The sequence below is a fragment of the Ochotona princeps genome, chromosome 14 (genome assembly GCF_030435755.1).
Source record: "Ochotona princeps isolate mOchPri1 chromosome 14, mOchPri1.hap1, whole genome shotgun sequence".
Lineage (NCBI taxonomy): Eukaryota > Metazoa > Chordata > Mammalia > Lagomorpha > Ochotonidae > Ochotona > Ochotona princeps.
In genome coordinates, this window is record NC_080845.1 from 45,054,969 (window position 1) to 45,545,318 (window position 490,350).

At 38.3% G+C, this 490,350-nt stretch overlaps 1 protein-coding gene and 5 pseudogenes across 1 annotated transcript; 2 read left to right on the forward strand and 4 right to left on the reverse strand.

Annotated features, from left to right (window-relative positions):
* Positions 1-65,972: 65,972 nt before the first annotated feature.
* CNTLN (centlein) lies at positions 65,973-335,468 on the reverse strand. The gene is made up of 26 exons (XM_058672438.1): positions 334,985-335,468; positions 329,927-330,015; positions 279,918-280,002; positions 271,172-271,306; positions 270,368-270,547; positions 263,227-263,360; positions 248,722-248,884; positions 240,299-240,493; positions 209,736-209,912; positions 207,849-207,974; positions 198,145-198,266; positions 196,711-196,830; positions 176,273-176,373; positions 168,860-168,951; positions 160,523-161,058; positions 152,402-152,579; positions 145,779-145,854; positions 145,469-145,692; positions 113,782-113,973; positions 108,832-108,929; positions 107,009-107,135; positions 105,885-106,022; positions 105,373-105,558; positions 85,360-85,545; positions 82,650-82,727; positions 65,973-66,688 (listed from the first exon to the last, which is right to left on the reverse strand). The coding sequence occupies exons 1-26, from the start codon at positions 335,342-335,344 to the stop codon at positions 66,587-66,589; spliced, it is 4,200 nt and encodes a 1,399-aa protein (XP_058528421.1). The 5' UTR covers positions 335,345-335,468; the 3' UTR covers positions 65,973-66,586.
* Positions 74,251-74,660, reverse strand: LOC105941595 (small membrane A-kinase anchor protein-like; annotated as a pseudogene).
* Positions 150,457-151,729, reverse strand: LOC118759910 (RNA-binding motif protein, X-linked 2-like; annotated as a pseudogene).
* Positions 199,035-204,335, forward strand: LOC105941583 (cytochrome c oxidase subunit 7B, mitochondrial-like; annotated as a pseudogene).
* A 9,905-nt stretch (positions 335,469-345,373) lies between the features above and the next one.
* On the forward strand, positions 345,374-349,623 carry LOC101534778 (ATP synthase F(0) complex subunit C1, mitochondrial-like; annotated as a pseudogene).
* Positions 349,624-400,586: 50,963 nt separating this feature from the next.
* On the reverse strand, positions 400,587-456,284 carry LOC101535019 (non-histone chromosomal protein HMG-17-like; annotated as a pseudogene).
* Positions 456,285-490,350: the final 34,066 nt, after the last annotated feature.

A 490,350-nucleotide genomic window follows, 5' to 3' on the forward strand; every position in this document is an offset into this window, starting at 1 on the left:
CTGCCAGTACACCTGGGAGGCACTGGAGGATGGCCCCAATAGTCTTGTGCCTGCCACCCCTTTGGGAAACCCAGGTGTGTTCTAGCTCCTGACTTCCTTTGTGGAGTAAAGTAGTAGATGTATCCCTCTTTTTCTATTACGCTGCCTTTCAAATAAATAATCTTTAAGAATTGCAGGTACATGGATTTGGAACAGCTCTCCAGCGTGGTGGCTCTTGTTAATGTTCACGGTCTTCCCAGAATCTGGTGGAGTTACTATAACTCCTCCCCCTCTGGGTCCGTGGAGGCCCTGTGACACTTTTGGGCACATGTGTGTGGCAGGTGAGTGACTTGGAAAGCAGGTGTAAAAAGAAGGTCTTTGCTTGGATTTCTCATCTCTGGGAAGGGGCTTACTAGTTCTTCCCAATGCCCAATTTTGAACAGCATCCAAAGGCACAGCCCCTCATGTCACACACCACACATTCCAGAACAAGTGTTTGGGTCTCATTCAGTTGAAGTTTATTACAGAGCTCCTGGTGACACGTGCGCATGAGACCCAATGTGGTAGGGACACAAACTCAGTAAAGTGTTTGTTAATCCATTCAGTCATGAGGATCTCTATTTCTACTGACTGGAGACTCTGAATTGAGTCTAGAGGCTGTGGTAGATAAAGTGAGGATGAGTATGTGACTTCCTTTCATTGCCTCTGTTTTGTTGTTTGTAAAGTACAGGTTTGGGATTCAAAGCCTTTGCCTTGTGATGTTTCGTGGAGTTGGGATGGTGGCCAGCAGAGTGGCCACCAGAGCTGCAAGGAAGAAAGGTGAAGGCTGTGATTTCTTTTCTGCCTCATTAGGAAAAGTGTCCCACTGCAGAACACCAGAGATGCAGGTGCTTCGGGCTGGTCTTTGCTAGACACATTAGCATAAGGCAAGAAGTAGTGCGTGAACAGTGTGATGGAATGACTGCCGCCGGCCATGAAGTTAGTGCCCAGTTAGTGAGGCGGTGCTCCAGGGTGGCTTCATTGAGTGGGGGTATAAGGCTATTTATATTGTATCTCAGCAGAGACTACCCCGTATGCTGAATTACAACAACCCTTGACAAACAACATGCTTCCTCATTGACCTTTGACCCCCCCCTTTCCCTGCATTGTGATTCTGTATTTTGCCACACAGTCTCTGCTGCAAATATCTGCAACTGAACAGGGCGCCTATGTTTGGAATATTTTACAGTCTAGTGCCTTTGACCCATTATATATTACTGGCCTGGAAATTCTTTGGGTTCAAAGTCCAGTCAATAAACTTCTAGGTATAGACCCTAGCCCACACCCCCAACACCTTCTATTATTATGGTTCTTACTAATAGGAGGAGCTCAACAGATCTCTGCAAAGGTAACTCTCAGAGGTCTTTATAGGAACACATTTTGGCTTCAGTAGAAATACTGGATTTCAATGAGATGAAGGGGATAAATGGGAGATTTAACAAAGGGTTCAAAGCTCTTAAGTAGTGCTTTCAAAGTAGTTCCTTTGAAGTTTAGCAGCATTACACCTTCTAAATTGGTGTGTGAAGAACCAAGGAAAGAGACCGCCTTTTGTTCAATCTAGAATTCAGTTAAATGTTCAAAGTTTTGAGAGCTTGAAGTCCCATTTTATACTCCTCATAATTAAAGGCCAGAGCTCACAAATCCATTGATCCCAACTTTGCTAGAGAAACACCTGCCATTCCAGTGTGCATCTCCAACAAGTTCCCTTGGATGCCTTTCTCTATTCTGTCAGCCTTGTGCCCGCCCTTCATTTTTGAAGCCCAAGAGTCCTGATGATACACCTCTGCTATGAACTTCAATGCAGATTGTAGACATTTATCCATAGTTTTAGATTCTTTCCTATTAAAGAGCAAGCTTACTTTCACTTTTATAACTGTTAGCGGACAACATAAGCACTCACTTGTAATGGACTAACTGAAATTTCAAAATCCTGATGCAATCTTAACAGGTCCAGTAGAAGGTCAGAAAGACTGAAACAGGCTGGAATTTTCACCAGAGCAGATTGTTCAAAGGTTATGCTTTTCCTTCACTGTGTCCAAATCTGGACTTCCAGGGTCCTGTTCTTTCTGAGAGTTTCCAAATCCTTCTCACAGATCCTACCTCTCTCCCCATCCTTGTCTGGGAAAAGAAAACATCCTTGCCATTGTTTGCCACCAACAAATGCTAAGTGATACAAGCCCTCCCCCTCCCACAAGACATTCTAATCTCTTGTTAGGCTGGCAACTGAAATACAGACATTTTGTCAACTAATAGCTTCTGTTAAGCATTGCATGATATGTCCTGCTTAGACAAGGACAGCCAGATTGATTGACAAAGAATGCAATCTTAGCATGTGTCAATTCTCCTTTGTGAGCTATTGACCTGCTGATTTACAAATTAGATCTGTTGGTCTTTTGATCAGTGTGTGTCAGGCTGCTAAAGCCTGACCCTCCCTAGCTTCTGGGAATTGACAACCTAATGCTTGTGAACCTATTCCAACTAGCTGGACCCTGGGAGAATGGTGCCTGAATGACAGTAACCTTAATGAGGACAAACTATTGGGGCCTCTGTACCTGTGAGTCCTCCATTCTGTTTCTAGGTGGACATTATCACTGGAGAAGCGAAGCCAGGTGACTAACCCTGAATCTCTAACTAGTTATCCTGTTGGAATTATGGTACAGAGGCCACGTTCTATCATTGTTTTAGTGCCTTGCTAGCCATGCAGGGAAGAACTATTCCTTAGTCATAGCACACATTTTACTATGTCATCTCAAGAATCTTCTCTTGATTCCAGAAAAGTCTAAGCAAGAGAGATACTAACGTATAGAACTGTTAATAATATTAAGAATTCAGAGTACAAACATCCCATATTTTGTCAGCATCAGATCCACAAGTGTATATGAAAATAATAATATATTCACTATTTTACAACCTTTTCAGAAAAGAAATTGTAATTTAAAGCATGGTGAAGGATAAAAAATGCACATATAGGTAAATAGACCATCTATGTTTGATTGGTTTCAGGCTTTAGTTTAGCATTTTAAAACAATGCAAAGATTTTTTTGTAATGTGCTCAGCTGTGTTTTTTCTGAACCACAACATATGAGGTTGATTTCAGTAACAACACATCAAATATAAAGCACCATTTTGGTTTTAATTTTTTTTATTTTTATTTTTTTATGATGTAGTTCCCTAGGTTCAGGGATTTCCCTTCCCACCCTCCTCATTCCTCCTCTTCCCTACTGTTTTCCCCCTATATTATAACAGTAGTATAGTCCTTCAACAACAGACCTAAGTCCATCATTCTTCTATTTAAGTGTATCATGACATTGTATGTAGAGACAATGATCAAAAACCCAGCATCCAATTGTCAAGATATACTCAGCAGTTTCAATGGGAGTCCATCTATTATTCAGAAGTAGAGATGCATGCTGCAATGTGTCGTCCTTCCACAGAATACTAAAGTACCATTTCAAACCACATTTCAGTCATTTACATTAACACTAAAACTCCACCCTCTCAGGAACATCCATTTCCTGCCAAGTTCCTGTCACAGGAAATTTCTCAAATAGGGAATTCCTCAAAACAAAGATCTTGGAAATATTTTTAGTTACTTAGGGATGCAATTGAGTTGAGTTGGGAAACTTTGGATGACAATCAGTAGGATGCCCTTGACTTTAAGGGTGTATTATCAAGGGGGAAGAAATCCCAATACCATCTACAAATATAAAACAATGAACACATTTAACACACGTCCACAGAGGCAGAGCAGTTAAGGAGTCAGAGAAGAGATAAAGCAGAAGCAACAGATGGATAAACCCATCTTTCTTTCCCCACCAGCACCACTCGGTGAAGTTTAGCAGGGTAGCAAGGGATCTATCTGACAGCCTGAAAAAAACGAGCTCAAGAAATCTAGGCATTTTAGGAACCAAAGCACAGGAACCATTTTAGTGGTAGAAATGAGTCACAGTGGACATTTGGAGGCTATTTGAGCCCATTTACTGGAGCTTGTGGAAGGAAGGAGCAGTCAAATGGAGGGCAGAAAAGGAGAGAGGACACCTGTTCCCCTGAGGCATAGTGGTAACAAAGCTTAGAGAGATTGAGCCTCAAAGAAATAGCATGATTAGGCTCGGAGTGATAGCCTAGTGGCAAAATTCTGGCTTTGCATGTACCAAAATCCCATGTGGGTGCTGCTTCGTATCCTGGCTGCTCCACTTCCCATCCAGCTCTCTCCCTGTGGTGCAGAAAAGCAGTCAAGGATGGTCCAAAGCCTTAGGATCCTACACATGTGTGGGAGACCTGGAGGAAGCTCCTGGCTCCTGGTTTTGGATCAGCTCAGTTCCAGCTGTTGCAGTCACTTGGGGAATGAACCAGCATATTGAAGACCTTTTTTCTGTCCCCTTCTTTCTGTGAATTTGCCTTCCAATAAAATTAAATACATATTTTTTTAAAAGTAGGCCCGACATAGTAGCCTAGCACCTAAATTCCTCACTTTGCATGTGCCAGGATCCCATATGGGTGCTGGTTCGTGTCCTGGTGGCCCTGCTTCCTCTCCAGCTCCCTGCTTGTGGCCTGGGAAGGCAATCAATGATGGCCCAAAGTCTAGGGACCCTGCACCCACATGGGAGAACTGGAAGAGGCTCCTGGCTCCTGGCTTCAGACCAGCTTAGCTCTGAGCGTTGTGGCTACTTGGGGAGTGAATCATCAGACAGAGGATCTTCCTTTCTGTCTCTCCTCCTCTCTGTATATCTGCCTTTCCAATAACAAATAAAATAATTTTTTAAAAGAAAAGTGGCAGAGTCAATGTGGACAGGTGGAAGAGCTGATAGAGGGAAAAGGGGAAATGGACGAATAGCCCAGCCCTACTTAAACTGAGCGCACAGCTCAGACAACCTGGTGTCCTCTGGCCGCTTCCCCATCATCCTGCATGTGTCCTGCTTCAAGGCACCGAGGTACTTTCTGTACCCTGCTGCTCACACTCAAAGATCAGTCCCTGGGACGCTCCTACAGCTGGAAGGACATCACACACACTATTCTCTCTGCCTAATTGTTTTCTGCCTTACGTCTGCCTAACTCCTCGTTCATCTTCAGTTCTCTGCTCAAAAGGCTTGCCGGACCCAACGGCCATTAACATCCTCTAGAGTTAAGCTCCACTCTCCCGTAATGCGCTTCTCACGGCTGAGATTTTGCATGCATTGATGGTTTGTAAAATGTGCCAACTCTATTCTCCCCAGCTACTCTGGAGACTCCCTGAGGGCATGCCCTTTGGATGTTGCTCTCCACTGAATGTCCAGTATCTACGAGGACCTGTGGGAGTGCTGTGTGAATGAACAGGTGAATTGATAAATGAATGAACAAATGATTGGAGAAGCTCTGGGGAATCTAGTAAAATTTCAAAGAAATGTGAAAAGTTTCTGAGGAGCACTGATGGCCTAGCTTACGAGGACTAGCTAAACATGATCTGAGAGTCCCAGGGCCACAACAAAGTCACGGGAAAATTGACCTCCCTGTGATGGAGCACCTCAGCAGTCTTGTGGAAAACCTGTGGTATGGGGAAGGTGAGAGAACCATGATTAATTTCAGAGAAGATCACAACTCTCATGTCTTAGGGAAAATCAAGACAAAACAACGGGTAGGCATCCGAGCCCAAGCTTGGCTCACACAACAAGATCTTTACAAATTTGAGATGAGCAAAGAACCTGCAGCCATAAGTTAACATAAGAATTTTGGTTATTACAGGTGGAAAGAGCAGGGTAGTTGAGGTCCATTATAATATGATTTACGTTATCTACATAGGATACCTACTCTCTCTATAGCTGACTTGGCTAATGCCTCCCCTCCCTGCTCACTCCTTCCCATGTGTCTAATCCACACAGTTAAAAATGTGAGCCCCAGAGTACTTGCTGAGAACATCCACACCTCTAGAATGTGCATTAGAGTAATGAAGTATCAAAGCTGCACCCCAACCCCACTACCTGAGCCCCTTGGGAGGGGAGGTGATGTGGTCTGTGTTTAACGCACTCTCCTGACGCTTCAAGGTGAGAGCCGTTGGTGTCCAAGCTGTACGGGAACTGTGGAGAGGGATGGGGAAGGAGCTTCGGATCAGTCACTAAAACTTTCCCCAGAGAAACCTACTGGAGCCTCACCAAGGGCTGACACTATTATGTGGATTCCACTGGTAAGGAAATCGAGACACTATTATAAAGCAGTTTTGCTGGAAGTTTGCAACCTGTATTGGTTTGCAAGGCTGCTGTCACAAGCTATCACCAACTGGAGCCAACAGAAACTTACCCTTCCACTTCCATAAGCATGAATTCGGACCTCAAGATGCTCACAGGGTTGGTGCCCTCTGAAGGTCCAAGGGGAAATCTTTTCCATGTTTCTCCCTTGCTGCAGGTGACAGCCAGTTATCTATGGCAGTCCTTGGCATAGAGGGGGCATGCTTCAATCTCTGCCTGTCATACCATGGCCTTCTATTTCCTGTGAGTCTCTCACTTTTATAAAAGTCCGCCCTTTTGTAGTAAGACCTCATGCCAATTTAGTTGATTGCACCTGCAGTGGCTCCATTTCCTAGTAAAGTCACATTCTGAGGTACTGGGGGATTATCTTTCTGGGGTACACATTTCAACCTGTAATCAGAACCCACCTCAGGACTCCTGTTGAGAATATAGACGGTCCCCGACTTGCAAAGGTAAACTTTGCAATGGTGCAAAAACACATTCAATGAAAACCCATCTTCACATGTGGACTTCAGCTTTTCCCTAGGCTAGTACTATGAGCACGGTCTTCCTTCTGGATGCTGGGCAGCAACAGAAGCCACGAGCCCTGGTCAGTCACATTGTCAGTCGGGGAAGCAACTGACACTTAGGGTGCTGTGTGCTCCAGCTGAGGTGTATTAGCTGCATTTCAAAGGCAATATGCCCAGTTTGTAAATCATTTGTCAGACCATCATCCACTAAAAATCAAGTCACTTCACTACTTCTCATTCTTCAGCATTCTTAAGTCACCTTCCCAATGACAAAATCACAGGGACACTTAGCATATTTCCTCATATAATGCCACCTTTGAGGAAAAACAAAAAGGAGGGATAAATTACTGCTTTCACACAATGTGACCCGCTTAACCATAGTGTGTACATACATTAAATTGGGCCATTTTGCTGGGACCTTTCTTCTACAGACCATTTTTTGCGGTGAAAAACACGTAACACTGAATTGTGTGTCTTTGAATTGTACACATTAAATGGGTGATTTGTGTGGTAAATGAATTGGAGCTCAATATAATTCTTACAAAATTAAAAATTGCTACATCAAGATAGTGATCATAGAATTATAAAATACAGGAAAATAATAAAACCTAGAAATGTTTTAATAATTTATGGCATATTCTTGGAATACAATGTAGCCATTATAAATTAAGCTTCTGAGGGACACTTTGTGGTATCTGAAATATTTCTGAATATATTATTTGACAACTGATACATAAAAGTGAAACGTTTCTATAATTCTAGTTCAATACTGCAGGGAAATAGATAGAAGTATCTGGAAATATTTTAGAATGTAAAGAATGGCTATTTTAAAGCCAGTTATTTATTCAAGAAACAGAGGGAAAAAGAAAGTGACAAGGTTCCCAACTGCTGAGGGTAGCAACTGAGGACCATCCAGGATATCACTGTAAGTGGTAGAGGCAATCACATTGCCACCAAGTGGCAAATTCACCTTATACTTGGCACCTGTTCTGTTGGACTTGGCGTTCATGCCCCCTAAGCCCTCCTGTTTCTGCAAGACAGTGCCAGGAGCTATCTGAAGAGGAATCCAGGCCATGGCCTTACAGGTCCACATGGAGGAGTTTTTAGAGAACAGTTTTCATTCATAACCCTAGCTGAAATGCCAAGGAAAAAGGGAAGAAGCCAGAATTACTTTTTTTTAATAAGCATCACCACTGGCCAGCCCTTCCTGGGGGACTGTGAAGTATGCTGACTGTTGCCTCATGCAGCACTTAGGATGTGCTGATTTGGTCTTGGACCCAAGACTTTCTGATTCATTCTTAAATGTTACATTTTTGAATATCTGAATAATGGAATTATCTGAGTGCAAATCTTTATCTGAGAATCTTTCCTTTATAAATTTTCACAGTAAACCAAAGGTTTGTTATATGTAAATCAGCTAGAGATCTGGAATTAGCGTGATACAATAATGCAATCACACGAAAGTCAGAGCTATGCAAATAATTAGGCTGAGACATTGCTTTGCGCATAAGAGAAGCACTCATATGCATATATTGTTTTTTCCATAATTGATTTGATTGTACAATGCTCATTGGAGAGAATGTACATAATACCATGCATACCAACAGGATAAAAAAATGCCTAAACTTGCCACATCAGGATAACCGCTGTCTGGGGCAGGTGTTTACCTTACTGTTTAGGACATCTGCATCCCCTGGTTCAATTCCCAGTTCCAGATCCTTTAATGTGTCCCCATGGTAGTCGACATCGATGGCTTAAGTAATTGTGTTCCTTCTGCACATGTGCATGTGCGCGTACACACACACGCACATACACACACACAAACACACACACACACAGAGGACTTGGATTGAATTCCTGACTCTTAGATGTGGCCCTGGATCTTCTAGGTATTTGGGAAGTGAATCAGCAGTTGGGAACTCTGTCACTCCATCCATTTTTTTCCCAAATATCTACAACATCCAGGGCTATGCCAGGTAAAAGCCAAAATGTAGGAATTCCATCCAGACCTCCTACTTATGTAGTATCAGGGGCCCAAGTTGTTGGGCCATTATCTGTGAATTCCCAGGCACATCAGCAGGAATTTGGATGGGAAGTAGATTGGTACCCAAACTGGCACTAATGTGGGATGTCTGCCTTGCAGTTGGCACCACAACAATATGTAATTTGTGGGTAATACCTACTCCTTCCCCATTCCTTTGCTGGCTACATTGAAGCTCTTTTCTTTCTTTTTTTTAAGATTTTATTATTATTATTGGAAAGCCGGATATACAGAGAGCAGGAGAGACAGAGAGGAAGATCTTCCATTCGATATTTCACTCCGCAAGTGAGCCACAACGGGCCAGTACGCGCCGACCCGATGCCGGGAACCAGGAACCTCTTCCGGGTCTCCCACGTGGGTGCAGGGTCCCAAAGCTTTGGGCCGTCCTCGACTGCTCTCCCAGGCCACAAGCAGGGAGCTGGATCGGAAGTGGAGCTGCCGGGATTAGAACCGGTGCCCATATGGGATCCCGGGGCTTTCAAGGCAAGGACTTTAGCCATTAGGCCACGCCGCCGGGCCCGAAGCTCTTTTCTTTGTCATTGGTTCTCAGCAGTTGAGCCATGATGAGCATAGGTAAGAATTTCTTTTCCTTTTTAGTAATATGTAAGACTTCTTTGTCTCTACCTTGATGTTTTGTCATTAGGGTTACAAATGTCTTATCCATTATCCTTTCCATTTTTACTTCTGCCCCCATCTCCAGGACTTTACTACATAACATATTATAATTTTACAACTAACCATATAGATATGTATTAATTGTAGAATTACATTGTTGATTATATAATTGTGATTATTGTATCTTAGGCATTTCCATTTGGGTGTTCATGTTTTTTTATGTTCTCCTTTGAATTTTTTCCCCCTTTTTCACTCATCCTTCATTCTACCTAATCTTTCGTTAGCTGTTTTGCATATGCCAGGATACCATATGGATGCCAGTTCCTGTCTCAGCTGCTCCACTTCCAATCCAGCTCCCTGCTTGCGGCCTGGAGAAGCAGTAGAGGAGGGCTCAAAGCCTTTGGACCATGTGGGAGACCTAGAAGAAAATCCTGGTTCCTGATTTCAGACTGGCTCAGCTCTGGCCATTGCAGCCACGTGGGGAATGAATCAGCCAACAGAAAATCTTCCTGTTTCTCCTCTCTTTGTAAATATGCCTTTCAAATAAAAATAAAATAAGTCCTGTTTAAAAAATAATATTGCATTTTGTAATACCAAGTTTCATTGTAACAATCTTGATAAAGTCATTTTCCAGTTACTGTAGTGAATTAAAAATTAAACATGATGGATAAACATATGGTGTTTGAATGTCCCATTACTTCTCCTTTCAAATTTCTTCTTTCTTAAAAAAAAAATCTTCTTTCTTTTCCTTGCTAATTTTCACTGGCTAAGAGTTGTACGGCAGTGTTGAGAAGCAAGTGGTAATAACTTCCTCTCTGTTTCCTAATGTCTAGAAAAACTGTCAGTCTTTTTTTCACTAAGTACTTAATTTGCTTACACTCTTGTAGATAATTTTCATTGTGTTTAAGAAATTCCTACCCATTATTAGTTCAGTAGGAATTTATTTAAAGGTTTGATTTTCATTAAATATTTTTACTCAATCTAGTCAAATAATCACTTTTTTATTATATACCCTTTGCTTTTGGATGTATTTATTTTCAAATAACTGAATAATATTACATTCCTGGGAAAACAAGAATTTGGCCATATTGTACATATATATTTTTGTTGTATGTTGATTTGCTAATATTTGTAGCATTTTCATATGTATGTTTACAAGAATAACTGGCCTATCATAATGTCCTCTTCAGGATTTTTGACTGATTGTTTCAGATGTCTGCTCATTTACTCCAGGATAATTTTAATAAAATTTTAGGAATAGAGATAAATCCAAACAGGACTAAAGTCAACGAGGGGGCCAACTTAAACAGGGGAAAATATATTGACATTTAAGCAGGCAAAACATATCTATGATGGGAAACCACATACATACAAGGCTTAGATGATTAATAATTATATTAAAACCATTGACCCCTGATTTAACTCACGCTCATGCTTCAAAAATGTCCACACTGGTTTGGTTGGCCTTGGCTCTGAATCCATTACATTACCGAAAAACAGCTAGTGGGTCAGGTTCAAAATGACATGTCCCATTGTCCAACTCACTCCCAACCAAGAAAAGAAATTTAAAAATGCCTTTTTGTTTATATTTAGTCTTATTTGCATAACCCCAAAAGTTTTTTTTTCCTTTTAAGATGACATTAACTAAAAAGAGGAAGAAAACCAAATGTCTGCTCAAATGGAGCGTATTAAATGTTTCAGAATCCTTGTCTGCCAAACGATGCTATAATAACTATGTGCCACTTCCCTGTTCTTGGGAGAAGTAAACACAGCTCTGTTGAAGGATTGGTAAATATATCACATCACAGAAAACATCATCAAGTCCCTACAACCTCAAGAGAGAAAAACGAGGCTGTGAAACAGCACGAGGAACAACATAAGAAATATCCTAGCGTAGCAGAGTGTTTCGGAAGAGGGAAATGCAGTGACCAAATTCTCCACATGACAGCATGTTGCGATCACAGAAGTATCTGTATTTCCACAGAGCTTGAGCTCTCCTATTGAGGGGTAAATGGATCTATTCCAGGGAAGGGTCAATGCAGGGTGGAAAGATCTCCTAGACAAGTAACTGCAGAACATGTGCTTGAAGTCATGCCCTGTCATCACTGTCAATGAATACGTACTGAGTTCTCAGGGAGCACGTAGCCAGGCCCTGTGAAATACTTGTAGCAAACACAAAGATCCCGTCATGGCCCACTCTCATTGTATTCCACCAGAGCAAGAGGTGTCACTTGTTTTTCTATGGGTAAGTACCACATGCTTTTTCAATGATGTGATTCTTAGCAGCCTCACCCAAGCAAAGGAGGGTCAAACTGATGAGATTTAACATATCTTTGAAGAAATGAAAAAGAAAGCAAACTGAATGGACTATAGAGGATTTACAGCACCATGGATTGTATAAGCAGAACTAGAAGCAGCCAAGCATCATGAAATCAAACACCAGGGATGCGGGCCAGAAGCATAGGCCAGGCCGCATCCATAAGGAGATGGGCTATCTTTCCTCCTCAAAGAGGAGGCTGTCTTCATTTGCTTCTTGTTTTAATAGATCATGAACTCAGAGAAGAATTTCTCTACAGAAAGAATAGTCTTCTGGCAAGTCTGATGATAAATGGTAGTCAAGTCTTGGCCTATGAGGGGGTCTACGCAGCGCAGACCAGCAGGGACAGCCCTGGGCTCCCTGGAGTCCATAGGGGAGGGTAGCTGGTACAAAGCTGAAGATGACGATTGCGGTGCCTGTGGCCCCCGACGGTGGCTCTCTCAGCTCTGCTCTCCAGCTTCCTGCACCCTGGGGCAGTAGTGATGGCTCAGTAATTTGCATCACTGTCTTTCAAGTGGGAGACCTGGGTTGTATTGCTGTCTTCTGGCTTCAGCTGAGCTTACTCCTAGCTGTGGCGGGCCTTTGTGGAATCAAGCAGTGGTCAGGAGATGTCTCTTTCTCCAGTGGCCAGAAGACCTCCACCTCTCTCTCTCTTTCTTGCTCTCTCCTTCTCTCTTTCTCCTTTTCAAATAAATAATCATTACAATTAAATGAATTCATTTTGAAAAATACAATCCACCAAATTGTAGAGACCTCTTTAAGAAAAATTTAACCAAATTGCCAATACAAAATTAGGTCAAGGGGTTTGGATGCACAGGGTATGTACCTCTGCTTGGAGTGGTTGGGAGATATCCACTCTCTTCAAATTCCAACCCTGGTTCTTAGGGAAACTTGGCTAGACTATCCACATTTTCTGACCTTTGAAGAATATCTAGACATTAGACCAGTTGAGGGAAATTCCTCCCTTCCCTATTTTTTATACATTGAACATAAGTGTAAATTTCTTTTATTTTTTCCTTCCATCCTTGTAGGATCCTCTGATGAGCTGAGTTACAGAGACACTGAGAACAAGGAAAAGTAGGGGTGGGGATTTCTGAGCCTCTCCTCCCCACTGTGCACCCTGGGGATGGGGAGCTGAACAAAGCCCTGGTGAACACAGAAGTCCACCTGAGAAATGTTTCAGGCCTCAATGATGCTTTTGGGGAAGGAGTTCAAGGAAAGACTCATGAAGAAATGTTACAGCAGAATGGCAGAAGGAAGCAACAGCTTGGATGTGGGATGTGAGAAAAAAACTCCTTCCAGACCCCTTCATTTGGAAATAGACTGAACCATGGCCCCTCACGCAGTGAACAGATAATTGGTGGCACATGGAAGATTCAAGGCAACATTTCTAGAAGCATGGTCCACAGAGCAGCATGATCTGAAATGCCTGGTGTGCCTATAGAAACGCAGCTATATGGCCCCACCCCACAAAACGGTGTGTAATCCTCTGGGGGGGGGGCAGAAATTAGCACTGTTGTGAGCATCAAGTGAATTTGCAGCAAAAATGACATTTAAGAAACACTAGCAACATCTTTGGCTTCTGTTTTTAAATCTGCTCAAGTGCCACTAATGGGATGGTACACATGGAAGTTTCTAGATTTCATGTATTTGAGTTGGTGCTTCTTCCAGGCTTTGGCTAGTCCTCAGTCCTTCACTTCCCTCTTCTTGGCCTGCATATTTCTGGTTCTGAACTTGTATGGCTCTCCAAGTGCTAAGCAGAATGAACCACTGATACCTAAGAACACCATGGAAGCTGAACAGACCAAGTCCAGTGGATTTAACCTGCAACCTCCTTTTGACACATTTGCTGATAAATTGCAACCTCTGCTGTGTTTTGTTGATAGTTAGCAGAAGTGTCCTGAAAACGCAATGATATCAATTACAGAATGTTTACCAAGGGTTATATTGATGCTGGGGCCTCCTTACTAGCACATGCCTGACTAGACTGACTTTGCATGTAAGCCATATGTGAAAGAAAGATCTTCGAGTATTTCTGGGCCACAGTGAGAGTGTGTGTCCTTGTGTCAATATCCTAAGAACCACACCCTACTGTAAAATGCCACAACTTCCCTACTGTATGTGCCTGAACTTAGAGCTCATGGTCTTTATTTCTCTAAAACAGCAGAAGTAATTAGGACACTTGAATATATATATATAGTTTGTTTTCAATTAAGAATTTCAACTCCTTGAGAACAAAGAACGTTTAATTTAAGAAAGCAGTATCAAGCAACTGAGTGAAAACTAAGATATGATTAAAGCTCAGAGGAAAGGGCACATCATGTGTACTATTTGGGAAACTGAAAGCGCAGACAGAACCTAACAAGATCAGATCCTGTGGTGGGGGTGGTCGGGATCAACAGGACTCTTTCAGTCACCTGAGCCTAAGGCCTCACAGCTCTCACAGACAATCTGCATTATTTTAAGAGGTGTTCTAGATAGCACCTGCTAATCCAGCTTCTTTGCAATGGCCATTTCTACCAGACACTTGTCAAGTCACGGGCAAGGTCAGATGAGGAGATCCACAGAGCACTGAATGGAAACCCCAGGAACGGAGGAGGGGGTGAAAAAAGTGCAAGATCCATCCTGACTATATCAATTTCTCAATCAAAGACTAATAAAAATAGCATGTTTTAGTATCAGTTCATATCAGGTGAAAAATGGCTCATTTTGATATTCTGCCTCGTGATGAACATCTTTAGTAAGTGATACACTGAGGTCATCATTTTCAGGCAAGCCAAGAATTACTGAAATCTTGCCAGTACTCTTATTTCCCTTGGAGAAGGAAAGACAAGTAACAAATTTAAACTTTTAAATCCCTGACTCATTACTCTCCTTTCTAAGTCTTTTCCAAATATTTATTTCTACCCATGCCATGTTTTACTTCTTGTCACCGCTTGGCACTGTTATCAACACATTGATGTTGTTAGTTACCTGACTGGTCTGATATTATTTATCTTCAAGACCTGCTCTGCAGTAATGCCACAGTGAATTGGTCAAACTCTGACCTGACCATGACATTCTACATTCCCCTATTGCCTAGTTAGTTACAAAGAATGCTATGTCTTTTAAAGAAACAGAATTCTTAGTTAAAACTTTCCCGCTGAGAAAACTTCAGATTCCTGTGGACTCACTGGGGAATTATTTCAGATGGTTTTATACAAATTCTTCCCAAAACTGAAAAAGAGGGTGTGGAGGCAAGACTTTGTCCAACAAGTGTTATGAGACTGGGATGGATTAGATGCCAAAACATGACAGGATCATTCCAGAAAGGGCAAATAAGAAAGGCTTTCTCTCTCATAAATGTAAGAATACTTCAAAAATTTCATGGAAAGATAGAATTGCAAGAGAACACATATTTCCCGTAGATTTCTTGGATATCCCTCATGGATATAAAGAAGATCCTAAATAATATATTGGCAAATGCCTGTGAGATGGATGCTGAAGTTCTTCCAAAAAAGCTACATGTTTAAAGCATTCAGTCAGGGTAATGCTGTTGGGAGATCATAGAACCTTTGGGACCAAGTGAAAGCTTCTAAGGTCACTCGGGAGAGTGTTAGATATTTCTTGTGTGACCTCTTTGTAGTTCTCCTGCAACTTCCTGAGTTCCCACAGGAGAGTTGTTGCAAAACCTTGAGTTTGACTCCACACACTCTCTCAAGATGTGATCTCTTGTTCATGCACAAACACCTGCTGGGTCATTCCACCAACCACTGCCCCTCCAAAATGCCAAACCAGTTGAGCAGCTAGATCTTGGAGTTGAACCTCCCAAACCATGAGCTCCATAAACTCATTCCATTTACAAATGCTGAATAGCGCCTCAGGTATTTCACTAAAGCAATGCAAAACTGACTAAGACAGCAAATCAAATCTAACACCAAAGATAATACAAGACAACCAAGTTTCAAGAATGAAAAGTTGGTTTAGTATTTTTTAAAGATCTATTCTATTTTTATTGCAAAGTCAGATATAGAGAGAGGAGGCAAGACGGATGAGAAGATCTTCTGTCTGGTAATTTCACTCCCCAAGTGGCCACAATGGCTGGAGCTAAGCCAATCCAAAGCCAGGAGCCCAGAGCCTCCTCTGGGTCTCCCACATGGATACAGGGTCCCAAGGCCTTGGGCCATCCCCAACTGCCTTCCCAGGCCAGAAGCAGGGAGTTGGATGGGAAGTGGGGCTGCAAGGATTAAAACCCGCACCCATATGAGATCCCGGCATGTGCACAGCAAGGAATTTAGCCACAAGGTTACTGACCTGGGCCCAAAGCTGGTTTAGCATTACAAACATCAGCTGAGTAGGGGCTTGGTGGCTCAGGTACCACAGTCTCTATAGGGTCCCTAAATTCCATTTCCACCTCTGTTTCCTGACTCCAGATTCCTGCTAGCTTAGACTCTGAGAGGCAGCAGCTATGTGCCAGTGACTGGGTCTCTATTGACCATGTCAAAGACATTCCTTGAGCTTCCAGCTCAGTTTCTGTGTGGACGTTTAAGGAGAGAACCACTAGGTGCTAACTTGCTATCTCTCCCTTTCTCTGCTTGTCAAATATTTTTAAAGGTTTTGTTATAAGACAAAATAATGCAGAAAGAGTAGAACATTCTTTCCTGATCAGAAAATGTTATAAGAAATTATTAGCAAGTTATGAAATTAAATCATTGAATAAGTTTATAAAATTATAGAACAGATGTGACACTTATTAAAAATGTTTCCCTTTAGATCAATAATTAAACAAGGATTTTTGCTATCACTGCATTTGTTAGACATTTTATTGGAGGTACAACTGGCCATTTCAGAAGACAAGATCGCAAAAATGAGAGTAAAGATAGAAGTGCTTTAGGGAGCTGGTGCTGTGGCATAGCAAATTAACCTGCTACCTGCAGTATATACATTCAATATGAGTGCCAGTTCAAGCCCGGGCTATTCCACTTCTGATCTAGCTCCATGCTAACATGCGTTAGAAAGCCATGGGGGATGGACAAAGTGTTTGGACTCCTGGCTGTTGGCTTCAGACTCCCCAGCTCTGGTCATTGTGGTCATTTGGTAACTGAACCAGCAGATGGAAGAGCCCCCTCCTTCCCCTCTCTCTGTGTCTCTGTAGCTCTGCCTTTCCAATACATTGAATATTTTTTTAAAAAAAGAAATGAAACTTCATTTGCCTAAGAAATAACTGTGTATTTTGAAAAGCTAAATAATCAACTAGATGAATGTTTATTATCATTAATAAGTGAATTTAGAAATATGGATATCAGGGCCCGGCGGCGTGGCTTAGCAGCTAAAGTCCTCGCCTTGAAAGCCCCGGGATCCCATATGGGCACCGGTTCTAATCCCGGCAGCTCCACTTCCCATCCAGCTCCCTGCTTGTGGCCTGGGAGAGCAGTCGAGGACGGCCCAATGCTTTGGGACCCTGCACCCGCATGGGAGACCTGGAAGAGGTTCCTGGTTCCTGGCTTCGGATCGGCGCGTACCGGCCCGTTGCGGCTCACTTGGGGAGTGAATCATCGGATGGAAGATCTTTCTCTCTGTCTCTCCTGCTCTCTGTATATCCGGCTTTCCAATAATAAAATCTTAAAAAAAAAAAAAAAGAAATATGGATATCAATGCTTATTCTGAAACATTAATTTTACATTAAACATCAGCAATAAATTGATACATTATAAAAAAAGTAAAAGGGCTTGTGTTGGGCCCAGTGGTTAAGCTACTGCTTAGGGTAGCCCCTTCTATTTTGCAGCACCTGCGTTTGGGTCTTGGCTCTGCTGTCCCTTCTGGCTTCCAGCAATGAGCACCACTGGAGATGGCAAACCAGGTCTCATGCACTGACGTCCCTGGCAGATTACATTATTGGTTTATGGCTTAAATTTGGTGCAGGTCTGACTTCACAGGAATTTGAGATTCAGGGAGGAAATGAACAAATGGAAGATTTCTTCCTTCCTTGATCTCTTTTCATCTGTCTCCCACAAATCTTCCTTTCAAATAAATCAAACAAATAAGCAATAAAACAAATCTTTAAAGGAAAAAAAATACTGTATTTACTATAATCAAAAATTACTAAATCCATTACATTTTTTTAAAAGATTTATTCATTTTATTACAGCCAGATATACACAGAGGAGGAGAGACAGAGAGGAAGATCTTCCATCCGATGATTCACTCCCCAAGTGAGCCTCAACGGGCCGATGCGCGCTGATCCGAAGCTGGGAACCTGGAACCTCTTCCGGGTCTCCCACGCGGGTGCAGGGTCCCAATGCATTGGGCCGTCCTCAACTGCTTTCCCAGGCCACAAGCAGGGAGCTGGATGGGAAGTGGAGCTGCCGGGATTAGAACCGGTGCCCATATGGGATCCCGGGGCTTTCAAGGCAAGGACTTTAGCTGCTAGGCCACGCCGCCGGGCCCCTAAATCCATTACATTTTAAAAAGATAACATATCCTTGTTATCTTTTTTGTTATATTTTTTGGGTAAAAAGTGGATGGAAATTAAGAATGGGTAACTCTGACTCCTTTTTCTTTTCAGTTCGACTACTCTAAGGATGAACCACCAGACTGAGTAAAATGAAGAAGGAGCCATACCCCATGTTGGCTCACTAGCATTCCTCCACTGGAAAATAATAGGCGTTCATTAAGTATCTGTTGAGGGAATAGTTAAAAAGCCCAACAGGTGCTTAGTTGACTTATCCAGTCATCTGAAAGCTGTTATAATGGATAAACTGGTAGGATTTTTTGGTCTATTTATTAGAGACTCTACTGTGGGGAAAAAAACATTTTCCGGGCCTGGCAAGATAGGCTAGTGGCTAAAGTCCTCGCCTTGCACATGCTGTAATCCCATATGGGCGTCGGTTCGTATCCCAGCAGTCTTGCTTCGATCCATTCCCCTGCCTGTGGTCTTGGAAAGCAGTCAAGGACAGCCCAAAGCCTTGGGACCCTGCATTCATGAGGGAGAAATGAAAAGAGTTTCCTGGCTCCTGGTTTTGGATCAGCTCAGCTCTGGTCATTGCGGCCTCTTGGGGAGTGGATCAGCAGATGGAAGATCTTTTCTCTCTGCCTCTCCTTCTCTCTGTATGTCTGACTTTCCAATAAAAATAAATAAATATAAAGAAAATCTTCCCCATGCCACTGTGGAGGTCTTCTTTTCTATCTTTACATACTGTAGGTCTCTTGCTTGAAAACAATTCTTTGCCTTTCCTACAGATCACTGGGGAAAGTGATTCTCTATCCCACTTCCCAACTCAGGTCCTAATATTTTAGCTCCGGTCTTCTCTGTATCTGAGGTCTATCAGACAGATGAACAGTTGCTCTGGTTTATAGGTGCTATGTTCAACAATATCAACCCATTCTCATCAGTAATTCTCATTGCCTGGGCTAGATAGCAGTTATCACAAAGTAGGTATAAATGCTAAAAAATAACAGCAAATACTCATTGACTTTTCCTAAGTGCATATACTGAACTGAACACTCATCTCGCATTTTAGCTCTCTAAAGTAGTGCTATTTTCCACAATTTGAGGAGTCAGGCCATTCTTCAAATTGCATTTATATAATCTTGGTCTCTTTTTATTTAGGAAGTAGAGAAAACCAGAGACACTTTCCATCTGCTAGCTCACTGTACAAATGCTTACGATGGTCAGGGCTCTGTAAGACCCTGGAACTCAGCCTGGGTCCCGCATGGGGATGGCAGGGACCCAGGTACTCGAGTTACCACCTGCTGTTTCCCAGAGTGCACATCACCAGGAAGCTGTAACTGAAATGGACTAGTCAGGATTCAAACCAGGCTCTTCAACATGAACACAGGCATACTAAGCTGAACCGCGGAATCAAATGCTGGCTCCTACAAGACACTTCTAGACTCTCCACACTTAACATATGAGAAAACTGAGACAGAGAGATTAAAGCACTTGCCTAAGGTACCATCCTCCCAATCCAGAGAGACAGTAGCAGGGTCAAGTTTTGCTTCAGGATTATGGGCTTTAAAGGGGTGGGACCTTCCTCAAGTTTAGATTTGGGCACTAAATCGCTCTTCACCACTGACCCTCTCCTTCCTCTTCTATCTTCACCATTAGGAGCCTAACCTGCCTATGGGTCTCAGGCTGCAAGTGTGAGAACGTGGTAATGACCTTGCTGCAGGGTCACCAAGATAGTACTAATAGTTTATTCTTTTTAAACAAGTTCTCAGTCTTCACCCAGGAATGGTGATTGAAGGTATTACGCTTTCACCTCTAAAGTGTGTCATGATCAAGGACACGCTATGTATTCATACTAAGGTTGATCCTGCCTTGGAACCTATTTTCTCACAGAAAATACGCATTGCTGTTCATTTTTATAACTTGCCACAAAATACATTGATTCCCAAATGTTCAAACCTCCGTGGAATATAAGAAAAAAAGTCAAATGACAAAAATAAATTCCAACTGCTAGAACATTTAAGAGAAGATACGCAATAGTTTTAAAGTAAAGGAATACTTATTCCAAAATAAACAGCAGACATTTCAAAAATATGACTTCAAGGTCTCTGAGCATTTTGTATTTCTTGGTCTCAGTTGTGGATACTAGTCTCGAACTAGCTCCCTGAGGGTGGTAAGGGCAAGGGGGTGACAAAAAGGTGACCTCTTGTTCCTACACCACCATTCAGTTTCTTTACAGCCACGGTTATGGGTTGAATACCCTTCCCTAAAATACCCTCAGGACAGAACAGGACTATATGTGCAAACAGACCCTTCAAGAATGTGACTAAGCCAGAATGAGCTGTGAGAGTGGGCTCATTCCTTTGTATTTTTATCTTTTATATATATTATATTTTAATTATTATTTTCCAAGATATGATGGAGTGGGTATACAGATTCCCCTCTCCAAATCCCCTTCTTGCCTTCCCATTCTCTCCCACCATTATCCTCTATATGATTACAATAGTATAGTTCTTCAGCAACAACCACAAGTCCAGTACTCTGTGATATAAGTATATCATGGCATTATAGGTATAACAGCCTCCAGTTAGGACCATTTTGTTAGCAATAGCAGAATTTCATTCTTTTTGATGACTGAGTAGTATTCCATGGAGTAGATATACCATAGTTTCTTTATTCATTCCTCTTTCAATGGGTATCTGGGCTGTTTCCATGTCGTTGCTATTGTGTATTGAGAGTGGGTTAATCCTTTACAGAAGGAAATGTGGATATAGATGGAGGCAAAAGAGATATTGAAGAGGAGAGAGAAGAACACGAGAAGGAGAAAGAGTAGCCAACTGCAAGCCAAGGAGAGGAACTTCCGAAGAGTCTGAGCCTGTCAGCACCTTGATCTTGAGTTTGCAGTGCTCAGAAAAGTGGAGAACAAATTCTTGAGGCATAATCTGCTGTCCCTAGAAAACTGGTACAATCACTTTAATGATCTGGGTAGCTAGGATCCACAATGGCTCCTGGCCCATTATGTATTGTTTAAGTGTGCCACAGGTAGCAGGTGGCAGAGCAAGCAGGCAACATCAGGAGAAACTGAGGCTGGCTGTTGGTGCCAAGACTGCCTGGTTTGATCAGATCTGAGCGGAGGTCAGGAACCAGGGTGGCCGATGGCCTGTGGGAGCACCTTTTCTGTGTGGAAGGATCTCTGAGGAGCTTTAACAGCACAGGTAATCCCCCCACCCCATCCTCCTCCTCCCAATAAACTAAATGAGAGTCACTGGCCTTTCAGAGCCTGTGCCACCTCACTTCTACTTCTAAATCTGCATTTCAAAACATTACAGTTAGTCTCCTGAAACCATGTTCTTTGGATCCCAACTCTATAAGAAGCAACATAAAGAGATGCTATTTTCAGGAGACATGCAAATCTGGTAGAAAAAATACTTTCTCTCTTCCTTGCTAAAATAAAAATTCATGTAATTTCAGTTTCCTTAAAGGTGAAATAGCATCTATATATAGGGTAAGCTCAATTTGACAATGATATCATTTTCTCTCTTCCTTTTCTTTCCATTTAAAAAAATATGAAGGCAAGCCAACATAAGTAAATCCCAAGAATAGCATTTATGGTTTATAGACTTAGAAATGTGAAATACAGCAGCCAAATCCTTACAGCTATGAAGATGGAGGTTTCTTCTCCCATCTCCCAACAACCCTGAGGTCAATGTCCTTTTCCCAGCATAGTTTCTCTCTCTGATTCATTCACTTACGCTCACTTTTTATCACACATCATGTCCGTGATGCAGCTCTCCACCAGAGCCACCAGCTGTGGGAAAATTCATGAGCATGGAATTGTGCTGCAGCTTGAGTCCAGGGATGGATGACACTGAAGAACCGCACAGCATGCTGGGCTGATGCTATTCATCCTTGCTTCTCCCCTCAGGGATCAGAGGAGTGACAAGAGGACAGATTGGTTAGAGAGCATTCCTGAGCAGGTAACCTCAAAGGAAAAATGTATAACCTGCTAGCCAGCTCCCCTCGACCACGGACGATCTAGGGGCACCCTGCAGTCCTGGCTCCTGGTTGGTTGGTTTGTGATGACTTCAATACAAGTTGTAAATGCATGGAACTTGACAACAAAATTGTGCTTTGTTTGGATACATGTAAATCCTGAACCAATTATCACTCTTCCTGTAAATGTTCATTTCTTATGGGATGTTAAGAATGACCTCAAGGTAAAGAAAAATACACAGTGAAACATCAACTTGGAGAAAAGTTCTAACAATTCATCAGAAGGATTAAATATAGAAGTAACACATGACCCAGCATTGCTACACGTAGGTGTCTACCCAAGAGAAATGAAAATGTATGTTCACACGAAAGTTGTGTTCACAGCAGCACTGTAAGAGGCAAAACTAGAAACAACCAAATATTCATTAACTGGATAATGGATAAACAAAATGTAATGTGTCCATGCAACAGAAAATCATTCAGCAATAAAATGAAATTACTAACAAAGTTGCTAATAAATGGATTACTGACATATGCTGCAACAAGGATGAGCCATCAGAAAGACCATATATTACATCATTCCATTTATACTAAAGGTCCAGAATAAACAAATTCATAGTGACAGGAAGTAGATTAGCTGTTTTCTGAATTGAGAGGGTAGTAAGAGTAGGAACAAAGCAGAGTGACTAGTAATGGTTAGGATTTTCTTGAGTCAGGTAAGATAATTTTAAAAATGATTGTGGTAATAGTTACATAACAGTTTGAACATACTAAAGACCCAACTGTATATTTTAAATACTTTTTTTTCTGTTTTAAGAGGCAGATTGGGCCTGGTACAGTAGCCTAGCAGCTGAAGTCCTCACCTTAAATGCGCCAGGATCCCATATGGGCGCCGGTTCTAATCCCAGTGGCCCTGCTTCCCATCCAGCTCCCTGCTTGTGGCCTGGGAAAGCAGTTGAGGACGGCCCTAAGCCTTTCGACCCTGCACCCACGTGGGAGACCTGGAGGAAGTTCCTGGCTTCTGGCTTCAGATTGTTGCAGCACTGGCCATTGCAGCCACTTGGGGTGTGAATCATTGGATGGAAGATCTTCCTCTGTCTCTCCTCCTCTGTATATCTGACTTTGCAGTAAAAATGAATAGATATTTTTTTTAAATGAGGCAGATTACACACACAGACACACACACACACACACAGAGTCAGAAAGACTTTCCATCCACTGGTTCACGCCCCATATGCTCACAATGGCCACGGTTGGATAAGGTTGAAGGCAGAAGCTGGGAACTCCAACCAGATCTCTCAAATGGGTCGCAGGATTCAATCACTTGAATCCTCACGGCTGCCTGCTAAGGTTTGCACTGGGTTGAAGAATTCGACACTGGAGTCAGAAATCAAACCCAGGTCCTCCAATATAGGAAACAGGCATCTTAAGCCTTAGACTAAACACGTGACAAACTTTTTATGTTTCTGTTTATGTGAGTGAAACAGTGACAGAACTCCAACCTACCAGTTGACCCTCCAAATGTGGCTTCTGAGCAAGATCCTGAACGAGCCAGCCCAGAAACAGGAGCGAAGGTTGATAGGATGACCCCCAACACTCTATAGAAGGCGCTGCACTCTCATGTCGGCAGCCCTTGACAGCATTGTATGGAACCTTCCTGAAAAACACAGATGTAGAACAACTTTTCAAATGATCTGATGATGAGAATAAATGAAAAAGAAATAAAGCAAATCCAGTTTCCTGTTCAGGGGCTGGAGAAGAAACGCTGGCCTCAGGAACAGGAAACCCCACACGTCTGAGCCGAAGAGGAGAGCGACAGTCCCTCAGGTAAGATGAACCCTGGGTGGTGCTGGGCTCCAGGTGGCAAGCCATGGCTCCCTGTGGGCAGGTGCCAGAGAAGAGGCATGGTCCTTGGGCCTGCACGGGGTTGTTCGAGGATCATCCTTACATTGTTTTCTTCCTCATGCATTCATCGACTCACCCTCCGTCTCAGTGAACAAGCATGTTCCCTTCCTGCTAGGCCAGGGCATTAATGGTGATTCTCGGGGGACAGAGGTAAGAAGATAGCTTAGCCTCTAGATCTCACAGCAACCTGCTTTAAGATGGTGACTGCAGTCTTTGTGGCCAGAAAGCCCTTCTGCATCTAGTATTAGTAATCCCAGAAGACCTGCGAGATTTTAGAATGCTTATCAGTGCGTTCTGTGATCTCAACAAGTAGGCAAAAAAATTATTACCCATTGGTACATATAGAAATAGTCCAGGGTGTGTGCTTAGAGAATTTATCCCAGGTCTTTCATGGAGTAATAAAGCTAGATTGTCATTCACATCTTCTGACTCTCTCTAGGCAAGCTGAAAGCTAATACTCAAAACAAAGAAAAACTGTGGGTCTATTAGCTTTGCAGTTTTTGAACCATGGCCTTGAGAACTGCTCGGAAGAACATGCAAAGTAAGACAATGTCCTTTAGGGCAAGACGGTGTTGGCGGTGACAAGGGTAACCACACAGTCTAAATGCTCTTGACCTCCAGACGGGTTCAGGGCATTTGCTTGGTTGTGTGTCCCACAGGGATGGCCTCTTAGGAATCTACTCTCAAGCAACAACACAACCTGACTGCGCATCTCTGTGCACTAGTTTGTCTTCGCCCTTACCTTTCTCTTGGTCTTATTCTGGCCAACGGGATGCATGTACAACCTCCCCCGGATGCGTTCTAGGAAAGCTTTTGGATGTGTGGTATGACTGTTACTCTCTATTCCTTCCTTAAATCTTGCAACCAGAAGGAAGGAGGCCCAGAAACTCTCAGCACCAACAGCCAACACCAGGAGCCAGGTGCTTCAACTCTGCTTTGCAGAACCGTGACGGGTCCATTCTGCTCTGATGGAATGCATTGCTGAAGGGCACAGTGTATGACAAGCAGGGAATAGGTTCTTCGAACCTGACATATTCAATGCCTGCATAGTTAGAAACTTAGTCACCCTACTTCCTCCTACCAGTTTCTTTGTCTATAAAATAAGAGTAATAAAAAGTCTCTTAGTTTCTGGAAGACTAAGACAAGGAACTATAAAGGTGTCCAGCCAATTGTCTCATTCATAATATTATCTGTCTTCTCTTAAGAATCCTGAATTTACTATTTTAATAATTCACTACTTCTTCCATTTCTTTTAAGTGCATTAGCCTATTATGGATCTATCATTCTTTAAAAGGCACTAATAATCAAGATATATTTGAGCTTATATAATTTTTCATATTTTGCCAAATTCATAAAATTTATTTTCCTATTACAATATATAACCCCAAAAGGATTTCTCATAGGTGTAGCTTTTATCCATAATGGGGATTTATTGGTGCTGCTCAGTTTTTCACAGATACCATGCAAAACTAACTCAAAGGCCAAAAGATGATGAAAACAATGGGACTCTTCAGTGGAGATGTTTGATCTCTAACAGAAGAATGTAAAAACGCTTTTTAAAAAAAGAACTGCATCCAGGCAATGAGGTTGAAATAACTAAAGGCTGAAATATCATTGTAAATTTTCTCTTAGAGTGAACGAATTCACTGTAAAGCATCAGTTTCCATTCAAGTAATTTATCATATACTCATTCAAGTAACATAACTCCAACCCAGTTGCTAAAATGAAAGAATGACAGCCGCCTTCCAGCCAGAAGGAAGCACTGCAGGTTTCATTATGGGAGCATCGTTATATAATGGTTCAGGGCAGCCTGTGCTAGCACACTGCCTGGGTTCAAATCCTTGCTCTGGCAGTTGGTGAGTCATAAGCCCTTAGCTGAGTCAATTAACATAGGTGTACCCCAAGTTCTCCATCTGTAAAGTGGAATAATTACAGTGTGTAGCCCACTGGGAATGAGAGAAGTTTTCAGCTCTAGCTGATGCCCCCGCCCCAATAAGCACTATATTCGGTGAGTTATTCTTGTTTGATTCATTTCAGAGATGAAATTACAGTTTACTCTCTTTTAAAATAATAAATTATTTTTATTTTTATTTTTATTATTTTTATTTTATTTTTTGTGATGCTTACACAGAGGAGAGGGATGCATGTAGAGAGTCAAAGAGTGGGAGACAGTAGGTGAGACAATGGCCTCCAATCTCCCTTTTCCTTTTGGTATCTGGGGAAAGTGGAGAGGGAAGGGGAGAAGGCCACTCCCAGCGACCCAACCACATCAATACCCAGGGAATGGGGAAGGCCGCCCGATGTCATCCCAGGGTCCCCGATGTGGACTATGTCCGAGGACACTGCTTCAGTGGTTTTGATGTCCTGAGATGCTGTTGGTTTCATTGTTCCAAGGTTGAGGAAATCCTTCCAGGGTCCATTGGCTGACAGAGTCCACCTTAGGGTCTCAATTCACTCTGAGACTTGTCCGGGAGAGCTGTCCAAGTTCTGCCATCTGTGGTACTACATGTTGTCTGCAGGCCTCAATGAAGTAGATGCCATCCACCTCACAGGGCTCAGCAACCATGGAGGGCCAGTGCTGACATGTGCACTCAACAGTCAGACCACAGGTCCTGCATTTTCACCATGGTCGGAGTTCTGGGTCTAGTGGTCCAGTTGCAGGGAGTCCCCCAAAGAACCCTTGACAGAGGTGACCCAAATCTGACTCCTGTGTGTGCCAGCCAGTTTACACTCATTTTAAACAGTCTGTAATATTTGAGAATCTTTCTCTTCCATGCCCTGTGATAGGATGACTAGTTGCTTTGCAGAAGTTTAAAATCCTAGTAGTCCTTTGTTTATGGCCAGTCCTTAGTGAGCTGCCCTGTCTGGGGCTCTGAGATTCAGCACAGCTGAGCCACTTGACCAAGCAAGGAAGGCAACAGTGAGGGAAGAACTGAGAGCCCAGAGCTTAGCGGTGACAGGGCAGTCAAGACGTGGATGCTGTTGTTTGTCCTGTCTGGGCCACGGAACCCATCTGCTTTTGCACTTAGTCCAAGCCTGGAGAAAGGCAAGCTCTAACATTTTCCTTCAGCTACTCTCTTCAGCTCTGCGTTCCATTGTGCCTTTGCCACACATGCCCATGGTGCCCATAGCTCTGGAAACAGCCTGGAAGTAGAAGCTCCAGTCCCCAGCCCCTCAGCCCCCACACTGCAGTTCACCAGCACCTTCAGAGAAGCAGTGTGGCCACAACCCCTACTCCCCCACCTGACGCCTTCTCAAGCCAGGCTTGTCTGAGGTGTGGACAAGGATATCAGCAATGAACACAGCTTTTGAATATCCTACCATGAAATGACATACAATGGCAAAAATCAATTTTAAAAAATATTCTGCCTAATTTTGAGTCTAACAAATGAAAAGGCAAACAATGTAATTTGCAAAGTCCCATTCATTGTCAAGACAGCCACTGAATTCACATTGAATCATCTTTTGATTGACATAAGGCCTAGTGGAACATTTAAGAACACCTTACAACGTTTCTTCAGTGACAGAAACTGTGGAGGAAATGTTTTTTTCAAAATAGGGACTTAAGAGCCATTGTTTGGAGAAATCAAATGGCGGAATAGGGTAAGGACACATTTAAACAGATAAAGAAATATTAGCCAGTGTGAAGCAAAGAGGGCCTATTCCAAGAGACAGGAGAGGTCAGAGCAATAGCACAGGGGTGCCTGGAGACTGACAGACACAGGAAAGCAGCAAAAAAATCGGTGTGGTGTTGCAGTGACTGATACCCCAGTGGCATTCAGTGAGTGGCAATCTGAATTGCAGTGGCAGCCAGAACTCCACCAGCAACCAGATGGAAAGGGACTTTCACCAGGAGCTCAGCAGACGAACCCAGACAAAGAACTGCCCATTCTACTGGTCTGTTTGATTTGACCAGGATCAGAGACAGCAGCAGATCCCATACAGACAGTGCAGGAACAGGGTGGATTTCACAGCCCAGTCTGCTCCCTAGAGCCAAATCAGGTTCCCCTTTGTTTAAGGAGGCAAGGGTTATGGACAGTACTGAGCATGCACTGAGCTGGGAGTGAACTCATTTCTGGCTCTGCGAGCTGCAGCAACATGGCAACCTACAGATTCCACCAAGACAGGTCTGGGTAGCCCTCAGATTTGACGGCCATCAGATCAAGAACTCTAGTAGTGGCACATGAGGCACCATTTTGTACAGTGTGGCAAAGAATTTAAGACTGCAGGGACAACAGCGAACTGTGCATGCGTTGAGCTCAGCAAGAACTCACTGAGCTCAGTGCACTGCATTGGTCCCACAGGAAAATAGTGACTATGGTATTATATGTATCAAAATATGTCCGTGTGGCCCTCAGACGTAAAGGCCAACAGGTTCCAGCAAGATCACCACCACCAACAATCTAGCTATGTAGGATGCTTGGTGTCTCCCTAATCCTGGGACCTGCTCGAACCGAAAGTGGGAGAACAGTTGCAGAGACAACAGTGCAACCTCAGCATGATATCACCAGAGGAAGAGACTGGTGAGCCAGGAGCTGGGGCTATGGAGACCATGCTGGAAACCTAACATAAGAACCCAGACATGGAACTCACTGGAGGGAGTAGCACAAGCGACTACAAACAAAGACCTGTTTACCAACTGCAATAAGTAAAATCGAACTGTAGACCTATGCGTGACACAGCTTAGAAACCTGCCCCAAGGAGAAGACTCTGCTAACCAGAAGTACAATGACCAAGAGCAAAAGAGACAAAGGCACACTGCATAGTACTGAAAACTCCCCTGCAAAGGACCAAAATCCTTTGCCAAACTCAGAGTTCACTAAGGAAGACACTGAGAAAATGGGGGATACAGAATTCAAAACACTGGTTACAAAGCTTCTGATCAACAACAAGAAGCATGTAATACAGGAGTTCAAGGGACTTAAGGAATATGTCACACTGGAAATGAATCAAATGAAAGCTGATCTATCAGAAATGAAGAACACAGTGGAGCAAATTAAAAGTACACTGGAGAGTCTCCAAAACAGAATGAAGGAGGCAGAAGAAATAATCTCAGAATTGGAAGATATTTCCTGTCACCAGGAGAAAACAAACAAAAAGCTGGAAGCAGAGCTGGATCAGGTCAAAAAAAGTATTCAAGAATTGGAAGACACTATTAAAAGGTGAAATATAGGAGTTATGGGAGTTGCAGAAAGTGCAGAAAGAGAAGCTGGGATTAAAAATGTATGTAGTGAAGTAAAAAGGGAAAATTTTCCTAATCTAAAGAAAGAATTGGGAAACAACATCCAGGAGAGTCACAGAACTCCCAACAGGGTTGACCAAAAGCGATCTTCACCACAACACACAATAATCAAGCTCTCTTCAACCAAACATAAGGAAAAAAATCCTTAAATGTGCATGTGAAAAAAAAAACTGACATGTAGAGGAATGGCAATTAAAATCACAGCTGACCTCTCACAGCAAACTTTACAGGCCAGAAGAGAATGGAATGACATATTTCAGATTTTAAAAGCAAAATATTGTTGGTCTAGAATAATGTAGCCAGCAAAACTTTCCTTTGTCTTGGAAAATGAAGTAAAATCTTTCCACAGCAAGGAAAAGATAAAAGACTATGCCTCTTCCAGATCTGCCCAACAAATGATACTTCAAGATGTTCTCTTGACAGAGAAGAGGAATAGCACCCACCAAAACTAAAGGCAAATGTGAAGAATATCCCAGTACAATAAAAATATAAGACTAAACCAATGAACAAAACCTATTGCTAAAGACAGGACCAAATTACCATCTATTCATATTAACCCTGAATGTAAATGGTTTAAACATATCAATCAAATGTCATGGATTATTAGACTGGATTAAAAAACAAAACCCATCTATTTGTTGCCTACAGGAGACATATTTCACCAACAAAGATCAGCAGAAACTGTATCTCACGGATTTTGATTTTGTTTGTTTCATTTCTTCAAAACAGGGTTTTTTATCATTAAATTTTTCACTGACTCATAGGTCATACACCAGCATCATTTTCTTCAAGAAGGTTCTTGATTTTCTTTTTCATTTCTTCAGTGACACATCAGTCATTCAGTAGCATGTTGTATAACTTCATGGTGCTGTAAATTTCTATTTTTCTCTCTGCTGTTGATTTTGTTTTGTGACTTTTCATTTAAGGGGATGTATAGTAATTGTTTAATGGTGACTAGCATAACCAGAGGTGAAGATACAACGCAGTATGCTGTTTCTAGATTAAAGATGGACTCCAATGAAAGTGTCTACTATATCTTGACAATAGGATGCTGGACTCTGCCACTGTCCATGCCTGCAATGATGGACATATGACTGTGTGTGAACTATACTCTGTAATGATAAAGAGGAACTCAGTGGGAGGTGAGGGAATTGTGGAGGGGATGAGGTTAATCCCAGGGTCTATGGTACTGTATTATAAAATGATAATAATAAAAAGAAGTAAAATTAGGAAAAAGAGAGCCATTTACTTGACGTAATGTAATTAATATTTAAAGAATGACTAAATCTACTATGCGCTACCTCCCTCTAGTGGTCACTATGGCTATTGCATTTTCAGGAATCATCGAACTGAGTGTGCCTCAACATTTTAAAAAATGAAAATGACTTGTTTTAGTCAATGTTCAACAAATTCTCACACTGTGTTGATAGGTTGCAAAACTGGTATTAATGAGCCTGCCAATAAATCAACAACAATAAGAAACAATAAAAACAGAACAAGCATAGAATAAGGGTATCGCAATTCAAGTGGGTTGCTTTGAATATCAAGAGTATTTCAAAGTTGGTAATATTAGGGCTGGGGAAATTGTATTCCAAACTCTCACTGAAAACTATTCAAATCAATTTCCATGGCAAAAGCCTAATTGTCCTCTAGTTTAGTTGGCTTTTTTTTTTTTTTTTTTTTTTTTGCATTTTCCACCCTGGTGGTTGACACAGAGAATTTATGGCTAGTTCATCATTTAGTCACAGTTAGGCTCCCTAGTGAAAGATGTGGTGGGAAAAGAACGTGCTGTATTCATTACCAGAACCTATTTTGAGTAAAAATAACTGTTTCATCTGCTTTTGGGTATTTCTTAGATTTTTGTGAATCCTAAATCCAATTTGACACTAGTTGCTGCCCAAAGTTCAGCTTTAAGCCCGGAAGTCATTTGCTTCTCCGTGCTTGAGCGTGAGCTCTTTGGAGTCACTTAACCAACCAATAAGATGTCTTCCTTTACCCTTCATAAGCCCACAACTTGAAATCTTGGTGTATACGTATGAGTTTGAGCTTGCCATCCTTGAACATATAAATGTCACATTTATTCTAGAATGCCTCAAATCTTTTCTGAGCCCCTGTCCCAGTAGCCTGGAAGGGATTTCAGCCAGGCTTATTAGCAGGATTTCCTACAACCCCATTTGCACTACAGCCCCAGAATCCCTGAACTGCTGATGCTCCAAGGATTTAAATGCAGAACAGGACTTGGAGGAAACGCCTTGTAGCCTTTGGTCACATCTGTGGTCATGGACACGCTGTGAGAACGGCTGAGGAGGCCGAAGGAGGAAATTGCTGAACAGTTGGCTTCTGTTTTCAAAGAAAGGAGGATCTTCTATCACTCACAGAGACTCACTGTATTCCCGTTCATCTTTCTGGAGTTCTAACTCACAGTTCATCATATGCGTTTTGGGCTCTTTCTTTGGACTTCTGTCTGTTTATGGAGTTGGACCAACGAGGTTCTGCCTGTAATCTGGTTTCCATGTGAACCCCATGAGAAACACAACTGCTCCCATCTCACAGAGCATGTTCAGAAGTGAAACAACATGCCCACCAGAGACAACTAATATGAAGCTAATAAAAGTGGCAGAAAGAATGAAATGCTTTGTAATCTACATTTGTCAAGTACAATCAAAACACGGTGTAACCTACCCTGAAAGTGTTTCAATCATATTACAAAATCTCCTATTAAAATTCTTCCTTAAAATGATTTATTTATTTTAATTGGAAAGACAGATTTACAGAGAGAAGGAGAGACAGAGAGAAAGATCTTCCATCCATTGGTTCACTCCCAAAGTGGCCACAATGGGTGGAACTGAGCTGATCCAAAGCCAGGAGACTAGTGCTTCCTCTAGTTCTCCCACATGGTTTCAGGGTTCCAAGGCTTTGTGCCATCCTTGACTGCTTTCTCAGGCCACACACAGGGAGCTAGAAAGGAAGTGGAGCAGCCGGGACATGAACTGGTGCCCATATGGGATCCTGGCACATGCAAGGCAAGGACTTTAGCCACTAGGCTACTGTGCTGGGCCCACCTATTAAAATTCTTAAATGAGTCCATGTCTTAGTAGACATGCTGGTACAGCTTATAAATTAATCTAAAATATTCAAATATAAAACCTAAAGATGCATAACAGTACCTTAGAACTAGCATTGTAAGGCTTTGTTGTTGTTTTAAGGCATTAGCAACCATACCTTGGCACTCTTAGAGATAATATAGAAATATATGTAGGTAGGCCCAGTGCAGTAGACTAATGGCCCAAAGTCCTCAGTCCTCAGTCCTTTACACGTACTGAGATCCCATATGGGCACTGGTTCATGTCCCAGTGGTCCTGCTTTCTATCCAGCTCCATGGTTGTTGTTTGGAAAAGCAGTCAAGGACAGCCCAAAGCCTTGGGACTCTGCCTGTGTGGGAGACCTAGAAGAAGCTCCTGGCTCCCAGCTTCAGATGGACTCAATTCTGGCCATTTGGGCTGCTTGGGGAGTGAATCAGTGGATGGAAGATCTTTCTCTCTGTATCGCGTTCTCTTTGTATATCTGCCTTTCCAATAAGAATAAATTAATCTCCCATGCTTGCCAGTATGTATCACATATTTGTTCAGTCTGTCCCACATCCCATTTAACTCTCATACATATCAATGGGCATTGAAGCCTAGTGCAACCCAACCTGCCCTACTATCCAGCCCACCCACATACTGGCCGGTGCTGTTCTGCCAACTACCCCACCCCAGTTGGTTTTCATGTTCACCAGTGGGAGTGGTAACCCAAGAGGGAGGCACCCACAATTTCCCTCCTAGTCCACTGCCACTCCCGGATTATGCACTCTCCAGATGGTTCTGCAGTTTAATTTGACAGAATTAGCTCCCAGTACCAGCCTGTGCCAGCTGATGCTGCAGCAAAGTCCAACCAACTCTCACCCACTCTAACTTTTGCTTGCACCAGTAGGAACAATCAGCCCAGCCTGGCTTTTCCCTGATCTAGCTCAAATGAGGCCCACAGGTGTCATAGCCCTGCCTGATCTTGTCTGCCCCCATCCCAACTCACCCTCTCCAGTGGGAGTGGCTGTCCAGCAGGGGAGCCCTCCACATTGTCCCTACTGGCTTTGCCCCCTCCCTCCCTGGTTCTCACATGTAGTGGTTGGGCACTGTGGCCCAGTCAGGGAACAGGCCTGGTGGGGATTATGGGGAGTTACCCCAACTAGGCTGCAGCTCCCACTGATTTGCATGAGGGCCGAGTATGAAGTGGGCAGGATCGGGCTGGATTGCAACACCCATCAGTTTGTGTGGAAGACAGGGCTAGAAACTGAACTGACCCAGCAATTGCAATGACCAGCCTATGCATAAGCTGACTGGGGCGACAGACTGTGCCTGACCCTGTAGTGGCAAAGACACAAAAAATCAGGTCTGGGATCACCTCAGATGAAGTTTCTCTGGGGATCCCTCCAACTAACTGCTGATCTCAGAACCCCAACCATGAAGAGACTATGTCAACTAGTGGATTCTGAATAGATTTCAATTGCGCTTGGAGCAGTGAGATTGGCAGCAATTCAGAACTGTTGAACTATCAAAATTGCATGAGCAGGACCCTTGGAACATGCTCCACGTTGGGGACCTGGGATGGGTAGGAGGCTGGGTGGGGCTTTTCCCTTCATTTCTTCCCTTACCCCAGATACAGGAAAAAATAATAATATTAATGTGGAAACAATGGTCTTACCCACTTTTCTGTAGCCCTTGACCCTTTGTGCCCTAATCAACTGTGTAAAGATAACAAAATAAAATAATTTTTTAAAATATAAAAATTAAAAATAAATTAATCTTTTAAAAAAATACATATAAGCAGTTGGCCTAAATGGACTTTTTCAACTTTAAGTCGTCTCAAAAATTCATTGATATCCTGGGTAAAACTTAAACCTCAGAGTTCTTTAGAAAAAAATGAAAAGGGAAATGTTTTATCTTTTTTTTTTTAGAGCTTGTTTTATGAAAAATAGAGCATTTATAATTCCAAATTTACTTCTGAGTAGCTTGGAAAGTTTACAAATGGAAATATTCCTTATTCAAGTCTGCCATCTTGAGGTTGATTAAAGAAATACGAGAACAAATTCCACCGTGAAAGCATGGGTTGAGAGGATGAACTTTTAAAAACAAACTTTCAATACAAAATAGAAAATAGGAATTATTCTCAGAAAATGAACCTAAAGCTTGCCACCGTGAGAGTGCTAGTGAGCAATCCTTGTTGGAGTCAGGGTTTTGCACTGGTTAAAACATCGATGAATTCAGCAGAACTGAACAAACTGGGTTCTTACCTAGAAAGTGAATCCGAGGCAGCGTGGGGGACATGAGAATCTATGCATCAGAGCATGCCAGAAAGGACTCATCACAGCACTCCAAGTTTAAGGAAGGAGGACTTTGCTGTGGATTGGAAACACGGAATATATATAAATTTTGCATAATATATATTATATAATATATAATTAAATTATATGTAATATATTATATATGATTTTACAAATAATGAGAAATATTGATACATTTTTAAACAAATGTCCATAGTTTAAAATCCTTAGTTTTAACCTAATATCCATTTTTGGCCTAGAATCCTATATAGATACCACATTAAATGTAGTTGTCAAATTTAGTTTCCCCGAGACTATGCTTGGCTGTGGCAGTGCTCAGTGTTTGATAACCTTGACAGCTCTGAGGAGGGCTGGGTCAAGTATGTGGTCAGATGCTGCTTCCGACAGAATTTGCCTAGCGCAAAAACTTCCCATACTGCACTTTTACAAAGAAGTCGCTGCATGCAGAAGCCACGACATACAGTGGAGAGTCGGGATGTGTGTTCCTCCTTCTTGGGGGTTGTATGCTTACATGCGTTACTGGAAACCAGGCAAGTCTATCTGTTCTTTCCATTTGTTAATTTATTTAATCATGTCTATGTGTCAGTATGGAATATGGATATTCGGTTTATACTTTGAGTTGCAATACAAACGCAATGTTTTATATGTAAAATTCTTGCAGCATTGGCCATTGGGAATGCTTTTATTGGCTGTGGTGCACCGTTGACATACCCCATTGAGGTGGGTGGTTTTGGTATCTCCCAGGTGGGAGATCTGGAATGAAGCTCCTGGCTTTGGCCTGTCCTAACCCCAGCTGTTGCACCTATCTTAGGAGTAAACCAGTGAATGGTAGATCTCCGTTTCTACCTCTCTCTGTGTGACTCAAATAAGTAGGGTAACAAGGTAAGCCTATTTTGGTGCAAAAATACAGTCTTCAAAAAGCTAATGAGAAATGTATGTTCTGAAAAGAAACAATGAATGGATGTAAAAAAAAATGTTTTACAGCAAATTAAACATCATTTAATTCTATTTTTCTACCAAAGTTTTGAAGTCCCACTATATGGAAAGTGTATTTACGCATAACCATTTCTGAGGGGTAGGCACAATGGTTCAACTGGCTAATCCTCCACCTCCAAGTGCTGGAATCCTATGTGGCTCCGGTTTGTGTCCCAGTTGCTCCGCTTCACATCCAGCTCTAGCTTATGGCCTGGGTCAGCAATGGAGGACAGTCCAAAGCCTTAGGACCCTGCACTCATGTGGGAGTACCACTAAAGTTCCTTGCTCCTGGCTTTGCATGGGCTCAGCTCCTGCAACTGCAGCATTTGGGGAGTGAATCAGTGGGTCTTTCTCTCTCTATGTTTCTGCTTCTCTCAGGAAATCTTCTTTTCCAACAAAGATAAATAAACCTTCCAAAAGAAAACCAAATAACTACTTCTGAAATATTTTCCCTTTTCAGAAGCATTTCAGATACTTGGGTAAGGAATATTTTCATGCCATTTACCCTTAGTCCTTATCGACTCCCTGAGAGATGAAGATATTTTTCTATATCCTAGAAGACAGGAGACTGAAATTAACACTACATCAACACATAGCAGTGTGGGGATGGCATCTCACCATCAACAGAGAGCTGCTAATTCTTTCAGGTATCAAGTGAATATTCTGTAATCCAATATGTTAAAGATAATGAAAAGATACAGTCAGGCTTCAAAATGATGACAGAAATTTTAAAGGGACAAATAAAGTCTTTGAAATGCTATAACTATGCAAAAGTCAACCTTTGGCATTTCTAAAGCAACAGTGTTTGGTAAAGTACTGTTGATTTTTCAGAGCTTGGTAGAGCAGGCCAAACATTGGGATGCATTTTATCTTGACTTGTCATGTCAAAAGCGCTCATGAATGCAAAGCCGTATGGTGTTTCAGATGAATTGTTTCCTTCCACCCCTTGTCTCACCCGCAGAAGTGGGCATTGTCACCTGGTGATGGTAGTTTCATATCACCTAGGGAAAAGAGGACCACAAACAAGATTACTGGTTTTGTTCAAGGAACAAGGTTGTTAGAAACATGGCTAAAAGCTAAGCCATAAGCAAATGTTATCTATAGAGACATAGTCATGAGTGAATTAAAGATACAAAAGGAATCATGCGATTGAGCATCTCTTACTAGTCTTCACTGCGAGAACCAGCTAAACTGCATCTTTTTACTGCTTTAGCTGCTTCTGAGAGGCAGAGAAACACCTGCCATGAATTTCCCAATGTCTGAAACAGCCAGGGCAGGTCAGGCTGAAGCCAGGAGTCAGGAACTCCATGCAGATTGTCCTATGGGTTACAGGGACCCAGCTGCTTGAGGCATCACCTGCCGTGTTTCAGGATGTGCACTGACAGGAAGCTGGATGGAAAGCAGAGCAGGAGCTTGAAAGCAAACACTCTGATATGGAATGTGGATATTTCAGTTGGTTTAACCTATGCACCACGCATCTGCCCCTCTGGTCATCTTTTCGCTGACCCTGGTCACTGGCTTGTTCCCTTAGCTCATTTAGATTGCTCTGTTAGCACCTTTGGAACCTTCTCTCTGACCAGACCATGGCAGGTTTCCCTACCACTCTTTATGCTCAGTCTCATCCCCATCTGTCTCATTCTCATTCCTCTATCATAGCTACCTAGCTGCACAGCTACCTCATCGCCATATTCCCTCCAACCATAGCATTTTTGCCTTCTAAGAGGCCTAAAAATTTGAGATCAAGCTTATAAAACTACAGACTCTTTTATCAAACTTAGTATTTCTTCTTTACCTTGCTTTGTAACTTCACTTTGATTATCTTGTTCCTTTACTAGTTAGGTTATGTGCAGATTTAAAAGCCCAATTTCTTCATTCCATAAACTTATATTAGAAGTCAATTTTCAGTTCTAGAGCAAATAATATTCTGTGAAATTTTTCACTCTTTAGAACTGAATTTACATTTTAGAAACAGATGAGGGAGCAGCTTTCATTTCCGTAGGAAGAAGCAGTAGATCACTCAAAACACTTCCATTGTCTGGCCTCCAAGACCAATGCATGAGGGGGGCTTTGGTTTATTGCAAAAACACATTTACGATAGGACATAAACAACTTCAGATAAAATTAAAACTGTATAGGCTGACATTTCAACAGAGTAATGTACTAAGATGAATGTAGGTTGTCAGCCTACATGCCAGCTATCAATTAAAATAAACAGGCCTATTTTCAATAAGCGCCATTTTCTTTTTGTTGTGCACCTGGCTCTGTTGGATTGTCTCTGGTCACGTCAGTGGTACTACCTCTCACATTTTTCTGTATACCCTTGGATCAGCATTTGAATCTTGCCAATGACACAGCTTGAGTGGGATTTGGAAAGGCAAGTCATTAATCTCAGGAGGACAGAGTGGCCAGAGCCACTGCCCAGCCTACTCCAGCTCTGAGGGAACTCCAGCTGTTAGGAAACTTCCTGTGGTCCCCTGCCCAACGCTGTCCAGCTGCGAGCAGTCTATCCATTTATGTGTCAAGTCTAGAGGATCAAAGAAGACATTTCACAAAATCCTGAAAAATCCGCTCAGTGAGAGGAAGCAAACATCGGTGGTTAATGGAGTGAACGGGAAAGAGAGTTTTCTGCCTTAACAATTGGTTAAAGTCACACAAGCAAAGAAAATATTTGAATGCAGGTAAAGATCCTGTGGGAGGCATCTTTACTGATAAAAATCCTAGTTTTCCGTTTTAAAACATTTCTTTTACTGCCTTCTCTGAGGAGGCTGGCTGCACTACCTGATTCCCCAGGGTTTCTTATTAGATTCCCTGATACGCTTCTTGCTTCACCCAAGCTAAGCTACAGCTGGTGTCCTCCTTACTAATAGCTGAAATAGAAACAACGCGGGCACCTAATGCATGCCACTGACACTGGCTAGCAGAATTCTCGTAATTGCTTGACCTCTCACCCTCTCTGCATGTTAAAATTACTTACAGAGTGGTTGTGCTAAAAAGTCAGTGCCCTGAGCTCGTTGGAGAACAAGATCACACAAGTCCTAGTAAACCAAAATTTTGTATATATTTTTGGTGATGAAGTCCATAGTCCAGCACCACATACCTTGCGAAGTTGTGTAGAAAAGCACTGGCTTCCTTTCCTCTGTATATTTGCTACATATCAGACTATCTCTGAACAGAAGTTCTAAGTTAGAGTGTAGAGCCATGAACATTCCTTTTTGTACGATTTTAGAATTTATAATCTAAGACCAGGAAAAGTTATATTTAATTATAAAGCCTTGTCCGGGGTGTTTTTCCTTGTGAGAACCATTAAACCCAAATTAAAGAGTGAGTATCTGCTGCAGTTGAGTGAGCCCCTGCTTGGTATGGCTGTGCTAGCTATCGAAGAGCTGGAGTTCCAGGGCTGACTCCACTTTCAGCTGCAGCTTCCTGCTAATGTACATCTTGGGAGGCACATTTTATGGCTCAGTGGGTCTCATGCCACCCAAAGGGGAGACTCGGATGGAGTTGAGCTCCTGGTTCAAGCCTGGCCAAGCCCTGGTTATTGTGGGCACTGGCAGATCTCTGTTGGCCTCAGTCTCTAGTGTATTTGCCTTTCACACAAATCTAAATGATTAAGATTTAAATACAGGAATGAGGTTCCATGATGAGTTTGACCTTTCCTTCCAAATAATATCGAAACAGCAAGATCTGATAGGTTCATTGGGAAGAAACACCCCCACATTTCAGTGGAATTGTTAGAGCAGAAATTTATTTCTCACTCACTTGATACAGGGCTCTAGAAGAGAACAGGGAAGAAGCTATTGTCATCACTGTCTTCCGAGGATCCTGGCATCACCTTCATTTACGTAATTACAGGACCAGGAGGAAGGAAAGGGGTTGAACCATGTTCTTCTGAAAGTTTCTGTTTGAAACAACACTTGGTACTTCCATTCATGTTTTACTGCTTAGAGCAGGTCACACAGGAACCATGAACCTACAGCAGAAATAGAGGAAGAATCTTATCACAAGCCAGAGGGAGAGCTGGAGCATGTAAGCATAAGACATAACTCAAGTCCTGTTAAAAAATATATTTGCTTGTTTATTACCAGATTGAAAGGATTCAGAGAGAGAGAGAGAGAGAGAGAGAGAGAGAGAGAGAGAGAGAGAGAGAGAAAGCTCCATACATGGATGCACTTTCCGAAGCTCACAACAAAACAAAGCTCCTTCTAAAGCCAGGACCCAGAAGTCTAACTGGGTCTCTCATGTGGGCGGCAGGGCTCAAGCATTCGGGCCACATCAGCTGCCTCCCAAGGTGCACACTAGGCAGGAAGCAGGATCAGAAGCAGAGTAGCTAAGATTCAAACCAGATGCTACAATATAGGGTGCAGGTATCCCAAGGGGCAGCTTAAGCCACTGTTCCAAGTCCTGTGTCATGCCTACTCCTTATGTTTGTGTTGGCTTAATAGGGCTGCCTTAGCCAACTAACACAAATAGGATGATTTAAAATAACAGAATGTATTCTCTCATGGTTCTACAGGCAGGAGGTCCAAAATCAGGTGCCACTTCACACAACCCAGACGAGAAGGCAGTCCAAGTAAGCTCATTCCTCCCTTGAATAAAACAGGAGTCCCTTGACAACATGAAACAAATCCAACCTCCCTAGCAAGAGGGATTGGTCAGGAGTCAGGCACAAAGCAAGTGGTCAGCAAAACAGCTTTCCTTCTGTCTCCCACCCTAAATACACAAGGACAGTAGGAAGAAAATAAGATGGATCAGTTGCAATAGAGTGGTTGGGTTCTGGGGAACCTCTGCGAACCTGGGGCTGCTATGGGTATGAGACCCCTTTCCCTCAGGGTAAGGGGAAATAATCATTTCTATAGCAATCAGCAAAAACCTACACAATAAATAATCTCAAACCTGAAAATAAATCAAGACAGACTTCTCAAAAGCATTCAAGTTATATACATGGAAGGAAGTGGCAGAAAGTTGAGAAATAGAGGAAGTAAACAGAAAGCAAATAAAAAATGGTACGTTCAACAAATTTCAGCAATTACTTTAAACATAAATAGCCTAAATATGCCAATAAAAATACATAGGTTTGCAGAATGAATAAAGAAAATACAAGACACACATACATACGCACACATACCCCAAATGTATGCTGGTTACACAAAATACAGCTCAAATTCAATTACACATATAGATTGAAAATGAAAAGATGAGAGAAAACATAATGAAAACATTAGCTTTAAAAAGCAGCAGGAGGTGCCAGTGCAGTAACCTAGTGGCTAGAGTCCTCGCCTTGCACATGCTGGCATGCTGGGATCCCACATGGGCCCATTTCTAATCCTGGTGGCCCCACTTCCCGTTCAGGTCCCTGCTTATGGCTTGGGAAGGCAGTGGAGGATGACTCAAGATGTTGGGACCCTGCACCTACGTGGCAGGCTGGGAAGAGGCTCCTGGCTCTTCGCTTTGGTATCGGCACACCTCCAGCCATTGTGGCCATTTGGGGAGTGAATCATTAGATGGGAGATCTTCTTCTCAGTCTCTCCTCTCTGTATAGCTAACTTTCCAATAAAAATAAAATAAATCTAAAAAAAAAAAGCAGCAGGACGGCTCAGTGTAGTAGCCTAGAGATAAAGTCCTTGCCTTTGCTATTTCGGGATCCCATGTGAATATCAGTTTGTGTCCTGGCTGCTCCACTTCTCTTCCAGCTCCCTGCTTATGGACTGTAGAGCAGTAGAGGATGGCCCAAAACCTTGGGATCCTGCACCCACATTGGAGACCTGAAAGCAGTTCCTGGCCCCTGGCTTTGGATTGGCTCCACTCTGGCCATTGCAGTCACCTGGGGAGTGAACCAGTGGACGGAAGATCTTTCTCTCTGTGTTTCCTTCTCTCTAAATTTGTCTTTCCAAAGAAAATAGATATATCTGAAAAGCAGAAAGGAGCAGAGTGACTACATTAGTCTTTGGTGAGCATATTTGACAGCAAAGAGGGAGATAAAGACTGAGAGGGAGATAAAGACTGAGAGGGACAGTATAATGACACAAAAACCACTCCACAAGGAGACAAGGTAACTTAAAAATGTATGAACCAAATCAAGAATTTGCAAATCACATGAATCAAGCAGTGATAGAGCAGAAAGGGCAGACAACACACAATTGTAGTTAAACACTTCAAGCTCCACTTCTCAGCAACAAATATAACAGAGAGAAAAATCAGGAAGGATATGAGAGCTCAACAGTACAGTCAATGAATAAACGTAAAAGAATGTAAGGTTAAAATATAATGGATATTATTAAACATTAGTTGCATAATATACATTATCTGCTTCATTGTGCATAGAACATTCACCAAAATAAATCACACCTTTGGTCATAAAATGACTTTCAACAAATTCAAAAGAATTTAAGTAATACAGAATGTGTTCTGTAATCATAATGGAATCAAACTAGCAATCAATTCCAGAGACAACAGGAAAATGATTTTAAATAGTAACAGGTCAAACAGCTTCAAAAGAAATTTAGGAATGCTAGGAAATGAATGAAAAAGAGAATGTATCATACTGCTGTGGAACACAGCCATAGCAGCATTAGGAGGAAAATGTATACCACTGTCCATGTCTAGACACTAGAAGCAAAGAGCCAAAACAAATTCAAACAGAAGAAAAGGAATAATAAAAAGCAAAAACAAATGAAACTGAAAATTATAAAAACTAATGAAATAAACAGAGCTGTTCTTCAGAAAAAAACAAAATTTAAATATTTAGTGTAACCCCAATAATCACATGAGAAAATAAATGATCAAAATGAAGTACAGAATATCACTGAAGATCATGTAACCATTCAAAAGAGAATTTAAAGGTAATACAAAAAGTTCACATTCATAAAAGAGAGGCAGGCCAGAAGAAATGAACCAATTTTTAAGAAAATCAAACTTCCAAGTTCAACTAAGATGAAATAGCTAATGGAAAAGGCAGTATACCTACTGACAAAAGTAAATGTATATTCAAAAAATTTCCCAGGAAGTAAATCTTTAGGCCCAGATGGTTTTCACCGAAGAGTACTGGCAAATATTTAAGAAAAAACTAACATAAACCTTAATTTTTTTCTAAAAAAAACAAGAGAAAAAAAACCACTTTCCAACTCATTTTAGGCAGTCAGTTTTATCTTCAAAAGAAATCACATACAAGAAAATTACACCAACATCTTTCATAAAATTAAAAGCAAAAATTGTCAGAGAATCAAGATGGCAGAATAGGGTGAGGACATACTTGAATAGATGGAGAACTAAGGTGAAATAGAGAAATTAGGTGAAACAGAGAGGGCACATTTCAGGAAATAGGAGAGGACAGACTGACAGCAGAGGAGCATCTGGAGACTGATGGACACTGGAAAGTAGTGCAGACAACGGTGTGGTGCTGTAGTGATCCGATAAACCAGCAGCATTCAGCCAGCAGTAATCTGAATTGCACCAGCAGTCAGACAAACACCAGCAGGTGGGCAGAGGAGTTCATCAGAACTCAGATGATGAACCCAGACAAAGAACTGCCTATCCTGCTGGTTTGATTTGACCAGGAGCAGAGACAGAGCAGCAGATCCCAGATGGGCAGTGTAGGAACAGGGTGGATTTCACAGCCTAGACCCAAAGTAGAGCCGAATCAGGCGTTGTCTGGTGAGGGAGGCAAAGGCTATGGGACAGGACTGCACATGCACTAAGATGGGAGTGAACTTATTTCTGGCCCAGTGAATTGCAACAACATGGCATCCTATAGGTTCTACCCAAAATAGCTCTGGGAAGCTCCCAGACCTAATGGTTAGAAGATCAAGAACTTCCAGATTCCAAAAGAAAAGTTGTCGGCCTAGGATAACATATTCAGCAAAGCTTTCTTTTGTCTTTGAAAAGGAAATAAAATTCTTCCACAATAAAGAAAAGTTAAAAGAATTTGCCTCTTCCAAACCTGCCCTACAAATGATACTCCAAGATGTTCTCTTGACAGAGAAGAGGAATAGCACCCACCAAAACCAAAAGCAAATGTGAAGAACATCCCAGTAAAATGACAACAGAAGACTAAACCAATGAACAACCCATTCCTAAAATGACAGGACCAAAGTATCACCCATACATATTAACCCTGAAAGTAACTGGCTTAAGCTTAAACGTCATAGATTAGTAGACTGGATTAAAAAACAAACCCATCTGCTTGTTGTCTAGAAGAGACACATTTCACCAACAAGACTCAGCGAAAGCTATATCTCATGGATTTTGATGTTTTTTTGGTTAGTTTCATCTCCTCAGAACAGTTTCTTGTGATTCTTCACTGACTCATAGGTCATACAGTAGCATCATTTTCTTCAAGAAGGTTCTTGATTTTCAATTCTTTAATGACACATTAATCATTCAGTAACATGTTATTTAACTTCATGGTGTTGTTAATTTCTTTTTTCTTCCTGTTTTTGATTTTGTTTTGTGGCTTTTCATTTAAGGGGATGTATAGTAGCTGTGTAATGGAGACTGTCATATCTAGTAACATGTTATTTAACTTCATGGCATTGTACATTTCTATTTTTCTTCCTGTTGTTGATTTTGTATTGTGACTTTTCATTTAAGGGGATGTACAGTAGCCGTGAAATGGAGACTAACATATCCAGATGTGAGGATATAATGCAGTATACATGTCTACTTCCAGACAAAGGTGGACTTACAATGAAACTGTTTACTATATCTTGACAATAGGATGCTGGACTCTCTGTCATTGTCCATGCCTGCAATGATGGACATATGACTGTGTATGAAGAACTATACTATAGTAATGATATAGGGGAACTTAGTGATGGTGGATGGAGTTGAGAAGGGGATAAGGGAAATCCCAGAGCCTATGGAACTGTATCATAAAATGATAATAATAACAATAATAATAGAATAAAAAAAAGTAAAAAAAAAGATCAAGAACTCTAGTAGTAGCAAATCAGGCACCATTTCATACAGCGTGGCAAAGAATTTAAGACTGCAGAGACAACAGTGAACTGTGCATGCTCTGAGCTTGGCAAGAACTCACTTAGCTCAGTGCATTGCACTGGTCCCACATCAAACATGATACCAGCTTTGGCATCTTATGACTCAAAAATGGTCCATGTGGCCCTCAGAGCTAATGGCCAGCAGATTCTGACCAGTACCACCAGAACCTAGCTATTTAGGAAACGTGGTGTCTCCCTAATCCTGGGACCTGCTCGAACCGAAAGTGGGAGAAACTGTACAGACAACGGTGCAGCAACAGCATGGGATCACAGGAGGTAGAGAATGGTGAGCCAGGAGCTGGGACTAGGGATACCATGGTGGAAACCTAACATAAGAACCCAGACATGGAACTCGCTGGAGGGAGTGGCCTAAGTGACTGCAAACAAAGACCTGTTTACCAGCTACAATAAGTAAAGTCGAATTGTAGACCTGTGCATGACACAGCTTAGAAACCTGACCTAAAGGAAAAAAATCTGCTAACCAGAAGTACAATGACCAAGAGCAAAAGAGACAAAGGCACAATGAATATTACTGAAGACTTTCCTGCAAAGGACCAAAATCCTTTACCAAACTCAGAGTTCACTGAGAAAGACACTGAGAAAATGGGGGATACAGAATTCAAAACACTTGTTTGTTATAAAGCTTCTGATCAACAATGAGAAGTACATGCAGGGATTTAAGTAATATTTGACACAGGAAGCAGAAACACTGGAACAAAATCAAGCCAAATTATTGGACATGCAGGATGCAATACAGCAAATTATAAAGTCAGTGGAAAGTCTCAATAACAGAATAAAGGAGGCAGAAGAAAAAAATAATCTCAGAATTAGAAGATATTTCCTGTCGCAATGGTGAAACAATTAAAAAGCTCGAAGTGGAGTTGGGTCAAGCTAAAAAAGTATTCAAGAAATAAGAGACACTATTAAAAGGCCAAAAATAAGAGTTATGGGAGATATATAAAGTGCAGAAAGAAAATCTGGATTTAAAAATGTATTTAATGAAATAAGGGAAAACTTCCTTAATCTGGAAAGAATTGGGACACAACATCCAGGAGAGTCACAGAACTCCCAACAGGGTTGACCAAAAGTGATCTTCACCATGATACATGATAATCAAGCTCTCTTCAACCAAACACAAGGAAAAGATCCTTAAATGTGCACATTAAAAAAAACTGACATGTAGAGGAATGGCCATTAAACTCACAGCTGACCTCTCACAGTAAACTTTACAGGCCAGAAGAGAATGGAATGACATATTTCAGATTTTAAAAGCAAAACATTGTTGGTCTAGAATAATGTAGCCAGCAAAATTTTCCTTTGTCTTTGAAAGTGAAATAAAAATCTTCCACAATAAAGTTAAAAGACTATGCCTCTGCCAAGCCTGCCCTACAAATGATACTTAAAGATATTCTGTTGACAGAGAAGAGAAATAGCACCCACCAAAACCAAAAGCAAATATGATGAACATCCCAGTACAATAACAACAAAAGACTAAATCAATAACAACACATTGCTAAATGACAGGACCAAATTACCACCTTTTTATATTAACCCTGAATGTAAATAGCTAAAACTCATCAATCTAACGTCATAGATTATTAGACCATATTAAAAAATCTATTTTTTTATCTACAGGAGATACATCTAGCCTACGAAGATCAGCGGAAACTATATCTCGTGCATTTCGATGTTTTTGTTTTTATTTCCATTTCTTCAAAATGTTTTTTCTCATTTTAAGTTGTAGACTGATCTACAGGTCATACAGAAGCACCATTTTTTTCAAGAAGGTTCTTGATTTTCAATTCTTCAGCAAAACATTAGTCATCAGTAACATATTATTTAACTTCATGGCATTGTAAATTTCTGTTTTTTTTTTTCATTGTTGATTTTGTTTCGTGGCTTTTCACTTGGTGTGGGGGGATGTATAGTGACTGTGTAGTCAAGTGTGACATGTCAAGATGCAAGGATATGGTGCAGTGTGTATCTCTACTTCTTTATCAAGGATGGATTCCCAGTGAAACTACTGAATGTGTCATGACAACGGGATGCTGGACTCTGCCATTATTCATACCCACAATGATGGACATATGACTGTTTATGAGGAACTATGCTGTTCTAATAATATGGGAGAACTCCGTGGTGGTGGGTAGGAAGAACTTGGGGAGGGAAAGGGGAAATCGCAGGGCCTATGGAACTAAATGATGTAATAATAATGATAATAATAATAATAATATAATAAAGTTTCTACAAAATTAAAACATGCCAAAAATATATTGGTGAACTGAATTTAATAATGTATTAAAGAATTATATACCACAACAAAGCGGGATTTATTCCAGACATGCAGGGATGGTGTGACACTTGAAAATAAACCACTCTATGTGACAGACAGGGTAGCCTAGAGGTTAAAGTCCTTGACTTGCACGTGCCAGGATCTCATATGGGGTGCTGGTTCATGTCCCAAGGGCTCTGCTTCCCATCCAGCTCCCTGCTTGGGGCCTGGGAAAGCAGTCAAGGATGGCCCAAAGCCTTGGGACCCTGCACCTGCGTGGGAGATCCAGAGGAAAGTCCTGGCTCATGGCTTTGAATTGACTCAGCTCTGGCCATTGTGGCCACTTGGGGAGTAAATCAGCGGACAAAAGATGTTCCTGTTGCTCTTTCTCTCTGTATATCTGCCTTTCCAATATAAATAAATAAATGTTTTTTTTTTTAAAGAAAAGAAGCCACTTTAATAAACCCTCTAATCCTATCAGAGGATATTCTTTCTTATCCACCAAAAGAATTTAACAAAATCCATCATTCATTCAGTATGAAAATTCTTACCAAGTTATGAATGGAGAGGAACTGCCCCAACTTAATAAAGAGTATATATTAAAAACAAAATACTTGTAAGATCAGTTTCCATCACACTTAATGTTGAAATATCTAAATTCCCTATATCACTCCACAAGGTGAAGTGCAAGCCAAGAGTGTTTGTCTGCTATAGCAACTGTTAGCCTACACAATACAGGAAATTCCTGTAACTGCACAAGGCAGGAGAAGGAAATTGAAGATATACAAATGAGGATGGAAAAGTTAAAACTGCCTCCACTTGTAGATGGCATGATTATATATACAGAAAATTCCACTAATCCTCTTAGAAGTAAGAAGTGAATTCAGCAAGATTTCAGTGTGCAGGATGCGACATTAAAAAGAAACTTGTATTCCTATATATTATCCATAAACATATGGAAAATAATACTCCAGCTAGATAAAAGTTCAAAATAAAACATACGATTTTTAAAAATTCATTTATTTATTGGAAAGCCATTGGTTCACCCCTACTTGCCAGAAACAGTCTGGGCTAGCCCAAGGATGAGCCAGGAACCAGGAATGCTATTCAGGTTTCCCACCCTGGTGGAATGAACTCAAGTGCTTGGGTCATAACCAAGCTCCTACCTACAGCATCAGTGGAAATAGGAACAGGAAGCAGATATGGGATGCAAGCAACCTAAGCAGTGGCTTATCCTGTTGTGCCACACACTGGCCCATTACAATATCATTTCAGTTGCTTCAAAAAAAAAAAAATAAATAGCCTGCCATACATTAAACAAAACAAATATAAGGATCTGGTTATTAGGAAATTTAGTTGAAAGAGATGTCTTAATATGTGGAGATATAAACTCTGTGGTGGACTGAAAAACTCAACAGGTTCGGGCCTTGGGATTCGGGGGCAAGTGCCGCTCCTCACAGTGTGGCGGCTGTGGGGGATGCCCCTGCCGGGTCGGACCCAATGCTGGGGGCTCACACCAAAGACACTGCTGCAAGGCAGTGAACGAGTCCTCGGCCTCCCCCAGGACCCAAGAGAGCTCTTCCCTCAGGGTAAGTACGCCATTAGGGAACTTGGGAACTGGGTTAAAATTCCTAACTCCGCCCAGCTGCTAATATCTTGTGGCAGGGTGAGTTTGGGAAGGGTTCGGGCCTTGGGATTCGGGGGCAAGTGCCGCTCCGCACAGTGTGGCGGCTGTGGGGGTTGCCCCTGCCTGGTCAGACCCAATGCTGGGGGCTCACGCCAAAGACACTGCTTGAAGGCAGTGAACGAGTCCTCAGCCTCCCCCAGGGCAGCCAGTGCACCATGTGGTGCCAGGCTTTGCCTGCTGGCCGCCCGGCCAGGGAGCTCTGGGGTATTGGTTGTCTAAATCACTGCTTAGGTAGCTAGTTGAGTCAAGGACGCTAAGTCACACTGTCTAAGGCTGAGGCCAGGACAAGTAAGGGACTGAGATAAGCTGAGTCAGAGCAACCACTGGCAGGCGCATGATCTACGGCTAGCAACAGGCCCAATTGGGGAGGCATGGGGACACCTTAACTGCGTTGAGGTTCCCACCAAGGGGTGCGTGTGCTGGAATGGGGGCTGCATTCTATCTAGGAAACAGTTGTAGTCACCCGAGGCACTAGTGTGGGCTGGGATTGGATGCACCAGGCCAGTTCAGATCCTAACACCATCTGGTGTCATGAAGAACCAGAGGGTAGATGTGGGACTGATTAGGCTGGGTCTCAATCCCCTCTTGAGCCATGCGTGAGCTGTATGTGGTTATGGACGAGCCATGGCTGGGCTGAAACATCCAACAACAAGAACCAGAATGGAATGAAAGCCAGCCAGGAAAAGCCACTGTTCCTGCTAGGACAGGAGGTGAACTGGGTAGGGTTGGCTCAAGGACCCCCTGGCATGCGCAAAATCTACCATTGGGAGGGGTTCTGATGGAGGAGCCTGGGCAACTCCTCTGGCAGGACACAGTCCCTGCAGGTTAGCGCAAGAAGCATGATAGGAAACAGCCTTGAATAGGCCATGGAAAGTTTCCCACTGGCACACATTCAGCATGGGTCAGGAGCAGACCAGGCTGAATCAGTTCATGTCACCCACTGGCAAATCCGATCACCAGAACAGAGTATGGGATGAACCGGGTTTGGTCGCGACAAAACAAGTACACATTATGGAATGCCAGGGCGTGGTTGCCTGTACTGGATATGAATGCAGCACCCAACCAGCACACGTGAGATCCAGGATGGGAGGGGCAGAACTGGCAGGGGGATTAAGGGGCTGGTCCCCTCGCCGGACAGCTATTCCCACTGGAAAGCGTGGGCTGGGATAGAGACAGACCAGACTAAGCAAGGCTGCATCACCTGTGCGCTGCATGTGGATTAGACCATGGAAAAGCCAGGCTGGGTTGATTATTCCTGCTGGTGCAAGCATAAATTAGAGTGGGTGAGGGATGTATGGGCATAGCCGCAGAAGCTGGCACTGGGGACTAATTCTGTCAAGTCAAATCACAGAACCACCTAAAGAGTGCATAAACCGGGACTGAGAGACCTGAGAGGGAAAAAGTGGGTTCCCCCTTCTTGGGTCACTATTCCCGAGAGGGCATGAAAACTAGGACGGGAGCTGGAATGGCTAGATAGAGAGGCACTCAACAACACCTGTGAGGGCTGGATGGTTGAGTTGGTTAGATAAAACTAAGCTTTAATACCCATTGACAAGTACAAGAGCCAAATGGGATGGGGGACAGACTGGTCTTCTGCTACACATACTGGCAAACCAGGGTAGGGGCGGGCCTGGTGGGGGTTATTGTGGGTCGCCCCAACTAGGCTGCAGCTCCCACTGGTTGACGTAAGGGCCGAACCAGACTGGACTGCAACACCCATTGGTTCCAGTGCAACTTGGGACTGAAAACAGAACCAACCCATCAATTGAAACCACCAGCTGATCGGGGTGATGGACTGTGCCGGGCCCTGTGCTTGCTAGAACATACAAGAATCTGGTCTGGGAATACCTCAAAGTTTCTTTGCAGATCTCCCCAATTGAACTGCTGGACTCAGAACTCTAATCAAGAAAAGACAGAAGACAGAGCAGATCAATCATTCATCTCAGCTATATGTTGGCAGCGAAATATGGGGCAAACAGAGACTTTATAATGGACCATATCAATCAGTGGACGACCTCATCGAGCGAAACTGGCAGCGATTCATAACCGGAGAACTATTAACACCACTCGAGCACATATCTCAGAGCATGCCCCACATCCGGGACTTGGGGTGGGCGGGAAACCGGGTGGGGCTTCTCCCTCAATATCCCTCTTTACCTCAGATACATGATGGAAACAATATGGACATAATAGTATTACCCGCTTCCCTATCCCCCTGAACCTTTTTTTTTCTTTTTCTTTCTTTAACTGTAATTAACTATGTAAAGATTGTCAACAACAATGCAATAAAATAGATTAAAAAAAAACTCAACGTTTTAAAGATGTCATATCTCCCCAAATTGACCTATACATTGAAAGCAATTACCATGAAAATCTCAGCAAAGTTTCATATAGACATAGAGAAATTTCGCTGCAATTACATGGAAAGGCATACTTATACATTACATACAGCAATATTAGAAAACAATGTGAGGTGGAACATTCGTCTGATCTTAAAACTTAACGATGTATCTGTAGCAACCACTTTGGTGTGGCATTGGCAAAAGGGTGAAAACATAAATGAATGGATGAGATAAAGGACACAGAAATAGATTCATAAATGTATGTTCAACTGATTTTTGACAAAAATGTAGAAAAAGGAGAAAAGGAAAAACATTGCCCTAATGTCATACCTTATATAAAAACTAGTTCAAAAGAACCACAAAGTGAAAAATAGGATATAAGATGTTAAAACTTTTTTTTTTTAACAGGAGAAGAAACTTCGGGACCTAGAGATATGTAAAAATTTCTTAGAATTTCTATCAAAAATAGGATCCATAAATAGATTGATAAGTTGCAAAACCTCTTCAAAGTTAGATACGTGTCCTGAAAAGGACAGGTAACTAAGACAAGCAGATAGGACAGCAAGAAAATCTGTGCACTCACATTCCCATTTAAGAACCAAGATTGTAAAATAGAAGGATCCTAAAAGCAGGCTGAAGAGCAAAGTAAGACAAGCAAACAAGAAAGCAGCAACAAATCCCAAAGTTAACAAATTGCCTAATTTGGGCTCGGCAGCGTGGCCTAGTGGCTAAGGTCCTCGCCTTGATCCCATATGGCCGCTGGTTCTAACCCCGGCAGCTCCACTTCCTCTCTATCTCTCCTCCTCTCAGTATATCTGACTTTGTAATGAAAATAAAATAAATCTTTAAAAAAAAAAAAAAAAAACAAATTGCCTAATTAAACATGAGCAAACTACATGAATAGACAGCATATTAGAGAGGATATGCAGATGAAAAATAAGAACATTAGAAACTGTTCTACACAATTAGCCATTAGGAAAACATGCATTGTAACCACAAGGAACTATCATTGCACCCCTACCTGAATTGCTAAAATAAAGTGATGACTCCATCAGATGCCATGGAGAATACGAAAAGATCTAGATGACTCATATTTCTGGTTGACTGTATTAGAGTATAGTCACTTGGGTATAGTTTGGTACTTTCTTTCCTTTTTCTTTTTCTTTTGGTGGTGGTTTTTTTAAAAACCAAATGTTTAATGACTATCCAATTTAGCAGTTTTACTTTTGGGCATTTATTCCAATAAGATTAAAATTTATTAACTTCTACATGGTGTTTTTGGCAGACTTATTTGGAGATACCAGGAGCTAAAAAAAAAAAAAAAAAAGCCAATCTGTTAAGGAATGAATAGTTTAACTAGTTTAACAAACTGGTACATTCAGAACATGGACTATTACTCTGCAATAAAAAGGACCCAACACTTTGGGTGAATATACAGGGACTTTGAATGAAAAAAAGTCAATTCCAAAGCTTACATAACATATAACATATAATATTTTTCAAGTTGAAAATGTTTATAAACAGAAAACAATTCAGTACTTGTTGTGGTTAGTGAGTGGGGCTGAATGGAAGAGAGTATGATTATAATGGAGGTAAAGATCATTGTGATGATGAAATGTTATCTTGGGGCCAGGGCAATGGCCTAGTGGCTAAAGTCCTCACCTTGAAAGCGCCAGGATCACATATGGATGCCGGTTATAATCCCAGCAGCTCCACATCCCATCCAGCTCCCTGCTTGTGGCCTGGGAGAGCAGTCAAGCAAGGTCCAAAGCCTGGGGTTCCTGCACCCGTGTGGGAGTCCTGGAGGAAGTTCCTGGCTCCTGGCTTCGGATCAGCACAGCACCAGCTGTTGTAGTCACTGTGGAGTGAATTATCAGACGTAAGGTCTTCCTCTCTGTCTCTCCTCCTCTGTATATCTGACTTTGTAATAAAAATAAATAGATCTTTAAAAAAGAAGAAATGGTATCTTGAATGTGGAGGATGTATCCACCTAGACATGTGGGAAAAAATTAGATAAAGCTACACATACACACATAAAAATGAATAGAATTAAATCTGAGTAACATTGGCCAATTGCAATAATATTTGGGTTTTGATATTCTATTCTTCTAAATGTTGCTCTTTGGAGGACTGACTAAAATGCACTGTTTTAAGGTCATAGGACTTTAGAATGACTGCCACAATTTCAATTATAATTTTTATTTATCTTATTTTACATTATTTTATTTGTTCTTATTGGAAAGGCAGATTTACAGAGAGAACAGACAGAAAGATCTTTCATCCACTGGTTCACTCCCCAAATGGCTGCAGTGGCTGGAGCTGACCCATTCTGAAGCCAGGAACCAGGAGTTTCTTCCACATCTCCCACACAGGTGCAGGGTCTCAAGGTTTTGGACCATTCTCTACTGTTCTCCCTGTCCACAAGCAGGGTTCTAATCAGAAGCAGAGGGGCTGAGATACAAACCGGCACCAATATGGGATGCCAATGTTGACAACTGGAGATTAGCAAGATGAGCCATTATGCCAGCCCCCTCGAAGAATATTTTATCTGTATAATATTAAGCCTCCAAAAATGGAGCACATACAAACAGAACACCACCCAAGGAGATGCATGTTACCAGGTATCAAAATAGTAATATAAAATCACAGTAACTAAACAGAATAATATTAGCATGGAAATCCAGTTGTATGTAATAGGAAATCCATACATGGGTAAACGTACATTTTGAGAAATTTTTATATTATGAAGACATTATTTAGAGTCTTTAAAGAAATGGAAATACAAAATCTGGAAAAATAACATCCACTTGTAAAACAAATTTCAGATGGGTTAAAGTCAACAGGTAAAGGACAAATCTAAGTGAAGAGGCTTCAGAAGTTAGAGGAGGAGCAGGCATCAGCCTGACAGTCTTAGGGTGGGACAACTATTAAGTTAGGACCTGGGCTGGACGCCCTGCTCCACTCCTCCCACCAAATCTCTACTAAAACAGAACACTGGGAAAGAGTGGTGATGGACCAAATGTTGAGTTTCTGTCACCCAAACGGAAGACCTGGAATGAGTTTCTGGGTTTCAATTTTGATTCCCAAACTATTGTGGGTATTTAGGGAATGAGACACAGGATTAGGGCATTTCTATTTCATTTCTGTCTCCAAAGAAGTAATGCAAAATTCTGAAGCCTTCTTAAAGGAGGACTGTATTTTAAAATACAATTTATGGTGGAAAAGAAAGTTCAGAAAAAGATACAAACAGTAAAAAGAAGATAGACAAATGGTTTTCTTTCAAAAATCTTTTAAAAAATTACTCATTGACAGGAAAAGATAGACAAAGAAACAAAGATAGATCTTCCATCTGCTGATTTAGTCCCTAAATGCCAATGCATTCAGAGTCATACCAGGCCAAAGTCAGGATCCTGGGACTTAGTTTAGGTCTCCCACATGGGAAGCAGGGACCCACAGACTTCAGCCATTATCTTGTGTTCCCCAGGATGTGAGTTAACAGACGGCTGGAAGTGAAGGACCTGGAACTCAAATTAAGCACCTAGATATGGAATGCAGGTATCTCAAGCAATGATTCAAACGCCATGCCAAACAACTACTCCTGGAAACATTCCCACCATAAAATTAAATTTTCAAAAATAATTTCTATTCATTAAGGTAACTATGAAAGTGCTTTGGTTTGTAAGACTGTTGCAGGTAATTTTCTGCTTTGTGATGATTTGCAAACAATAAAACTGTATAGGAAAATAGACAAATTGACCTTTGTAGACAACTTGCCTTACATATTGTAAGATAGTATTACAGCCTAACTTTTGACATGGTCAAGCTGACAGTACTCAGCTCATGAAAGATGGTTTCTGTTCTGTTCAGTGTCTTGTTTGTTCCATGACTGGGCATCCAGTAGCTTACCTATAGCTGTCTTTTTGTTTGTTGAGTTTTTGCAGACATTCCAGCTTTTCTCTGGAAAATCTGTAGTCTTTACTGTGACTCCTCTTAGCACTCTAGTTGACTGCTGACACTTCTAACATGGTGGGGTGTATGGGATTGTTGGTCCAAGTTGAACAGCTGCCTGGATCAGCCTTTGTGTTTACAGAGTCCTCTCTTATTTCTTATTCCAGGTTTTCTTAGTCATGCAATAAATGAGCCAGAAAAGTATTTGCTAATAACATTATGCTTTCAACACAGTCTGACATAGTGTCAACAGTGCTGTTTTTTTTCTTTGCAGGAAATTGTGCAAGAAATTATTCTACATTTTGGGGGATGTTCTAGAATGTCGGAGAACATTACATTTGTACAGTTTTCACTGGCAGGCAATCCCTCAAGGTCTTCGTTGGGCTGATTTTCATCTTCTGGAGTATACTGTCTGATGTTTAAGATACTTGTCAGTTTCTTTTCATCTAGTCCAGTTAACATGGCATTAATATGGTGGGTCAGGAGATATTCTTTTTTTTTTTTAAAGATTTATTTATTTTTTACTACAAAGTCAGATATACAGAGAGAAGGAGAGACAGAGAGGAAGATCTTCCATCTGATGATTCACTCCCCAAGTGAACGCAACAGTCGGTGCTGCACTGATCTGAAGCCGGGAACCAGGAACCTTTTCCAGGTCTCCCACGCTGGTGCAGAGTCCCAAAGCTTTGGGCCGTCCTCGACTGCTTTCCCAGGTCACAAGCAGAGAGCTAAATGGGAAATGGAGCAGCCGAGATTAGAACCGGCACCCATATGGGATCCTGATGCGTTCAAGGCTAGGACTTTATCCACTAGGCCATGCCACCGGGGCCTCAGGTAATATTCTATAAGCTCCAATCAAGACCTATCACCACTACATTCCTATCATCATTGGTAAAATTTAAAATCCTAGCTGTATGGTCACTCCAGAAGGCATTTTTGCAGATTTTAAAAAATATTAGACATACACTAACTCCATGATCCATCAACTGTATTGGCACAAATTTATTTGGAGAGAAATGAATACACATGTTCCCATAAAAACATATATAGGAATGTTCATAGTAACTCTATATGCAATAGCCAAGGGGTAGTATATTAGGATTCCCCAAAGGAAGATAAACAGCAGGATGTTTGCATGTGTGTGTGTCAGTGTGTATGTGTATGTGCACACATATATGGTAAGAAATGGAGAGACTTATTTTAAGGAATTAGTTCACAGAAAAATGGAAGCTAACAAGTCAAAACACGAAGTGTGGACTGGCAGACTGGAGATCCAGGAAGCATAATTCAATGCTGAAGATCATCCTGCTTCAGGGAGGAGGGGGGGCAATCAGGTTGTTTGATTCAACTTATTGGATGAAATCCACCTGTATTCATGAGGGGCAACATATTTGCCTGAACTCCTATGATGTAAGTGTTAATGTCATCCAAAAACATTCCCATAAAAGCCTCCACAAAATAGGTACAAAGAGAATAGAACTCAAAAGTATAAAGGCCTATATCATGTTGAACAGGGAAAAGCTGAAAGCATTTCCCCCAGATCTGGAGCAAGGCAAAGGTGCCCCCTTTCTTACTTTTCATTACTTTTTCATTACAGTATCATTACTTTTCTTACTTTTTCATTACAGTATCAGAAATATTAGCAAGAGCTATTATTAGGGAAGAGAATGGATGAGGGAGTATCAAAATCAGAAAGGAGAAAATAAAAATACTCATATATGTAATGACAGGCTGTTGTACAAGGAAATAAATTAAATGCTCCACCAAAAAGCTGTTAGAATTGGCAAACCAATTCAGTAACGCTGCAGTTTACAAAATAAACAAGCAAAAAACTAGCATTTTACATGCTAATGATAAATTCTCCAAGAGAAATCCATTCACAATAGCCAACAAAACTAACCAAAGAGAAATATTTCTTTTTTTTTTTTTTTAAAGATTTATTTTATTTTTATTACCAAGTCAGATATACTGAGAGGAGGAGAGATAGAGAGGAAGTGGAGCTGCCGGGATCAGAACCAGCAGCCATATGGGATCAAGGCGAGGACCTTAGCCACTAGGCCATGCTGCCAAGCCCGAGAAATATTTCTATAATGAAAATGATAATATTCTTAAAATGTCTATTCTGCCTAAACCACCTACGGATTCAATGCAACCCTCATTAGAATACGAATGACATTCTTTAGAAAACGAGAAAAAGTGATCACAAAATTTACATGGAACCACAAAAATGCAAAAGAGCTGATAGGATCCTGAGAGAAAAAGAATCAAGCTGAATGTATAAAAATAACTGACTTCAAAGCACACAATAAGGCTATAGTAATAGAACAGCATGATACTGCTATAAAAACCAAGAAATGGATTAATGGTACTAAATAGAGAGCTTAGAAATTAATCCACATACACAAGGCTATTAATTCTTTGGACAAAAATGTCCAAACCATCCATTGGAGTCAAAGGAATCTACACCAAAGACATTGCTATAGGTGATAAATTCTTGGATAATGTCCCTAAAACATGGGTAACAAAAACAAAACTAGACTAATGTGATTATATCAAACCCAGACTCTTCTGTAAATGAAGTATTCACTAGAATGAAGAAACATAAAACCAAATGGAGAAAATACTTAGACATAATTTATTCAATAAAATATTAATATCCAGAATATATCAGCAACTCAAAAAATGCAACAACATAAAATTAACCAATCCAGTTAAGACATGAGCAAAGGACCTCATTAGGCACTTCTCAAAAGAGGAAATGCAAAAGACAAAAGAAAATTTGGAAAAAGAATGCTCAGTATCACTAGTCATCAGGGAAATGCAAATCAAAACCACAATGAGATATGGAACCCCTGCTCTCTATCTAAGACAGAGAGTAGCAAATGCAAGCAAAGATGTAAAGAAAGCGAAATTCTTAAACAATGTTGATGGGAATGTTAATCAATGCAGTCATTGAGGGAAGCAGCACGAAGAATTCTTATAAAACTGGAATAAATTTGCTATACAATCTGGCATGAATACATCAAAGAGATACCAACACCATCATGTTTATAATAGCAGTGTTCATAATAGCTAAAATATGGAATCAAATAGGGGAGGAAGGAGGAAGAAAATATATAGAATCAACCAAGTTGTTATCAGATTAGTGGGTATATAATGGATAGTATTCAACTATAACACTGTAGAAAAAATGGCTACAACTGGAGAGTGATGTTGAGAGACATCAGACAGACTCAGGAAAACAAATACTGTTTCACTTATATGTGAGAGCCAAAGTTAAAAAAAATATCAAAAAAGGAGCAATGCCTGTATCAGTACTGCTGCAAATAGAATTTTGTCCAATCCTGGTTTCTTTCTTGCTCAAACCAACGATTAAGAATAATGTGTCACTATAGCTTAAATGATTTATGATGGTTCTTACATTTACTATTGGGCCCAACACGATGGCTCAGCAGCTAAATCCTTGCCTTCCATGTGCCAGGATCCCATATGGGTGCCAGTTAGTATCCTGGCTGATGCACTTCCTATCCAGCTCTGATTGTGGCCTAGAAAAGCAGTGGAGGACAGCCCAAAGCCTTGAGACCTTTCTCCCACGTTGGAGACCCAGAAGAAGCTCCTGGATCTTGGCTTTAGATCAGCTCAGCTTTGATGGTTGCAGTCACCTGGGGAGGGAAACAGCCAATGAAAGATATTTCCCTCTGTCTCTCCTCCTCTCTGAATATCTGTCTTTCAAAAAAAAAAAATAACTCTTAAAAAATTTACTATATAGGATGAAAATGACTATATAGGGTCTTTTCATTTGTTGAACTCTTTATTTAGAGGAAAATTGTCATTGCTTTTTAAAATAATGTAAATTTAAAATGTTATCTTAAGAAAGGAAGGAAGGAAGGAAGAGGAAGAAGGACAGAGGAAGGGGTGAAAGGAATATCATTGCATTCTTACAATTGTATCTATGAAGTACATTAGATCTGTTTCCTTCATATGGCTATCACATTAGCAAGATAAAATTTAAAAATCACATTCTTATAGAGACATCCAGAATGTTTAATACATACTTGGGGCCCTGTGGCCAAAACAGTGGGCACATAAAATTACCCATTGTAAGTCCACTTCGTGTCGACTTCATACTCAAAAACATATTTCTAATGAGAGGACAAGGAAATATAACTGAACTCCATGTTGTGTAACTGGTTGCTCAGTTGCAATTGGTATCCACCACTGACTTATTCAGCAACCCATTCCATTTTCTCTGCCCTCCTCAAGAACCTGGGCTGGTCACAGTTCTTTACCTGCTGGAGTGATGTAAACCCTCCAGTCCTGAAGGGGTGAATCGGGCTATTCACTGATTTTACTCATAGGCATGGTTACAGGAAGTGCTGCCCTAATAGATCTCCCCCTTTCCAGACATAATCATCCTTACCTCCACTGCAGTCATAGTCCAATTTCCCTTTGTTCATCAGGACTGATTACTACAGCCAGCACCATTAACTTTCTTCTTGGCTGTTGAATCAGAGGAGCAAGGAGTTAAAGTGGAAAAGCAGCACTCTTAATTTTTACTTCCATGGACTGTGTATGATGGAAGCTTTTCTTCTTTAGAGCTAAGATATCTAGGCCAGCAAATAATCGCAGGGATAGAAAGCAAAAGTTCTGCTCATTTACTGCTAGCAGTAATAATGTGAAGCAACCTCCTCAATTCTTGGATCTGTACAACACTAGCCAAGGAAAGACACTGACTCAGAGCATAGACAACCCTCCAGAGAACTCAGCCCCAGTTCTAGCAAGCTTTACTACCATGCAAGTGGTTGCAACCGAGTCGTTTGAAGGCCAAGCCACTTTTGTTTGAAATTTGCTGACCTAGGATAGTGGGGAACATGAATTTACTGGGCATGGACCCATTGCCACACTTGATTTGTTGTGAATTCCTTTATGAAAAGTAATGCTGGTTGAAATTCCGCAGTATCAGACAATCCTCAGATGGCAATGTTGGCAGAAGTACTTATGTGCAGAGAAGTCAAAACCACAGAGTAAGCATGTATGCTAGTGAAAATAATACACTCACCTTTCCATGATGGAAGAGGTCCCGTGTAATCAATCTTTCAAAAGGCATCTCACTGATCACTCTGGATAAAGGTGTAATATCAAAAGCTCCATGATGGCCTTTGTTGTTGGAAGACTAGGCACTCAATTGTGACCATTCCAAGTAGAATTCCATGTTGCTGAGCCTGCACATAGCTTCCACCTCTGCAGCCAGGGCTTTTTTCATTCATGAGCTCACTGGGCAGTGACAATGATAGGTGGAGAAAGAAGCTGGTTGACAGGTATTCTTTGTGTATTTGGTAGACACAAATAACTACCTGTTTCTTCCCAGAGAAGTCCATCAACATACCTTCTCTCCAGATTTGTCACCAATTGTCCAATCAGTTTTTCCCCAGCTCCTGACCATCAAGAGCACATCTGTAACAGTACTCATCCTTTGAGGTGCTAAGTAAATAAACCAACTGTGGTAAATCCATGGAAGCAGATGTTACTCAGCAATAAAATGGGGTATTGATGCACACAACTTAGTTGAACCTCAAGGGCATTACATCATGTGAAAACATCCAATCTCAAAAGGCATAATTTCATTTATACAACATTTGAAAAGCGACAAAATTATAATAATGGGAAACCTATCAGTGCCTGATAAGGGAGGGAGTGGATTCTCAGTTAATAAGGAGGATATTCTTTGTGTTAATGGGCCAGTTTGGCAGATGGCTATGTATCAGTTTGAAGATGGCTAAGTAATCTATACATGTGACACAGTATTAAAAATTTATTCTGTAAAAAGTGAAAAATTTGTGAAATCTATACATGAACTATACTTGAATTTAAAACATTACAGCAATATAAGCTTCTTGGTTTTGATAACAGATTATGGTTATAAAGGATGTGACGAGTCAGGGCATCTGAGTGTGGAGAACTCAAGAACTCACTATGCTGCTGTTGATCTTCCTGTCAATATTAAAGTATTTTAAACTTAAATGATATAAAAATAAAAATAACCTGGAAAATAGAAATGTGACTAAAAAATGCCATGGCTATGTTTTTTTTTTTTAATTTTCTGGTTTGTTGCCACATAATGAGTGCACTCAGAAAAAGTAGAGACCAGAGGCTGTCCACAAGTGTTCTAAGATAAAATCAATGAAGGTCCCTACAAAACATTAACTTTTTGAAGACCCCATAGAACAAGATCCCAGAGAAACATCAAAGTGACAAGAATTCCCTCTGGTTGAATGCTAATATCTTGAGAAAAGATAAACTACTAAAACGCAAACAGTATATTTTATTTGTACTCTTCATCTACCAATTGCCTCCCGCCCTGCTACATATACTACAAGTGTGTTAGGTAAGCTCAGACAGGGCAATGAGTGTTCTCAGAGTGGGGTAGTGTCAAAGAAGTCTCCCTACTATCCCTGTACTAGTAATTGTGAGTTTGTAGCACCAGAGAGAATGACTGTTCCTTTCACAAACCATGAGAATGGGAGGCAGGAGGATGTCATCTTTCTTTCAATTATTCTCAAGGGTCCTACCCTAGGGTAAAGGAAAAATGAATTTTTTGGAAGGTGTTAGAGATGATATCAAAATTATGGCTTTCTTACTATGTGCTTTACTACAGAAAGAATAAAGAAGCATATTGAGAATTGAATTGTGAAAAGGAAATATTTGTGATGCCTATTATTCATAAGTGAATAGAAAAACCTTTTCTAAACAAAATGTTTGCACATTTAAAAATTACAGGGTAACTCAATGGGCTTTTAAAAAAATAAACAAACAACATGTGTTTAATAGAAACCTTTCATGTCACAGAAACAAATGTTCTTTTTTAAAAAAATATTTTATTGGAATGCAGATTTATAGTCAGGAGAGACACACAGAAATATCTTCCATCAGTTTGTTCATTTCCCAAATGGCCACAAATACCAGAGAAGAACTGATCCAAAGCCAGGATCCAGGACCCAGGATCTTCTTCCAGGTCTCTCATGTGGGTGCAGGATCCCAAGGCTGTCATCCACAGGGAAGTGGAGTAGTTGAGACACAAACCAGCACCTATATGGGATTCTGGTACTTGCAGGTAGAGTATTAGCTAGTTGAACCATCTCACTAGTCCCAAGAAATTCCTTTTTATTCTCTTTTATTATACCACTCATTTAAGGTTTTCAAAAAATTTATTTCATATACGTGATATATACATATACATACACAAAGAGTGAGAGAGGGAAAAAGACACAGAGTCTATCTTCCAGTAGTTGTTTATTACCAGTATTATTTCCCATATACGTGATACAGCTAAGAGGGGGCCAGGTTGAAACCAGGACCTGGGATTCTAATACAGGCACCCTTAATGGATGGCAGGGACCCAACCATGTGAGTTATTAAGCTTTTATTTCACAGGGTAGATATTATCAGGAAGCTGGAATCTGAGCAGAACATGGCACTCAAACACGGTACAGTAATACAGGATGCAGGAGTCCCAACAAGCACTCACACAAATTTTGTGTTAATACTAAAGCCAATGATGTAAACAAGAAAGAACTGAACAAAGCAGCTCTTCTGCCAATGGGTCAGGAAACCTTCTCGACACAAACACTGAGGCTATTGGAGTATTTTCTGAAAATGCTTCCTGGTACTCACCCTTTCTGTTTGGTTTTACAATTATTTGAGAATGCGGAGAAAGACTGGGTGTAGCTATAAATTCTTTACAGTAATTTTCTTTTTGAACCCTCAAAGTCATTTGTGTCACTAGGCAAAAGCTTGCATAATTTTGAGGAATAATTAGTTTGGGAGAATTTGTCAACAGGAATGAGGGCAAATGGTGAAGCTTAAAATGTACTCCTTCCTCTGCCCCACACTCTGAAACACAACATCATGACAGCTTTCATTTATATATGCATTTGATAATGTCTCAGGATAGGTATTTACTCATGAAGGTTATTTTTGTTGTTGGATTCCTTTTATAGTTTGAGAATTCTTTATTTTAGGTATGAGTTCTTTGTCAGATATGTAGTCTTCAAATATTTGCTCTATAGCTCACTTGCTCCAATTGTTTCATATCTTGATGAGGCGCTAACTTACCAACATTTCTTTTGTGATTATGTGTTTGGTGTCTTCTCTAACACTTCTTCATGAAGCCTTAGGTCTCAGGAATTTTCTCTCGTGATATCTTCTACAACTGACATTCAAGTACATGGTCAAATTTCAGATAATTTGGGTCAATGTGTGTGGTTTTAGGTTAAGGGATTCTTCAGTGCCATTTGTTGAGGCTATTCTGCTTTGACTGAATTGCTGTTGAACTCCTGTCAAAAATCAGCTGAGCATACTAACATGAGTAGCTTTTTGGTTTCTATTCTGTTGCATTGTCTGCTATTTTGCCAAATCACACACTGTGTTTTACACACACTAATACATATGTATTGATGTGTTCTTGAGAATGAAGAGTGATTTAGTTTACTTCATTCTTATTTAAGATTGTTAAACTCTAATCTTCTTCCTTTGTCTTTGATCTATCTTTTAGAAAACTCTCCTCATCTTGAGCATAACTTGCTGCCAGATTGATAGTCTATGATAAATCTGTGTATCAACTTGGAGAAAACTGGCATCTTTATCATGTTGAGTATCCATATGTCTCCTCATTTATATTAAGATATCTACTCATTTTCTCAGCAGTGTTTTGCAACTTGTAGTGTACAGGTGCAAAATTCAAGCCTATTTCCTTTTCTCTGGGAAATTTTAAGTTATTTTATGTTTAAATTTTTGATTTGTATACATTTACTATTACTAGTTTACTACTGTATAAAAGTCTGATTTTTGAATGTTGATCTTGTATCTTGATATTTTGCTGAAATCATTCATTCTATTATTTCTTTTAAGGTAGATTTACTTTATTTCCTTTTTCTTGACTTGCTGTTCTGGCTAGAATATTCTTGTTAGGTTTCATACAGGTAGTCACAACTGACACCTTTGTAAATGGTTAGTCTTTTTCAACAAGTGCAACTAGTTTTTGAGCCAGTATTGTCAAATTAATAACATTGATAATATTTCAGGTGTTCTGAAAAACAGCTTTTAAATCAATGGAGACTTAATCTCATCAAATGGTTTGTCTACATCAAGTTTTATGATAGTGTGATATTGTGACAATGATGGTTTACCCTAAGTTTTGAAAACTGGATCAGTCCTGAAGGTATATCTTCAGATCACTATCACTCATGAGCACAGATCTAAACACTTCTAAACAGAATTTTAGCAAGTTAGTTTTCTATTGCTTTAGTGAAATACTACCATAAACCACATGGCTTCAATGGCAACAAAGTATTCTGTTGTAGCTAGTTCAAATCATTTCCACTGGATTCAAATCAAGGGCTAGTTTTTTCCAGAACTTCCGGGAAGAATCTCTTTTCTTGCCTTTTACAGCATCTACCACAGTCCTGGCCCTTCATATTTAAAGCCAGTAGACGGTCATCTTCAAATTCCTCTGTCCCTCTGCATCTGTGGACAGGTTTCTCTCACACACCTGCCATCTCCCTTTTATAAAAATCCTCGTGCCTCCATCAGACTCATGTGGGCAATGCAAGATGGTCTCCCACTGAAGATCAAACTTTTGTCATATAAAGTAACAAGTTTGCAGGTTTTAAGATTGAGATGAACATTCTGATGAACTAAATTTTTTTTACTATACTATTTTTTTTGGTTATGGTTGCAGGATATTAACATATAGTCTCTTTTTTTAATTAAAAGAGAGACACAGAGAGAAAGTGAGAAAGAAAAATAGAGAGTGTGAATTTGGTATTTGCTGGTTTATACTCCAAATGCCTGCATTGGGAGTGCTGGGCCAGGTCAAAGCCAGGTGTCAAGAACTCTATCAAGGTCTCCCACATGAGTGGTAGGGATTCAAGCACTGCTGTCATCATCTGCTACCTTCCTGGTTACATTAGCAAGAAGCTACATTGGAAGCAGTGGGGTCAGGAACTGAACCATGCAGTCTAACGCTGGATGCAGGCATCCCCAGAATTAGCTTAATCCCCAGAGTGCAATGTCTGCCCCTCATTTCTAACTTCACAGCAAATTTCTACTGTCTCAACATTTTGAATTTTACAATATTTTTCTTATGGTTGTTTTCTTGTGAATTAGGAAGACTGTGATGATGCCTTAGCCTGGAAACATTGATGCAGATTGCATTCTTTTTGCATAGGGATACAGCTTTTACACAAAAACCAGAATGCTCTGCTATCCAACCCATCAAACAAATAATATACACCTCACTAGGCCTTCAGAATGTGAGTTTGATGGATGGTCCATTTTCTTCCTTTTTCTCTTGCTTTGATTGATTGATTATGTACTGGTAATTCATAATTCGCAGGAAGATAGTATCTGGGGCACTTGATACGCTGTCAGGTCACAACCACGTCACTGTTGATTTGTAGTGGAAAACAGGCGTGCCACTGATGAGAGCACCACAAATGGCCTCTGCCACCACTACTCACCTACACTGTTGGGAACTGAAGTGGCCATAAGCAGTACATAAGCTCATCAGTGTCACTGTGTTCAATACAACTTTATTGATGGACACTAAATTTTGAACTTTATATAATTTTCACAATCTACAAAATATTGTTCACATTTTCATCTTTAAAAATCTCCTAATGATATAAAAGTCATTCTTAGCTAATGAGACATACAAACACTGGTGGAAGACCAGATTTGGCCTTGGTTTGTAATGTTCCAGTCCCTGCTTTAGTCTTATGGGGCCAACAATCTGGGTGGGGAGGGAAGGGGGGAGACAATAAACAAGAAAAGAAATAAGTGAAACTATAAATCAGCTAGATAATTTTGCACTGTAAGCAAAATGAAATATAAAAGAAGATGTGTCCAGTAGGGAACACATGAAGTGAAGCTGAATGATGGATGACAAGCCATGAGGGAAACCATATGAAGAATATTCTAGAAAGAGAATACCAAGGACAAATGAGAGATGTAAGTGAAAATCTGGAGAATTACAGAAACTAGATCTAGCTCTATTTGTGTACTAAATGAGATTACATATTAGTATAGTGGATTTTACACGAGAAAGAGGGAGAAGGTAGTAGGAGGAAGAGAAGATAATGTTTTTATTGTTACCAAAATAGTTAATGAAATACAAATATAGTATCTCCTATTTAATCCAGTATATCAATGAAGGTAGAAAGAAATTGGATCATATACGTTTTTCATTAAATATTCACCCTTTAAGTTGTGGTGCTTTATTTTATATTCACTGGCCACACAAATGTGTTAACTGGTTCACAGCAGTTTTTCTGTAGAAAATCAATTTGCTATAAAACTTAAAATGTGAACAACTTGTTAAGAACTCCTTTTTATAGTCAATTTGTATGTACCAAGCTTGTGCTAGTTTAGAGCACTGTAAGGGAAATCATTTTAAAGTTCACACTGATTTGTGGCAATATTTGTATTCAATAATCAAAAGCTATCCTATTTCCTTTTAAATGGATATGCACTTAATTACTTCCACTTGTTCAGCAATTAATTAGTTTCAAAGACTTCTTATTTTGGTATTGAACTTGACTATTGATAGTTGGACCAGATAGATACTGTGTAAGGATTGCAATGCATGTTTTCCAGCCATACCACATTAAATGTTTTCATATTTGCAAAGATGTTCTCTATTGCAATATCATCTGATATCTTTCACAGTTGTGAAGTATCCTTCAACTAGTTTCTTGTTTTCATTTATTTTCTCCAGTACTGCTTCTAGTAAACACGAGGCAAAAGGAAGCTGTAAGAGAACACACATGCAAAAACAGTGATCAAAACTCCTTCTTTTCTTCCATTTCAAAAACATAGTAAACACCAACAGACTATCAGAACTCAGCTCTCTGCAAGTCTGCCCCCCACAACAGTACCCAATTGAATCTGTTCTCAACTGCTTCTGCTGGTTAGTATGGATAATTTTTGTCTTTTCTAATAAAAATGATAAAAGAGCAGAAGTAAAATGAAAAAAGATAAACGCTGTATTGAACAATTCATGGTTTACTGACCATGTTAACGATGTAATCTGCAATACAAGCAGCTCAGCCATTTATCTGCAATCAGCTGATCAATATCAGGTTACAGTCATCTCTAGGGCACACAGGCTCACAGAAGTGATACTGTAAGTTCATCACTCATAAAAGAATGAGAGAGAACTATCAATACACTTGTCCATGTCAGAGATGAACATCTCCAGAGTTGTTAGCTAAAACTTCAGAGGAAAAAAAATGACAAAAGTATATTCATTGATTAAGTTGTTATAGGAAAGTTTGTTTGGTATTATCAAAGAGTAATAACATGTTGCAAACTGCTGAGTTTATGAAACAGAGTACACTTTAAAATTTCATAATTTATATAACTTTTCTGCAAAAGGTTTCATTAGTTCCTCTGCTTCACTGGGTTGCCCATAAAACTCTGTGACTGTTGGAATTACAGATTATGAGTAAAACAAAAACTGAAATACCACTCCAACTGCCACCTAGAGTCCTACCAACTTCCTTTTATTCTGGTTTTCAGATCTTTGTTCCACCTAAGAGTTCTGCCATAATTCAAAGTTCATTAAGCTGTTCCTTGAACTTGTCCTTTTAATCAATCAGCGAAGCCCACTTGGGTTTCAAGGAGAGCGCTACTCCTGCCCATCCCTGCTCCCCACAGGGAAGACATGTTAGGTCACGTTGTGTGCCAAGATGACTATTGATGGTGCCTACAGGTCAGCAACTGACCAAAGACAGCTCTGTGTCCCTGCCCTGGGCTGCTTAGGGCAGGTGGCAATTATTGGTGACACAAACCAGAAAGCTGAACTGGCAAAGCGAGAAAATATGAAGCACAGCACAGCAAATACAGGGCAGACATGCGTAAACAGATCATGCAGACCACGGAGGAAATGGAGTCTAAATCCTGGAACTGCCTCAGTCCTAAACAGCTTGCTTGCTTGCTTTCCTTTTCTTTTCTTCTAAAATATTTATTTGCTTTATTGGAAAGTCAGATTTATAGAGAAGGAGAGACAGAGAGAAAGCTCTTCAATCCACTAGTTCACTCCCCAGGTGGCTGCAATGGCCAGAGCTGAGGTGATCCAGAGCCAGGAGCTTTGTCCAGGTCTCCCAAGTGGGTGCAGGAACCTCAGGCTTTGGGTCGTCCTTGACTGCTTCCCCAGGACACAAGCAGGCAGCTGGATGAGAAGTGGAGCAGCTGGGATAAGAACCAGCACCCATATGGGATCCTGGTATATACCTGGGACTTTAGCCACTAGGCTACTGCACCAGGTCCAAGTTCCTCATCTTAATAACAATGTGTCTTCTCCTTAAGGGAGCCTGAGTCTGTGTTTGTTCCCCTGAAACGGTGGGCTCCACACATTGCTCTTACTTGAAACTTACCAGGGAAGCAACAGCACACTCTTCAGTTCTAAGAAAGAGCTGACTCTAAGGTACAGTTCAAAACACTTCTGCTGGGGAGAAAAACTTACCACATGAACCATATACCCTCTGCATCTGTTTTCTAATTTCAGAAATGTGGAGAGGTGGGCACAGCACATATCAGAATAGGAAAAATGTAAGTTTCCTTCTCTCTGAAAGATAACGAAACCACCAGCAAATTTGCACTTTGACAAATAGCCCTTCTGGGAGGCAGAAAAGAATTACCTTGGGCGAAATTGCTGGTTTTACAAATAAGGTAATTTAAATCTTCAGGGCATTAATATTAGGTGTTAAGGAAATACACAATAAAAATGACAAAACTATTGAGCAATTTCCTTTTATTTAAACTATGTCATTCAGTACCATACGCATTCCTATCTAAAAGGAAGATAAACAAGCCACAAATAACTTCTTCCATCATACTTGGAGAAGTCAAAACAGAAATGAGTGTTTAAAATTTAATTTTCTAAAGCTGTTCTGAAAAATGGTTGTCTTATGAAATAACTTTAGGAAAAAACCCAGACTTTTAAAAAGCCCTCTTTATATTAGGATCTCTTAGAATCTTTCTGATGCTAGAGGCATTGTATTTCTTCAGGAGGCATAATGTAGTGTATGGCTTCTAAATTCATTTGTTCATCTTTTGCTCATGGTCTATCATTTATCATGTTGTATTCTTGCTCATGGAACATGTTTTGGGAATTATGCCAGTTACAGTTTTCCACATATTAGTATTAGAGCACTTTCACCAGACCACAATATACTGACATTAAACTATCTGTAAACTTCATTTGCTAAAGAACTTTACACACATCATGCACTAGGACACTTTGCTTCCATTTAAAACATCTACTGCAATGAAGTTCCTCTCCAGGTAACCTCCGACGTAGAACAAGAGGTCTCTTGCCTAATCATTGACTATTGTGACTTTATTCTTTTGTACCACCTATCAATAAAACCAAGGCTCCAGAGCAAAACATTATGTAACTGTTTCATTGGATTGCACACTTTTCCAAAGTCTTGCAAAGAGGCTAACACATTCCACATTTTAAACAACTGACCCCTTAATCGAGGTATATAATTTGGCGTGGGTGCTCAGACTAGCAGGTGTTAGTTGGAAGACCAATGTCCCATTGGGTCCCAGTTCCCACATCTGATTCCAGCTTCCTGTTAATGTGGAACTTGGGATGCAGCAGATGATCGTTCAAATCACTGTCTCCCTGCCAATCACCTTGGAGACCTGAACTGAGTTCCTGTTTTCTAGTCCCAGTTGCTGCCGCTACTTGGGGAGTGATGGGGGAGTGAATCAGAAGATGATAACTCTCAAAAACGTAATGGACAGGTGAGGGGAAGATACACTTTATGAAGACATCCACTTGCCTTTCAGGTCCTTCTATGTTTGTCTATAAATATTTCAGAAAAATCACATCTTTTGGCTTTTTATAATTTTAGGCAAAACTAATGTATTTTATCAGTTCAAGATGTCTACTTATTTCAAGTCAACTGTCCTAGTTTCCTTTTTTAAAAAGTCTACTTATTTGCCAAAAAGAGTTCTATCCACTGATTGACTCACACAAAGTCTACAGTTGTCTTGGCTGGAGCCAAAGGCAGAAGCAGGGAACCCAAGGGAGGAATCCCACACAGGTGGCAGGGGTGCAATTCTCAGTCTTCATCAATCCCTCCCAGAGTCGGCATGAGCAGGGCTGGGCGCTGAGCCCAGGACTCTCTCACCGGATATGAGTTTCCTAACTGGTAGACAAACTGCTATGACACATGCCTGGCCCTCTAGCTTCCATGTTTATGAACTAATTCTCATTTTTTCCCCTTTAAAACCAGTGTTCATTCTACTGACTGGCTATTAATTTGTAGTTTACTGGAAATGACAAGTCCAACTTTCAAAGATTATTATTACTATTGCAAATATTATCTTTCTAAAAAGTATAGAAGGCTCAATCAAAACAGAAAATTACTGTAATTTTAAAAAATAGTTAATAACAGAAAAACTCTAAGTAAAAGCTAAGGAAAAGACAGTTAAAATCCAAACATTTTCTTCAAATGAATATAATGACTTAATCATTAACTGATACATTTTAAGTAAACTTCTTCCTACTTTACCAACAGCTAATGCTTTATTGAATAAACTTAACTTGTACTCAAATAATTAATGCAGTTCTGCTTTAAAATTTCATATCTTTTACTATTTAATCAGCATTTTTTCCAGAAATTGAACAAATACAATTTTCTGCATAGTATAGGATGAATTAAGAGTTCATGCTCAGATGACAGTTTAGCTGCCTGGCTATTTTGCTTGGGTGTTATAATTTTTGTCAACTATATTTTACCCCTAATCCTTTATGATAAATTATATTTAATCTGAAGGCTGGTAGAACATAGTTTAATCTTCAGTGATTCAATAAAGTTGCACACAATCTTACAGTACCACATGAATGTGAATTCTCAGCATTCAGCTTTAATTGATTAAAGGTAAGGCAGAAATTGTATTTGAAATATGACATACCCTCACAAAGTACTTTAAAAATTCACACGGCCTGTTTGGTTGCCATATTTTTTTTTTTTTACTGTAAAAATCTTTTTTCATGCTAAGACCAAAAGAATGGAAAGCGTTGCTACACTGAGGTCCAGATTAAATGCAAGTTTATTTCATACAGGCAGTTTAAACTCAATTTAATTATTTCTAGAGGCATTTGCAGGGAACTGCTGTCCCCAGAAACCCTGCAGACAGGGAGAAAACACAATGGCTCTTTTACTAGCAGGATTTTAGAACTGTACTTCAGTGGCTACTTGACTGGCTAACAGCAAAAATCCTCTTACTATATTACATGTTTAGAAACGAGCCCAACAAGTAATGCTGCCTTGAGCCTCATCTTCTACAGCATGTACCAGGAATTGCAAAATGTAGAGCATCTTTTCTTCGGTGTAAAAGGAGAAGTGATACAACATCCTGGTTATGTCAGCGTAGACTTGCATAAGCATGACCTCTTGGCATATATATTTGATATTCAGTGAGAATTCATGGTAAGGAAATGCAACCTGGACATTGCAACAATGACTAAGAATTTGACTTGGTCTACTTGTAGTCTTAAGAGCAGGTCTTCCACAGTTTCCAGTTGTCCTGATTGCAAAAGGTTAATTTCCATCACTGGAGGAAATTCTGCTATCACACAGATTTTCAACTTCTCTTACATGTAAACACTAACAGACGTTTGCCTTATAGAACTGACACATCACCGTCAGAATCTGAAATTTATCACTCACCAATTGTGTCTTCCTTTAGATGTATTTCATTATAAATTATTATTGTAGGGGATTGAAAGCTACTATAGTAAAATAACTGAGCCTAACATCTATGACTGCAAAACACAGAAAACTTACAAAAGCCAGCACTAACTGAAATGTGCCCTTAATGATATAAAATGCAGTCTGGGACATTGTGCAGTAATGCTGGAGGCCCCTATGAGAGTGTACGGATGTATTCTGGATGACTACCTGGTTAACAGGGCTAATCCTTGGATCCACTGGATCCTCATGCGTTGGCACCAGTCTTCTCCTTCCTCATTTTCCACCCTTAGCAACTCACTTTTGCTGAACTGGTCATAGTGTTCTACAGTATTAGAGGCTACTGCTGTACCTTCACCTTCAAAACCAAACCTTGGATCCTCACCCCTTCCCAGAAAGGACTGTCACTTGTGTGGACATTATTGGGCTGAAACCAAAGCCTGACATTCCTGCTTTATCCCACCTTCCCTGGATCCCTACAAGATACTTCTGAGGTCCTGGTTGTTTTCCAGGCAAAGCCAGCATAACTTAAGAGTGGTACACAGCCTGTCCTAGAATGGCTGAATTTCTTATCAAAGAGCAGTATACAGTATATGTATGAAGTATGTATAATACATATAGTATATACTACATATGAAGTGTACAGTATGTGATACATTTATGAAGAGTACTTCTAAAGTTCCATGAGAAGCATATATTATGAAAAATAAACTGTGTATGGATTTCAAAATGTTTTTGCACAAAAAATGCATTGATTTTTTATTCAATTTTTCTTGAACTTGTAAAAAGACTATTATATACTTTAAGGGTATATAACCAATTCCCCATTGGCTCCATTAAGTTTAGGTGAGAAGTACACAACAAAGAATTCTGTAAAAGCCTTGTAACCTAGGATCACAAGCAGGTGTTCCTCCAAGGCAGACATTAAAGTAATCACTTGAAATGACCTGGCATGAATACCAATGTTTAAAATAATGAAATGACATTGGAATTTCAGAAAAGAAACAGCTTCACTGATACTGAAAGGATGTAACAGGTATCGTTTTGTTATGGACTCAATGAGTCTGTTCCCCCAGGGGCCACAGATGAAAGCCCAACTCCAATGTGATTGTATTAGGAGGTGGCAATTGGAGGATTAGGGATTAACACCTTAAGAGATATGAGAGCTTTATCATTTTCTCTGCTCTCTGCTCTGTGAGAATATCAAGAGAAGACGGAAAGATTTCATAACACAAACTATGGCATGTTCCCCAGGCTCTGCATATGTCAGTGCCTTGATCTTTAACTCCAAAAATATCAAGAGAAGACGACAAGATTTCATGGTACAGACTAAATGGCTGCTTTCCCCAGGCTCTGGATCTGCCAGTTCCTTCATCTTTAACTCCAGGCCTCCAGAGTTATAAAAACAAAACGAAACAAAAACAACAACAAAAACACGCGTTGGTTAAGCTACCAAGTCTGTGCTATTCTGTCAGTGCAACCCAAATTGACACAGGCAATCATAATTGCAAAGACAGGTGAAATAAAGAAATTAGGAAAATCCAAGAGAGGGGTAAGTTAGTCTGTTATTTATCACTGTCACCAAATGTTGACTTAAACGTATTTCATTTCAGAAAATCATAAATGCAAATGATGGATCGTATACATTCATTGAGGGCATGAAACAAACATTTATTATGTACCTATTACATGCCAGGCAACGGGCTTGATTTCTTCCAGGGTGATTAATACAAAGACTGGCAAGCAGAAGTACTTTTAAAATAAACAAAAAGTTATCATTAGACATTAGGAAACTACTAGAATACTCAGGATTGTTTTTCCATATATTGTCCTTTGGCTTCAACTATCAGTATCCATTTTAAGGGAGAAAAATCGCTTTTGGTGAATACATGCCTGTGATGCGGGTAATTTTTTTCTTTTTTTATTTGCAATGGAAATCATTGAGGTAATGGGAAATTAATTCTTTGCCTTGAGCTAACTGATTCATCTGCTAGTGTGAGAAAGGACACAAATCCAAGCCTTTTGACTCTAAGCTATTCCAAGTGTACTGCAGGGAGACAGTTTTGGTCAATACAGGGAGCAGCTGAGCAAGCGTCTCAGGTACACATGGCCAGAAATGAACGGACTTCTTCACCACTCCTTGGCTCTCCTATTATTCCACAGGGCACAGATCATGCTCTGGAAGACTGGCTGGCTTAGATATTTTACAGTGCAAAGATTTAAACTGTGGCATTTTGATTTTACTATTCATACTGCTTCCTTTGACAAATCCCATTCTGTTATCTGCTGGGCAAAGCAAAACCCTCTTCTAAATCTACATGAAAAATATTCTTGCTGATCTCCTTTGAATGTTACCAGAAATTGGGGTTACAGGCTGAGTTTCAAGGGCTAAGAATGAGAATAATTCATTCTACACTGATCCTCTGGGTAATCCACACTTTTTAGGGCAAAATTTACGGACTTCTTACTTTCTTTACTACATTACAGGAGATAAAAGCTCCCTGACTGTTCCCTTAAGGAACATATCTATCAGAAGGCAGAATATGGCTATACTAAGTTTGGCTACAGAAATTTGGCTCTTTTTTTTTTTTTTTACTTATGTTTCATGTATTTAAGCTAGCACCGACTATATCCACAGCTCAGCAGTGTCGACATCCTGCAGGGTCAAGGGCACTCGCTCTCCATGTAAGGGATGTCATAGTACTTGATGTTATTTTTTGCCCACTGCTGCAAGGCATCATGCAAGATCTCCTGAGAGATGTGCATATTCCAAGACCACAATGTTGGCCCCTGGGGGTTCCTTCACTTCCTCTTTGACTGTCATGGGAGAAGGCATCCCGGGTGGTAATCCCTCTTCCGGCATACAGTTTTCTTCACTCTCATGCTGCTTTTCAAGCTCCAGTGTGGCAGGAAATGGGAAAGTCTGTTTGGATTTCATGCAGCCCATGGTAGGTGAGGAAATTTGAAAGAAAGCAAGAGAAAAAGACTACTTCCACAGCATCTTTGGGAAAAACAAGGGAGGATCCGTCCCTGTGATGTTGTCCCTCTCCAGGCCCCCTGCAGTCAGCAGTGCCCGTCCTTGCCACCAGTCACGTGGAGTGTTCATCGTTCTGGAGGTCTTGGCTGACTTGGTAGTCTGCTGAAAGCCACATCCTCTTGCCCAATCAGCTTATGTATGTGCTGGTCATTGCAATTGTTGGGTAGTTCAGTTTCTAGCCCTATCTGCCACTCAAACCGATGGGTGTTGTAGTTCAGCCCGATCCTGCCCACTTCATATTCGGCCCTCATGCAAATCAGTGGGAGCTGCAGCCTAGTTGGGGAGACTCCCCGTAGCCCCCACCAAACCTCCCCCACCCTGGTTCCCATGCATGCCACTATGTACCGCAGACTTGTTCAGTCTGTCCCACATCCCATTTAGCACTCATACACGTCAATGGGCACTGAAGCCTAGTGCAACCCATTCAGCCCTACTATTCAGCCCTCACACATACTGGCGGGTGCTGTTCTGTCTAGCCACCCCTGCCCCTGTTAACTGTTTTTTTTTTGCAGCAAAATTTTGGACAGAGAATTTTAGCTCTTGCTACTTCAGCTATCACTGAAGTGTAAATCTATGTGGGTGACTGAATGTATGAGTTTTTATGTGTGTGAGGGTGAGTCTGAGAGTATGTAAGTATGTGAGCAAATATGCTATAGATGCAACATGGGAAATAATCATGGAGTAAACATCTTAACAGTTAGAAGGAGAAACTTTCAGATAACCTTCAGCTTGGTAGTAGAGTCTATTTTCAAAAGCCAGGGAGATTTAGAAATCCTTCACATTGCCATAGTGTAGGCATTTTCTACTTGCTGAAGATAAGCATATTTTGCAGCAAGCACACTGTAGAAGTAAGTCATTTTAAATTCAGGAGTGCAAGATCCAAAGTTACTCACAGGAATAGGAACATTTAAAGCTAAGAACATTTAAAGCTAACTAAAAAAATCACAGTGTAATCTGTACTTAAAAATCTCCACAAATGAAGGCAAAAAGAACACGGATTTTTCAAATAGTTTCAATACCTGGAAATGGTCAACACAAAAAGGGCTGAAATGGACTGAATGAAATACAGAAATAGCTCAGCAAACAACAAAGAAGAAAGGCAACAACAAACACAAGTTTAAGTTTATTCTACAGATCCTAGTAAAAAAAGCTACTTTATGCCTAAGACTGCACATTACTTGTATTATATATGTTTATACACACATATGCAAATAACATTTGTACATATAGATATGATTCTACTCAGGTCAATTATTTCATAAATGTCATTAGTTTTTGCACAGTAACTATTTCTCCCATCCAAGTACTAACCAGGCCCCACTCTGTTTAGCTTCCAAGAACAGACGAGATTGGGCACGTTCAGGGGGTGTGGCCGTAGACTGTACAGTAACTATTTCTTATGCTCTAACCCAGAAGAGTAAAACTTCCATGAGGGTGAATTACTTTTCTCTCTTTTGTTGACTGCCCTCTTTCAAACATGAAGTGATACCTGACAATAGGAAGTAGTCAGTTAAGGGTTTTTCAATGAACTCCACAGTATGGGCTCAATTTTATCTCACACTAAATATTACCTTTGCTTTTATCAAGTTCAAAATACAAAGGAATGTATTAGATGTTATCAAAGCTGAAAAATATAAATGCTTATTATCCTAATTGTAATTTCAAAGATCAGGATGGGCATAACATTGTCTTTCAAAGGGATTGGTATAAATGCTTGCGTCCCTCTTGTGTGAGTAAGTGAATAGTTAAGTTCAATTTAAGTATAAAAGGTGTCTTAACTGGACATGAAACAAAATAATTTACTCATGTTTAGGGTTATTGAAAAAATTCAAATGCATTTTAAAGCTATCACTGATAATGGTGGGCTCATAGCAAGAGTAATACTAAGAAGTTTAATTATATTTAAATGCATTCTTTTCTCTTCAATATTTACATGTCCAAGATCAAGGAACTGTTTTAAATGGAGATATAACAAATAATATAAAATCTACCATTTGAAAGTGTATCATTTATTGGTTTTTAGTATACTCATGCTAAGATTAGGCTGCCATCACCATCATCTAATTCCAGAACATTTTTATGTCCCCTGTACTCATTAGCAGCTACTGTTCATCTTCCTGCAGCCTCCTTAGAAAGCGTTAATATGCTTTATTATTTTAAAAGTATGCTCTTCTAGAAATTTCATATGAATGGACTATTACTATAAAGTATGCAGCATTTTTGATTGGCTTTTTCATTTATTATAACATTTACATAATTCATACATTTTGTACCACATACCAGCATTTCATTCCATTTTGTGGTTGCAAGAGATTGCATTACATGCAATACTACAATATGCTTGTTGAGCTATTGCTAGCTGCACCTTTAAGTTGTTTCCACTTTGCGTTATTATCAGTAATACTTTTGTGAGAATTCATGTGCAGGTTTTTGTGCAGATGTTTTTATTTCTCTAAAAGCTGTACAGTTAGATCATGTAGTAGCTCTAACTTGAGGAACTGCCAAATTGTAAAGACTGCTACAACATTTTACATTCCCACCAGCAAGGAATGAGGCTTCTACTTTCTATATATGCTTTCATATATTTATTATTGAGTTTTATATTGTATCTATCCAAGGGGGCATGAGGTAGTTTTTCATTTTGGTTTTTGATTTGTTCTTCCCTAATGGTTCATGATTTTGTGTATATTTTATGTGCTTATTGGCTATCTGTCTATCTTCTTAGAGAAATATCTACTCAAGTTCTTTGTCTCTTATTATTTAACTGGAGAGGAAGAGAAAAAGAAATGGAGAAAGAGGGACAGTGGAAAGGAGGTCAAGAAGAGACACACAGACTGACATAAAAAGGCTTATAGAAAGAGCCACCTGCCAAGGACTGGCTTATTTCTGTAATGCTTATGGCTGCAACTGAGTTACAGTGAAGCCAGGAGCTAGGAACTCAAACCAAGCCTCCTGCTTGGAAGGGAGAGAACCAATATCTTAAGCCATCTCTTCTTGCTCCGGAGCATTCACAGGCAGGAAGCTAGAATCAAAGTGGAGCTGAGACTCAAATTCAGGCCCTCTGACATGGGTTGCAGGTACCTCAATCAGTTCACTTCTATAACAAAGGTCTTTCCCCCTTTATCCATTTTACATTGGGCTTTTACTTTTTTTTGTTGTTGAAATCTAAACAATGTACTCTTTTTTTTTTTTAAGATTGATTTTATTTTTATTACAAAGTCAGATATACTGAGAGGAGGAGAGATAGAGAGGAAGTGGAGCAGCTGGGATTAGAACCAGTGGCCATATGGGATCAAGGCGAGGACCTTAGCCACTAGGCCACACTGCCGAGCCCTAAACAATGTACTCTTAAATAGTTTGATATGGTTTAGATTTCACTGGGAACAACTAAACGATGCTGGGATGAGTTAATGAAATGCGGGATTGCTCAATAACATTACATAGCAAATTTTCTATATGAATATAATTATTATTTAGTACCTGCTCCCTATAACCTGCCTTCTCTCCACTGATGCCTGAAACTCTTAAATGCATCCTCCTCTTTTTCACTGTGTATGGCATTCCATTGATCTGTCTTTGGTTTCTGTCCTCTGACAGCTCCCTCTGATGTCACTATTGCTCTCTGTTCACTCACTAAAGTAAATCACATCAGTCTCCAATGTTCGTTTCTTTTCATAAGATTTACCTATTTATTTGAAAGGCAGAGTTACATTGAGGGAGGAAGGAGTGGAGGGAAGACAGGAGAGAGAGAGAGAGAGAGAGAGAGAGAGAGAGAGAGAGAGAGAGAGAGATCTTCCATATACTAGTTCACTCCCTAGAAGACTGCAACGACCAGGGCTGGGCCAGGCCAAAACCAGGAGTCTGGAACTCCACCTGGGTCTTCCACATGGGTGTCAGAAGCCCAAGTACCTGTACTATGACAGCCAAAATTCAAAATGGTGTCATTTTGTCAAGCCCTCTAAGTCTACATGAGTCTCAGGGCAATCAGAGATACAAATGTTCAGTTTTGGACACATATGCAGAATCAGAATATCAGAAAAACATCTACTGCCTACTTTAAAATGTGGCTAGCTGCAAATTAGCTTCTATAAGCCATGCTTGCTTGCTTGTTTGCTTCAGCTCCTTGCTACCAAGCAGGATGTAGCTCTTAGTCATATACAAATGCTCTCCCACTGGATAAAGTACATGATACTCAGACTAACTGACCTCCAAGAAATGATACAGGATGATCAGAGAGATCACACCAGATGCAGAGATGCTCAAGTTTAGACATACACAGTGATATAATTAACAGCATTAGTATTTCCCCTAATGATGCCTATCAGTTGGTTTCCAGGTGGTCAACTTATCCCTTTTTCTCAGACTAGCACTCAGCCAATAAACTTTCCCCTGACAGCCTAGGCCAAAACAGATCTTTTATAATCCGGAGAGGAAAGAGTGCCCAACCTTGAGAAGACAAGAGGAATTCCTGACAGTTGCTCCTTTGTCACATTGTGCCAATGCTAGCTTAGTTGATCGGATAGTTTTTCATCTAGTGTGAGCTTAAAAGTCCCTAACAGCTGCTCCCACCTCTTCCACCTGTGGTGGTTCAGGACAGTCTGTTGGTTACTAAATAAAGACTTCCAAACTTCTAAGGGTTTGCCTCTGACTCATTTTTGGGATAGAATTGGCCAGCTTTTTTCTGTGCCATCTTCTGCTGCTTCCCCGGGTACTTGTAGCAGGAAGCCTGCTGAAAAGTTGATTAGCCAAGGCTCAAATTGGTGCTGCAACATAAGATGGTTGCCGCAGGTTGCAGACTAATTCACTGCATCACAACACCAGCCCCTGTCTTTTCTAAGGACAGAAGACATCTAGAGCTTCCTTGTCCCTCATGCAGACACATTATTTCTCCTATTCTCTTTTGTCTCCAATTAATCTAGATGTTGATGTTATATATTGTTCTAATGCACCTTTGAACCCTTCGCAGCTCAAAATCGTACAGTTTGATTCCAGACTTGTCTTCTTCTTTCTTTTTTCCTACTCTAAACAACAGACAAACTAATTTCAGGAGTTTCTCTTAACTCAATGTAACCACTAAGTTGCTTGTTTCCCTCTGTCATAAATTATAAGTTTCAGAAAAAAAATTATGAGAAGAGCATAATTAATAACAACACTCAAACACATTAAAGGTATCCATGTCACAGAAAAAAAGGAAACAGATGTAAGAAATATTTCCTTTAGTAGGGGTCTTATCAGTAGAAATCTGTCAGAGCAAAGGTGAATTACAGATAAATAACAAGTATGTAAAATCATCAATTGCAATAGCTCTACTTAAAATGATGAATGCGATACATTTGCATTCTGTATCAAATGTATGAGATAAAACATGAGACCTGGTAGTTCTCATATACTTCTAGCTGACAGTAACAGTTACAATTATATGATTATACAGGCTCATTGTTCTGCTACATGGCAGAACAATATTTTATTTTGTTGCAAATATTGTAGCAATATAAAATTTCATCAAAGGAATGCAGACAATTTTTTTAATATAGCAACAATTCTGCTGCCCAATTCTTTAACACAAATAAATATTTCAAGGCTAGATTCATTCCAGAGAATGTCCAGGTTATATTACACACAACGCCCAACAAAGAAGGAAGACAAAAGAGAAGTTTCCTTACAATTTTATCTTCAAAGTACCAATATTGAATTAAGCAGTATTTTCAGGTAAGCAGTAGGACTTGACTATCGTGCAAACTCACATACAAGACCAATAAGCAATAAACTCACTAAAATGTGTGAATGAATGTTTTGGACTTCTGCCCACACAATCTTACAAGTATAAACCATACTTTAAAAACAAAACAAAGCAAAAACAAAAACTGATGGGTAAAGAGAACCTTTCCTGAAAGTGAGGACAAATATAATCACTGAGTGTGAAAGAGAAGTAGGCTTTGAAAAAAAAAAGATGTTTTCTATTTTATAGATTTTTCTCTTGGGTATAATTACGAAGTGACAGTCAAGTGCAGCCAATGAAATCTCTATATTTTCCCCTCACAAAATTCAAAGACATCAGCAAAACCATCTATGGCAGTAATAAAAATAAAAGGTCTTTGACTTTTTAAATGTTATCATACTGTCACAGTGGAATAAAATTAGCTTGAAAAATGATGTAAAGGCACATGACACAGTTCATTATGTATAACAGCAACAGCAGCGCTTTCCTAGCGTTCATAACGGCTACTCCATTAAATTCACCTCCAGTCAATAATTAGGAGTCCACAAATAAACCTAGGCAATTAAATCAATACTGCCAGGCAATTATATTCCAGAGTCCAGGCTCAGTGGCACAAAAAGGCACTATATCAAACTGTGGTATTAAGCAGTCAGATGCCATTTTCACATGGATTTTTTTTTTAACTAACTGGACAGAATAAGCATATATCCAGATAATACAGAATACATGTATATACCTTGACATATGTTGGTCAAAGAGAATTGACAAGATTTCTAATTAAAAATATAAAGTCATATTTATAAAGTTTTATTGGTAGAGTTTATCCTCATAAATAAAAATAAAGACTTTAAAATAAAAAAATTAATTATAAAATTTATTCTCATAATTTTCAAGCTTTAAAGAAAATCCTCCTAACAACCATAGCTGATTTCCTTGATGTGTCACGCACTGAATGGGGACTCTGTGCCACAACAGTTAAGAAATGGCTTCTCTTTTCAAAGGCAGGTTTCAACTGTAAAAGGCTTTGTCTAGTACCTGTGTATCTTTACTTAAGCAATTTCAGGCAAAAGACTGCCAGTCACCTAGTATTACTGAACCTAATAATGGGTAATGTTTCAAAAATACCTAAGACTGATATTACAGATATGCAAAGGTGAATGGTGTTTATTTTTTCTTGACTTCATAAAACCCACAGAATGTGATGTTTGTGTGTGTGTGTGTGTGCATATGTGTGTGTATAGCTACTGGTTTCTACTTGTATTCTTCACACAGAACCATTTAGTAATTGAAAAATCTCAGAACAGTTTTCTCTTGCTTTTTTGACAAGTATGTTTCAGCTTTTATTCATTTCAGGTCATTTTTGCAATAAACAATTAGGTTGAGCCAAAGGAACTATAATGAAAAAAGTTTTAGAATACATTACGTGCTGTCAGTGATGTCAAAACAAAAGCTGGCTATGACTAGAAAAGCAGGGCTCTCACCTGCCAATAAACTGCCCTTGATCACTTACAAGAGGGGCGCATCCCAGCAGAGTGTATGTGTATTAAAAAAATACTTGAAAGGGAAGAAAAAGTATCACACAGGTCACAGCAGCCGTCTCAATAGACCCCTCAGGGATTTCTGCTCGTCTTGGCCTTGTCATCCTCTATGCAGCTTTCCACTCGGCCCAGAAAATGTCGATAGGAAAATGTTTGAGGGGCCTCTGGTGGAAATTTTTTCATTCTTTCTGCATTGACAGGATGCCAAATCAATATTTACTTCCCACTAACAAGCTGCTCGAGGTCTCAGTAGAAAATATTGTAGAGAATGCGGGAAGACACAGTAATAAACAGCTGTCTGGCTGAGAGGAAAACATGAATTGACTGGAAACAGGTCCATAGCAAAAGGTCACTGAAACCCATGAACTCCTCAGGTGTCCACACCAACTACTAACTTTAAAGACACGTAATAAAGACTCTCTTTTCCTAAGAGGTCTGAGAGAATGGATCCTTTTCAGTCTAGCTAGGAGAGAGGCAGACTCAATAATTTAATAAATGCATTTGCTAAGAACCATGTTGGCTGTTTCCCAAAGCATGCGTTTTATTTGTTAAGTCCAAAAGTACAAATAGAGGGTTAACTTTGTTGCTTACCTATCAGAAGAAAATAACGGGTAAGGGCTTACAAAAAGTTAGACTTCTAGTGAAATCATAGGGCTTGAACTTTTTACTAACAAGTTTTAATATATGAGGCAGAACAACAAAAATACCTTTCCCTCAAGCAGTTTCTGAATGTACAGCAGCCACTCCTTGTCATTTTCAGCATCTATCTTCGTCTTTTCAATTTCCTAAAGGAAGAAAACAAAAACATTGGTGTGAAGTGCCAAATACAGGCAAGGATCACTCCAAAATAAAGAGCTGCAAGTGAACAAGTCACTGAGTATTTTTATCTATCAACTAACAAGATGAAATGCTTCTGAAATCATAATATACTCACATATGCAGCTGAGATACTTAAAATCATAACTTGGCTTACCAAAAAATCAGATTTTCAGAAAAGGAATCACTTGAAAACTAACATTTGTTGAAATTTACTCTTTGTGGGCTCGGCAGTGTGGCCTAGTGGTTAAGGTCCTTGCCTTGATCCCATATGACAGCTGGTTCTAATCCCAGCGGCTCCACTTCCTCTCTATCTCTCCTCCTCTCAGTATATCTGACTTTGTAATAAAAATAAAATCAGTCTTTAAAAAAAAATTTTTACTCTTTGTTAGACATCATGCTATGTATGCATAAATTGTCTATTAAAGTTTTTAAAAATTATTAGAGAGGAAGACAGAAACACACATAGGGCAAGGAAAAGGAGAGATTGAGAGAGAGAAAGAGAGAGAGAAGCACTGTGAACTTCTAGTTTTGTCCCGTGATACCCAGAGTAGCCCATGATGGGCAAGGTCAAATGCTGGAACTGGAAACCCAACCCAGGTCTCCCATGTGGATGGCAGAGAGCCCCCCAGTATCTACACTGACAGGAAGTGGAGGCAAGAGTGAGATTGGGAATTCAATTCAGGTAATCTGATGTGGAATATCAGTGTGTTAACCACTAAACACCTGATCAGGCTAATGCAGTTTTGAATGAAATTACCATGTATTCTGATGAGGTGCTCTGAGCTCTGTTTGACTAATGCATTCAATTCCTTGGACTTCTGAAAGTGCATGGATCAGTCTAAATAAATTTTGATCTAGAATTAAAGATATTAAGGTGTACTGATCCTATGCAAAACACTTTACGGATACCATGGTCCTTTTGTTTCCACGAGGGCCATCTTCTAAGAGTATGTGAAATACAGACTGCTGTGCTATTCACTGGTTTGAGACTGCACTGCTCTTCGGGATTACTGAAAATTTTTTCAAATTCATGTACTAAAATGGGACTTTTCCAAGTTTACCAATTCAAATGGGACACCTTTTTCCCCCTAATTTATACTATGCTAGCAAACACACTTTCCAGATGTCCTATCATCTTCCACATAGCTTTTATTAAATTTGTTTTGAAAGCCAGAGATACAGAGGGAACAGCAGAGTCAGCTATCTTCCATCTGCTGGTTCATTTCCCAGATGTCTGCAATGTCCAGACGTGGACCAGGACCAAACCAGGAGCTTCTTCTGGATCTCTCACATAGGTGGCAGGGGACTGCTTTTCCTAGGCCATTAGCCAGGAGCTAGAGTGGAAGTGGATTAGCCAGTACTTGAACTGGCACCCATATGGGATGTTGACTTTGCTGTTGTTGGCTTAAACCACCATGCCACAATGCTAGCCCCTCCAATATGTCCCTCCCATATGTCTTATATTTGATGTTGTATTTGATAATGCTCTTACATTTCAAAGTTTAGAATTTGGTAACAAGTCACAGACACTGAAAAAAAATGAAATAAGAATCTGGTAATTCTCTATCCTGTGCATCCACAGGATACAAATAATCTCTGTAGGATTCCTTTGATGCCTTTGTAAAGAATTCTTAGCAGTGCAAAACAGTAACAACAACAACAAAACAAAATAAAACAAGAAAACCAAAACCAAAAGGAGCAAAAAAAAAAAAAAAAAAAAAAAAAAAAACCCTTTACAAATTACGTATCTTCTCAGTTACAAAGGATGTTTTAGAAGCTGATGAGGAGGGAATAAAAAAAAAGAAGCTGATGGGGAGGGGAGCAAGAGCAGATGGCCTTATTCAAATGTTTAAGTCTATTGCTTTATTTATTAATTGAGAAGATATTTATTGGAACACTGCTAGTGCCATCACCTCTTTAATTATGATATTTGTGACTGAAGTCCAGAAGCAATACCCTCCGGAAGTTTCTGTGACCCCTGAGTGTGCTGAGATTCTAATGGTTATGTGATAGTGACCATTACAAACATGCAGTTCCTCAGGACATGTGATGTTATGCAAGACCATATACACGTGCATATAAATTCACTCATACAAGGATGTTTCATCTAATTTAAAGCTCTCAATATGTTCTCAATACTATGTTGATCAATACTACCTTTAAATTTAGCTAGAGAAGTCAACAGCTTTACCTTTAAAAAAATCTCTCATCATAGGAGGAAACATCTTTAATCAACTGTGACTACGGTTAACCAACTCCATTCAAACCACCTTAACTAAAATACTGCTTCTCAGATACATAATATCATTAACCAAATTAAAGAAAACAGAGAAGACAGGGTAGGATAACTGACTGACTAACAAACAAGCAATTCAGAAGTTGTGCAGTATCAGCCTACTTTTATATTACACAATTCTCTCTAAAGGTTTTGTGAACTGGTTAATACTAAATATACTCCTCTCATGGGCAACTTATCTTCATTAGTGAATCTTCACTAATATTATCTTAAAGATGAGATTCTAAGGTCTGTAATCAAGATATGGATTGAAACTCAATGAGCAAGGAGATCTTTACTAACACATACTTAAATGATCTTACCTCTTCATCTTCTGTGTCTAATATTTCCTCCAGATCTGACCGTGAGATGTTCAGGATAGAAGCTGCCAAGGTCTGGGCTTTATGGGTTGAGGTTTTGCAAGTAACTCTGTTTCTCTGCATTTTTTTAAGCTCTCTGATTTGTCGCCTTGTCATATGGACATCTTTTTGTAACTCTTTCACTAAAGCCTGCAACATATTGGAAAGAACTTAGGCTCATGTGGAAGTCATAAGGACAAAGCAGTGAGGACATAACAATGTGAAGACACAAGAAATCAATTTTTGTTAAGATTACTCTGATTTTACAATGTAATGGAATACTTTTTACTTATTGTCAGTATGAAACAAAAAGTAAGAGAAAAAGAAAACAAGAAAGAAAAAGTCCTATTGAAGTGATGAATTAAGCAAACTTAACCAAAGCTTGCCCTATAATACACTAAGCTGACAGGCGGGTCAAATGAGGCTTGCAGCCACTGGGCTACTTTAATCATGCCAGAGCACTATTATTCCCATTAGTTGATCTGATGTCAAGAGTTAGATCTATTTGTTATTAAACCTGGATGTACTCATTGAGAATTAACTGCTATATACAGCATGTTACACTCTTGAATAATAATAGGACTTCCATTTCTGCTTTGGTTTATATTTACTCTTTTTTCATTTTCTTCTACTTGCCATGTCATGATCATTTTCTTCTATCACAAAGTTAAGCTTGTTACTTTAAGGAGAGGAATATTCTATTGTAAAAATTTGGGAAAAATAATCAGGAAGTTGCTAGGAAGGCAGGAGGGGTGCTTCTAAATTCTGCTAGCCCAGAATCCAATCCAGCTCTCCAACACGTGTGGTAGGACCCAATCCTTCTAGCCATCATTGCAGCCTCCCAGGAAACTGGCATCTTGAGCAAAGCCAGGACTCCACCCAGACATTATGATGTGAGATGTGGGTATGCCAACCATGGATGTTAACTGTTGGAAGAATGTTGTCTCCAAGTCCAACGTATTTAAAGTACAAAATTCAAAGAAATTTAATATACACATATGAAAGTATCTAAACATAAATATTATTCCAAGGTAATTACTTTGATTTGATTGCTTCATCTGCCAGCAAGCTTTTATCTGATCCTATTGTCTCACCGTTTCCACTAAAAAGTCGCAATTATTTTACACTTAGATAAGTCTTGATTATAGTGTTTCATGACGTTTTACAAATAAAAATCTTGGGCAAGCTTGGCTAACCTACACCCAGATCAAAATAAAGATTTCCATTACTCCAAAGAGTTTGCCTGTGTCCTTTTCTAGTCACTCTCCGGATTGAGAAACTAGAGTTTTGGTTTTCCTTTCATTGCGTTTCCCTGGTGATCTGTGACTTTGTATGTCACTGCTGGGCATTTGAAAAAAACACGAGTGATGTCCTTCTCTAAGGTTTTATTCAGATTATTGCCATTGTATGAGTTTCTTACATGTCCTGGAATTTTAAAAAAGAAAAGATTTATTTATTTATAAGGTGGAATTGCAGAGAAAGAAGAAGACAAAGAGAGATTTTTCCATTCCCTCTATCACTCCCCAAATGGCTGTAACAGTCAGGGGTGGGTCAGGCTGAAACCAGGAGCCTGGAATTCCATCTACACCTCCCACGTGAGTGCAGGTACCCAAACATTTGGGTCACCTTCTGCTGTTTCCCTAGGCACATTAGTAGGGAGTTGGATTGTAAATGTAGCATCTAGGACTTGAACCAGAGCCCATACTGGTTGCTGGCAATAGAGGTGGCAGCTTTATCCACTCTGTCACAGTATCAGCCCCTATATGCTGGATTTTAAGAACTATCACTTATATGGAGTGCAAATATTGTTTCCTATTTCATATTTCCTTGTACTTTCGTCACTTGCTTGATGAGCTTAGGCTTTATGGTTTGATGTTTTTAGTATATATTCCTTGTGATTTTGGTTCATATGCAAAACCCAAACCAAACCAATATTGTCAACACTTGTGTTGAGAAAATAGTTCTCCTACATTTTATTCTAGACATTTTTTTTTAAGTTTTCAGGTCTGTTTGTCCAAATCCACTTTTAGTTAGATTTTGTAAATAGTGACAATAGAGGATTGAACTCCCTGTTTAACAAGTGGGTATTCAGTTTCCCAGCGCTATGTATTGAAGATGCTGTCTAGTCCCTTTAGATACTTACTCCTGATGGCTTGTCCTAAATCAGCAGAGCACCATGCATGTATAGGTTTATTTATGAGCTCTCTATTCTATCAGTTCACATGTCCTGTTTTGTTCTGCTATCACACTGTCCTACCCACTTCAGTTTCATAATACAGTTTCAAATCAGAAATTATGATTTGTCCAAGTCTGCTCCTCTTGATCAAAACTGCTTTGTTAACTCAGTTAACAAAGATTTCATATTCTAGTTTTGTTCTAGATCTGTGAAAAAATGTCACTGGAAGTTGGGTAAGAATCCCATCGTGCTAGAGATTACTGTGGGAAACACGAAACTCGAACAAATATTTATGTTCCTGATCCATAACATACCTTTCCTCCTATATGAATGCTTCCATCAATGCCTCGCACTTTTCAATGGACAGGTTTTTCAACTACTTGCTCTATCTATTCCTGATTTCTAAATCGTTTTTTGGGGAAGGAGGGCACTATTTCATATTGTAAAAAATGTGGATTTATTTTTTTTGTTTAAAAAGGTAGGGTAAGGTGAGAGATTGAGAGAGCTTTCATTTGCTGGTTATTCAAATGTCTGCAACAGGTAGCACTGAGGTTTTTACAATTGGCAGCTATTGTGTTGAGGTACATTCCTTCAACACTTAATCTCTTGATGTTTTAACATGAAAGAATGCTGAATTTTGTTTAAAAATTCTGTATCTATTTAAGAGACCTTATGATTTTTATTCTCCATTTTGTTACAGAGGAATATCACATTTACCAGGTTTATACACGCTGAAATCATCCTTGCATCCCAGGGATAAAACCCACCTGATCACTGTGGGAAATTTGAGGGAGTAGTGAATTCAGTCTGTTAATACTTTTTGGACACTTTTTAAAATGAAAAGTTATTGATTTTTTCCCTTTGTTAATCACGGGCATAGTGTGTTCTAGTTCTTTGAGGCATAAATTTATGTTGTTTGGACAGTTTTTCTCATATGGATATTCATAGCTGTAATCTTCCCTCTAAAAAATGTTTTCACTGCATCCTGCATGTTTTGATACGTCATCCTCCCATGTTCATTGGCCTCCAGATCTTTCAGACTCCCTTTTGATTTCTTCTTTGACCTGCTTTGCTGCACAGGAATATGTTGCTTAATTTTATATATTTGTAATGTTTCCTATTTCTTTCATTTAATGATTACTATTTTTATATTACTATAGTCATAAAAGATATGTCATGACTTTAATCCTATTGGAATTTGCTATGATTTGCTTTATAGCCTAACATCTGATCTAACACGAAGAATGTTTGTGTTCACCTGAGAAAAATATGTGTTCTGCTGCTACTAGTTCTGTATATTTCTGTTAGATTCATTTGGTACCTCATTTGCACAGAATATCTTCTTCAACCCTTAATTTTCAGTCTTTGTGGATATTTAAATCAAAATGAATCTCTGGTGGACTGGATCTTGTTTCCTTGTGTGTTTGTTTTAACTATTTTGGCCATTCTATGTCCTTTTTTTTTTTTTTTTACCAATAAATTGAATATATTTAAAGTAATTATCAGTAGGTGAAAATTTGCTGTTTCCATTTTGTTTTATTTTGGTTGTTTTGTATTTTCCTTGATCTCGCTTCCTCTCTTGCTAATTTCCTTTGTGACCGGATGACTTTTTGTGTTGTTATGTTTTGATTTCTTTCATCTGTCTTGCCAAAGATCTTTCCTTTGAGCTCACCAATAGATTTTCTCACAAAATTGTATCGTTATAACTTTACACTTCAGGTTGGTAACAACTTAACTTTGCATGCAGTATCTTTTTAATTCCTTTTCCCATACTTTTTTTTTAGTTTATTGGTAATTACAATTTATATATTTTTATTGCATTTCCAATATGAAATTACCATCATTAGCTTATATACTTTTAAAAAAATCCCTTTTCTATCAATTAAAAGCGATTTATGCGATATCATTACAATATTAGGGAATTCTGGTCTTGAAAGCAAATTCAGGTTTTACTAATAAGAATCATTCATCTCAAGTTGCAGAATTCTCATTGACATTAATATGTCAGGTCTAGTGGCCATGAATCCCCTCCACTTTACTTGGGAAGAGTCTTCATCCCCTCTTCATTTGTCATAGCATTTTTGTTAAGATCTTTGTCCTTTCTACATTTCCAATATACTGTCACACATGATCCACTGACAGTCTTATGGGAGCTCCTTTTCTTGTGGAGGCTTGGAGCGTGATGAATCATTTTTCTCTTGGTCCTTTCAAACTTCTTTGAGCTTGGGCAATCAAAAACAATGTGAATTATAGACTTTGGGATCTTTGGTCTGCATTTCCACTTTTCAACCCAAATTTGTGAATTTTTCAGTCATTATTTCTTTAAAAGACTTTCTGTACCTCTCTCTCTTTTTTTTTTCCTGAATTTCCCATAACACATTGTTGTTTGATGATCTCTCAAAAGTGTTGTAAGCTTCTTTCAGTCTTTTCCTGGTTGGATACTTCCAAATTACTTGTCAATGAGTTTAATAAATTTCTCTTTATTAAGATTAATTTATTGGAAAGGCAGAGACATTGAAAGAGGTATTACAGTGACTGGTTCATTCCCTAAATGGCTGTGTCAGCCAGAGTGGGCCAGGCTGAAGCTAGGAGCCAGAAACTCCATCCTGGTATTCCATATGGAGGGCAGAGCAAAAGTTTTTAGGCCTCCTTCCACAGCCTTTCCACGTACGTAGGAAGCTAAATGGGAAGCAGAGCAGCCAGAAGTTGGAACCCTACTGGAATGCAGGAGGCATTTTAATCCAGAATGTGACAAAGCCAGACCACATTGGAAAAAATTTTTTGCTTGATTGAGCATGCTGTTGAAGTTCTTGATTGATTTTTTGTTTTGTTATAATGGTCTTCATCTCTAGGATTTCTTCTCTTTTAAAAAATGATTTCTACTTCTTTGTTGAACCTTTCATTTTGCTCATGTATTGCTTTGCTAATTTCATCCAGTTTTCTTAAGTATTTCAATGCATTTCACTAAATTTCTTTAAGAGGAGTAATCTCAATACTTTTTTATTCAGTTCAATTCCTTAGAGTCATTATTGGAGTTTTATTTGTTTTCTTTGATGGTGTTAGTTTCGTTGACTCTTCATGATTTTTCTATCCATGAATGGATGTCTATAAATTTTAAGAAGAGACCATTTCTTCTAGTGTTCCTGGGTTCAGTTTATCAGGGATAGGTTTTTACCAGTAAGTCTGTACACAGGTATTAGACATACCAGCAGGTAACATTGTAGATAAAGCAGTGTTTGCTGTTCGGTTCTCTAATTAGGCAGAACAAGGTTCTCTGTTTGGGCAGAGCTGCTTCTCATATTCTGTAGTCAAGCAAGACCACCAGCTGGACATTGTAGTCACACAGGGTCACTGTCTGGACTCCTTGATTGTCTCTAGTTGGGCAGCATTATATCCTATACCATTTATGGCCACTTTGGCCCAGCGCTATAGGCTGGGCTTCACAATCATTCCCAACAAGTGGGACTCAGGCTGTGTGCCTTTGTCAAGAGTTATTGCTGACTAGACTCTGCATTAAGGTTTGCCACACTAGGCTTCAAGACCAGGTAGGGATACCAGTTGTACCTTGTGGCAGTGTACGGTCACTGCCTGGTTCTCTTCTGCCTGGTGGGGCTCTGCATTTGCTCTTTCGTTGCATGGGGTTTTCAGTAAGTCCTCTGTTAAGGCTGACTGTAGACTGTGCCCTGTAGTTGAGTGTGGCTGTGCATGATCAGCTTGGATTACTGTTTTATGATCTGACAGTGTCAGTGACTGGGCTCCCCATCCAGCCCTAAGCACAGGTTGTGCTCAGCAAATGAGCAGGGCTACAAGCTGGACTCCAGAACCAGGAAGGTTTATAGGTAGGGATCCTACCCAGTGAACCCTAGCCAGATGGTACCAGGGATGCCCCCATGGTTACAGTCAACAGTTTTGGTCCCTGCCTCGGTGAGTCTGTACGCTGGGCTTCAAGGCTGGACATGGCTGCTTTTCAAGCTCACTAAGTAAACAGGGCCAGAGGCCATGCTTTCCAGTTAGTCAGGGTTGCCAGCTTGGCTCTCTGCTCATGCAAATCCTTATCAAATTTACTTCCAAAGGAAAAAAAAATGCATTACAGACATAGTTTAAGATTCCTATGCACCCCTCCCTAATTCCATTTCCTTTGTTTTCTTTCTCTAGCACACTGAATTGAAAATTGAGTTTTGACTGAATTCCAGAGATTTTTATATTCTCACTTTTCATTTTGAAATAGTTTATGAATTCACTTTTTATTTCCATCTTAACCCAAATCACAGAGGAGTTTGGAATTTCTAAGTGCATAAAAAACTTCTGGTTGCTTACTTGGTTAAATCATATTTATATTACAGCATGTTCAAAGTAGACAACCAAAACTATTTTTTTCTTTTTTAAGCTTGTTGAAATTTGTGGCTTTTAACAAAGGCAGTTTCTGTGACTGCTACACAGGGTTTTAAAAGAAAGTATCCTTATTTACATTTTTCTACTTAAATTATTGATTTCTGAGTACACCATAAATTAGATGTACTACAGAGTAATAAATATATCTATGGATTCATGAATTTGTTTCCCCATCCAATTTTGCCTTAAATGTTGCAATTTCATGAAGATTCATGATTCTTACATTTTATTTCAAACTATTATGTCCTATTTAAATAATTCTTTTTATCCTTCCTGACGATTTCAAGTTTTAATTTTTTTGCATAAGATTTATTTGAACTGGCCAGTAAGAATATAGAGTTGGGAAGAGTTAGGTTCTTAGGAATCAATACAATTCAACTCCACGATATCACATTGTTAATATTTTTAAAAATCTTTTGGATAACTATCTTTAGTTGCACTTTTTTTTTCTACACAAGCTCATAGTCTCTCTTTAAAAACATGTATTTCAGTTTCATCACACACATAGTTACTATATAATTATTAAATTATATAATTACTACATAATTACTAAATAGTATATTTGACTTCAAAAAAATCATTTAGTTCTTTTTTATTAGAAAGGCAAAGTGACAGAGAAGAAGAGACATACAGAGATCTAACTGGTTCACTCCCAAAAATTTTCAACAATTGGGGCGATGACAGGCTGAAGCCAGGAGCCCGAAATCCCAGCCATGTCTTCTACGTGGGTGGTGGGAATCCCCAAGTACCAAGGCCATCTTCTTGCCTTCTCAGGCCCATTAGCCAAGAGGTGGATTGCAAGCAGAGCATCTGGGTACACTAACAAGCACTCTGATACAGGATGCTAGCATGGCAGGTCAACAGCTTAACTTAGTGTACCACAAAGCAGGCCAGGTCATCTAAACATTCGCATTGCTCTTTCTATAGTAAACTATTACCTTCATGGTCTTTTTCTTTTACTTTAATTTTATTACGTAAAGAGACAAATTTTAAGTGTCTATAATTTTTGGTTATAGTGTAATAATATGTAGCAAATCTCTATAGCTTGCTCAACTTGCTTGACTGAACCCATATGCTTACTGATGAATTGTTTTCTCTGCTTTATTCATCTCCTGTCCAATCTATTGTGTCTAGGAATATGACTAGTTTAAGTTAAAATCACACAGTATTTTTATTTCTGCCATCCAAAGTACTACAGTTCCTTCTTTTTAAAGGTTGAGTAGCATTCTATAGCATAAAAATATCTATGTTTACACACATCTATCTACCTATCTATCTATCTATCTATAATTTCTTTACAAGTTATCCATTGAGCAGTTCATGAGCCTTTGTGCTCCCTGTATTTTGCCTGTTGAGAATTATACTGACATAGACATCAATCATAATATATATTTAAGACCCTAATTTTAATTCTTCTCAATGAGATACCCAGAATGCAGAATGTTGAATCGTGATAGTTCTGTTTTTCAAATACTAGTTTCCATAGTTTCTTTACAATTATGTATTTCTTAAACATTTTTTATTGGAAATATCAGATTTATAGAGAAAAGGAAACACAGAGAGAAAGATCTTCCATCCACTGGTTCACTCCTCAGTGGCTGCAGCAGCCAGAGCTGAGCTGATCTGAAGCCAACAGCCAGGAGCTTCTTCTAGGTCTCCCATGTGGATGTGTGGCAGCCAGGACCTTCTTCCAGGTATCCATCATGGGTGCAGGGTCCCAAGGCTTTCAGCCATTCTCCACTGCTTTCCCAGGCCACAAGCAGGGAGCTGGAAGGGAAGTGGAGCAGCTGGGATACAAACCAGTGCCCATATGAGATCCCCGCACATGAAGGGCAATGACTTCACTAGGTCTCTGCACTGGGTCCACAATTATGTATTTCTAAGAAGAGTGTATAAAGGATACAATTTCTCCACATCCTGATCTACAATTGCTGCCTTTTTAAAAGTTTGATACTAGTCATCCTGATAAGTGTGGAATGTAATCTCTGTGGTTTTGACTTGTATCTCCTTGATGATGAATGACACTGATATTATTCTTCCTTTAGGGAATTGTGTATTCAAGCCCTTAGCTTGTGTTTGTACATGCTACAAAGCTCCAATAGCAATTATTGTATGATTGGCACAGATATAAAAACAGACACATACAGATATACCAAGCAATACAAGCGAACATAGAGCCTATAAACATGCCCATGTACATGCATTCAACTGATCTTCAAAAAAAAAAAAAAAGGATCCAAGAATACAGAGTGGGGAAAGCACAATCTCAATCTCTTCAAACTGGTACTTGCAAAAATAAATAAACCAATGGGGCTAAGAAAATCTGATATACACATGCAAAAGAATGAAACTGAATTAATAATTTCATACCCTATATATAAGCAAAAAAGAAATGGGTTAAAATGTAAATCTAAGAACAGAACCCATGAAACACTGAGGAGGAAAGACAGGGGAAAGCTCTGTGAGACTGGTCTGGGCAAAATTTTTGAATGTGATACCATGACCACAAGCAACCTAAACAAAACAAAAATGGATTATATCAAACTAAACCCTTTTGCACACTGAAGGAAAAAAATCAAGAAAGTGAAAGATCAACCTACGAAATGGGAAAAGAAACCACACAAAATACTTTAAAAAGCTTGTGAAGTCGGCACTGTGGTGCAGCACGCTAAGATACAGCCTGCACCAATACCCCATATCGGAGCACCAGTTTTTGTTTTAGCTGCTGTGTTTTGGATCTTTCTCTCTTTTCCCAGGCTGATGTACCTGGAAAAAGCAGCAAAGGACAACTCAGGTACTTGAATCCCTGCCACCCAAGTAGGAGACGTAGGTTAAATTCAGGCTTCCTGCTCGCTGATGGAGCAAAAAATGTCCTGGAGCAACAGCTGAAGAGGAAGACATGAGACCAATACAAAGGTAGAAGCAAGAGATGATGATAGCCTAGTTGCATCAAGACTGTAGAGATGGTGGCAGAGAGAATTTTGGACTCATTTCCAAATCATGGAAGACAGGAGAGGATTTGGCAATGGATTAGAACTGCTCAGGCAGTTATCAAGAAAATACAAATAAAACACACTTTGAGGTTCTACTTAACTCCAATAAGATTGGCCTACATTCAGAATTATCCCACAATTGGGAATCCCACTTCGGGGAATATATCCAAAGAAAATGGTATCTGCACATGAGAAAGTGACCGGTAATACTATATGCACAGCAGCACAATCTGTAATAGAAAAAACATAGAAACAACCCACATGCCTGTAGAAAGAGGAATAAATAAGGAAACGTTAGTATTTCTACTCTATAGAATGCTACTCAACCATTAAAAAAAAATGAAATCCTACCCTTTGCAAAAAAATGATCCCAACTGGAGACTATTATGCTCAGTAAAATAAGCCAATCTAAAACAAAAACAAATATCATACGTTCTCTGATGTAAGGCAAACTTCATGCAAAATATAAGATCAATAGATATACAAGTAAACATGTATATACATACATTCATCAAGAGGAAACTAACATACCGAGAAGAGAAAACAGAGTATAGTATGCATCTAACACCTGAATAAAAGATGGACTCCAAGTGAAATTATTAAATATATCTTGACAGTAGGATACTGAACTTTCTACCATTATCTATATGTACAATGTCATGATACACTTAAATTTTGGAATGATGGACTTGTGACTTTGTTGAAAGACTATATGTAGCACATTAATATAGGGGGAAACAGTGTGGTGGGTAGAGGATGGGAAGGATGGAAGGGGAAATCCTTGAGCCTAAGGAACTATATCATGAAAGATAAAATTAAAAAAATTTCACTAGAACCATTTAAGTATAAGCCAGATTAACAACAACAAATAGAATGTGAGCGAAAAGGATGAACAAAGATGATTGCAAATTTGGGACCTGACCGTCTTGAAAACTGGAGAATTGTTTAAGGAAACTTTCAGCTTGAATAAAAGGGAAAATACAGTAAGATTATCAGATAGTGCCAAGAGTCAGTTAAGGTGCTCTTGGGTGTTAACTTGATTAATACTATTAAAACTATGAAAGGAAATTGAAAGAGTTGAGGATATCCTCAAAAAGTCACCATGAAATAACAGCAGTCACACTGCACAATGAATGAAGTGAGGATCCAGTGAGAAGAAAGGCAGTAAGCATAAAAAAGTAGTATAGTAAATGAATTTGAGGTTGCCAACAGGTAAAACAATTTTTGTGCTGTGAGTTCAAGAACTGGTAGCCAGGGGCCCGGTACGGTAGCCTAGTGGCTGAAGTCCTTGTCTTGCATGCACCAGGATCCCACATTGCTGCTGGTTCATATTCCAGCTACTCCACTTCCCTTCCAGTTCCCTGCTTGTGGCCTGGGAAAGCAGTGGAGGACAGCCCAAATCCTTGGGACCTTGAAGGCATGTGGGAGACTAGAAGAAGCTCCTGGCTCCTGGCTTTAGATCAGCTTAGCTCCGGCCATTTCAATCACTTGGGGAGTGAACCAGTAGATGAAAGATATCTCTCTTTGTCTCTCCTTCTCTCTGGGAATCTCACTTTCCAATAAAAATAAATAAATCTTAAAAAAAACCCAAATAGTTAAAGAAATGGAGACTTGAAGTTTTATAGTTATTAGTATAGTAATGAGGTCAAGAGTAATATCTCTTTATTTTTGTACAGGTTATTTGCTTACTTGCTTATTGGGAAATGCAGAGTTATGAAGAGAAGGAGAGACAGAGAGAAAGATCTTCCATTCACTGGTTCACTCCTAAAATGGCTGCAGTGGCTGCAACTGAGCCGATCCAAACCCAGGGACCAAGAGCTTCTTCTGGGTCTACAACATGGGTGCAGGGTCCCAAGGCTTTGGGCCATCAACTGCTGCTTTTCCAGGCCACAAGCAGGGAGCTGGATGGGAAGTGAAGCAGCCAGAACATAAAGCAGCACCCATAAGGGATGTCTGTGCTTGGAGGTGGGGGATTAACCAGTTGAGCCATCACAACATCTCCAAGACAGTACATTTCTGTTATTTGGGAGTATACACTACCAAACACATTTTAATTTTCCCTTTGATACTCTGAAAATTTATGTGTTGATGACTACAGAGTCTGTTCAAACAGATCAATAATGCTTGCTGGCAATTCCAGAAACTGACCTTGTGAAAGTCAGGTGAAATTTCAAGGTAATCTGGCCCCACCTCATCAGCCTAACCCAAGGTTTTATAACATAATGCAATGCAATACAGGCACAAATCACTAAGGATAAGGCAAGCATAGACTCAAGTCTGAGTGGGCTGCATCCTGATTAAAAAGACACTGGAATCTCTTAACATAATATTTTCCTCTTTCAGATCTCAGCAAAGTAACATTCTGTAGCTACTGAGTTATACAGAACATCTGGCTATCCCCTCTCCATGTTAGAGTTCAGCCATCAAATATGTTTTTCAAGGAACGGTATTAGCATCGGAGACACTGTGTTATCAGATCTGAAAGCAGCTTGAACACCTATCTAGTCCTGACTTGCAATTAACCATGTCCTTGTATAGCCCAATCTCCCTTGTGCACTCCTTAAGAGTCTCAAACTGCCTCACCAAGCAGGAATATCATTCCTGAGACCCGCTGTTCTGTGATCTTTCTCATATAGCAGTAGATGAAACTGTCTCTTTCCTTCAGTCTCAAAAAGTGTCAAAATCATAATTGTGATTTGGCATTTTTGAAATGGATTAAACTTGCAGTAAAGCAGATGACAATTTTTCACTATGTAGAATTGTTTCTTTCATTGCAGGATATTTAATGTATCTGAATCTTGGGCACTGAATACTAATAGCATATCCCAAATATTAAGACGATCAATAACACCTACATTTATTACAAATGCTTGCTAAGATGTTTAGAACTACTTAGTTAAGAATCATAGATCAGATGTATGATGGTGGAACTAGTCATTGGAAATAGAATATGGGATAATTAAGTCTAAAGTATTGTGTGATACACATTCATGTGAAAAATCATAGCAGAATTGTTTCCTAGAGAAAGACTTTAATACCAAGCTAAACTGTATGACTGGCATTATGCAATGAGACAGAAAAAGATTTGGAGGGGTTATTGTTCCAATCAGCATCTGAAACTGAAGGTGTCCCTACAAATTTTTTAAACATGGATGACGAATATTAGAATTATAGGAACCACACACAGGTACAATTCAAGTGTCACAGAGAAAAAGGTACTTCAATTACATGGAACAAACCAATCTGGCAGGCTAATAGTGAGCAGCACTGTTATTAAATCATATACACTCTATATGATTTGGGGAGGTGGGGCTGGAGTTGTAGGACAGTGGGTTAAGCTGTACCCTGCAATGCCATCATCATTCCCATTCAGGCATCAGTTTGTGTTCTGACTGCTCCACTTCCAATCCAGCTCTTGCTAATAGCCTGAGAGATTTGGAAGAAGCTCCTAGCATGTGGCTTCCTGCTTTAGCCTGGTCCAGCACTGGCTGATGTGGCTATTGAACAAAGGATGAAAGATCTCTACTTCTCTCTGTATGTCACTGTGACGCTGACTTTCAAATGAACGAGTGAATCATTGTTTAAACACTGCATTAAGTTGCTTCTTGAGATTCCCACATATTACGTAGGAGCAACTGGTTCTCAATCTAAGCTTCTTGCTTGTGTGTACCCTTTCAGTGAGAAGGTAATCATCTAAGCAGCTGGGTTCTGGGCATCCACATGCAACACCAGACTGAGTTCCAGGATTCTGGATTTCGTGTGATTCAACCATGGCTGTTGTTGGCTTTTAGAGAAAGAATATTTGGCTCAATCTACCTCTGTTCCAAATAAAATAAACATAAATAAGTAAGAACCTTTTAAATAATGAAGGAAAATAAAAAACAAAATGCACTTACACATTAGCAAATGCTGTTATTTTGAAGAAATATATATCTCCTAACCTCCAAATACTCATTTTCTCTTCTAAAATGACAGACTTACAGTAGAACTTTCACTGATTTAAGCTCATTGAAATGTTTTACCCTCCTATGTAACATAGTAAATTTTCCACTCTCAAACACGGGTACTTTAAAAAGTTCATGAGAAAATGAAATTAAGGAACTGGTGCAATAGCTCAGTGTCTAAATCCTCACCTTATAAGCACTGGGATCCCATATGGGGGCCAGTTTGTGTCCTGGCTGATCTGTTTTCCTTCCAGCTCTCTGTTTTTGGTCTGGGAAATAGTGGAAGACAGCCCAAAGCCTTGGGACCCTGCACCCGTGTGGGAGACCCAGAAGAGCACCTGCCTTCTGGCTTCAGATTGGCTCAGCTCTGGCCACTGTGGTCACTTAGGAGTAGACCAGCAGAGGGAAATTTTTTCTATCTTTCTGTAAATCTGCTTTTCTAATAAAAATAAATAGATCTTTTAAAAAATGAAATTAAAAGATAAGTTTATTGGCCATGGCATTGTGGTGTAGTAGGTTGAGCTTCCACTAGCGATGCAGACATCTCAAAAGAGAGTGCTGGTTTGAGGTCTGGTTTTTCCCCCAGCCCACCTGTTTGCTGAGGCCCTTGGGAAGAGAGCAGAAGAATACAGGGCTGATGCGACTCATGCAGAAGACGAGGATGGAGTTCCTGGCTCTTGACTTCACTGTAGACCCAACTGGGTGTTTTAGGCACCTGAGGAGTGAACTCAAGATCTCTCTCCCCCAATTTGTGCCCCTTCTCTCCACAATTAACCTTTCAAATAGATAAATTCATATTCTTACAAAACAAATACATTAAAACATCTAAGGATGTTTTTCAAAATAAGAATACTTTCTTGGATGTACACCTCAACCACAGCTACTTTGTTTAAATAACAGAATTGATTATAACCAGCCAACAACATCGGTTGAGAAATAAAAAAAACTATTCCATTTCAATTTTACTAAATTTGGTTGTCCTGTTTTTCAATTGACTGTTTTCTGCATTTGTTAATACTTTTCCAGTCTTTACCAATAAAACCTGTGTTAGCTAGCTATTTACAGTTCTGACTTTCATTGAATCATTATGGATTGATTAGACTTTTCTCAATAAGATTAGATTGTGAAGAAGGAGATCATGGTCTAATCAAATTATCTGAGTCACCAGTACTATCATAGATTTCTTGCCTTAATACATCTTCTTGACAGCTAGTTAAACAGCTTTATTGAGATAGAATTTGCATGCTTGAAGTTCACTCAGTTAACGTAAAGCAATTTTATTAGGAAAGTTTTCTGAAACCACTATAATTTTCCTTTTCTGTATAAGAGGGTGAAAAGAGATAATTTAAGTTGAATTGCATCACAAAACTATTTAAACATATTTATGAAAGCGTACCAATGCCAAAGTGTTCACTATTACATATGTAAAAATGAAACTGTAATGGTCCACAAATATTTTCACTAAAAAAGCAAGTAACTTATATGATGAAAACGTTTTACTAAGTCTTATCAAGCAAGTACATATTGATAATGAAACTACTTAAGCTTTGAACTAAATATTGTTCTTTGGCTGGTATTTATTTCATAGTTAACCAAAAAATAGAGGCATTGATAAGATAGAACTTGGCATGTGACTCATATACAAACGTATTAATAAGTCTGTATATCACGGCTGAGTCAAACTGAACAAATACTTCCAGAAATTTCCCTAGTGTGTTTTATTCACTTATTAGGGGAATTCATAGCCTCAGCTCTGCCACATATATCCAGCCCAGATGCTCCAAACACTTGATTTCACCCTAGGGCAAAATTCCATATTCAAGACTAGATCTAGAACAGATGGCCACTCCACCTCTCCTTTAATCTGGTTGTATCCTATGAATAAATGAAAAGACTAAGGGGAACACATATTCCACAACAGGGCCAGAACAAACATTATTACTATTAATTTTACTAATAATATTTATTAAGTACTTATGTGTACATGATATCCTAATATACCATGTATAGAATGAGTCCTGAGATGCACAATGTCCCATGTAAATACAGTGTGCACTCTTTAACAGTGCTCATTAAGGAATGTGCACATCCTGGCTTCCATTGAGTTTTCCTTCTGAGCAGTGATTACATCTTGCAGCAGATATGAAACTAATTCCTCCAGAACTTGATGAGTTCTATTATATGCCAGTACTCTGAGGATAAGAAACGATACTGGTCCTGCCTGCAAGTTAGCTAAAACCTTATGTGAAGCAAAAATATACACAAGAGTTAGGATTATGTTACTTTATGTGATACATACAAAAATGTTTAGGACATAAATAAGAATCACACTACTACTACTATATTATTACTACTACTGGTTGATAACTAGATAGCACTTTCAGCATAACAGACACTGTAGTGAGTCTTATCTGTAATGACTTATCAAAATCTTCACCTTTGATATGCCCCATTTTTACCCTCAGATAGGGAAAGAGAAATGAGGCAGAGAGGATTAAGTCACATGCCTGAGGATCACTGGAGCTGTAAGCAGCAGGGTTGGGCTCCGTACTCTTGACCACAGAGTTCAGGGAGAGATTCATAGAAGAGAGAGGCACTGAGATAAATCTGAAGAGAAATTGGGGCAGGGCCTATGGGGTGGCAAGGCAAACCTGAGAAGACAGATATAATTCCAATATAGATGAACACTGGCGAGTAGAGGGAGAAAGAAAATTAGATCTGAGCAGAACAGTGTCCAATTATGGAAGGTTTTAAGCCTTTAAAATGGTAGTAACCTGGACCTAACACTAGGATTTGGGAATTAACTGGTGGTATGTTGCCTCAGATAAGTACCATGCAAGCATGTCTGACTAATTCCAGGATCATCTGTACAAGGAAGAGAATGATGACCATTTCTACGACCTGGCTATCCAGTCTCTGCCAAAGTTTATTACTTGAGTATTTATTTGATGGCTGCCCTCAATTAGAGAACTGCATTAGCAGTGGTGGTGCCAGTACCAACTATATATTGGCCTTAAAAGAAGAAGAACTAATGTCAGATTACCACTAGAAGTTGAGAACTATAAAGTCTGGTTCAACTGTTCTGCATTTTATTCTAATACAACAGAATTAGATCATTCTAATACAGAATTTAGATAATCTAAATTACTAAACTGAAAAAATGAAGTCTAAAAATTCCAAAAGTACTAAAGATATTTTAACCATGTTCTTCTCCATTATATAATTTTTAAAATGTCATTCAAATTAAAAAGCCATAAAACCATAGAAATTTTGAATTAAACTAATCAGTCATCTACATTTTAAATTGTTACCAATATGAAGGATCAATACAAATGTCACCCTTGAATCATTAGAGTTCAGACACCATTTCATCTTTAAGTTTCATCCATATCATCGGATGTAAATCAAAAATTTTAATTTTTGACATAGAATTTTTGCTATTCTATGTGTAGAGATACACTCACTTACTTATCTTGCATACGAAATTTCACCAAGTGCAGAGTAGTCAGAGATCTTTCAGTCATAAAATCATTTTTCTATTAGAAAAACATTTGGTTCTCACTTGCCCTTCTTTAGAAAAATGCCATATTCAAAAGAGTAATTCAGGAAAGAACAATTGGCATTTTAAACCAAATCTTATGATTATCTTCCTTATTTAACATGCTGGCTAAAAATTCAACAAATAAACCCCCAAGTTGAATTTAAAACGAAATAAAGGTTTATGAAGCTAATAGTTGTAACAATAATGTTTCTACATAATGAACAAAACAATGGCAATATTCAGCGACCGTGTTCATCAGAAGTTGAGCTCTGAGATGATTCAACAAGCATTTGGAAGAAAACAATGTAAATCAGGAAAAAGCACATTATACTTACTAAAATAAATGTTCTATATAATCCTCTAGGGCCCTCAGAGGCAAGCATGACTGGGTTAACTTCATACCAACTCAAACCATTGTTAAAGGAAATAAACTTTTTTATTTTACTTATCTTGTACATATTTTCCAAAATGTGTAAACTCCCATGGTATCTATGATTCCCAAAGAAACAAAGTAAGGAATTTTCTCCAAAAAAGGCTACAAATAACCATGGCAAAAAAATCTTGTAGGCTCCTGTCTTTAGGGAAACAGAGAATTTAGCATTATAGATAAGTCAGTTATTTACAAACTTGCATTCAGCCTACAAACCCAGAAATGTTATGTCTTATAAATAAAATCAATACCCCACAAGACTGAGCAAAATTCTATTGTATGTTGAGCAGCACATCTTCTCTATCACGAGCATATAAGAGGCAGACTACTGACCTTTCTATAGACAGAAAACACAATAAGAACTGATTTGAGAAGACTGAGACATTAACAGCTATACAACATGACACTTTTAATTCAGCAAATTGTTATGGCAGAGTCTAAATAAATGAGGTGAATGATGAAGGCACCGTTTGAAAGAGAAGACAATAAGCGGTCATGAAATTATATTCTATTGATGAAAATATTTTTCTGTGTGTAAATAAGTAGCTATTGCTATGACACATCACTTTTTTAAAAAAAATTATTTATTTTTACTTGAAAGGCAGGTTTACAGAGAGAAGGAGACAGAGAAAGATCTTTCATCCACTGGTTCACTCCCCAAATGGCTGCAATGACCAGAGTTGAACTGATTTGAATCTAGGAGCCTCTTCCAGGTCTCCTGTGCAGGTGCAGAGTTCCAAACACATGGGCCATTCTCTGTTGCTTTCCCAGACCATGAACAGGGAGCTGGTTGGGAACTGGAGCTGCTGAGACATGAACTGACACTCCTAATGGGATGCTAGACCTTGAAGGTGTAGGATTAGCCTTTTGAGCCACAGTGACAGCTCCAAAACATCAATTTTTTGAACAAAATAGATCATCTGATGGAAAATGTCATATAAAGAGCTTAACCTCATCCAAGATCAGGGAAGACAAAGAATATGGCAATTTCTGAAGAAAGTTACTTTGCACTACAGTTAATCTGTGTGCGTGTTTCCTTCTTAAGGGACCAAAAACTTCCGTGAAAAGTTCACATTCTTCATGCACATTTCATGTGATTAGTTACTGACCCTCCACACTAAGTCCATTTTTTCGCCAGGTGCCACAGTACATGTTGTAGAAGTGGAGGTGCATATTGTCCTGGTTTCTTAAAGAATTCACCTTGGTGTAGCTCGTGGCAACAGATCTGTTTTTTTTTTTTTTTTTTTTTTTTGACTATACTACAAAGAACAAAATGCACTAGACAGAGTTGAAAACAACTCACAGGAGGATTAACGGGGCAGAACAGCAGCCAGCCCCCAGCCCTCTGTGCCAGCGTCTATGAACCCAGAGCCACTCCTCAGTTCTCCCAGCGACAAGAAGCGGGGCGGTGCTGCCTGACTGATAAGGTCTGAACACAGACCAGAAGTCGCGGAGTTCCTCGGGAAGGCTTTCCAACAAGCTACGTGGCCGAGTGCCCCTCTGCCTTCCTGCTCAGCTTTGGTGATCCTAAGCTTTCCCATTTTTCTTCAGCTTTCTGAATATTTTCCAGATGGTCCACACTACTGGTACCTAAATCTATCTTTGTTCTAAGTCATTTATTTGTCTCTTTTCTGCTCATTCCATGGTCTGATAGTCTGTGGACTGAAATTCAGATATCTCCTAGCATCACAGAACATGGAATGAATTTCTCTTTGTTGTTGCTTGGATGCTTTTCTTCTCAATCAGAAGCTGGAGACGACAGCGCTGTAATAAAGCAAGCTACTGCTTACAGCTCCAGCATCCCACACTAGAGTGCTGGTTCATATCCTAGCTGCCCATTTCCAATCCAGGTCCCAGCTAATGTGCCAATTTGCATACTTGGGCACTTGCCCCCACAAATGGGGTTCAAGGTTGCAGCCATCTGGAGAGTGAAAGAGCAGATGAAAGATATCTGTCTCCTTCTTCTGATCCCTCACTCTGTGCCTTTCAAATAAATCAATCTGTTCACTTAATTTTCACTTTCTTAAAAGGTAGTGAGAGAGAGAATGAGGCAAACAAAGATTTTTCAGTTGCTGTTTCACTTCTGAAATTGCTTGTGATTGCCAGGCCTGGGCCAGGTCAAAGCCAGGAACCCAGAAACTAAATTGGGCCACTGCTTGGATGACTTTGAAAATGCAAACACAGTGTAAATGATTTAGTTCCCTCATCTTCTATATGTCTTGAGAACCAAATTACTATAATTTCATCCTGAAGGCAAACTTCAGTCTATTATGAAAAACATTAATGAACAGAACAGTAAAATGTTATGTTCAAACCATAAAAACAAGTCTTTAGTAAGGAAATTTCCAGCTATGCCACAAGTAGAACAGGAAAAGATGTGTTGTGCATCAGGAAATCAGACAGAAACTTTGTAAGAGTACGCCCCAAATCCTCTAAAGGAGACCACTGCTGACTTTGCTTGAAGTAAAATACACTACGGTAAAGCACAGAGTAGCTCGAACCTTGACGAACACGGTGAACTCTTGCACTGTCTCGTTGGCTATCAGCAGTTTCTTCTGCACCCCTTCAAGGACCTGCTCGCTCTGCACTGCTAATCCTTGCAGCTGCTTAGACGCTGCGGCTTCAATTTCTGCCATTGCAGATTCGGTCTCACTGATTTTCGATGCCAGGATAGTAAGCCTGAGATCCTGCAGAAGACCAACAATCAAAAAAATTCATTAAACAGTTTTCAAAGGGCTAATTTTGCATATAAATCAAAGGAAAGGGTTTTATCACTCTAGTCTGCGTTTGTTTTTATTTTGATGAAATTAATGATTTTTTTTGTTTTCTTTAATACAGGATTATCTGTAATGTTAATCAAATTCTTGGTATTTCATGTAGAGATCCAATTTTTTTGTAATTATGTAATTATGTAAAATGCTTAAGTTTGTGGGAGAAAAAAACTGAACAACATTCCAGCTGAGGAAGACATCAATAAGTCCCATCTCTAGGCTGAAATATCCTATACACATACCTTTTTCTCTAATTCCTCTTTAGTTTTCTGGCACATCTGTTCATACTGTGATTTTTCTTTTACAGCAATAGTAAGTCTTTGCTTTAGTGAATCAATTGATATCTTTTTGCTGGAGCATTCTTCAGTTAATGTCTTTACCTACAATAAAAGCGCAAAGGTAATGTTGAACGGTCGAGGCATCACAATAGTGTACTATAGTTTCAAAAGAAAATCAATCAGAGAATGCAGGAGTCTAGTTTTGCTTATTTCCTCATAGACAATATCAAAATTTAAGTAGCTCCACTACTAAAATGAAACCTAAAAACTCAGATCAACAAAAATTGCACAAGATACAAATATTTGTAACAGAGTAATAAACAATGACTTTTTCAGTTTAAAAGTCACTGAAGATATTTGATTACTCATACAAAGATCCTGAAGTTGTATCTGAAATGACTGTTATAGCAGAAAATGTGCAAAGTTTAAATTACTTTTAAAAATCATTATAATTTATATGCATATATGATGCAGAAGGAAAGCCTGCACGCATCTGTCATCTTCTAGTAGCTCTGCTCTGTTAAGTATGTTGGCACCCACAGCTACCTACATTTTTACCTTCAACAAAGAAGGCAAGAGACACGCTTTCTCACAAGTACGCGGCACTTAATAAATGTCAAGGTACAAGCTGCTTTATGAGTTGCAAAAATAGTACCTTTAATTTTTTAAGCAAATATATACTGAATTAAGTATATACAAGTAAAGTGTGCACATTTTAAAGAACTTCTGGGAGTCCGATTTCATGCAGAAATATAATCTTGATTTCATCATTGTATAGCACTACATATAGTAAAATGTTGAATAGAAGAGGTAAGTACTCTTGAAATATTAAAGATTTTAAAAATTAAAATTGATTTTCTCTCCCTAGGCTGGATACAAACAGTAACAAATGTGTAGCTCTGTTATCTGTGAGATTCTAGAGTCTTGAATTTAAAAGAAATGTATTTCCAGAAAAAATAGGGTAAATTTTCAAGTATGAATGTACAGGCTGTGTGTCTTTTCCGTATTTATTAGCACTGAATATTGTAATTAATAAACAAAAATAAAGGGAGGTGAGCTTTAGTATAAGTGAACACAAAAATTGACACCTTTTTTTCAAGATTTTCCAACATTTCATTAAAACTCTCAGTATTTTCTGAATGTACTTTCTGCCGGAATTTCAAGTCTTCTATCAGATGTCTTTTCATAGCTATGTCCCTCTCCATTCGAGATATCCTTGAAAGGAAGAAAAAGATGTTACCAAGAGTTTACAAAGATATTTTAAGAGCAATGATATCTCACATACATCCAGTGTTATACTTACTGACAGCTTTTAAATGTCTTTTGACATTAATGGAATTATAAGTTAGTAAATTATACTTGATAAAATCATGTTCTTTAATATGTTAAGTATTTATGAAATCTATCCTGTAGATGTGATCTCATTATTATATTTTATATACAAGGAGTCCTTAAAAAGTTTATGGAAAATGTGTATTATGAAAAAACTATGCAGAGATTTCAAAAGATTTCTGGATCAAAATAAATATTTAATTTTAGTTCTCGCAGAAATTTTTAAATGCCTTTGTATGTGCATTTCAATTTTAAATATAGATGGAAGAAAGATAGACAAAATTTATGAGACCTTAAAATCATTCTTTTTATATTTTTGCATTGCTTAGAAAATTCAAAGACATACTCAGAAACTGAACAATGATTAGAATCAAGCCCATACTTTATAAAAAAAAATGTAAAATCCTGCACTATGTGAAGAATCTAGTTTTAGGAATAATGCTTTCTAATTCAATATCATTTTAGTCTAAACTCATATATCACTTTAGCTTGAGCCGATGAGGTATCACTAAGTATAAGATGACAGATGCACGACCAACCACTGCCACTTCTGCTTCCGGCACGTTCAAGGGGGTCCTCAAGAGGAAAGTGGGAGATGCGCATCTTGAAAAATATATACATAAGCTCATTTTTAAATTAGACTCTCGGATGTACCGTTACAATGACAAGGACTAACATTTACTGAACTATTATTATATCTCCATCACAATAATAACACCTTGTATTAATAAACTCATTTTCACCAATAAGGACTTCATGAATTAATGCCTGCAGTGAAGCACAGTTTGTCAGTCAAGCAGCCAGGATCAAAGTTCCTGAGACGTCACTGTTACACAATGAGCAACACTGCCTCTTAGTCTATCACCTGGGATATTTGCAGTTAATAGAAACAATCCAATCTTTTGTATAACAGTTTGATTTAGTGATATCACTTATCGAACTTTACTGATAGTATAGTTTTATGTATACTAGATATTATCTGTATATCACTGATGACTGGAAGTCTAGCTAACCAACTATTTCTTCTTAGCTCCGTTATAGTTATGCAAGACAGGAAGCAATTTTCATTCAATGTGACAGAGCACTTAAAAGTCTCCTATTAATAAAAAGATGAAAAGCACTTATTAACAAATACAAAAAGTACAAAATTTCAAATTCGTTACATATCTTAAACATCAATAAAAATCTTAATTCCCATCTTATAATTAGAAATTTAGGCAATGAATTCTACAAAAGTATTAGCCCATATGCAGTAATTTTGGTCCCCATATGAAAGCTTCTATTTCAGTCCTTAGGCCATCAATTTTATTTAAAAAAAAAAAAAATTAAAAGAGAAATCTAACTTTAAATGCTCATGCCCCAATTAAATTTAAAAATAGCAACGATCTTGACCACAATCAATGTAATGCTGTTTCCACAGTCATCTTTTTTTTTTTTTTTTTTAGGTTTAAACATCAAACAGGAAGGAAAACGTCATTGTTAAAAGATGTAAATACTGTTCCTTGGAGCACAACCTTTCCTGGAGCTGACGACCACTAGGTGGCACCAAATACAATCGATAAAAATATAAAGCCCCTACTTCTCATGTAGTTCCTTTATGTGTTCTTCTTTTGCTAGGAGTTCCAATTTCAGAGACTTCACATTTGCTGACTGTTTAGTGAGTTCATTAGTTGCATTCTAGATTAAAAGCAAAACAAAAAATGTTAGCATACTTTTCAACGTTGGTCTAAAGTAGCATAAAGTAATTCATAGTGTTCAGAAGAGGACTGGATTCATAATAACTGCAGTGAACAATTATTTAAATGAATAGTTTTGCATTTTAAATATCTTATTTTTCTATGTTCTAATAGAAATAACATAGTATTACTAAAATCCTTATATAACACAAAACTACAGAGGGACAAAGTCATGTAACAACTCTGTTACACACCAATCTTTAGAAAATATGCACTGCTCTGGTAAAAAGTAAATGTGTGAATAATTAGGAATTCCAATTACTGGATAAGCTCACTTATAAATATTAAATATATTAACCAACTATAACAGATCCGGATGTAGAATCCACCCTGCTGTCTTTGAATCGGGCCTGCTGGTGACTTCTTGAACAAAACAATGCAGCAGAAATGACACCATGCAGATTTGAGATCCTGAACCTAAGGTCCTTGTGGCTTCTTGCATTGTCCTCCTGGAATGCTGCCCTGGGATTGGCCTTCCATGAAGGTCACTGCCTTGCTGAAGTGGACAGAAGGACAGACGCTGACAGTCAGGAGGTCCATGGCCAGAGCGGAGGACTATTCCCACGTGTGGCTGTTTCACCCAATGTGAAACATATTTTTACACACTGAAGGAAATTGTGAGCCAGAATAATCAGGTCAGTTCTAAATGTTTCACTTGGTGTACAGAAAATTAGAAAATATTTCAGTTCCTATATGAAGGTGATAATTTTCCCTAAATCTAAAAATTAACTTGATCTGATAGCTGCTGTGAATGTTGTAAGGTTCAATTACAAGTGTATCACAATTAAATCAGTCACCATTTTGTACACTTACAGTGTAGCGGAGTACCTTATTTACAGCAATGTATCTAGCATCAGATGCTCCACAGCAGTGAATTTGTGACAGTTTTGTGTTAATCTTGCACTTCCTTTTGAAATTACTGCTCATTCAGTTGGTAAAATAATCAGTTACAATTATGTTAAGCTAACTGTGATGAACTGATATGAAGTTACTTCAAAAAGTAAGTGGAGGGCCCAGTCTGGTGGCCTATTGGCTAAAGTCTTAGCCTTGCATGCACCAAGATCCCATATGGGCACCAGTTCTAATCTTGGCAGTCCGCTTCCCATCCACCTCCTTGCTTGTGGCCTGGGAAAGCAGTTGAGGACGGCCCAAAGCCATGTGTCCCTGCACCTGCGTGGGAGAACCACAGCAAGCTCCTGGCTCCTGGCTTCAGATTGGCATAGCTCAAGCCATGGTGGTCGCTTGTGGAGTGAACCATTGGACGGAAGATCTTCCTGTTTTTCCTCCTCATTGTATATCTGACTTTCCAATAAAAATAAATAAATCTTTTTTAAAAAGTTAGTGGAACAAAAGCTAAGTTTATCTTGATGCAAAAATCTTCCCCTACAATTAAGGGGCACCCTAAAATTTCATGGGAAATGTACATCATGAAAAAGTGATGCATGAATTTAAAAAAATGCAACAAAATTATTTTTACTCAATTTCTAGCTTTTTTGAAGTTACCTCATATAGTGATATTTCTTCATAAATATTATACTGTATTAATTATATAACTTTTTGTTGGGATCACTACTCGTACAACATACTGAAGTGTTAGGGACTACTGTGATTTTAAACATCTGTTTATCCCTAAATGTTCTTACGTTGTTGTTTTTATCTATTTGTAATTTTTCTTATCTCATTTTGTTTCTCTGCCAACTGACTTGATGTAAACTTTGTTTCTATCAGTATTTTTGACTTAAAAACAATCACCCTGCCCTTAACGTGAGCACCTAATTCTCAGTTACTGCTTCTGAGAGGATTCTGCTGATACATACAATAAACAAATGAAGAAGTGTACTTAAAAGACAACAGGCATAAAATAAGATCATCAAGTGAATAAATTAACTGATTTTAAGCTGTTTGATTCTCTTCTGTTTGTAGAACTAAAGCTATGCTTTCTATGCTTAGAAACGCTGCAACCAACTTCTGGAGAACCGAGGAATCAGATAATAAATGCAACACAAACTTGATATGTACTTTTGCCAAAAATCTTTAAATCCCATAGTTATTTCATTTGAGAGTTAAAAAAAAAATCCTTACTGGGTAGCTTAGAAAAGCATTTTGGCTTTAGACTTTGGCAGAAATTAAGTGATTTTCTCAGCCAGGTCCCAGAAAAAGTCAATGGTCAAAATGGATCAAATCCCATTTCTAGCACCTATTATGCAACATTTCTATAATGTGTTCTAAAATTTTGCATAAGACATGTTACAAAAAAATTCTGATATAAAAACACATTTTTAAAATGTCACAATTGTAAGTATGCATCCTACTTAGAGCCTTCCTATTGTTTACTGAAAAATTAGTAAGTTTGCACAGTGTAATGATTAAAGACAGGGAACTCTTCAACCTGATGCTTGAGTTCTAACCTCAATTCTGCCACTTGGTAGCTGTGTGACCTTGAATGGATAACTCTCTTTCTGTACCTCAGTTTTCACAACTGCAAATTAAGAAAAAAATTAGAATCTATTTTACAGGGTTGAGTAAGAATGAAATGAGTTAATATTTGTAAAATACTTAGAACCAGCCTACATATTACATACAAAGGAACAGTGGATTCAAACTCACTATCCTTTATGACTGTTAAGTTACTGGCAAACTGAGAGAGAACATGAAAAATTATGAAGTAAAAAATATTCTACTCTGGAGTATTATTTAATTCAGATCATGTAAAAAAAACTCCAAATTAATGTAAACAGTTGATGCACGTATTATTCAAGAAAAGGAATTCATGTGCTTCTAAATATCCTAGTGCCCTTCTCTATCAATACCCTTCTATATATATAAAAAATAAATTTGGATAGCACCTTGATGAAACGTGGCCATACTGGTTGGAAGTAAGAATACAGGAAAATGCATGTCAGCACTCTAACATTATTGATTGAACCAGAGATATCTAAAAAACACACATCAGAAATTAGGTAGAACAGTCCATTATTAATTAGAATAAAAAAAGATGCATGTAGACTTTCAAGGGTTTCAAATCTAACTAATTGCAATTAAGTATAAAAATATCAATTAGAAAATAAATTACTTCTTAGATAATCACTGTGTTAGCAATTTGATATCTGTTATGGGATAAACTGTATCTGCCCACAAATTTCATCTGTTGAAATCTTTATCTGCTCTCCAGTGCCTCCAAAGTGAGTGTATTTAAAGAAGCAATTAAGATACAATGCGATTATTGGGGAGCACCTTTGTCTTAGCTTTCCATCACTCTAAAATAGCTCGGAGGAGCTGCTTAGGAAGAAGCGAGCTGATTCGGGCTCACGGTCCAATGTCAGACACCCCTGTTACTCTGGCATGCTGAGGTCGGAATGTGCGCAGAGGGTGGATCACATGGCAGGTCAGGAAGCAGAGACAGGAAGTGGTGCTTGGCTCACCAGGAGAGGGGACTACCCCTCAGTGACTTAGCGAATGCCCACTAGGCCAAAGCCAGGCTTAATTTATCAACAGTAATCATCTGTCCATTAACTGTGAAAAGAGTTTCAACAGCTTGCTCAGTCCAATAGTCAACCTGTAACGGTACTTATTCAATATGATGATGTCTTTATAAGAAGAAGTCAGGACGCAGAGATATATAGAAGGAACGCTGTATCATACATGCAGGGAGAAGACAGCCAGCCACAAGCCAAGGAGACAGGCCTCAGGGGAAACCACCTGTGACGCCTCGAACTGGATGTCCAGCCTCCAGGACTGTGAGATGATAAATGTTTGTTGTCTAAGATACTAACCCTCCCCCTACCCTAGTCTTTGATATTTTATTATGACAGCCCTAGCAAACTAGTACATTATTGAAACTGAAACTTAAAGTAGCAGAAGGCATTATGTTCTTAAAAGAATCTAGTCTTATAGGAAATTCCTATATTAAAACATGAAACAAAACAAACATAAGAATTGATCCTTTTTGCCCCGTACAAGCCTGCAGGTTAGACACAAGACAACATTACTTCAGAACTAGACTGCTTTAGGCATTCTGAGTCGTCTCCATCTTTCTAACTCAAGAGGGAGTCCAGTAGATGCTGACTTTCCAGATTCCAGCCTAGGAATCCCACCTGAAGAAAATATTTAAATATGTGAGGAATAAATGATCTTGTTTTAAGCAGCATGAAAATGTACTTTCTGAAAAAAAAAATCCTCACAGACTAGTTCTTGAAAGTTGATCCTATTTAAACTAAGATCAGGCTTACTCTTCAGTGGTTAACCGTCTCACCTGGATTTGGGTACAGTTATTGATAAACAAAAGGAACACTGCTTTTTTTTTATTCTTACTCTCGGGTTGAAGGTGCTGAAACGTATTAAGGAAATTCACCTTTGCTATTGCTTCTTTCTCTTTTATCCTGTCCTCCAACCAACACAGCTAAATTAAAACACCAGCACGCATACAGGGAAAGAACTTCCATTGATTTTGACACCCTCCATCTGAAAGAATTTTGTTCAGTTGGAGCGAGATATGTAGGCTGCAGCACAGCTGAGCACGGGAGTCGAAGGCAATGGTCGATTTCGACAGCTCCACAGCTGGGATTTCACGATGGCCTGTCATGTTCCTTCAGGAGAATGGTCTGTGATGGACCAGTTAAGAATCTACAAGCTTAAACTCAAATCATGAAATCATACATGGGATCAATCATTTTTGAATTTTTTGTACTATGATACATCCACATTAGAATAGACTAGAATCCTATCGTCTATTAACCTATCTTGGAGAATTCAGTGATTATTAGGTTTGCATGCTTAATATACTCTGCAGTCACCTTTAGTTTACACTGCAATTGCTTCATTTCCAAATCCATGCTCCTTGAAGGACCAAGTGACGTAACTTGTACCCGTGGAACTGTGACCCGGGAAATTTCTTCTGCTAAACTTGTGATTTCAGATGAGGTCTCCAATTTCCTCAGCAAATCTTCTTTTTCTTTTCGAAGCCCAGCCAAATCTGAATTTAGCTTCTTTAAAAATAAAATTATATTGAACATAAAAAACAGTATAGAATTCCACAGGTAGAAAAGTACTAATGAAATGATTTATAAATGTAGTTAGTATAAACATGTTACAAAAACATTAATCTCTATTGGCTTTTGCTTATAAGGTTGTGCAGCTTGTAAAGTTAGAAGAAAATGAACCAGCTGTACTCAATAGATTTGGGTTGGCTGATGTTTACTCCTGATGTCCTCATAGATACATGGCTGAGCCAGGGATTCACATACTCATATCTGATAACCTTGACTTCAGGCTGATGAACTTACCTGGTAAAAGCCAAGCTGGAGCAGGACAGGATAACAGATGTTAGCTGTTTATTCCACTGTGTAGCCCTTACCACCCTACATAGCAGCCAAAATGATTCTCATTTAGCAACATCAATGTTTAAGTCCAATTAGCAGACAAGACTTGCTAGAGACTTAGTTCAAATAAATAGCATACAAATAAACTCACTGTGTTATGCACTTGATGGATAATTGACAAGCCTTGTTCCTAAGGTTGACGTACATCTGCAGTAAACTTGCTACTGCGAGTTGACTTATTAATAATACAAACATGTTGCTAAATGACATGCTAGTAATGCTTTTATGGAGAAATTTAAAAGAGAATGCTTTAATGTTAGCCCTTCTCATTCACTACTCCGAAGTCAGCAGAATGTCACCAAATATAATGGCGTAATAACTGACATCCTTAAGAGAGCTACTGCACTATAATTTTATTATTCCAAAGAAGCTTATAACATGGTAGTTTAACATAAGGAACAATTAGACAGAATGATACTAACATTTCTCTGAGGGGGGAAAGATCTTTAAGAATTCCAATTAGAAACAGCCAAAAAAACAAAAGATACAGCTTCAGCATACAATATTATAAACATGGACCCAAAGTTATTTAAAACTATATTAAACTTTAGAAATTATACAGTGAATTCATGATCATGTTATATTTCTATATGTACACACAGATGCATATTAAACGTGAATATTTCAGGTGATGGATACAAATCCAAGATGTATATTTGAGATTAAAATACGTATGGGAAGTAAATAGTACATTTTGGTGAAAAAAATTCCTATACTTTGGCTATGTTTTATCTTATGTTCTGAAAGTAAAGTTCTATAAATTATTCAGAAAATGTTTGTTCATGAATTGTCCCAAAATCCTCTAATAATTATTAACATATAAAAATAATCTAATGATATCCTTAATGCTGAAAATATTCCTGGTTATCATCCATGCTTTAATTTATTATGCCCTCTTTTATGTCCAGTCAGTGGTAAGGTCCTACAAACTACATTGTGCTTTCACGTTCAATTCTTTCAGTTTATCCTCTTAATGTAGACTCTCATCTCACTGACTACTGCAATAGTTCACCCTTCAACCCTTTCCTACCTTCATATCACCTTTTGCACAATTTCCTAACATAAGAGTGACCTGTTATTACCTCATTCAAAGCCCTTCAGGCATTTTCACCCCAACAGAATAGAGCTCACATATTTGTAGATAATAAAGATCTCCAGTATTTAGCTTCAATTTATGTTTCAGTCAGATATCATCTGAAGTCAAATGTGCCCACCATGCCCCAAATTGCCTGTCATTTCTACATCAGTGACTACACACGGTGTTTGCTTCTGCTGAAACCTCTCTCCTCCTTAAAGAGCAGCTGAGTTTTTCTTCCTTTAGTCTTGGCTACTTTGTTTTTGTCTTCCCTTATTCTTCCACAAAGTTACTTTTCTACTCTCGTAGTTCCCATGGAACTATGCATATTCCTCAACCATAAATTCTACCACATTTAAAATTCTCGAGACAGGACTATGCTTTTTTTTCCCACCTATATGTTTTCATGAGGATCTAAAAACAAGCGCAAAAAAATTTAAAATCTCCCTCTTTATACATGTGACACTATACAGAAATTCCTTGATGGCAGCTTTTACTCATAATCTATTAGTTTATAAATTATAAGAAATATTTGTCAGTAAAGTAAAATTAAGGTTTTGGGAAAGTAGCATGTAACACAGCATTTCTCAATCTTCAAGTCAATGCTTTCATCCATTTTATATATTTTGAGATTTGATGAGGCAGATGAATCCCAGGCAAAAAGGAAATCTCAAATTTGGTGAGACCTTTACTCCCTATGAACTTTCTTCCTCATTTGTGTGTCACTACATTTCTTTCTATTTCTTGGATGTTGGCAAATCCTAACCCTGTACATGTGGCTCCATCAAAGAAAGGTCAGGCCAGCAAATAGATAAGTGAACTTGAAAAATTTCATGGGAAACAAAATCTATTTTATTGCAAAAACTGAAATACATGATTATTTTTCAGAATTAAATTTTCCATGAATGCTTAGAAGATTCTTTAAAAGCACAAACTTTGAATTTTTGCACAAAAATCAATTATTTAATTTCATTTTTGAAATGATCTCAAAAACTTATGCATGTATAGCTTTTAGCATTAGTTTTAACAAAATTTATTTAACAATAAAAATTTATTAAATAAAGGAACACTAAAATTATGGAGGTGAAAGACACAAATAGTTTTATTCACATACACATACTATTTTGATCAAAATATTTAAAATTCAGAATCTTTCCAACATTTTCTAATATTAGCTGTACGTGCATAAGAATGCTACAGAGTGCCTGCTGAGTAACAGAGTATGTATCTCATCAGTTTGGAATCTGTTGGCTATGAAGTTCCTTGAGTAGTTTTATCTTAGGTATGGGAAATTCTGGCCTGTATTTTAAGAAACACTACAGGTAACACAAGAAGAGAAGCAATTTCATTTTGCTTACACTCCATGTGGGAAGTGAGACTCATTTTGATTTTTGGTAGAAAAGGACTGTGCTATAAAGTAAACGATTTCTCTTAAAATTCTTTTTCTTTTTTATGAGCAGCAAATGATCCATTTCTCTATTATTATTTATCCATGTCGACTCAAAAACTGTATGATATTGAAAGCAAATGGCATTATTTATAAAACAGAAATAACAACAGAACATATAGGGAAGAATCATAACTTTATGATTATAGTTCTCTGGGTCTTCTGCTTACCAGCTGAGTGACCTTGCGCAAGCAAGTGACCTTGTTCCCACATTTAAAAGCAGAGACGATGCCTGCCTACTTCACAAAGGTAATTTTGAGGACAAAATTTTAAAAACATCTGCGATAGCACCTGGTAGATTTTAAATATGCAGCATTACTGCTATCGTTATTACCTTGAGGCAAATGCTACCATTTGGAATCTGAGAAGTGACTTCAAGGCTGAGGACCTAGATGAGCAAAAAAACTTTGCTTCACGTAAGCATATAATAATCCTATATTTCTCTCATTATAGAAATGAGTATTAGCACATGTTGGATCAGGATGAAATTAGGATTCCTACTAGTCTACAAGCCTATGGAAGGCAACTGTGCTCCTCCAACTCTATATATCCAGAAGTGTAACCTACCAATAAGTATTGGGATTTATATTGATTTACATGTAGTCAACTGTTTCTAACCAAAGACTATAAAAGCAGAACTTCGCACTGAACATTTTTAAAAATACACATCAGCTACTTTTTATTTAAATATATACTGAAGGAGCTGAAGGCTCTAAAGAGAATCCAGCTAAACAACTCTATGAAGAGACAACTGTACATATCCTGACAATGTGATTCTTCAGATTACCACACAATGACTCATGCCCTAGTATAACACTCTCACCTTGTATACGGGTGGAGCTGTGAACTGGACTGGAATCACTGCCATGATTATATGATAGGAAACAGAGCTTCTGCAGATGTAATTAGGGGTCTCTAATCAAGTGATTGAGCTAATCAAAAGCAAGAGTGTCCAAGCTGTTCTCGACCTAATCAGACAAGATCTTTCAAAGGAAGCAAGGGGCCTCCATGGTCACAGACTCTCCTGCCTGCTCTACAGAGGTCAGTTGCCATGTTATGAAAGGACTTTAGAGGCAGCCAGCCACAAGGCAAGTACTTCATGAGGTTGAGGAGGGCCCCTGGCTGGCGGCCAGCAAGAAAACAAAGACTCCTGTTCTGCAGCCATGAGGAATAAACTTTTTCCAGAAACCACACGAGTCTGGGAGAGAAGCCTGCAGCAGCCTGGCCAGGATGCTGACGGCAGCCTTGTGCTTGGAGCACAGAGCTGCAGGGAGCCACCCTGCACTCCTGTCTGCACGCTGTGGGATGACAAACGTGCATGTCACCTCTAAGCTGTTCAGTTTGTCCTAAGTTGTGATACAATACAGGAGGCTAATACATGTCCCATATATAAAGAAATCAGTGCCTTTTTGGAATTAATCCTCATTCCCTTACTGCTCATTCTGCCCTATCACAAGCAAATACACAAACCCTACAGTGAACAGTGCATAAAGTACGCTCATTAGGCTTCACTTTTGCTTTCCTTACCTATGACTTTACATCAGTTTTGTTACCAAGATTAAAGTAATAGAGACAAGAGGGGAAAATATTTTAGTCTATGTGAATTGTTCAGAAAAGAAACCTGAGAAATTTATCATAGTTTTAATCATATCCACATCATATCCCAGAACAGTATCAATATTCTTATACTGTTACTATTTTTATTTTTTTGATTCTATTGTAAGGAATAAAACAGAAACAAATATAACTCAGCTAAAAAAGTGAACTATAAGGTTACTTGAGTTACCAAATTGACTATTAATTTATAGCTAACTAATACAAATATTCCTTTATGGAAACATTTATTCAGGAATTAATTTGAATCAATAATAATAAGTTTTTTAAATTTAAAACACGAATTTTCTTTGTAATATTATGTAGAATCACCAATAAAAAAGGTTAAAAACGGAAAACCAACAAAAACAACAAGATAGAACTTTGGCAGAGATTTAATTATGTTACAAAATTTCTTAAGAGAAATCCAGTGAGTTACTGCATCACTCATTTATACACTATTTTCTGACAAATGTGGTTATTAAAAGCCTATTGTACGTTTCGCAAAGTGTCAAGCAAATGAAGGTAATGTAGAGGACTTTTTGCCAATGCTTTTGCTAGTAGTTAGACTTCAGTAGCCTTTAGAGACCATTAAGTACCCTTTGCCTAATTGGCCAATGGTAGATTAATTCTCTTTTTATTCTAGCAGCACTATTTTAACACCCTTACACTCTGTCAGAGTAGTGTCTGAATGACAAAATAATATTGTGCATGAATAATAAGCAGAAAAGTTAAATTAACATTTCATGTTTTACATGCCATACCTGTGTGTCAGAGAACTTTCTTTTGCAGTCATTGACATTCAACTTTTTTAAACAAGCTCATGTTGACATCTTACTGAGATGAAGTTTCCTAATTACTGCTAATTGCCTATCAAGGAAAAAAAAACACTCTTTTTGTGAAGCGCAGTTGTCTGATACAGATGAACCCAGTTCCACTGTGCACATTAAAGACAAAGCATGTCACTTAAGGTGCTACTTTGTTATAAGGTCATACTAAATATGGTTTGCAATTAACAAAGCAGGTTTTTTTTATGGCAATGAAAATGCCAACCAGTCTTGATGTGTTCAAATTAGATGCTTTCAGAGAAATATGGGTATCTGTATATGGATAAGAGATACACTACTCTCAATTACATTTACAAGGAGCAAAACTATTCCAACGCCCTTACATGTAACAATACAAGTTCTAGCTAATATCCACTTCAGTTACTTTGTGTATTTGTTTCAATAGGATTTTTTACTGTGAAAGCTGCTATTTTCACATGGAAAATTGTTCAAAACCAGTCTTAGTACTTTCAGTTCTCAAAACAACCCAAAATACTGAAAATATACATCATATATCCTTCCATTTATTTGAACAGTTTCACAATATAGGAATTTATGTTAAGTATTTCAAAATAACCTGAATAAGTGACCTAAATAGCGTGGCACGTTAAGCCACTGCATGCAACAATGGCTTCTTGCACTGGAGCTCCAGTTCCAGTCCTAGCTACTCTGCTTCCAATCCAGCTCCGTATTTATGTGGAAAAGTAGCAGAAGGCGGCCCAGGAACGTGGGTCCCTGACATCCACATGGAGTTAGATGCTCTTGGCATCAGTCTGACCCAGAGCCGTGTAGCATTTTTAGGAGTGAATTGGAAGATGGAAGATCTCTTAATCTGTTTCCCTTTCTCTTGATCATTATTTGTCCTTTCAAATACATAAAATTAATCTTAAAAAATAATCTGAATAACTAAACCAAAGAATTTGGAATTAATTGACATAAAATCATATTATTTAAACATCTATTCCCATGATTATGGGACACATAATGGACAATAAGATTGTAATAAATGTGAAATTTGGAAAAATAACTAGCAATCGACTTCCAAATATTTCTTTAAAAATATTCTTGGCTATTCCCAGCAAGCAAACCTTTACCACTGATGCCAAATCCTCTGTTCAAAATTACCAGAAAACAAACAAGCAAACAAACAAAACCAAAGAAACTTGAGAATGATGACTGATACACTAAATACAGAGACAGAAACTTGGAACAGAATATTTATCTAGAATAATTTGTTTCGATCCTACTAAAAGAATGTTCCCAATACTTCCTCACATTATGAGTAAGTACAGCAATTCTAAATGTTTGACACATCTACCCATGGCAAGCTTATCCATGACCATGAGATTGCAATACATTCCCATTCGGACTTCTTTCTTCCAGTATTAATAAAAGAAAATGGCAGTGCTACAATGTCCTGAAGGAGAAACTGAGTACTGTCTTTGTCAAGTCCTCTTTTTTTTTTTTTTTTTAAAGATTTTTTATTATTATTGGAAAGCCGGATATACAGAGAGGAGGAGAGACAGAAAGGAAGATCTTCCATCCAATGTTTCACTCCCCAAGTGAGCCGCAACGGGCCAGTGCGCACCGATCCTATGCCGGGAAGCAGGAACCTCTTCCGGGTCTCCCACACGGGTGCAGTGTCCCAATGCATTGGGCCGTCCTCGACTGCTTTCCCAGGCCACAAGCAGGGAGCTGGATGGGAAGTGGAGCTGCCGGGATTAGAACCGGCGTCCATATGGGATCCTGGGGCTTTCAAGGCAAGGACTTTAGCAGCTAGGCCACGCCGCCGGGCCCAAGTCCTCTTTTTTTTTTTTTCTATGTTCTATTATTTCAACTCCACGAATTCAATATATAAACATTTATGGTTCACATACCCACACTCTTTAGTTCCACGCTCACTCCAATCCCTTATCATGGTAAAGTTGTGTAATGTAAGAGAAAAACAATCCATTCTATTCAAAGTAACCAAGCAACCACGAAAAAAAAAATAAGGAAAAAAAAGTAGAGTTAAAAATAAAATTGCAGCAGAATAATGCTAACATAGTATTGTTTTCAAAGGCTTTTTTCTTTTTTAAGAAAAAATAGCCATAAATATTGAAGTGAAGGTTTATCTAAGATAAGGCTGTCTCATTCTTTTCTAATTAAACCTATTTTCCCCCCAAATCTTATTTCAATACGTTTGTTTGCTTTTCTGTCCTATAAGCTGTTATTACAAAGGTATCATTTGAGGACCAGCCAGAAGAAATGAACACTTAACACAATTGGAAATTTGCTCAGAACACTAAATTCCTAGATAAACTTCATAAGTACATCAGTGCTACTTAAAATAACTTTACTTCTGAAAATTTATCCAAGACCTTGATTCATTCCCCAAATTCATGCTTTTATACAACAACACTTTTTAATGGCTAAACCTTTCAAAAGCATGTACATGAACCTGTTCATAAGGCTGGTACATAATCACACTAATTTGAATTAAATGCTGTCAATGTTCTGAGTTATAAACTCAAAACCCTGAAGAAAATTAGGGTTAAGAGCCAGCGTGGTAGTCTAGTGACTAAATCCTTGCTGTGCATGTAGGGGATCCCATATGGGGCACCGGTTTACGTACTGGTTGCTCCACTTCCCTTCCAGGTCCCTGCTTGTGGCCTGCAAAGGCAGAGGAAGTTGGACTGGGACTGAGTCATGCCTCCTCAGATCCAGCTTCCTGCTATTGCACACCCTGGGGGATGGAAGATACGGACTTAAGTGCTTGGTGCTCTGTCACCCCTGAGAGAAACTCAGATGAGATGACTGGCCTGGATATCGTGGGATTTGGGGAGTGGACCAGTGGATACAAGATGGTTCTCTTTCTCTCCTTATCTTTTTTTTTTTTGACTCTATCTTTCAAATATATGGAAATAAATTAATTAAAAAATCAATATTCCCTTCATATTTAAAAATAAGTTATTTCAATAATAGGGTCAATAGTTAACTGCATGTGTTTTTTAGGCTGTACTGGATGGAAACTCTGTAAATCAATTACTTGAATAAAAGACAATCAGAAAATTTCAAAAATTCTACAACCATTACAAATTCAACAGCAATACTATGTATTAACATGTTGATCATTTAGAAATAAAATGTTTTTCTGTATTGCCCACATAAATTTCATCAAAATCAAGAGATTTAAAAAGTTGGTATGTTTTAAAAAGTTTTTAAAAGTTTTAGAATAGGGGCACGGTGGCGTGGCCTAGCAGCTAAAGTCCTAGCCTTGAATGCGCCGGGATCCCATGAGGGCACCGGTTCTAATCCTGGCAGCTCCACTTCCCATCCAGCTCCATGCTTGTGTTCTGGGAAAGCAGTCAAGGGCAGCCCAAAGCTTTGGGACCCTGCACCCACGTGGGAGACCTGGAAGGGTTTCCTGGTTCCCGGCATAGGATCGGCGCAGCACCGGCCATTGTGGTCACTTGGAGAGTGAATCATCGGACAGAAGATCTTCCTCTCCATCTCTCCTTCTCTCTGTATATCTGACTTTGTAGTAAAAAAATAAATAAATCTTTCAAAAAAAGTTTTAGGCTTAAAAAATTTAAGTTATTGATAGAATTTATTTTTTAAAGACTGATTATTTTTATTGGAAAGTCAGATATACAGAGAGAAGGGAAGAAAGAGGGAAAGATCTTCCATCTGCTGATTCACTTCTCAAGTGGCCGCAATGGCTGGAGCTGAGCCGATCCGAAGCCAAGAGCTTCTTCCAGGTCTCCCACGTGGGTGCTGGGTCCCAAGGCTTTGGGCCATTCTCAACTGCTTTTCCAGGCCACAAGCAGGAAGCTTGAAGGGTAGTGGAGCAGCCGAGATACGAACTGGCGCCTATATGGGACCTTGGCAGATGCAATGTGAGGACTTTAGCCATTAGGCTATGGTGTTGGGCCCTACTGATACAATTTAATTTTAATTTTCATTAAAATTTTAATTTTTATTAAATGTTAACCATGAGAAAATTATAAACGAAATGCCTATTATGACATTGAGTAGGAATTCCTTTTATGGGACAAAAAAGTAGATCTACAAAACTTGCACTGTACTAAATAATTCAAGCTATTTATCACAGATTTCACTGAAAAGGTACATTATTCAACCAAGAAGAATTTTACACAGGAACTTCATCCATCTTTGTTCACTCAATTTTCTACTTATTTCTTATGTATCATATTGTTTCAAGTAATAATGCTTGAGGTAAAAGAGCAGTTGTTCAACTATAAAGCCAGATAATTACCTGTCAGTCATGGTATATGAAGTGCTATGATTTGCACAGCTCTTCTTGAATGAGCTGGATGTTCCTTTTTGTTTTTATTCATCAAGCTAGTTTCTCTGCTTTTATCCTAGATCAGTGGGTTGCACTGGGTACAAACTCTCCAGACACGTACCTTGGAAATGTGTGGTGGCACTTTGAGAGCCATCGCATGGAAGCAGTCGACAGGATGGACCTCTGGACGCACACTGAAATGCGTCCATCAGACTTGTCCAATAGAAAATCCCTGGTGTCCTACATGGACATTCGAATTTCCCATCAAGTAGTCATATAAGTGGAAAAACATACCTACAGATGCATAAGTTTTCATTGTATGCATTTTCATGAATATTTTTATTTCCTTTTCTGAGTTCAGATTCCCATTTTTTGCATCAAAATAAATTAATTTTATTTCATTTTTCATGTAAAATTTTGAAGTTTTTTCCTTCTGTCACCCCTCTTCAGTCTACTTAGCAACTATGTCCTAAACTTAATTGTACTGTTGCAAAGATTTATTTCATAGCTAGTATTCCTTCTCTGGAAGAATGATTTAAGTAGATTTGCTTCTTCATTTTAAATAGAATATTTATTTTATTATTTAGGAAGGGAAGGGAGAACTCTCATAGGCTCAATGCTCACAGCACCCTCTGGCTACAAGTCCAGGAGCCTGGAGCCAGAAGCTGAAACTCAATCCAAGTTTTGCACCTGAAAGAGGGAACTACTGATGTAGATAGCAGGACCCATTCACTCAGTCTTCATCTGCTGTCTTTCCCCAAAATTTACTTTACTGGTGAGCTGTAATAAAGATCTGAGCTGGGACTCACAAGTATATAAATATAAAATGCTAAGCAAGAATACCCATAAAAGATATATATAAATGAAAGGGAAAAACTTTCTAAGCTAAGCTAAATGGAAGGAGTTTTCACAGCCAGATCAGTCTTATAAAAGATGTTCAAAGAAAAAAACAAACAACTCCACATAATTTGTTTGTTTGTTTCTTTGTTTTTTATATTCTCAGAGCTCCATATTTATTGATTTTTAAAATCACATTATTTCATTTTATGACACAGTTTCACAGGACATGGAATTCCCCCAACCCTACTCCCCACCCCCCCATAATGAATTTCTCCATATTGTTACAGTAGTACAGATCATATCCAGTCACCATTCCTTCACTGAGGGCATGGACCATACGGAGAGTCCAGCATCTTATTGTCCAGATAAATTCAACAGTTTCATTGAGAAACCATCCCTGTGAGGGCGATCTGGCTGAGACATCTGTCACCCCATTGATCGCCAGGGCTGATTCGGCTGATCTGGCTGGCCAGGCGGGCGTCCCTTTCCTGCCTCACAGCTCCATGTGTGTCCCTCCCGAAGCTGCGCGCTCGGTGGACGAGGACGACCATCCCCGCTAGAGGAGGACGAGTCTTCGGTCAAGTCAAGGGTATACGAGTAGCTGTGCTCCCCTGCAAGAACCTCCAAACAAGCTCTCAAGGTAGCCCTACTTAAAGGAACAAAGGTAACTACCATTTGAAATTATGTGAAAGCATAAAACTTGCTACAAAAAAAATTTCAAAATGGAAAAGGAGCCTGATTAAGTCATTGGTTGTAAGTAATAACTTTGTATGTAAATGAATGTATTAAAACCTAAATCAGGGTATGCTAACCTAGTGGGTAAAGTCTTTGCCTTGAACACACTGGGATCTCATATGGGTGTCAGTTTGTGTCCCAGAAGCCCCACTTCTCATCCAGCTCCCTGCTTGTGGCCTGGGAAAGCAGCAGAGAATGGACAAGGCCTTGGGACCCTGCACCCGCGTGGGAGACCCGGAAGAGGCTCCTGGCTAGTGTCTTCAGAGAGGCAAAGCTCTGGCATCGCGGCCAGTTGGGGAGTGAATAGGTGGACAGAAGATCTTCCTCTCTGTCTCTCCCCCTCTCTGCATATCTGACTTTGCAATAAAAATAAATAAATTAAAAAAAATAACCCCTAGATCAAATGTTATATTGCATACCAGAAACTTGCTTCTCCAGTGAAGACACATACAAGCTGAAAAAGCAAACATAAACCAATGGTAGCTATACTTATAGTGGAAAGAATAGTCTCTAATAAAAATGATTACTTCATAATGAGTGATCAAAAAGCAGTTCAAAAAGATCTGACAATTGTAGATGTATTTGTACCTACTATCAAAGCATATGATTTTATAAAAGATGATCATATAGGGAGAGATGGACTTCTGCTTTCCTTGATAGTCACAGCATCCAGACCAAAAAGGTCAGCAACAAAATATTGTATTTAATTTACAGTATACTCCAAAGGAACCTGACAGTCTATCCAATAGGTACAGAATGCACTTTAGATCAACACAGATAATTTTCTAGGTAGACTGGATGTTAGATTACAAAACTAATCAGAAAATTTTAGAAATCAAAATCTAGGATATTACGATGTGAAAGAAGTATGCTATAACTGATGGATTTTGGGTGGACATGCGTGTATGTACACATACATATTAGTATCAGTAAAGAAGAGGAAAATATATACCAGAAGTATTCAGGTTAGTAATTATTTCTGTGGATCAGTGAAAATGTAACATTCAACTATATTGATAACATGGGTACTCACTGTATTTTTCTTTATATACCTTTGTCTCATTAAAAAGGGAGAAGTGACAAGCATTTGGCCTAGCAGGTAATGTGTCCATTATATACCTGACAGGCAGAGTGTATGGAGGGAGAGAGGTAGAAAGATCTTCCCTTTGCAGAGTCATGTCCCGGGAGGTCAGACAGCTATGGCTGGCCCAGGTTGAGGCCATTGAGCCTGATTCTCCATTCACACGTCACATACACACAAACAGCAGAATACCAAGTATCATGTCCCAGATGCTTTGCTTCTCATGCAGCTCCATTCTTGTAGCCTGGGAAAATCAGTTGAGGATGGCATAAAGCCTTGGGACCTTGCACCAGGGAAACCCAGAAGAAGCTTCTGGTTCCTGGCTTCTGATCAGCTCAGCTCTGGCTGTTGCAGCCATTTGGGAAGTGAACCAGTACATGGAAGATCATTCTTTCCATAAACCTAATCTGTCTTTCCAATAAAAGTAAGTAAATCATGATTTAAAAAAGAAAGAAAGAAAGTACTGTTTTGAGTTCCAGAAACACCACGTTCTATTGCTCCCCTCTCATGTTTCATGGAAAGTTGTGGAGGATGACCTGAGTGCTTGCTTGGATCTCTGCTCACCATATGGGAGACCAGGCTGGAGTCCCCAGCCCATTGGTGCCGGCAGCTGACGAGTGAACCACTAAATAGAACATGTTTCTCTTCTTTTGTTTTACTTTGTTTTCATTAAATAAATATAATAAATACTTAAATATAAAAGCTATGTCACTTTACCTTGCCTAGTGGTGTGCTAAGTTTCCATCTTTCCTATAACCTTATCAATATTTTCTAATATTTGTCAATTTATTAGCCTCAGTGATTCAGGTTTGGGGTTTATTAATGACATCTGCTATATTTTTGGTTTTAATATATTTTAAAATTTATATCCTTAATCTTATTATTTCTTATTATTTCTGGGTGTGTTATTTCAGGGTGCTATAGTAAATGGACATTAACTAGGTAGCTTACATGACAAAGTCCCAAAGCCAAAGTACTCACAGATCTATGGTCTATCGGGAGGCCCTTAATATGTAGATGGATGCTCTTATTGCATCTTACCCTGGCAGAGGGTAAAGGGATATCCTATGTCTTCCTATTTTGAAACAGCCTTCCCTCACAGGGACTCCAATGGCATCAAATAATCTAGCCCGTACTTATCTTCTAAAGAGCCCACCTCTAAACACTACCACATTTAGGGTTATGAAATCTAGAAGGGCACAAATATTCAGTCTACAACATTGAATTTCTTTCATTTCTCATTCTTAAATAGAATGTTTAAATCTGCAATTTTCAGGCTGCATACAGTTCTAAATAGGAGTAATTAATGATCTAAGTTTCTATTAGTGTACCAACTTACTTGCATACTACAAATTGATAGGCATGATTTCATTTTCATCCAATTTGAAGTGTTTTTCATTTACATTTTCTGACACATTAAATTATTGAGCACTACTTTCATAAATTTACCTCACATATTTAAAAATTTTTTTAAATTATCCCTAATTTTACTCACGTTAGATGATATTTCTTAAATGATGTCAATTTTTTGAAATTGTGTGGAGCAGTTGTGTTATCTAATTATGGGAACATTTTCAGCAAGTATTCAGAGGACAATGTGTTATTGCCCTGTCAAAATAATGTTTTTTGTCAGATTTATTTTAAAAGTGTTGAAATTATCAGTATTTTTAGCATTTATTTGGGGTATATTTAGATGTTCTCATTTTACAAGTTCACTATTTACCTTAAATATATGCATATCTAATTCCCATATTTAATTATACATTCCTATTACATAGTTGATTCCCATTGACTAATTCAAACCATTGTAATTGGCATAGATGATCATTCCATTTTGAAATACTTTTATTATTTTTCTTTTTGGATAAACACATTTTCTAGGTTTTCTTTTTCCATAATTGGCCCCTTTATCTCTGGTCCTTTCTTCACTCTCAGTTCTCCTCAGCCAGATTCCTGCTAAATACCACTTTAATAATTTTGCCTCAAAGTTCTCATGACCAATTTAGCCTATTATTTGAAATTTTTAACTCAGATCCTAACACTTACTTGACAACTCCACTTGAAGATACAAAGATAAGTCATCAATGATTTTAGCTCATCTATTATTCTTTCTTTTTTTTGCAAGCATTAGTGTGCATTTAAAATCAAATTTCTTATATTTTATTCAATATTATTGGTGTTTTCTAACCACAATATTTAATTCAATTAACATAGTCTTTTTATCAACTTCCCAGTCATGTAATTCAATTGAAAGCCACAGTTTTGTTTCATGAATATCTATTTCCTATGAACAATCTGAAGACTTCATGTATATCTCACAATTTTCTTGTATTGTGTTATATATACCCTACTCTCACATTCACATAAATATCTTTTACATTGGACAAGGATCATGGCAGAAAATTGAATTTTATAGTGTTTCACATGTGTTAAATGCCTTAAACCAAACTGAACTGTATCAAATACAAACATATTGGCCTCTGTGCAAAATAATATTCTAGTAGTTGAATGTCATTGCAATCCAACAGTGAGCAAGTGCTATAATTTGTCACTTGTAGGCATGTTGATATTTTAATGAGATATGTCTACTTGAAATTTTATTGTTGCAATGAACACACTACTAGCAATATAATACTTTGAAATATATTCTAACACTGCTTCATCATAAACAGAAGAATCATCCAACTTATGGTATTTAAGTCATATTTTTCTAATTTTGTATGTATGTGTGTGTGTGTGTGTGTTTTAACCTCAGAAGTGAATCTGAAAACAGAATAAGAAGTTTGATTTTATAGTACATTGTATTCTAAGTGATAATAGTTTTTTGCAAAGTCTGATATTGGACACAGACATTCTGTTAACAAATATCACTTGGTTCATCTAGAAGATAGGACGTAGGAATAAGACAGTCACGTCCAATTCCACACGGATTCTCAGCACAGATCATGGGTTTTGCACAGTTTACCTTGCGAACATGATCCAAGTGACATTTCACAAATTCCTGGATAAATGTTGCTACACTCTGCTAGGAGAAAGACAGGCTATGTCATGCACAGATCAATAATCGCACTGTGTTTCATCAGCCTCAAAATCAAAAGTGCTTCATCTGGCAAAAGCCATGGCCCTGGAGAATCTGACATATAAACTGAATACCCTACGAGGAATGTGCACTGCACGAACTACTGGGGTAAAATGAAATAAAACGCTGGAGATTAGAAATGAAGTACAATAAGAAAGTAGCTAGTGCTTTATTATTACTTGAGGTATAAAAACAGACCACAAAAATGGAAATGAGCCTAATTTCAAATACTTCAATTCATGACAGAGGAAAAAAACTGGTTTCAGAACACTTTAACACATCTAATCTTTTGGATAAGAATTATGTCAATAAATACCAATCAAAGCTAAATGTGAGAATAGTATACAATAATAATCACACAAATTTAAATAAATGAAACTTGCTTATGCAATTTCACAAAATATGGCTCTTTTAGCAGTGAAGGACGTATTAGAAGATTCTTCAGAATTAGTCATCTGTGTGCTCAATGTTTATATAGAAGATTAGCCTACATACCTAAGGCTTTTTAAAAATGGGCCATGCTCTGTTGTTTTTAAATCCTGGTCCTAATCCTGATCCTGATAACCTGGCAGAAGCCTTTTGTTTGAGGTGTGATTAAACAAATTAAAGATAACTGGTTAGTGCAATTGGACCACAGATGATACAAACTTAAAAAAATCCAAATCCTAAAAAGAAAACTTCTTTATTTAAGGTTGTTGTTGAAAAAAAAAAAAAAACCCAAGAACAAAATAAACTGTTGGAGTATTTAGTTGTGTCTGACTTAGAACACAGGGAAATCAAAATTTCATTAAGAAATCAGGAAAGATGATGATGTTTAGTCATAAAATAAACAGTAGTGTACATTGATAACATTGATGGTATATTTGAATTCTAGGATCATTTAGACACGCTACAGTTGAGGACTTAAGGCGAAGGTGAATCAAAGGTTATTAGACAGCACTAGTCAAGGATCAGAGTATGATTCTCCAGGCCACATTTTGTAAAGCATACCTTTTCAAACTCTCAGAAATAGCCACACCTCCTTTAATGAAAACAAAACACTAGGTCTATTTAGACAGTGATGTCTTTATGCAGAGAAATACCCTTTCGTAGAGACACAAAAGAATCACTCTTCCTTTAGAAAACATACGGCCATTATGCAAACTAAGATTCAGAGAATTAAGGTAAAATAAGTAAGTGAAGGCAGTCTTGTATCCACAGCAAGAATTGGTATGCTTCATTCTCTTTTAAAGTCTCATGCTACTAACATTACAAACCTTTAAGTCAAATCCATACACTCCAAAACATTCATGACACTATAAAACCCATTAACTGGTTTGTCAATTTTCTAATTCAGCTCCTTCAGTGACATCAATACCTTCAATTCCTCACTGAATGAAATCAGTAATTAAATCAATCTTTAGCAAGTCATTGAAAACACATTATAACTTCAATTGTGACAGAATCTATGAAGGCTATCAAGGTATAGTATATGTTTTTTTGCCCCTGAGAAACTTATTACCTATCACATGTGAGAGAATTAGCAAATGTTAAGCTTGAAAACTATTAGCTTTGGGCATGGAAGTTAACATGCTGCATCTCATATCAGAGCGTCTCAGGTTAAATTACTGATAAGGTACAGACTGGGTGCAGCAAGTGCTGGTAAAAATACAGCCACCCACGGAAGAGACCCCATTTGTGTCCCTGGGTCTCAGTTTTGGTCTAGTTTTGTCCTTGCTGTTGTAGGGAGTGCATGAATGAATCCGTGGATGGGAGACCTCTATCTCTTTCTTTCCATTTCTATGACTTTCAAATGAATACATTTTTAAAAAGACATTCAATGTGGAATTTATAAAAAAGGAAGCTTAGAAATACACACAATTTGTGAAAAAAAATACACAGATTACAGAATTGAGATCAAGAGGATCTTGGAACCTGATCTTGGGCAATTTATTTCACTTCTTTGAAACTGAGTCATAATATTATATATAATATGAAAACAGCATATTCCTTATAAGGTTATATTTGTCAATAGAAAAACAAAACTAAAATGTGTAGAAAATAAGTCCAACAGTCAATGAACAAGTGCAAGTAGACATTGTTCTGTGAACCACATAGAAGAGGTTCTGAAATAGCAGAAGTTCTAACTTACTAGAGCTGTGACCGAACATGTTGCAATCCTTTCTGCCTCAGGCCCCCTACTTGTGTAACGTCAGTATAGTGTCTACCCCATGATGTGGAAAGTTGTTACAACAGTACCTGACATTAGTTTGGCATCCTCAAAAAATTCATAGAAAGTACACTTATGAACAAAGTACATGGATTTGAAAAAGCTCACACATAAATAATGTTACCTTGTGATTCCATTTCCATGAATTTTTTCAAGTCCACTTAGAAGTGTACATGAAATAAAAGTTAATATTATTTCTGTCAAGAACATATGAAATAAAATTTGAAAAAAATACATGCATCAGCACAGATAAAAATGACAGGATTTTATATAAGGGGAGAATGTTTATCATGACATAGAAGTTCTGTGTGGGGAAACAAAACATGATTTGAAAACACCTAGACTGTCTTGAACATTGGCTGAAAAGTTTGGCTCTGAAGTAGTGATAATTGTGGACTTACTACAGGCCCATGATTAAATTAAAAACTAGTATGCTTGTCCTGGTAGTGGTATATAAAAAGAAATAAAGAAGGTACTAGAGAAACCAAAGGAATTATTATTATAGTATTCAAGGTCAAAGAGATAATTAAATACATATTGGTGTTAGGGAAATGGGAGGGAAAAACAATTGGAGTTGGCTGTATATTTGGTTTAAGCTTCAAAAATAGAGAAGAGTCAAAGATGTTTTTGAGGTATCAATCTGAAAGATCACAGTGTGGGGAAATTTAGTTTGAAATATGATGAATCTGTGGTCATGGAAAACCAAATTAAATCAAATGAAAGTGTCTTCTTAAAATTACTCAAAAGGCATGGATGCATGTGTTGTTTTATGGATGACTTAAAAAATAAGTAAAAATTGCAGGGGAGGGAATAGTTGCACTTACAATTGAGCAAAAATAACAGAAGTTTAAAATGGAACTCTGAATAGCATACACATATGAAACAAAAATGAGTCACCAGATATAACAGGCTCAGAAAAAAGGATAATGGTGAATGCACTCTACTTTTTTAAATAAATTTTAACTGAAAAAGTATTTATAAAAGTATAGTATGAGCACTACAGAACACTCAAAGGTACTTAAAACATAGTTCCTATTTCTAAATTGCTTTAAAGTGTTTATAATGTAAAGTACAAGTAGGTATCACAAGAGGAGAACAGACCCCCATTTGGACAAGAAAGAATACACACACACACACACACACACACACACACACACACACGTCCTCTAATCTAGAAGTATATCCAGCAGTCCTTTATTTTTTTAAAGATTTATTTATTTTTATCAGAAAGGCAGGTATACCTACAGGAGGAGAGATAGAAGGGAAGATCTTCCGTCTGATGATTCACTCCCAAAGTGGCTGCAACGGCTGGAGTTGAAGCCAGGAGCCAGATGTTACATTCAGATCTCCCATGTGGGTGCAGGGTCCCAAGGCTTCGGGCCATCCTCAACTGCTTTCCCAGGCCACAAGCACGGAGCTGGATAGGAAGCAAGTCCTCTGGGACACAAATGGTGCCCATATGGGATCCCCGCGCTTGCAAGGTCAGGACTTTCAGCCGCTAGGCTACCGTGCCAGGCCCCAACATTTCTTTTTATGAAAACATTAACTTTAGGGCCCAACACGATATAGTCTAGTGTGGCTAAATTCTCATCTTGTAGGGACTAGGATCCTGTATGGTGCCAGTTTGTTTCCCGGATGCTCTGGGCATTGCAGAAACTTTGGGAGTGAACCAGTGGATGGAAGGTCTTTCTGTCTCTCCTTCGCTCTGTAAATTTGATGTTGCAATAGAAATGAATAAAACTTTAAAAATATATATTTGTTATTTTTTGAAAGGCAGAGTGATGAGGAGGTAGAGACACAGAAGAAGACATATTCTGTCCATTGGGGTACTTCCCAAAGAGCTGCAACAGTTAGGGCAGGTCAATCTAAAGCCATGAGGCTGGAACTCCATCTGGGTTTCCCACACAGGTAGTAGGAGCTCAAGCATTTGGCCCATTTTCCCATGCTTTCCCACATGCAATAGCAGGGAACTGGACTGGAAGTGGAGCCGTGGAGTTTTGAATTGGTTCTATCACTGGATGCCGGAGTTGCAGATGGAAGCTTAACTCAGTAACATATCACACCACCTGGGCAGCAGGGTTGGCACCTTGACAGAATTAGGTGGGAAGCGTGCCATTAAAGATGGACCCCATCTTTTATTTCATTCATTGCTTCTCATTGTCCAATATGTACTTTACTTTCATACTTCACAATTTCTCTCTGAATATTTTTAAAACAATCTTAAGAGTCATTGTGGTAGTTGACAATCTTTAAATCAAAGCTGGAAAGGGATTACTTTGGAGAAGTTGTCTTTACCTTCCCAGTGGCTACACTGGAATATAAAAGTAGTATAAAGGTAAATTTATAGAAAGAATAAAACTCTGAAGGCATTATAAGAACAGTGAAAATCTTCTCTAAGAATTATAGGTCAGATGAGTTAAAAATGAGACTTTCTCGTTGAAGAGATTTCTGAGAAACAAACAAAACCAAAGAATATTCTCAGTAGAACTCTTGGCACAGAAATCTAGAAATGAGGCAGAAAGTGGATAGAAACAAGTCATAAGACATTAATCATTTAAAGATAGACTCTGTAGCAAATCAGACTGAGATATTCTCCACAGAAAACAGAAGGCATTATTTTTCACAACTTGTTGAAGAAATTAAAATTTAGACTATTAAGAAAATCTACTTAAAACAAAGAAAAATATTTGAAGTGACTATAGGGAAAGAATAAATTATTTATAGAGATATCTCAACTGAAATGACAGTGAAATTCTCATTTAAAACTACAGAGGCCAAAAAGGAAGTGGCACCTTTTTCCAAAAACACTAATTGACTTTCAAAAATAATACTAAAAGAACTATTGGCTACAAATTCTACATCCTACAAAAATAAATATTAAAACATTCTCTGAAGGAAAATGAAAATTTTCCACTAATATGCCCTTTAACAATGGTTAAAATAAGTTTTCTAAACAAAAAACATAGCATAATGAGATTTATAATTTCAGACATGAAAGAGTATTAGAAGGCATAAAATTAGAGCTAAGATATTTGAAAGTACTTAGAATGTCATAGAAAAATGGATTTAAAACATTAATTTTCGAATCCACACACATTTTTAAAGATCTCTCCATACATACAGATTTCAAAAATTTTAGCATCAAAGAAAATTTATCTTTTAGTTTTATTTTACAAAGGTTTTGAAGCACCTGTGTGATAGGAATTCTGATTGTGAGTTTCTTACATCATATATTTGATGGCTGGAACAATCTTTATAACACCATCTGATATAGTTTCTAATTTATGTAGCAGAAATGGAGAAGAGTTATATTTAAATGCTGAGAGAGTGAAAGTAAAAACAAGTATTTGTGAACCAAATTTTGGAAGTCACATCATTATATGTTAAATCCAATTTTGAAAAACACAAATATATATATGCATATACTTTAAAGACTACTTTGTAAAATAAGTCAGACTTTTTTAATTTCCTAAAGTTTACTACCAAGATTATAAGAAAGAAGACTCTACAGTTAAAATGTAATGTTCACATTTTAGACCAAAAATTTACTGTAAAACTTGGATTATTACTGTGAGTCTAACAATCTATTTGTCTGAAAGTACACTACATATAGAAGGGCATATAACATTTAGAGTCAGAATACTAACATTTGAGCAACATACCTATAACATACCAAGGAACAAATGCATACATGCTCACTAAACTCTTCAGACCTCAACTGAATTTTGTTTGTTTTTTTACAATGAAAACAAAAAGTATGTCACAAGTTTGTCATGAAATCTACAAAAATACATAATTATCTTATAAATATTTCTATTTAAGTATAACCTAATTTCATTAATGAAAAAATAATAAGCGCTCCAACTTTTGGTATGATTCATGGCAGCAGAAACATTCACTACGTATACAAACTTGCTGGAATTAATCACTGTAACATGGAAATATTTTACATTTTAAGAGATGTAAAAGTTCAATGAATGAATGCCTAGGAACATATCCTATAAACACACAGTAAGCATGGAGATGGTTCTGTTCTATTATTGTCATTACAGTCTGTCTAGAGTAACTTTTTCTTATTAATATTCATTCTCTTTATTCCATAGTGCAAGGTAATGTACTTGCAAACTTTAAGAGTGTGACAGGAATACTAATCTACCTGAAAATGATTCTTTCTATTTTGCACAATTCTTTACCCTCTGGACCTTTCATTTTAATTATACTTTATATCACTGCATATTTATTTATTTAATGTCTTGCTGGAAATGAGCTCAAAGAGAGTAAACCACGCACATGCAAGATACCAAAGAAACACTTGATAAATGAAGCAATGCTTGTAAGAGGTTACTAAAGAGCCAAATGGGGAACACAGAATACTCTTCCCCACATCAGGGTCTCTTACGGCGTCATCAAATGACCGTTCCCTCATCACCAGATGCCAATGTGGTTTGACAGCAAAGAGTGCCCCTCTTCCTTTCCCTCCCTGTGGACACGGGAGGAAAAAAAACTGTCCCATCCACCTTCCTCCATCCCTCAACCCTCACTGTCCTAATCAGAGACCCACATGGGTGTGCATCCTTCACAACCATGTAAAAAATAAAACAATCACATAAAATAAAATTGGAACAATATTGGAATATAATGCCTACATGGATCAGTATGATTTTTGTCTTTTTAAAGTAATATAATTTTGAATAATTTAGGAACCAACAACTGGAAATTCAGCTCCAGACATACAGTGTATGATACAAGTAGTGACCTTTTCATCACCACATGTGTTCAGTCCTGAGCACCAAGTTTGACAGTTTATCCAGTTAAAGATTTTAAAACATGATCCCTAAAGACTGGTAATCTGACAGAATATACAACCTGAAATCCTTTCTTATCACATAGAAATTCTAAATACTATATAATATCAAATGTTCTTCTCAGTGTGTAACTGACATTCTGAGAAAGAAAGAAAAAAAAAAAAAGGCGGGGAGAGGGGATATCCCAGTGCTGGCTCACAGACTGAATTATAATGGAAAGTATGATAGCACTCACAGTGCGGGAATCACCAGTGTCAATGGCCTGGGAACTGTGGGAACAAGAGCTGAAACGTTAACAATAAAAGCTGGGCAGTTCTTGGACGTGTTAGAGCTTCTTCAGTCAAAGGATAGACCAAAGATTGGTAATGGTAGATCCTCAGCAAGTGTGTTTATGCCATGTCTGTGTGGTGACAGACACATAGGGAGAGCTAGCTAGTCAGATTTAAGGAACACTTTAAATACATTTTCCCCCTAGGCTCCATGCCTATTCATCTGGCACTGTGATGAGTATGTTAGTTTTAATAATATCTGAATTTCTTATCTACCATTTACAACAAAATGTCAGATTACCATTTTGTGAAATAAGCCAGTCACAAAAGGACAAATACCATGTTCTCTTTGATATTAGCCAACCTTCATGCAAAAACATGTTAAGTAGATATATAGGTAAACATGTATATAAACATATTCTCACAGAGTAACTATAAAATGGAGATTAGCATATCGGGACGAGAAGACACATTGCAGTATATATCTCTGCTAGGTAATAAATGGAGGACTCCCAATGAAAACTGTCAAATGTACTTTCACAATAGGATACTAGATTATCTACCATTGTCTAAACCTACAATGCCATGTCTCTAAATAGCACAATGTTGAATTGTGACTGTTGCTGAAGGACTACACCATCATAACAATATGGGGAAAGTGGGGAGATGGTATGGGGAGGATCGTTATGCCTACGGAACCGAATCATGAAAAAAAGATGATGATAGATCAGCAGGTGCTGAGATTGAGAGTGGGACTGGGGATTCGTTATGTAAATCGGAAGGGTCTTACTGGGATGACGGAAGTGCTCTGAAACTGTATGATGGTGACTCCACTCAGTAAATGTACTAAAAATCAATGTATTGTGAATCTAAATGAATGAAGTAACAGTAACTTATTAATGTTTTTAAATTAGAGGAATTATTAAAAGAATAATATTTAACCCATAAAAATAATATCTGAATTTCCTTTGGGGTCCTTCCCAAGAAAGATAGTGCACACTTAGAGTCAAACAGATATGGTCCTGTTCACTGGAATCCAAGAAGTTTGACAACATTCCTTTTTTCTGTTCTGTTCCTGTATTTCTCAATCCCTGCTAGCAGTGTTTCTTGTGATGTAATACAATCTACCCCTGTCTTGTTGACAAAGCAGATTACATCCATGGCTCAAACTCACAAGCTTCCTTAAATGATTGGCCACAAACCTAATGCTGCCTTCATAATTATCTTTCTCATTATTTGTAGTATTTTCCAAAAATTCCAAGTCTGTATAGTTTATTTTTTAGTATTTTTCCTAAATTCATCTCTCTTCTTTCTCATTTCATATAACTAATTTAAAGGAATAAAGTCACTCCTTCAATATATTGCTTAGAAATCTCAACTGCATATCCAAATCATCATTCACAAATTTACCTTCCATGAAATACCGGCACAAATTCAACAGAAAAAGATTTTTTCCACATTATCACAATGGTTGTTTTTCCTCTTATTTCTGATGACATATTTCTCATAATCAGTCAAAACCTATGCAGAATTTCCCTTAATATTGGTATTTCTAGCATGTCACTAAATTTTTCTGACCTCTACCACATGGCTGGTACCAAAGTCTGAATTAGTTTCTTAAAAAGACTGAGGTTCTAAATAGAGATTAATGTTCTCACAGAAATCCAGATTAGGGCACCGGCTTGTTTGGGTTCTGGGTGAAAGCTCTCTGGCTTAGATGTTGGCCTTCTCAGGGTGTGTAGATATGGCAGAGAGAAAAGGTTCTGGTTCTCCAAAGGACATCAATCCCATCACAAGGGCCCAGTCCACACACTCTCATTTAAATTCAATCAGCTCCCAAAGGTCCCAGATTCCGATACCACCACTTTATTAGATCTTTAACATACAAAGTTTGGGAGAATACAATACAATCTGCAGTAATAATAATATCTCTTAGAACATTTTTTGTTGTTTAAACAAATTGATACTAGAATTAATGTTTCACATACAAATATATGTAAAGTTTTAGTCTGACTTTTCTAAGCATGAATTATTTCAGGAAATATTTCAGAAAATAAATTTCACAGTGTACAAAATGTCTTCAAAATTTCCATGTGATATCCATCAGTTGAATTTTGCACAAAATGATTTTTCTAAAAAGTATGGGTAAATTGGCACTTTCTGGAGGTGATCCTGTTTGGATGTATATAATGGCAATTATGTGACCATGAGGAAGATTTACTGTTATAGTGTATGTAAGTAGTACTATTGGAATATAAGCAAATGATTTTTACATCCCATAATTATTACCATTTGAGACTAATTCTTACATGGTTCAGATGACTTCTGAGTAAAATCTTTAGGTCAAAGAACTGAGTATTCAAACAGAAGAAACTGATCAATAGCCTTTTCTCCACACTATTCCACATAGTCTTGGTGTTTAACTTTTGCAATAGATTTTAACATGCTGAGACAAGAAAAACTGTTGGTTTTATTAGCAACTAATTTTAAGAAAAATCAGAATGACAGATTCGTGACTGGTGTTGAAGGACTATTGTAATAAAGAGGAAAGCAGTGAGGGAGGAGGGAATGGGGAGGTAAACTGGGCCTGAGCCAAGGAACTGTATCCTGGAAAATAAAGATTAAAAAAAACTGGAAATAAACAAATAAATTTAAAAAAAAAGAGTTCATTCTAAATGTATTGTACATTTGTTTAATAGTGAGTGAAATCAATGCTTTGGTTAATAAGTTCTTTTAACACACATGAGTTTTGTTAGAGTATTTTGCCAATAATGAGACACTGTGTTGCTGGTAATATCAATGTAGTTATTACTACAGGTGTAAATACCACTAGTAATTCATAAACTTTGATGTGTAGTGGGGAAGCAGTGGGTTAGCTGCCATTTGGGATACCTGACTACTGTATCCAAGTGCCTAGTACCAAGTCTTGCTCAACCCAGGAGGCATCTGATGGCAGCTCCAGTGTTCATCTCCTGTCACCCTCTGCAACGAGCCTGATGGACTTCTGGGCTCCTGGCATTAGCCCAGCCCTCCCTTACACCTGGGAATGGACTAGCAAAAAAGAAGATTCCTTCTCTCTCTTACTGTCCCGTTTCTATGTTTGAAGTAGATTAAGAGCAAATAAAAAAATCACTGAAAATTCCATGACTTACCAATTTAAAGTGTAACAAGTCAATAATTTTTATGTATTCACATATATATGAAACTATTACAATTTTATATTTTGATCTTTTTACAACTAGCATGGAAGTCTTCAAACATCTTAATATAGACATGATATGGCCCAGCCACCCCGCTCCCGGGAGTATATCCAAAGGAAATGAAATTAGCATATCAAAGAGTTACCAATATTTCCATATTTATTGCAGCTCAATTCACTATAGCTAGGATATGCAATCAACCTATAAGACCATCAGCTGATACCTGAACAAAGAAAATGTGGTAAATGATTATTATGGAGTATTACTCAACCATAAAAAGAATGAAATCCTATCTTTTTATGTAGCATTAAGCCTGTGACTATAAAGCAAAACAAAAATATATTGTTGCAAAAATTTTTTACAAGAAATAAAATCCTTAGGATTTTAACTATGAAATGCATAAAATCTCTTCTCTTTATATTAATAGAAAAATTTTAAAAACACTTTGAAAAGAAATCCACATACTTCATCAATCACCAGCAAATTCACCTCTCCTTGAAGTTCCCGTATAACCACGAATCTAACTTCTGCTTTTATACATTTTTCTATACTGTTTTTTTCTCATAATAGTACTCTGTGATCAGCTTCTTTCACACAGTATAATGTTTTCAAGATTAAATCTGTGTTGTAGCATGTATTAATTTTTTGCTCCTTTTTAGGGTTGAATAATATTTCATTGCATCTATTTGTGATACTTTGCTTACCCACTCACCAATCAAGGGATTTAAAATGATTTCCACTTGTGTGCTATTAGCAATAATGCTTCTATGAACAAAGCTGCCTCATCAATTACACCCAGCTCTATGACCAGCTCATGTGACTGACAGATCCCCAGGATCGTATCACAGCCTCCCAAAACTTAGGGATATCTTTATTAGGATTTCCTTTTAAGCTATTTGATTAACACTGCTTGGCCTAAACTGTCATCTATACCTTCAGATACCTGAAGTTTAAACACTGACTTCTAATTGATTATGATACCACACTCAAGCCATGTCCTAGGATGAAGGTTATACATCCTGAAAGAGATCAGTCATCTTTTTAACTGAGCTCTTCCAGGAAATGACCAGAGGTTACAAATGACAATTATTTCGGAATGTGTCTTGGAAAGAGCTCCCTTCTGCTGCTCTGGTAATTGCCAGGCTGCTAAGGGAATGAGGACTATTATTTCTCCAGGCTACCATTGAGATGGAGAATGGGAAATGAAATGAAGTTTTTTTATGTCACAAGACTTGTCATTCTTACAGAGACTCAGCTGTTTTTCTTGGAGGGTTTGGGGTGAGGCTAGATACCTCCAAGGCTCAGGTTATTTTTCAGAGCTATAGAAGAAGCACAAGTGTTCCTCAATATGATTAGAAAGATCTTAATAAAAATAGCTTCATAATTTCATGTATTTTATTTGAGCTTCATATTTTTGAAGCAGAATTGATGCTTTAGAAAAAAAAAACAGTGTGGTTTCTTTGAGCCATTAATTAATACCTCTAGAGATTTTATATTAACCCTTACAAGATTAGATTCTGCTCCTAGTGGTATAAAAATACCAATTCCCGATCACTTTTTTTTTTTTGCAGTTTTTACAATGACTCCACAAAGAGGCAAATTTTCAAAATTCCTACATTCATGCTGTTTCATTCTACATCAAGAATGAACTTTAAATTAATGGCAAATGAAAGACATAAAATGCTATATACTATATGATTTCATTTATATGATATGTATAGAATAGCTAAGCCAAGAAAGAAAGAATGAAATTGTTGGTGTTTTCCTAAGACTACGGGCAGTAGAGAAAAAAAGGGAGGGCAACTTGCTTTATTTTTTATTTAAGACTTATTTATTTAAAAGAGCAACAGACAGAGGGGGTGAGAGATAGATATCTTCCATTCATTGGTTCACTTTCTAAATGCCTCCAACAGCCGGGTCTGTGTCAGGCTGAAGTTAGGGGCCAGAAGCTGCAACTCAAATGTGGGTGGCAGGAGCCAAAGTACTTGGGCCATTTTTGTGGTTTTGTCAGGCACATTAGGAGGCAGTAGGATAGGACATGGTTAGTCCATACTGAACCAGCACTCTGACACAAGATATTAGTGTCACAAGTAGCAACTTAGGCCACTACGTCTAATATTGGCCCAAGAAGAGTCTTTTGGAGGTGAAAAAATGTAAATGAAAGCTAGAGATGTTTTCTGAACTCCAAGAATATAGCAAAAATCACTGAATTAAATACCTTAAATGAGAGACTTACATGTAAATTATATCTCAACAAAGCCATAATAAATATTTTAATACTCAAGTGAGCAATTAATACAAGAAAATAAATGAATATGAGCTGAAATTCACTATTTGCCAACTAAACTTAAAGAGAACTGGAATACTCAACCTAACAACAATAGAATATGCATTATTTTCCAATGCACACAGAATCTCCTCCAAGGATAACACGTTAGGCTACAAAGTAATTTAAAAACTGTCTTCATAGAAACTATGTGCTCTGACAATAGCAGCAAGAAATTAGCAAGCAATGACCTGAAGAGATCCAGAAAATTCACAAATATGTAAAAATTAGAAATGAGTCAAAGGAAAAATTACACTACAATTTGAGAATACTGTATCAAATTTATAGGATATACAGCTAACAGGATGCCCAGAGGCAAATTTGTACTTTTGAACGTTTTACTGAAAACAGAAAGGATCCTAAATCAGTAATATAAACAAACACCTTGACAGAAAATGAAGAACAAAAAATGACAAAAGTATAAGCATAAAATAACAAGGATCATAATAAATCGTACAACAGAAATAAAAAAAATAATTGCAATAAAAGATGAAAGGCAAAAAAGCAAAATGTTGGTTCCTTAAAGACAGCAACAGTGGTGTGGTAGCTAAGAAATCCACATCCCACATCCAAGTGTCTGGGTTTGATTTTTAATTATGACTCCTGAATACAACTTCCTGCTGACGGAGATTCTGGGAGGCAGCAGAAATAACTGGAATGATTGGGTTCTTACCTACCAGGAGGTAGGTCTAAATTGCATTCCCGACTCATGGCTCTAGCACTAGCAATTATGGACATCTGAGGAGTGAACAAGCAGATGAGATCTCTATGCCCATGTGTCTCTCAAAAAACAGATAAAAATCAACAAAACTGACAAATTTTTTGGTGGACAGAACAAGAAATGGAAGAGAGATCAATATTACTAAAATTAGGATTAAAGAAGGAAGCTTTACTATATGCTTGACAATAATATTATCAGTGAATAACACTGTTAAAGTTGCAATGCTCTTCAAATTAAACTACAAATTCAATGTAATCTCTACCAAAAACTAAACTGGCTTTTTGAAGAAATCGACAATCTGACCTCAAATAAATGCTGAATCATGCCAAAATAATCTTGAAAAAGACTACAGCTTCAACACTCACACCTCTCAATTTAAAAGCTCACTATGTACTTAACATGTATCATGAATGTTTCATTTTAAAATATGGAGAAAACAAATATCTGTATTTATGAACACTAAAGTCACTGATTTTCTGATGAGGACACACTATACAGTACGAGAATTATTTTCTCAATTTAAACATCTTTTTTAGAAATTCCAAACATCTAAATCTTTTCCAGTATAGGTATTGTATTAACTTCAGGATATAAAAATTTTTTATTAAAACTCTGCCCCTTCCTGTAAAGAAACAAACCTAAATAAGGCAACTAATGAAATAATTTATAATACAATCACAGGTCTTTAAGGAATAGAAGAATCTTAAGCACCAGTTTATATCATGATGTCAGCAACTGCACCCTTTGACAACATAATATTTTAAAAATCAAGTTGCACAAAATCAGTAAATTATGGTTATCGTGCGAAATAATGAGCAATAAATGGCAATTTAAAATCTTAAATTCTATATGTCTCATTGGTAGATCTATTAAAATTTAAGTTTAACATTATCAGGTATGGTTGAAGATATCAGAAAACTGACACTCTAACATTCCTATAGCAAGAGTGAAAACTGGCAGAACCAATTTGGAGAGCAATTTGGCCAACAATGAAAACGTCTAACTTATAATCCTTTAACAATTCTACATGTGTAAAAGCTGATATTTGAAAGGGCTGATGTTTAGTAATTTGGAGGAAGCCTCTTATGTCAGGTAAAGAGAAGAATACATTTTAAAAGGGCAATTCATTTTATCATCTGTACCAATCTCTCATACCCCATACCTCCTAATATCTACATTACAATTAGTCCTATGCCTCTGATTCAATGTCATATACCTCCTATTGTCTACACCACACTTAAAATTTCTCCTAAAAATATGGATTTCTTATTTGGCATCAAATATTGTACCATTAAAGCTGTGAGAAAGGCAGTAAGAATTGGTTAAAAAAAAAAAGGGAAAAAATGAGTGTCTTATACAGATTTTTAGTTTAATGTCTAATAAACTATTTTAATGTTTTCTCACTGTATATACAGTTTATGGAATCCCAACATATGTGACTTCCCCACCACTTTTGAAAACCATGTCTGATTCAAAGAGTTTTTGTAATAAATGTGGTCTTCTTTCTGACATTGCTATTTGTACCAAAAATACAATAACACAAAAACAGGTTGGGAATACACAGTTCATAATTTCATGGTGAGATTATTATGAAAGGCAGGTAGAAAAGGAAGGGTGGGAGAAAGAAGAAAAGGATGAAAAGTCACAGACAAAGAATTCACAGATGATATAAAAGGGAAACAGAAGTTCCAGCCAGTAAAATAAAAACAGGTTCATCAAATGCTTTCAGGGAATTGGATTCCCATATAGTGGCTGTGGTATCAGTGATTATTTCTAAATTCTAACAGAGTTCACTTGCATGTGGTGTGCCACTCTTAAGTTTTGGAAGGTAACATCTGTGAAATCCTCAAACTTTCAAGGTATGTAGGGATATATGAATGAGGCCAGGCCATGATTCTTACTAGTACAAGTGGTAGAACATTAACCCATTCCAATGAAAACACTGCGACACAGCATTTGAGTGAAAGTACTAGATGCTAGAATTACAGAATTTATGGGTAATTTAAAATTATCTGTGAGACTTCAAAGTTATTTTCTAATACAAATAAGTGAATTTGTGTGTCAAAAAAAAAAAAAAAAAACAGTGTTCCAAAAAAACAGTGTTCCAACAAATACAAATACTTTTAAGAATGGAGATTTATGAAATCTTTCCTCTGTCGTTTGCATGCAGATTGACTTATGACAACAAGAATAAGGCATAATTCATCTAAAATTGTTGTATAAAAGTTTAAGGACATAGTTAAACAGGCATAATTTATGGAACCAGATTTTCAAACTAATAATATAATATAATATAATATAATATAATATAATATAATATAATATATCCAAAAATGCTAAACACATGAGAAGAACTAAGTGAAAAAGACTGCTAAAAATGTGCTTTTTTTTAAATTTGGGGATTTCCTCCTTAATTTAGGTTGTTCCTTAAAAAAGAAATTTGATCATAAGCTAATAGTAATCCATTAACAGCACTTGGAGTTATTTTTTAACTTATAGATAATAGATATATCCAACACTTATAAATATGAATCAATTAGCATGCAAAACAAAACACTTTCTTCTATAGTATCTCCTATTATGATTCAAACTTAAATGATTCTGTACCTTGATTGTCTGTCTGCTCGTCTGAAATCGCTGTTCGGATACTTGCTGTTGATGAAGGAGTTTTTCATTGACCTCCTTATATTCTTTCACAGATAATTCTGCAGTTTTTCTGGCACTCAGAAGCATACTGTTTTGTTGTTGCAAAGATATAATTCGTTCTCGCAATAATATAATATTGCTGTTTGATTTCTGGGCAGCTATATTTTTGTACTTCTCTCTAGTGGCTATATAAAAATAATGTTGTAGATAACATTTTTTAAAACTGACTAAATTCAAGAAGACTTGTAGTTAGTTTTATTTCCATTCTTACCTCTAGTGTACACGGTTGCATATGGATTCCTCTGTATATTAACATTCTTCTTTTGCAAAGCTGGTTTTCTGGTGTTCTAGTAGTGAAATGAGAACATTACATTAATATTCAATAATGATATATAAAATTACATAGTAAGAAGTGCCTCACTACTTAAATTGTGTTATAAAAAGTTTCAATGGCACGATGACTCAATTAGCTAATCCTCTACCTGCAAGCACCAGCATCCCTTAGGGGAAAGTAGTGAGGGATGGCCTAAACAAGGCCTTGGGGCCCTACACCCATGTGAGAAACCTGGAAGAAGCTTTTGCCTCTTGGCTTCAGAGAGGCTCATTTTCAGCAACTGTGCCATTTGGGGAGTGAGCTAGTTAGTGCATGAAAGATCTTCTCTCTCCTCTACAAATCAGCCATTTCAATAAAAATAAATAAATCTTTTGTCAAAGGTTCCAAAAAAAACCCTTACTGATTTACACCAACAACTCACAGAAAACCTTATCATACTAAACAATTACAGGTAAAAACTCTACTCAAAAGAAATAGAAATTTAACCCTGAGACAATGTTTTTTCATTGGAATGCCAGATTTACAAAGAAAGAGAAAGATCTGTCCACTACTTCACTCCCCAAGTGGCCACAATGGCTGGAGTTCAGCTGATCTGAAGTCAGGAGGCAGGAGCTTCTTCCAGCTCTCACGTGGATGCAAAGTTCCAAGGCTCTGGGCCTTCCTTGACTACTTTCCCAGGCCACAAGCAGGGAGCTGGATGAGAAAGTGGAGCAGCCAGGACATAGACTGCGCCCATATGGGATACTGACACATGCAAGGCGAGGATTTAGCCACTAGGCTATTGCATTGGGCCCCAGAGACACTTTTAAAGATAGTTGATGGGTTATGCCATGTTGGGTTGGAGTAACAACTAGCACATGCAAGATTTGTGGCTCAGAATTAAGCCATGTCAGGGGGCAAAGAGGACACCCTGGCTGGACTGTGATTCTCAGTGTGAGAGCCAGAATGGGGGCAGGGAACTGGGCTGAACAGGACTACAGTATCCCTCGGCATGGGTGCAGACTGGGTCTGGGGTGGGCCAGACTGGGTTAGGTTCCAGCACTCACTGGTGCTTGCAAGAGCCAAAGTAGGTATTGGATAGGTAGGGCAAGGTCTCTGCACCCACAGAACCATGCAAGAGCTGAATTGGGGGTAGATCAGGCAGGGCTAGACTGTAGCATCCAACAATAAGAGCCGGAATGGGTGTGGGCTGGTTGGTCAAGGCCACTGTTGCTGCCAGGACAGAAGATGGCCAAGTCAGGCTGGGCCAAGAAACCACCAGTATATGCAAGATCTGCCACTGAGAGGTGACCTGATATAGGAGGTTTTAGAAATCTATTCCAGGCTGAGCTAAGCAACCAAATCCACTGTTGCATACAAAAGCCAGAGTAAGTGCAGGCTGGTTGGGCTTTGCCACAGTATCAACTAGCAGTTGCTAGTACTAGGGCAAATCTTATCAGGCTAGACTGTAGAACAACCTGGAAAGTACAAGATCTGGAGCTGGGATTGGGTCTAGTAGGGAAATTGTGGGCATTTCTCTGGTGGGCTGCAACTCCCAATGTTGAACGTAAGAACCAGCACTGGGGTTGGTTAGCCTGGATGGTCAGGCCTGGTCTGGCTGGATAGGCAGTGGCATCTGCCAACATGAGTATGCTGGATAGGCTGAGCTAGGTACACTGATGCATACTAGAGCCAAATGTGATGTAGGACAGACTCCACCCATTTGCTACACATACCGGCATGCACAGAAACTGGGACTGGAGGTGGTTCTGGTGGGGGTTATTGAAGGTTGCTCCGACTAGGCTGTAGTTCTTGCTGGTGTGTGTGACTGCCTAGAGGGTGTTGGGTAGGGTTAGGCTGCAGCATATATTGGTTTGTGTAGGAGATGGGGCTGGAGACAGAATTGATCAGGTGACCACAGCTACCACTGTGTGTGTGTAGGCTTATGTGGGTGACGGTGTGAGCCAGACCCCACACTGGCTGGCACAAACAGGAAGCAGAACTAGGGATCACTTCAGACCAGGTTTCGCCGGGAATCCCCCTCAACTGCACCACTGGGCTCAAAACTCAAACCATGGCGAAAATCACAGGCTCTATGGTTTGACCAAGAGGCATATGTATCAGAACTGGGTCTCCTCAGTTTGCAGAGGTCTGTGCAGTGGATGGCATGCCCAGACACTCATGGAGGACACGACAACCAGTTCACTGAGGCCTGCACAGGATGTCTAGTACCATGGAGGGCAGAACAAAAAGAACAATAGAACAGCGCTCCTGGTCAAGGTTTGACAGTGAATATCTGGGCGAACAGAGACTTTACGGTAGACTATATTAGTAAACTGACATTGGAAGAATTGTCCAAACCTTGAAGCAACAAAAATCAACAGCATCTCAGAACTATGAAAAGCACTTAAGCAGTGCCCTCAGAACACGGGGATCCTGGTATGAGATCTGGTATGACATCTTTAAAACCTGGGTTCCAATACAGTGTTGTTGCTGGGAGCATCCCTCTTCCCTTCTCTCCATACTTTCTCCCATTACAAAAGGAGATTGGAAAGCGTTGTCTCATCTACTTTCCCCCATGGCTCAAGGCTCCCCACCCTAATTGGTGGTCCATATGGGCATGCCTCCCTCTCAACTATGTAACATCATCGAAAATAAAATGAGTTATTATTATTTTAAAAATAAATTAGGTATAAATTGCAATTCTTTTCAAAGACTCTAAAATATTAACATCTCCTTTCTTAAGATGTTTTTGAAGGGTCTCATTTGAACTTGTCTTCACAATCAGTTCTTAGGTCAGAAAGATCTCTTGGCACACAAAGTCATGCCAGACCTTAAATCTCAACAGTTTGGTGAGAAAACAGACAAAACATAATCCAGTTATGCTGCTTAGGAGGGGGCCTGGCAGGAGGCCTTTAGGGAGGTGTGATCTCAGAAGGTAATTTCTGGGAGAGGCTAGGCCACAAAAGCCTCAGTCAAGCCCTGCTGCTTTCTCTGTTTCCCACTTGCTACATGATCCTTCCCCTACAACAGCTTCACTAATACCATATATCACCCTCCTGAGGGTTCCAAACCCATGTGCCCTATCTGGTCTTGGGAATCTCCAGAACCACCAGTTAAAATAAGCTTTTCTCTCATCAGCTGTTTACTTCAGGTATTTTGTTATAGTAACAACAAGTTAACTCATACAGTGGCATACGTTTTGTAATTTTGTTAAGATTCAGTTGGTATTTGTGCCTGGCATGACAGCTTGGTGGCTAAAGTGTTTGCCTTGCACGTGCTAGGATCCCATATGGATGCCAGTTTGTATCCCAGCTGCACCACTTCCCTTCTAGCTCCCCACTTGTGATCTGGGAGAGCAGTGGAGGATGGTCCAAAGCCTTGGGACCCTGCATCCATATGGGATAGCCAGAAGAAGCTCCTGCATTCTGGTTTCAGATGGGCTCAGCTCCAGCAGTGGCAGCTATTTGGGGAGTGAATCAGTGGATGCAAGATCTTTCTCTGTATCTCCTCCTCTATGTAAATATGTTATCCCAATTAAAAAAAAAATCAATTGGTATTTAAAAGTCTGTCACATACTGAGACAGTCCAAAACAACTTCCAGTTGAATTACTAATACCAAGCACTAGACATGGTATTGAATTACCAGACCTAACATAAAAAATAATCTGGCTTCCCTAAAGTACTGCTGCTGATACAGAAATACAGAGAATTAACAAACCCCGAAACAAAGACATGTAGAGTCTATCTACAATTGCAATAAGAGAAACATTCTTAAAGGCCAATAAAGGAAGTAAAAGTTCAAGCGAAAAATAACTGACCAGCAAACATGATCAACAGCTTAGACAGCCATTTGTATTTGAGTCTCTTTACAAACATGAAGATGAATGTACCTTGAACAGTATTTAACAAAAGAAACCAAAAACAAAAAATACACCATGTAGATCCCACAAAGTTCAAAAATAGGAAAATCAGCCAAAATGCTAAGGAAGAAAAAGCCAGAACCAATTGCTTTAAAGTTAAGTGATCATCTTTGAGCTTAATGAAAGGTCCAATATTTTCTGAAAACACTTGCTACTGCGTGAATTTTAACATGAATTTTATGATTTCTAACAAGCACAATCTAAACAAAGTAGTTTATGTTCTTGCTATCTGAAAGACTTATGAGTACTTTTATTTAGAAACTCATTAAACAGATATACATTACTATAACTGAAGAAATTTTCTGCCAAACACCACCACGCAAAGTCAATGATTCTTTTTGTTTGTTTAAAGATTTATTTATTTTTATTTAAAAGTCAAATACACAGAAAGGATGAGAGACAGAGAGCAAGATCTTCCGTTCGATGACTCACTGCCCAAGTAGCCGCAATGGCTGGAGCTGAGCCGATCCAAAGTCAGGAACCAGGAGCCTCTTCCAGGTCTCCCACGTAGGTGCAGGGTCCCAAGGCTTTGAGTTGTTCTCAACTGCTTTTCCAGGTCACAAGCAGGGAGCTGGATGGGGAAGTGGGGGATCCCGGCATGTGCACGGTGAAGACTTTAGCGGCTAGGCTACTGCGCCTGCTGGGACTACATTTAGAAACATCTCATTTCCAGGTCTCTGGAGTTGTGGAGCTGGCCTCAGTGATGCCTGCCATCACTGGGATTGGAGGAGTCTGGCTTGCAGGACCCTTTTCTGCCGGGGTGATCGATCTGGGCTCCGATTTCTATTCCAATGGCTCTGGACTTCTGAATGCCCGTTATGCCAGCTCCAATGTTTGTCTCCACTTCATCCTTTGTCCCTATCCTGTTCCTTCAACCTCTGACCTCCTTCCTGCCAGACGACTGGTGCTTCAGTCTCTCCTCCTTTGGCTCCCTGGCTGGCTCCCCACCTCCTCCGCAGGTGGTGGTCCAGGTCATAGGAGCCCAGGGTAGTGCTCCGTGTCTGCCTGGCTTCTGACCTTTGGGCCTCCTCAGAGCTCTTGGCGTCCTCTGGCTTCTGGATTCTTCCTTTGTGGTCTTGCTTCTGGACAAGGAAGAGGTGGACACTTGCTCCACCTGCACCTCCTGGTCATGCTTCCCTTTTTTCTTTTTCTTTTTTTTTTGATTTTATCTTTTTTGTGTTTTTTGTGGAGGGGGGTTTCATCTTCAGAATCCTCAGATGCACTTGGGGAGGGGATCCTAACCCCACAGCCGCTTTCCTGGAGCTCTCTGGTCACCTCATCCATGTCCTCTGAGAACTTAGGCACCCTATAGTGAGCCACATGATCCACTCGAATGGTTCTTCCTTTAATCTTGATCCGATTAAAACTGTCAACAGCCAGAATTGTGCTCCTTTGGTCTTCATAGCAGAGGAAGCAGAAGCCTTGGGATTTTCCAGTCTTCTTGTAGCGCACGGGATTAATATTAACAACATCCCCATATGGCGAAGACACACAAATGATATCCCCTTCTGTTAGTTCATATTGAAGCCCTCCCAGCAAGATTCCGAGTGCCACGACGCCTGCTCCGCCACCCCGAGCTGGACATCCCGATCATTCAGCTTGCTGATGAGCTTCACCTTCGTTAACCATTCATCTTGTCAGCTTCGCTCTCAGCATCAAGGACTTGCCCGGTGAGGTTGCGTGGTACATGCATCAATTTCTTTAGCCGTTCCTTCTTCTGATGGCCAACTGTCTTGGGTTTAAGCCTGCCAGCAAGCTCCAAGTGCACCGAGAGTAAGGCAGCGGGCGGTGTTCTTGGGTCCAGGAACCAGCGGAGACAAGCTGATGAGGAATGTCTGCTTATTCAACACAAGGTCCTGGTTTTTAAAGGTTTAAGAAAAGGGAGGGTAGGAGGGCATTTTCAGGTAGTCCCTTCACCCAATGACACTGTGATTGCCTAAAAGGCACGCCTAATCCTGTTGACCTTCCAATCGTTTCAGAGATCATGTTCTGCATACAGGGTTGGAAGTTGTTCTTTATGCCAGGGCCGGTAAGCTCTAGGCCACGCCCACCAGGAGCAGCCAGAGACCCTGGGGTGATTTCCCACACATCTGGGCAGTGAGTCATACAAAATTCTATTTATCATATCACTCAGTTAGTAGGTGTTTAGCAAATAACTTTTGGTATGAAATTTATTTTGACTAATTAAAATAGACACTTGTTCCTTGAACACTTTCTATGATGTTCTGGCCAGATCTTAAAAATATTTTTTTCAAAAATTTGGTTTTAAACAATCCTATAGTTTATTTCAGGGGCAACCCAATTTTTGCCACAAAATAAAATGATCTACAGCATAAATAGGCAGAATTTTTTTCACTTTATATATTTTGTATATATGAAAATAATAATGACCTTATTGATACATTTATTTATGTCTTGCTGAGGTATAAATATCTGAAGATTTTTAATGAATGTAAATACTAGTACTTGAAAATGACTGGAAAGTTGGTATATTCACAACATACTTCAAAACAGACTTAGTTTTCAATGACTATTAACACTGTCAACAGGTACTCCATTAACATTTATCAGCACTAGCAGCATTTATTGATTAAATAATGAAACATGAGATAAAACAAAAAACATAGCTTACAAATGAGCAAATAATGTTTTATATACCTTGGAGGTCTTGCGATCCATGCTTGAATGTGTTTGTGCAATTTCTTTCCCTTGTACTTTGCTGTCTTTTATTTGGTCAGTTTCTTTCTGGTATCCTCCGTCTTCTATAGGACTTATTTTCTGAGATGTTTCCACAATAACTGTTCCCAGACTTTGAGAGCTCTGTTCAGAATCACTGCTTTGGGAAAAAGAAAATTGGCGATACAGAACCCAAGAAGAGTTTTTACACACATTTCCTTTTATTTCAAAAACAAATGATATTATACTGTAAATTTATACAGATGTCTTGACTTAGTAAGGAATTTACTGGTTTTAAATGTTAAAAAAGAAAAATTCGACAATATGTTTATAAAACCATAGAGTATTGTGAATTATAAAGTATTATATCCCTATTACATCTGTAGCATTTCCGCTAAGTGTAGACTCAGAAAACAAAGACTTTTCACTACTTGCTGAATCAGGACTGAAAGAATTAATGTCTCTAACAGTTTTTCCCTCATTTGAAAGAAAATTCAGATTTCCATGGCTTCCCCTCATTGAGTTCAGCATCATCCCTAAGGCCAGGTATCAGTGAATAAAAACACTAAAGGACGAGGTAGAAAATTTCCTGTCTTCATGTAAATTTTGGTAGTAAAGGTACAGAAAACCAGTAAGAAGAATAAGCATACTATATTATATATATGTATATATATATGATAAAGAAATAAAAAACAATTAACAATCCTCATCATTACTTTCAACCAAAAATCTTATTCAGCTACCCAATGAAAACTTTTCTTTGAAAGTCAGCACTGAAAGTCAAGAACCCAGATTATATTTTAAAATAGAAAAGCTAGGAGCCAATTCCAGAAAAGACCGGAACTTAATGAAAGTTCTTCAATCAAGTCAAGGCCTTGGCCACCATTACCTAAAGAAAGAGGCCAAGTGAAAAAGGCAGGGGCAGATCTGCGAGTTAGAGCAAAAAAATAGTACTGAGATTGAGCTGGTAATCAAGTTTTCCCTGGAAAGAAAAGTGTAGAACCTAATGGCTTCAAGGATAAAGCATACCAATCATTTAAAAAATTTATTTATTTATTCATTTCACTAGAAAAGCAGAGAGAGAAAAAAAGAGAGACAGGAAGGGAGAGATATTGCACCCATCTGCTGGTTCATTCCCCAAATGCCTGCAACACTCAGGCCTGGGTCAGGACAAAGCCAGGGATCAAGAATCCAATTCATGTGGATATCAGGGACCAAAGTATGTGAGTTATTACTGGCTGCCTCACAGGGTAAGTTTTAGCAAGAGGCTGAAATTGGAAATGGATCAAGACTTGAACCACAGCAATTCACTTAGGAATGTCCAAGCATGACACCAAACATCCATCAGGCTTTTAAGAATCAACACCAGTCTTCTTAAACTATTCCAAAGGACAGGAACCCCTTATAAAATCATTTTGAGGCTAAGATTATCTTGATACTAAGGCCACACAGACACAACAAAAAAATAAAACATAGACCAATATCCATGATGAGCACAAATCTAAAATTTCTCAACAGTATTACTGGAAAATCTGTTTCAAAAGCCTATTAAAAGTTCATTCATCATGATGAGGTGGAATTTGCCCAAGAGATGTCAGGATGTTTGAACATGCACAAATCAACAAACATAAAATATCACATGGTTGGGGGTGGGCATTGCAGTAAAGCAGATTATACCCACTTCTAATATCACAGTCGTGATCAGAGTCTTAGCTGTTCCACTTCTTATCTACACTTCTGCCAATTCATCCTAGCAGGCAGCAGATAATGGATCAAAGATTTAGGACCTTGTTACTGATGTAGTTCTGGGCTCCTATACTGGGTCTGTCCTAACCCTGACTATTTAAAGCTTTTGGAAAATGAACCAATGGATAGAAAAAAGTGTCTCTTTCTCTCTCTTTCCCATCCTTTCCCTCTTTCTCTCTTTTTTTCTGTGTGTGTGTATCTATCATCCTTCAGGAAAAAAAATAATGAATAAACATTTTGTTTTTAATTACTTGGCGAAAATGAAATAAAACAATTACGTAACCATCTCAAAAGATTCAGGGAAATCATTCAATAACATTAAATATCCATTCATAGTAAAAATCAAGTTAATTATAAGAGCCACAACCCTCAATAATCATAAAGAATAAAAATGACATACACAAAGTCAACCTTGTATCAAAGAAGGAAAAACTGGAAGCATCTCTTCTAAAGCCTAGAAGTTGACAAGAATGTTCAACTTGTATGAATGTTATTTCATACAATACTGGAAGATTTAGCTATATAGTAATCAGTCAAGAAAAAGAAATAAATAAGGCAGGCCTGGCACAGTAGCCTAGTGGCTAAAGTCCTCGCCTTGCACGCGCCAGGATCCCAAGTGGCTGTCAGTTATAATCCCTGCGGCCCTGCTTCCCATCCAGCTCCCTGGTTGTGGCATGGGAAAGCAGTATAGGACGGCCCAAGGCCTTGGGACCCTGCAAGCATGTTGGGATACCAAAAAGAATTTTGTGGCTCCTCATCAGCTCAGCTCCTGTCATTGCGGCCACCTGGGGAGTGAATCATCAGACAGATCTTCCTCTCTTTCTCTCCTCCTCTCTATATATCTGACTTTCCAATAGAAAAAATTAATCTTTAGAAAAAATAATTTAAAAATAAATAAAATCTTTTTTTAAAAAAGGCATACAAACAGTAAGGAAAGAGGAATTTAACTTTTCCTTGTTTGCAAGTGACCTGATTCCATGTATGAAAAGCACATACTCCACCTAAAACAACTATTAGAAGTGGGTGAGCTGGCTTCACCTGGACCAGCCCTAGATGTTGCAGTCATTTGGCAGTGAACCAGTGGATGGGAAGGCACACTCTCCCTCTTACATGCTCCCTTTCTTTCTCTTTCTCTGCCTTTCAAATAAATATACATAAAATTTTAAAAATAAATGTCAATATCAATATTGTCTTATATGTTGTAGATAAAATAAAAGCTGACCTGAATGTAGAATAGTGATTGTGACAGACTGGGAAGATTAGCGGGTAGGAATAAAAGCTGAACACTGAGTAACAGGTAATAAAACAGAATTAGATGGAAGAAGTAAGTCCCAGAGTTCTATGACGACACGATGTGAATACTGTATGTTTTGTTAAAAACTAGAAGAGAAGAGTTCAAAGGCTGTAAACATTAAGAAATGAAAAGGAAATGGAAATGTGAATTACATGATTTGAACAGTACATGCTATTTATATGAGCTAAAATATTTCATTGTACTAGCTATAGTTGATTCATGATTTGGCTCCTGAATTCATACAGGATTTTAAATCTGCAAGTAATAAAATAATGGTACTAAAATTATAGCAGCATAACACCATCATTGTATTTTTTAAATAATGATTTATTTATTTTTATTGAAAGGCAGATCTTCCATCCACTGGTTCATTCCCTAACTGGCTGCAATAGCTGTTCCAAAGCCAGGAGCCAGAAGCTTCTTCTGGATCTCACACAAAGTTGCAGGGTCCCCTCCCGGGCCATAAGCAGGGAGCTGAATGGGAAGTAGAGCAGCCAGGACACGAACCAGGGCCTATATGTGACCTTGGGGAGTACAAGGTGAGGATGTAGCCACTGAGCCATCGTGCCAGCCTCCACCCCAACCCCATTATTGTATTGGTTCAGGTTACTGAGGGCATACTATCAGAAGGTATTTCTGCAAGAGGGCTGATGATAATAGCCAAGGCTGTGCCCAGTCGCTGCCTCTGCTTCTGCTTGCCGTGTTGATTCTTCCTCTGCAAACCATCTACCAAAGGTCCAATACATCAGAGGCCAAGCCAACAGGGTCACCTCACTGTGTGAGGGGTCAGAAGGCACAGTAGGAGGTTAGGGTTTATGGTTCCTGGTGAAATTACTCAAAAATATAGAAGTGTATTCTCTCCATTTCTTAATACATTCTTTCTTAACACAATCCATTTCTTAACACATTCTTTCTTTGAGGAAAGACAGAGGGGCAGAATTAACATATCAATTTACCATCTCAGAAGGAGGAGTGACCCACACTAATCTCATCTCTGGGTCACTGCCAAAGGGATGGTTCTTTGATTCAGAATTAGGTACTTTTGTGAATAAATCTGTTTCTTGTCTTTTTTTCTTTTGTTTTCTTTTTTCTCTCTCTCTTTCTCTCTCTCTTTCTCTTTTTCCTTTGAGTAAATCCGTTGAGATGGTGTCTAACACCATCTCCACCAGCACATCAGGTTTCTCTTGGTATATATGGAGCTCCTTCCAGGAGCCCCCTTTCCCTTTTTTTTTCCTAAATAAATTCTGCTTTGCCAACTGGAATTGTCCACATGAAAATTCTTCTTTCATGTGAGGCAAGAAACCAGGTTGCTGCCGTGTTTCACGTGGAATTCACTACATTAGCTTGAATTTCCTTTCATAACTGTGAGTTAAATAAACCTTTTTCTCTTTAGAAGATTAGTTGCAGCAATAATTACAGTAATAATGAAACACTAATTGAAACACTAATGCATTATCCCAGAAAAAGTAATAGTATTACACTAACCCTAAATTTTAAAATCAAAAAAGAGAGGATATTAAAAATAGGGGATAAAAGCAAAATATGAGAAGCATGGAATAGGCTTTATGATTAAGACTTGAGCCTTCAGAGAACAAAAATGATATGACGCAGTCCTGAAGCAAGAAATAAAGATCAAATGTTATAAGTGACTTTAAAAATATTTTTGACTAAGAATAAAATGTATTTGTAGAAAAAGAATATTCAGAAATCACGAGCATATATGATGCATTTGGAAAAAAGTGATGAGGCAATAGCTAAATGACTTAATAACAGGAGATAATTCAGATATAAGCTATTAACTATTGAGACAAGAAAGTTATTTTTTTTTTCATACTTCTAAGCTGGGACCCCCTATAAAAAACTGATTAGTAGGACAAAAATGTATTAATTGGTTTATCACATCTAATAAATGGGAAGTATGCCAAAGTAAGTTCATAATAGTAGCTTAGAGATACAGGTTAGTTAGCATTTTCAATGAAGAACAATAAATTTGTATACAAGGTAAAAACCTTGATGCACAATGGACAGCAGATGTATGCGGTACATCTGGTACACTGGGCTGCTAACACTTAGCTGCTGACCTTAGGCAGGTATTGTGGTGCCCTCCCCAGTGATTGGCTTCTGTGTTTCCTGGTAGACAAAACAGTAGAGATGCTTTCGTATTGCCTCCAACTTGAATGAGAAAGGCAGAGAGCTTTTCTTAAATCTGCTTTTTCTTAATTGCCTTCAGTCCAAAATGATAATTATTGCAATATTAAATATTTTGGGATGGCATTTTTTGCTACTCTTTGTACAAATCTAGTTAATGCATTTATAGTCTGTGCTTTTGCCAAAGAAAGTTGACTTTTCTCATACTTCACTTTCCTAACAATACAAAAATTCTGTTTTTCTGTCTGAATGTATAAACATTTCCTGGTTGTTACCCATCACTGAATGGGCATGCTCTCGTAAGAATTATTCAACTATATGAAATAAATATTTAATGGGGTGATAATTATGCACTCTAGTATTATTTATTACATATGACTAAGTTCCATTTTTCTCAGTATCCGAACAACTTTCTTGTATCTTTGACTATGCAAAAGAAAAAAAAATAGAATCTTTTGACATCCCTAAATTTCCACTACATGGTTTTTAACTGAGAATTATTTACACCTGACTGATTACTAGAAGCGTGTTCTGTCAGACAGGAAATTTAACACTTAATCTTTATGGTAAAAAATTGAGTTTTACTGCTAAGTAACTTATGTGACAACTCTTATAACAGATATAATGAGATATATTTCATAATAGATATAGCCTTGTGCATATGCACTAATCTAGATGTTAGAATTGAATTATTATTTAACTTTTATGCATTTACTCATACATACATACTCACACATAAACTGTACCACTAAATTATGAATACTGTGATCATACCAAGAGGCTGAAACAAATTTGGTAACTTGAAACTTGAATATCCTTAATGACACATGAAGATATTTCAAAAAGTTCATATACAATGCACAATAAGAAAAATATTATATCAAAAAGTATTAATTTCATTTTCCAAGAACATGCTACATATCCTAATAAGTAAATACTTTGTATACTTTATTTCATCTCTAATTACTTTTGAGAAAAGGGAAAAAGAACCTGGGAAGAGATAACAAGGAAATGGAATGCAGATTTGGTCCTGCAGCTTTACCTGCATACATTTTTTTTTCTTGTGTGTGTTTTTATAAACCAGCTTGAGGACAAGGGGCTTGACCTGATGATAATTTAAAACAGTAGTTCCCAAATTTGTCTGCATACTAGAACCAACTGGGAAGCTTCAAAAAAAATTGCTAAAACCATAGCACATCCCCAAAGTTATAATTTATCTGGTCTGAAGTGTGGCCTGAGCTTTGGGATTATTATTAGAGCTCCAAGTGATTATAATATACAAACAAGCTTTGCTGCTCAGAAAATAATGCCCCAACTTATGGAAGTTTGACATACTGAATCCCTTAACCTAAAGAACTCTGCGTAGACTCAGAATCAAGCAAGATCCCTCTGGCCTTCTCCTGCCCTTCCGGCTTCTCGAAGCAAGTCACAGAAATGGAAATCCCTCTTTCCCAAGGCAAGTGATAGACACTATAGTACTTGTGTCTCCAGGGCAAGACATGACACTTAAAAGCATGGACTTCTCTCCCAACTTTCTGTGTAAGAACTAGCTACAAAGAAAATCTCTGACTTACCTTGTCTGACAGATTCTAAGACCTTCATTTTAGAAGGGGTCCTGTCTTACACATCTGAGAAGAAGGAATGTCTCATGCAAAGGCCAAGAAAACTGCTGAACAAACAGACCTTGCTGTCTCGCCCTTCATTAAATCATACCTTTTTTTTTTTATCGAACCACATTTTTACATGACTGTGTATTTCTAAATCGAACCTACGACAGGGAATGCTTTTTCAAATTCTTTCAGGCAATAATCTATTTCATGTAAATTTCTGATTAAATAAATCTTATATTCTTTTAGTTGATCAGGAATGACTCCAGGTAACACACTTCTGTCTCTACAATTTTTTGGAACCACATTTTAAAATAATTATAAAATCTCTCTGTAATTAAGAAAACTATCAATAGTTAAACTGAAAACAAAATGACTATTTGGGAGTTTAAAGACAACAGAAAACAACAACAAAGTAGGAATGAAATGAGAGAAAATATGTCATTACAAAACAAGACAGAATTTTTAAAACTATAGCAATTTAGACAATGTGTTAAGCAATTCTGGCAACACTGGATTTCCCCATTTTCTTGGCATAAAAAAAGATATATCTGTCATTCATTTGCCTTTGTTGTTTTACTGATGTGCTTCAAGTGCATATATGAATTACAGCCAGGGGTAAGAGAAAGAAATCTTACAGATTTTTTAGTATTCTCCTGTTGCCATTCACTAGGTGTTAAATAACTTAAGACTAGAAATCTGTATAACTTTAAAGAACTAATTTTTAACCACCATTCAATTAAAGTTAGTACAATGACTTTGCATAATACATACATGAAATAATTAGTGAAGATGGTTCTTAATTTAAAGGATGTTAAGCAGCTTGTAGACATCTGGTAACAAGCTGAAATGGGTCATTCAAAATTTATCTAACTAAATTAAGGGGGAAAAATGTTTCTCCTCCCAGGTTGGCATGTCACAAGATAACTAAACTGACTTAGTAGGCTTGCCTGGGAATCCTTAGCTGTCAGTGGTGAATATGCAAAGGGCCAGCAAATTAAATCAACCTGCCAAACTGTCAATTTCAAGCCTCATGACTGCATGAAAATAGCATCACTGGAAGAAATCAAGCATTGCCTTCTTTTGGGTTTCCTGGCACCTATTCAAATACTCATGCAGTTGTGGCTAATTTTGCATGCAAATTTCAGTCAATAAGCTCAGAACAAGACCTCCCAAGATATTTCAAAAGATCTGACAGTATTTTTTCTGAATACCAAATCGACAGTAGTTGAAATTCAATCTCCATTTGCCAGTACTTTACATATGCACAGTGTCCCCACCACAGAGTTAAGTTAATGAGAGCCTTACCTGCTTTCACTCACATCCTGCCAGCCGTCCTTGCTAGGGTCCTCAAACACATTGCTCATAACCTTGATGGAGTGATTGAGAACAGTGTGGTGACGACCCACGGAGCACTTTTTCTTGGCAGCTTTAAATTTAACCTTGGTAGTTGTTGTTTTACAATCACATTGCCCAGATCTCACTGCCATGGTAGCCAACTCAGACTGAGTTTTGTCGGCTGAATGGTAAGGATTCTCTGTTGGATTCATCAGCTCTTCATTTTCATTTCTCAATGCATCAGCTTCTGCTGCTTGTCTCCTTAGGGAAGTGACTTCTTTCTCCAGCTCACCGATTGTCACTTGAAGTTCTGTTTTGTCTTTTTCTATATCTTTACTCTCTTTTAGGAGCTGTTTTAGCTCCTTTTCTCTGGTGTCTGCTTCTTCTTGCTGTTGTTTTAAGAGGGATTTCAGGAAATCATTCTCTTGCATTAATTTTTTATTTCCCTCTTTCAATTTTCTCGATCTTTTCTCAAAAGATTTCAGCCGATTTTCCAACTCAATGACCTAAACAAAAGAGCTTGATTTATGCTTTTAAAAATACAAAACCATAATCTGCATTTTTAGTATCATTTCTAACTGATGAAAAAATTACATTTAGCACAAGGACAAAATAAATACAGCATATTTAATTCTTAAATAATTCTAAAGTGGCATAAAACAATACGTTCAAAAGTGCAATAATCTATTGAATAAAGGACAGAAGATAAAAGAATTCAAAATTCTATACAAAGTAACACAAAACTACACACAGCAATAACTTCAGTTTGCTGAGCTCCTAAGAAACTTGCCTATAATTTACTACAAAAATATGCATTTCTAGAGAAATGATAATTTATGCATAATGTTGAGCAATGCATAGATAAAATGCACTATTAGTTAATACTTTTCTTTAATTTTAATAATCAGGAAAAAGTAATGAATAAATAAATAACAACCAATTATTGAAGCATCTTTTTTCCCCCTTTAAGTTAGAAAAATTTGGGAACGATGTTGTAAAGCAGGTAAAGCTGCCACCTTCAACATCAACATCCCATATAAATACCAACTTGTGCTGCAGCTTCTGGACTTTAGCTCCAGCTCCGTGTATTGGCTGCTCTGCTTCTAATCCAGCTACCTGCTAATAAAAAGCATTGAAAGATAACTGAGTGTTTGGGCCTGTGCCACCCACGGGGGAGACCTGGATAAAGTTCCTGGGTCCAGTGCTGGCTATGGTAGTCCTCAGGGATAGGGGAAAAGAACCATCAGGTGGAAGTTCTTTTTGTAACTCAAAATAAATAAATTTAAGACGAAGTATAATGTTGGTAGGTAAGTGGTCCTTAGTTCTGTAAGGGCAAATGGAAACTGGATGACAAGAACAGAATAAGGAAAAGGGCACATAGGTTTATTTACCTGGAAAAGGGGGGAAGTCTGGTAAAATCACACCAGTGTGATTTCTTACTTGCTCACTATTAGAACCTTATATATCCCTTTTTCTAGGGGGAGGTAGAAAGGAAACTACAGATAATTTTTAAGGGAATGAAATGACTGGCTTTTTAAAGAAATTCAGTGGGTCTAGAGAACATACTGTGGCTTGGGACAGTGTTTGACCCCTAACATAGATGATAATCTGTGAATAATTCTTATGGACCAAAACAGAACACAATAATCTGTGACAGAAATCTTTCCAAATATGTTAACCTTCCTTGAGTTCACGAAAAGTCAGGGTCTAGGTCAGAGGAGCCATTCATTATTGGCAGGTGCAGTCTAAACTGAGGCAGATGAGGTCACCAGACAGAAAAGCTTACCCTGCACAGGGAGGGGGAGAAATAAGGGACAATCAGAAGAACTTCTATGATGCAGTGGGCTCTACGGCCTCTCAGAATGTTACAGTCCAAGATCTAACAATTTTGTTTTAAATTCAAAATATTTCAAGGTTACAAAAAATTTTTCCCTTTATTGCAGTAAGTAATATTCATGTAAGGCACAACAAAGCTAATAAATATTTCCTGACATCAAGGAATTTCAAAAACTATTTTGTAAAATTAAAATTTGTATACCTAATCTAACAAGAGCAAGCACTATTTTTTGTGAATGTTACTGTTTATGAGATAGTTTTATAAACATGAACTCAACAGATCATCAAAAACATGAGGTAAATTGACCAATACAAAGCTTTATAGAACAGAAAAAGAAAAAGGCAAAAGAGATAATGAAAGCTTAAATTACATACAAAGATAAACTGTTCTTGCTGTTAACTGGGCTTTAAGGTTCAGGATTCTACAGTTTCTACTATCCCAAAAGCTGTTGGAGAAAGAAGAGTTATCCACAAATATAGGGAAAATGAATAAAGAATTAGAATGAAGAACGAACCAGGGATATCCCAGAAATTCAACTGATTGAAAATTATATGGGTTCGTTTTTTACTTTCAAAACAAAATTATTCAAATAAACATTTCAGATGTGTTGACGTCTGCACTGGTATAAATCGTTGCGTTCCCTCAAATACTCATGTATTAAAAACTTATCGGGCCTGGAACAGTAGCCTAGTGGCTAAAGTCCTTGGCTTGAATGCGCCGGGATCCCATATGGGCACCAGTTCTAATCCTGGCAGCTCCGCTTCCCATCCAACTCCCTGCTTGTGGCCTGGGAAAGCAGTCAAGGATGGCCCAAAGCCTTCAGACCCTGCACCCACATGAGAGACCTGGAGAAAGTTGCTGGCTCCTGGCTTTGGATCTGCGCAGCACAGCCATTGTGTTCACTTGGAGAGTGAATCATGGGATGGAAGATCTTTCTCTCTGTCTCTCCTCCTCTCTGTATATCTGACTTTCCAATAAAAATAAATAAATCTTAAAAGAAAAAACCAAAAAACTAATCACCTATGTGGCGGTATTTAGGAGGTAGGGCTTTTAACGAGTAACGTCAGAAGAACCCTCATGAATGAGATGCATGTCCTTGTAAGAGATCACAAAGACCCAGCCAGCTCTTAAATCATGTGAGGCCACAGTACAGAGGAGCACCAGATCTCAGGCTCGAAGTAGACATCACATTTGTGAGTACCCTGACTTTGAACATCTTGGCCTCATTATTATAAGAAATAAATTTCTATTGTTTATAAGCTATTCAGAACGCTGGTATTTAGTTATAGCAGCCTGGAAGGACTACGATCACAATCAATGATTTAAAGAAACATTATAGAAATGCATGTGTCAAATTTATGCATGTTTTTAACATTTCCACTTACTGATCTTTGACTTGTGAAGGTGTAAACTGTTTCCTTAATATGGGTTTCAGCCATCTTTGATTTATGTATCCTTATGCGCACTTACTCTTTTGAGTTCAACTCCCTTCATTTAATTCAACAGTGGTTTACTGACTGGCTATTCCACCCTGGGGCAGGGATATTTCCCAACACAATATGAAGAATCTCATCTAATTTTAATTGCTTCTATTCCACAGTATAATATACTTACCTACTATGGGACCTATGTTCTTATGGGACATATTTTTGACCTGAGCATAAACTTATAATTTTCACCAAACTATTGATGACCTGGTGTATTTCTGTGAAAGAGATTCTACTGTTCCTTCTCATTGCAAACACTTTATTGGAGAGCTGGAAAATGTGATAAAAAATGTTGTTCAAGAAAACATACAGGACTTCTTCCAGTTCACTTTATCTCTGAATTTTATTATCGTTTCATAAAAGGATTACTCCACACAAATAAGGAATATCACTTCTTTATATACTCTCAGTTGCTCTCAGTGGATCTTTAAATCACTATCCAAACAGTATACTTTCCATAAATTAATTTCATTTCCATAGTGGAGTGAGTAGAACAGACTTTTTATTTTTAATATGTATTTTGTGCAAGTAAGCAATTAAACTGTTGTTTAATTTGTTTTGACAGAGGTGGTATTAGAATATTAAGAAGAAGCAATGTGATCTTCAGGAAATGCAATTTTGAGTCAGATATGTATCTTCCAGCTCTAGCTGACTTAGGTGATAAAATACTTAAACTTTATATCTGTGAAATGGGAATATTAATACTTGCCAGTTCATTATATTAAGTATGATAGTAAACCAGAGTTCCTCACAGGCTGCTTGTCCTAAAAAAATTATTATTATTACTGTTTTCATTATTTCTACTCTTTTGAAAAAAAAGCTTATTTTTCTCTACTTGTAGATGAAGCAAGAGATAGAGAGGTGGGTAAGAGGGGAAAAGGCGAAGAGAAAGGAAGAGATGTCTTTCATCCACTGGTTTATTCCCCCAATTCCCCAAAAAACCAGGAGCCCAGAACTCCAATGGGTCTTCCATGTGAGTTGAAGGGGCACAAGCACTCAAGTCATCATTTTCTGCCTCAGAGGATGCATTGCCAGAAACCTGGATGAGAAGCGCAGCCCATGGGACTTAAGCCAGGTACTTCTACGTGGAAGCCAGAAGAGCCAGTCTACTGCTTATCTTAATGTTCTAGAACATTAATAAGAATAATAAATGCAAAAACAATTCTTAAACTTGAGACTTCAAATCTGGGAGTTATCTTTTCCCCCACTCTTTTGACTAAAACTCATGTAAGTTTCTGTATAATTCCTGGAAGTCTTAGCTATGTGGGAGGTCAGAATACTAAATCCTCCAAGTATAGCACACACACATGCTGAGTCCTTTAAATCAAAGGGCACTCAAGAGCTTCAGTAACATGGTTTCTCTGACCCTCCTCCATGCTGCATCTCCTTACCACCTTGCTCCTACAATGTGATCATACATCTAGAATTCCTCTTCCCGAAGCTGTGTCACTGAAACCGAAATATATCTCGAGCAGAAGAAACTGCTAGAATCTACAAAGATCTCTCTTTTCCTTCCTTTGTTCTGCCCTATGCCCAATGGTAAAGGATGCAGTGAAAGGCCAAGAGTGTGAGCACACAGGCCTTGCTGGCTTTCTCTCCACAGTCTCCTACATTATATGACATCTGTTAGTAAAATCACTTTTCTGCATGATTGGCCATTCTCCGTCAAAACTATCATTAAAACAGAAAGCTCCCACAGGATTAGAAAGTCTTCATTTCTGAAATTACAGAAGGGTATACATTTTTATCTTAACTGAGATAAGTCAGGGATATTTTTAAATTTAAAATTAAAATCATGAGTATTTTATCATTTTATTATGTTATTATGGTAGAGCTATAGTCATGATCACATAAAACCTGGATTAAGTAAATCTGCTGTTTTTCTGTCGTTATCTATCTTGTGCTATATGAATGTCAGCTGTGACCCTTATGACACGTGATGAATTATATCATATTTTTCTGCCCTAACTGGGAAAACTGAACATGTACCTTTAAGGTCTAATGTGTTTATATTTTAACATAAGAACTGGAAACAAGTATTTGTATTTAAGTACAAGATTGAGATGAATGGTAACACAAAGAGATTACTTCTGAAGCATTTGGGGTAGAAAGTTTACAGCACCTACTGAAGTATCATTCATTATTTACTCTCAAAACTTGTCAGACTGATGATCAGCCTCTAAAAATAGATAGCAGGTGAACCGTTGGCGCAACAGTGCCTCACTGGGACACCTGCATCCATACCGGAGTGCCTGGGTTCAAGATGCAGCTCTATTTCTGTTACTATAAACACTGAAAGGCAGCAGCTGAGGATTTCTCAAGTAGATGGGTCCCTGGCACACATGTGGAAGAACTGGACTGAGTTCTGAGCTCTTGGATTTGCCTAGATCCAGACGTTATGGGCATTTGGGGAGTCAGAATTTATTCCTCCCTTCCTTCTCTGTTTCTGTTGGTTTTTCTTTTCTTTCTTATTCTCCTTCTCCTCCTTCTCCTTCTTCTTCCTCAATTAAATTATTTATTTGAAAGGCAGAGAAAGAGAGAGAAATTGATCTAAGGTAGAGAAAAAGAGAGAAACGGATCCTAAACTTTATGGTTCACTCCCCAGATTGCTGAATCTGCCAGAACTGGGTCAGGGTAAAACCTGGGACCTGAAACTTCTTCCTGGTCTCCCACATGGCTTAAGGGCCCAAACTCTTTGACCATCTTCTACTGCTCTCACAGGTGTAGTAGCAGAGCGCTGTATCAGAAATAGAGGAGATAGGACAGGAACTATCACCTCAATGGGATGTCAATATTACAGGTAATGGCATGACCCACTATGCCACAATGCTGGCCTCCCTCTCTGTATTTCAAATAAATTTAAAAAAATCTTAAAATAAAAAAGGTAAATTTCAACATATGTTTAAAAACAAAAGTCTGGGAATTGTTAAAGGCATTAGGATTAAGCGTTGTAAATCAGTTCACATTCCTATTTTTCCTTTAGTACTGCACATTTAAAATAATTTATCGAATGAAAATACTTGACACTGCCACGTGTGCCTATTAGCTTCTTAAGACTGCTATAACAAAGTACCACAAAGTGAATGGCTCAAACAACTGAAAATTATTTTCTTACAGTTTACAAGCCTAGAAATCAAACATCAAGGCATCAGTAGATGGCATTTCTTTTAAGGCCTGTCTTGCTGTCTTGTAAATGACAAAACTTTTCATTTTGTCTTTACAGAGTATCAAGGCATCAGTAGATTGCATTTAAGGCCTGTCTTGCTGTCTTGTAAATGACAAAACTTTTCATTTTGTCTTTACAGAGTCTTCCTCTCTGTGTGTATCTGTGTCCTAATTTCTTTTCCCAAAAAGGACATCAGTCATACTGAATTAGGGCTCAACCTCATTCTATTTTAATGATCTCTTTAAATATCCTACTTCTTAATATAGTGACTTTCTAAAATACTGGTGATTAGGTAATCAACATAAATGTGGGTTGGGGGTATGTAATTCAGTCCAAAAAAGTCTGAAATGTTAATACATTATTTGAAAATAACCTACATATGTTTCACTTCGAGCACACAGAACAGTTTCCATCTTGCTATTGTCTTTTAAATACATTTTGCATAAATGAATGAAAATATTTAAAACAAGGAAACTGAAACATGAGAAACCATGACTGATATACTAGGTTAACATAGAAAAACTAGTATAAAAATCATTTGTGTTGATTTTTCAGCATTTAAGGAGAGTTCTGGATTCATCACTGTAGTAGTCACTTATGGTAGTTTAAATAAGACACTGAATTTATTTAGGATTTCTATCCAAAGGCCATAGATAGTTACAAAGTATTACATATTCGTAGAAATAAAAATGACACAAAACATGGCAAATACCTATGCTGTTCTGAAACACAGATAGCAAGCTACAATAAACTATCTGACATCTAAGCTGAAAATACCTAGATTATTTCAGTTACTCATTTCAAGATAAATGAACATGTACATTTCTTACTCTCTATGTCGTGATGTTACCCTGATCTATGTCATTCAGTAATAATGAGTTGCCAGCCTTTGTTACTTGACCATATGGCGAGTTTTAGAAGTACAGGGAATCAGATCATCTGCTGTAAATCACTACATTTATTGCAAGTCAATTCATAGAGGCAAGAAATACAAGTAGCTGCACTGATGCTTTTCTTAATGTAATTACACTTGTAACTTTACCTCAGTATTAAATATTTATTTTTTTAAATCCAGTGCAACCAAATGAATTATTAAAAATTTAAGATATTTTCTTTGTAAAAATAAGAATTAATACAATCAAGCCTGATTAACTGAAACTGCTAATTCCATCTCTATATAACAAAAATATAAATCAGGTGCAAAATTTTAAGATAAATGTTAAGGCTTCAAAGCAATCTCTATGTTACTACGAATGATAGACACGCTGTGTTATGTCCATAGGATTAACATGGATGGTCTTATTAAAACAGAGCAAGCTACACTAAGTCATATAGTACACATTTTTATCTAAAATGAGATGAGTCATGTATATTTTCAAGTTTAAAATTAAAATCATGAGCATTTTACTACGGTAGAGCTATAAGCATACTCGGCTTATTAGTTTGAATACCATAAATCCTATATGTTTGCTCAAACATGGTAGAGTCTCTTCAAGGCCCATTTTTGGTTAAACCACTAAGTTATAATCAATATGCATATGTAGTCAAAGTTATGGAGAATCCTATTGTTTTCATTTCCTTCATTTTGCACTTGAAAATATTTCTAATCCATGTCAACAGAAGCACCAATATTTATACATTTATTCACTAACATTGATTTCTTAACCCCATTCTGGCAAGCCAATGATTTTGAATTATGAATTTAAATTAAGGATTCACATAGGGTTTAAGATCATAAGCGCTTATTTTAAAAAATAATCCTTTATGTTAAAAGTCAGATTTAACATGTTCAGCTCAATATCTTGAGATTAGACTACCTTCTGTAATGTCTGCTCCGATATTTCTTTCTCATTCTTCTCTGGAGGACTCTTCTTGACCCCATCATCTTCACTGTATCTAAGGAGTTGTTCTGGTAGAGAATAAATAATATATTAGGGACCTAGCATACTGCTGAAGCACTGGAATGTGTGCACCTGCCATTTGAAGCAAAGGAATTCTTCAGTCTTTCAATTATGAATAATCCACTCCATTTTCTTGTTATGTATTTGGCCAGTGACTATACTGTGACCTTTCTTCAAGATTTTCAGGCACATAATTATGTATCCTTGTGCTGCCACCTTTTTTTTTTTTTTAAACATGGCATTAAGAATTTCAAAAGTACAATAGATCTGTAGGTTAACAATGCTATACTTCTATTCCTATTTTCATTCTTTCATGGACTATTCTCCCTTTACCTTAAAAGCTGAATTCATTGCCTTTTTATCTACACAGTCACTACCAGTTTTGTTCTCTGGATCATGTTCCCTGCCAGGAGGATCAGAGCGATTGCTGAACAAAGCAAACAGTTACAGAATTAGGGTGGACTTAAACTGAAACACCCCCTACCCACCACTTTCTTTTCTAAGGAAAAGATCATGCACTGGGCAGGATACACCTTAAAATGCGCCTTTCTTGAATTTTTTGTGACTTCATAATAAATAGAGACCCAGGTATGGGGTGCAGTCACTTTTACAAATCATTTCTGCAGTGGTTACACATTTTGACGACCCAAACCTCTTTAATAAAGCCAAAATCTGCAAGCAGCTTAACTTTAAAGGAAAAAATAATTACAAACCTGCAGTTAATGTTATTAAAATGAAAGTATTTCAAGACTTAGAAATAACTTCGTTCTTATCTGATAAGGTTCTGGGACAATTTTAGCAAACATTTTCTCCCTGAATTATTTTTGGGTGTAGAATATTTTAAACAGTAAGAAAGGGGGCAAAGCAGAATTCATAAAGCTAAAAGGATACAATTCTGTGTTAATACGAGATGATTTTTCTTTAAAGTATGCTTGTCTGCTTTAGGTCAGTGTAAAACTTTGATTTATCAACAAAGGAAAAAGAAAACAATATTATTCTCTGTAGAGTAGAAATCCTCTTGGTATAAACAGTGACTAACAAGTTTGTTAGAGTGAATTAGGCATTTCTTTTGTCTTTGAAACATGACATACCCAATTAAAACTTCTGTACTCATGAAATAAATAGAACACTATACTTAGGATAATAAAAGCCAGAATAGGTAGAATTTGCCGCCTTGGGAGTAAGTACCTTTACCTTGATAATAATCTACCAGATCCCATGTTTCTTTCTCTAGTCCCCTAACACCATGGTGCTGAATTCATTTACAACATTCTTTCAGTAATATAGAAATAATATGCAAATATAATTCTTCCATTCTAGTCATTTAAATATCTGCAATAGTTCTGAGTGAAATATTTACCCTTTAAAAATAAGATAATAGTTTTATATTCAAACAGCATATAGTGCTAACAAATACCTCCAATAAAATAAATGCTAAAATAAAGATTGATTTTTAGAAGGAATTTACTTGCTGCTCTCGTGCTCCTGGGGTGTCCAAGGCCCATTGGTGAACAGGCTAACTGTATTCAGTTGTGCTTAATGCTGGAGACGTTGTTTCTCACCTTCACAGGCGTTACAGAGAATACACAAACAGCTAGTGCCAGAACAAGCAGATAAACACAGAAGCAATTCTCTGTCCCTTGATTCTCTCCTCCTCCAGAATCTTGGGATTTGAAAGATACATTAACAGTACTGAGTCAGAAGTGCACTTCCTAGGGGATAGTGTTGTGGCAGAAGGGGTTACATCACAGGGGTGCCAGTTCAAGTCCCAGCTCCTCCCACTTCCTCTCCAGTGTGGACCAATCCACCTGGGATGATTCCATCTGGCTCCTGGCTTCAGCCTGTTCCAGAGCTGGCAGTTGCCACCATTTGGGGAATGAACCAGGGGACAGAAAAGAGACCTCTCTCTATTACCCTGCCATTCAAAGAAAAGAAGCAACTTTTTGAACAAAATAAATGTACTTCTTTTAGGGACAGCTTTCTAAATTTTCCCAAGAGAAATAAAGTAAGGGGGAGGCCTATAAGAAGCTCCTGGCTCCTGTAATGTTTCAGGTGCCTCGTATATCCTCTACAGCTTAATGAATGTATGATAAATTATAATAAGCATTATTTAATATTATTAATAAACATTCTAAAATCTTCGTTAATAGTAAGTAAACTTGAGATATTTGCCAGAAATTTTAAACTCAAATTGTAAGCCGCCTGTTACAAATCTCTTTCTTTTTAAACAATAGGGATAACTGGAAATTTATAGTCTAGTTATTCTGTCCTAAAAGCTTTAGTGCTGGACTAAGCCAGCTATCCAGAAGGCCATAAACAAGGTTATATCAGAAAGTTTGTGAAAGTGGATCTAAAACATAATTTTTAGAGCAAAATATTTTTGAAATACATTTACACGTGTACCTAAAACATGTATCCTACTTTATATCGCTATTTTACTATCTCTGAGTTACACTCATACACTACACTGGGGTAGATTATGACTCAGTGAATGCTTACACTTTTTTACACTTTCACGGATGGAGCACAGCTTCCATGTTCGTTGAAGTTGGGCTTGGCCGCATGATTTTCATTGGCCAAAAGAACATGTAGGTAAATGAGAGTGAGAGTGAACTCAAGCATTTGTGTTTTTGCTTTTCCCTCAGTGATTCACAACATTCACATTGAAAACCACCTACCTAGGCAGTCAATGGCCCTTCTTCTTGGGCCTTAAATTAAGAATCATGGAGAAAAAACTAAGCTGAGGTATTTTGAACAAGCACAGACATAATAGCTTCCAGCCCGGCAATGCCACATGATCCACAGCTCCAAGAACTAATGCATGTTATTTTGATTTTATGGGTGTTAATTCTGTAGTCTGGGTTGCTGGATGCAGAAATTGCAAAGTGCAAGTGGGGTTCTACCAAATCTAAATGGTGTGGTACTGAGTTTGGGACAGAATGGTAGAGGGCCAAAATATGTCACAGGTTATGTAGTAGCAAAACATTTGGCAAACCACCACTTGAAATGACCACTACCCAAAATAGCTACAAAACACATAAACCACAGATTCATAACACTGAGTGAGGAAGTTTAATGCAGAATGCGGAGAGTGTGAGTTGATTATTTTTGGTTACACTTTACTAGGCAATTGAAAAATACCTAGGCCAGTGTGGTGGTGCAGCAGCATCCCATGTGGTCATCGACTGGTGTCCTGGCTGCCCATTTCCAATTCAGCTCTCTGCTTATGGTCTGGGATAGCAACAGAAAATGACCCATGTGAGAGACTCAGAGGAGGCTCCTGTTGCCTGGCTTTGGGTCAGCTCAGTTGTAGCCATTTGTTAGTCTAGTCATAGCCATCTGGGGAGTGAACCAGTGAATGGAAGACCTTCTATCTTTCAATTTATCTCTGTAAAATCCCCCCTTCAAATGAAAATGAATAAATCTTTAAAAAAAATCTAAGTTCAGAAAGGAACTGGTTATAGACATAGGAAAAGCCTATGTTTCTTTTTTTCTTTTTTTTTTTTTAGATTTATTTTATTTTTATTACAAAGTCAGATATACTGAGAGGAGGAGAGACAGAGAGGAAGTGTAGCTGCCGGGACTAGAACCAGCGGCCATATGGGATCAAGGCAAGGACCTTAGCCACTAGGCCACACCGCCGAGCCCAAAGCCTATGTTTCAATACTGAAAGGTTTGTAAATTGAAAAAATTTTTCACTATAGCAAAGGAGCAATCATTGAAACATTGACAACATTATTAGCCCAATCCAAGATGTTGACATTAAGACATCATGTGACAATGTAATTAATGAATTAAAAATAATAATAAAAAAAATACATAAAAAAAAAAGACATCATGTGTCAGGGTCTCACTTTATACTTGATGCTGATAATCTTTGAAAGGGATAAGGCAATTTCCTATAAATCTTTCATATGAATAAAAGATTTCTTGAAAAATTATATTTAGGAATCTAAAAAGTGTGACATGTTCTAACAACCTTCCATAGAAACCCACAGTGATAGTGTGAATAGCTGACTACACTCAATGAGACTTCAGCCAAACATATGTCTGTAGAAGACAGACACCTAGGCCTAAGATGCTATGAATTGTGTATGTGTTATTCTTCCTCTTTATAGCCAAGAATTAGCCACCATGGAACAGAAATGAACTCAACCTGCTGCCTGAAACTGAGATAAGCCAGATGATTTGCAGTAAGATGAGCTGATTCAGTCAGTTCAAATAACGAATTCACTTCATAGTAATTAAATAAATGCTCTCTGGTGGTGGTGGTGGTGGTGGTAGTGGTGGTGGTGGTAGTGGTGGTGGTGGTGGTGGTGTGTGTGTAAATGAGTCTGCTGTTTGCTTGTTTCTTGCATTGTTTGACTAATATGTAAATTATCATCTTTCAGGGAAAAACACCATAATAAATGATTTACTGACAGGTCTGCACTGGGGGTAAAGATGAGGCTTGGGCCCGGTGCGGTGGCCTAGTGGCTAAAGTCCTCGCCCTGTACACACCAGGATCCCATATGGGCGCCAGTTCTAATCCTGGCAGCTCCACTTCCCATCCAGCTCCCTGCTTGTGGCCTGGGAAACCAGTTGAGAACAACCCAAAGCCTTGGGACCCTGCACCTGCGTGGGAGACCTGGAGGAGGTTCCTGGTTCCTGGCTTCGGATTGACTCAGGTCTGGCCGTTGTGGTCACTTGGGCAGTGAATCATTGGACAGAAGATCCTCTCTGTCTCTCCTCCTCTATGTATATCTGACTTTCCAAAAAAATAAACAGAAATCTGTTTTTTTTTTTTTTTAAGATGAGGCTTGTGGTACCTGGCTGAAGCCTATAGGTGAGGGTTGACTCCTGGGAACAGGTAATCAGAAGGGCTTTTTTTACCTTAAAGTCATCCCTCAGGTGACTGAGTACACAGCCAACAGAATGCAGTGTCAGCAATTACAGCCAAAGACTCAGGTTTCCCTAGTTAAATACACACTGACAGGTGTCTGTCTACATTTGCAGACCTCTTTATTGAGGTCCTTTGCTAAGACTAACTCTGGAGCCTCAGCAGAGACTCCCATGGGGATGGAGTTTAACCAATGGATATTTTCTTTTTCTCACCTATTTAGCCTGCTCCAGGACCACAAAACCATAGGGGCCTTTTTGTTGGACCCTTGACAGTGAGATAACCCTCAAGTTGTTGCTGTATTGAAAATGAATGGGGGTGTGTGTGGCACATTCTCTGACTTAACCTCTTGCTTATTCTCTCAAGAAGTGATTAATGGTAATTGCAGTTCTCTTTTTTTTTTCTTGTTGACTTAAATCAGGCAGTGACAAACATGCAGCTCAGCTCTCTTCAGCTCAGTTGAGCCCTCCAAAAAGATATTGTGGGATTCTATTATAGACTCATTACACCATGAACCATGATTTTTCCATAAGGACATATTTATATGGTAGGTGCTTAAAGTGTTCACATGGGACTTCTAAAGGAGGTAGAACTGATAAGAGAGGAAAGGTAATGTTGGTTTGAAGGACATGTTGAACTTTAAGATCCTAATAAAGTAGCCAGGGGAAAGAGGTAACAGGAAGTAAGAAATATACAACATCTGGTACACGGAGAAAGGTTATTATATGCATGCATATTTGGGATTTAATCCAGGGAAAATATATTTAATAAAAACAAAAGTAAGCCAGAGGGACCAGATTTACTCTTCTATATACAGCAAATAAAAACTAGGCAAAATACATTAAAAATTGGTGTTTAGGTATTGGGCATTCCATCGTGGAGAAAGGGAAAACAAATGAAGTGGGTTCTGTGGTTATCAGAGCTTACGGCCTAGAGGGAGCATCCAAGCCACAGCATAGAGATGGGGGACATCATGGAGGCTGCTAATCTTTCTATACTGAGAGTAACCGGGAGGCCATGGAGAGAGGAGACATCTAACTGCTCGAAGAAATGTAGTTCTCAACACCTACAAATGGGCTCCATCAAGGTTTCTGCTAAGTACTAATCCATGCATGCAAGGAAAGTACCCAAATGGGAAAGAAGCAGTAAAAAGAAAGAAAGAAAAAGAAAGTGAAGGGAGGAAAGAAATGAAAAAAGGGAAGGGAAGGGCAGGGAAGCATTATAGGATGGCTGACAACCTGGGGACCCTGCAACCACGTGGGAGACCTGGAAGATGCTCCTGGTTTCTGGCTTCAGCTCAGTTCAGTTCTGGATGTTGCAGCCACTTTGGAAATGAATCAGCAGATGGAAAATCTTTGTGCCTCTGCTCCTCTCTGTAAATCTGACTCTTCTATAATAAATCTAAACAAACAAACAAACTGGCTACTAAGCATAAATCATCAAAGTAAAACTCAATCTTTTTTAAGCTTGAGGTCAGAGAAGATACAGATTGGAAGATATTTGAATTTTGTTTTAATGCTAAGATTTTAGAAAAATAGATAAGAATCAAATGGTTTCTAAGTTACATTAGTGGAAAAAATAAGTGGATTACTGATACTGAACACAACTCTGTAGTATTTGTGAGACTGAAGAAATATAACCAGGAAAACATTACCAATGATTAACAAAAATGGATTCTTTTTCTCTTTATCAAATACTTCTTTAGAATTTTTAATAAAGCATAAATTTCATTAAGTGTTCCATTTATTTGGTTTTCATATGAGATGAAACATTGATATGGTAGCAATGAACAATCCAGCAGCAAAGTTTGAAGAGGTATAATTATTAAAAAAACATGGAATGAAAGCATCAAGAAACAATTAACTTAAAAATGGGTGTTAATAATATCCAAATTACCATAAAATTAAAAATATTAAGAAAATTTTAAAAAGTATCCATATAGCTACCAACAAGAAGACAACTGAAGTTAGTGATTTTACTTTCCATGATAGAGAAACAAGTGTGTGTGAGGAATTAAAGGAAGAATTAATAGAAACAACCTCAGAATTTATACTGTTGTGCTGACATAAAGCATAAAAGTACTGACTACTTCATGTTATTAAATCAGTGAATTTTTATAGTTATTTTCAAGAAAAAAAATACCCAAATTTTAAAAGAATGCTAAAAAATTAGTGAAAAGAAATAAACACTCTATAATTCATACTGGAAGCAAGTCAGTGGGTGGTATAAGATTTAAAAGTGAAATATTTTTAAAGTACTTATATTTTTCCTTTAACAAATGTTAATATTACTTAAAATGATAATTTTCCATTTATTTTCTGGAAGAAAAGATTTTTTTAGCTTTATATCACAATTACATTATCTATAGGAATGATATTTTACTGAAAATCAATTTAGTACCCTTTAAACAAAATGCTAGTAAAACAGTTTATTTTCACAAAAATACTTACCTTCTCTTTTCTCTGCTATAAATCTATTCAATTCTTGTATTGTTGCCCTATCAACAGATACACGTACTCTGAGTTCATCCAATTCTTCTTGAAGGTTCAATCTATAAAAATTAAAATAATGATTACTTAAAATACTAAGGAATAACAAAAAATATAATATTTTAAAAATACACAAGACAAAGAATATTTCAAGAACTATATTAACAAAACCTAAAAATCACAATTAAATTTTAAAGATTCAGAACACCAAATGTTTCAAGTAAATGGTTTCTGTTGCCATCAGTTCAGTAATAACTGAATTATTAAAGGAACAATTTAAAAAAACCATGTATTGTGTCGCTCTATTATTACCTTTTAAAATTCATTTTTTTCAGTTTCATAAACAGAAAAATACAGCAGAATACCAATCCACTGGGTCACTCCCTAACTATTCACAACATCCAAGGCTGGTTAGGCCAAAGCCAGGGGTTGGGAGTGTATGCAGATTCCCCATATGGGTGGCAAGAGTCCAGTTACATGAACCACCACTCCTCACCAGAGACTGTGTTAGCAGAAAGCAGGAGGCAAGAGCTGGAGTTGAAATTCAAACTGTCCTTCTGATGTGGGACAAGGGAACCTCAACTGACTGACTAAAATGCCTATTCCCTGACCATTTTCTAATGAACATACAGAATATGTTGACTAGTCTTTTAAAATGATAACTCATACCCCTGGAAATCAAGAGAGTAAATCTCTATATGCTAAATAAAAAAGAAATAACTCTAACCAATAAAACAGAGATCCGTTCACATGATGATCAGTGGATATGGGTCAGATGTTGTCCAAGGAGCTACACCTCAGACTGTGAACTCTGAGGGGGAGGAAGTTTAGGCCTGCTGCCCTACCTGATGAAGAGACAAAATGGGCTAACTACAGAGTGGGGAAATGAAAATGTGTTGAATGAGAACCTGAATAACTGAGTCCATCTGTTCAGGCTTCCATAAAAAGAGTCCTGCTCCAATCTGATCATAAAATAGAGTCATCTGCACAACATCAGAATCATAAACCTACCTCACTAGATTGAGAATTTCACTAAATATATTTGTGAAAATATGTAAAATTAACATTAACACGAAAACTATATTATGATCTGTACATATACAAGAGTTCGGTCAGGACCAAGTGTGGTAGCCTAGTAGCTAAAGTCCTCGCCTTGCACAAGCTGAGATAACACGTGGGCACCGGTTCTAATCCCATCCAGCTCCCTGCTTTTGGCCTGGGAAAGCAGTGGAGAATAGCCCAAGGCTTTGGAACCCTACATGCATGTGGGAGACCTGGAAGAACCTCCTGGCTCCTGGCTTCGGATTGGCTTACTTCCAGCCATCGTGGCCACTTGGGGAGTGAATTAGAGGATGGAAGATCTTCCTCTCTGTATATCTGACTTTCCAATAAAAACATAATAAATCTTTTTTAAAAAAAGAAAGTTGTGTCAGACACAATCAGCATCTCCAGGAGGCTGTCCTATCAGAGAAAAAGGATGGGAGACAAAACACACACAAAATGCTCTTCCAACAAGGCACACTTTGAGATATGAATAAATAAACAAATATGTTCAAAGACATAAATGACAGTCTGCATTTCACCCTACCCAAAATGGACAATGCACAAGAAAACAGGGGTAAAAGGACAACACAAAATGGTATTTTACAATTAATTTTTATTTTAATGTTAAAAACAAATACGTGGAAACATTTTAAAAAGAGGTCATGAAACAAAAAATTTAAATATCCAGAAATCTTAAATAAAATGATAAATACTAATAATATGGTAATTGAAATAAATAACTTAATAAAAATATCAAGTACTTTCAGAAAAAGGTAATGGACATTTATAAGAAGGGAGACAACACTAAGAGACAGAAAATAGTAGAGACATGCAAAGTTAGTTGGAATGAGAAGTCTGAAGAGCATCCAATACAAATTATTCCATGAAACAATGACTTGCCAGGAAAATGCATTAGTCATTAATTTTTAAAATCAACAATAAAAGAACAAAACTCTTAGTAACTATCCAAATGAGAAAATGGTGTATAAAACTAAGAAAAATACGCTCTACTGTCATTCAGTCCACTAATCAACAAAACCAGTAACAGTTTTTTGTGTATATAACAATATAGTCACATATACAAGGTTTGTAACAAGTAGGATGCTACAATCCTGTTGGCTTCCAGGGCCAACTATATATAAAGAGTAGATGCACAGGTATTCAGATAGATTTAATCACATAACAATGAAGTCAACAACAGGTTCATGATTTGTTTAGTAAGGAACACGGAACACACTGAAACAAGATGACTAAAACAAAGAAAAATTCTCTCTATTCAGTTTTCCTTGGCTCTCAGATTACTTAGCCAGCAGAACATGGCTCTCTACAGCTTTTGAAAATGTTATTTCTTGCTTTTTCAGGAACATTTTGTACTTAAAACTTGCTTCTTGTGTCAAGAACCCATACAGTCCCTACTTGAATGAAACATAAGCATAGACAGCAGAGACCAACTTGAGTCACACCAAGTACGTCAAAAGGCACAAGGCCTGGGAGGGGGAGAGGCGGGCAAGCAAAGCGCTGCGGCATAAGCAAGAAGATGGGGATTGGCTATCTACCATTCTTTTTTTTTTTTTTAAAGATTTACTTATTTTTATTACAACGTTAGATATATAGAGAGGAGGAGAGACAGAAAGAAAGATCTTCCATCCGATGATTCACTCCCCAAGTGAGCCACAATGCGCCGATCCGATGCCGGGAACCTGGAACCTCTTCCAGGTCTCCCATGCGGGTGCAGGGTCCCAATGCATTGGGCCGTCCTCAACTGGTTTCCCAGGCCACAAGCAGGGAGCTGGATGGGAAGTGGAGCTGCCGGGATTAGAACCGGCGTCCATATGGGATCCCGGGGCGTTCAAGGTGAGGACTTTTAGCCGCTAGGCCACGCCGCTGGGCCCTATCTACCATTCTTAATTTACTATGCATTTACTCTCATGTTTCTGTTACTGTGTGGTATAAAGACTACCGTTCAAAATCGATTTTTTCCACTGGGCAACAGACAACTCAGAACTGTGATTTCTGTGGGAAAGCAAATGACAAAGAAAGTCCCTAATAGCCCAGGTTTCTGTATTTCCCATGTGGAGAGAATGGGTCCCAAGAAAAACACGGTGATGTGAGCTGAAGATGGAAAGGCTTGAATGGCTGGAATTTGTGCATTAGTGAAGCTACTGTATCCAGCAAAAATGAAATTTCAGTGAGAAAGAGATATACAGCCACATGAGAAGTTCTTTGAATGGACAGCTAAATGTTGTGTTGTATATGCACAATATGAAATACAACAAAGTCAGGCAAAGAACTGGTACTACAAATGGAACGATTCCCCGACTTCACAGAGGACTGAAATAAACATTTGAGCAGTTGACCAGCCAGAGAGGAGAATGTTGAAGACTGAGGGTTTCCAGCAGAGAGCCCGAAGGAGGGATAGACCAGCCTCAAGTAAATGATACTTTAATGTAGCCAGAAAGTGTTGGTAAAAAATGGTAAAATACACAAGCTGAGATTTTAGCATAACTCCTTCAGTGACTGATACATGAAAGTACACAGAAATCTATAAGGATATAAAATACATGAAGAACACTACCAAAAACTTGACCTAACAGACATTCATAAGACCATTCTTCCACCAATGAACAGCAAGAGTAACACTGCCTTCTATTGCTATAAAGTGTTCACCAAGGTAACATCATTTATTGGACTACAAATCAATTTTTCACAAAGCTAAAAGGATGCAAATTATGCAAAGCATTATCTATGACCATAATATAATTAAATAAGAAAATAAGTCAAAGAAGGTTGTCTGGAAAATCCCCACATATTTGAAATTAAAGAATTCACTTCTGACACAGATTCTCTATTTGCCATACTTAGGATCTTTTTTTTTCTTTTTAAAGATTTATTTTATTTTCATTGCAAAGTTAGATATACAGAGAGGAGGAGAAACAGAGAGGAAGATCTTCCATCTCATGATTCACTCTCCAAGTCACCACAAGGGCCGGTGCTGTGCAGATTTGAAGCCAGGAGCCAGGAACTTCTGCCATGTCTCCCACATGGGTGCAGAGTCCCAAGGCCCTGGTCATCCTTGACTGCTTTCCCAGGCAACAAGTAGGGAGCTGAATGGGAAGCAGGGCTGCCGGGATTAGAACCGATGTCCAAATGGGATCCCGGCTTGTGCAAGGCGAGGACTTTAGCTGCTAGGCTATCTCACTAGGCCCAAGGATTTTTTTTTAATATTGTCTTTTATTTTCTTAGTTATTTTTATTGGAAAAGGATATTTACAGAGTAAAGGAGAGACAGAGAAAGATCTTCTATATGCTGGTTCGTTCCCCAGGTGGTCACAACAGCCAGAGCTGACCCAAAGCCAGGAGTCAGGACTTTCTTCTAGGTCTTCCACATGGGTGCAAGATCCCAAAGGCTTTGGGCCATCCTCCACTGTTTTCCCAGGCTATAAGCTGGGAGCTGGAAGGGAAGTGGAGCAGCCGACACATGAACCAACACCCATATGGGATCCCGGCATTTGAGGTAGAGGATTAGCCAGCTGAGCTATCATTCTGGAACCTTGTAAGGATCCTAAACCTTCTGCTAAGCATAGCTGTGTGCTTACTACAGAAACCAGGCTAAAGCTCTGTAGGTCAGTTAACCAAGGATCTCCCCACCTCTGACACTGAGTCAGGACCCTCAAACTGCTCTCCCCCAGTTATCTGTCTTCACCAAGATTTCTACTGTTACTTTAGACAAAATATTCTTTTCACCCCACATTGTCCTCTTTGATCATGTGCTACCCACTGCCCCACCAACAATCCTGCCCATTGTCTATAAATTCCCATATTCTTGCTACATAACTGGAGTCCAACACAATCTCTTCCCCACTGCAAATATCCCATGGTAGTGTTCCCTAAACGTATAATTATAGTCCTGAACAATCCCTGCTTGTTATAGTAAGTGTCATAAAATAATTTTTCTTAAACATTTCTAAATATCTCTTAAATAAGAACCCAATGTGAATTAAAAATATTTCAAATGTAGAAATTTATTAAAACAGAATCTATCACTATTTGGAAGCTCAGCTAAAGCAAAACTTAGATAAATATCTATGGTGTTACATTAGGAGAAAGATCTGTAATAAGCCACTGTCTAATAAAAGAATATAAAGATGACAAATCAAGTTGAGTAATTTTTTATATGTTTATTGGCTGTATGCGTGTCATATCACTTGTCTAATATAACCTTAATCTGAATAAAAAAAAGTACAGCAGACAGTCTCAACTGAGGTTATGCGTTTGTGGTTTCAGTTACCTAAGGTCAATTATGATGCAAAAACATTACAAGGAAAAGCTTAAAAGTAATGTAGTCATAAGACTTAGATAACTTTAAATATACATTTGTTATGAAATGAGAGAGATCTTACATATAAATGGAGGCAACAGCCAGAACTAAACAGAACTGAAGCTAGGAGGCAGCAGCCTCTTTCAGGTCTCCCACATGGGTTCAGAATCTCAAGGCCTCGGGCCATTCCCTGCTTTCTCAGGCCATAAGCAGAGCGCTGGATCAGAAGTGGAACAGCTGGGACACTGCATCCATATGGAATGCAGGCACTACAAGGTGGAGGATAGAGAACTAACTTACTGTGCCACCAAGCTACCTACAAAATTTAGACAATTTTATTATAGTATGCAGTTATAATTGCTCTATTTTTATTAGCTGTGCTATTCTCTTACAATGTCTAAATTACAAATTAAACCTTATTAGAAATAGGTATATAGGGCCCGGAAGCGTGGCCTAGCGGCTAAAGTCCTCACCTAGCGGCTAAAAGTCCTTGCCCTGAATGCGCCAGGATCCCATATGGACACCGGTTCTAATCCCGGCAGCTCCACTTCCCATCCAGCTGCCTGCTTGTGGCCTGGGAAAGCAGTTGAGGACAGCCCAAAGCCTTGGGACCCTGCACCCGTGTGGGAGACCGGAAGAAGGTTCCTGGCTCCTGGCTTCGGATCGGCACAGCACTGGCCATTGTGGTCACTTGGGGAATGAATCATCAGAGTATCTTCCTTTCTGTCTCTCCTCCTCTCTGTATATCTGACTTTGCAATAAAAAGAAATCTTAGAAAAAAAGAAATAGGTATATAGAGAAAAATATATTCTGTCTCGGTTATAGCATTTTCTGCGGTTTTAGGCTTCCAGGTGAGGTTTGGGAATTTATCTCCTCCGAAAAAGGGGGGATACGTAAAATTCCAAAATGTACTTGTCGTTTACTGTAGGGAATTACCGGCCTATGGATTTAAAATGTTTTTCTTTCTTAAATCAACAAATTTGTTGACAGAAAAATACCAATTAAAATTACCAATCAGGGAAATAGGAGCCATAAAGGCTTTTGAGAAAAACATAACGATTCCATGAATAAATGAAAAAAATAGATTGTGGCACATGCATACAAAAGAATATTAGTCACTTTCAAAAAGGGAGGAAATTGCAACACTTGCTACAATACCAGCAACAATTTGAAGATATAATAAATAAACCAGACATGAAAAGACAACTAACTACTGCATGAGCTGTCTTACATGAGACACCTAAAACATGCAAGTTCATAGAGACCGAAAGGAGAAACAGAGGGATCTGGAGGAAGAGGAGTATGGCAAGCTACTGGTTAACAGGCACAGAACTTGAGAAGCTGAAAATATTTAAAGGTAAGAATCATAATTGCAGCGTGACACTGCAACTTAATGCCACTGAGCTACACACCTCAAGATAGTCAAATGGTGAATTTGACACCCCATTTTGTAGCAATTAACAAAACACATGTACCCACAATTAAGTTTAATTATTGAGGACATAAATATATGCATTATACAGATACCTATGGGAATAGGAGGAAAGAGAAAGGAAGGAGAGTAGAAAGAATAAGGGAAAACATAAAAAATGGAAAAGCAGAGAAAGCTTTATTTTCATATTAATCATGTTTTTAAATTGTGTCTTTATGTGTTTACTGATTACCATTGGTGTTCTCCAATAAAGGAAGCGCTCTCAAGCCTGGAGGCACCTGTACTCTGCTCTGTATTTCACTTTCAGTGTTTGGCATAATTACTGAATTAATGATTGAAAGCAAAAACAACACAGTCACCAATGAGTAAGTTTATAATTAGTATTACAAAACTACACAGTTTAAAAGGAGTTTACACATGCGCTATCTACTTAAGTACAGTGGCTTATTCACTTCTGGGGACCAGTACTGTGTCATGGCTGTTCAAAGCTCAACCACAGCCTCCTGCTGCGTCATAGTCTGAAGTATGCTACAGGGAGAAAAGATGACTATGAGAGACTAGAGTCTCCTTTACTTGGCAACACATTAAATTTTTCTATTAACATTACTCTGAAACTTGCAATTTTACCTAAAGATACTTAATAGATGAATATACTTCCTATGTGTTGCAGTCATACTTGGTAAGTTTCTTGTACCTATTTATCAATCATAAAGTAACTGAGATTCTTTTTTTTTTCTTTTTTGCCATTTAGCTTTGGAGTCCATTGTTTTTCTTTGAAACAAATTCTGATAATCACAGATACATCCAAATTCTCACTTTATTATGTGATCTTACTAGCTGTTGCATGTATTACATAGAGTACAAAAGTGGTAAATTTAATGTGTGGAATATCTGAATACCCACATGAAAAAAGTGAACGGGACCACTTACTTCAAATCCATATAAAATATTAACTTCAGGCCATCGTGTTGTAGTAGTTTAAACACTGTGTACACTGCTTGCATCCCATATGTGAGGGTCTGATGGAATCCAGGTTGCTTTACTTTCTATCCAGCTTTTTGCTAATGTGCTTGAGAAGGGAGTAGGAAACGGGCCAGGTACTTGAGCACATGTAGTCACGTGAGATACCAGCAAGGACATTCGTGGCTTCTGGCTTCAGCCTAGTCTGGACTTGACAGTTGTGGCCATTTGGTAAATGAACCCCCACAAGAAAGGTCTCTCTGCTTTTCTCTCCCCCAACTCTGTTCCCTCCCTATTCTACCTCTCTCTCACCTCAGGCCATTTGCTGAATGAGCAACACTGGATAAGAGAAATCTCCCTCCCCTCCATTTTTTTCTGCTCTCTCTCCCTCTCTCTCACCATCCCTCCCTCTGTTATACTGCTTTTCAACCGAATAAATGGTTAAAGTAGGTTTCACATAAAATAGGTTGTTCATTAAAACAGAACAACATAAGTAATAGGTGTTGGTTAGGATGTAGGGAAATGAAATATTCATAGACTATTAGGAAGGCAAACATGAAATCATTATAAAAAAGTTTGACAATTCCTTTAAAAAATAAAGATATAATTACATATGATCCTGCAATTGTACTCATATTCAAATATGCAAAAGAATGGAATTGAATATTTAAACAATTACTTGCATATAAATGTACATACTAACACTATTCACAGTAGCAAAAATGTAGAAGCAATTCAATTCTCCACCAACGGACAATCAAATTGTAGTATACTGGTATACATACAATGGGGAAATATTCATTCATAAAACATAAAGATGTTCTCATACATGTTACAATGTGAATGGATCTTAAAAGCATATGGTAAGTGAAATGAGCCAGACAAAAAAAAGTCACATATTGCATGATTCAATTTAAATGAAATATTCAGAATAGGTAAATCCACAGAGAAAGAATTAGATTAGTAGTTGGCAATAACTAGAAAAAGAGACAAATGGGGAAGAGTGGATTGACTGCTTAATACCTACGTGGTCTCTTCTGGGGGTGATGAAATGCTTTGGTATTAGACAAGGCTCAGCCTACATGTTAGCAATAGACTAAATATTTCTGAATTGCATGCTTTAAAAGATAACTAATTGTAATGCGTACATAGTTCATTGTTACCTCAAAATACATCTATTTTCAAGATATGTAATAATGAATGGCAGACATTTTTCTCTAAGCATTTTATCTCTATCTTCTTGGAAATATGTAGTTCCTAAATATTCATTTCTACTTAGAAAAAAAATCTTGCTTTGAAGACCAGGAGACTGAGTTAGCAAAGGAAGACAAAATGTTTGAGTACTCCTAAAAGTATTTTGATTTTAGCTTCTTAAGTAATTATTATTAAATTTTATATTCTTTCAAACTATGGCCTACAATCAAGTTACTATTTAATCCAAGAGAGAACAAAGTACTCCAACCTGGAATATGCAATTGATCAGTAGCTTGTTCACATTTTATCACTGAGGAAAAATGATCAAAAGATGATTAAAATAAAGAAGACTCAGGCAGGTGCGGAGGCATAACAAATGAAGTTACTGCCTACTATACCAGCAGGCCACAAGAGTCCTGGTTGCACTCCCAGGCATTCCACTTCCAACCCAGCTTCTTGATTTTATATCCTGCAGGGAGCGAAAGATGGCTCAAGTCGTTAGACCCCTATCAATGTGGGAGATCTAAAAGAAGCTCCTGGCTTCTGGTTTGAGCCTGGTCCGGCCCAGGCCTAAGCGGCCATGTGGGGAGTGAAGCAGTGGATGGAAGTGTGCATTTGCTCTCACTTGCTCTTGCTCTTTTTCTCTTTCTCTCTCTCTCTGTTTTTTTTTTTTTTTAGATTTACTTATTTTTGTTTGAAAGGCAGATTTACAGAGAGAAGGAGATGCAGAGAAAGATCTCTGTCTGCTGGCTCACTCCCCAAGTGGCTACAACTGCTAGAGCTGAGCTCCAATCCAAGTCAGGATCTAGGAGCCTCTTTTAGATCTCCCACACTGGTGAGAGACCTTCTTTTGCCTTGGAAAAGGAGCAGATGTCCCAAGTGTCTGCACCACTGCTACTCACGGGGGACAAGATGAAAATCCTGCTTTCTAGCTTTGTTCTTGCCTAGTCCTTGCTGCTGTGCTCATCTGTGAAGTGTGGCAAATGAAACTGGCGAATGCAAGACTTGTCTCTGTCTCTCCTTCTGTCTTTGTAAGGCTTTCTCTGTTTAAGCCTTTCAAAATAAATCAATCAATCTAAAAAAAAAATAGAAGGAAGAGTGCCTGCATCATAGCAGACAGAGCTGAAACTGCTGTTCATCAACAAGATGTAAGTCTATTTGCCAATACTGCCAATAATGATCAAAATTGGAAAAAGGCAGAAAATCAGTTGTTTTTTAAAGATTTATTTATTGTTATTGGAAAGTCAGATACACAGAGAGGAGGAGAGACAGAGAGGAAGATCTTCCATCCATTGATTTACTCCCTAAGCGGCCGCAACAGCTGGAGCTGCGCAGATCTGAAGTCAGGAGCCCAGAGCCTTTTCCGGGTCTCCCACATGCGTGTAGATTCCCAAGGCTTTGGGCCTTCCTTGATTGCTTTCCTCGACAAGCAGGGAGCTGGATGGGAAGCAGGGCTGCTGGGATTTGAATCAGCACCCATAGTGATCTCGATGTGTGCAAGGCGAGGACTTCAGCAGCTAGGCTACCGCACTGGGCCCGGAAACCCAGTTTTAAGGAGCGAACAGAATCCCAAATAAGATAAACTCAAAGAAATCTATGCTAAGTTCTTATACTCAAACTTCAAAAAAGTAAAAGAAAAAAAAGGAAGAATAATTAAAACATGCAGCAAGAATGCGGTAATAACTACAGCAGGAAAATGATTCACATGATGCATTGTCATCAGAAACCATGCAGTCAGATAGAGGAGGTGTATTTTTCAACTGCTGAACAAGTAACTATTAACCTAGAATTCCATGGCTAGTGAAACTATCCTTCAGCACTGAAGATTAAATCAAGATATTTCAGATAAAGGAAAAGAGTTTGCAGCCAAAAATACCTAAATCTAGTCCTTCACACTGAAACTAAGTAACACGAAAGGGAAAAACCCAAAGGTTAGAAATGATGAAAAGCAATTAAAAATTTAACATAGTTATTAATGGGTAAATGTCATAGACTGTCCAAATTGTGTTAAAAAATTATGATACAGGAAACTGATAAATTGGAATGCACCAAAACTACAATGTAGCCATGTGGGTGGAGGGGCACAATATTACAATATTAATAGGCAAGGATTGTGGGATAGTGCGTTAAGCTGCTGCTTAGGACATACATCTCATATCAACCTATAAGATCAAATGGCTAATGTTGTGCTTCTGATGTGTCTTTTTTGAATGACTCCTGCCCCTGTCTGGAGTTCTTGGCTACTGGGCTTGGCTTATCACAGCCAACTGTTGGCATACGGAGACTGAAAATAGCTGGTGAAAGATTTTTTTGATCATTCTGCCATCCAGGTAGATAAAACTAAACTAAATACACTTTTAAAAAAGTTGAGAAAAAAACGATAAAGTACAGGATGGCAGAAAATATTTTCAAACTATATATCTTAATAAGGACTTGAATACAGCACAGCTAAAGAATTTGTAAAGCTTAACAACAGGAAGCAATGTGGGGGGACTGGAGATGTCTCTCTCACATGGGAGAGCTGGATGGTGTTACTGACTCCTGGCTTAGACCATCTGCAGAGTAATTCAACAGACAAAAGATTTCTTTCTCTTTGTGTCTCTATCATTCTGCATTTCAGATAAATAAAAACCAATACATCTGAGAGAAATCGATATTTTGAGATTTGATTATTGTTTATAGCTCTTGTCTGTATTCATGAGGAACAGTGGTTTTTCTATTTACTACTTGCTGAATTCATTATTTTGTAGAGAATCAAACTTGTGATTATAAAATTAACTAGAAATATGTCATGGTAAAAATTGGAAGAATAAATAGAAAAAGCGAAAGATATATATGATCTGAAGAAGTCGGGATAATATTCTGCCAGCTGTGCTTTTAGACCAGAGATGGTTGCCCCAAGAAACTGTTGAATTTATTTGGACAATAAGATGCTGGACTCTATGCATGGTACATGCTTGCAATGAAAGAATTATGACTGGATTTGAACTGTAATACTGCAACAAGGTGGAAGAATCCACCATGGGGGCAGGGTATGGGGAGGGGTTGGGGGAATCCCAGAGCCTTTGAAATGGTGTCATTAAATGAAATGTAATTAAAAAAAATAAGAATCAAATTTCTGTGCCTGGCCTGATAGGGTAGAGATTAAAGTCCTTGCCTTGAACGCGCCAGGATTCCATATGGACACCGGTTCTAATTCCAGCAGCCCCGCTTCCCATCCCAGCTCCCTGCTTGTGGCCTGGGAAAGCAGTCAAGGATGGCCAAGAGCCTTGGGACCCTGCACCCGTGTGGGAGACCTGGCAGAAGTTCCTGGCTCCTGGCTTCAGATCTGCACAGCACCGGCCATTGTGGTCACTTGGAGAGTGAATCATGAGATGGAAGATCTTCCTCTCTGTCTCTCCTCCTCTCTGTACATCTGCCTTTCCAATAAAAATAAATAAATCTTTTAAAAAAAGAATAAATAGAAAAGAAAGGAGGTAGTGAGGGCAGGATGGTGGGTATGGTGGGAAGTATCATTACGCTCCTCAACCTGCATATATGATATACATAAAATATGCTCATCTTGGCATATACATTTAGAGAATCAAGATGTGGAATAAGGTAGGGACACATTTAAACAGAGAGAATCATTAGTCACAATGAAGCAGACAGAAAAGATTCCAGGAAATAGGAGAGAAAAGGCCAATGGCAGAGGGGCACCTGGAGACCAATGGGCATGAGGAAGCTGTGGAGACAACAGAGTGGTGCTACGGTGACCAGATAGATACCCAAGTGGCAGTCAGCCAGCAGCAATCCAAGCCTCACTGGTGACCAAGGCTCCTTCAGCAGCTAGGTGGATGGAGAGTCTCCTAAGAGCTCAAGAAGTGAACCCAGAAAGAACTGCCCATTATGCTGATTTGTGTGATCCGACCAGGAGCAGATAAAGAGCAGCAGACCCTAAACAGGAATAAGGTGGATTTCACAGCCCAGACCCCCAACAGGGTCACTCAGGTGCCATTTTGTGTAGTGAGGACGAGGCTGTGGGAGTAGAGGGATAACAGCAAGCCACGCAAGTGATAAGCTGGGAACAAACTTAATTCCAGCTCAATGCATTGCACTGGTCCAACAGGGAAAAGAGTACCAACATGACACCCTACTTGTTCCACCCAAAATAGGTCCAAGTAGTCCCCAGACCTAATGTGCTCCGACCAGCAGAGCCAGTAACGTGGACACGACGAGGCTCTGGGGATGAAGCACCGACAGGAGACCAGTGATGGTAGAAGTCTCTGCAAGTCTCTCTTTATTGCTTCTTCACCTCTCCTTATATACTCTTCCCCCCACATCCTCATTTAGCAGGATATTGGATACAGATGAGTCCAATTAGTCTAGGCGTTTTAAGCCACAAGCCCAGTTCCTGCTCCTGCCCAGGCTAACGAGCACTAGTGAACCTCTTAGCCCACAACACTAATGGTCAGTAGATCCAGAACTCCACAGCGCCACATCAGGTGTGATTTTGTAGTGTGGCAAAGGCAGTGGGACTGGAGGAAAAACAGTGAGCTGAACATGTGCTGAGTTGGAAGCAAACTCAATTCCACTGCAATGCATTGCACTGGTCCCACAGGGAAACTAGTACCGACTTTGGCATCCTCCAGGTCCCACCCAAAATAGGCCCAGGTGGGCCACAGACCTAATGGCCAGCAGGTTTCAGCAAGATCAGTACCACCAACAACCTAGTTATGCAGGGTAACTGATCCTGGGAACTGCTTTAACAGGAAGTGGGAGGCTCAGCATGGGAGCACAGGAGGTGAGAATGGTGAGCCAGGAACTGGGGCTTTAGAAACCATGTGGGAAGCCTAGCACAAGAGCCCAGGCCTGAAACTCACTCAAGGGAGTGGTGCAAGTGACCATAAACGAAGAACTGGGTACCAAATGCAATTAGTAAAATGGAACTGCAGACCTGAGGGTGACACAGCTTAGAAACCTGCCCCAAGGGGAAGAATCTGCTAACCAGAAATGCAATGACCAAGAGCAAAAGAAGAGACAGAGGCACAATGAATATTACCGAAAACTCCCCTGCAAAGCATCAAAAGCCTTTGCCAATCTTAGAGTTAATGGAGGAAGACATCGAGAAAACGGCAGATAAATGACTTTAACAACTTACTATACAGCTTCTTCTCAACGAGAAGCACATGCAGGGATTTAAGGAATATGTCACACAGGAAATAGCCACTCTGAAACAAAATCAAGCAGAATTATTAGAAATGAAGGACACAATGGAGCAAATTAAAAATTCTGTGGAAAGCCTCAACAATAGAATGAATGAGAAAGAATATCAGAATTGGAAGGTATTCCTTGCCGTAATGATGAAACAATCAAAAAGCTAGAAGTGGAGCTCAGTCAAGCTGAAAAAAAAAAGTAGTCAGGAATTAAGTGACACGATTAAAAGGCCAAATATAAAAGTTATGGGAATTTCAGAAGGTACAGAAAGAGAATCTGGATTTAAAAATGAATCTAATGAAATAATAATGAAAAACTTGCCTAATCTGGATAAAGAATTGGGAAACAATATCCCAACAAGGTTAACCAAACAAGGTTAACCAAAAGTGATCTTCACCATAACACATGATCAATAAGCTCTCTTCAGTCAAACATAAGGAAAAATATCTTTAAATGTACATATGAAAAAAAAAATCAAATGACCTATAGAGGAACCCCAATCAGACTGACAGCTGACCTCTTACAGAAAATTCTATAGGCCAGAAGAGAATGGAGTGATATATTCCAGATTTTAAAGGGAAAAAATTGTCAGTCCAGAATAACATACCCAGCAAAGTTTTCCTTTGTCTTTGGAAATAAAATTCTTCCACAGTAAAGAAAAGCTCAAGGAATACAGCTCTTCCAGACACACCTTACAAACTGTAATACTTAAAGATGTTCTCTTCTCAGACAAAAGGAATAGCATCCACAAAAATCAAAGAAAATGGAGAGAACATTCCAGTAAAATCACAGCAGAAGAGTAAATCAAACAATGAACACCCATTACTAAAATGACTGGACCAAGTTACCACCTATTCATATTAACCCTGAGTGTAAACCGCTTAAGCCCACCAATCAATTGTCATAGATTAGTGAACTGGATCAAAAATAAAGCCCATCTATCTGTTGCCTACAGGAGACACATCTCACCAACAAAGATCAGCAAAAACTATGTCTCATGGATTTTGATGTTTTTCTTTTCATTTCTTCAAAAAAATTTTTTTCTCATATTAAATTGCAGACTGGCCTATGTGTCATACAGTAGCATAATTTTCATCAAGAAGGTTTTAAATTTTCTTTTTTTCTTTTTAAATCATTACTATTATTATTTTATTTTGATGATCTTTACATAGTTGATTAGGGCACAAAGGGTCAAGGGCTGCAGGTAAGTGGGTAAGACCACTGTTTCCACATTTTTTTTCTGCATTTGGGAAACGGGGAGGGGGCAGAGATAAAGGGAGAATCCCCACCATCTAAGTGTCCCTAATGTGGAGCATGTTCCGAGGGCACTGCTCAAGTGGTTTTGATAGGTCAACAGTTGTGAATTGCTGTCACAATCTCTTTTATTTCTTCAGTGACACATTATTCAGTAGCATGTTATTTAACTTTATGGCATTGGAAGATTCTTTTTTTTCTTCCTGTTGTTGATTTTGTTTTGTGGCTTCTCATTTAAGCGGATGTATAGTAACTGTGCAATAGAGACTATCACGTCCAGTATGAAAGTCTACTTCCAAATCATAGATGGACTCCCACTGGAACTGTTGGATATATCTTGACAATAAAATGCTGGACTCTCTGCCATTGTACATGTCCTCAATGTTTGGAGACAATTAAGTGAATGATGGACTTACAACTGTTTATGAAGAACTATATGATTGCAACAATATAGGGGAAATCAGTAGGGGGAGGGTATGTAAGAAAGGGGTAAGGGAAATTCCAGAGCTATGGACCTGTAATAAATGATAAAATATGATAAAATGATAAAAAATTTAAAAATTTCTCGTCTTATATAAATAAAATTTTAAAAGTAGAAAAGATGATCAATGCCATTAGCAATTTAAAAATGGCAAATCAAAATCCCAATGGGATACCAATACACTGCATAGGAATGGATGTTAAAAAAAATGGTAAGACCAACGACTGACAAGGATACAGAACATGCAGACTTGTAGAAATAAAAACAGAATAGCTGTACTAGGAAACAACTGGAAGTTTGTGTTTAGTTATACATGCTGACCATATGAGCCAAAACTGCAACTCCTAGGTACTTATGTTACAGAATTTAAAAAGTTATGCTCACATAAAAAACTTGTACACAGAGGCTCCATTCATAATTGCTATAAAGAAAATTGTAAAAACCATGGTCCTCCATCAAACACTTTTACAGCTGAACATCACACAATGAACTACCATTTAGCAAGAAGAGACTAAATGAACCAATCTAAATGAATTTGAAAACCATTACACTAAGTGAAAGAAAACACACCCAAAAAGTTGCAGGCTGTGTGATTCTACATATAGGACATTCTGAAGCAGGCAAAGCCACAGACAGGAGACGAAACAAGTGACTGACAGGAGTTAGGGGTGGTGGAAGAGAAGAAGAAGGAGAATTTCCTTGTGCAGGAGAAGAACAAGGAAATTTTTTGAGATGACATAACCACTTTGTGCTACAGTCATAGTGGTGTGTGTGTGTGTGTGCTATAACTTACAAACCTACACCCTAAAAAAGTCAATGTGCAGTAATAAATATTAAGAGCAGATGGAGACAAATTCCAATTAATGATATTTTGTGTTATATTTCATCACAATACTTTCTGATATTAGTTTCTTTTTTTGTATTTTAGTGAACAGAAGGTCAATTTGTTACTAGTAACTACTCAGGGAACTTTGCCTTTTTTAAGATTTATTTTGTTTATTTGAAAGGTAGAATTAGAAAAAGGGAGAGAAGGAGGGGGGGAAATCAAGAGAAAGAGAGATCTCTTCTGTTGGTTCTCTCCCTAAATGGCTGCAATGGTCAGTTCCTGGGATGGACAGAGCAGAGTGCTTCTTCCAGGTTTCCCATGTGAATGCAAGAGTCCTGGGACTTGAGCTATCTTCCACTGTTTTCCCAACCACATTAGCAGGAACAAGATGGGAAGTGAAGCAGCCAGGACTCAACCAGGGTCCATGTGGGATGCTGTTGCTGCAGATGGCAGCTTAATCCACAACGCCACACTTATTGAAGAAAATGTAACCCTGCAAGTGTTTGTATGCTTGCTGGTTGATAGTTGCAAGCCTGCCTCACATTTTCACTTCATTCACCAAGTAGAGTACTTGTCAGTCACATTGCAGTAACTGAGACAAATTTGCTTATCAAATAAATATTCCACAAAATAAACCTCCTTTTACTACATTGTTTAAAAACATTTCTGAAAAAATGTCACTATATATATTTTTTATTATTATTAATTGCATTACATTATGTGACACAGTTTCATAGATTCTGGGATTCCCCCAGCCCTCCCCATACCCTGCCCCCATGGTGGATTCCTCCACCTTGTTGCAGTATTACAGTTCAAATTCAGTCAAGATTCTTTCATTGCAAGAGTACACCAGGGCCCGGCGGCGTGGCCTAGCGGCTAAAGTCCTCGCCTTGAAAGCCCCGGGATCCCATATGGGCGCCGGTTCTAATCCCGGCAGCTCCACTTCCCATCCAGCTCCCTGCTTGTGGCCTGGGAAAGCAGTCAAGGACGGCCCAATGCATTGGGACCCTGCACCCGCGTGGGAGACCCGGAAGAGGTTCCTGGTTCCCGGCATCGGATCGGCGCGCATCGGCCCGTTGCGGCTCACTTGGGGAGTGAATCATCGGACAGAAGATCTTCCTCTCTGTCTCTCCTCCTCTCTGTATATCTGGCTGTTAATAAAATGAATAAATCTTTAAAAAAAAAAAAAAAAAAAAAAGAGTACACCAAGCATAGAGTCCAGCCTCTTATTGTCCAGATAAATTCAACGGTTACCCCGGGGAGACCATCTCTGATTTGAAGGCAGAGCTGGCAGAATATCATCCCGATCAATTAAAAGCCCCAATATAACATGAACTACAATTTACATTATGGAATTAATTGACATGGTATTGAGTAACCAATATGTTAAAAAATGCAAGTTCTTAACCACATCCTGTGACTACTTCATTGACATTTCAATTTTAGTTTATATACAACTCACTTCTATACACCTTAAAATGGCTATAGGGTACTATTCAGCTGTCACGTGTCTATTTTCATTTTAGTATTTAGCAGTTTATAGTGTTGAAGCATAATTCTGCTGAATTTGGCAGATTTTAGGATAGTCTAAACTGGCTTTTAACTCTAACAAGGGATATGTCAACAGTTGAGGTGCAGAACAGTTTTAGGAGAGGAGTGCAGAGAGATCTTCAATACCTTAGTGAGAAGTAACTAATCTTTGTGTCCTACCTAGTAAGGTATGTGTGAATCCACGCTGAATGTCACTATATTTTAGTAAGCTACACATGGCCTGAAAAATATCTGTTTTACAACTGGTGTTCACATCAATATAAGCAGATGTCAGAGAAAGTGAAACAGTGTAACATTTACTGTAACAGTGACTCTGCATTTAATTCAAAGAGCTATTTGTAAGATACAGGTGTCAGAATTCCAAGAGTTCTGTAACTATATTTTTAAAAAGCCAGATTATTGTTTGTTTCATTTTACCTCATTAATGGATCTGTGTTACTTATACCTTTTATCTGCCTGAATTTTCCAGAAACAGGTAAGATCTCACAATTACTTACATGAGTTATCTTACTTTATTTTGTCCCAAAATTGACTTTCCTTTTTTGGAGACAGAAGTTTAGTAAAGATTGTCAGATCAAGTGTTGATAGATGGTACAATATGGGTGAATTTTTGAAAAATTATGCTGACAAAATCTAGACATAAGAATCACATATTATATGAACTCATTTATATAAAATGTTCATGTATAAAAATTGATAAAACACAGAAAGCAGAAACATACTTTCCTAGGGCTACAGAGGGCTGATGAGATGATTAGAGTGGTGACAGTTAAGTTGTATGGGTTTTAAAGCAGGAGGTGATGAAAATGTTTTAAAATTGATTGTGATGATGGATGCAGTACAGTCTTTGAGTATACAAACATACTTTATATAGGTGAACAGATGGCTCCTGAATTCTATTTCAATAAGCTAGTACAATGGCCAGTAAATATTTCTAGAACAAATCTATGCAGTACATAAAATAATTTCTGAAATATTTAGCACTAAAGGAATATTCTCTGCTTACAGAGGTAACTGCCAGTATATGTTCAGATCATAAGCCTATTTCTTCAGAAACCTAACATTACATGGAAAATGAGGTAATCAAGTTACACATCATCATTTAGTATAAAAAACAAGCTTCTAACTTCTAACCAAGGAAAATTCAGTGAATTTATATATAATGTCACATGATAAATTCAAGCATTTTAAAAGATCCAGGCTTTTTAAAAATTGCATATTCTGAGTATCAAAAATTAACTGTAAATGAACAAATAGCTAAGTAATAGAGGAGGCTAATTATATTAGTCTATCTCCTCTTTGTCTCAAAAGAAAAAAAAATGTTCTTTCTTTTTGGCCAGGCTGAATATAATAGGTTGTGAATTATAAGATCAAGCAAGCAAACTGTATGTTTTCTAAAATATGAGTATCCTTCATCAACTTTTATACTTAGGATAGCTAAAAGACCTATGTGGAGGGATCAGCATTAAGCCCAAAGGACAGTCAGTACACAGCAAGAAAGAAAGCAATTCCCTGGTGTCTTCTACAGGTCACTAGCAAGGACCATGTTAGCAGATCCACAGCAGACCCTTAACAGGCAGTTCTACTGCTACCCGTAATTAGCTTGGACAGCTCTGGCTCCAAGAGTAGCAGCAAGGCTACACCATAATGAGCTCAGCTGGGATTAGCAGGACAGGGCAGGGAACCAAGAGAGCTCAGGCATTCTGCATTGCGTATGTATCTAGGAGATCAAAAAAGGATGGCTGGCTAGGTTATCCCCTCTCCACCTCATTCCAAAAATGAAGCACGGCATTGTCTAAAACACAGGCTAATGAAGAGCGACACCTCCAACAGATGAGAGCCACATTAATTAACACAATCCCTAGATCATATTATACGGTTTCTGCTACAGCTAGGAAATGTGCAAGCTGTTATTGCATGAAATATATATACATATATATATATATATATATAATGTGTGTATATATCTATACATCTACATACAGATATTTAAAAGGTAGTGTTTCATTGTTTTTATTGGCAAAATAAAGGATTATTTCTTTTCAAATTTTATAGAGTATTTTCCTAATGGCCATTAAACCACAAAAAAAAATCATTCCAAATGTTTATCTACCTTAATCTATATTGTCATAAAATAAACTCACTTTTGAATCATGAGTTCTTGGTTCTCCCTTTTGAAATATGCCAATTCATTCCACACAGCATCACAGTCTTCTTGTCGAAGCTGTTCGGGATCTGCTCTCTTTATTTTTCTGATTTCATCTCTATTTTAAAAATGAAGGTGCTTTTCTCATTAACATGTTCAAAGTGAAACAAGATTAAATTACACACTTTTTAAACCTTAAAAACAACTAAGGATCAAATTTTTAACCCAAACTCACCATTTATTGGTTGAATTTCCTAAATAAGTATGTACAAATTAAAAATCTATATTATAATTTCTCAATGCTAAGCTGCTACCATGCAAAGCAAACTTTAGGCAAACATGTGAGATTCTTTGGTCTATTTCTCTTATTCCTTCCTGTACAGTCGCAATAAAACATATACGGTAGAATTGTAATAGTAATGAGTAAATCAACTCATTTGGAATTTGCTACTAAGCAATCTGAATATAGACAATACAGATACCAGATCTGAAAATAAGCTATTATCCATGAACGTGTCAGAAAGTAGATTGCACTCCTGTAGTGGTTACTGAAAAGTTAAATAAGCAGGGGCTAAATCTAGTCAAACTGCTTTATTACCACTTCACTGACAACCAAAATAAAACACTTCACATTCATCAAAGGAAAATATCAGATGTGACAATTATGCACAAGTGATGTCATGTGCCCCTTGCATTTTCATTTTTTGTACATAAGTCTTTAATTTTTTTTAAAAGTGCTGTGTTGGCCAATTCAGAAACGGTATTTTTCTATAGAACAGACCAATGTGTTTCATCAACACTGCCCTTAAGGATCCATCTCAGAAGATGAGAGGGTAGAAGATTTTCTGTACTGATTCAGTCCTTTGCCCTTTGTTGATACAGTTAGCAGGGGAGCCACTTACAACTAACCAAGGTCTGAACACCTGTTCAGAGCAAGTGAACTGAGACCGCCAATTCCTTCAGATAAGCTGGAGAACTGATGGATAGTAAAGATCTTCAAATTGCATTCTAGGTTGAAATAGTTTTAAGACAGTTAACTGCATGTGCGAATTCCCTATTTCTTTCTTCCCATTAAAACTTAAATGCCTTAAAAGTTACAAAAATTTTAACCACAGTATTTTATTTATTCAAAAACAGGTTTTCCATAATAGGGATGTTAAGTATTTTTCTTCAGCAATTCTATTGACATGAAAGACATTCAATAATTCCCAGTCACCTACAGGCAATAATATCTGAAAATGGCAGGAAAATCTATAGTTGCTGTTAATACATTTTTCTGTTTCATTTGCCATATTCATTTGCATATTCAGAACTAACATTTGACTACTAAATACTTTCTTGAAAATCAAACAAAAGCCATTAAACACCTATACAATGCTACTCCACTCCATTTAATATTTAGGGAACTGTCTTTATGAGCTAAGTAACTCACGTGCCACTGCCTTCCTCCCACTGTTTTAATTGCTCTTTTACTGCTCTGTAGTTGGTCTGTAACATCTGTAGCCTTTCCTTGCGTTTTTCATGGGCATCTCTTAGCTCATCATTTTCTTGGCTCTGCAGAACACACAAAAAAAGTGAGTTTGAAGAAGGCATGGCATAATGTTTCAACTAAGAAGTCAGACATCTAAATACAAAATTTGAAAGAAAACAGCATGTAAACCTGATTCATCTGTTAAATATTTATTTTAGCAGAAGAAATGTTTCTTCAAGCCACAGAATGCATTTGCTTCACAAATCTAACTCACTACAGTTTTTAAAAAGTTGCTTCCACAATTTTGCAGTTTTATCCAATTATTTTCTTTCTTAACATGCATACAAATTTTCACAACCCTATTTAAAACATTTTGAATAATCTTTATTTCATCACAAAAATGTCTACACACGAAGCATAATTCTTTTGTTAAAAAGAAAATATCACTTCTTTGGCCCATGCATTCAGGATAAATATATATAATCAAATGCAGGATCATGGAGGACAAAGTGAAACAGAACCCATGCTAGAAGTAGCATAGTGTATGTAACCTGAGTTCCACCATGAAGAATGGAAATGGGGAGACCTACTCTTGCTATATTTGAAGAAATCACAAAATTGACAGAACAGCCACTAGCTGGTTTTTCTTGACTTTTGTTTTTAACAATTTAGGCACCTACATGTAAATGTATAGCACACAAGATAAATTTCTATTAGGTCTAAACATAAAGCAAACTTATGATGGTCAAAGTATTATTGCTCAAAAAGCATATGCACATATTTTAAAAACAATATAATGTGTTGAGTTTTTTGGTGAGAATTTCAAATGTTCTGTTAACTCATATCTCTAAATGAATAAATTTCAGGTAGGGAAAGCAAAAACTCTAAAGCTTTAATCATTTTGGACATGTAGGAGTAAGTCCATCAGAAAAAACTCCGCTTCATTGTGTAGTTTTTCTCCTGTGTGTTGCATCATCATTAGAATGCTAACTAAATTACTTTGTCCTATCAAATATCGAAAAGAAGACAGGGGTTTAAATCATGGTGATTAAATTTAACAATTAATAAAGGTGGAGAACCTAGTACTGTGCCTTCCCTACAAAGGCTGGCTTCTTCCCCTCTCCTTCCAGCCACTAATAGTGATGCTCTGACAAGAGCCAAATTCACTGTTTGACCTAAGCAATGAAATGGCAGCTAACAGGGTGTGCACTGTTTTACTACACTTGTGTCTCAGCAGTACAGCAATTGTCTATTATACCTTGACTATATCTTAGAACACCGTTCTTTTTTTTTTAAAGATTTATTTTATTTTTATTACAAAGTCAGATACACAGAGAGGAGAGACAGAGAGGAAGATCTTCTGTCCGATGATTCACTCCCCAAGTGAGCCGCAACGGCCGGTGCTGTGCCAATCCTAAGCCAGGAACCAGGAAACTCTTCTGGGTCTCCCACGTGGTTGCAGGGTCCCAAGGCCTTGGGCCGTCCTCGACTGCTTTCCCAGGCCACAAGCAGGGAGCTGGATGGGAAGTGGAGCTGCTGGGATTAGAACCGGTGACCATATGGGATCCCGGAGCGTTCAAGATGAGGACTTTAGCCTCTAGGCCACGCCGCCAGGCCCTAGAACACTATTCTTAAATAATTATTAGAACATATTGGAATTACTTCTCGGTCTTTTGGCTAAGATCAAGTGTAGAACATATTTGAGTCTCACATATACCCAAAAGCATTCTATGTACCATATAGAAAATTGATGAAAATTTGCAAAAATGACATCATTTCATAGGGGCATTCAGAATGTTATTTTTCAGAACTTTAAGAGGTAAGCAAATTATAGTTACTGTAAACTGGCTTTAAAAGTAGGATAATTTAGGGGTCGGTGTTGTGGCATGAAGAATAAAGCTGGTTCCTGTGACAATGACACCCTATGTGGGTGCTAGCTAGTTCACATACCAGCTGTTCCAGTTTCTAGTTTAATGACATGAGAAAAACACAGGGTGAACTAACAACATGAATATTATTTTTATAACACCAGTTCCAATTTCTGGGAAAGAGCGCAAGGAAATCAACAAAGTTTTAACAAACAAACAAACGAAAGGATTCTACTATGAATACTTACATATATAAAGTTCATATATATATCAGAGAATTAAAAATCCAGACACATAAAATGTGCTCAAGACATATTAATAATATTAAGTGATAATTAGAAGTGCTAATAAAATCAAGTCACCAAATATTTTAAAGTCAGTAAAGCAAGGGTTCACACTGTTAGTGATCTCAAGGATAACAGGATTTCACAAAGTTTTTACAATTTCCAAATTATGTTACAGCATCACATTTATGAAGTCATGACTATCTGTGTAATTCTTACAAAACAGATTCTATTCTTATAATTTTCACAACATTGGTCAGATACCCTGAAAACACAGCTAGCCACAAATGTAAACTGAGTACGATAATGTAAATGTCCATGAGAAGTCATTAGTAGTGTAAGTTAATATGAACAGCTTACTACTGATATAAATAAAGAAAATTATCTCAATATATCTTAATGTAGAGACATATTTCACAGAGTACTGTTGGAACTTATTTTCCTGTTCATCCTGTAATTCACCTTGGTAATCATCTCGGGTCCCTAAAACTACCCCCAGTACTATCACATTGCATGTCTTTTTCCTTAGTTTAGCATTTTCCACAAGGTCATGCGCAGGGCAGAACTCTTTCGGGAAACATTAATAGGTTAATATAAATAAATAAATCCGTGGAAAGATGCATCTTTTCATTTCCATGGATGTGCAAAGCACACTAGTACATTGCAGACTCACAGAAAGAGAAATCTTTTAATCCATTGCCACAATTAGTTGAGCAGGGAATGTTGTTGTCTACAACACTTTTACTAGCTTCTGGAAGAATAGTGCTCCACAGAAAACGAAAGATGATGATAAAAATTCAACATACGGGGCCTGGGTAGAATCCTTCACTTGCAAAGTTGGCATGCCATATGGGCACTGGTTCTGTTCCAGCTGCCTCTCTTCAGATCCAGCTCCCTGCTTACGACCTGGGAAACCAGTGGCTCAGGTCCTTGGGACCCTGCACCAGTGTGGGAGACCCAGAAGAAGCTCCTGGCTTCAGATATGCTCAGCTCTGCTCATTGTGGCCATTCAGACAATGAACCAGCAGATGGAGTATCTTTAGCTCTCTGTCTTTCCTTCTCTTCATATATTTGCCTTTCAAATAAAAATACAGAAGTCTTCAAAAATTCCACATGCATTAGTGAGTAACAGTCTGCAAAAGAAACACTACATTCACAGATTTACTTTAAAAAAACCAAAAGATGCTAGTTATCTGTTGACATATGCCCTGCTCCACCGAGAAAAAGCGTTACCAGAAAATCTTGGCAGATGTTTTCCTTAGCTTAGTATAAAAATAAAAAGCCACGAATCAATTGCAGATAGGTAAGTTTTATTTGCAAATTTATCTGGGCAGGCACCTATGGGGAAGATGTTTCCTACTGGCAGTCTCTCAATCAGTTAGGAAATGGCTAGGCGATTCTTGTGCTGCCTACTTGAAGATATGGCCATGATTTTAGTCCACATGGCTGGTCTCAATAAGTATTATGTATTCCTAACTCCTAGTGCCAATTAATGTGATTTTTGATAAGATTTTTTATATTTTTATTGCAAAGTCAGATATATATAGAGGAGGAGAGACAGAGAGGAAGATCTTCTGTTAGATGATTCACTCCCCAAGTGAGCTGCAATGGCCGATGCTGCGCCGATCCAAAGCCAGCAGCCAGGAGCTCCTCTGGGTCTCCCATGTGGGTGCAGGGTCCCAAGGCTTTAGGCCGTCCTCGACTGCCTTGCCAGGCCACAAGCAGGGAGCCGGATGGGAAGCGGGATTGCTGGCATTAGAACCGGTGACCATATGGGATCCCGGCATGCTCAAGGAGAGGACTATAGCCACTAGGCCACCATACCGGGCCCTAAAATCAATGTGATTTAATTTGGAGACAAAGTCTCTGCTGAAGTAATTTAGTCAGTAGAGTGGGCAGTAATCCAATATGGCTGATATCTTATAAAAAGGATAATTTCCGTATGATGGAGTAATGTGCATATATGGAAGACAATGTGAAGACAAGGGAAAATACCAGCTAAACATTAAGGAATCCGTGATGCTGCTAGAGACTTCAGGAAATAGAACAAATTTTCTATCACAGTCCTCAGCAGAAACCAATTGTGCTGACTCTCTGATTTTGGATTTTTCTATCCTTCATAACTTTGACATATAAATGCCTGTTGAAGCCACCCAGTTGGTATTGTGCATTTTTACAAGAGCCCAATAAAATTAACACAAACATGTTATCAATTACTATTTCCCAACAGAACATGATTTAGGATGATATTATGCTTTAAAAATATAAAATCTTGTTTCTCCCCCAATTTTGCCCCTTTGGGGAGGGACATTCCTCCTGGCTCCAGGATCTATCATAAGAATAGCAATTAGGCTATAAGTTGGGTTCCCTATTAGAATGTGAATTCTACCTCCCTGGATTTCATTTTTATCAAGAAAAGGAAAAAGTCAGGAAGTTCCATTGAGGGAATGCAAAGGGACTTCCCAAAGCCAACTTTGACCAGATCAAAGCATCAATCTCATCTGTGAATTTTTATTATAAGGAAGCAAGGAAATGGAGCCTGAGATTTCACTTCATTTTGAGAATGGGAGGAGGAGGTTGCCAGACACATTTTTCTGAGGGTCCTGTTGTTTTGAGTAAGCCAACAGGATTAGGATTCCAGCCTGTTGTGCAGGGAACTCAATGCAAACAACAGCAACCTTGAAGAATTTTCATGCAGACAACTTTAGTGTGCACGGCAAGATTTATTTAGGGAGACAAAGAGGGCCTTAGTGACAAAAGGGGGCTACAAGGGAGGAAAAAGAAAAGACCAGAGGAAATTTAAGAGAAACTGGAGGGGAGTGAAAGACAGATATGCCCTGCCATAGCGACAGGACGGGAAGGAGAGATAACAGAAAATGGAAGTGGTGTCTTTTATGCATCATCTCAGGGAGGGAGGTAAGGAATAGAGAAAAAAAAAACTCATTCACAGTGGTTAATAATGTGGCACCTTGTTCAGAATCAGAGGACATCAGATAGGAACCCAAAGATGGGATTAGCATGGGCTATGTCTCCTTGCTTTTGCTATGACAACTCTAAGGGACGGCAATGGTTATGTTGAATCTGTACCTTTGTTCTCCCTCAAGGTGGAGAACATGCTCTTGGAAGGGTAAAAAATAGGGAGAAGCAAGATTTTACATTATATAGAAGTAACTTTACCAGAGACCAGATACCCTAACTGCCTCTTAGCCCAGCTGACTCCTCACCCCGTGATTGTTAACTGCTGTTCTAGGTTACTTTCTCTCTCAAAATTGTGCTTAAAAGACACTACTTCCACCATTTTCTCAGATTTTTCTCTTTTGACAATGCTAATAGAGAATTAAGAATGAATAATACCAAGCTATAAATTAAAAATACTTTGAGTCCAATAACTCTCTTTGGAACTGCTCTACTAGTAAGCTTCTGTTTGCCTAACACTTTTGCTAAATGTTGTAGATTATAGTACTGTTTTTTATTTAGCTATCTAGTTCTTCTAAAATAATAAATCATACCAGACAACAAAACACAAAGGGAAAAAACCTCTTATTTTATCCTCATCTTACAAATATGTAAAAGAGGAAATTAAATTTGAAATTCATGAGTATCATCACTTTACTTAAAATATTGATAGAAGGGTACTGGGAGCAAACTTGCAAAGAAAAAGTAACTGCGTTTGTCACAGTTGCATTTCTGTTTCACGATCTTTCCTTTGGCCAGAAATGCGCTAAGTCGTCTGCAACTTAAAAGCATTCAGCAAGCAATGGCAAGGCAGAGCCACCAGTAATGTACACATGATTTTGATGACAAATACGGTAATACTGTATTGGCTGGTGGAGCCACAATCTGTATTGATGTATGAACATATACAGCAACACAGATTAGATTAGAATGGAACCTGTGCGCTGTTGGCAGAGTCACCCCAAAGGAGTGGAGAGATCAGTAATCATCCCAGCTGGTGTAATGCTGAATTGATTCAAACCAACTCATAAATGATGCCAAGAAAAAGCACTATATTAGCTAAAATATGGCATTACTGAAGAAATAAAATACATTTGAAACCCTAAAAAATATGGATAAAATAACAAATGAAAAAAAGGAAAAAAACTTAAGCATTTTATTGGTTAGAAATTCAGCGTGACAGAAGGAAAAGGACACTGAACAAAGATCTTCCTTGGACCTGGCTCAGTAGCCTATTAACTAAGGTCCTTTTTATGCATGCACCAAGATCTCATATGGGTGCTGCCCCAGCTGCTCCACTTCCCTTCCAGCTCCTTGCTTGTGGCCTTGGAACGCAGTGGAGGATGGCCCAAAGCCTTGGGATCCCATACCTGTGCAGGAGACCCAGGAGAAGCTCCTGGCTGTGGATGGGTTCAGCTCTGGCTGTTGCGGCCACTTGGGAGTGAACAGGTAAATGCAAAATCTTTCTCTCTGTTTCTCCTTCTCTCTGTAAATTTGCATTTCAAATAAAAGTAAATAAATCTTTTTTTTTAAGATCTACCCTTTTCTGGGTCACTCCTGAAATGGTTGCAATGACTGGGGCTAGGCAAAGCCAAAGTCAAGAAATTTCATCCAGTCTCCCATATAGATGGCAGTGGCCCAACACTTGGGTCATCTTCCTCTGCCTTCACAGACACATAATCAAGGAGCCGTATCGGAGTGGAACAGTAGCGACCTGAACCAGGACTCCAACACAGGATGCCAGCACTGTCAAAAGTTGTGCTTGAATAAGACACCGCAACTCTAGACCCCCCAAATTTCACTTTGTAAATAAGCCTGGGATATCTCTCCATAAAATAGCTGTTGTCAAGAAAAAGGAGTAAGAATCTTTGTGAAGCAAACAACAACAGTAATAAAGAGGTGAGAGAAGAGTATAGCTCTAAAAATGTTTAAATGGCTGTACTACTTTCTATCAAAAATAAGAGACTGTTGAAGACAAACCTTTGTAAGCAAACAGAAACTATGATGGTTAATTTTCTGTGTCAGGTTGTGGAGATACTGGTTCAATATTATTTCCAGGTGTTTCTGGATGAGATTAGTAGTTTAATTGATAGACTGAGCAAAGAACATGACTGATTCCAATATAGTTTGGTTTTCTTCCAATCAACAGAAAGCCTGAATTAAATATAGGCTGACCAAGATTTCTTTCTGCCTGCCTGTCCTTGAGTTGAAAAATTTGCAATCTCTTGCCTTTGCACTCAAACTTGGACTTGAACAACCACCATCCACTCTCTTGGTTCCAAGTATTTGACCTCGGACTCCAATTACTCCACTATCTCTCCTGTAGTTCTAGCTTGGGGACTACAGATTCCAAATATAAGGAATCTAGATTTATATAGCTATGTTATATTTGTGATTTATAGCAAATAGTAAACATATAATTATTTATATTTGATATTAATATACTTCTATATTATAAGAGTACTTGATAAAGTTTCGTAGAAAGTACATGTTCTGGAAAACCAATACATGGATTCAAGTTTAACAAAATAACGTTACCTTTTATTTCTATTTTTTTCAATGAGCTTTCTGAAGTTCCTTTGCATTTTTTTACGTTGAATCTATTTTTCTAGAGAAACCATGTATAGAAGGCTGAGTATGCAAAAGGAGGATGATAATAGATTGGGTTTTAAAAAATTTACTCATTTATTTAATGGCAGAGTAACAAAAAGAGAGAAAGATAGAGAAGAGAGCAATCTTCTAACTCCTGGTTCACTTCCAGATTCTAATAAGAGGCAAGGCTGGGTCAGGCAGAACCCAGGATCTACAAAATCCAGCCAATCTCTCACATGGGTTGCAGAGGCACACAAACTATCATATGCTGCCTATCTGGATAGATGAAGAGGAAGCTGAACTAGAGTGGGACAGCCATGACTCAGAGACTCAGAGTGGTATCTGATATGCGATTTGGGAGTCCCACAAAGTGGTTCAACCCACTGTGCCACAACATCCCCTCCCAGATAGATAAGGTTTCTGAAAATGTCCATAATGGGGTGGGAGTTAAGACATCATTTAAGACATAGGCAGCCTACATCAGAGTGCCTGGGTTTGAGTCCCAGTTCCACTCCTGATTCTATTTCCCCACTAATGTGTACCCTGGAAGGCATCAGGTAACAAGAAGCTGGGTCTCTGCTATATACATGGTAGACCTGCATTGAACTTCTAGATCCAGGTGTTGGCCTGGCTCAGCCACAACTGCTGCAGGCATTTGGGAAATGGACCAGCAGATGGGAGATCTCTGTCTCTTCTTTTCTATGACACTGTACTTACACCTGTTTACATTCAGTACACTAAATGCTAAGTATTTATTTATCATCTCTTTAACCAAAAAAAAAGGGTTTTGAAGGATAGTAACTATTAAGTCTCTTTGTACACATGATTGATAATGATGTTTGAGTACTTGCAATGCTCAGTAAGCTGATACTGAGCAAACACATTAATAAATGACTCATGCGTTCATCTACATTTTATATATTTCAATTAGGTTAGATGTTAGCTACGGTCATCTGGTCATTTTATTTTTGCTATAAACAACAACTGATTTCCTTTTGTTTTAGAGCAGTGAAACTCTGTATAATGATAAATTAAAACAATGTTTAGAATCAATGTAAGCAAAATTTTAGTTATAGCTTACCATCAGCTGTATCTCTAACTATATTTTGTTGTACAACACATATACGTTAAACCTTTCCCTACCTAACAGCAGTCTATTTTATATAACACAGAATCTAAACAAAACATACTAGATTGTAATCATGTAATCACATAATCATAAGGTTTATCATAAAAAATCTTAAGTCTATCTGATAATCAATTTGTGACTGAAGCTTAAATACAGCAGCATACTGGGTAGCTGTGAATAGAGAACAAGTTTGTTATATACAAAAAATAAAGTTCTCAATATAGTTATATGATAGCTAGGTTGTTATAATACACATGTAAAGCTTTCTCTGAGAAACAGAATTTACAAAGTATGTGCAAAAAATATGAGCTCCCAAAGGCAGGCAGGTTACTCACAGACTTCTTAAATATAGGTAGGATGTTCATTGCAATATCATGTGCTAGGACACAAAGTCAGTTTGACTGTGTAATTTTTATATAAATTATAATTACATGTGATTTGAAATAGGTTAATGTGTTCACTTTTATTTTTTCAAGTTTTTCATACTTGAAGCATCATAACAAATTCTCTTGCCACTTGCTATAGTTCTACATTTTTGCTTCTGAGAAATTATATAACATTATTCCCCTCCCAAAAGAGATATTCCCAATTTTAAGTTAAAATTTTTGAAGAATTTAGTGTTATAAATAATTATTTGATTTTCAAATAGCAAATATTGTTATGACTTTATGATCAACCACATTCTAAAGAATAAGACCAACTGATTGCATGCTCTTATACAGGTGATTAAAATCAAGAAAGAAAAATGACAAAGGGGAATTAGTGAAATACATGTTTATCTTTTTTTAAAAAAAAATCTTTGCATGGTTACTAGTAGAGAAATGATTTAATGTTCACCTTTAGTTGTAGTGCCTTCTCTAAATCTTCAATCTTTCTTTCAGCTTTTCTCAGCTTTCTTAGCTCCTCTGTGTCTGTGAAAGAGCTCTTTGGGGACAAAGACCTTGAACGTTTCACAGGTGGTTCCTCGAGAATAAAACAAGGACATGGTTGAACTAGTTGGAACACTGGATTATGAAAGACATGCAAAATTAAAGAACAAGTAATTTTGAATACTAATAATGAATTATAAAAAAAATTCTGCATGGAATCCCAGAGAAATAACAAGTGGAATTACCACAGTGCTACCGCTAAAGGTTTCTCTGTGACTCGTTAATGAGAATATTCATTTACATTTACATTGTTTCTTTCAGAATAATGATGTCCCATTAGGGAAGACTAAAGGGTTATAGACTCAGAAATGCAAGAAACCTCATTACAAAGGAGGGGATAGAGGCTGGTCTAATTGCTCTATAAGGGTCCAAGGTTACACTTGATAGGACAACCAGAAACAAGAGGGAAAGGATTTTTTTCCCTTTGAAATAGTTTAACACACTGTGAAGTTGAAGGAACAATATGCTTGAGGAATATAAATACAACAGACAGTAGATCTTATACCATAATGACCATATGGTCATTAACTATAATGTGGCTAACTAGAGACAAGAATGTGTGTTTGTATTATGCACAGCTCCATATACCAATCTGGAAAAGGAATATGTGAGAGCAACTATTAAGCTGAGCAACAGAGAGCTCATCCTCCTGGCCTGTCCTCAACAAAAAAGAAAGGAACTTTTCTTCAGAATGCTCATCTCCTTTTTATCAACTTTTTTATTAAAAGCAGGGAAACATCAAAGCAGTATGTTTTAAAACCTCTCCTATACAAGCAACAACCAAATTATGCCCTATAATGTTAATTCTCGATTTTAAGAATATTTAATTTAAGCAAACCATGTGAAACTACTTCAAGGTGCTTGATACAGTTATGTTTTCATAAATAAATACAAGTCACTCCTATGAATGTTACTCAGAAGGAATGGATAAGAGTAGGGCAGAAACACGAGTTTACTTTCAATGCTTTTTTTTTCCCCCAACACCTCTTTTGAAATGCTTGCTTTATTTAAGATTTGCTCACAGGAAAAACAGAGTCAAAAACAACTGTCTTACATGAATTTCTGCTTACAAAAAAGCAGAAGTGTTACTTCTAGCACTGGCGTATCAAGTGTGAGCAAACTAAAGGTCAATACCTTATTTTCAGGGAAACATGATTTCAATGTATCCAAAAATTACACATTAACAAGATGACATGAAAATTCTGTACTAAGCATTCTGTGGAATCTTGCAGTTTTCAGAACTATGTAATAAATACTACGAAAAGGAAAGTTCCAGACATAAGTGATATATATTCTATACAAAAATCTGCATTTTTCTGTTAAATCTATACAATTACACAAGCTAATGTTAAAATTACACAAGAGCTAACGTATCATATTCCATAGGGACAGTACTGTATTATATCTGAATTAAACAGAAGCATTATTTTTCTTTTCATTAGTAAGTTGAATAAATGATTAATATAATTTGAAATTAAAATTTTAATCATACAGATAATATACCAGATAGCTGAAGGATACTTATGAAAATTACCTAAGCATAGGAACTAACTGTCAAAACAGGTATGCTACTAAGAATGTATTCAGTTAATGAACTTAGTTATATATTACTCAAGTCTTTAAAAAGGAAAGCTCACTATTCCTTAGGGGTATTTTACTGAGCACTCCATAGATAATACTGTAACAACTTCGTGAAACAAAAGCAGAAACAGTGACTGTTGCTTGTTTTAGAACTTCATCTCTTCCCTTTCCAGGCTCATCCTTATAAATTCACAAAATTACAAAATGCCTCTACCTTATGTCCTCCTTGAGCACTGGACAGGATGTTGTTCTCTGAGAAACCCTTGTTAGCAGGTCTTTCCCCTGAAAATTTTTCATTTCCTATTTGCAGTTTCTTTTGCAAATACTCAATTTCAGACTTCTGTGAGACCATTAATGTTTCTAAACTTGTTAAAGATGGCTGTCGAGATACCTAATAAAAAAAGTATACAGGTAAGTTTATTTCTTATATTATTTATACATTCGCAAATACGTGTACATGTACTATATAAATCATAGGTTCTCACATAGAGAACATTTCGTTTTAACAATAAATCAAAGACTAACTCAAATAAAATCTTATCATCCCAGTATGAAGCTATTGCTCTTGAAAACTTAACCATGGGTGAATGTAAATATTTTCATAAATAATGCTGTTATTTAAACTTGCCGGTAGAAAGAAACACCATGTGGTGGCTGCATAACACACACTATTCATCTGTAAATGAGTTGTTTCAATTTTATAACTAGAGACATATGCATTTCTAAAAAAATCTTTAATGCACCATCTGATCATCATGAGTCACTCAACAGTGCAGAATGTAAACCTGGGAAAAGGGGAACAATAACATGATCGGTCCAATTAACTTTTACTGTATCATAATTTAATAATGATTCCTCAAAGAACTCTGATAGTTTCAAAGTCAATATATTTTACAACATTCTCTTGTGGAATATATGTATGTGTCAGAAAAACTGCTAATGGTAAACTCACATTTTAACAAAACAAGTCATAGAAAAGTTAATCTTACACGAAACCTGTTCAAGAAAACTTGAGTCTTACTAAATTTTAACATTCCCAGTTGGATGCATGTGAGGCCATTAAAACCCATAAATATATGCTATTTCAAAACAACCACTTCATCTGCAAAGAAAGAAAATTACCAAATCACCATAAAAAGAAAGTTTTTGCTGATTTGCCAACAAGTGAATGTCAAATCTTATGATGTAAATAAGTACCCTTGAATGTATCTTTGTTTGTAATTACTGAGAATCCCATCCTTCCTCTGTGATAATACCAAAAGACTACGAGAAATACAAATATATTTATAACAAAACATATATTAGTTCTGAATCAATAATGGGAGATGTCATCTGTTTTCTTACTTGCATATTCTCTCACTAAATTATTTCAGGAATGAACATTTATCCTAGCAATTAGGACACCCAACATCCCATATCAGAGTACTTAAGTTCAGTTCCCACCTATGGATCCTGATTTCAGTTTCTTTTCAGTAAGTAACAGTGACGGTTCAACTAGCTGGGTTCCTGTCAACCCTGTGGGAGACATGCTTCGAGCTCCTAGCTTGTGACATTAGCCTCTGACTATCTCTAGCTGCATTAGCATCCTTAAAACGAACCAGCAGATAGGAGGTATTCTTTTTCTCCTTTTCCTCCTACTTTCTCTCTCCCTCTTTCTTCCTCTCCCTCATTCTATCTCTCTCCTTATACCTCTCAAATAAGTAAATACTTTAAAATATTAAAATAATGTATATATTTTTCTTCCAGTAAGTGTAAATGATTTCCCCTATTTCTTCATTCTCATTTAAATCACTGCAGAGATTTTATTCCTTTATTTTCCTCCTATTTTATAATTTAATTTATGATATTTATGAATTTTTCCCTCTGATTGGGCTAACAAGCCAAACCATCATAAATTTCTATGTGCTTTTATCCAGGCCTCCATTTATTAATTTCATTAAATTATGAAGGATGTATTAATTTGCAAAACAGATTCTGATTAATTTATTCAAGGTCAAAGCAAAAATTAGGAATAACATAGGCAAAGCACTGGCACTTCCCAAAAGTAAAAGCAAAATGAAATGTCAAACAATATTCAGTCTCATCATGCAGAAGTCAGACAGATGTTTATGTCAGCTGCTGCTCAACCAACGAATTGTTTCACAGAGGACTGGAGTCCACCATTGTCAGATCTATTTTTTTTTTTTTCAACAGAAGAGAGAAATTTAGATTTCAAAGGCAAGTTTCCAAATTTTTAAATGTTGGTTGACCCAGTTTTAGGACTCCTGTACATTGAAAATATCATGGTAGAAGAATAATCTACTATATATTTGCTAGGTATATTCTGAAAAATACATCAAAGGCTATAAAAAAATCACACCTTTGAACTAGAATACCAATTGTGCTGATGACTGAGATGCAAAATTTCCTTGAAAAATTAACTTAAAAAATGACAGTAAAAAAGGACATCTTGTACTATATATACACTTTAGTAACACGACACTAATTTTGATTGAAAGGTCCTACAGAAGATATGCGACAGAATGCGTAGTTCTTGAAACATTGTGCACACTACAATTAAAAAAATTAAATACCTTGGGAGTGCTGTTTCAGCATAGTGGTAAAGATGCTTGCATCCTGTACCAGAGAACCTGAATTTAATGTCCAGGTCTGGGTCCTGAGTCCACTCCCGGCTAATAATGCTATCTGGAAACAGTGATGCCAGCTCCTATTAACTGGTTATCTGCCATCCACATGGGGAACCTGGATTCAATACTGACTCCAAGCTTCAGCTCATTCCAGTTCCAGTCACCGAAGGCACTTAAAAAACTAACTAGTAGTAAGATGTGAGCTCTTTCTTTTATCATTCAACCTCTCTCAAATATAGATGAAACTTTAAAAAATAAAACTGAATCCAAGCAACAACGTCTGGCATTATTACAGCAGAGGTTCACTGAACATTACCTGATAAGTAAACAAATATTTCATGGCTATAATGATTTATAACAAATTATAAATCAAATAGCTGTTGTCTTACTAAAGTTTTAATTAACCACTTTGATTTCCTACTTTATTCAAATTGTAATAAGTATGGGTTCGGCATGGTAGCACAACACGCTAATCTTCTGCCTGCAGAGCTGGCATCCAATATGGGCAAGCCTTGTTCCAGCCACTCAGTTTCCAATTCAGCTCCCTGTTTATAAACTGGGAAAGCTGTGAAGGATGACTCAAGACAAGGCCCCTTGCACCCACATGGCAGACACAGAGGAAGTTCCTGGCTCCTGGCTGCAGATTAGCTTTGATCTGGCCATTGTGGCCATTTAGGGTATGACACAGCAGATGGAAGACCTCTCTTTCTCTGCCTCCTCATCTCTCTGTGAATCTACCTTTCAAATCTGAAAAAGGTAGTAATGATTAAGTAGTATTCATTGAAGAAGTATTTAGTGTCTAGCTCTGGTTAAGCATTTCATAATCATTAAAGTATTTATTCAAGCAATTTATTCAAGCAATAAATTCTAAATCAATGCACACGATGTAGACACAAAATAAAAAAACATTTTAAAAGTATGTTATAATCTCAACAAAAAAGCAAATTTACTCTAAAACAAAATTTCAAAGAAAGCTGTGATGTCAAATATGTGTGTATTTTGTGGTATAATTTTGCATATAAAAATCTAATGTATACATATATATCAGAAAAAAAAAACAAATGATTTGTCCCTATAAAGTAACTCAATTCCTTTTTGGAGGAAATCAGGTTTACAAAAAGTATACACACATTGTATTACAAACTATAGTAATTATATATACTTGATTATGTATTTTATCTATTTAGTAAACATACTCATATATAACCTATATAATATGTATATAATCTTATGCCTGTTTTTTTGAGAAACTTGGTGTTCTATTGAAAAATCATTTTAGAAATATATGTTACCAATTTATAACATAAATATTGTTAGTTTAGTGGCAACAGAAACATTAATATCAATGTAACATATTATAAATCAAAAGAATTAATATAAAAATTCACAAATGAAATCAGTATACCAATTCAAACTTATTTCCCACTTTTACATAGATCACTAAAATGACTAATACATGTCTAATATCAAAATATTCACCTAGCACTCACTTTTGAAAATAGCAATATCTTACGTTCTTTCATTTCTTCACTTATAAATATCTTCATATTTCACTTAGAGATCATAAAAATGAAGTGAAATTATTGACTACAGTTTGGTAGAATTAAAGCAATCATAATTTCTTCTCATAAATGCTGCCCAAATTTCACATTGCAGCAAAATTTAGTAATATGACATAATTAAGACCATTTGATTTTCTTTTTGTATCCAAATACCTGTATGGTACAAATAATTCAATGACAAAACAAAAGGTAAATATCAAGCTCCATGATTTTACCTCTCCTCATACAGTAAGTAAAACTTAACACTGAACAGTTTTACATGGATGCTTTACATTTGGTTTCCACTCAAATCCAGCAGCTAACAGCATCTTTATTAGAAAAACTGCAGAAGCAGAAGTATTTATTCTTACATGTAAACATCACATTTCACCAACACAAATTAGTGGTATTTACACATCCCAAAAGAGTTTTTATAGTGTTAACGCTATAATATACACATTCATTATAGATTTCAGTAAAAGCAGTGAACCAACCTAGGATGGACATTAAAAACAAGATTGAAAAGATTTATTTTTTTCTATATATTTTTTACCTTAAATAGCAAAATGGAAAGCATTCATGTTTTTTCAAAAGATGTCATAATGCTTGCATTTTTCCAGAATTTTCAAAAACTGATCGTTGTAAGTTTATTTACTAGCAGTATCTCAAAACAAACTTCTAGTTTCAAAAAACCGAATTTCCTCCAAAGTATTTCTAACAAATGTGACTTTGGAGTGTAATCCATTACTTTTTATGCTACATACTGTAAGTTTTATAAGCACTCAACACTTATGTCACCAGTAAAAAAATCAAAATTTGCTCATTAATGGTATAAGCAAGGGACTATGCTTGTTATGCATTATCATCTCTATACATTAAAACCTCAATCATACTCAAACAAATCCACTAAAGTGTGGTTTTCAATCTGCTAACTATGCATTCCATAATAGCCTGTAATTATTAAAAACTGACAAGAAAGCTACGCCACCTGTGTTTATGTGAAGCCAGGTAATGAAAAAAACAACAACGCTGTCATCACCTCTCAATTCCTGATTGCATTATCAAAACTGTAGCCGAGTTTGGCATCTGGGTGTGACCTTGTTAACTGCTAGGGTAATTAAATTTATTCTATAGGGAAAAAGGATGATAAATTATTAGCAAGAAGATTTTGTTCACATTTTATTAAATTGGCCTGTCAAAGGGTTGGCCAAATTATCAAGGGCCTCATTTATTGGAGGCCAGCCATATTGCCACATCTGTTACAATTATTTATAATTTCAGCAGTTGAAAACCAACTGAGTTAGGCATCCGCCATGTAAAGTAATTTACAAATTATCTGATGAGGGAGTGTTTTAGCTTCTCCCTCATTTCTAGCCAGCAGAAAGCCGCGCTGTAATTACAGAACACGATTAGGTTCTTTGGGGAACTTATCTTGCACTCATAGCCATAGTAAGATGCCGCAAGAACATATGGAGGAGCTTGTGCTTCTACTCCCCGAAGCTCGTGACCCGCCTGCCGCTGAGCCCTTGAGTTGAATTTGAATGAGAGTGCCATGGCTAATGTTCTACACATGCACCATTTATGCCACAAAACAAATCGGATCACTGTTAATTATGAAGCAGCTATAATCAGGCCTTCACATCTGTGTAATGTGAAGCGCAGTAGGCTGTATTCCAATAATGTATGACTACCTTTGGGTAGCAAATTGCGAGCCATATTGCCTCAGTAGTAGTTACTGAATTCAAAGTAACTCCTTTGATAAAAGTCTATCACATGGATATTTTTATCCAGCTTTATATGGGAAAAAAAAGGCAAATCCACAAGCCTTTATCAGCTATTGACCAGAACAGTTAAAGCATATGGCACAAGTTCATTAATGAACAACACAGAGCACTCTAATTTAATGAAACCACTTGAGCCATAAAAATCAGATTTAGTTAATTCCCTCTTTCCCATTTTTTTTCAAATTCAGTTTAAACCTAGGATTCTATTTAATATTATAACTTATCAAGATACTAAACACATATTTTACAAATTTATGAAGAATATAAGAAAATCTTGTGTTTTCCTACTAATAACCTTATGAAAGAAAGGCAACAATAGCATCTTTGAATTTATAAATTTAGTTTCATCACAAATCTTACAAGAAAGCATAATCTATTTGTTTTATATAAAGAAAGACTAGCAGCTGTATTCTAAAAAAAATACTCTTTATTCCATGAGAAATTTTCCATAGAACAGCAGCTCAACAAGCTGTACCCAGATGGCAAAACAGCTACAGTTTAATTAATCCACTAAAAGCCATTCAGATTTCAGTAAGGGTAATGTAATTTTGAATAATTGTAGTGAAAAAATTTATGAAACATTCTTAAGTTTTATTATAGCAGCAAGAGAAGTGCCACTATAGAGTAGTTAAAGTTGAGTTGCAGTTTCCATTACATATGCTAAATTTCTAGATTTTAATATCTTAGGCTGTATCATTCTGCTAGAAAACTAAAATAGGCTTGAAATACAACATATCTATTGGTAGTCTTTTGTAAGTGAAAATCGTTTTCATTCAGGATAGTGAAGTTTATAGTAAACTTAAATTTTAGGACTTTAATATAAAAAGAATTTTTGAAAAAGTTTATAGTTTAGACTCATAAAAAATAAATATTTCCACCTCTGTGTTAAAATTCTTCATTTGTCAAGTCCAAAAATGTCATAACGTTATATTTTATCACTGCTTTGTCCCAAAGATTGGTTAGATACGTACTTTTCAAGAGATCATTTCCCAAAAAACTTGAGTAGCTATGATATACACAAAATAACTAAAAATAGACTGCTTAATGTAATGAAAATCAACAAATCATAAAGTAGTTTTATTTAAAAGTAATGTCAATAAAGCAAAACAAATTTATACATATATGAATTAAAAACTAGTTAAGTATAAAAATAATATTCGTGATAAGAAAAGTTTAAACATTTTAATCATGGCTCATTGTCCTGATATACAAAAAAATTTTTGGCAAAACATCAATAAGCTACTTAAACAAAATACTAGTGTTATTTTTATATGTTAAAAATAAATAAGTAACAGAAGCAATAAAGTAAAAATCATAAAAATCAAATCAAATAAACCAATTAACTCTGGCCTAATATTTTCAAACAACAATGTGCTGAGGATTAATAGCATTCTGAATCCAAGTTAAAGTACTCTAATCTGATCTAGACATTACAAAGTGAGAAAGTAGTTTAGCTGGTACCACATAATCATTACCAGTGTCAGAACCTGTGATTGCTAAGAAGAGAAGTGAACTATTACAGTTTTTTTTTCTTTGCTGAATTAGAAAGTTACACAACAGCAATCCAGAACTGCTAAAAGATAGGAACGTTTTAGTCTATGTGCAATTATTCTACACCCTAAGCAGATATTCTCTTCCTTCAGATGGTTCTTTATTATTCCTATTTCTTTTTTAACTCAAATTGTTGTGTCAAATGAAATCCGGTCACTGTGCAACAGGCTAAATTAGGGTATGGAACCAGGATAAATAATTTTTCATCATTCAAAAAGCATTTACTGAGCTTAGAATGTCAACCACTAAGTGAGAACAAGGATGAAAGCGTAAGTCACAGTTCTCTGGTCATAACGGAGCTCATGGTCCTGAGGGACTAACAGACAAGGAAATGACAAAATACACAGAAGAGGTACAAACACCTCAATCTTCAGGAATAGAATTTAGTAAAAACAAAAAAATCCTAATAATCATCTTAAAAACATCTAGAAGGTCTGGAAAGTAACAAGGTAAACAAACTGTAAACTGAACATATCTCTGATAAACAGCATACAGAGCTTATTTCCCTTCCAAAAACAGATTTAAAAGATTGTGAACATAAATAAACAACATCAACATACAAACTTACAGAACATTAACAAAAGAAAACTGCAGGGAAGGTAAAAGTGAACATTGCCACTGGTTTCGAAGAAGAATCATTTCCTTTTTAAAAATTGAAGTATTACTTTTTAATTTATTTGAGACACACACACAGGAGAGAGATCATGGGTCTATGAATTCCTGCAAGAGCTGGCAGAGGGTTAATCCAAAGCTTTGAGGTCAGAACTCAGTACAAGTCTACCAAGTAGGTAGCAGAACCAGTTAGTGGGGACACTGCTTATGAGGGTCTGCATTGTCAAGGAACTGGAGCAAGGAGCCTATAGCCAGCAATCAAACCCAGGCACTCTGCTGCAGTGTGCAGGCATCTTAGCCAGTAGGTTACACACTCATTCCAGGAAAAACGTTGTTTCTAAATAATAACAAAGCCTTGTCTGTATAAGGAAACTGACAGTCTCCTACAATTTGAAGAGTCAACTCAGTGTAATCATGCTGTGATACAGCTTGCTTTAAGTCCTATGATCATAAACTTCGACAAAGGAATTCAAATTTAAGGAGTTAATCAATAGCAAGCATTCAGAGATGTGAATAAATCCACAACAATGAAAATGTTCAGCACAGCATCAGAATTAAAACAGGAAAAAAAACCAAACTGAAGTAAGCTAAATGTCTTAAAGAAAGGCAACACTTTAGAAAAAATACATCGATATGTGCAAATAGTAAAGGCAAAAAATGTTAATGCATAATGAAATGACAACTGTATCAGGATACAAATTTATATATTATTAATTTCCAGTGATCTAGAATATTCTTCATTTTGTATGCTCTTTTTACACATACCCATAGCTGCGTGCATGGTTTGTTAGGGTAAGTTCACTCTAGGTCTAGGACTGATGATACATTCAATGTTTGAGTAAGAAACACAACCGGCATCCCTTACAGATAAGACTAAATACGTAGAAAATACAGATGAATCTGAAGTAAATTAAGAGCAGGGTGAATGGATCTAAGATAAACATTTAAAAATCAATGACATTTCTACACATAAGAAAAAAAATGTAACAAAAATACAAAGTTAAATATCCAGCAAAAATAAGCTACTCAGAAAAACAAATCCAACACAAGATACATCCGACCGTTACAGATAAAACTATAAAACTTCATTGAAACATATTAAAGAGATATAGAATATTCATGCAAGAAAAAGAAATAATGGAAAGATTTATGATGGTAAAAATGTCAGTTGTACTCAAATGAATCTCCAAAATATTTTTCAGAAAACTTGACAGCTTGTTAATATGTTATTCTGATCAATATTAAATGGTCAATGACATTCAAAAAACACTTGAAGAAAAATTAAGGGAAGAGATTTATAATATTAGTTATTAAGACTCAATAAAAAATTAAGAAAAACAAGAAATCTGGCCTAGCAGTTGTGACGTGCATGAAGACACCTGCATCCTACTTGGGTCTGATGTCATGCCAGCTCCAAGTTTCAGCTTCCTGAGAAAGCTGCAGGCCCTGGGAGCAGCAGGGATGGTACAACTGAGTGCCCATACGGGAAACCTTGATGCAGTTTCCATTTCCTGGCTTCTACACAAACCCAACTCCAGCCATTGCAGGGATTTAGACAGTGAACCAACAGATGTGAGATTTGCTTTATCCTCAAAAATATTTTTAAAAAAATTTTTATATAAAACAAACCACCCAACGCAAATGAACACTACCTCCAGAAAGGGACCCGATTAACTATGGACTCACAAATAATGCAAATATAAGTATCAATAATGGTATCACTCAGAAAAAAGTATTAATACAAAAACTATTGCCAAGACAAACAACCATTTTTTAAAAATAAATTTTCTTTTAAATAAATGTAAAAATGAATCTTATGTAGATTAAAGACATCTGTGGAAGTTAAAAAAATAACACTTTAAAATACAGCAAAATATGTTCTCCAGATAACATCGATGTCTTAAGATACAAACATCAATTGTGAGATTAGATTTCAACGTAGAAATCTGAAATGAGGAAATGCACATGCTCAAAATTCTTTATAAGCAAATTGGAGTTTTTTTTCATAAGTTGGAAAAGAATTAGTTGCACCAAAGAGCAAAGAGTTACATTACAAAATAAAGCTTAAAAAAATCTAGTCACAGAGCATGACATGCAACAATGACATGTTAAAAGTCTATATAACAGAAATGGTGAAAAGTCTATATAACAGAAATGGTGAATATTATCTAAGGAAATATAGCACAGATAAGCAGGAATTCATAACAAAATCCAAGAGAGTCATCATCCTTAGGCAAAAGAAGATAGAGGGTCCAGCACAATGGCTCAGTGACTAATCCTCCACCTTATGGTCACCAGGATCCCCTATTGTCGCTGGTTCATGTCCTGACTGTTCCACTTTCCATCCAGCTTGGATCCCTGCACCCATGTGGGAGATCCGGAAGAACTCCCTGGTTCCTGGCTTCTGCTCCAGCTGTTGCAACCATTTGGAGAGTGAAACAGCAGATGGAAGATCTTTCTGTCTCTCTCTCTCTCTATAAATGTGCCTCTTCAAATAAATAAATAAATCTTAAAAGAAAGCAGAGGTAAGAATGAATCAAGGACAAGCACAAAAATGTGATTGAGAGCAATGGTGAAAAAAAAAGATAAAAAACAAAAAAACCCTGTTAAGAAACAAAAGATATTAGAGACATTTCTTATAAGAAATACATAGTCAAGAAATACGTGAAAAATGTTCAATAACACTACCTATCAGGGAAATGTACATCAAACCACAATGAGGTATCATCTCAAGGCAATTAGAATGGCAATTATCAATGGTTAACAAATGCTGGCAAAAACGTTGAAAAAAGTAAACTCTAATACACTACTGGCAGGAACACAAGTTTGTACAACTGTTACTAATAATGGCTGGCTTGCTTAATTCTTTTTGGTCAATGGATTAATGAATTGCTGTTAGTAATGATAGTGACGTGAATTTTATTATAATACATTCTAAAGAATGAATGGGCCAGTCATACAATAAAGTTTATTAAAGTACATTCTAAACGAAGAATCAGCCAGTTGAGAAAAAATATGGCACCCTTTCTTCCTGGTTGAGACTCTTATCCCTAAATATGAGGAGTGTGAATTTGCAATATGGCCATGATGACATCTGGAAATTGCATACCTTTGAGTTCTCATGTGGCTGAAAACCAGGCTATTCCAGTTTGGCTGAGATCTTGTTCATCAGGATGTTTCAGCAACAAATTCAATTGTGAAGTGGGCAGTCTTCCAGGGGGAGAGCAGGGTCCGTGGTTCCACCAATGGAGAAGGGTCTTATTTTCCCTATCCTGGCATTAATGTTGCAATTATCTGCTTAACGCAGCTATTAGGGAGAACAATATAGAGTGTCCAAAGAAAAATAAAAATACATATATATGGCCCAGCTAATAAACTTCTGTGAATATATCAAAAGGAAATGGAGTCTGCATTGTATGAAAATAGACCTATACTCCATATTTGTGGTGGTAATATTCATGATAGCCAAGTATGAAATCAACCTATACGGGAAAGACTAATGGATAAAGAAAACCTGGTGCATATTTGTACAATGGAATATAAGTAAGCTGTTAAAAAGAATAGAATCTTGGCAATTGCGTCAAAGCAGATAGTACAGGTGATGTTAGGTGAAAATGTGCCAGCCACAAAAAACAATATATGCCTGCCCTAATACATGGAAATGAACACATACATTAGAAACAGTAAATCTGAAGTTGGAATAGTGATTACTGGAGGGAGTTTTGATAATGAGTACAAAAACACAGTCATATAAAAGAAACAAGCTCTAGTGTTGCAAAGCACAGCAGGTGAATACAGTTTATGATAATGTATGTATGAACTGTATGAAGCAGTAGAGGAAAGTGATAGGATCCAAATCTAAAGAAAAGATAACACAAAGGCTAGCTGCCCGGTTTCTTTCTATTTTTTAAATAAAGATTTATTTTTTTTTTTTACTAGAAAGTCACATATACAGAGAGGAGGAGAGACAGAGGGGAAGATCTTCCGTCCGATGATTCACCTGTGAAGTGGCTGCAACAGCCATTGCTGAGCCAATTTGAAGCCAGGAGCCCAGAGCCTCTTCTGGGTCTCCCACATGGGTGTAAGGTCCCAAGGCTTTGGACCGTCCACAACTACTTTCCCAGGTCACAGGCAGGGAGCTGGATGGGCAGCAGGGCTGCACCAACATGGGATCCCGGGCCGTGCAAGGTGAGGACTTTAGCCACTAGACTACCATGCTTGGCTCTAGCTGCCTGATTTCATTGGTTTACAATGTACTTTCCAAAAAATGTATAGGTATTACATGTTAGCAAAACAAAACAAAAACACAAAGAAACAACTGTTTAAATAAAATATTCTAACAAAACAAAGTACTGGTGAGTTGTTTTGTGGGAATAAAGATACTACATTTATACCTCTGTGGGATTCAATTAAAGGAAAGTGAGAACATAAGGAGAAAAACAAAGAAAATCCAAAACAATTTTGGAAAGGAAGCATAGGGAATATTTATGAAAAGAAATTAAATATGACTAAGTTTCAAATGACAACTCTGGTCTTGTGGTTCTGCCATTAGCTCCATAGTGTGTATGTCATTCACTTTTAAATAAAGTAACTTTAGGTTTCCCTGTTGTCCTTTACTGTAAGAAATTCCTCTAAGGCAGTAAATTAGATGCTTCTGCATGAAGAAAACAAACAATTGTTTTCAGATAAAGATAGGCAGTCATTCAGAATTCAGCTAGTGAGGAGCAGGGTGCTAAGAAATCAAAGGCCATGGGTTTCAGTCCCAATTGAACCAATTAGCTTTGCCCTTTCCTATGGCAAAGACTGTTACTTAATGCACCACTAACTTAGATTATAAGTGATAAATAAATCAACACCAATTGGGGCAGAGCATCTCAAATCTGATAACATTACATAAGAAGTATCTATTCAAAACAGTATTTAAAACTTACACTTATTCTGAATGCCCACATACATTGTCTCACGTAATCAACATGAAACATTTGTGAGGTAGTACTATTATAACATCCATTTTATAAATAATAAAACTGAATTGACATAGAGACTTCCCTAAGATAAAGAGATAGAGTCTGTGATCTAAACCCATGCTTACAGACAGAATTTTTGCTTTGACATAAGTTTAAAAGAAGATAACAACTGAAAAAATAAAGTTTCAACTCAGGATTCCTTTGTTTAAATATTTGTATCTTCCATTTAATATTAGAACTGTTTTTTAAAATAATTTCATAAAATATATGTATTATATGATTGCACCTCTACTTACATCAAAATTCTTACTGAAAAAGAAATGCTCAAAAATATCTAACTCAATATCTATCATTCAACTCAAGTTTACAAAGGGCAAGGATGGAATATGTATTTTCTCTTTTATGATTTTAGCAAGAATTTCTTCAGATCAGAACGCATTTAACTAACGAATCCTGAAAAAGTTCACAGTACTATTCAATATACCTGACCCTAGCATTTATAAAAAGTATACAAATATATTTATATACATGCATAAATGTATTATACAGAATTTCTATCTTAAAAAGAATTTCTATCTTAAAAAGCCTAGTAATAAATTCTATGATCAATTCAAGAGAAGCTCACAGAGAACTTTCATGAGTCAATCATGACAGTCTTCAGAAGATCCAAGTCAACCAATGTGACAACATTAAGTGAACATAAAATAGGTTGCATACTATTTTAATCAGGTTTATTTAAATTTATATATGAAACATTAATCCCAAAGCAATTAAATAAACCTACACCAAAAAACACCTTTCTTGTACAAGTTAATATCTGCCACTTATTTGTATTAACATGTATATTTTGAAAAGCATTGCACCCATAAGCACATGTGTTCACTGGCTGGAACAAGGTCTTAAACCCATGACACAGAGGAAGGAGGAGCATGGTCAATTAAACTGTGGAGAAAATGGAGCTAAGCTATCAAATAAAATCTAAGTGAGAAAAAAATGTCGAAGTAGTGCTGCAGCCCTTGAAATTTTAACACTAAATCAGAATAACTTGGCTACAAGTAGGAGTAATATCGTGCATGGCACATAAGTTACCCAAGAAATAGCAGTTCTAGGCCCGGCATCGTGGTCTAGCAGCTAAAGTCCTCGCCCTGAACGCCCTGGGATCCCATAGGGGCGCCGGTTCTAATCCTGGATGCTCCACTTCCCATCCAGCTCCCTGCTTGTGGCCTGGGAAAGCAGTAGAGGACAGCCCAATGCATTGGGACCCTGCATCTGCGTGGGAGACCTGGAAGAGGTTCCTGGTTCTTGGCTTCGTATCGGCACAGCATTGGCCATTGCGGCTCACTTGGGGAGTGAGTCATCGGACAGAAGATCTTCCTCTCCATCTCTCCTCCTCTCTGTATATCTGACTTTGTAATAAAAAAATAAATAAATCTTTAAAAAAAGAGAAAGAAATAGCTGTTCTAATTATACCACTATGTTCAGCTATTTTGCAAGCTGTGGTATACCAAAAAATGTTACACGTGTGTGGATGTGCATGTAAATTTCTAACTATGGGTCTGAATATAGTCTATCAATTTGTTTCATGCAATGTGCTACAAAGGAATAAAAACTTCATTGCTATCAGCCTACATTTACTGTATTCCACAGGAATCAGGAGGTGGTTGGGTTGGATTCTCTGCTTCACAATCACAAGGTTGCATTGAGGTGTCAGTTGCACTGCACTGCGTCATCTGGAAGATCTGCTAGCACACAATCTGTGCCCAAACACCTACAGGATTTTAGTTATTTTAATTATTTAGACTTCTGTTATTTTATTTTGTTTTTTTGTAACTCTATGGATAAGGGACCTTAAGCTCTCTTCACAGCACACCCACTACAGTTGCCCTCCTTGGTGGTCCTTCCATAAACAGTACCTAAAAAGGCAGTTTTCCTCCCAAAGGTAGGGAAAATTGTCTTCTACTCATTTGCTCAGAAACAGTCTTACATAATTCAATAAAATTAAGAACACAGAAGTGATTCCTTTTCTACTCGAAAATAGGGCCTGGCATGGTAACTTAGTGGCTAAATCCTCGCCTTCCAAGCACCAGGATTCCACACGGGTACCAGATCATATCCTGGCTGCCACACTTTCCATCCATCTCCCTTCTTGTGGCCTGGGAAAGCAGTAAAGAATAGCATGACACTTTAGGACCCTGTACGCGTGTGAGAGACCCTGAGGGGTCCTGGCTACAGATTGGCTCAGTTCCAGCCACTGAGGCCACTTGGGAGGTAAACCAGTTAATGGAAGATCTGTCTCTCTGTTTTTCCATCTCTTTGTAAATCTGCTTTTTCAAGGAAAAAAAAATAAATCTTTAGGGAAAAAAAAGAGTATCTTTAGGGAAATGAAAAGTTTAAAAAAAATGCTTCCAGGAGAGAGATGTTTGACAGATCAAACTTAAAAAAAAAAAAGATTTTTGAATTTGTATTGGAAAGGCATATTTACAGAGGGGAGAGACAGAGAGAAAGATCAAAACAAGACCCACTGGGGCTGGTGTGGTGGCTCAGTGAGCTTCTAGTCCACCTGCAGCACTGGTATCCCATATGGGTGCCAGTTTATGTCCCGGCTGTGCCATCTAGCTCCCTGCTTAAAGACTGGAAAAGCAGCAGAAGATGTCTCAAGTCCATGGGCCTTGCATCCACGTGGCAGATCCAGAAGAGGTTTTCTGGTTCATAGTTTCAGATTGGATTAGATCTGGCCATTGTGGCCATTTGAGAAGTGATCAGCAGATGGAAGATCTTTCTTTCTCTGTCCCTCCTCTCCGTAAAAAAAAAAAAAAAAAAAAAAAAAAAAGCCTTTCAAATAAAATATAAAAATAAATAAAAACCATCTATTATCTGCTGTCCACAAATAACAGAGCCCACAAACAAATACAAATACACACACAGACAGAAATAGAAGAATGGAAATGGACAACTCTATGATAATTGAAAATAAAAATGAGCAGAAGTAGCCACCCTTTTATTAAACAAAACAGATTTTAACCTAAAAACTCTCAAAACAGACATAGAGAGACATTATTTAATGATTAAGAGATCAACTCAATAAGAAGGTGCTACTAGAGTAAATGTAAATGCACAAAATGTCAAGGTACCTAACATTCTACAATAAATATTAGTGTATCTAAAGGGATACACAGGCTCCAATAATAGGGGACTTGAACACACCTCTTTCATCAAGAGACTAATAAAATTCAAAAACATCAACAAAGATACATATAGAGCTAATCTACACACTGGACTAAACTGATAGCTACAAACCATTTCATCCCAAAACTTCAGAACACACATTCTTTTCATCAGCGCATGGATCCTTCTATAGAATAGACCACATGGTAGATCATAAAGCGAGTCTCCACTAATTTTAAAAAAATGACCTCATACCATGTGTCTTTTTTGACCAGGGTAGAATGAAGCTAGGAATCAACAACTTAAAAACTCTGGAAAGCATCAATACATGGGGACTGAAGATAATATCCCTGAATGAATAGTGGAGTGTAGAAGAATTCAAAAACAAAACAAAAATTTTAGAGATACATGCAACAAAAGCAATATTAATAGGGAATTTTACAGCAACCAGCACCCACATCAACAATTGAAACTGCATCAAATAAAAAATCTAACAAAGTATCGAAGGGATGTACAAAACAAGAAGAAAATAACCCAAAATAAGCAGGAGAAAAGAAATTATTAAAGTCAGAAAAACCAAACCAAAACAAGATTTTTACTGGAAGACACAGAAAGATCTTTCATCCATTGGTTCATTCCGCAAGAGGCCAAAATCGCTAGATTTAAACTGATCCAAAACCAGGGGCCAGGATCTTCTTTCATGCCTCCTACAGAAGGTACATAATCCCATGACTTTTGGCTGTCCTTACTGCTCTTCCAGGCCACCAGCAGGGAGCTCAAAGGGAAGTGAAACAGCTAGGACACAAACTGGAGTCCATTTGTGATCCTGGCGGGTGCAAGGCTAGGATTTAACCCTCTAGCTTACCATGTTGGGTCCATCATGGTAAAAATATTAATCAAGCTGGATATCAAACGAATCAAAGAAAAAAACCCATCAGCCTGGATCATATTGAACAGGGAAAAGATGAGAGTGTTTTTGCATTTTTACTAAAATTTGAATCCAGAATTGGATGTGCATTTTCAACACTGATACTTGATCTAGAGTCATTAGGCAAGAAAAAGAAACCAAGGGTATACAAATTGGGAAGAATAAGCAAAATTATCCCTGTTTGCAGATGCACACAACATAATCCTACACATAGGGGAATCACGACTCCAGTAAGAGATTATCGAAATTCCTTAGAGAGTTTGATAAAATTGTAGAATATAAAATCAACACACAAAATAAATAGCATTTATACACAGATGATACCATTTTTGAAATAGAAGTTGTAAAATCAATACTCTTTACCAATAAAACAAACAAAAACCCTGGAATAAAATTAACTTTGGAAGTAGAAGATCTCTACCACGGAAATTAGAAAGCAGTAAATAAAAAAAGAAGACACCAAAAAATTTGAAGCACCTTCCATGCTAGAGGATGTGCCCATACCACTTGAAGAAATTTACAAATTCTCAAATCCCAATGAAAATACCAAGGATATCTTTCTCAGATATAGAGGAAAAAAAAAACAGTGTGGAGATTCATGTTAATACACAAAATCACTAAAGGAATCTTAAACACACAAAAATAGCCACAGGCATCATAACAAGAATCAAGATATACCACAGGGCAGTTGTAACCAAAATGGCTTGGTATTGGCACAATAATGGACATGTAGACCAATGTAACAGGATAGAAACCCCAGGCATTAACCCTACATTTACAACCAGTAATTTTCAACAAACAAGCTAAACTTAATCCCAAGAGAAAGGATAATCTCTTAACCAATGTTGCTGGCAAACTGTATCTACGTATACAGAAGTATGAAAAATGATCCCTACAACACATCTTACACAGAAATCAACTCAAAATAGATCAAGGATCTAAATCTATCAGCTCATATCATCAACTTACTAGCAGAGAACATCAGAACTGTATAAGATATATTAGCATGGGCAATATCTTCTTGTAAAATACCACAGAGTCACAGGAAATAAAAGCAAAAATACACAAATGGGATTACTTCAACCTAAGAAGCCTCTGACTTTAAGGGAAGCACCCAATAGAGTAAAAGGCAACTAACAAAATGGGAGAAAATCCTCACAAATTATGCAACTGACAAAGAATTAATACCCAGGTTCTAAAAAGTGCTCAAAACCTCAACAACAACAACAGAATATACAATCTAGTCAAGAAAATGGGCATAGGACATTAACATTCATTTTTAAAAGGATAAAATTCAAATGTTCATTAGGAACATAAAAAGATGCTCAGTATCACCAGCCATGAAGGAAATACAAATAAAATGATAAGGAGGTTTCCTATCACACCAGTTAGAATTGCTATTATCCAAATTTCAAAATACAATAAGTGCTTTGAGGAAATCGAGGAAAAGATGCCCTGTAGGTGGGCATGTAGGATGACATGGAGATTCCTTAGAAATCAGAAAGTAGGGCCCGGCGGTGTGGCCTAGCAGCTAAAGTCCTCGCCTTGAACGCCCTGGGATCCCATAGGGGCGCCGGTTCTAATCCTGGATGCTCCACTTCCCATCCAGCTCCCTGCTTGTGGCCTGGGAAAGCAGTAGAGGACAGCCCAAAGCCTTGGGACCCTGCACCCTCTGGGAGACCTGGAAGAGGTTCCTGGTACCTGGCTTCGGATCGGCGCAGTTCTGGCCATTGCAGCTCACTTGGGGAGTGAATCATCGGACAAAAGATCTTCCTCTACATCTCTCCTCCTCTCTGTATATCTGACTTTGTAATAAAATAAATAAATCTTTAAGAAAAAAAGAAATCAGAAAGTAGTAGTAATAACACACAACCATCCAGCTCCTGAGAATTTAATACAATGAAATGAAATCAGTATATGAGTTATCTGTATCCCTATGTTTATAGCAGCAACATCCACAGCAGGTAAAATATGTCATCAACCCAGTATCCACTGACGTATGATCGGACAAAGAAAATACAGAACACACTTACTATAGAATACCATTCAGCTACAAAAAAGAAAGATTGTCTTTATAACAACATGGACTCAATTAGAAACCATTATGTTTAATGAAATAAGCCAGTCCCTAAAAGACAAATATCATTTTTACCTGATATGTGGCAGTTAATAAACAATACAAAACTGAACAGAAATAAAATAGTTTATGATATGATTGTTGTTTTTAGCACTGCTTATTCTCCTATGGAACTGTATTCCTCCTACTTTTCACTTGTTTTAGGTTATGATTAGTGGTGCATTAAGCCTGGGATTACAAAGTGGATGATATTATATATTTACAAAAATAAAAAAAGAAAAGGAATAAGGAGGACTGAGGAGGGGGAAGAAAGGATAGTATGGCTGTCTTCTTAGAAATGTACAAATGAAATATAAAAAATCCATTCTCTATTAATAATTTTTTTAAACTTACATTCACAAAATTGCAAAATGGCAAATTTTAATGTCATCTTGTCATTAATTAGATTACATGTGTATCTCCAGTCCACAAGGAAGCTAGAGCTGGGGGGCCTAACAGGGCTAGATCCCAGTAACTGACTGAATGTAGGAACAGGAGACAGGTCACATCAGGTAGGGCCATGACACTAACCAGCATGCGAGAGAACCAGGTCCGGGGGTAGATTCTGTGGGGGATATGTGGGCCAAACCCTGTGGAAATACAAATCACACTGGTTAGCTCAAGAGTTGGGGTGGTGGTGGGCTAAGCTAGGTGTGACCATGGAACCTGCCATCACTCATGGGAACACAGACCGAGAAGAGTCTGGGAAGGTCAAGGCTGCAGCACTTGCACGTATCCTAAAATAGGGTGTGGGGCAAGCTGTGCCACAGCATTCACTAGCTCATACAAGGTGAAGATGGAGGGGAAAGCTATGCTGGGCAAGGGCCTAGCACCAGCTGGCATGCGTGAGATCTGGGTCAGAAGTGGGCTGAGTGGGGGAATGTGGAAAATTCCCCTAGTGGGTCATAGCTCCCGCTGGTGAGCAAGTGGTCCAGGCCTTGGGGTCAGGCAAGTTGGGCAAGGTAGCTCCAACTGTTGGCTAATGTGTGGGTTGGTTTTGGAAGTGGGGTGGACCAGGCAGGGTTGAGCAAACCTTAGCTCACCCGCAAGTGCAGAAAACAGGCTGGAGCGCAGGTCATGCTGGGTTAGGCTGTGATACCTACAGGTTTGCATGAGCCAGGGATGAGAGCAGACTGAGCAAGGCCAGGTTCCAGCACCTACCAGCAAAAGTTGAGACTTAGTGCAGGCCAGGCTACAGTATCCAAAGGCAAACGCCAAGACAGGCAAAGGACTATGCCAAGCTGGGTCAGTCACCACTGGAACATGCAGATCTATAGATAGGAATAGACCTGGTTGGGGAGCTAAGGCAATGCCCTGGCTGGGTTGTGGTTCCCACTGTTGAGTGTCGGGGCCATAGTGGGAGATGCTATCTGGTCTGGACATGGCTGCAGTGTTCCTTGACACAGGTGTGGATTGTGTCTGGGGTGCATCAGACTGGGCTACACTCCATCACCCACTGGTGCTTGTGAGAACCAGGGTAAGAGTATGACTGGCTAGGCCCTCTGCTGGCCCATCACTCCCACTGGTAAGCATGAGAGTTGGGGGCAGAACAGGCAGGGCTACAACACCTGTTGGCCTCATGTGAGCCAGCTGTGTTGACTTTTCCTACTGGCACATGCATAAGCCAGAGTAGGAATGGGTTGGTTGGGCTTTGCCTCAGTATCAGCTGGCAGATGCTGTCATGGAGGGCAAATTTTGTCAAACTGCAGAAGCACCTGGAGAGTGCAAGATCCAAGAGTGAGATTGGACCAAGTAGGGAAAGAGTGGGCACCTCCCTCTTGGTTTGCCACTCCCACTGGTGAACGTAAGAACCAGGACTAGACATGGCTAGATACAGAGTGGCACCCACCTGCATGTGTGTGGGCTGGATAGTGATGCTGGTTGGGTTGAACTAAGCTTCAGTGCCCATTGATATGTATGAGAGCTGAATGGGATGTGAGATGGAATGGACCAGCAGGCTGTATATAGTGGCAAGCATGGGAACTAGGGCAGGGGGTGGCCCTGGTGGGGGGTATTATGGGTTGCTCAAACTAGGCTTCAGCTCTCACTGGTGCACATGAAGGCCAAGTGTATCGTGGGAAAGATCGGGTTGGGCTACAACACCTATTTCTTTGTGTAGAATATAGAACTGACCCAGCAATTTCAACCACCAGTATACACATAAGCTGATTTGGACAACGGACTGTGCCCTACCCTGTATTGGCAAGCACACACAAAATAATCAGGTCTGGGATCACCTCAGATCAAGTTTCTTTGGGGATACCCCCAACTGAACTGCTAGACTCAGAACCACAACCATGGAGAGAATTGCAAGTTCCACTGTCTGACTGTGGAAAGCATGTATCAGAGCTACACCTCCTCAGTACCTTAGACAAAGCAGTGGACAGCATGTCTCAGTGCACATGGAAGATATGGCAGTACACTGGAGTCTGCAGAGGACACCTTGTACCACAACAGAGGATGGAGGAGAGAACAAATCAATCAACTACCTCAGCCAAGTGTTAGCAGTGAATATCTGGGCAAACAGAGAGTCTAAGGTGGACTATGTCAATCAGTGGATTCTGGAGAGATTTCATCACGCTTGGGGGTCATGAGATCTGCAGTAATTCAAAATTGTTCAACTACTGAAACCTCTTGAGCAGGACCCTCAGAGCATGCCCCACATCGGGGAACCTGGGATGGGATGGTTGGGAGGCCGAGTGTGGCTTCTCCCCTTTTCTCCCGCTTTTCCCTGGAAACAGGAAGAAAAAAAGAGAGAATATGAAAATGGTGATCTCACCCACCTTCTTGTAGCCCTTGACTCATCACCCTGATCAACTATGTAAAAATCATCAAATTAAAACAACTTGAGTGAGAATGGATACAAAAATTGTAATTCAATTATATTGTGTCTATAGGAGACATACTACAGACTCAAAGACACATGTATTTTGAATGCAAAAGATTAGAAAAAAGATATACAAGCAAACTACTAGCAAGAAGAACCTTAGGCTAGCTCTATTACAAAAAAGATAAATTGCCACTAGATATAAAGGACATTTTATAAGAAAAAATAAACTTACTGAAATACAGAGAACCAAAAAAACCTATGAAGCAACAAGGTGACAGAATTTAAAAATAAGTGGATAAATAATGATAATACAAATATATCAGTAAAGTACTATAAGCAAATCAGAACAAAGAATGGACAGAATCAACTAAAAGGAAACACAGACCAGTCTGTAAATATAACTGAAGAATTCAACATTTCTTGCCTTAATTGACAGAAATAAAAACAGTCTATAAATACAGAACATCTGAATCATACTATCATTTCCAAAGTGGTACTTTGAGAAGACTCTACCCAAAAAAGTACAATATTCATACAACTGTAGGATTCAGTAGATTGATACATCAGAATAACCACAAGAAAGGAAGAAAAGTATATGGAATGAACAAAAATCAAAGTTGCAGAAGGAGAGAAAAAAATTGATGGTATAAAAAACAGTTCATTGGCATGTACTGTGGTTTAAGTGGTTGATTAAGTTAGTATATACAAGGTCAGAATTCTATACGGGGTTTCTGGTTTGAGCCCAAGCTACATGGGTTCTGATTTACCTTCCTGCTACTGAGCCTGGAGAGGCAAATACATGATATTGCAAGTGTTTGGTCACAAGCCACTTTAGACAGAATTTCTGACTACCAACTTCGGTCTGACTCAGACCCAGGATGTGCAGGCATTTGGAGAGTGAAGTTGCAGAAGAAAGAAATTTATCTCTGTCACTCTGCCCTTCAAATGGGCAAGTAAATAAATAAGCAATTAAGTAAATGAACGAAATTTTGAAAAGCTGAAAAGTTACATGGATGATAGAGAAAATACCTAGATATATGTAACTGGAATTCCACCAAGGAACTACAAGAATATGCAGAAACTGTATGTGAAGACAGACTCACCAAGAATTCTGCAAGCAAAATTATAAAGCCATAGCCGGAAAAGGCTTTAAAAAAACCCCAAGTCAGGAAAAACTGAAGTACTATCACAATTTAACAAATCATAATAAAAGGCCTGGAAACCAAAATTAAAAAAATATATAAAATATAAACAGAGAAGGAATGAGCTAACTTTCAGGGGGTCACAATAAGACAGAGTACTTCCCAATACAAAACACAGAACATAAAAACAAAATGTTTCTAAAATGTAGAGAGAAAAAAGATCGCCAACACATAATTTTAACCATACAGAAAATATTTCTCAAAAATGAAATAAAAAAGAGACATTCTCCAATACATGTAAAATCCAATTATTTATCATGGGCTGATTTCCACTAAAGAAATACTAGAGGGAGTGCTTAGGTTAGAGGCAAAACATATTAGAAGAAAATACAGAACTGTAAAGTGCAATGCAGGGTATTTAAAATTATATAAAGTAACTATTTTATAATAATGTCAATGTTTCCTAGAGTAAAATACATATAGGATTAAAATATGAGATAGTAATACCACAAGATATAAGAAAAACAATCTCCTTTATTTTCTTTGAATTGCAGGGAAAGTAGTTCTTAAAATGAGTTTAAATATACCCTGAGAAGTCAAAGATTAGGCGGTTCCAAAGATAATAATGGCAGAATAGATCCTTTCAAGTTGCAACTCCTATACATAGATGTATAAATCCCAAACAAAATACAAATAAAAGTTCCCAATGGTGTAATGCAGATAAAAACTGGACAAGAACTGACACTTGGAAAATGGAACAACACCAAGTTATCCATTTTTATGGATTTTTACCTGAAGGAGGCCCCACAAGATATTATGTGCGAAGATCAAAATTCCAGAAGACAATTGTAGTCTTATGGGCATCACAAACTAGAGGACAAAGTTAAGTCTAACTGCTGTAGCTACACACTGAGGGGAGAAACTACAAGAAAAAAGTCAAAATTATGAGCAATACCTTAAGTATGTATTCATACATTGGAACGATCTTTATGCAATCCAGATGACATTAAAAGAATTTAAAAACAATTCACTGCCATCCATCTTATGAGAGAGATTGAAATTAAAGTCTAGTTTAGCTGAATTCTGACACCTATTTAACACTTGCATGAGTAATAAAATATAAACACAGGTCTCTTAAAGGTATCTATTATGAGGTACATTGTATCATCCTAAATTAGTAGAAACATTAATTCATTACCTCTTTTCCAAAGAAAAGGGAAATCAATAATTCTCAAACCACTGACTCAAAATATGAAATTAGAATACAATGATTTTAAATATTTTTTTTCATTTGAAAGACAGAAATAAAGACCCTCTCTGAAGTGGGCCATTACCTACTGTGTCTTTGAGTGGGTTGTACATTTGCAGGAATCTGGAATCAGAAGCAAATCCGGGATCTGAACCTAAGCTCTCCAACATGGGCTGAAAGCCCTGCAGGCAGCATTTTACCCATTGTACCCAACCTTGTTCTAAACTGTAATAATTTGAAAGGCACTATTTTTTTTAAAGATTTATTTATTTTATTACAAAGTCAGATATACAGAGAGAGGAGGAGAGACAGAGAGGAAGATCTTCCGTCCGATGATTCACTCCCCAAGTGAGCCACAACGGGCCGATACGCGCCGATCCGAAGCCAAGAACCAGGAACCTCTTCCAGGTCTCCCAGAGGGTGCAGGGTCCCAAAGCTTTGGGCCGTCCTCAACTGCTTTCCCAGGCCACAAGCAGGGAGCTGGATGGGAAGTGGAGCTGCCGGGACTAGAACCGGCGTCCATATGGGATCCCAGGGCATTCAAGGCGAGGACTTTAGCTGCTAGGCCACACTGCCAGGCCCAGGAAGGCACTATTATAACTATAATAAAAATGACCTAAATAAAATGGCTTCTACAACCTCCCACAGGCAAAAGCTGCAATAGTTAATCAAATGAAAATTTTAGAACTGAAACTATTTTCAGATTAATTCACAAGAAAAACTTCAGAGCAAATTGGCGATTACAGAAACTTTGTTTAATTTGAATATAACTTTATGAGAATTAGGTAATCTGAATAACATAGACATTAAAAGATTAAAGAAAAAAATAGAGTCTCAGACAAAATTCTGCAGGACAAAAAAGAAAAGTCTAAAATATCATACAGGTCCTGCTACAGAAAAAAAAACTAAAAAAAGACAAAACTATTAGAGGAAATAATGTCAAAAAAATTTTCCAATATCAAATTTTAAAATTATAAAAATCATGAAAATCAGCAGACTGAATGAAAGATAAATATAATAAGAGTCATGCTTGGGAGCATCATAACTAAAATGCTTAAAATCAAAAGTAGAATCTTGAAAAAAAAATAGATGCTGAAGAAGACAGAATGAAATACTACTTTTCATTTGTCATTTTTTTAAAAAAAATATTTTATTTTTATCTGAAAAGTGATTTACACACAGAAGGAGACACTAAGAGCTTTTCCGTCTGTTGTCTACTCCCTAAACGGCCATGATGGCCAGAGGTACGAGCACAGGACTGCCTGATACTCCACTGCATTGGTTCTTTCTACTTACCATTTGAAACAGCAAACACCAGAAGACAGAAATCAAATTTTGGAATTACCTTTTTAAAGAATCAACCAAAAGAAAGGTAGAAAAAGAGAGATAAAGAAGGACAGGAAAAGCCCAAACAACTGCCTCCCTCACTACAAAAACAGGATACACAGGAAACAAATATCAAGGTGTCGTGCCTAAACCCAATCAAACTCATCATCACACTAAAACTAAATAGACTAACACTTCAATAAAAGAAAGAATCCTTCAAGATGAATTTTTTAAATGCACAATTCATATATATGCAAATTAAGACTCAGAATGAAATAAAATGTAGGAAACATTTAACATATTAACATATCTAAATAACACAACCATTAAAGAAGACTAATTACAAAAATGAAAAAAAAAGTTGTAAGTCAACAGAATATTAGTTAAATGCTACATTTTATGACAAAATTTCAATCAGAAAGACATAACAATCATAAATGTCTGTACCTATTAGGACAGTTTTAAAATACATGAAAAATTGAGAAAACTTTAAAGAGAAATCAAAACTTACAGTCATACTGTGATATTTTGACACCTTGCTCAAGACGGTGCTAGGAAAACTGACAGAAAAACTAAATACAAAAATCTTTACAGACATGCAAGAAGTACTGACACCAGTACAGCAGGTTAAGTCTTCGCTTGCAAGTCTGACATCCCAGATCAGATTCAACTCCCTGCTGGTACCTGGGAGGTAGCAGATGATGGCCAAGGCACTTCTGCTCCTGCTATCTCAAAGAAGACCAGGAAGTAACTCTGGGCTTCGGGCTTTTGCCAGGCCTGGCCCACGCTGATGGGTCATCTGAGGAAAAAAATATTAGAGGGAAGGGTCTCTCTATCTGCTATCCCCATCTCGCCCTGCTTCTATCTCTCTCACACTGCCTTTCAAATAAACAGAATCTCTTACAAAATAAACACATGATCTTAATACTGCCACTTATAGTGGAATAACTGACACGTAAAGGACATCCAGCCCAGTATTTGCAAAGAACAAATATTCTCAGGCACATTCAATGCTTGAATATCAAGTTTTTCAACAAAATCATATGCTGGGTCTTACAACAACTATAAATTCTAAAATACAGTAAGCTATAGAGTACTATTTCTGACCACAATGAAAGTACAAATCAAATGAATAAATAAACACACACAAATATTTTAAGAATAAACAAGGCACTTCAAGTGACAAGAGTAAAACAGAAAGTCATAAGTAAATTGGAAAATCTTCTGAGTGCCTATTTGCAGACTTGACAAGCTGACACAAAAAAGCAAAGGAAAAAGAAATGTATTTACGAGGAGAAAAACAACTTACATTATCCTCATTGCAAAGTTTACTATAAAGCTAAATATCTGAGTGGGTATATGTCTAGATTCGATTTTGGTCTATTGATTATGTTGTCAATATTATACAAGTACAATACTGTTCTGATTATTTAACTTGAAATAAAACTCGTATTTAGGGAGTATGTAATCCTCTAATTTTGCTTTTATGAAGCCTCACTTTGTTCCAGATTTTTTTACATTTTCTTATAAATGTTCATTTTGGTTTATTGATACATGCCCTCCTCCCCCAATATAAGTCTCCTGAGAGTTTGATTAGGATTATATGATAGATCAATTGAGGGGGAACTGGCCTTTTTAACAACATTATGTCTTCTGATTCATGGATTCACCATAACTTCTCACTTACAAAATTATAAGTGTTATGTTTTTTTTAAAAGGCATGTAAAATTATTCTTTAAAATTACATATTTTCATTTATTTGTAAGGACAAGCAGCAGAAAGTCATATATACAAATAGGCAACGAACTTCACTGTCCAAATGCCCACAGCAAGCAGAGACAGCCAGGCTGAAGCCAGGAGCCTTGACCTTCGCCCAAGTCAGCCACGTTGCAGGGGCCGATGCACTTGCTTTATCATCTGCTTCCTCCCAAAGTGTTCATTAGTACAAAGCTGATCAGAAGTGGAGTGGAGACTCAATCCCAAGCATGCCAACATAGGACGCTGGTATCTTAACCACTAAAGCCAAAGTCCATTTCCATATGTCTTGTGCAGCTTCCCAATGGAATGCTTGTATACTTTTCAAAATACAGATTTTCCACATGCTTTGTTAAATTTATACTTAACCATTACCTAGCTGTTGATGTCATTACAAATAGTATCGTTTTAAAAACTCAATTTCTGATTATGTATTTTTGATGTACAGACTAAAACAAACCTCTACAATGATGTTATACCGTGTAACGCTGCCAAATTTACATGCTATTCCTGAGAGCTTTTTCATCGAGTTCCGGGTTACAACACAAATGCCATGTCATCTGTGTACAAAGAATTTTATTTCCTTATTTCCAGTTGTTTTGATTTTATTTGTTTCTTGATTAATACCATTAGAATTGTGACCATTTTTTGAAGGACTATATTATTGTAACAAAACAAGGGAAATCAGTGCAGATTACAGGGGAGGGTAAACCTCAGAGTATTTGGAGCTGTATCACAAAATTAATTAATTAATTAGCTTTTTAAAAAATATCTCTAGTATGATGATAAATAAACTGATGAGAACGGACATCCTTGACTTGTTCCTGATCTTGGCTGGAAAGCATTCAATGTTTATTATGGAGCAATACATAATCAGTCCTACATACATTCTTCCATTGAAGTGAAAAAGGGAGAACATTTTGCAATTCATATTAGAATGCCAATATCACTTGATATCAACATTTGACAATAAACATTCAAGAGATGAAAAGTACAGCCCAATAGCCTCATAAATACAGATGTAAAACTCCTAAGCAAAACATTAGCAAACTGAATTCAGCAATATACGAAAATGATAAAACATTACAAAAATTTTATTTCACAAATGCAAAGTTGAATTATTAGTTCAAAATCTAAATAATTTATCACATTAATAAATGAGAATAACATTATTAAAGTATGTAAACATATTATATGCTTTAAATATTTATGAAAAAGCTTTCTTCAATCTGTTAATAAATGAAATCTTACTTCCTTTGTACTACAATAAAAAATACTTGAGTTGACGTAATTTTTAAAGATGTATGTATTTGTTCTAAAGGCAGTTATATAGACACCAAAGGATAGAAGGAGAAAGGGGTGGAAGAAGAGGAGAGAGGGAAGAAAGGAGGGAGGAAGGAAGGCAGAGCTAGAGCGAGGGTGCGGGAGGGAGCGAGGGTGCGGGAGGGAGCGAGGGTGCGGGAGGGAGCGAGGGTGCGGGAGGGAGCGAGGGAGATCTGCCACCCATGAATCACTCCCCAAATGGCTTGCCACAGTCACAGCTGGGCCAGGCTGAAACCATAAGCCTGCCGTTTCAACTAGTTGCCACATGGAGGCAGGAACCCAACTTCTCAGAGGTATCTTCTGCTGCCATACCAGGCATAAATAAAGATGGACAGGAGGAGGAACATCCAGGAATCTAATGCTGCTCATACAAGATGCCAGCTTTGCAAGTGGCAATGAAACCAAATGAACCATATGCCAGCCCCACACCCATGTAATTTTAAAATACCAGAAACCTTTTTGTACAGTTGTAGGTCAAGAGTCTAATACCAAGATGCCAGCACTGAAGAAAAGTAGAGACAAAGAGGCAGACAGGGAGAAATGGGAGGAAGGGAGGAAGGAGGTAGAAAGAAAAGAAAAGGAGGACTCACAACAACTATCATAAAGTGAGGAAAGGTTTGTTGTCACATAGATGGAATAACAGAAGGAAGACAGCATTTATACCAGAATACAAAAGACAATGATATCTGCAGTTTTTATACTCCCCAAACACATTCATTTTAACATATAAAAGAAAGCATAATGATATTTGTGTTTCTGTGTCTACCTCATTTCATTTAGCACCATGGTCTTGCAAACGTCAGAATCTGATTGTTTTTTAGGACTAAATTATAAACACACACACATATATAATGATGATTATATACATACACATATATATCACATTTAGAGTTCAAATTACTTTGAACTTTCACTGAAAGAGTTCCAACCAGACATTTTCTACATGTCTAGCTCTGCATTTAACACACACTAGGAAAATAACCCTCAAAAACTATGATAGTGATGACATTAATTATCAAATTTGTATGTAAGGAAATTCTGCCAAAAAGAGTTAAGATATTTGCTCAAGTTCATTAGCAATGGAAAATCAGACAAAAGTCAAATTACCTCTCTAAAAGTAAATGAATGCAGTGGTAGAATAAGCTTTAATCATTATTAAGTTTTATATGCAAGGAATTATGGTAAACGCTTTATGACAGTCACTCCTAAATACTCTTTATAGGCATTACCTCCTTCATTTATAAAGCCTCAAAATGGACACGACCTATTAGTTCAGTGTTCAATAGTTAATATCAACCAAATGCCTAGTCATAATAACTATACAGGTACTTCTTAATAGCCATAGAATATTGGTTCCAAGATCATCGTCACATACCAAAATCTGTGGATGTTCAAGTACCCTAATTAATATGGCATAGTATTTGCATATAAACTCTGCACATCTTCCTCTATATTCTAAATCAACTCTTAATTTATTATAATCCATAATACAATATAAATACTATGCAAGTAGTTGTCACACCATACTGCCCAGATATTAGCTGCCAAATGTATGTACATGCTTATTCAAATTTCATTTTTTGTTTTAAGTATGTCTGATTCAGGACTGCACCCACAGATGTGAAACCTGCCTATATGAAAGGCTGGCTGTAGCTGGTAGACCCTGCATTTTTCATTTCCATATTCATCCGCATTGCCTATAACATTCATGTCTACGAAAAACATCGAAAATATGACAATGCAAAACTATATGCCATTATTTATATTCTAGTATACTCAAATGTATTTACTTTTTCTGGTTAATTGTAAATGGCTTAATTTGGTATTATACTGGATAATATTTCCAGAAAATGTCTCTTACCTGTGCTGAGTGGTCTGCATCACCTTCATGGGGTAAACGGTACACTGCCCTTTGTGATTCCTGAAGTTCTTCTTTTAATTTAGCATTTTCCTGCTCTTTTTGAAAAAGCTGATCCTGAAGATTAACTACTCTTTGACGCAGTGCAGCTTCATTTGACTTTGTTGTTTCAAAACAAACAAGTAACTCATTGTAAAGCTGTTTCAAAGAAACATGCAGATTATATAAATGACTATTAGTTCTATGCTTATATATTTATGTATGTATACATATATATAATATCATGATTTATATGACATAGCACTTGCCTCTAGATTTTAGTAGTCTAACAGATGTGTAAAATATAAACACAATAAAACTAAGTGCTATAATCACATACCAATATAAAGCCACAACTGATATAAAAAGAAAATTGTATTATTGGCCACTACAATTTAAAAATGACAATTAAATTTCTAAGGAGAATAAAAATATTTTGAGTGACTTGCCTTAACCACAAAGTGCTTCATGAAAAAGAAAGAAAATGAACTAAGTTTTTGTGGGTTTTCTACATTTTATTTATTTTTATTAGAAAGATTTACAGAGAGGAGAGACAAAGAATAAAGATCTGTCCACTCATTCTCTCCCCAAGTGACTGTAACCGGCAGAACTTAGCTGATACAAAGACAGAAGCCAGGAGCTTCTTTCAGGTCTCCCATGTGGGTGCAGGGTCCCAAGGCTTTGACCCATCCTATTCTGCTTTCCCATGCCACAAACACAGAGCTGGTGAGGAAGTGAAGCAGCTGGGACATGAACCAGAGCCCATATAGGATTCCGGCACTTGGAGGTGGAGGATTAGCCAATTCAACCATTATGCCAGGCCCACAGTTATGACAGTAGTACCAGAATGAATTAATTTAAAAAAAGTCATTCTAAAAATATCAAAAATAAAAAAATAAGTGCAGTGATAGGAAAAGACAAAAGAAATAGTATGGGGTATATTAGCTTAACTAGATTTCAATCTGTACATTTGAAAGAAAAACCAGGGTGCTGAGAGTTGTTTACAGCCAACTGATATTCTCCCCTTTAGAATAAATCAGTATGCATACTGAAGTGGGATAGACAGAACAGTAAGAAAAAAATATTAGGCACTAAGATAGTAGAAGAATGCAAAGACCTCTCTGCCTTGCAGCTTATACAGGTCCACTTCCATCAGAAGCTGCATGACAAGATCTGAGAGGGCTAACCTAAAAACAGATGTTGGAACAAACTCTATATCCTTGAAAAGTGACAGACACAAAAACAGTGAAAAAGCCTAGAACAGATGATCATCCAGGCCTGCTAAAGGAACTGAGACAAACTCTCAGTCCTTACTTGTTATTCTAAGTAGATATCTCCTACTTTGTCTGTTTCATTGGGCGACTGAACTTCACTTATTTAAAAGCAGTAACAGCATTCGGACTTAAACAAAAAGAAGCAACGTCATTTTCAATTCTGCACCTCAGGCCATCAGTAAGCTTAACTAAAACAGCTTTCCACAAGGTTAACTCTGTCCTTATTTCTACAGTGTGTTTTTAGTGACAAGGCCTTGGGGGTGATAAAATGTTAACCTCTCTAGAAGATCTTGCAAGGAGACAAAAGTTTAAAATGGTTCAGTGGGCTGCCAAGACACTTATTATTCTCATCCTATTAATTAAACTAAAGAGAAAACAATCTTCAAGTGACACATCTAACTCATATAATGTGCTCACTGCTCTGCTCTGGTTTAGGCAGCCTGGGATATGTACTGCTTATCTGTTCACAATAAGAATTCCTTACAGCAAATTCCATTAAGATCTTTTTTCTGTGATTTCTTTCATCTTACAATCTTAGGAGCCAGAATTAGCTTTTTAAATAATATTTTGATGCAATATGGATTCTATGCTATACCTCAGGAATATCAATCATAATCCATAAGTAACTTGGTATGCTTATTATTCTTCATGTCATTTACTGTTAAATAAAGTTAAAAAATAGGGTTAGGATGATTGCTAGGGTGTATAAAGGAAGTTATTTTCAAGTCTTTCGATTTTTAAGATTTTAGACTGCAGGATTCTTTCAAAATATCCATTATTCGGAAAAACAGAATATTTTATTTAACTTAATTATTTCTAAAAATGCATTTGCTCTGTAATCCAATTATACAAATTATCCAAATTTACACTAAGATGAATTCTCCAATTAGGAGTATTTGTACTCTACCACTCAAAATTTACTAAAGCTAAGCCTTGGGCATTCTTAGCTGGTAGAAGATTTCATTTGGAAGACGTAAGAAATACTTTTGTCACTGAAGTCATCTTCTCAGGATGCACATTGCTAATATTACTTTTACATCTCTAGTCTAGGAACAGGCTTCAGATACTCAGCTATGTTCCCAAATTTCCCTTTATTTCTATTACTACAGCTTACACCATTTTTCTTGTATTTATTTAATGTCTGCTATCAGCAAGTTTTAAGCTACAAGAGGCAAAGAATAAAGAAAGTAAAGTGATACTGCTGCACAGAAGTGGAGGGAGAGCTCTCAAGCACTAAGACGTGAGGTTGTGCCAGAAACAAAAGGACAGTGTCTGTGAAACAGAATGAATGAGAAGAAAGGATAAAGATTCCGACAGAGAAGTAGGGTAGAATCAAATCACATAGAGAGGTCTCTGGCTAAAAAAATTCGTTTTTACTTTTATTGATCTGGAAAACCAATAAAGGGATTTATACAGAGGAATGACCTGATTTTACTTAATACCTTTTAGCATGAATTTCTTTGCATTTGTCTTGTTATGGACTTACAGGGCAAAAGGTCAGAGCAAAGAGACAACAACGGCATAAAACTACAACTGCAATAATCAAGATAATGCATGATAGTGACCAATAAATAGAATGGTGACAGCGGAAGGTACCAAGTGGGACCCTCTATGTGTGTAAGCCAACAGCTTACATTTGGGCATGTTAACAATAACATGTCCATTAGTCATCCAAAAGAAGAGATATTTAGTAGACAATTAGAAAAACTTTTCCCTAATATTCAGAGAAGAAATTCAGGGTAGGCAGACAAGTTTTAGAGCCATCAGTATACAGATATTTTGAAAGCCAGGACATGGGCTAAAGAAAATAGGTGAGGTCCTAAGACTAGGGCATTTTAACACTTAGCAGACATGGAGACAAGGAAGAACCAGAAAGAAGCTAAAACAAACAGAAACTAAAGGAAGAAAGCCTAGCCATTAAGAAACAGGTATCCCACATTGGCATACTTAGGTCTGATTCCTCCCTCCTGACTTCAGGTTGCTGAATACACAGTCTGCATGGCTTAAGTAATTGTGTTCCTACCTTCCACCTGAGTGACCTGGATAGCATTGCCACTCAATGGCTAGAGCTCCTTCCTAGCTCAGCCACAGAAGGCATTTAGAGTAAACCAGCTGATGGTAATATGTATGTGCTCTCACTCTCTGTCTCCATCCCTCCCTCATTCAAATAAGTAAAAGCTAAACATAAAGGAGAAAAACTGTGGATTCTTCAAGAAAATAGAGAGTAGTTGTAAATGGTGACATATGCTGAAGAAAAAAAAAAATTGACGCTCCTAGTAAGATGCAATTTTTCACTGCGTTTCAGTAACAGAGCCTGTTTTAGACCAAAAACTTAGTGCACAATTTAATCGTATAAAACAAAACCGAAGAATTTTCTTGTTGAAACAGAGAGGAACATTCAGGTTGGTGTCACCCATGTCCTTAGCAAAACACAAAAGGAACAGACAACACACACACACACACACGCACACACACAAACACACACAATTGCAAAGTATCTTTTGAAAATACGTATTGCCAGGACTGGAGCAGTAAGTAGCCCAATGGTGTAAGTCCTTGCCTTGTATCCGCCAAGATCCCATATGGGTGCTGATTCATATCCCAGCTGCTCCACTTCCCTTCCAACTTCCTGCTTATGGCCCGGGAAAGCAGTTAAGGACAGTGCAAATTGTTGGGACCCTGCACCTGTGTGGGAGACCTGAAGAAGCTCCTGGCTTTGGGCTTCAGAGTGGTTCAGCATCAGCTGTTATAGCAACTTAGGGAGTGAACCAGCAGACAGAAGATCTTTCCTCTCTGTCTCTCCTAGTCTGTAAATTTGACTTTCCAATAAAATAAATAAATCTTTGAAATAAATGAAATAAAGAATATTAAAAAAAGAAAAGATGTATTGCCACACTGTTACTAAGCTATGATACCCAGCAAGTCAAAGGTATTTCAACTTGTTTTCAATTTATTATGAGATATAACCTTAATTTTATGTCATCCCCTATCTGTAGTATTTTTGTGGGAATCATTAAAATGCCAATTATATGGCCTGTTTTCTTACCTGTATCTTATAGTTTCAATTTTTTTAGAGATAACATTTTAAACTTACATTATAGTTAAATGCTTATTGGTTCTAATAGGTGCAGAATTCAACAAATAATCCAACAAGAGGCATGATTATACACTATATGAAATAAAAGGAAGTTCAACTTCACTGATATAAAGTGAATCTTAAAACACTCAGAAAACCATTCCAACTATAGAAGTGCAAGAATTTCTGTGAACCTGTTTTGACAAACAAGTAAGACTAAGTTTGAAAAAACACTGCATATTAAGTTAAACTGATCCACTCAGTCATTTCTTTCTTTCTTGTTACAAATTTTAGCTCCCATATAAGGAAGAACAGGCAGTGCTTGTGTCTGATTTCACTTTACATGATGTTCCTCATTCGGAAACATTTTGTTGCAAATGACAGAATTTCTTTCTTTTTTATAACTTAATGATATACATCATGTTTATACATCTTAAATACATACATCTATATGTCTTAAAAGACAGAATGGGCAATAGAATGGAAAAAGCCTGTAGAATGATAGGCACTAAAATTTAACTTTTGCCAAATTTTCACAACCAGTATGAACAATCTGTATTATAAATGAACAGAGTTGAAACTTAACCTACTATAATGAATATCAAAATACACTCTGCACTATGAAAAAATGTCTCTCTTTGAGAATTCCAAAGAACACCCAAAGATGGTATTCATGGGAGTAATTTAGCAATATTTAGTAAACATTTCAATCAATCTTCTACTTAAACATGCACATAAAACATTTACAGATACTGACCTCAGTAGAATTTTAACAGCACAAGCAGAAACAGTATAAATATACTTCAGAGAATGGATAAAGTGAAGCACATATATGTCACACACATAAGTATGATAAAATACTATCCAGTATTTAAAATGAATGAATTATTTATTAATCTTATTGTTAAGCTCAAAATAATCAATGCATCTAAACAGAGATGTTAAAATGTAATGCCAGTTATGCTTTACATAACAAAAATTACATTTTTAAAATCAATACAATACATATACAGTAACATTAGGGTAAGCCATACAGAAAGGTAGAAAAATTAATGTTATCTATACATTTTATTTATTTAAAAAGATAAAGTATTGAATTCAAATAGTTAGATACATAGTGATTTGAAATGTTCAAAAGGTTTACCCAAATGACCACTGTAAAAGATAACAAAAAACCTGACTTCACTTCAGACCAGCTTCCATTATCTGTCTGGGTTTGAGCCCCAGTTCAGTTCCTGATTCCAGTTGCCTGCTTATATGCATACATGCTAGAAGTAGCTGGTGCTGGCTAAAGTAGTTGGCCTTGTGACATGTGGGTACCCTGGTTTCAGTTCCTGCCTCCTGGCTTCAGACAAACCCTGCCTTGGCCTTTGCTTGTATCAGGAGAGCAGACCAGTGGACACGATCTCTTTCAATCTGTCTCCCAAATAAATAAATTTATTTTCAAAAATGATTACTATAATGGCAGAATATGGCAGATTAGGCAATGAATGGCTCAAAGGGCTCAGTCAAAAAATGAAAAAGAAAGAAAAAAGAAAATACTCTCAAGCTTCTGGTAGAAGTCCAAAGTAAACCAGCAGAATTTAAAAAAATATTCCTTCTTGACTAGTTTTACCTCTAGACATTTTCTTAATAGTTAGAGAAACATTATATATATTGGCATATAAAGGTACTTGCAAAAAATAAAAGATACTTTTTTTGTAAAAAAACTGAAATCTAATCACACTTTTTCGTAGTCATTTTTTATGAACTTTTAAAAAGTATTTTGTAGATACAATGGTGTTCACTTCACTGTAACCTCAAAACTGGAAACTTTAATACCCATGCAAGTATAACTAAGTTATGATACAACTGTCAAAATAATGTTTACAAAGAATATTTAATAAAATAGAAAGTTTTATTAAATTTCTTTTAAAGGAAGAATGGAAAGCTGTACATAATTCTTTTTTCTTAAAGGATAAAAATACCTTTTTCACAAGAAAAAAAGTGTTTACAACAATCATCAGTCATAAAAATAAATAAAATCTCACATTTACAACAAAATGGATGGAAATGAAGGTCATTATATCAAGTGAAATAACCTAGACCAAGGAAACAAGTAACACATGTGATGTGCGGAAGTTAAAAAAGTTGATCTGCCATTAACCAGGTTATCCAACTTCTGGGACTATACCCAAAGAAATGAAATCTGCATATGAGAAAGTGACCTGAAATCCTATATTTACAGCAACACAATCTACAGTAGTGAAGACATGGAAACAACCCAGATGCCCATCAAAAGAGGAGGGGATAAATAAAGTGTGGAACATTTGCCCTAAGAAACACTACTCAGGCACTAAAAAAAAAAAAAAAATCTACCATTTGCAACAAAATGGTCTCAAGTAAAGACTAATTTGCTAAGTGAAATAAGCCAGTCACAAAAGTACAAATACATATGTTCTCTCTGATATAAGGCAACCTTCATGCAAAATACAAGAGCAATAGACATATAGGTTATGCATGTACACATGCTCACCCAGAGGAACTGTATGATAGAGATTATCAAATTGAGAAGTGCATCTCCACTCCTGAATCAGATGGACTCCCAATGAAACTGTTAAATATATCTTGACAACAGGACGCTGGACTTTTCTGCCACTGTCTATTCCTAAAATGTCACGATACACTTAAATAGCAGAATGATGGAATTGGAATGGCTTTTAGAGGACTATATTACCATAATAATGTAAGAGAAGTCTGTGGGGGAGTGGAGTTGGAGAGGAGGAAAGGGAAAACCTTGAGACTATGGAACTGTATCATAAAATAAGATAAATTTAAAAAATTACAAAAGTTGACCTGTGCTTAAAGAACAATTACTCTAAGCTGAGAAGTCTGGAGAGAAGAAGGAAAGGATAACAAAGGAAATCAGGTAACAGACACCCAAAAAGGTAAGGTAGATTTCCACAGTACAAGCAAGGAACTATAGTTTATGATAATGTTTTATATACCATGTAGCAGAAGGAGAGAAGAGAGGAAGTCCAAACACAAAGACAAGAAAACAGAAGTACTAATTGTTTGATTAATCAGTTTATGCTGTATATAAGTGCTGAAATATTGCACTATCTAATGAAAATATCTGTACTACATGTTATTAAAATTTTTGAAAATGTTGCAGGTTTAATTAATAAAGTTATTAATTCATGATAAGTGTAGAATTCCTATTTTCATGGTCCTTTCTCAAAATTCAACGATTAAAGTAATTAATGGTTAAAAGATTAAACAAAAATTCCAAAATGTTATGAATAATACAGATTTTTATCATTTAACCTCTTCAATTGGGCCTTATCTGCCTCAACTATTAATATCAGTCTCACAGGTGATCATATATGCATTATATTACTTATATAAACAACTTTGCACTCAGCAAAAACATAGAAAGTACTCAATACTGGGTTTAATTTTTATTACTAGCTAAAATTATATAGCTATTGCTGCTGAGTCAATTAGCACAACTAAAAGCTGTGTATGCCTTCTTACAGGACAAGAAGTTTACAACTGTAAAGTAAAATATCTCTGAAAAGAAACATCAAATAAAATCCTTTGCAAATATTGAACCTAAAGACATTATCATCAGTATTCATCTTTATCCTTGTACAAAACTGCCAATCATGCACAAATACTATAATGAAAGTCAGTTTTAAGTCATAAACTGGAATCATACTTGATGAAGCAATTTCCTAACCAAAGCCTGAATAATTCCATTACCCAAAACCTTTGCAATTTAGGGGTTATTCCTGAGAAGTTTTCATTGCCAGAATCAGAATTCCAATTTATCAAGACACTATTTAAGGAATAAATATAACGTTCAGATGATTCAGCTTTAATAACTGTAAGGAAAATGGAAAAGTTTAAATATGACCAAACTGAACAATTCTTTATTTTTAATGTTGCAGGTATGTAAGTAAAGGGAAATGATACATTAATTTAAAAAATATTTTGGATTGACGTGTAAGTTGATACAAAGAAGCATCTATCTGTATGAGAAAGTACACACATACTTTTTGGTAGGATATGCTTTCAGCTGTGTGAACATCCTCCTGATTCCTCAGGACGTTCTGTGTGTCCATGTTGAGAACCTGAAGCTGCTGGATCAGCTCCGCTTGCTGTGCTGTGTGTGCACTGTTCTGTTTGTAAAGATTCTGCAGCTCCTGCAATTCTTTCCTGTGCCAAGCAAGCAATAAATAGAGAGAAGCATGAATAAAAATAATCTCGGGTAAATAATTGTGTTCACCTAAAGCTATAGATCGACTTCCTATTTTTCACCTATTATGTTTTTTTACAGTAGGAAAATTCATTCATAAAAAATAATACATCAAGTATTTAATATTTATCACATATACCTAGAAAGTATTGATAGAACTACTATGATTTTCAAAGCCAAATATTTAACATTTTCTTTTATAGCTTGAGAGTAATAAAATCCTAAATATACTGTCTTAGTACCACCTTTTTATTGAAGTTATTGCCTCAGTTCCAACTGATGAGTAGTGATGGTAACCAGTTATCTGACAGTTTTCAATCTAGGGTAACTCACTCTTTCATTTTATATTACAAAGAACTTTACATATATTAAAAAGAATTCCAAAAGATAAATTAAGTTTTCAACCCAATGTTTCTCAAAGCACTCCCCCCAACTGTAATTTGTAACCTCAGATGACTGGGCTAGAATCCTCAAGATTCTAAGCCACCTTGGAGAAAATGAGAGTGAAGGAGAGAACCACAGGGGAAAACCCATCCTTCCAGGCCGTGGAAGGTGACACGGGCCAGCAGCATGACAATCGCACTGATGTTCAGGAGGATGTTGGTACTAAGAGTCCAGGAGAATATCACTCCCCTGTGGGAGCAGATCCTGAATGATACAAATCATATAAAATTGGAACTCACTTTGTATATTCAAATCGAAGAAATATTTATAAGTGTCTATTTATACATATCAATTCAATCAAAATATACTACATAATCTGGATTTTGAATCTTCTAATTTTTAGAAACAGTATTCATTCATTCTGCCTTGTTGAAAAGCAGTGATAGAATCATACTGTTAATGGGCCCAGCGCCGTAGCCCTGCGCTGTAGCCTAGTGGCTAAAGTTCTCCCCTTGCACATACTGGAATCCTATGTGGGCACCAGTTCTAATCCCAGCAGCTCCACTTCCCATCCAACTCCCTGCTTGTGGCCTGGGAAAGCAGTCGAGGATGGCCCAAAGGCTTGGGACCCCGCAGCTGCGTGGGAGACTCACAAAGGTTCCTGGATCCTAGCTCCTGGCTCTGGCTTGTCGCTGCTCTGACCACTGTGGTCACTTGAGAAATCAATCAGCAGAGGAAGATCTTCCTCTCTGTCTCTCCTCCTCTCTGTATATCTGACTTTGCAACAAAATTAACATAAATCTTATTTTTAAAAATCATACTGTTAGGAAACACTTAAAAATTAAAAATCAACTAAGGAGAGTACCTATTTTTGTTGCACATCTTGTGCTGTTTTATGGACATATCCTCAATAAGCAAAGGGAAATATGATCTCATTCCATGCAGATACACTTCTCTTGGTCTCCCTACACTACCCTCTGAAAAGTGCACAGCATGGGATGTGCACCGGGGTTTTAAGAGATGAAAATGGAACTCAATTAATTTCAAGTGACAACAAGCAAGTCTTATAAAATGCCCCAATCTGGACCACAGGGAAACAACAGGTTAGTCTAGATCTCTCATCACGCAACATTTTGCAACAAATAAACAAACAAAAAAACAGGACTTATTAAAAAGAAGGAAAATTTACAATTAAAACCAAAAATTTCATTATGCATAATCAGAGGTAAAAGCGTACTTCTACGAAGTACTGAAGAAGTTACAAGTATAAATAACGTATGAAGAAAAAAAAGCTGCCACACCTCTCTGAAGCAGCAACACAAAGACAAGCAGTATGGACCTCTCTGTGAAAAGCACAGCACCTTACTGGCCCATGAACACATGGTCTCTTGCTCTACCTCTTCCTTTATGGACCACTTCAGCCCATCCAGAATGTGCAGTTCCATCACTTGAGGCCAACCAGCTGTTTGTGTGGCGTATTTGTCTCTTTGTACCTTTTCCAGATTATGATGAAAGGTTTACCCTGCAGGATATGTTGAGTGGCAAACTTTGACCACTGAGAGACAAAACACAAGAGGAAGCTGGACAGAAAGATGACCTGCTTCTATCTGATGGATTCCTCTGGAAAAGCAGGGTTTCTCTCTTGGGAATCAATTTAGGTTGCTAATTCAGTGTACCCTCTTTCCCTTCATGGCTCATCAAGAAGCAGTAGCCAATATAATACTGCATTATCTTGAATTACTTTCTATCCTTCCCTGCCTCAGATTCTTGTTGCCTCAATCACTTTGCACTGGAAGTCAATCTCCCGACTAAGTTCATCAATACTAAATGTTTTACTCCCTCTGCTTCTAACATGGGTGAAATAGTTGTTGAATGGCATGAAAAATACAATAATAAAAAAGCATTGTTAGAAAGAAAAAAAGATGCTACCATGGCACTGAAATCCATAATGAGAACAGTTACAAGCAAAATCAAAGGTAAGAAAAGTAAAATTAATTCTGTTAGGTTCAAACTTGAGAAGCACCTCTTGACACAGATCAAAAGAATAAAGGGAATTCTGGATGAGATGAAAGAGAGACTGCTAAGCACCAACGATGATTCTTCCCATAGGGGAAAACTGCTAAGTTTTGTTAGAAAAATTATGTTGTAAAAGATAGGTCCAATGATCTTTCAGTCACAATGATGCTATCAAAAGCACTGAGTGGGCCATGGGGTAAATTAGGAAGATCCCTTTAGAGACCAAGTTTAACAGTGACAAGATAGAGGGTTTATTAAAACACCTTCTCTATATTATTCTGAAGTTTACAAAGAAAAAAAATCTTGATACTTCACAAAAATGAAGATTTACTGCCTGCTCACATTGCAAGTGACTTTTGTCTTCTCTAAGATTCAAACTGGAATCTCAGATTGCACTGGGAATATGCTACTCTCCTGGCAGAGTGTAAAAAACCAAAGGGAAACTAGCCAATGTCTTCTTTAAAATATTTTCTGGGATATGGCATTTGTTACTTTCATTCTTATTTCATTGCCCAAAATAACTCTTATGCTTAAGTATGACTACAATCAAAGAGAAAGCACACTCTAGTAATAGAGATGACCCTGGTAAGACGCACTCACAATGAAACAGAGGACAAGAACGACACGTCAAGAGTAAAACTGTGGCCAACACTGCACACAGCACATTAAGCCACCACACATGACACTGGCACCCCAGATGAGCACCAGTGTGAGTCCGAGCTGCTCACTTCCAACCCAGCTCTCTGAAAATGCACCTTGAAGTACTGGACATCAGAAGTACTGGACCTCTGCCACCCATATTCGAGACCCAGATGTAGTTCCAGGATTCTGGCTTCAGACTGGCTCAACCATGGACTTTGTGGCCGTTTGCTGAGTGAAACAGCAGATGAAAGATGAATTAATCTTTTTTCCTCACTCCTTTTCCCTCTCTCATTCAACTGTCTCTCTTTCCCTATCACTTTATCCCATCTCTCCTTCGCTATGGTGTTCCAACTTTCAAATAAGCAAAATAAATCTCCATAAAAAACATCAAACCTCTTAATGATGAACAATGAAGTAATATATAGAACTAAGTAAAAAGTTCTGTGATCACTGATTATCCAAGAGGAGATATGCTGTGCTTCATGAAACACAAGATGGGTGGGCACGAAGGCAGGAATTAGCATGGTTGGATTTTTGTACTATTTCCAAAACACACAAATCAGGGTGTCAAACTAACTAAAGATGAACTGCAGTGCTGAAAAAGCACAAGATAAACATGCAACAGTTTTGGGGTTTTATTCTTGGTTTTAGAAATTAGTACTTCTGATAAAGAAAATTACATGGCATTTGTTAATTCCCTCAATTTCATATCAGACAGCCACATTTGTTACTTATTTGTTACTAAAAGAACATAGGCAATATAGTTATTTTTATCTAAAAAGTTCTAGCTATCCTATCTTTGATCTATAAACAAGAACTAAGAACTAAGCAGAATCATGCTCACAAAATTTCAATTGCTGTTATTTCTCTAAGTTACATTTCTAGTGTACTTTTCCTGTGTTCTTCATACTTTTCTGTATTGCATGCATTTTTCTAATAAATCATCAAATTACTTATTACCTAAATAAATAGAAATAACAATTTCAATAGTAGGTTCACAAAAATCAGAACTGCTCAAGGCAAAAATATATATACACATAGAAAAGAACAATTCACATGAAAATGAAACAATTGTTTTGATAATCCACACAAAATACATACTAAAATATGTACAGTAAAGCCATAACCAGTAACAGAAAAGATCATTTGAAAATCATATGGGAAAAAGATTACACTTAAAATAGCTCCAAAAGCATGAGCCAGCAATAAATTTAGCAAGGCAGAATGCAGCACCAATATGAAAAACAAAGCACTTCCAAGGGACACAAAGGGAGACTGAAGCCCCCAAAATGGCAAGATATAATCTGGGTCAACATTGAACATGGGGGTTATCAAGTCTTCTTCGATTTTAGGCTTGATATTGTAATAAAATATAAGAAAGTTTACCCTAAAGTTAACACAGAAAAATGCTAAGCAATGAGGGCCAGATCAGATCTGAAAGGACATCCACTGGGAATGCTCTGGTCTTCATGGTCCCTACCCTACTTATCCTGAGGTCAGACTCCACAGACAGCACTCCATGGACACATTGATCTCTGGCTCTCACTGAATGTGATTTTGTGGACATACTGGCCAATGACCGGAAGGCAAGGAAGAAAGAGGCCAGGGTATTTATGTCCATGGGCCCCTCTCTCCTAACAGAGAGAGTGGTCTTCAGTTTAAGCCCACTTCCCTATTACGCCGCTTCTCTCCCAGGTTCTTCTTCTCACTGGGATTTGCACCAACCTCTCCTTGCAGCCTGCTGCAAGTAGTAAGTGTTAGGATCTACAGACTTATGGGCCTTAGACTTGTTGGCATGCCTGACAACCTGCTGCACTGCAAAACCTACCTTGGGGTGGAGGATTCCAATGTGGGAGGAGGGCTTAGGGAGGGGTGGGGGGAATTCCAGTACCTATAAAACTATCACATAATGCAATGTAATTAATTAAAAAAAACCTACCTTGGGCAAGCAGGGCCACAGCAAGCAGGATATTGTGGCTAGAACATCCCGTGCAAAGCAAGCGGAACAGAACCTCCGCCCTTGTTCCTGTTCAAATAATTAGTTCCTATCCTTTTTCAATATAGATAATTAGTTCCTCCCCTGTTTCAATATAGATGATTAGTTCCAGGAAACCCCCTCCCTTCCCCTCCTCCCCTAGAGAAGGTATATATATGAGGAGTAAATAGTAAAGAGCACGGGCATTCTCATTCAGGAAGTACATGTGTCTGTGTGTCTCTTGGGCTAGCAGCCCGGCATTCCCAGTCCACTTCAGGGCTGAGCATCGTGTCCTTCGGGTCAGGACAGGTAAGTGTGTCCTAGAGTTGATAATTCATGATAGCTTTATTCTGGATCTAACATTGTATTTGGAAACAAATTTTTATCAAATCTTCAATATCATGAATTTTGCATATTCCTGTATGTTAGACCTTCCATTTCTCTCAATGGTTTAAAGTATTTTATACAGAGATAATAATTAGCTACCATTATACTTAATTGTTATGCTGTCAGTGATATTATAAATTACTTTAATCTTATTTCCCAAATTATTTGCTAGCATAAAAATACAAATGAGTGGGTTTTTAAAAAAGTTATGTATTACCTTATTTGAAAAGTCAATCAACAGAGAAAAAGGGAGAGACAGACACAGGGAAGAATGTGGGGAGGGAAGTGGAGTGGGGAGAGGATAGAAAAGGAGATGCAGGGAGACTAACAGACCTTTTCAATTAGCTGGTTCACTCTCCAAATGGCCATTACAACTTGGGGCGTGCCCGGCTGACACTGAGAGCCTAGAACTGCATCTGTCTCCAAAGCCAGTGGCAGGAATCCTCGTACTTCAGCCATCACCTGTGGCTCTCCCAGGCACGTTATCAGGGAGCTGGATTGGAAGCCATTCAGCAGGAACTCAAATCAGCAGTCAGCGGCAGAGCGCCAGGATCAAAAGCAGTAGGTTCCTAAGAAGCCACTGTATACAACACCAGCCCAGCGACTGAGTTTTGTAACCTGACTTTATATCTACCCAGTACAATGAACTCATTTTTCAAAAATCTAAATAAATATGCCTTATACACTATTTTGAATTTTCTATGCAAAGTATTTACAAGCATATTTTACTCAAGATACTTTTCATTTCTGGTTATTACTGTTATGGTTGTAATGATTATTGCTACTATTATTTACTTTTTATCTATTTAAAAGGTGAAAAGAAATTTTCTTCACCTGATTTGCACCCCAAATGCCTACAGTAGCCATGGCTGGGTGAGACAAAGTCAAGAGCCCAAAACTCCAGCTGGGTCTCGTGAGAGTGGAACTGGCTCACATACTTCCCCGGAAATAGCAGGAAGGCAGGTGAGAAGTGGAGCAGCTGGGACTCTAACCACCAACAGATATGGAAGACAATCATTTCTAGCAGTGGATTTAACCATTTTGCCACAATGCTATCTCTATTTCTTAGTCTTATCTCTTCCCTTGATGCATATTTGTTATTTCTGACTATGTGCTCTATATCATTTTGCAAAACTGTTGGCACAACATAATTTAAGCCTCAAATTGTTTCATCATTCTCCAGAGATAATTTATACCTTGCTTCTGCTAAGTGCCTGGGCGAACAAAAGCAACTCTCATGGACTTAGCTTTAGGGTTCTGACTTTAAGGATTATCCTAAACAAAATTATAACTGCACTGCATTCCAATTCATTTTTTACTCTCAAGATTCACAACTAATTTCTAACAAAAGTTCCCGTATTAAATGTAGAATTAATCATTATCTTCTCTGGCACAAGTTTAAGTTAGGAAACTAAAGTAAAATGGATTAAAATCTTCAACAAAATCAATAAAGGTTATGTTTTCAAAACAAAAACTCACACAGAAATAAAGTAAAATCTGTATCATCATTTATCAATAAGGAAAAGCAGCTTCAGAGAAGGAAGCACTTACACCACTTCGTTAATAATTATGGTCTTTTTTTTTTTTTTTGGTAACTTCAACACAACCAACAGATTCAATAGCACAACACTGGTATATATCAATGGCACCCTCCCTGGGGGAGGAAAACGGTGATGAAAATCAGTCCCCAAGTATGCCAGCAGATCAGCCTCATGCGGAAAGCAGGAGAGAAACACTGCAGACAGGCTGATGATTACCCGATAAGCCAGATTCAAGTCAAACGCCTCCACTCCAAACTACCAGCTTTGCTACTGCATCCTTCCCTATGAGTTCTTATAATGAAACCATAATTATGTAAACTCAATTAGAACTATTCTTTCATTTTCATGTGAGAAACTGTATATATATATATATATGGATATTGTTGTCTTATTTGTTATTACTCATAGCTCTTTCAAAATACTAAAGAACACAAACTCAGGGAAAATTTAGTGCAAAAACCAATTTTTATAATCCTATTTAATTAATATTGCAATGAATCCTAGAATGAATCTCATACTACATTTAGTAGCTTGGTATCATCAACCTCTTAAAACAAAACGCCTTTGTAGGAATATTTTGTGCAATCCTACATGCTATATTTCTTGAAGAATATTTTTGTTATAAAATGGTTTATGCATTTTATTCCATAAAGGAGCTTCTGATGTGTTTTATGCACAAAATGAAGATTATTAGTTGATTTTTTCTCTTTTTTTTCGGGCAACATTCATTTTTACACAAGCCATAGCAGTACCTTACATAACAGAATAGGCCAGTGGTTAATGTCTCTAAAACATTTTTCTATTTTTTTCTTTATAAAATCTTTGCCAGAGATGGTATTAAGTCATTCAATGTGGGATAACAAATTCTGAAAAGTAGTTAAAGAAATGTGAGCAAAATAGGTGATTTAAGGGTGAAGTGAGAATAAAATGAAAGGCACACTTAAGCAGTCATTTCAATATTGCCAGTTTTTATCTGTGAATATGGGTTAAGCCACATCAACTTCTTCCATCAAGAGACAAAAGCACACCTTTCAACACTTAGGATCGTTGTGCAAGTTCTTGCTATTTCAGAGCGGCTTTCTCCCTGTGTTAAGTCTCTTTTTACCCTTGGAGCTTTGAAAATTTACCTGTCCCCCAGCTGTAGGTAACTGCCTTGGTTGCATTGTACCTAGGTATTACACCGCTGGGAGAAAAGCAGCTAATAGCTGGCAGGCATCCTTGGCCTGGTTAATGCCATATTTATGTTAACTACAGTGCCAGCATAGTTCCCTATTCCTTTTTTTTAAGTTATGTGGGGGGCAGATGGCAGCACACCAGCAGACAGAGTCTGGGAATCCATGCACAGGACTAGGTAGGCAGGGCCCCAGGCTGGCACAGTAAACTGCCAGAGGACCAGGCTTGAAGATATGAGCGCTCGTGGACATGGGGCTATGAACTGCTCAGGAAAGCAGGTCTGGAGATGTGTGGGAGGGAGGATTGCTGAGAGAGAACCTCACAGGTGAGGAGTCACTTCTGGGGAATTCCACCAACCAGGATACTGCACTTGCAGGTAAATGGGGTGGCTGAAGCTGGGTGGTTTAGAGGAGGGAAACCAGAGAACCTTTCAGGGCTAAACCAACACACCTGATGTGGGAGACCTGAGCTGGGCTTGTTGGTATCTACCATCACCTACCAGCGCATACAAAATCTATAGCTGGGTGCCTGCCTGGCAGAGCTCAACCACAGCATCCACGAGTGAGTGTCAGGGCAGGGGTGGACCATGTTAGGCTGGGCCATAACACTAACCAGCACACAGAACTGCGTGTGGGAGCAGATTCTGTGGGGGACTGTGGGATCGTTCCAGTGGGACTGCCATACTAGATGGTTTGTTCAAGGGTTGAAGTGGGTGATGGGCTGAGCCAGGTATGACCACGAAACTTACCAACACTTTTGTGTACTGGCCAGGTTGGTCTAGGCTGTAACACCTGCAAGAATATCCAAGAATTGGGTGTGGGGAGGGCCAGACCATAAAATTCTTCAGCACACACAAAGGCCAAGAATAGGGGCAGATTGTGTGTGCCAATTAGGGCCTAGCACATGCTGGCATGTGTAATATCTGGGTCTGATGAGCCTGGATGGGGAGCTTGGGGAACTCCCCTGTTGGGGCATAGCCCCTGCTGGTGACCATGAGTTAGCTGGGTGTTGGTCAGGTCAGGTAAGGCTACTTCACCTTGTTGGCAGGTGTGTGGGTTGGCTCTGGAAGGGTGGACTGGGCAGGGTTGGGTCAAAGCACAACACATTGGCATGTGCAAGAGTAAGGATGGGGTACAGGCCATGTCAAACTAGGTTAGGTCATCATACCTACTAGTCTGCATGAAGGCCAGGGATGGGGGCAGGCTGGGCAAGGCTAGGCTACAGCACCCACCAGCAAGAGTTTGGACCAGGAGTGGGTCAAGTCAAGCCAGGATGCAGCATCCACTGGTAAAGGCCAAAAAGGGTGATGGGTTATGCCAGGCTGTGTCAGATCAAGCATAGCATGCGGAGGATCTGTGGCTGGGAGCAGACCTGATCAAGGAAGTAAACAGATGTCCCAGCTGGGCTACAGTTCCAACTGGTTAATGTCAGAGCCACAATGGGAGCAAACCACACTGGGCAGGGTTACAAAGCCCATTGGCCTGCATGTGAGATGGGTTAGAAGGAGTCAGACTGGGCTAAGCAATGGTATCCACAGTCATACTGAGGCAGGGATAAACTCTAGCACCAAAAAGCGAGAGCCAGAATGGGTGTGGACCATCTGGGCAAGGCCACTGTCCCTGCCAGGACAGGAGGTGAGCCAAGTCAGGTTGGGCCAAAAGTGACCTGATAAAGGCGTTTGGGGAACTCCCTTGTCAGGATGTAGTCCCTGCAGGTGAGCACAAGTACTAAAATTTTGAGAGACCAGGTCAGATTACAGTACCCACTGGCATATGTGTGGGTTTGGTCTGGAGGTGAGCCAGACTGGGCCAGGTCATAATATCCACTGGCAGATGTGAGAACCAGGACAGAGTGCAGGACAGGCTGGATTGGGTCACAACACTAGGCAGTTCACATCGGGGCTGGGACTGGGGGTTGCCCAGGCTGGGCTAGGCTGCAGCACCCATCAGCATTGAGTTAGGACTAAGGGAAGGCCAAGCTGGGCAGGGCTACATAGCCCATTAGTTTGCATGTGAGCTGCGTTAGGAGAACAGGCTGGGCTAAGCCATCATATGCACTGGTACATGCATGTGCCAGAGTTAAGTGCAGGCTGGTTGGGCTTTGCCACAGCATCAGCTAGCAGGTGCTGGGACTGGGGATAAGTCCAGTCAGAACAGATCATTGAACCACCTAGAAAGTATAAGATCCAGGGCTGTGAGTGGGCCCAGTAGGAAACTGTGGACACCCCTCTAATATGCTACAGCTCCCACCAGTGAGCATGAGAAGCAACGCTGGGGGCAGGCCTGGCAGGACAGGCAGGACAGATGGTGGTACCCGTCAGCATGAGTGTGAGCTAGATAGTGGGGTTGGTTGGGTGAGTTAGGCTCCAATGCCAATTGATGTGTAATAGAGCTGAATGGGATGCAGAACGGCACACGGCAGCTTGCACAGGAACCAGGGATGGAGGTAGGCCTGGTGGAAGCTATTGGGGGTTGCTCTGACTGGGCTGCAGCTCCTGCTGGTGTGCATCAGGTTCAAGTGTGTGGTGGGCAAGGTTAGGCTGAGCCATAGCATACACTGGTTTGCATGAGATGGAACTTGGGACAGAAATGACCAGCTGACTGCCACCAACAGTGAGTGTGCAAGCTGACATAGGTGATTGACTGAGTTGTACCCCACAGGAGCTGGCACACACAGGAGGCAGGCATGGGGTCACCTAGGGCAAAGTTTCTTTGGGGACATCTAGATTGGACCACAGGACTCAGAACTCCAACCATGGTGAAAATCACAGAATCTATGGTCTGATAATGGAGTATATGTGTCACAACTGGTTCTTGGGCCCTGTGCAATAGCCTCGGGCTAAAGTCCTCGCCTTGCATGCTATGGGATCCCATATGGACACCAGTTCGTGTCCTGCCTGCTTCACTTCCCATCCAGCTCTCTGCTGCTGGTCTAGAAAAGCAGCAGAGGATGGCTCAAAGACTTGGGACCCTGCAGCTGCATGGGAAACCCAGAAGAAGCTCTCAGCTTCAGATCAGTTCAGCTCTGGCCATTGCAGCCAGACAAAAGACCTTTCTCTCTGTCTCCTTCTCTCTGTAGATCTTACTTTACAACAAAAATAAATAACTCTCCAAAACAAAACACACACAAAAAGAACTGAGGCTCCTCCATTGTTGAAGCCTGTGCAGTGGAGAATATGCCCAGATGTTCATGGAGGTTATGACAACCAGTTCATTGATGCTTGCATAAGATGTCCAATATCATGGAGGGCAGGACAAATTGGATAGCTCTCCCAATCAAGCTTGACAGCAAGTATCTGGACAAATTGAGACTCTAAAGTGGATTATGTCAGCCAATGGACCTTGGAAGGATTTCCTCCATCGTGGAGCAATGAAATCAACAACATCTCAGAACTATCAAAACCGTTTAGGCAGTACCCTCAAAACATGCTCCACATTGAAGACCCTGGGATGACAACCTGGTGCAGTCCCCATTCCCTGTACTGAAGCAGTTGTGCTGCTGGGAGTGGCCCTCTCTCCATCACTACCAACATACAGAAAGGAAAAAGAAGATTGGAGGCAGTTGTTTCATCTACTTTACCATATTCCTCAACTCTCCCCACCCTAATTGGTGGTCCATATGGGCATGCACCCTTCTCAACTATGTAAACATCATTAAAAATAAATTTATTATTAATTTTCAAAAAAATTTACCTGCGATCTGTTTTTCAAAGACATCCTCAACTGTCATTAGTGTTATGACAAATCCACATATTAGAGAAAAGCTAGATAGTTTATATAGGAGGAGACCATGCTCGGGTTGGCATATAGGCAATCACTCCTATCATTTCTTGCAATTTCAGAATTAGAGGGAAAAAAGGTTGTTTAAAGAGTCTTCTGTACAAGAACAGGTATGCTTTAAGAAAAGTATTTCATGTTCATGATGTAAAATTCATGTACTATGATAGTGTTTGTGATTGCGGTTTAAATACATAGTAAAACCTATTGCACATAGGAATTAGTTACAAAAGCAACTTTGGGGAAGGAATAACATTATATACTTAATTCAAGTTATATAAAAATGTAACTTACAATTTACATAGTCTTTTTAATAATAAAAGGTGTTTCACTTCAATTGTTACTGAGTTATAATTTCTACAAGACCTGACTCATAATGCTATTTTTACATTATTTGTGTGTGTCTATATGAAATATTTAAACAAATGCTTATACAGAATCAACTTTGTCAGTATTTTTATTACTATATTTGTTGTTATTGTTTTCTACATTTTTAATTTTATAAGCCTTATGTATAATACGATCAGAAAAAATGGTATGGAAAACAATATTATAAAATATTGGGACACCTGTTAGTCAAAAAAATTGTCTTTATACCTAAAATTTGTAAAGATTATTGGTATCAATTATCATTATCACCACAAAAATTTATGTCCATTTAGTATTATCTTATTTTAGAGTCTGTCTGGGGTATTTAAAAGGTAAACACCTGTTATCTAAAAAAAGAAAAGGTAAATGAAACATTCTAGATGGTGACATTTGTAACACAATTTGAAATATTTCCACACCACATATTTTACGAAAGCTGACAATATGGATACTAACAGTATGGCATGTATTCACAAAGGCAATTCAAAACACTTTAACACTATTATATATGTAACATATATGTATATATATATACACACACACACTTACATATATAAATGATTTGAGAAATGGAGAAAATCACATAATAAGAAATGCAGCAATCGATGCTCTTCTACACTAACTGAAGGCTATGACAGCACAGATTAGACTGCCTCTGAGATTCTCCAGATACTGAAACTAAGGCAAATGGGTGTCAATTACCTAAAGGTTAATTTCACTCAGTAAATGAAACAAGGTTCAAATCTACAAACATTAAATGAAGGGAGCACTCTTGAGAAGCATGATAAACCCTCCAACTGAAAGTATCAAAGAAAAGTCCAGAAATTATAGTAATATTTTATCAGGTAGAGGATAGGACTTAATGATAATCCACTTTTCCAAATCTAAGATTCTATTTTATTTTAGAAATACTCTTCTGACTTTATAAATTACAGGCCTATAATTAATTACTATACAGATAAGCCAGCCAGGCCATGATCCATAAAGCTTATGTTTTTCCTCACCCTTATGACAGAATGTTTTCAAAATGTAATACCAAGGTTTAGCTAAAATTCTCACATTTTATTTAACTAGGTTCAATTAAGAAAAAAAAAATATCACTCAGCATAAATTCACCATGACACGTTTGACTTTACAAAATCAGCCATAAGCACCCACTGGAAACATCAAAACCACACGGATCACAGCACAAACTTACCAAGGCCCACGAAGTTGAAAGCAAATTTTCAGCCAATTTTTACCAGAAGAAAAACTTCACCTCACTGAGTAACAAAACGCCAAAGAATTCTTCTTGCTCATGTACACTAAATGTTTATTTAAATACAATACAATACAATAAAATAAAATATACAATTAAAGTTTACCATATATTTCTATCTCCAATTGCATGCCCTGTTGCCATCCAAATACATACATACATAAGCATAAGTGAACATATATATGTATATGCATAAATATGTGTGTATATAAACTAGACAAAATTCCTATCCTAATTTACTCTCCTTAACATTATTTTTGATAAAGATAATAATGTAGTAAATTAACTGGTAATTTTAACATCTTTTGGAACACTTAAAAACACAAGCAAATCATGCCTACTTTTTCAAGTAGTCACACCTGGGAGTTACATTATAACATTTATCATGTTGGTAATTGAAAGAATACTTCAGAAACTAAAACAATGTAGAACATAGTAAGATAAACAAAAATTCCCTTCCTCAATTAGCATTGTTTACTATGAAATGAATACCACGTATCACAGGACTAGGAATTTTGGAAGAAAAACAATGAATGTATGCCTTGCCCTTGTTTGAAAGGGAATTCACAGTGCTCCTTGATCAAGTTTTCCTAATTCTGTGGACCCTCCATCAACAGGTATTCCCAAGTTAGCATGTAAATCTGTAGGTTTTTAACACACAATCATGCATACAAGGCATATCCTTATTATTTTGAAAGGCTAATAATAAATGTAAATTCTATGGTTCTGAAGGACTGATGACATTTCTACAATAGTAAATTAAAAATACGAATGCACTTGCCTGACCAGGGTATTGTCCATATCCTTTTGAATGAGCTGAGTCTGTGTATTATTCAATTGTAATGATAGGGCATTATATTTACTCTGTGATGTTTCAATTTCTCTTCTTGCTTCAATTAAATTTTCTTCAAAAGCCTAAAATTAGAAGTTACATTCTATTCAACATCATATGTATGAAGAGCAAAAAAAGTCTATTATAGATCATTAGTGCATAAGATAGAAAATATTCATATTGTAGTAATTTTTAAATGGTTTTATTATTATTCCCTTATGTTATATAGTTTAAGGGCAGAAACACATAACAAAAGAGGCAGAGAGATATCTGCTGTCCAGTGATTCTTTCTCACTGCCTGAAGGAGTAGAAATTAGACCAAGGTTAAGTCAGAAACTAAAAGCCCCTTCCTGTAGATGACAGGGACCCAAGTTCTTAAGCCTTCACTTATTGTTTCCCTGGGTATGCATGAGTAGGACATTGGGAAAAAAAATCAAAATAATTTTTTAGTGTTTGTGACTCAGATCATACGACATTTCCATTCAGGATAAACTTAGAAAATCTAACATGCAAAAGACAGGCCATGAAGTTAATAATAGTAGACAAATATTATCATAGAAAAGACCAATAAAACTATTTCCTCTTCAAGTTTCCTGTTTTTAAACTTTACGTTTATAAGGAGGGCATAGTTACAGAGAAAGGAGAAACACACAGAGAGAAATATTACATATTCTGGTTCATTCTGTAGATAACAGAAAAAGTCAAGACTGCACCGTGCTGAAGGCAGAAGTCAGAAAATTCCATCAATCTATCTCATGTGAACAAAGTACTCAGGTCATCATCGCCTTGTTTTCCAGGCACACATTAGAAGGAACCTGGAACTGAACCAGAGGCAAGACTGGATTCCAGGCAATCTAATGGGTGGTCAAATGGTGGTTTCAGCTATCACACCTCAATGCCACTCCCAAAGTAAATATATATATGTATATATACATACATATATATATATATATATACATACATATATATATATATTTAAAGATTTATTTATTTTTATTACAAAGTCAGATATACAGAGAGGAGGAGAGACAGAGAGGAAGATTTTTCCATCCACTGATTGACTCCCCAAGTGGACACAACAGCTATATCAAAAGGGACTGCATAACTGTAAGTTCAACAACCCTTTCCATCCTGTTTTTGCGGCATTCCGTGTGTTTTGATGTTTCTGATTTTACTTTCATTTCTTCCAAATGGTGTCTTTCCTCTTGTGGAATTCATCGCTAGCTCATGAATCACACAGTGGCATCATTTTACTCCAGAGGTTTGTGTGTTCTCTTTTCACCACCCATGTGTCGATTATTCCGCGGCACGTTTTTTGACTCCATGGTGCTGTAATTTTTGTTGTTGTTGTTTTAGCTTCGTACCTGTTGCTGGCTTTGCTTCATGGCTTCTCATTTAAGAGACTGTAGAGTGATGGCATAGTAGAGGCTACCATAACCAGATGTGAAGATAAAATGCAATATGTATCCCTACTTCCAAATCAGAGGGATTCCAAATGAAATTGTTGGACATATCTAGACAATGCTGGACTATCTGACATTGTCTGTACCAGCAATATTTTTTTAAAGATTTATTTATTTTTATTGGAAAGTCAGATATACAGAGAGAAGGAAAGCCAGAGAGAAAGATCTTCCATCCAATGATTCACTCCCTAAGTGACCACAACAGCTAGTGCTGCGCTGATCCAAAGCTGGGAGGCAGGAGCTCTTCTGGGTCTCCCACATGGGTGTAGGGTTTCAAGGTCTTGGCTTGTCCTTGACTCCTTTCCCAGGCCACAAGCAGGGAGCTGGATGGGAAGTGGGGCCACTGGGATTAAAACCAGCGAGCATATGGGATCCTGGCACGTTCAAGGTGAGGACTTCAGCTGCTAGGTCACCACGCCGGGCCCTGTACCAGCAATATTGGGGCACACTTAAATAACAGACTGATGTGATCATGATGCCTTACAAAGGACTATACTGTTGTAATAACATGGGAAAAAAATCAGTTGGGGGTGGGAATTTGGGAGGGGAGTAATTGCAGACTCTGGAATTTTAGCATTAAAAAAAGGTCCTGCATTCATGGTTTTAATTAATTTCAAATTAATTTTAATTGTATCTGTACTGCACATGTGCAGATTACTTCTTATAATTCCTTAAAAAAAAAATAGCATCATCAGACCCGGTGCAGTAGCCTAGCAGCTAAAGTTCTTGCCTTGAACGCACCAGACTCCCATATGGGTACCGGTTCTAATCTCGGCAGACCCGCTTCCCATCCAGCTCCCTGCTTGTGGCCTGGGGAAGCAGTCAAGGACGGCCCAAAGCTTTGAGACCCTGCACCTCCCTGGAAGACCCGGAAGATGCTCTGGGCTCCTGGCTTTGGATCAGCGCAGTTCCAGCTGTTGTGTCCGCTTGGGGAGTTAATCAGTGGATGGAAAATCTTCCTCTCTGTCTCTCCTCCTCTCCGTACATCTGACTTTCCAACAAAAATAAATCTGAAAAAAAAAATGGCACCATCACAACTATCTATGTAAGATATATGTTGTACAGATATTGTAAGTACTCTAGAGATGACTTAAGCTTTATAGGAAGATATGTAAAGACTATATGCAGGGGCCCGGCAGCGTGGCCTAGTGGCTAAAGTCCTTGCCTTGAACGCCCCAGGATCCCATATGGGCACCAGTTCTAATCCCGGCAGCTCCACTTCCCATCCAGCTCCCTACTTGTGGCCTGGGAAAGTAGTCGAGGACGGCCCAAGGCTTTGGGTCCCTGCACCCGCACGGGAGACCCGGAAGAGGTTTCTGGTTCCCGGCATAGGATTGGCGCGCACCGGCCCGTTGCGGCTCACTTGGGGAGTGAACCATCGGATGGAAGATCTTCCTCTCTGTCTCTCCTCCTCTCTGTATATCCGGCTTTCCAATAACAATAAAAATCTTCAAAAAAAAACTATATGCAAATTCTATGACATAACATATAAAGGCCTGAGTATTCATGGATTTTGTAGTCTAAAGGGGGTCCTGTAACTAATAACAAGCTGATATCAAATGACAATAATAAATAAAATCAGAAACTACAGGAGGATGCTACTCAACCAACAGAAACAAAATGGATTTATTAGAGAATATTAAAAACAATTATTCATCAACAATTGAAGTAATGTCTATGAGGTAAGGAAACTTTTAGAAATATATAAATTACCTAAAAAGACTTAAATAGAAAAATCTAAAGAGGTATACCAATGGTCAATAATACATGAAAAGATGTTCAACACTAGCTATCAGAAAAATGTAAATCAATAAGAAATGACTTCATCCCATGAGGATGGCTATAAAAAAAAAATAACAAGCACAGGAAGAAATCAAATGACAGGCAAAGGAAAGGACATTAAAAAATCACTCTCCTACATGGTGGCTCAGAACATAAAATTAGACGGTATAGATGCTTTAGAAAACAGTCTGTCAGTTCCTTATAATCTTAAAAATAGAGTTACCAAATGATCCAAAAATCTCCATCTTTGGTACATACTCAAACAGAAATGGAAATATATTCATGCTTATGAAAGAAAAGTATTCTCTTTTCCTTATACATGGCAAGGTTTATGAGTGACACCTCTATAATAAAAGACAGACTCAAAAGAGAAAAGTACAACATTTATTTAAGCAAAGTTTTGTATGACACAGAAGACATCAGAGATGAAAACTCAAAGATCCAGAAAAAAATTTTATTTTTATTAGCAGTCACAGATAACTGCAATTGGAGGACAAAGGGGCATGCTAGTCTGGAAATAAACTGTGCAAACAGTAAGACCTGTTAGATTCCTATTGGCTTCTGATGGAAAGCAGGACCTCTCTGGAATAATGGTCTTATAACTTAATTTTACAGAAGATCGGTGAGAAGAGTCCTTTTATGACCGATCTTTAGAGGATAAAAGACAGGAGACAGTTCATGATCACATTCCTTCCGCAATTTTCTCACTCCTTGAGCTTGGTATGCCCAGATGTCAGTTCTGCAATAATGTGTTCTTAGCCTCAATTTTTATGCAATGACTTACACATAACTATTCATACCAACATAACACATAATAGTTCTCGAGTGGATGTGACACAGAGTATCTATAAAATAAAGTATTCAACAATGAAAAGAAAGTGATGAAATATGCTACAACATGGATAAATCTTAAAATTAGTAATCAGGAGATGAGAACATTTTTTTTTTACCTGCCAAAGGTCCATTCAGGTCATATAAAGCTATCAGCTTACAAATTAGCCTTCTATAGACAGACTGATAAGGCCTATAGGTGACTGTCTTGGCAGGGCCCGGACCACATGATTTTATGGGCTATATACTCATGAGCCAGATGCTCCCCACCCTTGTGACATGGAAGAAGTTAAGTCAGAAGGGCCACAGACTATGATTAATGTACATAACAGGTTTATAGAATAGAAACATCTAGAGAGACAGCTATCTAGATGGGTAGCTATCGAGAGCGGGGGAATTACAGGGAAAGGTGCAGAGACCGCCAAAGAACATAGGACTTCTTTTGCAGGTCCATTTTTGGAAAATGATGTTTTCCAAAATGTTTCCAAAAGGACTGTGGTCATAATTTCACAGCTTTGTGCATAAACTAAAACGAAAATGAATTCTAGATTTAAAATAGATTAAATGCATGAACAAGATATAAAATACAAATTGTAATATAAAAAAGGAAAGAGGGGCGGCTGGTGTGATGTAACTGGCAATGCTGCTGGCCGCAACGCTGGCCTCCCATTTGGCAGGGTCTGAGGCTCAGCTGTGGGACACTGAATCCAGTCACTGTTAATGGCCTGGAAACACAGTAGAAAATGGTCCTAGAGCGGGCCCCTCCAGACCCTAGCTGGATGAATAGGATGAAGGCCCTAGTTTCCAGTACCAGTTGTTGTGCTTCTCTGGGGAATGAACTTGCAGATGGAAGATCTCCTTCTGCCTCTACCTCTCTCTGTAACTCCAACCTCCAAAATAAACACATAAATATTTAAAATGAATTTTAGAATCTTAAAAATAAAAGAAAAATGTTCCTATTGACAAAAACAATTAAATAAATTTTAAAAATCTGAAAACTGTACAAAGCATCACAATTGAAACTGGAGAAAACTTTCTTCCCTATAAGTCACTCCTAAAATTAACTCTTCTACTTTAATTGGCTGCCTCCTTGCATTCCTGAAACCCTAAAAATCCTAAAATATAACAATCTTCCTTTAGAAATACACCAAGTAAAAGTAGTTAATACCACTTTAGGAACTTGCAAAACTGTATTTCATCATTCATGGATGGTAACATCACAACTGTCTCAAAATTAATTTATAAAGTAATTGCTTTCTAGAAATTTTTCATGAAAGCTAATAAAATGACTATTATACACAGTACAGATACATACTTAGGGCTTATAGAGAGAAGAAAGTAGACTTGTCTACCGAACTGTGAGTCAACTTGCAAAGCTACAGTCCCTTGAAACATGAGAACAGGACGTACAGAAGCACATATATATGAATACTCAAGAGATGTGACAAAGGTTAATCCACAAATCAATAAACTATTGAACAAACATTGTAAAACATCACACTATACAATGATTCTAAATAAAGACTGTGGAACAAAATAATTTATCATAAAAACTCAGAAAGCAAAAACTTTATAAAATTAATGAAAATGACTATTAACACTCCTTAATTATTGAAAGTCCAATTCACCTTATTCAGGGTAGAAAACTTCATAGAACTAAAAATTGCAGAAAATCAAAAAAATCATTATTCTGAATGGCATAAATAAGAATGTGAAAATCATCACAAATAATCAGATAGCTGTGAAACAATACAAAAAAAGTATATAACTTACTAAACTGAAACATCAAGAAAACAAATGCACTGGAATTCAATCTTCTCAATGGCACAGTCAGTCATTCCGTGGCTGTCCACTAATATTCCTAGTATATTTCCTTCAACATACACAATGAATTGATTTACTCTCTCAGACACATCTCTAAAGCAAATATTTATGTACACAAGCATATGTACATGCCATATCCATAGACATTATGAGTAATTTTGTTGAACTTTTATATAATTATAATTGTTTGCTATGTATCCTTTTAGATGCACACACATAGAGAGATCATCACATTTACTAGACTGACTTACCTCTGTATTTTTTGCAATGAAATCTATGATACAAGAGAAACGTAAATTATATGGGAAAAGAAGGCTGAGTAATAACCTTCGTAAGGGAAGAAGGATATTACAAAAAAATGCAATCAGTTTTAAAAATACTGATATAAAGGAAGGCAAGCATGGGTACTTAGCCTAGCAGTCAAGGTGCTGATTGGGATGTCTGCATGACATTTAGAAGGGCTGACTTCAACTTGGATGCTAGTCCACAGACCCGGAGGCAGCACAATGGTTTAACGCATGGATTCCTGCCACCCGTTCAGCGAAGGCCTGACTTTCACGGTCCCAGATCTGGACATTTAAGCATTTGGAGAATAAATCAGCAGCTGAGAATTTCTCTCTCTCATGCTCTATTTCTCAAATAAATTTAAAAAAATTAAGAGATAGGACCATTACTAAGATTGACCACCACTTCCATCCTTCTATAAAAATAAAATTTTACGATAACTTAGTTCCTTTTATGTCATAGGAAGCACCATCTTAAAACCATATTTGAATATTTTTAACTGGTTTGTGGAGTTCTTCTCAGATTTGGTTTTTCAAAGGACCTAGAAAACTTTTTTATACTGGAATGATATCTAATTGTATTTCTAAGTGTTGCTTGATTTGGGGGGAAAAAAGTCTACAATCATGACTCTAAATATCTTTTTTCAAAATATTTTATTTCAAAATGCAACAGCCTTTATTTTTTAATGACTACATTTTAGAATAACTATTTGAAGTCAGTTTCCTGCTTTGCAGCATCAATTTTTAAAAAGCTATGGGTCTTAAGTGAAAGAATATAAATTAATGCTAGTCCCCACTGGTGGATCTGAATATATAACTTGTTACTTAAGGAAAATAACATCTATTAAACTTCCTGTAAGGAGTAAGGCCCAAAACAGCAGTGTAGATTCCATTCTTGTTCTATACCTTTATTTTTGCTTCGGAGCTGTATTTTTCTTTCCTCCAAAGGGTCTCCTGCTTCCTCAGTTTCTCCAGGTCATTTAGCAGGTCAGCGCAACGGATACTTAATTTCTCATTTTCCTCCTCCAGACTTTTTATAACCAGTCTATTTTGCTCTTCTTTATTCTGTACACACTCCTTAGTGTTCTGTAGAAAAGTACAAGGGCTGATAAACAAAACAAAACCAACCCCCCACCCACCAAACCCCCCAAAAAAGATAAGAACTAATCAGCAAATATAAACCATGCAGCTTTATTCTCAAAGCAGCTTCTTCTATATTTGATGGCCAAGGTCACCTGTGTACTTTTATTGGCCTCTTTTCATGCAGGTGGATGGGTCATATTTTTTCACTGGATGACAGCTTTGATGAGTACACATTTGCAAAGAGCCCATTAATTGATCAAGCTGCCTTTGATGCTGTCCCCAGCTATTTTTGAGACCCATACAGACATATCCTCCCAGACCTGGGTTTTATCAATTAATAATGCCAGTCCCATCAGAATCTAATTACAAGAAGCCACATATTCACACTCCTACTTTCTTAGCTCCATTTCCATCATTAACTATTTATCTGAAAGTTATAAAGCTTGGAGTCTCCTCTTTAAAGCATCTTTATGAGAGTTTTTGCATGTGAGAAAAACTGTATGGTACAGCAGAGCCTAAGGCAATTTTTCCTCTGAGCCTGTCACTTTCTGTGCCACAAAGGCTGACAAAGCTTAAAGTAGCACTTCAAAGCAACAGTCCTATAAAACTGTGTACAAATCAACACACCTTAACTTCTTGACTTTTATCTTTAAATTTCTTCTGCAAGATACTGAATTCTTCCCTTAAGAAAACATTTTCTTCATCTACTGCAATCCTCCGTTTTACAAGGTCATTTATTTCTTGTTTTAGTACTGATTCTCTCTGTGGAAACATTTCAATTATTAGTGACCTTCTATTTCCAGGAAAAAAATATCTGAAGCTTTAGATTTTAATTGCTAATATCAAATTAGGTAGTTTTCGTAATAATGTCTATCATCACAATTCTCATGTCTGGTGACATATTTGTAGATTATCAACTAAAATGTGCTTCCAGGATAATCCCCATTCATTTTTAAAATGAGGAACACAAAAGCTATACAGTACATAATAAAACATATTCTCTCAGAATTTAATTGTATATCAGAAGTAAACAAAAATTTAGCAAAACATTCAAATAAAGAAAATCCCTACATAGCCTAAATAAGAATTACTTACTCTGTTACTTAGTCATTTTAGAAAATATTTTTTAAAAAATATGGTTTTCAGAAGTCTTATATTTCAAACATAAAAAAGGTAATTTACTTATTCATAAACATATCTTTCTCTACCAACAAAAATATTGAGACTGTTACAATTTTCTACTGAATATGCTGCTTAAAAAGCAAAAAATAATTAAATGATACCTAATTGTTGGATGTACCCATGACACCATTCTTAGCCTCTCTCCTTTTATAGCTGTCTCCAGGAAATCTTAAGCCCTTTCCTAGTTTGCACTGTTACCTCTGTTTTAAAGAGTATCCAGTCCAGAATTCAGCCCTGACTGTTCCAAATCAATAGTTTCACATTTCTATCTTTCAATTCAATACCTCAACTTGGATTTTCTGAATCTAACTCAAACTGTCAAAATCAAACTCCATATTCTGATACTCGGTAACCTTCTTTCACTTTTGATAGCATATTTATTCATTCAACTAATGTTTATTAAGCATCAATTATCTGAGCATAGAAATGTACATGAAGTCTTCAAATCAGACGCAACAGATACTGTCAATCAAAAAGGACAATCAAGATATTAGTAGAAATACTTTTTAAAACATATTAAATCCAAGTTTTTTTTCTTTTATCAGTGAACTTTACTAGCTTAAAATGAAATGCTCAAAGGGTTTCTTTTTAATTTTCAAGTAATACATTCAGCAGTACATTACTTATCAGAATATTTATCATTTGTAAGTAATGTGCTCAGTAGTGTATCACTTTCTCTGTTCTATCTTTGAAACTGATCCCATAAATATTTAATTAACACTCAAATATGTATTCCTTATCAGACTCTCACCAGAGGATGTAAAGAAAAAAGCAAAATGGGGATAAGATTAAATGACAGTATGAAAGGTGAGTTGCGTTTGAGGAACAAATTAGGAATATGTACTATGCTTAAATATTTTTAAAATTTGTATTGGAAAGTCAGATATAGAGAGAGGAGGAGAGACAGAGAGAAAGATTGTCCATCCATTGATTCACTCTCCAAGTGAACACAAAGGCTGGAATTGCACCGTACCCAGGAGCCAGGAGCCTGAAGCCTCTTGTGGGTCTCCCACATGGGTGCAGGGTCCCAAGGCTTTGAGCTTTCATTGACTGCTTTCCCAGTCCACAAGCAGGGAGCTGGATGGGAAGCAGGGCCGCTGGAGTTAGAACCAGCCCATATGTGATCCTGGCTTGTGCAAAGTGAGGACTTTAGCCGCTAGGCTACCGTGCATGGCCCTTATGTTTAATATGCAAAATTTCCAATATTACTTGCAAATTTTATTTGTACTTACAAAAAGTTTAGACACTGAATACAAATGTTATCTCCAATATGTGGCAGCTAATAAACACTACAAAAAAGTATAGGAATTAAATAGTCACTTTGGGATATGAATGTAGTTTTTAGTCTGTCTATACTTTTGTGGTACTGTGGCTTTCCTAGTTTTACCTGCTTAATATTATGACTAGTGGTGAACTAAGACTATGACTATAGAGTAAATTAAAATTATATCCTTGCAAAAATAGATGGAAAAGGGAGGGAGGTGTAGGAGTTTAGTCAGAAAGAGGAGTAAGGGAATTGTGGTTGCCTATTATAACTGAATCTATGGGTTTCATATAATTTATTTTCTTCATATTAATAAAACAAAACAGAATAATGTTATAGGTGTGAATAGAAGAAAGAAAATAAAAGTAACAGCCCATACCTACTACTAAGATGCATCTAAGAAATACAATGTTATCATTCTCTTTCAGTTCCTAGATATGTTCCCTTCTTTTCTATTAACTCCTACAGTCCATGAGTAATCATTAATCTGGAACTTTTGTTTTTACCTTTCTCTGTTCATTTTTTTTCACTTGAAGATATATGTCTACTGTGCAACTCACCTCATTTTTTAAACTGTTAATATAAACCAAATCACACTACACATATTCTTTGTTTTGCTGTTTTAATCAACATATTTTCCCAAATTCAACCACAGTGACAGACACAGCTGCAGTTCAGTTGTGTGGGTGTTTGGTATTATTCCATCAGATTAAAATGCCATACTATATGTGTTTATCTCTTTTCAATGTATTTTCAACTGTTTCTCTTTGAAGGGAAATGATACAGAAACAGTGGTGCTATAACTACTCTTAATAATATCTCCAACTACAGGCCTGGCACAGAAGCCTAGCAGGTAAGTCCCCACCTTGAACATGCTGGGATCACATAATGGCGCCAGTTCTAGTCCTGGCAGCCCGGCTTCCCATCCAGCTCCCTGCTTGTGGCCTGGGAAGGCAGTCAAAGCATTGGGACCCTGCTCCCATGTGGGAGAACCGGAAGAAGCTCCGGGTTCCTGGCTTCGGATAGACTCACAGCCTTTGTAGCCGCTTGGGGAGTAAAACAAAGAATGGAAGATCTTCCACTCTGTCTGTCCTCCTACCTGTGTATCTAACTTTCCAATAAAAATAAATTAATCTTTAAAAAAGTATTATCACCAAATATACAAATTTAAGAATTTTTGCCAAGTAGTATTTATTAAACCATGGACCCCATCTAGCAGTGGGTCATTACATCAATTTAGTTATCAGAAGCAACATTTTTTCAATAATGGAATAAATTTCAATAGGAAATAGCAGAAGAATGTGTATAAATTGCTAGCAGAAAGCTAATAACATACAAAGTTCAGAAAAAAATATTCTGGAAGATTGAGCAAAGAGCTAGATATCAGAAAAAAATTAAGCTAGAATGTTAGAATTGAAAGCTAAATAAAGTTTAAGATATAATTGAAAGACTCAATAACAAAATTGTGTATGCAGAATAACTTTCTAAGCATAAAAACAGATCTTTTGATTAACACAAATGCAGTGTAGTAAATAAGCAGGTTGGTAAAGAGAGGGAGAAAGGAAGGTTGTAGAGAGTAAATAAATTCTGTCAAACTTAATGGGACAAAATTAAGTTGGTAAATATTTATTCATATCATAGATATTCCAAAAGAAGAACAGAAGACAAAAAGCACAGAAAACCTATTTAATGAAATAGTTGCAGAAACCTCAAAATCTCAGAAAAAGATAAGGACATCTAGGTCTAGGTAGCCTAATGGATCCCTAATAGAGTCAAGCAAAAATGATACTTTCCAAGGGATATTACAGTCAAAATCTCAAAAGTACTGGAAAAAGAAAATTATATATAAAAAAAGAGAAAATTCTAAGTGATTTATAAAGCAATCCCCAATTGACTGACAGTAAGATTCTCAGCTGAAACTTTATAGATCAGGAGTGAATGATGTGAAATATTCAATATCTCAAAAACATGCAGTCAAGAATAGTGTGTCCAGCAAATACTTCAGAAATGAAACCAAAATAATACTATTCCATGAGGTAAGTGTATGGAACTCATCATCACAAATCTACCCTAGAAGGAACAGTTAAGGGGGTCCTACAACAGAAGTGAAATGTTTGCTACTGATGCATAAACACATAGATATAAAAATCTCCACAGCACAGCAGATTCAAACAGAGGAAGAGAAAACTCTAATGATCCATACCTCACTTTCAAATTTTTTTTGAATGTGATTTGTTCCATGTTCAGCTGAGAGTCTTTCTCCCTATTAAGATAGTATTTTTAAATTTTTTCCTTGGATTCATTAGGTTTGTGATACCAGGGATATGTTGTGTAAAAATCAATTTGGAAGTATATGCATTTTCTCTGAAAATTTCTGAAAATATTATTTCTGAAATAACCCATGATTGTGCTTCCACTTCTCAAAATGTATAGTAGAATTCAACAATGGAACTACTAAGCTCTCTGGGTATTTCTGAGGCAGATACTTATAAAATGAATTTAATTTCTCAAACACATATATACATATATATATATATATGGTTATTAAAAACTTTTCTTTATGTGAATTTTCTTATTTTTTTGATGAAACATATCCTGGTTTCATCATATCCTAGTCTGAGATGCTCACATCCCAAATTGGTGTTAATCCAAGTTCAGGCTGTTCCAGACCCAATCCAGCTCCCTGCTAACGAATGAGACCAAGAAGCAGCTCCTGGTTTCTGGCTTCAGACCTGGCCATTTGGGAAGTGAAACAAAGGTTGGAAGAGCGCTGTGTATGTCTCCCTCTCTTTCTCTATAATCCTTTCAATTTTTTTTTAATTTAAAGAAATATGTGCCTTCCATATAATTTACTCGTATAATTTGTTTTTTTTTTTTTAGATTTATTCATTTTTATTACAGCCAGATATACACAGAGGAGGAGAGACAGAGAGGAAGATCTTCCATCCGATGTTTCACTCCCCAAGTGAGCCGCAACGGCCGGTGCTGCGCCAATCTGAAGCCGGGAACCTGGAACCTCCTCCAGGTCTCCCACGCGGGTGCAGGGTCCCAAAGCCTTGGGCCATTCTTGACTGCTTTCCCAGGCCACAAGCAGGGAGCTGGATGGGAAGTGGAGCTGCCGGGATTAGAACCGGCACCCATATGGGATCCCGGTGCGTTCAAGGCGAGGACTTTAGCCTCTAGGCCACGCCGCCGGGCCTGATTAGCAAATTTTTAAGGACAAGTGTGATACTGAATGATATAAACAATATTACTGTTTATAAAGTATCTATTGGCCCATGCATTGTAAAAAGTAAATAAAATTTTAGTTTCAAATTTTGAGGGAGGGATGAAGAGAGACAGGGAGAGAGAAAGACAGGTCCCACCTAATAGCTCATTTCCAAATCCCCTCAATAGTTGGCTGGGTTAGTGCCACAGCCAGAGCCAAGAACTTCATCTGAGTTTCACACATGAGTGGCATCAGTTCAATGATGTAAGTTATCACTTCTGCTTCTTAAGATCTGCAGTTAGCAAGAAACTGAAACCAGGAGCTCGCCCAGGGCATAAGATACAGGCACTCTAATGTGGTATGCAGACATTCTGATCAACACCTCAACCACCAGGCCATACCCTACCCATATGATTTTTTTATTGAACCTATCTGGATAGAGTAGATTCTTAATGGGCTGGTTTGAATTAGTATTAAAATAGCAAACAGAACTCAAGGAACTATAGAGCATAACAAGAGAAAGTATGTCTGGAAAATAATTTATTATAGATAAGCTATGAAATGAATAATTCAAATCATGATCAAGAGTAGTCTACAGAGTAAGAGAATAATAGTAGGTATGAAGCAAGACTTAAAAAGCGGGGAGGGGAGCAGAAGACGACCAAACACTTTCCCAGGCAATACTTGAGCAAAGTTAATTATTTATACTGACCTAGTTTTAAAGTGGACATGAAAGTTTTAATAAAAAATAGAGAAGTAATGAAAGCACAAAAACTGAAACAGTGGTATATGAATGAGTAAGTAGGAATAAGAAAACTAATTGCAACTGAAAACCAAAATTGATTTCTGAGCTTCCTAGAAGGTATGGAAAAATAGAAATACGATGACAAAAGCAATAATCATCTAATTAAATGCAATATTCTAGGTTATCAAAAGTCAGTCATGTTACATAATACTAGAAGGGGAATTTTATTTATTAGCTATTTGTAAGACTATAAAATCATGGATGGGTAGATGGGAGCCAGGAGCTTCATCTGTGTCTTCTGTGTGAGTACAAGAGCCTACATAAGTGGGCCACGCTCTCCTGCTTTCCCAGGCATTATCAAGGAGCAGGACTGGAAGTAGAGCAGTGAAGACTTGAACTCATGCCCACATGGGATATTAGCCTTGCAGGCAGCAGTTTAAGCCACTATGTCACAGTTCTGGATCCTAGACAGAGAACTTTTTACTATAATCTTACCACAAGAAATTGTATGGAGGGACCAGTATTGTGGCACATCAAGTATAGCATCAAATATCTATATGTCAAGGCAAAAAAAAAAAAAAATCCTTCCTAAGGATCAAATTCATACTTTCAGAGGTTTGATAAAAGTCTTCAAACTAAATTTGCACCTGCAACTATAACATAAATGGTCTTAAAGAAGCACAAAATTTTACTTTCAAAACAGTCCTATTAGGGCCAGCACTATGGCTCCATACACTAGTGCTGACATCCCATATGGGCACCGGTTTGTGTCCCAGCCGCTTATGGCCTGGGTAGGCAGTGGATCATTGCTCAAGTCCTTGGGATCCCGCACCCTTGTGGGAGACCTGGAAGAAGCTCCTGGTTCCTGGTTTCAAATCAACTCGGCTCTGGCTGTTGTGGCTTTCTGGAGAGTGAATCAGTGGATGGAAGATCTCTCTGTCTTTCCTTCTCTCTAAAAAAACCAAAAACCAACAAAAACAAACAAGAAAAATCTGCCTCTCAAATAAAAATTAAAACTTAAAACAAAAAAGCAAAGCCCATGCTGTATTTGCTGTCCATAGGCCTCTTTCTGATAAGCGTGTCACTGCTTTTCAGGTTTCTGCAGACTGAAAAGCCTGAGACACTTTGAAATTACTGTCAAGTTCCAACAGCCCCACTGATTTAATCCAAACAAATCTAAATTAACTGAAGTGCATGCAGGTATCTTAAGAATATGAATTAACTTCTGCACAGATAATTCTAATAAGCACTAGTCCCATCTCAAACTATAATTCTATATATTTTCAGGGACACAAACTACAAATTTGAATGTTACTCAGACATACCCTACATTCCAACCTTCAGGATTTATGCCTCATGTTCACACTAGCAAATTCTCTCAGAACCTCTTCTAAGTGAAACCTGTTTAAGTACTTCAAGACTACACCCCTAAATTTAATTTCTCAGTACTTTGAATCTACAACCTGGCATATATAGTCGATTGCTGGTATTCAGTTTCAATCATGTATTTAAAAATATTTAATGAGCATCTGTAGTGAGTCAGGCAGTTTGCTAAATGTTAAGTACCGATGCTAGCATTATAATTCTTCAAGAAAAAACAAACAAAAACCATGAATGAAGTGATTCCACCATGGAAGATAAAACAGAAAAGAATCAGGAAAACGGAAGATTCATTTTCACTAAAAAGTCAATTATTTTTTAAGTAGTATCCCAAACCTATAAAGCTAGCAAACTCAATTGCATTCACTAAACAACAGAACATTTAATATAAAAAGATATTTTAAAAAACCTGCCTAACCGACCCCATTCTCCTTTTCTGTACAGCCAAATCAGGAAGGGACCGCTCAGACTGGATATGTTTTCCCAAACCTCTGATTCTTCACTATTTTTCTGAACAATGCAACGCAAATCGTATTTGTTATTTCTGAGTCATAATGTTGTACACATCTACTCCAGTGAATATACTGGGCATATGATAACTTTTCTCTATCTTAGAATGTATTGAATATTTTTACACTCAGAAGGCACACTAAACTGCCTTTTTAAAAATAAACTAAAATATTATTATTATTCCAAACAATTTTGGAGTTTGTATAAATTTCAAATGTATATTGTGAATTATATTCCATTTTAGAAAGAATTCAGTTGAATGAAAACATAAATAAATATGATTTAGCTTATTATCAACTTTCAGTCCTTTAGCAGTACAGATTTATAATAACAATCATCTTTAATGTTCCCATGACCAATAAACTGATTAGAAACAATAATAACAATAATTCAAAAGACATAGAATTGTCCAATGTTACCTCCATTTAATTCAGAAAGAAATAACAAAACTATAGTTACTTTAGCCCATAAAAAAAATTAGATATAAAACTAATTTAAATATTATATGTGGCATAAGACATTCTTATAAAAAGTTTTTAACTTCTATTCTTAGGATATTTATGTCATAATAATGAGCCCTAGAAGTAAAGATCACATGCATTTTTAAATGATAACATCCTGATTGTACGAGCAAACACCATTATACACATGTATAATTTTATATATATAGTTGATTACCAATAGTTACATAAAATTTCATAATTTCCTGATAATACATAAAACATAGGATTACAGCATCTAAAAACCTCAACAGAATCATTCCAGTTAAGTTTTCCTATAAATAAAATTATTTGAAAATTTTTGAGTTTCAGAAATGGACAATGACTGCTAGTAATAAAAGAAAACATTCAACAAAACAAGCAGTTATTACCTGTTACTAGTACTAATAATATAACATTACCTTAAGAGATTTCAATGTATAAATATCATAGTTTTAGTTCAGACAACAAATGATAAGTCAGCAGCCAAGCAAGGTAATGAAGAATGAAATGACACCAGTGATTTCAAGAGAGTAATGCTTTTAAAGATCTTCTACCTGAAATACTACCTGTAAACATTTTTAATATTTTGTCATAATACCAACCTGCTCCAGTTCTTGTATTTTAGCATCTTTGACTTGAAGAATTTCTAGAACTTTTCTATCCTTAGCTTCAGATTTCTGTTTTTCTCTAGCAACAAAAAATATACATATTGAGAGTTCATTAGTCAAAACTGGCAGTCAATCCTTTAAATTGTTACCTCTTGATAATGAATATCACTTTAACACATGAGCCTAGAAAATTAAATCATCTTGAACTGACAGCCCTTTCAGAATTAATCTGAACCATATGGCAAATGACAGCCACTTAAAAGTGCTGACAACTAAGACAACTCCATACTAAAGGACAGTTTAGTTTCCAGGTTTAGATATATGATAAGAAATACATAAAACAAGGTTTTATTTTAACACTGTTTGCAATAATCATAATGTCACCACTTTTAAAACAAGTAAATATGCTAGTGGTAAGACAAGCATTTTATATACACACAATTATATTAAGGATAAACTACTACCATTTTTAAAATCAGAGTCTCAAAAAGAAGGGCCAGAGATTTACTGATAATCCAGATCACAAGGCTTAAAGTTTCGTACTTCTGACACCTTCTTACATTCCTAGTCACTCAAAGTACCACTAAAATGCAGTTCTTTGTGGCCAAATGGGCCAAACTGGAAACCATAATGCTAAGGGAAATGAGCCAATCCCAAAAGGTTAAATACCACATGTTTGCCTTGATTTAAGATGATATGATGTTATGTATAACATGTTATGTTTTGAATGTTATATGTTGTGTATAAACTAAAATTGAAGTATAGGTGAGGTGGTCACAGAAGGTGGCTGGGAACTCGCATTTACTTTTAACATATTGGTTACTCATTACTATGTCAATTAATTCCATAATGATGTAAATTTTTGCTGATGGTATGTTGGAGCTTTCAATTGACTGGGATGATACTCTGCTGGCTCTGTCTTCAGACCAGAGAGGGTATACCTAAGAAGCCGTTGAACTTGACGGGACAATAAGATACTGGACTCTATGTTTGGTATACGCTTGCAATGGGGAAATCTCAACTGAACTTGAGCTGTGGTTATGCAACAAGGTGGAGGAATCCACCATGGTGGAAGGGTTTGGGGAGGGGTGGGGAGAACCCAAGTATCTATGTAACTGTGTCACATAATACAATGTAATTACTGAAGTTAAATAATAAATAATTAAAAAAAAATTAAAGTATTGGTAACATAAAAAAAAAGTACCACTAAATAAACAAACGAGGGTTATAAAATGGATGCCATCATTCTCTGGCAACAGATCTCAAAAACATCTCAAGATTTACGAATAATGAGTATCTTCTAGACACAAACAAATGTAGCATTAAAAAGGAAAAGCAAGAAAACAAAGAAAGGACTGGAGGTCTAAATAGATTACAGAACCAGGCTGACAAGGTTAATCAATATTTAAAATGAAGGGACAATTACTGGACATGGATTGATTTTTCTTTTTTGTTTTTACATATGTTTAAATTTTATAAAAAATTTTTATGATAAAATTTCATAGACTTGGAGATTTCCCTTACCCCTCCATATTTCTCTCCCTCTACTGGTTTCCCCTATATTATTACAATTGTATAGTCTTTCATAAGCAGCCATAAGTCAATCATTCTGCTGTTTAAGTGTATCCTGACATTGCAGCTGTGGACAATGGCAGTCCAGCATCCAATTGTCAAAATGCACTTAACAGTTTCATTGAGAATCCACTTTGACTTGGAAGTAGAGATACATACTACATTGTAAGGATGTGAGTATGAGGATTGATTTTTTTTTTTTTTGAATTTGTTTTATTTGGGAAGTTAGAGTTGCGAAGAGAGAGAGGGGGAGGGAAACACAAAAAGACAAATCTTCCATCCACTGGTTCACTCTCCAAATAGCCACAACAGCTAGAGCTGGGTTGGTTGGAAGCTGGGAACCTGGAGCTCCTTCTGTGTCTCCCATATGAGTACAGGAGCTCTAGGATTTGAGCCACCTTTCAATACTTGCCCAGGAAACTGAATTGGAAGTGGAGCACCCTGGACATGATCTGGTGCCCTTATGAGATACCAGCATGGCAGCCAGAAGACTAGCATGCCATGCCACACCACACTGATTCATATTTAAAAACAAAACAAAACAAAACATAAAAATTAGTAACACAAACAAGAATTTCGGCCTACCTTACACATTAACCAAAAAATTCATAGAAAGGAATGAAAAGGGGACCTGACAAGATAGCCTAGTGGCTAAATCTTGACTTGCATGAACCAGGATCACGAGTGCCAATTTGTGTGTCTGCTGCTTCACTTGCTATCCAACTCCCTGCTCCCTGCCTGTGGCGTGGGGAAGCAGTCAAGGACGGCCCAAAGTTTTAGGTCCCGACACCCATGTGGGAGATCCAGAAGAGGCTCCTGGCATCAGATTGGCTCAGCTTTGGCATTATGGTCACCTAAGAAGTGAACCAGCAGATGTAAGACCTTTCTCTCTGTAACTCCTCCATTCTGTATATCTGCCTTTCTCACAAAAATATGTGATAAGAAAGAAAGAAAGAAAGAAAGAAGGAAGAGAGGGGAGGAGGGAGGAAGGAAAAAAGGGAGGGAGGGAGGGAAGAGGAGAGGGAGAGGGTGCAAGAGAGGAGGGGAGAAAAGAAGGGAAGGGAAAGGAAGGGAAGATATGAGACGAGACGAGAAAAAAGGAAAGGAAATTTGGAGCACGTGTAAGGCAACAAAAGCCCCAGAAAGCAACACGGACTGTCAGAAGGGTCACCAGCCAGATGCACACCACCAGGTTAGATGAGATATAGTGTGTTGGGGGGGGATCAAGAACTTTCTAGAAGAAAACGATGCCACTATATATGAGTCAGTGAAAAATTTAGTGAGAAAAAAGTGTTCTGAAAAAATAGGATGCTGGACTCTTTGCCATTGCCCATGCCTTCAATGATGAACTTAGAACTGTTTATGAAAAACTATACTATAATAATATAGGGGAACTCAGTGGGGGGAGGGGATCTGGGGAGAAGGTAAGGGAAATCCCAGAGCCTATGGAACTTATCATGATAATAATAACAGTAAATGAAAAAAAAAAGAAGAGATGCAATGAAGAGTTACAGTAGCTTACAAAAACAAATACTTCAGGTAGACTTCTAATAAGTTAACATAGAACTCCACACTGAGATACGCAATTCGTATAGCAGTCAAGAAACTACTTGAGATATAGCTCAGCATCCTCTATCAAAATGGCTGGTTTCAACGTTTGGATTCCCCTTTATGTGCAGCTTCCTACTCACACACATCTGAAAAGCAGAAGGTGATGTCTCAAGTGTTTACATTCCTGACACTCATGTGGCAGAACAGGCCCAAGTTCCAGGCTTCAGTCTAGCCTGGCCCTCGCTGCTACTGACCTTTAGCAAATGAACCAGAGGATAGGAGATCTCTGTCTGCCTCTGTCTCTTTGCTTTTCAAATAAATTAAAATTGGTCAATATTAAAATCTTTTATACGCTGGCATCATGGCATGGTTGATTACATCACTACCTACAATGCTAGCATCCCATATAAGACCTGGGTCAGGCCCCACTGCCAAAATTCCAATCCAGCTCCCTGCTAATGCATCTGGGAAAGCAGCAGAAGATGGCCCAAGTGCTTTTGTCCCTGCCAGCCATGTGAAAGACCTTGAAGAAGCTCCTGATCCTGGATTCAGCCTGGTCCAGTCCTGGCTGATGCGGAGTGAATCAGTGCATGGAAGAGTCTCCCTCTCATGTTCATATTCATTCTCTCCCTCCCTCTCCCTCCCTCTCCCTCTCTCTCTCTCTCTCTCACACACACACACACACACACACACACACACACTCTCTCTCTCTCTCTCTCCCTCTCTAACTTTGTCTTTCAAATAAATATTAAACCTTAAAAAATTACATGCTGCAGTATTCTATTTTCTAAATGCATGATAGTAGCAAAAAAAACACTAAAGAGATGAAGCTAATCTATGAGATCACAAACTAAACAGAAATACAAAGCTATAAAAGAAGTGAAGCTACTGTTTGCTCTCTTCTAGATACACAGCTGCAGGGTGAGGTGGAAAGAAGCTTGCTTCTAGGAACAATAAGAAACACATGTTCCTTGCTCAATGTACAGAAACAGAGCCAGGTTCAATTTTGAAACTAAGAGCCAGGTTCACATTCTGAAACTAACACTGGAAGGAGACTTGCAGCTCAAGAAAGGTTAGTAAAACTTCGGCCCACCTTTCCTTGGAACTAAGGCCTACGTGAATGTCTAGAAGAGCAAAAACTTTTCAGTAAAAACATTCCAATCAGAAACTGAGCCCAAACACCAGGCAACTAATTCACCAAATACAGTACAACAAATCACTTATATCACTGTTGGCTGACAGTCCCAAGCTACCAATAAAAAACCCATTTCAAGGAAATAGTCTTGGGTGAAGATGACAATTTAGTGACAACCATAAAATTTCTAGAAACAAAAAGATATTACACAAGAAGAAACACGAAATGAAGGCAAGAAGAATAATAACAATTTGCAACTCTCCCTCTCCAGACGTGACCACAACAAAATCTATAAACACATGAACAATTTTACAATGGCACTCTCTCACAGAGTAAAGTAATCCTATAGACAAAATACAAATACCACACTGGAGAAAACTAAGCAAATGAAAGGTATTTAAAGACTAAAAAGAAAAACAATGACTAACATCACAAACAATAAAAACAGGAAAAGGTGGGCATAAAAAATCTACTAAAATATTAAAAATTAAAAAATATTGGGCTAGACATTGTGTCATAGTACCAATTCAAGTGCCAGATTCAAGTACCAATTCAAGTGCCAGATGATTCATTTCCAATTTAGCTCCATTCTAACAACCTGGGGAAAGCAGTGAAAGACAACCCAAGTGTTTGCATCCCTGCCACCACAGGGGAGACCAGAATGAAGCTCTTAGCTCCTGGCGTTCAGTTTGCTAAGCCCTGGATTTTGTGGCCAACTGAGGTGTGAACCAGAAGAAGGAAGATCTTTCTCTCTCTGTCTCCACCTCTCTTTCTAATTCTTTCAAATAAATAAGCTTTGAAAAACAGTGCCATTACTCAATTAAAAAGTAACTCAAAAGGTTAAGCTCAAAATGAGATTCCACAATGAAGTTAATTGTTGCTGAGGGTATGTTGGAGCTTTGAATTGATCGGGATGATACTCTGCTGATCTGCCCTCAGACCAGACAGGGTCTCTCCCCAAGAAGCCGAGGAACTTGACTGAACTATAAGATGTTGGACTCTATGTTTAGCTTATGCTTTCAAAGAGGGAATCTCAACAGAACTTGAACTGCAGTTATGCAACAAGGTGGAGAAATCCACCATGGGGGGAGGGTGCAGAGAGGGGTGGGGAGAATCCCAGTACCTATGAAACTGTATCACACAATACAATGTAATCAATGAATAAAAAAAAAGAGAAGAAAAATAATGAAATGAAGCATAGTGATCAGGGATTCATCCAAAACACAGCCTCAAACATTGAAACATAATTGAGATATTGGAAATTCTAACATATGTCTAAAACCTTCCAGAAGTAGTAAAAGTTGGATGAAACATTAACTAACACTCTTTGGAAATAAATGCAAAAGATATTTTATGATTACACATATTGAAAGAATACTCAACTGGGGTCTAATTCTGTCAAGTCAAACCACAGAACTACCTGGAGAGTGCATAATCCATCCGGGAGTGGGAGAGGCCTGAGAGGGAAATAGTGGGCTCCTCCCTCTTGGATTACCACTTCCACGGGAGCGCACGAAAACTAGGACAGGGGTTGGGGTGGCTAGACAGATACCCAACATCTGTGTAGGCTGCATAGTGGAGCTGGTTAGATAGAACAAGCTTTAACACCCATTGACATGTATGAGAGCCAAACGGGGTGTGGGACAGACTGGACTACTACTACACCTACCGGCAAACCAGGGTAGGGGGCAGGCCTGGTGACGGTTATTGTGGGTTGCTCCAGCGAGGCTGCAGCTCCCACTGGTTTATGCGAGGGCCGAGTATGTGCTGGGCAGAACCAGGCTGGACTGCAACACCCATTGGTTCCAGTGGAAGTCAGGGCTGAAAACAGAACCAACCCAGCAACTGCAACCACCAGTTGATCGGGGCGATGGACGGTGCCGGGCCCTGTGCTTGCTAGCACATACAAGAATCTGGTCTGGGAACACCTCAGACAAAGTTTCTTTGAAGATCTCCCCAATCGAAATGCTGGACTCAGAACCCTAACCAAGAAAAGACAGAAGACAGAACAGGTCAATCAACCATCTCAGTTATATGTTTGCAGCGAAATATGGGGCAAACAGAGACTCTATGATGGACTATGTCAATCAGTGGATTCTTCAAAGACCTCATCATGCTTGGAATGGCAAGATTGGCAGCGATTCATAACTGGTGAACCATCAAAACCACTTGAGCAAGAACCTCGGAGCATGCCCTACATCCGGGACCTGGGGAGGGTGGGAAATTGGGTGGGCCTTCTCCCTTAATACCCCCCTTTAAACATGAAGGAAACAATATGGAAATAATAGTCTTGCCCACTTTCCTATAGCCCTTGAACCTTTTTAACCCTAGTTAACTATGTAAAGATTGTCCAAAAAAAAAGACTGTAAATTTCAAAAAAAAAAAAAAATGCTACTGACATTTATAAATAAATAAATAAATAAATAAATACTCGGGCCCGGTGCCATGGCCTAGCGGCTAACGTCCTCGCCTTGAACACACCAGGATCCCATATGGACGCCGGTTCTAATCCTGGCAGCTCCACTTCCCATCCAGCTCTCTGCTTGTGGCCTGGGAAAGCAGTCAAGGATGGCCCAAAGCCTTGGGACCCTGCACCCGTGTGGGAGACATGGGGCAGGTTCCTGGCTCATGGCTTGAGATCAGCGTAGCACCGGCCATTGCAATCACTTGGGGAGTGAATCATCGGACGGAACATCTTCCTCTCTGTCTCTCCTCCTCTCTGTGTATCTGACTTTGTAATAAAGATATATAAATCTTTTAAAAAAAGAAAGAATACTCAACAGAATAAAAAGAAACATTACATCTAACTCATCAATGCATCGTTTACTCAACAAGTATCTACTGATTATGTGATATGACCAACATTGCTCCAGAGAACAAGGACACTGCAGTTAACAGAAAAAAATCAATGACTGTCTTCATTTAATAAGCAATTTAGTAAGCAGATACGGAAATAAAAGAAGGACATGAATGCATTATTTGCCAAAGAGCTACAATAAGGACAATAAGGATGATGAAGAAAGGGATGATGAAGAAAGGGATGCCTAATTTTGGAGAAGACAGAAAGGAAAGTTGTTGCTATTTGACACAGTTTTGGTTAAAAAGGACTCTTGAAGCTAGTATGTGAGTCCAGTTCGTAAGGAAGGAAGTGACAGTCATGCTATGTCAAGGAGTATTCTATGCCATGCGACAAAGATAAAACTAAAGGCACCAAGAAAACAGCATGTGGAAGTCTTCCCTTACCACGGGAATGTATTTCAAGACCTTGAGTGCACACTTAGAACTGCTCTATACATACCATAGCTTCTGTTATACATACATGGCTAAGATAATTTTAATGTATACATTACAGACCAAGAGAGATTAACAATAACTAATAATACAATAGAATACTTGTAAAAATAGATTTTAATAATGGCTAAGTGAATGTAAGGGTAAGTAAGTAAAACTATATAAAGTGAAATTGAGATGGGGGCATTATCATAGCTGGTATACTCAGAAAACAGTAAAAAAATCAATGTTGTTATAGTTTAAGTTGACAAAGGCATGGCCTGTAATGGAAAACAGGACAATTAAGATACATTAATTTAAGACCTTCTAGGCCCTGTGAAATTTGAATTTGAGTTTCAGTAAAAATGGAACAGAAAACAGTTTAGAGTAGAGAGATAACATATTGAAATGAATATTTGAAAAATATCAAAGTAGCTGATGAGTTGACAATAGGCCTTAAGGGTCAAGGGTAAAAGCAAAATGACCAGTCATGAAGCAATCACAGTATCTCAGCTAAAAAATACAGGTACATTGGAGAAGGCAGGTTAAGTGTAGGACTGTTAAGAAGTAACAAGCCTCTAGATGTTTTGGAGATACACGGTTTATATGATTTCTGCATGGACTAAATACAATACATAGAAACAAGAGAAAAGAAGTGTCTCCACGGTTTCTGCCGGGACAGCAGAAGGATGGAGTAGCCAGTATCTTAGGTACAGAAAAAAACATCAGTGAATGCTGTAGAGTTTTGGATCTGGACATGTAAACTTTGTCATGTGTAACCAATATCCAAGAGAAGCACCAATTGCATAAAGAGGTCTGAAACCATTCAAAAGTTAGTGCTAGAGACACAACTTCAAGTCACCTAAATATACTTCATCCATAAGGCGTACAGGATCACCTAGGGAGTGAAGTGATTTTTGATAATGAAGACTAAGGTTTAAATCCTGGAACATTCCAATATTTGTACGTCAGTAAGAGGTGGACAAAACTTTAAATGACAAAGAAGGATAAGCCAATGTCAGGAAAGAATTAAGAGAAAGGCAAATGAGTAACACAGCTCCAGAAGAATAAAATAACCAACCATGCCAAATGCTGCCAGCATGTTAAAAATTAAAACAGAGTATTGACCATTGGATACCACAATATTAATTTAAATTTACATAAGATCTTGACAAGAATTATTTTAGAAGAATGGTGGATGTGAGAGCCTAATTGCAGAATGAATTTAAGATAGAAGGCAGATAAATGATTTAGTAAATACTACCTTTACTACTTTAGTAACATCTGAAGTGGAGCTTTTATTGTGGAAATTTGCTATGCAAAGAACAACGAAATACAGCAGTTCAGCAGCAATAATATCGAATGACATTTCTTTCGATATGACAATATAAAAGATGGAGTTAAAACAGCATGTGTATTTGCCGACAGGAATGACACAGGACAGCAAGAATTACTGATGACATAGAAGTGAAAGTGAATTGCATAGCAACCACATTGACTCAGTGAGCTGTTCACACCCAGGTTTGTTCGGTCTTCGATGTGAGTATAAACAGTTCTTCAAAGGAAAAAGAGAGCACGTATGTTCAATAAACTCAAATACCAGACATGTTGGCAGGTGTGGTTACAGGGAACAGTAAAAGCTTTCTTCTAAGAGTTTCGGGTTCTTTGCTAGGGTAAGAGGTAACAATATCCATCAGCTAAAAGTGAGACTGGGAAGAGTGTAGGGAGTTTAAAAAAGAGGAAGACTGGGGAGAATCAAGATGGCGGAATAGGGTAAGGACACATTTAAGCAGACAGAGAAACATTAACCAGTGTGAAGCAGAGGGGCACATTCCAGGAAACAGGAGAGGACAGGACAACACTAGAGGGATAACTGGAGACTAACAGACACAGGAAAGCAGAGGACACAACGGTGTGGTGCTGCAGTGACCAATACTCCAGTGGCATTCAGCCTGTGGCAATCTGAACTGCACTGGCAGCAGGAACTCCTCCAGCAACAAGGTGGGAAGAGGCATTCACCAGCAGCTCAGGAGGCGAACCCAGATGAAGAACTGCTGGTTCTGCTGGTCTGTTTGATTTGACCAGGAGTAGAGAGACAGCAGCATATCCCAAACAGGCAGTGCAGGAACAGGGTAGATTTCACAGCCCAGTCTGCCCTCTAGAGTCAAATCAAATTTTCTTCCTGTTGTTGATTTTGTATTGTGGCTTTTCATTTAAGGGGATGTATAGTAACTGTGTAATGGAGACTATCATATCCAGATGAGAGGATACAATGTAGTTAATATCTCTACTTCCAGATCAAATATGGAGTCCCAATGAACCTATTAAATTTATCTTGACAACAGGATGCTTGATTCTTTGTCATTGTCCATGTCCGCAATGAATAATATATGACTATTTATGATGAACTATACTATAGTAATAATATAGGGGAACTCAGTTGGGGGGAGAGGATTTGGGGAGAAGGTAAGGGAAATCCCAGGGCCTATGGAACTGTATCATAAAATAATAATAATAATAATAATAACAACAATAATGTAAAAAAGAATAGATGGATATTCATAAAAAAAGGAGAAAGACTTGAATGTTCTAGGATACCTGGATATTATGTGGGCCTAAACACACACACACACACACACACACACACACACACAGTACCTACCAAATAGCAGTAAGAATGATTTGAACTCGGTGCTAATAAATTAATATGAAATCACTGTCATGATTCAGGGCTTGTGTAAGACAGAGGTGAACATGAAATCCAGATACTCCCACGTGCAATACATAAATCATGACTGCTTGGCTAAAAATCCAAACCTCAACTTATTTTCTAACTCTCCCATCCCACAAAATTTTCAGAGCATTATATATTTTGAATACTTATTCAAAACACTTTTTCCTACTTTATTATTTTTCTTATTTTCAAAATATTACACATTAACAACATATTTCATAATTAAAACTCACTTTCTTCACCTACATCTTTCAAACTTGTTTCTTTCACAAATCAATGCTTTTTTATATCTTGTCATTGCTTATCAATGCCATATTTGTTTTAACATTTTCACTGATTAATATATTATTTTGCTAAAAATATAAGCCTTTACCCGTCATTTGCCACTAATATAATCACAAACTACCAGTTGAATTTTTAACTTAAAAGTTTCACAAGAAAGTAGCAAATTTGTTTACGATAGGTATCTCAGGAAGAAAACAAGTACGTTCCAAAGGGCAATGCACACTGGGGTTTATCAAAGACAAAGACTGATTCAGTCAATGTAACACTCAGTCATAAAGTCCTTCCTGGATGTAATGTGGACCTATTTGGAAAGTAATTAATTAATTTATTAATTAATTTGAAAGTCAGAGTTACAGAAATAGGGAGTGAAAAGACAGAAGAAAGGGAGAGGGGGAAAGTGAAAATGAGACAGTGACATAAAGAGAAAGCGAGATCAAGATAGTGTATCAACCAATTTATTTCCCAAATGTCCAAAATAGCCAGGATTAGGACAGGCTAAAGCCAGGAGCTTGGAATTCCATCTGCCTCTCCCAGATAGGTAGCAGAAACAGGTAAAATAACAGGAAGCTAGACTAGAAGTGGAATAGCTGGGATTCCAAACATGCATGTGTGTGCCAAATGATGGCTTAATATGCTGTGGCAAAATGCCCATGCGTCATAAATCTATTGTTAACTTCCCAAGAATTAGGTAATTTACAGAGCTATTGGCTTCCCAATTTACTTTTATGTACGGAGCTTATAATCTCAATTAGTGCCAAAATTAATTCTACTGGCACAAAAAATCAAAAACAAAAATATCACTACAGTTTCTGAATTATCTGGATAGAAGAATAATTTTTTCTGAGTGGATCTATAAATTCAATCACAGTTTAACCAGTGGTTCTAGAAACACCTAACTTAGAAATGCCAAGTCTCAGTGAATTCTAGTCAACAATTCCAAAGTTGGGGATTGGAGTGGGGCAGCCTTTTACACATAATGAGGATATACATATAAAATACATATGTATATGTACACACACACATATATATGTATGTGTGATATATAGATCCATCATTATATATGTGTGTGTGTGTGTCCATCAAAACACATATGCGGAAGCCCATTCCCTACTGATGGTACATGAAGGTAAAAGCACTTGGAGGTCACTACTTCATGAGAACTCTCATGAATGAGATTAGCTCCCGTATGAAAGGAGACACTAGAAAACTCTCCTTCCTCCCTCCCTCTGTCTTTCCCTCTTACGTCATGAGACAATCATTGGCAAAACAATCCTCACAGGACCCTACTTTTGAATTTTCTAGCATTCAGAACTATAACCAAAAAACACTGCTTAAATGAATTGATTTTTTTAAATGTATTTTTGTGCCTGCTTAGAATATCTAGGCTAACACACTCCCATGATTCCAATGCACACAAAGTCTGAGAATTATTGGAATAACAAGAGGTAACATACTTCTCAAAATAATATAAAATTTCTAACATAAGATCATAAATTAAACATAAAAACGTCACATTATATCTTATACTTTAAAAACTTCAAAGTTCATGACTTAGAGTTTTGAACCTGGAAAAATACCCCAAGTCAAAACCTACATGGAGATTTGGCCAGCAGCTCCTCCTGGTGGTATAAGATACCTGATATTTTCATAATACAAAAGCATTCCTATGAGAAAATAATACAATATGAATGCAACGTTTTTATATTTGAAAACAAAAAGAAGGAAGATGATTTTTTCAAGTTTAACACATCACTCCTCTATCTGGTCAATTCAATTAATACATACTTCATTTTCTTTTAATACATTAAAAAAACTTCCTAGAGGAGAAAAAAAGCACTGTCAAGAAGCTGATGATGATCAATGACTGAAACAAACTCCTGTTTAGCTAATTAGAACCACTGATGTGCAATAATGATGTGAGCTAAGAATATTTGCAGACTTCTTTAGGATGAAAAATGAAGTAAAGAGAGGCTGTCAAGTACATACAAGTTTAAAGCTCCAATCACTTTTCCCAAGAGTACTAACCATTTATACATTCAACATTGCTGTACTTAACCACATGAACTACTATGCTAGTTTTTTCCCATTTTTCTAAATACAGAAATATGAGCAATTATTCTAAATTGAGAACACAAAATTTTACTTTATTGCAGATCATGTCATATATTATATTATATGACAGCATCATAATTTCTGGGTGTGAGCCCATTTTTAATGAGATGTCAAAATGAAATATTAGAGTCTAAAAGAAACATTTAACTATAAATGAGGAATTTATAGAGATCTGAATTGAAAAACAAAGAAAATAAAAAACCAAAATATAATGAAGTTGATTTTTCTTGATAACTAGTTAAAACAAAAATAAAGCTATTGGGCTAATATTTCATCTGATTATAGTATCTGTTAAAATATAGATTTTATAAATATTATTGACTTTTACTTGAGACATTTCCAATTTCTAATGAACACTTCAATTCTAAATTAATAAAATAAAAAAGAAAATTTAGGGAAGTGACAATTTATTATAATCATTACTTATTCTTTTATTCAAAAATAATTTTATAACTCTATTTTAAAGATTTTAAATGAATTACTAGAATGCCTATTTATGAATAATTTAGCCATAATAACATTTTTTAAAGGAGCTGGAAGATTACTGAAGAACACACATTACTTCACAATGATAATAACTATTGAGACAAAAAAACACCTGGACACTGAACAAAAATAAATTATTGGTTCTTAAATCATAAAAACTTTAGTATAAAATATTTTAAAAATTCATGTAAACTTAATAAATTTATTTTACTTATATGCAGAACTCAGCCTTGATTATATAATCCAAAATGTACAATTACATTTTGTTTTTAAAGAAATAATATTTACAACTATATCTGAAAGCTAAAATTTGTACTAGAGGAATCATCCTCATCCATTAAAAATTAGTTTTTTCCCCTAATCCAGTCTGTGCAGTCTAGAGTGGAGGTTAAGACTGGGTACAACATCTAAGTCTCAATCTAAATTATAGCATATTCATGAATGCTTTAAGCATAAAATAAACAATAGGATTTAACACCTTTAACTCAACATATAACAAAACAGTATCAGTCTTATTCAACATTATTTCTAAATATACAAAGTTTTAAATATATAACATAACCTTTTCTACTTTACAAGCAGAAATTAAGTACCTATCTTTTTTTTATATTTCTTCTTAACTGCATTTACATATATTTCTGCATTTATTCAAAATTTATTATGTAAACATTCATAAAAATGTTGGAAAATATTGTATATGTCTAATAATTGTGCAAATATTTTAAATCTAGAATCTAACTATCTTTTACGCCGTTCAAAAATATGAGCACTTGAGAACAGACTGTTTTAACATCTGCACATCACCAGGGCCGCCCCTGAGGATTTTTAAATGATGCCTGCCTGTGCTGAATAAAGTGCTAACTTGCACCTCGCATTTCAAACTGTGTCCTGAGCAGCCATCCAGTTGGTACAACACCAGCTGAATTCCCACAGGCCACTGTTCATTCAGGCTTGACTGCAATTATCATGTCAATATTTTGTGCTCCAATATGCAGATATGCACACATGCAAACTGCATAATACTTCCTTCTCCATGGAATGTTGACTTATGCTCACTGTTTTGGGAATTTTTAATGAAATCAGAAATAAGCTTACACCAAAGGAGACAATCACAACTATTCTCGCTTTAGGAATTAAGCTTGCATCCGTATTATCCTCTCCATGTATAGAAACGCTGATTTTTAAATAACAATACTCCACAATAATTCCACAGTACTTTAATTTAAATGTCTTCATAAAAGTTAAGATTATTTTTCAAGCTTCTTGGATGTATTCTGCTCAAATACATTTCTTCTTCTTCTTTTTTTTTTTTTTTTTACTGCATGTTCTCTCACCAAGAACAGTAGAGTGGTTCTAATCATACAGCCTTCTCTGAGTTCCCAAGACCACCCATCCACACCTCTGCCTGGGTATTAACGGCTGTTACAACAGATTTATGTCTTGGTTAGGACTGCCTAACAACACTGCTGCCAGATGGCACAATTCTGGCAGCTACACTTCTGGGGTCTCCAACCAGCTATGCTACTTCCAAAGTTCTAAAATGCAACCCCTGTGCAGGCTGTGTTTGCTATATACACATGGGACAATGTACATCCATAGAGCAGCTGTGCAACCCATGTGTTTAGGAGTGGACTACAGTAAGAGGGAAATTTACGCAGTGGTGAGAGTATATAATATACCCTTTACAGCAAAAGTATGATTAGACATCTAAACTTTAAACATAAATGTATGATAATCTCTCATCTATAAGGTTAATCTTGAAACACAAGTAATTCAAGGATACCCCATGCATAAAAATAAATACATAAATAAACAAAAGTAACAATCATATTGCCTATTTTTCTCTTTTATAACTTCTATTTCCAGAATTAAGTTCTCCTATCCACAGCAAAAAAGAAAAGAAAGGAAGTGATACAGAAGGAAGAAAATAGGAAAAAGAAGAGGAGAGAAATCAGGCATACACAAAAAATTACAAAAATTCTAGTTTAAAGTATGAAATATTAAACAAGAAAGCAAGCTATACCATTAAATTTATAGAAATAGGTAGCAATTATAAATAAAAACAGGAAAAATAAAATATATATGTAATTATATGTTTATACATATAATATATATAAAAACACAAAAAAGTTCACTAAAGAAATTGAACTGAAAGGTATACTTAGTGTCGCACCAAAAAATTTGAAATGCATGCATACTTTTTCATAACCTGTACATTTCATAAACTTTCTGAAGTCCCCTAAATACACGAAAAATGTAAGTATTATTGTTGGTTAAACCCCAATGTCTGCAATTAGATATATATATTTCTTAAGTTTTCAAATTGAAATGCAATAGATAATATTTTAGGATAAGTAAATCACAAATAAAATGCAATATTAAAGAACAATATAACATCAGAAAACAAAGGGATACACCTTCGGAAGACTAGGTAATAGTAACTGTTCTAAGATTCAACTTAAATAAACTGGAAAGTAACCAAAAATGCAACGTGAAATGATGAAAACAATACACTTAGTATGTGCTAAACATTACCATAATCCCTGTATCTGAACTCAGAACAATTCTATCATGCCTGGGTTTGAGTCCCAGCTCAGGCTCATGACTCCAGCTCCCCGCTAGTGTAGACCATGGGAAGCAGTAGATGATGGAGATGTAGACTTTGCTTTGGCTTGGTCTAGGATTGGCTCTTACAGCCATTTGGGTGGTAAACAAGGAAATGGAAGATCTTTCTTTATTTCTCTATCTATCTCTGCCTTTCAAATAGAAAAACAAAACTTAAAAAATAAAATCAGCTTCTTCTTAAATGTTGGAGTTAAGTACTAATTTACAATAAAAGATACTCAAATTTTCTCTATAAATCTTTAAAACTATTAAAGTATTGGAACTTGGGATTTTTCATGCATAAACATGGGGTAATATTCACCTTTGTAGTTTATATTCTCTTCTGTAGGACTTCCTGTAAAGTGAATCTTAGAATCACCTAGGAAACTTAAAATGCAGATAATCTCAATCACTTTTCTTAAAAAAAGATTTATTTAGTTTTATTGAAAATGTAGATCATATTTGCAGAGAAGAAGATTCATTCCCCAAATGGCCACAATGGCCAGAGCTGAGGCAATCCACAGGCAGGGGCCAGGATCTTCTTCTGGGTTTCCGACGTGGGTGCAAGGGCCCAAGGCTTCGGGCCATTGTCACTGCTTTCCCAGGCCTTATGCAGGGAGCTGGAAGGGAAGTGGTGCAGCTGGGATATAAACTAGAGCCCATGTGGGTCTCGGAGCTTGCAAGGTGAGGATTTAGCCATCGAGTCATCGTGCCAAACCCTTGAATCATTTTCTAATAACTCAATCACTTTCTAAATGTTGATAAGTTATAATCTTACAGACGTCATGAGCAACTCATGCTCAAGAATACCTGAAACGAATTCACAGTTCAGTGAAGGAAACATCCACAAAAACAAATTATCTTTTCTGTAAGTCTTCAATTTAAAAATTAAATATCTCATTCCTCATCTATCCTGCCAAAGTCCTGATGAGAGAACTTTGAAAGCATCATTTTAATTTTTGAGTGCCTCTTACTGGATAACTTTTGAAGTAAATATTTTGAGTACATATTTTACCATCCTTCTAAAAACCACTTTTAAAACTTCTGTTAAAGTTGTTGGCATAGTGGTTCAACAGGCTAGTCATCCACCTGCAAGCACCAGCATCCATGATGAGTGCCGATTCATGTCCAGCTGTTCCACTTTCATTCCAGCTCCCTGATTTTGACCCAGGATGGCAGTGGAGACAGAACAAGTTCCTGAGACTCTATACCTGCATGGGATACCTAGAAAAGCCTCCTGGTTCCTGGTTTCGGCTGGTTCAACTCAGCGTTGTAATTATTTGGACAGTGGAAAGTTTAGGGAAACCACAGAACTAACTAAGGATTTAAACTCATATATATATAAAACTTCCGAGTTTAACGCCAGGCTATCATTACCTACTTCAAAAAAAAATAGATCTTTTACATAAATCTCCTAAAATTCTAGTTTAACAAAAAATACATGATTCTCATATATAACAGATAAAATATTACCCATAGAGGGTAAAAAAAGCACTGTTTCAGTTGAACAAAGTGCTAAAACAGAAAATAAATGCAGGTAAGAGAACTTTATTAAAAAAGAGAGTTCAGGGAAGGCCTCTCTTAGTCATTGATTTTTTTTTTTTTTTCCAGCAGAACCAGGACCAAGAAAACTACTACAATTCTCCCTTCCCTCATTTCCTCTATCTGAAGCAATGTGCAGAGTGCTAAATGCATGTTAGACATTCAGTTAACTTAGTTTAATGCATTTATTAAATACTTTCAGGTATACAAATTATGCATTCTATCTAAGTTTGAACTCAAAACTTCCTAAAACATACAGAGATTCTAAGAAAATTCAAGATAGTCAAACCATATAGTTACTAAATGCTTTGGTATTTTTTGGTGATAGGAAAAGTATAGCAAAAAGAACAAGTGTTTATGCTAAAAAAAAAAAACAGACCACATAGTGTCATCTCACTATATCAAATATCTTTCATTTACAGTAATATTATGAATTAAATGTGACTGTGCACATTCCTCAAATCACTGGTATGACTAGGAAAGTGTGGTAAACTGCAAGTAATTCAACAGTAACTTCCAAGCTCTTAAATTCATCATGAAGCATGTCCTAGTTTTGTGAATTCATCAGAAGTTAAGTGGAATAAAATACTAATAAGCAGCATGCTATTTTCTCTCTTAAAATTCAAAGTATACTCTGGAGCTTCTTTTCCCTGACTCTACCTCCGACTCAAATGTCTTAATAGGCCTAGGATCTTGCAATGAGTTTAGATCCCACACGCCTTCTTTTGTCCTTGACAAGCACTTTCTGTGCTATTACTCAGGTAAAAGCTCACTCTTCCCTTAGGCAGTGGTTCAAAACACGGGCTCTGGCACCATACGGTCAAATTTCAGATGCTGACTACACCATTCATTGGTTCTGTGAACTTAGGCAAATTACTTAATCCTTCCATGTCTCAGTTCCAGCCTATTTAAAACAAAAATAATAATAGGATTGACCTCACAGGACTACTGTAAGAATTGGGGGCAGAACTGACCAGGGAGCTGCATCCACAGGTAATTGTGTTGGTTGGCTGGTTGCTGCAGGTGACAAACTGAACCTGACCATACACTGGTTGGTGCACACAGGAGTCAAGTCTGAGGCCACCCCAGGTGAAGTGGGGGATCCTCCAACTAAATGGCTGGATCAAACCTTGGTCACAGAGAAAAATCATAAGATAAAATGTCCATTCCTGGAGTGCATGCATCAAGACTAAGCCTTAGTTGCAGATGCCTATGCAGTGGTCAGTTTTCCCAGACGCATACAGTGGCCATGACAGCCAGCAGAGGACACTGAGTGCCTTGTCACAGGATGAAAAGCAGAACAGGGTGGATCACTCTCATGGCTAAGCTTTGTAACATATTCCTGGATCTGTGGATTAACTAAGGTGGACTTGGCAGCCTATTGGCTTTCAAAGATCTTCTCAACCCTGGAGCAATGAAACCAACAACTTCTCAGAACTATGAACTGCTCAAATAAAACCTTTGGAACACTCTTTCCACATCAGGCTCTTTGAGGTGTCATCAAAAGCCTGTCCATCCATCCCCGGATGCCAGTGCTGTTTGACAACAAAGAGTGGCCCTTTCCCTCCCTGAGGAGGAGAAAGACAGAAAAAACAAATTGAAACATTTGTCCCACCTATCTACCTCTATACCTCCACTTTCCCCACCCTCAGTGGAGATCCACATGGGAATCCATCCTTCTCAACTACGTAAGCAATATTAAAAATAAAAATTTTTAAACTGCCTATATTTTTAGTGCCTTCTCCATTATTAGGACATAAATACTTAATCAATGAAACTATTAGGTTTTTTTTCTTAGCTTTGAGGTACATGAAAAAATTACTGAGATACTAAAGGCATTATAAACGGAGAACATTTGGGAATCCCTGAGTTAATCTATAATGAAAGTAACTCCATCATTTAATGACTAAGAATTACAATGTGTGAATAATTATTAATTGCAACATTTACAGTAATAGAGATCTTTACTAAAAAGTCTCTCAACTCCCTGGTTGTTCTTAATTGCTATAATTATGACTCCATTTTCACCCAAGTTTAATCTCTTATTATACTGTACTCAGCATTTCACTAAGTCCATACCTTCCTCTTCAAGTCTAAAACTGAAAAGGCGTAAGAATATAATAACTCAGGTGCTGAAATAGTAACTCACATATTGCTACAATCGGAAATGTTTTGGCATGAATTTTAACCTATAAAAATTCCAGGTATAAACATCATTACCTGTACCAATCAACTTCATTGTGAAAGGGTTACTTGAAATTCTGAAAGTAACAACAACAAATACCATCGAATTTTTTATATCCGGTGCTGTAATGAAAATTAGCACTAGCCATGTGAATAAAAACAGAACTGACAAGATAAAAAAAAAACTCCCTTTTAGGCATAATATTCAGTTACCATCTGTTCACAATACATTTATATATTAAATTACCTGAGGGGCAGGTGTCTGGTGCAGTAGTGAAGATGCCACTTATGCTGATTGCTTGGATCTGAATGCTAGATCTGCTCCCAATTCCAATACCAGCTTCTTGCTATGTGTACTTGGGAGGCAATAGGTGATGCTGGCTCAAGTACTTGAGTACCTGCCATCCATGTGGGAGATCTGGATTGAGTTCTGACTCTTGGCTTCAGCCTAATCCGACCAGCGGTGTTGCAGGCTTTAGAAAATGAACCAGTAGATGAGAGAGAGAAAGAGAGAGAGAGAGAAAGAGAGAGAGAGAGAAAGAGAGAGAGAGAGAGAATATCTTTCTGTTTCAAATAAATAATAATCCGAAGACAACTGTTCTGCTGAATGCATATGATCTTAAGTTAACTTTCCAGCCAGGGAAAAGAGGAGCAAAGAAGAAACAGTAGACTGAACAATTCCTAGAAGTCAGAGAAGACTGAAAACAGTTCATGTCCATTATTTGGATTGGAAAGAACTTACAATACTTAGGACCTGGAGTCCTTAAAAGAGTCATGCATTAATAATGAAATTAAATTCAATCTAGACTGGAAGAAAGGCTGACCCAGCAAAGCTTAAAACTAAGTTCCAAAAAGATCAAACTGATTCATCAGAAGCTTAACTGCATGCAAAAATACACTGTAACTTCCCTTAATATAATTCAATAAAAAGCAACAAACAATGTCCAATAATTCAAAATTATCAGCCATGTGAATTAGAAGCAGAATCCATACTCTGGAAAAAAAATAATAATTCAGACAATGTAACTAGGAAATTCAAGGACCCTTAAGCAGCTTTTATAAATTAAAAATATATTTAAGAATTTGAATGAGAACATTAACAATAAAGAGAAAGTGAAGTTAAAAAAAGACAAATGGAACTTTTACATGTGAAATGAGTAGCATGTGAATGAAAAATATACTATATAGAATCAATGGCAGGTTAAGTGGTGTGGCAGAATGTATCAGAAATCTTGAAACCACTACGACAGAAATTCAAAACACAACTAAAGTGTTCGGTAAAAAAAAATAAAGAATCTTAACACTTATCGAGATTATGAGTAATTCTCATGAGTGAAAGTTACTCAAAAAGAATGCTAAAACAAGACTGTGGTCTATTCTACAGACCCTTTCAATATAGCAGCCATATTTTTTTACATCATGTTTGCTATAACATCAATAGGTCTTCTCAGGGTACAACTGGACTAATCTTTAGAATTATGCTTATATACATGATAATAAATTTAAACTTTTGATAATTTTCTCCATGCATTTTTTTCTGGTGACAAAAACTGAAATACCTATAACTCATTTTAAAGAATATACCAAGCAAAGCAATAAATGCTGGCAAGGATATGGGAAAAAGGTACCCTAATCCACTGTTGGTGGTTTGTATACTGTTACAACTATTACGGCAGATAGCATGGAGATTCTTCAGATAGCTGAAAACGGACCTTCATATGATCCAGCCATCTCACTCCTAGGAATTCATCCAAATTAAAATCAAAACAGCATATGAGACAACTGTCTGTATCCCCATGTTTATTGCAGCTCAATTCATAGTAACTAAGACATGGAATCAACCCAGATGCACACAAACTGATGACTGAATAAAAAATATACAGTATATGTATTCACTGTGGAATACTACTCAATCATAAAAAATAATAATAAAATCTTATATTCTCCAAATAAATTGATGCAGTTAGGCTTAGTGGAATAAGCAAGTTCCAAAAAGACAAATACCACATTTTTCCTGATCTTTCGTAACTAACACTCAGAGTAGAAAAATATGTAAACCACATGAGATTGACATCTCACATTCGATTATTGTTTACAGCCTCTATTCATACTCTTAAGATTTTTTTTTAAATCCTGCATGTTATGTGTTAATGTTGTCATTAATGCTTTCTTAAGCCTGAGACTGCAAAGTGAAATGAAAATACACCATTGTAACAATTAGGATTAAAAGAGAAATAAGGAAAGGAGGAAGGTGTGTGGAGCCTCAGAATGGAAATGCAGAGCAGGTTAGCACATATCTCTACAATCTCAAATTTGTACAGTGAAATAAGTGCAATGTGTTCAATTTATGTAAGTGTGAAAAAGAAAAAAATATATACCAAGACCTTTATTTAAAGTTGGTACTACACTTTGGTGAGTATAATTCTTTTTGTGTCCTTTATAACCAAAGTTCAAGCAGGAAAAATGTGGTCTGGAAAACAATGCAAATGAAACCACAACTTTAAATAGAAAACATGAATACCTTTTAATAATTCTTTACACATTTTTGCATATGGAAACTATCCATAACAAAAACCATGCAAAGCTAGAGAGGATGTCATGAAATTAGCATTCTGATACACCATGCTAGCTAACTACTTACTATAAACGCTCCTTTAGAGTTTCAATCCTTGACCCAAGATTTCTAATTTTTAGGTTGAAGTATATTCATATCAGTATTTTTAGCACTATAAAATTGGCAAAGATATATAACTATAAATAAATATTAAAGTACAAATTAACATTTTAAAATTAACTATGTTAAGTTTGATGATTTTTAAAGAACAAAATTTTTAAAATTCCTTTGTGTACACATACAAAAAATACTGGTGAATAACATGTCAGCTATTACAAAGGTTTCACTAGGTAATAGGTCCACAAGCGATCATTTTCTCTAATGAGCCCTACTTTTTCTTACCTTTGAAACAAGAGAATATTAGGTTGGACAGTAACTACTATGAGATCTATTAGGTAGAACGAATACCAGCAGTCACTTAAACTCAAGAGTGTCTAAGAATTATAAAAGAGTTTAATATATTCAAGCTATATCCTATTAAAAAACAGAAAGCAGGTAACACAGCTACTGCTCTTATAGATTTGTCAGTAAATTCCCAAAATTAACTTTAGTAACAAATCCAAAATTCTAGTAGGTAATCAATTTTATATCTATATGCTTTCCACTTTATGACATGATTTTTCTGATATGCGTACAATACAGGGGGTCAGAAATCATGCAATTGGTCAAGGTAAAATACTGCATTAATAACAACACAGTTCAAGGCTAACATTAAGGTGCGATGGGTTAAGAGGCTACCTGTGATGCCTGCATCCCATAGGAGCACCAGTTCATGTCTAATCCTGCTCCCTGTATGATGCACCTAAGAAAGCAGGAACAGATTGCCCAGATCCTTGCGCCCCTGCCATCCACAGGGGAGAGCTGGATGGAGTCCCTGGCTTCAGCCTGGCCTAGACTACTTCTTGCGATAATCTAAGAAATAAACCAAAAGATGGAGGTCTGTCTATTCTTCTCTCTGTGTAACTGTTTTACAAATAAGTATTTTTTTAAAAAAGAAAGTATTAGGATCAGATGCTGCAGAAAAGTGGTAATATTTATATATTACACATGTATAAAAGAAAACCCATAATTGCTTCTTGGCCTTTTGGCCAAGATCAAGTGTAGAAAACCCGTAACTAACCATCTTTAATTAAATTGTATTTTCAAATATTTCAGAAAGTATCTTAATAAGCTAGTGTATACCTAATGTACCTTATAAAATTATAATACTCAAATATAACCATGATTAATAGATAATGAATGCTGTAATTCATGAATCACAAGAAAAAGACAAAGAAGTCAACAATGATAGTTCTGAACTCAGTAAGTGAACAACAACTACTACATTATATTGGCAAAAGTGGCCCAGAATAATTTCTGCCCTAAATCAAACAGATATTCAGTAAATATTTTTGAACAGCATATTGCAAATTTCAGAGTTAATAAATGTACCCAGTCAAGAAAACCAAAATGAATTCCACCATATGCTATCAACACTTCCCAATATCTACAAACAGATACCCTATTTTGTTGCAGTGAGAGTCTCTTGACAGAAAAATCACCTCATTTCTAAAGAAATGAACTCAGGGCAACTTTCTAGAGAAGCTCTGAGCAAACATTATTAGGAATGGTACGCCATAGACTCCTCAAAGATCATTTTTCTCCAGGAGTTCAATGTCTTCTTAGTGAAGCTAGCCTTAACAGAAGGTGGAAAACACTGCTTGAAAAATAATAGAGCGCATGGCACGATAGCCTAGGCTAAACGTTCATTTTGCATGCACTGGGATCCCATATGAGCACCAGTTAGTGTCTCTGCTGCTCCACTTCCTATCCAACTCCCTGCTTGTGGTCTGGGAAAGCAGTCAAGGATGGTCAAAAGCTTTGGGACCCTGCACCCACAAGGAAGACCCCCGGAAGAAGCTCCTGGCTCCTGGCTTTGCATCGGCTTAGCTCTAGATGTTGTGGCCACTTGGGAAGTGAACCAGCAGGTGGTAGATTTTTTTTTTTTTTGGTCTCTCCTCCTCACTGTATCTGACTTTGCAATAAAAATAAATAACTCTTAAAAGGCAGAGGGGATGGTGCCCCAGCGTGATAGACTCACAGCTAAAGTCCTCGCCTTGAACACACCAGGATCCCATATGGGCACCAGTAATAATCCCAGCAGTCCTGCTTCTGATCCTGTGGCCTGAGAAAGCAGTGGAGGACACTACAAAGCCCTGAGACCCTGCACCCACGTGGGAAACCTGGAACAGGTTCTGGGCTCCTGGCTTTGAATTGGCTCAGCTCCAGCCATTGGGGCTGCTTGGGGAATGAACCATCCAATGGAAGATCTTCCCCTCTGTCTCTCCTCTCTGTATATCTGCCTTTCCAATACAAATAAATAAATCTTAAATAAATAAATAATCTTTAAAAATTTATACAAATAGGGTCCAAGGTGAAAGTAATTATCCTTAAAGCAGTTCCACTTATTCTGAGAACTGAAGAAACAATTTCAAACAGCAAAGAGATGAAAGAAAAACTGTTGTGGCGGCGTGAGACAAGAGAGGTATTGAGAAGATTGTACCTGGGGCTTCTTATCTCCCTCAAATGTTTGATCTCTAAGGAACCTTACTGTTTGGAGGAAACCTTAGATTAGATTGCGTACATCATCTACATCTGAAGCAAATACCCCAAATCACGGGATAATAAAAAGGAAAAATAAACTGAAAAAAAATACTCAGCACATAATTAAAAGCAATTTCCATGAGATGATCTGAGGCAGTAGATAATTAAAAGGAAGGGCCATTTACCAAAGCAAATAACATATACAATATACCCCAGAAACATTGATGTGACAACATGCTAGTTAGTAGTTTATTATCTTGTTTATTTTTAAAATATTTTACTTATTTTTATTTGAAAGATTTGCATAAAGAAGGAGAGACAGGGAAAGAACTTCCATCCACTGATTCACTCCTCAAATGGCCCCAATGCCCAGAGCTTAGCCTCTGAAGTTCGGACCCAGGAGCTTCTTCCAGGTTTCCCACAAGGCTGCAGGGACCCAAAAACTCTGGACATCCTCCACTACTTTCCTAGGACATAAGTGGAAGACACCAGCAGGTCCCATATGGGATGCCAGCACTTAAAGGTGGGGCATTAGCCTACTGAGTCATGGTGCCAGCCCCAGGAGTTTATTTCTTTTGAAGAAACCCTTTTAAAGGTAAAAAAAAAAAAAATCAGGCTTACTTTACAGCCATCCAGTTTCTAACACAATAGTAAAACAAGTACCAGAAGTTATCTAACATTTCATTTCTCTTTGACTTCCTTATGCCCCAGGCATACTAATCAATGCAAAAAAAAAAAAAATATTTGATACCCTCCCTGGAAAACTGGAGTACACATATCATCTAGGAATATAAATGGTAAACATGATTCAACTTGCTGTCTGAAGACAGGTTTCAACAGACCAGCATTTGTAATCTTTTACTTAAACCCAACAAAGGAACTTTAGACTAGAACATTTTATTTGGACTCCAACATTATGTAAACTTAATGTTATTTGGCCAGAATTTCCATAAACTGTCATTTGTAACCTGAGGATACAAGCATTCTATGTTCGCCTTTAATAGTATTTTTGTTTATATTTTATTCAAACTGACAACTCTTTTAAAAATAATTAATTACATTTATTTTACTATTTTCAATGATTGTTCAAGAGATCTACCAAATTTTAGACACAGACATGTTTATTTTTAGGAGCTTTAATTTTATTAGCATTATTGTTGTATATAACTATTGTTATTTAAATTTATTGATCTTTCATTGATGAGTGTTGGTTGGAATTCTGATAAAATGGGCGAAGTGAACCCCCAAAAAAGCCATCGAAAAATGGCAACAGCATTTGTGGCTATGATCTTGGTAATAATACTGCACTTTTCACCTAATGCACACTTCTAAAAGGAAAGTTATATGTCTATACACATTTATAAGAGAAAGATGATATGATTTCATCTTATGATATTTCTTCCATATATCAGTTTTCACTCTTTGGATGAAACTTATCATGTATGAAATCAAATTTTGAAATCAACAGTTATCATAAGCATTACATTGTAAAATAACACTGCTTCTGTATTTTGACTATTAAAACATTCTAAATTTATTGAAGTAATATTATAAAATGTGATACATATTATAATATATATTAAATTGATATAACACGAAAATTCAAATTATATGACTACAAGTATTTTGTAATAAATTACATCCAAGTTTCTGAACACTTTTGTTACTAAAAATTCAAACATATTTTAAAGATATGTATTATAGAATCTCTATCAAAAACTACTTTAAAATTAATGTTCATAGAAATGCACTTAAATCTAAGTGTAAGATGAGCATTTGTGCTCATTTGCTGGTATGGCATGACCTCAATGTGAAACTATAAAAAGTTTACTATGTTTCCACTCCAACCAGAAATTACTTACTTCATATTTGACTGGTTCTTAATCACAAAATCAGATACTAGCTTTCATAGTTAGGTACATTTCTTATCCGGTGAATATAACCATATCTGAATATTAAAGGAAAATATAAATAATATTATCTTTGCTATGCAAATCAGGAATGCCTTAGGGATACAAAAAGGCCTCCAGGTATTTTCAAACAAGTGCATGCAGAAGTGTATTTCATGTTCAGTTCACTCCCTAACTACTTTAAATACTATTGATCTCAGCATTGTTTATATATAATATCTAGTTCATTTTCCTTTGAAACATTTATTTTTGATGATAACATGAAAATTAACCAAAGGCATTGAAAGAATAGGTAAGCCTTTATCAATATTACTGAATAGCCAAAGACTATTGTTATGGTCTCCTGTGACCACTGTAAAGTTACCATAATTGCATTTTTATTACTTGAGATTCTGTTTAAACATTATATGCCTTCTCTTACAATTTTTTAAAATAAGAATTTACTAATGTTAAAAGAAAATCTCAAAGATCTTTATATACAGGAAAACACTATAATCCCACTCAATAATTTTTGTGGTAATTCTTTTCTTCCAGACTTGTATTCTCCTTAAGACCATTATAAAAAATAAGTTTATTAAAATAATTCAGATTATTCTGTGATATCTTCAGACAGCAAAGTACATACATTCCATTCATGAGAAAAGTATGGCTTAAATTTGCAGATGATTTCTAAATGTATTGGCTTGTGTACTAATTACAAATTTATCCCTCCCAAAAAATTAATAAATGATAATTCCTAGTGACAAAACGTCAAAGTCTACATGCAAATGTTAGGATCAATAGTAAATATAGACTGGGAGTAGAGAATTACAATTGCACATTTAGAGATGCAGATAAGACTCTTTGCAGATATTGACCCTCCAGGAGCAACAGATGACCTATTTCAGTTGGCTTCATCTGTCACTGGACCAATTCATGGAGATCAGAACCTATCTCCCATTAGGATCGTCCCAGCAGAATCCAAAAGGCTACTGGGGTGACATCAATACTATGGGTGCCAGTATGAATCCTTGCTGCTCCACTTCCAACCCACCTCCCTTTTTTGCACAAGTGCTTGGGTCCTTGACACCCATGTGGGAAATCCAGAAGTAGCTCTTGGCTTCACACCTCCCAGCTCCCAGTTACAGTGATTGCAGCCATTTGATTACAAAGGAGGAAAGATCTCCTTTTTGATCTTTCTCTAACTGCTGTTCAAACAAACAAGTAAATCTCCCAGAAAAATAAATAAAATTACAGGTAATAATATTGTATTTTAAAAATAAGATTAACCTAACATTGTAGTGTGGCATATTTTAGATAACTATAATAATTTATGAATAAATAACATAAAAGCTCATGTTTGTGACATTCAAAAATACAAGAGGGGATAAAAGTAGCAATTTCATTTTGTAGGTACTCTAAATTAAGCTGCCATTAGCTTAAAATAGACACTGTAAGTTTAAGCATCTATCATCACGTAACCACAAAGAAAAAATATAGTAGGTACAAAAGATATTTTAAAAAATAAATATATTGGAACAAGCCATTGCAGAAAGTCACCATATTACACAAAAAGAAGAGGAGGAAAAAGAAATGAGTTACAATATAGTCAGAAAACAGTGAACAGAAATGGAAACCATAAGTCCTGTCAATGGGTACCTCAAATGCAAATGAATTAAATTCTCAAGCAAAAGACACAGAAAGTTTAAAAAAATACAAGTTTATGCTGCCACTGACACTTATGGAAGGAAGCTTTAAGGCCTCAAGCAAGCTGAAAGTGAAGGAGTCCACACAAATGAACATCATTTATATAGTTATAGACAAAACAAGATTTAAGTAAAAAGAAAAAAAAATGTCAACACGCATTTAGCACAGCAATCAAAAATCCTGGTTTCTGGTTTTGAGTCCCAACTCTTCTCTCAACTCTAGTCATTTGCTAATGTGTATCCTGGGAGAGAGCAGGTAATGGCTCAAAATCTTGGGTCGCTGCCATCCATGTGGGAGATCCTGACTGACCTCCAGGGTCTTGGCCCACACTAGCTGGAGCCAGCTATTTCATGCATTTGGGAAGTGAACCACAGAATAGAAAATCTCCATCTTTGTGCCTTTGAACTAAACTAAACAAATAATAAAATTTTAATTTAAAAATTCTATCAAAAACAAGCAAATCTCTTTATATGAGAATATAGGGATCAACTCAGTTATGGGATATAGTAATTGTAAAATTATGCATTCACCATTGGACCATCCGCATATATAAAGCAAACACTAACAGATCCTAAGGAAGAAACAGACAGCAATAAAATCATAACAGCAAACTTCAATACTTCACTTTCAACGAAAGATTAATCAACCATACAGAAAATCAATAAGGAAATGCAGGATATAAAATATACCTTACACCAAATGGTTCTGACCAAGATGTATAGAACATTCCACCCAACAACAAAGTACATCCTCTCAGGTACACACAGAGCATTCTCCAGGATGGACCATACATGAAGTCACAAAACAGTATCAACATATTTAAGAAAATTAAAATCAAATAAGAAATTAGAACAACAACAATAAAAGCATGCTGCATGACTGAAATGTTAAACCACCAAAACCTGTAAGAAGGAAAAAGCAGTTCAGAGCAGGAAACTTACAATAAACATCTAGAGTAAGGAAAAAACAAATAGGGACTGCAAATAAACCAGATAATACTTCAAAGAACTAGAAAAAGACCAGTTGAGTCCATGGCTGGTAGAAGGAAAAACATAGATCACAGCATAAATTAAAAAGGAGTAGGAGGAGAGAAAAAAGAAAAACAGCAGGAAAAAAAGAATAAAAATTGATGTTGGTTTCATGAGGATAACACTGGCAAAACATGAGCTAGACTAGTAAATGAAAAGATAATGCAAATAAGTTAAAAATGAAAGAGGCGATAATACAACGAATTACACATAAATTCAAAGGATATCAGCAACTTACTGTGAAAAATTCTACTATGCTAATATATTGGATAACATAAAGGAAAAGGATAAATTCCTAAATGTATATAACCTACCAAGACAGACTGAATCACAAAGACATACAAATTCTGAATAACCAATAGCTGGATATTAAATCAATAATCAAAAATCTCACAAAAAAGTAAACTCAAGAAAAACAGTTTATCTGATGAATTTTATTATTTATGGAATAAATATAACTAATCATCTCAAACTGTTTCACAAAAATTGAGTAGAAAACATTTCTGAACTCATTTGTTGACACTGGCATTACCTTTCTAACAAAGCCACACACAGAACAAGAAAAGAAAATCACAACTCATTATCTTGTATGAACATACTGCATTCAATAGCACATTAAAGGGATCATACACCATTAGCGCACAGGATTTATTGAGAAGAAAGGTAGATTAACTTACACAGATCAATAATCACATTCACAAAAGAATGAATAAAAATTATATGACAAATTCAGAAAAAATGACAAAATTCAGCATCCTTTCATGATTAAAAAAAACTCAAATAATGAGCATAAGGAAATGTACCTCAACAGTGTGAAGCCCACACATTACAAACCCACATGTCAACAGTAAAAAGCTCTTCCTCTAAGATCAAGAAAAACATGAGCATACCAACTCTTCCACTTGTATTCCATGTTACTGAAGTCAAGTCAGAACAATTCAGCAACAACAAGGAACCAGGGCCCCTCAAATTATGAAAGGAAGATGTAAAACTGTCTCTGTTTACAGATGACATGATCATCCACGAAACTAAACATCTCCATCAAGAAAGTCGTAATAAATAAATTCAGTTAAGTTTCAGGACATATACATAAAATTTCTTTACACTAACAACATACTCTAAGAATTTAAAGGAACAATTCCAGGCTGGTACTATGGCAAAGCAAGTAAAACCACCACATGCAATTTTGACATAATGTGCGGGTGCCGGTTGCTACGGCAGTTACTCCCCTTCCCATCCAGCTCCCTGCTAACGTGCCTGGCAGAAGCAATGGAAGATGCATAAGTCATTGGCCTGTGGTACCTGGCTTCAACCTGGCAAGTGCTAGGCACTGGGCAGTGAGCCAGCAGACGGAAGATTTTCTCTTTCTCTCTTCCTCCCTCTTTCCTTTCCTGCCTCCCTTTTTGCCTATTTCTGTAACTCCTTCAAACAAATAGATGTTTTAAAGACAAAGAAAACAATTCCGTTTACAAAAGTATTTAATCTCAAAACTAATAAATTTAAATGGTAAAGTATATTAACTAAAATCCATAAAATACTGCTGAAAGAAATTTAAAAAGCAAGTAACTGGAAAGATATTTATGTTCATAATTGGAAGACTGATTATTGCTAAAAAGTCTACATTATCCGAAGAGATCTATAGGTACAATGCAATCCCCATGAAAATACCAATGGAAATATCTTTTTTCACAGAACTGGAAAAAATAACCATAAAATCCATATGTAACCAAAAAAGTCCCTTCATATATAAAGGTGAAATTGAACAAGAAGAACAAAATCATAACTTCTGATTTTCAGATAACAAAGCTATAGTTATCAACCTTCAAGTTACAGCCATGAATCAATGGAATGGAATGGAACACCAGGAAATAAAGCCACTGCCAGCTAGTTTTCCAGATACCAGAACACAGAGCGTGGGAAGCGCAGTCTCTTCAGTAAATGGTGTTGTGACAACTAGATATGCACATGAAGAAAAATCAACTTGAACACTTAAACCATCCACAAAAATCAACTCAAATGCATTGAAAAGTTAGCTATAAGACTTGAAAATACAATTTTTTTAGGAGGAAACACAGGGGGAAAGCTACTAGATGCTAATGTTGATAATAGAGTTTCTTTTAATATTTCATTTCAAGTCATATACCAAAGCCAGAGCCAAATTCAACAACTCAAGAGTTGCCGGAATTATCTGAAGCAATAAAATAAGGAGTCTACATATTTACAAGGCTGTCACAATGTTCCGTAAGTTTTTGGGTTACTTAAGGTTCTAAATCTATTTAAAAGGTGAAAAATAGATGTCAGAGTAAGACTGTAAACAAACTTTGCATAAATTTCTGTCCCCTAAATTTGCTGCTGATGTGATCTCACTAAAACTGATATTAATCCACAGAACTGACTATCAGCAGTGGGTTACTTCCAGTAAGAATTCTAATTTAAGAGAGTCAAGTTTCACATAAAGAAACCAAAACAAGAAAAGTTTATTTTTCAAAAATGACTCTTAAATTATTAGTAAATAATCATTTGTGGTTAATAAATTGTTACATAGAATATTTATTCAACAAGTAATTCAAGACTTTTCAAAATACTAAATGGCCTAAAACTGGCTATGCTAACTTATACACAACATTCAAAGTAATGGAAGATAACGTACAACATGAAGGCTCACATATTTTTTTATGTAATTCTTACTGTTATCCAAGTTACAGATGCTACATTTTCAACTTAGCAATTGTAAGTCTCTCTTCCTCTTGGAAGCATTAACAGCACCTAAAAGAACAACCTCTTAACAGGAGGTCATGTGCGTGGAGCAGGGGAGCACTCCAGAGTGGAGCAGGTGGTAAGGAGGAAGCTTGGATCCCAACCATGAAGACTCCCAGACCTTCACCACAAACTATTAATACGAGCAACAAGGACTATATCCCAACTGCCAAGGAGGCCACAGGGAATTGGATGCCCTCAGAGGCCGAGTGCTCTGAGGTCACCCACCCCCAACCGGAGCTTCCACAGGGGATGGAAGAAGTCCAAACACTACCGCACAGAAACCAACGTCATCGGAAAGACAACCAGAAGCCCTGAGTGGTCTGCAGAAACAGAAGAACAATAAACGTCCTTCGGGACCAGGGAGGAGAGCTTTCTCTGGTCCGAGCCTGGCTCCACCTCTGGACCCCCCCTCCCTCGCAATGACCATCGGGATCGCTTCGAAAACCCGTCACAGCAAACAAACAATCATACAAACCAAAAAAAAAAAAAAAAACAAAACCTAAAATAAATAAACAACAGAAAGTAGAACTTGAAATCTGACAGGAAAGAGCTGGCATGGATTGGCTCATGCCTCGCTGGGTGGGTCACAAAGATTAGTTACTCCTCACCATGGTGTTGAGGATTTTCCTGCACACCACCCCCCCCAAAAAAAAAATGTTCTGCACCTAAAATGTTGACATATATCTTGTTAGAGTTACAAGCCAGTCTGGATTATCCTAAAATCTGCCAAGATCAGCAAAATTTTACTTCAACACAACAAATGGCTAAATACTAAGATGAAATAGACATGAGACAGCTGAATGGTACCTTATGGCCATTTTAAGGTATAGAGCAGCCGGTCCTGTATATGAACTAAAATTGAAATGTCAATGAGCTAATCATAGGTGGTGGCTAGGACTTGTTTTCCTTTTTTTTTTTTTTCTTTTTAATACACTGGTTACTCAAAACCATGTCAATTCCATAACATTGCAAATTGCTGTTGATGTTATATTGGGACTCTTAATTGACTGTGATGATATTCTGCCAGCTCAAACTTCAGACCAGAAAAGGTCTCCCCAAGAAACTATTCAACCAATCTGGACAATAAGTAGCTGGACTCTATGCTTGGTATATGTTTGCAATGAAAGAATCTTGATTGAATTTGAACTGTAATACTGCATCAAGGTGGAGGAATCCACTGGGGGGAGGGGAGGGGGAGGGAGGGGAGGGGGAGGGAGGGGGGGATTCCCAGAGCCTATGAAACTGTCACATAATGCAAAATAATTAACAATAAAAAAAAAAGAGCAAATGGAATAATGAAAAAAAAAAAAGAAAGTTAATGCTGTTCAAGACACCCTTAAGAAAAAAATGGAAAAAAAATTCTGAGTGAAGGATCAAGAGCCTGAGAAAAGTTTGCCCAGAAGGCACTTCAAAGGGCAACGAGCAAGTTTCTCCATGAAAAAGCTAAGAACCATCACAGGAATACAAGCAGATACACAGAACTGAAATTTGAATGGTGAAGATGGCAAGGAAAGTTGGCAATTTTATTGTGCCTGACAATCTAAATTAACATTTTCCAACAGGATCAACAGAATTGGAGCTATCAACAGTGTGAGCACAAAAGCTTGCAAAATGTTACAATTTCTTCAGTTTTTCCAGCTGTTCAATGGTGCCTTTACTCAGTTCAACAAAACTCACGTTGAATACCATGCAGTTGTATGTTGCATGGGGACACCACAATCGGAAGTCAGTAAATGGACTAATTTATAAATGTGGCTATGGCAACACTAGTAATATTGCCTCCAATAGCCCCTTCTCTCGCTAAGTATGGTGTCTATCACGTGCATGCTGGATCTGACTCCAGAGCCCTCCACTACTGGAAAATACTGTATCACTTCCTGCCCCTGCCTGTCTAGGTTATCTTCTCCACGAGGTGGGATGAAGAAACAACCACCCATTTTACGGAGGGTGGACAAACTGCAAACAGGGATAACCAAGCCTATTGGATGGATATAAATGCTTGGATAATAAATAGCAAGTACGTTCAAACTGATAAAACTAAAAGAAACATTCACTAGCACTATCTTAAGTTGTAAATAACTGTCTTCCTTAAACTATAAAATCTTATACTACTTAATTTGGGAAACAGTTGTTTTTTTATGCATCTCACCCCCGAGTATAAGAAAAAAAACACCCTTTTGGATCTTAATGTATATAATTAGGAACAGATTTGGATATATGTTCTTTTGTATGTGTGAGAGCACTACTATCACTTGCCATTTGGATTTTTGCTACTTGCAATCTAAAAATAATTTCAATGACATAGTCTGACTCATTACTATCTATTTTCAGGAAGTGAACAGATCTGGACAGTTAAAATGCTAGGTTCATTTTAGTGATGCCTCCCAGCCTGGTATCACACCAGAACTTTCCTTATCATGCAGTTTAATGACAGGATAATTTCTGCAGCCTGTGAAAGACAGGTACCTTCCACACGGTTCTGAACTGCCCAGAGTGATGGGGCACTGAAGTACCTGCACAGTAGCCAGAGATCCCTCTGTGGGTTTTCCCAAGTTACAGTAGGTCAGCCCCTTTGGGGGTATGTTACCAGTTCTATCCATTTTACTTACTTACATTACAAACCATTCATAAATATTGTAGACAGCTAAGCAACAGAAAAAGTTCCTTTCATATATATGTGTCTTCCTTTCTAGAGTTAAAAATTACACCACTCAATGATCTCATCATTTAGTGAATTAATAATACTATGAAGATATATTTTCCGTGTTTTTGGATAATTTCTCCACTTACTGGAAACTGTTGAAGACAGTAGAAAATAATGCTGTTTGATTTTCAATTCCCCTTTAAATACCTTTGATATACTCTTCATTTTGTTTTATCAGGACTAAACTATAGGCTTGTATGTATTTTCTTCCTTCTACCATTAAACACATGCCCACTACAAGTAAAAACTTATGGTAGCCAGGCCTGGCAGCGTGACCTAGCAGCTAAAGTCCTCGCCTTGAATGCCCCGGGATCCCATATGGGTGCCAGTTCTAATCCCAGCAGCTCCACTTCCCATCCAGCTCCCTGCTTGTGGCCTGGGAAAGCAGTAGAGGACGGCCCAATGCATTGGGACACTGCACCCGCGTGGGAGACCCGGAGGATGTTCCTGGTTCCCGGCATCGGATCAGCGCGCATCGGCCCGTTGCGGCTCACTTGGGGAGTGAATCATCGGACGGAAGATCTTTCTCTCTGTCTCTCCTCCTCTGTGTATATCTGGCTGTAATAAAATGAATAAATCTTTAAAAAAAAAACTTATGGTAGCCTTTAGGAATTGTGTGCAAATCCCAAAGGAAAATTAATATTGACATCTTCTGTAATCCCTCACATGAAAAATAAGAGGCAATAACTAAAAAGAAAAGGAACAACATATAAGAAAAAAAACTTAAGTGAACTCTACAGTAGTAAGTCTCAAGAGTTTATAAATCCTCCTCACAATTAATTTGTTGTCACATCTAGAATCCTACCATTCAGTGATAATTTAGTGAGTGTGTTAATAATGAGATACAACTATTAATGAGGCTTTTTTCTTCCTAAAATTTTCAAATGCCACCTTTTTTCAATATTCACTTATCAGTAATTATTTCAGAATTCTCAAAAAAAGAAACATCTTTCACAAAATTATTACAGAATCCCTCAGCACCAATTTGTTCTTAGAATCATTTAGCTGTGTTACTCATTTATTCTGAACCATTTGGTGTCAAGACTTCTTGGACTTCCTTTCATCTTCGTCTTGGAAAATCGTTGTATTTTTCATCTCTCCCTGTCTCTCCCTCTCTTCAACCCTGCCTTTCACATAAATAAATAAATTTTAAAAATAAAATCATATGATCCAATTACAAAACAAGCAACCAGTGTTAAAACTTTCTCAGTCCATGGAAACTAAAATCAGATAATAAGAAATGTTTCTGGCTGATGGGCTTGACAGAATTGTTCTATATTCCATAAACTGCTAGTCCTCCTGCCCACTGAACCACCTTCAATTTTCAGATGCAACAACAAGTCAATGCAACAACTCAGGAACACACTCGGGTAGAAAAGGAATTATGGGGGGAGGGCCCGGGGAGGGGATGGGGGAACATCAGAGCCCATGAAACAATCTTATAAAATGAAATGCAATATATATATAAAAAAAGGAATTATGTAAACCACTTAAAACAGACCAAAACCTCATAAAGTTGTTAAATATAAAATCTACCTATAAATCCCTTAATCATTAAAATAAAGTTGGAATGCACATTTCAAATAGTTCCACAATTATCATTTTTAATTCTCTAAGTGTAGGTAGCATTTTCCCTTTTAAACCGTGTTTGATCATGACCTCACAAACTTTTAGTGATTCCTTAACAACCACCATTCCAGTTCTCTTTACATTTTACTGTCTTTAACCCACAGAGTTAGAGTACTCAGGTAAAGATTTTATGTAAAAAACGACAGAAACTTAAGGCAGCACCATTCAAAATGCAGGATTCCAATTTGGTTGTTAGGAGTTAGCCACAAGTGAAAGCAAGGTAACTGTACGGGTTTTCTCAATGAAGACATCACAAGTCTGAGACTGATTTCTTCCTTGTAACATTCTCCTTATTTTTTGCTTATCAACACAAGTCTTCAGATTAACCACACTTAACAGCACGGTGGTAAGACAATTAAACGTAAAGTAGCCAGAAAGACACAATAGAATCTGGTATTGTGGCACATTGGGTTAAGATGTTGCTTGCATATAAAACTGTATCACATAATGCAATGTAATCAATAAAACAAAAAGATGTTGCTTGCAAACCCAGTGTTCCACATTGGAAAGAACCCCAGCTACTCTATTTTTAATACAGGCGTCTTCCAATGTGCCTGGAAAGGCAGTATAGAAAGCTTGAGCCCCTACTACCCATGTGGGAGACCTGGATAAAGTTGTATGTTCCTGGTTTCAGCCTGGTCTAACCCCAAATATTGTGGTCGTCTGAGAAGTGAACCAGAGAATGGAAGATCTCTTTTTCATTCTCTGCTTTGTAAATAAATATGTCACTATAGCAAAGAAAGAACAGAAAGTAATACACATACGATTAGAAGTGATAGCAAATGTAAATAAAACAATACAGAACAGATTAACAGAAAACAGACCAAAAGGACAGATTAGTACCAGCCAGGAAACATAACAATTCACTTCCTGGGATACTTGCCACAGTAGATGAATCATAGGCTGCAGTAAACCTAAAGCAGAGCTATACAAACTACAAAATCAGAATTTATGGAATAAATTCAAAAAATTATTAACAATTTTAGCAAGCAAATTAAATACTTTCTGTTGTTTTATGCCAAACTTAAAATAATATCTTTATGCATAAATTATTCATGTTTAAGGCCAAAATAGGTTGTGTCTGACATGATACTGGACTTTGGTATACACATTTGCACTGACCCAAAGAAATTCTGTGAAATTCAAGCTCCTAATAACTGATACCTTATGAAGCACTGCATTACTCTTTATTCAGTGTTTATTACTTATAGCCCCTAAAATTGCAATTTTTCCTGATGTACTCAAAGATAAAACACGAGCACATGCCAGCACATTCAAACACCAGGGCTGGGGGCAGGCCTAGTGGGAGTTCTGGGTGGCTGCCCAATTAGGCTGCAAGCATCACTCTCGAGTATATAAATAACATTAAAAATAAATTTTAAAACAAAGATAAAATACAGTGGATATACTCTTAAAACACTAATATTCTGTACTGAGACCATATTTAAAATAGCAAAGAAACTGGATTTACAGAGCTAATAAACAAATAGGATATCCAAAATGTATTGTTGGCATAAGTTCATAATACTCAAAATAGGGCCAAATGAAAATATCTATAAATCCTAGAAAATAGTAATTCCTGTAAACAAACTGACAGGCCCAGAGTGATAACTAGTGGCTAAATCCCTGCCTTACAAGTGCCAGGATCCCATGAGTGCCAAATTGTGTCCTGGCTGTTCCACTTCCCATCCAGCTTCTGCTAGTGGCCTGGGAAAGCAGTCGAGGGTGGCTCAAAGCCTTGGCACCCTGCACCCACATGGGGAACACTGAAGAGGCTCCTGGCTCCTGGCTTTGGATTGTCTCAGCTTTGGCCATTTGGTCACTGTGGCTGCTTGGAGATTGAACCAGCAGATCAAAGATCTTTCTCTTTACAAATCTGCCTTTGCAATAAAAATAAATAAATTTAAGACAAAAACAAATTCATAAAGAATATACAATTTATTTTATTTTTAAATAATCTTAGAGAAAACAAAATTTCAAGTTTAATAACAAACTTGTAATTACTTAAAGCAGAACTAGTAAAAAAAAAATTTGGTATCATTCTCTAGAGATCAAAGAAAGAAAGAATTACATTAAAATATATGCCTTTATAAAAATACTGACCAATGCTACAACATATCATCTCTTTCCACAAATGTCCTTCACACTGAATTATACCCTTTAATATCTAAGTGCAGGCTTTTTCTCTAATTTTTAGCACAATGCCTAATAATCATATGGCATTGAACTAATACTTTTTGATTAAGTAAATGTAGCAGATACATCTTAATGATGGTCATGCATGTATGATTCTAGTTTGTTTGCAGCATTTGGTATCCCCTAGTCATCCAAACCTAAAAATTACAAGCTTCCTGTCGATATTCATAAATTCAGTCCTAGAATTTTCATTGCTACCTTTAACCTAAATTTTATAAATTATTTTCTTCAGTGTCCTGTATCTTGCTTTGTCTCAATGGGAAGATGTAAATCAGAAGTGATGCTTAAAAAAGAAATCAATAAGACATTCAAAGCCAAGATATACCAAGAGCCACAGTAGAGGATTTGGAAGTTAAGGACACAGCAGAATTAGTGGATTTGAGTGACACTGCAAAAGAGAAAGTGGCTGAACTTGGAAATTGATTTTCTGTACAAAAAAAGAGACCAAAAGGTATCAAAGATTACCCTCAAGATGTGAAATTTAGAAAAAAAAATGAAAATGGCATGCCTGTGTTACTGAGAAAGGTAGTAACAGAACTCAAAGAAGAAGTCAGGAAGTTGTATACATAATATACTGAGCTTGAAGGGCACCACAGGACAAGGATTAGAATTGCCACAGGCAACGGGTAGAAACAGACATAGAAAAGAAAAGCCAACAGAAGAGGATAGAAAGTGGTTCTTAGACTTAACTCACACATATTAAAAAGTTAAGAGAAAACCATTTCAAGATATTATTTTTCACTTCTCAAATTGAGACAGAGAGGGTTAATTTAAGAGGCTAGCAAAATGGCCTTGTACAATCCATTTGTACAGCTGCTAGACCAATCAACAGCTAGAAACTTTTCTGAACTACAGTTAAGACATCCAAGACTAAGACTGCAATAACTTTTCCTTCATTAGTAGGATTAAAAACAAACAAAAAAAACAGAATTCTAAGAGGAGACTTAATAGAATAATAAGATGCACAATCTGTGCAACAGCAAAAAAGACTGACAGATTCCGCCTCCACCTATAATGATATCAAGAAGCCTGGTCTCTGTTTATCCTGAGAATGCCACAGAAACCCAAGGGACTTCTGTCCCCAAGTACGTCGAATGCAGGGAACTTCTCCATGTTTGCTGCCACCCTTGTTCTGGACCCTAAAAAGAAAGATCTTGGGCCCTGTGCAGAACCATGGTGGCTAAAGTCCTCACCTTGCATGCACCAGGATCCCATATGGGCACCAGTTCTAATCCCGGCAGCCCTGCTTCCCATCCAGCTCCCTGCTTGCAGCCTGGGAAAGCAGTCAAGGATGGCCAAAAGCCTTGGGACCCTGCACCCACGTGGGAGACCTGGAAGAAGTTACTGGCTCCTGGTTTTGGATTGCCTCAGCTCCAGCCATTGTGGTCACTTGCGGAGTGAGTCAGTTCAGTAGACAGAAGATCTTTCTCTTTTTCTCTCTTCCTGTCTGTATATCTGACCTTCCAATAAAAATAAAATACAACTTTAAAAAATAAATAAAGGTCTTGTTCCTGGGATTTTGTGGGTATGTCTAATTTTTCCAACCATAGGCTAGTATGAAGACAACCAGAATTACAAAATTTGAAAGCTAGCTGGTCACCCAGAGACTAGGAAAAAGAGATAACTTCCTATATCACAGGTACAAGTTTAAATTGGTACAACTTCTGAAGACAACGTGACCTACCAGTCTCTAATATAACTGTAAATTTATATATCCTTTGATCCAATGTGCAAGTTATGTATTGCTGGACAACTAATTACCCCCAAATTTAGATGCTTAAAATAACAGGTACTGACACTTTAGGCAGGAAATCAGACTCCTGCTGAGGTCAAATCCATTCAGGTGCTGTTAAAACTGTTCTGCCTGCACCACCTGCTGTCATGGATGTGGGGAGAAAGGCACCCTCCTTCACTGCTGTTGGGAGTGTAGGCTAGTACAACCACTGTGGAAATCAGTATGGCGAGTGCTTGGAGAATTGCAAATAAACCTGCCAAATGACCCAGCTATCCTGCTCCTAGGAATATACCAAATAGAAGTGAAATCTGCATATGAGAAGGGGATCTGTAATCCTACATTTGCAGCAGCACAATCTACAACAGCAAAGACTTGGAAACAATCCAAATGTGTGTCCAAAGAAGAGTGGTTAAAGAAACTGTGGTTCATCTACTCCATGGAATATTATTCAGCTATTAAGAAGAATGAAATTATACTGTTTATAACCAGGTGGTCCCAACTGGAGACCATTATTCTCAGTGAAATAAGTCAATCACAAAAGAACAAATACCATATGTTCTCTCTTATATAAGAAAATCAGCATGGAAAAAATAGCTTCAATCATCCAATCCATACTGTTTCTTTCCTTTTTTTTTTTTTTTTTTTTTGTTCCATCCCATGTGTTTTGATGTTTTTTTACCTCAGTTTTATTTATTCCAAACACTTTCTTTTCTCTTGTCAAATTCATTGCTGGTTTATGGATTACATGGTGGCATCATTTTTCTCAGAGACTTTTGTGTTTCCTTTTTGTCACCCATGTGTTGGTTACTCAGTGGCATGTTTTTTCACGGTGCTGATTTGTTTTTGTCATTGTTGTTGTTGTTGTTGTTGCGGTTGTTTTAACTGACACCAGTTGTTGACCTTGTTTCATGGCTTCTCAATTATGGAAATGTACATAGTAATGGAGTACTGGGGTCCACCATATCCAGATGTAGGGGTATAATGTAACATTCATTCCTGCTTCCAGATGAAAAATGGATTCCCAATGAAACTGTTAGAAATGTGTAGACAATGGGTTGTTGGACTGTCTGACACTGACTGTACCAGCAATGTCAGGGTAAACTCAAATAAGAGACTGATGGAATTGTGATTCCTTATGAAGGACTAACCCATTGTAGTAAAATGGGGAAAAACTGTTGGGAGGTGGGAATCTGGGAATTCCAGGCTATAAGAAATTGTACCACATAACTCAAAAATTCAAAATAAAAAATATATTAAAAAATTGGTCTGCTTGTTCCACACTGAGTCCCAAACACCTTGGCCGCAGTCTGTGATGCAATGGTTCCATAACAGCAGGGGCAAAGAAAGGATCTCAGGCTGCTACCTCTTCCACACCAGGCAGCTGGCTCCAGGAGCAGTAGTTTCACTCACAGAACCTTGGTATCACCCTCACCTGCAGCTCCAGAGGTCGAGCTCACAGATTTTTGCATGGAAGGAGAAGCAGGGCATGAAACAGAAACCCTAATCCCTTCCTCCAAAGAAGAAACTTTGTTAGAAACATATTGTGAAGCTCAAGTTTAGGGACACTCTCAGGAACAGTGGGAGTGATGCTGACAGGCAACTGGAATGAAATTCAAGACCCAAGCTAGGGGCTAGCATTGTGGTGCAGTTGTTAAATTGCTGCCTGCAATGATGGCATCCCATATGAGCGTCACTTTGAGTTCCAGCTGTTCCAGTTCTGAGCAAGCTTCCTGCTAACATGTTGGAAAAGTGGGGTAAGCTCCTGCCACCTACCTCAAAGATCCAAATGGAGATCCAGGCTCCTGGCTTCAGGCTGGCAAAGCCAGGCCATTTCAGTAGGTGGAAGACTTCTCTTTCCTTCTATTTCCATCTCTTTCCTCTCCCACCTTTCTGTAACTCTGCTTTTCGAACAAATGACATAAAGTTCAGTGGGGGAAAAAAAAGAGAGCGAGAGAGAGAGACAGACTCAACTTTCAGGCTGCTGGTTTGTAGGGGAGATTTGAGGAGCCCTTCAGAAATTGGACAAAAATATCAAGTACTGATTCAGAAACGTCAAAGGAATCACAGAGTGTATTAATTTGTAGGGCAATATACACCCTAGGGCATTGTTGGAAAATAAACTAGGAAGCAGTGGAGTTTAACAGCTGGGTATGATTAAGCAAAGAGAGCAAAGAACCCTACCAAAATTACCATTATGCCAGGTTGATTGCGACATACCCAAATCTGTACCTCCCTTTACAACAGAGACTGAACACAGTAAGAGGGGAAAAGGACTTCAATAGCATAAGCCAGCTAATCACCAACCAAACAAGCCAGGAAACAACAGAATCCAGGCAGGGAAGCATGGTAACAACCAGGTTTGCTGCAACATAAGGTCTAAAATGTCCACTTTACAAGAATAAGACTAAAGGAGATGCTGAGAAATAAGAAAGTACATGTAAACACACACACACACACACACACACACACACATACATGCAAATAAATTTGTTTCCCCAGAGAATCCTAACAAACCCATATTCAATAATAGACAGAACAAGGAAAGAGAAAACGAAAGCAACACTAAAATTAAAATGGACCTAATAAACATCACTAGAACACTACACACCACAACAACAGAATAATACAGTTTGTAATAGTACATGAAACATTTCCAAGACAGACCATATGCTAGGTCATAAAACCAACATTAATACAACTAAACACCATGGGATATTTTTAGAAACTAAAATTATTGAGAAAACCGAGACACTAAAAAATATGTAAAAATTAGACAACACAGTCCTAAAGAAAGAGTGGTTCAAACAAGAAGTCAAAACAAAAAATTTTAAGATTAAATGGGAGACATAAAACATGGAAACTTATGATGACATGCAGCTAAAATAGTGCTGAAAGAGAAGCTTATAGGGACACGTGATTATACTGAGGAAGAAGGAAGGTCCAAAGTTATTAACCTAATACTCTTAACATACCATAACCTTAAAACACTGGAAAAATCAAACCAAACCAAACCAAACATAAAGCAAATCAGAATGAAGGAAAAACAAGAAGAAAATTAATAAAATAGAGAATGGGAAACTGTTGCTAATAACTAGAATCGACTGTAAATACAGAAGTACTTACAGATAAAATAATATGATGTTTAGGATTTGCTTCAAAATAATCCATTAGTGGTAGAGAGTTCAGAGAAGCAGAGAGGAATAGTGTTTCACAGGTTAAACAAGACTGGAAGCGCACTTATTATAGTTTAAGGCAGATAACAAATCAAACACAGAAGTTTCTAATTGTATTCTCTGCCTTTGTAGCTAACTAAATACACTGTTAGGTAAAGAGTAAAATACATACAGAAAAACATCTACACACACATTGCTCCAAAAAATCTTATTAAGCGCATGAAATAAACTGCTGAAAGTCAATGAAAGAGATGATTTTTTATAAAATTTTATTTTTACCACAGGCATGTTACTGTCATTTGAAGTATTACAGCTCCTTAACAGGGTAAGATATTTTTAACATTTTTTTAAACATTTTTAAACATTTCCAAATGTTTAGCAATTACATTTATCTACTATGTCAATAGCACAACTGATGGAAAGCAATAATATTAGCAAAGTTTTATATGAAAGTTTATTCATCACAGTATCTATAACTATAATTAGAAACAAAATAACCCAATTTAAAAGACACAGATATAATGAAAAATGCTGTATCAGTAGAATCCATTATAACACCAAAAAGTGATATACTGCTTAAAGACAATGCACTTCATTGACATCCCCAAGTCACACTGACTTAAACACACACCTGTTAAAGGAGCCCCAAATGAGCCATAAATTCTACAATTATCTTAAATAGAGAAGCACAGACTATATTATAGAGACCAATAAACAAATGAAGAAAATCAGAATCCAAAAGGAAAACTCTCTAGTAAAGAAGTTGACAGTGGAAGTGCTTTTCATTTATATTGTATCAGTAAGTACAGAGCACAGACGCCCACACGAATCAAGATGGTTAACAAAGAACCATCTCCTGGGGTCAGTACTGCAGTGCAGTGGCATAAGCCACCAAGCAGGATACCTGCATTCCATATCAGAGTGCCTGAGTTCAAGTCCCAGCTCTGCTTTCCTGAGCTGGCTACGTAGAAATTTGTCTACGAGGCAGCAGTTCATGGCTTTAGGACTTATTCCCTGCCACATATATGAGAGGTCTGGATGGAGCTTTGGGCTCCTGGCTCAGGCCTAGCCCAGTTCCAACTAGTAGGGACATCTGGGGAATGAATCAGCACATGGAAGATATCTTACAACCTTATTTTCACTTGACCTTTTAAATACACAAAATTGAATAAATAAAGCTTAAAAAAACCCATGTACCATAAAGTCAGGATATATATTCATAAACATTAGTAATAGCTACCTGAAACACATGCCCAGAGTAAATTCCCAAAGATTGCTTAAAGTACAACAATTTGGCTGGCCAAGTTCTCTGCTGTGGTTCTGGGGCATGATGTGAAGCACATAACTAACCACCCATCACACGTCGTTCAGGAAAACCTGCAGATGGGCTTCGCCCCAGCTGCTTACAAAAAGTACAGGCATTCCATGCAGTGGAGAAGCTGTTTGGGCTACAGATAGAAATGCAAAGCAAATCCATACAACCACACACCCCTATAAAGCAACACAGATCTTCATGCAAAAACATGAGTGGTCCAGGCCACCACAGTGGATTCATAGGTTAAAGCCTCTGGCTTCAGCACCATCATCCCCTATAGGAGGCAAGTTCCTGTCCCAACTGCTCCACTTCCAATCCAGCTCCCTCCTTGTGGCCTGTCAAAGTAGCAGAGGATGGCACAAACCCTAAGGCCCCAGTCCCTATGTGGGGGACTCGAAGGAAGTTCCTGGCTTATGCTTTCAATTAGCTCAGTTCTGGCCAGTGCAGTCATTTGGGGAGCAGATTAGTGGATGGGAGACCTCCATTAGAGACGTGTTATCTCTTCCAAATAAAAATAAAACCAATCTTAAAATAAAATGATTAGTCAGTAAAGGATCATCATCTGTTCAGAAAAAAAAAAAAATCAGCTTCAGCGGGAAAGACTAGCCAAAACAGAAAACAAAGAGCATTCAGGAAACAGAAGGAAAAAAACTAAATATTCTAATTAAAGGATTACTCTCTGGTGAAGTGGGCTAACCTGCCGCTTAAAGGCAGGTATCAGAGTGTCTTGGATCAAGTTTCACCTCTGCACACCCTGAGAGGCAGTCCATAATGGGTTAAGCACTACGGTCCTTGCCATTCACGTGTGAAACACAGATGCAGTTCCTCATTCTCACATAGCCCGACCCAGTCATGGCTACTGCAAACATCTGGGAAATTAATCAGCAGATTATACAACCAACCAATCACTCTTTCTCTGCATCTACCTTTGAAAAGTATCATCATAGGGCCCGGCGGCGTGGCCTAGCGGCTAAAGTCCTCACCTTGAAAGCCCCGGGATCCCATATGGGCGCCAGTTCTAAGCCCGGCAGCTCCACTTCCCATCCAGCTCCCTGCTTGTGGCCTGGGAAAGCAGGAGAGGACGGCCCAAAGCTTTGGGACCCTGCACCCGCGTGGGAGACCCGGAAGAGGTTCCTGGTTCCCGGCTTTGGATCGGCACGCACCGGCCGTTGCGGCTCACTTGGGGAGTGAAACATCGGATGGAAGATCTTCCTCTCTGTCTCTCCTCCTCTCTGTATATCTGACTTAACAATAATAATAAAATCTTTAAAAAAAAAAAAAGTATCATCATAAAGTTTTTCCATTAAAAACAAGACTACTGTAAAAATAAAAGTGAAACTAAATTAATTTCTGGAGGTAAAAATTTGATTTCTGATTTTTTAAAAGTCAAATAAATGCCACGGATTATCTTCACCTATTTAGTTGCTAAAACAAAATACTTTAGATTGGGAAATTTATTAACAACAGAAATTTTTGCTCACACTTCTGCGGCTGATATGTTCAAACTTAAGTCAACAGCAAATCTGGTGTCCTGTGAGGGCCTATTCCTCACAGATGGTGTCTTCTGCATCTTCAGCAGGAAGAAGTCACACTTACTCATTAGGGGTGGAGTCTGCATGATTAGTATACCTGATGTTCTCACTCTTTAATCACACATTAAAGTCCCAACATTGTATCTTTTTTTTTAAAAGATTTATTTATTTTTATTGGAAAGGCAGATTTACAGAGAGAAGGAGAATGCAGAGAGAAAGATCTTGTGTCTGCTGGCTTACTATCCAAATGGCTGCAAGGGTAGGAGTTGAGCCAAGCCACAGCCAGGAACCCGGACCTTCACTGGGTCTCCCACATGGGTACAAGGTCCCTGACATGGGTAGAGAGTCCCAAGACTCCAGGCCATCCTCCATTGCCCTCCCAAGCCACAAGCAGAGAGCCAGATGGGAAATGGAGCAGCCAGGACACAAACCAGTGGCCATACGAAATCCCAGTACCACAAGGTAAAGATTAGGCCACTGAGCCATTGCACTGGGCCTCCAATGTTGGATTTTGATGGGGAGAAGGAGGACACAAATTCAGAACACAGAAAAGGCAGGAAAAACGCTCTTCTTCATGGAAGAAAAAAGTAAGATTATCATTCAGGAGATAGCATAAAAAGACAAAGGGATAAAATGCAGAAAAGAATCGAAAAAGCAGGCTGAATCAAGAGGGTCCAAGCCCTAACAGCATGCCTAAAGAAGAACACAATGAAGAAAAACGCAAAAGAACATGTTCTCAATCGAAAACAAATCTTTGGTTTTGAGATTGGAGAGACCCTCCAAACTCTAAAAAGACACCTAAGTAAACAAATGATTTTTAAATTTCACAATACCACATATAAAAGAAAAACTATAAAGTTTCAAGTGAGTGTACAAAAAGAAACAAAATTCACCCTGGCATTGAGCTCCACAGTAACTCCACTGAGGAAAGATAACAGTTGTTCAAAAGGCCAAGGGACAGTACCTAGACATAAAATGTCATGTTCTGCTCAAGCATCAAAGACATTTTCACGGATGCAAGAAGTCAGAAAATGCATATTTGCATCCTTAGGAAAATAATACTCAAAACATTAAATGAAAAGAAAAATGAAAATGTGGAATGCTAAAAACTGTGAAATCAGTTTAGGAGTGCAAAAAAAAAGAAAGCCTATAATGACAACTCTGAGTACACATCCAAGAAGTCCAAAGCTTGGACATTAACAAACATGAGCAGCACATAAATAAGCAATTAGGGAGTTATACAGAAGGATAATATATTTTACTCTGACATTTAGAACAGTGTTTTTGAAATATGCGGGTTGAGTTGCTTACCATTTTTTACTTTTCAACGGGTCCAAAGGTACCACAGGGTTCTCTTAATAAATAAGTATTTATATACTCTGAAAATCAGAAATACCACTTTGTTTTCAACTTCAAAAGTCAACTCAAAATCCAAGGCATCTCATAGTGTGGTCTATGCACAACAAAAATTATCTGGAAAGTTTATCTTCATTTAACAAATATTCAAAGTGTATTTATACACACTAACTTTTACAAACCAGTTATAAAGCAATCATCTCCAAAACCTCATCACAACATCTTACCAACAAATGATGCAGCACTGACCTCTAAACTGCATATGCTCATTAATAAATTGCACATACGCTTTTATAGACTTAGTCTATATCATATACTATATCATGTATTATATATATTAAAACACATAGAAATTGTAGATTAGAAAATGATCTAACAGCATTTTAATACTTGCTTTTGTCCAAAAAAGAGGGAAGTAAAAATCAAGAATGGATTTTTTTTAAGAATGGGTTTTAAAAGTTGGAAAAATATACAAATACAAGGAGGAGAACATAAAGAATCACAAAAATCAAAACTGAAGTCCTAAAGGTTCTACAAGAGGCTTACTCTGTTTTAAATGAAAAAAGAAGGATACTAAGAGTGATCAGATTTTATCTCAAGGATGACTAGCGAAGTCACAAAGATAAATCAACAAGACTTAAGTATGATCATCAAAAAGGAAAAAAATTGCTCATGCATCAAATATAGAAAGAACACAAGGATAAACTGATTGCAATCTTTAGATTCCATAACATTGATGATGGGAAAATTAGACAACCAGGCTTATGTCACAAATTTTAAATCAAATTTTGCACAACAGTGGAATGATCCCAGAACAATAGAAATCAACAGTGAGTAGAGTTCAAATTATCAAAAGTGATACTCAGAGTATATAATTGTGATTGCAATAAAGATCAAAGGAAAAAGGGGAAAGTATCCATATGCTAGCCTTCTCATTTAGGAAATATAATGAAATCTGTTTATCAGGAGAGCAAGTGCTTTAATTGCTGTACTAAGCGTCGTGGGACTACTGTATACCAAATGTTTGATAAAGAGTACCGAGCATCACTCCACTGTTTCTAATGACCAAGGAGAGGCCCAATAATCTATAGTTAAATGACTGGGAATCCTCTATAGGGTGATAGGGAGTGTTAAGTGAAATCCCTCAACCTATTCCAGAACACTTACAAGTACACTACTCTGGGAAGGTCATCCCAGACTTTCAAGTTCACACTGCAGTTATCTTAGGGGAATACTGAGCCATGTCTGTGCAGTTTCCTACAAGAGCAGCTGATTGGAATAAGAAGCCAAACAGAATTTCTGTAACTTTTAAAGCTGAACTATAACAGCTCAAGACAAAACACACATAGATTCTTTAACTGATGCTTTTCTCTTCACTGAAAACTTTCCAATACATAAGAAAACAAGCAAGCCTTCCTATATGTGTTGAATTGAAACCCCTTATAATAAATTCAGTATTTATAATGTGCCATATACTCATTTGGAAATCCAATTAACTTCTTTAGGGCATTAGTAGCAAGTTTTTTTTTATTAATTATTTTGCATTATGTGACAGTTTCATAGGCTCTGGGAATCCTCTCACCCCTTCCCCTCCCCTCCCCCCCTGGTGGAGTCCTCCACCTTGATGCAGTATTACAGTTCAAACTCAATCAAGATTCTTTCCTTGCAAACATATACCAAGCATAGAGTCCAGCTACTTATTGTCCAGATGGGTTGAACAGTTTCTTGGGGAGACCATTTCTGGTCTGAAGTTAGAGCTGGTAGAATATCATCACAGTCAATTAAGAGTCCCAATATAACATCAACAGCAATTTGCAATATTATGGAATTGACATGGTTTTGAGTAACCAGTATGTTAAAAAAAAAAAAAAGCAAGCAAGTCCTAACCACAACCTATGATTAGCTCATTGACATTTCAATTTTAGTTTATATACAGGACCGGCTGCTATATACCTTAAAATGGCTATAAGGTACCATTCAGCTGTCTTGTGTCTATTTCATTTTAGTATTTAGCCATTTGTTGTGTTGAAGTATAATTTTGCTGATCTTGGCAGATTTTAGGATAATCTAGATTGGCTTGTAGTGGATTGGCTCATGCCTCGCTGGGTGGGACACAAAGATTAGTTACTCCTCACCATGGTGTTGAGGATTTTCCTGCACACCCACCCCCCCACCAAAAAAATGTGTTCTGCACCTTAAATGTCGACAAATATCTTGTTAGAGTAGCAAGTTTTAATTAAGAGAAATACTTAAGAGAAACAAGTTCAGCAAATCAGACGCTCATAAACAAGTAATTTGAGAACTCACCTTTCAACAACCAAACCGACTGCTTGTGTGACATCAGGATTTGCGACCTGGAGACGTTTCCACAAAGACCATACAAATTCTTTGTCAGCCTTAAAGAAATAAAAGCTATTTTGAATATACTGTTTTGTAGCAATATTAGAGAAGACAAGACCAAACATTAAAACTTGCAAATGGATACCGTAAGCATTGAATTCCTAGTTTTAGATTAATAGATTCTTTGTAAGTATGGTAGGGCAGTTTTAGTTTCTAACAAGTTCTTACACAGGAAAAACTACTTTCAATTCTTATCTTTCTGCAGCCCACATTTTCTATACAAATGTTAAAATCTAAATATCAAGGTATGTTTTCTCTAAAAGTAAACTTCCCTGGCTCGGAAGTGGGAAGGGAAGTGGGAAGGGAAGTGGGAAGGGAAGGGGAGGGGAGGGGAAGGGAAGGGAAAGGAAGGGAAGGGAAGGGAAGGGAAGGGAAGGGAAGGGAAGGGAAGGGAAGGGAAGGGAAGGAGAGGGGAAGGGAAGGGGAGGGAAGGGAAGGAGAGGGGAAGGGGAGGGAAAGGAAGGGAAGGGAAGGGGGAAGGGGAGGGGAAGGGAAGTGGGAAGGGGAGGGAAAGGACAGGAAGGGAAGGGGAGGGGAGGGAAGGGAGAAAACAGAAAAGCAGAGAGGACTGGAGACAGGAGGGGAGTAGAGGGGAGGAGTGGGGAGCAGAGGAGAGGAGGGAACAGGAGGGAAGGAGAAGAAGGGAGAAGAGGAGAGAAAAGAGGAGAGGAGGGGATGGGGGAAGAAAAAAGATGATTATCACCACATACTCACCGGTTCAAAGACCTAAAACCCACAAATCAATACCGATTAGCTTTCTTTTATTGACCCTTCACATCCAAGCCATCAGTAAATCCTACTGACTTTAGAAAATACGTCCCAAACGTGAACATTCCCATCACTTCTATCACTCTCATCCTATTCAAGCCAATTCTCTTTCTTGCTTAGCTCTCCAAATACAATGGTTTCCTAGCCTTACAGTTAAACATCTCCAGCGAGTTCCCACTAATTTTGGAAAATACTCTAACTTCTTAACCAAGACTGTGTAGGTCTCCATCTTATCAGGCCCCAAACACACCTCTCCAACGGTACCTAAAATCCCTTCATTTACAGTGACTTGCATACTCAAAATTTATCCACCTTGTCCATTATGGCTTAGAGATTTACTGTACTAGTTAGAAAGGCCTACTCTGTTCCAGTATTAGAAATGTATCGCTGATTCATCTAGAACTTTTTGTGTTTTTATACTGTAGGAGGACATCGTGACCGTAGGTCAGTGAGCACAGGATTACAGTTGTTTGGCTATTTGGAGGAGAATAACCAAATGGCTACCTTTTGTATACCTGATGAGATATCATTTGTATAAGAACAGTTGAGTGGAAAGTAATATACAAGAGAAAAGGACTTCCAAACAAAGGCGTAGAAACAGTTGATGGTTTTGTTGATGAACTAAGTATCTCTATCCTAATCCTGTATGACCCTCAGTGTATAAAGTTTGATGCCACTAATAAACTACGGCTTTTGACCATCAGTCAGGGTTCACATGTGTTATTATCGGCTCCGTGCACCAAGTCCATCGCTGCGGGACAGCGACATATACTACAAACAGAAATTATACACACACACATACACACACACACACTGGAGTGGCTAACTCAAGTTAACTAATATATCCACCACCTCACATATGCATCATTTTCTATGTGTTTGTGGTAAGAACACTTAAAATATATTCTCTTGGTAATTTCTAATTGCACGATAGGCAACAGAATAGTCACCATGCTGTATCTTTTTGATAAATTTAGAAAGTTGTTTTTTTGTGGACAATAAAATTCTACAAATGGATTTTTGGGGACTGTTTAATATATGGTATTTTTATTTAAATACTGTCTTGTATTCAATATGGATTATTCCTCTAAAAAGAGTCAAACACACAAAAATAAAATTCTTCTGAAAACATATAACTACTTTGTAAAATATTTCAGGCAGTAAATCTAGGAAATATTGCCAACTATCTCCTCTGTATTTTCCTATATTTGCACTTCCTCTAAGCATTTAAAAATGCTGGCAAATTTTTAAAAATAAAAACCTTCAAAAATTCGTAACTATGAAAATTTTTGCTTCTACTATAGAACTTTCAAACACAATCAGATAATTTAAAACTGATCCTAACCCTTTCACAAAGCTTATTAAACTAGGTTTGTGAAACAGTCGATTAAATGGTAAACATCTGTGGTCTTAAATTCCTCAGAAGCAGACTGGCCTTGTTTCTTATTTGTCTGCAGCCACTGACATATGTATCATTAGTATACATAAAGACACCCCCAAATCATCTTTTTCACTAGGTACCTACTTTCCCAACATACAGGCTGCTCCCAGCAACAGTTTAAGTCTTTTAATTGATCTCTACTCAAGGCATGAATTCAACATCTGAAAACTATTCCTACATTTAAATAAACTGCTCATTAGAACACAGGGAAAATCATGACTGCTAAATATGGCACAAAACAGTCAAACAGTAAATTATCAAGAAACATTCTTCCCCTCTTCTAATCTATAAATGGCGATAAATGCGCACAAATGCATTCCCAGCATCCTCTAGCACAAACAGAACACAGCTGTGAAATATATAATACAATAGCACCAGAGCCCAAATCACTGAAATACATGTAAATGGCAGACTCAAAATTGCCCTGGAAACACCTGTGAATTTCTTAGGAAAACATTACGTTTGAAAGCTAAGAAACTATTCTCAGTAAATCCAGTACAGTTTTTCCTCAAAAAAAAAAAAAAAAAAAAAAAAAAAAAGGAATGAATCAGCCTTCAACTAAGAATTATTTGTAGTTTGCTTGATAATCTGGGACCATGTGATTTTTTTTTTAGTACACTAGATAATGTAATTGGAGTGTGATGGGATGCTCACATTAAGAAAAACATTCGACAGTTTTCTATGTATTACGTTTAGCTTAATGCATCTGAATGTTTTAGAATGGTACATGGAGTAAAACTTATTTTGCTATCAAGCACGTAATAGTTAAATTCTCATTAGTTGAATCTGAAAAAGAACAATCACACGACCATTTACAACTATGCAATAATTAGCAAAGTTATTATTCCCAAACTACGATCCAACACTGGACTGTGAACTTATATTCAGTTCTGAAGAGTGTTTTTCAGAAGAATAAACATGAAACAGACAGTTGAATACACAACACACTATTAAATACTCCTTCTGAAATCAAATTTATGTGTGCATGTGTATTTATAGGTAAGCATTTATTAGACTCAGACATAAATTCAAATTTTTTTAGTTTGAGCTTAGTTTTAGTACAGTGTTAATACTATATACTTTTAGGCATGATTTCTATCTGAATAAATAATAGAAGTATGTAAAAAAATAGATGTTTAATTACTTAAATACCTTTTTTAACACCACAACTGAAAATTCAATTATTATTTCTCTGAAGTTTCTCCAATAGCATAGGTTAACTGAAGTTTTATGGTACGTGATTCTGCCAACTTCATCTCACATTACTGAAATGCCTATGACCATCTAGCAACATGGGTATTACAAAACCTTAAGAACTCTCTGCTAGGCTAACTATACAGCTGACTGTATTCTCGCATCTGCCTACAGTACCGCAACCATCTTCTGGGTCCACATAAGCTGCCCACAGTCATAGGGACTGTTACTGCGCTCGCAGCCCAGGTTTTCAAAGAATGTAATAGTGAATGGATTGGCATTCATCAGGCTAGTTCCAATAAGCTTAGGGCAGTCATAAAAAGGAATCATCTTTGCTTCTTGGCCAGCTAAGGGCATGGCAGAGTGGGACAGGCTGCCTATCAAAAACAAAGCAAATAACATCTTAGATCACAACTTAAACAAAGGCCTTTATCGTGTCTTCAAATCTTTAAACTCCCCAAGGGTGAGCTTTGCAAAGAGAAAATGCTTTAGGTTCACTGGTATCATTTATTTATTCCTTTGCTCCTTAACAAATAGAAGATGAAGGAATGGGCAGGTGCCAGCTATATTACATCTCCCCAGCTCACTTAACCTCCACTAAGTCAGCAAAGACATGCAAAGGGGGAAAAATACATATATCCAACACAACAAACTATGGGAGAGAATGAATGTCATGGATTCTTTCACTAACCTAAACTGATGCTGTTCACCCAGTTATCTGGTGTTCGCTACTACTTGGCTGGTTACTAGCTTAAAGACAAGACAGATTTAAAGATCTCCTCTTAAGCGAGTTCAAGTTTAACTTCCCAAATGTTTGTATAAAATGACAAAGTCAAACAGCCAATGGTTGGTAAGGCTGCAGAACTAAAGGAAAACTGAATCTCTGTGAACATTAGAGGAGTCAAGCTCCTCTTTGGTATACACAAACTCCGCAAATAGCAGGAGAGAAACATACGCGCAACTGGTTGAATCAGTGTTTTTCACAGGCAAGATCCCAGGACAACTGCGGTTTCTCACTCCAGCGCTACGAAATTACTAAATAAGCACCAAGTGTCATCTATACTGTTTTAAAGTTCCCGCCCAGAAACTACCTACAATCTTTTGGTTTGTGTTTTAACATAGTACACCACTTAGTTTGACAATGTTAACAACACGGGCAAGTGTGGATGTTTGAACACTAAAATCGGGCTCCTTCTTCGAAGGGTTTTATTTTACCAAGTGTTTCCACTTTCCTGTTCAGCCTGCGCACTGCATTCCACTAATGCGCACCAAAGACCATGACCGTCACCTGCGAGAACCGGAGCTTTTGGGGAGAGATGGGGCTGAGACTGAATGTTTGGGGGCAACATCCAGGGAGCCAGATTCAAACTCGGGGTGCGCAGGCGGACCCTACGTGGACCATGCCCGGGAGGGGTGGCCGCTCCCCTCGAAGCCCCGGACTGCGGGCCCAGCCGGCTGTGGGGACCCGGAGGGAGAGTCCCGGGCGGGGCTGAGTAAGTCCCAAACCCGCGGAGCCAAGCAGCCCTGAGAGAGGGAGAAGGGCGCGCCAGAATCCTCGATACCTGACACAGGGCCAGCTCCTCCTTTAGGCTGCTCAGCTCTTCCTCCAACAGCTTCGACCGGGTCACCATCGCCTCCTCTACGGAGATGCTCTCTAGCCGCCTGGACCCCATGCGCGGGCTGAGGAGGGGAGCGTGAGCCGGAGCTGCCCTCTCTGGCCCTCGCAGGCTCCCCGGCCCTTCCTCGCCCAGCCACACTATGTCACTTTCTTCAGCGACGGGCTCCCGCGCCGCGCCGGCGAGACCCGAGGCCTCGCTGCGCACTCCGTGGGCCTCAGCTCCCCGCCTCACGCGTGGGGACCGGGGGCCCAACTGTCGCGCTGGGGAAGGAGGAAGCGGTGACGGGGGCGAGCGCGCCGCCATGGCCGCAGCTGCTAACGGGTCAAGTTCCCTCTAGGAAACTCCACCTCCCCATCCCCGTCCCGGCGAGCTCGGAGCGCCGGGCGGCGCATGCGCCCCTCTTTTCCCGCCTGGGCGCGCGGGGTCTCGCGCCCACCGGGGCCTGGCTGGCTTCCCGCGGGCCGCGCACGCGCCGTGGCCCCAGGGGTTAGCCCGCTCGGGTCCGCCGGCCACCCTGACAGGACGCCCCCGGAGCCTGGGCCGGGAACGCTTCGATTTTCCCGCCCACGTAAGAGACTTTTCCCTTCACCCAGCGCCCCGCTTACATCTCATCGCCTAAGCCTTCCCAGTGCAAACCCCCCAGTGATCCCTGTGAATTCCTTCCGCCGCCAGGCCGCTGCCTGCTCGTTGGTCACGTTTCGTTGACCGCCCTGGAGTGTTAGTTACACAGTTAATCTCTCCAGCGCTGCTCTAAGCTCCTGGAGGATCAGGGAATGAGTTTTACACGTAAGTGTTTTCTTCACACCCCTTAGCAAAACTGCTTTGGTCCAGCTGACATCCAGCTGACTGATGTCAAGGAGACTAGGAAAGCCTTCTGCTGAGCTGGGACTATCCAGCAGGTTTCCCAGTTGAATTACGATCCTTTGTAAACCCTTCGTCTCTGGTTTTGCAAGCATCATGATTTCTGTTCAGCCCTTAGGTCAGCTTCTTCGGCGGTGGGCTGAATATCAGTGGTCACATCCCACATGGTTGGACAGTTTGAGTCCTTGGACCAATTCGGAGCGCGATTAAAGAAACAGGAGCTAATTTATCTTTCATCTTCTTCTTGCTTCTTACCTTTTAGAAAACTTCAAATAGGCAATATGCTTTTCTTGATCTTTAATGCATTCTTCCCATGGGTTACTAATGAGATGCACGCTTAGCTGGTAACAGAGTTTTTACAAAAACAAACTAGGTCGGACTGTCTCCTGTTAAAAAGGTTGACATTCAGGTTTCTACCAGCTGTACTCAGCAATACCAGAAAGGCCCTGTCCCAATCAGGATCTGTCTAACCAAGGTGAGTGAGTTTTCTTCCAGATGAAAGTGAATAGTCTGTCTTACAAGTAGCTAACATATCGAATGCTAAGCCACAAGTAGATCCACTCCATCTGATCCTTAGATCTCCTTTGGTTATTTATTATTTCTCCCACTGGATTTACGAATAAGGGAGACTCCAAAGGTTGTAATCTTCCTTAAGTTCCATACCTGCTACTGTAGCTAGGATTAGGCCGCCCACGGAGACACAGCATCATGACAGTATTTCAGAGATTTCACTGAGCTTAATGTTGGGAATTCCAGCTGCCTATTTCACATGTTTGGTGTAAAATAAATATGAATGTACATTATTTTGGCTATTATTCAAAAGACATTTCAACTCATCAGTGTCTTTTGAAAAGCAGTGAGATCTGTTACATACAACACACATGTATCTATCCTCCAAACTGAATGAAGATTTTAAAATTTTTGACTAGGTAAGTTTTATAGTAGATAGTATAGTATACTAAACAGTAGAAACTTGTACACATTTCTAGATGTGTATACAGGGAATTCTTCCTTCTATGGGTTAATTGCTGAAATCTATATATGTATGCAATATTGGATAGCAACACTTGTAATTAAGAAGATTAAGTTAACATCTGCACTACTACCCATATAAAATTGTCCAAAACAATTAACCCACTATCCATTATTTGTTTATATTCAATTCTATGTTCAAACATTTAAAAATGATGTGTATTCTGCCTAAATATGTGTTAAAGTCTAGTGAGGATGATGAATATTTGACCATAGAGGCACATAATTGCCCCCGTCACTGACCTATTATCATCATTTTGTAGTTGACATAGTGGGGGGGAAAGAGGGAAGTGTGCCAATTAATACAGTATTTTAATCGCATCTCACTTTTACTGTAAAATTTTATTTAAACTTCATTTTAAGAGAAAAAAGTATTAGCTACTTCCTAGCCTTTATGTTTCTTTGTTTACAGAAAAAGTGCAGAATTTTAAGACATGTGTATTTCTTTACCAGTTTGTTATACTCCTTATTTAGTCAACAAGGTATAACTAGTAAATTTTAAGAAATTACTACATATTGGTAATGGATCTTAGAATTCCTTACACATTATTTTTTACGTTTCTGAATTCTTAGTGTTTGCCCCGCTTCAGACAATACATCAGCTGTGAATTCCTGCCCACTTCTTCATTATTAAGAGAGAAATTTACAAACTAGAAAGTGCCTGTTGGACTTGTCTGTGTTAGCCATAGAGAGAAAATTTTACCCAAAAGCCAAGGAATTGGCTGCCGTCTTGAATGGCAAAATCTCACTTCTACCAAATATAGCTAAGTAAAGCCCAATGCAGGAGCAGGTTTCAGGCTCAAGGATGAGAGATTCAGCTGGTGGGTGATCATTAAGAGTCCTAAAAAGAAAATAAGGGCAAATGAATACTTTGAAGAAAAGTTAACAAGGCTTGACTTCAAACTGAAGCACAGAATTCAGGGAAACCACAAGGAACAGGGCAGTACTAACAGGGTAAATATAACGTGGAGGAGTTAGGCTGCGCGTGATGTGGGCAATGAAGATCTGATGGAGCCAGGTGACAAAAAGGATGGGTAACAGACAGCTGCCTAGTAAGAGGCACAGACTTGAGGGAAATGGAGCCAAGGCAATAAAACTCTAACCTCATCCTCTTACTTGTTCAACCCAGGACATGGAGCAGGGTGGAGAAACAAGCGAATCTCGAGGTGAAAATAAAGTATGTGGCTCAAAAATCCATGCTGCTTCTAATAAGTCAACAATGATGACACAACCTGGATAACAGCCTTTTTTTAAGCTAAAAGATAATTTAAAAGTAACAACTCATATGGCTCATGTGGCAGCTGGTTGGACATTCATTGCAGCAAACACATGGAGGAGAAAAGGATGAATCTTAGGTTACAAAAAGGAACAGCAGTAACTAAAACTCGGTGAAGAGTTAGTTCATAAAAAGAACCCTACTATGAGCGGCAAAGGAAATATGTTTTTCTATAATTTTCATCTTCTTATATTCATTAATTAAAAATGTAATTTATAGTATTTAATTTTGAATATGTTTAGTATTAGCCCAATTCGTATTATTTGTATTTTACATCATTTATATCCCATCCATAATTATATAATTGATCTTATATTTCACATGAATTTGATCCATATCTCTAGATAGAACAGCACATAAGATCCTTGAAGGAAAACAATACCTGTGGTTTTCTTTTCAGTTTCTTGATCAAACCCATCAGAATGCCCTAGACTAGAAAGCATTAGATAAATGTCAATCAACTACTTTTCTATTAGCTATAGAAAATTTTGACTTTATCCATTACTTGATGATAATTAAGTCTTACTTCAATGGACAACGCTTTCCTGTGAACAGAATATACCGTTGTGGAGTTTAGGATATCAAATTAAACATTGGAGACAAATAGATCACCTATATATTATTAAAGGAAATGAGACTGTAAAATCATGTTTAAAATGGTGTCACTAGTTTTGTTTCTACTACACAGTGTTTTCTGATATGACAAACTTTCCTACCAATTCCTTGGGAAGAAAAGGTACTGGCCTAAAAACCAATGGCATGTATGTAAACTGGGTTTGGGAGTGGATCAAGTGGAGGTACTTGGGAAGCTCCCCTGGCGAGTCATAGCTCTCGCTGGTGAACACGCCGTCCAGATCTGGGGGTCGGACAAGCAGGGCATAGTAGCTCCAAAATGTGTAAATTGGTAATGGAACGTAATGTACTGGGCAGGACTGAGCAAACCTTTGTATACAAGCAAAACTAGAAACCAGCATGGAACACAGGTCATACCGAGCTAGGCTCTTGCACCTACTGGTCCTCAGAGCAACCACGGGCAGGTGCATGATTTACAGCTAGGAACAAGCCCAATCGGGGAGGTAACGGGATACCCTAACTAGGTTGAGGTTCCCACCAAGGGGCGTATGTGCTAGAATTGGGGCTGCGTTCTATCTAGGAAACAGTTGCAGTCACCCGAAGCACTAGTGTGGGCTGGGATTGGATGCACCAGGCCAGTTCAGACCCCAACACCATCTGGTGTCATGGAGAACCAGGGGGTAGATGTGGGACTGACTAGGCTGGGTCTCAACCCCCTACTGAGCCATGCGTGAGCTGTATGTGGGTATGGACGAGCCATGGCCGGGCTGAAACATCCAACAACAAGAACCAGAATGGGGTGAAAGCCAGCCAGGAAAAGCCACTGTCCCTGCTAGGACAGGACGTGAACTGAGTTGGGTTGGCTCAAGGACCCCCTGGCATGCGCAAAACCTGCCATTGGGAGGGGTTCTGATGGAGGAGCCTGGGCAACTCCTCTGGCAGGACACAGTCCCTGCAGGTAAGCACAAGAAGCATGATAGGAAACAGTCCAGAATAGGCCATGGAAAGTTTCCCACTGGCACACATTCAGTATGGGTCAGGAGCAGACCAGGCTCAATCAGTCCATATCACCCACTGGCAAATCTGATCACCAGAACAGAGTGTGGGATGAGCTGGGTTTGGTCGCGACAAAACCAGTACACATTATGGAATGCCAGGGCGTGGTTGCCTGTACTGGATTTGAATGCAGCACCCAACCAGCACACGTGAGATCCAGGAAGGAAGGGAGGGGCAGAACTGGCAGGGGGGATTAAGGGGCTGGTTCCCTCGCCGGACAGCTACTCCCACCGGAGAGCGTGGGCTGGGATAGAGACAGACTAGACTATGCAAGGCTACAACACCTGTGCGCTGCATGTGGAATAGATCAGGGAAAAGCCAGGCTGGGATGATTATTCCTGCTGGTGCAAGCATAAATTAGAGTGGGTGAGGGATGTTTGGGCATAGCCGCAGAAGCTGGCACTGGGGACTAATTCTGTCAAGTCAAATCACAGAACCACCTAAAGAGTGCATAAACCAAGGACAGAGAGACCTGGGAGGGAAAAAGTGGGTTCCCCCTTCTTGGGTCACTCGTCCCGTGGGAGGGCATGAAAACTAGGACGGGGGCTGGGATGGCTAGATAGAGAGGCACTCAACAACACCCGTGAGGGCTGGATGGTTGAGTTGGTTAGATAGAACTAAGCTTTAATACCCATTGACAAGTGCCAGAGCCAAATGGGATGGGGGACAGACTGGTCTTCTGCTACACATACTAGCAAACCAGGGGCGGGCCGGGTGAGGGTTATCGTGGGTCGCCCCGACTAGGCTGCAGCTCCCACTGGTTAGTGTGAGGGCCGAGTATGTGCTGGGCAGAACCAGACTGGACTGCAACACCCATTGGTTCCAGTGCAACTCGGGACTGAAAACAGAACCAACCCAGCAATTGCAACCACCAGCTGATCAGGGTGATGGACTGTGCCGGGCCCTGTGCTTGCTAGAACATGCAAGAAACTAGTCTGGGAATACCTCAAAGTTTCTTTGGAGATCTCCCCAATCGAACTGCTGGACTCAGAACTCTAATCAAGAAAAGACAGAAGACAGAGCAGATCAATCATTCATCTCAGCTACATGTTAGCAGCGAAAAATGGGGCAAACGGAGACTTTATGATGGACCATATCAATCAGTGGACGACCTCATCGAGCGAAACTGGCAGCGATTCATAACCGGAGAACTATTAACACCACTCGAGCACATATCTCAGAGCATGCCCCACATCCGGGACTCGGGGTGGGCGGGAAACCGGGTGGGGCTTCTCCCTCAATATCCTCCTTTACCTCAGATACAAGATGGAAACAATATGGACATAATAGTATTGCCCACTTCCCTATTCCCCTGAACCTTTTTTTTTCTTTTTCTTTCTTTAACTGTAATTAACTATGAAAAGATTGTCAACAACAACAACACAATAAAATAGATTATAAAAAAAAAGGCATAAAAGCGGGAAAATGCAAACCCCTCCTGAGAACACCATTCATCCATTCCTTTATCCTTTCAAGAAATATTTATTGAACAGACCTAAGAATATAGAAGTGAATAACATCTAATTCCTACTTTTTTTCAGAACATCTGTTCTAGCCAGAGGAGACACATCATAAACAGATATACTTGTTCATTGATGAAATTATATTTAAAAATTAGCAAGGGACAGGAACTGTGAGTTGGGACAGGGATTGTCTTGTATTGTATGCAGAGTAGTATGAAAAAGTAAAAGGTAAGAAAAATTCCCATTAAGGATCATGTGGCAAAAGCTCAACTGAGTGGCAAGCACATCATATAAATACTTGGGCAACTGCCACGCAAGAAGGAAAGGGAAGTACACACAGAAAACAAATGACTGTCAATGAAATTCAGAACACGGGAGTGATAGCATTCACATGGCCAGAGAGCTAATTTTGGGATACACAAGCAAATCCCAGGTTCTGTGTGTGTGTGTGTGTGTGTGTGTGTGTGTGTGTGTGTTTGAAAGCATTTGGTATCCACCTGAGAAATACTCTTTGGAAATGTTTAATAAGGTGTTAGAATATATATTAAAAAAAAAACCCTTTAAATAACAAGGGCGTCAACATGGGTTAAAGAAGAGTATAGTTCCCTTTAATTTCCCCAATTACAGTTGTAAATTTAAATCAACTAAAGGAATTTTTTTAAAAAAATAACAATACCTGGATCCCATCTCCAAAAATTGTATTTCAACAGATATGATGAAGGGACCAAGCACTGTAATATTTTAAAGCTCCTGAAGAGATTTATACACGTGGCCAACATAAAAGTCACTGAATTAAGCTGGCTTTTGTGGTTCCCAATGTCATATCAGTTTCCTAATTCCTGCAATTTTCATCTAATATTTTACTTAATTTCTAAGTAAATATGTCTGCTACCTGCCACCAGCCTTTCAGTTTCTGGAAAGCAAGGTCTTTTCCAAAATCATTCCTACATTACCATGCAACTAAAACACTTAAATTCATAAAATCTATCACACATGCTCTATGCTTTGTATAGGGGTAGCAATTATTCCAGTAATTTTACCTAAAAAGTGAAGACCACAAACTGTTTGGCAATCTGTTCTCCCTCTTCGTGATGAAACAAACATTTTTGAGCGTGATTTTGGTTTATCCTTTCTCTCTCTCTCTCTCTCTCTCTCTTTAATTGGAAAGTCAGATTTACCGAGAGAAGGAGAGACAGAGAGGAAGATCTTCCATCTGCTGATTCACTCCCCAGGTGACCGCAACCGCTTGGAGCAGAGCCAATCCAAGGCCAGGAGCCCGCAGGGTCCCAAGGCTTTGGGCCATCCTCGACTGCTTTCCCAGGCCACAAGCAGGGAGCTGGATGGGAAGCATGGCCACTGGGATGAGAACCTGTGTTCATATGGGATTTCGGTGCATGCATGGTGAGGACTTTAGTAGTTAGGCTACTGCACCGGGACCCTCTCATTCTTTTAGTATACAAAATTGTTGGTCTTTCCATTTGTCTCAAAGTTTCTACCACCTAATGGAGAACATTACAATCAGACAATGCTTCAATTGTATCATAAAATGCCGCTATCATAGCCAAAAGTTTTTCCACTTTTGATTCCTGGGACGGTGTTTTGGGAGTAGATATAGTTAGGTGAGTATAGCTATGTGGGAGCAAGAGGAAGTGGAAGAAAGGTTGATGGAGTGTTATTGGGCTTCTGAGGAAGCTCATTTATGGTATGCAAAGATCACTCATCCTTTAGTTGATTTCTGCGGGAATAATCAACATTAACTTTCTATTATTATGGCCCTTTTGCTATAAAAATTAAGTAAATTTCATGCAAAGAATTTCCCTATTTAGATAGGAGCAAACTGTACATTGATAAAAACAAGGAAAGATTTTCTTGTTTACTACTTCCGGTGAATCTCAGAATCGCAGATAATTACTCCCATGAGGACTAAGTACTATAATTGTATTAGTGCCCTCTGCTGTACATGTGCAACATTACAGAAATCTGTGTCATTTCAAGATACGTCTAGACATTCTCTACTTTGGCATTTTGCAGAGAAGCAGGTCTTTAATTGCATCCTTATTTAATTCCAGCTGCATGAACATGTAGCAAGTTGGGTGAAATTTTACCTCGCATAATGACTGACTAATCCAAACAGAACAACAGTGTAAGAGGCATTCACGATAAGCCTATTGTGCTTATAATATTACTGTCATTTTCTTTATAAACTATCGATGAAATATCTGTAAAATAACTGAAATTAATTCCTGATATGACAATTATTTTGAAATCTCCCAGTCTTTTTAATAGTAGGGTACTGATTGTTTTCTCTTAGGCTTGGCTTTTGTATAACTCCCGTGTTTGTTTAAAGTCAGAGTCAGTTCAGAGCCTCATAAACTGTTTTGTTTTCTGTGGCATTCAATAATTGTTTTATATGGCATTGGTTCTGTACCATTTGATCTGTTTCTTTATCTCATTAAAAATTTCTGCTTCTGTCTGAATTTTATTGACTGAAAATAATATTAGTAAGCTGAGGCCATAGCTCTTACCCATGCTCTGTCAACCACTTATCTTTTTGCTTATCTCTCATTGCAGATTATGAAATATTAAGTATCTTGCTCACCTTTAAATAATGATTCCACATATTTAAAAGAGTACACTCCATCCAGATAAATATGTTAGATCGCTGTTCTTAAATGTTTTCTCTACGTACAATGAAATATTTAGACTAACACTATTTACAACATAAACAAGGATTTGTGTAAACATGTTGATTTTGGTGTTATTCTGCGAGTCTGGGAAATGAGTCTTTTGAATTTATTTCTTGCCATCTTATTGCATATTTTCTTCCTTTTTAATCTTTATACGCAGTTCATATTTGTGACATCATTTGAAGTTAATGTATAAATCTGTTACCACTCTAAATATTTTTATTTATTTTAATATTTATCTTCATATTTAATATTATTAACTATATCTTAGGAAGTAATTTCATGATGTATGTATTAATTTTCCAAGGAAGGATGTGATATATACTTGCAAAAACTAGAAAAAATACATTTTAAGGTTAAACTTAAGTGCACAAAAACAGAAACAGTTCAATGGGAAAACACTTTGTAATGTTAATTTCTTAATTTGTAAAAATTTAGATCAATTTTATACATATCTATATGTACAATGATAACTAAGAAGAAAGTTGAGTTGAAATAAATTTGTTTTTATAATGAGAATTTCTAGTTCCAGCAATGTGCTTTTACTCTGAATCTGTTTTGTGTGCTTCAACAGAAAGGACTAAAAATAAGTAAAAGGAATAATCATCACAAATGCTGGTTGTATTTTCTAGGTTTACTGATTTTCATTTTTACCACATTGAGTTCAGTTTGATAGAAAAGGTAATTCTAAAAGATAACATGTTTGAATAGCAATATGTTATAATAAAAGAACATTTGTACTTGGATTAAAAAAGATTTAGAAATAGTTTTACTCAGAAACAATAGGATGTCATGTGTGACTTGAATACTTCCAATTGTGTGTCATAAAAAAGTCTGACTGTACTTCCCAGAAATGCTCATACTTTGTTCAGCTGGGATGAAGTGTACCTTCCAAATCCACAAATCAATTTGTGCCTCATGGAGAGGCATTAACATGGCTGATGCTCCAATTTTTTAGTTTATTTAAAAGAAAAATGGATTACTAAAACAGAAATATTTTTTATGTTGCTCAAAACAATAATGGCTAAAAAATTCAAATCATTAGACCTCCATAGTAAAGCCAGCTTGTTTTAAAAATAAAATTATCTCCCTATACTTATCAAGAAATTATACATTCTTATATTCAATGTATCTTAGGTAACTTGGGCAGGAAAAATAACATTAAGCATATACTTAAAAATACAATTATTAAATCAACTTATTATTTAATTATTCTGGAACTTGACATGCTGACTGGGTATGTCCTTATTTTACAAATAAGGACAGCCTCCAATACAATGGGCTTGCGAAAGCAAAATAGATGGATGATTATCCAAACATCCACTCACATTTTCTTAAGGAGAGCAAATCAGATATGTGTGGGAATATGTGTGTATATCAGGCTATGGGCAGGTAATATGCCCAGCTAAAAGACTACGATGCAGAACCTTCCTTGAATGGAAATACTGTCAGTACATCGCTAAGTTCAACTACGAGATAGATTTTTAGGTTGTTAGATAGCAGATGAAAATATTTTTTTAATTATTCACTAGAAACTAATTTTAAGTAAGAGCCCAAAGTTAAGCCAAAAGTGAAAAAATTGAAAATTTCAATCTATAAAAACACATTATGCTCATAATTTTCCTTGAACCAAGATTAGCTTTAGTAAGTCTCTTGAGTTGTGTGCACCTAGCAAAAGATCTTAAAAGTACATAAGGCAAAAAATTACAGAAATAAACGTGGAGAAAATTCCACTATTACAGCTGGATATATCAATATTCTGTTTAATCAATCAATAATCATTAGAACTGACAGATGGAATTCAATAGAATGCATACTACCTCAAAACTGTTGTTATTCTAATAAACAATGGCCATTTTTAATACTATCTGAAAGCAGAATAAGCATCCTCTTAGATATGCACATGAAATACAAATATAGACTGCATCTTAGATAATAAAATACATTTCAACAGATTTGAAAGGATTTAAAATATTCAGAGAATGTTCTCCTAGTCAGAAAAATCACACATATATTTGAAAAGGACATAAGGCATTTCTGAAGAATCCACTGGCCAAATATAGAGTCTCAAAATTTACAAAGTATGTAACATTAAGAGAGTTACAGCAGCAAGATGGTATGCTAGAACTACTCAACATTTGTTTCTCCATGGGAACATCATTTTGAGCAACCATTCATATCTTCAGAAGACTTAGTGAACTTAGTTTCCAAGTGACAGACTATAGTGCATGAGCAGACACCAAAATGAGAAAAATGCATTAAAGAGGTTATGAGTAAAGTCGCATTGCAAAGGTACACTACCCAGATCCATGCAGCACAGCTCAACCAGAGATATTTGCACACATGGGAAAAGTAGGTAAAATGAGCACCCAACTTCACAGTGACCTTAGCACCAGGACTACTCTAAGGAACTCTGGTACCAGGTCAACAACATGGATTCCAATTCCAAATCCTCCCTAGAACCAGGTTCACCCCATGTGACCCCAAGTACTAACCTCTGCATGCAGATAAAAACTCCAGATACATCTGAATAGACTCAGGAGCTGATTTTAAGTTATTAACTTAAAATAGATGGTCAACAATTCTAAAGCCTCTTATTGTAGCCCCACTGTAATTGAAAGGAAAAATGTGCCATAAGTTCACAAAATATGGATAGAGAAGGGAACCAAAGAATAGTGTCAAAGAAAATCTGTTAAGTCACCAAGAAAGATACTAGGGAAAAGAGAACAAAGGAACAGCAGAATAGAAACTTTGAACAATGGCTCAATAATAAGATCTTTCTCCTGACAACCTCTTAACAGGAGGTCATGTGCGTGGAGCAGGGGGGCACTCCAGAGTGGAGCAGGTGGTAAGGAGGAAGCTTGGATCCCAACCATGAAGACTCCCAGACCTTCACCACAAACTATTAATACGAGCAACAAGGACTATATCCCAACTGCCAAGGAGGCCACAGGGAATTGGATGCCCTCGGAGGCCGAGTACTCTGAGGTCACCCACCCTCAACCGGAGCTTCCGCAGGGGATGGAAGAAGTCCAAACACTACCGCACAGAAACCAACGTCATCGGAAAGACAACCAGAAGCCCTGAGCGGTCCGCAGAAACAGAAGAACAATAAATGTCCTTCGGGACCAGGGAGGAGAGCTTTCTCTGGTCCGAGCCTGGCTCCACCTCTGGACTCCTGCCCTCCCTGGCAATGACCATCGGGATCGCTTCGAAAACCCCTCATAGCAAACAATCATACAAACTAAAAAAAAAGCTAAAATAAATAGACAAACAACAGAAAGTAGAGCATGAAATCTGACAGGAAAGAGCTGGCGTGGATTGGCTCATGCCTCACTGCGTGGGACACAAATTAGTCACTCCTCACCATGGTGTTGAGGATTTTCCTGCACATCCCCCCGCAAAAACAAATGTTCTGCACCTTAAATGTCAACAAATATCTTGTTAGAGTTACAAGCCAGTCTAGATTATCCTAAAATCTGCCAAGATCAGCAAAATTATACTTCAACACAACAAATGGCTAAATACTAAAATGAAATAGACACAAGACAGCTGAATGGTACCTTATAGCCATTTTAAGGTATATAGCAGCCGGTCCTGTATATAAACTAAAATTGAAATGTCAGTGAGCTAATCATAGGTTGTGGTTAGGACTGGCTTGCTTTTTTTTTTTTTTTTTTTTTAACATACTGGTTACTCAAAACCATGTCAATTCCATAATATTGCAAATTGCTGTTGATGTTATATTGGGACTCTTAATTGACTGTGATGATATTCTACCAGCTCTAACTTCGGACCAGAAATGGTCTCCCCAAGAAACTGTTCAACCCATCTGGACAATAAGTAGCTGGACTCTATGCTTGGTATGTGTTTGCAAGGAAATAATCCTGATTGAATTTGAACTGTAATACTGCATCAAGGTGGAGGAATCCACAGGGGGGAGGGGAGGGGAAGGGGTGAGAGGATTCCCAGAGCCTATGAAACTGTCACATAATGCAAAAAAATTAATAAAAAATATATAAATATAAAAAATAATAAGATCTTTCTTATCAATAATTACTTCATATCAAAATGGATTAAATGCTCCACTCAAAACATTTAGTGGCAAAATGCTGCACAATTCACTTCTTACTGAGTAAAAGAAAATCACATTGGCTTTAACACCCTAGTACACTGAGAATACAGTGATGTGAAAAGATATTCCATGTAAACAGCAGCCAAAAGCAAAAGTGGTTATACTTCTGACGGATAAAACAGACAGTAAGTCAAAACTTTGCTTACAGAGATAAAGAAGGTCATTATATAATATTAAAAATGATAATTCACAAAAAAATCAAGAAAACATGAAACACAGTTGTTTGAAAATAAACAAAATTTTCAGACCTTCAGATTTAAACAAAAGAGGATGAATCTAGATCAGATATGAAAGATGGCAAGTTACAACTAATGCTACCAAAATACAAAGGTTTTTAAAATGAATACTGTGAAAAACCATCAAAACCTTGGATAATCTAGGAGAAATGGATAAATTCCTAGAAATATGGAAACCACCAGGATTAATCATGAAAAAATGGAAAATTTGACAGCAATCATTTATGGGTTGATTGAATTAGTAAGCTTACCTTCCTAAAAATGAAAAGTTCAGGATCAAATGGCTTCACTCATTAATTCTGCCAAACATTTTAAAAGTCAATCCATCTCAAATTCAAAAAAAAATCATTGAGCCCAGCACGGTAGCCTAGTGGCTAAAGTCCTCGCCATGCACACCCCAGGGTCCCATATGGATGCAGGTCCTAATCCTGGTGACCCCTCTTCCCATCCAGCTCCCTGCTTGTAGCCTGGGAAAGCAGTTGAGGACGGCCCAAAGCCGTGAGACCTTCAGGACTCCTGGCTTCAGATTGGCTCAGTTCCAGCCATTGCAGCCACCTGATGAGTGAATCAGCAATAGAAGATCTTCCTTTCTGTCTATCCTTCTCTCTATATATCTTTCTTTCCAATAAATATAAGTAAATCTTCAAATTTTTTTTTTCATTTCATTAGGAAAGCACTGACATTAAAGACAGACAGGGACACTGCATTCCTGGTGAACACAGACATAACAATTCCTTGTACTCTTCCTTTCAAATCTGAGTATCATAAATAAAGATAACAAGAATTACCATTGTAGTGATCTTGAGCCAGGCGAGCCCTGCGGGCTGAGCCAGGGCTACAGGGCAGTGGGAGTACAGGTGTCAAGAAGATACAGGCCAGCAGCTCCCTACTCGTTTCCCTGGTTGTGGTCTGCTGTTGCACCAGAGGCCTCCTTCCTGAGTAGACCTGAGGAGTTACCTAAACTGCCTTCCTACAGCAGCTCGCCACTGCAGGTCATGAGGCAGGAGTTCCAGACCAGGTTTGTATTTGTGTCCCTGAACATTGACATGGCGGCCAAGTTCATTGGTGTTGGGGCTGCCACGGTTGGTGTGGCTGATTGAGGGACCTGCATTGGCACAGTGTTTGGCAGCTTAATCACTGGCTACGCCAGGAACCCATTTCAAGCAATAGCTCTTCTCCTATGCCATTCTGGGCTTTGCACCATCCCAGGCCATGGGGCTCTTCTGTTTGATGGTCACCTTCCTCATCCTATTTGCCATGTGAGGCTCAGTGGGGCTCACCCGCCCTTTCTGGTTGCTTGGGCCCCGTGCCGTTTCTGCTGCTGGAAGGATGAGCTGCCACAGTAAATGACATTTCTTTTAAAAAGAAGAAGAAGGAGAAGAAGAAGAAGGAAAAGGAGGAGGAGGAAGAGGACAATGACCGAGGCTGAATCAGATCAAAGCCAGGAGCCGGGGGCTTCATGTGGTTTTCCAAAGCACTTGGGCTATCTGCCATTGTTTTTCCCAGGCACATCAGCATGGATCTGGACAGGAAGTGAAGCAGCCATGAAGCTAGAACCCATGTGGAATGCCAGTGTAACAGGTAGCCAGTTAACCCACTATGCCTTACTTCTGGCCCCTGTGCAATGTTCATGGAATCACAACAATATGGAAATGGAGATTGAATTAGTGATTACCAAGAGTTCGTTGGTGAGGGAAGGGCAAAGGATGTAATTATATAGAAATAATAAGATGGAACCTTGTGATAATATCATTTCTGAATCTTGAGTGAGGTGATAGCAACACATGTTTACAACAATTGATATTTTCATAGATCCAGGTATAAATGCACCCCTGTGGAAATGTGTGCATGTGAAACTGCCACTATTTGACTAAGGCAACGTCAACTTCTAGGTTGCTAAATTATACTATAGTTATAATACCTCTGGGTGGAAATAGGTGTAGGGGATTTTAAATCTATATGTACTATTTCTTACAACTGTATATGAATCTAAGTTTATCTCAACACAAAAATTTAAATGTATTCAGCGTTTATATATATTGACAGGCATAATAATATCAGTACAAAACTTCTAAGTGGGAGATCTTTTGCTTTACCAACAATGGGTTAACATGTGGACTATATAAGGAATGAATGAGGTAAGACAATGACCCAACAGAAATGCAGCCAACTATTTTAGAGGAGGTTAAAAACTAGCCAATGAATACCTAAATAGGCTGCATCTCTACAGTAGTGAACCACTAATGCCATTATATCACAACAGAAAATTATATTAACAAATGTTTTAATTATGTTACTATGTATATGTTTGTATAAAGTATTGGCTGCAAAGAATTAGAGCTACCAGACCTCTTCTACATTGCAGGTATGTGTCAAAGTTATTAGAATTCACTTTGGAAAACAATTAAGCATAGCAAGAAAAGTTTGAATCTGGTGCGTACGTACTACATGACATAGTAACTCCATCCTTCTCCAAAAGAAATTATTGGCCATTTGTGTTGAAGCACATGTTCATATCAGCTCTTCAACTAACAGTAAAAGTTGAAATCACACAAAGTCCTTTATTTGCTGATTATATTGAGGTGATGGATGGCTCCGTAACAATATAGACATCACATCCACAGGTGTGATTCTCTGGAGCCTCAAAAATACCAGAACAAAACATAAATACAGTTCAAAATCACATATAGTAAGAAACAGACCTAAGTAAAAGTTGTGAAGGGAGGAGAAAATATCAAATAGATGAGTTTTATAGTGATTCTAGGAGGAGCTGGAAAAGGTGTAGAATAAAATCCAGGGGGAGGGCCTAGTGGTTAGATTCTTGTCTTGCATGCCCAGGATACCATATGGGCACTGGTTCATGTCCCAGCAGCTCCATTTTGCATACAGTTCCCTGCTTACGGCCTGGCAAAGCATAGGAGGATGGCCCAAAGCCTTGGGACCCTGCATCCACGTGGGAAACTTGGAAGAAGCTCCTGGCTCCTGGCTTTGGATCAGAACAGCTTCAGTTATTGTGGTCCCTTGGAAAGTGAACCAGCATATGATAGATCTTTCTCTCTTTCTCTTTGTAAACTTTCTTCCAATAAAAATACATAAATATTTAAAAAAAACGTGGGGGAAATAAAAGTAAAACAGGAAAAAAATCCTTTTTTTGTTATTTTTAAAAATATATCTGTATATTATGTTCCCATATATTATTTATCTGTATATTATGTTCCCCAAAATAACAGATAAATACATATGTCAGGTATGTGATAGAAATGTCATCGCCAGTACCAATAGTTATCCTACATCTCTGTGGAAATTGAATGAAACTGAATGAAATGAAAGGAACTGAATGAAAGGAACCAAGTACCTGAGGAAATTTACTGTGCAGGATTCAAGTTTTTGTTTTCCTGGAGTGAGCATTTACACATGTGAGTTGACTTAAAATCCCTAAGGGACTTGATGGGGATGTAATTTTAGAAATCTGAAAAACCCTTGGATGAGCTCAAAAGTTTCACAAGCAGTTAAGGCATAATATTTGTTAACAAATTATCAGTGTCCCAGGAGATTGTGCAATCTAAGAAATATTTCGTTTTACAGATGCAGCTTTTCTTTTTCCATTTTCTTAATTATTCTCTTCTCTTTTGAATCTCTGAATCCATTTTCACAGTTATCATAAACAGAAAGTCAAAGCTGAGAAAAATTCGTTACAGATATAATATTCTGAAGATAAAATTAAAGAATATACATTCTATAACTCACATCTTAAGGCATAATAGCCTTGAGGGCATTTCATTGACACTGACAGTCAAGGCAGATACATTTTTGTTCAGGAACTTCTCTCTCCATAAACAGGGATAGGAAGATTTTGTCTTTGTTCTTTTATCACCAGATCTGTGAGAAACGAAAAGCAAAGGCGAGATCTTGACAAGAATATTGAAACAAATAACTAAGAAAAGATATTGCCCTAACAACACTGTAAAGTGACTTGGTGCTGGGCAAGAGACAGTCCATTAATGCTGACTAGAACAGCATAGCTTTGAGACCTGGATCACAAAGCCTTCCCTCATTAAGAGAAGCCCATATGGCTCCCAAACCTATCGAAGACCCCCAACTATGTGCTTCTTCAGCCTCACATCTTTAATCAACACAGATGCTAAGAATTTAGCCAAGGTGCTTGCCCTGCATCTGAATAAACTGTTCCTGCAATTAATTAACCCAGAACAAGCAGTTTTTGTGCTGGTCACAAATCCTTCGGCAATCAGAAGAGACCCTCATCCATCATCTCACACCACCAAACCCTCTTGTCTATCTCATCCTTGGACTCTGAGGAAGCGCCAGAGGACAGTGTAAGCCTTTATCTTTCAAACATTAGCTAGATCCGTATCAGAGTTTCTTCTCTTTAATCCTGCAAGATTACTTCTCCTCGCAGTTCACCTTTTTATTGTTCCACACACCCAAAGATTTTTATTCTGAATATAAGACTATGTTGTTATAGATAGCAGCCATGTATTCAGCTTTTTCGGCTCATGTAACCCAAATTAACAAATGACTTTGACTTGTCACTAATCCAACTTGCCACAATTGCTGAAGCCTCCTGGAAAACAGTCTCCAAACAAATCCCTGTCAACAGTGTTGAACTTACAAAAGAAATCAGATTTCTGTCCTTTTTTTCCTTCAGGGCTTGGATGCTTTCTCCCTAGCTATGCAGTGAGAAGAAAGCAAAGTTGGAGAATATGTTTATAATTCCACCATATTATATGAACAACAAACATATTTTTAAATTAAAAGTTGAAGATGAAGGAATAATTGGAGGATTTGTGTAAATGTTTACAGCAGTACAAGGCAGCAGCAGTGGGGAGTGGGTGTCACATGATTGACACCTGACTGTAATTTTTGACTGTTGACAGACTATAAGTTTCCTGTTGTCCGCAGATGCACTGTTCTAACTCTCCCTTTTACCTCTGCTTGGACAGTGCTCAGTGATGAACATTTCTAGTCTTCTTACGGTTTCTTTAAATAAGAGATCCTCATTAATACTGATTGGAAAGTTGTTCGGCATTTTCTTTTAAGTTTGTTCATCTTTAAAAGTTTATGATATTGTTTGACTGAACTATTTTTCATATGAAGATAGTTTCAAATTGATGATGGTAAAATATAGTGTTCCACAAACAGATTTAGGGTTAAAAAGAAGGGAGTTTTACGAAATTTAAGTGTTTCAACTTTCTGTGGATCCCCAACTTGTTTGTTGTGATGGGTTACGGTCATTAGAAGCTGTCGGGTAGTTAAGTTTGGACCTTATTGTTGCAAGTTTAACTACTTTGGTAATTCTGTTAGATTCTCTGTTGTATTCTTTACATATCCCATATCCTTCCATAAGCAAACTTTGATAAAAAAGAAAATCTACATATTAGAAAAAATCTGCCTCTCTTTCATTTCTCAATCATAGTCTTTTAATTAGCTATTCAAGTGAATCAGCTAATATCTAGCTCCGAGAGCCATAAGGAAGTATACCAAAGCCAAAGTATACTTTAATAACACAAATTAAATATGACTATTAATGCAGAGTAACAGCACAATTCAGTTCATTAAAATACATTTTATAATCCATGTAATGGATGGGATCTAATTTTGTTTGTGACTTATAATCTTTTTTATTTTCTTGATTCTACTCATACTTTTTAAAACAGCAAATCTAGCAACTTACTGAATCAAAACATTATGGTTTGTAATTTAAGAGTATTAGTATTAATAATACATGGAAATTATATATTCTTTAATAGTTAACATGTTATAATTTATAACACGTAGAATCTGTGTCATAATTTATATTTTTGATCTTTTAAAACTAACCAGAATTGTGGTACAAATAATAGTGCTTATAATATTTTGTATTATACCTAGTGTGAATTATGTAATAATAAACATCACAATACCAGAAATTAAAAATAAACATGCCTGGGGCCTGGCATGTAGCCTAAAGCTGAAGTTTTCGCCTTGAACGCACCAGGATCCCATACGGGCGCTGGTTCTAATCCCGGAGGCCCTGCTTTCCATACAGCTCCCTGCTTGTGGACTGGGAAGGCAGTCAAGGACCGCCCAAAGCCTTGGTATCCTGCACCCACATGGAATACCTGGAAGAGGATCCTGGCTCCAGGCTTTGGATCAGTGCAACTCTAGCCATTGCAGCCACTTGGGGAGTGAATCAGCTTATGGAAGGTCTTCTTCTCTTTCCTCCTCTCCATATATCTCACTTTCCAATAAAAAAAAATAAATAAACAGGCCTAAAAAACGTGCAAAAACATAAGAATGATTAAGCAACTTTAATAAAACTTTTGTAAATAGAACCCCCCCAAAGAAGTGTTTCTAACAGAACTGTAACAAAACAATATCACCTAAAGATTCTCAAATTTTAAATTTATTCTAGATGCATATGGAAGGTTTGTCTTTGTTAAAGTTGTAAAATAAGTTCTTCTCCTAATATGAAATACAACTAAATTCCACCGGTTTTCAAGAATTATCAAAGTGTCACCCTAAAAGGCTGAAACACAAACATTACAAGCCTTTAATTATAATTAATTCAAAGATTCAGATTCATCATATTTTGTGTGCAAATGCATGCATACATCTAGAATAATATTTATAATCAAAGTTTACTGGGAAAGAATGAATAAAAAGAGATCTAAGAAGATTTAATAAAATTTAAAAATTACAATGTAGCAAATAATTTTAGAGTTCCAATTGGTAATAGTTAACACAAGCATCTGACTCCCAGTTAGTTTTACACTAGTAATCATAGTACTGTATTAAGGTAATATTGCATAACCAACATTTCTTATCATGTCACAAATATCTTTTTTTAGAGAAAGTCATGGGCTTTCATATGGAAGCAACCAACTTAATTTTGTAATTTTATCTCATTAAATGTCATGTAAATAGAATACATTTTTCTAGAAATTTGGGCTTATCACTTCTCGGTCTTTTGGTTAAGATCAAGTGCAGAAATGTGGGCTTAAAGAAACAAAGTTATATGGAGGTTTGTGCCATTTGTGCCTACATTGTGAGTAATAGCCAAGCAAACATATTCTGAGTCAACTGATTTTTTAAGCTTCCGTTTTTGTTAGTTTTAGACATAAATTTTAAAGTCCTATTGATAGCATTTTCTGATGGGGGAAAAATGAAAGTTGTTTCACTAGTATTTTTCTGGAAAGTGTATTTTTGCTCAAGAATATTAACAAGATATCACCTCAAATAGAGAAAAATCTGAAAAATTTGTTTAAAAGGATAAATTTTTTATTATTTACTAATTAGAAGATTCTTTGAAACTAATAACAAAATGACAATAACTTTTCTTAGTACAAATAAATGTAGCTCAGAAAATTATTAGAGATAGAAATTAGTTAACTAAAGAGATTTTAAAAAGAAATTGTCTCATGATAGAATGGTTTTGGAGTAATGAAAAAGTTTTGGAAATAGCACTGCTGGCTGCATAACAATATGAATGAAATTATTGTTAGTAAATCACAGTTTTATAAAATGGATAAAGTAGCAACTTTAATGTGACAAGACAAAGATGCTCATAAAGATATTGGTTATATAATTACAGTCCCATGTGCATAATAGGTTTATTTTTGACAGCCACAAAATGTTATATACCTCAATTTCTGCTGAACAGTAATTGTCTTTTCCACATCCACAGAGGGTTGATAGAAGGACAATGAGAGGAGTTACCAAGAGTAAAAGAAGTGTAGAAAACAACAGGAAAAATAAAATGAATAATGGCATTACATTACAAATTAATGATGTATTTAGGAAGACGTTAGTTATTTGTGGCAAAATTTGATTCTTAGTACTATCCAGAATCAACTGGAATAGGCACTCAAGTATAACACTATTAGAATGGAAATTTACTGGTACAGTTCAACCAAACTTCTGAACAAAAGTTTCCTTCATATATTGTCCGCAGAGTTTTGTTGACACTACTTGTCTCAATTACTGTTCTAAATGAAGGGGATAAAAAGGATCACATTATCAACCCTCAACATTGAATGCTAGGTGAGGAGAGAAAGGGAGAATGGTGCTAAGAGTCACTGCCTTATTTATGCCCATGGCTGTGATTCATTCATTACACAGCAAAACATAATCAAGGCAGCAGGCACAATTAAATTGCAAAAATAGTTGACTGTAAGATGGGAGAGTGTCTTGTAATACCAAGGAAATCCCAATGGAGTCATATGAACACTGAGCTTGTTTGTTTTAAGAACCTTCAAACCTATCATCACTTCTGCTTTCAACATTTTTCTCTGAGCGCATGCCTAGTGAGAAAAGCTACTTAAGGCTCACCCAGCTGATAAAAGTCTAAAGTGCGATCAGACAAAGGAGATCACAAATGTTTAAGTGAGCATACAGTGAAGTTCTTCAGAAACAATGGCCTATACCTACAGCCACATAGCGCAATAGCCTCAGTTACTAACTACTGGACTTTTGTAAGAAAAACCTCAGAAATAATAGGTCTTAGGAATACAAATTTGCCTACTGGTTACCTTCCAGTTAGGATGCCCCCATCCCACATTAGATTTGTCTGGATTCGATTCCCAACTCTTCACCCCTTGTCAGAGTGTCTGGGTTCAAGCCCCAAGTCTACTTCTGCGTTGGCCTTCTGCAAATGCTCAAGAGCCACAAGTGATGGTTCAAGTATTTGGGTCTCCTCCACTCAAGTGGAAAAATCTGATTGAGTTCCTGTTCCTGGCTTTAGCCTGACCTATCCATTAGTATTGTAGTCTTCTGAAATCACTCTGCCTTTCAAATAAACATTAAGAAATAAAATTAACATTAAAAAATTTCAGAAGCCAACATTATGATGACATTTATAATTCTTAGGAATTTGCATGGTGGCGCAGCATGCTAATCCACCACCCCGTGGTGCCAGCATCCCATACAGGTGCCACTTTGTGTCCCATATGGGCATTACTTCATGTCCTGGCTGCTCCACTTCTGAACCAGCTCTCTGCTGGTAGTCTGGGAAAGCAGCAGAGGATGGTCCAAGTCCTTGGGACCCTGTATCCACATGAGAAACTCAAAAGAGGCTTCCAACGCTTAACTTTGGGTCAGCTCAGCTATGGCCGTTGCAGCCACTTACGGAGTGAACCAGTGAAAGTAAAACCTTCTCTCTCTCTCTCTCCTTCCCTCTGTAAAATCTGCCTTTGAATAAAAACAAATAATCTTTAAAAACTAATACTTTAAAATGTATATACTAACATATTCACATCACCACTCAACAGTCATTTCAAAATAACATAACAAATTATTTATGAGTAACCTGTATAGCACAAGTTCAACATATTTGTGGAAAATGAGATTAAAAGATAAGTTCACTTTGCTCCAAAAAAATTATGTGAATCTGTGCATGAGGTGTTTTCATAAAGCCCTGGAAAATGTGGTGTTTGGGTTTTCCTTCCTTTTTCAGAGAAACAGATGCATATACAGAGAATGAGAGAGAGAGAGTACTCTCATTCATTGGTCCACTTCCCAAATGCCCACAGCAGCCAATGCTTGACTGATACCAGGATGGGGAGTAGAAAACCCAGTCCTGGTCTCTCAGTGGGTGGCAAGAACCCAACTCCATGAGCCATCATTGGAGTCTGTATTAACAGGAATCTGAAGTCAGGATCTGGATCCAAGCACCGAACTCAGACCCTCCTACGTGTTCACTGTCATAACTACTATGCCAAACACCTGCCCCAGAAAAGTGTGTGCTAAAAAAGGGCACAAATTCAGAAAATAATTGCACCAAAATAAACATACCTTTGATAATTTTCCCACAGACATGTTCAAATCCTGTCATATGTACACGCACAGAGCTTACGCCCTATGGTATAGGATGCTTAGACTTGCTGGATAAATCATTATGAAGCAATTTGACAAATGTCTGCTGAGAAACTACATCTCTGGAGGACATCAGTTTTGTTTTTGTTAGATCCACGGAGAAGTAAAACTGAGAAGGCAGTAAGAAGACCACCATCCTGCAAATTACAAGGACAGGATGCAATTACATTTATAATTATAAATAGCTTTTATGCATTGAGTGTTTAAGCTATTGAGCATAGCATGAATATAAGGTCGTAAACATAATTTTGCAGGAGAAAAGTGCTCAAAATAGCAAAAGCTTTTAAAAATTGTCAATCTGTCTCATATATTCTGCAAATCATTTCTGAATATGAAAAAATTTCCCATACCGCTATATTAAATACAAAGAAGACTCAGCATTTACGCAAAAAGGTATGTTTAAAAATTGGTTTTCAGTTGAGTGATACAAGTAGCATGAACAAGACAGCCTTTCCCTTACAGTGCTCTGGTACTGCCTCAAGTCTCCATTTCATGTGCCTTACGAAAACCTCAACCCAGAGAAGGGTATCAACTAAGAAGCCAATTTAACACTTCAGCTGTTTACCGGGCCTTAAATCTGACCATTTTGGAACATCTTCAAATGAGCCAGATGAGAAATGACTTAATTAGAATTTTAATTATTTTCTTGCATTCTGGTGGTATTGGGGAGAAGCAGCTTGTTTCTGCAGTTTCTCAGCTGCTCACACAGCTCCCCAAGGGGGTGTTGGTGGTAAATTCCCAGCTCCCAGGAGCGGCTGCCTGACACCTCCCATTGCAGAGCAGGGGGCTGTGGCAGCCAGCCTGTTTGGACTTTTGTTGTAGCCTGAACTCCAACATCTCAGTGGGACACAACTCTCTCCATTCAGTAGATGAACTTAGTGTATTTTGGCTTTAGAATCATGTATCTTTGAACCTATCTGCATTCCTACAGCAACTGGATTCTGAATAATGAGGTGGGAGTCAAATCCTTGATTACTCTAGCTTTTAAGTTGAGTCAGATAAAAGTACTTGTGTGAGTACATGGTTTACATATCTAAATATTATTTCCAGCCCACAAATTAGTTTTTTAAAAGAGTGGGACAACTAACTTGTCTCCAGTTTAAGATTAAATGACACAATTGAGCAAAATCTTGCCCCTATTAGTGCTTAGTGGTAAAACAGTAGTTAGAGGTTTAGATGATTTATACTTCCGTTAAATTGCTACCTTGAAGTGATGACTTACAGATTACTATGAAGTTGCTTGGTTTTGAAATACAGAGAAGGTTAGCTCCCAGTTTTGACTTATTTCTGTGTTTCTACTCATCTTTTCATATGTCTGTAACTATATACCTCTTGGGTGGCCTTTCCTGGTCTAGACGCCATTGTTTGTAGAAGCAGATAAAAACAGAAAAGAACCAGGACAGATCGTTCTTTTATGCAGAGTTTCCAAGGTGTAAACTGCAAAGCACCAATAGTATCTACTAATACGGTTTTATTATGTTCTCAGACCCTACATTAATTAACACTCTAAAATCCCTTCAGCTTTGATAAAAGATATTCTCCTTTGTGGGTTAATGTGATTTAACACGGATCTGACCCTGATATAAAAAACCCTCCATGGACATAGTATCTAGCTTGAATTTGACAACATCATTTTTTAAATTCTATTTCAATTATTACTTTTGGCAAGCTTTATTAAAGCAATGCGTTTTCAAAAGTAACATAGCATCCTTTCTAATAAATTATTTGCTTGCATCTATGTAACCCTTTTTTTTTTAAAAAAATAGTTTGATATTTGTGAAATGAGTACCAACTCCACAATCTTTGGCTTTTACTACCTTAGATGTCTGCTTGCCCCAGAGAACAAAACCATGCAGATCTAAGGTGCGTTCAGCAATTGCTCTTTCCAACCCTCCCCAAGCCCAGTCCAGGCAGCCTTTTTGACCCAGTTTCTGTCACCTGAATCCAAGCCTAGGAGTCCCTGGAATGAAAAACACACAAGGGAGTCCACACTGGACAAGCCTGCTCCAGGCAAAATGCATTGGTTTGGCCTAAGTTGGGTTAATATTCATTAACTATGGATACAGAATGATACGGACATTTTTTTCCTAACTCTAGCAGCAACTAGTTGAAAAATTCATTCATGGTTGAGGGAGATCTAGGTAAGCCCTCTAAATGAGTGCAAACTGGAAGCTCCTGGCTCCCAGCTTTGGATCAGCTCAGCTGTGGTCAGTGTGGCCATTTGGGGAGTGACTCAGTGCAGTCTGTCTGTCCCCTCTCTCTCTCTCTGTGACTTTGCCTTTCAAATAAAAACATACATATATTTTTAAAAATAAACGCAAAGTGAAACTTTTAAGGCAAGAAGAATTATAATTTAGCAGGCATTTTTATTTCTTTGTGTTAAGAAAAAAAATGTGTGGGTCTTCTTAGAAACAGTACAGTAGATTCACTTCAATATGATAAAAATACTGAAATTAGCCATAAAAGGTGTTAAAGTGAATGAACAGCACATGTGTACAGAACTGTGAACGTGGCACACAAATGAGTGAAGTTTATAAAATACAGGTCTAGAACAAAGGGGCAGTCTGTTCAGCCACAGGCTGCCTTACGGGTCAGAGCAACACATAATCACTAATCTTAACAAATCAGAAAAGTACCAACAGAGTCCAGGTTTCGTTTGTGATATTTGGTCTCTTGTCTCTGGCTTGAGTGCCCTCTTCATTTTCAGAGTGGTGACAGAGATTTGAGGAGAGGCTCTTGTTCTCTGTGCTCATTTGCTTAGAAACACATCAGTAATCTCCAAACTTGGGCTCCTTCCTTGAAGCACTGCTCAAAGGCAGAGTCATGTTTACAGTAGAGTGAGTTGTCCCGATAATGATTGATTTATCTAAAACACACAACTGCTGTTTGAGTTGAGAGGTTTGGCAGGGGACCAGGGGATGGCACATAGAAAGCTTACAATCAAACTGAAACAGTGCTTTGAAACAGAATGGATGTGAAGCATCGATTTAAAGTTTAGAGGATGTTTTCCCTTTTATTCTTATCCAGTTTCTCCAATCCAGATCTCCTTCATACACGGGGACTCCAAATCATTATCAACCAGTGGTGATCTCTTCAAGGAAGGAGGGTTACCCTGCACACCAATGCTGGTCTGCTCGGAGAGAGGACAGATTCACCTGTGCTCCTTCATTCTGTACTTTTTTTTTTTTTTTAATGGAAAGGCAAAGATGGAAAAGCAGACAGTGCCACTGGCAAGTGTACTTCATAAAGTTCCCCCAAAGTAGGAGAGTCACTACTGAATGAGGAGAAGCAGTCCTCACACACAGGGAAAGTCGGTGAATCTATGAAAGGATGTTGTCTTTCTCAGGCCACTATGGACAGGGTGTCCAACAGTAAGAAAGATATTCTGGGTATGGCATGGAGGGTAGAGGATGGACTAGAATCTGAAATGATAAATGAGAACCAGTAGATCAGCACTGATGTGCGCAAGCCCCAGCCTTCAGCGTGCAATGCCTGCTCTCCAAATCACGTGCCATTTTCCCTTATTTTCAGATCGAATCCAGCACACAGGCTCAAGTGAGAAGGTGTAAAAGCACAAAGACACTGCAGTCACACAGTATCTGACTTCTGTGGGAGATCACAGGCAGACAAGGTCTTCGGCATATCTAATCGGTAATTGTTCTGTGTGACATTTATATTTAAAAAAATCTTGATTTGTATCAACTCTGAACATACGGCCAGCCCTTTCATTAGTGTGTGTGCTCAACAACAAAATGTCTCCCTTTGGTCTGATATTCAGACAGCAGAAAAGGGCACGAAGCTGAAAGACTTTGGGAGTTTGCTCGAGAGTTGGTGCCAAAATAAAGGAACAACACTTCAGTCAATGCAGAATTTCAAAAAGATCTGGGAGAACTCTTAACAGAACAGCTCACCACCCTCAAATTTGTCCATATGGAAAGCACCTGGACCTTGATGTATTCTTTGCAGTATATTATAAAATGCTGATATATTTAATTTCATATGATTGAGAACAATTTTGCCAGAAGAAAATACTGCCATATAATATATTGGCAACACTCAGTCCCACCACAGTCACACATGAACGGAGGTTCTCAAACATGCTCACATGGGAAGCACCTGGATGTGAAGCTATTCTTTTCAGAGTGCTATACATACTAATACATATTTAACATCATGTGAACTGAGGACAGTTTTGTTTAGTGTATCTAGATTTATACCACATAAAATCGTTCCCACAAAAGCACATGTGCTCACAACTGGGGTTACCAGTTGTTTTCAAAGTATTGCTATTGTATCCAAATGTTTACTTATTCACATGTCTTTATCATCAGTTAATCTAACAAACTGAGAAAATCCAGGCCAATGTCCCCAATTCAATCCAAAAATGCCTATTTGCATTCAGCAAAGGACCCACATGGCCTGGACCCTTGGTTTGAAAATGACAGTTCTGACCAGAACGTTTAATATGCAGATGAGAAGCCTATTGTAGAGACTGTGATCTGTCTCAACTCCTAATTCTGTGGAAGTCTTTCCACACTGACCTGGATCTGAATTTCACCAGTCACTGAATCAGCTGGTTTCTTTCAGCAGGTGCTGGGGGGACGATATTAGGTATTTCTAGTCATGTTCAGGTTTCAGACTTAAAAATCTCTCCTTTTAAAAAGATTGATTTTATTCTTAATGGGAAGGTAGATTTACAGAGAGTAGGAGATACAGAAAGAAAAATCTTGTCTCCACTGGTTCACTCCCCAAACGACCCCAGTGCAGCTGAGCCAATCTGAAACCAGGAGCCAGGAGCCTCCCCTGTGTCTCTCACATGGGTGCAGGGTTCCAAGGCTTGGAGTTGTCCTGTACTGCTATCCTAGGCCACAAACAGGAAGATGTAAGGGAAGTGGAGAAGCCAGGACATGGACTGGCACCCACATGGAATCCCGGTAAGTGCAAGGCAAGGATTTAGCCACTGGGCTCAGGCTTAAATATATCTTAGCTTTTACACAACTCCAGAAAATCAAGCATGTTAGATGAACTGCATTCAAGTGCCCCATCACATAATAACGTAAATGTCATTAAAGAAATAGTAAATTGGAAAACAATCTTGATAACAAATTATTTACACATTATGCTACAAATAAAAGTGCCGAAATTGTTACATAACCTTTTTATGGTGATTAAATACACAAAGTACTACCAAAAAATTGTTTTACCTTCCAAGCAATATTATGATTTCTGTTATTTTTGGTACTCGTACGCTCAGAGTAACAGGTGAGCCAAATTAGGCTTACAAAAGTCCAAAATTACTTACCAAGTAAGAAGTCAAACCAGGACTCAAAGCTACATGTTCTGATTTTAGATTTCTTTCATTTTCCTGGTTCTCTAGAGAACTGACTCATAAACTTCCAGTTTACTTATGGCACCTTATTGTATGTTTTCTGCATAGTTTCCCTAGTTGTATTGTTAATTCTGCGTAACTGCCTACATTGCGTTCCTGCATCCACCCCCCCATTATTGCCAGGTTTGCCGTGACGGTACAACCTGCTGGTTCATGTCCTAGAAGAGACCTCGGATTTCTGTAGCGTGATGTAATAATATTTCTAGTCTTCACATTTATCTTAAATTTGTAATCTTGTGACTATCCGACCCTAATGCTTTGCACAAATTGCTTAAAAATAGCAAATACGGAAATTTCTTTCATGAGCTATTGTTCTTCCCTATGAAAACATTAGCTAGTCCTCAGAGATTAGCCATGATATGCAATGTAGCACATTATAAAATGCTTTCTAAAAAGGTAAACACTAAACACACTGAAGACATTTTTATTATCACACTGCTTGTGTGTAAACATGTCCTCATTTAAGCAGTCATCCGGGCAAGGGAGGAGATAAAGTGCCACCTTGTGCTTTGGCACAATGTTATGGAAGGAATATTGGGAACGCACATTCAATGCGGTACAACATTGTTGAAACTTTTTGATCTAACAGCTTCAACTACCAGGAATTACATAATACCCTCCCGATTATAGCCAATAAGATGCACACAATTTATGCAAAAGAATGCTCATCACTGTTATTCATAGCAGCCATGGATTATAAGTAACTCACATGCAAAAATACGTGCCATTAAATAAAATAAGGCACATTCATGTGATGGAACACTAAATTACCATTAAAACCATCAGATTCTTTTTAAAGATTTATTTATTTTTATTACAAAGTCAGATATACAGAAGGAAGAGAGACACAGAGGAAGATCATCCATCCGCTGATTCCCTCCACAAGCGGTTGCAATGACCGGAGCTGAACTGATCTGAAGCCAGGAGCCTGGAACCTTTTCCAGGTCTCCCAATTGGGTGTAGCGTCCCAAAGGTTTGGACCATCCTCGACTGCTTTCCCAGGCCACAGGCTGGGAGCTGGATGGGAAGCAGGGCTGCCAGGGATCCTGCTAATGGGATCCTGGCATGTGCAAGGCGAGGGACTTTAGCTGCTAAACTACCATGTTGGGTCCCTGCATCAGATTTTTATCATTTATTATTTAATCTTAAGAGAAGCTTATGGGCCCAGTGCGTACCCTAGTGGCTAAAATCCCTTGCCTTGCATGCAGCAGGATCCTATTAGTGTGCCAGTTCTAATCCCAGTGGCCCTGCTTCCTATTCAGCTCCCTGCTTGTGATCAGAGAAAGCAGAAGACGACCCAAAGCCCTGGGATCCTGCACCCATGGGGGAGACCCAGAAGAAGCTTCAGGCTCCTGGGTTCTGATCGGCACAGTTCTGGCTGTTGCAGCCACTAGGGGAGGGAACCAGCAGGTGGAAGATCTTCCTGTCTGTCCTCCTCTCTGTATATCTGACTTTGTAATAATAAATAAATAAATCTTTAAAAAATCAGTAAATAAAGAGAGAAGCTTACAAGCATTCTTTAATATATGTTCCTGCTTTTACTTTGTTTCTGTGGACATAAAAACAGATTGGATTTATTAACACTACAAGGTTAACTTCCTAAATGATGACATCATGAATAATTTAAACTACCTATTTGTGCTTTGTGATTTTATTACTTGTTACAGTAACACTACTTCTTAATCAGAAAAAAAAAGACATGCATATAAAGATGAAGCAAAGATTGTTAGAAACACATCCACTTAGTTTATACCCCAAAATTAACTTTAAATGAAACAGGTTTCCTTAAAAAAAACTTCTAGAAATAATGTGCTTTATAACTATTCACAGCAGAAAATCTTTTCACATAGCCCTCATCTTTACCAAAACATCACTGTGCACAGCTCTCAAAATGTTAAAGCAGGGAGAATCATAGTTTGCAAAACCCAGTGTTAGTTTATCTTTACTTCAAGGCTGTATAATTATACAGCAAAATGGTGCCTTTAATGTAAATTTTCAAAGACATGAAAACTACTAATCCGCCTGGCCAACCAGGGATTTTGTCATTTATTCATCTATACTCCTTACCAATTATTACTAATATTCTTTATTATGTAGACTTCTAAGATCTGGCAAGGGAAAGGGGAAAAATTATTACTGTACTGTTAGGGAAAATTACCTCTTTATAATGAATTAATCTCAGTTTTTTTATGCATTACTATAAACTTAAAGGAAATGGAAAGTTTTATTCTAGACTCCTTTCGTCTTTGCAGCTTCTCAGACTTTTTCCTAGCCATTGGATATTTATTCTTTTAAACAATTGCCCAGGAATATAGTCACATTCCCAGTATAATTAAAATATATCCTAATCCTTCTATTTTTAAAAAATGTATTATCTATTATATATTCTTCTAGCTCAATAACACTAAGCAAGACTAGCCTTTAAACAAACCAGAGAGATTTCTTTGTGCCTTTAAGTTTTTTCTTTTTTGTTTGAAAGGAAGATAATCAGAAGCAGAGATATATCACCCATCGCTTGGTTCTTTCGCCAAATATCGCCAACAAAGAGGAGCTGAAATCCAATCCAGGTCTCCCATGTGAGGAGACACAGCCACTTGAGTCATTCCCTGCTGCTTTCTCGGATGCTCATTAGCAGGAAGCCGAAGGAACAGAGTAGAGCCAGAAATCGAACCCAGGAACTTTGAGTTAGGAAGAAAGTGTCCCAAGCAGCAGTTTAACTGTTGCACCAAAGCACGTGCTGGAACCACTTTTTAATACTTGTGCTAATGGTCTTATCCATCTTGATTAGGTTATCTACGGGTTTTTCAAAGAGTATATAAAATAATTTACAGGAGTATAATTTTATAATGCATTATGTCATTTTCACTCTATTTCACTTTCTGCTGATTTTTTTTACATATTTCTTACCCCCCCAAAAAAAAGATTTGTTATAAACCCTAACATTGGCATGTGTGAAACGATATGCATTATTATCCTACTCAAACTTATAAGCACTCCTTTTTGAGTTCCTTTTTTTTTTAAACTTTTATTTATTTTTTATTGGAAAGTCAGATATACAGAGAGGAGGAGAGACAGAGAGGAAGATCTTCCAACCAATGGTTCATCCCCAAGCAGCCGCAACAGCTGGAGCTGAGCCAATCCAAAGCCAGGAGCCAGGATCCTCTTCCATGTCTTCCACATGGGTGCAGGGTCCCAACGGTTTGGGCAATCCTTGACCACTTTCCCAGGCCACAAGCAGGGAGCTGGATGCGCTGCAAGGCTACTGGTACTAGAACTGGCACTCATATGGGATCCCGGCATGTGCAAGGTGAGAAATTGAGCCACTAGGCTATTGCGCCGGGCCCCTGAGTTCCTTTTTGTTTTCAAAAGGTTCTGGTTGTGGTAAGTCCACCTAGATGTGTAAAACATTGTCATTGATTCCATATTTTTCTGGGCCCTAACTGCTGTTCTAGACTTCGCCGCATCTTTTCCTTCCCCCACCACCTCATGGTGACTTTGCTAACGCTGTTCCCTCCGCAGTGCCCTGCCTCCTGCCCTGTACCTGCAACATCCAAATCATTCCTTAGGGTGTTTATTCTATGATGCAATTCTAGGGTCATCCAATATTCATGCTGGGATGCCTCCACACCCAGTTCTCAATTCCCGCAGAACTAATTGCTTCGTCTGTGTGATTCTCAAGTTCCATCGCTATTAGACACTCAAAAGTGAATCAGATGTCTAAAATTCACATTCAAGGAAAAATGTCTCAACCTCTACCCACAGACTTCAACCAACACATAAGGAAGGATGCTGTTAAGGTCTGACTCAGGACAACTGTTTCACTTCCTCACTGTACTCTTTGTTGCTTACTCCATGCTAGGGATAAACAGATGTTGGACCCATGAAAGAATCACAATCCTAGGAAGAACAGCCCTTCTCCCATTAATTGTCCTGTCTTTCTCACATAGCAAACAATTTAGGTTGTGAGCTCAGAAGGTCTTCCCTCCTATATGGCTGAAAGTAACTTTCTGATTAAAAAGATCAATTAGCAAGTGAGTTTATTTTTTTATTGACCCGACTCTCTGCCCAACATTGAACTCTAAATGTAAAGAAGCATTTTTCAAATTGTGGGTTGTGACCCATAAGAAAATCAATTTAGGGTCATTGAATCAATTTGGTGGGTCACAACTATTATTTTAAAAAAAAAGAAAATGAAATAGAACAGGCTAGAAAACATCATAGTAAATTATATATGTAGATATTGAATCTCAGAGTACTTTGTATTTTTTTGTCAGTTCCAGCAAAAAAAATTAAATAATGCCATCTTAGAGGATATAAAAGAATATGTATTTTTGTGTCTAATGGATTTGAAATCTATTAGAGAAGAATGAAACTGTGCACATGACACAGAGAAAATTCTGCAACTATTTCAAATCCAATTGTGTTTTTACATGATGAATGAGGAAACTTTGATGGGTGATTTGTGCTGTGGTAGGGGTCACTGAAAGCGTGTAGAATTTGGATCCTATGTAGGGACAAGAAGTTTTGAAACAATAATCATGTCAGCCAGTGATTGAGTGGAGTAGATAAGATGTTTACAAAAAGACTCCAAAATATCATTTGCTAAAATTGATTATACAAGTAAATGACTCGCACACATGTACCGCAATAAAGCATGGCCAGTCCACACAGACTCCCCCATACCAACTGCCAACTGATTCCTGCTCTAACTATCAGGCTAGATTCACTTCCTTCCCTCACTTGGCCCTTCTGTAGTTTTCCACAGTAATCTGTACTTGACACCACCCAGCACACAGTACTGACACTGCCTACTGGCTTTTCTGTGCACCAATAAGACTGTTGACCCTAATATTACAATAGTTGAGCCTGCCCGGTTCACATTTTCTATTCCTGAGTCTATCAGAGGGCCAGACCCAGACTCAATATTCCATAAGTACTTGCTAACAAAATAATATCCAAAGTGACTCTAGGTTATCATTTTGGAATGTCACAAATTGTTTTGCATTTAATTACAGCTGTATTTGAAGAGTTCATAGTTGGGTGATGAATGAGAATTTTTATTTTGCCTGTCTCTGTTATATGCCAAGTTACATTTTATTTAAAAACAACAATAATTTTTTAATCTCAAATAAACAGGGTTGTGATGGAGAATAAATGACAGACCAAAAGAAATCCAACCAAGAGAACTTTCCATTCTCTCTCCTGGCTTAATAGTCTCCTTTGAGAAGGGGGTACACAGGTTCTTATGCCAACTTCCAAGCTTTGCTTTCTCCTTAAGGTGAATGTTTGGCATCAACGAATTGTGAAATTATATTTTAAAATTATTCAGCCTGAGAAATACAATAGGCTTTGCATTAAAAGCACTGATTTTGTCTTTCTGTGTATCAAAAGGGTGCATCTTGGGAAGCTAAGTAATGAATTATTAAGGGTGATATTAAACATATCATATAATTAAAGCACATAAATAAAGCCACAAAAGAATCATCAAATGGAATAATAATGAAAAGTCAATACCATTTATTTCATATTTTAAACCTATAGTTTTTCCTTTGACTATTTTTTAGGGTTACAAATATTATTGAGTGGAAGATAGAAGCTCCCCAATAAAGTGTATGCAAGGACATTCACACCAAATTATAAATACAATTTTAGAGAATGCCTAAAACAGACAAACAAACAAACAAAAAGCTCACCATGCGCTCCAAAACAAGGTACCATACACCATTTCACTTGATTCTGCAGCATACTATGATTAGGTCGATTGAGTTTTTATTGTTACAAATCGGGAACTGGACATGTTCAGTGATTGACAATGATTTCTCAGGGCCTGCGTGATAGTGTAGCGGTTAAAGTCCTCTCCTTGAACGCGCTGGGATCCCATATGGGAGCCTGTTCATATCCTGGCTGCTCCACTTCCCATCCAGCTCTTGCTTGTGGCCTGGGAAAGCCCAAACCCTTGGGACCCTGCACCCGTGTGGGAGACCCAGAAGAGGCCTCTGGCTTCGGATTGGCTTAGCACCAGACATTGCATTCTCTTTCTCTCCTCTTCTCTGTATATCTGCCTTTCCAATAAAAATAAATAAATCTTAAAAAAAAATGATTTCTCTCCCATCACACACAACTGGTAGCAGAACTCAAACTACTTTATATTTCTATATTACAGTTTCATACTTTTGTTCTAATTATATTTAACTCAAATTCAACTTGTAAAATATGGCCCTTAGAAAATACCTTTTAGTGTCATATTTCACATGAATTTCCTAAATGTGTTTTTCTTATGTAAAGACAATGAAGTGGTTAGAGTTCAGTACCATTACCCATTCCCTTCCTAAGGTTGACTGTGTGCGTAGGGACTATTCCAACATCCCCTGCTAGCTTGGCAATTCAGAGCAGGAGAGAAAACGACAGGTCCACCACATGGCAGGCCAGCACCCTCTCTCCAGGCCAACAGGCCATTCTGCTAATGGGCTTTTGTATTTTGTAATCAAATAAAGAAGCCACATAATGCATGTTTATCTCTTCACTTGATGGAATTCTGATCTCTCGAGCTACCTTAGATATGTATGTCATAAACAAGCTTCCAGATACATTTGAAATACTTGCAGAGTAGGTTTCAGGGTAGAAGGAAAATACATTTTTCTTTAGAAAAAACCTGGGACATTGGAGGAAAGGGCATTAGGTGATATTTGGGATTATTTTTTAAAAGGGAGCAAATGCAAAGCAAATGTTCTGTTCTCCCTTGATTTCTATACGACAGTTTCTGATGTGACTACCAGTATTACTGCATCATTAGGACTGATGATCATTTGCGGAGTAAACAAAAAGCAATGTCCCAGGATGCACGCCTTCCAGAATATCCTGTCTCTAGAGCACTGGCCACATTACAAACATGACAACAGAAGAATTGATGATAGCATCTGCTTAATCTGGCCTTCGTCCACATGTCACAACTGTAATGTTGCTAATTGAGACTTTTTTTTTACGTGAGATAGTCTAGTTTCTGCATTTTCTATGTTCTAAACCCAGCTTAATTAAATTGCCATTCACGGAAAAGCTGTCGATTTTAATGATATTGTGTCTTTTTATCTAGATGCTGAAAAAACATGCAAGCCGACTGTTGTCTTAATTAGAAAATGGTTGAATTTCCTGACATGACATCATATAATAAGATCAAATCTACTATAGGTTTAAAAAGTTTTTAAAAGGTGCTTAATAAATATTATTAACTGATGTTCCAGATATATGCTAATGGAAAAGGTCAACAAAATACAAACATTAAGGATCTATGCTGAATAACATCAGCACTCATTTAATTTGTGAGATAAATAGTTAAGCTGACACATAATTTTATACAAAAATTTTTAATCGTGGTGAGAATGACAAAAAATTTGGTAAGAATTTACTCTCATCTTTTCTGCCATGAAATCTAGCAAAATTTATGACTCCTGATGAGGAAAACTGAGGGTCTGCAAATATTAGAAGAGAAACCATTAACTATTAGAAATTAGTAAGACATCTGTATTTAAATTAGGTTCTTCCATAATTAAGACAAAATAAAAATATCTTTCTCTCTGAACACTCATTTTTGTCAAATGGACTTCCAAATAATTTTCATTCAAAATCTGGATACGTTCTAAGTGGTAGTATTTGTATCTGTGTCTACTTCTATCAGTAGGAAATTGGTGCATGATCTCTGAATTGGCATCTAACTACCATTCAAATATAACCAATTATATAAGGAACATGTACTATAAGCTCTTCTTTTAGATACATGCTCCTGAGCATTAACACAGCTGTCTTTTTCGTGCACACCGAGACCATCGCCCCAACACTCTAGTACACACTGGAGAGTCCACAAAAACTCATTGTGAGTCTAGAGAGCCTTGCTGCAGCCACACTGCTCACGAGTTAGAACCTAAGTGTATGGCCAATACTGCCCTCTAGTGGTACGCATACTTAGGTAGGACTGGATACGAAAGATTCCACCTGAGGTCCCACTCAACACTATTACATGTGAATTGTTTATGGTAGTAGATGGACTTCTGAAAAAACAAACACAGGAATTTTTTGACAAGTTAATATCCTTCTAAGATTGTAACATAAACCTAAATAAGCTTTATCCAAATTGTCTGTGGGAAGCAGATGGGTTATATCTTTGTAATATTATCATATTTTATACATATTGAGAGAAATGTCATATTTACTGTGAAGACCAATTGGGTTGAATTATGTTGTTGAAAGGAGATTTGAGGCGCATGGCAAGGGTGCTTAAAATACATCAGGACTATCAAAAGCCATCCTATAATTTAATACTGACTTTACTTATATAATTTGGAAACGCATCTTCTCATGGCCCGAGGGCTGTTCAGTCTAGAGTCATCTTCACTCTCATGTTGTCTGTTCTTATTATAGAAGGGAAAAGAATGTACTGCTCCAGTCGCACTCCTAACCAGTGATTAGCGAGGTTCTTGTGCCATCACTTCTGTCTGTAGGACTGCAGCAGAGACATTTCCGACCTAGGGACCGCAGGCTGAGCTGAATCAACAGCCAGCCACAAACCCTTAAGAACTGTAGATATGGAAGGACTGTCCTTGAAGCCAGTTTCCTCTTTTGCTGGGAGATCCAGGCATTTTCCTCTCTTATGTACAAGATCCATTCTCCACATCTGACTAACGTGCGAGGTATGGCAGAATGGAGATTGATCTGCCCAGATCCCACTTTTTGCTACCTTGGTGGGAGAACAGGGCTGTATGCAATGCCTTTCAGTTTAGCATTCACTTTTTGAACAGTCAGGATGAAACCAAAGTTATTCCCTATTCGAAAATTAAAAGGTGAAAGAAAGGGCAAAAGCATAGCATTGTCATTAATAAAACTAAGAGTGCTTGCACATGTACAGGGTACAATACTATTAACAACATTGGCAAGAATTTGGCACGGAGATATGTCCCTGGCAACTATTTTGTGCCCTCCAGCTGCACTGGGCATAACTCAGGAGAATCTAATTTGCATTACTCAGCATTAGACCTGGAAAGACCTCACTCATCCATCAATGGTCCAGACACCAGCAGCAGTTGAGGTGTAATTTGAAGTTGATGAACACTTGCTGTCTAGGAGTATAAGGCTATTTTCTTTTTATACAAACGAATCTGCACCTGTCTGTTACACTCAGGGCAAACTCTCAGTAAAACTCTAATTTGTTTAGAGTCTAGATTCCTAGGCCAATAATGTCTTCCGGGATAATTTTTTGTCTCTCATTATAGGATGCTCTGGCCATCCCATGCCTCTTGATGGCCTCTCCTGATAATTCAGCACTACACGCCTGACGTGTGTACTCTGTGCCTCGTTGTATCTCACATCTCCTCCTTCCCTGTTCCCTTTTCTAAACTTCTTCCTTAAAATCATGTGTCCCGTTTTTCAAGGATTTTTCCACCATTAGGTGCTAAGTAATCTTGATAATCTAATTTAATTAAAATATTTATTTTTACTTAAAAATTACCTAAGTAACTTTTAAAAATATTTATTTGTTTTTGTTGGGAAGTCAGATATACAGAGAAGAGGAGAAACAGAGAGGAAGATCTTTGGTCTGTTGACTCACTCCCCAAGTGGCTGCTAACAGCCAGAGCTGAGATGATCCAAAGCCAGGAGCCAAGAGCCTCTTCCAAGTCTCCCACACAGGTGCAGGGCCCTAAGGCTTTGAGCTGTTCTCCACTGCTTTCCCAGGCCACAAGCAGGGAGCTAAATGGAAAGCAGGGCTGCCGGGATTAGAACCGGCACCCATATGTGATGCTGGCATGTTCAAGGCGAGGAATTTAGCTGCTAGGCTACCATGCTGACCTAAATAACTTTGAAAAATATGCATTTATTTATTTTTATCTAAAAGGCAGATACACAGAAACAAGGAAATACAGAGACAAAGATCCTCTATCTGCTGGTTCACTCCCCAGGTGAACCTGAACTGATCTGAAGCCAGAAGCCAGGGGCTTCTTGTAGTTCCCCCATGCAGGTGCAGGGTCCCAAGGCTTTTGGCCCATCTTCTACTGTTCTCCCAGGCCACAAGAAGGAAGCTGGATGGAAAGTGGGACAACTTGGACGTGACCCGGCACTCATATGGAATCCCAGTTTTTGCAAGACAAGGACTTTAGCCTTTAGGGTATCACACTGGACCCTAAGTAGCTTTTTTAAACTTAATTTTTACTGCATAATTTTGTATCTATGTGAGAGGTCCATAGTTACCTAAGTTCTCTAATGTGTAATCAACAAAGAAATTTCAAGTAAAATTTCATGAAATGGATATTTTCAGCAAGTAAATGCTTTAAATTTATCAGCTCATGCCTGACTTTACTCTGCTCAAACTTGGCTTGGAGAGCTATGATCACTTACAATAGAGATTCAACAATAACAACAAAAATTTCATTTACCATGTAAGAATACAAATCAAAGCTAAATGAGACTTCACCATACAGAGAAAATGGCAAAATTTTAATAACACAAACAACAGAACTACTAAAGAGGATGTGAAAAATGTGCTCTCCCAAACTCTGCAGTGTAAATTGGTACAAACACTTTCATTGGTAGAAACTGATAAGGCAAAACATCACACATCTAGCAATTCCACTCAGATAGACATGTAACACAAGGGCCTATATTACTAAAATGTATGTACATGACTGTTCAAAATAGTATTAATTGTACTACAGAAAAATGGAAACTGCCCACAAGACTGTCCACTGTCAGAGAGATACAGTGTGGTAGATTCTCACACTGACAGCAGTTAGAGTAAAGGTCCTAAAATGCATTCAATGATTTGAATACATTTCAAAAACAATGTTAAGATTAGACACAAGAGCACGTATGCTGTATGATTCATTTCATACAAAGTGCACAAAACAAGATTATTTTGACCAAAAATGGTTGCCTGGATGGAGAGAGCAAGAAACATGTGGCACAAAATTGCCTGAGAGGGGCTATGTGGTTCTGGTTCAATTCTATTTCTTCATAAATAAGTTTGCCTTGGGAAAATACATCAAGAGATATACTTAGGATAATATATACCTTCATTTATGTGTATCATATCCCAATTAAAAGTTCTAAAAAGTAAACCATCAAATATAAGACTTAGTCATACAAAGATCAGGGTTGTCCATTTGGAAGAACTACTTAATTTCATTATGTACTATTTTAAAATCTTCATAAAATCACCATTATATCAACAATAATGTACTTACTCATAAAATTTCATGGGATACTTTTAATTTTAAAAGATGTTGTTCTTGGCCACGTGTTTTTCTAATCTAGGGTCCAGAAAATACAGTTCCTGTTAATTATTGTCATTATAGAACCATAAGCAATAGTATGAATATTAAGAGTCCCATACATTTAGCACCTTAAACTGTTTTTCTGGAGTGTTTTCTTGTCAAAGCCCATATGCAGTACATGCAGTCTTTATAAAACCAAGTTATCAACATATGTCTTTCTCTTGCCTCATTCTGTTATGAAGACCTAGACAAAGAACATCTCTGAAATGACAAGGAAATGTTTTAAGAAGAAATAAAAAATCGTTTCTGGATCGATGCTCCTAACAGTGAAAGTAGTATATCATGCACCATGCCAAGACAATTAACAGCTAATCGTGTCTGGTGATCCGTGAGTTGTCAATGGGAGTTAAGAAAATGATGAATAAAAGTGACAGGTAAAGACCAATGCCAATGGATCAGTGTGCTCAAGATAAGCGTTGATTTTATCCTCACACCTGGTCAGCTTGAACCTCCTCCAGTCAAATTAGCCCACATCCTTATCATTTCACCCACCCTGACACCTTTATCCATTCTATTCTATGCAGAAAGAAATACTACGACAGCTCAGGAAGTGAGATGCCTGGAGACCAATGGCTCCACAGTACTTCTCGAGAATAATTCTAGTCTTTTCTATGTAAGCTACAGCAAGACTGGTATTCTCCATCCACTTGCATCACTCCTACATTGCCAGTCTTATACTGTGTACCCATTCAGTGGAGCAGAGATTTTCAGACTTTAATGTGAATGCCAAGCACTGGAAGATTGCTGAATTCCAGAATAAATGCTTTGGGTAAGGCCTGAGATTTAGCATTTCTGATGCTTCTACTTCATACACAATTTTAGAGAAGCCAGGACCAGGTAGTTTGAAGGCGTTTCTCCAGGTTGTTAGGCATCACTGGGTCAGGATTTCAGGAATGTGAGATAGTGTTCCAGAGAACGCACACATAAACAAAAAACACTGCAATCTAGCTATCCCCACTTTCAGAACAGACTGGGGTAAATGGTGGGATGCTTTAATTATTAGGAAGACGTACTGAAAACTAAACAAACACAAAATGCTAGGAAGAGCATTTGGAATAAATGTGTTCCAAGTGACACAGGGACACATTAAAATGGATTGTGCATGTTGTGCTTAATTTTGGACCCAGAGATTAAAGCATAGATAAAGAAGCTAAAAAGATATACAGGAGTTGTATAATGAGTAAGATTTAATGCTACTGTATCCCAGACTAAATCGATAACTGGCAACCTAACCGGGCCAGATATTGAGAGAACATGATTTGCTTTTCCCTTTCTTCGCTTTAATGGATTCTCTCGCCATTGGGTAATTCCAGTCTTACAGATTTTATTTTAAAAGTGCCCCAAGACAGAACTCCATTTGAGAAAATGATATGTATGTTGAAAAAACTGTGATACCTGAATCCTAAAACCACATATTTTTGCAGGTCAGTAAAAACAGATTTTTAAAAAATCTATTTCTTATTGGTTACCCTAACAAAACATCCCACTCTATAATATATATAGCCTTTCCATCAGCTGGACCTGACTGATATCAGTACTAATGTTCTCAGGGTGGCTATTTGGAAAAAAAAATGGGAAGACATTAGTAAGATGATCAAGTGAAGTGTGAGAGACTGCAAGAAACATTGATAGAGTAGATGTCAGTGACAACCCCTCCTGATCTACTTGCCATTCTTCTTTAGATCTTCTTGAGACCTTCAGTTTTTTTTACTGCTAAAATAAAGATAAACAAGTAAATGATCTCAAAGGTATATAAATTCTGTTCCAATGCCACATGTTTAGGTTTGATGACTTTTCCCTTGGCAACTTTCATCCCAACTTCATGTTTATTTTTACCCCTGTGTTATTATTGCTTTCTGTTTCTTTCTTTCTCTCTGCTTTTCAAATTACAGGGTTGAGTAAATGCCTTCACATTGTGCCAGGAAATTGTTGAAACCCAGGAGTCATCTAAGAAAACTGAAAGCTGTAGAGCAATCAAACAAGTCAATCACGTATTGACCCGCTTATGATCTGCGCTTGCTTGCACTCTAGGCACCAACTGAAAGATTCAAACAATATATACCAGATACATTGTTTAGAGGATAGTGAAACGACTTGGACCATAACACACCAGAGAGTGTGTTTTGACCAGCTTGTAGTTTTCGGGGGCTGGTGTTGCAGCATAGTGACTAAATCCATGGCTTGTGATGCCACAATCCCATATGACAACTGTTCAAGTCCTGGCCACTCCACTTTTGATCCATCACCCTGCTAATGCACTTGGAAGAATAGCATGTTCCAAGATCTTGGGTTCCTTCAAACCATATGGGAAACATATGAAGTTCCTGGCTCCTGGCTGTAGGCTTGGGCATGATTGAGTCCTAGCCCAGATCTTGAGTTCCAAGCATTTGGTGAATGAAGCAGTATGTAGAAGATCCTTCCTTCTCTGTATCTCCTTCTCTTTCTATAATCCTGCCTTTTAAATAAATAAATATATTTTTAAAATTCCATGTCTAGCTACATCCATTGATTGTTCTCTAAAGGTATATACTTAAGGGCACATACTCTCACACTAGATGGCTGCGGTTCAAATTTCAGTTCTGTCTCTTAGCAACAGCAGGACTTCGTATTTTTCTGCTTTGTCCCAGGAGTGATGCTAGTGCTGACTCTCAAAGATGCCATTTGGATTAAATGAATGAATTAATTTATATAGCACCTGGAAAGGAGCTAGATTACTGGGTTGGATTAAGAGAGAGCTAAAGAATCATCTGTTTATTTGTTTGCTTGAAAGATGGGCTAAACTGAGTATCCACACATACATATTTGGTGAAACTACTCAATGAAAGAAATAGTGTTAATAATTTCATTGTTGGAGAAAATGCTAGCTGGACCACAGGGGAAAACAGGAGAACGCTGGTCTGGGCCTGAGAAACAGCCAAACAGAATAAAACTGAGAGGTCTGATTACAGCTCTCTGGTTGGTGGTGCTATTAGACAGAGACTGCTTCTCTACAATCACAGGTGGCCTCCTTCCTCACCTGCTGCCTCCCTCCCCCGGTCATCACCTTACGCCTTCAGCTGCACAGACTCCTATAGTCTAACATCTTCCCAGATTTCTACCCATGGATAAATTTGGATAAGTGTCAGGACACAAACTGTTTGCAGTATGTATTTTTAAACAACCAGTATTCTATGGTCTGGGTCCAGAACATTTCAAAATGATAAAGAATTATGGACTTGTGACATCACTAAAGTTTTCTTTGGGGCTCAGCTAAGAAAGGGAGCCTTTCAGCTTGTAAATCCCTTCTCTACTGTCTATAATAATGGTTGTGACAAAATAAACCATCGTTCTCATAAATTGGCATGCTTCTCATGATTTTATTTATGATTTATTTTATTTCATCATTCCATCAACCCTTTCAGGAATGCTCCCTCCCTGCTCCCCATAGGGAAACAATGGCTCAGAAATGTTAGGCCAGTTGCCAAAAGTCACACCAGACACAGAACTAAGATTTTAAAGGAGGTCTTTCTGATTTTCCCATTCTATACAATTTCAAAGGTTAAGCTGCTATCTTAGCATTAAACACACAATTCTTCAAAGCTAACTTTCACATTCTTGACTCCCATAAAAATTGCACATTGCTTTCCCAGAACCCGTGTAAGACTGAATCATAATTGTTTGAGTATTGGCTATAAACAATTCAGTGGCAGACATCAAGTGATCTTTTTTTTTTTCATTTAATATTTAGAATAAAATGAATATAAAATAATTTTAAAACATGTATGAATAGATAAATCAAAGAAGAAAAAAGGCCAGTCTTTTATATAAAACTTTCATGTGGTAAATGCCCTCTGGATAGTTCCCTGTAGTCTTCTATAGAAATATAGAAATGGGGGGCCCAGCGGCATGGCCTAGTGGCTAAAGTCCTCACCTTGAACGCGCTGGGATCTCATATGGACGCCGGTTCTAATCCTGGCAGCTCCACTTCCCATTCAGCTCCCTGCTTGTGGCCTGGGAAAGCAGTTGAGGATGGCCCAAGGCCTTGGGACCCTGCACCCGCATGGGAGACCTGGAGGAAGTTCCTGGTTCCCGGCTTCGGATCAGCTCAGCTCCAGCTGTTGTTGACACTTGGGGAGTGAATCATCAGACGGAAGATCTTTCTCTCTGTCTCTCCTCCTCTCTGTATATCTGACTTCACAATAAAAATAAATAAATTAAAACAAAGAAATATAGAAACGGGATCTTATAATAAATGAATATATTTGCCTAGAGAGAGGGTACATTATGGATGGGTATGCATTCAGATTTTTGAATCATTCCTAGTTTAAACCCCATCTCTATCTTTAATTGGCTTTGTGAGTTCAGAAAAAATGTTTAATTTTTCCAGATTTCAGAGCTTCCTCATCTGTAGAGCAGAAATAATAATAAAGCCTGAACATTATAGTCATTGTGAGTGGTTAGGTATCTAATTTATATGAAATCCACATGCCAGTCCTGGTCACCTTGTCCCATAAAATTGAAGAAATTTGTCTAGAAGCTCCAATCAAGAATGTCAGTAAGCCCAAGACACTCCACAAGAGTTCTGCATAATCACACAGAGCTCAAGTCCTTCTTAGCTGCCCCGTCCTTCCTCTTCCACTGCGTACTCAGAGACCAGGGACAGAGCAGTAGGTGTGTGGAACATAGGCATACTGCTGGGTCATCACCCTTACTAAGGAGCCAGAGGCACAGCTGGGGCTCAGGGGACTCTCAGGGTGGCAAGGAAGAGTAATTCCTTTTCTTCTGCATGTGAAGATAGAAAGTTTGGGTTTTCCAAGCTTCTGGGGAATAAGAGAGTTCTTAATTGGCCAGCCTCCCTGGCAATAGAAGGATGACCAGTGTTGGGTCCAGCCTTTGGCTGCCCCCTTCCCACTAAGCCTCTCAAAGACCTCTTAAAATCCCTAGATTGCCTAGGTTGAAGGAGGCAGAAGGTTCCATAAGGAATTCTAAGGCTTTATTATCTGGGAAGACCATACAATAAGTAAGACCACTCTTAAGCTTTATTTATGAAAGTAGTGGGTTAAATTTTTGCTTGTTTGTTTTATAAAGCTGACACAGTGGTTCTCATGTCTATTCAAGTGGCAGAGCAACCAAGAGGGCAGGTGCTTTTAAGGGCAGAAAAGTATGACTGCTTTAATTTAAAATAAAAATATAGTTTAGAACTAAAACAGTGATCACTTAATATTAGATTTTAATATAGGCAAGTAGTTCTAGGTGAAAAAAGTTTAGTGTATTTGAAATTGAGACAAATGTCTCCATTAATTTAATCTGCTGTTACCTAAAATGGTAGAGTACCACTATTCAACCACAAGAAGCAATGAGGTCTAGCAAGGAGGACACAAGGGCTGGGTAGGACTTAGTCTGAGTCTTATTTTGAAGCTACATTCGTAATTCAATGATATAGGTTAAGGCATGGCACAGAACCATCCAGTCACGTGCTTATCAAAAATTATCAACCACAAATGAGGCACAGTGCTGTCCTAGGGACCACCTCATGAATCTTGTAAAGAGATAATAGTCCTGTGAACCTGAAGAGTCTATAGACTAAGGCCAGGGAATTTTCAACATCTTATGAAGTCTAAAATATGGGTGCACTCTGGAGATTGGGAGAAAGAAGGGCTTCTAACAGAATGTAATGTCAGTGGAAGAAAGGGAGATACAACAAATAAGTAAGTTGATAACTGACTGTATCTTTTAATGGGTCCACTAATATAGGGATGGATAAATAGAATGCAGTTATTTCGCAGCAAGTCTTTATGTACATCTTTCTTATATAAAGTTTGAACTAGCTGAGATTAAGAAAGCAGATCTGCAGGTAAAGATAAATCTCATAGGATAATACTGAATTAAAAAGCAAATGGTGTCTACATTCTAGTGTCACTTAAGTAGTACAAATATTCTTTTTAAAGAAATATTTATTTACTCTTGGGCCCAGCCGGTGGCCTAGTGGCTAAAGTCCTCACCTTGAATGCCTGGGAACCCATATGGGTGCCAGTCTTAATCCCGGCAGCCCCACTTCCCATCCAGCTCCCTGCTGGTGGCCTGGGAAAGAAGTCAAGGATGGCCCAAAGCCTTGGGGCACTACACCCACGTGAGAGACCTGGAGGAAGTTCCTGGCTCCTGGATTCAGATCAGCTCAGCTCCAGTCATTGCGGTCACTTACTCCTTAAATTACCTCAATGGCTGGGGCTGTGTCAAGCCAAACCCAATAAATGGATACAGGGTTCCCAGAACTCTCTTCCACTGTTTTCCCAGGTGCATTAGCAGGGAGCTGTATTGGAAGTAGGGCAGCCAGGTTTCATCCTGGCACCCATATAGGATTCAAGTGTCACAGTGTAGGTAAAAGCTTAGTCTGTTGCACCACAATGTTGGCCTCCCATTCAAGTATTCTTGTTCTTCAAACAGTAGCATAACTTATCTTAGGAGCACTTACTTATGTTTGAAAGCGGATCCTCACCTTGTATCCACCAGGATCCCATGTGGGCGCCAGACCAGCTGCTCCTATCCAGCTCCTTGCTTGTGGCCTGGGAAAGCATTTGAGAATGATCTAAAGCCTTGGGACCTTGCACCTACATGGAAGACCTGGAAGAAGGTCCTGGCTTAGGATTGGCTTAGCTCCAGCTGTGGCAGCCACTTGGGAAGTGAACCAGCAAACAGAAGATCTCTCTCTCTCTCTCTCTCTCCTTCTCTTTGTATATCTGCCTTGCCAACAAAAATATTAATAAATAAAATCTTTTTAAAAAGTGCAGCAACATATTTCAGATATTGGATGCATACCAGAATCATGAGCATGGTTATCTCCAGAGAATGGGAAATGAGATGAGTTATTAAGGGATTCCAGCTGGATAAATAATATTTTAGTCTTAAAAACATAAAACAATGGAATATTATTGAATGTTATTTATTCATTGTGGGTGGTATATACAATGACATGTTTTACATTATTTTTTGAATGTCCTAAAGTACTTAGGGCTTTTTTCTAATTTTAAAACATTAGTCCAGGAATAAAATATAACATCAGTAGTAGTAAACTACTTACTGGCAAAATAGAAATTATACCTTATGTAAATTATTTTTAAAAAGTGATACAGTTTATGGGTCCATTTGGCAGCATATTGTGTTAAGTCGCCACCTACAATCCCAGCATGCCAATGTGGGTAACAGTCCCAGTCCTGGCTGCTCTGCCTCCCTGCTGTTGCATCTGGGAAAGCAACAGAGGATGGTCTGAGTACTTGGATCCCTGTTACCCACATGAGAAACACAAATGGAGTTCCAGAATCCTGGCTTTAGCCTGGCATAGTCCAGGTCATTGCGACCACTTGGGGAGTGAACAAGTCTATAAAAACCCCTCCCCATCCCTACAATAACACTGCATTCCAAATAAATAAATACACAAATAAATAATTCTTTTGCAAAAATAACTTATAAAATTATCTATAAATTCTAAAAAAATATTTTTCTGAAGCTATAGGAAGACTCACTGAGCTTATCCCACATATGTTGTTCCAACACTGAAACTGACAAACTAGAATTTCATGTTTTATCCCTGGAATTTCTGGTAACAAAGAGCAAAGGATAAATGGAGAGGAAAGCCATGGGCCTCAGAGACTTGAGGAACACAACCTATAGACCTCTGTCCTCCAACATACTGACCAAGGACCACTTGGCCAAACAACAGATCACTCTATTTACCTAACTCTTCTATTCCAAATTTCTAGTAGGAAAAATGATGCTCACAATCAAATATCACTAGAGAAGTTTATGGGGGGTGGAGGAGGAGTGTTCAAACATCTGTTATAGCCATAGGCAATAGATGTTTGATATTCAAGCCATTATGTAATGTCTACTTGTATCTATTTATATACAAGGAAACCATAAGTTAAAACTATTGATGAAAATATGTATTATCACCCTACACAGGGTTGACTGAACAAATCAGAGCAAAATAAAATGATAAAGTGAACTTACAGTACTTTGTAATTAACAGCTAAAATATTGACTACTGAAAAGCATGGCAGGGCCCACTCTCCTGCTGATCATGAATACTGTGCACCCCTTCTAGCACTGGTGGAATTCTTAGTAATTCAGAGTGAAGCCCAACTTACCAGTAAAATACTGCGGTAGTCTTCAGCAAACACTAATTACCTGGCTAATTTTGGGTTACAACTGCCAAATATGAAGTTGTGCACTTCACCTATGACACTCAAATACAGGAAAAGTTAAAGCACTTTTAAACTCTAGCTCTAAGTTTCTACTTGCCAGGTTGTTAAAATGCCAGATACCATTAGGCCAGGCATTGGCTCACTCATCCAGGGTTCAGGGAGAGTCAGGACTTCAGCAGATGGTGTTGGTCCATCATTACTGCTACCTTGATGTGTACTGTCTAGGGTAGCCTGGTCTGTTTTGAACAAAGGCAGTTATCTCCAATCCTTCTGACCTAACATGGATCTCCAAATCTCATGCTTCCTGGCAGCACAAGCCTGCAGTTCAGCTGCTCAAGATGCTGCATGCAATTGTTTCCTCAGTGAGCACATTGGACCTGAGTTCTGCTAGGCTTATAAATCCCCAAAGGCTGTCCCTTTCAAAGTCTCTGTCTTTTCTCTTCATTTCAGGCTATATTTTTCTATGTCTTATTCTGCTATGGCATATGTATAATTCTTAATTGGAATTTGTCAATAGGTAACACCTATTTGTAAGTACAAATAAAGTGTGAGTAAAAGTTCATGGAAATGAGAATTATTGCCTATAAGGATTTTAGGAAAGAATTTTGTCCTCTCCTGATTCTCTTTGTTTTTCCTCTCCCCTCCCTTTCCCTCCTCTTCTTTGCCCTCTTCCCTCCTCTCCCCTTCCTCTCCCTTCTTCCCTCCCTTCTGTTCTCCCCTCACCTCTACTCTCCATTCCTCTCCCCTTCCCTTCCCTTCCTTATCTTTGTGTTTTTTTTCTTTCTTTCTTTCTTTCTGATTAGTTCAAAGTCTGTGATAAGATTCCCCAATTAGAGTGCAATAAAGCTTTCAGTTGGTATTTCATCCCAGCCAATTGCTTCCCCAGTTTTCTTGTAATTCCCCCTCTGCCAGTTGGGGAATTAGTTGCCAGTTTCCTCCAGGGGTTGAGTTTGAACAGCAAAATTCCTCTACTCCCAGTCCACCTGCTAACTCCCTCATTTTTCAGGGTGAAATCTTCATCCCACTCCACAACACATCCTTTTAAGGGTTTCCACTCTTACTTTTCTCCATGTGTGAGCAGAGTCAGGATCTCTGACCATTTTGAAATGGGGAGGTGGTCTCTGTTTTTAAAACTAGAGAAGGTCCATTAGGAGTTACATTCAGTTCCCATGGCAGATATAAACAACAACCAAAAAACCCTGTCAAGTTGTAAGTTTTCAGGAAGAGGAGGCAAAATCCAGGATCTAGCCATGCTTGAAACTATCCCTGTCAATCATTCAGCCATGACAATAAATCAATTCCCTTTATTTGCTTAATTGGTCATATGAATTATCTGTATATCTATGTTTATTGCAGTTCCAATCACAATAGCTAAAATGGGAATCAATCCAGATGTCTGGATGATTGGATAAATAAAATGGGATGTACATACATATACAGTGCGGAATATTATTCAACCATTAAAACAATGAAATTCTGTTTTTTACAACACAATGAATGCAACTTACAACCACTATGTTTAGCGAAACACACCATTTCCCAAAAGAAAAATGTCATACTTTTTCCCGATCTGTGATAAGTAAACAAAAATGCAATCTATATGAACAAGACTGACATTTTGAGATTTAATTATTGCTTGCAGCCTTTGCTTATATTCTTGAAGAACAGCAGGTTATTTTTTTCCTTACTACATATTTGTTGAATTCTTTACCTAATGGAATTAGAAGTCTGTGATTTTGGAGTGAAATGGAAGTATGCCATTGTAAAAATGTTTAAAAAGAAAGAAAGAAGGAAAGAGGAGTGTGGGTGTGGATGTGGGCAGGAGGGAAGCTAGGCTGGTGACCAGCACGAGGCTCTTGAATCTGCATTGTGAAAAGCATAAAATTGGTTCACCAATAAAAATAAATTAAAATTAAATAAAATTCTGAATGGCCTTCACTTTTAGGATGAGCTACATTGGCTGTAATTTGTGCTTAGTTTCATAATGCCCACAGTGCTTTCACAGGAGTTATTTCATTTACACTTTGGTTCATGCATTTATACTTGTTTTTAGCCAAAAGGCTGAGAGGCAAGGTGGTTCACGCCTTTAACAAATATTTATTAGGTCTACACAACAGCCAAATTCCAGTGTAGAATAATACACAAAAAGATTAGGCCATGCCCTCATGAAATACATAATCTTAGTATTGTGACTTACTTTGAAACTTCATTCAACATGAAATGAACCAGGATCTCATGGCTTCTTCATTCCTCATGATTTGAATATATTACCAAGAGGCTGGGCAAGCTTGGAAAACCAGCCCTGGATAGACAGGTATTCTCTGGTACTCCTATCCTCACTCACCTATGGCTCATGCTCCTGAAACCAATGATCTCTGGATGATTTGGTGACATCAAGCAGTACTTACTTGGTAAAAGTGAACAAGTAAGTTAGTACATTGCGAGCTGGCAATCATATTAACAGTTATCTAATAAAACACCTTGACCTTGACCTCCTATAATTATAGGAGATAAATGGTGTGAAGTCATCCAGACTAGACTACAAAGGTACCAAACCACAAGCTAAAATTAAGTCCTCACTATTTTAGTATTATGGAAGTCATAAACGCTTGTTAATTTAAAAAAACCTAGATAATACGAAATAGTATAAATCAGAAAATAGATTACCTGATTCACATCCTTTGTCCAAGAAAACAAAAGAAGCACCCCACTAAGAAGCTAATATATAGATGCAGACACATAGTATGGGGTTGACATGTCCATAGCCATTCCTTGACATCGACAAAGATTTGGATTTCACACCTCCCTTGGATATCAAAATTCATGGATACTCAAGTCGTTTATACAAAACAGAACAGTATTTATAAATAACCTAACACACCCTTCTAACATATTTTAAACGTCTCTAGATTACTTACAAAAATTTAATACAAATGGTTATGTAAATAATTGCTGTACTGTAATGTTTACAGAAAGATGAGAAGGAAACAAGTCTACATGTATCCAGTACAGATGCAGTTTTACTTTCTAACATATTCTCTGTGGTTGGTTGAATTCATAGACACATAACTCACAGGTTGAGACAGTCAATTCCATACGTATCTATGTATGCAGGTATATGTGTGTGTGTCTATATATAAACACACATACACACACACACACACACATATATACACATATATATTAACATAATTGAGAACATGTTGAACATTCTCATTCACTTGATAATATATCATGAGCATATTTCTGCGACTTTGATTAGTTCCTGCAATTAATTTTCTGTTGGTGTAGTACTTTACTGCGTAGACATGGATTTATATCTCTGCTATTTCCAAACATTAAAAATTTCCCATTTTTGTGTTACAAATAATGCTTTATGAATGTCTTCATACATAAATCATTGTGCATATATCTGATAATTTCCATAGGATAAATTACTTAAGGAAAAATTATTGGATAAACATTGCAAACATCAAATACGCAGTCTCAAAGTGTTCTTTAGGACAGTTGTATTCTCCTCCCTCCCCAATGAGAAACAAGCCTATCACAAAAAAGCACTGTTTCTATGATTTGGTTTATATTAAACATCCTCAATAGACAAATGTATAGAGACACAAAATGGAAAGACCGAAGCCTACAAGGGTCAAAGGGAATGGGAATTGACTTTAATAGGTACAAAATATTCTTTTTGGAGGTAACAAATTTGTTATGATTGCAGAATTCTGCCACTATAGTAAAAAAAAACTATGATTGTACACTTTGGTTGAATTGTATGGTTTATGAACTACACTCCAACAGAGCTAGCTAAAAGTAAACCTGAAGATATAAGCTGTTTGACTATCATATATGTTGCAATTTTATTTTTCCAATGGTCTTAGGCCTTGATTTTGTTTACAGTGGTTTTTGTACTGAAAAAAATAAGTATTCATGTAGTAAATTCTCTTAATCTTTTTTGTTATGTTTTTGTATCTTTCCATGCCTAGAAAGACCATCCTACCATTATCATCAAATAAATATTTATCTATATATTGTCCTAGTTCTCTTTGGATGTGTTTACTTGTTTGTTACATCTAAATAACATCTTAGGAATGTGCTTACAAATTTTGCAAGTATTGTGACGGCTCTAACTGGTGGCATAAACTTTAGTTTTTCTTTCCTTTTTTTTTTTTTTTTTTTGGTAGCATCAGGAAAACAAGATCATCAGTGTTTACAGTGCTCCAAATCAAATTTTATTTCTCCTTCATTGTGTTCAGACTGGAATATGGCTTAGCTTCTGCGATAAATCAGGAAGTGCCCTACCTCCCCCCTCGGCGGCATCCTTCAAATTACACTTGGCAAATTATATTGTTGGATATGTTACTTGTTGAGTTGACTTCAGAGCTATAATCTGGAAGTTTGTCTAATTGGACTGATTAGTTTTGGTCTTGTGGTCATGAAAGAACCCAGAAATAAGTCTGAAATATCAGATCCATTCATCAGCCAAGATAGGGAGGTGTTGACGACTTCCCTTTCAAGTAAATCCAAATGGCTGTGGCATGTTTGGCTCATATTCTTTTGATTTGTGATTTAATTTTTACAAACTGTAGGAAGAAAACTGCTGCCAATGTTATGGTTTGAAGAGCTGGCTTTTCTATCCAAAGGCACTGAAAATGCAGTATAATGACTGGGCTCAGATAATGAGGTGGGAGGAGAGAAGAGAGAAGATTGGCAAAAGTGTCCCATTCTGCCATTTTGAGGGCAGTCAGAAATGGAAAAAAAGTAAAGATGAAAATCTGCTCATGACTCTTGTATCTGAAGGCTTCTTTACTGTCTAATGGGTCTTGCATTGCTTCTTAGTCTATCTTTGATGATGTCAAGCCCAAAGGACACCACCTGTGCTTTGGGCTGAGGTGTACCTGAGCGACTATGCTACTAGGCTACTACCTGGCCTGTGGTTGACGGCCTTCTGTTTCCCTGGACTCAGGTTCCCTCTCTTGTATTAGGAAACCAAGGTACAGGCGTATTGCACTAAAACAATACCCAGCACCTTCAATAGCGAGTGTTTCTGGAAGTCAACCTCAATTCCATTCTGGTCTCCTCTATTGGCAATCTGTGCTTTCACTCAACCCTCAGTTCATATCACATTTTCAAAAGTGACTAAAGTACCCCTTGGTGACAAATTGGACTGCTTTTCCAAGGTCTTCATTCTTACCCATGCCCACTGCCTTTCCATGAATCTCCTCTTCTCCTGTCTCAAAGATTCCTTGTATTCCTTGGGTCACAATGAAATGGCTAATTGCAGAGGCTCCGGAGCTGAATCTTCTCTGCAAACGATGAATTGTGGCCCTCAGTCCCTCAATAAGAGGCAGATGTATAAGATGGGGAGAATAGCAATAGCACATTTTGTTGGGTTATATTCAGTTTAGCAAAGATCTTAGAACAGTTCCTGCTGACTTACAACCCACAATGCTTGCTGCTATTATTAGCTATATCACTGCTTTCAATGCAAGGTCTGTAGCAGGTTGGCCTTAACTTTTCTGCCTTGCTCTCCCTTCCCCTCACTTCGGCTTCCTAGGGACACAGTTCCTAAGAAGGCAGTAAGACAGGATTATTTGCTCCAGGCTGTGCTTTCAGAGAAACAAAGAATAACACAGGACTGTTGTGGGTGAGCAATGAGTGAGGTTGGAACCCACCTAATCTGGAATAATAAAATTTATCACTCTCTTATTTTATACCCCTCAATTTAGGGAAGGCCAACCTATATCCACAGTATTAAAAGAGGGGGTGTTAAATCCTCAGTGCAAGTCTCAAGTTTTATGCCTCCTGGATATCCCCACCACAAGAACTCCACATTGAGTAGTCTGATTTCAGTATATATCAAACTAACCCCGTCACCTGCGCTGTTCAACCATTGCCCAAACTGATAAAAGAATTCACATTGTACTTCTCCTTTTTTAATTACCATTTTTCTCATAATCACTCCAATTTATCAGACTACAAAAATCAAATTAAGATTTAATTTCTCTAGAATATTCCATGGCTAATTACCCCTACCACGTGTGTCTGCCTCCTTCATATCTCTTATTGGTCCCTTATCCTTTGACCTCGGTGCCACCGTCCTGGGAGATGCTCCTGTAAGCACTGCCTTGAAACGGTTTTTCTGCTTGTCTTGCTCTTCTCTGATCCATCCTGTTCATCTCCACCCACAAACCCATGTTCCTTTATTCAGCCCAAGCTCTGACACTTAAAGATGCAATCAGCATTATCTTTGAGAATTCCTTAAGTATTCTGGCCCATGAAGTACAGCATGAATTATTTATGCAAACACACTAACAAGCAAGCACGAGGGCATGTGATTTCTGCCTCTCGGTAACTCTGACAAAGCTGGTTGTTGTTTGCCTTAGGATACAGAGCTATCTTTGCATTAAGCATTCAATGAAGTAGGTGACTTATGTCCAAGGGCCATGCTGTGTGAAAAATGTGTGTTTCTTTTTTGTTTTTTTTTAAGATTTTTTTCAATTTTTTTTATTGGAAAGTCAGATATACAGAGAGGATGAGAGGCAGAGAGGAAGATCGTCCATTCGCTGATTCACTCTCCAAGCGGCCACAATGGCTGGAGCTGCTCCAATCCAAAGCCAGGAACCAGGAACTTCTTCTGGGTCTCCCACACGGGTACAGGGTCCCAAGGCTTTGGGGCATCTTTAACTGCTTTCCCAGGCCACAGCAGGGAGCTGGATGGGAAGCAGGACCAATGGGATTACAGCCTGGTTAGACTCCATATTGGATCCTGGAGCATGCAAGTTAAGGGACTTTAACTGCTGTGTTATCACTCTGGGCCCCAAATCCCAAAATGCATGTTTCTAGACAGTGGTCATTCTCAGTTAGCTGAGGTGGTCATGTCATGAGAAACACTTGACAACTAAGGTAACGGAGGCAAGAAAATAGTCAAATTACCCATTCTACATTCACTCTGGACATGGGTTTATTGACAAGTTGAAAGTTACTAAAAGTTGGCAGAATTAATTGCTCTGCTTAAGTTGATCTCTGTTGCTCTTTCTTATCCTCCCCAAGGCCTTAGTTGTTGAATTAGGGTAAACTCAATGTCTATGTAATTCCACTGCATCTTTGCATCATGGACAGACCTACTGGGGTAGCCTGTAGGTAGGAAACACAATAAATAAACATTCTGAATTGAGAGGAATAAATTCTATTCTGGCTCTAGCACAGAAAGCTGTAGTTTGGGCAAGTAACTTCATCATCCTATAATTACATTTGATTTGTATAAATATAAAATGGGTTTATTCACTCCAGGTCACTTTATGTTGCTCACAGAAGTGCATGAATTTTATTATTAATAAAATTAGTATTTATTGAGGATATATTTTGAAACAGAAATTAGGTTAGGGTCATTTTTATAAGTCATTTATAATCCTCATATTAACCTTAGAAAAAAGCCGCAAAGCTCCTTCTAATTATGAACCATTTCCACAGATTTTTTTTCCATCTTCATTGCTTATAAAATCAGGAGAGTTAATCTATGAGTGCTCACTAACATCATCTATTTTTGTTAGGCAACAATAGCTAGTTTTTTCAAAATGTAAATTTACAGTAATGCATTACAACTTGTTGAATCTAAGCTTGACAGTGAGGCCGTTAAGATGCTGTGCTGAATTACTTTGAGAACAAGGAAGCAAAATATTTCCAATTATATAGAAATACATAGTTTAAAGTCAAAATACTCTTTGTCTTATTATTGAAAATTCCTTTTCCATCTCATTTATAAATCAAATTTACGCTTTCGGACATAGAAATGTATATAAAAATTAGTAAACATTTTTCTAAAATTGCCACAGGTCCAGAAGCCAAGTTTCTGAATAACTTTCCTACTCAGAATTGTCATTGCTGGTTTTCAACACGCTGCTGTCCTCTGAGCATCTACAAAGTTGATGACACGCCATTTCTCACAAAACACGTATGGACAAACATCAAACCATTTGCCTTGGTTCTCAAATCTGCTTTGTTACCATATACAGTCGGTTGATCTTGATTTCCACTTTGGAGGTAGTACTATATACATCTGACTTATTAAGTCTTCACCCCTTCTCCATCATCATGTTGTTTTTAAGTGTTGAAATAATGTTCTACTACTGTTTGAAATTAAGATTTTATTTTCCCCAAATGCAAGTTACATTCTTTTCATTTACTCTCACATACACACATGCACATACACAGTCAATTGATGCAACAGTTGATATAAATCACTTTTAACTATAATGTACAGTGCAGAGGTAGGTACATTGTAGGAAAATGGGCTAGTTCACTTCTTGTGGTGCTTATATTTCATATGGGAATGATGATCTGAGTCCCAGTTATTCAGAGCTTCCAGTCAGCTTGCTGCTAATGCATCTAGAAGGCAGCAGATGATCCAATTACTTGGGTTCTTGCCACCCACATGGGAGATCTATATGGAGTTCCTGGCTTCTGTCAGGCCCAGCCCCAAATGTTGTTAGCATTTGTGGAATGAAACAGTTGACAGATCTCACTATCACCACACCTCCATTATTCTGCCTTTTAAATAAATGAATGTTTTGGGAGATACACCACCATAGTCCAGCAGTGGGCATTTAGCCTAGTGGTTGAGGTGTCCATGGGGTACAAGTGGCATTAGAGTGCCTGAGTTCAGTTCTTGACACTGTCATCCTGCTAAAGCAGACTTGAGTGGTCATAGAAATGGCTCAAGTGATTGGGTCCCTGAGACCTACATGGAAGAAGGGTCTTGTTTTCCTGGCTCCCAGCCTGTTGGCATCTGGGGAGTGAACTAATTGGTAGGCTCTCTCTTATAATAATACATACATAAACACACACATACACACAGTCCATTTCAGACATGTCAAATGTAGAGGAGGAAGAGTAGAGGCAGCATCTTACAGACAATGAACTGTATTAAATGATGAGTTCACACGCAATCTAAATGTAATTAAACAAGAAGTTCATGTTTGAAGAGGAGGAGACTGACTCAAAGAGCACAGGCAAATCCATCTGCAGGTCAGTTTTCACCCTCAACTAGCTCCACATTCCTTATCCTTGAACCTCTCCTGGGGCCTGCAGTCACCAGTCATCACCACCACGGTGACCTCAGTGGGTGTTGTTGCTGGATGGTTTCCCTCGGTGCCTCTGCTGCCTCCTTTATTTATTAGTATAGTTAATAAGAGACCTTCAGTCTCCAAGAAACCAGATGAGACAAATAATATCACATAGCCAAAACTAAGACATTTTTTTTACCAGAGAATAAAATGCAGCAGTTTCAACTGACCAGAGATTTGGCAACACATTTTATGGATTTCATTGTGCACCATTCAGATTGTTGGCAGCCAATGAAACCAAGTGCAAAATTCCAATTATTGCCTCATTTCTACCTAAACTGTACATATTCCTCTGGTTTCTCTCTAATTGTAATACTTTGATTATACATCAGAAAATCTGGTATAGATTTAAATATTTCCAAATAACATCAGAATTTTCTGTTAGCGTGCTAGACTCTTGTATGTCTTTTGATCATGGTTGGCAAACAATGGGTATTAATGTTCTCAGGGCTGGTTTCTTATTGATGTAGTGGACTGTCTTTTGTATATAAAAGGCCATATTCTACTGTGGAGTTGATTGTAAGAGGTTAAAAAAAGTTTATTGCCTAAGCTGGCTTGAACAAGTTCCTAGATAATTTGTATTACCTTTGAGTTCTACTTTCCATGACTTTTAACATCTCCCTTATATCTGCTGCCAAAACATGTGACAAAGACAAAACTATTAAAACAGAAGTATTTGACTCCCTGTCCTGCTACCAAAAACAAAATATTCAAAAATAAAATATTCTTTGTTGCTCGACATACTATAGGGCTTGGGTTTCTGTTCCAACAATTGCAGTATAGGTAGACTTAAACATTGGAAGCTACCAGAAGCAGAGATTAGATGATTTGATTGATATACAAAGACATCAAGCTTAGCTAAGGAAGGAATACAACTTTACCAAGAGAAAGGTTGATAGACTATGTAATCGCCAGAATTTTGAAAAAGATGTAGAAAAGCATTAACTAACTGCTACCAACAAGGAACTTTTAAGAAGACAACAATGAAGTAAGAATTTTTCAACAGTCTGACTTCTCTCAGTATTCTGCAGTACTTTATTTCCCTTTGCAGCATCCTTAAAAATATCCGTGAGTACAAGTGTGCTACTTTTCAAGGCTTTGGAGAATTCACACCTCTATTTCCTTTTGGGGGGACACTTCACTAAAACAGGAAATGACATTGGGAGATAGAAGGCCCTATTTTGTGTTTAGTTACCACATACTACCTCATGATTTTTCTGTGTATTTTCTGACATCACCCTGGTTGTCATACTCAGTCTGGTGCTGCCAGAACCCCACACAGTTACCCTCTGTCAGGGACTAATGAGCACATGGAAGAACAGCCATCCATATCTAATTCACTCTACATCTCTAAAAACAGATGCTGAAATACAACATTCAACATGGAGCTGCTAATTGAAAACAGACATGGAACAAAGGAGAAGACACAGCATCTTATCTCTGTGCCCCGTTCTCTGAGCACTACAGGCTGTGGCATTGACTCTTCCTCATTTCCATGATCCCTTTCAATAAAACTCCAACAGAAGTGAGAAGGTCTGGAGTTCCCTGTGCTTTCCCTAAATCATAGGAAAAACAGGAACTTGAAAGGAGCCTCTATTACAAATAGTGAACCAGCCAAACATATTAACAATAAAATTCTCAAATATTTTGCCAACCTTCTTTGTTCAGAGGTTAGTTTAACACTCCTCTCTCCTATCCTCTGATATTATTGTAAGTGCTAAGTAACACTTGATTATATAAATATGGCCTGCCCGATCTAATGGCTATGTGCAACTTTTTCTAAATGACAAAGAAGACTGCATTTGCAGCTGCTAATAGATGATGGCAAAGTATCTGAGGGATGGGAAGAGAATGTTACGGTTGGCAGGAATACACATTTGCTCTACCTAAAATTGAGGAGGTTACATAAACAAAGTTGAGTTTCCATATACAAATGAACTCTTCCCTCTCAATTTTTGCAAGTAATACCAAAATGAAAAGAATAGCCCTGAAAAATGATCCCTGTGAGATAATGTATAGCATTGGCACAATACAATAGGCAAATACCATTTCTTTTGTTTTTCTTCTCTTTTTTTCTTTTGTTTACTACAACACAGTTTGTACCAAAACCTGTTCATTATCAACAGTGAATAAAGCTTAGGAATAATGAAGTTTGGAATGATGGTCATTAGCATTTTCAAAGGACTAAAGTCTGCTTTCTTATACTGAAAGTGTATTTTTTTTTCAGATGTTTATGCCCCTCAACTGTGGCATGAGTGTGGTAACAGGGCAGGAATAGAGGAATGAAAACTGCTTTTGTATATCTTACAGGTAGCATCTCTGTGTATTTTATGGAGACAGTGCTTTAAGAATGGCATCAACATTCAAGGCTTAGCCTAATTTTTCCTGCTGGAGCTCCTGTTTTTCTCCTGTATTTTCTCCCATAAAAATGTTATCTGCTATAATGTTATTCAGATATCTATTAGGCTGAGATTTGCACACATCCCTGCAAACCACAACTTCCAAATTTTTGTCCTGTCAAATGTTTCCCAGTCATTGAGAAACCACCGTTACTTGGTCTCTACTTGTTCGGAAAATAATCTGTCTTTGGGGATTTCCTTGAAAGACCTGCTCCTTCATGTTGGCTCAATTAAGTACGCATTGATTCCAAGAAGGATCACTGTTCTGGCAAGACAATTGCTTTTCTAATAGTAGCAGAATAGGCGAGAAAACATTCATAAATTAATTTCCCATCTTTGGATTGAGTTGGTAGTATAGAGGTATTGCATAGGTGGTACTCACTTGACTCTGTACATTTAGTTAGGACGTAGCATAGTTAAGTTACTTCCAGATTTGAGAATTACATCAAATGGTATGATGACGCATAGTACTTAACCAAGAGATATAATAACTGGCAGTTTTTATTGGTGGCATTGCAATTGGCATTCAATTCAACTACTAGAATTTGAGTTTCAAAAACTGAATTTGCATCTAGTTTTGTTTGTAAATAATGGAGTCAGAACTGAATACTGATCATTGCTAAAGTAAGCAGGGAATTGCACATGCTTATTTAGCCATCCATCTTGGGTTATTCATAAGGCAAATTATTGAAATAGTTATAATTTTAAAATAACAAATACACAATTTTTTCTTTAGCTGAGAAATAATATTATTCCATATGTTTGGGCTATTATCCTTCCCTTTCCGTAAGTTGATAGTTCTTTATACCTTTGTCAAATCTGCAGTTAGGAATGCTATCTACCATAATTTTTACTTTAAAATGTACTGTATAAATGGTTGAAATATTCATTTTTCTATTCATTATTTATAGTCATTGTCTATATTCCCACTAAACTAAGACCTTTAGTTTCTTACTCACTAAACTTCTTATTCAGTGACATATTTAACTTTTTTACTTTAATGTGAATTTAAAATATGTTATGTCACAGATTTTCTACTAGAGATGGGTTAGGATATAAAAATATTCCCATAGATTAAGTTTGCTACATCTCTGAACTCTCCCTATTCTCATGCTTTCAGTTAATTTGTTACAGTCCTTAACCTTGCTATCTTCAAACACCCCAACATTGTTTTGTAATTCTAAAATTTTCCAGGCACCAATGCAGATGCAGAATAAAATACCTCACTGTCCCATTTTGAAAAGGCATGTAAAATTGTCTGTGACCACTTCTTATTATGTTCATATTTAACATAAAATCTTTATTGTATCAAACGTCTGATTTAAAGGGGACTGACATTGTAGCACAGCAAGCTAAGCTGTCAAATGCAATGCCAACATTTCATATTGGCACTCTACTTCAAGTTCTGGCTCCTCCACTTCCAACCCAGCCTCTTGCTGATGCACCTGGGAAAGCAGAAAAGGATGACCCAAGTGTCTGGGCCCCAGCCACTCACATTCGAAAACTGGATGGAATTTGGGGTCCCTGAGTTTGGCCTGGCACAGCCCTGGTTGTTGCAGTCATTCAAGAAGTGAACCAGCAGATTGAAGATCCCTTTCTCTCTCTCTTTCTGTCTCTCCCCTCAAATAAATAAATAATCTTTAGAAGATGCTACACATAATTCAACAAAGAAAAAAACTAAGAAAAATAACTTTTATTTTCAATCAAAATTTCAATGTCCAGTTGATGTCTATCTAGTTCAAGTGAATTGACTGGATATTTTTATAAAGTAGTTGGACTAAGCAAAACTGAGGAGATACCCAGAAGCCAGTACCCTGGCAGTGCCGGTTAAGCCTCTGCCTGCAATGCCAGCATTTTATATGGGTACCAGTTTGAGTTCCCCTTGCTCTGTTTCTGACCGAGTCCCCTCTAATATATCTGGGGAAGCAGCAGAGGATGATCCAAATTCTTGGGCCCCTATACCCATGTATGAGACCAAAGCAGAGTTCTAGGCCCTGGCCTAGCCTGTATCAGCCATTGCAGCATTTGGGGAATGATTCAGCCAGTAGGAAATTCATTCTTTCTCTCTCTCTGTCTCTCTCTCTCTCTCTGTCTCTCTCTCTCTGTCTGTCTTTCTCTCTCTCTCTTTTATTCTTCCTTTCAATAAATAAACTTTTTTTTTAAGGAAAGGAATGCTCAACATCAGTAACAATCAGGAAAGTGCAATCCAAAAGCACAGTAAACTCATACTCATTACGATAGTAATATCAACTAAAGAAGAAAAAATGACAAGAGTTGGTGATGGCATTAAGAAATTCGAACTCTATGAATTGTGACTAGGATTGCAAAATGCTGTGGGTGTTATGGAAAATAGTTTGGAACCTTAAAAAATAGAAATACCATCCATATAGTCATTCTACTTTTAGGTATCTACCCCCAAAAATTGAAAGCCAGGATTATAAGAGATATGGGTGCACGTATGTTCTAGACAGCGTTATTGGCAATATTCAAAAGGTGGAAGCAAATTATATGTCTAGAGATGAGTGGCTGAACAAAGTTCTGTGCATACAAGCAATGGAACTTTATTCAACCCCAAAATGAAGGATATTCTGATGCATGTTTTTATAACAGAGATGAACCTCAAAGAATATATGCTAAAAGGTGGTATACTTCCACTTATATGAGTTATATGAGGTATCTAGTGTTGTCACACTCAGAGAAACAGAAAATGGAATGGCAATTGCAAGCACTTAAGAGTACAGAGAGTGGGATAAGTTATTGTTACTAGCCATTGAACTTCAGCTTCTCAAGATATGAAGAGTATTAGAGCTAGGTAATGGTGATGCTTCCACAGCAGTGTGAATGTTCTTGATATCACTGAAATGATTTAACAAGTTGGAGGACTTGATATTTTTTTTCCAAATTGCACCACCTGTGACTTGAATACTGAAAAAAATTGATCTACGCGTATCAGAAAACTCCCTTTATTTTAAAGAAAGAGTAAGTCTATGCCAAAGACTCTAGGAAAAACTACGTAAAAAGGAAATCAAAACATAATTTATGTTATATTTCCTTCAGTTTAAAAATAATAGCTTTATTATATCTAAGTCAACAGTTTAGTAGTATTTTGATGCCTATTGTAGCCTCATTTAGAGATCAATAAATCAGAATTCAAATAAAAAGTTTGATCATTTTAAAAGTCCAAATTTGTTTGGTATTACTTTTTGAAAGAGAAATAAGAGAGTCCTGTGGTATTTTAGAGGATAAGTGATGGCAATGCCTTTACTAGAGACACATACACAATAGCTGAGAACCAGTAAAGTCTTGGACCATTGAATTGCTAAATGTCTGCCTGATGAAAAGTTGTCAATGAATTCAAGGCATTACCACTGTCTCACAAACCAGCAACTCACCAAATTAAAGATTCAGCCAGAAGTATGAAGGCTGAGTTACTATCTCTTTGTCAAAATTGTATTTTTGCCTTGTAATGGATGAATCCACATAACTGTTCCATCCGCATGTTAGTCCTGGCACCAACTAGATGTTGAAGATCCAATTTTATGTAGACCCTAGGCAGCAGAGGTCAGCTGTTTTTAGACACTTTAAATGTCAAATGATACTTTCTATTTCTTGATTTATCCGGGAGCTTCACTGACATTTGTCTCAAATCATTTTAGCTATTATCATATAGTTCACCACCTCAAATTATAGTTCAAAAATATTGTCAAAAAGTCAAGGGGGTGAGAGGTGATGCCCTGGCTCAATAAGCTCATTTTCCATCTTCCAGTGCCAGCTTCCCAAATAGGCACTGATTTGTGTCCCAGATATTCCACTTTTGATCCAACTTCCTGCTAATGCCCCATGAAAACAGCAAATGGTAGCTCAAGTTCTTGGGTCTCTGAACCCATATGGAAGACCTGAAAGAAGCTTCTGGCTCCTGGCTCCAGAATGGTTCGGCTCTGGCTGTTACAGCCATTTGGGGAATGAACCTGCAGATTGAAGATCTTTCTCTCTGTGTCTCTCTCTCTCTCTGTAAATCTAAATAAAGTAAATAAAATCATTTATACAGAACAAAAAACAAAAACAATGGCAGTTTCACTTAAGAGACTAGCCATTTGATCTAGCACCTAGCATGCCTACATCCCATGCTAGAGTGCCTAGCTTCAATACTCACTTCCATTTGCCTATTCTAGCTTTCTGCTAATGTGCACTCTAGGAAGCAGCAGACGATGGCTCACATGATTTGGTCTTTGTCACCTACCCAGGAGATCTGAATTCCCATGCCTGGTCTTTGGCCTAGCCCAGCTTTGGCAGTGTGGGCATTTGAGTAATAAATCAGCATGTGGGAGCTTTGTCTGTCTCTGCCTCTCAAATAAAGAAATGAAAAAACTTTGAAGAGAATATTCCCAAATAAGTAGAAAAATCAATACTGTTAAACTTGACCATTGAGTTCATGTCTTTTTAATAGTCTAACAGGTGAGAGGAATGCATGAATTTCTTCAGCACGTCCAAAGTGCGATGATCTCTTAGGAAAAAAAAAAAAAAAAACTTCTGTAATTATTTGAGTTACAAGCTGAACTAGCCACTTATTGGGAGAATGCCATTTTCACTTGAATGTGTGATTTTTTTCTCTCAAAAGAAAATAAGAGTCCCTGTCATTTCAAGACAAGCAACTGATAATTTATTCTGTTAATACTAAAATTGAAGGGTTGAAAAAATCTTGGAATTTTGTATATAATACATCTTACAATGACCTTGATAATGGATTGTGAGCATTGAATTTCACACATGGAAATTTTTGGAATTGGTTTTATGTTATATGTGTTTATGCTTCAATAAAAGAGAGAGAGTGAGTGAGAGTGAGGGAGAGATCTGGCAAGGGATTACTTATTCCAGATTTACGTAAATTACAATATTCTAGACCTTTTTGCATATTTCTGAAAGGCATTTAATTATCTTTCCAAAGTACAGTGGGAAAAGGGGAAACAGAATGCAGGATGTGAATATGGCCATAGGTAAAAATTATTGTGTTGGAAAAACCTGGCGTCCACAGCATCTGTCATAATAATGTTCCAAATCAATTTTTTAAAAGATTTACTTATTTTTATTGGAAAGTCAGAAGCACAGAGAGAAGGAGACACAGACAGGAAGATCTTCCATCCACTGATTCACACTCCCCAGGTGGCCACAATGGCCAGAACTGAGCCGATTTGAAGCCAGGAGCAAGGAGCCTCTTCAGGGTCTCCCATGTGGGTGCAGGGTCCCAAGGCCTTGAGCAGTCCTTGACTGCTTTCCCAGACCACAAGCAGGGAGCAGGGTGGGAAGTGGGGCTGCCAGGACACGAGCCAGCACCTATATGGGATCCCGGCATCATGTGCAAGGTAAGGACATTAGCTGCTTAGCTACTGTGCCAGGCCTGAAAATCGATTAGCATTTCACACTTAAGCATGTTGGTTAACAACTTGTCACAAGCCAACCCTAAAAATGAAATGAAATGAAATGAAAATGAAATAAAATGAAAATTGCAGAATGCTCAATATGAAGATCCACAATACAGAAAAGGAACTTTCATGCTTTTGAGGGACAACAGCTCAATGGGGTCTCTTTGAAGTCCAGATCGCCTGTCATGCTGGTAACAAATTTTGGGTGGTCAGGTCCCAATAGGTCTCTGGGTTTAAAGGAGTTAAGTCTGTGCTGAAGGCAAATAAGGAGGAGGAAGAAGACATAAAACTGAATTAGATTTTCCATGGCATAGGCTGTGTGCCCTGGTGGCTGTGTTGCCCAAGGCAGGGAATCCCTCCTGCGAGCCAGGAGAAGTTCTCCGGACTACAAGGGGGATAGTATTCAGCACAATAACCCAGCTTCAGACAGCTTCCATTCAAGACCTAAGCCCATATCCCCCAAACAACAATGAAGTGTTCTGTGTATTAGCAAAATAGCTTTAAAAAAAAGCAAAACAAAATTCTGTATTTTTATAGAACTTGATACAGAAATAACATTTCAAATTGTACAGTCACTACAAGTACACAGTTACGAAAAATGCACACACTACACTGGGCATCTCCAGCACCTTCAACTTTCTGTGCCTGGCCTGTTTGGGCACCTCCATTTTCTGCAAGGGAATTCCAGTCCTTGCCAGCATCAGCTTTTCCCTTTTTCCCTTTGGGTATCTTCCCTCCCCTTTTGCAGAAGCCTTTTTAGAGTTGGGTTCTGGCTTTGGAGGAGCTAGTTTAATAGACAGTCTGGTGGATCTGCTCTGTGGTTTGTCCTTCACCTTGGCCTTATCTCCTTCAGCAGTCCCTTCAGCCTTTCTCCTGGGCACGGTGGTGGTGCCAGCGGCAGCGTGCGGGTTTGGGCTGGTCCAGGGGTTGTTCTCACCTCTTCACACTGCTCCAAAGAAGCACTCTGTGAGAGGCATTCTTTCCTACATGTCTTCTGACATCCCTACACTTGTGGGGAAAAGGCAAAAGGTGCTCTCAGCTCGCCTCTGGTGAGCCAGGGATTTTCACCTTTGGCAAATCATTTCACCTAAGTCTTTCATTAAAAAGTGATGAAGAAGACCTGAGATCAACTGTTTCAAACAATTTCCTTGTTTTAATTTCAATGGTCAAATCGGTGTCCATAACTCAAAAGCCAAATTATTGTGGCTTTGTATTTTTCAACGATGGGTTTTTAGTCAGGTGCTATTTGAGAATTTTGGTCCAGATCGATCCATTCTTACATTCTTTTACTTATACAAGAAATATCTATTTATCATAATGTCACAGGCATCAAGATAAACATTAATAATGTAATAATAACAATATATGAATAGGTACTTCCTCTTGATGTGTGCAACCTAGGAAAGAGGAATGGATACTAAATGAAAATAACTCAAGAACTGAACTCAGTTTTCAGATAGTACAAATGATTCATGATGAGAAACTGCATCAAGCCCTAAGATGTTTTTTTCTCCTCTGAGACTTCATAGCTAAATTAAAATCATTAGATGGTATTTCCTGATTTGAACATAGTCAACAGGTATTTCAAGAATTCTCTGGTTGGATCTGTTCGTCAAATACTAAATTAGGTACAAATATTGGAAAAGGTCCAAGTTTGTGTTTCAATTACCTAGCCTAATATTGGTGGTTGGGGTTTAAATTTTCTGACCCGATTTTTGATACAAAAGCAAACACAGGATGAAGTTGTGTGTTAATGAGATCAAGTGTTAGCACAAAGGCATAGCAGAGAGCATTTTAAGCACTGGAGGATTTCTGAAGTAGAAAACATTATGCTTTGGGGGTAAAAATTTTAAATGTTATTAATTTAAAAACCATATACTACAAACAAACAAATAAACCATAATCCCATGTTATTGCCACACAGGAATAAATTGACTAATCCCTTCCATCAGGACTGAGCAATGTATGACAGACTCTTTATGACAAGGTTCATGCCTTACATAATTGAAATCTGATCATTTTTTTTTCTCGACACTCTAACCTACTTACAGATGTCTTTTGTAGCAATAATATTTATATTAGCTGGGCCTACATGATCATTTTCAAATGGGTTTTCTTTTGCTTTGGGAGTTGGCCATGTTGTTTTTTCTGAGAAACTCCCTACTTTAAAGTGAAAGAGTCAAAAAAATTTAAAAAGCAAAATAAAAACATCACAAGGCTTTTTTGGTCATTATATTCATTCTCCCATTAGACTTAGGGACACTGTAGGGCAATATTTATCAACTAGGCTTTCCCAGAGTGAATGACAACAATGACTGCATCTGGCATTTGTTCATGCTAAATGTATGCCCAGTAATATTTGATGAATTTTACATATACGCTTAGATTTATCTAAGTAAAGTAGTTACATAATTCCCATTTTTCAGATGAGGAACTTGAGACAAAGAACAGCTAAATAACTTCTCCTAAGAACTTGACTGGCCAAAGAAACCAGTCTCTCTGACATCAGAAATTGTATTCTTTTCCCCTCTTCCAGTAAACTTTGAAGTAAAACATGCAAAAACGTACAAATCATAAACATCAAGCCCTTCCTTGGGTCCCAACCCATTATTCCCCTACCCATAGGTTATTATTCTCATGATTCCTAACATCAGAGATCATGTTTTTTTCTTTTTTTGGTGTGTCATTGATAGAGTCATGTCATATTTTCTTTTGTGAGTCTAGCTGCTTTCATTTAACATGATGTCATGGTATGGAGAAATAGTGGGTTTTTTTTAAGATTTATTTATTTTTATTGCAAAGTCAGTTATACAGAGAAGAGGAGACACAGACGGGAAGATCTTTTGTCCGATGATTCACTCCCCAAGTGACCACAACAGCCGGTGTTGAGCCGATCCAAAACCAGGAGCCAGGAACTTCCTCCAGGTCTCCAACATGGGTGCAGGGTCCCAAGTCTTTGAGCTGTGCTTGACTGCTTTCCCAGGCCACAAGCAGGGAGCTGGATGGGAAGCAGGGCTGCTGGGATTAGAACTGGTGCCCATATGGGATCGTGGTGCATTCAAGGTGAGGACTTTAGCCACTAGGCCACCGCACTGGGCCCAAGCTGTTTCCTATTGTTGTATTCTAATATATAACTATACCATAATTTATTTATACCTTTTTACTATTGAGAGTAATTTGAGTGGTTTCCAGTTCAAGGTTATTAAAAACAATTCTGTAAAGATTCCTGTATTTTGGTATCTTACGTAACTTTTCTCTTGGGCATATTACATATATTTAAAGTGTAAATACTGAATTATATAGTATGTGCAGGTTAACTTTATTAGAAAGCAATGACCAATTTTTAGTGTTTGTATCAATTAGCATTTTCATTAACAGTGTATGAGGGTTTCAGCTTTTCTATATCCTTTTCAATACTTGCTATTATCTGCCTTTTATTTTTGGCCATTCTTCCAGATGCATGGTAACATCATACAGTTGTTTTGATTTTATTTCTCTGATAACCAAAAATATTGAGTCTTCCTCTGAATGCTTGCTGAAATCTTTTGATCCTTATTTTCAAAAGTTTCAAAATATATATCCTGAAAATGGTCCTCTGTCAGAAATATGCATTACAAGACATCCTCTCTTACCCTATTTATTTGTTTGATCCCTGAAATCATGTCTTGGGAAACAAAAGTACTCATAAACATCACAGTATTTGGCTTCAATCCTGGAAAAAGATGGTATTTTAATGCCATGGTAATACTGAATATCCTAGGAAGCCTTCTTTTTAACTGATAGTTCAACGGTGTTTTGCTCTAGTTTGGCCTAACAAAGGTTGATTATTTACAACTGAACAATTGTACATAACAAATTGCATGTTTATGAACAAGGCTGTGATTTCTTCGGTCATAAAATACAAACAAAGGTAGCAGATGTTGTGACATGCAGGTGAGTCATCTCTTGGGGTGCCAGAATCCCTGGACACAGCCCCAGATCCGTTTCTGAAAGCCTCCTAAGTTGTGCATTCTGGGATCGTGTTCCTGAGTTCTGGCTTTCACCTGGACAGTCCCATGTTGTAGACATTTGAGTACTCAATTGGTAAGTGAAAGATCTGTCTCTTACACACACACACACACACACAGTTTCAAATAAACAATTTACAAAACAATGTGGACGTAATTGCACCTAGAAAATATCTTCCTCAAAAACCATACTATTCCAAACGCTTGACTCAAAGAAAAGAAAAAATGAGAAATTAGAAATATAAGCAACTAAATCATATTTCAAATAGGCTTGATTATCATTTGGGAGGAAGTAGATAGCCAAGGTATCTAGATTGACCTAATGATAACGGCCTCCTTAGACAACAGAACTGACTTGGCTAATTATTGACTCATTTCTGATATTTACCCTGGAAATGGCTTAATTTAATTTTCTGGTTTGTAGGCAATGAAGCTTCTACATTGCTCATATTTGTTTGCTTTCTAATTTGTTTCTACTTTCTCTATTTCTGAAAGTTTTTTTAAGTGGAATTTTCTAAGTTAAAATTACTTGACAACAAAGACACTAACACACAGAAAAATCTATTTCCAAAAATTGATTTGTTATGAGAAGCATATTTTAGATAAAAAAATAACTTTTTGCTAACTGTAGTGTTTTCTCATTCAGTGAACCCCCACATTCTATAAAACTGCATTTTACAGGGAACCCCTCTCCTTATTACAGCAATGCCTATTTTTGGTTTGTCAATAGAATTGTCAAGCCAATGCTATTTCTCATAAGAGATAAACTTTGAAATCTCAGTTCTTGACACAGCAGAAGCTTATACTGCATGTTGGAATGATGTGGTGATATTTCTGTTCCATTGCACCTACCAAAAGTTTACGCTGCTAGAAGCTCTGCTGCTTTCAACTTTTGGTATCTAAACTTAACCAAACACAATGAGAATTTTTTAAAGAAAAAGCAGAAAAGTCAGTGAGTGATTTTAACAGGTCAGGCCCAACAGTGATGTCAACTATTTCCACCCACATTCCATTGGCTTGAACTCAGCCCCATGTCTCCACCTAGAAGCTGGGAAATGAGGGCCCTGTAATAATTGTAGACCAGGGATGCTCTGGCAGGGTACCCTGAACAATTGATACAGAGAGAACACTCTTATTTTTCATTTACACTAGGACAAATATGAATTGTACCTTTAAAATGTAAGGAGTTTTATTCAAAGGGTTCATATTTTCAGTGATATGACTTGCTATATCCTCTGTCTCAACTCTACCATAGTCATTTTGTTTCAGTCATTCTAATATCAGAGGCCCTGTGACAAACATCCTGCATCGACTTAATTACAGATTCCTCTATCTATCTAATCATAGACTCCCACCCATTACCTTCTTCAGGAACAACCCCCGGTCCTGTTCTCCGATTACTGTCATTCCTAGATGGAAACCATCTCCCTTCCAGCTTTCAGGTCCACTTCCTTTCTGGTGTCCCAAACACTGAAAATTCCAAGAGCCAAACCTGCAGCGTGGCCTACAGGAGGAAACAAAATTAGGTGGGTCATCTCATTAACCTTTTGCTAGTATACGAGTTACTTATTTTCAGGAGATCAGAAATTTTATTTAAGCAGCTAATTATTCCTCAGCACGTCAGATCTCCAGTCCACTAACAGTAAATGCTTTTGCCTTTGATAATGTTTTTCAATGGAAGATTCCTCAACTAGCACTATTGGATTGTCTCTAATATTACATTACTTTCACAGAAAGTTCTTGTGGTTAATTGGGATCCTAAGAGCGCCAAACAACTCCAAGTGGTGATTTATGCTTCATTTGTTGTATCTGTCCACCTCTCAGTTCCTGTGTCTCGTTCAAGTAAATTATATATACATTAATGTAATTCATATTGGAATAATAAAATTCCAAGAGCCTTGGAAATTAGAAATCAACAGTCCACACAACCTGGTAATATTCAACCATATGCCTCTGTTTATAAATAAAACTTTTTTGGAATAGAACTGTTTTCACTCATTTACAGACCATCTACAGTCCCTTGCACTTTGTTAACAGTAGTGGCAGAAGAGAGGAGTTGTAACCGAGTCTGTGTGAGCCTCAATGCTTCACACAGTTATTGCTTGGCATGTCACAGAATGAGTGTCAATGCTTGCTCTAACGGACGAAGATAGCTTTGATTGCAGGCAATACCTGAACATGACTTAGAACACATTAAATTTCATAAGCAGGAGTGAGGTAAGAGGCTAAGAAAACTTTTTTTTTTTTGCTGTTGTTAAAAAGAAATAGTGATATATGTGAGAATAATGGTCTACATTGCTTTGCTGGAGCATGGAGTACGAGAGAAGCCTGCAGGGAAGAGGAGTGGAAGAGGCAGGCATGGGGGATGTACACTAAGTGGCCATACATTCCTCATGCAAGGTAGACTGTTTTCCTCTGTTGGTCAACATGTCTAAGAGCATTTCCAATCAACATAATAGACTACATTGAAGAAAAGGGAGAAAGGGACTGAAAGTGTCCATCATTAAAAATAAAAAGTATGTTTCCCATTCATTGTTTTTTGTTTGTTTGTTTGTTTGTTTTATATTAATTGCATTGCATTATGTGACACAGTTTCATAGGCACTGGGATTCCCCCAACCCCTGCCCATACCCTCCCCCCATGGTGGATTCCTCCATCTTGTTGTAGTATTACAGTTCAAATTCAGCCAAGATTCTTTCACTGCAAGCATATACCAAGCATAGAGTCCAGCATCTTATTGTCCAGATAAATTCAACAGCTACTCTGGTCTGAAGGTAGAGCTGGCAGATTATCATCCCGATCCATTAAAAGCCACAACATAACATCAACAACAATTTATAACATTATGGAATTATTTGACATGGTATTGAGTAACCAATATGTTAAAACATTCAACAAGATATTGCAGGATTTTTTAGAACCTTTAAAATGTTTCTCTTCTTCAGAACGCTCAAGAAAAGAAAAGAAGTCTTCCCATTTGAGTACATAACTTTCTTTGGCTTAAAAGTTACATCTATGGTACTGGTATTCACTGAAACACTCTCAGAAATAGTGTTTAAACAACCAGTGGCCAGTTGAAGGGGTAAGTCAGAAAGGAGATCTGAAGAATCTGTTGAGTGGCTGTAAGAGGAGTGATTTATCCAGAAAGAAGATCACCTGCAAAGAGACAGCCATCCAGGGAAATAGCTGATCCTTACTCAGCAATCACCTATCTAGCCAGTCTGTTCCTTAAAAATAAATTGTCATCTTCTCTCATCCTGCAGGAATCCTGGCTGCAGTTGAAAGTTGTCTTGGGATCATGATTTCGCTGCTTTGAGGAATCACCGAAAGTCTGGGGCTTAGACTGCTTGCCTGAGGACCCAGTCCTGTCACTCCCAGGATCCAGAGCAGACACGCAGTTGATCACTTTCAATGCCTTTGATTTGTCACTTGGCATTTTTCCTACAATATTTGTAGCTTCCAGCCTGCCTTCAGCGACTCCTTGGCCTGGTCTTTCCCAGATCACACTGGTTGCCCACACCTTGGATCCCCCCGAGTTGATTTTGCTCTGCTAACCCTACTAACCAGCTTCATTTGCCCCTTTCCTGAGAATACCGATTCCACGGCTAGCACTGGGAGTGGCCTGACTCCCATTTCCCAGCCACTGGCTGCCACTTTCTGCCTGGAATCTCTCCGATCGCAGCAACAACCGACAAAGCCAACACTTTGACAACAAAGGTAAAATCAAACTCTACTTAATGCTGTCCAGGGGATTTCCACACTGTCTTTTACTTCCCTGAGTCTTCCTTTGCACTTGTCCCAAAATAGTTGCCCAGGACCAGAGGGAGGGGAAAGCATGGACTGCACCTGGCCTTCATTTACCTCCAGCCCTTCACCATAGTGAAGGGATGCTCTTCCTGTTTCTGCCTTTGGGGGAGAGAGAGAAAACAGGACTGGGCCTCCTGAGAGTTGGGGTAGGGGATGTAGGAGGTGCCAATTTGCCTAGCATGGACAAGAGACTGCCATGCCACTCATTTCACATGGCTAGAAAGTACTGTCACACCCCAGCTGCTACCCTTGTCCAGCTGGCCTCCGCGTTCCCAGCGGAGCACATAATGTCCCTACAGAAACTGCCAAGGAGGTGCTCAGCCAGGAAATTCCAGTGAAAGTAGGGGCGGCTCAGCAAGAGGGGCATTAGGGGGTAGGTTAGCAGCAGCCTGGCTCTGAACAGCGCCGGCTGGTGTGGCTGGAGGCGGGCTTGAACGCTTTGCCCCATCACTCCACCAGATCGCCCCACAGGGCCGCTGTACTACCCCGGCAGCGGCCACAGGCTGTGATCTCTGCCAGGCCTGACACAGTAAGCCCTCTGGGTGAGCCGGCACCCTGCGTGTCCCTGTCTCCTGGGCTTGTGACTTGATGATCAGACATGAGCGCCTCTCTCCGCCTGGTTAGCTAGGCATCGCTCTGCCTTCAGGAGCACCCTGAAGCTGCGGTAACCTAATCAATGTCAGAGCCACGTCCTGCAGCTGAGACCGGACTGCTGCGGGGAGGAACAATCCGTTTCCCCTAAGTGAGAAAAGATGTGAACGCGCGCAGAATCCTGGCTCTGCATCCCAGAGGCTTATTTGACTGCTGAGGCCCAAGACAGCTCGAGGAACGTTTGAGGCCTCATGTTTCTGTCTGGCTTGGAGGATGCTGAGCTTACAGAAACGAAGCCAACCCGTGGCCTCTGATTTTAGGACGGCAATGAGAGGGGGGCATTCGTTGCCCCCACAAACTTGTGCTTCAGAAGAGCAACACCAATCAGTGTCAGGTGATGCCTCTGGGGGAGTGTGATCCTCTGTTTATTTTATGTTTGTAAAACTTCAGGTAGGAAAAGGAGTTTTAATCTCGCAGAAGGAAATCACAGTTGATAGAAACCACATTCGAGGGCACAGCTCCCCTGTTTCCCCACGTTCTGCTGAGAGGGCTCAGTTACCAGTTGCCTGCCTGAGAGTGTACATCTGAAATGAGTATAACAAAGCCCAAAATGCATCCTCCCATCTAATGGCCTGCCCACGCTGGAACAGGCGTCTTCCTCTTCCGAAGTCTTAGCTAAAAATGTGTCATACTGGAGAAAAGTTGAATCAGATCAAAATCAGATGTTTTCTGATTTTCAAACCCCATGGATTAGTTTTTGCGTTACGTGTGGTTATTTCAAACAGGATAGAAATGGGAATTTCCAAGACTAAAGTTTTCAGAATGCTATGCAAATGAGCAATATTTTAACTGTCTAAACTTCCCAAGATGAAGTATTTAGGTAACTTTTAAGTTGCATTTGGGGGGATTCCAAGTTATTTATTAGCTGACCAAACTAATGATATTTAGGGAGAGTAGGAGAGGCAGAATGAATGAATGAAACAAAAGAAGGGAGATAAATAAAGAAAAGGAAGAAATGAAACAAGGGAGAAATGGGTGGGGAAATGGGTGGGGCAGCTAACAAAGGAATGTCTAGTAACTCTCACAGATGTCCACCTGCCCTGTTCCCCAAGACTCTGCCGTGAAAAACGGAAAGTCAGAGGAGAGAGCTAGGGCACTCGGACGGTGAACAACAGTCTCCCAGAAAGCAGCAAGTCCAATGTTAGCTGTTCTCTTCACCTTCTTTCTGTTGCCTTTACAGTTGAATGGAAGAGGCTTACTGTCCATATACAGCTCTCTCTTCATCTCTGCTGGAAATACATTAATGTCAGAATCCAGAGAACTCCCCCTTTCAACTATGGTCTTCTCTGGAAGCCTGTCACTTTAACCATTCTGCCCTCCTGTGCAGCAGTGCTCAAAGTCACCGAGTCTTCATCTCCCTAGTGCCCTACTCCACCCTCATCCACGGGAAGTGTGTGTAACAAGAGACATCTTCCAGACTTTTTTTATAGTATCCTCTTGTAGATTCCAAATCTTCTTACATGTCTTTTAAAAATGTCCTGTGCTGTAAAGTGAGTGCTGATTTTTTTTCTATACAGTTGTCATTTTTAGCTTCAAGATCCTGTGATCATTTGTTTACAAGATTTGACATTTTATTGAAACTTTTCCCTGAAGCAAGCACTGGATAATTGCAGCAATGTTTATCCCTTGGAAAAAAAAAAAAAGAATATGCCCCTGCTGCTTCCACGCTTCAGCCTGATGTGTTCAGTAGTTGGGTGCACCCTACATGGCCGGCATTGGTGTAATGAACTAGAAAACCGATAAATAATGGAATGGAAGAAAATATCCTATTTATCATGTAATTTTCCCTGTGGAGCCTCTCAAACATCTGGGGGATAAGGAAGTCAACACACTTGTTCACTGCTCACTGAAATCCAGCAGAATCTCACAGTAGAACTGTTTAATCTGGGTGCAAAATGTCTGAGAGTGCTTTGTCCAAATTATTACTTTTAAATGATTCCTGGCTGAACACAAGAGTAGTCATCAAAGATGTAAAAATCCATTTTAATTTACTTTGTGCTTATGTTGTCCTTGTTTTTTAAAAGCGAAAAAAAAAAAAAGAATTCAAATTAGCAATCTTGTTTCAGATCCAGGAAAAATATGATACCACACATGAAGAAGAATAGGTAACTTTGCTAATCTACACAGTTATACTGCATATTATAAATATTGTGAGAAATCATTTTCATAGAATATGAATGGCTAGAAATGAGTGTGTGTGTGTATATGTGACTATACGTGTGTAGGTAGCAGCATGGAAACTATTTGTAAAAGCAGAATAATGATAAGAATCAATAGAAATATCCTGAATTCTTAAGTAGGTATCCCAGAAATTTTAAGTAATCACAGGGCACAAACGGTGGCTGCACTGATTTGCAAACTCACTTGAGTGATGTTTTACAGCGTGACCATTCTACAAGCAGCACATATGGGCAGATCCCACTCCAACAGTCCACAGCATTATAGCTCTTTCCATGGTGAAAGAATTTTTACAAACATTAACTGGCTAATCTTCACAACAATTCTGTAGGAGGCAAATATTATTAATGGTTTCATTTTACCACAGGGAGATCTGAGTCAGGGAGAGATTAAGTGACATGCCAAAGACAGCAACAAGACAAAGTGCTACAAAAAGGATTAGGACATAGAAGACGTGGAATTTCAGTGCTCATTATAAATCACACAAGCAAGATAAAATACACGATAACAGATTTTTTTGACAAATAGGATCTCATGAACCTGAAACATTTAATGTGAGCAATTTTGAAATGGCCAATAACAAATGTCTATTTTAAATAAATCAATTTATCTCAAGTCTCAGCTGAACATATATCTTACAGTGAGAAAATTTAATTCAAAAATCAGAAATTAACATGTGCTGACAGAATCAATTCTCATCATGCTGAATATGGAGGAAGTCCTGGATATTCACAGCCTTTTGGGTGCTGGGTTCTAAGCCTGTGATGCCTGCAGTTCTCAGGGTTAAGGTCTTGTTAAGCCATGTCCAGGTATCATGAATACCATGAATGATCTCTTTACTCTGGGCAATTCGTTGTCCATCATTTATTACAACTCCTAGCCTGTGTCTGCTAATGTAAGCTAAGACAAAAAAGGAAAAATAGAAGGTGAGGGTAGAGAGGATGAGAGGAAGGGAGTCAGAAAGGATTTTTTAAATTTTATTTTTCATGATGTTTACATAGTTGATCCGGGTGGGAAAGGTCAACAATCAGGGGCAAGTGGGCATGACCACTGTTTACATATGTTCTTTTTCCTTTTCTTGTATCATGAGGGAGGGGAGGACACAATGGGAGAGACCACGCCTAGCCTGCCCAGTACCCAGTATCGTCTCAGTATCGTTGTGAAGCACGTTCTGAGGGTTCTGCTCCAGTGATTTGATAGTTCTGAAATGCTGTTGATATTGCTGCTCCAAGGATGAGGAAATCCTCCCAAGGTCAATTGGCTAACATAGTCTACCTCAGAGTCTCCATTTGCCCAGAAGTTTGCTGTAAGGTTTCACTGGGGTAGTTGATCAGTTTGTTCTTCCATTCTTCCTCTGCAAACCAATGGATTCTGTGGCCCAGCCCAACCCTGCCCACCATATGCTCAGCCCTCATGTATACTAGGAGGAGCTGAAGCCCAGTCAGATCAACCCCAGTAACCCTCACTGGACCGGCCCCCAGCGCCGGTTCCTGTGCCTGCCAACATGTTCAGTGGACTAGTCCAGTCTGATCCACATCCCATTTAGCTCTTGTATACAACATTGAACAATGAAGCCCAACTCAACCCAACCAACTCTATCCTCTAGCCCATAAGCCAGGCCCACCCCTAGTCCTGGTTCTCACGCTCACCAGTGGGAGCTACAGCCCATCAGAGAGGTGCCCACAGCCTCCCCAATGGACTCACTCTTTGCTCTGTGTCTTGCACACCCCAGCTGGTTCTGCAGTCTAACTCAACAGGACTCGCCCCGAGTTCCAGTATTTGCCTGTTGATGCTTCAGCAAAGCCCAACCCACCTGCCCTTACTCCAACTCATGATTGTACCAGTGGATACAGTCTGTTAGCTCAGCCTGGCTCTCCCCCATATTAGGGGGAGAGTTCACATGTAGGCCAACAGATGTTATAACCCTGCCCAGTCTGGTCAGACCCCAATCCCAGCTCTCATGCCCACCAGCAGGAGCAATGGCCCAGCAAGGGTGTCCCTACCACTTGCCTAACGGGCTCACACACCTTCCCCCAACTTGTGTGTGCCGGTGGGTGCTGAGGTACAGTATGGTATGGCCTGTTTCACCTCGGCATTTGCCAGTGGAGAAGATTTTCAGATGATAACAACAGTTAAGCAACGTTTTGAATTATGCTATACATCTGCTTCTTTGTAAAAATAGAACCAAAAGGAATGTATATGTTTACAACAAGCAACTGACTCATGAAACAATGGAGACTGAGAAATTCCCTGATCCACAGTCTGCAAGCTGGAGAAACAGGAAAGACAGCAGAACCAGAAGACTTCAAAAAGTTCACGAAAGATGGAATAAAAATATAGTATGCATGTTCCATGAAATTCTGAAAACCAGTTTATTGTTCCAGTTCACAAAGTCCAATCAATAAGGACCACCAATGTACAAGCTACCTCATCCAAATCTGGGTCCAAAGTCAGGATAAGGTTGATGTTGGAGATCAAAACACACAAGCAGAAAAAACAAAGGAACTCTATCTTACTCTTCCTTTGGGTCACTCAAGTTTCAGCTGTTCTAAAAAGAACCACTCACACTGAGGAAGACAGTCTGCTATGCCCAGTCTACCACCTCCTGTGTTGATGTTACCCAGAACCCCTTCACAGACACACCCAGACTAGCATTTTGCCAAAGATCTGGGCACCCATTAGACCAGTCATGTTGAGACACAAAATAACCTCACAGTGCCTCTTTCCTGACCTTCATTCTATTCAGCAGCAGGAATCAAAGATGGAAAAAAAGAGCAAACAGTCAACTTCTGAGATTTAGGAATTTATGTTTCAATTGTAACTAATAATATTGACTCTTTCCAGACACTGTTTTAAGTTCTTCCTAAATATTAACCTGTTAGTTTCCATAACAACTCCATGAGGTATTCTATTACTATAATTTCTCTTTTAGCCATGAAAAAAACCAAAGGCAGAAAGGACTCCAAGGTCTTAAAAATGACACATGATACAGCCATGACTCAAACTCCACAAATTAGGCTCCAGGGCTTGATGCTGTGGCACAGTGGGTGAAACTGTTGCCTACAACACCAGCATCCCATATTGGTCCCAGTAGCTCCTCTTCACACTCAGCTCCCTGCTAATGCATCTGGGAAGTATTTGGGCCCCTGCCATCCACAAGGAAGACCCACATGGAGTTCTTAACCCTGGTTTGGCTTGGCCCAGCCTCAGCCATTATGACTATCTGGGGAGTTAAACAAAGCAAGACATACATCCTACCCTCCTTATTATCTCTCCCGATTTCTGGGACTCTGCCTTTCAAACAAACATTTTTAAAGATTTATTTTACCTTTATCTGAAAGATACAGTTAAAGAGAAAAGGAGAGACAGAGAGAGAGAGATAAAGAGCTTTTTCATCCATTGGTTCATTCCCCATGTGGCTGCTATGGTCAGAGCTGAGCTAATCTGAAGATAGGAGCCAGGCAATTCTTCCAAGTCTCCCATGTGGGTTCAGGGGCCCAAAGATTTGCTGCTTTCTCAAGTGCATTAGTAGGGAGCACGATTAGAATTTGAGTAGCTGTGACACTAACTGACACCCATATGGAATGCCAGTTTGACAATCAGAAGAGTAATATACCATGGTGCTGGTCCCAATAAAGAACCCTCTAAAAAATCAATCAGGCTCCAAGTTTAATCGTGGTGTTTTCCATGACAGAGACAAGTTATAGAGAAAGCTGTTGGAAAAACAAGAGTGAAACCCTGAGAGAGCCTGAGCCTAGACTTACTACTGTAAGTTAGAGCCATGATACATGGTGATCCTCTGAAGAAACATCAAAGTTGCCAAGGAATATGTGGAAGACTCATGCCTCATTCCTGAACAGAAGCTAAGGAGGCAAAAAGCTTTCTGGTGCTCCCTTGCCCGCCCAGTTGTGTCCTGTTCACAATATCAGGAAGGCTGAAAGTATGGCTCTGAGGGGTTCAGAGCAGCACAAGAGGCCATCCAAACACTTCCAGGGCTGCCCTGGCATCCATCCTGAGGGGTGCTGCAAAAGATGGTGGCAGAGGTGGCAGGGGAGGAAGGTGGTAGCATGGGCTAGCCTCACACCGCCTGGCAGTCTTGCAGAGAGTGTAAACCGAAGCCCTGGGCCCAGAAGAGAACAAAGCCAGCTAGAGAACAGCAGCTGGGACAGAGCCCTATGTCCAGAAATCAAATGAATAGTGATTTTTGAGGATCAATGGTCCCCTCCTCCAGGAGATAGCATGATATGATGTGGGACCCAAAACTTACAAGCAACTTAGGATAAGGTGGTCAAAAAACAATTCTAAGCTGACTGGACAAATGATTGATCCAAGCTACCCTGAACTGATAAGATGGAAACTCAATTAAGTTAGAAAAAGTAGTATTACAGTTCTTTTTCTTTCTTTCTTTCGTTTTTTTTTTTTGCACAGCTCATTTTGCAACTTGAGACTTGTACCTGCTCAGTTCCACAGAAATAAAACTTGTTTACCTTTACAACCAGTTCTGTTTTTCTGCTCCCTCTCTCTTTGAAAGCCTAAGAAAAAAAGTTTAAAAAATATTTTGAAAAATCACATCATTATTGGACTAAGTATATGACTTCCCAAAGGACTTACTTTATAGAGCAACACTTCTTTCTGGAAGCATTTATTGTGTTATGTTTCTTTAAAACATTAGTCTTGTTTGCTCAAACTGGTAGTCAAGCTACAGACTTCATTCTTCTTAGAATGACAGAAACTAGTTCAGTAATGGTTATTGTTCATAAATTCAGGTCGCACTCCTAGGCTGGAAACTAACACAGAAAAATTAAGATTTTGGAAAGTTGGGCCCTAAATAAGCTTGGAATTTGGCTACTATTCAAGCAAAAGCTTTGAAGCTTTTCAACACGTTGAAACCATATTGTGAGAAAGGATCAAAAGATGAAAATGCAATGCCAGTAAGGGTTGGTTCATGCATTGTAAAGGTAGTGACGCCATTGATGGTGTCAGGGTGCCAGGAGAAGCTGTGTGCTGAGGTGACAGTTCCAGAAGGTAGAAAGATTTTCATTTTTTGAGGCAGTGAAAGTACAGAAACCTTCTGTCCTAGAACCCAAGGTAGCCACAGGGTTGTCTGTGGTTATAAACTAAAAGGGCAACAAAATTGATATAGCTGAATCAACTGCTTTGAATTTCATCAAATATTCCTGGGTCTGTCTAAATTATTTTCAACCTTAGTTAAGATCAAAGAATTTTTTCAAATACTTAGGTCTGATTAGGGTTTTTCTTAATTTAATTTGTTGTTAACAGATAGTATAATTTAGAAGCTTTGTCAGAGCTGGTTTTTAAGACTCTAGACTTGGGTTTGAAACCAATGCAGCACATGACTGCACTAACATATGAGCATTTAAAAAGAAAATAGAGATCATAAGATCAAATGATGTAAATAATTTTTATTTACAAGAACTTTGGGTAGAAATTAAACTCCTTGTAAGTCTAGGGAATATCTGTAGAACTGGCATATAACAAAACAATTAAAGAATCAATTTTTAAGAAATACAGATGTATTTCAGAAAAATAAGAATGGAAACTGGATACTAAAACAGATTTTGTAAATCAAAACCAATTGCAGAGGTTTAAAATTCTGCAAATTCAGTAGACTAAGCTTTAAAAAAATTAAAGGAATCAAAATGGTTTCAAACAAACTTATGAAAGAAAACTCCAGGACTCCATCTTTAATATCTCCTCTCTTACACCTTTTATAAGCAATCACTGTGAGTTATGGAAAGTCTGTCAGTCTTCAATTTGATTTTATTATCATTTGTTGCTTTAAATCAGACTTTTCACTTTACTTATCCAAGGTATTTATGTAGGTTTTTTTGGGGGGGGGTGGAATTCAATATTCAAAATGATAGAACATATGCAATGAACCACAGATACAGACATAATTCACCAAAGCATGAAGCGTGCCTTATAACACTTAAGTGATTTTATTAAACTTGTCGACTCTTACATTGGATAAATTCTATCCCTGACAGCAAGATGTGTGTATGATGCATTTATCATGTTTTGGGTTCCTCTAAGATACGTAAGCCATTTCATCTGGGAATTGCTAGGAGTTCTATCCTAAAGTGAAAATACAAGCATCCAAATATTTCCCTTAAATATGAGTTAGACCCAGATTACCACATAGAATTATTTCAGTGGTCCCAACTCCATCCCTGGTAGACAGTAGCACACAGTAAGAAAAACCACCTCGCATAATTTGGTGTTGTACAGAGCTGGTAGCCTCTGATCAGGAGGGGCCTTGCACGGAGTCCAGGGAGAATGAATGACCTTCTATTCGAAGGAGTACAGTCTCCCAGGCAAGGCTGAGGTTAGAGATTCTGGGAGGGTTTGGCTCTTTTTTTTTGACTTGGGAAAGGTCATGCTCTTGTTGGGGAAACTAGCTCACTCACTTCACAAAAGAGGAGATGGTTATGAAAGGAGCATGAAATCAAAGAGCTTGTTGTCACTGTAATGTAATGAAGTTCATCATTTGGGGGGGAAGCAGTAAATGCCAAATCTTATTTCTGTTGAGATAGTGTGGAACTAAAGAAGAGCGATGAAATGCTGCAGTTGAACTCATTCAGTGAGAACATTCACACATATGACAAGTTTATCACTTGTATTTTACCAACCCCTACTGAGATTTTGAACTTATTTAGAATAAACACACATGCTTCATTTAACAATACACAAAGTTAGGTAATTGCTGTGAAGGAACCAAAGCTTCTTGTCCAAGATTATTAATCAGGAGAACATTTTCAACTGAGAAACTGGATAGTATATCAAGGAGAACACAAGACCAGATGGCTTGGGGATCAATCATGCTTGGATTTGAACTTCTGAATTTGGGGGAAAAAAGTCCCTGTGAAATTCCTCAAATGTAACATGGAACCAATGCTGGTCATTTCATAGATTTACTGTGAGGTAAAATTAGCAAAAGCATCAACCCTGGCACAATGACATATGTAGTGGGAATAACTGAGTGCTGTGTTTATTCTTTATTACCAGGGCTAGCATCCAGGGCATCAGTGAATTGAAACCGAAAGGGTATTACATCACAGATTACAGCAAACTCTGAAAAGTTGCATTTCTTAAACAACACATGTAAGAACACTAGCACATGCAGCACCTGGGACACTGACAATTGTAGAAATCCTGGGTATTTTCATACCCCAGCATTGCTATTGCAGATATCTCAAAAAATGCTGTTTATACTCATCACTATTTTGAAATTATAGTATTAGGACTGTTGCTAGATCTTGTTATCTAATGCTTTAATAAAGGAACACATTATAATCTCACAAATTATTCTTCATGTTTTGATAGAAATATTTCAATAACATGTATCTTTCATAACACTGTTCATGCTATTTTATTCTTTGGAGATACAGTGTAAATGAGAACGGAAAATATTATTTTGAGAAGAACTGTGGCTTCAACAAACTTGCCAGTCCTGCTCTACCTCCACTGGTGGGGTTATATTCAGCCCACATGAAATGGACAAAGGTTCTGTTTCCTGGAGGTGTGAATAGATACCACCTTTCAGATGCACATCAACTGAGCTGTTTTCTGTAAATATGATTGATTTGCACTTGAAGGTGATCTTAGAAAAGTGTTTTTTGAGAATCTGAGAAAGAGAAAAAGAGAAAAAGAACATAATATATACTCCCAACTGTCTGCAATAGCCGGAGTGGGGCCAGGGCTGGAGCCAGCAACAAATACCGCTCTCTCCTGTGAATAGAGGGCATCCACTTAACCAGAGCCACTTCAGCTTCCCCTCAGAGTCCACAGCAGTGGGAATCAGTTTGCAGGTGATTTTGCTTGCTAGTGCTCTATTGCTCATCTGGTGAGACTTCTACTTTATATGCACAACGAAAGTTGATGCTTTAATTTAATTTTATTTTCTTTCTTGATCTCACAAACCAAAGCCGAAAAACAAGAAGATGCATTCAAGACCGTGAGAGCCATGTTCATATGCTCACACCCCAGGGCTCTTAGAGCGTCATTAGGATTTTATGACACCAAGTTATTGGCTTTATTTGCGACAATGGTACTGTGAAGTAAGATAAGAATCAGCGGCTTGTAAATCTTGTCTTTCAGCCGTTAAAAATAAAACTGATTAAATTCTCAGTGTTAAATAATTCCTTAGATTTCACTAGTTCTGAAACAGGCCAAAATATACCTACTTACAATAGATGAAAAATTATGCTGCAACTAAAATTCTATTTCTTGAAGTCCTGTGGAATATTTTTCCTCGGGGGGCTTAGAAATGTTCTCACCAGTGATTTTTTTTTAAATGTATGCCAATAATCCAAGCAGAAATGACACCAGTTTTGGGTACAGGGCAAAATACATTTCATATTGCTACTTTTCTATGTTATAGGCTGATAATGTACTTCTTATTCTAATTTGTGGGTTTAGCATATGAAAAAAGCAAATGATACAGGGGCCAGCATGTGGCATAACAGGTATGCAGTACCGTCCTACAAGGGCAACAGATTCAGTCCCGGTTGCGCCACTTCTGATCTAGCTCCTTGTCAAAGCATCCGAGAAAGCAGCAAAGGATATCCCAAGTACTTGGGCCCTTGCCACTCACATGGGAGACCGGGAAGAAGCTCCTGGCTCCTGACTCCTGACTTTAAACCAGCTCTAGCCTGTGGCCTTCAAAACTAGTGGGTCCAGTGGATTTAAGGTCTCTCTCTCTCTCTCTCTAGTAATTCTGATTTCAAATGATAAAATAATATTCAAAAAATGATATCAGTAAGATAACTTACAGAATAGCGTACATAAATCTCATCTTCCCCTCTTAATTTGATATATTCAAAAACAGACTTCTTGAAGTCTATCAGTTGAGCTGCTGATTAAGATGTTTCCATCTCTTCTGTCCAGGGTTCTTGGGTCTGCCTGCACCATGGGTGCCAGGTCTATGAATCCCGGGGGTGGGGGATCTGGCTGGGCCCGGGTTGCCTGGACTGGGTCGTTTAACCCATCTGTGCAGTGGGTCCCAGGTCCATGAACCCTAGGGGTGGTGCTCTGGTGGGGCCAGATCAGGAGACCCAGGGCACCAATGGCACCAGGCAAAGCTCACTGAATGCCTGGCAACATGTGTATGGGAACTTGGTGCATGAGCTTGCAGTGGGTCTGAGGAATGGCATGCAGGGACATGAGGGCTCACGTTCAGAATTGGTGGTCTGACATAGAGTGCATATATCAAAACTGGGTCTCCTCAGTGGAAAAGCCAGAGCAGTGGATGGCAAGCTCAGATGCACATGGAGGATACAGTGACCCATTGGGGCCTACAGAGGGCATCTGGTACCATAGCAGGGGAAGGAGGGCAGAACAACTTTGACAACTACACCAACCAAGCAATGATAGCAAATATTTGGGTGAATGGAGACTTTGAAGGATTTCTTCATCTTTGGATTAGCAAGAATGACAGCATTTCAAAACTATCAGAACTACTTAAGCAGAACCCTCAGAATGAGAGTTAGGTATCAAGCCCAGGTACTAGAGTATGGGAAACAGGGGTATTCTGATCTGTGGCTCAACCCCTGGACCACATACCAACTCCTGCAATGGACTTCCAGAGTCAATTTAGTTTTTTAAGATCCCAAAGATTCTCTTCTTCTTTTAGTTGTTGCCATGGACTACTTCCTCTGAGCTGTAGAAAAAAAAATCATGTTACCTACCAGGGATTTCAATGTCACCTTTATATTTGCCCCAGCTTGGGGTACTTCATACTGTGAATCAGAGAAAGGCCTTGTGGAACATTTTCACAGTGCTTCATATGTAATGAAACTTTCTCATTGTCCAAAGTCCTCTCTTTCTGGAACTAATGTCATAGAGATTAGATCAAAATTTCCCTTCTGTCTTACTTCAGAATTCTGACTACTAGATTTAAGAACCCTAGAGATACAACTTCTATAACAATTTAATTTTCTGGGCCTGGTGGCGTGGTCTAGCGGCTAAAGTCCTTGCCTTGAATGTGCCGGGATCCCATATGGGTGCCAGTTCTAATCCCGGCAGCTCTGCTTCCCATCCAGCTCCCTGCTTGTGGCCTGGGAAAGCAGTCGAGGACAGCCCAAAGCCTTGGGACTCTGCACCTATGTGGGAGACCTGGAAGAAGTTCCTGGCTCCTGGCTTTGGACCGGCGCAGCACTGGCCGTTGTGGCTCACTTGGGGAGTGAATCATTGGATGGAAGAGTTTTCTCACTGTCTCTCCTCCTCTGTATGTCTGACTTTCCAATAAAAATAAATAAATCTTTAAAAAAAACAATTTAATTTTCTTATCCACTGAAAGAATTACCTAAATGACCCAGGGCATTTAATATATTGTATGATCTATGTTAATTCATGTATTCACTGAACGTCAAATAAGCATTTGTTGCATCTGTGGTGGAGAAATGCATTGATTGCAGTTCCACCTACTTCTTTTTATCTCCCTAGGACATCACTGAATGTGACTGTTAGGAAGTTGGCTTTCATTTTTTACGTAGGCCATGTTATCTATACCAGTTCCTATTAAGGGACGAGGAGAACACCTCTACGATCTCTGAGGAGACAGCAGGTCTGCAGAGCCAACACTCTCCGGGGCATTCACATACCTGCACCCACCCAAAATCCCACCATCTGCATGCTCCCCTTTTAAGGATTTATTTGCTTGTTTATTCACTTATTAAAAAGGAGAAAAACAGAAAAAGATGGGGAGCGAGAAAAGATGGATTCACCTGCTGGCTCACTGCTTAAATGCTCAAAAGAGTTAGGGCTTGACCAGACTGAAGCCAGGAGCTCCAGCTGGACTTCTCAAGTGAGTAACAGGAATTCCAGGACACAGGCCATCATCTGCTGCCCCTTAGGTCCATTAAAAGGAACAGAGATTTATAACAGAATAACCTGAACTTGAACCAGGTAAAGAACTCAATGCACCACAGTGTCCTTTTCTGTTTCGTTTATTTGTTTTTTCCAAGATGACTGAGAACTAACTACTGGTTAGTTCAGTTCCCCTGAGAAATGAGACAGAGTTAAGTAAGTAAGTTAAGTAAGCAAGCTAGTGGTCATCTAGCCTCACAATTAAGATGCCCACATGCTGCACCCGAGTGCCTGAATTCAATTCTCAGTTTCTGACATCAGCCTCCTGCTAAAGCTGACTCTGAGAAGGCAGCAGTGATGGCTCAAGAAATTGAGTTCCCATCACCTAAGCGGGAGCCCTAGATTGAATCCACAGCTCCCGTCTAGAGCCCCTACTAAGCCAGCCATTGTAAATATTTGGGCATTGGTCGAGCAAATGAGAGCGTTCATTCTCTGGGTCTCTCTCTCTTCTTTCCCTGCTTTTTACATACAATTTTTTAAATAATGAAAAACTAAGTGTCCATCAAGTTGCAATGAATAAAATTTTACAAAATGAAAGCATTGGGGCCAGATTTTGGAACAAGTTATGCCATCCATTACAATTCCAGCATCAAACATGAGAGTGGCAGCTGGAGTCCTGGCTGCTCCCTTCCAATCCAGCTCCCTACTAATAAGTCCTCACCATCTATTTGTAAAATCAAAATGAATCTGCTGGGTCCTGACTCGGGCCTGGCCCAGACCTGGCTCTTCATCCATTTGGGGAGCGAATCATCTGATGGAAGAGCTCTCTTGCACATGGTCTCTCCACTCTGCCTTCCAAATAAACAAACAAATCATTAAAAGGAAGATGTTTCATTACTGTGAACAGAAAGTATCACTATCAATATCACAGTTCTGGCTTAACAACCTATAATTTTTTTTAGATGATGGACTCTTTGCTTGGTATATGCTTACAACCTATAAATTTTAATATCCACCACTCCTCTTCAAGTCAAGCACAAACAAGGGGCTCACCTCCAGAACCTTCTGTCTAAAGTTCCTTCGCAGGGGCCCCCTTCAGCACCCCCTTCTTCCTTTTCTGTGTTCTTGTTTTATTTTCTAGTCACAATATACTCTACAGAAAGGATCTATAATTCAGTTCCTGCAAACTGTAAATGATTTATAGTTAAGCAGAAATTGAAAATGTAAGCTAATGGAATGAAATATCTGCAGTATAATTTTCTGACACAGTGTTGGTATAACAGAAGAAACAGGCATGTACTTGGGGAGCAAAATCTTGATCTTACACTCCTTGCTATCATTTTTGCCTGTGATAAGTGTCTACATTCCCACAATAAGCTGTCCACTCTGGAGTGTGAGCATCTTTTCTAGTCAAAGACATAGACTTTCAGAATAGGGAAGCACTATTGTAGACTACTTATATGAGCGAAAAGCAGAGACCCGCCTTTAAAAAATGTCTTAATGAGACAGAGCAAGGGCTACAGGATATCATTCTAAATATGCTGACCAAGCTCAGTATTAAACAAGTTCCTTACTTAGACTGCTATAATCTTTGACCAACACCAAACCCATAATACCTGTGTATGTCATCTATTACGGTGTTTATGACAGAAATGCATGTCAAGACAAAGATGATTCTGCCCACCTCTATTAGTGCATATAAATGTTCTGTTGTAATTATTTGTTTACAGCTGTATTTCTCTCATAGGTAGGAACTCCTAAGGCTGGACCATGACTTACTCATATTTCTGCCCTCAAGGTCTAGGCAGAGAAGAGATGCTTAGCAAATATTTGCTGAATGATTAAATTAAAGTTTATGAGAGGAGAGGAAGAGAATGAATCTCAGATCAAGTATTCACAGCCCAAAAGACAGTTTTTTAATGTATCAGAACTATGTAAAGAGTTAATTCAGATTATTCTTGACCCTGCCAAGCAATCTAATTTGTTAGCATCTTTCCCCTTCGTTTTCTACTTGGTAGGATTGGCTTTGTTGTTAGGTAATACACATGTAATAAAAACTCTAATTACCAGTTAGACTCATCTGCTTATTATGATACTAGTCTTTTATTAAAACTAGATTTCACTCCACCACGCTCTTGGCTATAAAATAGAGCTCTTTTACTTTCTACCAATTCTATTGGCACTCCTTTTTAATTCAAATACTGCTCTGGGATCAACAATGCAATAAGACATAATTATGTTTTAAGATCCATGAATTGGTTGTGAAAATGCAGGTATTTTCTCTCTAGGTAGTTTGCTCCAGGAAATACACTGAGAAGTATATTCTTATCTTGATGTATGGGGATTTACATAGGAACAAACCCCTTAGAGTTGGAAGCTGTATTTTGAAGAAATGCCGGAACAAATACCACCCATCACCACTTTATTATGTTCACAATGTACTCCATTATCATCAGTGTGTGAATATAAATCCTCCTAAGAAATCTCCCAGTATTAAAAACCATAATTATAACATGTATTTATTCCAAACATATGTACCACCGCTTGAAACTACCCACCAGCTGAATATATTTTGCAGCTCTCAGAATCTGACTGGTGTGAAGATGGCTTTTATAAATGTGATTTATGACGATTTAGGTGCCGAAAACCATCGTAATTACAAGTACTGTAAATGTTTTCTCTCTGCTTAAGTAGCCGCGTTGAGGAGGACAGCGTTCATTTCCTGTGGGCTGGGCCTTTTGGCTCCAGCCTGCTCTGCAGCCAACAGACTGCTCAGTTCCCAGCTCTGTTTCACCAGTAAAAGATTAACAAAAACTTTTCAGCGCTCGGTTTTCTTTTCCCTCTGGAGCTATCCATTTTCTCATCTCCAAAGAGGGCAGGCTCTCCTAACATATGTTGGAAATTGTTGTTCGACTTCACAGAGTATACAAACACAAGACTGTTCTCCATTCGCGGTGCCAGAGCAGACGTTTCAATGGAATATTTCATTATAATGCACAGCCCATGTGCCAGAAAAGAGGCTTTTTCAAATGAAATTCATGATCCTTTTTTTTTTCTTTTTTAACCATGTGGTATCTGGGGTTTCTATAAAGCACAAGATACTTGACTTTTGGTATAAAAAGTTTAAACTCTTAACCTACCTGGATTTGAACAGGATAATAAATTGTCAAGTAATGACTCTTTGCCAAATGTTAATAATCTTCACAAAAAGTAAAAGCAGAGTTCTGGAAAGGCAGTGATAGTCTGCACTTTCCTAACACCTTCCATCTCGTTATTTCTCTCCCTGCCTCCCTCCTTCTCTCTCTAAATGCATCAGTAAAGAGGAAAGCTCTATAATGAAGTTCAAGTGACTCAACCAAGGTTACAAAAGGAGTCGGTGCAAGACAGATTAGAGAACCCAGCATTCCTGATTCCCAACACAATATTGTCGTTTTAAAAGCCCCCAAACACCACTCTCGTAAATTACACTGTCATCAGCACTTTCCTTATTACTCTTTGTGTTCAGTGGTTATAAACTCAGTAGTTTAAAACAAAAATGGCTTTGGGACAAAATTTAGCCAACAAAATCTCTGGCTTGCAGTCAATTATTTCCAAAAGACAATTTAAAAAGCTGTAGTTCAGCTACTTTGGGGTATAGACATGCCAAAATCCAAAGTTCACTCTCTTCTTGGTATGTCTTTGAATTAGAAAGTAAGTTAGCTATGGGATTTATTAACATTGTGTGTTGATGACTTATTTGTGGTTTTGTTACCAAACCAATGTAAAAGGAGCGAAAATTTTAAAATACACTTTACTTTCTATAAAAATGATCACTCTAGCATGATTTACATCAGTTAAAGTCCTAAATTATAACAGAAAAAATATAGAAAAATTTACTTAGATGAGGGTAATTTTGAAAGCTCACAGAAATCAAATTTCAAGATAACTTTCTTTTGATGAAAAATCATTTTGAAATCCACCCATATGAGGTGCTTTTTTAAAGTTCATCAAAAATATGTATGTTACTGCATCAAGGTGGAGGACTCCACCAGGGGGGAGGGGCGTGGGGAGGGGTGGGGGGACTCCCAGAGCCTATGAAACTGTCACATAATGCAAAATAATTAATTAAAAAAAAATAAAGTGAGCTTAAAATACAAAAAAAAATCTATGTTGAAAAACTTTGAATGGATTTTAAAGTTAATTTGCCAGAAAAGAAATGTACGCTTAAATTCCATTTCCCACCCGTTGTTGGATGCACCTTTGTAAACTTTCCGCGGAGACTCCCCATATAGCTGCGATTTACAGAGAAACATGATTGGCAGTGCTCAACAGTGCATGCTTTTCTCTTCAACTAGCTCTCAGCTGCACGCTAGCCTGGCCAGCTCTGTGAGTCAAATGCTGGCCACCAGTGAGGCAAGTTATAAGTGTGTCTTACAGTCAGATTGCCCTGACATCCCATTGTGCTTTAGCATGTTCCCCTATAAAGATTTCTTTGTGTTTGTTTAGGTGTGTAAAGGGCTGTAACTCCAAAATCAATTGAGGAACAAGAACAGCACAGCAACTAACAGCCACTTGAAAGTCAAACAGCCACAACATGTTGTCAAATGTTAAAATGAAAACAGAATATAGTCTGATCATAATCTACCATTTGTGAATCCTTGAAGAAGAGTTTCTTGCCATCAGTGATACATTGAAGATGCAAATCGTAACCTCCTCTGATTCTGGGGCAGATTTTAACTTTCAGATGTGACAAGTTTTCTGGGTTGAAGCCAAGAGTAATTTTCCATCCTCTCTGACTTTTATTAGTCTAGATTCTCAAAAATTTTAGTAGTACACACAGATTGTTTGTATTATAGAATCGCCTCTATTTAAAAATGGAAAAATTAGAGTGCTGTTAGAATGAATATTGCACATCAAGTAAAGATTACAATTTTAGTTTTGATGAGACTGCCATACTAAGTATGCTTCAAACCAACCAATCATTTGGCCAGAACCCAGAGTAGACAAGACACACAATCTGAGCCAGTCAAACTTCCTTCACAGAGAAGGCGAAACTGAAAACAGGATAAAACCACCTGGGCTCCTTCTTTGTAGCTGAGGCTAAAGCTTTGCATGTGAGGCCATTTCTTTAATATGTATATTGTTAACCAGAAGAACCAGTGGTGAAAAATAAAACCAATGCTCAAAAATAAGCAGATACAGTGTGAAGTTAGCAGAAGTTTCTGGAGATCTAAAGTCCAGCGGGGATGACCAGAATCAAGGTGTCAGCCAGGAAGTGCCAGATGGAATTCCCTTCCAGGTTCACTCAGGCTGTTGACAGACTTTGTCTTCTTGGAGCTATGTTCTGAGGCCCCTGGTTCCTTTCTGTTAGCCAGATGTCACAATGATCTCCTCTAGGCCACCCACATCCCTTGGCACTAGGCTCCCCCCATCTTTTTTTAAGATTTATCTATTTTTATTGCAAAGTCAGATATATAGAGAGGAGAGACAGAGAAGAAAATCTGTCTGACTGCTGATTCACTCCCCAAGTGTCAACAACGGCCGGAGCTGAGCCAATCCGAAGTCGGGAACCAGGAACCTCTTCTACGTCTCCCATGCGGGTGCAGGGTCCCAACGACTTCGACTGTTCTCAAATGTTTCCCAGGCCCCAAGCAGGGAGCTGGATAGGAAGCGGGGATGCTGGGATTACAACTGGCGTCCATATGGGATCCCAGTGCATTCAAGGCAAGGACTTTAGCCGCTAGGCTACCACGCAGGGCCCCAGCTCCCTCCATCTTTAAGGCAGCGGCACTGCACAAAGTCTTCACATTCTAAAACTGCGATTCTGTCTGCCAACAGTCAGAGAACACACTGCAGCTTTAAAGGGCTTATTTGGTTAAATGGGTCCCACTCAGATAATTTCCCTCTTTGGGCTAATTGGATAGCAATTCTCATTACATTTGCAAATACCTTTTGCCATGTAATACATCCTAATCACGGGAGTAATACCAGGCAGCTGGGGTCAAGGTGGCCATGTAAAATTTAGAGATGCAGAGTATTCAAAGCTGACAGCACTGCTAACCATCTCTAGCACAGAGCATATTGTGCAGTTGTCCTCATCAATAAAATGGTAAAGCAAGGGTTCTTACTTTAGAAATGTAGAGCATTGCAGAGAGCAATGCTGGCTTAGTAGAATACATGAAAGATAATAGCTCAGTAAATGTTGATCACTGTTTTTAAAACAAATTGCGACTCTTTTCTATGAGCAATAAGGAAAAGAGTGCACTAGGTTGTGTATTAAATAAAGAGATGGAATGAGACTATTTGAAGGATAATAAATATGGGCTATGAATGAATGACCATATCCCAGAAGACTACCTACCACAAATCCCTCTCCCAAGATTAGTTTTAAAACATTGCATTCCTCTCCTCTAGTAAGTTTTAAATGTAAATGTGATTCACATTTTCAGCCAAGTGTTTCAGGTATAGATTCATAAATATTATATGTGTATTATGGGTTGCAGTGTGCATATCATGTCCAAAAAGTATGTGCTCTGAATCAGCCTTCCTGGTTGGAGACAGCCCAATACCCCAACCACTTAAAAAAATTTTAGGCAGGTTTCTATACTTCTCTATGTCTCAACTTCATCATCAGAAAAATGAAAGTAATAGCAGACCTACCCCATGGAATTAATATATGCATTCCATAAAATGATAGCAATAACGCAGTCACAGAGGTTCCTGGCTCATAGTTCACGCTCAGCCAATGTCATCCATTACAATACAGAAGGTGCAACTGGTCTAACTTCAGGTCCCAAGAGTTAGATACATCTCTGTATGATTATAGTCTTCTAAGAACTCTGAGTTAGTGGCTTCCAAGGAACACCAACTTGGACTTTCTCTACATATAATCTGCAATTTTTGCAGTGCTTTTAATTTAGTTAATATCTTTAACCTGGATAATGGAGAGACTTATAAACTTAAATTGGAAATTGATGATCTTGAGAAAGCTCAAGAAAGTGGACTTCGATTAGAATTCTTCATTTGAGCTTTGGTGTTCTCTTTAAAACTCCAGAAAAAAAATGCTTTACTTAAATGGTCCATTTTTTAAAATTTATTTTTATTGGAAAGTCAGATATACAAAGAGGAGGAGAGAGAAAAAGGAAGATCTTCTTCCTATGATTCCCTCCCAAACTGGCCTCAATGGCCGCAGGTGAGCTGATCCAAAGCCAGGAGCCAGGAGCCAGGAGCTTCTTTTGGGTCTCCCAGGTGGGTGGAGTGTCCCAAGGCTTTGGGCTATCCTTGACTGCTTTCCCAGGCCACAAGCAGAGAACTGAAGGGGAAGTAGGATTACTGGGATTAGAACTGGTACCCATATAGGATCCTGGCATGCGCAATGTAAGGACTTTAACCATTAGGCTACCATGTCTGGGTCCAATGGTCTATTTTTGTAATCCCTCCATACAAGTGAGTCTTTCCCTTTCCAGGCACCTTTTTTGTACATGTCTTCAAAGGCATCTAGATATTTCCCATCTAATGCTAGGTAAGTGGGCACAGACTATTCTCCACTGAGATGGAGGCAGAGTCAGGCTCAGGAAAGGTGACAGACTGGTGTCATGATTAAACCTTCTCGACTGGGAGGGAAGTTGATGACTCAGACATGTGAGAACATGGTCAGCTCCAGTTACTTCAGCTCTAAAACTGCACTGAACCTGCTAAGCATGCTTTACTTTGAAATCCAGAGTCAACTTAAGAGATCCTATACCGAGAGGTACAACATAGAATCCAGAAAAAAATTCTGAGCTGACAATAGATTTGTCCAACCCTACTGAAAAGGATTACTCACTGGAAAGCTCCACCCAAAAGAGGGCACTGCTCGGGAAATTGGTTTATTGAGCTGTAGAGAAGATGGTAATTACGCTGCTCCAGTTATTCAAAGGAGGCCCCCATTTTTGTAGAAGGATCACTAGTCATTGAGGCAAATGGACAAGATGACAAACAAGGATTACATAAACCAACTGAACCACTGATATCCCACCCCCATCCAGCCTCGAGGAACAAATATTGGGGAAAAAAGAGAAATCTAAGAAAAAAGTCAAAGAGAATAACTCATAAAATAGACACACTTGAGAAATGTAATTATTTAGAAAATCAGTCCCAGGAAAATTCCCTGAACATAAAATGGCAAAAGTAGGTAGACACAGTTGAAATACACTATAACATATCAGAGATTCTATATTTCTGTAATAGATGTACCAGACACAGATGAGAAAATAAGAGGGAAGAAGGAATCTAAAACAACATGGAAAGGAAATTTTCCTGAACTGAAGGAAAGATGGAGAATAATGACACCAAAGTAGAACATAGCTCTGGATGTGTGCCACAAGATGCTCCTAGACATAGTTGTCAGACTCTGTACTCCAGAAGAAAGTGAAAGTTGGCGATGGGCGAGCTTCTTCTCTGAAAGTGTAAAATATGCCCATTAAGGCATGCAACAGAAAAATCTCCTCTATAATTTTAATGCTTCTCACATGTTAAAAATTTAGGGATTGGGATTGTACTGCAAGTTACCGTTGCTTGGGATTCCTGTATCCCATATTGGAGCATCTAATTGGAGCTAGCTGCTCTTCTTTTGTTCCAGTTCCTGCTAAAGCAGGTGATGGCTCAAGTATGTGAGTTTTAGCCACCAGGGCAGGAGCCCTGGATGTGGCTTCTTAATCTTGGCTTTGGCTTGGCTTAGCCGTGGCTATTGCAGGCATCAAAGGAATAAAGCAATGGAAAAAGACCAATCTCACTCATCTCTTCCCTCTACTTTCTCTTCTCTCCTTTCTCCTCTATATTATTCCTGTCTCTTTCTCTGCCTGTCTTTTCATAAAAAGGAAGCAAGGGAGGAAGGAAGGAAGAAAGAAGAAATTTTGAAGTACTGGAATATTTTGTTTTGAAACAATATTTACTGAAGTTTGGTAACTTCTATTTCTTTTTTTAACATAAAATTCAAATTTTAAAAAAGTATTAGCTATTTTGAAATATATTTTTAATTAATTTATTTATTTTGGAGAGAGAGAAATCTTCCATATACAGATTTACTGCTGTAATGCCTTCAACAGCTTGGACCCAGCCAGATAAAAGCCATGGTCAAAGAATTACAGCTGGGTCTCCTGCGTGGGTATCAGGGACACAGGGACTTGAGCCATCATCTTCTTCCAACCAGGATATACATAACCTGAAAGTGATGAGACAGCACTCAAACTCAGGCACTTTGATATGGGATGTAGGTGACCCCCAATGAGCTGCTGTACCAAACACCTGCCCCTAGAAGTATTTTTTAAAGTTAGCAATGAGTCAAGAAACTGATAGAGTTTGAAGAGCTATAGCTAAAAAATGGAACAAATGAACAGGGGAGGGAACGGAGGTGTAAAGAAATCTGACTCTGAAATGAGCTGAGAACAGCATGCAGGGTTCTTTGTTATTCCCTAGAAATGTCTCTTCAAGTGAGTGAAGCTCACTAATCACAGTGAACTCCTTTATGCTAAACACTGCCAAATCCTTTGTGTTTGCACTTTGAAATATAAATATTATTTTGTATTGCTGATAGAAACAAGCTCCTCAACCTTAGCTAAATGAACTTCTTCAACAACAAACATATTCTGAAACCCTGCTAATCGTAGTCACCATGGGTACTTTAAGATATGTATGAATGCAAGAACAAATAAAAATCTTGCATATGTGCATACAAGGACAAATGCACATGTTGTTCACAGATACAAGGAAGATGAAGCATCCTTGTAACATAGACAAATTCTGTTGTCAGACAGCCCAAGGTACAGTTACCATGCACCTGTTTTCTGAGCCTTATTTTGCTTCCTTATATAAAGAGGTCACTGGTACTCACCTGGGAGAAATTTGGAGGAATGAATGAATAAGTGATATACAATGTTTGGCACTTAATAGTTGTTCAACTAATGATAGCCAAATTCCCACTAATTTTATTTAGTGTCAGAACTGAAGGCTTTAAAAGCACCAACTGGAACAAGTGTTTGACCTAGCAGTTGAGATATCCACAGCCCTTATCAGAGTCCCTAGGATCAAGTCCTGACTCTGCTCCTAACTCCAGCTTCTTGCTGGTGCAGACTCTGGGAGGAATGGTGATGGTTCAAGTCACTGGCTTCCTACCACTCACAATGAAGATTTGGATTGCTTCCCTGGACTTCATGAATTGCTACAGGAATTGTTCCAGCCCTGGTCTGCCCAATGATTGCAGGTATTTGGGGAGTGACCAGTGGATGTATGCTTAGTCTGTCTGTCTCCACCTCTATCCCTCTTCCTCCTGAATGATTTTTCAAAGCATCAATTATTTGTAACAGCTTTGAAATAATAGCATCCTAAATACTCAGCAAATTTTTTCCCAAATACATCACCAATTCCTGCTCCTAACCACTCTTTAACTAACATTAACTGCCAATTCTTACTCTTTTCAATGTTGTAGCTGCTTGAAGTGGTAAGTATCTTTTTTCCAAGGTGTTATGATTACTAAAGGATTCAATCTCAGGCTCCTACAGCTTACTCTTTTTGAAGTCCATCCAGAGAAAGAAAACCACACCCCAATGAAAGGTACTCCAATTTAGTCACGCCCTGGGGATAAACCAGCTAAATCTGGGGTAAGGCTCATTGGGAAAAAGAAATTCAACAACCAGTTAATGAAAAAGTATTAGGTGCAAAGCAACCAAATACCTTGTGTGCTTTTATTTCTCCACATCCTCCCTAGCCCATCTTCCAAATCTGGCAGCTGGGAATATTTTTTGTTACTATCTGCTAGTCTAGTGTTAAGTCTGTAATGAGATGAATGAAGCGTTCCAGAAGGGTAGTAAATATGCAATGTCCAAAACATTGAATTCAACTTAGTATTAGATTTTCTCTACTAGTGCTTTATCCTTCTGAATATCCATTTGTCTTTATGGGAGTTCCAGAATGCATGTGTGATGTGTTCATGTCCAAACATCATTCTTTTATACAGCTCCACTCCGTTAATAGGGCTTCTTTGCCTGCTTCCATTGCTTCAGGTAAGCTGTTAGCAGCTTTTTCAGTGATTTTTTTTCCCCACAGTGCATAAATTGATCTACATTATGGAGGGACAATGATTGTGGATGACAGCTGGTTTTATCTTGAGGTGTGTCTTAAAAAACCTTAGGAATGGCTATTTGGCCTAACCTTTAAGATGCATGTTAAGATGTCTGCATCCCCTGTCAGCATGCCTGGGTTCGATACTGAGCTCCAGTTTCTGACTCCACTTTCCTGTTAATGTGCACCCTGGGAGGCAATTGGGGATTGTTTAAATGTTTGGGTTCATGCCACCCACATGGGAGACCTGGACTGAATTCCTAAATCTGGCTTCAATCCTAGCCATTGTGGGTATCTGTGAAGTGAATCATAGATTGGAGCTCTTTCAGTCTCTCTCAAATAAAAATAGGAAAATAATAATACAAGGATTAAAAGCATTTAATTTAGTAGTGACATATGTAACATTCCTTTAAATATGTAAACATAAGAATGACTCAGGACTTCATCCTTTTTTAAAGTGTTCCACAAATGCTTTCCAGAAGTACAGCCTGTTGTCCAAAGCACACACAGGAAATGCTCTTCAAAAACAAGAGGTGTTTCTGAAGGACAAGCTGGGTCAAGTGGCCAGGATGGGAAACAGTATTTCTGGTGGAAGGAACAGTAGCAGCAAAGAAACCAGGAAATTTGTCTTGCTTGGATAACTTGAAGGAATGCAAGAATGTGTGCATATATGTGCACATAGAAGCATGGGGGCATGCAGGTGTGTGTACATTCACATACAATGGGAAGGGTTAATGGATCAAGATCTTTGTCACCAACATGAGTAATGACTCTCCAAGTAACAAAAATAAGTAGAAGAAAGGAGCCAGCATAATGGTAGTAGTAGCAGTCATCGTCGTCGTCACAATTTCATTGTTTGGGTTTTGGTTGATAATTTGTGCTTACTGACATTTGTATATTCTTTATTGTATGTGGAAGAAAATTTCATAAATTTTGCTGATTCATCTTGGTATTTTTTCCCTTCATATTCTTGGTACATGCTTAATCCTTGTGGACTGAAAGGTACAGTGACACCGAGTGACATCAGCTGACACCAGTGGCCAAGTCTTTGGCTCCAATGATGCTTGATTTTCCTACTCTATCTGTGGCTTGTCAGTCATTCTTTTTGCAACTTTCCCCCATTTTTTGTAGTAAAATATACAGAACTCACATTTTATTATCTTATCCATTTTAAGGCATACAGTTCAATAGTGCTAAGTGTATTCATGTTGTAAGACAGTCAATCTCCAACGCTTTTTTCATGTTAAAAACCTGACGCTCTATATCCATTAAAGAGAAACTCCTCGATCCCCTCCCACTAGCCTCTGATGTCTGTTGTCTTTATGTATGAACTTGCTGCACTAGGTACCTCAGAGTGGAATTATATAGTACTGATCTTTGTAATTGATTTATTCCCCTTAACATATTGCCCTTGCGGTTCATACATCTTGTAGCATGTGTCAGTATTTCCCTCCTGCTTAAAATGGAATATTTTTGCATATATGCACACATTGTTTACCCATTTATGTATCAATGCCTCCATTTTTATTTGCCTCCACTTTTTACTACTGCAAGTAATGCTGCTAAGAACATATATGTACACCTAATTTCAGTTCTTTTGAGTATGCCCAGGCATAGAATAGCTGCATATTATAGTAATATTGCATATTATAGTTTTTTTAGATTTCTGTAGAACAGAAATCCGAATTTGCTGCTATTGGAAACATGAAATGGTACAATCATTTTACAAAACAGTTTGTCATCTTCCTAAAATACAATATGCAGTCACCACTGATCCAGGCTTTCTGCTCCTATGCATTTGCCAAGAGACAACAATGCATGTGTTCCCACAAATCTGCAGAGAAGTCTTATTCCTAAAATCAAAAAGTGGAAAAACTTCAAATGTCCATCACTACCTAAATAGATTAAAGGATAAACAAACTGTTGTATATGCAAATAATGGAATAACTACTCAGTTTTATAGAAGAACAACTTAATATATGCTACAACAGACAAATCACAAAATAATTTGCTGAGTAAAAGAAACAAGATGAGAGGCTGAAATTATGGTGTAGTTTGTTAAGCTGCTTCCTGCAACACTGGTATCTCCTATGGGTGTCTGTTTCAAACCAAGGTGATCCACTTCCAATATGATTCCATGCTAATGTGTTTAGAAAAGCAGCAAAAGATTACCCAAGTGTGTGGGCCCCTGCACCTATGTGGGTAACCAAACTAAAGTTTCTGGCTTGTGACTTCTGTCTGGCCCAGCCCTGGCTGTTGTGATCATCTGAAGAGTGAACCAGTAAATAGAAGATGTGTATATTATATAAATGTGTGTGTGTGTGTTGTGTGTATCTGTGTCACTCTGCCTTTCAAATGAATAATTTTAAAAAGAAACAAGATTAAGAAAAAGCACACTCACACTATGGTTCATCTACACTATGGAATACTACTCAGCTATTTAAAAAAAAATTAAATACAATACTTTGTGCCCAAATGGACCAAGCTAGAGATCATTATGCTAAGGGAAATGAGCCAATCCCAAAAGGTCAGATATCATATGTTTGCTCTAATATAAGATAACATGATGTTAAATCTAGGGATATTATATGTGAATGCTACTCTATGTCACTTTATACTTACCCATACCTTCTGTAACAAGATCTTGTGATGTAATTCATTAATCAACCATCCATAAGAGGCTGCTTGTTTATAATCACCTGAGATGGTCAATGTCCCCTTTATCACTGTTATTGGTACTGCCCATAAATAAATGAAGATCTAATCCTCATTGTACCTACATTAGGGTCTTAGGTTACAAGAATGAACTCACAACGAAATGACAGACAGTCTCCTTCACAGTTGGGATACAGTCCAGCAGCAGCTTGATGGACTTGGGAAAATTCATCAAAGACATACATTGTGAAACTGTAGGGGAGAACGGAGGGGAGGGGACAGAACTGGGGGAGGAGAAAGGGAGAACTTAGCGCCAACTAAATTGTATCAAAAAACAATTAAAAAAAGCACATATAATTCTGTTCTACAAAATTATAATAAATGTAATCTATCATATAGTGACAGAAATCATATCAATGGATGGTGAAGAAGAATGGGTGAAAGGGGAGGATGGGATTATAAGAGGCATGAAGAAACTTTTAAAGTGACAGACATGTTTATTATCTTGATGTCATGAAGGTATATAGTTATTTCAAATGTTAAACTTAACAAATTTAAGTAAGTACAATTTATTGCAACTCAATGGAATCTCAATAAAGTTACTATAACTTTTGCTAGCTCAGTTAATAACAAATGCAAAATAATTAAGCCTTAGAATGTACTATAAATGTACATTAGAATTAAAAACATTTGAATAATATAAACATGAATGTCGTTTAAAGTCTCCCTGTTTATACGAAAAATCACAACATTAACAATTCCCTTTTATTGGAATTGGAATGAGGACTAGAGCTATAATATCCAAGTGACTGCCCTCTCCGATGGAGAGCTAGGAGAAATGAAAACTCTTGCTCAGGGTCAACAGTCAATCAGGAAGAGAGGCTTGGCAGGCAGACCTAACGATGCTGGATAGCACTCACTTGCCCCTACAGACCAGCCTCCCATTCTGTGTGCTGTCTATGTCTTGGGAGAGGACCAACACAGACTACAGCTGTGGTCTAGCATGAACTTTGCTTTCCCACTGGATAAGGTTGGTCCATGAGGAGCGCCAGTACGTTCTAAGAAGGAGAGAGGGGTGTGCGAAACTTGATGTCAGGGTGTTCATCCCCACCACTTCTCTCTGTGCTCTCCACTGAAGGTTTTATCCCCTGTTTTGGCCAGATGTGCTCACCCAGCTGTTAATAACACTGGGACTGGTGTGGTACCTCACATGGTTTCCATACAAACAGCAGGACTTTTGTAACTAATATCTTTATTAACATTTCTCAACTTAGCTACATTGGCGATGCCACCTGTTTCCTTGCCCATACAATAACAACAAAATCCTATTTCTTTTTCATGCATTTTGATGAAGAGGTATCTTTTTCCCAGGCAAGTTATGATCAACTTTGGTGTTACAATGAGCTGATTGAAAAGAAAAGGATTTGAGTGCACATCTTCAAGACGCATTAGCAAATGAAGCACAGTGATTCTTTTTGCTTGAAATAAATGTGTATTTGACAAATGCCTGAGGAGGCTTAGCTAAGATCCTCTAAGAGCAAACTTGCCACCAGTTCACTCCTCTTAGTTCTATATGTGATTCTCAACAGGCGTAGGCAAGGCCTGAATGTTTCAGGTCAGCATTATAAAACTGTTACAGCATATTCAACAGAAGCCTAAACTTACTTCTTGCCGGAATCTACAAGTCACTTTTCTTAACTGTGTCTCCAGGAAAAGACCTGTGGCATAACGAATAATGATGTGCAGCTCACAAAGTCTCCTTGGTCTCCTGAGATGAGTATTCAATGGGTGACATATTTCACTCACATGTCATTTGTTTTTTCTAGAGATCAATTGTGAGTGATCTCCCCAACATACACAGACACACATACCTTTTAATTTCCCATCTCTTCCACTCATTGATTGTGTCCCAATGACACATAAAAAACACAGGGTGAATATAATTTTCATCAGCACATGTGAACAAGGCTCTAACATAATTCCAAAAAGTCAGGGGATGTCTGTGTCTAGTGCTTAGAGCTTCATCAGAAACATATGTGCTTGTACCAAGATCTACACATTCTAGACATTAGAAAAGTGCTCTTCTTCTCCTTCTTACGACCCAAAATGCATCTGTGAGTAGAGATGTTGTATTCCTTTCTCACAGACTCATTTGTCTAATGGAGAAACAGAGGGGGTAGGCCTTGAGTTTTTATAACCTAGATCTTCCCCTTGTATTCTTCCCCCGACTTCCTCTGCTAGGAAACTCATTCAAGGTAACCTGCATTGGATAATGTGGGCTCATTCTTGTCTGTAAGCTTTTTACCCCAAGGGGAAGTGTGGTCGCCAACAATACCCTGGCACCCACACATTTTGAGTGCTGCTGATGTTTCCAACCATTCAGCATGTTTCTCACCACAAAGCCCAGCCAAAGTTGCATTTAGGTAGCTGGAGCTTAAGAAGAGAGAAGATCAAATACCTTTTGTTCCCAGTAGGCTAACTACTCTAAACAGCAACACCCTGGATTGGCATGCCGGGGAACAGTCACAAGCCACAACTGTGGTTCTTAAACTGATGCCAGGAAAACACACACACACACACACACACACACACACACACAAGCTATACCGAGTAGCAGCAATAACAGAAATGGTTGGCTTTAGAGAAGATACTAGTTTCCTGCTGTCTTTTATTCTTGGAGAGTATATTACTGTTAACTCTCATATTATCCTTTTGGAGAATACATTCTACCTACGTGTGTGTGTCCCACTCAGATACATTGGCCTCTGTGACTCAGATCCAGTCTGAAATACTTGTCTCACATCTCTCTCCTGGTTTTCATAGAAATGACTCCATTGTTTCATTAGCTGGAAAATCTGGATCTGATCTTGGGAAGAAGGATTTGGAACGTTAACGACTGTGCCTTTTAATGAAAAGATTAGCAATGGTTCAGGTCTGAATAGTCCTGTATTTGTTTAGAATGGGCCTTATATTTTGCTCTTTTGAGCAGAACATACAATACCCAGTCTTGTCTCCAATTTATATACCATTCCAATCCCCTTACCCATGTTCTAAACAAAGGTGCTATGACTATATGTTTGAAATAAGAAATAACTCCAGTGGGCTATGGCTTTGTTTATAAAAGCAAATGCTAGACATTTTCTTGGATCTTTGGGAGAAATGACATCCTATACTGATGCCCTTTGTGTAATCACAACACTAACCACTTCCAGCCGCTGGTATTGTGTTGCAGCATTTTGATGATGTTTAGTTTTACACTTATTAAAGAGCCATGTCCCGCATGATTATCTGTTTTCCTGCATGCTGGCAGAGCACACCCCACCCTGGTCCATACAGGATTACACACCCTGACTGATTTCCCTGGCTGAGCACTGGTCATGCACTTGGGGCAGGAATCTTTACCATCAGTCCTTGTCCTAATTTGGTGCTACAGTCTGCCTGTCCCAACAGACCCCTGGTCCTCTGGTTGCTCACCAGGGGAAGATACAATTGTGACATCATCTTGCTGCTGAGAAAACAAAACACCTTTCTTTATGCTACTGCTACTGCACACCAATGAAAAAATCCAAGACAGACAGTGACTCAGCACACTGCCTGCTGCTGGCCACCCAGAGATTTCTCTAGCTGGGATTCATGCCCTGCGACAGCCAGACAAGACTGCCTTTCTTTCCTTTCTTCCTCCTCATTCTCTCCTTTTCCATTTTTGCCAGTTATTAACATCAGCACTTCAGAAGGAAAATATTTTACATCACAACACCTGAAAGATAGAACAGGACCTCAAAGATAATCTATCCTAAGGCCTTCAAATTGTTCAAAAGGCACCAGGATCCCTAACCAGTCCACAGACTTGAAGAGGTGGTTTTCATACTCCCATGCCAACTTTGATTAAGACACCTCTGCTCTGACATGCTTTATATGTTAAAGATCCTTATGAAATGTCCTTTACAAAAGGAAGGGGGGAGGTGTATGGGCATTTGCTCTGGTGGATAAGACACCTGAACACCCCCCTCCACCAGAATGTCTGCATTTGAGTTCTATCTTTGACTTCCAATTCCAGCTTCCTGCTAATGTGCTCCATGGGAGGCAGCAGAGATGGCACCCATGATTGAAACCCTGCTACCCACACATAATACCTGGACACCAGGCTCAGTCCTGATTGCTACAGCTGTTTGAGGAGTTAACCAGTGGATGCAAGATCTCTCTGTAACTCTCTATCACTATCCCTCTCTCGGCCTCTCAAATAAATAAGTCAATTTACAATTTACTTTAAAAGGATTGCATACGGAAGAAAAAACAACAAATAGCATGGGGACCACTATGGTTGGGGAAAGGAGTGGATCCGAGTTCTGTCTGTCCATCAGATTAGGACTTGCTTTTCCTCTGAGTTCCTCAGCCCCTAGACGTTCCAGATTTTCCAGCACACTCACTACTCCTCTGCAGAAACTGGATCTATGAGAAAGCAAATGGCTCTGGAACTAGAATGTATGAAGTCATTTTCCCTCTATGCTTTAGAACACTCTGGTTTTATCAGGAAAATGTGCCCAGTGACATCCTTTGGGTGCTGGGTGTCAGGCTATGTCAATGAGTTTCCTACCTCCAGATGTCCCTGGATTACAAGGGAACTTGTATTTAAATTTAAACACAGTTAAGATTGGCCAGCACTGAGTCAAGGTGCCTCAATGCGTTTTTAGGCACTTCCATTCAATTGCATCCATAGCCAACCCTTGGTGAGACAGGACATCACTTCAGGGTCTTACTTTCTCTAGGATAGAATCTGAGTGACAGTCTTTCAGTGCAGTCTTCCCATGACTGCAGGGCCAGGCTGGCTGTGATCTGCTCCCTCTCCTGTCCCATCCATTTCAGTCCCATCCTTCCATCCTCCTAGGCTGGAATTCTCTGTTAGCCACAACAGTGTGTGCTTCATCCACCCTTTCTGCCACATACAGGAAATTGCTTTCTCAACTTGGTCATCAATTTTCAAGGAGTGACCTATTGCTGCCTCAAGTCCCTTCCCAGGTGAAAATGATAGCTTTCAAAATGATTATAAGGTGGTCACAGAAGGTGGTTAAGAACTCGCATTTACTTTTAACATATTGGTTACTTATTACTATGTCAATTAATTCCATAATGATGTAAATTTTTGCTGATGGTATGTTGGAGCTTTTAATTGATCGGGATGATACTCTGCTGGCTCTGTCTTCAGACCAGAGAGGGTATACCTAAGAAGCCGTTGAACTTGACTGGACAATAAGATGCTGGACTCTATGTTTGGTATATGCTTGCAATGGGGGAATCTCAACTGAACTTGAACTGTGGTTATGCAACAAGGTGGAGGAATCCACCATGGTGGGAGGGTTTGGGGAGGGGTGGGGAGAATCCAAGTACCTATGAAACTGTGTCACATAATACAATGTAATTAATGAATAAAAAATAATAAATAAATTTAAAAAAATGATCATAATTATCATTTGACTCAGACATAGTCCAAGCTTCCCCTACTTGCGGTCCAGAAGGCTTCTGCTCCGCAGAAAATGCTGGTCTGCCTGGGAATTAGAAAACTGGGCAAGGAGAGCCCACCACACCCTGCTGCTGGCTTGCAAGGCGATCAATTGCAGGTGGGAACCCAAGACATAAAAAACCCCATCAGGACTCCCCTCTAGGTGAACACATTGGCATAGCAATGGAGACACAACTTGCTACACCTGGGTCCAAATCTGCACACCACTCCCAATCCAGCTCCTTCTTAACAACACTCTAAGAGCCACTGGCTGACAGCTCAAGTGTCTGGGTTCTTCCATGCATGAAGGAAATGCAAACAGGTTTCCTGGCTCTTGGCATCTGCCTGGTCCAGCCTGAGCTCTTGAGACATTTAGAGCAGTAAGCCAGTACATGGAATATTTTTTTCTTTCAAATAAATACACATTTTCTAAAAAATGTCATCTCTTAACCTCTATCCAAGAGGATCACAAAGAATAATGCCCCAAAAGAGAGCACAGCATTCGTTTCCTTTCTTTAATCTGCAGGAAAGTGGGAGGGGTCCCAAGAAAGAAAAACAAAATGGGGTATTGGTGGGTAGGAAGATTTGAGGTTCAGAATGAAAGATAAATAATCCCAAATTCCATAATCATCAGAGTACTTGGTATCAACTTGCAGAAAACAGGATGCTGAGAGGGGCCAAATGGGACAGGGCAGGGTGGCCTCCAGATGCACTGGAGAAATTATCCTACTGCCATCTTCTTGCAAAGTAAAGGTTGCTCTGAGGTTATCTCCTTTTGGTTGCAAGGGGCTGGGGAATCCTTACTTGGCCTGGATTATTTTGTGAAGATGTCAAAGTGAAGGCTTCGCGACACTTGCGGCACCTGATTTCCCTTCATTCTCAGATGGCACGGGGCACAGAATCAGATGGGCTCCATCCTCTCTTTGTCCTTCTACCTCTCACGCTCACCTTTCCTCCTCTGTCATAAATAAACTTCTTACCCCAATGTCTTGTGTTAAAGCCGCCAAACTAGCGTTTAAGAGATTTACTGCTCTCCTTGCTTTCCATTTGGGGATCTTAAGATGATCCCTCAGATGAAGAATTATTTTCTTTGTGCTTTCCTTTGGACAAAAATGAAGTTCAACACTCTGTGAATGGGCCTGCAAAGTGCATGGACAATGTTAGGTTTACTGGCATCCCATGGCAGGGAGATTCAGAAACTTGCACCATCCAGGGGTAGGATCAGGTGGCAGGGCTGGAAGGCTGCCATTCATGGCTTCCAGGCATCCACTCCTTTGTTACCTGTCCTGCCACAGTGCGTCATCAGAGTATCACCCTGAAAGCAAAGTGTATTTCCTGAAGAACTTACAGATGGATTACAGCGCTTTTGTCTGGTCATTTTTTTTCAGAGGCTTTATGTGTAGTTTCCATTCCAAATGCTCTTTAGCCTGTCATGCTTGTCAAATGGTGGGTATGGGTAAAGACATGTGTTTGCATTTGTGTGGCAGCTCCTGACATTTGTATTTATTTGTACATATGTATTTTGTTTGGTCAAATAAATGTTTCATCAGAAGTGGAGTACAGTAAGGAGATGCAGAGAAGGAGCTGGTACAATTCAAAAGCAAGTGAAATATTTATCAGTAAGACTTGTAATTCCGACTTCTGGCTAATTGCAAATATGATCTGAAGGAGGGAGTATCAGTTCAGGGGTCTGAGGTCTGTATTTATCCTCTAATAGGATAGCTGTATAAATAATTGGAATGAGAGTAATAACAATTTAGAGACTGCTCGACTCTGCGTGTTACGTTACACTGATACATTTCTAAACTGCACATGGATTCAGGAATCCATGTTTAATGAACACACAGTAGGAAATTATACTTTTTCAAATGGATAAATTTTCTGTTAGTCCATCCCATTCAATAACACCCTTCATTATTTGATCATTAATAAAATATCTGGTGGCCCTAAAAACATAAGCTTTTCATACAATTTTTCATGAAACTTATTTTAAAACTGTTGTTTTTCTTTGGTTGTACTGGAAAAAAAACAAATTCAAAAAATGAACTGCCCTGAAATGGACATGATTGCAATATTTACTGCAGTTCTTGACTATGCATTTAAGGTAACATTAAAAAATGTAACAACTAAAAATATGAGAACAATAATTTTCACAAGTACAAGGCCGGGCAGCTGCCAATGCAGGATGAATATCTCATCCACTACGAGACTTTCCCTTTCTACATATCTATTGTTGTTATTTAATAACAATATTATTGTTACTCTACATATCTGAAATTGTTATTTAATATGCGAGTCATTATACTGAAAGGAGTTCCTGGGGGATGTGCATAATAACTCATTCAATGTCTACAATGTAATAGTTGCTCAAGAAACATCTGTACAACAATTTCAGTGAATACCACTGTATGCCTAACTGCTCCATTCCCCCATCTCCTTCTTTTAAGGAAAATTGGAAGAGGACAGACAGAACCAGAAATACCTTAGAACAAACACTTGACATCTGTTGTATCTCTAAATATTCACTCAAACCTATGAGACTGGTGTCCTCATTTTGTAAGAGGTGAAAGTAACATTCAGAAAAGGAGAAAGATGCTATGAGAACATATACATACTATTTGGTAGGGCTGCAAATTTGAATACAGTTCTGATTCCAAAGTCTATGTTCTTTCACACTGATACATGGAAATCCACAAATATTCCTGACATATACTATGTACCACATGCTGTTCTGTCCACCAGAAACCACAGTGAACAAATAGATAATTCCTAGCTTTTCAGAGCTTCTGTCCAGGCGAGGGAAAATAGTAAACTATATAAATAGTAATATGTATATATATATATTATATAGTAATAGTAATATATATTTATATACTATAGTATACTATATATTACTATATATTATAGTATTACTATATATTACTATATATTATAGTATTACTATATAGTATAATAATCTATATATATTATATAAATAGTAATATATATACACACACACACACACACACACACACACACACACACACATTGGTTTCTATCTTGTTAAAAATTGAATTTGAAGCAGATGTTACAGCACAACAGGTTAAGCCACCACTTGAGATGCCACCATCCCACATTCAGGTGCTGGTTCAGGTCCATGCTCCTCTGCTTTACGTCCAGGTTCCTACTATTGAGCCTGGGAAGCAGCATATGATGATGGCCCAAGTAATCAGACCTTTGCAACCATGAGGGAGAACCAGAAGGACTTTTCAGCTCCTAGCTTCAGCCTGGTTCAGCCCTAGCTGTTGGAAGCATTTGAGGAGACAATCTATGTTGGGATATCTCTGTCTCTCTCAGTCTCTCCCTCAAAACTAAATGTATCAGAGTTCATCCCTGAACGGAACAGCTTGTCTTCTAAAATTCAGAAATCAGTTTTAAGAGTGATGCTGATCCGAGTGAACCAAGGGACAAAACACAGCAGGTTTGAGAGAGGTAGAGAGAGTCAGAGTCTAAAGGGCCCTCTGGACATCTTTAAGCCCTTTCTTCATTTTATGGTAAGATGGGAGAGAATGCTGTATCCTAGATCACATTTACAAGTCTTAAAGCAGTGGACTGAGGAAGAGGAGCAGTCAGAGACCCTTGCTTTGCAGCAATCCAGAAAGAGATGATGGCCTAAGGGACTAAACGTCTAATAAGGGAAGCTACAAGGGAAGGCTGGACTCTAAATCAAATCCCTTCTATGTGGGTTGGTTTCAGTTTCCAAAGTTATTCTATCTCCCCCACCTCCCACCCACTTAGCCCTGTGCTACTTCTGAAGTATCTTCATTTACAAGATGAGAAGGATTTTGAACTCAATCTTGAAAATGTCATCAGCGTCATGTCCAGCACATAGCAAGCAGCAGATACCTGCGACTTCTCACACGCACTTGGCAGGCAGAGAAGAGGGCTGACAGCACTCTGGAAGCACACAGCCTATAGCGATGGCTAAGGGCCTCCCAGGTTCAGGAGGACACAGGCTGAGGAGGGCAGGGGAACAGCACCCTGCGGACCACCAGAGGGCTTCAGAGGGTGGATGCCTTGATTTAAGCAGAGAGGAATGGTAAAGAGAAAGAAAAAGGGAAGTGTGTGAAGAATGGACCTTTAGGAAGGTTAAAGGCTCTTACACTGTAGCGTCTGTTCTTGATCTTAAACTCTGTATGGACACAGTTTACATTACCTGGAGAGAACTGAGGAAACTTCAAACCATATCTGACTCAGGAGAAGTTTTAGATGACTAATTTATGAGATGCCAGAAAGAAAAGGCTAGAGAAAAAGTCATGGAGGTATGCACCCCCTTATAACTTGAAATCTAGTTAAGGGACACCCCATGAAATGATTTGTTAATAAATCTGCAAGATTATTTTTGGCAAAATATTTCTTTTTTTTAATCTCCCTGTAAGATTTTTTTATCCAATCATAAGATACTTTTCAACACTGATTAAAAACATCTGTTTTGATAGAACTAGTTCTGACTCATTTTGATTCTGTGCTAATTCATTTTGTTAGCTATGCTGTTAAAATATTAAATTAAGACATACTCACATTAAAACACCAAAAGGTTATAGAAGTAATGCTAAGATGTGAGGGTGTCCTTGATCCTGGAATCCCCAATGTTTCTCTCATCAGAGGTGCTGCTATGAATCATTTTTTGTGTGTTCTACCAAGAATTATATATATATATATATATATATCTATGTATATATATACACACACACACATGCACACACACATACATGTAGTGTGTATAATTTTAAAAAATTTGCCCAAACAGGAGGAAGCAATTTACTCTATTCACTTAACAATATGCAGGAGGTTATGCCAGGATAAGGAATTGGAAAAAGAACTCTTAAAATTGAGAACAAAATATATAGTTAAGAGTGAGAAAACATTTTTGTTGGAGCTCACTTTTACCAAAAAAAAAAGCACTAAAAATCATGAAAGTAAATGTCTCACTTTAAACAAAATTTAGATTTTAATTGCAACCATGTGGTATTTCCAAAAAGCAAAACAAAAATCAAGTGTAGCCGAAGGAAAAGGGTTGAGTCTTTCTCCCTCTAAATTATGATAGATCCATTCAATATATTTCTGTTCACATTTAGTTTTTATGGCATGATCTTAAGGAGAGACATTTGTGCAGAATTATTTCTGGACTTTATCAGCTTTTCCCAAGGATCTCAGTTAAAAATCCCTTGACTTTATTTTCTTTTAAAGTACTTATGGTACCTTCATTCTTGTTGTTTTTGTCTTCTTTGATTGTTGCTTAGTTCATCCAACAACTGCTACGTGTAATTTGAGTTTTTCTTTTCATCTGATGGGACAGAGATAAGTAGTGAGGAAAGATATCTGAGTGGTCAGTTAGTGCATGTTTTCATGCTTCGATGGCTTTTACTTTACATCACCATGTTGTTACCACACACACCCAAACAGCAGGCACATAAGCGTAAGTGATTGGAAAGAATTCCTTCTAGTCTGATACACGAGATAGTACTTGTTTAAGTGTATAACACATTTTCCTAGTTTCCATTGTAGGGGCATACCATCATATATTTAACTAATATCTACTTAATGGATAGGAAAGGTACTTGCAGTTTTTTAAAAGTACTAAAAATTCTGGGATGAGCATCCATGCACATGTAGGCAAGAAAAATAGATTTTTTAAAAAAATTATTTTCCTTCAAAGATTTATTCATTTTTATTGGAAAGGTAGATCCACAGAGAGGAGGAGAGAGAGTAGTAATCTTTTGTCTGCTGGTTCACTCCCCAAGTGGCTGCAATGACTAGAGCTGAGCTGATCCAAAGCCAGGAGATGGGAACTTCAATGGGGTCTCCCACGTAGGTGCAAGGTCCCAAGGCTCCACTACTTTCCCAGGCCACAAGCAGGGAGCAAGATAGGAAGTAGAGTAGCCAGGACACAAACTGACAACCTTATGGGATTCCAGTGGATGCAAGGCGAGGATTTAGTAACTAAGACATCATACCAAGCATGAAAATGCAGGTTCTCAACCACAACCTGTGACTTCTTCATAGGCATTCCCATTTTGGTTTATATTCAACCATGAGGAAGACAGGAAGTATAACCTATCAGGATCATAACTGGTAACTCATAGGCAATAGACTCGAATCAACATTAGACAATAGCAAAACTACAAAGGCGTATAGGGGGAATCAGGAGCAATCCTAACAACCTCTTAACAGGAGGTCATACGCATAGAGCGGGGGGGACCCCAGAGTGGAGCAGGGGGACAGGAGGAGGCTTGTATCCCAACCCTGAAGACTCCCAGATCTTCATCAAGGACTATCAGTACGAGCACCAAGGACTACATCCCTACTGCCAAGGAGACCACGGGGAAATGGAGTGCCTTCGGAGGCCAAGAACTCTGAGGTCACCCATCCCCATTTGGACCTACCACATGGGATGGAAGAAGCCCAGGTCCTGCCTTGCAGGATCCAAGGTCATCGGAACGACATCCAGGATCCCTGAGCGGTCTGCAGAAACAGAAGAACAGTAAACTTCCTTCGGGACTAGGGAGAGGAGCTTTCTCTGGTCCTTGCCTGCTTCCAACTTTGGGTCCCCGCCCTCTCTCGTAAGGACCATCAGGATCGCTCCAGAAACCCCTCAAAACAAACAAACAAACAAAAACTAGAATAGATAGACAGAGAACAACCAGGAAAGCTTAGAAACAGACAGGAAATGGTCAGCGGGGATGCACTTACAACTCACTGGGTGGGACACAAAGATTAGTTATCCCTCACTGGGGTATTGAAGATTTCTCTGCACACCCCTCCTACAACTGTTCACCTAAACTGTTGACATATGTCTTGTTATAGAGTTAGACTACCCAAAAAACAGCCAGGTTCAGAGAAACCATGCTTCAATGCTATAAACTGCTAAATACTAAAACTGAAATAGACATGAGACAGCTGAATGGTAATCTATAGCCATTTTAAGGTGTACAAATACTAAACTTTATATAGTCAGCTTTAGAAGCCTTTCACTGTTGGCTTCTGGATTTTGTGTCATGTTTAAGTAAGAGCTTTACTGTACTTTTTTTTAAACTCCATTGGGTTTTCTTCTAGAAGTTCTATATTTCATTTTCTGAAGCATATTCAATGTGCTTAGAATGAGACATCTTCACAAATAAGACTGTTTTATATTATGGCAAGTTCAATCATTACTTGAAGCCTATGCCACGTCATCACTACATCTCTATTGGCAAAGATAGGTGTAAAACATGATATAACCATCCTTGATGCACTCTCTCCTGCTAACATGGAGAACATACGTGCCTACTAAACTTGTCTGACTACAAATTACATCTGGAGAATGAGGGGAGGGTTTTTTAGATACATGTCACCAGGTGTTTTATAATGGTTCTGTTACTAGGAGTCTCAGGATTAGACTAGAATCAGTGCTACAGGTCAAGTTTGAGGCTCAGTGACCAGGCTATGGGGGAAGTTTGTGCAGCGCCTGCTGGCACAATACATGAATATCCTGATTTATTATTCTCTGTCTCCAGCACTGCATTTGCCCACAAATTTATGAAAAGGAAACAGAAAATTGAGATTTCTAAATATTTGAAGTTTACTTCTGAGATCTAAAAAAAGGAACAAGAAGGCTGGCAATAAATTCAAAACAGAGGTTAGGGAATGCAGTGAGTTTGCAATTACAGGAATATAACTTAAGGAAGGAATCACAAACAATAAAACTTAATAATTTTACCCCTGGCTCATAAAACGCCAAGCTCTGACTGACATAAATTATTAACCTGAGGAAAACAATGGAGGTAGGTGAGTATAGATAGTCACAAAGGAAACCATTGGCAGATTTGGCAGAGTTGGAACTCCTAATTCTTTTGGTAAGATGATCGTCCTCACAACTCCATGAAGGCCAAAGTCTTTCAGATTATTTACTGTCAGACACAGCATCCATTGCCTTCTCCAGAACTAGGGACATTTTGAAAGTTGGTCTTTTCAGGCACTTGATCAGATTTCCACCCTTTTTCTTCAGTCAGGAACTATCTAGCTCCCTCAAGGATCAGCTTAGTATAGCTTTTAGGACTGGAGGTCTGTGTCAATTTCTAGGGCTAATATTTGGTTTTACTTAGAATGTTGATGAGATTCTGGGCATCAGAGTCAGCAAAACTAACTTGTAGGTTCCGCTGTATGAGCTAGCACTTGTGTCAGTTTGGCAAACTAGCCCAGTTCACCATGCCTTGATTTCCTCATCTTTAAAGTCCATCTATGAACAACTTTTAGTGGCACACCACACAGTGTGTCCAATAGATCGAGAACTCCATCACTGTCTTTCTTGTTAAAATGTCAAGGTCATTCCTAGATGGTAATGGGCCTTGTTGTGAGCTAATTTCATGGGTGATCAGTCTGAAAAACAAGCAGGAGAGGGGGTAAATTACAGTGATCATTTCCTTTGAAGTACTCTCTGGCTCCAGCTTAGCAGGGCTCTTAAGTGGAGACAACTAAAGTTAGTATTCCAAGCAAACAGGACTGAGATTGGTGTGGGTGCTGTTTAATGTGTCTTCCCATTCTCGGCAGTGTTCTCAAGCCTACATTTCAAATACCACAGAGCACAATTGCGTTTTGCCATGATCACACACTTGGTATTGTGCGTCTGGTATTTCACCTCTTGTAACTCCAAATTAAGGGATTAATAAAAGTTTCAGCCAAGAAGGATTAGGAAAATGTCTGCATCTCTGCTTTGTTCTGAGCTTTGGTTTGTCATCCTGGTTCTGAACAGTTCAGATGCTACAAATCCCACATGAATGTGGTTATTTCTTTAAAGCACAATGCAGCCATGCATTACTGCAAAGTATCTCACCAACATTATTAAAAGTTCCTATTTCACTTTGAAAGTACACTGAATCAATCATGTTTCATTTTGTTTCTATTCTTATTTGCAAAGTTGGAGGTAAGATCTAGGACGTAAAATAACTCTAGGAGAAAATATAGTACAGGAATATTTCAAAATTGTGGAATTGAAATTTAAAAATAAATTGATTTTGATAAAAATAGTACTTGTTTATTTATTTTAAAGGCAGACTAATGTTGAAAGCTGGGGAGACCTCCACCAACTGGTTCACTCTCAAATTGCCACATTAACCAGGACTGGACAAGGTCAAAGCTAGGGGTCCGGAACTCCATGTGATCTCCCAGTAGACAGCAAAAATCCAGTTTTCCAGGTACATTAGCAAGAAACTGGATTGGAAGCAGAAGTGAGTCTTAATCCCAGAGACACCAATATGGGATGTAAGGGTGTCAGTAATGACTTAGTCCACCATGCCATAATGCTCAGCTTCAGAATGTTTTTGAAATCCATGTATAGGAGTGATCACCATGTGTTCGTAAAATTGTGTGCTATGAAAAAATTATGCCAAGTTTCAAGTTTTATGCCCTAGACATTTAAAATTTCATTTCCATGAACTTTGTGGTATCTTCATACAAATTACAGAATGTTTTATAGGATATACGTTCTGTAAGATCCTGAAAACTCAACTACCCTTTGTTGGATGAAATTTTATAAGTTTTTATGGGAAATAGTCTCTGGTTAAAAAATTAATATCAGATCATTGCCCATTTACCACAAAAAAAACTAATCTGAGGTTAATTTCTGATATATTTTTCTGTCCCTAAAAGGAGTTTCCTTTTTAAAAATTTTTATTTATTTTAATTTGAAAGACGAAGAGATAGAAAAGATAAGAAGAGATCTCGCAAATGCTGGTAACACTCATGCTAGGCCAAAGCCAGGATCCAGGAACTTAATCTGTGTTTTCCCACATGGGAAGCGGAGACACAAGTACTTGAGCCTCCCCAGGTGCGTGGAGTCAGGACTCAAACCCAGGCATCCTGGGATGTGTCTTAGCTACTGTGTCGATGCCTACTCAAAGGTTTACTTTTTGATCATTTCAGGTCCATTTAAATCAGGCAACACAAGTGGATGGATGCAAGCTGTTTCTGGTATTATTAATGGGTTAAATAATTATAAAGACACTGTCCATTTGTTTACTTAACTCTGTTATAATCAGCCTATTAGTGAACATACATGCTAAGATGCCAAGCTAGTGAGCTAAAGATTCCCCGATTTCCAATTAATGAAACCAGAAAAATTTTTGTTTCTTTGGAATAATAGTTCAGAGGTGGTATGACAGCCCTGAGCTAATCGTGGCTCTCACATCTTCAACTTGTTATTCTCATTCAGTAATAAAATGTGGTTGCCGTAGAATATGGCATCATATAGCGAGGGAGTACCTCACCTTTCCAAAGGCAAGAACTTGAAAGTAGTTACCCTCACTCTTCAAATCATCTCGGATTAGAATGTGGTCTGGTCCCGTGAGAACAGAGGAAGGTAAATGTTCATTTTGTAGCACATCAGTGTGATCAGTTAATATTCTATTACTATGGAAAAAAGGATAGATATTGAGAAATAGCAGTAGTCTGCTACACCGAATATATTAGCATGGAACTTCTTAAACTTCAATGTGTACAAGTCACCTGGTACCTGCTAAAACACAGATTCTGGTTAGGAGGTCTGGAATTTGGAAAAGATTCAGCATTTGCTAACAAGCTTCTAGGATGGTGCCAATGCTGCTAGTCTGTGGACCACACTTTGAGAAGCAAGGAACTAGAAAACTCTCTTGACAGCATGAAACACAGATTTCACTAGACCACTTTAACAACACTGTTAGAAAGTCTGAATAATCAATGAAGTTCTAGGTATCTTGTCTCTCTTGAAAATAGATCTTTATTTAACTTTGTACGAATGTTTAGTTCTTTCACATCAAATGAGTAATCTACATAATCTGCAGTTCAAAATCTCACAGAAATATTAATTGCTACAGTTAGACAGTAGCCTTCACTAATCATAGGCTTTGATTTACTAGATTAGCTGGAATTCTATAAATTATATGAACTTTAGCTTAATCAGTAATCACAACAAAATTAACATCTTGTCTTGGCATCTTTGAACAAGGTGAAGTGGACATGGCAGCTTGAGATATAGAAAAAGCTTTACAGAAAAATCACATATATTTTCTTTGTTGAGATACCATAGAAAAGCATAGGAGTTTCGTGTGCTATGGATAAAAAGCAAGAATATCAAGGCAATAAGCATTTATATTCCAATATAATAGCACATAGTTACTAAAATGATCAAAATTAATCAAACTGATACCCATATACACATGTTGCTGCTTCTAAGAAACATAGGAAATAGAACAGAAATAAACATGCATGCAGCCAATTGATCTTTGATAATGGTATCAAGAATACATAGTGAGGAAAGTATTGGGCTTTCTATGAATGGTTTGGAGAAAAATAAAAATAAAATAAAAATAAAAACAAACAATAAGGATTGCAAAATACCAAAAAGAATCTGAACAGCAGGAGATAGTCAGTAGGGTGAAAACATCAACCAGTGAAATGGGAGAAAATATTTGCAAGGCAAGATTCCGATAGGGGGTAAACCTCCAAAATATATAAGGATTATAAATCTCAGTAATGACAACAATGGTTATTTTTTTATAAAAATTTATTCATTTTATTACAGCCAGATATACACAGAGGAGGAGAGACAGAGAGGAAGATCTTCCGTCCAATGATTCACTCCCCAAGTGAGCCGCAATGGCCGGTGCGCGCCAATCTGAAGCCGGGAACCTGGAACCTCTTCCGGGTCTCCCACACGAGTGCAGTGTCCCAATGCATTGGGCCGTCCTCAACTGCTTTCCCAGGCCACAAGCAGGGAGCTGGATGGGAAGTGGAGCTTCCGGGATTAGAACCGGCGCCCATATGGGATCCTGGTGCGTGCAAGGCGAGGACTTTAGCTGCTAGGCCACGCCGCCGGGCCCGACAACAATGGTTATTAATAACCCAATTGGAAAATGGGTTAAGCTGAACTGGCATTTCCTGAAAATGACACACAAATAGCCAGCAAGCATATATCTCCAAATGCTCAACAGCACAAATCATCAGGGAAATGCAAGTCAAAACCACCAGACAGGTGTCACCTTACACCTGTTGGAATGGCTAGGACCAAAAACAAGGCAGAAAGCATTGATAAGAACCCCAGGAATCTGGATTCTCTGCATAGTGTTAACCAGATTGTAAAATAGAGTAGTGGCAATATAGGATAGCATGGAGCATTCCCCCAAACTCAGCACTACCAATGATCCAACAATTCTATTGCTGAAAGAACCCAAATGTCTAAAAGGTATTTATTTTTTAAAACAACTGAAATCATGACCTCAAAGCAGTTTTTACATTCTAATATTCATCCCAGAACCATTCACAACAGTCAACATCCGGACACAATCTAAATGCCCATCAATAAATGGAAGATGTAATAAAATATGATGCACTGTAATAGAATGTCATAAACATGTAATAGAATATGATGTAATTTATTTTTACTTTTTTAAAAAATATTATTTTCCATGATACAGTTTTCTAGGTATTGGGATCTCACCCCTCCATCCCTCCTTTCTCCCCCTCCATTATCTTCCTTCCACTGTTTTTCCCATATTATTACAATAATTAGTCATTCCACAACAGCCACAAGTTCAACATTCTGCTACTTAAGTGTAGCATAGCATTGTAGGTATAGACAATGGTAGAAACTCTAGTATTGTATTTTCAAGGTATATTTAACAATTATATTGGGACTCCTCCTTTTATTAAGGAATACAGATGCATACTGCAATGCACCTTTGCTACTTGTTATGCTAGTCTCCATTACAGATTTAATCTACAAGAATATATGTATACACATGTATACCTATGTATTTATTTATCATGTATCTTGCATGAAAAACATAGGACATTTGTCCTTTTGGATTGGCTTATTTCACTGATCACAGTGGTCTCCAGTTGGTATTATTTTGTTGCAAATGGTAGAGTTTCATTTTTTAAAGGCTGAGTAGTATTTCATGCAGTAGATGTACCATAGTTTCTTTATCCATTCCTCTTTAAATAGGCATCTGGATTATTTCCATTGTATTCCCTGTCGTGAATTATGTTGTTAGAAGTAAAGGGTTGTAGGTCACTTTCTCATAAACAGATTTCACTTGCTTTGGATATGTTCCTAGGAGTAGGATAGCTGGGTCATACAATAGATCAGTTTTCAGTTGTCTTAGCACTCTCCATACTGACTTTTCCAGTGTTGTGTGTGTCAGTAGATTTCTATAGACAAATCTCATTGGAGTTAGGTGAAACCTCGATGTGATTTGTGTTTTGATTTCCCTAATAGCTAGGGAGCCTAACCATTTTTTATGTCTACTAACTATTTCAATTTGTTCCATTGAAAAATCTTTGCCCATCTCTTCACAGAGTTGTTTGTTTTGCTGTTGTCCAGTTTCTGGAATGCTTAGTAAATATTAGTCCCCATACCTGTTGTATAATGTGCAGATTTTCTCCCATTCTGTTGGTTGCTTTGCTTTGTTGATCATTTTGTTGTTGTTGTACAGAAGCTTCTTAGTTTGAAGAAGTCCCAGCTGTTTATTTTAGCTTTGATTCTCTGTGCTTTTGGTAACTTTTCTAAGATGTCTTTACCAACGCCTGTATTTTGTAGAATGTTTCCTGTGTTTTCCTGTAATAGGAAACATTTACGTTTGTTTTTTGCATAAGGTGTCAGGTGGGGTTGCTGATGAGACTAATCTTTTTCCCAGCATTATTTTCAGTTCTCTTGCCAAAGATTAATTGATTGTACACATCTAGGCTTCCTTATGGAGTTTCTATTCTGTTCCATTGATATTCTCTGTTTCTGTACCAGTACCAAAATGCTTTGATGACCACTGCTTTGTAGTATGCCTTGAGGTCTGGAATTGTTATTCCTCCAGCTTTATTATTCAGGATAGCTCTGGCTATTCATGCTGGCAGATGAAGTTTTGTATCATCTTTTCCAGTTCTGAGAAACATGTTTTTGGGATTTTGATAGGAATTCTATTGAATCTACTGATCCAGAAATATGGTGAATTTCTCGATCTTTTAATGTCTTCTATTTCTTTTTTTTCCTTTTTAAAAAATTTATTACTATTATCACTTTATGATACAGTTCCATAGGCTCCTGGGATTTCCCATATCCCCTCCCCAATTTCCCTCCCAACACCTAGTTCCTTTCTATCAATACTAAAATATAGTTCTTCATACACAGTCATATGTCCATCATTGTGGGCATGGACCTTTGGATTTCAGAGGTGTCATTCTTTTTCTCTGTAGCCCATCTTTAAGTAACATTTCTATAGGCGAAATCTTTGAGTTTTGTTTACTTTGGAAGTATTTTAATTCATTTTCAGAGACACAGGAACAATTTGCTGAGTATGTTATTCTGGGCTGACATTTTTATCTAGAATATATCATTCTATATTCTTTTGGTCTAGAAGGTTTCCTCTGAGAGGTCAGCTCTACGTTAATTGACTTTTTTTTTAAAGATTTATTTATTTTTATTACAAAGTCAGATACACAGAGAGGAGGAGAGACAGAGAGGAAGATCTACCGTCCGATGATTCACTCCCCAAGTGAGCCGCAATGGGCTGGTGCGCGCCAATCTGATGCCGGGAACCTGGAACAGGTCTCCCACACGGGTGCAGGGTCCCAAAGCTTTGGGCCGGCCTTGACTGCTTTCCCAGGCCACAAGCAGGGAGCTGGGTGGGAAGTGGAGCTGCCGGGATTAGAACTGGCGCCCATATGGGATCCCGGTGCGTGTAAGGCGAGGACTTTAGCTGCTAGGCCACGCCGCCGGGCCCTGTTAATTGATTTTTTAAATGTTCATATATAAATATGCCTTCTTATTCAACAAAAGAGAGCTTGGTTATCATGTGTCATGGCATTGGATTAGTTTTGGTTGACTCTATGGCCTTCTAATATTTTGGGGTTCTGTGCCCCTTGTTTTCCAATTTTTTTCTCCATGTTAGGGGAGTTCTCAATTGTTACTTCATAGAATACATCTTTCAACTCAGCTTCTCTTTCCACACCTTGAGGAACTCTCATAACTCTTATGTTAGGTCTTTTGATTTTGTTAGTAATTTCTTGGATACTTTTCTTAGCTTTACTCTGTTCTTTTAGTTTTCTGTTTCAGCATTATTGCAAAAGATGTCTTCCACTTGGAATTCTTTCTGCTGCCTCACTCATTCTTTTCACTGGATTTTTAATTTGCTGTGCTGTTTTCTTCATTTCCAATAATTCCGTTTGATTTTATTTCAATGTTGCTAATTGCTTCATAACATATTCCTTAAATTCCTTGAACTCCCGTAACTGTGTCTTGGTGTTTTTAAGGAGCTTTCTAATGCTTCTTTTAAGAAGCTTAATACTGATTTAAATTTTTTTTTCTGGTAGTTCCTCAATATCTTTCTCAGCTAACTCTGATGTTGATACGGTCTTTTACTCCTTTGTGGGGGAGGCTTTGGTCACCTCATTCACGGTACCTGTGCCTCTTCTTTTGTTCTTGGCCATTTCAACTGCAACTGGCAGATTTTTCTCCTCAGGACAGATTTTTAAGGCATTGTTGTCCATAGGTCTAAAGGTTGTCTTTACTGATTCCATTCAGTGCCTGGTTCTCACACAGTTTGTTCCATGAGCTTGCATACACGACTCCCAGGCCACCCTTCTACCACAGCCTCTTCAGCCACAACTCCCATGTGGCCACTCTCTGCCCTCTGTGATCCTGTGTTCTGGCTGCATGGTTGTCTGCTCAGTCCTTCTCCTGCTCCTGGTTCCAGCAGTACCCACCATTATGGAAACACCAACTGTGACTTTAAGCTAGATCACAGGGCTATCAGTGGCATCTGTTGTACAGAACTTATATTTTCTTTCCACTTTTTGCCAGGACCTGATGGCAGTAGGTCTGGGAGCAACCTGTACCTATTTTAAACAGAACCCATGGGATACCAAGTTGGTATTATTTTCCTGTGGGGCCAGTGCAATGTGTTAAGCTGGAAGTGAGTTCTTCCCTGGCTAGGCACAAAAACAGGTAACTGTTATCACCCCCAGAGTCTTTTCCATAGAACTCAAAATATCATCTGATGTTGCACTGGTGTGGCGTTGGTGTGAATCCGGGCTGTGAAATCTACTGTATTCTCACACGTGTCCACAAGGGCTCCTTCACTCTGCTTCTGCTCATGATCAGATGTAAAACATTATCAGGACCTGCAGTTCTTTGGCTGGATTCACCTCCTGAGTTCCCATGATCCCTTTCTACCTGACTATTGGTGGAGTACCTGTTCCCTGCAGTTCTCCTCTCTGCTGCTTCCCCGCTTGCTGTGCTGCATCCATGGATCTCTGGATGTCTCTCTGCGGTCAGCCTGTCCTCTGCTATTTCCAGGCATCCCGTCCTCTCTGCTTTTCCTTGGCTAATCCTCCTATTCTGCCATCTTTCTCCCCTCATGTAGTCTTTTGAAAGAAGAAAGGAAATTCCACGATATGCAGCAACTTAGATAGACTTTGTGGACCTTATTCCAAGGAAAGTAAGCTAGACATGACAAGTACTGCATGAATGCCCACAATAAGACCATGAGGTATCGAACATGGTGGACTTCATAGACTCAACAAGCAGAATAGTGAGAACAGGGATTGAGAGGGTAGCAAAATGGAGGATTGTTAATGAACAGATGTTAAAGTTTAAATTAAGTTACATGAAAAAGTTTTAGAGATTTGCCTACAAACTTCATATCTATAATCAACAGTAAAATTTGTCTAAGTTAACACTTAAATTTAAGAGGAAAAACCTCCTGTTTGATACGCTTACCACAATAAAATATAATTTAATAATTTTGTGTGTTTAAAACTCTAAGAAACACACAATTTTAACTGCAGTTAATTCCAAGTTTTTTTAAAGCTAACTTCAGAACATAGATAAGATAAAGAATACCAAGTTATAGGGGGAAAAAACTAATGCACAAAGAAAATAAATGCTGTCCATGCTTTGTATAGCAAGTAAGGCCTTGCTCTTACATTTCTAGGTGTAAGATAGCTTTTCCACTTAAACCATAGTCCCTGTACTTGACTCAGTCCCAGCATCCAAATTCCTCCTACACTCGCTTCAGCCTCTGGAGAACTCCTGTCCATACAGGGCCTCTTTTTTTTGTTGTTTTCTAGTTGCTTCTTCTTGTGCCCTTTAAGAAGGAAGAATATAAACCAGCATGGTTATCTGCAGCTGCTTCTAATTAACCCCTTCAGTTGGCCTCCACAGGAATGACTCAAATGTGACAAGGCAAACTGATGGTTTCTAAGGAGTCATACATTTTGACCACATACCAACATGTTTGATCAGGTTAACCTCCCTTACCCCAATGGGGCAAGATGAAACTGCTGCCTTGTCCTACGTGTGCTATTCACCTCAGGTGACTAACCCAGACGGAATGTCTCTTCACTGTGAAAGAAAGTCTCATGATATGAGTGCAGCCTTTCGAGAGATCCTTTCTCTCTTTTCAGTGGAAATTGTCAAGAACTGGGTAACAGCTGACTGTGCCCCTCAGGACCACTGTGGCACAGGACCTCTTAGAGCTGTATTGTGAAGCTAAAACACAATGTGCATGGGTGGTGAGTGGCTAAAACCAAGGTAGCAATCAAAGGATCAGTTGAACACAGGAATTAAACTACACAAGCCATAATATGGGGCCAGGAATGCAGGAAAGGGATAGAATCCGCATGAAGGGAACCTGGAGTTCCAGAAGACAGATCATAGACAAAGGTGAACTTTGCCACAGCTCCCTCATTCAAGGAGAGAGGTATACTTTTCAAGTATATATCTTTCCAAACATAAAGAGTATTGGAGGATTTCTGGAAAGAGCATAGGGCAGATGGGATCAAAATTGCCTGGTCCTTTGAAGGCAAAAAGCAAGGTCAATAGCAAGCAGGTCATAGCAATTATTCTGTTTGCATTGATGGGTTTGTTCCAATTATTGCTTTTCTCCCCAGGCCAGGGTCCAGGAATTGCTTATTTGTTCACTGTACAAACACCTATTGAGTAGAACTGAAGTAGTACAGACACGAATTGAACGTATTTTCTGTCCCCAAAGACGGAATTTTTGTTGGGCTTGATACAAGACTACATGTAGTACAAGGCAAAAATATGTTTCAAACTTTCAGTTGGGCACAGGAAGCCACAGGTGAATAAGGCAAGGAATCCATCACAAGGGATTTATGACATAATCAGACGAGACATGAATACTAACAAATTGTGAAGAAACAAATGAACTGTGAAAGGAGTTTGTGCAGAGTCAAAAGGGCAGAGGGGAAAGGGTTCAATTTCTCTAGGAAAGGAGGCAGAGTAGAAAGATAGCTTTAAAGAATGAGTAAGGAAACTATATTGAAGGATGATAGCAACTGTTAACCTGACAGTAACAAGCAAAGAATTCAAGAAAAAGGTCATAAGAACATTGTCATGAAATATTTCAATTTGTTTGTAGTTCTGTCAGGCTGCAGGTTGAGGCCTTAGGGATGAATGAGGATACAGGATAAGGCAAAAGAGGTAGATAGGGATGCAAATATAGTAATGTTAGGAGGAGCTGGAGGCAAAGCCAATGTGTACCAATTCCCACTTCCAACTCTGTCACTGAATCTTTGAGAAAAGCATTGCATGTGAAGTTATGCTACAATATATTAGAGGCCAATTTTCCACAAAGGACACCGATGGCTAGTGTCAACTCTGGCATTACTTTCCTTATACTAGATGTCTCAACAAAAAGAGTTTTGACTTTTTCATGAGAGTTCTAATAAGTTCCATGTAGGAATATGATTTGCTCTCCTGGTTGCACAGGACAGTCCTTAAAGCAATCATGTGCCCAAGGGGATGTGCTCCAACTGGCTAGGGCTGCCCATGTGCTTGAAGCTGACAAAATGAAGGAGAAGGAATGGATGGATTTTCAGTGTCAACTTGGTTGAGCAATGTTGGAGGCCAGAATGATTTGAGCCTTTTTTTGGCATGGGTGGTGGGGATGGGGCATCTATATGCAGAGAAAAACAGCTTAAACAGCTTGAAAGTCATGGATATGGGGAGCAGGAGATCTATGTAAGAGAAAATAGAAGAAAGGGAAGACTCTCAAGACAACTCTACTGCTTTGCACTTTCTGTTTCTTGTTTGAAAGGGGAGGTGCTTTGTATGAATAGCAAAGTGCAGTAGAGATAGCATACATGCAGCAAATACAAAATCAAAGGATTTTGCACAGCTCACCTCTTCATCTTATATTTCACCCTCACTGCAAATTAAAGTAAGTCACAGAACACATTCCTCTGTGGAAACCACTTACACTTTATACTATACACTTACACTTTCTATTTATAGGGAGGGTAAATCCTTTCAAACATACAACTGTCAAAAGTTAATAAAGAATGTGCATAATGAAAAAGAGAGTTCACATGTTTCAAACATGTTTCATATGGAAATAAACTTTTTTTAGATTTATGCATTTATTTGAAACTCAGAGAAAGAGATAGTCAATGAGTGATAGAAATCGATCTTCCATCTACTGGTTCACTCCCATAATGGCTGTAATGGCTAGAGCTGGGTCACAAAAAAATAAAAAACCTGGAGCTTCTTCCAGGTCTCCCAGGCTATGCAGGGGCCCAAGGACTTGAGCTGTTCTTCATTGCTTTTCCAGGTGCATTACGAAGGAGCTGAATTGGAAGTGGTGTAGCTTGGACTTAAACTGGAATTCATATGGGATGATGGTGCTACAGGTGGTATTTTTATCAGCTATACCACAGAACCTGCCCTGGAAATAAATATATCTTTTAATTCCACTTTTCCTTAAATTCTTTCATGTTCCCTTGTATTAGGTGTTACAAAATGAACGTCTTTATCTTCTATGAAAATAAAGTACAACATACATAATGAATGCAAGAATATTGTGTCATCAATGACAAAGCTAGAAGAGAGGTGCCTTCATCAGATTTACTTTCATTTTCAGGGAAGAAGCTACAAGACTTGACAATGATGACACAGCTAAGCTCGGGCAGAACTGCTACTCAGAACTGAGTTGGCCTCCTTTCTCTATGTTTCATGATCTCATTCTAAGTTAGCCCAGCCAGAGGTCATTCTGATATGAGCCTTAATGAAAAGTATTCACATCCCAGCAGTCAGGTGTGGTTACACTAGGGTTAATTGTGGACACCTATGATCACTGCTAGTAATATTTGGTTTTAAAAAGGAGGCCTGGGCCCGGCAGCGTGGCCTAACAGCTAAAGTCCTTGCTTTGAATGTGCCAGGATCCCATATGGGCGCCGGTTCTAATCCTGGCAGCTCCACTTCCCATCCAGCTCCCTGCCTGTGGCCTGGGAAGGCAGTCAAGGACCCTGCACCCGCTTGGGAGACCTGGAAGAGGTTCCAGGTTCCTGGCTTCAGGTCTGCGCAGCACCAGCCCATTGCGGTCACCTGGGGAGTGAATCATTGGACGGAAGATCTTCCTCTCTGTCTCTCCTCCTCTGTGTATATCTGACTTTGTAATAAAAATAAATAAAATCTTAAAAAGGAGGCCAATCCAGGATTTTTGAGCCAACTAAAGCAAATGTATGCTTGATTTTGTTACAGTTGGTTGCTATTTCATGGGCTTTCTTCCATTCATCCAAGACTCCAAAAACCAACTTTGCCTGCAGGTTTAAACTGCAGCAGCCGGGAGGCTGCTGGGGGCTGCAGGAGGGAGCGTCTTGCTCAGATCTTGATCCTAGCCACCATGTGCTCATGGTGAGCTGGGCCTGGGTGGCCAGTGTGCCATTTGGTGCCAGGCTGTGCCTGCTGGCCGCCCGGCCGGGGAGCTCTGGGGTATTGGTTGTCTGAATCGCTGCTTAGGTAGCTCCAGGCTGACCCCACTGTTTCAGGGATCTGAGTCAATCCCAAAGATTCCCAATGCCAGTAACTCTTCCTTTGAAGAACTTCTGATCACTTAACAATGCTGAGCTGTGAAACTGGTAATGGAACGTAATGTACTGGGCAGGACTGAGCAAACCTTAGCCTACAAGCAAAACTAGAAACCAGCATGGAGCACAGGTCATACCGAGCTAGGCTCTTGTACCTACTGGTCCTCAGAGCAACCACGGGCAGTTGCGTGATTTACAGCTAGGAACAGGCCCAATTGTGGAGGTAAGGGGACACCTTAACTGGGTTGAGGTTCCCACCAAGGGGCATGTGTGCTGGAATGGGGGCTGCGTTCTATCTAGGAAACAGTTGTAGTCACCCAAGGCACTAGTGTGGGCTGGGATTGGATGCACCAGGCCAGTTCAGACCCCAACACCATCTGGTGTCATGGAGAACGAGGGTAGATGTGGAATTGACTAGGCTGGGTCTCAACCCCCTACTAAGCCATGTGTGAGCTGTATGTGGGTATGGACGAGCCATGGCTGGGCTGAAACATCCAACAACAAGAACCAGAATGGGGTTAAAGCCAGCCAGGAAAAGCCACTGTTCCTGCTAGGACAGGAGATGAACTGAATAGGGCTGGCTCAAGGACCCCCTGGTATGCACAAAATCTGGCATTGGGAGAGGTTCTGATGGAGGAGCCTGGACAACTTCTCTGGCAGGACACAGTCCCTGCAGGTAAGCGCAAGAAGCATGATAGGAAACAGCCCAGAATAGGCCATGGAAAGTTTCCCACTGGCAAACCAGGGGCAAACCAGGCTGAATCAGTTCATGTCATCCACTGGCAAATCCAATCACCAGAACAGAGTGTGGGTTGAGCCGGGTTTGGTCGCGACAAAACCAGTACACATTATGGAATGCCAGGGCGTGGTTGCCTGTACTGGATTTGAATGCAGCACCCAACCAGCACACGTGAGATCCAGGATGGGAGGAGCAGAGCTGGCGAGGGGATTAAGGGGCTGGTCCCCTCGCCGGACAGCTACTCCCACTGGATAGCATGGGCTGGGATGGGGACAGACTGACTAAGCAAGGCTGCAACACCTGTGCGCTGCATGTGGACTAGATCAGGGAAAAGCCAGGCTGGGCTGATTATTCCTGCTGGTGCAAGCATAAATTAGAGTGGGTGAGGGTTGTTAGGGCTTAGCCACAGCATCAGCTTGCAGAAGCTGGCACTGGGGACTAATTCTGTCAAGTCAAATCACAGAACCACCCGAAGAGTGCATAAACCGGGACTGAGAGAGACCTGGGAGGGAAAAAGTGGGTCACTACTCTTGGGTCACTACTCCCGCGGGGGGGGGGCATGAAAACTAGGACGGGGGCTGGGGTGGCTAGACAGAGAGGCACTCAATAACATCCATGAGGGCTGGATGGTTGAGTTGGTTAGATGGAACTAATACCCACTGACAAGTACAAGAGCCAAATGGGATGGGGGACAGACTGGTCTACTGCTACACATACTGGCAAACCAGGGTAGGGGGTGGGCCTGGTGGGGGTTATTGTGGGTTGCTCTGACTAGGCTGCAGCTCCCACTGGTTGATATAAGGGCCGAGTATGTGCTGGGCAGAACCAGACTGGACTGCAACACCCATTGGTTCCAGTGCAACTCGGGACTGAAAACAGAACCAACCCATCAATTGAAACCACCAGCTGATCGGGGTGATAGACTGTGCTGGGCCCTGTGCTTGCTAGAACATACAAGAATCTAGTCTGGGAATACCTCAAAGTTTCTTTGGAGATCTCCCCAATCGAACTGCTGGACTCAGAACTCTAACCAAGAAAAGACAGAGGACAGAACAGGTCAATCAACCATCTCAGTTATATGTTTGCAGCGAAATACGGGGCAAACGGAGACTTTATGATGGACCATATCAATCAGTGGACGACCTCATCGAGCGAAACTGCCAGCAATTCATAACTGGAGAACTATTAAAACCACTTGAGCAATTATCTCAGAGCATGCCCCACATCCGGGACTTGGGGTGGGCGGGAAACCGGGTGGGGCTTCTCCCTCAATATCCCCCTTTACCTCGGATACATGATGGAAACAATATGGACATAATAGTATTACCCACTTCCCTATACCCCCTGAACCTTTTTTTTTTAACCGTAATTAACTATGTAAACATTGTCAACCACAATACAATAAAATAAATTAAAAAAAAAAAGACAACCAGTAGGATTTAATCAGTAGATGAAGGAACAGTAATTGCTATGGATAACCAGGGACCTTTCTTGAAAGACCTAAGGTCTAAGCAGAAAACTGTCAGTGCCATATAAACACGGCAGGCAGAAATCCCACTAGGTAATGAAGACTGAATTAACACAGAAGAATATTTTTATTCAGCCCATTAAAATAGGCAATTAAAAATAATGCAGTTGGGCCCGGCGGCGTGGCCTAGCGGCTAAAGTCCTCGCCTTGAAAGCCCCGGGATCCCATATGGGCGCCGGTTCTAATCCCGGCAGCTCCACTTCCCATCCAGCTCCCTGCTTGTGGCCTGGGAAAGCAGTTGAGGACGGCCCAAAGCTTTGGGACACTGCACCCGCGTGGGAGACCCGGAAGAGGTTCCTGGTTCCCGGCTTCAGATCGGCGCGCACCGGCCCGTTGCGGCTCACTTGGGGAGTGAAACATCGGATGGAAGATCTTCCTCTCTGTCTCTCCTCCTCTCTGTATATCCGGCTTTCCAATAATAATAAAATCTTTAAAAAAAAAAAAAAAAAAAAAAAATAATGCAGTTGACTCTGTAGGGAATCCCTGAGCAGCTCATGTAGCATGGGTGTGCTTGTGTGGCACCTTTCAGATCAGTTCTTCTGAGGTTTGTAAATATAATTTAAAAAATTGTATTCCTTTGAGAGATACAGACACAGAAAGAGTGGGGAAGCAGTCTTCATTCTACTTGCTCAGTCCTTAGGGAGTTGAAGCTAGATGCTCAAGACCCAACTTGGGTCCTGCATGAGTGTCAGAGACCTGGTACTTGAGCCATCACCCCTGCCTCTCAGGGTTTGCATTAGCAAGAAGCTGGAGTAGGTATGGAATTCAGCCACCCTGATGCAGGATGCAGGCTTCTTAATCACAGGGCGAGATGCCCACGTGTCTTCTGTTGCTGTCACAGCATGTTCACAGCACCGCTAAATACATCAGACTCGAGGACCATGTTATATGACAGCAGGAAAAGAAGTCTGGCAGGAAAATGACACATCTAAGAGATGAGTTAAAGTGAAGTGCCCAGGAGCAGGTACTTGGTGCAGCGGGTGCTTGGGACACCCACATGCTGTATCAGAGTACCTGGGAATCCGGGCTCCACTCCCAATTCAAGCTTCCCTCTAATGCATATCATGGGAGGCAGTTAGGATGGCTCAAGTGGCTGAGTCCCTCCCACTAAAGCAGAAGACTGTGATTGAGTCCTAGGCTTCTGGTTTCCATCAGGACCACACCTGGCCCAGTCCTAGCTATTGAAGACATTTGGGGAATGAAGCAACAAATGGTGGGTCTTTTTCTTTCTCCCTCTCTCATTCTCACACATTCCTTTCAGACAAATAAAAATAAATATCAAAAATTATTTTGACCAAAGGTCAAACAAGGAAGCAATGAATAGCAAAATTATATTATTTGGAATAATTAAAATTGAACTTCTCTAAGTCCACTGTGATAGGTTCATTTTAATTGCCAAAGCCTTGGTCCTCTATGTGACATGATCAGAACCTGCTCTTTCAAGTCTGCTCACTTGACTTCTATTTGTGAACAGTGGTGAAACAGTTTCTCACATTTTTAAACATGCATAGTGCTATGCTCCCTTTAGGAGCTCAATAAATAAAAGATTAATCAATAATTACATATAAAACATGGAACTTGCTATCAACAGATCATATACATATGTGTGTATATATATGTCATGTGAAGACATATTCTGAAAAAATATGTATAATATCTTCAGAAATATTCTCTCAAAATTCAGATTCTATTTCACAGTTATGGGAAATCTTCCATTGTCACACAGACATGCTATAACAAGCCAGAGAGTGCAAATTACTAAAGACCATGTTAGTAAGAAAATCACAACAGCTGGTATTATTGAGAACATTAAGAACGCTTATTAGAGAAATAATACCCACATCAACTTTGTTGAGCATGAAACCAAATCCCACTAGGGCAGTTCCATTCCTTCTACTTTACACCATCCAGAAATGAATGAATCTGAAATTTTTGCAAATGATGTATGGTTTCCCTTATATCTGGAAAGGGACTATGAATGAATACAAGGATGAGCCCAAGAGACCATCTGGATACATGTGAACATGACAGATGAAAGACAATTAAGACAACAAACACTTTCACCATGCTGAAGCCTTGACCTTATGCACACCACTGAAGGAAACCAGATATAGCTCATTTTCTGTGAAATGGCTATTTTCCATAATTCAGCAAATCATACCTAAACAATGCACAAACTACAAGGCTGTGTAGCCAGCCTATGTGACACCTCTGTATTGAGAATTGCCCCTTCTATTATTATCCACAAGCAACTATGGGGTACCAGGTGCTCACAACTGCAGCAGGGGTGGACACGTGGTCCAAACTAGAAAAATCTAATTCTGTTCCTATAAACCTGAAAATACGAGTGAGGTCTTGGTGTAAGAACACCTCAGACAAAGTGAGGTGCAGTAAACTGAGGACCCTCTTCTACCATATACCCAAAGAAGCAGGTTCAGCTGGCCTCAGCTGTGCAGGGCAAAGTGGAACTCAGGCATGTAGAGCATCATGCCTGTCTGAGTCTTCAGTCAGTCCCTGGGAAGGACAGCTCTTTGGGGGTTTATTAAGGTTCTTTGAAAGATCACTGCATCATTGTTTCCTTCATATATCTGAGGTAAAAGGGGATTTTAAGGGAGAAGCCCAACCCAAAGTCCCACCTAACCCAGGTCCCTAATGTGGGGCATGCTCTGAGGGTCTTGCTCAAGTGGTTTTGATAGTTCAACAATTACGAACTGCTGCCAATATCACCACTCCAAGCACGATGAGGTCGTTGAAGAATCCACTGATTGACATAGTCCTTCATAGAGTCTCCGTTTGCCCACTATTTCACTGCCAACATATAGCTGAGGTGGTTGAATGACTTGTTCTGTCCTCTGTCCTTTCATGGTCAGGGCTCTGAGTCTGGCAGTTCGATTGAGGAGATCCCCAAAGAAGCTTTGTCTGAGGTGTTCCCAGACCAGATTCTTGTATGTACTAGCAAGCACAGGGCCCAGTACAGTCCATCGCCCCAATTAGCTGGTGGTTGCAATTGCTGGGTAGGTTCTGTTTCCAGCCCTGTCTTCCACTGGAATCAATGTGTGCTGCTGCCCAGCACACACTTGGCTCTCACATAAACCAGTGGGAGCTGCAGCCTAGTTGGAACGACCCACAATAACCCCTACCAGGCCCACCCTCTGCCCTGGTTCCCGTGCTTGAGAGTATGTGCAGCAGGCTAGTCCAGTCTGTCCCACATTCGAAATATGAATTTTTTTATGCTTAGTATTAGAACTGAGGAACAAAGGAGTCAAACAGGAGGAAATCTTACCTGTTTAGTAAATTCCATTGAAATTTGGGAGATTTTAAATGGAGAAGGGAGACAAAGAGAGAGAAATGGCATGGGAGAACCCAGGAAACAGCCACAAGAAAAAAAGATAAATCCAGAATTTAACCTTTTCTACCACTTAGACTGGCAATGTTTTGTATATAATTCATACAATATCTTGCTCTAAGTTGAATGTGAATTCTCTCACAAGAGAATTGTAGATAATGTCACTGCGAGTATTAAATCAACCAGCAAGAGGTGGGAAGGTGGTGACACTAAAGATAGGATCAGATAGAAACTCAGTGAACTCTTAAATAAAGAAACAAGTGAGCCCAGCAGGGCAATAAACAACACCAGAGTAAAAGGCCATAAAAGAGAAGAAGGAAAATAAGTTATTCAAATGTAATGAAGCAAGACTTAGAATGACTAGTGCATGAAATACCATTTTAAGTAATATAAGCTACTACAACCAGAATGATTAAAGAAAATATTTAACTGGTTGTCTAAGCCATCACAAGAATCCACCTGTATGGAATATGTCTTAGAATATTATGAGTTGTTTTTCCTAGCAGTAAAACAAAGGCCAGAGAAGCAAAACATTGACCTGGATCTGGCTGGTTTAAAATGAACTTGTGCTTAAGTGGAGAGTGGGTGACAAGCTCCAGGACCCGTCACGAAGAATGAGTCTCCCTTTGTCAAAAGAGTTCATTGAGAGGAGAATGAGTTCTAAAGCTAACAGACAAAACACATAACCCAGATTTGCTGTTCTCTGCAATGAAAGTCCACATTTTATGTGTACTTTAATGTCTCAATACATCAGCAAATTCTTAGTGTACAATTAAGGATAAAATTAAACAGCAGGTGCATACATTTCCCCACACTGAAAAAGAATTGAAGATACTTGTTTTAATAAAAATATAAAATTCTTATATATGGCAACCACAGTATGGAAAAGAACCATGTATTTTATTAATATCCATAATGATTAAAGTCATAAATCTTTCCTCACTTTTTGCTAATACCAATAGTAAAACAATAGGGGCTACCTGTTGGCCATATTTGCATTTTACATACCAGAGAGAACCTTCCTGCACTTCCTTCCAAAGAAAGCTAATCTATAAATTAAAACACTAAAGTGTAAAACTGTTTGGCAAGCATGGGCTGTTGTTACTCACTGAACTCTGAAATATGCCGGGCCTAGAGAACATAAGGTTCATTGTGGCTAGAATCTATCAGGAATCAATATAGTGAATCTACACATTTTAATTACTATAAGTCAAAAATGCACTATTTTTTTAAATGTACAGGTACTGGTAATAATTATCTGGTTGACTAGTGAATGTTGCATTTCAAGGACTAGAAGAATCAGTCATTAGGAAAATTCAATTAAACACACATTTTTAGAAATCCTGCTGTGAACAAAGCTATGCACTACTAATGGAAGCATGAATTTGCATTCTTTCCCCAGTCTCTCAGGAAAGTAATCTAACAATATGCATAAAGAGTCTTTCAAATGTCTGTATCTTTGACAGAATGATTCCACTTCCAGATGCATAAACTATAGAAATAATCAGAGAGCCTCACAGGTCATTTCTACTATTTAAAATATTAGTGCCAATTCCACTTAAAGGCTACAAAATAGTCAGAAGAAAAAGCAATACCTCTCTACTTTCTTGTATGAGGTCAATATAATTTTAATACCAAAATCAGAGAAAAAAATATATAGAATAATGAAAACTCATCCTTAAGAAGAGCATCCATAACAAAACACTAAGAAACTTAGTCCAGCAATATCTAAAAAAGATTCTGTATGATGAACAGGTAGGATTTATGCCAGGAATGCAAGGCTGGTTTAATGTTTGAAAGTAATGTAATAAATCAACAAAGTGAAAAACAAACCGACATAAAGCATCTTTTAGATGACACACACACCCACAAAGAAATACACCAGCATCCTTTTGCAACAGAAACACTTGATAAAGTGAGAGAATTTACTCAACTTGATAAATGGCATCTATGAAAAATGACAATTTACATTATTACACTTGAGGCCAAAAGACTTGGTGCTTATAATGCTAACATCAAGAATAAGACTATTGTGTCCAATTTTTCAACTTCTGTGAACTATTATAATGGAGGTTCTAGCCAGTTCCAAGACAATAAAATAAAAAGCATGGAGATAGGAATCAAAAGTAAAACTGTTGCCAGCATTGTGGCATAGTGTGATAAGCAAGGATGGTTACATACCAGGATGTCATATGGATGCTGGTTTAAGTCCCCAGATGCACCACACTTGAAACAGGTTCCTGTTATTGTCCCTAGGGAAACAGAAAAAGATTATCCAAATGCTTGGGCTTCTGCCACCCTGGTAGAAAAACCAGAAGCTCCTGACTTGGCACAGCTCTGGCCTTTGCATACACATAGGGAGCGAACCAACAGATCTTTCATTCTCTCTCACAAGGTAGCTAAACTTTTCAAATAAATAAATACATCAATGCTAAAAATTAAAATAATCTCTACTTGTAGTTGACATTATTTTATATGTAGAAAATACAAAGAAATGCATTTAAAATTATTATAACACAATTCAGAAAGTGTGTTGTAGGTAATACCAATGCATACAAACTAATTTTGTTATTGGTATACTTGCAATGAACTGCCCCAAAGTAAAGTTTTAAAAAAATCCATTTCTATTAGCACCAAAAAGAACAATGTTTATACTTAAAATAAATTCAATCAAAATATTGTAAATATTATACTCTGAACATGACAAGCTATTTTTGAAAGAAAATAAAGGTGACCTAATCAAGGAGAAAAGCACATATTCACAGATTAGAAAACATTATTATTAAGATAACAATATTCCCTCAAAGTGATATGCAGATTTGAGATAATGCCTATCAGAATAATTGCAGGCTTCTGTGATACACTGATCCTTAAGTTTATAAGGAAATGCAAGAGACCCACACTGAAAACAATCTTGAAAAAGAAAAAAAAAATCAAACACTTTGGTTTTAAGATGTACTACAATAAAATAATAATGAAGACAATGAGGTATTGGCATAAGGATGCACAGATAACTCAACAGAACATTGATAAAGCAGAAATAAATCCACTCATTTATGGTCAGTTGATTAGGGGCAATGATGTGAAGACAGCCCAATAGGGAAAGAAGTGTCTATTTAACAAATGGTACTGTGAAGAGTGGTTACTCATAAACCAAACAATAAATGTGGCCTCATATCCCTTTCCAAATACCACCTGCAAAAGTGAACTCAGAGAGTATTAATGTCCTAAAAATAAGACACAAACCAGTAAAAATTCTTAGAAGTACTTCAGGGGACACCATTAAAACGTGTAGTGCATGGAATGGGAGAGCATTTACAATCATTGTACTGATATGGAAATTGCTTGTATAATCTGTGAACTTCCAGTACTTAATAATAAAAAAGGATTTGTAAAATTTAAATTAGGAAAAGTATTATCTAAACAGATATTTCCTGAAAGGTGATGTAAAAATGGCCAAGGGATCGTCATAAAAGAAACAAACTGGTCTATCTGCACGTGTACTACAGCAATATTTACCCGTTACCGAGAGAGAGAGAGAGAGAGAGAGAAACATTTACACCTGTTGGTACAATCTCTAAATGCCAGCAATGGACATAAGGTCTATAACAGGAGCTGGGAACTCAGCTGAGATTTCCCATATAGGAAATAGTTGGCAGTAAGCCAACTATTTGCACCACCATTGTTGTCTCCTGAAGTCTACGTTATCAAAAGCTAGGACTGTGAGTTGGAGCAAGGAGCTGAACCCAAGCACCTTAATTTCTAGGTCAAATATCTGCTCCCATCCTTTTGAAATCTCTGAACATGTTCTTCTACTTTTTTCTGTCTTCCCTGGTTTTCCTTTGGGTGTCAGCTAACAATAGATGATGTTATCAATACCATTCATAGATCCCAAAAAGAACAGGCCCTTTTGCCACTCCACAGACACCACATTCACTACCTCTGACTTTCTGTGGAAGCTTTTGTGGCTGGAGGAAACAGTCTGCAGTTTGCCTGCACTAGCAGTAAATTCCTTATTTAACGTATTCAGTTTTTTTTTAATCTCCCCCTTGTTGACAATTAGCAATCAAATTCTTAATTAGCTTAAATCCACCTGGCTACTTTACACCTAATAAATCAATTAATTCAATTCACATGGAGGGGATTGTATTTAGTGCCATATTTCCATCATTACTGACCATCATTGTGCAGGGCTGCCGTATGTACAGTGAAGACATGATATCCAAGCAGAATTTTGATTCTCCACTGTTTTGCAGTCTGTCAAGTAAGTAGAGAGTGCAGTTAGTGTTTCTAATGTAGAAAGGGATTTCTTAGCAGGCCTCAGAAGACCAAAGCAGAAATTAGGAGTCTAGTGCATGTTATAAATAGGTTCACTGTTTAGGTTACGGCCTTCTCACATACACCTGATGAGGTGCAATATTATCCATTTTAGACTCAAACTCCATTTGCTCAGTTGAAAAATTGTGAGATTCTATTCTGTGTTGTTGAAATAAAGGTTGCTGCATAGTGGAATAGAGGCTCCAGGAACATGTCAAGAATGAATCCCACATAATTATAAATTGCCCCCAAGTCTCTTGGTGGATCCATAGTGTGGGGGAAAAGAAAAATTTAAGATTTGATTTTAAAAATCAACTTGAAGAAAGACTTTCATGTGAATGCAGTTTCCACTTACCATTTGATGTGATGGTTCTCAAAATAGAAGTTTCTTTAGGGGAATAGTACTGAAGAAGCAGTGTGCAGAGAATTTTAATGTTCAAAACCAACATTTTTAAAATAGGATATGTTAATATGCAAATACTATTATGTGTGAATCTATTAATTATTAGAGATATCAACTTAATGATCTTGATTATTTAAAGAAAGAAATTCCCCGAAGGTACTCTATATCAAAATGCATACATACACATGGACATTATGCTGTAGCTTGTTAGTTTGCATCTCATTTACAAGGTATAATACTACTGTTGATTGGCCACACATAATTTTGTTAGCATGTTCTGACCAAGGCTTGTCAGCTGAGTATGCAGCAACATCAGAACCAAGCTTGAAGAAGTAGAGAAAGAGAAGAGGGGCAAAGTTTGGTTAGTGAACAAATGCCCTTCAATGATAATCTCAAAGGTTCACAATTTTTATTGCCCCTGGTGGTGGAAAGAACTCTTGCTGTAACCTTTTTCATTTTACTAACAGATTTACTGATGAACAATCTGCTTATAAAATTTATCCATTTCAAACAGATAAATCAATATCTAATTCCATGATATTTTCATCAACCCCCCAAAAAACTCTTGTCCAATAGCAATGTCATGGTCCTTCTTATTCCCCTAGACATTGGTCCCAACAAATCTGCTTTGTGTCTCTAAATACTTTCACAATTCATATAAACGGGATTATATATGGTCTTTATGACTGACTTCTTAATATTTTTATGAGTCATCCATAGTATAGCACATGCCAGTACATTGTTCTTTGTATTTCTGAACAATAGTCCATTTGTATAAGTTTACAACATATTAGTTATTCAGGTGATTATTTACATTAGGTGATACAATTTTTGTTATTTTCATTTGGGGACTGACAGGAATAATGTTGCTAGAAAAGTAATAAAGTTAGTCTGCAGTTCTCTGGGGTATATATCTTGGAGTTCCATAGCTACATCTTACTGTAAATCTATATTTTGAGGAACTACCAAAATGCTTTCTGTCTTGCATTTACTATTTACAACTATAGCGGCAACGTGTGAGTATTCTAATTTCTCCATTATCTCACCAGTAAACATAAATGTATGTGTGTGTGTGGTACATTTAAGATTTATTTTTTATGAAAGTGAGAGTTACTGAGAAAGAGAAAGATCTTCTACAGATGTGTTTATCCCAGTTGGCAGCAGTAGTCAACACTAGGCCAGACTGAAGCCAGGGGCCAGTGGCTTCATCCACGTCTCCCACAGGGGTGGCAGGGGCCCAAACACTTGGGTCTTCTTCCACTTGCTTTCCCCAGGTGCATTAGCAGGGAGCTGGCTCAGAAGCTGAGCAGCTGCGACATGAACTGATGCCTGTATGGGATGCAGACATCGCATGTGGAAGCTTTATCCATTATGCTACAAAGTGGAACCCTCAGCCATTGTTACAGTCATTTTAGAGGATATGAAATTGCTGCTCACTGTATTTTTTTTTTTAAGATTTTTTTTTTATTACAAAGTCAGATATACACAGAGGAGGAGAGACAGAGAGGAAGATCTTCCATCCAATGATGCACTCCACAAGCGAACTGCAACGGGCCGATGCGCGCCGGTCTGAAGCCGGGAACCTGGATCCTCTTCCAGGTCTCCCAAGCGGGTGCAGGGTCCCAATGCATTGGGCCATCCTCAACTGCTTTCCCAGGCCACAAGCAGGGAGCTGGATGGGAAGTGGAGCTGCCAGGATAAGAACCGGCACCTATATGGGATCCTGGCGCGTTCAAGGCGAGGACTTTAGCCGCTAGGCCATGCCGCCAGGCCCTGCTCACTGTATTTTGGTTGCCATTTCTCAAATGAAAATGATATCATTTAATGTGGTAACTGTTAATTTATATTCTTTTTTTGAAAAATGGCTATTCACATCTTTTTCCTAGTTTGTAATTTGGTTGTCTCTATCTTAAATGCTGAATTGTTGGTGCATTGTGGTGCAGTGGGTTGACTGTATTTCTCTTCTGATCCAGCTCCCTCTAATGTTCCTGTAAAAGCAACAGAGGATGGCCCAAATACTTGGCCACTGTACCCATGTAGGAAACCCAGATGAAGCTCTTAGTTGCTGGCATTGGATAAGCCAAGGCTTGGCCATTTTAGCTTTTTAGGGAGTAAATCAGAGTATGGCAGATCTCTCTTTCTCTGTTTCTCCTTCCCCCTCTTTGTAACTCTGCTATTCAAATAAATCTTTTTTAAAAAAAGCTTGAATTATTCAGAGTTTTTTTTAAACACTAGATATAAGTCCTTCGTAAGAGGTATTAGAAATATTTTTCTCACATTTTGTGGTTCATTCCTTCCTTTCTTTCTTGATAACAGCCCTTGTGATATAATTTTCTGTTTTTAAAACTATTGTCACTTATGCTTAAGGAATCATATATGAGGTTATTGCTTGAATTCAGGATTACAGATATAAATGCACATTTTCACATGAATTTCATAATTTGAACTCTTACATGTATGTCTTTGATCCATTTTGAACTTCATGTTAAATATCTATGAGGTAGGGATCTAACTTTATTTTTCCCTATATAGACATCCACCTCTTCCAGTATAATTGCTTGTAAATATAATCTTTTCCCATTGAAAATTTTTTGGTACTCTCCAAAGAAGGGATTTTTTCCCAACTCCTAACTATCTGTTATTGGCTTATACTTCTATCCTTATGTCATGCCAGGATCACTCTGTCTTAATTACTGTTGTTTTGCTACAAGTTTCAGTGTTGAGATGTGTATGTACTCCAGCTTCATTATTTGCTTTCAGAATTGTTTTAGTCACTCTGGAACCATATAGATTTTTAGATTCCCTATGAATTTGAGTATGAATTTCCATATGAAATTAAGGATCAGCTTGTTAATTTAAAAACAAAAAGTCTTAGATAAATCTTCATTTATATCGACAGTTTCAGGTTCAGTGGACAAAGTATAGCTGATGAAGTACCCAAGGAGAAGTACTTGTTGGAGACCATTAGATATCAGAAAGAATGCTTACACACTGAGGCAGCTGTAGCCATAAGCCCAGTGTGCCAGGTGTGGTGCTATGTTTCCAAGGCATGTTGGTGATTTCTGCTATACTTATGATGTCACAGGATTACTGATATAAAGTGCTTGTTACTAGCTCAGACCTTCCACCAAAGATAACTTAGCAATGGTAATAACAACCATCATTTAGAAAGCCCTGTGCAGCTTCTAGTACTCCACAATATACAGACTCACATGTGATTCTTCTAACACATTGCAAGGTAAAAAGATGTTTTTTAAAGATCAGTTTACAAATTCTTTCACAGTAAAGAAAAGTTAAAAGAATTTGCCTCTACCAAACCTGCCCTACAAATGATACTTCAAGATGTTCTCTTGACAGAGAAGAGGAATAGCACCCAACAAAACCAAAGGCAAATGTGAAGAACATCCCAGTAAAATGGCAACAGAAGACTAAACCAATGAACAACACATTCCTAAAATGACAGGACCAAAGTACCACCCATAGATATTAACCCTGAATGTAAATAGCTTAAGCTCAATCAAATGTCATAGATTAGTAGACTGTATTCAAAAACAAAACTTATCTATTTGTTGTCTAGAAGAGACACACTTCACCAACAAAAATCAGCGGAAACTCTATTGCATGGGTTTTGATGTTTTCTGTTAGTTTCACCTCTTCAAAACACTGTCTTCTGATCAAATCATTCAGTGACTCATAGGTCATACAGTAGCATCATTTTCTGCAAGAAGGTTCTTGATTTTCATTTCCTCAGCTACACATTAGTCATTTAGGAGCATGTTATTCAACTTCTTGGTGTTGTTAATTTCTTTTTTCTTCCTGATGTTGATTTTGTTTTGTGGGTTTTCATTTAAGGGGATGTATAGTAGCTGTGTAATGGAGACTGTCATATCTAGTAACATGTTATTTAACTTCATGGCATTGTAGATTTCTATTTTTCTTTGTATTGTTGATTTTGTATTGTGACTTTTCATTTGAGGGGATGTACAGTAGCTGTGAAATGGAGACTAACATATCCAGATGTGAGGATACAATGCAGTATGCATTTCTACCTCCAGACAAAGATGGACTTACAATGAAACTGTCTAGTATATCTTGACAATAGGATTCTGAACTCTCTGCCATTGTCCATGCCCGCAACGATGGACATGTGAATGTGTAGGAAGAACTATACTTTCGTAATGATTTAGAGGAACTAGGTGCAGGGGCGGGAAATTGGGGCTGGGGTAAGGGAAATACCAGGAACGTATGGAACTGTATCATAAAATGATGATGATAATAATAATAATAATAAAATGCAAAACAGAAAGAGAAAGAGAAGGAGAGAGAGCAAGGAGAGAGAAAGAAAAACACAGAAAGCTCCCACCTGCTCACCTCCTGCCTCACTTCCAAAATGTCATCAACAGGTAGGACTGAACTGGGCCAAAGCCAAGAGTCAGAAACTCAATCCAGGTCTCCCACATGGGAGGTGGGAATCCAATTATTTGAGTCATACCTATTGCCTCCCAGGGTCTGCATTACTGTGAGAGTCAAGAATCAGAGGTATGTATCGAAGCCAGGTACTCCAATATACGAAATGGGCACCTTAACTTTCAGGATAAATGCTCACATAGATAATTATCTATCATCAAGCAAAACAATTTAATTACATTGAATTAGAGAATGTTGATTGGATAGAACCTAAAGAAACCAACATTCATGGAGAAAGGGGCGAAGTAGACTTGTCTAGCCCTAAGAACTAGACAATAATTGATTACCAAAGAGTGCATATTCAGACTCTAAAGCCAGTGTAGTAACTGCAAATGTTTCACTAGTAGTTAATTTAATAATTATTTGTTTTGTTCATTATTAGTTTTTTTGTGGGCATGTGAACTTTTTCACTATTTCAGATATAACAAAAAGTTTGATAAGACGATTCCTAAAAATTTTATACCCTCCACATAGAAAGGGAAAGCTTTGTTTTGAACAAAGCTGTGAGGGCAGAGTGTCATGAGCAGCAATAGTCAACTTGCAACAGCAGCCATAAACCCAAACATAAGCATCACTGCTAAAACGATGACAGGGTTCATTGAGATAGACAACATGACATGCTGAAGCATTTTTTTCTAGGAATCATCCATCCGCTCTTGATGTCTAGTTTTACGAGATAATGCTCACTAAAGTTAAAGCCAGTCAAGTTTAACTAGTAGGCAAATGAAAGTTCATTTATACTCATGAAAAAATAAGCTGTATGCATTTGTCATTTTTTCAGTTCCTATTTAAATTTCCAAAGTCTGGGGTCCAGGGAGTGTAATGTGTTCCCAAGTCTACCTGGTTTGTGACTTTTGAATGACAGTGTACAATCCGAATCCCACTTTCTTCACCATGAAAGAAGAGGCATGAGTGAAAATAATCTTGACATTCTTCTTAGCTCTCTAAATTCATTGAGTTTGGAACAGAAAACAAGAAACAGAGATAAGGCTTCTCATGACTGAATAAAATGTGGTTTCTTATTGTGCCCATTCAAATATGTGTATATGTTTTATAATTGATCTTAATGACAAAGTTTTTATATGAAAAGTATTATGGCTGTCCAGTATGTCTGCAAACTTGTGAGTAAAATGCCAAGGGTACAATGTAGGCTCTTGGGAAACACCTTCACCAAGAAGAAGGCCCATTTGCCCCAATAAAATTGTGGTTGTGGAAGATGCGGTGATGGCCTAGAAGTATTTTCATCAGGCAGAGTCTCATAGATGCTAGAGAACAGAGAAGCTCACATCATACCAAACTGCTCAGGACCAGAGAAAGAAAGACTCAGAGGCAGTCAAAAGAGGAGAAAAATTCCATAAGGATTACAGTGTAGTGTGATTCTGATCAGACACTATGGAACCTGAAAAACAATGGAGTGACACATTTAAAGCTTTTCACTAAGTAGCTCTTGTAAACTGACAAATAAATTGGAAAAATATTTATTATCTGCACCAAAATGTTTTCAAATACAAGGGTACTTCATAAAGTTCATTAAAAGTGACAGTAATAGATTAGCTGAGCTTGACCCCCAATTTTTTTAAATTCATGCAAAGTTTTTATTTACAATATATTTACAGGAATTTTTTGAAAACTCTCACCTATATGAGTTTCAAAAAGTCACAGCAAAATAATTGTTTGCTTTTCTTTGAGAACAGTAGAGACAGAGCAACCATCCAGGTCTCCAGAAGGCTACACTTGCTTGGGGTTAGGGCAGGGGTTAGATACTGGGCCAAGCAAAAGCCAGGAGCTGGGAATTCAGGTCAGATCTCTCATGAGAATGGGAAGGAACCCAGCTCCTTTAATCATCAGTGCTGTCTCCCAGGATTTGCATTAGTAGGAAGCTTCAACTGGGAGTTGATACCAGATTCAAACCCGGTATTATAAAATATGATAGATGCATCTTAATCACTAGTTGAAATACCCATCCTCTAACCCTTTCTTCTGACTTCATTTTTCACAGACTTCTTTTGTTTTTAGCTATCAGTTTGGTAGCTTGTTCTTGTTTTTTGGTTTTTGGGGTTTTTCCTTAATAGAACTTTTTAGAATTTACCATTTTTGTTTTTTTAAAAAAATTTTGTTCTCACAAACTTTTAGAAATACCTTCCTATATATACAAGGTGGAATGACTAAATCAAGCCCATTAACATATAAATTACTTCCCATAGGCTTTTTTTTTAAAGATTTATTTATTTTTATTACAAAGTCAGATATACAGAGAGGAAGTAAGACAGAGAGAAAGATCTTCCATCCAATGATTCACTCCCCAAGTGAGCCGCAGCAGCAGGTGATGCGCCGATTCGAAGCCGGGAACCTGGATCCTCTTCCGGGTCTCCCACGTGGGTGCAGGGTCCCAATGCATTGGGCCGTCCTCAACTGCTTTCCCAGGCCACAAGCAGGGAGCTGGACAGGAAGTGGAGCTGCCGGGATTAGAACCAGCGTCCATATGGTACCCGGGGCATTCAAGGCGAGGACTTTAGCCACTAGGCCATGCCGCCGGGCCCCCCATAGGCTTTTAAAAAAATAATGACAATACTTGAAATCTATTCTATTAGTGATTTTATAAGAATACAATCTAACTCTTTGTAAACACAATTCTACCCGACTTCAGTAAGTTCAACACTTTCAGGTGATACATTTAGGTGAATTTATATAAAATTCATCTTTCTGAGCCTGGTTACTTTCACATAACATAAAGCCTTCCAGGTTCATCCATGATGTCACAAAGGACAGGATGTCCTTTTTTTTATTCATTAATTACATTGTATTATGTGTAACAGTTTCATAGGTACTGGGATTCTCCCCACCCCTCCCCAAACCCTCCCACCATGGTGGATTCCTCCACCTTGTTGCATAACCACAGTTCAAGTTCAGTTGAGAGTCCCTCATTACAAGCATATACCAAACATAGAGTCCAGCATCTTATTGTCCAGTCAAGTTCAATGGCTTCTTAGGTATACCCTCTCTGGTTTGAAGAGAGCCAGCAGAGTATCATCCCGATCAATTAAAAGCTCCAACATACCATCAGTAAAAATTTACATCATTATGGAATTAATTGACATAGTAATTAGTAGCCAATATGTTAAAAGTAAATGCGAGTTCTTAAGCACCTTCTGTGACCACCTCATTGACATTTCAATTTTAGTTTATACACAACATATAACATACATAACATAACATGTTATACATAACATCATATCATCTTAAATTAAGGCAAACATGTGGTATTTAACCTTTTGGGATTGGCTAATTTCCCTTAGCATTATGGTTTCCAGTTTGGCCCATTTGGCCACAAAGAACTACATTTTGTTTTTTTTAATAGTTGAGTAGTATTCCATGGAGTAGATGAATCATAGCTTTCTTATCCAATTCTCTGCTGATGGGCATTTTGGCTGCTTCCATGTTTTTGCAATTACTGATTGTGCTGCTATGAACATAGCAGTGCATGTTGGTTTCTCATAAAACAAGTGTTCTGGATATATTCCTAGGAGTGCTATTGCTGGATCATACGGTATGTTGATTTTGAGTTGTTTGAATGTTCTCCATACTGATTTCCATAGAGGCTGTACCAGCCTGCAGCCCCACCAGCAGTGGAGTAGGGTTCCCTCCCCCCCACCCCGCATCCTCGCCAACAAGTGTTGTTGGTGCTTTTACTCATGTGGGCCAGTCTTACTGGCGTTAGGTGGTACCTCATTGATGTTTTAATTTGGATTTCCCTTATTGCCAGGGAACTTGAGCATTTTTTCATATGTTTATTTGCCATTTGGGTTTGTTCCTTTGTGAAGTGTCTGCCCATTTCCCATGCCCATTTCTTGAGTGGCTTGTTTGTTTTGACATTTTGGCTGTTTTGTAGCTCTTTGTATATTCTGGAGATTAGCCCTCTATCACCTATGTCGTGTGCGAAGATCTTCTCCCATTCTGTGGGTTGCTTTTTTACTTTGTTGATTATTTCCCTTGCTGTACAGAAGCGTCTTAGTTTGATGAGGTCTCATTTGTTTATTCTGGTCTTGATTGCTATTGCCTTTGGTGTGCTTTTTAGGAAGTAGGGACCTACCCCTAGATCTTGCAGAGTGTTTCCAACATTTTCTTCCAAAAGTTTGAAGGTTTCTGGATATAGGTTTAGATCTGTTATCCATTTAGATTTGATCTTGGTGTATGGTGAGAGATGTGGGTCTATTTTTTGGTTTCTTCAGGCTATCAACCAGTTGTCCCAACAGCATTTATTGAACAGACCTTCCCATTTGCCTGGATTGTCGTTTGTCTTTTTGTCAAAGATTATTTGGCTGTATCTGTGTGGGTTCCCTTCTGGTGTTTCTATTCTGCTCCATTGATCTTCCTTTCTATCTTTGTGCCAGTACCAGGCTGTTTTGATAACCACTGCCCTATAGTATGTCCAGAGGTCTGGAACTGTGATTCCCCCTGCTAACTTCCTGTTATTCAGGATAGTTCTAGGTATTCGTGGTTCATCCATGATGTCACAAAGGACAAGATTTTCTTTTTTTAAAAAAAAAAGAAAAAAGATGAATAGTAGGTTCTGTTGTGTATAGGCACCATGCTTTCTTTATTTGTGCATCCATTGATGCGCATTTAGGTTAATTTGATATTTTAGTAATTGTGAAACCTGCTGTGGTTAATATGGTTATGCAACTATCTCTGACAACCTTTCTCAGTATAATTTGTCTCCCTCATTTCTTTCTCTTATTTAATTTCTGTGGTTGGCACTTGTGGAACTGTGCTGAATAGAGATGGAGAAAGTAGGCAGCTTTACAATGCTCTGAGGAAAACCTTTCAGTTTCATACCACCAAGTAAAATGTTTTAGCCATGTATTTGTTATATAAGCCTTCCTTTTGTTGGATTATATTCTATCCATGTCTAATTTGTTGAGAGAGTTTTTATCAAGAAACACGGCAAATTCCATCAGAAGCCTTCTGTCCGTATCTAGATAATTACATAATTTTTGCCCTTCATTCTGTTAATGTGATGTTTTACATTCTCAGATTTATGTATGCGAAACCATCATTGACTTATTGGGGTAAGTCCCTGTTGACAGTGATCCTTTTTATGTCATATGAGCAACTTTCTGGAATAGAGATATCATGGCCATGTCATTGATGTGTGGCCAAGCTAATTTTGAGAATTCGAATTTAAAACCAGGAGCTTTTTCTAGGTCTTCCATGTCAGTGCATGGGCCTAATGACTTGAGCCATCCTGTGCTGCTTTCCCAGGTTATAAGTAAAGAGTTGAATCAAAAGTGGAGTAGTGGGGACATGAGCTGGTATCCAAATGGGATGTCAACTGCTGGCAGATGATCAACCTATTATGCTATTACACTGGATCCTATATCTAATTAATTTTATCTCTGTCCTACAAGTCACATGTTTATTCAGTACCAAAACATAACAAACATCATGACTTCTATACATTTCAATTTTATTCCTCATAACATAATTGGATATTATCAAATGATAAAACAAAACTACAACACATATAGTGCTTACTCTAAAAAAAACTGGAAAACATTGATTAAAGAATGCTGACTATCCCTTTTGGGTGCTGACCAGGTGATCTATGTTATGTCACTTCCATCTCACTGTAACTGGATCAAATTGTTGGAACTGGGGAAGGATAACCCAAATTGCTCCATCTTTTAAAAAAGTATGTATGACTTACAACTCAGCCATTTGGCATAATTTACTGGCATCTCTATCCTTCACTGTTACTTCATTTATCTCTGATTTTAGGCAGCTAACATGGCTTCACAATCCTAATCATGGCTATTTCATCTTGTTTGTGATCTCCAGTCCATATCATTTACCCTTACAACCATCCTAACTATTCCTGCCAGAGGTCCTAGCTCTTATTCAAGCTTTAGTTTGTGAATACATCACCTTTGACCAAACCTTATTCCCTAATTATTGCTGGCAAATATATTGATAACCAGCATTCTTCGCCTATAGCAAACAAAACTTAGAAGTTATTTTCCTCTTTTCTGCTGAGCCCCGAATGGGCTGAGAACTCTTGTTAACACCATGTTCCATATGGTCCATCATAATCAATCAAAGTTGCCAGTTAAGATGAAACCTAATTGCCAACTCAAGTCTCTTCTTTCACTGTGGATTATTCAGACATAAATTATCTTAGCCTAATTTAACATGGCATAGCCTTAAACTTCCCCAGGTTATGCCCCAGCTTCACATTTGGCACCTGGTGACTGATTGAAAGCTGTGAAGTCACTCTTAATAAATATTCACTTTAATGAGTACTGCATGGACCATCATTCTCAGAGCCTCAATTTACTGAGCACTTTAATGCCTCCACTTGATCCATGCTGGTCTTTCTACATGGAATTCCCTTTATGTCTCATTCGAATAAAACCTTTCTAAAATGCAAATATGAGTGCATGCTTCAGTGGTTTGAAAACCAACATGACTTCCTGTGGCCTACAGCATAACATGTCCATGCCTCAGCATGATATAGAGACCTTCTGTGAGTTACATCTGGCCTACTTCTTCAACAATGACATGCTAGGCTCCTGCTTCCTCCTGACGCTATCCATGCCAAAGCATCTTAAGTTGCCCAAAGTCACCATTCCTTCATATATTTCCTCCTTATTGAGGTTCCAGGAAATACCCCAGTAGTAATACTGGCCTGGTAAATGCCTACTTATAATACTTCAAGCATCAGTTTAAGTACAGATGTTTGAATATGTTCATACTCTGAAAAATCACTAAATGGAAATTCAGTGTTACAGAAGATAAAGAGAGAGATCCTCCATTCACTGATTCACTCTCAAGATGGCTGCAACAGTCGGGGCTGTACCAGTCTGAAGTCAGGAGTTTCACCGGTGGCAGGATCCCTAACACCTTGACCGTCTTCAGCTGCTATTTCTGTGTCATTATCAAGGAGCTGCTGTGCCACCATGTTTCCCCATTAGGCCACCTTTTCTATGGTTGTTTATAAGTCTTGAGAGATACAGTGTCTTCCTCCAGACACTATGTATGGAATCTCTTATCTTATTTCCACTCTCATGAAATTATTATAAGGAAAATCAAGAACTTATCAGAGGGCCCGGCGGCGTGGCCTAGCAGCTAAAGTCCTCGCCTTGAAAGCCCCGGGATCCCATAAGGGCGCCGGTTCTTATCCCGGCAGCTCCACTTTCCATCCAGCTCCCTGCTTGTAGAAAGCAGTGGAGGATGGCCCAATGCATTGGGACCCTGCACCCGCGTGGGAGACCCGGAAGAGGTTCCAGGTTCCCGGCTTTGGGTTGGCGCGCATCGGCCCGTTGCGGCTCACTTGGGGAGTGAATCATTGGACAGAAGATCTTTCTCTCTGTCTCTCCTCCTCTGTGTATATCTGGCTGTAATAAAATGAATAAATCTTTAAAAAAAAAAAAGAACTTATCAGAAAGGTTAAATTGCAGACACTTCACAGTTATTGACAGTGTGGTCCTTTGTCTCTGAAACAACTTCTCAGAGTCTTTGCAGTTTTGGATAGCACTGTATTTGAACTGTATAGCGCTTCTATGACAAAACATTTCAGTGTACTTGCTGCTCACCTAATTTGTATTAGACAGCATAACTAGACCCTGAGTATAGAAAAGCAAATTATATGGTACCTATCTTCAAGGAGTTCATATTTTTTTTAAATAAAATGTTTTATTTCCCGCTGTGTGAGGCCCTGCTTTTTGCAGAGGCCATTTGCTGAAGGCTGCCTTAGTCTCCTAGCCATCCGTGCTCAGGCTGACAAAGGACTTGAGAATCTGAGCAGAGTTCAGTGTGGCATCTGGGGTTCCACTCTCCAGTGTGGGAGCACAGTGGGGGAGACAGCCACTGGACTTCACCTGAAAGTGTTGCCTGGCACGCAGCACGCTAGGTATCCATCATCCAGGGGCTGGTGACACCCACTCCTCACTCAGCAGGGTACTTGTCTGGTGGCCACACAGTCCTGCCTGGAATGAGTAACAAATAATTAAAATTCTTCAGGATGATTCAGAAGTTGGTAATTCTAGAAACACAGAAGAAAAAAAATATAAGGCTCCATATGGGTTAAGAAAGATTTTACTGAAGCTGTGGAGCTCTATTTCACATTTTTAGGGTAAGATGAGAATTTGGAAAACAAGGGGGATAGTGCTATTGCTCTCTCTCTATATATATATGTAAAATTAAAATTCTGAGGTATTTTCCAATTATTTATGCCTGTTTATCAAAGGAAACAATTTAGTAGTACAAAAAGGAAAGACCGTTGTATTATGTTTATGGATCTATGAAGCTAGAATTCAGAGAGGAAGAGCTGAGATAGCTCGACTCTGCTCCAAGTCTTAAGTCTCATTTAGAAAAACTACATAGCTCCATAAAGGTCTACAAATAACTCAAATTCTGGGGCAGTAGACCCATCTGGATGTTTTGTTGTTGTAGGATAACTCCAAGGCCAGGTCAGTGCGGATGATGGCTAGGAAGATCCATGTGTGGTCTTTCCATATGACTTGATATTGCCACAACATGGCACTTGGTTCAAAGAGGAAATGTCCTAAAGGGAACCATCTTGACAGCAATATTGGAAAAAAAAAAAACTGAAGCAATCTACATAATCTTTTGTGCTCTACTTTGAAAGTTTACTGTGATCCTTTGGTCAAAGTATTCAGAAACCACTGAGATTGCAGGGGAAAAGACATGTATATCACATCAGAGTCAGGGAAAACTCAAGAAATATGTGGCTATATTTCACATTTCCAGTCCCTATTTGGATAATTACAAATAATGTATTGATATCAGAAGGCAAAATGCTACAGGGGGTGTTACTGAATAACTAGTAAAGGTCATTTCATGGAGGATATTATTGACCTTGAAATTGCTTGGAAAAGAATTTGGAACTTGTATGTGTTTATTCTAATATTAACATCTATAGGCAAGGAAAATAATTGAAGAATTTAAACAAACCGATACCAAGCGTCTATAAAAAATAATTGGCACGTGGAAATCTTTGAAGTAGATGTTTTTGTTTGCAAGTACTAGAAAATGCAATTCAATCATATTTTAAAAATAAAGTGCTTTATTGGTTCACATAATAAACTGTCCAGAGAAAAACTCCAGACTTGACTTTGTTCAGATTTTCTTCTTTGTGTCTGCCTTTATGTTTCTGTGACTCTCATGGACCCTCTTTCCTTTCCACTTTTCCTTTATATACTCAAAATACCTTTCCTCATGGAGAAACGATAGCTTTAACAATTATAGGTCTCATGTGTGAGTTCCACCTACTCTAGAAAAAGAATCCCTTTAACCTTACATTGTAAATTAAGCTGAAGATAAAATCTTATTGGCAGGCTTGATCAAATGTTGCATAAAAATCAATCTATGTGTCCAGGCTGCTCCATTTCTCTTTCAGCCCCCTCTTTGTGGCCAGAGAAGGTAGTGGATAATGGACTCTACACCTGTGGTAGGCTTGGAAGAAGCTTCTGGCTCTTGGCTTCAGATTGGCTCAGCTCTAACCATTACAGCCATTTGGAGAATGAACCAGGGGGATGCAAATCTTTCTCTCTGCCACTCCCTTTGCTGTGTACATCTCCTTTTGAAATAAAAATAAATGCGTTTTAAAAACCCTAATATATGTGGCAAAGCAGAAGAGTCTAACTCAAGCTCCATCTGTAGAATCCCCTGGATTAAGGCTGGTATTGTGTGGCACAGAGAAATAAGCCACCATTGTGATTAGGCATCCCACATGACCATCAGCTTGAGTCTCGGTTGCCCAATTTCTGATTTAGTTTCCTGCAAATATGCCTGGGTAAGCAGTGGAAGATGATCCAATTAAATGGGTGGCTGTTACCCTAGTGGAGGTCTGAATTCTGGGCTCTAGGCTTTGGAGTGACCCAGCCCTGAATGCTGCAGTCATTTGAAAGTGAACCAAATTAAAAAAAAAAAAAAAGAAAGTGAACCAAATGGAAGGTTTGTCACTATCTTCCTTTCTCTGTTTCTCTTTATAGAAAACTTCATGTCAAATAATTTTTAAATAACCCCATGGGAACCCAAAGTGGTAGTCTAGTGGCTAAATGCCTCACCTTGCATGTGCTGTAATCTCATACGGGCGCCAGATCGTATCCTGGTTGCTCCACTTCCCATCCAGCTCCCTGCCTTTGGTCTGGCCTGGGAAAGCAGCAAAGGACAGCCCAGGGCCTTGTGACCCTGCACGTGCTTCAGAGACCCAGAATTAGCTCCTGGCTTCGGAACAGCTGAGCTCTGGCTGTTGCTACTACTTGGGGAGTGAATTAGTAGATGGAATCTTTCTCTCTTTCCTTCTCTGTAAATTCTGACTATCCAATAAATAAATAAATAAATAAATAAATCTTAAAAAAATAAAAAGCCCATGAATTTCAAAGTGGAAATAAAGGGGTTTAGAAAAAGAAAAAGGAAATACTGAAGGAACATCAGGGGTACAAGTTGGCACCAATATATATTTCTGAGTGAAAAAAATATTTTCTGGAAGGTAATCTCTTTGATGCAGGTATGAAGGAGGTAAATGAGATCATGGTGAAGACAAGAACATCAGTAAGGAGATGCAATACTAGTGAGATAGATGTACAGTGAGTGAGTGAAGAAGGGAGGAAGTGAATGAGTCTGAATTTGATACTTTTGCGTTGGTCCTTCCTGAAACATACAGCTGTAAATGTTGGTACATGGTATTCTTAACCGATATTTTTAAAATGCTCCCTGAACATCTTTATCCATGATACCTCATAAACTCTTTTTATCATCACCCATAAACATGCAATAACTACTATGCAGTAATGATTGCAAACTTTTGGCTTGACCTCATCTTTCCAACTCATTGCTTTGACCACCATTCATATTATTAAAAAATTCTTTTTTCAAGTCACCATGATCTTTTATTTGCCAAATTAAGAGAGCGTTTTAACTTGTTCTTACTGGGCTGTCTGTTGTATCTGAAATCTTTCAAAACTGCACTGGAAACTCAGTATTCCCTATATATCTGTATTAGATTCTTATATTTGATGATTTTCAAAAATGTATTTGGAAGGCAGAGTTATAACAAGAGAGGGAGGGACAGAGGATAGATATTGCACCCATAGGTTCACTCCCTACATGGCTATAATGGCTGGTATTGAGTCAGGTGAAACTCCATCTGGGTGGCTTGCCCACACGGCTGGCAGGGATCCAAGACTTTGAACCATCTTATACTGGTTTCTTAGGTGCATTAGCAGAGAACTGGATCATCAGTGCAGCAGCCGGGACTTGAACAGGCACTCAAATGATAAGGTAGCATCACAGACAGGGGCTAAGCCCACTGAGCTTAAATACTGGCCCCACATTTGATCCTTACAACATTTTCCTTTTCATTCCAAGTTTTTTCTCCTGGCCCCCAGAGCAGTTGAAACTGGTGGTGTGATTCATGGATCTCTTTTGGTCTTCCAGCTTTCCTCACTCTATACCAGCAATACCAATATACAGGTGACTGACCAGGTAAGACCTTATGTGTTTGAAATGAAATAATACAAACTAAGATGTGCTACAATCAGAAAATACAATCTAGGAGCAGGGGTTTCATCAGGTGGTTAACATACACACACATCCTATGTTTGAGTACCTGGATTTGATTCCTGGCTCCAACTGTAGCCACCAGCTTCCTGCTAGGACAGGGAAGCAATGACTATGGCTGAAGTAATTGGGTCATTGCCAGCATGTCCTGGGACTATCATGCATGATACATTTCAACCATAGAGATGGGAGTGGGAACTCCCCAGAAACATCTAGGCAGGATCTTAGCTATCCAAAAGTTACAGAAAGTTATACATTGCAGAAAGACTTAAAAGCCTGTATCATTTTTTGCACTATTAAATTTAAGAGGGTTATAAGTACAATTATGTGGCAATCAGCAGGACACTGGTGATGACTCCAACAACCTGTTGTTGATGGGGATGCTATCTTCTTCAATCAGAGTAAAAGGAACCTGTAGTAGCCCACGCAACTAGTAATATTACCAGAACTTCATGGTCCACACTGACTTTGAATCTGGCATGAAGCACTACCAGCAGGGGGCAGATTCTCATCTAACCACATGAAGGGAAAACACCTGGCTTCCCTTCCCCCAACAATGCAACATGTGACCAGAGGGAGGAAGCACCTTCATTTGAAGGGTTCTACAGCAAAGGTGTGACTGGGGACTTTACCATGGGATAAGCCTGTGGTCCTTTCAGACTTGGAATCTGACCTGAAGGGCTGGCCAGGGACAGGGTGTCCATTTAGGTCTACAAAGCAAGCACACTTTGCTCCCCTACCCTCACTCTATCAAGCTACCCAACTCAACTCGCCAAAGCAGAGCACTTAGAGCCTTCTGTTGGGAAGGCAGAGGGCTCAGGGAATGCCATGGTGCTCTACCCTTAGAGACTCAGGGAGGCTGAGAGTGGGTATTTTGTTTCATTTGGCTGTGAGAGCCCTGCACACTTGACTGAGGGCTTCTCTGATGGTATGACTGAGTCTTTGGGCAATCACTTGGCCTGGCTTCAGAGTTTCAGTGCTAGGCTGGGTCATTGTGGAGGACTCTGTGCTCACACAGAGGAGTGCAGAGATCCTTCGTGAGGTTCAAGCACTTGAGTAAGTGGGGATGAATAGGCACTGAGGGCTCATTCTGGGCAGTTGATCACCATGGCAGAGCTGAGATGAGGCTGTGGACACAGCAGCCAGCAATAGAGAAAATCTACTGTGCCCAACTTGGATGTCACCTTAGGCTCTTGTCCTGTCCTACAGCACTGATAAGAGACCCTGGCCCCAACCATCATGTTCCTCTGGATAGCTGCTGAAGGAGCAGACATTCCACAAGGCCATAGAAGCATGTTTCAAAGACAAAAGCCCTTAGAGGAATCAGTACCTGTTTCTACAAATCTCCAAAAATACACATAGAGCTCAAAGAAACATGGACAAGAAAGACAACAGAATTTTCCAAAGGGAATGTAACAACAGAATGCAAAGACAAAGATATAGATGGAAAAATTGAAAAGGAGTGATGATAACACTCAAAAACAGAGAAAAAGACATGAATTAAAGAAATCCATAAATGATAAGCATGAGAAATGTTGCTGTGATTTTGGAGATACTGAGTAAAAAATCAAGCTGGAATACAGAAATGAGAAATTCAAAATTCTAATTTTTAAAATACCATACAGAATTCTAACGATAAACTCAGGCAGAAGAAAGAATATCTGAGCTAAGACAGATCTCTGCAAATATCTTAGACATAAAAAAGGAAGGAAGGAAGGAAGGAAGGAAGGAAGGAAGGAAGGAAGGAAGGAAGGAAGGAAGGAAGGAAAGCAGGAAGGCAGAAAAAGAAAAAGAAAGAAAGAAAGAAAGAAAGAAAGAAAGAAAAGAAAGAAAGAAAGAAAGAAAGAAAGAAAGAAAGAAAGAAAGAAAGAAAGAAAGAAAGAAAGAAAAAAAGATCTTGCGGCTGGGCAAGTTTGGGAGGGGTTCGGGCCTTGGGGTTGGGGGCAACTGCAACTCCCTGCAGTGTGGCAGCTGTGGGGGGTGCCTCTGCCGGGTCGGACCCAATGCTGGGGACTCAAGCCAAAGACGCTGCTGGAAGGCAGTGAACGAATCCCTGGCCTTGGGCAGCCAGTGCACCAAGTGGTGCCAGGTTTTGCATGCTGGCCGCCCGGCTGCAAACTCTGGGGTTTTTAAGATACGTAGTTGCTGCCTGGGGACACCCATGACTAAGGCCAGTCTTAGTGTAGGTGAGAAGTGAATTTTGGGTGATTCCCAGTGACAGGGTCATGAAAGTTTTAGGCATGCATGAGGACTGAGACCTGGTGGTTTGGAGGGAAGTATCCAGAAGATAATTTGGGTTAGACAAATTCACCCACCCAATCAGGAATCCAGAGATGGGCTGTT

Coding starts and splice junctions, on each gene's coding strand:
- CNTLN (XM_058672438.1), bottom strand. CDS start 335,344: ATGGCGGCGCGCTCGCCCCCGTCACCGCTTCCTCCTTCCCCAGCGCGA. Junction 271,307..279,917: donor AAATACAAGAACTGGAGCAG/GTTGGTATTATG, acceptor ATGTTTCCACAG/AGAGAATCAGTACTAAAACA. Junction 248,885..263,226: donor ATGGACAATACCCTGGTCAG/GCAAGTGCATTC, acceptor TGCTTGGCACAG/GAAAGAATTGCAGGAGCTGC.